Source organism: Anomaloglossus baeobatrachus (genome assembly GCF_048569485.1).
Source record: "Anomaloglossus baeobatrachus isolate aAnoBae1 chromosome 5 unlocalized genomic scaffold, aAnoBae1.hap1 SUPER_5_unloc_8, whole genome shotgun sequence".
NCBI lineage: Eukaryota > Metazoa > Chordata > Amphibia > Anura > Aromobatidae > Anomaloglossus > Anomaloglossus baeobatrachus.
The window spans coordinates 47,655-529,177 of NW_027441812.1; the positions used below are offsets into that span (position 1 = coordinate 47,655).

Consider the following 481,523-nt stretch of genomic DNA (forward strand, 5'->3'; position numbering starts at 1 on the left):
GTTTCTTATCCTGGTCTTTTTCTATACTATTACGCTCCATTTATCATAACCTATTGTACATGCTCCACCTACATACTTTTGTCCTTCCCTTATCTTGTGTATAAGCCCAGTGAGGATTGATGATCACCGCCCACTGAGACGTGCTCTCTTAACATATGGGAGCCGGGCTTCAATAGAACCAAATCGTAGTGGTTCTGCGCATGCGCCGATCTGCAGTTTCTCGCGCGGCTATCTTGAACTTCCCGCGCATGCGCGGATCTTTCAAGATGGCGGCGCGCATATACCATCGGGCTATGTTTCACGCTCTCCTTTCCATCATGGACCGGTCCGGACCGACGGCCATTATAATAAACAGGTGACGACCTTTATGATTAATCAGATGCATATTTATATTTCCTCCTTCCGTTGTGACACTGCACACGCCTACCCTGAGGAAGCCGCTGCTGTGCGGCGATACGCGTGGGTCCTGCTCACGGGATCTCATGCCCACCGCCCTCCTCATTTCCCTGTTTTTTCCAAACTGACCCCTTTACCCTATACCCAGTGATGCTTATATATAACGGCAGACAATTGGTAAGATAGGAGGGTTTTTCCTCCATCCGTCTTCATTCTGCTTGATGTGCACAAATTGGAATGATTGGGCCTTGTTGTCCCCTTGTGCTGATATTGGGGTATAGGTGGAATATTATTCAAGTTTGGGTATCACTTTTTATGTATATATTGCATTGATGGTTGTTATATGTTAATGGGTATACCCCCTTTGATTTATATATACTGTATTGTGATTGAGGGGTCGGCTGTGGTGGCATGCCGTGTTGATTAGGTGTGTTTTTGTATTTTAAATGGTTTTAATAATTGTCACAATAAAGGTTGTTTTTTATTACTATTCCTGTTGTGCTCCCTCCATGTGCAGTACTTTTTCTCCTTTCTTCCAATGTTAGCCTTACTGCATAGGTGAGCATTCAGACTATTTAATATATTGGTCATAATTGGCGGTGCACCCATTTGCCCTGTTGTCACTATTGTTTACCCCCCTCTCCCCTTGTGTGAGGGGTTTTCTTGTGGTAGCACGCCTATTGTTCTTTAATTATTGAGGATTTACCATTTATTTCTTTGGTTGTCGGTTTTGGTGGTTCTTCATGGATTGGGAGTCACGTGAGGCAGCCTGCCTGGCCCTCTCTAGCAGTGTTTTTGGGGCAGGTACCCTCCCTGTACATAACTCGGATGAATTCACGTTGCTCACCTCTGATTTAACTATTGCTCATAAAACTGGAATCAGATTGTGGTGGAATATCCGTAGTTTGGAGGAATACCTGCGTATTGGAATTGTACCTAGGGGGCTTCGGGTCTCTATATTTCCAGCATGGGAGCCATCTCTGGACTTCAAGGAAACCTGGGAACAAGGCCTCCTTCGTTGTTCGAACATTCTTATTAATATGTTATTAGAACACGATAGGGTTCTTTTGGCCACAACAAAGACGAACATCAAGGACCTAGAGTCCAAATTGGCCAAACTTGATGATCAGGCACAGGTTTCATTATTCAAACAGAAACTAAAAGAGTCCATGGACTTGTATGAGAGGGACATTATCGATAAAAAGAAAAATAAATTTCACCGAGATCAAAATGATTTTGATAAAAAGACGGTTTTTAGGTGGAAGCATAGAGGGAATGCTAGAAGTTCCCATCGTACCAGGGGCTATACCTCACATCAGGTTGGCCAACCACCAGTGGGTGGCTCAAGTTCCAGTGATGGTTTTTTATCCTCGGCGAGCAGCGATTTAGACGTCGGATTAGAAGAGGCGGCCGCCGGGGGAAGTCACACACCAAGACTCACCAGGTCCAAGAATCGTCCACCCAATCGAACGAATTTGGGGAAATTCAGACGATGAGTACCTCATCTGGAAACATTCTTGAGGCTGATCCAAACACGCAGGTGAGGGACGATAAGTTACGAATTATCAATTTGTCACAGCATGTTTTGACCATACACGAGGTAGCAGTTTTGGAGAGGGGTCTTACGTTCTCCCCTACACACACACTGGACAAGTTTACCCTCACCAAGGATCTTTTCCTCTTCTGTAGGAACCTTGTTTTTCAGGTCCTCTATAACAAACCGGAGGAAGCCAATAGGATGCCATTGGAGGAACAAGGGGCCTTCAGGGATCTTTTGGATCTATTGCAGGAAAATGAGGCCGGTACAGGTAAGCCCAGATTTCCCCATAAAAATAAATTGACATCGAATCCGCCATTTTCCTTAATACCAGCAGTCCGAATTTTCTTTGAATTGGTCAAAACGGACATTGCTAAACTTGGAAGTCATTCGTGTGGGGCACCTAATTTGAATAAGGCAGAAAAATTGGCGATACAGAATTTGAAGAATAATAAGAGCTTCCTGATTAAGGAGGCCGACAAGGGAGGGAATGTCGTTATCTGGCCTGTGGAATTGTATCTGGAAGAGGCTAATCGGCAATTGAATAATACCAACTTTTATTCCAGACTTCCATCGGATCCCACAACTCTCTTCACCTCAAAGCTACATCAACTGCTCGATACAGCCTGGCACTTGGGGATCATAAATGACAGTGAAAAGAAGTATTTGTGGGTGGTTCAACCCATAATTCCCACCTTCTATATGTTACCCAAGGTACATAAATCCATCATTAAACCACCAGGAAGACCTATAGTGGCCAGTATCGGCAGCTTGTGTGAGAAGGCCAGTATATATGTGGATTTTTTTCTACAACCATTTATGCATGCCCTTCCCTCGTTTATTCAAGATTCTTCACACTTCATTCGAGTCTGTCAGGAGATTCGACTCCCTCCAGGTGCCCTGTTGGTCACCTGTGATGTGGAGTCACTCTACACCAACATCAGGCACACGGATGGCATGCATGCGGTCACGTACTTCCTGGACTCCCAGGGGGGCTCTGACCGCATGCATGACTCCTTTCTGATTGATCTTCTAGATTTTATACTTTGTCATAATTATTTTCTATTTGACAAAAAATTCTTTAGACAGATTTCTGGTGTGGCCATGGGTGCACGTTGTGCCCCTGTTTTTGCAAACTTATTTTTGGGGTGGTGGGAGGCTACATGTGTCTACCCTAACCCTATATTTCAGGCTCAGGTGTCCCACTGGCATAGGTACATTGACGATGTATTTTTTGTGTGGAGGGGCACTGAGGAAGAATGTTTAAGGTTTATCTCCTCTCTCAATAACAATGGATTTAACATTTTTTTGACACATTCTATCTCTCCCTCCACAGTGACTTTTTTGGATTTGGAAATTTGTTCGTGTGGTGAGACTTTATCCACCAACCTCTACCGTAAGGCTACTTCTGCGAATAGTCTCTTACAATATCAGAGTTTTCATCCACTCCATACTAAGCGAGGTATCCCCACAGGTCAATTTTTGCGAACTCGGCGCAATTGTACAGGTGATGGTGAGTTTAAACAGCAAGCTCAAAATCTTACCAACAGGCTCCTGGAGCGTGGTTACCCAAGGAGTACAGTGTCTAAGGCTTTTCAACGAGCGAAATCTGAAACCCAGTCATCGCTCGCTATCCCACGTTGTAAAGAACAAGATCGTCGGACTAGATTCATCACCACGTACAATGATCAATGGGGTAAGATCAGGGATATCTTGAAAAATCATTGGAACATTTTGTTGACAGATACCCAGACATCTCAAGTGGTGAGCCCATATCCCTTATTAACAGCAAGGAGGGCCCCTAATTTGAAGGACGTCTTGGTTGCTAGCCACTTTTCAGGAGTGGTCGGCAAATTGAATAGGGGCTTCTCGTTGAGGGGCTCTTATCCCTGTGGGGACTGTAGTATTTGCAGATACATGCATCCAATCTCTAACAACTTCTGTAACCCACAGGACTCATCGATGCATGCTTTGAAGACATTTATTAACTGCAAGACAAGGAATGTTATCTACGCCCTGATCTGCCCCTGCGATAAAATTTATGTGGGCCAGACCTCTCAAGAGTTAAGAAAAAGAGCACAGAAGCATATTTCCACAATCAATTTGGCAGCTGCCGACCAGAAGAAGGGCAATCCCATTACCCCTGTGGCGGCGCACTTTTTGGAGCATCATCGGGGATCCTGCTCAGGGATTCGTATGCTGGGGCTTCAGAAATATTTGGGTGGTGCCAGGGGGGGTTCCTGCCATAAATGGCTTTTGCAGACTGAGGCAAGATGGATTTTTATCTTAAATTCTGTGGCCCCTGGTGGCCTGAACGAAGAGCTATTGTTCACTGGTTTTTTGGGCTAATATTTAGATTTCTTAATAATAATAATAATAATAATAATAATAATAATCTTTATTTCTATAGCGCCAACATATTCCGTAGCGCTTTACAATTCAGGAGGATCATATACAAACAAGTAACAGTTATAGAAATACAATATTTAGAGGGGAAAAAAAATACAACCCTGCTCGTGAGAGCTTACAATCTACAATGAGATGGGGGGAGAGGCAAGGTTCAAGTGCTTATTTACAATGACAATCCAACCATCTCACGGAAATGGGGCTGGATAATGGTTTCCTGGACCAGTGGGCCCGAGCCTTGAGATGCCTTTGGGTGCCATGGAGTTTGATGTGGAGCTATGTTGTGAGAGGTTGTAGAGGGACTATGTGAATCGAATCTGATTAGGGAGTGTGATAGGCCGCCCTAAAAAGATGCGTCTTCAGGGTGCGTCTGAAGCTGAGTAAGTTCTTAACCACTAACTCCCTCTTCAGACCAGCCCTCCCCGCATAGTTTTTTGTACGTGTTTTTGTATTTTGTATATAATTGGTCATTTTCTCTCCATGATGTTATGGCACATATATTATTATTATTTTCACAATTGTGCCTAATTGTGTCAGTAATTATATCCATGCTATTTATGTATGCTATTGGAATTGGTGTTATTATTATTATTCTTGTTTAATCTGTTCCTTTGTATCTTATTACCCAGGTCGCTCTATCTTTATCCCTCTTGTGCATGTGTACATATTCGTGTACAGAGGGTTGCAGATATAATCTCTGTCTTTTTATTCTTATTTTTATTTTTTATATTTATTTATTTTTCTCTCCTTCCCCTTTCCTTTTCTTTTTCTTTTCCCTTTTTTCTTCTCCCTTATCTCCTCTCTCTCTTTTCTTTCTTATATTTCCTTCTTTCCTGTTTCTTATCCTGGTCTTTTTCTATACTATTACGCTCCATTTATCATAACCTATTGTACATGCTCCACCTACATACTTTTGTCCTTCCCTTATCTTGTGTATAAGCCCAGTGAGGATTGATGATCACCGCCCACTGAGACGTGCTCTCTTAACATATGGGAGCCGGGCTTCAATAGAACCAAATCGTAGTGGTTCTGCGCATGCGCCGATCTGCAGTTTCTCGCGCGGCTATCTTGAACTTCCCGCGCATGCGCGGATCTTTCAAGATGGCGGCGCGCATATACCATCGGGCTATGTTTCACGCTCTCCTTTCCATCATGGACCGGTCCGGACCGACGGCCATTATAATAAACAGGTGACGACCTTTATGATTAATCAGATGCATATTTATATTTCCTCCTTCCGTTGTGACACTGCACACGCCTACCCTGAGGAAGCCGCTGCTGTGCGGCGATACGCGTGGGTCCTGCTCACGGGATCTCATGCCCACCGCCCTCCTCATTTCCCTGTTTTTTCCAAACTGACCCCTTTACCCTATACCCAGTGATGCTTATATATAACGGCAGACAATTGGTAAGATAGGAGGGTTTTTCCTCCATCCGTCTTCATTCTGCTTGATGTGCACAAATTGGAATGATTGGGCCTTGTTGTCCCCTTGTGCTGATATTGGGGTATAGGTGGAATATTATTCAAGTTTGGGTATCACTTTTTATGTATATATTGCATTGATGGTTGTTATATGTTAATGGGTATACCCCCTTTGATTTATATATACTGTATTGTGATTGAGGGGTCGGCTGTGGTGGCATGCCGTGTTGATTAGGTGTGTTTTTGTATTTTAAATGGTTTTAATAATTGTCACAATAAAGGTTGTTTTTTATTACTATTCCTGTTGTGCTCCCTCCATGTGCAGTACTTTTTCTCCTTTCTTCCAACTTCACAGCAGGGGCCAGGTCACTGATGTGTTTCACAGACTGCAATGTTGCTGGGGAGGTCGCTATAACGTCACAAAACCGGTGACGTTACAGCGATGTCGTTTGCGATGTTGCAGTGTGTAAAGCCACCTTGAGTATGCTTTGGTTCCTTTCTATCAAATAAAGCTAATCCCCCATTTTAATGGAAAGATATCTGCTGAGAAGTGGTACAAAAGCCATAGAGAATAATATACAGCTCATCACTCAGGGGGATAACATGGCGTCTACACATGGGTCTGCACCTTCCACTCTGGCCCCAGAAGATGAGGAGGTGGTAGCGTCTAATGTGACACTGGGCACTCTGGAAATCTTCAGACAAATATAATGTATTGATTATAAACGACTGGCGGATGAGGTGGCAAATAGTATATTACCTGATATTTCTGTCACAGTTAAAGATTCAGTAAGGGCTGCACTCACGGCTTTGCAAAATCAGCTGGATGAGACAGAGGAGCAAGTCACGACTATTGAGAACAGACTATCAACCTTAGAAGATGACCTGGGTTCGGATCACACTACAGTGATGCGCTTGTCAAGGGAGAATCTAATATTGCGAGACCAGATTGACGATCTGGAAAACCGCTCTAGGCGCAGTAATCTGCATATAGTGTGTCTCCCTGAGGCCTACCCCTACGGAGAACTGCGCACTCTTTACAAATCAATCATACCCAAGAGCTTGGGCATTGCAGTGGGCAGAAGAATAGAGAGAGTGCATTGCATTGGGCCGCCTAGGAATAATTCGGAAGAAGACAAAGCCAAACGTCCAAAACAAGTAATTACAAAATACTTGGATTACTCGAACAAACAAGAAATACTCCAGGCATACAAGAGAAGACAACAGCCTCTGGAGGTGCAGGGATCACGTATCTTGATATTTGAAGATTTCTCAGCAGAAGTGACAAGGCAAAGGAGAGCTTTTTCTTCCATCTGCTTGTCTCTATTCAAGAAAAAGGTTCGTTTTCAGCTGAGGTACCCGGCTACTTTGGTTATACGGCATCAAGATGGTTCCTCCCATTCTTTCACGAGCCTGAAGGAGGCAGAAACCTATGTGGGGAATATGATCAGTCCACCTGGTTCCAGAAAATCCCCAGGGTCTGGCCATAACAATTCATCTGAGAAGGGTTCGGCAGGAGGAGCTTCGGAGAGGTCTACGCCGGCAGCATCGAAGGGGAAGAATCATCCCGGTAGGCAGCACAAAACCAGCTGAGAGAGACTCTGACCCAGCAGAGTTTTCGATTGAATTTGGGGGTAGGAGTACTCCTTTATATGTGTGGACAATTGTACAGGAACACTGTCCATTGGTTATGGGGAGGTTATGAAAGTCTTTGTACATTGAGGTGGTAACGCGGGGCAGGGAGGGAGCGATCTCTTTTTTTTTTTTGCTTTTCTCACCATCTCCCTCTCTATCTCCCTCTCTCTCCCTTTTTCTCCTTCTCTTTCTCTCCCTCTTCCTCTCTTACTCTCCCCCATTCTCTCGCTTCCCGTTTTTCTCTTTCTCTCTCCCACCCTCCCTCTCTTTGTCCCTTCCTCTTTCTCTTTTACTTCTCTCTCCCTCTCTTTTATTTTTCTCTCCCTATCTCGCTCGACCACTACTTCTTTCTCCCTTTCTTTTACTCCCTTTCTCTCTTCCTTCCCCTATTTCTCTTTTTCTACCTCTCCCTCTCTTCCCATTTTACCTCTCGTTCTTTTGCTTTCTCCCTATTATTATATTTTTTTTTCTCTACCTCTCTTTTTCGCTCTCTCCCTCTCTCTCTTCCTCTCTCCCTCTGCGCCACGGTGGTGTGAATATCCTCTTACGAAGGTTGTTACATGGAAAAGTTTGGAGGTTTGACTGATCTCAGGGTCATGGTTGGAAAAAAGTGAAGTGTATTGGAGGCTGTGGGGAAACAGCTGAATGGTTATTAGTGGGAAATGTTTTTCCCCATAAAGTGTTAAGTATGTTGGTTATAAACAGTGGTTTAGACTGTTCTGTTAAGATTAGGTTTAGTATTGGTTCAGTGGTAGGCGATATTGGCAAAATGAAAGGCTACAGCAGTAATACTCTTTGTCATCGGGGCAAATATGCGGATAATTACTTGGAATGTTAAGGGGCTACGTTCTAAACAAAATAGGCTTAAAATATTGTGACATCTCAGTCACTTCAAACCTGACATAGCACTCTTGCAAGAAACACATCTCGAGGGAAAGGATATACAGAGAATGTGCAAGTTATGGGTAGGGAAAGCTTACTGGGTCCCTTCAGTAAAAAAGAAAGCGGGGGTGATAACACTAATAAATAAAAAACTACAACACCAGGTTACTGATCAATATATGGATAAGGAGGGCAGGGTTTTATTTCTGGCTCTGGAAGCGGGAGGGAAGTTGTATAACATCTTTAATGTTTACGCTCCGAATGATAATAACAAACCCTTTTTTCACCACCTTGAAATTAAAATTCTGGAACACCCACACCCAATAATAGGAGATTTTAATTCAGTGGCCTCTGTACAGGAGGATAGAAAATTCCCGGGTGGAAATCCTAAATATCATCATAGTCATGATAGGGTCATGGGCCCTCTGTGGATGTCTACAGCACTAAAAGACACCTGGAGATGCTTGCATCCCCAGGATAGAGAGTATACTTATTACTCGCACGCAAACAATACATGGTCCCGTATTGACTACTTTCTCATCTCTGGAGGGCTGTTGAGCAATCTGGAGGTAGTGGAGGTGGGAGACTTAGTAATATCGGACCATGCACCGGTGGTGATTGATTTTGACAGATGCTTTCCCCAGAGACTCAGACTATCTTTGGAAATATCCAACCTTCCTTTATGAAAACGAGGAGTTCTCACTGAGACTGAAAGAGTGGTGGTCCGAGTTTGTGGATCACAATAGACAGCATCGAGATACTCCGATGCTATTGTGGGACACGGCAAAAGCGGTCCTAAGGGGCAAAATAATAGGTTATGTTTCCCCAATGAGGAAGAAAATTCAGACCAAATTTATTGAAACTTCCTTAAAGTTGAGGCAGGCTTATACGTCCTTTCAGGAAAACCCAGACAAAGCCCATAGGGATGTTTGGTTGCTGGAGCAGGGGGCTTTTAACAGGTGGGCAGTAAGGACGGAGCAAATATTTAAAACAGCCCAGGAGGCGACCCTTCATCGATTTGGGAATAAGGCGGGTAAACTGATGGCCAATCTGGTAAAAATTAGAGGGACTCTGCAAGGACGTATGCAAATGAGGGATCGCACAGGTGAGGTACACAATGATCCTGGGAGGATAATCGAAATATTGGGGGCATATTACAAGGACTTATACACGGGGGACATACAAGTCACAATTCCAGATAACAATATTTTGACTAAAGTGACCCTTCCTGGGATCACAGAGGAACAACGTACTTTTTTGAACGCTAAAATTTCAGGGGAAGAGGTAGTTGGCACTCTCAAAAGTATGCAGAACAACAAAGCACCAGGGCCAGACGGGTTCATGGCTGAATTTTACAAGACGATGGTAGATGAGACCTCTCCTATATTGTTAGAAATATACAACAAGGTCCTGCAGGGTGAAGCGTCTTTTCGCAATAGTAACCTAGCCTATATAAAATTAATTCCGAAACAGAGTAAAGATCCGCTATCCCCAGGCTCTTACCGGCCAAGTTCACTCATTAATTTGGACATAAAGTTACTCTCAAAAATAATGGCTAACCGCTTAGCCATAATCCTGCCCCATTTAATATACCCAGCTCAAGCAGGTTTCATTAAAAATAGATCAGCGACGCAAAATTTTCGGAAAGTTTTATTGGGCCTTGATAGGGTGAGCTCTAAGGATCTGGTCAATGAGACTCCAGCATTATTAACAATAGATGCCGAGAAGGCCTTCGATAATGTGGAGTGGCCTTGGCTCGATAGAGTTTCAGACACAATGCTATTCTCGGGGTCTTTCTACAATGTGGTACGCGAGATTTATACAAATCCTAGAGCACAGGTTTATATTCCAGGTTTCCTCTCGATTCCCTTTCATTTGCATAGGGGGAATAGGCAGGGCTGTCCCCTTTCACCACTTCTCTTCAACCTGGCTTTGGAGCCCCTGGCAAGGCTGTTAACTGACCATCGCACTTTTCAAGTGATCCTCATAAATAAGATGCGAATACAGGCGTCACTCTTTGCCGATGATGTACTGTTGTTTCTCTCTGATCCTAAAACTCAGGTACCATTTATATTAGATATATTGCGAGAATACGGAAGCTACTCAGGCTTTAAAATTAACCCAACTATATGTGAATCTCTGTACCTTAGCAATGGGAAGACTCATTTGCAGGAGGGTGGCCAGTGTGAGCATATTTCTATAGCAAGATCATACATTACATATCTGGGCATTAGAATTGGTAAGGGGCAGACTTCTTTAAATAACCTAAACTTCCTGCCTCTTATAAATCAAATAGTTCAGGACCTCCAGAGATAGCAGGACCTCCCAATGAACATCATGGGCAGAGCACAATTAATTAAGATGATGTGCATGTCTACGTTGATGTATCATATCCAAACTCTACCTTTGCTCTTGAGACATAAGGATGTTGAACTTCTTAATAGAAGTTTCTTGAGGTTTGTGTGGAGGGGGAAATGAGCTCGCATTGGTATAAGGAAGCTGACTGCATCAAAGGATAATGGGGGATTAAACCTACCAAATGTTAGGGGTTAGAATCTGGCCTGTTTGTCCAGGTATTGGATAGATTGGATTCATGGCTCACAGAAACACGTGTCCCTTGGAGTTGAGAGAGATTATGCGTTTCAATGGGATTTAAAGGCCCTTCTTCACATCAGTCAAGCTAATCTACCCCAAAAAAATAAGCAGTCTTCTCTGTTTAAGGATACGATAGCAGCCTGGAGGGCAGTGAGGAAGCATTACAAGTTTGCATATAAAATTTCTAAATATCTACCCCTATGGGATAATCCAGAGTTCAGCCAGGGAATTAGCAATAAACTATTTGAAGAATGAAGGCCGAAAGGTATACAGAAAGTCTCCCATCTTTTTCATCCTTCTGAGCCAAGATGGTTGGGGAGTGAAGAATTGGTAGGCAATTATGGGTTGAATCCTAACCAAATAATCCAGTATGATCAGGTGAAGCATAAGTTTATGGCTCAATTGCAAGACATATCGTCGGAGGTGTCACTTAATACATTTAACGGCCTGGTCAAGTTGGCACAAACATCCTCGTCAATTTCATCTCTATATGGGGCAATGCGAGACCAGTTGACTGGCTATCAGCCAGAGAGTTTCTTTAAGCCATAAGAAAAGCAACTAGGGGACCCAGACATTGGAACAAAGATCAGGGAGGGCCCTACGAAAGGCAATACTGAGTGAACAGTGGCGGGAGACTCAGTTTAAAGTGATGCATCGGGCGATCAATGCATTCAATTTGCCCAGAAAGCTTGAGAATCCTGAGAGGATTACTCATTGTCCGAAATGTAATTTAGAAGCAACGGATCTCTACCATGGATTGTGGCTGTGTCCCCACCTTGAGCCACTGTGGGCCCAAGTATCAAAGTGTGTTGCTAAACTCTGGGACATCAAACTCCTTCTCTATTCTGGTTCTGTTCCATGCGTGGGAAGGGGTGAGCGTTGAGGGCAGGAGGAGAAGACATCCCCCTTTACTTATACATATAATCATACTTGCAACAAAGAGGATGATACTGAAATATTGGTTGGAGTCAAAAGTACCCTCGTTCGAAGAAGTAATAATCCACATAAAACGGCTGATGGAGTTAGAAAGCCTTGATGCTGGAAGGAAGTCGGGACGATTGGGGAGTCACTTCAAAACGTGGAGGGAGTTTATTATAACCTACTTCAATTCGGAGGAAATAGAACATTTAATGTCACCATTTAAGGAGACGGCGTGGTATCACTCTGAGAAATTAGGAGGTACACTTGGAGGATTGGAGGTGGGGGTTGAAGGTGACTGGATGGGAGTGGGTTTGAGTAGAGGAGGGTTCAGAGGGGGGGATAAGGAAAGTTTAACAGGATGGTTGCAAATTCATTCATATAGTTAGTTATAAGGGTTTCCGTGAGGTATTAACCCCTTAACAACCCATGACGTACTGGGTACGTCATGGATCATGTGCTGTTAATCCCCGCCCCCTGCCGTGGGCAGGCGGCGGCGATCCGCGCACATATCAGCTGTTTTCAACAGCTGACATGTGTGCCTGCTAGCCGCGGGTGGAATCGCTTCCACCCGCGGCCATTAACCCCTTACATTTCTCTGCCAAAATCTGGCAGCGATATGTATATGGGCGCCGCCATGACAGTTACCCCGCCCCCACCGGAAGTCACGTGACATGATCACATGACTTTCTGTGGTTGCCATTGTAGCACAGGGTCTTGTGATGACGCCTGCAGCTACGAAGTTTCACTTTCGTTTTCACCTGGCGCGGAGCAGGGTGAAACAGGAAGTGACTGTATCTGCTGTTTACAGCTGTATAGCTGTGATCAGCAGATAGATAAGAGCGATCGGATTGCTGATCGCTAAAGCCCCCTAGGGAGACTAGTAAAATAAAAAAAGTAAAAAAAAAAAAAGTTTAAAAAAAACCCCTAAAAGTTCAAATCACCCCCCTTTCACCCCATTGAAAATTAAAGGGTTAAAAAATATACACATATTTGGTATCGCCGCGTTCAGAAATGCCCGATCTATCAAAATATAAAATCAATTAATCTGACCAGTAAATTGCGTAGCGGCAAAAAAATTCCAAACGCCAAAATTACGTTTTTTGGTCGCCGCAAATTTTGCGCAAAACGCAATAACAGGCAATCAAAACGTAGCATCTGCGCAAAAATGGTACCGTTAAAAACGTCAGGTCGAGACGCAAAAAATAAGCCATCACTGAGTCTCAGATTTCGAAAAATGAGAACGCTACGGGTTTTGGAATATGGCGCAAAACATGCGCCACTTTTTTTGGACAAGCTTGTGAATTTTTTTAACCCCTTAGATACAAGTAAACCTATACATGTGGTGTCTACAAACTCGCACCGACCTCAGGCATCACATGGATACATCAGTTTTACCATATACTGAACACAGTGAATAAAATATCCCAAAAACTATTGTACGATCACACTTTTTTGCAATTTTTCCGCACTTGGAATTTTTTTGCCATTTTCCAGTACACTATATGGTAAAACTGATGGTTTCATTTAAAAGTACAACTCGTCCCGCAAAAAACAAGCCCTTATATGGCAAGATTGATGGAAAAATAAAAAAGTTACGGCTCTCGGAAGAAGGGGAGCAAAAAAACAAAAACGGAAAGTGCCCGGGGGCTGAAGGGGTTAAAGATTCTGAGTCTTACTGCGAATACTGTGAACATTGATTAGATGTTGTAGTACTGAATTGTAAAAGGAGCGATATACAATTTTCTTGTCATTTTGCTGATAATATTGTTGATATTATTAATATTATTTGTTCTATGTAATGATTTGTTTGCTTTTAAAAATCAATAAAAATTATAATTTATAAAAAAAAATCTCCCATATACAAAAAGTAATTGTTTTTTAAAAGAAAAGAGGTAACATCAAGAATGTACTGCTGTAAATCCAAAGAATAATTTGAATATTTTGACAGGTGCATTTTTAACGACAACAGGGCTAGGTAGTGAGGAATGGATGTGTACAGTATGCAAACGTCCACTGTGATCCACAAATTATCAGAATCCCATTTATTATTTTTGAGTAGATTTAATACATGTTTGCTGTTTTGCACAAAACCTGAGAATGCCCTAGCCAAGGACTGCAGATGGTAATCAAGCCAAGTAGAGAAGTACTCAGTAATAGAACCTATTCCCGATACAATTGGACGAAAACTGGGGGATAATTTTACCTTGTGCATTTTTGGTAAACATGTAGCAGGGGAGTTATAAGGTGAGACGGAAAAAAATATATAAAATCAATGGTAGATTTATAGCTAGGGGGTATTAAAAAAATAATTTAGAAAAAGCTAAAATAAAAACACAAATTAAAGATAGAGACCATTATTTGAAAAATAAAAGTCAACCTAAAAACACTCAAGTGAGTTCTTCTCAACTATTTTTGCCACAAAATATAGTAAAAATTATTGTGAAATCATTCATTATATAAAAAAAATTTCTTCCAGTTCTAAATACAGATGAGACATTAACAAAAAATACTGTGTAACGGCATAAAATTCGTACCAAAAAGGAACATTACGCTAAGGGCAATTTTATCACCAAGCGACCATTTGAAGAGGTTCAATAAAAACAGGTCTGATGAGAAAAATTGGCTTCCCACTAGGGGTTTGTTTAAATGTGGGAAAAAGGCATGTGGTTTGTGTAGATTCATGCCAAATATCACCTCTTTTGAATCTTACTCAAATGGTCGCAAATTTGATTTAAAAACATTTATTAATTGTGGGACATCCAACTTAATTTATATGATTTCCTGTACTATTTGCCGTATGCAGTATATAGGGTATACCACCAGAACACTCAGAAAACGCATCTCAGAACATGTTTATGAGATTTCTAATGCGGCTACCAGAAATCTATCGGGAGCTTCACAACATTTTTTGAGTGTTCATGGTGGTAACCTTTAGGGTATGTGCGCACGTTGCTTTTTACCTGCTTTTTACCTGCTTTTTTGCTGCTTTTTCTTCTGCGCTGTTTAATGCCAAAATGGATGTGTTCTTCTATTCAAGCAAAGTCTATGGGAATTTGGGTTTCTTGTTCACACTATGTTGTTCAAAATGCTGCCTTTTTGAGGCAGAACTTTGGTCAAAAACTCAGCTTTTCAAAGAAGCAACATGTCAATTGTTTTTGCCATTTGGGTTTTGCACTGCAAAGCTGAGTTTTTGACCAAAGTTCTGCCACAAAAAGGCAGCATTTTGAACAACATAGTGTGAACAAGAAACCCAAATTCCCATAGACTTTGCTTGAATAGAAGAACACATCCATTTTGGCATTAAACAGCGCAGAAGAAAAAGCAGCAAAAAAGCAGGTAAAAAGCAGGTAAAAAGCAACGTGCGCACATACCCTGATAGTTTACAGGGGAATGCTTTGGAAAAAATTCTGTTACCACGTAGAGGGGGTAATATAAAAAAACATTTTACTACGTAAAGAAGCACATTGGATTTTGGATATGAAAACGAGATCACCTGCAGGTCTCAAGCTTAAAAATGATTTAATGCTTCTGTATTGATTGTTTTTCCTTTTTTTTTCTTCTCTTTTTTCCTGTTCCCCTTTGCACATACATGATGTTTGATTAATTAATTCAATTTGCCACTGCTATTGTGACCTCATGTCCTGTTTACTTGTGCTTTTAACCCCTTAGTGACGGAGCTAATTTTCACCTTAATGACCAGACCAAATTTTGCAATTCTGAACAGTGTTACTTCATGAGATTATAACTCTGGAACGCTTCAACGGATCCCGGTGATTCTGAAAATGTTTTTTCATCACATATTGGACTTCATGTTAGTATCAAATTTTGGACAATAAAAAAAAATTGAATTTTGGCAAAAATTTTGAAAAATTAGCAATTTTCAACTTTTGAATTTTTATAGCGTTAAACCAGAGAGTTCTGTGACACAAAATAGTTAATAAATAACATTTCCCACACGTCTACTTTACATCAGCACAATTTTGTAAACAAATTTTTTTTTGTTAGGAAGATAAAAAAGAGTTCAAAGTTTGTTAACAATTTATCATTTTTACATCAAAATTTACAATTTTTTTAGGGGCCACATCACATTTGAAGTCACTTTGAGAGGCCTAGGTGACAGAAAATACCCAAAAGTGACACCATTCTAAAAACTGCACCCCCCAAAGTACTCAAAACCACATCCGAGAAGTTGATTAACCCTTCAGGTGCTTCACAGGAACTAAAGCAATGTGGAATGAAAAAAAAGCAAAACAAAGAATTTTACCTAAAAATGTTGCTCTACCCCAAATTAATTCACTTTTAGAAGAAAGAACACAACAAAATGGACCCCAAAACTTGTTACCCACTTTCTTATGAGCGCGCCGATACCCCACATGTGGTAAGAAACCTCCGTTTGGACAAATGTGAGGACCCAGAACAGAAGGAGCAATATTTGAATTTTGGAAAGCAAATTTGGCTGAAATAGATTGTGGGCACCATGTTGCATTTACAGGTCCGCTAAGGTACCTAAACAGCAGAAACCCCTCACAAGTGATGCCATTTTGGAAACTAGACCTCTCAAGGCTTCTCTCTAGGGGTATAGTGAGCATTTTGGACCCACAGGTACTTCACAGATTTTGATAACATTATGTTGTCATATTGAAAATTTTCATTTTTTTCTCAAAAATGTTGTTTTAGCATCAATTTTCTCTTTTTCAAGAGGTAATAAAAAAATTGGACCCCAACGTTTGTTACCCATTTTCTTATAAGCGTGGTGATAACTCACATGTGGTCTGAAACCTTTGTTTGGACAATTGGGAGGGCTTGGAACGTAAGGAGCAATTTTTGAATTTTGGAAATGAAGTTTGGCTGAAAAAGATTGCGGGCACCATGTCGCATTTGTAGGGCCCCTAAGGTACGTAAATACCAGAAATCCCCCACAAGTTACCTCATTTTGGAAACTAGGCCCCTCAAGGAATTTATCTAGATGTTTGGTGAGTACCCTGAACCCCCAGGTGCTTCACAGAAATTTATAACGTTGAGCCATGAAAATAAAAAAATAAAATTTTACCACAAAATTGTTACTTCAACCAGGTAGCTTTTTTTCTCACAAGGGTAACTGGAAAAAAAAATCACCATAAAATGTATTGTGCAATTTCTCTTGAGTTTGGTGATACCTTATATGTGGTGCAAATCAATTATTTGCGACAGAAATGCGACAGAAATGAGAGGAGGACCAGAGAGGCCGGCGTGCTGCTGTGCGCGTCGCCATCTTGCATGCTCCGGATGGGGGGGGAATCTCTGGAAAACCGGAGGGGTCCGGCGGACCAGAGGGCTCCGGTGTACCGGAGGAGGGTTCAGGGGGAGGACATTTCCCTCTGATCTGAAATGTTTGATCACTTCAGATCGGAGGGAAATTAATGTAGCCGGCGGCGGCGGCAGTTTTCGGTGCGCTTCGGTGCCATTTTGAATGTTCCGGAGGGGGTGGTGTGGGTGGTGGTATTCTCCAGTACTGGGGTATTGGGGGCACTAGGAGTTTAAATTTCTTTCTCATCTGGCATGTTTGATCACGTCAGATGAAAAAAGAAATCAGTTTTACCAGCCATTTCTTTTTTTTTTACGTGATCGTCGGTATACGGTGTATACTGGCGATCACATTATCGGGGTCCAAAAAAAACACCCCGATTCATAATCTGGGTGGGTCTCAGCTACCCCCGGTAGCTGAAATTCCCAAGATTTTTGGTCCCTGGGGGGTGCTACAGGCTTTTTTCAGCCTGACATCTTAAAGCGTCGGAATAGAATAAGCACCCTGTTTTTCCGCCGCTTTAAGTCGTATGGCCGTCGTTATGAGGTTAAAAGGCTTGTTTCATTATGTTCTGTATAGAGACAGAATAAGGATGTGATATCCAAAATACATCCTCCTGCTCTAAGCTTTGTGTACTTGACATAATGGAATTTTAACTACAATGAAATAAAGAAAAGATTTTTTACTTTTAAATTTTGGACCTGTTTGCTGGACAATCCTACAAAATACTGAGGAATTTACCTGCAGAGTATAATTTTGCATTAAATCACACAGATTTGTGTGTAAATAAGTGGTTAGGATGTGAACAAAACATTTGTGTAGGAACATCACTAATCCCAGTGATCGGAAGAGAAGGAACGATCGTTCCTGTAACAGTTTTGGGGATTCTTGTCAGTAATACACAATTAGTGTTTTATCAATTGCAATACACAGATTGTGCATTTGATGGAGTAAACATTGAACAATTAGACATCTCTTCATGTTTACATTTTGCTTCTAAGGCGATGTGTTTACCTGGACAGGATAAGGTGATCTATCATTCATGTTTCCATAATCATTCCTCTTATGCCAGAATAGAGACTGTACAGACAATACATGATCTGGTGACCCCAGTAAGCCCAAATAAGATTTGTTTCCAGGTCATGTCTGAGACAGAAGCTGTTTCTGCTTTCTATCCTACTTGTGTACATAAGTCAGATTTACCTATGGGATTGTATTGTATAGAGGGAAATGTGAGATCTATTTCAAAGAAGGAAGGAAATTTCAATATCACTTCTATAGGAAAAAGAAACTTAATGGTATCCCCAGTACAATTCAATTAATCACAGATTAATGATTTCCCTTGGGATATGTGGACAAGTGAGATAAAGAAGGATAAAGGATTGCTAGATTCATTAACAAAACAATTAAAGGAAGCAGAAATTATATTCCAGCATGGACAAGGTAAACTGGATGATATTGAGCACGAATGGAACGCAATGTCAGGTAAAATTTGGTGGAAACGTTTTTGAAAATCAGTACAAACTTGGTCACAGCCTTCTGTGAAGACAGCAGTAGGGAATATTTTATTTATTCCTATTATAATCATATTTTTATTAGTTTTGGTTTGCATTATAAATCAAGTTATTGCAATGTGCAAAAGATATATAAGAATATGAAAATAGAGATGAAGAAAGAAGATAATATCCTAAGAGAAATGCTAAGACGCAAACACATGACTCTTTGACAAAAAGCTTCATGTTGGATGGTTGCCAATCAAGGTGTTGGCCCAGGATCTTCAAAAGAATGAATGTGATACGAATGGTGAGAAAATTAATTATGATTTCCAGGGATTCCTCAAAAATTCATTGCAGGGGAAGATTGTAAAATAATAATGATTCATGAATATTTTTAATGAATCTTACATTTAAGCCATTATGGTTTGAATGTACAGGGTTAAAGTTTAGAGTACGAATTGATTTTGAAAAAGCTGGCCGACCACCTGTTGGTAATTATTCAGTATGACAGTTCAAGGCTGTTTTCTCCTAGCTAGAACTGTAATTAGTTGCAACCTTGATAAGGAGACATATACATTACAGGCTCCCAGGACATATGGTGAACTAAAATATCCATAGTAAAGCCGTGAGAGTGTTTCAAGCTATGTGCAAATATCCATTACAACTTAAGCTGGGTTCACACTAAGCGACAGCAACAACGACGTCGCTGTTACGTCACCATTTTCGGTGACGTAACAGCGACCTTGTAAGTCGCTGTTATGATCGCTGCTTAGCTGTCAAACACAGCAGAAGCAGCGATCATAACGTCGCTGTGCTACATGTGCAGAGAGCAGGGAGCCGCGCTTAGCGCTGGCTCCTTGCTCTCCTAGGTACAGTACACATCGGGTTAATTAACCCGATGTGTGCTGCAGCTACATGTCACAGTGCAGAGAGCAGGGAGCCGCGCTTAGCGCTGGCTCCTTGCTCTCCTAGGTACAGTACACATCAGGTTAATTAACCCGATGTGTGCTGCAGCTACATGTCACAGTGCAGAGAGCAGGGAGCCGTGCGCACTGCTTAGTGCTGGCTCCTTGCTCTCCTTGCTACAGTACACATCGGGTTAATTAACCCGATGTGTACTGCAGCCACATGTGCACAGAGCAGGAGCCGGCGCTGGCAGCAAGAGCGGAGGCTGGTAACGAAGGTAAATATCGGGTAACCAGGGAAAGGTCTTCCCTTGGTTACCCGATGTTTACGCTGGTTACAGCTTACCGCAGCTGCCAGACGCCGGCTCCTGCTCCCTGCTCGCTTCATTTCGTCGCTCTCTCGCTGTCACACACAGCGATGTGTGTGTCACAGCGGGAGAGTGACGACCAAAAAATGAAGCTGGACATTCAGCAACAACTGGGGACCTCACAGCAGGGGCCAGGTCGTTGCTGGATGTCACACACAGCGACAGCGACGGGACGTCGCTGCAACGTCACAGAAAATGGTGACGTAGCAGCGACGTCGTTCTCGCTGTGTTTGACACCAGCTTAAAAGCTCATATTCAACTATCGATAATTGCATCATGCAAAACCAAGATTGGAAATGAGTTGTATATTGGGTTCTGAAGCTCACTGTAGAACCATGTTTAGTCACGAGTAGGTGAGTGATAGCCAAGGCAAAACAGTATATAAGCTGGCCACGGCTCATGGGAGATAGAAGGCTCTACCATTGTCACAAGGAAGCTGATGGAAGACTGCCAAGAAGCATCACTGCCGTGATATCACAGCTATATGTAAGATACAATGGACTCTTTTTAAATACTGAATCTTTCACTAACAAGGCATTATTTTACTGTATCATTTTTAATGATTTTTGAATTTTAAATAAACCCATGTATTTTACCTCATTTTTCTCTCTGAATAATCTTTAAGTACTGGGCTGATTATTCACGTCAATCCTATTTTTAACAGGGATATAGTCGGGAAATAATAATGTTTATCTGAGAAACCTCCCTAGGGGTTATGTTATGGAACAATCTGTTTAGGGCGTTTACCTTTGTGCCTTTCCCTTTATTCCCTTTGGGACACACTTGTGTACTATTGTTTTATGATTTCTTCCTGTTTGTGGGATTGCTAATTTTTGTAATAAAGATGTTTTATGGGGTATTTTATCTTAGTGGTTTTTTTTATTTGAGGACCCCTTGATTATCTGCTGTATATATTATACCCCTGTGTGAGATCTTTGATGCACAACAAGTTCTGATTTCCGAATAAAACACTTCCGACATTCTGAACATGAAAATGGCTTCTCTCCTGTGTGATTTTTCTGATGTGTAACAAGATGTGATTTCTGAATAAAACATTTCCCACATTCTGAACATTTAAATGGCTTCTCCCCTGTGTGAATTCTTTGATGCTCAACAAGATGTGATTTCTGAATAAAACATTTCCCACATTCTGAACATGAAAATGGCTTCTCCCCTGTGTGAATTCTTTGATGCGAAACAAGATGTGATCTCTGAATAAAACACTTCCCACACTCTGAGCATGAAAATGGCTTCTCCCCTGTGTGAGATCTTTGATGCCAAACAAGATGTGATCTCTGAATAAAACACTTCCCACAGTCTGAGCATGAAAATGGCTTCTCCCCTGTGTGAATTTTCTGATGTCTAACAAAAACTGATTTCTGAATAAAACATTTCCCACACTCTGAGCATGAAAATGGCTTCTCCCCTGTGTGAGATCTTTGATGCCAAACAAGTTCTGATTTCCGAATAAAACATTTCCCACATACTGAACATGAAAATGGCTTCTCCCCTGTGTGAATTTTCTGATGTCTAACAAGGTCTGATTTCTGAGTAAAACATTTCCCACATTCTGAACATGAAAATGGCTTCTCCCCAGTGTGAATTTTTTGATGATTGGAATTTTGGACTTGTTTGAAAAGAACAGGTGATAGATCTTTCCTAGGAAGGACTGGAGGTATATCTTGGACAACAACATGCGCTTCATATGGAGCATGTGTGATACTTTGATCATCTGTTTTAGCTTCTGAAGATATTACAGGTCCATCTGAACTCCCGATACAGTCATCTGCTAAAAATAAACACAATGTTATTATTATTTATTTCAAATCTGTTTTATTATTAAGTTTATAAATCAAGCATACATCTTGAACATTTATAAAGATTATAAAACATAAACAGTGATCTCTCAGTTTCGGAATGACAAAAATAACATCACATTGTAGATTTCATTGGAACTCTATAAGCTATCCTTATGCTAACACTCCATGACAAACCATACACTAGAAATCAGAGTTCCAGCGAAACATGTCTTCCTGATAATTGACAAGACCACTCTCAGCATAAAACAATCCCCTTTTAAGTTATTGAATAAACATTTAAGAAAAAGTAGAAAACTAGAAGAAAAAAAAAAGAACAGATATAAGCTTAGAAAAGAAGGAATCAAATAGAGTGAAGAAAGTAGGGTAAAAAGGGGGTGGGGGAAAAAAGTGTGTGGGGAGAGGGGAAGACAAGGTATGTCACCATTTCTCATCCCAAATAACCTGCCAGACTCACCGTGAACTCAGGAGACTCCATGAACGTAATCCACGGTCCCCACACTGTGATAAATTTTTCCGTGAGCCCATTAAGTTCAGCTGTGAGTTCCTCCATTCTCTGGAGGTTTGCCATCTCCTCTACCCAGTCAGCTAACGTGGGGCATCTAGTCTGTTTCCAGTATCTGGGAATAATTATACGGGCTGCCGCTAAACAAAATCGCAGCAGGTCCCTCTTTTGTGACTTGAATGAACCTGGGAGGATAGAGAGGAGGGCCACCTGGGGAGATCTCTCCACCTCACCCCCACTCATCTTTTTATACAGAGAACACACTGAGTCCCAGAATGGTTGCAATTTAGCACAGCTCCACCATATATGTAACATAGACCCTTTTTCTGTACCACATCTCCAGCACATGTCGGACACTGAGGGAAAGATAGCATGCAATTTGGTCGGGTATTGGTAACACCTTGTGAGAATTTTATAGTTTTTCTCTTGGGCGGCACAAGCCAGAGAAAGTTTGTGGGTCCACAGAAACGCCCTGCTCCATCTGTCCTCCGAAATGTCCTCTCCCAGTTCCTCTCCCCATCTATAGACAAATTTGGGTTTGTCCGACATGTCTCTCTGGTTCAGCATTTTATAAATAAGAGAGATGACATGCCCAGGTGACGAACCCTGCAAGAACAATTTCTCAAATGGAGTAGGGGGGGTCCTCAACTTCCTCTCCCTGTCCTGGTTGGATAGAAACGATTTCAGCTGCATATATTCTATCCAGGAAACCTCTCTCCCTGTGGCCCGTAGAGATGCATAAGGGGGCAGGGTATTTCCCTGGAGCACATGAAAAAAACGAGTTTCCTCCACCCGAGTATATCCCAGAAATTTATTGGAATGAAGCCCCGGAGGGAACTCCTGGTTGCCAAAGAGGGGGGTAAGTGGACCCCTCCCCTGTGAGAGAGAACCCCTCTTAACCTCACCGTCCCACGTCCCCATCACTGTCCAAATAAACTCCATTCCCTTCTCTATCTGTGACCTACTCTCCTTTCCCATCCATGAGAGGAAGTGCAAAGGGACTCCCAATCCGTCCTGTTCGATCGCGACCCATTGTTTCGAGTTCCTATGGAAGTGCCAATCCATTATCCTCGTTAGAATAGTTGCCCTGTAGTATAACTGGAAATTTGGGAGCCCTGCCCCTCCATTATTTTTGTGTCTGGTAAGAGTTTTTATGCTTGTCCGAGGTCTCCTATTCCCCCAAACGAACCTTGACAAAGCCGTCCGAATTTTGGAAAAGTAACTCCCCGGCAGCTGAATAGGTACCGTTTGGAACAAGAAAAGAAACCTAGGAAGAACATCCATTTTAATAGCGTTGATACGCCCAAACCACGATAGTCTTTTTTTGTCGTACTTCTTTAAATCCCTAATTGTCCTCTCTAACAGGGGTAGAAAATTATGATGCATAATTTTTGTTGGATCCCGAGGTACAACTACCCCCAGATATTTTATAGCTGATGGTTGCCACTTAAAGGGAAAATTTTGGGTTGTACGGGCTAGATCTTCCGCCGACAGGGTCACATTCATAGCCTCTGATTTAGAGAAGTTCACTTTAAAATTACTTAAGTTACCAAACTCCTCGAACTCTTTGAGCAAAGACGGGAAGGATATGTGTGGCTGGGAAATAAACATGAGAAGGTCGTCAGCAAATAAAGCTAACTTGCGATTCCCTCCCCCGGCCTCTATCCCATGGATACTAGCATTATTTCTTATGGCGACCGCTAGATGCTCCATGACAATGACGTAGAGTAGAGGTGACAATGGACATCCTTGCCTTGTTCCATTGTGGACCTGAAACGATGACGACAGAAACCCATTCGTCCTAACTTTTGCTGAGGGTCTCGAATAAAGGGACGCAATCCTATCTAAAAATTTTTTGCCCAAACCCACCTGCTTTAGAGCGGCCATCATGAAATTCCAACTGACCCGGTCAAAGGCCTTCTCCGCATCCACTGAGAGTAAACACATGGGAAGAGAATGAGCCCTCGACCGGGTCATCAGGAGGAACAGTTTGTTGGTATTGTCACGCGCCTCCCGACCTTGTACGAACCCCACTTGATCTGTGTGTATTATCCCGGGCAAGGAAGGAGCAAGTCTGTTGGCTAAGGCTTTGGAAAAAAGTTTTAGGTCTAGATTGATCAGTGAAATGGGTCTGAATTTATAACTAACATGTGATCCTTCCCCGGTTTGGGGATAACACATATATGGGCTTCGAGAGATTGCGCCACCCATTGGGATTTTTCTGAGATGGAATTAAATACTTTAGTCAAGAACGGGGATAGCTGAGTTTGGAATATTTTATAAAATTTAGGGGTGAACCCATCTGGACCCGGACTTTTGCCTGAGGGAGATTCTTTAATGATAGATGCCACTTCTGCTTCTGTAAAGTCCGTCTCTAAATTTTCAACCTCAGCACTGGGTATAACCGGTAGGGCCGTTCTGGATACGTAGTCGTTTATTTTATTTTCTAATGCGTCATGTGGCATGTCTCCAAATTTGCCCTTTATGTTATATAGGTCTCTATAATACTTTTGGAACTGTTCCGCGATGAGAGTTGGGTTCTGAGTCGAAGAGCCGTCTGCTTGTTTAATCATGGAAATGTGGCTGGGGTCTGTTATTATTATTTAATATTATTTTGAAAATATATTTTTTAAACCATAACATCAGAAATTAAATTAGGAAAAAAAAGTATTCTGAATCTGTTTTCCAATTTCGAGATCTAAGAGTTACATCATGATTAATTCGGACCTCCCATTCCTGTCTCCAAGATATCTCTCCAGTAGCAACAGTTCTCTTAAATGTCAAACAGTAAATAATCTGAGTGACTATCACAATTTTACTGAGGGATAACAAGGGACAGGGGGCTCCTATACTGTTGCTCATGTAGGAGACCTTAGGCTATCTCTAACCTCTGAATTACCCCTGAAGGTGGAGATGCCAGAGTCTTGTGCCTTACTATTTTCCTGACCAGATCTAATCTGTTATCCCCCACTGAAGGAAGGGGCAGGAATATAATGGAAACAGATTAAGACAGATGGAAAAAAACAAAATTCAGACACACTGCAAACTCACAGAAATAAAACAGCAAGAGACTAAGGAGAAAAGCAGGAACAAGATGGCAACAACAAAAAGAGTTAACACCACAACAGCTCATAGTAATAATGCACAACAACTATCCGTAAGTCTGGATCACAACACCTCACCAGACCAGTATAGGTAAACTATAAATGGCATTAATGAAATAGTCCAGCCAGCATATACAGGAGGGGAGCGAATGATACTGGCTCCCCTACAGCATGTAATCAAAGACATTAACAAGCAGTCCAGCAGAGATTAAGGGGTACTTTGCACGTTGCGACATCGCTACTGCGATATCGTCGGGGTCAAATCGAAAGTGACGCACATCCGGTGTCGGTAACGATGTCGCAACGTGTAAAGCCTAGATGCGCCGATAAACGAACGCAAAAGCGTCGTAAATCGGTGATGTGTAGTGTCGGACATTTTCATAATGTCGCACCAAAAGGAGATACAATGTTGTTTCTCGTTCCTGAGGCAGCACACATCGCTGTGTGTGAAGCCGCAGGAGCGAGGAACATCTCCTTACCTGCCTCCACCGGCTATGCGGAAGGAAGGAGGTGGGCGGGATGTTTATGTCCCGCTCATTTCCGCCCCTCCGCTTCAATTGGATGGCTGCCGTGTGACGTCGCTGTGACGACACACGACGCGCCCCCTTAGGAAGGAGGCGGGTCGGCCGGCCAGAGAAACATCGCAGGGCAGGTAAGTGCGTGTGAAGCTGCCGTAGCGATAATGTTCGCTACGGCAGCTATCACAAGATATCGCATGTGCGACGGGGGCGGGTACTATCGCGCTCGGCATCGCTAGCATCGGCTAGCGATGTCGCAGCGTGCAAAGTACCCCTTACTCTTGCTAGCCTACTTAAGTCTGTAGTTCGACGCCTGCGTCTCCCTGCGCTGCAACACAGACATCAGAGAAGTTAGCAGGCAGAGTGTAGTTTCAACAGATCCTGACGCCGCCATAACAGTTTGCAAAACCTGCAAAATCTCCTTGTTACATTGATCCACAACATAGACAATTTCAAAGAGGTTGTTTTTTCAAAGACAAAAATAAAATAGTTAAAGCCAGATGTAATCCATAATTATTAGTTCCTATGTGACAATTCACCTGTATCTGATCCATTCCGCAGTTCCTGCTGCTGTGCGACTGATCAGGGAGTAGTGACCATAAAAAGCACATCTGGCATTTTCATCAGTTTTTCTCTTTACAGTGTTTACTGATTGTTGTAATTAGTGATGAGCAAGTGTATTTGTTCGCAGAATAGTACGGTACATGAGGAGCAGGAGCAGGAGGAGGGGAGATAGGAAGTGGCATATGATGAGGTGGAAACACTGGTAGAAGTTGGGCTCGCTATTCTTGGCATGTGTAGAATGTGTGATGTTACAGTTTGCGATTCTGTCCCAGCCTCCAACATGTTCATCCAGTGTGCCATGACAGATATTTATCATCCCTGTCCACAACAACTTGTCTACGTGTTTGTTGTTAGGTGGACCTTCCCGGTTATGGCGTCTGTCAAAGCGCGGTTGACATTGTATAAACACGTACTTGTGTAACGAAGGGACGGCACACCGGACAAAATAGTGGGGGCTGGGAACACTGTATCGTGGGGCAGCTACAGCCTAGAGATCACGGAAACACTGTGTTCCCACAAACCTAAAAGGCAATATCTCCATGGCTAGATATTTGGCAATGTGTGAGATTAGGTTTTGTACGTGTGGGTGCGTGGCTGGGTATTTACGCTTCTTTTCAAAGTTCTCAGGCACGGACAACTGGACACTTCGCTGGGACAAGGAAGTGGATGTGGTTGATGTTTACTGTGTCTGTGCAATCACAGCTTGTGGGCAGGATGTATGAGTGCCTGCTTCCTGGACAGCAGATTGTGAAGGACGTAGCACAGGTGACATGGCAGTGGTTTGACCCGCAGACACAAATTTAGTACCCTGGTGTTCTGCCCACCTACTGTCATTCTGCAGTTTCCAACGTAATTTCTGCTCCTTATTTGAAACTTCACTTTCCAAAACTGAACTACTTCTATTCCCTCCATCTTCTAACCTCCCCTCTCTGTGTGTGGTACCACAATAACTCTTAGGCAGCAGACTCGCTGTCTGGGGGTTATGCTCGACACTGATCTCTCCTTCACCTCCTATAGACAATCTCTTGGCCGCTCCTGTCGCTTGCACCTCAAGAACATCTCTAAAATCCGCTCCTTTCTTACCATGGAAACTACAAAAACCCATACCGTGGCCCTGATCCACTCCTGCCTTGACTACTGCAATTCTCTATTAATCGGTCTTCCCCCAACCAGACTCTCTCCTCTACAGTCCATCCTTCATGCTGCAGCCAGGGTCACCTACCTGGCTAACCGTTACTCGGATGCTTCTGCTCTGTGCCAGTCATTGCACTGGCTGCCCATATATCACAGGATCCAATTCAAATTGCTTGTTCTCACCCACAAACCTCTCCACAGTGCAGCACCCCCCTACATCTCCACTCTCATCTCTGTCTATCACCCTACCCGTTCTCTTTGCTCCGCAAACAATTTTTGACTAACATCCACACTAATCCAAACCTCACACTCCCAGATCCAAGACTTCTCCCGAATTGCACCAATCCTCTGGAATGCTCTGACCCAAGAAACCAGGACGAACCACAACTTACTCAGCTTAAGATGTTTTCTAAAAACACAGCTTTTTAGGGTGGCCTATCACACTCATAATTGAATTAAATTCACATAGTCCATCCATGACTTCTCACAACATAACTCTCCATCAAACTCCACCCAAAAGCATCTCAAAGATTGGCTGACTGGTTCAGGCAACCTTTATCTATCATCCATTTCTTTGAGATGGCTGGATTGTCATTGGAAATGAGCACCTGTACCTTGTCTCTTCCACCACTTCATTGTAGATGTAAGCTCTCATCAGCAGGGTTGTCTTTTTTTGCTATAATAATTGTATTTTCCATAACTGTTACTTGCTTAGATATGTGCCTCTGAATTGTAAAGCGCTGCGGAATATGTTGGCGCTATAGACAAAAAGATTATTATTATTGGCTTGGCTGCCATGTGGTTCTGCATACTGGTGGTGCTCAGGTTGCCTTTGCCCTGGCCTCTGCTCAAATTGGATGGCAGATGCTACAGATTACAATGTTTTTCTCTGAAGGACTTTCAGAAAAAAAACTTCCAGACAGCGGCTAAAGGCCTCCTTGCCCTGACTTGGACCACAGTGGGGGTGCAGTTCGGAACAGTTGACCAAGTTCTCACTCTGGGCAAACCACTACCCCTTGGTGCCTGTGTTGGTGGACATATCCATCTTCCTTTGTGTTGCTGTGCTGGCTATGCATGTCAACGGTTCTGGTTGGATCAGTGGACTCATCATCGACCACCTCATCTTCCATATCATTTTCCTTCACAGTTGAGATTGTAGGCGGACCTGATGGAAACTGTATCTCATCATCAGCAGCCTCCACCTCTGGAGACAGTAAATCAAGTTCCTCAAAGTGGCTTTCTTCTGGCTGTAGGTCCTCAAATACTTGCGCATCAACGCACGCCACCGTCTCCCGTCACTCTTCAATGCTGCACAGTGAGAAGCCAGAGCCAACCAAAGGATATGTACAACACAGATCCTCAGAGTGGCCAAGCTAGGGGTAGTATGTCTCATGTGACTGATGATGGGGGGAGGAAGGAGAACCAGGTTGAAGATTGGATGGGCCACCCTTCTGTGTATCTACAGTAGACTGTGTGGTCATGGAAGATTTGTTGCTGCTTGAAAAATGCAAAGAAACCTTGTTGTCCATCCAAGACAGAATCTGCTCTCGCTATTCTGGCTTACACACGTTTACATTCCAGACCAGCAAATTTGAGGAGGATGGTAAAGCCCAGTGCCACAATGGGCACATTGTAAACTGCCATGGAACATGTATTCCATCATCTGAGTCTCAATGGGGGAGGGACTGCCCAAATGTATAAGTGAGCACAGTCCCTCCCAAACGTATGTTACTGGGACACCTCAGGGCCCTCACCAAACTCAGCTTTCCTGACACCTGCAGGCCCTCTGAAAACTTGAATTGAGGGCCGCAGAATGAAATGAAGGAGGAGGAGGGTAAAGCCCAACGCTACAATGGGCACATTGTAAACTGTTATGGAATATGTATTCCATCATCTGAGTCTCAATGAGGGAGGGACCGCCCAAATGTATAAGTAACAGGAGTCCCTCCAAAACGTACAGTACAGACCAAAAGTTTGGACACACTTTCTCATTAAAAGCGTTTTCTTTATTTTTAAGACTCTGAAAATTGTAGATTGGATAGGACAATGACCCCAAAAACACCTCCAGGCTGTGTAAGGGCTATTTGACTAAGAAGGAGAGTGATGGGGTGCTAAGCCAGATGACCTGGCCTCCACAGTCACCAGACCTGAACCCAATCGAGATGAAGGCAAAAGGGCACAAAAGTGCTAAGCATCTCTGGGAACTCCTTCAAGACTGTTGGAAGACAATTTCCGGTGACTACCTCTTGAAGCTCATCAAGAGAATGGCAATAGTGTGCAAAGCAGTAATCAAAGCAAAAAGGTGGCTACTTTGAAGAACCTAGAATATAAGACATATTTTCAGTTGCTTCACACTTTTTTGCTAAGTATTTCATTCCACATGTGTTAATTCAGAGTTTTGATGCCTTCAATGTGAATCTACAATTTTCATGAAAGTCATGAAAATAAAGAAAACTCTTTGAATGAGAAGGTGTGTCCAAACTTTTGGTCTGTACTGTATGTTACAGGACCACTTGAGGCCTCTCAAGTGAATGATCAAGATACCAATGGGCACGTTCTAGCTGGCCTTGTAAAGTACTGGGGAATAGCTAACTAGAAATTATGTATGACAGAGGGACATACAAAATGCATAAGTCAGGCCCCTCCCAATTATAAAAGTAAAAAAAAGTCAAAAACACTACATGTGAACAAAAGTTAAAAGGTACTTTTTTTTCTCTGGTTTATTTAGCGTTATATACAATTGATTATGCAAAAAAAACTGTTTCTTAACGTTTCTGGCCTGTAAAATGCAATTTAGGTTAGGTGTGGTAGGTGTTCATGTGCATCTGTAAAAATGGGATAATACTGTGACATCCTCATTCCTAGAAACCATATGCGAGTCAAAAATGTATGCAGGCATATCCTCCAGGCTCTCCCCATTCAGTTTCATCACTTTCCCATCCATTTCATCCTTTTCATCAGGCCCATAGACCTCTTTGTTGGGTCCAGCAGAAAATTATTCGCATTTCCCATTGACTTGCACTGTACTCCCTAATCAGAACGAATACACGAATATTAAAAAAGTACTCGTTACGATTATAGAGATTACGAATATTACAGTACTCGCTCATCTCTAGTTGTAATTAATTTTATATTTTCAGCTTGAGAAGAGTAACAATACAGCAGTGATGGGGAACTTAGTAAGGTTAAGAACGCACTTTGCGTTTCCACCTGCGTTTCCGCTGCTTTTTAGGTCCGTTTTGAGAAGCACTTTTTTCATGCCAAAAGGCCTACGTTTTGATTTTCCAGCAAAGTCAATGGAAAATGGTGATTTTCAGACTGCACTTTGCGTTTCTAAACGCTGCGTTTAATTTGCATATTTTGTGGCAAAAACCATGCGTTCAAAGAAGCAGCATGTCAATTGTTTTTGCCATTTTGGGTGCGTTTTGCTAACATTGAAGTCAATGAGAAATGGCAAAAACCAAGAATCTTCAAATTTCCTGCTTTTCACCTGCTTTTTTGGTGCAGAAAACATGCGTTTTGGACTTCAAAAACGCATGTTTTTCTGACATTAAAATAATGGAATAATATGTCCCTTTACACACACACAGTTCGACAATTAAAATAAGGAAAATTATGGGTTTTTTTGCTATTTTAGCATTAAATATTATATAACCGCTCTAATTTCATTAAATATAACTTTTTTCTATATTAATTCCAAAATTATATGTTTTCCTTTTTTCTATTTTTTCATTCTGACTATTTAATCTTTATTTAGCAGTGTCTTGATGTTCAAAACGCATCAGTCAAAACGCAAGTGAAAAAGCATGTAAAAAGCGCTGAAAACGCATCTTAAAAGCGGTAAATACGCATGCGTTTTCAGCCCTAAAGTTCTGAAAAAGGCAACTTTGGTCAAATCAATTAAGCCCAAAACGTGCGTTTAGAACTGCAAGTAGGAGAACGCAAAGTGTGGTCTTAGCCTAACTCTTCAGCATCCCGCAATCGCATTACAGGGCGCAGACAGGAGTTGGTATGTGAGTTCCATTTTGATGATGCTGTTAAAAATGGACATGCAAGTTAAAAGGCTAAGAGCCGCCTCTGTCAGAGACCGATGCCGGATATTTAAATGCGTTGTCCAGGTGTGTAATATTGATGACCTATCCTTAGGCTTTATAACCAAAGCAGGTAGCAGGGTCTTGCGGTCTATGAAGATGAACATTAGGGCTCCATTCATCAAGATTTGGTAATGTACACTGAAAAATGATGTCAGGGACTGGAGTGAGATTTCTGGCGTAGGGAACGCTGAAGTTTGTTAAGATTTAAATGTAACAGCGTGTCCCTCCCCCGACTGTGCTCATGGTGTAATAGTCTGTCTCTCCTCGATTGTTCTGTATGTACTACTTGTGGTGGGGGATTGTTTGTTCTTCTCAGCATGGGGCTCATCCAATCCGCAACTTGGTAGACAGAATAGAGCCAGGACATCTAGAATCCTTTCAGGTATCAAATGTGCAGTGGGGAAGTGGGCCCTTCTGCCCACCTAAGGGGCTGATCCCAGGAGGAGAGAACAATGAGACCAAAGTCAGTCAGTTGTTGGATCTCGGCTGAAGAAGGACTAGGATCTAAAGCTGAGGCTACATCCTAGTGCCTGTGTATGGACTGTTACAGATTGGAGATCAGTGGCCATGTGGGATTGTGTTTTGTTGTTCACCCTTTTAGACTCAAGGAACTCATATAAGGATCATTGCCATATTTGCCCTGGCGTCAGAATACCGGGAGGCGCCCAAGATCTGTAGTTTTGTTGTGGACTCCTTCCAGACTTTAAGGATTTATATTCATGTTTGGTGCTTTATCTTTGTGGTTCCAATAAAGCCCTTTGGATTGTTCCTCAGCCTGGTGTCCCTTACTGCTCTGTCGCATACCCCGTCACAGTACAGACACGGTGGCATCACACCCTTGTTCTGGCCAAGCTCTGCCTATTTTGGCAAAGCTGGTTACAATTGGTGTGAACACACACACACACACACAACCGGCCTGTCTCCTTTTCAGCTTTAGACTTCTGCAATTAAGAGACATTTGGTCACATGACATGATATCAAAAAGGTCCTTAAGCGGTCCAATAATTGGCATATAAACATTGAGGCCCCTAGGAGAATGGGGGCCCTATGAAATTGCCCAATTTGCTCTCCCGTTCCCCTAATGCCAGTACTTCATGCCAGCCTGTGTCCTGTTCAGTTTAGATTCCTCCAATTAAGAGAACTTTGGTTACATCATGTCACTTGACTTTGAAGTCATCAAAGGTCCTTAAACAATTAAAATCAGAATACAACTGATGGGGAACCTAAGAGAGTGGGGTTCCAGAGAAGTTGCGCAGTTTGACTCCTCTGAACGCTGGCCCTGACTGTAACTAGGGCTTATTTTTAATCCCAAAAAATCATGCTATGGCTTATTTACGTGGTAAGTCATATTTTCAGGGAAACAGGGTATTCATGAATCCTCTGGAGGTCTTTGAGTTGCCTTCATAACAACATAGAGAAGGCACTAGAAACAAACAGCAGAAGAAGCAGAAGCAAAGAAAATATAGCTGAAAAAACAGCAAAAATCCTAAAAATGTAAACACAAAATTGGTGCAGAAATTACATACTGTAAGTAGATATCTCTTACTGGATAGAGCTGGAGGAGACACATCCTGAGGAACATCGGGATCTTCTTGTTTACAGTCCTGTGGGAGAAGAGGACGGGGACATCTCTCTGGTGTTGTCCTCTTACTGGATAGACCTGGAGGAGACACATACAGGGACTGAATTCATTCCTTACATACAGATAATCATAGGCCGTGTGTATTTAGTCCTGTCTATTACCTGGTGATGTGAGGGACTGGGGAACCTCCATCATGACGTCCTTGTAAAGATCTTTGTGTCCTTCTAAATACTTCCACTCCTCCATGGAGAAATAGACGGTGACGTCCTGACACCTTATAGGAACCTGACACATACAATGATACCGTCACCCCCGATCCCTTCATAGCGTTACTGTATAATGTCCCAGCATTCCCAGCAGTGTCACCTCTCCAGTCAGCAGCTCAATCATCTTGTAGGTGAGTTCTAGGATCTTCTGGTCATTGATGTCCTCATGTATCGGGGGGTGAGGTGGAGGCCCCGTGATTGGGCTCAGGGGTCTTCCCCATCCCTCAGACACAGTGGCCTGACAGCGCTCACTAGAGGTCTTCTTCACTACTGTGTAATCCTGGTTATGGAGAGACACAGTAATAAATCTCACTCCAGACATTTCCAGAGTCCTCACCTCTCCAGTTCTGTCCATCTGTTATTCCCATAGATAAGAATGATGTAATGTGACGTCATCAGAATCTCTCACCTCTCCAGTAAGCCGGAAGAGGATCTCTAGGGTGAGGTGTAATATCCTCTCCGCCATCTTGTCCCTGTCCATATCCATCCTTCACGGGGCAATCAGGAGAATTCTCTTCTATAGAAGATCTTCACTGAGAGGATCTGATATTATAAGGACCTGAATGGGAAGGAGATGAGCCAATATGTAAAATACTGCAGATAATAAGGGAGATAAAATATCATTTGGGTAGGAAAAAAATGTCAACATGAAATGTGCTATGTAAGTAGTAAAACTGACCCATAAAATTACCACATTATTTTTATAGCAATATAAATACAATGAAAAGTGATGAATTATCCATATTGCACCTAGAATGGGATCAATGAAAATGTCGGCTCATCAAGAAAAAAACAAGTCCTCACTTAACTACATTGACGCAAAAAGAATAATGTTACCGGTGTCAGAAAATGGCGACACAAACTGATTGTTTTTTACAAAAGTGATTTTTCTTCATCACTAGAGATGAGCGAACCTGAAGTTCAGTGTCCGGTACAAACTCAGACTTATCCAAGAAGGTGCGGAGATCGGATGCTTTATGTATGTAAACCACTCTCGTCAGCATCGCTGTGCTCGGGTACGCTCGGTGCTCAGCCCAGTGTGAGCCGCTTGCAGTGTTTGATCGGCTCGCACTGGGGGTAACAACAGCGTGATCGGATGTAGTGTGCACCCATTATTGTTTCACCATTTCAGTGTACTTTGAATTTTCACTAAATTTCCAGCACATTTAATGGTAAAATGAAAAACTATGAGTCATCTTTGAAAAAAAAAAAATCCTTGATATGGCATGTGGGCAGAAAAATAAAACAGCAGCGCAGCAACACACAAACATGTAGCAACGGAGAGGACGGCACTGATGGTTACTTCCTCTGCCTTCTCTGTCACTGTATACACGGCTCTGCGGTGCAATGCAGCTAGAACAGCGAGGGACCTGACACCGACACAGATCTGTGCGAGAGCCCATCCACCATCGCTACTTGCCAACTGTAATTGTTTGGGGTATGGTTTTTTTTGGGGTGGGGGGAAGGTGTCTGCTTTCTTTTCGGGGTGCCTGCTTTCTTTGATAAAATTCCTGCTGTATTCCTTAACTTCTTTAGTTACTTGGATATTTCCTTATGGAACTGCAAGTAGGGTTTATTTTTGGAGTAGGGCTGTTCTGACTTTTGCATTTAATCTGCATTCTTTATTGTTTGATTTGTTGTACATGTTTTTTACTAAGATGTACTTTAGCTCCATCTAGTGACCAAACTTTATCAGCACCAGCCTTGTTTTTCATGCCTCTTTTCTCCTCCCGTCTGTGGTGCATTCTGGGTCGGAAGTCTCCATTTTCTAATTACTCACATACTGAGGACATTTTCCATTTTATGCCCCTTGTGATAGCATCGCTGGTAAGGAAATCTATGTTTTTTGCCATCTGCAGCTCTGGATTCTCTCTGCATTTACTAAGTTAGATTCAAGCTTCTGGTACATTTGTATGTATATTGTCAGGCTTCTGTATGTATGTTCCCTGCTGTATTATACACGTGCTGATTGGTGAAATTAGGAACAATGAAATATGTACAAACACATTTAGCAACGTTTAATAAAAACAGACTTCAAGCAACAGTCTCCATATTAAGCTATGGTGGGTAAAGGTTTAGCTGCCTTTCAAGCCTCACACGCCTCAGGGCCCATGTAGAGAAGACAGAACAAGGGCTTATATTTTAAGTATACTCAAAAAATCCCCAAAAATCCTACTAGGGCTTACTTTCCAGGTAGGTCTTATTTTCGAGGAAACAGGGAAGAAACAGCTGATGGTGCCTTCTCCCCCATATACAGAGGATATGGTCACAGCTGAATGATTATGTCAGCCCCAGTTACAAGGGAAGCAAGTTGAAAATAAAAATACTTAAATACGGAAATAACCCCCTCCCCACGAATGTGTGAAATATAGCAAGATACCACTGTCAATCCAAATGTTATTAGCTCCAATCAGGTAAACAAATACAGCCACATATACAAAATAATAAGTGTTACAAAATAGCTAAGAAATATTTACATGTGATCATAAACATAATATGACAGTGTCTGGCTTTCAGTCATAGGGATAGCCCCGATGAGGTTTTAGTCACCACTCAGTATACCTCTCAGCACCGACTGACAGCAGGTTCCACTGCTGAGTGGCTGTCAGTCAGTGCGGGGGGAGGGGTATATGTGCGGTAAAACCAGACATTTATTTCCCTTATTTTCCCACCAGTATCGCTCAACATCAGCAATAAAAAACTTGATGCTGAAGTTGGTTTCTTATTGGTCCAGTTTCTTATTTGAGGCTGAAGATGGTTTCTTATCTGGAATTTTTTTCTGGGTTTTTTTTTTACAGGTTTAACAGCAAACATAAAAATATCACAATAATAGATTCCAAGGTGGCCACCGAGGAGGACAGACATGCATGAGGGAGCTTCCCAGTAAGCAGAGCCAATCCGAATCATCAGGCTGCTGCAAAGCTCCCTTGAACACCCTTTAGTGCAGTAAGGGTCATAGCACACCTGTGTGAGTCTGCCTCATCTAATATTGGCCCACCCACGTTGATACTCTAGGCCGTGGTGGAGGTGAAGCCTAGTCCTTGTGGGGGTCTGCGGCCTGCAATACGGAGAAGTGTCTCTCTCTCCTCCAGTCAAACTCACTAGACCAGAGGTGAGCAGCGCAAATACACACACAGAGGGGCCGGTGCTGGGAGCCCCGTGCCTGGAGTTGGATCCAAGCCAGGACTGGAGACGGTGAAGCCTGCTGCCCGTGGTCAGCCTGACCTGCGTGGATCCCCAGTCCCCTAGACCTATCTGACCCCATGGCCTAGTTAGTGGTCTCCCGCGGTCTGCAAAACCCTTGTAGCACTCCAGACATTGATCGCCTTCTGAACCCCTGCTGCCTGCAAGTCACCTGTCCACATCTGAAGCCCTCCTGCCAACTGCAGCCTGTGGATCCGGCGAGGCCTTGCTAGCTCCTGCGACGTACCTGTTTCCGGTGCCTTCTCTGAAGCCCTGCTGCGGTGCCCGGGTGCATCTATGGTTCCAAAGGGTGGCTGGGCCATGGTGAGGAGAAGAGCTAAAGTGGTGGATCCGGGGGAACAAGGAGAAGAGGAGCCCCGTACAAGTAACTCCAGCATGGCTCAGCGCTACACTTAGACTACAGGAGCTGAAGCAGGGGAAATCCTCAGCAACGAGCAGAGCTGCTGTGTGGAGAGGTGACATTTCCTGACAGGGAGCATAGTGTCAACATAACACCAAATACATAAGAGCCACCCCTACACTTGAAATATAAAGTATAGCCATACCTCCCAACTGTCCCGGATACAGCGGGACTGTACCGGATCTGAGCGGGTGTCCCGGTATCACGATCGTTAGCCATGTGTCCTGTGGCTCCGCCCACCCGCTCTCTCCCCGCCTGACTTTCTCCCCCTCCTATCCACATGAGCAGAGCCGAGCGCTACTTCACTGCTCTGGCTCTGTGTGCTGCCGCTGTTATGGGTCGGCGGCAGCAGCACTTTCTTGGCTGCCGGCGCTTTAAATCCGGCACCTGCAGCCCAGTGCACTGCTCCCTGCTGGGCTGCTTGTGTGCGGAAGTGCATCTGTGGGCGGAGCTACCGCGCAACATGCTGAGCTCTGTCCACAGATGAAAAGACTGGAGGGATTGGAGAGCTGCAGCACCAAGGAACGCTGTATGTGACCCCCCCACCTACCCAGATCTGTATGCCCCAGCCACCTCCTCACCAGAGCTATATACCTCCAGTCACCCCCCTCACAGATCTGTATGGCCCCCTCACCAGATTTGTATGCCCCCCAGCCCCCACACCAGATTTGTATGCCCCCCAGCCCCCTCACCAGATCTGTATGCCCCCCAGCCCCCCCACCAGATCTATATTCCCCCCAGCACCCCCCAGCTCTGTATGCCTCCAGCCCCCTCCCACCAGATCTGTATCCCCCAGCCCCCCTCACCAGATCTGTATGCCTCAGCCCTCTCCTCACCAGAGCTATATGCCTCCAGCCACCCCCCCACCAGATCTGTATGCCCCCCAGCCGCCTCACCAGATCTGTATGCCCCCAGCCCCTCCCACCAGATCTGTATGCCCCCAGCTCCCCATTGGAGCTGTATGTGCCCCCAGAGCTGTATAAGCCCCAACACCAGAGCTATATGCCCCTTAGTAATATCTATGCTATCAGTAATTTGTATGCCCCACAGTAAAGTGTATTTCCCCCAGTAATGTGTATACCTCTTAGTAACGTGTATGCCCCTCAGTGAAAAACACAGACGTTCTTCACTGACGTGTTAAACATGCATATGTCCCTTCATACTCCGTGATTAACGGCACACAGTGGTTGTCCATGTGCAATCCGTGATCCGTACTCCGTGATTGCACATGGACATATACTCACCTGCCCCCGCTCCTCCTCTCCGTGGTGCTGAAGAGTCCCATGATTCAGCATCCAGCCACCGTTCTCTCACCTCTGCAGCTACTTCCGGGTTGGCTCTGGCTGCATAAATGAATATGCATGCCATAATGAACCAGGCAGGAAAAAGCAGAGAGCAGCTGCCGAACTCAGCATCGCTGGAGAAGGTGAGTTGAAAAAGCTTTTTATTTTAAATGTCTGTGTTTTTCTGGTACGTGTTTCACGGATCACACCATAGTGTGGTCTGTGGGACATCAGTGATGCCAGAAAAAAAACGAAAAAACGAACATGTTTCTGTGTGGCAATCACGGATACGCATGTACGCTGCACAGAGACACGGTCAGTGAAAAATCACTGATGTGTGTGCAGACCCATTGATTATAATGGGTCTGCATAGGTCAGTGATTCAGGTACGTATAAAAACTAGCACATACATACCAGAATCACTGACATCTGAAACAGGCCTAATATGGATGCCCCTCAAGTACGGTCTATGCCCCAAGGCCCTCCTGTGATGTATATACTATAAGCCCAGCCCCTCCTGTGCTGTATATACTGTAGCCCCCAGCCCCTCCTGTGCTATATATGCTGTAGCCCCAGCCCCTCCTGTGCTGAATATACTGTAGCCCCCAGCCCCTCCTGTGCTGTATATACTGTAGCCCCCAGCCCCTCCTGTGCTGTATATACTGTAGCCCCCAGCCCCTCCTGTGATGTATATACTGTAGCCCCCAGCCCCTCCTGTGATGTATATACTGTAGCCCCCAGCCCCTCCTGTGATGTATATACTGTAGCCCCCAGCCCCTCCTGTGATGTATATACTGTAGCCCCCAGCCCCTTCTGTGATATATACTGTATATATACAGTGTGTATATGTATATGAGTATATAAAACCCCCATCCTCCCTTGTGATACATACACAGCAGTGTCAGTGTGCACTGTGTGTGGCTAGGTCTGTTAAAGTGAAGCCAAGTGATCACATGCCGAGGAGGAGCTGGACAGAGACAAGCGGGGTAGGTGAGTGCGGCTGCTGCCGGCTTTCCCCATATTATTACCTCCAATGTGTGTATATGTATGATGTATATATCTATGTATGTCAGTGCAGATGACTGCGTATAGATTTGTCTGTTTATATGTATTTTAGGGAATTTGTCTTCAAATATGTACCGTATATGTGCGTATGCCTGTACCCACGATCAGCACTCACTGTGTCCTGGAGGCAGCGGGTCCTGACCTGCGGGGCTGCACGTCTCCTCCGCAGGAGACCGCAGCTGCCTGTGCCCACGATCGGGGTTCAGTGTGCTGTGGTCTCCTGCTGTGTTCTCCCTACGGAGGACGCATGCAACTGCAGCAACAATTGATATGCTGCAGTCTGGAAAGACGCTCCGCAGGTTAGTGTTTGCTGCAGAAAAAACAAGCACAGTGGGCACGAGATTTCTAGAAATCCCTCCACTGTGCTTGTACTGTACAATGCGGCGTTTTAGACACAGCAAAAACACGCTACATCCAAAATGCTGCAAATACTGATCGTGGGCATGCAGCCTTAGGCTGGTTTCACATATCCGGCTTTTCGCCGGTTTGCCGGATCCGGCACTCTCCCGTACAGACAATACAGTACAGTGACAGCGCTGTAACTTCCGGGTCACATGCGCCGGTCACATGACAGCACGTGACCGGCGCTTGTTGCGCTGTCACTGTACTGTAGTCACTGTATGGGAGAGCGCCGGATGTGTGAAACCGGCCTTACACAATGTGATCAGCAATACTGAAAAGGATTGGATGTGGGCGTGACAGATTGCAAAATGGGTGTGGTTAGGGGCGTGTCCTAGTGGCGCATATAGACTTTGTCCCTCTTTCTCATCTTATGTTGGGAGGTATACTTAAGGGGTTAAACTGAATGTAAATGAGCTGGTCAGGAATAGCGGGAAACTGGTCCTGAACTGGTTAAAGTTGAAAATAGTTGAGAAATGAAGGGGTTAATGATAATGCTGACCCCAAAATAATAGAGCCCCTGCACCTACCTCCACCTGCAGAGCCGCACACTAGATATATAATACCCCGCACCTACCTCCACCTGCAGAGCCGCACACTAGATATATAATACCCCGCACCTACCTCCACCTGCAGAGCCGCACACTAGATATATAATACCCCGCACCTACCTCCACCTGCAGAGCCGCACACTAGATATATAATACCCCGCACCTACCTCCACCTGCAGAGCCGCACACTAGATATATAATACCCCGCACCTACCTCCACCTGCAGAGCCGCACACTAGATATATAATACCCCGCACCTACCTCCACCTGCAGAGCCGCACACTAGATATATAATACCCCGCACCTACCTCCACCTGCAGAGCCGCACACTAGATATATAATACCCCGCACCTACCTCCACCTGCAGAGCCGCACACTAGATATATAATACCCCGCACCTACCTCCACCTGCAGAGCCGCACACTAGATATATAATACCCCGCACCTACCTCCACCTGCAGAGCCGCACACTAGATATATAATACCCCGCACCTACCTCCACCTGCAGAGCCGCACACTAGATATATAATACCCCGCACCTACCTCCACCTGCAGAGCCGCACACTAGATATATAATACCCCGCACCTACCTCCACCTGCAGAGCCGCACACTAGATATATAATACCCCGCACCTACCTCCACCTGCAGAGCCGCACACTAGATATATAATACCCCGCACCTACCTCCACCTGCAGAGCCGCACACTAGATATATAATACCCCGCACCTACCTCCTCCTGCAGAGCCGCACACTAGATATATAATACCCCGCACCTACCTCCACCTGCAGAGCCGCACACTAGATATATAATACCCCGCACCTACCTCCACCTGCAGAGCCGCACACTAGATATATAATACCCCGCACCTACCTCCACCTGCAGAGCCGCACACTAGATATATAATACCCCGCACCTACCTCCACCTGCAGAGCCGCACACTAGATATATAATACCCCGCACCTACCTCCACCTGCAGAGCCGCACACTAGATATATAATACCCTGCACCTACCTCCACCTGCAGAGCCGCACACTAGATATATAATACCCTGCACCTACCTCCTCCTGCAGAGCCGCACACTAGATATATAATACCCTGCACCTACCTCCTCCTGCAGAGCCGCACACTAGATATATAATACCCTGCACCTACCTCCACCTGCAGAGCCGCACACTAGATATATAATACCCTGCACCTACCTCCACCTGCAGAGCCGCACACTAGATATATAATACCCTGCACCTACCTCCACCTGCAGAGCCGCACACTAGATATATAATACCCTGCACCTACCTCCACCTGCAGAGCCGCACACTAGATATATAATACCCTGCACCTACCTCCACCTGCAGAGCCGCACACTAGATATATAATACCCTGCACCTACCTCCACCTGCAGAGCCGCACACTAGATATATAATACCCTGCACCTACCTCCACCTGCAGAGCCGCACACTAGATATATAATACCCTGCACCTACCTCCACCTGCAGAGCCGCACACTAGATATATAATACCCTGCACCTACCTCCACCTGCAGAGCCGCACACTAGATATATAATACCCTGCACCTACCTCCACCTGCAGAGCCGCACACTAGATATATAATACCCTGCACCTACCTCCACCTGCAGAGCCGCACACTAGATATATAATACCCTGCACCTACCTCCACCTGCAGAGCCGCACACTAGATATATAATACCCTGCACCTACCTCCACCTGCAGAGCCGCACACTAGATATATAATACCCTGCACCTACCTCCACCTGCAGAGCCGCACACTAGATATATAATACCCTGCACCTACCTCCACCTGCAGAGCCGCACACTAGATATATAATACCCTGCACCTACCTCCACCTGCAGAGCCGCACACTAGATATATAATACCCTGCACCTACCTCCACCTGCAGAGCCGCACACTAGATATATAATACCCTGCACCTACCTCCACCTGCAGAGCCGCACACTAGATATATAATACCCTGCACCTACCTCCACCTGCAGAGCCGCACACTAGATATATAATACCCTGCACCTACCTCCACCTGCAGAGCCGCACACTAGATATATAATACCCTGCACCTACCTCCACCTGCAGAGCCGCACACTAGATATATAATACCCTGCACCTACCTCCACCTGCAGAGCCGCACACTAGATATATAATACCCTGCACCTACCTCCACCTGCAGAGCCGCACACTAGATATATAATACCCTGCACCTACCTCCACCTGCAGAGCCGCACACTAGATATATAATACCCTGCACCTACCTCCACCTGCAGAGCCGCACACTAGATATATAATACCCTGCACCTACCTCCACCTGCAGAGCCGCACACTAGATATATAATACCCTGCACCTACCTCCACCTGCAGAGCCGCACACTAGATATATAATACCCTGCACCTACCTCCACCTGCAGAGCCGCACACTAGATATATAATACCCTGCACCTACCTCCACCTGCAGAGCCGCACACTAGATATATAATACCCTGCACCTACCTCCACCTGCAGAGCCGCACACTAGATATATAATACCCTGCACCTACCTCCACCTGCAGAGCCGCACACTAGATATATAATACCCTGCACCTACCTCCACCTGCAGAGCCGCACACTAGATATATAATACCCTGCACCTACCTCCACCTGCAGAGCCGCACACTAGATATATAATACCCTGCACCTACCTCCACCTGCAGAGCCGCACACTAGATATATAATACCCTGCACCTACCTCCACCTGCAGAGCCGCACACTAGATATATAATACCCTGCACCTACCTCCTCCTGCAGAGCCGCACACTAGATATATGGCTGCTCTGTGCTTACAGGACCTGTGATGATGTCACATGGAGGGGAGGAGTCAGGGGTCACATGATCAGCTCCTCAGTGTATGCAGGACTCTGCTGTGCTGGTTGTCATGGTGCTGGATGAGGGGAAGTTTATGTGTGGGGTCAGGAGGGGTTTACAGTGTGGATGTAGCAGAGCCGTGTGTGTACGAGGTGTACGGAGCGGAGCCGCGTGTGTACGAGGTGTACGGAGCGGAGCCGCGTGTGTACGAGGTGTACGGAGCGGAGCCGCGTGTGTACGAGGTGTACGGAGCGGAGCCGCGTGTGTACGAGGTGTACAGAGCAGAGCCGTGTGTACGAGGTGTACGGAGCGGAGCCGTGTGTGTACGAGGTGTACGGAGCGGAGCCGTGTGTGTACGAGGTGTACGGAGCGGAGCCGTGTGTGTACGAGGTGAACGGAGCGGAGCCGAGTGTGTACGAGGAGAACGGAGCAGAGCCGTGTGTGTGCGAAGTGTACGGAGCAGAGCCGTGTGTGTACGAGGTGTACGGAGCAGAGCTGCGTGTGTACGAGGTGTATGGAGCGGAGCCGTGTGTATGAGGTGTACAGAGCAGAGCCGTGTGTGTACGAGGTGTACGGAGCAGAGCCGTGTGTGTACGAGGTGTACGGAGCGGAGCCGTATGTGTGCGAGGTGTACGGAGCAGAGCTGCGTGTGTACGAGGTGTATGGAGCGGAGCCGTGTGTACGAGGTGTACAGAGCAGAGCCGTGTGTGTGCGAGGTGTACGGAGCGGAGCCGTGTGTGTACGAGGTGTACGGAGCAGAGCCGCGTGTGTACGAGGTGTAAGGAGCGGAGCCGTGTGTGTATGAGGTGTACGGAGCAGAGTCGTATGTGTGCGAGGTGTACGGAGTGGAGCCGTGTGTGTACGAGGTGTACGGAGCAGAGCCGCGTGTGTACGAGGTGTAAGGAGCGGAGCCGTGTGTGTATGAGGTGTACGGAGCAGAGCCGTGTGTGTGCGAGGTGTACGGAGCAGAGCCGTGTGTGTGCGAGGTGTACGGAGTGGAGCCGTGTGTGTACGAGGTGTACGGAGCAGAGCCGCGTGTGTACGAGGTGTAAGGAGCGGAGCCGCGTGTGTATGAGGTGTACGGAGCGGAGCCGTGTGTGTGCGAGGTGTACGGAGTGGAGCCGTGTGTGTACGAGGTGTACGGAGCAGAGCCGCGTGTGTACGAGGTGTAAGGAGCGGAGCCGTGTGTGTATGAGGTGTACGGAGCAGAGCCGTGTGTGTGCGAGGTGTACGGAGCAGAGCCGTGTGTGTGCGAGGTGTACGGAGTGGAGCCGTGTGTGTACGAGGTGTACGGAGCAGAGCCGCGTGTGTACGAGGTGTAAGGAGCGGAGCCGCGTGTGTATGAGGTGTACGGAGCGGAGCCGTGTGTGTGCGAGGTGTACGGAGTGGAGCCGTGTGTGTACGAGGTGTACGGAGCAGAGCCGCGTGTGTACGAGGTGTAAGGAGCGGAGCCGTGTGTGTATGAGGTGTACGGAGCAGAGCCGTATGTGTGCGAGGTGTACGGAGCAGAGCTGCGTGTGTACGAGGTGTATGGAGCGGAGCCGTGTGTACGAGGTGTATGGAGCGGAGCCGCGTGTGTACGGAGCGGAGCCGCGTGTGTACGAGGTGTACGGAGCAGAGCCGCGTGTTTACGAGGTGTACGGAGCGGAGCCGCGTGTGTACGAGGTGTACGGAGCAGAGCCGCGTGTTTACGAGGTGTACGGAGCGGAGCCGCGTGTGTACGAGGTGTACGGAGCGGAGCCGCGTGTGTACGAGGTGTACGGAGCGGAGCCGCGTGTGTACGAGGTGTACGGAGCGGAGCCGCGTGTGTACGAGGTGTACGGAGCGGAGCCGCGTGTGTACGAGGTGTACGGAGCAGAGCCGCGTGTGTACGAGGTGTACGGAGCAGAGCCGCGTGTGTACGAGGTGTACGGAGCGGAGCCGCGTGTGTACGAGGTGTACGGAGCGGAGCCGCGTGTGTACGAGGTGTACGGAGCGGAGCCGCGTGTGTACGAGGTGTACGGAGCGGAGCCGCGTGTGTACGAGGTGTACGGAGCAGAGCCGCGTGTGTACGAGGTGTACGGAGCAGAGCCGCGTGTGTACGAGGTGTACGGAGCAGAGCCGCGTGTGTACGAGGTGTACGGAGCAGAGCCGCGTGTGTACGAGGTGTACGGAGCAGAGCCGTGTGTGTACGAGGTGTACGGAGCGGAGCCGTGTGTGTACTAAGTGAATGGAGCGGAGCCGCATCGAAATGCTCCCAAAAGAGTTCATAGCTGCGCCATTGGGAGCCATGGTCTTGGTTTTCTGTGAAGGGCTCACTAAGTGAGGTAATGGAGGCTGTAGGCAGACAGGAGACTGAAAGCCGTGGACGGACATGGAGCAGATATCCTGGAAAACCTGGGGCGAGTAGCAGAGGCACTACCAGTCACAGGCATACAGCAGAAGTCCTGAAGACAGCAGACAGGCTGCAGAGGTACTGACACCCACAGGCAGACAGGTAACTGAGGTATTGGAAGCCACAGACGTCCTGGAGACCTCAGACAGGTGCAGACATACTGGAAGCCACAGGCAGATTGGTAGCTGAGGTGCTGGAGGCCACAGATAGTCTGGAGATGTTCTGGAGGCTGCAGACAAGTCGCTGTGCACAGACTAATAGTCCTAATACCAGGACACAGGGGTGTATCTTGGTAGCCTTATATAGGCCAGTTAAGCTCAGCACATGGAGCGTGTCCGGCTACTTACAAAGCCCAACATGGAGCACAGGAAAGTTTAGCAGAGCGGGGGAAGGGGCAGATCCCAGACACGGGACAGGCGTGTAACAAGTGGATGTTGTCAGACAAATATCCAACAATGATCCAGAAAATTGTGACAACTCTGAATGTTTCTTCCCCTTACATCTATTGATTAATTCTCTATTGATCTATTCTCCCCTTTATCAGTGAATACCATTTATTTTTATCCTTTATCAAGTAAAATAATAATTGCAGATAATGAAAGTCATTCTTCTGTTACCCAAATCTCTGCTGAACATTACACAATGCACATATCACATTCCTCTAATACAGGGGTCTCAAACTCAGCTGGGTGTATGGGCCACACAGAGAAAAAAATAATTTGGGGGGGCCGCATTCTTTGCAGGAAAAAGTGACATTTTTATTGGTACCATATATTATTTTTTTTTTACACACCTGTGGATCACTGATTTTGAACATTTTCACTTGTTTATCATAACAATAGTGCACATTCTTTATTTAAATATATATATAAAAAAAATGTGATGATTAAAAAAAAAGTCATACCTTATTTTGAGGGGTTTTTTTTTACATTTTATCCCTTTCTTGTAACTAATAGTGTTACAATTATCACTATATAGAAATTTTGGCCAACATCTTTTAGTAATATTCCCCATCTTGTTGTAATGTGCCCATCCTTGCCCCTTATAGTGTTGTGCCCCATCCTAGTCTCCATCCTTCAGTAATGTGCTCCTCCTTGTCCCCATCCTATAGTAATGTCCCCAGCCTTGTCCCCATCTTATCATAATATGCCCATCCTGTAGTAATGTGTGCATCTTTGTCCCCATCTTATAGTAATGTTCCCCATCCTTGTCCCCTTGAAGCAATCTCCCTATCCTGTAGTGCCGTCCCCATCCTATAGTACTGTCCCCATCCTATAGTACTGTCCCCATCCTATAGTACTGTCCCCATCCTATAGTACTGTCCCCATTCTATAGTAATGTGCCCATCCTACAGTAATGTCCCTATCCTATAGTAATGTGCCCATCCTACAGTAATGTGCCAACCTTGTTCCCATCCTATAGTAATGTCCCCAGCCTTGTCCCCATCTTATCATAATATGCCCATCCTGTAGTAATGTGTGCATCTTTGTCCCCATCTTATAGTAATGTTCCCCATCCTTGTCCCCTTGAAGCAATCTCCCTATCCTGTAGTACCGTCCCCATCCTATAGTTGTCCCATTCTACAGTAATGTGCCCATCCTACAGTAATGTCCCTATCCTATAGTAATGTGCCAATCTTGTCCTCATCCTATAGTAATGTCCCTATCCTGTAGTACTGTGCCCATCCTTATCCCCATCTTAAAGTAATGTCCCCAGCCTTGTACCCATCTTATCATAATATGCCCATCCTGTAGTATTGTGTGCATCTTTGTCCCCATCTTATAGTAATTTTCCCCATCTTTGTCCCCTTGTAGCAATCTCCCTATCCTGTAATACCGTCCCCATCCTATAGTACTGTCCCCATCCTATAGTACTGTCCCCATCCTATAGTTGTCCCATTCTATAGTAATGTGCCCATCCTACAATAATGTCCCCATCCTTTAGTAATGTGCCAATCTTCTCCTCATCCTATAGTAATGTCCCTATCGTACAGTAATGTCCCCAGCCTTGTCCCCATCCTATAGTAATGTGCCTATCCTTGTCCCTATCCTATAGTAATTTCCCTATCCTATAGTAATGTTCCCCATCCTTGTCCCCATCCTATAGTAATGTCCCCAGCCTTGTCCCCATCCTATAGTAATGTCCCCATCCTATAGTAATGGGCCTATCCTATAGTAATGTGCCTATCCTTGTACCTATCCTATAGTAATGTCCCCAGCCTTGTCCCCATCCTATAGTAATGCCCCCATCCAATAGTAATGTGCCTATCCTTGTCCCTATCCTATAGTAATTTCCCTATCCTATTGTAATGTCCCCAGCCTTATCCCCATCCTATAGTAATGTGCCTATCCTATAGTAATGTGCCTATCCTTGTACCTATCCTATAGTAATGTCCCCAGCCTTGTCCCCATCCTATAGTAATGTCCCCAAACAATAGTAATGTGCCTATCCTTGTCCCTATCCTATAGTAATTTCCCTATCCTATAGTAATGTCCCCAGCCTTGTCCCCATCCTATAGTAATGTCCCCATCCAATAGTAATGTGCCCATCCTTGTCCCTATCCTATAGTAATTTCCCTATCCTATAGTAATGTCCCCAGCCTTGTCCCCATCCTATAGTAATGTCCCCATCCAATAGTAATGTGCCTATCCTTGTCCCTATCCTATAGTAATTTCCCTATCCTATAGTAGTGTCCCCAGCCTTATCCCCATCCTATAGTAATGTGCCTATCCTATAGTAATGTGCCTATCCTTGTACCTATCCTATAGTAATGTCCCCAGCCTTGTCCCCATCCTATAGTAATGTCCCCATCCAATAGTAATGTGCCTATCCTTGTCCCTATCCTATAGTAATTTCCCTATCCTATAGTAATGTCCCCAGCCTTATCCCCATCCTATAGTAATGTGCCTATCCTATAGTAATGTGCCTATCCTTGTACCTATCCTATAGTAATGTCCCCAGCCTTGTCCCCATCCTATAGTAATGTCCCCAAACAATAGTAATGTGCCCATCCTTGTCCCTATCCTATAGTAATTTCCCTATCCTATAGTAGTGTCCCCAGCCTTGTCCCCATCCTATAGTAATGTCCCCATCCAATAGTAATGTGCCCATCCTTGTCCCTATCCTATAGTAATTTCCCTATCCTATAGTAATGTCCCCAGCCTTGTCCCCATCCTATAGTAATGTCCCCATCCAATAGTAATGTGCCTATCCTTGTCCCTATCCTATAGTAATGTCCCTATCCTATAGTAATGTCCCCAGCCTTATCCCCATCCTATAGTAATGTGCCTATCCTATAGTAATGTGCCTATCCTTGTACCTATCCTATAGTAATGTCCCCAGCCTTGTCCCCATCCTATAGTAATGTCCCCATCCAATCGTAATGTGCCTATCCTTGTCCCTATCCTATAGTAATTTCCCTATCCTATAGTAATGTCCCCAGCCTTGTCCCCATCCTATAGTAATGTCCCCATCCAATAGTAATGTGCCCATCCTTGTCCCTATCCTATAGTAATTTCCCTATCCTATAGTAATGTCCCCAGCCTTATCCCCATCCTATAGTAATGTTTCTAAAGAAACGCAAGTAGGAGGAAAAATATGCAGAGCACTGCTTACCATATGTAAAATCCTGGCAGCGGTTTTCTCAGCGGGTCCGTTCAGTATTAAACAGCCATGTGCAGTCCTTCAGCATGTAGCAGAGCGCTATGCGCCTTCTGAATCTCTGCCAAGTCCATACGGCTAGAGGAGAACAGCTGATGACTAACCCGCAGTGCTGATGCCATAGTCCAGAAAGTCCATCAGAAGAAAAAGAAGAATGGCAGCACTCTGCGGTGTAAGTTGATTTTTAATAGCGCTTCATGCAGACAGGTGAGACTGACACAGGGATGCAGAGGGAGGAGAGCACGAGGACGACGGTACCGTTTCGCACCTCTAAGGGTGCATTCATGGGTCCATACAAAAAACATGGGTATTAGCCTCTTATATAGGGCGTTTTCAAACACATGTTACAATTAAAAACAATTAAAACATTCACAGAAAAATAACATTCAATTGGCAGAGAAATATGTTAGCAATAGTTCTAGTTTAAGAAGTCATTTCTGGCAGAAAGAAGAGAACAACATGATAAATAACTAGACCTATGCTACCACAGTAACTGGTACAGCATGTTATTATCTCTATATAAATCCTGCTAAAATAGCATTAGATGTAACATTGTATATAATATATCAATTTAACATCCCTTGAAAAAAGGGGTGGGGAAGATGGGCAAAAACATATATCATTATCGATTATCTCATGCTGTACCAGTGACTGTGGCCAAATATAATTTCAAAATATCTATAAAAAGATTACCAGGTCATTTTTATTATTGAAGCCTATGGGCCCCATAGCTTTAGTCTCCATAATCCAACGTGCCTCTCTTCTTAAGAGGTATTTATGTGTGTCGCTTCCTGCTGGGGATGGTGTAATTTATTTCTACGGATTTCCAAATAGATCTATACAAATCCTGCCGGAAAATACATTTAAAAAAATATTTTGCAGATTCTAACACCCCAAAAAAAGAATTAGATATAGCAGAGCGACCGTGCAACATAGGCCCATTGGGTTTCAGTTTCGAGGGTTCAACCTTTGATCAAATAAGAGAGGACGCCCTAACACTGTTAAGTTTAACAGCTAACAGAGCAACGCAACAGCACTTATATACTGGTATAAAATCTTGTTTTTTTCCACCAGTAGCCCAAGGGAACTGTATAGATCTACAGTATTTCAAAAGTTGGTTCTACGTGACATACTCGTAGAATGTTTAAACTATCCCACCATGTCCCCCACTTTAACAAAGGCAGAGTCATTAGCAGTTAAAACATTGGAGTCTTGGGAAGACGTAGTAATACGTAAAGCGGACAAGGGGGAGCAACTGTAATATTAAGTACAGAATACAAGAATCCAATAGACAGCTGACCCCACAGTATATACAAGACTTAAAGAAAACCCAATGGCCAAAATTAAAGAAAAATGATGCAGTTTTCTAAACAGACAAGTAACATTAGGAACAATATCCAACAAGAAAGCAGAGAGCTTGTTGCCCCCACACCCAAATAGACCTCACTGGTACTTCGCTCCGAAGATCCACAAGTCACTAGTGAAACCACCGGGATGGCCTACAGTATAGTGTCAGGGGTGGGTTCAGTAACAGAACCACTATCCAGTTATTTACACTAGTTGCTGAACCCACTCCTGAGAGAAATTCGATCTTATATATGAGATTCAGAAGACTGCCTAATGGCTTTAAGGGACATTCAGTGGCAACCAGGTTATAGTCTGGTTTCAATAGATGTCGAAAGCCTCTACACCCGGATCCCACAAGATCTGGGTGTGGAGGCGGTAAGACATTTTTTGGAACTTATGGGAGAATCCATACTCTTTACCAATTTTGTAATTTTGTATGTGAAGCGCTAACATTAGTCCAAAAAACAATGTCTTCAAATTTGGAGATGCATGGTATTTACAGCATGGGGGTGTGGCCATGGGCAGCCGCATAACATGTACTTTGGCCAACTTGTTTTTGGCAAGATTTGAGGGTGACGTGATTTATAACCACACAAACGAATTTCTGTGCCATATAAAACATTTTTTCCGCTATGTGGATGACATCCTAATAGTATGGGATGGCACACAGGTTCAGTTTGTTGAATTTATGAACGGGATAAATCTTTCAAACAGGTACAATGTTTTTCACCAGTGTATTTGGGGGAGCCTCTTTAGAATTTCTGGATATTAAGATAACAATACAAGACAACAACATAAAACCAGATACAGTCATATGAAAATGTTTGGGCACCCCTATTAATGTTTAACTTTTTTCTTTATAACAATTTGGGTTTTTGCAACAGCTATTTCAGTTTCATATATCTAATAACTGATGGACTGAGTAATATTTCTGGATTGAAATGAAGTTTATTGTACTAACAGAGAATGTGCAATCCGCATTTAAACAAAATTTGACCAGTGCGAAAGTATGGGCACCCTTATCAATTTCTTGATTTGAACACTCCTAACTACTTTTTACTGACTTACTAATGCACTAAATTGGTTTTGTAATCTCATTGAGCTTTGAACTTCATAGGCAGGTATATCCAATCATGAGAAAAGGTATTTAAGGTGGCCACTTGCAAGTTGTTCTTCTATTTGAATCTCCTATGAAGAGTGGCATCATGGGCTCCTCAAAACAACTCTCTCAAATGATCTGAAAACAAAGATTATTCAACATATTTGTTCAGGGGAAGGATTCCAAGAAAAGCACTTGCTACCCACAGTAAAATTTGGTGGAGGTTCCATCATGCTTTGGGGCTGTGTGGCCAATGCCGGCATCGGGCATCTTGTTAAAGTTGAGGGTCGCATGGATTCAACTCAGTATCAGCAGATTTTTGACAATAATGTGCAAGAATCAGTGACGAAGTTGAAGTTACGCAGGAGATGGATATTTCAGCAAGACAATGATCCAAAACACCGCTCCAAATCTACTCAGGCATTCATGCAGAGGAACAATTACAATGTTCTGGAATGGCCATCCCAGTCCCCAGACCTGAATATCATTGAACATCTGTGGGATGATTTGAAGCGTGCTGTCCATGCTCGGCGACCATCAAACTTAACTGAACTGGAATTGTTTTGTAAACAGGACTGGTCAAATATACCTTCATCCAGGAACTCATTAAAAGCTTCAGGAAGCGACTAGAGGCTGTTATTTTTGCAAAAGGAGGATCTACAAAATATTAATGTCACTTTTATGTTGAGGTGCCCATACTTTTGCACCGGTCAAATTTTGTTTAAATGTGGATTGCACATTTTCTGTTACTACAATAAACCTCATTTCAATCCAGAAATATTACTCAGTCCATCAGTTATTAGATATATGAAACTGAAATAGCTGTTGCAAAAACCCAAATTGTTATAAAGAAAAAAGGTTAACATTAATAGGGGTGCCCAAACTTTTTCATATGACTGTATATACAGGAAACCTTCATCAGTCAATACACTACTGAGACATGATAGTGCTCACCCAGATCACATAAAAAAGTCAGTGCCATACTCTCAATTTTTGAGGATTAAAAGACTGAATAGCAGTAGGGAACGATTTCTTGAACAAGCAAATAGCCTGGCTGATAGATTGAGAGAGAGAGAGGGGATACCCGCAAGATGTAATATCTAAGGCCCTAGAAATCTAACCAGGTAGTGAATAAAAATAACAATCAAAATCTCACAAATAAACTGGTAAAATAGAGAGGTTCAGGTTCAATTTTAAATTTGGACGAATGGATACAACAATAACATCTGTAATTAATAGGCATTGGCACATTATAGAGAATGATAAACACGTATAAGAGATAGCAGTACACAAACCCCAAATTACCTACAGACGGTCGAAAAACCTAGGGAACATGTTAATAAAAAGAAGATTTGTTCCACAAAAAACATGGTTGGAAAACGCAGCCCCTATAGGTAACCACAGATGCGGCCACTGTTCCTACTGTAACCAACACATGACGGGTCAAACCGTAAAGATTGGAGGGAAATGGCATACAGTAAAAGAACTGATTACTTGCCGCACTAAATGAAGCGTATATTATATTCTGCCCTTGTGGATTTTTTACATAGCAAAACTATCAGACCCCTCTTTATAAGATTCAGAGAACATTTACACTTCCATAAGCACAGGTATAGGAGCCACATGCCTTATTACACACATGCATGAGGTACATAAGCACAGGTATAGGAGCCACACGCCTTATTACACACATGCATGAGGTACATAAGCACAGGAATAGGAACCACACACCTTATTACACACATGCATGAGGTACATAAGCACAGCTATAGGAGCCACACGCCTTATTACACACATGCATGAGGTACATAAGCACAGGTATAGGAGCCACACGCCTTATTACACACATGCATGAGGTACATAAGCACAGGTATAGGAGCCACACGCCTTATTACACACATGCATGAGGTACATAAGCACAGGTATAGGAGCCACACGCCTTATTACACACATGCATGAGGTACATAAGCACAGGTATAGGAGCCACACGCCTTATTACACACATGCATGAGGTACATAAGCACAGGTATAGGAGCCACACGCCTTATTACACACATGCATGAGGTACATAAGCACAGGTATAGGGGCCACACGCCTTATTACACACATGCATGAGGTACATAATGGTGACCAGAAATTGTTGAAGTTTGCGGGTTTAGATACAATTACACCATCCCCAGCAGGAGGCGACACACATAAATACCTCTTAAGAAGAGAGGCACGTTGGATCATGGAGACTATGGGGCCCACAGGCTTCAATTATAAAAATGACCTCGTAATCTTTTTATAGATATTTTGAAATTATATGTGCCCACGGTCACTGATACAGCATGACATAATGCAATGGATAATGGTATATGTTTTTGCCCCTCTCCCCCCCTTTTTCCAAGGGATGATAAATTGTTATATTATATATAAAGTTATATCTAATGTTATTTTAACAGGATTTATATATAGATAATAACATGCTTTAGCAGTTACTGTGGTAGCATAGGTCTATTTATTTATCATGTTGTTCTATTCTTTCTGCCAGAAATGACTTCTTAAACTAGAACTATTGCTAACATATTTCTCTGCCAATAGATTGTGTTATTTTTCTGTGAATGTTTTAATTGTTTTTAATTGTAACATGTGTGTTTGAAAACACCCTATATAAAAGGCTAATATCCATGTTTTCTCTGTATGGACCCGTGAAAGCACCCTTAGAGGTGCGAAACGGTACCGTCGTCCTCGTGCTCTCCTCCCTCTGCATCCCTGTGTCAGTCTCACCTGTCTGCATGAAGCGTTATTAAAAATCAACTTACACCGCAGAGTGCTGCCATTCTTCTTTTTCTTCTGAGTCCTGACCTTTCTCCCCTGCCCCTCCCGTCTAGGAAAGCAGACAGAGACGGGTGAACAGAGCAGCACCCGACCTACAAAGGCCCACCCACAATGCACAACTCACTCAAAGTGCAGTGCATTTCTGCAACTTTGATTAGATATTTCAGCAACCAAGCAACCCATTTTTCTATAACAGGTATGCTTGGATTCAGCATCCTTGTGCCAGTATGGCACTGCCTTTACTTCATATAGCAAAATCCTGGAGGTTGGTTCTCCTTTAAGATTCCTTTCTCAAAGGCTTTTGTGATGAGGGGAGCATATTTTGTTTTAAATGTAGAAAAAGTATCCATAGTTGTAATCCCTTAGTGTATGGGGTTGGAGAAAATAATCTGAGCTTCCTTATATAGTCATCTCTGTTTTGGATGACTATTCCATCCCCCTTGTCGGCTGATAGTTAGTATATCTGAATCATTGCATAATGATTTCGTGCAACCTTTTCTTTTTATATTTAGGTTATTTTGTGTAGATGGGAGTGTAAAATTTCTGATTTTATTGAACTCTTCAAGTACCAAGTAGAGGAAAATGTTAAAAAAATGACCTTGGCTTTCAAAGGGATAAAAGCTTGATTTTGAAAAAACATCAATATGTAGTGGTGTGTCATATAGAAATTAGAAAATTCATAAAGACGCAACAACACCCCTATGAAGCTGACCCCCTCCTTTGGAAACAGGTAACTAAGCATACCCTGATCTGGGCCTAAGTAAGGATGGTACGGATGAGCTCTTCGTCAACACCACTAAGGCTCTGTGTAACAACAAGAGGAGGCAACCGCTGCAAACCACAGCCAGGAACAACTATAAACCTCACCCAAAGCACCGCAGGGTGAGGTTTATAAAGGAAGTCAGTGGCTGACAACTGAGAGGAATAACTGACAGTTTCACAGAGTCATGGAGTCCACTGCTGCAGAAACAGAGAACTGTCAGATAACAACATGTGCTGCAAATTTCTGGGATTTTCCAACACTTCTGCCACTGGATTGTCAGCCGGCCGTGACATTTCCGTGACATCCCCACACTATTTTTGTGCGAAATGCCTACAGCTCTGCCTCAACTCTAGAGGTTCTGAGGAAAAATCATCACATCTAAACAATGGAGAAAGACAGGCATGAAGAATATACATTTACAAGTATTTATTAACAAAACCAGTTTTGAAATGCAATTATATACAATGTGATATACTTAAGAGTTCCTATCTACAATCTGGGGCTGCGCTTTTAGTAAATAAGGCAGTGGGTAAACTGGGATTAGTGAATTATCTAAATATAATCTAGTATCAAAACCTTTCTCAAATGTTCATAAAGGCTCTCGAAATACCCAACTTACTAGCAAAGTGGAGCTCGAATTTTAATTTTGTGGGATCTCAGTGTGCAGAGCGGGATCCCACAAATCTATGCAGCTGCTCTAAGCATGAGACACTGCTCTCTCACCTAATCCAGCGCGGTCACTTACTTTTTCAAGGTTTTACTGAACTGCTTAAGAAGGATGCCGCAGAGCTGGGGTTGTAGAGCTCACTCTTTCATGGTGAGAATGATCTCTGAGATTTGTGGGATCTCACAACCTGGAAGTTCATTTTGGGGGACATTAGGGACAGTTCTAAAAGTTTTGGAACTGGATTATATTTAAAAAATTCACTAATCTGCGGCTCTTCACTGTTTAAGTAAATAATAAAGGCAGACACAGATTTGTGATAAGCACTATTTAAAAGCAAAGTCATCAAACACATTGCACTAGAAACTAGGGGATATTACCCTCGTAACAGTGTCAGCAGCAGATCCCCCATAACAGTGCTTCATGCCCACATTTTTCCTTCAATATTTTTCCCTATTTTCCTCCTTCAAAACCTAGGTGTGTCTTATGGTCCGAAAAATACGATAGGTTTAAAAAGAGAGAACATTTTTCTTTCAACTCACCAATTCTTACTTGAGCAATTGTAGCCGAATTTTGGATAAACCCTTTGACTTATGGTACATCATGATGGCTTCTCCCGTGTGACTCATCTGACAACAGGACCTGATTAATGATAAAAATCATTTGGCAAATTCTGAAAACAAGAATGGCTGCTCCATTCTGTTGGTTTTCTGATGGTTGGCAAGACTTGATTTACCAGTTATACATTTCAATTATTCACAACATGAAAAAGGTTCCTTCCCTGTGCGGCTTCTTCACATGTTTAACTAGATCTGATTTCTGAGAATAACATTTTCCACCTTCAGAGCATAAAAATGGTTTATTTTGTGTGATATTTTTGATGGTAAACAAGACCTGATTTCCTAGTAAAACATTTACCACATTCTGGGCATAAAAATGGCTTCTCCCCTGTGTGAGATCTTTGATGAAGAACAAGGTGTGATTTCTGAATAAAACATTTGCCACACTCTGAACATGAAAATGGCTTCTCACCTGTGTGATTTTTTTGATGTCTAACAAGGTGTGATTTCCGCATAAAACATTTCCCACACTCTGAACATGTAAATGGCTTCTCCCCTGTGTGATTTTTTTGATGTCTAACAAAGTGTGATTTCTGAATAAAACATTTTCCACATTCTGAACATGAAAATGGCTTCTCCCCTGTGTGAATTTTCTGATGTTTAATGAGGCATATTTTCTGAATAAAACATTTCCCACACTCTGAACATAAAAATGGCTTCTCCCCTGTGTGATTTTTCTGATGTCTAACAAGGTGTGATTTCTGAATAAAACATTTCCCACACTCTGAACATAAAAATGGCTTCTCCCCTGTGTGCTTTTTTTGATGTCTAACAAGGTCTGATTTCTGAATAAAACATTTCTCACACTCTGAACATGAAAATGGTTTCTCCCCTGTGTGAGATCTTTGATGCCAAATAAGAACTGATTTCCAAATAAAACATTTCCCACACTCTGAACATGAAAATGGCTTCTCCCCTGTGTGACATCTTTGATGCTCAAGAAGTTGTGATTTCCAATTAAAACATTTTCCACATTCTGAACATGAAAATGGCTTCTCCCCTGTGTGAAGTTTCTGATGTGTAACAAGGTTTATTTTCTGAATAAAACATTTCCCACACTCTGAACATGAAAATGGTTTCTCCCTTGTAGGAGCCGTTTCATGTTTCACATGCCTTCTGTAACTTTTATTTTGCTTACAATTCTGTAATAAATTGGAATTTTGGACTTGTTTGAAAAGATCAGATGATAGAGCTTTCCAAGGAAGGACTGGAGGTATATCTGGGACAGCAGCATGCTCTTCATATGTATCATGTGTGACACTTTCATCATCTGTTTTAAATTCTGAAGATATTAGATTTCCATCTGAACTCCTGATATAGTCATCGGCTAAAAATAAACACAATGTTATTATTTTTAAATTATATAATTTTGAAAGTAGATTTATTTTTTTAAACCATAACATAAGAAATTAAATTAAGAAACAAATTATTCTGAATCTGTTTTCCAATTTCGAGATCTAAGAGTTACACCTTCGTTAACTCCGATCTCCCATTCCTAGCACCAGTTCTCTGGAATGTGCTACAGTAAATAATCTGATTGATTGTTGCAATGTGACTGTAGGATAATGAGGGACAGGGGGCTCCTATACTTTCCCTCATAATAGGAGACCTTAGGCTATCCCTAACCTCTGGATTACCCCTGAACATGGAAGGAAGGGGCAGGAGTATGATGGAAATACAGATTAAGACAGAACGGAAAACCAAAATTCAAACACAATGCAAACTCACAGAAATAAACAGTGAAAGACCAAGGAGAAAAGCAAGAGCAGGAAGGCAGAAACAAAAAGACAACAAAGGTTAACACCACAACTGCTCACAGCAATAATGCACAACAATCATTAGTTTGTATCACAACACCTCACCAGACCTGTATAGGTAAACTATAGCTGGCATTAATGGAATAGTCATATATACAGCATATACAGCATATACAGAAGGGGAGCGAATGATACTGGCTCCCCTACAGCATGTGATCAAAGACATTAACAAGGAGTTCAACAGAGTATAACTCTTGCTAGCCTTACTAATTATGTGGTTTGATGCCTGTATCTCGGTGTGCGGCTCACGACATCAGAGAAGTTAGCAAGCAGAGGGCTAGAATCTGCAAGTTACACAGATCCTGATGCCGCCATGACAGTTGTGACATTGATCCACAACATAGACAATTTCAAAAAGGGTTTTTTCGAAGACGAAAATAAAATAGAGACAGATGCCAAATATTTAATGGGTTTGTCTGGGACTGTAACATTGATGGCCTATCCTTAGGCTTTGTAACCAAAGTAGGTAGCAGGGTCTTGCTGTCTGTGCAGATAAATATTAGGGCTCCAATTCATCAAGACCGGCGATGTACAATGAAAATTGATGTCAGGGACTGGTGTGAGATTTTTGGCATAGGGAACATCGCAGTTTGTTATGAATTAGAGTAGCGGTGACATCACACCCTTCTTCTGGCCAAGCTCTGCCCATTTTGGCAAAGCTGGTTAAAATTGGTGTGAAACTTCCAAAAGTTGCACAATTTATTTTTTATACATTCATTTATTATTGACTGTAGAATGGCTATGACGTATCAATGTTTGGAATCAGCGGTACAAAACGATGTTGATGAAATAGAGAATCATGACTGTAAGGCACTAGAGTGTTAATAAGTGCTGAGAAAACCGTGCAATGTAAAAACAACAACGGTCATCGTAATCAAAGCAAACAAGAGACTATAAAAAATATAGCTCTGCAGTGCAGCCAGGCCAACTATCTGTCCTTATAAAACCCTTCTCCGGTCTTCTTTCCAAGCTTATTGAGGAATTCACTGGAGGCAAAAAGGGGGTTTTCAGGTTCCATCTGGTACCAACCATCAATGATGTATTTACTAGTGTCAAGACCAACATAATCCAAAAGCTCAAAAGTACCCATTGGGTAACGGGCTTCCACTTTCATTGCAATATCCATGTCTTCCTTAGATGCATGACCTCTTTCATGAAGATGCACGAATTCCATTAGGTATGGTACCAGAAGACGGTTAACAATGAACCCTGGGGTGTCCTTACATGACACAGGCATCTTTCCTAGTGTTTAACTGAAGTCCATGAGAGAGTTAGAAGTCGTTTGGCTAGTCATTGGTGTTTTAACGACCTCCACCCGCTTCATCATTGGTACTGGATTAAAGAAATGCAGCCCTCCGAACTGATCCTGCCTAGTTGTGGAGTTGGCTATGTCAATAAGAATGTGTTGCTGGCAAATATGGTGTGTTCTGGTGCAAATTTGTCCAGTGTCTTGATTAGTGCGTTTTTCCACTTCCAAGTTTTCTATTATGGCTTCCACCACCAGATCATTGCTGTGCACCACGGTCGCTGGGTCTGTGCTTGTGCTGAATTTGAGAGGGTTTTGCTGATGAACTATGAAGCAGCCTCAGACTTGTCCGCAAACATCTTCTTAGTGACCCTTTTCAAGCTGTCTTCAATACTTTTCGCAGACTTTTTCAAGATGTCATCAGTCTGGTCAACTAAAAAAAAAGTGTGTCTGCTTGCTGCAGCTACCTGCGCTATCCCGACACCCATAAGACCTCCTCCGATCACAGTCACGTCAGCTTCTTCGCAGTGGTTAAGGCTATGTCGAGGCCACGTCTGCTTGTACTGCTGGGAGCTGAAGGACATACGAGTGGTGTCAGCACAACGCGCCATGATGATTTAGTCACACAATCTTTTTTCACAGCTCTGTGTTGCACAAAAAATTGATTGAAAAGTGATTTCTGACAGAATTCTTGCATAATTGCTTTGAAGAATCAAGGTCTAGGTGTCAAATCTCCTTCTGTAGGTGTCTCCAATCCTTCCAGGGTAGTTTGCCAGTAGTTCACATTCTCTAAAGCAATAATTTTATTAGATATTTTTTGGTAGTTTAAAAATGTGGTACTTCAGTGTGCGGCTGTAACTTTTATTTTTCTATTATCTAGCTATCTACACACACACACACACACACACACACACACACAGCAACCTGTCTCCTCTTCAGCTTCATACTCCTGCAAGTAAAAGACCTTTGGTCACATGACGTGATGTCAAAAAGGTTCTTGAACAGTCCTATAATCGGCATATAAACACTGGGGCCGCTAGGAAAATGGGGGCCCTGTGAAATTGCCCAGTTTTCTCTCCCTTTTCCTAATGCCAGCGTAACGCCCTGGAAAACAAGGTAGATGTACACATAGGCCCTCGCATAACACCTATCCCCCCAGGGAAGGACAGGCACACCAGTGGGCGGGACCAGGCGGTTAGGAAATGCCCACCTAGGGGTCTGGAGAGTCGGGGCGGGAAAACAGTCAGTTACCGTTCAAGTTGGAGTTGAATGGAGGTGCCAAGTTGACAGGTGCCAGGGTCGGAGCCTTGACACCTTGGCTAGGTGGCAGACGATAGCCAGAGTCTGCAAGAGATGGGAAGACGGCTGCCGGGGATCCGAGGTGGACCGGGACAGGCTTGGAGCCAGCCGGTACCGACACCGGAGAACCGACCCAAAAACCGTGTGCACAGAGCGGGTACTTGGACTCTGAAGCCAGGACCGGCACCGACGGCCTAGCTAATTAACCAATTGAGGGCAGGATTTTAGGTCCTGTCCCAACCTAAGTCCCGAAAAGTAGACAACCACCCACCGAGAGGGATAGGGCAACCGCCAGGGCCCGTAGATCCCAAGGGTCAGCGTCAGACAGGCACGGCTCCCAACCAAAGGACCGGGAGCGGACTCCCGTGTTTCAAACTGGGAAGTCCTACCTACAACACACTGAGAGCAGAGGAGAGAGACTTTGACTACCAGCCCGTGTGTGAGACCAGATACACCCGTCTGCGGCAGCCGGCCACCATCACCTTGGTTTACCACAAGACTTGAGTGCTTTATTTGACCGTAACATCCCTGGCATGGCCGGGTGCGCTGGCACCTGCAATCACCATCCTCAGCATAGAGACACTGACATCACGGAGTGGTTAACATCCAGCTGCCAGCCCAACGTCCCCAGGAGCCCCGCAACGGCAGCGGTGGTGCTGCATCTCACCGCACACCGTGGGTGGCGTCACAGACATTTTACAACCAATCCCATATAAATACGTCCCCTTGTATTCGGAGTGTCCGCGCGACCCCCGGGTCCGGAGAACCCCTCGAGCCGTACTGTAGATCCGGATCCGAGCAGCACTGGCTGCTGGCACGGGGGCGCCACACCAGTCCAGCATGCCAGCCTGTCTTCTGTTCAATTATTTTAGACTCCTGCAATTAAGAGACCTTTGGTTACATCATGTCACATGACTTCATCAAAGGTCCTTAAACAATCAACTTCTGAATACAACTGATGGGGTCCTTAAGAAAGTGTGATTCCTGAGAAATTGCACAGTTTGACTCCTCCCAATGCTGGCCCTGACTGTAACTAGGACTTATTTTTAGGAAAACTGGGTATTCATGAACCCTCTGCAGGTCTTTGAGTTGCCTTCATAAAGACATAGAGACGGTAATAGAAACAAACAGCAGAAGAAGCAGAAGCAAAAAAAATACAGCTAAAAAAACCCCAGAGCAGAAAACCTAAAAATGTAAACACAAAATTAGTGCAGAAAGTACATGAGTAGAAATCTCTTACTGGATAGAGCTGGAGGAAACACATCCTGAGGAACATCGGGATCTTCTTCTTTACAGTCCTGTGGGAGAAGAGGACGGGGACATCTCTCTGGTGTTGTCCTCTTACTGGATAGAGCTGGAGGAAACACATCCTGAGGAACATCGGGATCTTCTTCTTTACAGTCCTGTGGGAGAAGAGGACGGGGACATCTCTCTGGTGTTGTCCTCTTACTGGATAGAACTGGAGGAGACACATACAGGGACTGAATTCATTCCTTACATACAGATAATTATAGGCCGTGTGTATTTAGTCCTGTCTATTACCTGGTGATGTGAGGGGCTGGGGATCCTCCATCATGACGTCCTTGTACAGGTCTTTGTGTGCTTCTAAATACTCCCACTCCTCCATGGAGAAATAGACGGTGACGTCCTGACACCTTATAGGAACCTGACACATACAATGATACCGTCACCCCCGATCCCTTCATAGCGTTACTGTATAATGTCCCAGCATTCCCAGCAGTGTCACCTCTCCAGTCAGCAGCTCAGTCATCTTGTAGGTGAGTTCCAGGATCTTCTGGTCATTGATGTCCTCATGTATCGGGGGGTGAGGTGGAGGCCCCGTGATTGGGCTCAGGGGTCTTCCCCATCCCTCAGACACAGGGGCCTGACAGCGCTCACTAGAGGTCTTCTTCACTACTGTGTAATCCTGGTTATGGAGAGACACAGTAATAAATCTCACTCCAGACATTTCCAGAGTCCTCACCTCTCCAGTTCTGTCCATCTGTTATTCCCATAGATAAGAATGATGTAATGTGACGTCATCAGAATCTCTCACCTCTCCAGTAAGCCGGAAGAGGATCTCTAGGGTGAGGTGTAATATCCTCTCCGCCATCTTGTCCCTGTCCATATCCATCCTTCACGGGGCAATCAGGAGAATTCTCTTCTATAGAAGATCTCCACTGAAAGGATCCGATATTGTAGGGACCTGAATGGGGAGAAGAAAGGGGCCGAGGACTGAGGGCAGAAAGGAGCCGAGGACTGAGGGCAGAAAGGGGCCGAGGACTGAGGGCAGAAAGGAGCCGAGGACTGAGGGCAGAAAGGGGCCGAGGACTGAGGGCAGAAAGGGGCCGAGGACTGAGGGCAGAAAGGGGCTGGGGACTGAGGGCAGAAAGGGGCCAAGGACTGAGGGCAGAAAGGGGCCGGGGACCGAGGGCAGAAAGGGGCCGAGGACTGAGAGCAGAAATGGGCCGGGGACTGAGGGTAGAAAGGGGCCGGGGACTGAGGGCAGAAAGAGGCCGAGGACCGAGGGCAGAAAGGGGCCGAGGACTGAGGGCAGAAAGGGGCCGAGGACTGAAGGCAGAAAGGGGCCGAGGAGCGAGGGCAGAAAGGGGCCGAGGAGCGAGGGCAGAAAGGGGCGAGGACTGAGGGCAGACGGGTTTCCTCACTTCCGGCCTCTCATAGTTGGGGCGTTTGTATCTATCAGAGATAAAGAAACAAAAACCTCACGATTCATAGAAATCAGCGAGAGAAAAACACCAATAAAGTCTCAGAGCTGAAGGGGTTAATGCTGCTTGCCCCAGTAATGGGGAATCTCCACACACCTCCACCTGCAGAGTCGCACACTAGATATATGGCTTCTCTGTGCTTACAGGACCTGTGATGATGTCACATGGAGGGGAGGAGTCAGGGGTCACATGATCAGCTCCTCAGTGTGTAGTCCTATATATGCGTGCAGACACTGGATGGGATGAGGTGCGGTGTCAGTGGACGGTTAGGCTGCTTTCACACATCCGGTTTTTCCTGTGCGGCACAATCCGGCACTTTGCAGGAAAAACGCAACCGTTTTATTTTTGCTGCCGGTTGCTTTTTTCCTGCATAGACTTTAATTATTGCCTCATTGTGCCTCATGGGCTTGCGTTCCGTCTGGTTTTTGCCGCATGCGGCAGATTTAGCTGATGCGGCGGCCGGATGGAACGTTGCCTGGCACGTTTTTTTTGTGCGGCAAAAAAAAACGCATCGCGCCGCATCCGGCCAATACGGCGCATTTTTCAATGCATGCCTATGGACGCCGGATGCGGTGCGATGCGGCAAAAACCGCATCCGGCCACCGCATGCGGTTTTGACCACTGCGCATGCTCAGCAGCATGCCGCAAGCGGCAAAAACCGGACGGGCCGCATGTAAAAAACTTATGCAAAGGATGCGGTGTTTCCGTTGCATAGGTTTCACAGCCGGATTGAGCCGCACGGCTCAAACCGGATGTGTGAAAGCAGCCTTATAGTAAACTATTCTTGCGTATGTATGTGACCCCTTCACACTCTTATTTCAATCTTTGCTTTATTGAATTCTTTATTGATAAGTTCAGGTGAGGAGAAGATTTGTTGAGTGACTTTAAAAAAGATGTTTGGAACAGATTGATCTTGATCACAAGTCGCTGAAAATGTGTGTATGACGTATATGGAGCAGAGCCGTATGTGTACGATGTGTATGAAGCAGTGCTATGTGTGTACGATGTCTACGTAGCGGAGCTGTCTATGTAGCAGAGCCGTGTGTGCACAACGTGTATGTAGTGGATACCCTCTTTTACCAGTTTATTAATCCCCAAAACACCCGTGCAGGTCCAACATAATCCACACGAGGTCCCATGACGATTCCAGCTCTGCTACATGTAAAGTTACAGCGCGCGATCATGGCACATGATCGCCTTCTATGAGGTTCAGGCAGAGACTGATCAGTGGTGACGTCACTTAGTTAGCGGCGGCCACAGCTGGAGGTTCCCACGGCCCTCCACTTGTGACCACAGGTACCTTGACCTCAGGTGACTTCAGTGACCTCACCTGAGTTCATTCACCGCTCATCACGTGACTCACTCAGTCTCTGCCTGACCATCACAGTGTAGGTAGGAAATACTGTGGATAGAAGCGCAGAATAGGGTCTTACCAGGTAAGGAAACAGATAAGCCAAGGTAATTTCATTCACCTATAAGGGTTGTGCCCGTCACAACTCCTAAATGCACATAAAAGAGGGCGGTAGCCGCAGCCCTGGAAAGCGAATTCAGACATATCGTGGGAGAGATTGAGGGTATGCCGCGCTATCACCAGAAAATCACATATTGATTATTATGCTTTTATTCAGGTTGACGCGTTTCAGAGAACTCTGTCTCCTTCATCAGGACATCAAGGAAAAATCATCAATTTACTACAGAGGAAATAACCTATATATATATACATACAGATACGTCAGAGGACCGCCCGCTGTATTTCAAATACTGGAGGGACAATCGACTAATCAAATAACGGCAACAAGATTTAAAGCATAATGTATTAAAAGACGACTTTAAAAGTCCTGGAAGTAACAAATATCTCAACAATATAGAAATTACAGAACAAAAAGGAAAAAGGGAAAACAGACCCAGTTAGAAGCCATGGAGGTGGCGGTCCGCCTGCGGGTGTTAATGTTGTGCAAATACAGATGAAGCCGCTCAGGAAGCAATGAAGAAAAATCCATGGAGGAAAGTAATTAATGAACATTTCTTCAGTTTTAAAAACAAAAAGGAATGCTGAAATAATTAATTTTAATTGAATTAAATAATATTAGTTATTGGTGGGGAGTGTTGATGTGCACCATATATTTGTATTCCTCAGTATAGTGATTCTAGCTGTGAAGGTTCAGAAAGCGAGTGCCAGAGCAAAAGCAGGAGTGCGCATGCGTGAGGGGTAACAGGAGCTCAGGTCCGTGGGAGAGAACCACACCGCGCATGCGTGGGGGTTAAAAGAGTTCAGACCGTGGGAATTACCTCACTACGTCTGCGCAGATTACGGAAAGTTCACAAGCTTCAAACAAGAAGCCCTCCTGCATGACTACAGTGCGAAGGACAGTGCCGGAATAACCACACACAGGACCCCATAATCACGCACCCCATCCCTCAATTAGAAACATGAATCTCTAACATCAATCATATACAATTTATAGTTATATAAATGTATAAATATAAACATTATTAAAATGAAACATATTTAAAAGTCAGGACATGAATTAAGATAATATAAAATTATCATAATATAAATAAATAATATAAAACCAAGAAATCTATTAAATTGAATAAAAATATATTGATAAAATAACACAGATCTGTCATCTCATTTACACCTATAGGCTTCAAAGTATTTAATTTGTATATCCAGAATGTTTATTTTATACTTAACACCTCCACTCCATTAGGGGTATTAGGAGGGATTTGTTCAATGGGGTCACCCTTAAAGCCATATTTTTATTATGAACTACCTTACAATGCCTAGAGAGTCCGTGTAGTAAAAAACAGTTTTAATATTCTGCCTGAGGGAATGAAGTCTGTTGTGGAGTGTCTGAGAGGTCCTGCCCACATACTGTTTATTACACTCGCATTCTATCAGGTATACAATAAAATAAGACTGACATCTGAGACGGCCCTCATCTGGGGTGCAGTATTCATCTTGGATACTGAGTAGGTCATCACCGGTAAACCACCATAACACATCTAACACATAACACGGGAGCTCTTTCACTGGGACTGGGCCAGGGTAGGTGCCAGGGGTGGCCATCACAGGTATGGGACCTCCTGCCCACTAGTTCAGCAACCCAGGAGGCGGGGCACCTTCAGGTGAAGTTAGGAGCCATCTCACACAAAATTCAGTTAGTGCCAGGTTGACACCCAGGAAGGGGGTCGAAAAGGCATCAGACAGAGACATCAGGAAAAGAAAACAGAATAGAAAGGGGCCCATTGTCTTGAGCTGAAGGCTCGACCCGGGTTCTTAGGTAGAAGGGGAATCCCAGAGTTCACGAGGAGTGCAGCAACCACCCGTGACCCGTTCCACAGTCCATAAGCTGTGGTGGAGGGAAGACCACTGGAAAGGAAACACAGAAGGAAACACCTGCCTCAACTTCCTAACTATCCTGGATTGGCTCGAGACCATAACAACAGAGCATGGCACTGCCAAGGCGGTGTAATCTCAGTGAGTAAAGAACTTTGACTGCAACCTCTGTGCCGTCCCGTCACTGTCGGCGATCAAATCATCACACCCCTGTGCCATAGGCGATTACTACTCCTAACATCCTCCCTGAGGCCTGAGCTCTGCCTGTGGAGAGCTGTACCATACAAGTTGCGTGATCATCCGCACCAGAGAAGACCTCCCGCAGCGGTGGCTAATACTTGGCCGCATACCACAGATGTCGTCACAAATACAAACTCCACACCCCATCTCCACTATTATTGACACCACTGGAGTCATGGAACCGGGCACGGCCGCTGTGACATCCCAAACCAATACCGGCCCGGTGACGAGTAATCCCCAAGACTAGAGTTGAGCGCGGTTCTAGGTTCGTGGTTCTCCAGTTCACGGCTCGAGTGATTTTGGGGGCTGTTCTAGATCGAACTAGAACTCGAGCTTTTTTGCAAAAGCTCGATAGTTCTAGATACGTTCAAGAACGGTTCTAGCAGCAAAAAACCCAGCTAATTCCTAGCTGGCTTTCCGCTGTAATAGTGTAAGTCACTCTGTGACTCACACTATTATGACATTTCAGTGTATAGTGTGTGGGAACAGTGCATTCAGATCACTGCTGTATGGATAATTTTTTTTTTTTCCTTGTCTTCCTTCCCTAAGCGCGCGCGTGTAGTGGGGAGGGCCGGCATGTCAGCCAATCCCAGACACACACACAGCTAAGTGGACTTTTAGCCAGAAAAGCAACGGCATGTGTGATAGGATGTCCATGTCACATGTCCCTGCATTATAAAAACGAGTATCTGCCCGTCCGGACGCCATTATCTCTTCTGCGTCCTTGGTGTCAGACATCACTGGCGCAGCTCCGTCCTGAGTCCTATCGCCGATACTGCTGTATGCGCTCCATACACAGCGCTGGACAGCTTAGGGAGAGCACTTTCTATCAGTCCTTATAAGGGCTCATACCGGCAGGGTCAGAGCCATAGGTGACAGGTCCTGAAAACAGAGTTTAACAGCTACACAAGATGACAGCGTCTGTGTAGCTAAGGTCAGGGATTTCCTCGCTGCATTTCCCCATTAGGAGGGATAGAAAAGCAGGCTTCCTTTCCTCTACCCAGAGACCCACAACCCTGCCACTGTACCCTCCTGCCCTTTGCACACTCCAACTCATTGTTGCTAAGCCATTATACTAGCAAACACTGAGTGAACTTAGTGGCATCCTAAACGTGGCTATTGGGCTTCTGTATAGTCCCACTAGTGCACAGATATTTGCAGCACCTCTGCCTGCATTGCACAATCAAACTCATTGTAGCTAAGCCATTATACTAGCAAACACTGAGTGAACCTAGTGGCATCCTAAACGTGGCTATTGGACTTCTGTATAGTCCCACTAGTGCAAAGATATTTGCAGCACCTCTACCTGCATTGCACACTCCAACTCATTGTTACTAAGCCATTATACTAGCAAACACTGAGTGTACCTAGTGGCATCCTAAACGTGGCTATTGGACTTCTGTATATTCCCACTAGTGCACAGATATTTGCAGCACCTCTGCCTGCATTGCACACTCAAACTCATTGTAGCTAAGCCATTATACTAGCAAACACTGAGTGAACCTAGTGGCATCCTAAACGTGGCTATTGGACTTCTGTATAGTCCCACTAGTGCAAAGATATTTGCAGTACCTCTACCTGCATTGCACACTCCAACTCATTGTTACTAAGCCATTATACTAGCAAACACTGAGTGTACCTAGTGGCATCCTAAACGTGTCTATTGGACTTCTGTTTAGTCCCACTAGTGCAAAGATATTTGCAGCACCTCTGCCTGCATTGCACACTCCAACTCATTGTAGCTAAGCCATTATACTAGCAAACACTGAGTGTACCTAGTGGCATCCTAAACGTGGCTATTGGACTTCTGTTTAGTCCCACTAGTGCAAAGATATTTGCAGCACGTCTGCCCGCATTGCACACTCCAACTCATTGTAGCTAAGCCATTATACTAGCAAACACTGAGTGTACCTAGTGGCATCCTAAACGTGGCTATTGGACTTCTGTATAGTCCCACTAGTGCAAAGATATTTGCAGCACCTCTGCCTGCATTGCACACTCAAACTCATTGTAGCTAAGCCATTATACTAGCAAACACTGAGTGAACCTAGTGGCATCCTAAATGTGGCTATTGGACTTCTGTATAGTCCCACTAGTGCAAAGATATTTGCAGCACCTCTGCCTGCATTGCACACTCCAACTCATTGTTACTAAGCCATTATACTAGCAAACACTGAGTGTACCTAGTGGCATCCAAAACGTGGCTATTGGACTTCTGTTTAGTCCCACTAGTGCAAAGATATTTGCAGCACGTCTGGCTGCATTGCACACTCCAACTCATTGTAGCTAAGCCATTATACTAGCAAACACTGAGTGTACCTAGTGGCATCCTAAACGTGGCTATTGGACTTCTGTATAGTCCCACTAGTGCAAAGATATTTGCAGCACCTCTGCCTGCATTGCACACTCCAACTCATTATAACTAAGCCATTATACTAGCAAACACTGAGTGAACTTAGTGGCATCCTAAACATGGCTATTGGACTTCTGTATAGTCCCAGTAGTGCAAAGATATTTGCAGCACGTCTGCCTGCATTGCACACTCCAACTCATTGTAGCTAAGCCATTATACTAGCAAACACTGAGTGTACCTAGTGGCATCCTAAACGTGGCTATTGGACTTCTGTTTAGTCCCACTAGTGCAAAGATATTTGCAGCACGTCTGCCTGCATTGCACACTCCAACTCATTGTTACTAAGCCATTATACTAGCAAACACTGAGTGTACCTAGTGTCATCCTAAACGTGGCTATTGGACTTTTGTATAGTCCCACTAGTGCACAGATATTTGCAGCACCTCTGCCTGCATTGCACACTCAAACTCATTGTTACTAAGCCATTATACTAGCAAACACTGAGTATACCTAGTGTCATCCTAAACGTGGCTATTGGACTTTTGTATAGTCCCACTAGTGCAAAGATATTTGCAGCACCTCTGCCTGCATTGCACACTCAAACTCATTGTTACTAAGCCATTATACTAGCAAACACTGAGTGTACCTAGTGTCATCCTAAACGTGGCTATTGGACTTCTGTATTGTCCCACTAGTGCAAAGATATTTGCAGCACCTCTGCCTGCATTGCACACTCCAACTCATTATAACTAAGCCATTATACTAGCAATTTATGCTGCCAGTTTAAGGGCCGTAGTTGCATTGTCAGGGATATTTATTCTTTATTATTCTGCTGTTAATAAAGCTAGACCACCACTGCAATCTACACCACCTCTCAATTTTTACTACCACATTTTCAGTGCACAATCTTGTCGCAATCAACATGAGTGGCAAAATGACAGATGCTGGTGGAAAGGGGAAGAGGCGTGGTGGAAAAGGAAAAAAAGGGTTTGTCCGTGGGGAAGGTGGCAAAGCTCCATTATCATCTGCTGAAGATAGACCATCTACCAGCAAAAGTAAGATGTCTACTACTTACCGTGGACAATCCGATGTGCTCCCTTTTTTACGGACACGAACAACAGGAACAAAGGTAGATGATGGCCAAAAAATGAAAATGCTTGAATGGATCTCAAGTGGTCCAACAAGTGCCCTCTCAGCCACTTCAAGTACCGCATCCAAAAAACACCAGTCCTCTGAGTTGTCATCCCAATCAAACTTGCTTTCTCCCAGCTCTGAAGTCTCCATCAGCCCTGCACAGTATGGTGGAACTGAGATGGCTGAGTCTGCAGAGCTGTTCAGTCACACTATAGCCTGGGAATCAGAGGTCTGCTCCCAAGCTACAGTGAGTACAGACCAGGAAATGGTCTGCAGTGATGCCCAGAACCTTTGTGACTCTGATTCAGGCCGTGAGGACCAAGTTTCTGAGCATAATGTTGACCCTTTGTCACAAACTGTAACACCTGTGGTTATAGACAATGAGGAACATACTGATGACGATGAGACGCAGATACCAGATTGGGATGACAACTTAAATATTCGGTCAGGGCAAGAAGAGGCTCAGTCTGAGGGGGAGGGGAGTGCAAACACAACAATTGATGATGAAGTTCTAGATCCCACCTACTGTCAACCCCCAGTCAGGCACTCGAGGAGGTCAACAGAGGCGGTGGAGGAGGATGCAACTGACGACGAAGTTACCTTGCGCCTTCCTGAACAGAGTCGGAGCACTGGTAGCACGTCTACAACTGCATCATCAGCCACCACTCTGCCTCTGAGCACTAGTCGGGGGGGCTCAGCAGGTCGCATGCCCTCTAAGCCTTGCCTAGCCTGGTCCTTTTTTGACATAGAAAAAGATCGCCCAAATTATGTGATGTGTAACATTTGTCGTGATTCTGTTAGTAGAGGTCAAAACCTCAGCAGTTTGACAACTTCTTCCATGAATCGTCACATTAATAAATATCATAGGTCCCGGTGGGAAGCTCACCGTGCTGCAATGCGGCCTAGCGGAGCGAACCATCCACGGTCTGCCCCTTCCAGTGCATCCGCGCGCTCTTCATCTTCTAGGACTGTGGGGACAGCTGTCACACCTGGTTTTCCACGCACAACTTCCACCACTGTAACCGCAACAGGCAGTTTGCTTGGTAGGTCGTCAGTTGGTTTGGAAGGGGAAACAAGTGAGTGTGTACAGCTCTCTCAGACATCGATAGCACCAACGTTGGATGAAGGCAACATCATGTCTCCGCCTGCGCTTTCCTCACAAACCTGCATTTTTCCAGGGACACCCTACTCAACACCGTCTACACACAGCAGCCAGATCTCTGTCCCTCAGATGTGGTCAAATAAAAGGCCATTTCCTGCGACCCATGACAAAGCTAAGAGGTTGACTCTATCCCTCTGTAAGCTCTTGGCTACCGAAATGCTGCCTTTCCGCCTAGTGGACACACAGGATTTTAGAGACCTTATGTCTGTCGCTGTGCCCCAGTACCAGATGCCTAGTCGCCACTACTTCTCTAAGAAAGGTGTGCCCGCGCTACACCAGCATGTCGCACACAACATCACCGCTTCCTTGAGAAACTCTGTGTGTGAACGGGTGCATTTCACCACCGATACTTGGACCAGTAAGCATGGACAGGGACGTTACATATCGCTGACTGGGCACTGGGTAACTATGGTGATAGATGGTGAAGGGTCTGCTGCACAAGTCTTGCCGTCCCCACGACTTGTGTGTCAAGCCTCTGTCTGTCCAAGTTCCGCCACTGCTTCTGCCTCCTCCACCTCATCTGGGTCCTCCACCTCCGCCCCAAGCCTGCCTGGTCAGGCCACCAGCGTTCTCACTGCGCAGAAGGAATCACGCACCCCTCATTACTATGCTGGCAGCAGAGCACAACGTCATCAGGCGGTCTTTAGCTTGACATGTCTTGGGAATAAGAGTCACACAGCTGAGGAGTTGTGGTCAGCTCTGCGGTCCGAGTTTAATAAATGGTTGTCTCCACTCAACCTGCAGCCTGGTAAGGCCATGTGCGACAATGCTGCAAACCTGGGTGTGGCCCTTCGCCTGGGCAAGGTGAAACACGTGCCTTGTATGGCTCACGTGTTGAACCTTGTTGTCCAGCAATTTTTAACACACTATCCCAGCTTAGATGGCCTTCTGACCAGGGCACGAAAACTGTCTGCTCACTTCCGCCGTTCAAGCGCCGCAGCTGAGCGACTTGCATCGCTCCAGAAGTCTTTCGGCCTGCCGGTTCATCGCCTGAAATGCGATGTGCCGACACGCTGGAATTCGACTCTCCACATGTTACAGCGACTGTGGCAGCACCACCGAGCCCTGGTGCAATACGTCATGACGTATAGCCTGGGCCAACGAGATGCAGAGGTGGGGCAGATCACCCTGATGGAGTGGTCTCAGATCAAGGACCTATGCACCCTTCTGCACAGTTTCCACATGGCGACGAATATGTTTAGCGCTGACAATGCCATTATCAGCATGACAATTCCAGTCATTTACATGCTGGAGCACACGCTAAACACTATTCAGAGTCAGGGGGTGGGACAACAGGAAGGGGAGGAACTACAGGAGGACTCATATGCGCAAGGGACAACAACATCACCAAGGTCCAGACGTTCATCATCACCAACGCAGCAGGCATGGGACCATGGGGGACAGGGATCAACAAGGGCGCATAGTAGCAGGCGAAATGTTGAAGAAGGTGCAGGAGAACATGAAGAAATGGAGGACGAACTGTCCATGGACATGTAAGACTCAGCGGATGAGGGAGACCTTGGTCAAATTTCAGTTGGGGGGAGATGTCAGAGGAAGAAAGAACAGGTAGCACTTCTATGCCACAAACACAGCGTGGACTTGGTCCGCATGGCTGCGCAAGACACATGAGTGCCTTCTTGTTGCACTACCTCCAACATGACCCTCGTATTGTCAAAATTAGAAGTGATGATGACTACTGGATTGCCACACTATTAGATCCCCGGTACAAGTCCAAATTTTGTGACATAATTCCAGCCATAGAAAGGGACGCATGTATGCAGAAGTATCAGCAGAAGCTGTTACTCGATCTTAGCTGGGCTTTTCCACCAAACAACCGTGCAGGTGCAGGGAGTGAATCTCCCAGTTGTAACTTGACAGACATGGGACGGTCTCGTCATCTTCAACTGTCTACACGTACCAGTAGCACCGTATCTGGTGCTGGTAACAGCAATTTTATGGAATCTTTTCATAATTTTTTTAGACCCTCCTTTGCAAGGCCACCAGAGACAACAAGTCTAACACATAGTCAACGGCTGGAGAGGATGATACAGGAGTATCTCCAAATGAACATCGATGCCATGACTTTGCAAATGGAGATCCAGGGAAGAGCGCAGTCCTGCACTACCCGTTTATGCTTGTTACACCTGGGCTCACTGGAGGGGAAGGAATACAGCACCAGTCGTCCTTGGTAAAAACCGGATCAGCGTGCAGGTCCAAATAGAAACAGTCAGTTCCAATCATCCATAAAGAAGAAGAATGAGACCGCACCAATGCTGATATCTTTTTCCGGAGATTCTTTATTATTTGTGTATGGAATAAAGAATCTCCGGATAGAAAGATATCAGCATTGGTGCGGTCTCATTCTTCTTCTTTATGGATGACATGACTTTGCAAATGGAGCCTTGCTCATTTTGGGCTTCAAATCTAGAAAAATAGCCAGAGCTCTCCAGTTACGCCTTGGAGATTTTATCGTGTCCAGCTGCCAGCGTTGTCTCTGAACGTGTCTTCAGTGCTGCTGGGTGTGTGCTGACAAATAAGCGCACGCGTCTGTCCAGTGACAATGTGGACAGACTAACGTTCATCAAAATGAACAAGTCATGGATCCACAAGGAATTTACTACCCCTGTGTCATCCTGGGGAGAGTAAATGCTTGTGGATTTGGAATGTGCTTGATGCAAATTTAGCTGTGAAGTGTACAACTAGGGCACAACTGCTGCCACTGAAGGGGTGGGTGTGTGTGGGGCCCAATTTTTGGAAAAAAGGGAGACTCCGCTTGGAGTAACCCTTGCTTACATTGTTTTTAAAAGAAGCCAAGATGAACAGAGCTGGGATCAGGAAAGACTTTGCTACCTACCCCGGTGTCATCCTGGGGACGGTTAAGTATGGCGTATTTTTGAATGTGCTTGATGCAAATCTAGCTGTGAAGTGTACAACTAGGGCACAACTGCTGCCACAGCCACAACTGCTGTACAACTAGGGCACAAGTGCTGCCACTGAATGGGTGGGTGTGTGTGGGGCCCAATTTTTGGAAAAAAAAGGGAGACTCCGCTTGGAGTAACCCTTGCTTACATTGTTTTTAAAAGGAGCCAAGATGAACAAGTCATGGTTCAGCAAAGACTTTGCTACCTACCCCGGTGTCATGCTGGGGACGGTTAATTATGGCGGATTTTTGAATGTGCTTGATGTAAATCTAGTTGTGAAGTGTACAACTGGGGCACTGTTAAAAAGCATTAAAATTAATACATCTAGTTATCGGATATGTTATAGTAAGACATATAAGTTCACAGTTCTGTTTATGTTGGAGGGCATAGTTTATTAATTAAGTTTTTATTAGGAATAAGTATTAAAATATCCATATTGAATATATATATATGCTGAGCACGGAAGGATATATATAAATCCTTCCAGAAGCTTCCCGAGGCTTCCAGAAGGAACTATATTCAACTGTGTTCCACTAAACACCTTATATGGACTAAACAGCTGGTATATAACACACGATGGAGGGGGTTACTGGGGGCTGCTCCACATTGCCTGCTGTGAGAAGACTCGAGGTTGCAAAGATGAAGACACGCTAAGAGATGACATCCCATGCCATGCCATTCAGGAACCAAAGAAAGTTGGGTAAAGACTTCCCATAGATCATTATGGACTAAATGAACTCTTTGCGTAATCTATCAAAGTATATTATTTTTCCTTTCTGTAACTGAACCCTGGCAACCATTTTTAATTAGATAAAATACATTTTTTTTTACATCTTTGGAAGTTCTTTCTTTCATGCGGCTTTACGTATTTTGAAGAAAAATATATTTAAGAGTATATTTTTTAACATTTTGGTGAGCCACCCATTCGTAATTTTTTTGCATTTTTTTGTTGTTCCTTCACTTTGCATAAGGGGGGTATCTCAAGTACTCAAGTATCTCCTGCAAAGGATCAGGAATCGACAATTTATAAAAATCACGCAGAACCTAGGAAATACGTATAAGTCAAGATTGCATGAATGTTTTTTTTAATGAACTTTAAAGTCTTTACAAAGTTACAGAAGTTAACTTTTGACGTATTTTTGAGCAAGAGAGATAAAGTCAGTCCATAAGAAGTATTGGACCTGTTGAACAAAGTGAATCAAGTCTTACAGGATCATCCATCAGATCATCTGATCATTTCAGGTAAGAAAATGGATTTTATCTCTTCATATGTAAAGCAAAGTAAACTTCAGTTCACTTATCCAGATATTTCTAATGTAGAAGAGATTTGGTTACGCTTTTATGGGGAGTGTGAACTTGAGAATTCACGTATAGAATGTGCAAGGTCTTTTAATAGAGAGAAACAGAAAATCAGAAATGTCTGTCATTTAGTCTATGATTTTCACAAGTTAATCGTAGAAAAGTGTACAAATGGTGGAAATAGACAACCTGAATTGTCAGGAGAGTTAGTGACAGAGAAATCCAAAGACTGCTTAGAACTTGGAATGTCAGTCAGTGATATTGTGAATTCTGACTGTAATGTTGGCTGTAATTTTGTAAATCAGAATTTTGATAATGGCGGTAGACATGTGCTACGTAATCAAGGTCATTTTCAGCATACTGGGAAAGAAGCAGGAAATGACGTAGAGAAGCCAGAAGGGGGAGGAGCCAGAATGGGACTCAGGCAGAAAGCCGTCAGAGAAGGACACGTGGAGAGAGAAAATGGCGACGATCAGTTTCTAAAAATAGAACAGGCTAAGTTAGGGATTACACTTAGAAAAAATTTATTGGACATATGCAAATTAATTCCCGCATATAATCCTAAAATACATGTTTGCAGAAATTCAGAGATATTTGAAAGTTCCATCGAGAGGTTAAATGTAACCAATAGTGAGACGAATCAGTTATTCCGTATGTGGTTACCTCAGCATTTCTTTAGACAATTGGCATTAAAAAAGTCTTCTGACAATGAGACATTGGATTGTTCAAATGATAACGATATTATAAGGCTGAAATATCTCATCTTCTGTGCAAGGAATGAATCTGATCCAAACTATGAGATGTTGAAGGAATTACAAATTGAACAGAATGAGAGTACGTTCTCATTTATGTCCGTTTTTGAACGTTTGTATAGGGCGGTCATTCCAAATGTCAGATTGGATGGAATGATACGTTTATTCATCAAGAAATTTAATTTCCTTGATAATGCAGCCTGTGCAGTGGCATTAAATAAAAAGTCCCTATTCGAATGTACGACATTTATCAATTTTGTTAGAAGTCGCTAAAGTCAATCAAGACAGAAATTAATTAATTCTGAAAAACCAACACGGAAAAGGGAGAGTTTCCGTGAAAAACCAACAGTGTCTCCCAGATCCAGATATTTCTGTGACAGGGTATATGCAATTCGGAGGAAGATGCATACGTGTTACAAATCATACAATCCACCCCAATTTTTATCATCTAAAAGTCTTTTTTCACAGGAAAAACCCCTGTCACCAGTGAAGGGATTGGTCACTGGGATTGAAAATCCCAGACAAATGATGAGTAATAGCTTTGAAAGACAGAAACAGGTGTCTTGTGCAGACTCTTTCCCTGGATTAGGGTTTGATAGCCAGCGAGAGCTGGGTGGTTTTTCAGAGAAAGATATTTTTTCTCATTTAAGGACAAAAATTGAGTTACAAAATAATTTCAATTCCAATTTCCTGGAAATTACTGTAATAAATCGAATCTTGCAAAAATTGAGGTTTGGTCTTTAGCTGGATATAAGGGGATTTCTGGATAAATTAATTTTGCTATTTGATAATCATAATTTTTCATATACAGTGAATATATATATATATATATATATTAAAGGTAGTGATAGTAAATCAAGGTCATATTTTCATTTAGTAAAATGATAGTTTAATGTTATAAATTAATAATTTGATCTCTGTATATGAATAATAATATTTAAAATAAAACAATAAGAGAAAGTAACAGATTCAAAGTGTTTCATTTTTATCATAAATATGATAATAATTTTATTCTTTTATTTCCCTCAGAATTTATCAGTAAAGCAGATTGATGAAGTATTAACTTTTTATTTATACATATGTTCTTGTCCTCAATCAGGTAACATATATTTTATTGGGTAAGATTAATCGCGAAAGCACGATTAATATTATTATTTCCTCAGGTACCAATTGCCAGAGAACTATTACTTTAATGTTTCTTTAATGAATATATATCTTCTTTAGAGTTATTAGAAATGTAATCTGAGCTTTGGAGTGGTATAAAACTGCTTGCTGTCTTGGAATGGTGTTCCTTGCACGTGACCCAAAGCATGTGACTTGATACTAAAGCTAAAAATAAATGTTTGTTCCATGGTCATATGTACAGTCTGTAATTCATTGGAATTTGTTTTTTTTTCGAGAAGTACTTCAAATTAGTAACATAATCTTTGAAATGCGCATAGAATAATTGGGAATACAGGGATTTGTGTCCGTCAATGTTTTTATGTGAAAGTATATGTTACAGTCTTTTGTGCATAGATGTGTCTATGAATGATTGATTGTTTGAGCAGCTGCAAATGCTAAAGTCAAAGTACTTGGATCCAGAGAGAGGAAAAAAAAAAAAAAAAAAAAAAGGGGAATTTTTGTTTTAACTTAGAGGTTATAATATGTATGTATAATATTAGATAATAAGTTATAGTACATAAGTATAAATGAAGGAATTTATACAAGATATATATTTTAATTCTTAGACATATTTCTTTAGTATAGAGATATTAGGATTTTTTTTATTAAGGGTTTATTCTGAAGAGTTACATTCTAGAATAAGGTTATAACGTTTTGATTTTCTTATATCTTTTGTGTTAGTCACTTCTTTTACTGATACACAGATTGGTAATCATTTTTTCTTTTCAAATATGGAAGTGATATTTATAATATGGTCTTGAAGATATACAACACAAATTTTAATTTAATTTAATCTAAACATATTAATTTTTATAATATCATATTTCATGATATTGAAAGGGAGAGGTTTGGTTTAAATTACACACATTTATATTTGATAAATATATGTGTTTACAGGATACTTTAATAATTAATATTTTAAGTACAAAGGAAGAATTGGGAATAAAAAAATATATTTGAAGTATATCATAATGCATTTATATACTAAGAGAAGTGTATTATTTGCAAGGTTACATGACTTAATTATTTTTATTGGTTATTGATAGGTTTGGTAATTTTATAAGATACTGGTAATATTAAGGTTATCTGGTAACATTAAGGTTATGTATTATTAAAGACATAGGTGTTATATACATAGAAGGCCTTATTTTTATTTCAAGTTTTATTTTTATTCCGATTTTCATTTTTCCTTTTATTCCTATTTTTATATTAATTATTATTATTTAATATTCACATTTTTAATCAAAATCTTAATTCTACAATTTTTATTTTTTCTTCAAATTTTAAATATCTCAATTGAGAAAACACTTCAATATTTAGTTCAGTAATATCTAATATAAGAATATTACTTTATTAAATATGAATCATATGAAAAGGGAAAAGTTCAATTTTTTGGAAGAAAAGATACTTCCTTCATCAATATATACAATTGTTTACTTTCTGGTAATACATTATTTTTATATTAGTATGTTAACATATTAATATGGATGAAATATTACTTATGGTTACACATTTCCTTATAGTAGGTTATTTAATAAATAATAGACAAATCAAATAAATTAAATTAGAGTAATAAAGATGGAAGATCGAGGTACATCTAGGTTTACCTTCCTATATTTACAAGTAATATATATTATATTTTTAATCAATAATAATTTATAATGGGTATTATTGTGTTTTGATGGTATCATCCAGTCTTTTCTAAAAGGTTATTTGCTTTGGTTTATAATTTACAAATGATCTAACTAAAAAAAGCCACATTGTTGCTTTCATATTTATAATATGATACATGTTATAGGTACACATTACATTATTTCATATGTTATATTATATTTTGGTTACATTCAACACATTGCCACCTATGGGTTTGGAAGGGTAATGCACCAATGACAAAAAAGGTCATTACTAGAAAATACTATTGTCTATACCATTATGCAGTATTTTATCATTCGGAGTATCAATTATATTAATATTTTTACGATAATAATAATGACATGGTATTATAGTATTAGAGTTATGATACGCTGTGACATTTATTAGTGATAGTTATTGCCATATTTGGTATCTAGATTAGGGAATGAATCAGTCTTCAATCAAGATTACAGAAGATAAAAAGACTTTATATTTTTTCCTAAAAGTTAAAAGGGATTCTGCAAAAAGGTCCAAAAGGTAACGTCTCAAATAAGACTGTGAAACATACAAAATACACTTACCGTGCTTGCATCTCAGAAACACAATAGTCCTATGATTCCAGGATGGACAATGACACATGGTCTGTGCATTAAGACCTCCCTAAAGTTACTAAGAAGAGCAATGACGTGTTAAAGTTAACCCCTGTCGTGCTGACCAAGAACGTCTTAACATCTGTCCAAAAGGATTTGACAACAGGCAGCATGAAGGATAAAAGGTGACTAATGTAAATTGCACTGCACACACATCAAAGACTTTTGCTATTCTTCTACATTCATGAACTGTGGTTTATCAACATTGGCTATGGACTTTGCAATAAAAAAAATAAAGTTTATGGACTTTGATCTGACAATGATAAACGCAATATGGGACTGTATGAATTGGTAACCATTCATTTTTATCAAAGGATTTATTTCTAAGAGACTGTGTTTATGCCGGATTACATCGGAGATAAGAAGACATCAACTCAGAGGACATCATATGGTGACCGGATTTGGTTTTTGCATTTCTTTTTAGGTCTAGCGAAGTATAGTTATATACATTTTTATATGATTGATCAGTCATGGCCTATCATAACATGAATCCACATTATTATATTATTGAACTTACAACATGAATAATGCAAATTAATTATTATTCATCATTATTATTGATATTAATCCATTATCACCAAATAAGGAAAGAAGATTTGTTATTTTAATGATGTATTAATTAATTTTCGGGGTTACTCCACCCGCTTCAAGGGGGGTTTGTTAAAAAGCATTAAAATTAATACATCTAGTTATCGGATATGTTATAGTAAGACATATAAGTTCACAGTTCTGTTTATGTTGGAGGGCATAGTTTATTAATTAAGTTTTTATTAGGAATAAGTATTAAAATATCCATATTGAATATATATATATGCTGAGCACGGAAGGATATATATAAATCCTTCCAGAAGCTTCCCGAGGCTTCCAGAAGGAACTATATTCAACTGTGTTCCACTAAACACCTTATATGGACTAAACAGCTGGTATATAACACACGATGGAGGGGGTTACTGGGGGCTGCTCCACATTGCCTGCTGTGAGAAGACTCGAGGTTGCAAAGATGAAGACACGCTAAGAGATGACATCCCATGCCATGCCATTCAGGAACCAAAGAAAGTTGGGTAAAGACTTCCCATAGATCATTATGGACTAAATGAACTCTTTGCGTAATCTATCAAAGTATATTATTTTTCCTTTCTGTAACTGAACCCTGGCAACCATTTTTAATTAGATAAAATACATTTTTTTTTCACATCTTTGGAAGTTCTTTCTTTCATGCGGCTTTACGTATTTTGAAGAAAAATATATTTAAGAGTATATTTTTTAACAGGCACAACTGCTGCCACTGAAGGGGTGGGTGTGTGTGGGGCCCAATTTTTGGAAAAAAGGGAGACTCCGCTTGGAGTAACCCTTGCTTACATTGTTTTTAAAAGAAGCCAAGATGAACAGAGCTGGGATCAGGAAAGACTTTGCTACCTACCCCGGTGTCATCCTGGGGACGGTTAAGTATGGCGTATTTTTGAATGTGCTTGATGCAAATCTAGCTGTGAAGTGTACAACTAGGGCACAACTGCTGCCACTGAAGGGGTGGGTGTTTGTGGGGCACAATTTTTGGAAAAAAGGGAGACTCCGCTTGGAGTCACCTTGCGGTGTTTTACATGATTTTAGAAGGGCGTGCCATGCCTATATCTGTGTGTCCTCCTCTTTTTCCTTGTCCAGCTCTTTTGTTTTCGCATGAGTATATGTCCTTGTCACTTTCCCATGTGTTTGTGTTGTGTTGTGAGTTGTTTATCACCTTTTGGACACCTTTGAGGGTGTTTTCTAGGTGTTTTTATGTGTTTGTGATTGCCTGCCATTGTTTCCTATGCAGTTCGAGTTCGGTTCGTCGAACGTTCGACGAACCAAACTCGAACGGGAGCTCCGTTCGGCGAACCGACCTCGAGCCGAACCGCGACCGGTTCGCTCATCTCTACCCAAGACCCCGTGGGCATGTCATACCCATGGAACTTCTCAACCTGCGGGGCTACAATATTTCTCAGGGTAAGGGCCCTTCGTAAAGTGATACCCGGATGAGTGGGCATAACATCCTTTAAAATAGGATCTTTTAATAACATGTTCCAATGTTTTTCCAAAACTTTTCTAATAAAAACACAGTTATTACTGTATGTGGTAATGAAATTTGGTATGAAATTATGGGAATTACTGGATTGAAAAGCAGCCGTTCTGGGTTTAAATTACCTTGGTTTATCTGTTGCCTTACCTGGTAAGACCCTATTCTGCGCTTCTATCGAAAGTATTTCCTATGTACACTGTGATGTTCAGGCACAGACTGAGTGAGTCGCGTGATGAGCGGTGAATTAATTCAGGTGAGGTCACTGAAGTCACCTGAGGTCAAGTTATTTACGGTCACAAGTTGTGGACCGTGGGAACTTCCAACTGTGGCCGCGGCTAACCTAAGTGACGTCACCACTGATCACCGCTCAGTCTCTGCCTGAACCTCATAGAAGGCGATCATGTGCCATGATCGCGTGCTGTAACTTTACATGTAGCAGAGCTGGAATCGTCATGGGACCTCGTGTGGATTATGTTGGACTTGCACAGGTGTTTTGGGGATTAATAAAGTGGTAAAAGGGGGTATCCACTACATACATGTCATGCACCCACAGCTCCACTACATACACAGCTCCGCAATGTAGACATCGTACACACATGGCACTGTTCCGTACACATCGTACACATGCGGCTCTGCTCCATATACGTCATACACACATTTTCAGCAACTTGTGTTCAAGACTGATCAGGTCCAAACGTCTTTATTTTAAAATCGCTCAATAAATCTCCTCACCTGAACTTATCCATAAAGAATTCAATAAAGCAAAGATTTAAATAAGAGTGTGAAGGGGTGACATACATACGCAACAGGGGTCACATACATACGCAACAGGGGTTAACTATAACCGTCCACTGACACCGCGACTGTCCAGTGTGTGCACATTAATATTAGTGATGGGTAGCTCCTGAACGAGCCGGCTCTTCATAGTGAATCATATGAGTCGGCTCCTGGCAGGGAGGAGCCAATTGAAATGTAAACGGCTCTTTGCCAGTTCTGTTCCACAGTCAGTCCCCTCTTGCCCCGCCCCTCTCCCCTCTTGCCCCGCCCCTCCCCTCTTGCCCCGCCCCTCTCGGCCCCTCCCTCCTGGCAGTAGTCACTCTGATCTTATCCAGGAGACTGAGAATGCTCCTCCTGCTGCCGCACATAGCACTGACTCACAGCCCCGCCCCCTCCAATCTGTGACAAGCAGCAGTCAGGCAGTCACAGCCCCGCCCCCTCCAATCTGTGACAAGCAGCAGTCAGGCAGTCACAGCCCCGCCCCCTCCAATCTGTGACAAGCAGCAGTCAGGCAGTCACAGCCCCGCCCCCTCCAATCTGTGACAAGCAGCAGTCAGGCAGTCACAGCCCCGCCCCCCTCCAATCTGTGACAAGCAGCAGTCAGGCAGTCAGGCACTTTATTAAAGGAGCACTGACATCTGGATTTCGCCTGATTCTAGTTATTTACCGCCAGCTTGTAAATCCTCGCTGAGCGAGGGAGAAACAGCGGATGGAAATGTGCGTCCCTTGTTCTCTCCCATTCACTTGAATGGAAGAGAACAAATGATCCGCGATGCATATGGGCAGGGCAGATAAGGATCTCCTCTGCAAACATCCCATCGCTGGATCGAGCATCACTGGATCGCAGGCTCGGGTGCTGCAGCGACTGTGTAAATGCACCATTAGCTAGTGCAGCTTGGAATGGTTCTGTTGTTTCTGGTGAATAACCTCCCAGCAGCCCCTGTTACATGATAGCAGTGCCAATCTGAGGGACCACCTTCATGCACAGAACTAGTCCTATACAAGGCAGTGCAGCCTCTCACATCACATCCCATTCTGCATACAATTGCCAGTAGTGTTCAGCTCATTGAATTGCACTTGTTTGATTTCTGCACTTTTTTTATTAAACCTTTCTCGTTTTGTGCGGTGCTGGCAATTTCCAACACTTTGTGCGGTCCAATTTGAATGTTTAAATTAAACCGCATTGTGAATATACGCGATACTGCGGCTAAAATCGCTAATATTCGCTATTTTAGCGGCCGCATTGTGTTTATTCGCAATGCGGTTCAATACTGACCTGTACAAAAATGGCTCTCGGCACAGGACAACTTCCATGGAAACCCATGTAAACAGTTCCATAGGTTTTCATGGAATACCAGCAGGATTGAAGCAGAATTTTTAAAATAAGTATATGGAGAATATACCTATTATAAAAAGTTCTCCTCAATTAATGGCACTTGCCCATGTGACCCAACCCCTTTAATGACATTATATTAGTGATGGCAGAAGACATTGGTCCTTGATGGGACACCAAAAAAACAGTCTTTTCCAAAACAGCTAATAACAGAGGAAATAAACTGAATCCGTCCATCCAGGCTATGGCACTTAGTTTATCCAATGGGCCCTAAAGACACTTTTCGGCTGCCTTCACACTTTGTGGATTTGCAGCGGAGTTTCCAGCAGATCATCAGCGTGGAAATTCCATGGCATTTACAGAAGCCGACAGCGGCAATGGCTTTATCCAAAACACATTCTCACTTCATGGAAAACTTCAGAATGTGACACGAGGTGTGAAACTGGCTTCAGCAGCGTCACTATGTGCAGAGTATCCGATATGCCACATTCATTGCAGCCAATGGACGGGGGAATTCCGCAGCAGATTCCTTCTCTAAATCCGCCTGGATGCAGAGGCCACATCTGACGCTGCAGATTTGCTGCAGACTGTTTGCAGCAGACACAGCCCACAGCGAACTCGCCACGTGTGAATGGGGCTCTACAATGTGGCGCTGAGGATTAGGATCTTGTTGCTATTTTGCATGTTCATTTTGTGTTTGTTAAAGTTTTTACAGCAAATAACATAAAATCTGGTTATTCTGGAAACTATTCTGTTTTATGTCATAAATTGGCACGTGTAGATTTTTACTAAAAGGTACAATCATGGGTTACAACATACCAGAATTTGCCTTCAAATGTAAAGCCAAAGGTAATAGGAAATGAAGAGCCGTTTTCAGAGCCAAAAGACCCGGCTCACCAAAAAAACGCATTTTACCCATCACTACTGAGGAGCTGATCATGTGACCCTGACTCCTCCCCTCCATGTGACATCATCACAGGTCCTGGAAGCACAGAGCAGCCACATGTATACTGTGCGGCTGTTACGCTAGATGCGGGGGTTGGGAAGCACCAAGCGAACAGCAAAAAGGAAGGTAACGGAAACCCTGTGTCTAGGGAAACTAAACTAGACTAAACCTACTGCTGGTCCCTGGGCCCTCACCACCATAGATAGGTTCCTCACCTCTGCCCCGAGCCGGATACCTGACCCTAGCTATAACTACTGCTGCTCCCTGGGTCCTCACCACCATAGATAGGTTCCTCACCTCTGCCCCGAGCCGGATACCTGACCCTAGCTATAACTACTGCTGGTCCCTGGGTCCTCACCACCATAGATAGGTTCCTCACCTCTGCCCCGAGCCGGATACCTGACCCTAGCTATAACTACTGCTGGTCCCTGGGTCCTCACCACCATAGATAGGTTCCGCACCTCTGCCCCGAGCCGGATACCTGACCCTAGCTATAACTACCGCTGGTCCCTGGGTCCTCACCACCATAGATAGGTTCCGCACCTCTGCGCCGAGCCGGATACCTGACCCTAGCTATAACTACTGCTGGTCCCTGGGTCCTCACCACCATAGAGAGGTTCCTCACCTCTGCCCCGAGCCGGATACCTGACCCTAGCTATAACTACTGCTGGTCCCTGGGCCCTCACCACCATAGATAGGTTCCGCACCTCTGCCCCGAGCCGGATACCTGACCCTAGCTATAACTACTGCTGGTCCCTGGGCCCTCACCACCATAGATAGGTTCCTCACCTCTGCTCCGAGCCGGATACCTGACCCTAGCTATAACTACTGCTGGTCCCTGGGCCCTCACCACCATAGATAGGTTCCGCACCTCTGCCCCGAGCCGGATACCTGACCCTAGCTATAACTACTGCTGGTCCCTGGGCCCTCACCACCATAGATAGGTTCCGCACCTCTGCCCCGAGCCGGATACCTGACCCTAGCTATAACTACTGCGGGGCCCTGGGCCCTCACCACCATAGATAGGTTCCGCACCTCTGCCCCGAGCCGGATACCTGACCCTAGCTATAACTACTGCTGGTCCCTGGGTCCTCACCACCATAGATAGGTTCCGCACCTCTGCGCCGAGCCGGATACCTGACCCTAGCTATAACTACTGCGGGGCCCTGGGCCCTCACCACCATAGATAGGTTCCGCACCTCTGCCCCGAGCCGGATACCTGACCCTAGCTATAACTACTGCTGGTCCCTGGGCCCTCACCACCATAGATAGGTTCCTCACCTCTGCCCCGAGCCGGATACCTGACCCTAGCTATAACTACTGCTGGTCCCTGGGCCCTCACCACCATAGATAGGTTCCTCACCTCTGCCCCGAGCCGGATACCTGACCCTAGCTATAACTACTGCGGGGCCCTGGGTCCTCACCACCATAGATTGGTTCCGCACCTCTGCCCCGAGCCGGATACCTGACCCTAGCTATAACTACTGCTGGTCCCTGGGCCCTCACCACCATAGATAGGTTCCGCACCTCTGCCCCGAGCCGGATACCTGACCCTAGATATAACTACTGCTGGTCCCTGGGTCCTCACCACCATAGATTGGTTCCGCACCTCTGCCCCGAGCCGGATACCTGACCCTAGCTATAACTACTGCTGGTCCCTGGGCCCTCACCACCATAGATAGGTTCCTCACCTCTGCCCCGAGCCGGATACCTGACCCTAGCTATAACTACTGCTGGTCCCTGGGCCCTCACCACCATACATAGGTTCCTCACCTCTGCCCCGAGCCGGACACCTGACCCTAGCTATAACTACTGCTGGGCCCTGGGCCCTCACCACCATAGATAGGTTCCGCACCTCTGCCCCGAGCCGGATACCTGACCCTAGCTATAACTACTGCTGGTCCCTGGGTCCTCACCACCATAGATAGGTTCCTCACCTCTGCCCCGAGCCGGATACCTGACCCTAGCTATAACTACTGCTGGGCCCTGGGTCCTCACCACCATAGATAGGTTCCTCACCTCTGCCCCGAGCCGGATACCTGACCCTAGATATAACTACTGCTGGTCCCTGGGTCCTCACCACCATAGATAGGTTCCGCACCTCTGCCCCGAGCCGGATACCTGACCCTAGCTATAACTACTGCTGGTCCCTGGGCCCTCACCACCATAGATAGGTTCCTCACCTCTGCCCCGAGCCGGATACCTGACCCTAGATATAACTACTGCTGGTCCCTGGGTCCTCACCACCATAGATAGGTTCCTCACCTCTGCCCCGAGCCGGATACCTGACCCTAGCTATAACTACTGCTGGTCCCTGGGCCCTCACCACCATAGATAGGTTCCTCACCTCTGCCCCGAGCCGGACACCTGACCCTAGCTATAACTACTGCTGGTCCCTGGGTCCTCACCACCATAGATAGGTTCCGCACCTCTGCCCCGAGCCGCATACCTGACCCTAGATATAACTACTGCTGGTCCCTGGGCCCTCACCACCATAGATAGGTTCCTCACCTCTGCCCCGAGCCGGATACCTGACCCTAGCTATAACTACTGCTGCTCCCTGGGCCCTCACCACCATAGATAGGTTCCGCACCTCTGCCCCGAGCCGGATACCTGACCCTAGCTATATCTACTGCTGGTCCCTGGGCCCTCACCACCATAGATAGGTTCCTCACCTCTGCCCCGAGCCGGATACCTGACCCTAGCTATAACTACTGCTGGTCCTGGGCCTTCACCACCATAGATAGGTTCCTCACCTCTGCCCCGAGCCGGATACCTGACCCTAGCTATAACTACCGCTGGTCCCTGGGCCCTCACCACCATAGATAAGTTCCGCACCTCTGCCCCGAGCCGGATACCTGACCCTACCTATAACTACTGCTGGTCCCTGGGCCCTCACCACCATAGATAGGTTCCTCACCTCTGCGCCGAGCCGGATACCTGACCCTAGCTATAACTACTGCTGGTCCCTGGGCCTTCACCACCATAGATAGGTTCCTCACCTCTGCCCGAGCCGGATACCTGACCCTAGCTATAACTACTGCTGGTCCCTGGGTCCTCACCACCATAGATAGGTTCCTCACCTCTGCGCCGAGCCGGATACCTGACCCTAGCTATAACTACTGCTGGTCCCTGGGCCCTCACCACCATAGATAGGTTCCGCACCTCTGCCCCGAGCCGGATACCTGACCCTAGATATAACTACTGCTGGTCCCTGGGCCCTCACCACCATAGATAGGTTCCTCACCTCTGCCCCGAGCCAGATACCTGACCCTAGCTATAACTACTGCTGGTCCCTGGGCCCTCACCACCATAGATAGGTTCCTCACCTCTGCCCCGAGCCGGATACCTGACCCTAGCTATAACTACTGCTGGTCCCTGGGCCCTCACCACCATAGATAGGTTCCGCACCTCTGCCCCGAGCCAGATACCTGACCCTAGCTATAACTACTGCTGCTCCATGGGCCCTCACCACCATAGATAGGTTCCTCACCTCTGCCCCGAGCCAGATACCTGACCCTAGATATAACTACTGCTGGTCCCTGGGTCCTCACCACCATAGATAGGTTCCGCACCTCTGCCCCGAACCAGATACCTGACCCTAGCTATAACTACTGCTGGTCCCTGGGTCCTCACCACCATAGATAGGTTCCGCACCTCTGCCCCGAGCCGGATACCTGACCCTAGCTATAACTACTGCTGGGCCCTCAATAGGGAAAGGGTGGGATGATCTCTTCATCAACCCCACTAAACACTAAGGCTATGTGCGCACTAGACCGTTTTTCCCGCGGATTTGCCCCGGAAATTTCTTGAGAAATGTCTGCAATCTTTGTGCAGACATTTCCCATGAAATTCAATGAGAAAAAAAAATAGCTGTGCGCACTGTGCGGATTTTTCTCAAGAAAATTTCTTGAGAAAATTTTCTCGAGAAACTTTCTTGAGAAAATGTGCATGTCCATTAATTTCCGCAGGTACCTGCGGTATTCCGGGGGTATTCCGCAGGTAGCAATGATGTGCGGTATACCACCGGAATAGCCGCGATTTACCTGCGGTAATGCCCATCGCTGCCTGCGGTTTTGCAGGAAGCGATGTCATTATGCCAGGAAGAGGAAGAGGAGCAGAGTAAACACACGTCACACTCCCTGGACGCCGCACAGAAGCACTTCCGTGCGACCTCCAGGTGTCTGTGCAGTGTGTGTCCTGCTCCGGCCTCGCGGCTGCCAGCACTGCAGGGTGTCAGTGTCTGCCCGCAGTGTCAGCAGCCTGTCACGCTGCAGCGCAGGCAGACACGGACATCCTGCAGTGCTGGGAGCCGCGGGGATGACGATCGCTGCTGTCAGGAGGTGAGATCATTACCTGCTGTGACGATCTCCTGCCTCCTGACGTCAGCGCTGTCACTGCTGTGTAGGGCCGACTCGCGAGCGGCCCGAGACTGTCACTAGCGGTGACGTCACGGGCTCTCGCGATAAGTCAGTGACAGCGCTGACGTCAGCAGTACAGGAGATGATCACAGAAGGTAATGATCTCATCTATGCTCCTGATGGCAGCGCTCGTCATCCCCTGCAGTGACCTGAGCTGACCTATTGATGTTAGCTCAGGTCACTGCATTGCTCTCCCAGCCAATGGGGAACATTCTGTTTTTCATTGACTGGGACAGCGACTATGGTATGGATCGCCGTGCCCCCCCCCCCCCCCTTATTGGATTACGCCGGACGTGGAATTGATTGTGCTCTTTTCAATAAATTGGTTAAAGAGGGAATGTTTTGGGGAGTGTTTTTTCAAATAAAACTTTTTTTGTTGTCTATTTTTTAATTATTACTGACTGGGTTGGTGATGTCGGGTATCTGATAGACGCCTGACCTCACCAACCCCAGGGCTTGATGCCAGGTGACATTACACATCTGGCATCAACCCCATATATTACCCCGTTTGCCAACGCACCAGGGCGCGGGATGAGCTGGGGCAAAGCGCCAGGATTGGCACGTCTAATGGATGCGCCACTTCTGGGGCGGCTGCGGCCTGCTATTTTTAGGCTGGGGAGTGTCCAATAACAGTGGACCTCCCTAGTCTGAGAATATCAGACCCCAGCTGTCCGCTTTACCTTGGCTGGTGATCCAATATGGGGGGGACCCCACGTTTTTTGTTTTAAATTATTTATATAATTTAAAATAACAGCGTGGGGTGCCCACTGTTTTGGATTATCAGCCAAGGTGAAGCTGCCAGCGGTGGTCTGCAGGCTGCAGCCGTCTGCTTTACCCTAGCTGGCTACAAAAAATAGGGGGACCTCACGTCATTTTTTTTTAATTATTTATTTATTTTATGGCTAAATACAAGGCTAAGCACCCTTTAGGCTACTTTCACACATCCGGCTTGAGCTCTGCGGCTCAATCCGGCTGTGCAAGCTATGCAACGGATGCGGTGAAAACACCGCATCCTTTGCATAGGTTTTTCCTTTGCGGCCAGTCCGGTTTTTGCCGCTTGCGGCATGCTACTGAGCATGCGCAGTGGCAAAAACCGCATGCGGCGGCCGGATGCGGTTATTGCCGCATCGCGCCGCATCCGGCCGCCATAGGCATGTATTGAAAAATGTGCCGCATCGGCCGAATGCGGCGCGATGCGGTTTTTTTTGCCGCACGAAAAAACGTGCCAGGCAACGTTCCATCCGGCCGCCGCATCGGCTACATCTTCCGCATGCGGCAAAAAACGGACGGAACGCAAGGCCATGCGGCACAATGCGGCACTAATTAAAGTCTATGCAGGAAAATCGCAACCGGCAGCAAAAAAAACCGGTTGCGATTTTCATGCAAAGTGCCGGATTGTGCCGCATAGCAAAAACCGGAGGTGTGAAAGTAGCCTAAGTGCCACATGAAAGTCACTAAAGGGTGCCAGCTTAGAAAATGCAGGGAGGTGGAACATTATATAGGTTTTTCTCATCTATCTATCTATCTATCTATCTATCCCTCTATCTATCTATCTATCCCTCTATCTATCTATCTATCTATCCCTCTATCTATCTATCTATCCCTCTATCTATCTATCTATCCCTCTATCTATCCCTCTATCTATCTATCTATTCATCTATCTATCTATCTATCCCTCTATCTATCTATCTATTCATCTATCTATCCCTCTATCTATCTATATATCTATCTATCTATCTATCCCTCTATCTATCTATCTATCCCTCTATCTATCTATTCATCTATCTATCTATCCCTCTATCTATCTATCTATTCATCTATCTATCCCTCTATCTATCTATCTATTCATCTATCCATCTTTCCCTCTATCCATTATCTGTCTATCGATTATCTTTATTATTTATTGCAGGGACAAACCTGCGGTAAATCCGCGGTAAATCCGCGGCAAATCCGCGGCAAAAACGCATGCGGATTTGGTGCGGATTTTTTCCGCAGGTCCGGAAATCTTTCACTGGCAGAAGTTTCTCAAGAAATTTTCTTGAGAAACTTCACATTTCTAGTGCGCACATAGCCTTAAGACGACACAAGGAGGACACACAGGAAAATGCATGAACTACTTATCTACAGGTGACACAGGTAGAAGTTCAGCAGCAATACCACAGAGGAGTACAAGCCACCTGCTTACAACCAAGGCTTGAATGAACTAAAAATATCACCAGCATCATTCCAAGGAAGTATTGGGTATTTAAGCACCCAGACAATGCTGATGATCTGGTGTAAGGTGAGCTCCTGCTGGGTCCAGAAGGGGGAGAGATAAATCCAGCAGGAAATTAATACTGACAGCAGGAACAATGGAAAGTCAGGGAGCATTCTGCGCAGCCAGATGCTGTGACCTTCTATAGCCAGAAACCACATGACTGTCACCCATGACAGCGGCTCTGCAGGTGGAGGTGTGTGGAAATTCCCCATTATTGGTTACAGGTGACATTAACCCCTTCAGCACTGAGACTTTCTTGGAGTTTTTCTCTCGCTGATTTCTATGAATTGTGAGGTTTTTGTTCCTTTTCCTCTAATAGATACAAGCGCCCCAACTATGAGAGGCCGGAAGTGAGGAACCCAAATAAGGAATAACGTTTGGAACACCATTCTAAGTCTGAACTGGGTGCAAAAACCTAAAAAACATCACTATGGGGAGATAAGGTATGCACACCAGTGACTATGTAAGGGGAATACATGGAATAGCAGAAACTGCTGTGTGAATACTGACCTGAAAATCCAATAGCTATATGTAAGAGTGAAAATGTGAAAAATGGAATCTGCATTACTGCCATGAACATATGAATCAAGAGAAATTTAGCTACTGAATTGATCAATGCAATAGAGCCCCAACACTACGCCAAAGTATTTCTCTACGTTGGGGTCCCTAGCTTGTGTGCGTCCTCTCATGCAGTTAAAAAACTTACCATGTATGGGAAGCTGAGACCCAGGCTATTTATGCGTATGATATGGATTGGCAATAGGTGTGGTTGGGGAGGGTTCGTTAGTAGTTTTTCGTTTGTGAACCCTCCCCACCACACCTATTGCCAATCCATATCATACGCATAAATAGCCTGGGTCTCAGCTTCCCATACACGGTAAGTTTTTTAACTGCATGAGAGGACGCACACAAGCTAGGGACCCCAACGTAGAGAAATACTTTGGCGTAGTGTTGGGGCTCTATTGCATTGATCAATTCAGTAGCTAAATTTCTCTTGATTCATATGTTCATGGCAGTAATGCAGATTCCATTTTTCACATTTTCACTCTTACATATAGCTATTGGATTTTTCAAGTCAGTATTCACACAGCAGTTTCTGCTATTTCATGTATTCCCCTCGCATAGTCACTGGTGTGCATACCTTATCTCCCCATAGTGGAAGTGAGGAACCCGTCTGCCCTCAGTCCTCGGACCCTTTCTGCCCTCAGTCCTCGGCCCCTTTCTGCCCTCGGTCCTCGGCCTCTTTCTGCCCTCGGTCCTCGGCCTCTTTCTGCCCTCGGTCCTCGGCCCCTTTCTGCCCTCGGTCCTCGGCCCCTTTCTGCCCTCGGTCCTCGGCCCCTTTCTGCCCTCGGTCCTCGGCCTCTTTCTGCCCTCGGTCCTCGGCCTCTTTCTGCCCTCGGTCCTCGGCCTCTTTCTGCCCTCGGTCCTCGGCCTCTTTCTGCCCTCGGTCCTCGGCCCCTTTCTGCCCTCGGTTTTCTGCCCTCAGTCCTTGGCCCCTTTCTGCGCTCGGTCCTCGGCCCCTTTCTGCCCTCGGTCCTCGGCCTCTTTCTGCCCTCGGTCCTCGGCCTCTTTCTGCCCTCGGTCCTCGGCCCCTTTCTGCCCTCGGTTTTCTGCCCTCAGTCCTCGGCCCCTTTCTGCGCTCGGTCCTCGGTCCCTTTCTGCCCTCAGTCCTTGGCCCCTTTCTTTCCCCACACAGTATAATGTTCCCCCAGAATGTTCTCATTATATGTTTCCCCTTATTCTCTCCAGTAATTGTATTATTACAGCGGATTCTTTATGATGTTACATCGTCATCTTCTCCCCATTCAGGTCCCTACAATATCGGATCCTCTCAGTAGAGATCTTCTATAGAAGAGAATTCTCCTGATTGCCCCGTGAAGGATGGATATGGACAGGGACAAGATGGCGGAGAGGATATTACACCTCACCCTAGAGATCCTCTTCCGGCTTACTGGAGAGGTGAGAGATTCTGATGACGTCACATTACATCATTCTTATCTATGGGAATAACAGATGGACAGAACTGGAGAGGTGAGGACTCTGGAAATGTCTGGAGTGAGATTTATTACTGTGTCTCTCCATAACCAGGATTACACAGTAGTGAAGAAGACCTCTAGTGAGCGCTGTCAGGCCCCTGTGTCTGAGGGATGGGGAAGACCCCTGAGCCCAATCACGGGGCCTCCACCTCACCCCCCGATACATGAGGACATCAATGACCAGAAGATCCTAGAACTCACCTACAAGATGATTGAGCTGCTGACTGGAGAGGTGACACTGCTGGGAATGCTGGGACATTACACAGTAACGCTATGAAGGGATCGGGGGTGACGGTATCATTGTATGTGTCAGGTTCCTATAAGGTGTCAGGACGTCACCGTCTATTTCTCCATGGAGGAGTGGGAGTATTTAGAAGGACACAAAGATCTGTACAAGGACGTCATGATGGAGGCTCCCCAACCCCTCACATCACCAGGTAATAGACAGGACTAAATACACACGGCCTATAATTATCTGTATGTAAGGAATGAATTCAGTCCCTGTATGTGTCTCCTCCAGGTCTATCCAGTAAGAGGACGACACCAGAGAGATGTCCCCGTCCTCTTCTCCCACAGGACTGTAAACAAGAAGATCCCGATGTTCCTCAGGATCATCAGGTAGATGGAGAGAAGGTGCCATGAAATCTCCTATGATGTGTAGACGGCTGTGAAGGTCTTGTGCTCCGTCTTGTTTTATCCTCCAGTATTATATGTGTTATACTTGTGTAATGAGAGCGGTGGAGATGGCAGGATTAGGAGAGATAAGAGCTTTGATGATTCCTTTTAGTCCTCGTTCACACTACTGTATTTTCAGTGCTGTCCATAAAATAACACAACGTCTCGCCCTCAGACCATTGTTATTGGATGTGGCAGTGCAGATGGGGATTTTCTTTCTCACTGACAGAATCTGTGTGTGAGAATAATCCCAGCATCCTCTAGTGCCTTCTGTAAATCGGAGGAGACTCGTCCATTCAGGTCTGTGTCTGCACAAACCATCAGATTCCCACCAGCTCCACCATACAGCAGACATTGTGTTACGGGTACATTGCAGTTCTGTAATGGAGGAAGCTGTAAATGGTCTTGTAAATGATTAATAGCGGCTGTAAATACCGGATTGTATATGGATGACAAATAAGAAAAGACTTGTCCTAGTTTTCTGGATGAAGCTGTGATGATTCTTTATCCGGCCGTGTGATCCCGGCATTAGAGGCCGTTACATCCCGGGAAGAGAGGATTTATCTACAAAGTGTAAAATCTTTCCCTTCCCTGAATATTTCTGCCTCCGGTCACATCCCGTCTGCCGGTATAACGGGCTCCGCACCACAAAACTTACATCCAACTCATCAATTCTGTTGGTTTTTTTCTGTGTCACCTTTTTTTAATCTTCTTGTATTAATTAATGGGGGTTTTTTTTCAAAATTCTTCAGAATGGAGCAAGTGGGTCATGAATTTTGCGCACAATAGAAACGCTTTGTATTTTTCCCTTTGACCTGTGTTACTGACATTTTATTGCAAAAAGTCTCATGTTTTCTTAAACAGCGGCAAGTTTGCACCAAAGTATTTGCTATACATGAATTATCTCGGGTGTGGACTGGAGAACATTCGTGACAAAATTTCCTAGTTTTTAGGTTGAAGGTAGACATACCTTTCCTTGAAAAACTTTTCACACCCGATGAACTGTTCCATGTTTTTTTACATTACAGCCACAAAAAATGTATTTTATTGAGGTTTTATGTGATAACAACACAAAGTAGCAAACATTTGTGAAGTATAAAGGAAATTATACATGGATTTCTAAATGTGTTAAGACATTTGATGAAATTGTGATGTGCATTAGTATTCAGCCCCCTGAGTGAATACTTTGCAGGACCCTCCTTTCACTGCAATTGCTGCTGCCAGTCTCTTGGGGGATGTGTCTATCAGCTTTGCACATCTAGAGGTGACATTTTTGCCCCTTTTACTTTATAAAACAGCTCTATCTCAGGTAAATAGGATGACGGCGTCTGTGAAGCAATTTTCAATTCTTATTCTTTTGCTTTTAAAAAAATTAATTCTTCTATAAAGACCAAATTTGTGGAGTTTATGACTTATAGTTGTCTTGTGGACAGATTCTCCCCCTGAGCTCTGGATCTCTCCTGCTTTTCCACTGTCTACAGGCCTCTTGGCTGCTTCTCTATAATTACTGCTCTCCTTGCTTGGGATGTTGGTTTAGGTGGACGGCCATGTCTTTGTCATTTTGCAGTTGTGCTATATGTGACAACTCAGCATCTGGAGATTTGTGTGAGGGGTGAACTGTTCTTAATTAGGCCAAACCTTTTATTTCTTTGATTGCCAAATCAAGAGACGTTGGCTATTGTTTAATGTCAGACTGACTGGAGCCCTATATCCTTTTAAATATGGATTGCCTCAGCCTCTTTGAGTATGTCAATTAGAGGAATATTATGCAGTCGAATTGAACTGAACCAATGAGAGAACAGCCATCTCCCACCAATCCTGTAAGATACAATACTCTGAAGTGAGAACTTAGGATATAAAAAGGGCTTTGCTCCTCTTTCCATATTTATTTTGCAGGACTTCAGCCTAAAATCCACATTTTTAGCTGAAAGATCACAGATCTGCTTCACTGCTCAATGCTGAGCCCAAAATTGTACCTGTAGAACCCAGGTGAGGACAATTCAGTTGCCTGGCTACATATCTTGCTGTGCTCAGTCATCTTTCTAACCTTGCCGCTATCTCCTCTCAGCGGGTGCTCATCAAAAGCGAGGTGCTGCTGACTGGGATAGTTAGCCCAGGAAGCCCCGAAGTCGCAAAAATTCTAATCCCTTGTGAGCCAACGGATGGGAGAGACTTTGTCGCTTGTACCATCTTGTGATCTTGCTGGAAATGTACGATGTGTTTGCCTGTTGGTGAACCAGTAACGTCCTCCCAATGTGTAGTTCCCTCACCCTGTGTTGTCTGAGAAGTGTTCTGCCCACAAAAAATCAGTGCGAGCGTTCAGTGGGATGAGCCCTGGTCCGAGCAGTCTTTCTGAAGACAGTCAGGCCAGCGGACGACTGTACCCACTGACCCTTATGTCTCCACACTATACTCCAGCTATTTTGGATGATGGATTGAAAAGTGCTTAGTGAGATGTTCAGAGCTTTGGCTATTTTTTTATTTTTTTTTTATACCTGAACCCTGCTTTACTCTTCTCCACAACTTTATCCCTGACCTGTCTGGTGGGTTCCTTGGTTTTCAAGATGCTGTTTGATCCCTAATGTTCTGAAACAAAACTTATGAAATCTTCACAAAACAGCTGTAGTTATACTGAGAATAAATGATACAGGTGACTCAATTTACTTATTATGTGACTTCTGGAGGCAATTGGTCACTCAGGGGCATCATACTACAAGGGGCTTAATACAAATGCACGTCACAATATTCAGATTTATATTTTTAAATATTTAGAAAAACATCTATCATTTCCTTTACACTTCAGAAATACTTGTTACTTAATGCTGGTATATCACATAAAATCACAATAAAATACATTTATGTTTGTGGGTGCAACGTAAAAATAAGCGGAAACGCTCTGGGGGTGTGAATACCTATACAAGGGGCAAAATTCCTCCATGACTAAAAATATCAGACTAGTTCCCTGGATCGATGTCCCATCACAAAATCTAGTCCTGATAACCTGCAATATATACTTTTTACGGAACTCATCCAAGCACGCCTTGAATTTTTGTAGTCTATCAACATTTATCACATCATGTGTCAGAGAGTTCCATATTCTCACTGCTCTTACAGTAAAGAATCCCCATCTGTGATTATGATTGAACCTCCTTGTCATCATTACAGGCCTCAGTTGTAAAAAGCTCATTAGAAATATCTCAGTCATGCCCCTGATATACTCGTACATTGTAATAAAATCGCCCCATAGCCTTTGTGTTTCTAAAATAAATAACCCCAAACTTGCTAACCTGTCCTCCTAGTGTAGTCCTTCCATTCCTGTAATGGTCGCTCTTCTCTGCACCCGCTCTAGTTCAGTTACGTCCTCCTCATTCACTGGAGCCCGAAATTGTGCAGAATATTGTAAGTGTGGCCGCACTAGTGACTTGTATAGAGGCAAAACTGTTCTTGTCCGGAGCATCTGTGCCTCGTTCACTGCATCCTATTATATTATCTGCCTTGGCAGCAGCTTCCTGGCACTGGTCGGTTTTCTCGTCCTCCCGCACACCCACGTCTATTTCAATGTCACTTTTCCACAGTAACTATTTAAAAAAATTGACGTTTAAGAATCAGCTGAAAAAATCTGGAAATCTAAACCCCTGCAAACATACAAAGAACAAAAACCCAACAGATTAATATTATCAAATAGTCACGTGCCATACATGTGGGAGAAAAGCCGCTTCATAATATTATTGGATCGAGGTTCTTCATTTCGGTTAATGCAGCCCCAAAACCATGAATTGTCTTCTCCTTCATGTCCTACATGTTAGCGTTATTTCTGCAGCCAGTGATCGGATATAAAGTCTCCAGTAATTATATTACTGTACAGGATTCTTTATGATGTTACATCGTCCTCTTCTCCCCATTCAGGTCCCTACAATATCGGATCCTCTCAGTGGAGATCTTCTATATAAGAGAATTCTCCTGATTGCCCCTTCAAGGATGGATATGGACAGGGACAAGATGGCGGAGAGGATATTACACCTCACCCTAGAGATCCTCTTCCGGCTTACTGGAGAGGTGAGAGATTCTGATGACGTCACATTACATCATTCTTATCTATGGGAATAACAGATGGACAGAACTGGAGAGGTGAGGACTCTGGAAATGTCTGGAGTGAGATTTATTACTGCGTCTCTCCATAACCAGGATTACACAGTAGTGAAGAAGACCTCTAGTGAGCGCTGTCAGGCCCCTGTGTCTGAGGGATGGGGAAGACCCCTGAGCCCAATCACTGGGCCTCCACCTAACCCCCCGATACATGAGGACATCAATGACCAGAAGATCCTAGAACTCACCTACAAGATGATTGACCTGCTGACTGGAGAGGTGACACTGCTGGGAATGCTGGGACATTATACAGTAACGCTATGAAGGGATCGGGGGTGACGGTATCATTGTATGTGTCAGGTTCCTATAAGGTGTCAGGACGTCACCGTCTATTTCTCCATGGAGGAGTGGGAGTATTTAGAAGGACACAAAGATCTGTACAAGGACGTCATGATGGAGGTTCCCCAGCCCCTCACATCACCAGGTAATAGACAGGACTAAATACACACGGCCTATAATTATCTGTATGTAAGGAATGAATTCAGCCCCTGTATTTGTCTCCTCCAGGTCTATCCAGTAAGAGGACAACACCAGAGAGATGTCCCCGTCCTCTTCTCCCACAGGACTGTAAACAAGAAGACCCCGATGTTCCTCAGGATCATCAGGTAGATGGAGAGAAGGTGCCATGAAATCCCCCTATGATGTGTAGACGGCTGTGAAGGTCTTGTGCTCAGTCTTGTTTTATCCTCCAGTATTATATGTGTTATACTTGTGTAATGAGAGCGGTGGAGATGGCAGGATTAGAGCTGATCATAGATGGGACTTCTCCATCTGTCTGTGACTTTTACAATATTTGTTTCAGGGGGAAGATCTGTCCCATATTAATACTACAGAGACATATGTGAGGGGGGATGAGCGGAGTAAAGAGGAGATTCCTACAGATAACCGCCCAGGTGAGTAGTGACCACTAAATGCAGAGAAGTCACAGATTCTTCTCAGTCACCGGCTGTGGCTGCTTTATCAGGGTTGTAGTCCGGCCATATCAAATGGTCACCATTCTCCTCCTAGACCACCACATGCTCCTCCACCCAAAACTGTTCCCTTTATTTTGGGCATTGGACGCCCTTCTGTTGCATTGAGATCTGTATCAGCCAGATCTTACAGGTAGGATCCATCCTATCACCTGAAATTCGAAGACGTTGACCCTTAGCTGCCCAGATCTCTAATCTGTAAAGCCAAAAGGAAGAACGGAGCCCTAAGCACAGCCATGGGTAGAGTGACCCATGACTCAGCTTTGGAGGGCAAACAAGAGGTTAAAAGCAGAGCAAGCTGGGCTGTGCTGGGGTTTGATACTTTAAGGGGAGGTAGTTTAGGGAGGTGTGGTCAGGAGATTTGTAGGAATGTATATAGGGTGAGGTAAAAGTGGTGGCCTGCAATCGGCACGTAGCCACCACTGCTGAAGGTACCTGTGCCCGTCCTCGCCTTCTCTCATCGCCTGGATCGGAGGATGTCTGCGCTGGAGGATCTTCAGGGACAGCGAGAGGAGCTGCCAGCAGGTCTGATGGAGCAGAGATCCAGGCACGGCTGCAAGAGATTGTGGGAGGACTGCCGGCAGGAGCGGATGCTGCTTCTACCCCTGCCCGGCCATCACGCAGGGCCAGGCTGCCAGAATGCCTCTCCCCTGACGTCGCTCCGGGCCCCGGTGGCGCCGCAGGAGCCCCTACGGGGACCCTCCTCATCATGGCCTGTTCCCTCTGCACCTGTTCGCAGGCCTCGGTGTGGGAGGAATCCATAGAGGCGGCTGGGACCTGCGAAGTGGGCGGGACCAGCAGTCGGTCATGGGACCGGGCCTCTTCCAGCTTCTAGCACCAGAGAAAAAGGCAACAACAAGATGGCGGCGGTTCCACCCGGCGATGCTCCAGTCGGTGGGGCTGCTTAGCTACGAGAGACCCATCACCTGCGGGACCTTGCGATGCCGGGGAGACAAGGCGGATACATGCTGGCCGTGGTTTCCTGGGATTTGGATTCCGGGAAGATGCCCACCGAGCTGTCAGCTCCCTAGTCGAGCTGGGTCTGAGCGTATCAGTGGGTCAGGGCTCACCGGTGGGCGACGCAGAGGATGAGATGCCGTGTCGGTTGGAGACGGGTCACCTGGATTCTGGAATGGCGGCTGGTCGGTGCTTCGTGCCGGCGCAGCCTGGTAAGTAGGGCTTTATGTGTGTCTTGTCCCTTTCTAATACAGTATAGTTTTTTTACTGGGGGTGGATGTCAGTCAAGTTGTTGATGTATCGTGTGGGCGGAGTATGGGGGATGCGGGGGGAGTACGGGATTTATGAGAAAAATTGAAGCAGACCAATAGGGGTTTATAATAATATGTACTATTTATTCGTTTTTATAGCGCTGTTGGTTCCATGGCACTTTGCATGTAGTGGCGGCGCCGTCCCCATTGGGGCTCACAGGCTGGGGTCCCTATCTGTAATTTTTTGCAGTTTACAGGGGTCGCTCATCCCAGTTGGGAACCCGAGGATGACTGAAAAAAGGGGTTGGTCAGTCTGAATATGGGGATCACACGGTAGTGCACTCTTGGTGTGGTTGCAGACAGCAGAGGATAATGAGGGGGATCATATTCTGGATGACAGGGTGAAAATGGCGTGGCGTATGTGTGTTTTGAAGGACTGCTGGGGTACCCTGGCATGGGAAGGGATAGTTTTGGAAGGAATATGTCCTTCCATGGGAGACGTTTGTGTTGGGAATATACTGTATATAAAACTTAATATAAAGGAGGTCTGCAGTCAGCAGGGGGCGCACTTGGGGCTGGCTTCAAGGCAGAAGAGTGCTGGCAGTTCTATGCAAGTTCAGGGTAGTTGTTAGTTTCAGCACCAGTGTGCTGGGTAAGTCGATTCATCGCACTGGGCATCCTGGTGTTTATTATGAGGGGGGAGTCATAGTCAGGTGGGGATGCTTTACAGGGGGTGAGCCTGACGAGGGCTGAAGAGATGGTCTGCGACCTGAGAAGTGCTCGGATTAGGAACAGGTGGTGTTGTTAGAGAACAGTTTTTGCTGGGGTTGTTTAGGATTCCTTCTCCGCCACTTATAGTTCTGTTCTATCTAGAATTTGGAGTCTCGCTATTAACGCCCCCTGGTGGTGTGGCGTAGGGTTAGTCAAAAGGCAGTTTTCGGGGGACGCATGGCAGGTCCTTTCTTTTACCCCCCCCCTCACTTTGTTTCGGCGATTTGGTCATTCGCTGCCGGGGGGGGGGGAGCAAAAAGTAAAATTAAAAAAAAAAAAGAAAGGAACTTGAATAATTTGGATCAGTATGATTCGCCATTTCCTTAGGGGTGTTTTGGTTATGGCGGTATTAACCCTGCTCTTTACACTGTGGTGCAGACAGTGGTTGACATGTTTTGGACTGCGATAAATGCTATGGTACAGGGTTCATTTGTTAGCTAGGATGGACCGGCCCACCCTGACAGTCTGTGGTAGTTCGCTTGTTTTTGTGTCAGTGTTTATTTTAGGATAGGTTTTTTGCCCATGGGATATTCAGGTCCTGTGCGCTCAGTCTGAAGCATCTTGTCTTTTTTGGAATGGTAGTATGTAACCAGCTGGTGGATTTTGTGGGTGATCCACTACCCTGACAACTTGTGTTCATTGGACCTCCTGGGCCACACGTTTCGTTAGTTATTTCTGGCATCCATGGAGTGGGTAGCCGGTTGATGGGGGGGGTTCTTTTGGCGCACAAGAAAAATAGAAGGTTGCTCAACTGGCATTAGCTTCTTAGGGATCACAATTGATACTGTGCGCTTAGAGCGCAGGTTTCCAAAAAAAAGTGGTTATGCAGGTGTTGGAAAGTTTTCTGGAGATGTGCAATGGACAGTCTTTGTTATTGAGGGAGGTGATTGAAAAGTTTTGGCCGTGAGCTTTTTACGGATGTGGTGAGCCGTATTGGCTTTGGCTCGTATGTTAGGGGCAATTGGTGAGCAGACGTTTGGCTGGATTGTTGTGGGGAATTGAGATTCACCAAGAAAGTTAAGTTGCCCAAGTTTTTTCCCATAATTGGGGGACGGACAATTCGGGGTTATAGTTTAGTAATCGGGATACATTTCCATGACAACAACATGTGGGCAGTCATGGCCATCAATTAAACTGATGGTGGCGTCATCACCCATGGTTCGGTTTATGCGATAGCTCATCTCGGGTGTTTTGACTTCATTTTCTGGGTAGGGGTATTCAGGTTTCTGAGGTTGGAGGTCTCCATCATGGATTCACTCGCGCACTAGCAGTGGGATAATTTTGGGTCTTTGGTGCCTGGGCGGAGTCCGAGGCTGCCATGGGATAGTGGAGTGTTGAGCTGGGTTCTGAACACAGGGCTCATTGTTTAGTTCGGTTCCTTTGTGATTGGGCCGTAGTTCACCCTATAATGCAGCGGGGAAGGGTGGGTCGCCTGGCAGCGACAATTTGTGGAGTCAATATCCCAAGAGGATTTAGTGTGAGTGTCACTGTGTTGGTAAATGGGGTTGCGCGGTAGGGTTGGTTGGTCCATCAAGTTATTATGTTGGGTATGGGTGGCGTTTTCAGAGATAAGTTTGGTGCGGCAGGCATCATGAAAGATCTCCTGGTGTGTCAGGCCTTAAAAGGTTGCAGGAGGGGCTGACTTAAATGGATGTACATAGGCCAGTTGCATTCAAGGACCTAAAGGAGATGACCTCCGGGCTACATTTGATGTATTTTCACGGTTTGAGAAGGGTTGTTGGATTCGGCTTTTTCATGGGCCTCTTTTGGGGCCATGACCTCCGGGCTACATTTGGTGTATTTTCATGGTTTGAGAAGGGTTGTTGGCTTTTCATGGGCCTTTTTTGGGGCCATGAGGATTGGACAACTGGTAAGTGGACCAGACATTTGTGCCAATGCGGGGGGAATTCCTGGCATTCAGTCGGGATTGTTGGGATCCAGATGCCAAAGATCGAATCAGACAATGAGGGCAGGCTGGTGAGGTTGGGGCTTTAGAGGATTCAGGAGGCATCCTGTGGAATGTTTTAGACATTGGCTAAGTTTAGGGGCCAATCGTCCAGGGCCATTATTAAGGCATAGGGATGGTTCCTTTTTGTTGAAGATTCTGTCTCGTGTCATTTTTGTGGATGGTGCCTGGCTGCCTTATAGCAGTTAGGCTAACAGGTTTTTTTCATTCCATTCTTTTCAAATTGGGGTTGCAGTTGGGACTGTACGAGCAGGCTTCCTTCGGGAGGTGGTGAAAAGAATTGTTAGGTGAGAATACAAGAGATATAAACATGTATTTGCGCCCACATTCGGAGTAGGGGGGTAAAGGAAGGTATCATAAGGATAGCCTGAGAGGTTGGAACTCCTAGGTAAGATTCTTTTGACAGTGGTGAGGTCACTGTCATACCTTCTTTCCTTGTTTACTCCCCCCTCCCCCCCATTGTATTACCCATGGAGCACTCGGGCAGTGTAGTTTGTTGGCCATTGGAGGCTCGTTGGGTGTGAGGGAATTGGAACTGTGGGGTTTGTGTACATGTGTGGCGACTGTTCAGTGGATCGGGGTCTGGTTTGAGAGACAAGTGTTGTTGGAATTCCACCCTTTTGGAAGGTTGGACCATTCCCCTGATGGGTTTGCTTTACATATCCAAGGGGATTGTTCTGGGGTTTTAATTCAGGATATCTGGCACGTTTTTTCTGCGCTCATGGGCGTCAATTTCCAATATGAAGGTGATGTGGTCGGACATTGTGCCCGGAAAATCGTGGCTTGCAGCTTGGACTGGTAATTTTCCAGCAATAGTGGTGCCCCCGAGCTTGTGGTCGCAGCTGGGGGCAATGCTGGATGGTTTCAAGTATTTATGGCTTCCGCCAGGCTTTGGAGCTCCAAGAACCTCCTCACTTTTCATGTTGATTTATTGTATTTTGTTATAATAAAGGCCGATTTGGCCATAATTAATCCAAAATGGTTGTCTGTCGTTTGTGGAAGGGCATCCAGGTATGGGGTGGTTGCGAACCCCGAAGGGGAGGTAAATTGAGGTACTAGGTGAAGCCTCTACAATACTGCAGTCATGACAGTGTACGTAGAATGTGCAGACAACTTAGAAAATCATGGGAAGAAAAATCTAATCAGTATGGTGGACCCCTAAGAGAAAGCGGAGGGTAATGATGCTGGTGACGTCCTAGATTCTTAGTTTGGTGCCGTGTTCTCCAGGTGCCGTGTTCTCCAGGTGAATAAAGATTGATTGCTGTCAGTGGGAGAAACAAAATAATAATCTTGTAGTTGATGAGACCTCAGTAGACCTCTCTCCATTAATAAGTATCATAAGTACAAGATTCTTATTGTTTCTCCACTGAGAGCAATGAATCCATCTTCCTAGAATCTCGGCATCTTATTGATGGATCTTCCTTCTCTCCCTTCTGATGAATGAGCTGATAGGGGCGTTTATATCTAAAGTTGGGCATAGAGTAACTGTAACATATGAGGGAGGTTAGAATTACCCCACAGTGGGTACATGGAGGCCGGGCAGCCCACCTACATCATTTCCAAAATGTAATTAGAAAAAAAGGAAAGTAATTAACACTTAAAGTTCTGATATTTTTACCTTGAAGAGCCTGAAAGATATTTTCTCTGAATTGTACAAATGTCCATTATATAAGAACTTGTACTGGAGCCGTCCATTGTGGAGTCCGAGAGGCAGAAAGTAAATGTCTAATATTTCTTCAAGAAACTCATCTGACAGAAGATATTGGCCCCTACAATAGTTTGGATTGCCGAGAGCCCCCGAGCCACATACTGTAATTACTCCAGATGTGTCACCTCTAGTTACTAAATCACTGACGGTGAAGGCTGTCGGGTGGAGGGCGGTCATTTTAGTAGATGTGTTATTGTCTATAGTCACAGTTTTCTCTATAGTAGTTAGTACCAAAGCCGCTCTTATTTCATGGCTTTCCACTGCAGCCAGTTTTCTGCTCCTATCCAGGCCCCATTTCTCCAATCTGACATCTGTCACTTTACATGATAACAACTTTGTAATACTTAAAGGGAACCTGTCACCAGATTTGGTTACTATAAGCTGCGGCCACCACCAGTGAGCCTTATATACATGATTCTAGAATCATGTATATAAGAGCCCAGGCCGTTCTGTATAACGTAAAAAACACTTATTATACTCACCTACGGGGTGGTCTGGTCCGATGGGTGTTGCTGCTCTGCAGTCCGGTGCCTCCTCTCTACTAAGATGAGCGTTCTCTTTGTTTGCAGGCCCGTAGGGATGATGTGTCCTGCGTCATCCACACAGGCCGGCATGTCAGTCCTGTGCAGGTGCAGTTTGATCTGCCCTGCTAACGGCAGGTCAAAGTAATGGCATGCGCAAGCGAAAGGAAAGGTTTAAGACCGCCCGTGCATGCGCACTACAATACTTTGATCTGCCATCCGCAAGGACTGCAATACCGGCCTGTGTGGATGATGTAGGACGCTTTGTCCACATGAAGCTGGGCAGAAGGTGCTGGACCGGAGACCAGCGACACCCATTAGACCGGACCGCACCTAGGTGAGTATTATAAAAGTGCTTTTTTTATGTTACAGGTAAAATATATCTTTGTACCGTGTTAGCCAGTAGAGATAAAACATTTTTTTAAAAGAACTGAGAGTCCTCAGTGGTTGATGCCTTTTAATGGCTAACTGAAAAGATGGTAATAATAGCAAGCTTTTGAGACTACTCAGGTGTCTTCATCAGGCTCAGTATAACCATCTTTTCAGTTAGCCATTAAAAGGTATCAACCACTGAGGACTCAGTTTTTTTATGTTATACAGAGCAGCCTAGACTCTTATACAGTATTCTAGAATGCTGAATTTAAGAGCCTATTGGTAGTGGCTGCAGCTTATAGGGGCCAAATCTGGTGATGGCTTATTTTTAATCTGACCTCAGTGTTTCTGAGATTTGTACTTTATCTTACTTGTACTGTTAGAATAATTTGTTTTGCATTTATTAAAAAAACAACAAACAAACCTGAAATTCGCCAAAAATATAAAAGAATTAGAAGTGATCAAACATTGCATTTCAATGCTCCTAAAACAAATAGTAATGCCATAAAATATAATCATTAAATAGAATTTACCGTATTCTGCTTTAGTCTAAATGACAGAAGCCATATCTCTTTATAATCAAGAGTCTTTCAGCTACAACCATTGTGGAAACCCTCCATTTTTCCACTATCGGAGTAGCAGTTTGGTATAACCTGGCCTACAAAACATTATTTGATGACTTAATAAAATATACGGGAGGCAAAATGAACAAAGAGGGTTGAACATCATGGTCTACTGGTTCCTGCTCTGAGGTCTACTGTTAGATTGTAAACAGTTTTTGTTTACAATTTACATAACTTGCAGCTTTTTTTTAGCTATGTTACGCTTGCAGGAGTGGACCCACTGGGCCGCAGCACTGGCTTAACCAGAAGGGGCGTAGCTAAGTAAATACCTCATCTTTATTGAAGCCTCTGATGGCGAGGCTAGGCTTGTGCTGGAAGGTAGCTACTTGGTGCTACTCCAGGGAGTCACGGGATGGCGACAGCTGTCCTCAGGAGTCGGGGTTAGGTTATACTGACAGTCACTGCAGGTCTGGCAAGCACAACTGGTATAGACAGATGCAGCAGGTCTGCTAAGCACATCGGATACTAGGATACAGACACATATTCACACCCACAATATAACACTCAGGAAACGGAGCTGACAACTAGCAACACGTCTCTAAGGATAGACCATGTTGCCCTGGCACTTCCCATAGGGGGAGGATGCCTTAAATACCCAGTGCCTCTCAGCCATAGGTTGACTTCCTGGTTAGGGCACGTTGGCCTTTTAAGAATAGGTGCTCGCGCCCTAAGCACTCTCCCAAGAGTTCTGCATGGTGTGTGCAGGCCCTGGGAGATGGCAGCAGTGACCATGGTCACGGAAGTCTCCACTGAGTGACCGGGAGGATAAGTGTGCTGAAGTCCCCAGCAGGAAAAGGGTGCAGGACCGTGTGGGTACGCCAGTAAATGTGTTACAAGCTATTTTATCAATGATATCCTTCAATTTGTATATATTACAAATATTTTTTATTCTTGGCAGATGAGTGTACCAGGAGAATAGAGGCACAACTGACATCTTCAATTTTTCAATCATATGACCTTGATATCGCACAAGATATAACTAAAGTGAATGCTACTATTCCAGATATACCATCATCCCCCCACAGCAAAGATCTATCATCAGTTTCTTTTAAACAACGCCTACCTTCTGATTCATCACAGACTATTAAAAAAAATAAATGTCACAAAAGAGGCATTAAAAATCAAAATGTTCTTACAGCAAAGAAGCAGTTTTCAACTTCAGAAAATCGAAAAATCCATAAAAAAATTAACACAGGGGAGAGAAGATTTTCTTCAGAGTCTGTTAGTTACCAGAAAACTCATACAAAGGAGAAGCCTTTTTCATGTTCAGAATGTGGAAGATGTTTTACCCGTAAATCAAATCTTGTTGCACATCAGAGAATTCACACAGGGGAAAAGTGTTTTTCATGTTCAGAATGTGGGCAATGTTGTGTAACTAAATCACATCTTGTTACACATCAGAGAACTCACACAGAGGAGAAGCCTTTTTCATGTTCAGAATGTGGGAAATGTTTTACACGTAAATCAACACGTTTTGAACATCAGAGAACTCACACAGGGGAGAAGCCTTTTTCATGTTCAGAATGTGGAACATGTTTTGCCCGTAAATCAAATCTTGTTGCACATCAGAGAATTCACGCAGGGGAGAAGCCTTTTTCATGTTCAGAATGTGGAACATGTTTTGTCCGTAAATCATATCTTGTTGCACATCAGAGAACTCACACAGGGGAGAAGCCTTTTTCATGTTCAGAATGTGGGCAATGTTGTGCAACTAAATTAAATCTTGTTAGACATCAGAGAATTCACACAGGGGAGAAGCCTTTTTCATGTTCAGAATGTGGGAAATGTTTTGCAGGTCAAACATATCTTGTTATACATTATAGAATTCACACAGGGGAGAAGCCTTTTTCATGTTCAGAATGTGGGATATGTTTTGCATATAAATCACAACTAGTTACACATCAAAGGTCTCACACAGGGCAGAATCCATATTCATGTTCAGAATGTGGGAAATATTTTGGTCAAAAATCGTGTCTTGTTAAACATCAGAGAACTCACACAGGGGAGAAGCCTTTTTCATGTTCAGAATGTGGAACATGTTTTGTCTGTAAATCAAATCTTGTTGAACATCAGAGAACTCACACAGGGGAGAAGCCTTTTTCATGTTCAGAATGTGGGAAATGTTTTGCAGTTAAATCATATCTAGTTACACATCAAAGATCTCACACAGGGCAGAAGCCATATTTATGTTCAGAATGTGGGAAATGCTTTAGTAAAAAATCGTGTCTTGTTAAACATCAGAGAACTCACACAGGGGAGAAGCCTTTTTCATGTTCAGAATGTGGAACATGTTTTGTCCGTAAATCAAATCTTGTTGAACATCAGAGAACTCACACAGGGGAGAAGCCTTTTTCATGTTCAGAATGTGGGATATGTTTTGCACATAAATCACATCTGCTCACACATCAAAGATCTCACACACGGGAGATGCCTTTTTCATGTTCAGAATGTGGGATATGTTTTGCACATAAATCACATCTGCTCACACATCAAAGATCTCACACAGGGCAGAATCCATATTCATGTTCAGAATGTGGGAAATGCTTTAGTCAAAAATCGTGGCTTGTTACACATCAGAGAACTCACACAGGGGAGAAGCCTTTTTCATGTTCAGAATGTGGGAAATGTTTTGCACAAAAATGCCATCTTTTTCAACATCACAAAACTCACAAGGGTAGAAGCCATTATAACACCTAAAAGGTGAAAAATGTTTTACTCAAATTATAATTTATCGACCATTAAGAAAAATTCACATGGGAGAAAATATAGATTTGACAAATTGAACAAGAAAACACAAAAGAAACAGTCAAGAGTAAAGGCAAGTAAGTAAACAAGAAAGGGAAAGCACGTTAGAAGTTACATTAGAATTATAATATATACAATTACTAATAGACGTCTGTTTTATAAAAATCAAATAAAAAACAATATTACATGTTTATTAAAAATTTCACATTGTTATATATTTATATATTCACTATATGAAGAAGAGTATTACAACCCTCCCCCCAAAATACCCAATATTCCTCCACCCTCTTCTTCCTAACTCCCAATCTCAGTGATCTGCCATTCATTACAGTTACTTTCAGCGCACAATCTCCATGTCTGAACAATGTCTGTAACTTCTCTATACTACAATAATAAACATGATCATGTTACAAATTACTATTTCCATCTACGATCCATTCCTTCTTTGTGGGAACATCTGATGTGATCGAGTTTTATAATCACTTTCCACTAAGTTTAGTAGTTTTTTCCTCATCATTGGGAACTGACTCCCTTCTCTATTCCCCAATACACATATTATAGGTTTTAAGGGGACTTTAATTGTAAATGCAAGGGGCTGCTGACAAGTCTTAGGCTTTGTGACCTTTTTTTTGTTTCTATGGTAACAAATGTTACATCACATGAAAGCCTTATATGTCTAATACAGGGGTCTCAAATTCGGCTGGGTGTATGGGCCGCACAGAGGAAAAAAAATAAATTGGGGGGGCGCATTCTTTGCAGGACAAAGTGACATTTTTATTGGTACCGTATTTTTTTTTTTTTTTTTTTACACACCTTTGGATCACTAATTTTGAACATTTTTCACTTGTTTATTATAATAAATGTGTACATTCTTTGTTTAAATATATAAAAAAAAAATTTGATGGTAGAAAAAAAAGTCATGCCTTGTTTTATTTTTTGGGGTTTTTTTTTTACATTTTATCCCTTTCTTGTAACTAATAGTGTTACAATTATCACTATGTAGAAATTTTAGCCAACATCTTTTAGTAATGTTCTCCATCTTGTTGTAATGTGCCCATCCTTGTCCCCTTGTAGTATTGTGCCTCATCCTAGTCCCCATCCTACAGTAATGAGCTCATCCTTGTCCCCATCCTATAGTAATGTCCCCAGCCTTGTCCCCATCTTATCGTAATGTGCCCATCCTGTAGTAATGTTTCCAGTCTTGTCCCCATCTTATAGTAATGTTCCCCATCTTTGTCCCCTTGTAGCAATCTCCCTATCCTGTAGTACTGTCCCCATCATATAGTTGTCCCATTCTATAGTAATTTGCCCATCCTACAGTAATGTCCCTATCCTATAGTAATGTGTCCACCTTGTCCTTATCCTATAGTAATGTCCCCAGCCTTATCCCCATCTTATCATAATGTGCCCATCCTGTAGCAATGTGTCCATCCTTGTCCCCATCTTATAGTAATGTCCCCATCCTATAGTAATGTCCCCAGCCTTGTCCCCATCTTATAGTAATGTCCCCAGCCTTATCCCTATCCTATAGTAATGTTTCTCATCCTTTTCCCCTTTTAGTAATGTCCCTATCCTGTAGTACTGTGTCCATCCTAGTCCCCATCCTATAGTAATGTCCCCAGCCATGTCCCCATTCTATAGTATTGTGCCCATCCTTGTAATCTCCCCAGCCTTTACCGCATCCTATAGTAATGTCCCCATCCAATAGTATTATGCCCATCCTTGTAATGTCCCCATCCTTTAGTAATCGAGAAAAATGGGGGGGAGCCAGCACTGCTTATGAGTGGGATGCAACTATGACAAAATAAAAAGTGTAACATTCACAAATTCATTCCTACTGTATCAATTCAATGAGATTTTTGGCAAATAATTGATCAATGATTTGAGCCCCCTGCCCCGTCACGGCAAATCTCTATAAGGGGGGTCCCTACACTACAGTTATAATATACATGCGTACCATGTGGTCTCGTGTGATGTGCAGGACACATACAGCCACCGCCTCCTGTTCCATAGGCATTATTACTTAAGCACCACCTGCCTGGGGCTGTTCCGCCCTTCATCCATGTCTGCTGGTCTGACACTGTGGGGGTTAGTTCTGACATTGTGCTGGTGTGTGTGGTTCCGCCGCACACGCTGGCACCTGGACTGCCCATCTACTCGCAGTTGTCAGCCCTTGCAGCATGGGAGCGGTTCTGACACTTCTCAGGTAGGTGATGTTCCTATATGGTCCTGCGCATTATACGAGACCTTATGGTACGTTTGTATATTATAACTGTAGTGTAGGGACCCCCCTTATAGAGATTTGCCGTGACGGGGCAGGGGGGCTCAAATCATTGATCAATTATTTGCCAAAAATCCCATTGAATTGTTACAGTAGGAATGAATTTGTGAATATTACACTTTTTACTTTTTCATTGCTGCATGCCACTCATAAGCAGTGCTGGCTCTCCCCCCCCATTTATCCTTTAGTAATGTCCCCAGCCTTGTCGCGATCCTATAGTCATGTGCCCACCTTGTCCCTATCCTATAGTCATGTGCCCACCTTGTCCCCATCCTATAGTCATGTGCCCACCTTGTCCATATCCTATAGTCATGTGTCCACCTTGTCCCCATCCTATAGTCATGTGCCCACCTTGTCCCCATCCTATAGTCATGTGGCCACCTTGTCCCCATCCTATAATCATGTGCCCACCTTGTCCCCATTCTATAGTCATATAGTCATGTGCCCACCTTGTCCCCATCCTATAGTCATGTGCCCACCTTGTCCCTATCCTATAGTCGTGTGTCCACCTTGTCCCCATCCTATAGTCATGTGCCCACCTTGTCCCTATTCTATAGTAATGTCCCCATCCTGTAGTAATGGGTGGGGGGGCAGTGGCGGCAGCTGAAAGGGGGCAGGGGCGTTATAACTTACCGATCGCTCTCAGCTTCCACAGACGCCGGAGTGAAGCTGAGGGAGTGGTCTCCGGCCCCAGATCCACAGTGATTGAAGAGATGAGTCACAAGGCCGGTCTCCAATCAGAGCTGGGGGTGGGTGAAACAGAGGTCACCCAGCTCCAGCCAATGATTGGTGCTACAGCTGCACTGACCATGGCTGGATTTCAATGTTTTAGCCATTTTCAATGGTTGAAACATTACAGTGGCTGTGATTGGCTGACGAATGCCGCTCAGCCAATCACAGCCTCCGTAGGTCCGGGGAGCAGACACCACCCCTCCGAGGTCAGGCAGAGGTTCTCTCCTCCCCGAATCTAAGGTATTTGCAAAGTGATCGCAGCCTCCGGGGCCGCGATTTCGCCATGACATACTGAGTACGTCATGGGTCCTTAAGTACCAGGGAGCCATGACGTACCCAGTACGTCATAGGTCGCTAAGTGGTTAATGTGCCATCCTTCACACACACAGACACTTCTCACCTGTCCTGCGTTCCTCAGCTGCCTCACCTCTGCTTCATGCGGCCCCCAGGCCCGTGCCACTGTTCACTATCGCGGCAGGTGCAGGGGCCGCAGCCACTGTCAGTGATTTATGTCAGATGATTGTTTTGCCGGCACGAGAGCGCAGAGTCCTTCACTCTGAGAGCGCACGCCGGCAAAACATTCATCTAACAAAGTGCAGACAGTGGCTGTGGCCCCTGCACCGGCCGCGATAGTCACTGGGGGCACGGGCCTGGGGGTCAGCCTGAGGGGCCGCATGCGGCCCGCGGGCCGCGTGTTTGAGACCCCTGGTCTAAAATATGTTTTCAAAATTTTGTGTTTGTTGCTTATGGCAACAGTGTTCTACGCAGTCGGGAAAACAAAATGGCAAAGTATAATGCGATATTCACAGCAACTGAGAGCAGAGGAGGGATACAATTCTTGTTTCTGCAAGGAAAGTCCGCAAAGGATATTCTTGATGGTATGTCGCAGACATTGGGGGATCAATGCCCTTCATATTCCACAGTTAAGAACTGGTTTGCCAAATTAAAAACAGGCCACTTCAGCACCAACCAATAATGAGGAATGTCATGGACGACCGAGAGTAATTGTTGTTCCGGAGATCATCGATGCTGTGCACAACCTCATACTGGAGAATCCACAAATTGCAGCTAAAGTAATAGCTTCCTCATGTCTAAATGTTCATGGATAATGACAAACATGTTCACGGGAAATCCCCATAATGCATGCTATCTGCAAAGTGGGTCCCCAAATGTTTGACAACAAATCAGAAGCATGAGAGTGAAAACTTCCCAGTCCATTTGTCAGCGTTTCCGGACTGATAAGAACTTCCTTGATCGACTGGTCACTATGGATGAGACCTGGATTTATTTGTATGACCCTGAAAACAAGGAGCAATCAAAAGAGTTGAGTCACAGTGGTCCTCCTCATCCAAAGAAGTTCAAGGGGCAAAAATCAGCCACTAAGGTGATGGCGTCTGTGTTCTGGGATAAAGAGGGTGTGCTGCTAGTAGACTACCTTCAAATGGGTTCCACCATCAATCCAAGATATTACATTGAACTTTTGGACCAATTGAAGGCAGCTCTGAAGGCCAAAAGTGTGGCAAACTATCCAAAGGAATCTTGTTCCTGCAAGACAACGCCTCCTCTCACACTGCACAAGCGACCACGGCAAAACTGGCAGAGCCGGGCTTCCAGCTGGTGACCACCCACTTTATTCACCAGATCTAGCTCCCTTTGACTCATCTGTTTCTAAACCTGAAGAAACACTTCAAGGGTACCAAATTTCACACCATTTCTTATGCTATGGCTGCTACGGATGCCTGGTTTGAGGCACAACCGAAATTCTTCTTTCTGCTAGGCTTACAGAACTTGGAATACTGATGTAAGAAGTGTGTTGTCATCAGTTGAGAGTATGTGGAATGAATGATAGGATGATGAAACTTATCTCGTTTCTTTCTGGGAAAAGCCAAAGACTTATCAGCAGCCCCTCATACTTACTAAATTGTCCCAATAACCTGACACCCAAAACATTTTTTTCCCAATAAAGTCTGAGTATCTAAACTAATGTTCTTCATTTCTTCTTCCTCCATTTACTTTTTGGTCGCCCAACCTGTTCCCTCATTATGACATATATCTTGGATACAATACTCCTTATTACTGCAATTTACTCACTCAATTACTGCAATTTCTCACGTTTTTTTTTTTTTTTAGATAATATGACCTCCTCGTTCTTTTCTTTCCTTTCCTTTCCTTGGCTGTTTATTTCTCCACACAAGGTCCTTGATGACATTTTATGATTTTAACCCTTTCATCCCCAGCCTGTTTTCACTTTGTGACCGGCCTTTTCTTGCAATTCCGACCAGTGTCACTTTATGAGGTTATAACACTGGAACGCTTCAAGAGATCCCACTGCTTCTGAGATCCTTTTTCACAATGTATTGTACTTCATGACATTTGTAAATTCAGGACGATTTATTTTTTTTTTGCATTTATTTGTGAAAATATCATACATTTGGTCAAATTTGTAAAATTTCACAATTTTCAAGCTTTTCATTTTTATGCTATTAAACCAGAAACTTATGTAAAAAAAATAGTTAATAAATAACATTTCCCACATGTCTACTTTACATCAGTGCAATTTGTGAAACAGAATTTTTTTTTGTTAGGAATTGTTCAAAGTTCATCAGCAATTTCTAATTTTTCCACCAAAATTTACAAAACCATTTTTTAGGGACCAACATCACATTTAAAGTGACTTTGTGAGGCCGAGGTGACAGAAAATACCACAAAGTGACCCCATTCTCAAAACTGCACCCCTCACACTGCTCAAAACCACATCCAAGAAGTTTATTAACCCTTTAGGTGCTTCACAGGAACCAAAGCAATATGGAAGGAAAAAATCATAATTGTACTTTTTCCCACAAAAATCATACTTTAGCCATAAAATTATTACAATGTGTTGCACAATTTCTCCTAAGTACGCTGATTCCACATATGTGGTAGAAATCTACTGTTAGAGCGCATGTCGGGGCTCGGCAGGGAAGGAGCACCATATTTGAGTTCAGATTTAGTTGGAATGGTTTGCAGGTGCCATGTCACAATGGCAAAGCCCCTGAGGTGCCAGAATAGCAGAAACCCCCCACAAGTGACCCCATTTTACAAACTGAACCCCTCTATGAATTGATCAAGGGGTGCAGTGAGCATATTAACACTACAGATGTCCAATTATCACAAGGGGAATAGGTAAAAATGGCCCCATAATGTGATATAATCTAGATAGCAAGATATCACAACATGGAAAAAGTTCCTTAACACCTGAATAGAGTGATATATCAAATAGCATAAGGTGTAGAACAAGAAAAATGTCTTAAAATGTAACTTGTAATAAATTCAACGATAAAAAATGACCTAGGTCCACTTATAAAAAACATACAATAAACGAAGCATCACATCTGGACCACCAAGCTCAAAAGGGTCCAAATGTGGGCTGTGGCACATTAAAAAGAAATGACCACAATAATCTGTACTAGACCCAATATAAACCGTCCTCTTACGAACTACAGTTTACTGAGAAGTTAAATAATCATGTATACATAAGATTTTATATACCCATCAGGTAAATGTATAACCAAACAAGGGGTCAGTACAAGATATTAACACCCTGAGGAGAGCAGTCTTCCTAAAAATGATGCTTATCAATCACCAACATCACTCATAATAAAGGAACGCTCTCACCCAAGTATGTCGCAGTAACCCAGCAGGATTTCTCTGATTCATGGAATCATGGTCAGGTATAACATAGAGATGACTAAAACGCTCTCGACGCGTTTCTTCTGGGCAGATTCATCAGGGGAGCACCAAACCCTTGTGCGCTTATATAGCGCCAATTTTCACTTTCAATTTCAATTTTCAGTGATTTCATAATTTTTCCCCATGTTTGGTCTTGAAAAGTAACCGTTACTGGCTGCACATTATGTTTAAATTATTTTTTTAGTGTTTCTTAAAGCCAGAAAGTTGACATTTGAAATTACTTTAGTTTTGTGCCATGTCTATGATCTGCTTTTTTTAAACAATAGTAAACAACTGAATGAACATCCTCAGAGCCAGGGGAGTCCATCACTTTTGCCAGGGGTTGTCTGTTGAAAATAAACTGCAGGAACTTGGTTAAAGTGAGTGACTGGGGGCCAGGCACAAACCACAAAATCTCTCCCTCCTGCAATAGAAGGGTTATCAATTCCACTGAACCCCCCTGAAGACCAGCGGCGGGCTACACAGCGCCCCCTCTACCCCCCTGTGTAACGTCACATTAGATGAGGAGACTGACACCGTTGTCCCACTGTGTGCCAGATCTGTGATCCCATGCTGAGGGTCAGATAAATCATATAAAATTAGGGATTCCAGAAAAGAGAAAGAAGAAATAAAGCAAAGTAGAAAATATAACTGAATCCATTAAACTTACAGCTGCCAATATCACTATAGCAGTCATGGCGAACCTTTTACAGGCCGAGTGCCCAAACTGTAGACCTAAACTCAATTTTTTCCCCGAAGTGCCAACCGATCCTATTATGTAAATAATTGATTTTAACCTTATCTTTGCAGTCTTCTCTTCTCTTCAGCAGGGGGCATCACGCTCATTCCTGCTTACCACACATTAAAGCTGAGCCTCTCCCACTGCCCGTTCCAGACACAGCAGTTGGATTGATCTTTCTGGAAAAGAATTGCAGCATATTGGACAGAGATTTTAGCATGGAATGCAATCAGATGTCACCCTGTAATCCACATCTACATTTCAAAGTATGAACATCTCGAAATCCCATAAAGACATATGAGTGTCTTCCCTCCCCTTTCATTGTGTAGTTATGTCCCCTTCCTCTGCCACTTCCTGATAAAAATGTCCCCCATCCCGATATATATTTCTCACATTCTGGTATATTTGTTCCCATTATGGCCCCATCCTGGTTAATGTACACCATCCCAGCATATTCCCCATCCTGGTAAATGTTCCTCATCCTGGTAAATGTTCCCCCATCCCAGCATGTATCTCATACTGGTAAATGTACCCATTCCTGGTAAATGTTCCCCAATCCTGGTAAATGTCCCCCTTACTTAGGACTTTTCTTCCCCTGGGTCAGCCAGGGGAGGCGAAAGGCACACGTATTTTTGAGAGTGCTTCATGCAAAGCATCTTTTTCTTTTTCAAAAGGGGGTCAACTGATGCCAGTCAAGTGGGGTGTGTGTGGCCCAATTAGTGGAAACGAGGGAGACTGTGGTTGGAGTCCCCTCGATTTTGAAAAAAAGAACCAAGATGAACAAGTCATGGCTCTCAGAGGACTTTTCTTCCCCTAGGTCAGCCAGGGGAGGCGAAAGGCACGCGTATTTTTGAGAGTGCTTCATGCAAAGCATCTTTTTCTTTTTCAAAAGGGGGGTCAACTGATGCCAGTCAAGTGGGGTGTGTGTGGCCCAATTAGTGGAAACGAGGGAGACTGTGGTTGGAGTCCCCTCGCTTTTGAAAAAAGAACCAAGATGAACAAGTCATGGCTCTCAGAGGACTTTTCTTCCCCTGGGTCAGCCAGGGGAGGCCAAAGGCACGCGTATTTTTGATAGTGCTTCATGCAAAGCATCTTTGTAAGCTTGAAAATGGGGGTCAATTGATGCCAGTCAAGTGGGGTGTGTGTGGACCAATTTTTGGAAACAAGGGAGGCTGTGGTTGGAGTCCCCTTGCTGTGTTTTACATGCTTTTAGAAGGGCATGACATGGCTTAGAGGTTGACTTTCTGCATCTGCAAACTGTTGGCTACCAAAAAGCTGCCTTTCCAACCTTTTTAACCGAGGATTTTCGAGACCTTATGCCCATCTCAGTGCCCCAAGAGCCGATGCCCAGGCACCACTCCTCCAACAAAGGCGTCCACGCGCTACACCAGCATGTCGCACCAAACATCACCGCTTCTTTGAGAAACTGTGTGACAGGGTGCATTTCACCACAGATACTTGGCCCAGTAAGCATGGACAGGGGCATTACATGTCGCTGACTGGGCAATGGGTTACTATGGGGAGAGATGGAGAAGGGTCTGCTGTACAAGTCTTGCTGTCCCCATGAGTTGTATCAATCCTTCCTCTGTATGTAGAAGTTAATACACTGCTTCTGCCTCCTCAACCTCGTGTGGGTCCTTCACCTCGGCCCAAACCCTGTGTGGTCAGGGCACCCTTCCTTGTAACTGCGCACAAGGAAAACCACACACCTCCTTACTATGCTGCCAGCAGAGCTCAATGCCATCATGCAGTCAAATGTTTACTTTGAAATGTATGGGAAATGTGAGTCACACCGCTGAGAAGTTGTGGACGGTTAGCTCTGGAGACCAAGTTTCATCAATGGTTGTCTCCACTCAACCAGCAGCCAGGGAAGGCCGGGTGTGACAATGATGCAAACATGGGTGCGGCCCTTCGCCGTGACAATGTGACACACGTGCCTTGTGTGGCTCACGTGTTGAATCTAATTCTCCAGCAATTTTTAAAACACCATCCCGGCCTACATGGCCTTGTGCAGCGGGTACGCTCACTATGTGCTCACTTCCATCGTTCGCACACAGCAGCTCAACAACTTTCCTCGCTCCAGAAGTCTTTAGGTCTGGTGGTTAAACGCCTGAAATGCGATGTGCCGACACGCAGGAATTTGAATCTGCACATGTTGCAGCGTTTGTGGCAGCACCGCCGAACCCTGCTGCAATACGTTATGACATATAGCCTGGCCTAACTTGATCCAGAGGTGGTGCAGATCACGCTGCTGGAGTGGTGTCAGATCAAGGACCTATGCACCCTTCTACACAGTTTACAAATGTCGACAAAGATGTTTAGCACTGGCAATGCCATTCTCAGCGTGACAATTCTGGTCATCTACATGATGGAGCACACTGTAAGCATTATTCGGAGTCAGGTGTTGGGACAAGAGGAAGGTGAGGAAGTACAGGAGGAGTCATATGCGGAAGGGATAACAAGATCTATGAGGTCCAGATGGTCAGCGGCACCTAGGCGGCAGTCATGGTGGAGGAGAGGGATTAACAAGGGCGCATAGTATCAGCAAAAAGTGTTGAGGAAGGTGCAGGAGCCCATGAAGAAATGGAGGACGAACTGGCGATGGGCATGGAAGACTCAGCAGATGAGTGAGAGCTTGCTCACATTTCGGTTGTGCGAGGTTGGGGGACAGGGCAGAGGAAGGAGGCACGATTCTCACCTCTCTGCCACCAACATACCAAGGACTTGGTCCTCCTGGATGCACAAGACACATGAGCGCCTTCTTGCTGCACTACCTATAACATGACCCTTGGATTGTACGAATTCGAAGTAATGCTGACTACTGGGCTGCCACACTGTTAGATCCCCGGTACAAGACAAAATTTGACGAAATAATTCCTGCCATAGAAAGGGACGCACGTATACAGGAGTATCTGCAGAAGGTGGTAGCAATCTTAGATCTGCTTTTCCACTAAACACCAGTGCTGCACAGAGTGAATCTCAACGCTTTGTCGTGGATAGGAGGAAATGGTCTTTTACTTGTCCACATCTGAGGGACCGAGGGCTGGCTGCTGTACTGAGATGGCATTGAGTACGGTGTCCCTGCAGCGTTGCACTTTTGGTCTTATACAAAATGAGTCGAAAAAGGACAGATGCTGGTGGAAAGGGGAACAGGTGTGTTGGAAAGGGGAAAAAAGTTTTTGTCCGTGGGTTTGGTGGTTAAGCAAAAGTAACATTTGCTGAAGAAACACCATCTGTTACGGTGGGACTGGCAGATTTGGATAAGGTGGTATATACTATGTTACCGCTATATAACGAAAATTAATAAGAAAAGAAAGAGAAAGGTATATATCCCCATCAGCAGTCAGTGTCCACCGTGCTCCCAGATGGAAAAGGAGAGGTTGGCAACTGGAAGGTTAGGTGGAGGATACAGAGCTGTGTGGCTATGAAACTAATAGTAGCCTGAACCGAGTTAGACGCCACTTGGATCTGGAGACTGGGAGCCCTGTTAGCGTCACAGGGTCAACACGCCCACCCAGCCCAGGAACTCCCTGTTAACATCACAGGGGCCATTGAGTACGCTGACCGTGTGCATTGGGGCCACACCTGTGGACAGCAGGCGCATCAGCAGCAGCAGGCCTGTTAATGCCACTGGGCTGCACAAGCAGGACTGGTAGGACAGGAGCTGGTCTTAACCGTTCTGCGTTACCAACTGTGGTGGCGGCCTGCATCGACGCCCTATCCCTGCCTACCTCTGGCATAAAGCCGCAATGGGTTCAACACATGGAGGTGTGCTCTTTCGGAGCATAATAGAAGACTGCGCACCTCCTTGTTGGCTCCAGCCCGTTTTATAACCTGGGTCCGCCCCAAACCAGGGTCGACCACAATGCACCTCCTGGAGACAAAAGCAGAGTGACACGTCATGAGTGGCATAACTAGCGTCCTATTTGGAACCGCAACTTCAATAATGACCTCATGGCTGCCACGACACAAATACCTCACCAGTCATCGTCTGACCATCAATAATGAGGTGACAAGTCATAGGGGCGGGCCTCTGCAAGCCATTTGGGAGTGGCCTGGCCAAATCGTCAGGACACCTGATGCCCTGTGGTCTATATGGGCCCCCCACATCAGGGGCAGGGCCAAAGAGTTCATTACCGGAACTAGTCTCTGATACAGTAAGTGTCTGAGCATGCTCAGTAGCATGAAATACAGTCTCTGAAAAAAGACTATCAGCTTTAGCATGGTGTCTAGGCACAAAACAGGACTTAGACCCGGCACGGAGTGCAAGTACCTGTGCAAAGAGGCTTTTCGCACTAAGTGTGGGATCATGCGCTGTATCCCGAAATGAAGACTTAGCCTCAGGAATGGCACAGTCAGGCTGAGCATACTCACTAGGCGAAACACTGTAGTTAGGCTGCGGCTGGGGTAAATCGGCACACGCATGCGCACTAGCTGCCTCTCCACACTTAGACGTGGAGGAGAAATTGCTCTTCGGGTGTGGACTTGGAGATGCTGTCTATGAACAGAAGGAAAAGCTAAAGGTGTGTGTTACAGCAAGGAGCCACTGCGGAAACACTTCGTTCAATTGTGAGGGGAGTCATTTTGGAGTTTGGTGAGGAGTACCGTAACGCCAGTGAGCAGCATCCTGTGCCACAGACCAACATTCTTACGGTACTGTCTATACTGCTTACCGTGAGAGGAGCGTAAAGTCTGTATTTCTGGCAACTGGACATCACAGTACCCGGGTACGGTAGGCTGTACCCAGACAATAATGCGGGCACGCAACACTTTGTTTTATTAGCAAAACACATATCTGTTCTTGGTAGGCCGACTATTTATAGACAATAAGACTTGCTGCCTCTGCACTGTCAAATTGTCACGTACAGTTTAAATCATAGAGGGACAGCGACACATGTTTGCATTGACTGTTGCTTTTCAAGATTTCCATGACTGTGTTGCAGAGCTGTGTGGTTTGCATTCACACTGTTATCATCTGCCTTATCTGTGAGGCTGCAGCTAACAAGGGTATTCAGGGGGGGTCATGTGTTTTGTCTATGTTTAGGTAGATAACTGGGAAGCTCTTGTGATGCGCCACTGGTAAGTCGTGTTCGCACACACACACGCACAAACACACAATTACTGCTACGCAGAGGGATTAGCAGGTAGTAGGCAACAGAATAGATTGTTCAATTATTTAAATTGTATGCATGGTTCTTATTGTTTGTTTTGGTAAAGTTAAACAATCATTTATCAACCCAACTGACTAGAGTCCTTTTCCTTTTGCCTGGTTTTGCTGCATACTGGGGAGCCCACCCTGTACACGACTTAAAATGAAGCATAAGTCACAATGTGAATTTCACTGTGCTACAATGCGGCCTAGCGTGCCTGTGCAACCACCGCCTGCCCCATCAAGTGCATCTGTGTGCTCTTCATCCTCTGTGACTGTGGGGACAGCAGTCTCACATGGTTTTTCACACTGAACTTCCACCCCTTTACACGCAACAGGGAGTGTGATTGGCAGGTCATCACTTGTTTTGGAAGTGAAAACAGATGGTATTGTTGAGCTGTCAGACATCGAGAAAACCAACATTGGATGCAGGCAACATTATATCCACAACTTCACCTTCGTCGCAGATTGGCTGGACTACCTGCAGTTAATTATTGCATTCCAGAAATGGAAAGGAGTGTAGAATGCACATGTGTTGTACCTTGCTTGGCAGCAAAGGAACACTAACTTAGTATTACAGACAATTTTAGGAAGGCAGAAAAAGAGTCAGCTCTTTGGGCAAATTAAATAGCGTGGCAAAAGTGGACAGGTGGGTACAGTGGCCGTGTTCTGTGGGTACCAGGACAGTAAAGGAAGCCTCACTTTCTATCCCTCCGAATGATCAAATGCAGCAAGGAATTCCCTGAGTTTGCTATAAAATTAGCGTAGCAAAATGAGCAGGAGGGTGTAATGCAGAGGTGCTGGAAATAGATTTGCACCAGTGGGACACTAATGGAGTACAACAGCCACTACTTGTATGCAACTAAATGGCAGCATTTTTTGCTATTATTATAGCTTATTAAAAACAGAGCAGGAGGGTGTCATGCAGAGGTGCTGTAAATAGCTTTGCACCAGTGGGACACTAATGGAAGTCCAACAGCCACTTCTTGTATGCCACTAAATGGCAGCATCTTTTGCTATTATTATAGCTTATTAAAAACAGAGCAGGAGGGTGTAATGCAGTGGTACTGCAAATAGCTTTGCACCAGTGGGACACTAATGGACGTCCAACAGCCACTTTTAGGATGCCACTGAATGGCAGCATTTTTTGCTATTATTATAGCTTATTAAAAACAGAGCAGGAGGGTGTAATGCTGTGGTACTGCAAATAGCTTTGCACCAGTGGGACACTAATGGAAGTCCAACAGCCACTTTGTGTATGCCACTAAGTTGCAGCATTTTTTGCTATTATTCTAGCTTATTAAAAACAGAGCAGGAGGGTGTAATGCAGTGGTACTGCAAATAGCTTTGCACCAGTGGGACACTAATGGAAGTACAACAGCCACTTTCAGGATGCCACTAAATGGCAGCATTTTTTGCTATTATTATAGCTTTTAAAAACAGAGCAGGAGGGTGTAATGCAGTGGTACTGCAAATAGCTTTTCACCAGTGGGGCACTAATGGAGTACAACAGCCACTACTTGTATGCAACTAAATGGCAGCATTTTTTGCTATTATTATAGCTTTTAAAAACAGAGCAGGAGGGTGTAATGCAGTGGTACTGCAAATAGCTTTGCACCAGTGGGACACTAATGGAAGTCCAACAGCCACTTTTAGGATGCCACTGAATGGCAGCATTTTTTGCTATTATTATAGCTTATTAAAAACAGAGCAGGAGGGTGTAATACAGTGGTACTGCAAATAGCTTTGCACCAGTGGGACACTAATGGAAGTCCAACAGCCACTTTTAGGATGCCACTGAATGGCAGCATTTTTTGCTATTATTATAGCTTATTAAAAACAGAGCAGGAGGGTGTAATGCAGTGGTACTGCAAATAGCTTTGCACCAGTGGGACACTAATGGAAGTCCAACAGCCACTTTTAGGATGCCACTAAATGGCAGCATTTTTTGCTATTATTATAGCTTTTAAAAACAGAGCAGGAGGGTGTAATGCAGTGGTACTGCAAATAGCTTTGCACCAGTGGGACACTAATGGAAGTCCAACAGCCACTTTTAGGATGCCACTGAATGGCAGCATTTTTTGCTATTATTATAGCTTATTAAAAACAGAGCAGGAGGGTGTAATGCAGTGGTACTGCAAATAGCTTTGCACCAGTGGGACACTAATGGAAGTCCAACAGCCACTTTTAGGATGCCACTAGGTTTACTCAGTGTTTGCTAGTATAATGGCTTAGTAACAATGAGCTTGAGTGTGCAAAGGGCAGGAGGGTACAGTGGCAGGGTTGTGGGTTTGGGTAGAGGAAAGGAAGCCTGCCGTTCTATCCCTCCTAATGGGGAAATGCAGTGAGGAAATCCCTGACCTTAGCTACACAGACGCTGTCATCTTGTGTAGCTGTTAAAATCTGTTTTCACGGACCTGACTGTCACCTATGGCTCTGACCCTGCCGGTATTAGCCCTTAAAAGGACTAATAGAAACTTCTATCCCTATTCTGTATAGCGCTGTGTATAGAGCGTAAACAGCAGTATTGGAGACAGGAGCTACGCCAGCGGTGACTGACACCAAGACGCAGAAGGCAGATAATGGCGTGCTGGAGGAAAATGTCCGTTTTTATAATGCAGGGACATGTGACATGGACATCCTATCACACATGCCGTTGCTTCTCTGGCTAAAAGTCCACTTAGCTGTGTGTGTGTCTGGGATTGGCTGACATGCTGGCCCGCCCCACTACACGCGCGCGCTTAGGGAAGGAAGACAAGGAAAAAAAAAAATGGCGATCGCCATTATCCATACAGCAGTGATCTGAATGCGCTGTTCCCGTACACTATACACTGAAATTTCATAATAGTGTGAGTCACAGAGTGACTTACACTATTACAGCGGAAAGCCAGCTAGTAATTAGCTTGGCTTTTTGCTGCTAGAACCGTTCTCGAACGTATCTAGAACTATCGAGCTTTAGCAAAAAGCTCGAGTTCTAGTTCGATCTAGAACAGCCCCCAAAATCACTCGAGCCGCGAACTGGAGAACCATGAACCACGAACCGCGCTCAACTCTACTCAGAAGATGAAACAAAGCTCACTCACACTCAGCCAGTGGTCAGAGAGCGACGAAGACTAATTCTATCCAAAAGGATTGGGACATTAAAGAGTACATAAGAGCCATACTAACAGCAGAGTGTATGAAAAACCTATTTAAAGATTTTACTCAAGCAGTGAAAGAAGAAATCGCAGATCTCAGAAATGATGTCAAATTCACCCATGACAGAATACAAAAATACGAAATTTGGAGAATAGCTCAGAACAGATCACAATGCATGCCACAAGAGTTACAGATATCCTAATAGAAAGACAAAAATAATTTCATATTAACCTTTATAATAAAATTACTTAATTACTTTCTTTAAAGCCATATCTGAACTTTAGTGCTAAAAATATAGCAAAACATTTGGCGTAGTCGGCAGGATATACGCAGAAGGCTCTGATGTTATTTTTGTTAGTGTGATATTGCGTAAAATATGCCTCTTTTTAAGAAAAAAGTGGATGTGAGTGAATGCATTGAGATTCCAGGTTGGGAACAGACTCCCTATGATATTTTGGCAACCAAGTGGTCGCAGAGTGTTGGTTTGAGTGAATCATGGGAAAAATGTTTGAAAAATGCTGAACCTGTTGATGTGGTTGAATGCTTGCAGAAAGTGAAAGTGGAAAAAGGTAAAGAATTGGGTGCTGTTGGTAGGCGTGGATGGATCCTGTTGTCTGCATATAGAAAACAGCATGAGGAAAAGATACGTATGGTAACAAAAGTTCAGGAATTAGAGAGACAGTTGTGTGAGGTCCAGACTGCATTGGTTATAGCACAGTGTCAGAATAAGTTTTCAGTGGACAAATGTGATGGATATCAGCATGTTGCAGACAAGTCTGCTGTATGTATAGAGCAGTATAAATACAGAAAGAAGAGCGGGAAGGAGACCCTCCAATAGTCCAACGGCAGTGGCAGGAGCTGATGTACCCCCCGCAACTGGGACGGCATTACCTCCAGCGGCGCCATTCCAAGATGGCGGCCGCGATCCTGGGACGCTAGTAGGCAGCCTAGGGCTGGAGGACGGCTCTCCCGCGGCTGCGGCCCTACCTGCATCGCCCTCCGTTGTGCCTCCGCTGCGACCGGGTGGCTCCGGCGACCTGCCTGCAGCTGTACATCGTGAAGCTGGGAGTGCGGCGTGCGGGAGCGGGACGCATGGGTGCTCGGGCCCAGGAGATGACTCACCGCTGCGAGCCCGAGCACTGAAGAAGCAGACGACACAGGGAGAAGCTGCAGCTCTGACACCACCGCTCCTGTCCACACAAGCAAGCGCAGGGACCAGAGGTGAGGAGGGAGCAGCAGCAAACCCTGCGGGCCGGCTGTACTACAGGAATTAGGTACAGGGCCCACAGGTGGACCTGGGGAGCGGGATGCACTCTAGTGGGGGGAACAACACCCCCAGTCACTCACCAAGAGCTACACAATCCTCAGGGGGAGCAGGCAATGGAGGAGGGCCACCTACATATCAGATGGCTGCCAATGAGCCCTGGGGGACACCTCAGAGAGAAGCACATTCACCAGATACCTGGTCCACTGGGTCCTCTTGGGCTGAGAGTCCGACAGCCACAGTCAGGGACCTAGATGGGGGCCCATTAATCCCCGTGAATGGGGGACCCAGAATACTGGGGGCACCCCCAATACGTCTCACATCTGTACCACAAGTATGGGACGGCATCAAAAACCCCCAGAACACGCAGACGCTGACATATGGACCGGCCCTTCAGGACTCTTTTTACGCATACCCAAATATGTTTCACGTGGCCGCCACGATGGGCGACGAGCGCCCGGCATCTCTGGCAGACCTACGATCCCTGCTACAAGCAATCCGCACCAAGAGTGACATTGCAGCTCTGGCTAATCAAGTAGTGGCGGAGTGCAAACAAGAATTTATGCAGCTGCGACAAGATCTCTCTTCACTTACTCACAGGGTAGATACCCTGACAGAGCAACAATCTGATTCTCAGGTGTCTATCCGATCTACCCAAGAAACTGCTGAAAACCAATCTAAGCAACTATTTGCCCTCCAGTAGCATGTGGATGACCTAGAGAACAGAAACAGACAAAACAATCTGCGGATTAAAGGTCTTCCGGAATCTATTGCCGGCCCTGATATCCCTGCTGCTCTTCGTTCCATCTTCAACAATTTGTTAATGAGGCCACCAGGAGCTCCCCTTGAACTTGATAGAGCCCATAGAGCTCTACGCCCTCTGGATCCAGATGACTCCCGCCCAAGAGATATCGTATGCAGAGTACACTTTTTCGCTGTAAAAGAGGCCATTCTACAGGCAGCCAGGAGAAAACAGAACTTATCATACAATGGCTCTACCTTTCGCATAATGCCTGATCTCTCACGACACACTCTGGCCCAACGTGCGACTCTTAAACCCCTCCTTGATGTCTTATAAGAGAGAGGTCTGCCATTCCGGTGGGGATTTCCGTTTTCCCTATCGGTACAGAAGGACTCCCGATGAATGACCCTGCGTTCTCCAGAGGACCTCCCGGCTTTTATCAAGAGTCTGAATCTGCCTGCAATGTCTATTGCAGCCTGGCCGACTACACTACTCCAGCCGTGGGTGCCCAGGAGACGGCCTACCTCCTCTAGACCACCTCCACCTCCTGAGTCCAGCAGGGGGTTGCCTCCGAGAGGAGAACGGGATCGCAGGGCGGGCCGCCCGCGTTAGCTGATGCTGAGGAAACCAAAGGCTGAAAACGCCTGTATGACTTATACCTCTTACAGCAATGAGGCTCACGTGGCTTCCACATGTTACCCTCCAGTCTATTCATAGCCCGTATCACATAAGAATTTATTACCTTTACTGGTGTCTATGGTTATCCATAATGTTTTTTCTTTCTTAGTATATATGGAGCTCTGCTCAGATATGTCTGACTTCCTTTTTCCCCAAATAGGTTGGGATCCTCTGTCCTGCCTAGATGAGGCGGATATGTTCCCTAGGAACGTTTGTTCGGATTTAGTTAACTATGCTAGGCTTTTTTTGCCTGTTGTTCTTCTTGTTTTTTTCTCTCTCTTCCTTTTTTTCCCACTACTTCTTACTTTCCTCAAGTCTCCCCTTCTCCATATCTTCAGCGGCCGGGCTGAACGTGTCCGATTCTCTTTCTTAAATATCTCTAATGACTTATTCTTTTATAGATGGCGGACTTAACCATCGCTTCTTTCAATGCCAGGGGCCTCAATATCCCGGAGAAAAGGACACAGATATTGTATCATCTTCATAAACAGAAGGTGAGAATAGCGTGTCTACAAGAGACACACTTCAAACAAGGACATGCCCCTATTCTTAAAAATAAATATTACCGGACATGGGTATCCTCGGATAACCCTGACTCCCGCTCTAAAGGGGTGGCGATAGCCATCCATAAATCCCTCCCACATCAAATCATAAAGTGCACGACAGATAGTCTTGGCAGATACATTATTCTCTCAGTGAGGGTGGGGACCCACATCTTCACGATAATTAACGCGTACACCCCAAATAAAAAACAGGATAGTTTAATTTCCCGCCTGATCAATACCGTGATCCCCCTGATACAAGGTACGGTGATTTTATGTGGGGACCTTAATATCACCCTGGACCCTACTTTAGACAACTCGAAAGGGAAATCCAGTATTGCATACACCACTATCAAACGAATTAAAAAAGCTTTACTACGCATGCTGCTGTTCGATACCTGGAGAATACAACACCCATCGGACAGAGACTACAGTTTCTATTCCCACACCCAGGATTCATATAGCCGTCTTGATTACATACTGGTACAACATAGCGTGCTCCCTTGGGTCCAACACATGAGAATGGATAACATATTATGGTCAGACCATGCGTCGGTATATTGCACGATTGAGATCCCCTCCCTTACGGCTCCTAGGGGGTCGTGGCGTCTGAACGAGTCATTGCTACCGGATGAGCTTTGTGTTTCGGATATCCAGACCTCCATTGCAAGATTCATGGAGGACCACTCAGTAGATGACACAGCCCCCACTTATAAGTGGGAGGCACTGAAATGTGTCCTACGTGGCATTTTTATTAAGCATGGGTCTCGAATCAAGAAAGGGAAAGCCCAAGACATAGTAAAAGCTCTCCATAGGGTATCTGAACTGGAGCTCATCCACAAGCAAGCTTTATCGGCCACGAACTTACGGGCACTCCTACAGGCTAGGTTCGAGGTTAAGAAACTGCTTGATTCCTCATATCAGCGTCTGATACAGGTAGGGAAGGGGAAGTTTTATGAGTTTGGGGATAAACCCGGCAGGCTGTTAGCAAACGCGTTGAAGGAGGACAGAGCTCACACCCTCATTCCCTGCATCAAGAACTCACGCGACAAATTACTTTACGCCACCCCAGACATCTCAAATACCTTTCATGACTATTATTCCAAGTTGTATAATCTACCTGTCGAGCCCCATAGACCGAGTGATGTAAATCCCTCAATGCCCTCACCTTTTAGATGTCCCGACAGTTCTATAATAGACAACCTGGAAAGTCCATTTTTACTGGAAGATTTATTGGCAGTGATTCGCGATACCCCGGGCAATAAGTGTCCTGGCCCTGACGGGTTCCCCGCCAAATTTTATAAATCCTTCTCGGAACAATTAGCGCCTCTAATGCTCCTTTCCTTCAATTCAATCTCGGACTCAGTCCCCTTTCCGCCCCACTCCACCACGGCTCATATTTCACTAATTCAAAAGGCCGGAAAAGATCCCATGACGTGTAGCAGTTATAGACCAATATCACTCCTTAACGTAGATTTAAAAATTTATGCCAAGCTTTTGGCAAACAGACTTAGCCCCTTGCTCCCTAACTTGATCCACCTTGATCAGGTCGGATTTGTCCCAGGTAGAGAGGCAAGGGACAATACCATAAAAACCCTGGATTTAATCCAACACGCACACAATAAAAAGCTGCCCATGATGTTACTGTCTTTGGATGCTGAGAAGGCTTTCGACAGAGTCTCCTGGCAGTCGTTATCACAGACCCTAGACCATATAGGCCTGGGGCCAGTTTTCTCGTCTAAAATTATGGCGTTATATCACTCCCCGACTGCTCTCCTTAAGATTAATGGCACTCTGACGAAACCCTTCTCCATCCGAAACGGGACCCGACAGGGTTGCCCCTTGTCACCGTTACTATATGTATTAGTCATGGAACACTTGTCAGCCATCCGGGCTAACCCAGACATACGGAGAATTAGGATTGCCAATCGGGAGCATAAATGCGCTGCCTTCGCCGACGATCTTCTGGTATATTTAAGTAGCCCCACCACATCCCTCCCGTCCTTAATGTTGGAACTAAACCGGTTTAGTAAGTGGTCCAATTTTAAAATTAATTTTGATAAATCAGAGGCCCTAAATATCTCCTTGCCCCAATCGACTGTAAATGTTATAAAACCAAACTTCCCCTTTAGATGGCCACCCCATGGTAGCATCGGATACTTAGGCATCAAGATTCCATCTGACCTATCCAGACTCTTTCAATTAAACTACCAGAGTTTTCTGTCACGGCTCGAGGGAGATCTGACTCGGTGGCATAGGGGCACTCTTTCATGGTTTGGCAGGATCAGTGCACTCAGGATGACGGCCCTCCCGAGATTGCTATATTTGCTGCAGACGGCCCCGGTCTATGTACCGGCAACCTATTGGGCCAAGATGCAGCGCATGTTCGGTAGATTTTTCTGGTCTGGAAGACGCCCTCGTATAGGAAGTGGCGTCTTGACTAGGACCAAAGGTGCAGGAGGAACGGGGCTGCCCGATTGTAGGCGATACTACTTGGCGGCCGCTCATGCCAGGGTTTTGGATCTCCTACATAATTCTAGTTCTAAACTGTGGGTTAGCCTGGCACAAGAAATATGCCCCTTATCAATACCGACCCTGCCGTGGACCTGGCCACTCCTCACCAAACATAAGATTGAGATGTCTTATAGCACCAAGCAGACTCTGAAAACGGTGCACTCTGGGCCGTCACGTAATCTCCTGATCCAACCTAGAGGGCCCCTTATGCCACTGACGGACAACCCGGAGTTTCTGCCGGGGGCATCATCCAACAATTTTCTAGGAAGCACGAAATTGAACCCCTTGAGGCTAAATCGAGTGATTCCGAGGGGGTCCATTATCCCACTTCAGGAGATAGTAGAGAGTTGTAATTTTAAACTACGTTTCCATTTTGAATATGCCCAACTCAAGCACTTCTTGACTTCCCAAGATACTATCATGACTCACCCCTCACCCCAAACCCCTTTTGAAAATCTATGCACTGGTTCCTCTAATATGCGCCATGCTATATCAAGGGTGTACAAGCTTCTGACGAGTACAGTAGAGGCGTCGCCTCCTCGCTTCTGTAAAGCTTGGGAGTTAGAGCTCAACCAACCGATTACCGGGAGCCAATGGGAACGTTGTTATCGCCTGACCCACAGGTCCGTGATTGCCACTAAGATGCAAGAAACTAGCTATAAAATACTTTCCAGGTGGTACAGGGTACCGGCGTCTCTACACGTGTGGTGCCCCGAAATACCTGACTCTTGCTGGCGATGTGGAGCCTCTGGAGGCACCATGTCCCACATCTGGTGGCACTGCCCGAGCCTGTCGGTCTTTTGGAGCAAGGTACTGGCAGCCATACGGGGGGCCACAGGGATTGTAGTCCCCAGTCGCCCGGAGGCAGTTTTACTGTATATCTTTGACGTATCAGAAAAGGTTTTTAGGAAATCGATCCTAGGCCACCTTCTCCAGGCCGCCAAGACCGTGATCCCTCGGCGGTGGAAAGATCCTAACCCCCCGACGGTAGATGAGTGGATAACAGAGGTAAATGTTATTCACCGCATGGAAATGGTGATGGCCCAATCTCGAGGGCAGACGGTGGAAACGGCCTCCAAGTAGTTCCAATGGGACTCCTTCTTGTCTAGTAAAACACTTCTTGAACTAATTTAACCTCTGGACGGGGGGCACTCTGGCCTTTTCTCTTCCAGATAGTTCACACCGCACTCTTGACAAATTTTCAGCTCAACGGACATTGCATCAGTCCCGGTCGCCTCACTCTGCTTTCTATCCTCTCCCTTCTCTGCACTACCCCTATTTCTCTAGACTCTGACTTCCTCTTGTCTGAATATCTTCTCCTTGATTTATCGTTTTTTTGTTTTTTAAGTGATTATCTATGTTCCATTTCTACCATCCATAGAATGTTGCGAAGCCGGCGAAGGCTTGGTCTAGCATTAACTTCTGATCTGTTTCATTTGCAATAGTATGGATGTATGTTCTAATTTTGTATTTCCTGGAAAATTAATAAAATCTTAAATTGGAAAAAAAAAAGAATAGGTCAGTTGATGGTACTGTCTATTTCTAAAACGTAGATAGTCAGAGGGAGGGCTCCTTCAGTTCTGCAGAGAAGATAAATGATTTGGATCTTCACATCCTATCAATGATTGTGCAAAAATTTGGGTGAAACAATTGAGTGACAAAAGGTATTCCAGAACCTGCTGAAGTTATTGCTCCAGGAGCAGACAATGTGCTGACAGTTATGAAACAATAAAAGTGGGAATACATCCCAACTGACAGATGAGTAATATGTGTATTTTTGTCCCTTTAGATCAAAATCTGGAAATGTTGCATTATTGGCGCCACCATGGGCATGGATCTACTTCCGTCAGAAGCCAAGCAACCTTCAGACCGAAAACACAGAGACCAACCGTGGAAAATGTGGCCTTATGAAAAACCAAACAGAATCTATGGGTGTACCTGGCTCAGCTGATGAATACGAGCCATTTTCGTATGACAAAAACTACCCGTGATAACAATATATGAGAAACTTGTATGGAGGTACTACTGACCCCTTTACATAAATGAAGGATTACTAGTAGTGATGAGCGAGTATGCTTGTTACTACTCGGTACTCGCACGAGTATCACTGTACTCGGGCTACTCGGCGGGGACCGAGTAATCTCGCGATACTCGTGCTGTACTCGTGGTCTTCATCCCTGCATGTTGGCGCTCAGCCCTCATGCAGGGATTGGCTGGCAGACCACTGCAATGCCACAGCCCTGTTAGTTGTGGAATTGCAGTGATTGGCCGGCCTGCACAGCGTGACCGAGCCTTTATACCGGCGGGCACGCTGTGCTCTGCACACAGCCATCCAGACAGTCAGTGCAGGGAGAGTGTTGCTGCTTCAGGGAAAGGTTTGCGGCCCTTTATAGTTATTTCCGTAGCAGGGCTGCAAACAGTGTGACCAGAAGTCCTTCTCAGGACTATTATAGTTGTATACAGGCAGGCAGGGTATAGCCAGGTCGGAGTACAGTAGCAGAGTCCTTCTCAGGACTATTGTTGCTGTATACAGGCAGGGTATAGCCAGGTCGGAATACAGGCTATTGACCAGAAGAGTCCTTGTCAGGACTATAGTAGCAGTATACAGGCAGGCAGGCAGGCAGGGTATATAGCCATTCCTAGTGGTGACCGTATACCAGCCTTCATCATATCTGGGGCTGGTGTACACAGTCTAAAACAGTCCTGATAGTGTCAGACTTCTCAGTAATTGTCGCTCCTAAAAACCTGTTAGGTTCTTAGTGCGTCCGTGCTTGCATTTAAAAACCGCACGTGTGTGCCTGTCGGTGGCAGCGTACAGGTGCACGTTTTGCACAAACTATTATATAACGCACAAGTCTAGTGAATAATACACGTCAGTCAGCAGTGTCTGATAGTGTCAGACTTCTCAGTAATTGTCGCTCCTAAAAACCTGTTAGGTTCTTAGTGCGTCCGTGCTTGCATTTAAAAACCGCACGTGTGTGCCTGTCGGTGGCAGCGTACAGGTGCACTTGTGTGCGTTTTGCACAAACTTGGATATAACGCACAAGTCTAGTGAATACACGTCAGCACAGCATTGCAAAATGCGCAAGGGCGTTGGCAACGAACAAGGAAGTGGACGTGATGGTGGTGCAGGCAGAGGCCGAGGTCGTGGGCAAGCTCTAATTTCGCCACAACAAAGGGCCACATCTACTCGCTCGCACGTCCTGTCCCAAATTCTTGGGGACCGCAGCAGTACACCGCTCTTGAACCAAGACCAGTGTCAACAGGTTGTTAGTTGGATAGCGGATAATGCTTCCAGTCAGATTGGCACCACCACAAACACTCTGTCTTCCACACGGTCAAGTGTCAGTAGCCGTGATACTGCACCGCACATTTCAGAACCTGATCCTCCTTCCTACCACAAGGCTGAGTACATGTCCTCGGACATTACTGATCCCACACTTGGACACTCGGAAGAGCTGTTCACGTTTCCATTCACACATTCTGGCCTCTCGCCAGCTCATGTTGAAGTGGGTCATGAGGAGATCGTATGTACAGATGCCCAAATATTTGAGCAGCCACGTTCTCACGAAGTTGGCAACGTGTCTCAACAAGGGGTGGACGATGATGAGACACAATTGTCAGGAAGTCAGGAGGAGGAGCAGGGTGCGGAAGAGGAAGACGACGTGGTGGATGATCCAGTAACTGACCCAACCTGGCAGGAAGATATGCAGAGCGAGGACAGCAGTACACAGGGGGAGGGAGGCGTAGCATCCCAACAGGCAGTAAGAAGCAGGGTGGTGGCTCCAGGCAGAAGTCAGGCAACCGTTCCCCGGAACAACAACACGACACAAGGTGCCTGTACAAATGTTAGGTCTTCCCGAGCCTGGCAGTTTTTTAAGTTGGCTCCAGATGATTCTAAAAAGTCCATTTGCAACACCTGCCGTGCCAGCATCAGCAGGGGTACCAAAACTAGCAGCCTGACCACCACCAGCATGATCAGGCACATGTCAGCCAAGCCCCCGACTTTGTGGGAAGTACAACAGAGTCGAGGAGCAGTGCTTGCTGATGTCACTGCTACGTCTTCGCTTGTGCATGCGAGCCACTCCCCTGTCCATGCTGCCTGCAAACAAGCCTCCTCTGGTCCTGCACCTACAGTTGCCTACGCAGAAATAACACCATCATCAAGCACGTCCTTGTCCCAGCGCAGCGTTCAGTTATCCATTCAGCAAACCTTTGAACGCAGGCGCAAATACACTGCCAATGCCCCACATGCCACAGTTCTAAATGCTAACATTTCGCGACTGCTTGCGCTGGAAATGTTGCCTTTTAGGCTGGTGGAGACAGAAGCATTCCGCGACCTGATGGCGGCAGCTGTCCCACGTTACTCGGTCCCCAGCCGCCACTATTTCTCCCGGTGTGCCGTCCCCGCATTGCATAACCACATGTCACAAAACATCACACGTGCCCTGAACAACGCTGTTTCACCCAAAGTCCACCTAACCACAGACATGTGGACAAGTGCTTGTGGGCAAGGCCGCTACATCTCGTTGACGGCACACTGGGTTAATATTGTGGAAGCTGGGACCCAGTCTGAGCGAGGGACGGAACACGTTCTTCCCACACCAAGGTTTGCAGGCCCTACCTCAGTCAGGGTTTCACCCACACTCTACAGCTCCGGAATGTCATGCTCTTCAGCCTCCTCCTCCTCCTGCGCATCCTCATCCACTTTACCCTCCACACCAGTCCCAAGCTGGAAGCACTGCAGCACTGCCTCGGCGAAGCGGCAACAGGCTGTGCTGAAGCTAATCTGCATAGGTGACAAACCCCACAATGCAGAAGAGGTGTGGACAGCTCTGAAACAGCAGGCAGATCACTGACTCACACCTCTGAACCTAAAGCAAGGAAAGGTCGTGTGTGACAATGGCCGGAACCTGGTGGCGGCTTTGAGGCGAGGCCAGCTGACACATGTTCCATGCGTGGCCCATGTGCTCAACCTCGTGGTTCACCTGTTTCTAAAGTCATACCCAGAGCTGTCTGATCTGCTGGTAAAAGTTTGCCGCCTGTCTGCACATTTTCGAAAGTCACCTACTGCTTCAGCCGGCCTTGCCGGCTTTCAGCGCCGTTTGCATCTTCCGGCTCACAGACTGGTGTGTGATGTCCCCACGCGTTGGAATTCAACTCTGCACATGTTGGTCAGGATATGTGAGCAGAAGAGGGCAGTTGTTGAGTACCTGCATCACCTAAGCCGTCGGGAAATGGGTCAAACTCCACACATAACACCTGAGGAGTGGAGATGGATGTCCGACCTATGTACCATCCTCCAAAACTTTGAGGACTCCACCAAGATGGTGAGTGGTGATGACGCCATTATTAGCGTCACCATACCGCTTCTCTGCCTTCTAAAACGGTCTCTGCTCAAAAACAAACATGATGCATTGCAGGCGGAGCGCGATGAGTTGAAGCAAGAAACAGTAGTGGGTGTGGGTGATAACACACAGCCCAGCCTCGTCTCATCACAACGTGCAGTGGAGGACTATGACGAGGAGGAGGATGAAGACATGGAGCAACTCTCCGGCCAAATTGAGGATATGACATGCAGTCATATCCTCGGTTCAGCGTGGCTGGCCAGAGGACAGGGTAGATGAGGAGGAGGAGAAGGAGGAGGACAGCATGTTCAGTCATCGTGTTGATCAGGATACTGAAGTACTGGCTGTTAAGAGTCTGGCGCACATGGCTGACTTTATGGTAAGCTGCCTGTCTCGTGACCCTCGCGTTAAGAACATCTTGGCCGACAATCATTACTGATTGGTAACACTGTTAGACCCACGCTACAAGGAGAACTTTATGTCTCTTATTCCCGAGGCGGAGAGGTCAGCCAAAATGCAGCAGTTCCGGAAGGCCATAGTCACGGAAGTAGGCAAAGCATTCCCCTCACAAAACGCTAGCGGCATAGGTCAGGAATCAGTGGACAACCAAGGCGTACAGCCGAGAGGGGCACAAGTCCAATCCGCCAGAGGTAGGGGAACAGTCTTTAAGATGTGGGACAGTTTTCTCAGCCCCTCATGTACCACAGCCCCTGAGGTGCGGGGTAGTGCCACAAGAAATCCTAAGTTTGCCCAGATGCTCAAGGAGTACCTTGCAGATCGAACAACTGTACTCCGACATTCCTCTGTGCCTTACAATTATTGGGTATCCAAGCTGGACACGTGGCATGAATTGGCTCTCTACGCCTTGGAAGTCCTGGCCTGCCCTGCCGCTAGCGTTTTGTCAGAGCGTGTTTTTAGTGCCGCAGATGGAATCATTACAGATAAACGCATCCGCCTGTCAACTGAAAATGCTGACAGGCTGACTCTGATCAAGATGAACAAGGGTTGGATTGGGCCAGACTTCACCACACCACCAGCAAATGAGAGCGGAATTTAAAGTTTCTAACGGGAATTTGCCATGTACCTCCACTCACCCATGGGTACACACTTCTGGACTTTGGATAATCGCTGGACTGCTCCTCCTTCTCCTCATGCGCCACCATGATGACCGTTACAATAGTTAGGCCTTTGTTTCAGGTATACCCCCAGTGGTAAATTTGTTCGCCCATTCTTTCAGAATGGACATTACAACGACAGGAGACCCGCTCCTTTGCAATGGGAACAATGTTTTGAGGCCCTCGTGCACGTCTCTATCCAGGGACATTGTGGAGCCTCCCAATTTTTGGCTGCCCTGCCTAAGGGCTATACTACAATAGACCCACTTCCTGACAATGGACACTTCAGGTTTACAGGCCCTCATGCACGTCTCTATCCAGGGACAACGTGGAGCCTCCCAATTTTTGGCTGCCCTGCCAAAGGGCTATACTACAATAGACCCACTTCCTTACAATGGGCACTTCAGGTTTACAGGCCCTCATGCACGTCTCTATCCAGGGACAATGTGGAGCCTCCCAATTTTTGGCTGCCCTGCCAAAGGGCTATACTACAATAGACCCACTTCCTTACAATGGGCACTTCAGGTTTACAGGCCCTCATGCACGTCTCTATCCAGGGACAATGTGGAGCCTCCCAATTTTTGGCTGACCTGCCAAAGGGCAATACTACAATAGACCCACTTCCTTACAATGGGCACTTCAGGTTTACAGGCCCTCATGCATGTCTCTATCCAGGGACAACGTGGAGCCTCCCAATTTTTGGCTGCCCTGCCAAAGGGCTATACTACAATAGACCCACTTCCTTACAATGGGCACGTCAGGTTTACAGGCCCTCATGCACGTCTCTATCCAGGGACAATGTGGAGCCTCCCAATTTTTGGCTGCCCTGCCAAAGGGCTATACTACAATAGACCCACTTCCTCAAAATGGGCACATTAGACTCAAGAGGCCTTCATGTACGTCTCTTCTCAGGGACATCGAAGTGCCACACAATGTTTTCACGTAAAATCTTTCATGTAATCTCCAAAAGTAACATACACCAGCTCTATCTCACTATTGGGTATGTGCCCTTAACATTTCCGCCATGAAAATTCATTTTGGTGTCATTTTGGAAGGTTTTCTGGTGAGTCCGTAAAAATGGCGTAAAACGCGGACAAAATTGTTCACAGCTGTGACTTTTGAGTGATAAATGCTTCAAGGGATCTTCCCCATGCTGTTGTCATGTCATTTGAGCACTCTTCTGAGACTTTTGTGACATTTTTAGGGTTTCTACATGCTGCCGGGGGTCATTTCATAAAAATACTCGGGTCTCCCATAGGATAACATTGGGCTCGGTGCTCGGGCTGAGTACACGAGTATCTTGGGATGCTCGGCCCGAGCCTCGAGCACCCGAGCTTTTTAGTACTCGCTCATCACTAATTACTAGTAGAAGAAGACGTGACCTAAAACTTCATCTCCAATCTGTATTGTGCCTGTATGAACTGCACTGGGGAACATTCTCTAACAGAAGAGATGATTGCCCTAAGGACTCAAAGTATTACACCAGCCGATTTATCAGATGACTTGTGATAGGAACAAAATAGGCAGATGTGAACAAATAAAAATACAGAATCAGACAGGCTATAAAGAGATTGCTATTATTTGTGGTCTCATACAGATGAAAAATGCAAACGTATGAGGGCAGGAAATAATATGAGATTAACAATATAGTGACCTCTATACACAAGATGTAAAATTGTTAACGAAATCATAGATACAAGGATTATCTATAATAATTGTAGGAACACTCACAGTAGCGGCATATGCTGCTAAAGCAATAGGCCGATTCTCTTGTTTGGTGGCTAAATTTATAAATACCACAAGTAGAGATACATTTATACTAGATTGATTACATTACACAAGATGATGGTAGATGGTGGGAATGGGTATTTTCTTAGTTACCTGATTTTTTTGATATATGCATTATATATTAGGAGTAATTTTTGCTTTTGTGCATGCATTGCTTTTTGTTGTTGTATCATCCGCTAAAACTATGCCGTTAGGGTATGGTACCTGGTATAACTAATGTTTGGCTCAAAATAGCCAAGTGTGGAATGTATTGCAAATATATAAATGGCTATTTTTGAGTTTATACATTATGTTATACTATAACATATTGATTAATCAGACAGACAAAGTGTACATGGTTACAAAATCTTGTATATACTTAAGGATTTCTGTGTGTTTGTCTTGAATATACACAGACAGACAATATATCCATTTACCTAGCTCAAATACCTGATGTGTATTCTTGGGAGATTTGAATGTCTGTGGGTTTATTACCCCATTGTCTGATGTGTGGTGTATCTCTGATTCATCTATGCCCAAAGACTGGCCATCAAAGGGCATGGATAAATAAGGCTACAACACATTAACTTTAAGGCTTGTAATATTGTTCAAGCCTCTATAAGATCAGATGAAATATAGCACAGACAGAAGCTCGTGTTTGCTGCTCCGTGAGACGTCCGGGCAGTGATGTCCAGGAGTCCTCTGTCTATGTCATGCTTCTCTGACTGTAGTTCCAGACAGATGATGTCCAAAACTCCTTGGTGATGTAAGTATTTAACTGTACTTAACCTTTGTATGTTCAATATACAAAAGTGTACGCAATATCATACTTTTCCTTTAAGTTTGTATTTCATATTAACCTTTATAATAAAATTACTTATTTGTCTTCTTTAAAGCCGTATCTGAACCTTAGTGATAAAATATAGCAAAACAATTGGCCAATACATAAACTAAATATCTCTCTTTTGCAGTAATGCAGTGCCATATTTTCCCTAGTACATTTTTGGCTTTTTCGGCCCACTCTGCTAGGCCACATTGTAGCACAGTGAGCTTCCCACTGGGACTTATGCTTGTTATCCATGTGACGATTCATGGACGAAGTAGTCAAACTAGTGAGGGTTTTTGGCCTCTACTTAGAGATTGGCGACAAATCTTACAGATGACATGAGTTGGGAGATCCTTTGCAATGTCAAAAAAGGACCAGGCTAGGCAAGGCTTAGAGCCCATGCGACCTGCAGAGCCACACTGACTTGTGCTGAGAGGCAGAGTCTGTGTTCAGGAAGGCTCAAGCTAACCTCGTCGTCAGTCGCATCCTCCTCCACCACCTCAGCTGATCTCATCGAGTGCCTGACTGTGGGTTGACAGTAAGTGGGATCTACAACCTCATCATCACCCTGTGTGTTTGCATTCCCCTCGTCCTCAGAGCCAATCTCTTCCTGCATTGACCGAATAGTTAAGTTGTCATTCTAATCAGGTATCTGAGTCTCATCGTCATCAGCATGTTCCTCATTGTCTCCCCAAACTGTAACTCCTCTTGGTGAATGAGGGACTACATTATGCTCAGAAACATTTTCATCAGGGCGTGAATCTGACTCACAAAGCTTCTGGGCATCACTGCAGATCATTTCCTGGTCTGGACTCACTGTAGCTTTGAAGCAGACCTCTGATTCCCAGGCTATAGTGTGACTGAACAGCTCTGCCGACTCAACCATCTCTGTTACCCCATACTCTGCAGGGCGGGTGCAGACTTAAGAGCTGTTAGAAAGCAAGTGCAATTGGGGTGACAATTCAGGGGACTGGAGTCTTTGGGATGTTGAAGTTGAGGTGGAGGAGAGGCCACTTGATGGAGCACTTGAGATCCATTCAAGCATGCGCTTTTTTTGTGCATCATCTTGGTAGAGTTGGTCGTTTCCGTAACAAAGGGATCATATCAGATTGTCCACAGAAAGTAGTAGACATCTTACTTTTGTTGGAAGATGGCCTTTCTTCAGCAGATGTTACTGTTGCTTTACCACCTACCCCACGGACACAAACTTTTTTTCCCTTTCCAATACGCCTGTTACCCTTTCCACCAGCATCTGTCCTTTTGCAACTCATTTTGTTTGTGACCAAATTGGACACTTAAAATTGCGTAGCAAAAATGAAAAGGTGGTGTAGAATGCAGAGGTGGTTTAGCTTTATTGACAGCTGAAGAACCAACACGTACTATCCCAGACAATGAAACTATGCCCCTAAAACTGGCAGCACTTTTTGCAATTAAAATTGCGTAGAAAAAATGGACAGGTGGTGTAGAATGCAGAGGTGGTGTAGCTTGCGTGTCAGCAGAGGAACCCTTACGTACTATCCCAGACAATGAAACTATGCCCCTAAAACTGGCAGCACTTTTTGCACTTAAAATTGCGTAGCAAAAATGGACAGGTGGTGTAGAATGCAGAGGTGGTGTAGCTTGCTTGTCAGCAGAGGAACCCTCACGTACTATCCCAGACAATGAAACTATCCCCCTAAAACTGGCAGCACTTTTTGCAATTAAAATTGCGTAGCAAAAATGGACAGGTGGGGTACAATGCAGAGGTGGTCTAGCTTGCTTGTCAGCAGAGGAATCCTCACATACTATCCCTTACAATGAAACTATGCCCCAAGGAATTGCCTGAGCTGATTTAGACAGACGCTGTGATAAAACCTTGCACAGCTCTGGCAAAGACCTGCCTAGCAAAAATGGCTATAAAAAGGTAATGTAGCCCTGAAAAGGGCTGAAATTACAAGTAGTCCCTAATCCCTAAACCGATATGTAGATTGCACTGTATAAGTCTATAGCGCACACATCAGCAGCAGCAGGAGCGGTGACTGTCACACACCCGCAGCAGAGAGATAATGGCGGCGAAGGGGAAAATGGCCGGGTCTTATAGGGCAAGGACATGTGACATGCACAGCCTATGACACATGCCCTTGCTTGTCTGGCAAAAATCCACTTTGCTGTGTGTGGCCCGCCCCACTGTACGCGCGGTTAGGAAAAAAAAATGGCGATCGCCATTCTTTCAGCACTCAGCAGCACTGATCTAAACCCCGTCCCCCCCGCACACTATACGCTGAATTTTGATAATATCATTATTAACAGTGACTGACAGTATTACAGTGAAAGGCCAGCTAGTAACTAGCCACGCTTTTGGTGATTGAACTGTTATCGAACGGTAACTCGAACTGCCGAACTTGAAGCAAATCGTTCGAGTTCGTAAAATGAATCGAACACTGAGCAAAATCACTCGAATTTGAAATTGGCGAACCGTTCGAATCGAACATCGCTCATCTCTATAAACCAATACTCGTTATGCAGTGTGCTATGTATATACACCAATACTCGTTATGCAGTGTGCTATGTATATACACCAATACTCGTTATGCAGTGTGATATGTATATACACCAATACTCGTTATGCAGTGTGCTATGTATATACACCAATACTCGTTATGCAGTGTGATATGTATATACACCAATACTCGTTATGCAGTGTGCTATGTATATACACCAATACTCGTTATGCAGTGTGCTATGTATATACACCAATACTCGTTATGCAGTGTGATATGTATATACACCAATACTCGTTATGCAGTGTGCTATGTATATACACCAATACTCGTTATGCAGTGTGATATGTATATACACCAGTACTCGTTATGTAGTGTGCTATGTATATACACCAATACTCGTTATGCAGTGTGATATGTATATACACCAGTACTCGTTATGCAGTGTGATATGTATATACACCAATACTCGTTATGCAGTGTGATATGTATATACACCAATACTTGTTATGCAGTGTGATATGTATATACACCAATACTCGTTATGCAGTGTGCTATGTGTATACACCTATACTTGTTATGCAGTGTGCTATGTATATACACCAGTACTCGTTATGCAGTGTGCTATGTATATACACCAATACTCGTTATGCAGTGTGCTATGTATATACACCAATACTTGTTATGCAGTGTGCTATGTATATACACCAATACTTGTTATGCAGTGTGCTATGTATATACACCAATACTTGTTATGCAGTGTGCTATGTATATACACCAATACTCGTTATGCAGTGTGATATGTATATACACCAATACTCGTTATGCAGTGTGCTATGTATATACACCTATACTCGTTATGCAGTGTGCTATGTACATACACCAGTACTCGTTATGCAGTGTGATATGTATGTGTTATATCTGTCACATGTGTTAGATATGCTTAGGAGGATTTTTGAGTCTGTTGATATCAGTGTCTGTTACGGCCGATATGTTGTACATCAATGTATCATTTCTGCAAATTTACAGAACTATTCCCTACCGTATTTGTCTTGGATAATTTCTGAACCCATTCTCTTTCCTCCATTCCCCTCTGTGATGTGGTGCGGGAGGTGGGTTGGAATTAATTAGGACTTGCCAAAGTCTCATTGGTCACCGTCTAGTCTTCCATATGTTATAAGTGTATGTGATTTTATTACATGGATGCTCTGAGTATCTGCAACAACTGCTGGAAACGCATTGTCCGGTGCGATCCTCGTCCTTTACTGTCACCAAATACATGTCTTTACTATAAAGAAAGACGAGAGACTCACTCCATACCATCTGTGCGGAGCCGGATACTGAGCCCCTACCAGACACTGAGGAGCTGATCATGTGACCCTGACTCCTCCCCTCCATGTGACATCATCACAGGTCCTGGAAGCACAGAGCAGCCATATATCTAGTGTGCGGCTCTGCAGGTGGAGGTAGGTGCAGGGTATTATATATCTAGTGTGCGGCTCTGCAGGTGGAGGTAGGTGCAGGGTATTATATATCTAGTGTGCGGCTCTGCAGGTGGAGGTAGGTGCAGGGTATTATATATCTAGTGTGCGGCTCTGCAGGTGGAGGTAGGTGCAGGGTATTATATATCTAGTGTGCGGCTCTGCAGGTGGAGGTAGGTGCAGGGTATTATATATCTAGTGTGCGGCTCTGCAGGTGGAGGTAGGTGCAGGGTATTATATATCTAGTGTGCGGCTCTGCAGGTGGAGGTAGGTGCAGGGTATTATATATCTAGTGTGCGGCTCTGCAGGAGGAGGTAGGTGCAGGGTATTATATATCTAGTGTGCGGCTCTGCAGGGGGAGGTAGGTGCAGGGTATTATATATCTAGTGTGCGGCTCTGCAGGTGGAGGTAGGTGCAGGGTATTATATATCTAGTGTGCGGCTCTGCAGGAGGAGGTAGGTGCAGGGTATTATATATCTAGTGTGCGGCTCTGCAGGTGGAGGTAGGTGCAGGTTATTATATATCTAGTGTGCGGCTCTGCAGGTGGAGGTAGGTGCAGGGTATTATATATCTAGTGTGCGGCTCTGCAGGAGGAGGTAGGTGCAGGGTATTATATATCTAGTGTGCGGCTCTGCAGGTGGAGGTAGGTGCAGGGTATTATATATCTAGTGTGCGGCTCTGCAGGTGGAGGTAGGTGCAGGGTATTATATATCTAGTGTGCGACTCTGCAGGTGGAGGTAGGTGCAGGGTATTATATATCTAGTGTGCGGCTCTGCAGGTGGAGGTAGGTGCAGGGTATTATATATCTAGTGTGCGGCTCTGCAGGTGGAGGTAGGTGCAGGGTATTATATATCTAGTGTGCGGCTCTGCAGGTGGAGGTAGGTGCAGGGTATTATATATCTAGTGTGCGGCTCTGCAGGTGGAGGTAGGTGCAGGGTATTATATATCTAGTGTGCGGCTCTGCAGGTGGAGGTAGGTGCAGGGTATTATATATCTAGTGTGCGGCTCTGCAGGTGGAGGTAGGTGCAGGGTATTATATATCTAGTGTGCGGCTCTGCAGGTGGAGGTAGGTGCAGGGTATTATATATCTAGTGTGCGGCTCTGCAGGAGGAGGTAGGTGCAGGGTATTATATATCTAGTGTGCGGCTCTGCAGGGGGAGGTAGGTGCAGGGTATTATATATCTAGTGTGCGGCTCTGCAGGTGGAGGTAGGTGCAGGGTATTATATATCTAGTGTGCGGCTCTGCAGGAGGAGGTAGGTGCAGGGTATTATATATCTAGTGTGCGGCTCTGCAGGTGGAGGTAGGTGCAGGTTATTATATATCTAGTGTGCGGCTCTGCAGGTGGAGGTAGGTGCAGGGTATTATATATCTAGTGTGCGGCTCTGCAGGAGGAGGTAGGTGCAGGGTATTATATATCTAGTGTGCGGCTCTGCAGGTGGAGGTAGGTGCAGGGTATTATATATCTAGTGTGCGGCTCTGCAGGTGGAGGTAGGTGCAGGGTATTATATATCTAGTGTGCGGCTCTGCAGGTGGAGGTAGGTGCAGGGTATTATATATCTAGTGTGCGGCTCTGCAGGTGGAGGTAGGTGCAGGGTATTATATATCTAGTGTGCGGCTCTGCAGGTGGAGGTAGGTGCAGGGTATTATATATCTAGTGTGCGGCTCTGCAGGTGGAGGTAGGTGCAGGGTATTATATATCTAGTGTGCGGCTCTGCAGGTGGAGGTAGGTGCAGGGTATTATATATCTAGTGTGCGGCTCTGCAGGTGGAGGTAGGTGCAGGGTATTATATATCTAGTGTGCGGCTCTGCAGGTGGAGGTAGGTGCAGGGTATTATATATCTAGTGTGCGGCTCTGCAGGTGGAGGTAGGTGCAGGTTATTATATATCTAGTGTGCGGCTCTGCAGGTGGAGGTAGGTGCAGGGTATTATATATCTGTGTGCGGCTCTGCAGGTGGAGGTAGGTGCAGGGTATTATATATCTGTGTGCGGCTCTGCAGGTGGAGGTAGGTGCAGGGTATTATATATCTAGTGTGCGGCTCTGCAGGTGGAGGTAGGTGCAGGGTATTATATATCTGTGTGCGGCTCTGCAGGTGGAGGTAGGTGCAGGGTATTATATATCTAGTGTGCGGCTCTGCAGGAGGAGGTAGGTGCAGGGTATTATATATCTAGTGTGCGGCTCTGCAGGTGGAGGTAGGTGCAGGGTATTATATATCTAGTGTGCGGCTCTGCAGGTGGAGGTAGGTGCAGGGTATTATATATCTAGTGTGCGGCTCTGCAGGTGGAGGTAGGTGCAGGGTATTATATATCTAGTGTGCGGCTCTGCAGGAGGAGGTAGGTGCAGGGTATTATATATCTAGTGTGCGGCTCTGCAGGTGGAGGTAGGTGCAGGGTATTATATATCTAGTGTGCGGCTCTGCAGGTGGAGGCAGGTGCAGGGTATTATATATCCAGTGTGCGGCTCTGCAGGTGGAGGCAGGTGCAGGGTATTATATATCTAGTGTGCGGCTCTGCAGGTGGAGGTAGGTGCAGGGTATTATATATCTAGTGTGCGGCTCTGCAGGTGGAGGTAGGTGCAGGGTATTATATATCTAGTGTGCGGCTCTGCAGGTGGAGGTAGGTGCAGGGTATTATATATCTAGTGTGCGGCTCTGCAGGTGGAGGTAGGTGCAGGTTATTATATATCTAGTGTGCGGCTCTGCAGGTGGAGGTAGGTGCAGGGTATTATATATCTAGTGTGCGGCTCTGCAGGTGGAGGTAGGTGCAGGGTATTATATATCTAGTGTGCGGCTCTGCAGGTGGAGGTAGGTGCAGGGTATTATATATCTAGTGTGCGGCTCTGCAGGTGGAGGTAGGTGCAGGGTATTATATATCTAGTGTGCGGCTCTGCAGGTGGAGGTAGGTGCAGGGTATTATATATCTAGTGTGCGGCTCTGCAGGTGGAGGTAGGTGCAGGGTATTATATATCTGTGTGCGGCTCTGCAGGTGGAGGTAGGTGCAGGGTATTATATATCTAGTGTGCGGCTCTGCAGGAGGAGGTAGGTGCAGGGTATTATATATCTGTGTGCGGCTCTGCAGGTGGAGGTAGGTGCAGGGTATTATATATCTAGTGTGCGGCTCTGCAGGTGGAGGTAGGTGCAGGGTATTATATATCTAGTGTGCGGCTCTGCAGGTGGAGGTAGGTGCAGGGTATTATATATCTAGTGTGCGGCTCTGCAGGTGGAGGTAGGTGCAGGGTATTATATATCTAGTGTGCGGCTCTGCAGGTGGAGGTAGGTGCAGGGTATTATATATCTAGTGTGCGGCTCTGCAGGTGGAGGTAGGTGCAGGGTATTATATATCTAGTGTGCGGCTCTGCAGGTGGAGGTAGGTGCAGGGTATTATATATCTAGTGTGCGGCTCTGCAGGTGGAGGTAGGTGCAGGGTATTATATATCTAGTGTGCGGCTCTGCAGGTGGAGGTAGGTGCAGGGTATTATATATCTAGTGTGCGGCTCTGCAGGTGGAGGTAGGTGCAGGGTATTATATATCTAGTGTGCGGCTCTGCAGGAGGAGGTAGGTGCAGGGTATTATATATCTAGTGTGCGGCTCTGCAGGTGGAGGTAGGTGCAGGGTATTATATATCTAGTGTGTGGCTCTGCAGGTGGAGGTAGGTGCAGGGTATTATATATCTAGTGTGCGGCTCTGCAGGTGGAGGTAGGTGCAGGGTATTATATATCTAGTGTGCGGCTCTGCAGGTGGAGGTAGGTGCAGGGTATTATATATCTAGTGTGTGGCTCTGCAGGTGGAGGTAGGTGCAGGGTATTATATATCTAGTGTGCGGCTCTGCAGGTGGAGGTAGGTGCAGGGTATTATATATCTAGTGTGCGGCTCTGCAGGAGGAGGTAGGTGCAGGGTATTATATATCTAGTGTGCGGCTCTGCAGGAGGAGGTAGGTGCAGGGTATTATATATCTAGTGTGCGGCTCTGCAGGAGGAGGTAGGTGCAGGGTATTATATATCTAGTGTGCGGCTCTGCAGGTGGAGGTAGGTGCAGTTTATTATATATCTAGTGTGCGGCTCTGCAGGTGGAGGTAGGTGCAGGGTATTATATATCTAGTGTGCGGCTCTGCAGGTGGAGGTAGGTGCAGGGTATTATATATCTAGTGTGCGGCTCTGCAGGTGGAGGTAGGTGCAGGGTATTATATATCTAGTGTGCGGCTCTGCAGGTGGAGGCAGGTGCAGGGTATTATATATCTAGTGTGCGGCTCTGCAGGAGGAGGTAGGTGCAGGGTATTATATATCTAGTGTGCGGCTCTGCAGGTGGAGGTGTGTGGAGATTCCCCATTACTGGCCTCAGGCTCCATACACATTAGATGCTGGGGGAGAAGAATCGCTCCATAGAAGAGAATTCTCCTGATTGCCCCGTGAAGGATGGATATGGCCAGGGACAAGATGGCGGAGAGGATATTACACCTCACCCTAGAGATCCTCTTCCGGCTTACTGGAGAGGTGAGAGATTCTGATGACGTCACATTACATCATTCTTATCTATGGGAATAACAGATGGACAGAACTGGAGAGGTGAGGACTCTGGAAATGTCTGGAGTGAGATTTATTACTGTGTCTCTCCATAACCAGGATTACACAGTAGTGAAGAAGACCTCTAGTGAGCGCTGTCAGGCCCCTGTGTCTGAGGGATGGGGAAGACCCCTGAGCCCAATCACGGGGCCTCCACCTCACCCCCCGATACATGAGGACATCAATGACCAGAAGATCCTAGAACTCACCTACAAGATGATTGAGCTGCTGACTGGAGAGGTGACACTGCTGGGAATGCTGGGACATTATACAGTAACGCTATGAAGGGATCGGGGGTGACGGTATCATTGTATGTGTCAGGTTCCTATAAGGTGTCAGGACGTCACCGTCTATTTCTCCATGGAGGAGTGGAAGTATTTAGAAGGACACAAAGATCTGTACAAGGACGTCATGATGGAGGATCCCCAGCCCCTCATATCACCAGGTAATAGACAGGACTAAATACACACGGCCTATAATTATCTGTATGTAAGGAATGAATTCAGTCCCTGTATGTGTCTCTGTCGCGGGCGGGGAGGAGGGTGTCAGCACACCGCGCTCACCCCTTCTGCTCGGGTCCGACGGCTGCTCAGTGGTGGCTCGAGCCGTGGGCCGGATCCCGGGGGTTTTCTCGAGCGGTGCTCCTCGCCCGTGAGTGAAAGGGGGGTTTGGGGTGTTGGGATAATGTCCGTGACGCCACCCACGGTTGTGGTGATTGGTAGCACCACCGCTGCTTATTACGGGGATCCCGGGGATGGTGATATGGAGCAGCCAGGTGTTGTGTTGCCCCTCCGTGGGTAGGGGTTGGTGATCCCGGGGCCCGGTGATGGCTTGTGAGGTGCGGGGCCTGGTGGGCGCAGGGACGCGGGGGCAGCGCTGTGCCTTGCGGCACTGTGGTACTCACTCAGCCTGAGACTTGGACACAGTTTGTACGGTAAACCAAACGGCTGGTAGGACGGTCCCACAGACGGCTGCCTTGCTTTCCCGGTAGGTGACGGTGATGTCCCTCTTCCTTGCACCTGTATGTACGGATGGTTGCGATGGGTCCCCACTGGTAACCCGCTCCCCGGCTTCAAGCTGGGCCGGAGGAGCACTACACTTTGCCCGCATGCGCTGGCCCTCAGAGACTGGTGCCCTGGCGGTGGCGGTGCCTCTGTTGTACGGGTTGGGCTGTTGCCTTCAATCGGGACTTGGTTGTTGGGGGAATCTACGTCCCCTTCACTGACGGATTCGGCAAATTTGGCGACTCCTAGCCTTGCCGGGGTCCGAGAGGCCCCTGCCCTGGTGCTGACTGTCCTTCGGAACACTGCTCCAGACCACCGGGCACACAGCCAACGGGGTCCTTCCAGGAACTTCCAAGCGGTCCCCCTCCGGACAGTCACCGCCGTCGCTGACCTTGCTGTTCTGGCCCTACACAAAGCTGGGCTCTCAGGCTTGCACACTCTCTGCTCTGTCACCACTTCTTGCTTTCCTCCTTTTCCACTTTTCTGTTGTTTACTCTAGCCCTTCACTGGACTTCACTCTTCCCCTGCCCGGGGCTATCTGCCTGGTTTTCCCGCCTCCAGAGTTGTGAGCTCCTCGGTGGGCGGAGCCAACCGCCTGGCCCACCCCCTGGTGTGCATCATCAGACTTCTGGAGGAAGGCAACAAGGATTTTTGGTTCAGCTTAGATGTGCCTACCTGGGATGTGGGGTGTGGTGGTGTTGTGACCTGTGACCCCTGGCTTGCCCAGGGCGACACATTCCCCCTTAGCAAAATGCAGACCGTCCGCGGGCTGCCGTCCTACACCGGTTTTATTTTTCTGAAAAGGGGATAGCAGGGTTAAACAAACAATAATAACATTTTTAATAACTTCTTCCCAAGACGGGAGGCACATTTCTTAAACGTTGCAACGGTATACGGTCACGGTTTCCGCTCTCTCCCACCCAAGTAACCTGGCCCTGATGCTGCCCCTAAAACCCAGGCAGCACCCCTTGACCCACAGTCCAGCACACGGTACCCGAGCGGGATCTGTCCTTTCCCTCCAGAGGGTAGCCACCGGTTCCTTTGGCGGCTGGGCCCTGGCCTGCTCTGCTCAGGGCCCTCCCTCCAACCTGCCTCTCCGGAGGCGGCATTGCGGAAACGGTAACGGTACCCAACATATTTACAAGCCACTAATGTTTGTGGTTGCCCTGCAAGTTCACGGGCTTGTCCATGGATAGTTCCCATGCATAACTTTTTAAACGGTCCCCACGGGGACAACGGTGCCGGCTCCAGCCGGTTGCTAATCACAAAGCAAATCTGGTTACTGTTCGGTAATCATTTTTCTTCATTCTTTAAACTTTTAAACTTTTCAAACAAGCAAACAAGCAGGTGGTCCCAACGGGGACGGTGCTACGGGCATTCATTGCCCTACTCCGGTTCTTCTGCTAAGGCGGACCCATCCTCTGCCACCAACATCTCAAACATGCACTGACATGCCTGCTGTGACAGAGGTACCCGGTACCCATTTCCACCGGTACGCGGTGTATGATAAACCACAGGGCCCCCCACATAGCGGGAACGCTCAATTGCTCATTCAGCCGCAACAGCGGGCCCGGAGCTGGGGCAGGAGTCGTCATTTCTTGTTTCTGCGTCAGGCGGGTTGCCGCCAGCTGCCGCAGCCTCCTGGCCCCCAGCATCCAACACTTCAGATCCTTCGGCAGTAGCACGGAATAGCATACTAGGCGAGTCTACACTGAGGCGCCCCATAAGTAGCGGCAAGGGTGATGCATAGGCCGAGACTAGGCCGGGCCCCTCAGCCGCAGCTGCCGGTCCTGGGAGGACATAGGGACGTGGGTCACCAGTCGACTCTGCTACATCGGTTCCCTCTCCGTACATCGGGACAGCTGCAATCAACATCTCCACCTCGTTGGTCCACTGCTCCATCATCCGGAGGAGTTGTCCCTGCTGACGCCGGTGGAACTGAATCACCTGGGCCTTCATCCAGGCCATGGTTCCGGGCTCAGGGTCTGGCACAGTCTCTATTGGGACTTCAGGCACCACGCTGTTAAGGGGCCGTGGTTCTAGCGGTTCCCCTTGGTGCACTTCAGGGCCGTCCTGGACGTCTGCAGCCGGCTGGTCCGCCGGAGCGGCCGGGCAGGGTATCGCTACCGGTTGGGCAGGTAGCGGGCCTAATGGCGGGGCGGCAGCAGCCATTACGGATAGCGGGGAGAGAGGCAGGGTGAGCGGGAGCCGGCCGGGCCCCTCAGCCGCAGCGGCCGATCCTTCAGAAATACAGGGGCGTGGGTCGCTTACCCGCTCCTCCAAATCCTCTTCCGCCTCGCGTCTCCACATAGCAGCCACCACGTCCGCCATGTCGGTCTCCCACTCCTCCAGGAGGAGTTGCATATGGGCCTGCAGACGGTTGCTCAGCGGGACGGTCCGGTCCCTCAACCACGTCGCCGTGCCGGGCGCGGGGGCTTCCTCGTTGCGAGCTGAATCTTGCATCTTGATAACGAGGTTTTTCCAGGAACCCAATATCGCTGCAGAGTCCTGGCGTCCCTGCTTTTATAGCCGCAGCTACATGCGGCCAGCCGCCATCGCGTCCCCCTTAGCTCTTTTTGGCCCCTCCTCTCTCGGGGCGGGGTTTTGGCCTTCGCGCCTCTACTGCTCGAGAAGACGCTCGAGCGGGAACTTTTCGCGCCAAAGATGGCGGCTTCTGAAATTTTCCTGCCGGATACCTCCGGCGGTAACAAGGCGCACCTCTACCAGACGGCAGAGCGGTAAGATCCTGTTCGTGACGCCAAGTTGTCGCGGGCGGGGAGGAGGGTGTCAGCACACCGCGCTCACCCCTTCTGCTCGGGTCCGACGGCTGCTCAGTGGTGGCTCGAGCCGTGGGCCGGATCCCGGGGGTTTTCTCGAGCGGCGCTCCTCGCCCGTGAGTGAAAGGGGGGTTTGGGGTGTTGGGATAATGTCCGTGACGCCACCCACGGTTGTGGTGATTGGTAGCACCACCGCTGCTTATTACGGGGATCCCGGGGATGGTGATGTGGAGCAGCCAGGTGTTGTGTTGCCCCTCCGTGGGTAGGGGTTGGTGATCCCGGGGCCCGGTGATGGCTTGTGAGGTGCGGGGCCTGGTGGGCGCAGGGACGCGGGGGCAGCGCTGTGCCTTGCGGCACTGTGGTACTCACTCAGCCTGAGACTTGGACACAGTTTGTACGGTAAACCAAACGGCTGGTAGGACGGTCCCACAGACGGCTGCCTTGCTTTCCCGGTAGGTGACGGTGATGTCCCTCTTCCTTGCACCTGTATGTACGGATGGTTGCGATGGGTCCCCACCGGTAACCCGCTCCCCGGCTTCAAGCTGGGCCGGAGGAGCACTACACTTTGCCCGCAGGCGCTGGCCCTCAGAGACTGGTGCCCTGGCGGTGGCGGTGCCTCTGTTGTACGGGTTGGGCTGTTGCCTTCAATCGGGACTTGGTTGTTGGGGGAATCTACGTCCCCTTCACTGACGGATTCGGCAAATTTGGCGACTCCTAGCCTTGCCGGGGTCCGAGAGGCCCCTGCCCTGGTGCTGACTGTCCTTCGGAACACTGCTCCAGACCACCGGGCACACAGCCAACGGGGTCCTTCCAGGAACTTCCAAATGGTCCCCCTCCGGACAGTCACCGCCGTCGCTGACCTTGCTGTTCTGGCCCTACACAAAGCTGGGCTCTCAGGCTTGCACACTCTCTGCTCTGTCACCACTTCTTGCTTTCCTCCTTTTCCACTTTTCTGTTGTTTACTCTAGCCCTTCACTGGACTTCACTCTTCCCCTGCCCGGGGCTATCTGCCTGGTTTTCCCGCCTCCAGAGTTGTGAGCTCCTCGGTGGGCGGAGCCAACCGCCTGGCCCACCCCCTGGTGTGCATCATCAGACTTCTGGAGGAAGGCAACAAGGATTTTTGGTTCAGCTTAGATGTGCCTACCTGGGATGTGGGGTGTGGTGGTGTTGTGACCTGTGACCCCTGGCTTGCCCAGGGCGACACATCTCCTCCAGTTCTATCCAGTAAGAGGACAACACCAGAGAGATGTCCCCGTCCTCTTCTCCCACAGGACTGTAAACAAGAAGATCCCGATGTTCCTCAGGATGTGTTTCCTCCAGATCTATCCAGTAAGAGATATCTACTCATGTACTTTCTGCACTAATTTGTGGTTACATTTTTAGACTTTCTGCTGTTTTTTTCAGCTGTATTTTCTTTGCTTCTGCTTCTTCTGCTGTTTTGTTTCTAGTGTCTTCTCTATGTTGTTATGAAGGCAACTCAAAGACCTGCAGAGGGTTCATGAATACCCTGTTTCCCCGAAAAGACGACTAAAACCGAAAATAAGCCATAGCATGATTTTATGGGATTTTTAGGTAATGAAATATAAGCCCTACTCAAAAAAAACCCTAGTTACAGTCAGGGCCAGCGTTGGAAGGAGTCAAACTGCGCAATTTCTCAGGAATCCCATTCTCTTAGTGACCCCATCAGTTGTATTCTAAAGTTGATTGTTTAAGAAACTTTGACTTCAAAGTCATGTGACATGATGTAACCAAAGGTCTCTTAATTGCAGAAGTCTAAACTGAACACGACACAGGCTGGCATTAGGGGAAAGGAAGAGCAAATTGGAATTGTGCGACTTTTGTAGGTTGGCCAGAAGAAGGGTGTGAAGCTAACGCTTCTCTAATTCATAACAAACTGCGGCCTTCCCTATGACAGAAATCTCACTCCAGTCCCTGATGTCATTTTTCAGTGTCCATTGCTGGTATTCATGAATTAGAGCCCTAATGTTTATCTGCACATACAGCAAGACCCTGATACCTGTTTTAGTTACAAAGGATAGCCCATCAATTTCACAGTCCAGTCCCTATTTAAATATCTGGAATCTTTCTGTAACTATTACACTGTGTGCCGAATTATTAGGCAAATGAGTATTTTTATCACATGATACTTTTCATACATGTTGTCCTACTCCAAACTGTATAGGCTGAGAGCCGACTACCAATTAAGTAAATCAGGTGATGTGCATCTCTGTAATGAGGAGGGCTGTGGTGTAATGACATCAACACCCTATATAATGTGTGCTTAATTATTAGACAACTTCCTTTCCTTTCTCAAAATGGCTCAGAAGAGATATTTGACTGGCTCTGAAAAGTCCAAAATTGTGAGATGTGTTGCAGAGGGATGCAACAGTCTTGAAATTGCCAAACTTTTGAAGCGTGATCACTGAACAATCAAGTGTTTCATGGCAAATAGCCAACAGGGTCGCAAGAAGTGTGTTGGGCAAAAAAGGCGCACAATAACTACCCATGAATTGAGGAAAATCAAACGTTAAGCTGCCAAGATGCCATTTGCCACCAGTTTGGGCACATTTCAGAGCTGCAGCGTTACTGGAGTATCAAAAAGCACAAGGTGTGCCATACTCAGGGACATGGCCAAGGTAAGGAAGGCTGAAAAACGACCACTTTTGAACAAGAAACGTAAGATAAAACGTCAAGACTGGGAAATATCTTCAGGCTTTATCAGTTAAGGGCAGAGAGCTCCACTCCGACTCAGACGCCAGCAAGGTGGAGGTGGGGTACTGGTATGGGCTGGTATCATCAAAGATGAACTTGTGGAACCTTTTTGGGTTGAGGATGGAGTGAAGCTCAACTCCCAGACCTACTGCCAGTTTCTGGAAGACAACTTCTTCAAGCAGTGGTACAGGAAGAAGTCAGTATCGTTCTAGAAAAACATGATTTTCATGCAGGACAATTCTCCATCACATGCATCCAACTACTCCACAGCTTGGCTGGCCAGTAAAGGTCTAAAAGATGAAAAAATAATGACATGGCTCCCTTGTTCACATAATCTGAACCCCATCGAGAACCTGTGGTCCCTCATAAAATGTGAGGTCTACAGGGAGGAAAAACAGTACACCTCTCGGAACAGTGTCTGGAGGCTGTGGTGACTGCTGCACGCAATGTTGATCGTAAACAGATCAAGCAACTGACAGAATCTATGGATGGTCGGCTGTTGAGTGTCATCATAAAGAAAGGTGGCTATATTGGTCACTAATTTTTTTGGGTTTTGTTTTTGCATGTCAGAAATGTTTATTTCTACATTTTGTGCAGCTATATTGGTTTACCTGGTGAAAATAAAGAGGTGAGATGGGAATATATTTGGTTTTTATTAAGTTGCCTAATAATTCTGCACAGTAATAGTTACCTGCACACAGATATCCTCCTAAGATAGCCAAATCTAAAAAAAAAAACACTCCAACTTCCAAAAATATTAAGCTTTCATATTTATGAGTCTTGATTTTGATTTGATTGGTTGATTGAGAACATAGTTGTTGCTCAATAATAAAAAAAATCCTCTAAAATACAACTTTCCTAATAATTCTGCATACTGTGTATATAAAGGGTACTTTACACGCTGCGATATCGGTACCGATATCGCTAGCGAGCGTACCCTCCCCCCGTCGGTTGTGCGTCACGGGCAAATCGCTGCCCATGGCGCACAACATCGCTAACACCCGTCACACGGACTTACCTTCCCTGGGACGTCGCTCTGGCCGGCGATCCGCCTCCTTTCTAAGGGGGCAGGTCGTGCGGCATCACAGCGATGTCACACGGCAGCCGACCAATAGCAGAGGAGGGGCAGAGATGAGCGGCCGGAACATGCCACCCACCTCCTTCCTTCCTCATCGCCGGTGGACGGAGGTAAGGAGATGTTCGTCGTTCCTGCGGTGCCACACATAGCGATGTGTGATGCCGCAGGAACGACGAACAACATCGTACCTGCAACGATATTAAGGAAATGAGCGACGTGTCAACGAGCAACGATTTTTTACGTTTTTGTGCTCGTTGATTGTCGCTCATTGGTGTCACACGCTGCGATGTCGATAACGGTGCCGGATGTGCGTCACTACCGACGTGGCCCCGACGCTATATCGTTACCGATGTCGCAGCGTGTAAAGCACCCTTTAGTCTTCGAAAAAAATCTCTTTAAATTGTCTATGCTGTGGATCAATGTTACAAGGAGATTGCAGGTTTTGACAACTGTCATGGTGGTGTCAGGATCTGTGGAAATTATAGATTCTAGTACTCTACATGTTAACTTCTCTGATGTCTATGAGCAGTACAGGGAGATGCAGGCGAGGAACCACAGGCTTGGGTAGGCTAGCAAGAGTTATTCTCTGGTAGTCTGCTTGTTAATGTCTTTGATCACATGCTGTGGAGGAGAAAGTATCATTCGCTCCCCTTCTGTATATCCTGGCTGGGCTATTTCATTAATGCCAGCTATAATTTACCTATACTGGTCTGGTGAGTTGTTGTGATCCAGACAAAAGGCCCTGTCACACATACAGATAAATCTGCGGCAGATCTGTGGTTGCAGTGAAATTGTGGACAATCAGTGTCAGGTTTGTGGCTGTGCACAAATGGAACAATATGTCCATGATTTCACTGCAACCACAGATCTGCCAAAGATTTATCTCTGTGTGTGACGGGGCCTTTACAGGTAGTTGTTGTGCATTATTGCTGTGAGCTGTTGTTGTTCTCTTTTTATCGCTGCCTTCCTGCTCTTGCTTTTCTCTTTAGTCTCTCACTGTTTGTTTATTTCTGTGAGTTTGCAATATGTCCTGTCTGTCTTAGGCCCCCTTCACACACACGTGTCTCCGGTATGTGCTACGTCCGTTTCCGCATGTACCGGAGACACGGGCACACGTATACCCATTAAAGTAAATGGGTTTATGTGCACGCACGTGTTGAGCCATTGGCCCGTGCCTCCGTGTGGAGCAGACGTGAGCCCGTGTGCTCCATACGGAGGCATGTCCGTTTTTCTCCAGCAGCACGGGTGTCACGCGGCCCGCACATGTACCACACAGAGTGTGGATGCGGTCCTGTGTGACACACGCCGGAGAAACACGTGTCATTATTTTAAAATAAAAAAACACATACTCACCTCCACCAGCCCTGCAGAATCTTCCGCTGCAAACAGTTGCTGCCGACCGCCGCACATTATGAGCGTGTTAAGGAGGTGGGCGTGGTGTCACAGCCGCTGATCTCCGCCCCCCTATTCTCAGCTGGAAGCAACATCAGCGGGGAGTGGGCGGGGCTGGAGCCGAAGATCAGTACCCTGGACAGCAGGAAGGACCACGTGAGTATTCAAATTACAGGTTCTCTGTGTGTTATCGCGGATAGCACACGTAGAACACACGTGGCCCGCACGTACCGGAGACACGTACTTACCAAACGCAACACGCAAGGAAAATACGCGTCTCGCGGCACGTGCGTGATTTTCACGTGAGTATGAAGGGGGCCTTAATCTGTGTTTCCATCATACTACTGCCCCTTCCTAACAGATTAGATCTGGTCAGAAGAATAGTAAGATATGGGCGTCTCCATCTTCAGGGGTAATCCACAGGTTAGGAATAGCTTAGCGTGTGGGACAGTATAGGAGCCTCCTGTCCCTCATTATCCTGCAATCACATTGTGACAATCAATCAGATTATTTACTGTAGCACATTCCAGAGAACTGGTGCTAGGAATGGGAGATCCGCATTAACTAAGATGTAACTCTTAAGTGGGCTTTACACGCAGCAGTATCGCTAGCGAGCGTACCCGTCCCCGTCGGTTGTGCGTCATGGGCAAATCGCTGCCCATGGCGCACAACATCGCTTACACCTGTCACACTATACTTACCTGCCTAGCGACGTCGCAGTGGCCGGCAAACCGCCTCCTTTCTAAGGGGGCGGTTTGTGCGGCGTCACTAAGCAGCTGCCCAATAGAAGTGGAGGGGTGGAGATGAGCGGGCCGAACATCCCGCCTACCTTCTTCCTTCCTCATTGCGTGCGGCCGCAGGTACGATGTAGTTCCTCGTTCCTGCAGTGTCACACAGAGCGATGTGTGCTGCTGCAGGAACGACGAACAACATCGTACCTGCAACAGCAATGATAATCGGGATAGGAACGACTGGACAACGATATGGTGAATATTTCTGATCGTTAACAGTCGTTCCTGCGGTGTCACACGCAACGACGTCGCTAACAAGGCTGGATGTGCGTCACGAATTCCGTGACCCCAACGGCATCTCGTTTGCGATGTCGTTGCGTGTAAAGCCCGCTTTAGATGTCGAAATTGGACAAGAGATTCAGAATACATTTTTTCCTAATTTAATTTATGCTCTGGTTTAAAAAAGTAAATGTACTTTCAAGATAATATCATTAAAAAATAATAACATTGTGTTTATTTTTAGCCGATGACTGTAATGGGAGTTCAGATGGAAATCTTATATCTTCAGAATTTATAACAGATGATGAAAGTATCACACATGATACATATGAAGAGCGTGCTGCTGTCCCAGATATACCTCCAGTCCTTCCTCGGAAAGCTTTATCATCAGATCTTTTCAAAGAAGTCCAAAATTCCGATTTATCACAGAATTGTCAGCAAAATAAAACTTACGGAAGTGATGTGGAGCATGAAATGGCTCATACAAAGGAGAAACCATTTTCATATTCAAAATGTGGGAAATGTGTTACCAAGAAATCACATCTTGTTAACCTTCAAAAAGTTCAGACACATGAAAATCCGTTTTCATCTCCTCAATGTGAGAAATGTTTTGCTCGAAAATCAAACCTTATTGATAATCAAAAATATCAGATAGGGAAGAAGCTATTTTCATGTGCAGAGTGTGGGAATTGTTTTAAATGGAAATCAGAACTTGTCCGGCATCAAAGATTTCACACAGGGGAGAAGCCATTTTCATGTTCAGAATGTGGGAAATGTTTCCACCAGAAATCAGATCTTGTTATGCATCAAAGATCTCACACAGGAGAGAAACCATTTTTATGTTCAGAGTGTGGGAAATGTTTTATTCGGAAATCAGATCTTGTTATGCATCAAAGATCTCACACAGGGGGGAAACCATTTTCATGTTCAGAATGTGGGAAATGTTTTAATTGGAAATCAGAATTTGTCCGGCATCAAAGACTTCACACAGGGGAGAAGCCATTTTCATGTTCAGAGTGTGGAAAATATTTTATTTGGAAATCAGATCTTGTTGAGCATCAAATATCTCACACAGGAGAGAAGCCATTTTCATGTTCAGAGTGTGGGAAATGTTTTATTCAGAGATCAAGCCTTGTTAGGCATCAGAAAATTCACACAGGGGAGAAGCTATTTTCATGTTCAGAGTGTGGAAAAGGTTTTAGTCAGAAATCAGACCTTGTTAGACATCAGAAAATTCACACAGGGGAGAAGCCATTTTCCTGTTCAGAGTGTGGGAAATGTTTTATTCGGAAATCAGAACTTGTTGGGCATCAAAGATTTCACACCGGGGACAAGCCATTTTCATGTTCAGAGTGTGGAAAATGTTTTATTCAGAAATCAGACCTTGTTAGACATCACAAAATTCACACAGGGGAAAAGCCTGTGTGAAAAGGTTCTAACCACACAAGGGGTTTCACCAACAGTAGATATAACAAGACTAGGTTTCAGCAATTCAGTAGAATTAGATCACATTCTGCTGATCCTTGTGTGTCATCACCACTACTAGCCAGTGGTGGAGACAATAGGTCACAAAACATTGACCAAGCGACCCCTCCTGTACGGACCACTACCCCCTACAGTCCTTGAGAAATACTCATCTCTTCCTCCTATTGAAGTTATTAAAGTACACATTTCTTCTTCTATTGCTCCTATCACTACTAATACAACGCTTATGTGGGCAAATACTCTGTCCTCGGATGATAATAAGGTTTTTGATACCAATACAGACATATCCAACACTGATACACAACAGGATTTGGCTATCATTCAGACGCAAATTGATAAATTGAGAAAAGAGAAATCTGTGGTTTCTTTGATGGTAGCTAATTCCAGAAACTTTAAGGAGATTGGAATAGTTGACTCTGTATCTAACCCTCTGGCATCTGATACATATATCAACCCTCTAGTATCTAACACATGTAACAATACTTATTATTATTATTACTTATTATTATAGCGCCATTTATTCCATGGCGCTTTACAAGTGAAAGGGTATACGTACAACAATCATTAACAGTACATAACAGACTGGTACAGGAGGAGAGAGGACCCTGCCCGCGAGGGCTCACAGTCTACAGGGAATGGGTGATGGTACGATAGGAGAGGACAGAGCTGGTTGCGCAGTGGTCTACTGGACTGAGGGCTATTGTAGGTTGTAGGCTTGTTGGAAGAGGTGGGTCTTGAGGTTCCTCTTGAAGCTTTCTACGGTAGGGGAGAGTCTGATGTGCTTTGCTTGATCTCTCCATTCATTATAATATAGACGATTTTACTGCAACCCCTGGTTCATCCTCTAGACTACGTGATCATATTAAACTTATCACTATTGATAATTCCACTAATGCTGCAACATTGGTGCCTTTTTTTTACCCAAGGCCACCCCCGGTCAGAACAATGTGATAACTACTTATCTAACTCCAAAGTCGGTAAAAAGAAAAAGCGTTACAGAGGGACCAGAACTGGAGCCAAAACAAAGCAGAAAAGGGAAAAAAGTTTATCTGCTGGATGCTTAAATAAGACAAATAATATATTTCATCTTTCGTATACACCTACTACTGCTGCAATTTCTTTACTTAATAAGGGCCTTTCTTTTTGTACTACTTTTAATATAAAAGATTTTTATTTATTTACCGATCTACAGACATTTATTAGAAAATTGACTCTGCAGAGACACTATACCATTATGGCGGGTAGGGCGACATCCAATAGTACACTGTTAGGTTATTCGGTCACCGATCAATTCTTACACACTGACTTTAAAAGGACCTCTAATTTTTATCCAACGGAAAGTAAAGGACACAATTTACACACATTCTGTAAAATGGTGCTTCAGGATTTCAACCTGTTAAAAAGCCGATGTGGAAATATTCCTTGGAACTTATCCAGATCTGAAAAGAGGGCATTAAACTCACTAAAAGGGAATAATGATATTATCAGACCAGCGGATAAAGGGGGGTTGTCCTACAGAATAAATCAGACTATATAGCACAGGCTTTTAGAATCCTATCTGATCCCACGTATTATCAGCGGGTGACACAAAAGGATTAGCAACTAGAGATGAGCCACCCCCCTAGAGTTCAAGTTCGGTTCGGTTCGTCGAACGGAGAACATGTTCGTCGAACATTCGACGAACCAATTTGAACCCCATTGAAAACAATGGCAGGCAAACACAAACACATAAAAACACATAGAAAACACCTTCTAAGGTGTCCAAAAGGTGACAAACAACTCACAAGACACCACAAACACATGGAAAAGTGACAAGGACATATACTCATGCGAAAACAAAAGAGCTGGACGAGTAAAAAGAGGAGACAGATATCGGAGTATCTGCAAGTGAACATCGATGCCATTACTGTGCAACCTGAGCCTTGCTCATTTTGGGCTTCCAATCTGGATAAATTGCCTGAGCTTGCCACTTACGCCTTGGGGATCTTGTCGTGTCCCGCAGCCAGTGTTCTCTCGGAACGTGTCTTCAGTGCTGTTGGGTGTGTGCTGACAGATAAGCGCACGCATCTGTTCAGTGACAATGTGGACAGACTAACGTTCATCAAGATGAACAAGTCATGGATCCGCAAGGACTTTTCTACCCTGTGTCATCCAGGGGAAACTAAAGGCTGGTGGATTTTTGATAGTGCTTCATGCAAATCAACTTTTTAAGTTTGCAACTGGGGGACAACTGATGCCAGTGAAGTGGTGTGTGTGGCCCAATTTTTGGAAAAGAGGGAGACTGTGGTTGGAGTCCGTTTGCTGTGTTTTACATGATTTTAGAAGGGCATAAAAAGTTGTTCAAAAGAACTGAAGTCCTCAGTGGTTGATACCTTTTAATGGCTAACTGAAAAGATGGTAATAATAGCAAGCTTTCGAGACTACTCAGGTCTCTTCATCAGGCATGGTATAACACAACATCTGAAGAGTCACATATTTATACACAACAGGACATAGAATAGTGCAGTAAAAAAAAACAAAAAACAAACCCAAGTTATATGAAACAGAACTATCACTATGGCAGGGGGGCAAACTGTTGTGGCCATAAATATTGCTGCAGTTCAGTGTGAAAGTTTCATTGTCCTCTGATTAGGGTCTGGTCCAGGGCTGTGACGCGCTCAGATGGTCAGAGGAGCACATCTCTTGACTGATGTAAAAAGACATGAATCCATGAGACACATTCATTCCTGCTCTGAATGTGTCAAAGGTCATCATAAGTTTGTACTTCCATAGTCTCCTATCTCTCTGGGACTTGAAATTCCCTTTCAATACCAGCAATTTCATGTCCATGATGCTGTGGTCTGAGTTACAAAAATGTTTGGCCACAGGTAGATCTATTCTTTTTTCCTTAATTGTGTGGCGGTGAGAATTCATCCTTGTCCTGAGCTGTTGTCCTGTCTCCCCTACATACAGACCCCCAGTTGGACATTTTGTACATATAATTAAGTACACCACATTGGTTGTGGTGCAGCTGAAGGTGCCTGGGATCTTGTAGTCCTGATGTGATCTGGGAATCTTTATCCTGTCCGTTGTCAAAATAAATGGACAGGCGAAGGGGCGAAGTCTTCTTCAGTTCAGTGCAGACTGAGCTATTAGACTGAGGGGCTGCGTACGTTACACTGAGAGGACCGAGGGGCTGCAGAAGTGTGAGGACTGAGGCACTGTTTAGGGTTACTTGCTGGGAGCGTTGCTTGGGGAAAGGGGTTATTATTATTATTTATTATTATATAGCGCCATTTATTCCATGGTGCTTTACAAGTGAATGAGGGTATACGTACAACAATCATTAACAGTTCAAAACAGACTGGTATAGGAGGAAAGAGGACCCTGCCAGCGAGGGCTCACAGTCTACAGGGAATGGGTGATGGTACAATAGGTGAGGACACAGCTGGTTGTGCAGTAGTGTACTGGACTGAGGGCTATTGTAGGTTGTAGGCTTGTTGAAAGAGGTGGGTCTTGAGGTTCCTCTTGAAGCTCTCCGCGGTAGGGGGTAGTCTGATATGCTGAGGTAGAGCGTTCCAGAGTATGGGGGAGGCACGGGAGAAATCTTGTACGCGATTGTGGGAAGAGGAGATAAGAGAGGAGTAGAGAAGGAGATCTTGTGAGGATCTGAGGTTGTGTGCAGGTAGGTACCGGGAGACTAGGTCACAGATGTAGGGAGCAGACAGGTTGTGGATGGCTTTGTATGTCATGGTTAATGTTTTGAACTGGAGTCGTTGGGTGATAGGAAGCCAGTGGAGGGATTCGCAGAGTGGCGAGGCTGGGGAATAGCGAGGGGAAAGGTGGATTAAGCGGGCCGCAGAGTTTAGGATAAATTGGAGGGATGCAAGAGTGTTCGAAGGGAGGCCAGAGAGCAGGAGGTTGCAGTAGTCGAGGCGGGAGATGATGAGGGCATGTACTAATGTTTTTGCTGATTCTTGGTTAAGGAAAGCACGGATCCGGGAGATATTTTTGAGTTGTAGTCTGCATGAGGTGAAGAGGGCTTGGATGTGCAGCTTGAAGGATAGAGCAGGGGTTGACATTTCTTCCATGTGCTGATGGTGTTAATTTCTTGCGGCTGCATTCTGGGGGCTTATGTTACTCGTGTGGAGCGTGTGCTGGGATTTTGCATGGGTACTGAGAGATTGATGTTCCTTGTTGTGGGGGAAGGAGGTGATGTTTCTCACATGAGGCTACGTGGGAAAGGAAGGGGTGATTTTTTTGACTCTTGGTGGGCTGTATAGGGAAGGGGGTGATGTTAACACTTGGGGCTGCATTGGAAAGGCGGTGATTTTAATCGTATCAGGCTGTGTGCTAGGAGGGTCTGCGTGGGAAAGAGTGATATTACTTGCATGGGGTTGCATTCTAGGTGCTGATGTTGTTTGCGTGGGGTTGCGTGCAGGAGGGCTGATGTTACATGTGTGTGGAAGGGTGATGTTATGTGCAGGGGGCTCTGTGCTAAGAGAGCTGCATGGTGGGGGGTTGCATAGGGAAATGGGTGATTTTACTCACATGGGGCATTGGCAAGTGGCTGATGTTACGTGTGTGGGACTATGTGCTTGGGGGCTGCGTTGAGGAGGGGGTTATATTCTTAGCGTGGGTCTGTGTGGTGATGTATGGGGTGATGTTACTCGAATGGATCGAGATAACAGAGCAACCCAGGATTAAGTTACATAGTTAATCGCCTTCAGGGCACACTAGACAAAACACTATATGCACAATGGATATACAGATACAATGGTCAGATAGGCAGACACAGGAGGTAATACAAGAGGTATAAGTAGACTTAAATAAGTCATTTACCAGGTAGATGTTTAGGCCTTGGTGCAGGCAGAAATATGGGAGGTGTGTGGTGCCAGGGGTTTCCGATTATTTCCACCACGATACACAGCGTACCCTCCCTAGAAAACAACATTTGGCGACTGCCTGACCCTGGAAATAAGCTCTTGGTCAGAAACTCCCTTTCCCGCCCATTGAATTGTTCGTCTCCCTCCCCTGGGTCTGATGGATGAAAACTCCCAAAAACCTATAATAGGTCAGAACTTCTAGCTGGGAGGTCGTAGAGAGGCTATTCTGGTGCCATTGGATCTGGACAGGCCCTAATTATGCTTGGAGACCAAATACAGCTTCACTGCCTGGCTTTTACTAGCCATTCTCCGTATCTCCCCACCTCAGGGTGCTGGAGAGAGTTGAGACCCATGTGTGTGTACGGCCTGTCCCCACGGTCCTGGAAATATAATCAATGTACGGCTAGGACATGCAATAATTTCATAACTCCTTATGGCATTATGTCTCCTGTTTGTCTGAAGACTGTGAATCCTGAACTCACAGCAGGGGGTTCATTGTGCCAATAACTTGTCTGTTGTGAATACATTTTCCAGTTTGGGGCTCCCTCTTGTGGTCAGTGCAGTTGATGTGTGGAATGAAAGCCACACACCTGTGGAGGACTGGCAATCAGGTATTTCTGATTAGACTATATAGCTGAGCAGTTTTCTCCTGTTACTTGCCGATGCTCAATGGATATCCTGTGTGTTAAGGACATTCTGAAACCAGCCCTGCTCACTACCAGAACTCCTCTCTCAGATAAGTGGTCTTTGTACCTCTGCTAATTGTTTTCACTCTCTTGTTGTTTTTTCGGTTTTGATACTAATGCTTGATTCCTATTTTGTCTGTGTGGAGCTCTTGGTGGAATTGAATCATTCCCTGCTGGAAGTGTCTGTATACTTAACTCCATGATTCTGCAATGTGTTTTGTCATGCTTGGTATTAATTCAGTCCCTCATCTATATTAGTGTTTTTGGATTCCAGTAACCGTGTGCTGATATGGTGAAAGAGAGGTTGTGCTACCTCAGGGTTTTTCCATATCAGGCGTGCTGGTATTTATTAGGGTTTTTACGGCTGCAGACAGTGCTCCTTCCTATCCTTTCCTATACATGTAGTTTGGGCCTCACCTTTGCTGAATCTGTTTTTTAGCTTTGTATTGTGTTTTCCTACATCACCGTAGTCTTTACATGTGGGGGGCTATCTATATCGTTGGGGATTGCTCCGAGGCAGATTAGCTTTCTAATATCTCTATCTATAAGAATATCTAGTTCTCCGGCTGTGTCGAGACGACTAGGTCATCGTAGGCTCGTCCCACGGCTACTTCTAGTTGTGTGTCAGGATTAGGTCTGCAGTCCGTTAAGATTCCAGCCACTCTGTTACCTTTTGGGTTTCCGCGTTTTTTGATCCTCCTCGGTCCCTGAATCATAACACTTGTCCCAGCTATCAGCTGCTGGAGAGGTGAGGTTTTCCCTTTGAAGCTGGTTACACTGAACCACTTGCTGACTCCGATATCCTGTCTCAGATTCACTCTTTGAAAAGGAGTCTATAGGTGCTCAACCAGATACTGTATACTGACAAGGCAAGATATCGCCCATATTTTTCACAGCGGCCAAAGTCAGAAAGATGAGTACAATTCTGTGACTCAACTGTAATTATGACCCCACTGCCCCACCACCATGCGGAGCTGCCGCCCCACCACCGTGCGGAGTTGCTGCCCCACCACCGTGCGGAGTTGCCGCCCCACCACCGTGTGGAGCTGCCGCCAGACTTACACCCCACCTACTATCTCCTCCCCAAAATCCTTTAGAATGTAAGCCCGCAAGGGCAGGGTCCTCTTCCTTCTGTACTAGTCTATCTATTGTAAGTTGTGTATGTATTCTGTATGTAACCCCCTTTTCATGTACAGCCCCATGGAATCAATGGTGCTATATAAATAAATAATAATAATTATAATAATAATAATTCCTCCTTACGGGCAGTTAGACTTGTATTAAGCTATTGCTATGGTTTTGACAAAAAAAAATCTTTAAAGTGATCAATTTCATTTACAGAAGAAAAGTACAGTGATGGGGTCTAATGTGGCCCCACCGTATGCCAACATTTTTATGCCTGGCTTTAAAGATCATTTTGTATATCAACATTCCCTGTTTAGACACAGTGTGCGGTTATTTGGAGGCGTTTTATAGACAATGTGTTTTTGATTTGGAAGGGTGATTTACAGTCAGGGCCGGCCTTAGCCTGAATGGTGCCCTGTGCAAAACATGCATTTGGTGCCCCCACCCTACTAATTTTTTTTACCTAGTTTCCCAGGAAACAAACGAGGACAGGAGGCCATTTTTTTTCTACATGCTAAGAAAATTAATCTCTTCTAATGTACAATAAACTCCTCCAGATTTGTGCTGGAGAATCTGCACCTCAAATCTACATTAATGTCACCATGTCTGATCTTGTTCTTATAGGGGGTCTTCTGATTTCATCCATTTATGTTGTATCCCTGGATGTTACATCATGGATGGTACATGCGGATCTCACCAATGGGGCGCACTTGTATCTGGAGAATGAGGCACTGCCTCTCTTCGTGGAGAGATGGTATAAATCCCTGTACACTTAGATGGGAGTTCTGCGTCTCTGGACTGAGAACGGCGCATGTTGTGGCCACATTGGTGGGATCAGCATCTACTATACAAATCCTGTGGATAAATATACCAGATGATTCCAGGCAAGGCACCATGGAGCCGTCGGACGATGATGCGTGTACTCCAGACCAAAAAGTCCAAAATACAGATGTTAAAGGGGAATGTAAGAAATTAGAAAACAAATTTCTGCTTTCTACATAATAAAGTGTTCTCAGGTTATATGTGTCGCTGCCTCTCAGCTCCATTGACCTGAACAGATTGAGGTGCTGTACCACATACACACCATAAGGACAGAAGGTGCTGTGTATGTGTCACTGCCTCTCAGCTCCACTTACCTGAACACAATGAGGTGCAGTACCACATACACACCATAAGGACGGGGGGTGCTATGTATGTGTCACTGCCTCTCAGCTCCACTGACCTGAAGACACTGAGATGAAGTACCACATACACACCATTAGGACGGGGGGCGCTGTGTATGTGTCGCGGATTTTCAGCTCCAATGACCTGAGCAGTCTAAGCTGCAGTACCACATACACACCATGAGGGAGGGGCACTGTGTATGGAATAACTATGGCATATATACTGTAATCCCTTTATTAATCAGTCTGGGCTCACACCAGCTGGCAATGCTGCAAATAATTTTGTTGGAAAATTTGTAAGATAAATCCATGCTGAATCATTTGATATTCTGCAGAATATTCTGCTTCTCCCTGCTCTGCTGCCCTAGACTGACCAGTGTCTCCCCTAGGTTTGACATTCTGCACATTGACCGGCCGGATCTCCAAAGTGGGTTATATACGCTGTCAGGATTTCATTTGCCAATCTGAGTGGTCATGTGATCGCTCACCAGTGATTTGCAGACTGGGGGTCATCTGCAGAATGACATCTCCTCCTGCTTCTCTCATTGTTATAATTTTCTCATTGTTATAATTTTCAATTTGAGAGAAACAGACATCATTCGGTAGATGACCACACATTGCAAATCACATGTGATCGATCAGATGACAACAACTCGAATCGGCAAGTGAAATCCTAGCAGAGCGCATATTACACACCTTTAGGATATGGCAGGTAAATATTCAGAATTACATTACACACTATACGTGACAGGTACAGGGCATATGTGGGGTCTATAATAAATATACATGTATCTATTACCCCCTACTCATGCTCTGCACCCACTCTGACCGCAGCTGCAGGGTACACTGGCATCACGTCACAGGCTCCCCCTGATGTCATTACACTATCTCAGACCCACAGCTACAGAGCAAGGGAGAAACGGAGCCAATGGCCATCAGCTCCTCAATGGTGTTCAACCATGAACCCGAGGAAACAGCAATGGCCCCCATCACCCACAGGCCCAGTCATTTTAGATACTATGGATGCAGGGTCGGACTGGAGTGTATGGGGTCCACATGAGTTAAATCTAGAGGCCACACCACAACTATATGCAAATACCTGCAGCAGCCCCCACACAGCCTCCTATGCACAGCAGGAGCCCCCACACAGCCTCCTATGCACAGCAGGAGCCCCCACACAGTCTCCTATGCACAGCAGGAGCCCCCACACATCCTCCTATGCACAGCAGGAGCCCCCACACAGCCTCCTATGCACAGCAGGAGCCCCCACACAGCCTCCTATGCACAGCAGGAGCCCCCACACAGCCTCCTATGCACAGCAGGAGCCCCCACACAGCCTCCTATACACAGCAGGAGCCCCCACACAGCCTCCTATACACAGCAGGAGCCCCCACACAGCCTCCTAAAAACAGCAGGAGCCCCCACATTGCCTCCTATACACATCAGGAGCCACAACACAGTCTTCTACACACAGCAGGAGCCCCTATACACAGCAGGAGCCTCCACACAGCCTCTTATGCACAGCAGGAGCACCCATACAGCCTCCTTTGTACAGCAAGCAACCCCACACAGCCTCCTATGCAAAGCAGAAGCCTACACACAGTTTTCTATACACAGCAGGAGCCCCCACAAAGCCTTCTATACACAGCAGGAGCCCTCATACAGACTCTTATACACAGCAGGAGCTTCCACACAGGCTCCTATGCACAGCAGGAGCCTCCACACAGGCTCCTATGCACAGCAGGAGCCCCCACACAGTCTCCTATGCACAGCAGGAGCCCCTACACAGCCTCCTATGCACAGCAGGAGCCCCCACACAGCCTCCTATGCACAGCAGGAGCCCCCACACAGTCTCCTATGCACAGCAGGAGCCCCCACACATCCTCCTATGCACAGCAGGAGCCCCCACACAGCCTCCTATGCACAGCAGGAGCCCCCACACAGCCTCCTATGCACAGCAGGAGCCCCCACACAGCCTCCTATGCACAGCAGGAGCCCCCACACAGCCTCCTATACACAGCAGGAGCCCCCACACAGCCTCCTATACACAGCAGGAGCCCCCACACAGCCTCCTAAAAACAGCAGGAGCCCCCACATTGCCTCCTATACACATCAGGAGCCACAACACAGTCTTCTACACACAGCAGGAGCCCCTATACACAGCAGGAGCCTCCACACAGCCTCTTATGCACAGCAGGAGCACCCATACAGCCTCCTTTGTACAGCAAGCAACCCCACACAGCCTCCTATGCAAAGCAGAAGCCTACACACAGTTTTCTATACACAGCAGGAGCCCCCACAAAGCCTTCTATACACAGCAGGAGCCCTCATACAGACTCTTATACACAGCAGGAGCTTCCACACAGGCTCCTATGCACAGCAGGAGCCTCCACACAGGCTCCTATGCACAGCAGGAGCCCCCACACAGTCTCCTATGCACAGCAGGAGCCCCCACACAGCCTCCTATGCACAGCAGGAGCCCCCACACAGCCTCCTATGCACAGCAGGAGCCCCCACACAGTCTCCTATGCACAGCAGGAGCCCCCACACATCCTCCTATGCACAGCAGGAGCCCCCACACAGCCTGAGCCCCCACACAGCCTCCTATGCACAGCAGGAGCCCCCACACAGCCTCCTATGCACAGCAGGAGCCCCCACACAGCCTCCTATACACAGCAGGAGCCCCCACACAGCCTCCTATACACAGCAGGAGCCCCCACACAGCCTCCTAAAAACAGCAGGAGCCCCCACATTGCCTCCTATACACATCAGGAGCCACAACACAGTCTTCTACACACAGCAGGAGCCCCTATACACAGCAGGAGCCTCCACACAGCCTCTTATGCACAGCAGGAGCACCCATACAGCCTCCTTTGTACAGCAAGCAACCCCACACAGCCTCCTATGCAAAGCAGAAGCCTACACACAGTTTTCTATACACAGCAGGAGCCCCCACAAAGCCTTCTATACACAGCAGGAGCCCTCATACAGACTCTTATACACAGCAGGAGCCTCCACACATGCTCCTATGCACAGCAGGAGCCTCCACACAGGCTCCTATGCACAGCAGGAGCCCCCACACAGTCTCCTATGCACAGCAGGAGCCCCTACACAGCCTCCTATGCACATCAGGAGAGCCCACACAGCCTCCTATGCACAGCAGGAGAGCCCACACAGCCTCCTATGCACAGCAGGAGCCCCCACACAGCCTCCTATACACAGCAGGAGCCCCCACATTGCCTCCTATACACAGCAGGAACCCCTACACAGTCTTCTACACACAGCAAGAGCCCCTATACACAGCAGGAGCCCCCACACAGCCTCTTATACACAACAGGAGCACCCACACAGCCTCCTTTGTACAGCAGGTAACCCCACACAGCCTCCTATGCAAAGCAGAAGCCTATACACAGCCTTCTATACACAGCAGAAGCCCCCACAAAGCCTTCTATACACAGCAGGAGTAGGGGCCCCTACATAGCCTCTTATGTACAACAGAAGCCCCCACAGATCCCATATAGACATAAAGGCAGTGACCTCCTCAGTGCTTTCTATATACAGCAGGGGCCCCCACATAGCCTCTTATATATAACAGGAGCCCCCACAGATCCCCTATAGACATTAAAAAAATTATACTCACCTAATCCTGATTCCCAGCACCGCAGCTTTCATCTCCTCTTCTATGGTGGCCTCCAGAGGCAGCGCGATGCAATGATGTCACTGCACTGCGTTCGTGGGCATATGGTCTTCTAAGCCACAGGCCTGTAGCAATCTGAGGCTTAGGAAACAGGCAGTGATAGAGCATGAAACTCTTCCTCCATTCTCTGACACAGGATTGAACTGTATCAGGGCAATGTGACGCCGACACAGTTCAGTACGGTGGTTGCAGAAGACTCCATGCTTTGGGCAAGAAGTTCTGGGCTGGAGCCCCGCATCTTTGATGCCAGTGGTGCCCTTGCCGGCGGGTCCCCTCTATATCCAGTTGGAGAGCCCACCGGGGCATTCACCAGTGTCTCAGTGTGCCAGACCAATGCTGGATAGATGATAGACAAATACATATCAGACAGACAGATCAATAGACAGATAATATATAGAGAGATACTGTAGATAATAGATAGAGGGATAGATAGATATATGATTGATAGATAGATAATAGACAGGCAAATAGATAGATGGATAGACAAAAATAGATGGATAGATATATAGTAGAGAGATATACAGACTGATAAATAATGGAGAGATAGATAGATAGATAGATAGATAATAGCGAGATAGACAGAAAGACAGATATATACCGTAATAGAGACATAGATGGATAGACAAATATATAATTGAGAAATAGATAGAAAAGACAGATAGATTAGATAGATAATAAAGAGATACAGACAGATATATAATAGATAGCTAGATAGACAGAGGGATAGATAGATAGACATAGACAGACAGCCAGAATGGATGTATAGACAGACAGACAGCTAGATATTGCACAGTATATAGGACACACAAGTTATACATCACACATTCAGACAGCACATAATACATTACAGATATGACACACAGCCCATTATACTCACATACAAGTTACTTCCTGGGCTCCAGGATTTTAGTGGGGCTTTAGCAGCATCTCTAGTACTGCAGGCGCCCCTCCCCCCTCTCTCTGGTAAAGACGGGAGAAGAGAGGAAACCGAGCCCAGGAAAGGGGAGGGCACCCCCTGCTGTAGATTGTGCAGAGCGGGAGGAGACTAGACAGAGGGCACAGAGGAGGGTGCTGACTGCTGGAGGCTGTGCAGAGCGGGAGCAGACAGTAGAGCCGAGAGGAGGTGAGGGCGCCCTCTGCTGGAGCCTGTGCAGAGAAGGAGCAGCAAAGTGAAAGTGAATTGCTGCTTCTCAGGCGCCTCCTCTGCTGTCTGCCAGCCGGAGCCCTGTGCGACTGCACCACTCGCACATAGGTAAAGCCGGCCATAATGGGTGGGGACTGTAGGAAGGATGGATGGGGCACATCCAGGGTGGGGACTGTGGGGGCACATCTAGGGTGGCGGTTATGGAAGTCCATGGCTTATGATGGGGCATATTCAGGGTGGGGACTGTAGGAAGGATGGATGGGGCATATCCAGGGTGGGGACTACTGTGGGGGCACATCTAGGGTGGGGGCTATGGAAGTCTGTGACGCCCTGGGCAAGCCAGGGGTCACAGGTCACAAAATCACATGCACCCCACATTCCCGGCAGGTACATGTAGGCTAACCTAAAATCCTTGTTGCCTTCCTCCAGGGGCTGATGTCCACACCAGGGGGTGGGCCAGGCGGTTGGCTCCACCCACCGAGGAGTTCACAGCCCTGGAGGCGGGAAAACCAGGCAGATAGAGTTTGGAAGTGAAAGTGAGAAGTGGAGTTTAGGAGGAGGAAGTAGAAGGAAGTGAAGTGGTAGAGGAGCAAAGTAGAGGAGCTTGAGTGAAGAAGTAAAAAGGAACAGTTAAGAAAGCCGCCTGAAGTTGGTCCGGGTGTGTGCCCCGGACTGAGACAGCAAGGTCAGCAGACGGCGGTGATAGTCTGCAGGGGGACTGCTTGGAGGTTGCTGGAAGGACCGCGGACGGGTGGTGACCCGGCGGTACCGGAGCAGTATACGAAGAACAGTCAGCACCAGGGCAGGGGCCTTTCGGATCCCGGCAAGGCTAGGAGTCGCCATAATTTGCCAAATCCGTCAGTGAAGGGGACCTTTGTCTCCTAACAACCAAGTTCTGATTGAAGGCAACAGTCCGACCGTTAAGGGGAGACACCGCCACCGCCAAGGCACCAGTTTCCCAGGGCCAGCGCCTGCGGGCAAGAGAGGGGCTCCTTCGGCTCACATCCAGGTCGAGGAGCGGGTAACCGGTGGGGACCCATCGCTACCAAAAGACTTTACATAGGTGCAGGGAAGAGACCGTCACCGCTAACTGCAGGGAACAGCAGCACCGTAACCGTCCGAGGGACCCGTCCAACCAGCCGTTTGTTTACCGAGAACTGTGTCGTGTTTACTGGCTGAGTGAGTACCTCTGTGCCGTGCGGCACAGCACTGCCCCTGCGCCCCTGCACCTCCACAGGCCCCATACCCGCCTGTCCACCATCCCAACCCCATCACTGGGCCCCGGGAGCACCAAACCCCCTACCCACGGAGGGGCAAATCAACAACTGGCTGCTCCATACCATCCCTCCCGGGCTCCCCAGACAGAGCAGCGGTGGTGTCCACTTAATCACCACAACCGTGGGTGGCGTCACGGACAATAAACTATCCCAAAACCCAATCCCCTTTCACTCACGGGCGAGGAGCGCCGCTCAAGTCCCCGGGATCCGGCCCATCGCTCGAGCCACCGAGCTGCAGCAGCAGCAGGCCGCAGCAGCCGCACCGGCAGCCGGACCCGAGCAGTGGGAGAGCGCGGCGTCCCCTCCTCCGCCCGCGACAACTTGGCGTCACGAACAGGATCTTACCGCTCTGCCGTTGGGTAGAGGTGCGCCTTGTGACCACCGGAGGTATCCAGCCAGAAAATTTCAGAAGTCGCCATCTTTGGCGCGAAAAGTTCCCGCTCGAGCGTCTTCTCGAGTAGTAGAGGCGCGAAGGCCAAAACCCCGCCCCGATAGAGGAGGGGCCAGAAAGAGGCTAAGGGGGACGGAAACAAGATGTCTGCGCCCGACGGAGCCGCTGGAGGAGCGGTGGTCGCAGCCGCAGTGGCACCCGTGGATGGGAATGGGCCTGCCCAAGTCCCGGCCGCGCTGGCGGGGGGTGCCGCGGCCCCCGCGCTCGCTCAGGTGATGCCGTTCTCCTTGCCCTATGCGCCCGGAGCTACCTGGCTACCGCAGTATGACGGGAAACCTGATGCTTTACAGGTCTTCCGGAAAAAGCTTAACCCGTTGCTAGAACTGTACCCCCTGACCGATAAGCAACGTGCAGCGGTAGTGCTGGGCCAGTTAACCTGTGCGGCTGAGCAGGAGGCGGAGATCTGGGCCGAGGGGGACCGGCTCTCTGTAGCCACCATCTTTGAGAAGCTACAGACTGCCTTTGAGACCCGGACCGAAGCTGAGCCGAGGATGCAGTTTTACCAGTGCCGGCAACGGTCTGTGGATAGCATTCGAGACTATGCTTTACATCTGCAAACCGCCCTCCGCACGCTAAAGCGGGTGAACCCTATCAATGAGGCGGACAGCAACAAGATGTTAGTAGAGCAATTTGTGCAGGGGATGAGATCCCCTGAGGATCGCAAACAACTCCGGCTGTGGGCCCTAGAACACCCTGATGTGGACTTTGCCGTGTTAAAGGAATGGGCCATTAAAGCACTGCAGCCCCCAGCTTCAGAAATCTTGGAGCCAGCCCCGTGGCCCATTGAGACGGCCCCCGTGGTGGTGTCCCCTGCCCTTCCAACCTCTCCAATACCTACGACCCCAAGCAGCACGATGGAGGAACTGGCAGCCCAGGTCCGTCGCATGGACGGAGACCTCGCCAAGATTCTTGCTGCACTCCAACCTTTGACCAGATCTCAGCCTCCAGCACAGATACAGCTTGCCGACAGCCCTGAGGATGTCCCCTGGATGCAGCGGAGAAGTGCTAACAACCCGCGGAGCAGACCTTTAACCTGCTACAAGTGCCGTAAGCCTGGGCATTACTTCCGACAGTGCCTGTTAAACGAGCAACCCCTGGGGCCCCGGGCCAATCCTCAGGAGTAGAACCCCGTGGCCCCCCAGACTGGCGGGAGCGGTATATCGGGGCCCGGCCCATCATCCCCGTGGCTGTGGACGGCATACCGGTGATGGCTCTCTTGGACACTGGATCACAGGTAACCACCATACCATACACATTGTACCAGCGCTATTGGGGGATAGACGAGCTGGCACCCCCAGATACTAGGACTTAACTTTTAATTGGGTTCAATAATAACTATTACAAAAGTGAACAACCGTGATCCAAACACCAATTTAAAACCTGAAAATGATGAGGCCAATCGAGGATTATAGCGCCATCACCTTCATTCAATAGGGGTGAGATTTTCATTCACCCATATCATATACCACAGGTAAAACGGAGGGTGAGATATCCTATATATATGTGTCCCCTCCAAAGATAATCGCTGGGGAGGTGATAAATATGAATGACCTACAATATTATATGAGGTCTATATCAAACACCCCAGACTTGGTCTATCATAAACAACTTTAGGCATATACAAATACCTGTTTACTCACAAGGAAGTTATCAATACTCAAAAAGGCTTATTCATAGTGGTCTTTAGAGCGTCACTAAATATATATCCCTACAAACACTTCAAAAGACCATTTCATAGTACAAAATATTCCATCTTTATTAACATGATTAAAAAACATGTACACAAGGACACAAGGACATGATAAAAAATATATAAACAAAAAGGTGTAGAGAGAGGAATCTATCAAAAAGGCAGAATTTTTAACAATTTCATTTGTGTTACCATCAATATGTTGGAACCATCATCTATCATCCCCTACATGCTGGGGTGAGTTTATGCAAACATATAAAGGGTCCACATACAATTATCCTTGCATATAATCTCTAGATAATAGTAATGAAACCTTTTACTGAAAAAAGCAAGAGAGATGACCCTCATATGGTGAATGAAAAAATCTGCATGCAGTTATAATTGAAAATACTTTGGTTTATAAGCAAAATGCATTTGTCCCATTAGATATAGGTCTGTCATTTATATTTTGCACAAGGGCCCCATATAATGGACAACAATAATGAAGTATATTGCAAAAGGTTTCAGATCTCACACTGAAGGAGGTCTGATAGCGTTTCACAAGTCATTACAAAAGTCCAATTGGACTAAACATGCAGAAAGATGGTATAGTTACCTAATGGATAGAGCCTCCCTCACACCACTCCAACGATCGTTTCACGTATCTTCGTCAGGGAGTGATGTGAGGGAATGCTGGGCAACCTTAAATAACCCCCAAACAGCTGATCGCTATCAAGAATAAGCACTATGTTTACCGGACGCTGCTGATGCGGACGCAAACACTCCCCCCCGGGCGGCCACGAGGCACGGGTACGTCACCAACGTGGTAGTGTGGCCTGTAGACCTCTATGAGAAAGAGGTCTTCAGACAACTCCACGACCCCCTCTGCTATCAACAACTCCCTAAGGATCCTACGGAATCCTTTCAAAATGAATTATACGACATACTTGATGAAGCCCTTGAAGTGGGAGTCTTACCCAAGAAAGTATGGGAAGGATTAAAGATCAAATTTCCTTGTGTGCCAACGTTATATCTATTACCTAAGGTACACAAGGACTTAAAGAACCCCCCTGGGAGACCGATTGTGTCAGGGATGGGCAGTCTGGTAGAACCTGTATCTAAACTATTGGATCACTTCTTAAAGCCTATAGTTATGGAATTACCATCATATGTAAGGGACTCCACTGAAGTCTTACAAAGACTAGATGGGATACACATGGACGAGGACATGTTCCTCGTCACATGTGATGTGGAGTCCCTGTACACTAGTATCCTTCACTCCCTGGGACTCTCAGCACTGAGATTCTTTTTAACCAATAGGGACATGGAGAATGATCTTGTTGATTTTCTCCTTACTGTGATGAGATTTATCCTCTCCCACAATTATTTTGTTTTCAAGGATCGCTTTTTCCTACAGAAGAGAGGCGTGGCGATGGGGGTGGCGTGTGCCCCATCCTACGCTAATCTCTTCATGGGAATGTGGGAGAGGGAATTTGTGCAAAACAGTGAGGCAATGTTTTCTGGCTCAGTGGTGCTCTGGCTAAGATTCATAGACGACGTTCTATTCATTTGTGTTGTTGAAATCCATATGTCAGGATGACGGGAGAAATGGATTGGTCACTGACCCTATTAGGGGTTAAGCTGACCCTTTTTCATGTAAAATTCCCGCCCTGACCAGGACAATCCACAACTGGCCTTGTTACCATATACCACAGGTGAGACAGAGAGTGAGATGTCCCATATATATGTGTCCCCTCTAGAGGTGATAGCTGGGGGAAAATACCTATGGATGACCCACAATATTATATGAGGTCTATATTAAACACCCCAGATGAGGTCTATCAGAAATGACTTTAGGCATATACAAATACCTGCACATCTTATGGTACACACACTGTGAATAAACAGACTGGGGGACACCTTATTAAGCATATAAAAATTGAAATGCAATGTTCAATAAATGGTGGCTTTTGGTAAATATAGTACATACATACATCCATTTCTCCCGTCATCCTGACATATGGATTTCAACAACACAGGAGATCCTTGAACCCCATTGGGACACAAGATTCGGGTGAGATTGTTCCATTTATGTGTTATTAACATCATTGCATAATCCATGATTTTGGTCGATGAGTCGATTTAATGGTTGCTATATGTACTATATTCATCAAAAGCTACCATTTATTGGATACCACAATTTATGTTATATGCTCAGTAAGGTGTCCCCCATTTTGTGAACTCACAGTGTGTGATCTATAAGCTGTGCAGGTATTTGTATATGCCTAAAGTTGTTTATGATAGACCAAGTCTGGGGTGTTTGATATAGACCTCATATAATATTGTAGGTCATTCATATTTATCACCTCCCCAGCGATTATCTTTGGAGGGGACACATATATATAGGATATCTCACCCTCCGTTTTACCTGTGGTATATGATATGGGTGAATGAAAATCTCACCCCTATTGAATGAAGGTGATGGCGCTATAATCCTCGATTGGCCTCATCATTTTCAGGTTTTAAATTGGTGTTTGGATCACGGTTGTTCACTTTTGTAATAGTTATTATTGAACCCAATTAAAAGTTAAGTTTTAATATCACATGTTGCTACATTCACAGAAACTATACATGTAAGAGTTCCTAATTGCTACCTACTGGTATCTAATTCTTTGCTAATACCACCCCCAGATACTAGTATAACGCTAATTGCTGCTAATGGACTCCCATTGACCCAAGTGGGGTATAAACAGGTGGGGCAAGCTGAACTGCAACACCAGGGTATGATTGTGATCATGAATGAACCCAGTGATCATAACCCGAAGATAGTGCTAGGAACCAATGTGATGGAGCACTGTATGGGTGATGTGTTGGCCCTACTGCAACAGCTGGCCGCCACGGCGGCGGGGAGCTGACAGAGAGCTGTGCAGCGTGAGATCCGAGCCTTGATGTACCGCCAACATGTAAACTCAACAGGAGGAGAGATTGGTGGAGTGAGGGTGATGGATGTTGCTCCGTTGATTGTGCCCCCTAGGAGTGAGATGATGATTTGGTGTAGGGCAGCAGTAGGGCCTCAGGGGCGTGACTACCCTGCCATGATGGAGCCCATACCCTCCGAGCACTGGCCCACTGTAATGGCCGCCCGAGGGGTGGTAGACGTAAAGAAGGGGAGAGTGCCCGTGAGGGTACTGAACTGTGGGGAGGAAGAAGTCAGGCTTCCCCGGTATGCCACCATTGCCAAGCTGCTCACCCTGGATCCCCACACCATCCATGAGGCCACCCTCTCAGTTTCCCCACCTACTACTAGCACTCCCCCGCCTCAAGGGGAGGTAAATGAGTGGCACCAACAGCTACATGTGGGCACTGATGATACCCCTACACATCACAAGGCAGGGGTATACAGGGTGGTGCGGGAGTATGAGCAGGTTTTCAGCAAACACCCACTAGACTTTGGGCAGATCAAAGGGGTCCAACACCACATCCCCACCGGTGAACACCGCCCTATCAAGGAGAGGTACAGGCCTATTCCCCCTTGCACATTACCAGTGTGCCAAAGATATGTTGAGGAACATGAAGGAGGCAGGGGTTATTCGGGACAACTGTAGTCCCTGGGCCGCTCCGTTGGTACTGGTCAAGAAGAAGGATGGTACCATGCGGATGTGTGTGGACTACCGGAAGATAAATCAGATAACGCATAAAGATGCCTACCCACTGCCCCGTATTGAAGAGTCTTTGGCCGCACTGAGAACCGCAAATTACTTCTCTACCCTTGACCTCACCAGTGGGTACTGGCAAGTGGCAGTGGCCCCGGAGGACCGGGAGAAAACCGCTTTCACCACCCCAGTGGGGCTCTGTGAATTCAATAGTATGCCGTTTGGGCTGTGCAATGCCCCTGGAACCTTCCAACGGCTGATGGAGTGCTGTCTGGGACATCTAAACTTCGAGACCGTCCTGTTATACCTGGATGATGTGATTGTGTACTCCCAGACGTATGAAGCCCATCTGGAGCACCTAGCCGAGGTGTTCGCGTCCCTTGCCAAATACGGGATGAAGTTGAAGCCCTCTAAGTGTCACCTGCTGAAACCCAGAGTGCAGTACCTGGGGCATGTAAAGCTCACCCCCAGCCGAAGTGGGTACACCTACGCTCTGACCATAGTAGATCATTACTCCCGGTTCATGGTGGTTGTCCCGGTCAAAGACCTAACCGGCCGTACCGCCGCTAGAGCGTTCCAAGCTTACTTCTGTCGACCCCATGGATACCCGGAGAAGGTGCTCACCGACCAAGGCCCAGCCTTTGAGGCGGAGGTGTTCCATGAGTTCTGTCAGCTGTACGGCTGCAAGAAGATCCGGACCACACCCTACCATGCCCAGACCAACGGTATGTGTGAGAAGATGAACCATTTGGTCCTTGGCCTCCTCAAAACGTTGCCGTTGGAAGAGCGGAACCTGTGGCCAGAGAAGCTGCCTGACCTGGTCGACATGTACAACAATATCCCATCGAGCTCAACGAAGTGTACCCCAGCTTATCTGATGAGGGCTCGTCCCGGCCGACTGCCGGTGGACCTGGAAATGGGACTGGAAGCCCCAGAGACGCTCTCCTCGACGGCTGAATGGGACACCCGGCGGAGGGTGCAGTACCAACAGATTCAGGAGTATGTGGAGAAGAATCTAAGTCGGAGTCGAGAACAACAGGAGCGGTGCTTCAATCAGAAAGCGTCTGCAGGACCTTTCCAGCCCGGAGATGTGGTTTTAAAGCGGAAGAGGAAGACCCACAAGCTGGACGATCAATGGGAACAAACTCCATACGTCATACAGCCCACAGGATGGGAAGATGGGAAGGCCTACCAGATCAGTCGTGACCAAGGGGGCACTTTGGCCACAGTTTCCCGGGACCATCTGAAAAGGTGCCCACCAGCATTGAGGGCAACGGCTGAAGTACCAGTTCCTCCACCAGCAGAGAAGGCAAAAGAGGTGATCCACACTGTGATGGGTGACTTTCCAGCAGACTGGCCTACACAGAACGGCGCGGTGATTCTTCCAGTGATACTGTTCCCACAACCTGTGGATGAAGAAGTGATGGAAGTGGTCAACCGTGAGCCAGAACCAGTGCCAGTACTCAGGGATGAACCTGCGCCCAGCTCCCCTATGCCTCCGCCTGCCCCACACGATAGCAGGGAGGAGGAACTGATTGTTCCCTCTGCCCCACTGCCTAGTCCCACTTACACCGGACCCCGGAGGTCCACCCGTCCCAAGCTAGGTAGACCCCCACTTAGGTACAGGGAAACCGTTCTTTAAAAGGGGGAGGGGGAAGAAAACAGGTGTGTTACCAGTGTGTTTGTTTAAAAGTTGAAAATGAAGAATTGATTACCGAACAGTCACCTGATTACACCGTGATTTGGAAACCGGCCGTTGCCGGCACCGTTGTCCCCGTGGGGACCGTTTGAAAAAAAAATTGTTTGCATAGGAACTCCTATGGACAAGCCCGTGAACTTGCAGGGCAACCACAGACGCTAGTGGCTTGTAAATAAGTTGTGTTACCGTTACCGTTTCCGCATTTACCGTCTCCGGAGAGGCAGGTTGGAGGGAGGGCCTGCAGTGGAGCAGGCTGGGGCCCAGCCACCACAGGAACCGGTGGCTACCCTCTGGAGGGGAAGGACAGATCCCGCTCGGGTAACTGGTTCAGGACTGGGGTCAAGGGGTGCTGCCTGGGTTTTAGGGGCAGCATCAGGGCCAGGTTACTTGGGTGGGAGAGAGCGGAGACCGTAACCGTTAACCGTTTAAAACCGTAACGTTTAAGAAATGAACCTCCCGATGTGGGATGATGTTTTTCTATTTGTATATATGTTACCGTTTTTTATCTTTACAGAAAGAACAGAAGGAAAATAAAACCGGTGTTGGACGGGCAGCCCGAGGACGGTCTGCGTTTTGCTAAGGGGGAATGTGACGCCCTGGGCAAGCCAGGGGTCACAGATCACAACATCACATGCACCCCACATTCCCGGCAGGTACATCTAGGCTAACCTAAAATCCTTGTTGCCTTCCTCCAGGGGCTGATGTCCACACCAGGGGGTGGGCCAGGCGGTTGGCTCCGCCCACCGAGGAGTTCACAGCCCTGGAGGCGGGAAAGCCAAGCAGATAGAGTTTGGAAGTGAAAGTGAGAAATGGAGTTTAGGAGGAGGAAGTAGAAGGAAGTGAAGTGGTAGAGGAGCAAAGTAGAGGAGCTTGAGTGAAGAAGAGTGAAGAAGTAAAAAGGAACAGTTAAGAAAGCCTGAAGTTGGTCCGGGTGTGTGCCCCGGACTGAGACAGCAAGGTCAGCAGACGGCGGTGATAGTCTGCAGGGGGACTGCTTGGAGGTTGCTGGAAGGACCGCGGACGGGTGGTGACCCGGCGGTACCGGAGCAGTATACGAAGAACAGTCAACACTAGGGCAGGGGCCTTTCGGATCCCGGCAAGGCTAGGAGTCGCCATAATTTGCCAAATCCGTCAGTGAAGGGGACCTCTGTCTCCTAACAACCAAGTCCCGATTGAAGGCAACAGTCCGACCGTTAAGGGGAGACACCGCCACCGCCAAGGCACCAGTTTCCCAGGGCCAGCGCCTGCGGGCAAGAGAGGGGCTCCTCCGGCTCACATCCAGGTCGGGGAGCGGGTAACCGGTGGGGACCCATCGCTACCAAAAGACTTTACATAGGTGCAGGGAAGAGACCGTCACCGCTAACTGCAGGGAACAGCAGCACCGTAACCGTCCGAGGGACCCGTCCAACCAGCCGTTTGTTTACCGAGAACTGTGTCGTGTTTACTGGCTGAGTGAGTACCTCCGTGCCGTGCGGCACAGCGCTGCCCCTGCGCCCCTGCACCTCCACAGGCCCCATACCCGCCTGTCCACCATCCCAACCCCATCACTGGGCCCTGGGAGCACCAAACCCCCTACCCACGGAGGGGCAAATCAACAAATGGCTGCTCCATACCATCCCTCCCGCGCTCCCCAGACAGAGCAGCGGTGGTGTCCACTTAATCACCACAACCGTGGGTGGCGTCACGGACAATAAACTATCCCAAAACCCAATCCCCTTTCACTCACGGGCGAGGAGCGCCGCTCGAGTCCCCGGGATCCGGCCCATCGCTCGAGCCACCGAGCAGCAGCAGCAGCAGCCGCAGCAGCAGCCGAACCCGAGCAGTGGGAGAGTGCGGCGTCCCCTCCTCCGCCCGCGACAAGTCCATGGCTTATGATGGGGCATATCCAGGGTGGGGACTGTAGGAAGGATGAATGGGGCATATCCAGGATGGGGTCTACTGTGGGGGCACATCTAGGGTGGGGGCTATGGAAGTCCATGACTTATGATGGGGCATATCCAGGGTGGGGACTGTAATAAAGATGGATGGGGCACATCCAGGGTGGGGACTGTGGGGGCACATCTAGGGTGGGGGCTATGGAAGTCCATGGCTTATTATAGTTCTTTTTCTCAAAGTCTATGACATTCGCTCACATAGTGCGCTGCTATCTCCACTGCGCTCTCTTCTTCCCCCAGCAGGATATATGTTTCCTCGTCCTCCTTCATGGAGCTGAAATCCGGGAAGAGATCGGAAAGTCTCCTGAAGTGAGTGTCCCTCACTGCTGAGTACTTGGTGCAGTGTAGCAGAAGGAGGGTTTCATCCTCCAGGGCCTCCAGGTCACAGTGTTGGCACAGTCTGTCCTCCCTGGGCTTGTAGCTCTGCTTGTGTCGGCCGGATTTGATGGCTAGTCTGTGGGCACTGAGTCTATATCGGCTCAGGGTCCTGCGGTCTCTGGGGTCTGGGAGTTTTTCCAGATATGGGGCCAGTCTGTAGTCTCTCTGTAGTCTCTGGTACGTGGTTAGTTTCTGTGAGGTGTTGATGTTGGTCCTCCAGTCACTGACACATCTCTCCTGGCCCTCGTCTACCATCTTCCTAATTCTGGTTTTTGTAAGACTGCTGTGATTGGTTATTTTATCCAGTCGGGTTTACGAGAGCTGTGCCAGGGGTCCTGGTTCATCTGGACCACGTATATACTGTATATCAGAGCTTTGTGGTAATAGGAGCTTGGATGGCTACTCTGTAGGTGAGCCTGAAATGATAGTGACCTCTTCAGCGCTGCTAGGTGTAGAGGGAATCTGCCCAGCTCAGCTCGACAGGCACTGTTGGAAGTGCTTCGATGGACCTGGAGAAGGTGCTTACAGAATTCCAGGTGAAATATTTCTGTTGGGCTGGAATCCCACCTTGACCAATCTGGGTAAGTGTGAGGGCCCCAGACTTCACTGCCGCACAGGAGGATTGGGGCGATGATGGAATCGAATCTAGTGTGCGGCTCTGCAGGTGGAGGTAGGTGCAGAGTCCTGCATACACTGAGGAGCTGATCATGTGACCCCTGACTCCTCCCCTTCATGTGACATCATCACAGGTCCTGGAAGCACAGAGCAGCCATATATCTAGTGTGCGGCTCTGCAGGTGGAGGTAGGTGCAGGGTATTATATATCTAGTGTGCGGCTCTGCAGGTGGAGGTAGGTGCAGGGTATTATATATCTAGTGTGCGGCTCTGCAGGTGGAGGTAGGTGCAGGGTATTATATATCTAGTGTGCGGCTCTGCAGGTGGAGGTAGGTGCAGGGTATTATATATCTAGTGTGCGGCTCTGCAGGTGGAGGTAGGTGCAGGGTATTATATATCTAGTGTGCGGCTCTGCAGGTGGAGGTAGGTGCAGGGTATTATATATCTAGTGTGCGGCTCTGCAGGTGGAGGTAGGTGCAGGGTATTATATATCTAGTGTGCGGCTCTGCAGGTGGAGGTAGGTGCAGGGTATTATATATCTAGTGTGCGGCTCTGCAGGTGGAGGTAGGTGCAGGGTATTATATATCTAGTGTGCGGCTCTGCAGGTGGAGGTAGGCGCAGGGTATTATATATCTAGTGTGCGGCTCTGCAGGAGGAGGTAGGTGCAGGGTATTATATATCTAGTGTGCGGCTCTGCAGGTGGAGGTAGGTGCAGGGTATTATATATCTAGTGTGCGGCTCTGCAGGTGGAGGTAGGTGCAGGGTATTATATATCTAGTGTGCGGCTCTGCAGGTGGAGGTAGGTGCAGGGTATTATATATCTAGTGTGCGGCTCTGCAGGTGGAGGTAGGTGCAGGGTATTATATATCTAGTGTGCGGCTCTGCAGGTGGAGGTAGGTGCAGGGTATTATATATCTAGTGTGCGGCTCTGCAGGAGGAGGTAGGTGCAGGGTCTCTATTATTTTGGGGGTCATCATTATCATTAACCCCTTCGTTTCTCAACTATTTTCAACTTTAACCAGTTCAAGACTAGTTTCCTGATATTCCTGACCGACTCATTTACAATCAGTTTAACCCCTTAAGGATGGAGCCAGTTTTGTACTTTATGACTTTATTTTTTGCCATTCTGACCAGTGTCACTTTGACAGGTTTAGAGAGGTAACGCCAAAAAGTGGACCCCACGGTTTATTACCCACTTTTTGAACGCGGTGATTTCCCACATGTGGTCAGAAACCTCTGTTTGGACAAATGGGAGGAGCTGGAACAGAAGGAGCACCATTTCAATTTTGGAAAAGTTGATATAAATTCCGGGCACCATGTCTCATTTGTAGGGCCCTAAGGTACCTATACAGCAGAACCCCGCACAAGTGACCCTATTTTGGACACTAGACCCCTCAAGGATTTTATTCAGGGATTTAGTGAGCATTTTGAACCCACAGGTAGTTCACAAAAATGTTTCTGTAGTGCCAAATTTCTCACTTTTAGGCTATGTGCCCACGATCCGGTGAGGATGCAGTGTCAGCCCTACTGCGCAGATGTCAGTGTTGTCCACAGGAGAATGCAGCTGCCTGTGCTCACGATCTGGGTTCAGGCTGCTGCGGACTTTATTCTAACCCTGCGAATAACACTCTCATCTTCACAGCATAAACTGACATTCTGCGTCCCAGGAAGCCGCGCCGCTGGTCAGTTTATGCTGCAGACAAAAGAAGCAAAGTGGGCAGGAGATTTCTAAATATCCCTCCACTGCGTTTGTACTGCAAAACACTCTGCGACCAAACCGCAGCAAATCCTGATCGTGGGCACACAGCCTAAGAAGCTAGGATTGGATGGATGGATAGATGGCTAGCTAAATAGACGTCAAACGCATATATAATGTCCTATCCCCTGCATATTCTAAGCTGACACCCTTTAGTAACATTCATGTGGCACTAAAGGGTGTTTTGCCTTATATTTAGCCCCAAAAAATAAATAATTAAAAAAACAGCTAGGGTAAAGCAGACAGCTGCAGACCACAGCTGGTAACTTCTCCTTGGCTGGTAATCCAAATTGGAGGTCTCCCCATGCTGTTTTTCTTAAATTATTTATCTATAATTAAAAAAAAAAAGTGGGGTCCCCCCCTAAATAGATTTCCAGCCAAGCTAAAGTGGACAGCTGTGGTCTTGGTATTTTCAGGGTGGGCAAGACCATGGTTATTTAGCCCTTCCCAACCTAAAAATAGCAGGCCACAGTCACCCCAGAAGTGGTGCAACCATTAGATGCGCTAATCCTGGTGCTTCGCCATGACTCTTCTCGTTGCCCTGATGCGGTGGCAAATGGGGTAATAAATGGTGTTGATGGGGTTGGGGTTAATGATATCATGGCGTCTATCAGATACCCGCCATCACTAACCTAGTCAGTTATAAAAAAAGAAAAAAAAAATTATTTGAAAAAACTCTCCCCAATACATTCCCTCTTTCACCAATTTATTGAAAAGAAAAAAAAATCCGGTCCGTAATCCATTTTGGAAATCCCATAACGAAAATCCAGAATATGGGGGGCACGCTCGTAGAACTTCTCTTCCTTTTTCTGCAAGTTCAGATCCCCCATGTGAGGAGTGTGGGTGCAGTGATGCTGCACTCACACTCCCTGGGTCCGCAGCACGACAGTGTGAGCTGCAGTAAGCTCAGTGTCACTACTAGCAGGGAGCCGGCTGAGAGCCATTCTGCACATGCGGCCAGCATCTTTTTAGAAGGAGGAGAAGGGATCGTTACTGCAGGAGGTAACGAGAGACCAGGGATTGACAGGGGGTGACCTGGCTGGACCTGGGGAGAACTTTGATGTCACATCTGACGACAGGTGCGACAGAACTCAGAGGAGGAGGATGAGCGCAGCGTGCTCGGCGGCCATTTTAGATCATGGGGTTGAGTGTGGGAATAGGGGGGAACTTAGGCCACATCGGGGGACCAGGGAGGCGACTTATCTCCCATCTGACATGATTAATTATACCAAGTTGGAGATAAATCATTTTTTTACACCTGAATCGTGATCTCTAGGGTGTGAGCTATCCCCGGTAGCTGAAACCATGGAGATTTTCCGATGCTGGGGGACGGTAAACACTTTATTTTTTGCCGCTGTTTTAAAACGGCGAATCAGAATAAGTACCTTTTTCTGCCACCGTTTTAATACATAAGGCACTGAAAAGCGTAGCTCTGGCACACCCAAACGAGAAAGAAACAAATATGGTGGTCCAAAAATTATTTGTATTATTATTATAATTCTTCACTCATTTGCAAAATATCAAGTTGTAACCTTCATTCATTTCATGAATGTTTTCGGCATTAAATAGCCTTTATCAAAAAATTAGGTCTGCATAAACAAAATAACAGAATTAACAATCGGTATATATGTATTTTTTAAGATCCATATATAACATCATTTTAATTTACAATAACAGTCGCCACTGGATCATAATAATATAATAGAACAAGCAAGTATAAGTGTAGCATGAAAAAGAACTGTAAGCGCCCATGTACCTAAGTTTACTGGGCCACAGAGTGTGGGCACCCATAGAGGTCTGTATAACCGGTAAGGCTGTAAAATAAAAGAAAAAAACATGTGACAGGCCGATTGGGAATGTAAAGGAGGAAGGGAAAAAAAAAAAAGAGAGGAAAATAAGAAGATAAAAGAAACAGAAAGACAGCAATAAATGTTAGAAAGGCTAAGATTGAAAAGAATAGACACAAAAGTAAATCATTGAGAGCAAGAGAAAGAGAGACATGAAGACACAGAAAAAAGCAGGTGTGCAGGAGCCAGATAAAACACTGGTGTAATCTAACAGGTAAAACCATATGAACAAATACCTGGTAAAACTGGGAATCTGCATATAAATAGAGGCAAAACACCTATACAAAGAATAAGTGAGTTAGCACCACGTGTCACAAATAGAAACATAAGATCTAAGGACCTATAAACCATACCTTATGTGATACAAGAAATACAAGCAGGGCCCTGCTCCAGTGTGGTGCAATCAGGACACCATGCAGACATCTTTAAATAGTATAAAGACTGGTCTCCACCAACCCAGAGAGACACCAACAGTCACCTGTTATTAGACAGAGCAGCAGGAATGAAAGCTAATAAAGTGAAGGCACATAAGTGTGGCTGAAGGAGCTCATTACCATGACAGTAAATGAATGACAGAGGCAGAAAAGAAGAGATAAAAGACAGTTCCTGCACAATTCTTAGTAGGTGAATATGCAGATTTATAGTAAAGCCAGAAAAAGAGATTGAAACATAAGGCTATGTGCGCACTTACCGGATTTTTCGCGGATTTTGCCGCGGATTTGCTGCATGTTTCGCTGCAGAAAATGTTCATAACATCTCTGCAGTGAATCACCAGCAAATCCTATGGAGAAAAAAAATCCTGTGCGCACTGGGCGGAATTTGACAGCTGCATGTTTTGCTGCGGGAATCCCGCAGCAAAAACAAGTGCATGTCACTTCTTTTCCGCACAGCGCTGCGGGATTTTACTCCATTGACTCAATGTTAATCAAGAAATCCCGCAGGGAATAACGCAGGCAGCAAATTCTGTGCGGTTCACTGCGTTTTCCTGCGTTATTCCCTGCGGTATTTCGCGGTTTACCTCCGGTAATGTGCATCGCCTGTCTGCGGTTTTGCAGGGAAGTGATGTCATTACAGGAAGAGGAAGCCGTGCAGAGAGTAAACACAAACACATCACACACATCACAGACACACACAGACACAGAACACAGACACACACACATCACAGACATAGAACACACAGACACAGACACATAGAACACACATAGAAAGAAAACGGAAATATAGGAAAAAAAGAACGTGGGCTCCGCTGCATATTTACCGTCCAGCCGAGGTAAGCACACAGCGGCGGCCCGGTATTCTCAGGCTGGGGAGGGAGAGGGGCAGGGATAATGTCCCCCGCCTCACTCCCCCTCCGGCAGCCGAGAATATCAGCCGCAGCTGCCCCGGCACTGTCGCATGCAATATGCGACAATACCGGCGTGTCCTCGGCTCTTCTTGCCACCGTGTAGCAGTGGTGGCAAGGTAATACAAGGGGTTAATGGTGATGGGGGACCACCGCCATTAACCCCAGGCTTGATCATGGCAGCGTCTATGTGACAGCTGACATGATCAACCCGTAAGTAAAGTGAAAAAAAAAACACAGACACCGAAAAATCCTTTATTTTAAATAAAACAAACAAGCCTCGTTCACCATTTTATTAACCCCTCCCGCAACAAAACTCCGGCGTAATCCAGGTCCGACGTCCAGCGCTGCTTCCATCCAGCCGCGACTGTCACAGACACAGCGCTGAATGAAAGCAGCAGAGGTAATTACCGGTCATTTCCCACGGCCGGTAATGTGAACTCACTGCCGACCGTGGGAAATGCAGCGATCTGTCATCTATCTCTCTATCTATCTATCTATCTATCTATCTATCTATCTATCCCTCTATCTATTCTTCTGTCTATCTACTCTCAGAATTAAATGACTTTTTTTTTTTTTTTTTCCTTCAATGTGCTTTATTGCATTGAATGCAATAAAGCACATCCCAACCCGCACGCGGCAAAACCGCGGCAATACCGCGAATAATACCGCGGTAAAACCGCAGCAAACCGCGGCAAACCGCATGCGGTTTTCGGGTGCGGTTTCCCGCGGTTTTTTACCGCGGGTGCGGTAATCTTTGAGGGCATGCGGAATTTTCTCAAGAAAATTCCACTTCCCAGTGCGCACAGAGCCTAAAACTACACAAATAGGAACATAGGAAAAAAAAAAAAAAAATAATCGGCTCACCACTTGACTCATGTAGCCTAAAAAATAAACAAAACCAGAGAATATAAATATGCTGTGATAAACATGGACTCCACAAACTATCACCCAGCCTCAGCACCTAGAGGAGAATATCACACTCCCTGTTGAGACCCATCGGCTCCAACGTCTGAAGCGTGTATATCCAAAAGGATTCACGTGTTTTTAAAAGTTTAACCCTATCACCTCCCCTCCGCGGTGCGCTACCACCTGCTCAATAATCTGGTATCTCAGTTGTGACACGGAGTGCCCCATTTTAATAAAGTGATTGGGAATAGGTAAGAGAAGTCTCTTGCACCTAATGGTGGACTTATGCTGGGAAATGCGGTCTCGGATATGTTGAGTGGTCTCACCAACATATCCGAGACCGCAAGGACACTTGATCAGATACACCACATACGATGTATCACATGTAAAAAAACCTTTTATGGGAAACCTTTTACCAGATCTAGGGTGTGTAAAGGTATCACCTTTAATAATGTTGGAGCACTGTAGGCAACCCAGGCATGGAAATGTCCCATTCCTGCGATGCCCTAATGTGCTCTGTATCAAAGTCCGTCGGTCACTCCCTAGATCCGCCCTAACTAACTTGTCCCTCAAATTTGGGGCTCTCTTATAGCAAGTCAATGGAGCAACCTGGAACTGGGGGATAGAAGGGTAAGCTTGTTGGAGTAGTGGCCAATGTTTGCGTATGATAGAGTTGATGTTGGGCATAAAAGGATGAAAGGTAGAAACAAAAGCAAGTCTGTCCCCCTGTTTTTCCCTTCCGCGTCTGTTCTGGTCAGGATTAAGGTTATACTGTGGATACCCTCTGGCCTGAAATTTTTGATCCATTTCAATATGACGTGATCGTCGAGTGCTCTCATTACTGACTATCCTATCCACTCGTGCATGCTGGGATTTAGGAATAGCTTTCTTAATATGGGCAGGGTGGCTACTCGAGAACAGTAACAAACTATTGCGGTCAGTCTTCTTGACAAATAAGTCGGTAGTAAGGCCACCCTGTACATCGATAGCCACCACTGTATCCAAAAAATTAACGGAAGAATCACTATAATGGAGTGTGAAGGATAGACCCGGAACACTGACGTTCAAATCATTGAAAAAAGATAATAGTGATGATGAGTCGCCATGCCAAATTACAAAGACATCATCTATATAACGCCTCCATGCCACAACATGTGCATCATATAGATGATGGGGGTATACAAAAGTATCCTCAAAGATAGACATAAAGATATTGGCGTACGGTGGGGCCATGTTTGACCCCATGGCCGTACCCGTGCGCTGATAATAATACTGATCTTGAAAGAGAAAAAAGTTCCTAGTCAGAACAATACGCAAAAGGTCCAAACAGAAGGATCTTTGATCAGGGGAATAATCTGTATTGTGAGTAAGAAAGCTCTCAACAGACCTCAATCCTTCTTCGTGTTTAATACTAGTATATAGACTGGTGACATCCATGGTCACCAGTAAGCACCCAGAAGGAAGAGGAACGAGAGATTTGAGACAGTCTAAAAAATGAGATGTGTCACGTAAAAAAGAAGGAATTAATGGTATTAGTGGACTTAAGATTTTTTCCAAAGTGATGGCGAGGGGCGACAAAATTGAATCAGTCGATGCTACAATAGGCCTCCCTGGTGGATGACTCAAGTTCTTGTGAATTTTTGGCAGTGTATAGAACACTGGAATTACAGGGTGCTGCTTCACCAAAAATTCAGACAGTTTAGAGTCAATGACTCCTAATAACTGATATTTAGTGATAAAAGCTCTGATCTGTTCTGCTATCTCAAATGTAGGGTTATGTGGTAGAGGTTCATAAGTAGTACCATCACCCAACTGCGATAATATCTCTGACACGTAATAGGATCTGTCCATAATCACTATGGAACCCCCTTTATCGGCTGGCTTAATTATAAGGTCCCTGTTAGACTTCAATTCCTCAAGCACTCTAGACTCTTCAATAGAGAGGTTATGCCTAAGTCGCAGTTCTCCATGTTTAATTTTACCAATGGTAGAGTCCACTTCTCGCTGGACCAACGAGATAAAAGTTTCAATAGGGTGGTGACTACGAGGTGGAGAAAAAGAACTAGGCATCCGTAAATGTAATTTACTCAAAGAAAACACACCATTAAATTGTGATTGTGTACTAGAGTCAACCACCGGATTCGAAACATCTTGTATAGAAGAGAAATTCGCCTTAAGCCTAACAGTTCGAAAGAACCTCACCAACTCTTGGTTAAGTCTAAAGAAATTAAACGAGGGAGTCGGACAGAAAGACAGGCCTTTTTGTAAAACATTCAATGCAGTGGGAGATAAATTCACAGAAGATATATTAAAGACTATATTGTCCTTGGTACCTGTGAACGAGTCACAATTGGGGTTTGTCTGTAGCTTACGTCGGCTCCTCCTCGTCTTCCTCTTACTGGTGGAGGTCGGCGTGACCCTAAAAAACGTGTTGATCTCTGTTGAATGTATTCTCCATCAGAGCTTCCAGAAGAAGAATATTGGTATCGACGTCGTGAATTATCAAAATTAGAGAAATTGGTGGACCGCCATCTATACACCTGATTATTCCGATAATCATCAGCATCACGTATAAATTTCAGCTTCTTTCTTTGTTGTAGTTGTTCTCTGAACTCCTTCATGGTATTATCTATTTTGGACTTCATAGTATTGTAATCAGCAGAAGGCATGGTAGAAGAAAGTTGCGTCTCAATGCTACTCAAGCGTACACCAATATCTGTAATTTCTCTCTCCAGATAATCAATGGTCAAAATCAACAAATCCATAGAGCATTTATTAATAATGCTCTCAAAAGTGTTGCAAAAATCAGCATTGTCATGAAACAGGGTAGGTCGCAATTGAACTCTCATTCCTCTTGGGATCCGCTGAGCCTTATAATACTCAGCCAATGTCACGCTATGTAACTCTAAAGCAGTGAGTCTACATTTCTCCTTTTCCAAGTCCCGGGATCTGTGTTCCTCAACAGGAATGTGCAAAAATTCGCCCTGGGCAGAGACCTTAGACACAATGGCGCTCACCTGTTCGTCATTATATGAAAACTGTGGTAATGACATAATTGTAAGAAAAAAGGCAGACAGGAGCCAAGAAAAAAATAGCAATATTATAAATGGATAATCTTGCTCACTGTCAAGTAGAGGGGTGCTCAGAGAAAAAGAGACGATACTGAAAAGCGTAGCTCTGGCACACCCAAACAAGAAAGAAACAAATATGGTGGTCCAAAAATTATTTTTATTATTATTATAATTCTTCACTCATTTGCAAAATATCAAGTTGTAACCTTCATTCATTTCATGAACGTTTTCGGCATTAAATAGCCTTTATCAAAAAATTAGGTCTGCATAAACAAAATAACAGAATTAACAATCAGTATATATGTATTTTTTAAGATCCATATATAACATCATTTTAATTTACAATAACAGTCGCCACTGGATCATAATAATATAATAGAACAAGCAAGTATAAGTGTAGCATGAAAAAGAACTGTAAGCGCCCATGTACCTAAGTTTACTGGGCCACAGAGTGTGGGCACCCATAGAGGTCTATATAACCGGTAAGGCTGTAAAATAAAAGAAAAAAACATGTGACAGGCCGATTGGGAATGTAAAGGAGGAAGGGAAAAAAAAAAAAAAGAGAGGAAAATAAGAAGATAAAAGAAACAGAAAGACAGCAATAAATGTTAGAAAGGCTAAGATTGAAAAGAATAGACACAAAAGTAAATCATTGAGAGCAAGAGAAAGAGAGACATGAAGACACAGAAAAAAGCAGGTGTGCAGGAGCCAGATAAAACACTGGTGTAATCTAACAGGTAAAACCATATGAACAAATACCTGGTAAAACTGGAAATCTGCATATAAATAGAGGCAAAACACCTATACAAAGAATAAGTGAGTTAGCACCACGTGTCACAAATAAAAACAAGATCTAAGGACCTATAAACCATACCTTATGTGATACAAGAAATACAAGCAGGGCCCTGCTCCAGTGTGGTGCAATCAGGACACCATGCAGACATCTTTAAATAGTATAAAGACTGGTCTCCCAACCAACCCAGAGGCGCATTTCTCTTCTATACAAGATGTTTCGAATCCGGTAGTTGACTCTAGTACACAATCACAATTTAATGGTGTGTTTTCTTTGAGTAAATTACATTTACGGATGCCTAGTTCTTTTTCTCCACCTCGTAGTCACCACCCTATTGAAACTTTTATCTCGTTGGTCCAGCGAGAAGTGGACTCTACCATTGGTAAAATTAAACATGGAGAACTGCGACTTAGGCATAACCTCTCTATTGAAGAGTCTAGAGTGCTTGAGGAATTGAAGTCTAACAGGGACCTTATAATTAAGCCAGCCGATAAAGGGGGTTCCATAGTGATTATGGACAGATCCTATTACGTGTCAGAGATATTATCGCAGTTGGGTGTTGGTACTACTTATGAACCTATACCACATAACCCTACATTTGAGATAGCAGAACAGATCAGAGCTTTTATCACTAAATATCAGTTATTAGGAGTCATTGACTCTAAACTGTCTGAATTTTTGGTGAAGCAGCACCCTGTAATTCCAGTGTTCTATACACTGCCAAAAATTCACAAGAACTTGAGTCATCCACCAGGGAGGCCTATTGTAGCATCGACTGATTCAATTTTGTCGCCCCTCGCCATCACTTTGGAAAAAATCTTAAGTCCACTAATACCATTAATTCCTTCTTTTTTACGTGACACATCTCATTTTTTAGACTGTCTCAAATCTCTCGTTCCTCTTCCTTCTGGGTGCTTACTGGTGACCATGGATGTCACCAGTCTATATACTAGTATTAAACACGAAGAAGGATTGAGGTCTGTTGAGAGCTTTCTTACTCACAATACAGATTATTCCCCTGATCAAAGATCCTTCTGTTTGGACCTTTTGCGTATTGTTCTGACTAGGAACTTTTTTCTCTTTCAAGATCAGTATTATTATCAGCGCACGGGTACAGCCATGGGGTCAAACATGGCCCCACCGTACGCCAATATCTTTATGTCTATCTTTGAGGATACTTTTGTATACCCCCATCATCTATATGATGCACATGTTGTGGCATGGAGGCGTTATATAGATGATGTCTTTGTAATTTGGCATGGCGACTCATCATCACTATTATCTTTTTTCAATGATTTGAACGTCAGTGTTCCGGGTCTATCCTTCACACTCCATTATAGTGATTCTTCCGTTAATTTTTTGGATACAACGGTGGCTATCGATGTACAGGGTGGCCTTACTACCGACTTATTTGTCAAGAAGACTGACCGCAATAGTTTGTTACTGTTCTCGAGTAGCCACCCTGCCCATATTAAGAAAGCTATTCCTAAATCCCAGCATGCACGAGTGGATAGGATAGTCAGTAATGAGAGCACTCGACGTTCACGTCATATTGAAATGGATCAAAAATTTCAGGCCAGAGGGTATCCACAGTATAACCTTAATCCTGACCAGAACAGACGCGGAAGGGAAAAACAGGGGGACAGACTTGCTTTTGTTTCTACCTTTCATCCTTTTATGCCCAACATCAACTCTATCATACGCAAACATTGGCCACTACTCCAACAAGCTTACCCTTCTATCCCCCAGTTCCAGGTTGCTCCATTGATTTGCTATAAGAGAGCCCCAAATTTGAGGGACAAGTTAGTTAGGGCGGATCTAGGGAGTGACCGACGGACTTTGATACAGAGCACATTAGGGCATCGCAGGAATGGGACATTTCCATGCCTGGGTTGCCTACAGTGCTCCAACATTATTAAAGGTGATACCTTTACACACCCTAGATCTGGTAAAAGGTTTCCCATAAAAGGTTTTTTTACATGTGATACATCGTATGTGGTGTATCTGATCAAGTGTCCTTGCGGTCTCGGATATGTTGGTGAGACCACTCAACATATCCGAGACCGCATTTCCCAGCATAAGTCCACCATTAGGTGCAAGAGACTTCTCTTACCTATTCCCAATCACTTTATTAAAATGGGGCACTCCGTGTCACAACTGAGATACCAGATTATTGAGCAGGTGGTAGCGCACCGCGGAGGGGAGGTGATAGGGTTAAACTTTTAAAAACACGTGATTCCTTTTGGATATACACGCTTCAGACGTTGGAGCCGATGGGTCTCAACAGGGAGTGTGATATTCTCCTCTAGGTGCTGAGGCTGGGTGATAGTTTGTGGAGTCCATGTTTATCACAGCATATTTATATTCTCTGGTTTTGTTTATTTTTTAGGCTACATGAGTCAAGTGGTGAGCCGATTATTTTTTTTTTTTTTCCTATGTTCCTATTTGTGTAGTTTTATGTTTCAATCTCTTTTTCTGGCTTTACTATAAATCTGCATATTCACCTACTAAGAATTGTGCAGGAACTGTCTTTTATCTCTTCTTTTCTGCCTCTGTCATTCATTTACTGTCATGGTAATGAGCTCCTTCAGCCACACTTATGTGCCTTCACTTTATTAGCTTTCATTCCTGCTGCTTTGTCTAATAACACGTGACTGTTGGTGTCTCTCTGGGTTGGTGGAGACCAGTCTTTATACTATTTAAAGATGTCTGCATGGTGTCCTGATTGCACCACACTGGAGCAGGGCCCTGCTTGTATTTCTTGTATCACATAAGGTATGGTTTATAGGTCCTTAGATCTTATGTTTCTATTTGTGACACGTGGTGCTAACTCACTTATTCTTTGTATAGGTGTTTTGCCTCTATTTATATGCAGATTTCCAGTTTTACCAGGTATTTGTTCATATGGTTTTACCTGTTAGATTACACCAGTGTTTTATCTGGCTCCTGCACACCTGCTTTTTTCTGTGTCTTCATGTCTCTCTTTCTCTTGCTCTCAATGATTTACTTTTGTGTCTATTCTTTTCAATCTTAGCCTTTCTAACATTTATTGCTGTCTTTCTGTTTCTTTTATCTTCTTATTTTCCTCTCTTTTTTTTTTTTTTTTTTTCCCTTCCTCCTTTACATTCCCAATCGGCCTGTCACATGTTTTTTTCTTTTATTTTACAGCCTTACCGGTTATACAGACCTCTATGGGTGCCCACACTCTGTGGCCCAGTAAACTTAGGTACATGGGCGCTTAGGCTATGTGCGCACTAGAGATGTGAAGTTTCTCGAGAAAATCTTCTCGAGAAACTTCTGGGAGTGAAGATTTTCTGAACTCCGGAAAAAATCAGCGGCAAAACCGCATGCGGATTTGCCGCGGATTTACCGCGGATTAGCCGCGGAATTGCCGCGGAATTGCCGCGATTTTCCCGCGGGTGGTTCCCTGCGGATTTTTGCAGGCTGTACTGCAGAAATCCGCGGGATACCTGCGGATTTAATGGACATGTTCATTTTCTCAAGAAAGTTTCTCGAGAAATTTCCGCACCGAAACTTTCTTGAGAAAAATCCGCACCAGTGCGCACAGCTTTTTTTTTTTCTCATAGAATTTCATGGGAAATGTCTGCACAAAGATTGCAGACATTTCTCAAGAAATTTCCGCGGCAAATCCGCGGGTAAATCCGCGGGTATTTTGCTCTAGTGCGCACATAGCCTTACAGTTCTTTTTCATGCTACACTTATACTTGCTTGTTCTATTATATTATTATGATCCAGTGGCGACTGTTATTGTAAATTAAAATGATGTTATATATGGATCTTAAAAAATACATATATACCGATTGTTAATTCTGTTATTTTGTTTATGCAGACCTAATTTTTTGATAAAGGCTATTTAATGCCGAAAACGTTCATGAAATGAATGAAGGTTACAACTTGATATTTTGCAAATGAGTGAAGAATTATAATAATAATACAAATAATTTTTGGACCACCATATTTGTTTCTTTCTCGTTTGGGTGTGCCAGAGCTACGCTTTTCAGTATCGTCTCTTTTTCTCTGAGCACCCCTCTACTTGACAGTGAGCAAGATTATCCATTTATATTAATACGTAAGGCAGTCATAAAGGGGTTAAAGATCTGTGAAAATCTTTTTCCTTGTTCGGACATTCAATTAAATTTTGCATCTTTTCTCGTGATTTGCTCGGCTTCATTTTCATGTTTCTGTCGTCGTCTTTATTGTTTTTGCTTTTTTGACGAGGCTGAAGTCGGTTTCTTCGGCAATTTTTTATTTTTGTTAACGGTTTTTAGCAACAAAAATAAAAAATGACAACAATATAATCCCCTGCAGTGCGGAGCCCGGATGTGAATACACTGAAGAGCAGCAACAAAAATGATAAAACTGGCGCAAAAATAGGCATCAAAGTTGCGCCGAAGGGTGTTTTGGAAAGGGTTAAATGTCCTTGTGCCACTGATCTGTATAGGTAAAACCATAATAATGTGAGAATAGACTGAAATCAGAGAACAATAGCGGCTTTCCCTTTGTGATTACTAATTAATGCCAGAAATCCATTTACATCAGCCGGAAGAGAACTTTACAGAACACCAGTTACTTATTCACATCTGGATGAATTGGCTATTTGCTCACTTTGCTGCCAGTTCTGATGCCCAGAACCCATTTGGGCCGGGCTGGAGTGACCTGAATCTGATGCGAGACTTCACTATATAATGGTGGTGTCAGATTAGTGACCAAAGGCCATTTAACCCATTAAAAAAACATCCTTCGGTGCCACTTTGATGCAATTTTTGTGCCAGTTTTATAGTTTTTGTAGCTGCTGATAGGTGTCTTCACATCAGGGCTCCTCGCTGTATTGTACTTTATTATTGGGATTATTTTACGTTTGTTGTTAAACCTGTAAAGAGAAAAAACAGTAAAAAATCCAAATAAGAAACCGACCTCAGCCCCGAATAAGAAACTGGACCAATAAGAAACCAACTTCAGCATCGAGTTTTTATTGCTGATGTCGAGCGATACTGGTGGGAAAATAAGGGAAATGTCTGTTATTACCACTTATATACCCTGCCCCCCGCAGTGACTGACAGCCGCTCAGCATTAGAACCTGCTGTCAGTCAGTGGTGAGAGCGCGTATACAACCACTGATCACTGTATACTGAGCAATGACTAAAACCTCATCAGGGCAATCCCTATGACTGAAAGCCGGACACTGTCATATTATGTTTATGATCACATGTAAATATTTCTTAGGTATTATGTAACACTTATTATTTTGTATATATGGCTGATTTTTACCTGGTCGGGGCTAATAACAGAGATTTGGATTCACAGTGGTATTTTCCTATATTTCACATATTCCAAAGAGGGGGTGGGGGGGGGGTCAGTTCCATATTTAAGTATGTTTAATTTAGTTCTTAGCAGTGACCACATGGCCTTTGTGTGTGGGGGGAGGAAGCACAGTCAGCTCTTTCCACCTTGAAAATAAGACCTACCCGGAAAATAAGCCCTAGTAGGATTTTTAGGACTTTTTTGACTATACTGTAATTAAAATATAAGCCCTACTCTAAAAATAAGCCTTAGTTGCGTTTTCATAGGAAAGTGTCCAAGTATCTAAAAAAGTTAAAGAATACAGCAGGACTCTTCATCAAAGAAAGCAGACACCCCCAAAAGAAAGCAAATATCCACCCCCAAAACAAAAATCAAACTTACCAGACCCCAAACAATTACAGTTGGCAAGTAGCGATGGTGGATGGGCTCTCACACAGAGATCTGTGTCGCTGTCAGGTCCCTTGCCGTTCCAGCTGCATTGCTCCGCAGAGCTGTGTATACAGTGACAGAGAAGGCAGAGGCAGTAATAAACCGTCGGTGCCTTATGTAGAGATGGACGGATTTCATCTCCGTTGCTACATGCTTCTGTATAGATGCGCTGCTATGTAATGACATTGTAGAACATCACTGCAGAGTAGGAGTCAGATGGCCTAATGTTTAACCCCTTCACCCCCGGCCGATTTTTCGGTAGATGTTTTTGTTTGTTTCGCTCCAATTCTTCTGAGAGCTGTAACTTTTTTATTTTTCAGTCAATTTTGCTATGTGGTGCTTGTTTTTTGCTGAACAAGTTGTACTTTTAAATGAAACCATGAGTTTTACCATATAGTGTCCTGGGAAACGGCAAAAAAATTCCAAATGCAGAATAATTGCAAAAAAGTGTGATTGCACGATTGTTTTTGAGATAGTTTATTCTCTGTATTGACTATATAGTAAAACTGATGTGTTGTTGTGATGCCTGAGGTCGGTACAAGTTCGTAGACCTCAAACATGAATAGGTGTTCAGAAGTTCGTCCAAAAAAGTGGCGCTCATTTTGCGCCATTTTCTGCAACTCGTAGTGTTCCCATGATCTATGGCTCAGTGACAGCTTATTTTTTCTGTCTGAAGCTGAAATTTTTAATGGTGCCGTTTTTGCGCACATACTACAGTTTGATCTCCTGTTATTGCATTTTGCGCAAAGTTTGCGATGACCAAAAAACATAATTTTGGCGTTTGCCATATTTTTGCCGCTATGTCGTTTATCAATCAAATTGATTGATTTTATATTTTAATAGACCAGGCATTTCTGAATGCAGCGATACCAAATGTGTGTTTATATTTAATTTAATTGTTTTAACCCTTTCATTGTCAGTGGGGTGAAAGGAGTGTGCTTTGAACTTTTAGGTTTTTGGGGTTTTTTTGTTTAATTTTTTTAAAACCTTTTTTTACTTTTTTTTATTTTACGATTTCCCTTAGGGGGCTATAAGGATCAGCAGTCTGATCACTCATTCATTTCTTTCGATCAGACCAGCACCGGTCAGATCAGGAAAAATACTCATCTCCTGTAACCTGCAGTACTTGGCTGCTTGTTACAGGACCTAAGTCATATGAGCTACAGGAGTCATCATATGACCTTGTACTACCATGGCAACCATCAGATCCACATGATCACATTACCTGACTTCCGGTGGAGGCCTGTGAGTAAAGGTTTTATGGCGATTGCGATTATACTGAGGCTGTCACATTTTGACAGCGCCATTTAGGTGGTTAATAGGCACGGGCAGATCGCGGATCTGCTGGTACCTGCTAGGCACACATCTTAGCTGTGCAAATCAGCTGAGATGTGCGCCTATCTCCGCCGGCTGCCGGCAGCAGCCTGAGGGAATAAACACTATGACCGCTAGGACATAATTTTACTGCCCGCGGTCTTGAAGGGGTTAAAGTCTACAAGCTCCAAAACCAGTTTAGAATATCTAAACTTTGTTATTTACATACTTTTTCTAGTTTAGGACTGAAATATAATGTGAGCATATTTTAGAATTGGGTTAATTTTCACTATTTTGCTGCATTCATACAAGAAATAGGTGGTAAATTGTGCCCGTCAGCGAGTGCACAGATCTGTACGCCATGTGTGGCCCCTCTTCTTCCGTTACAAACAAGAAAACATCGAATCCTAATTCAATTGTCCTGTTCTTAACCGAAAAACTGGGAAATGTTTTATTTTTGCTCTTTCGTATTTTCCTACTTTTATTCCGGGAGAAATTAGTCTTTTATTTTTCCATTCACATTGTCGTATGAAGGATTGTGTATTATTATAAAGATAATGTGCTACTTTTATCGGTCGGTTTTACTACTTACATAGCACATTTCATGTTGATTTTTTTTTTCCTACTCAAATGATATCTTCCCTCCATTATTATCTCCATTAATTTTACATATCAGCTCATCTCCTTCCCATTCAGGGCCTGATAATATCGGATCCTCTCAGTGATTTTATTCTGTTTAAGAGAATCTCCTATCCAGGATGGATATGGACGGGGACAAGATGGCGGAGAGGATATTACACCTCACCCTAGAGATCCTCTTCCGGCTTACTGGAGAGGTGAGAGATTCTGATGACGTCACATTACATCATTCTTATCTATGGGAATAACAGATGGACAGAACTGGAGAGGTGAGGACTCTGGAAATGTCTGGAGTGAGATTTATTACTGTGTCTCTCCATAACCAGGATTACACAGTAGTGAAGAAGACCTCTAGTGAGCGCTGTCAGGCCCCTGTGTCTGAGGGATGGGGAAGACCCCTGAGCCCAATCACGGGGCCTCCACCTCACCCCCCGATACATGAGGACATCAATGACCAGAAGATCCTGGAACTCACCTACAAGATGATTGAGCTGCTGACTGGAGAGGTGACACTGCTGGGAATGCTGGGACATTATACAGTAACGCTATGAAGGGATCGGGGTTGACGGTATCATTGTATGTGTCAGGTTCCTATAAGGTGTCAGGACGTCACCGTCTATTTCTCCATGGAGGAGTGGGAGTATTTAGAAGGACACAAAGATCTGTACAAGGACGTCATGATGGAGGATCCCCAGCCCCTCACATCACCAGGTAATAGACAGGACTAAATACACACGGCCTATAATTATCTGTATGTAAGGAATGAATTCAGTCCCTGTATGTGTCTCCTCCAGGTCTATCCAGTAAGAGGACAACACCAGAGAGATGTCCCCGTCCTCTTCTCCCACAGGACTGTAAACAAGAAGATCCCGATGTTCCTCAGGATCATCAGGTAGATGGAGAGAAGGAGCCATGAAATCTCCCTATGATGTGTAAGACGGCTGTGAAGGTCTTGTGCTCAGTCTTGTTTTATCCTCCAGTATTATATGTGTTATACTTGTGTAATGAGAGCGGTGGAGATGGCAGGATTAGGAGAGATAAGAGCTTTGATTCCTTTTAGTTCTTGTTCACACTACTGTATTTTCAGTGCTGTCCATAAAATAACACAACGTCTCGCCCTCAGACCATTGTTATTGGATGTGGCGGTGCAGATGGGGGTTTTCTTTCTCACTGACAGAATCTGCGTGTGAGAATAATCCCAGCATCCTCTAGTGCCTTCCGTAAATCGGATGAGACTCGTCCATTCAGGTCTGTGTCAGCACAAACCATCAAGCCATCATCATGTAAATACCGGATTGTATATGGATGACAAATAAGAAAAGACTTGTCCTAGTTTTCTGGATGAAGCTGTGATGATTTTTTATCCGGCCGTGTGATCCCGGAATTAGAGGCCGTTACATCCCGGGAAGAGAGGATTTATCTAGAAAGTGTAAAATCTTTCCCTTCTCTGAATATTTCTGCCTACGGTCACATCCCGTCTGCCGGTATAACGGGTTTAATGTGATAACAACACAAAGTAGAAAACATTTGTTAAGTATAAAGGAAATTATACATGAATTTCTAAATATGTTAAGAAATGTAACTCTAAAAATTGTGATGTGCATTAGTATTCAGCCCCCTGAGTGAATACTTTGCAGGACCTCCTTTCACTGCAGTTACTGCTGCCAGTCTCTTGGGGCATGCGTCTACCAGCTTTGCACATCTAGAGATGACATTATTGCCCCTTCTACTTTATAGAACAGCTCTATCTCAGGTAAATTGGATGAAGGCGTCTGTGAAGAAATTTTCAATTCTTATTCTTTTGCTTTTAAAAAAATTAATTCTTTTATAAAGACCAAATTTGTGGAGTTTATGACTTATAGTTGTCCTGTGGACAGATTTTCCCCCTGAGCTCTGGATCGCTCCTGCTTTTCCACTGACCATAGGCATCTTGGCAGCTTCTCTATAATTAGTGCTCTCCTTTGTTGGGATGTCAGTTTAGGTGGACGGCCATGTCTTTGTTGTTTTGCAGTTTTGCAGTTGTGCTATATGTGACAACTCAGCAACTGGAGATTTGTGTGAGTGGTGAACTGTTCTTAATTAGGCCAGATCTTTTGTTTCTTTGATTGCCAAATCAAGAGAAGTTAGCCATTGTTTCATGTCAGACTGATTGGAGCCCTTTTGCCTGTTAAAAATGGATTGCCTCAGCCTCTTTGACTACGTCAATTAGAGGAATATTATACAGAGGACTTTGCTCCTCTTTCCACATTCATTTTGCAGGACTTCAGCCTAAAATCCACATTTTTAGCTCAAAGATCAGAGATCTGCTTCACTGCGCAATGCTGAGCCCACAATTGTGCCTGGTTAACCCAGGTGAGGACAATTCAGTTGCCTGGCTACATATCTTGCTTGCTCAGTCAGCTTTCTAAGCTTGCCGCTATCTCCTCTCAGTGGTTGCTCATTAAAAGCGAGGTGCTGCTGACTAGGATAGTTAGCCCAGGAAGTCGCGAAGTCACAAATATTCTAATCCCTTGACAGCCAACGGATGGGAGAGACTCTGTCGCTTGTACCACTTTATGTTCTTTCTGGAAATGTATGATACGTATTTGCCTGTTGGAGAACCAGTAACGTCCTACCAAGTTGTGGTTCCCTCACTCTGTGTTGTCTGAGAAGTGTTCTGCCCACAAAAAATGAGTGCGAACGTTCAGTGGGATGAGCCCTGGTCCGAGCAGTGTTTCTGAAGACCGCCAGGCCAGTGGTCGACTGTACCCACTGACCCTCATGTCTCCACACTGTACTCCTGCTATTTTTGGATGATTAATTGAAAAGTGCTTAGTGAGATGTTCAGAGGTTTGGCTATTTTTTTTTTTATAACTGAACCCTGCTTTAGTTTTCTCTACATCTTTATCTCTGACCTGTCTGGTGGGTTCCTTGGTTTTATTTCAAATCTGTTTTATTGATGAAACTGTTGTCAACATACAAACATATCATTTGTGCAATTACAATACATAAACATCATTTTCTCAATGCCGGGATAACATCCAGAAATTGTTACATTACTAAATTTCTTGGAATTCTTCAAATTATCTTTGTGCTATTACCATACAACCACTTATAAATTATAGGTCAGAATTCCCACTTCTTTTGACTTCCCGTATCCTAATATACTCATTCTCTTTGTATGTCTATTGTCTTATGAATTATTGATAAATCTTTTCATATAAAAAATGAAACTAGAAAAATGCAGATTAATGTTCAGAAAAGAAAGAAAGAAGAGGAAAGATACAAGCATAAAGAAGAGGAAATTAGAGAGAAGGGGGGAGAGGAGGGAAAGCAAGAAAAGAAAAGAAAAAAAGGGGGGGGGAATGAGACTCCCCACCGTTTCTCAGTTCAAAAAGCTCGCCAAACTCTCCACAAACTCTGGGGACTCCATGAACATAATCCATGGTCTCCAAACTGTAGTAAATTTTTCTGTGTTCCCATTTAGTTCTGCTGTCAGCTCCTCCATTCTCTGGAGGTTTGTCATCTCCTCCAACCAATCCAGCACCGTAGGGCATCTAGTCTGTTTCCAAAATCGTGGGATAATCATACGGGCAGCCGCCAGGCAAAATCGCAACATGTCCCTTTTTTGTGTTTTAATAGCTCCTGGGAGCATAGAAAGAAGAGCAACCTGGGGGGATTTTTCTATTTCACCTCCGCTCATCTTTTTGTACAGGTAGAACACTGAGTCCCAAAAGGGTTGCAGCTTAGTACAGCTCCACCATATGTGTAGCATTGTACCTGTGTCTGTGCCACACCTCCAGCACACATCAGACACAGAGGGAAATATAGCATGTAATTTAGTCGGGTAATGGTACCACCTTGTGAGAATTTTATAACTTTTCTCTTGAGCGGCGCACGCCAAGGAAAGCTTGTGGGTCCACAGGTACGCTCTGCTCCAATCGTCCTCTGGAATATCCTCTCCCAGTTCCTCTCCCCACCTACAGACAAAGTGAGGTTTATCCACCCTATTTCTCTGGTTCCGCATTTTATAAATGAGTGAGATGCCATGTCCAGGTGATGACCCCTGTAAAAATATTTTCTCAAAAGGAGTAGGGGGTGTCCTCATCCTTCTCTCCCTGTCCTGGTACGAGAGGAAAGATTTCAACTGCATATATTCCATCCAGGAAATCTCTCTCCCTGTGGCCTGCATGGAAGTATAAGTTGGTAGGGTGTGTCCCTGGAGCAGGTGACAAAAACGAGTATCATCCGCCCGAGTAAATCCCCCGAATCTATGGGAGTGGAGTCCTGGGGGGAACTTCTTATTACCGAATACGGGGGTAAGTGGGCCCTGCTCCTGAGAGAGAGATCCCTTTTTTATCTCTCCATCCCACATCCCCATCGCTGTCCGCGTGAACTCCATTCCTTTCGCTATCTGGATCCTACTTTCTTTCTCTAACCATGGAAGTAAATGTAAGGGAGTTCCCAGCACATCCTGTTCAATCACCACCCATTGTTTCGAATTACCATGAAAATGCCAGTCCAGTAATCTCGTTAGGATAGCTGCCTTGTAATATAACTGAAAATTTGGGAGCCCCGTTCCCCCATCACTTTTGTGTCTGGTCAGAGTTTTAATTCCTGTTCGGGGTCTCCTGTTCCCCCAGACAAACCCAGACAAGGCTGTCCGGATCTTGGAGAAGTAACTTAGCGGTAGCTGTATGGCTATTGCCTGAAACAGGAACAGGAACCTCGGTAACACATCCATTTTTATCGCGTTTATACGCCCAAACCACGTCAATCTCTTTTTGTCATATTTCTTTAAGTCCCTGATTGTCCTTTCTAATAAGGGGAAAAAATTGTGATGTACAATTTTTGCTGGATCCCTAGGTACCATAACTCCCAGATATTTTAAAACTGACGGTTGCCACTTAAAAGGGACGTTTTGTGATACTCTCGCAAGGTCTTCTGCCGATAAAGTCAAGTTCATGGCCTCTGATTTGGAAAAATTTACTTTGAAGTTGCTTAAGTTGCCAAACTCTTCGAACTCCTTGAGCAAGGACGGGAAGGATATGTGTGGTTGGGAAATGAACATGAGAAGGTCATCCGCGAATAGAGCCAGCTTACGGTTCTCCCCCTGCCTCTATCCCGTGGATGCTGTTTCTCAGGGCGACCGCAAGGTGCTCCATGACTATGACGTATAAGAGGGGCGACAGTGGACATCCCTGTCTCGTTCCATTGTGGACCAGAAAGGAGGATGATGATAGAAACCCATTTGTCCTGACTTTTGCTGAGGGTTTCGTATACAGGGACGCAATTCTACCCAAAAATTTCTGACCCAAACCCACCTGTCTCAAGGCTGCCATCATAAAGCTCCAACTGACCCGGTCGAAGGCCTTCTCCGCGTCCACTGAAAGTAAACACATGGGGAGAGACTGAGCCCTCGACCGAGCCATCAGGAGGAACAATTTGTTGGTGTTGTCCCGTGCCTCCCGGCCTTTTACAAATCCCACCTGGTCCGTATGTATTATCCCAAGCAGGGACAGGGCAAGTCTGTTGGCAAGTGCTTTAGAGAAAAATTTCAAATCTAAATTAATCAGTGAGATGGGTCTGTAATTTGTAACCAGCGAGTGGTCCTTTCCCGGTTTGGGGATAACACATATGTGTGCTTCAAGAGACTGCGCTACCCACTGGGAGTTTTCAGATATGGAGTTAAATACTTTGGTCATGAACGGGGATAACTGAGTCTGAAAAATTTTATAGAACTTGGGGGTAAACCCGTCCGGACCTGGGCTTTTGCCTGAGGGAGAATCCCTGATAATAGATGCCACTTCTGTCTCTGTAAAGTCTGCTTCTAGGTTTTCAACCTCAGTATTGGGTATAGTCGACAGGGCTGTTTTAAGTATGTAATTATTTATTTTAGTCTCCAAAGCTTCTTGTGGCATATCCCCAAATTTGCCCCTAATGTTGTAAAGGTCACTATAATATTTTTGAAACTGCTCCGCTATGTGGATTGGATTCTGAGTCAAAAGGCCGTCCGATTTTTTGATCGTAGGGATGTGACTGGGGTCCCCCCTCGGATGTAATAACCTAGCTAGTGGTCTGCCACATTTGTCCGCATATTCATACATAAATCTTTTTAGTCTATTCCTGTGGCGCTCGTATTGTCGGTCCAGAATGGATTTAAGTTCCTCTCTGTTTTTAACTAGCTCTGTCAGTGTCACCGGGGATAATGTCTGCTTATGGATCTTCTCTAGGTCTGAAATATTCTGAAGTAGAGACAGAATAGTTTGGGCTCTCTCCCTCTTAATCCTAGCCCCATGTTTGATCAGAATCCCTCTCAACACACACTTTAGTGTCTCCCATTGAACAGGTAGGGTAGTAGTGTCTCCTGAGTGTATCTCCAAGAATTCATCTATTGTGTTCTGCAGGTCTTTCAAGCGTCCCTGGTCCCTCAGCAGACTATCATTCAACTGCCAAGACCATGGCCTCCCAGGCCCATCCAGCATAGTGAGGCTCAAAAATATGGGGGCATGATCTGACCAAGAGATACTGCCTATAGAGGCCTGTATCTGCCATGTCAGGGCCTTCTGACTTACAAGGAATAGGTCTATGCGGCTGTACGAAGAGTGAGCCGGGGAAAAGTGTGTAGTCACGGTCTACTGGGTGTAGTGTTCTCCATGCATCCACTAATCTTAGTTCCTGTATACAACGTTTAACCTTCGCTAGTTTCCTTATTGAGAGAAAGTTATGTCCCGACGTTGTCTACCTTAGGGTCCAAAGAGAAGTTTAAATCACCGCCCACGATCATGGTCCCTTCTGCGAATTCATCCAGTGATGACAGGAGAGAGGAGCAGGTCGTTGCCGGATCTCTATTCGGTAGATACCAATTGACAATGGTAAAGATGGATGAGTTAACATTAATTTTCAGGAATATAAATCTTCCCTCCGTGTCCACCCGTGTATCTAGAACTGTGTGCACAAGGGACTTATGAATGCCTATGGACACTCCCTTGGATTTTGACTCTGGGTTGGAACTGTGGACCCAGTTAGTGTAATATCTGTCTCTAAAGATGGGGAGGCGGCCCGTTTTAAAATGTGTTTCTTGGATCAATAGTATATGGACTCTTTTTTTGTGCATGTCAAAAAATATCTGGGAGCGTTTTTGCGGGACATTAAGTCCCCTCACATTTAGTGAACCCCAATTAATCTGCGTCATTCCAATGCGGAGGAACGGTGGGGACGCTAGGGATAGGTTCGGGGATTAGGGAGAGAGAGAGATGTGCAGGCAAGTAGGATAGGAAGAGCAAGGAAAGAGAAGAGGAAATAAAAGAGAAGAGGTAAGAAGGTCGAGAATACAAAAGAAACTACCAACAAAGCAGTAGAAACCAAAGGCAAGGAGGTCAGAGTGCCTCCTGCCTGCAAGGTCACAACAAGACCCTAACGTCGGGTCTAAAAAGACTAAAAGTAACTGTATAGGTATAAGAGAATACCAAACTGTCTAACCTAGGGATGGTGAGACTACGCCACTCCTTTATGGCGTGTTATCCCAATCAGGGAGGGAACTTTCTACAAAGGAGCCCCCTGCCCCGGACTAACAATAAGCAATTATTCAACTTAGTTTGTCAGAGCCCTATATAATGTGAGGACACAAGGTCTAGAGAGAATATTGTGGTATACACCGTCAGGGGGTGCCCCCCCGCCCCCTCTTCCAGGAAGGCGGGAGGGAACCCCCCCCCCCCATAATCAGAAAGACTTAATCCCCCTGGCAAAAAAATTATAGCAAAATTGGGAGGTACATTCTATTGAGAAACAACCCAATGAATTTTTGTTTATAAACCAATAACTCCTTAAACATCAGACTGGTCTTCCTCTTCGAGGGCCACGCATCCGATCACCATCTGGGGCAGCACCCCTTCCCCCCATTGGAAACACCGGCCATTCCTCTATAGGCACCAATAGAATATCCAGGGCTGCAGCAAACGATGGCATATCAGTCGGGTTCCTAAGAACATGCATTCTTCCCGCGTGTCGGACCTGCAGGCGGAAAGGAAATCCCCAGCTGTATTGAAACTCATACGAACGGAGCATGTCCATGAGAGGTTTCAGTGCTCTCCTTCTTTGTAAAGTGAAACGGGATAAGTCCTGCAGAATCTGGACTTGGCTCCCCTCGTATGCTGGTGAAACTCCACTGCGCAACTTAAACAGGATGGCCTCTTTAAGGACATAACGGTGGACCCTGCAAATCACATCTCGAGGTCTGTCATTCTGTGTAGATCTAGGGCCAAGCGCTCTATGCACTCTGTCTAGCTCCAGGGGTTGGCTTGATGGTTCACCCAGAATCTCATTAAACATCACTTGGAGGGCTCTCTGGAGATCCTTAGGTTCAACAGACTCTGGTAAACCCCGGACCCTTAAATTGTTTCTCTGGCCCCTGTTTTCAGCATCGTCCATTGCTTCCACCATATATTGTATTTGGCGGGAGTGTTCATCCAAAATGGCCCCTTGTGCCTGAGTGGTGTCTTCTATATTCTGTATTTTAGCTGCCTGTATTTGGTTCTGAGTGTCCACTCTTTCCACCCCACCCCCTCAGGGCCGACAGCTCTGTGCGGTATGCCTGTTCCAGCCTTGCTATATATGTCTCCATATCTTCTCTGGTGGGCATAGAAGAGATGTGTGCCCGGATTTCATTAAGTTCTATCAGCACTCCTGGTTCATGTGATCTTATTGTACTTGTGGCAGGCTCTAACTCTGCTTGCATTTCCATATCATACACACTTTGACTCAGGCTGTGTCTCACTGAAGATAGGAGATTTCCACTAGCAGGGCCCTGTTCCCCATTTGCAGCATTAACAGCCTCTGCTTAAGATTTTTTATTGTCCTCCTTCTGTGACGGGGTAAGGGCACCTCTCCCCCCTCCTGAGGCCTCCCCACTGCAGGTCTGCAATCAGCAATGGTGGGGGTTGTACCCATGCTGAAGGAAAAAAGGTGATCCAGCTCAACTGGGGCAAAGTCCGGCATGCAAGGATAACACTCTGGCAGTGCAAGGGTCCAATAGAAGAAAGAAAAATCCAGCTTCCGGAGTAGGCTTGACAAAGAACGCAGGCAGCGTTCGAAACGCGTAGCCTTACGCCACATATGGGCTCCCTATTTTTGTCATCACATTAATTTTTACGTCCTTTAATAAAATTTTGCATCAGTTTTTCTACTACTCCGGAAGCTGGATTTTTCTTTCTTCTGTTGTACCCATGCTCCCTGCTCCAGGGATCCCCTGTACCTGAGGCCTTGTATACTGGCTGTCTGGGGTTATCAGCTGCCTCTCCTCCGCTGCCCGTGTGCTTTCCTCCCTCTGTCTCTGCTGCTGCTGGGGCTTCCCCTGCCTCTCCATCTTGGGAGATGTCTGCAGTGCTGTCCTCTGCTTCGGCCCGGTAAGGAAGCCTCTAATTCCCTTCTCCTCTGTCCGTGACGCTCCTCTGCTGGGCCCCTGGGTGCTCTCCCTTCTCCTCCGCTGCATATCCTTTTCTTCCAGGCTCTTGGGCTGGTTTAATTGTCAGTAACGTAGTCCGGTGGCAGGAGCTGAGACAAACACGTCCTCACTCCTCCATAGCCAGGACACGCCCCCGGTTCCTTGGTTTTAAAGATGCTATTTGATCCCTAATGTTCTCAAACAAAACGTATGAAACCTTCACAAAACAGCTGTAGTTATACTGAGAATAAATGATACAGGTGAGTCAATTTACTAATTATGTGACTTCTGTAGACAATTGGTCACTCAGGGGCATCATACTACAAGGGACTGAATACAAATGCACGTCACAATATTCAGATTTATAGGTTTAAATATTTAAAAAAACATCTATCATTTCCTTTACACTTCACAAATACTTGTTACTTAATGCTGGTATATCACATAAAATCACAAAATGCATTTACATTTGTGGGTATGACGCTAAAATAAGTGGAAACATTCCGGGGGTGTGAATACCTTTACAAGGGGTAAAATTCCTTCATGACTAAAAATATTAGACTAGTTCCCTGGATCAATGTCTCATCACAAAATCTAGTCTTGATAACCTGCCATAATATACTTTTTACGGAAGTCATCCAAGCCCGCCTTGAATGGTTTGTAGTCTATGAAGAATTATCAGATCATGTGTCAGAGAGTTCCATATTCTCACTGCTCTTACAGTAAAGAATCCCCATCTGTGATTATGATTGAACCTCCTTGTCATCATTGCAGGCCTCAGTTGTAAAAAGCTCATTAGAAATATCTGTCATGCCCCTGATATACTTGTACATTGTAATAAAATCGCCCCATAGACTTTGTGTTTCCAAATGAATAATCCCAAGCTTGCTAACCTGTCCTCCTAGTGTAGTCCTTCCATTCCTTTAATGGTCGCTCTTCTCTGCACCCGCTCTAGTTCAGTTATGTCCTCCTCATTCACTGGAGCCCGAAATTGTGCAGAATATTGTAAGTGTGGCCGCACTAGTGACTTGTATAGAGGCAAAACTGTTCTTATATAGAGCATCTGTGCCTCGTTCACTGCATCCTATTATGTTATCTGCCTCGGCAGCAGCTTCCTGGCACTGGTTGGTTTTCTCGTCCTCCCGCACACCCACGATTTTTTCAGGGTCATTATTATGCAGTAATTTTGCAAATATTTTTTAAAAAATTGCAGTTTAAAAATCAGCCAAAAAAGTCTGCAAAGCTAAAAACCTGCAAGCATACAAAAAAAAACAAACAAAAAAACAAAACAAGCAAACCGATGAATATTATAAAATAGTCACGTTCCATATATGTCAAGTAAAAGCCGGTTCTTAATATTATTGGATCAAGAATCTTCATTTCGGTTCCTGCAGCCCCAAAACCATGAATTGTCTTCTCCTTCATGCCATATAAAGTCTCCAGTAATTATATTACGGTACAGGATTCTTTATGATGTTACATCGTCATCTTCTCCACATTCAGGTCCCTACAATATCGGATCCTTTCAGTGGAGATCTTCTATATAAGAAAATTCTCCTAATTGACCTATCAAGGATGGATAAGGACAGGGACAAGATGGCGGAGAGGATATTACACCTCACCCTAGAGATCCTCTTCCGGCTTACTGGAAAGGTGAGAGATTCTGATGACGTCACATTACATCATTCTTATCTATGGGAATAAAAGCGGCATGACACGCTACGATATGTCTGCCGATATGTCGTCGGGGTCACGGATTCCGTGACGCACATCCGGCATCGTTAGAGATATCGTAGCATGTGACAGCTACGAACGAGTGTTAACGAGCAAAAATACTCACCTTATCGTTGCTCGTTGACACGTCGTTCATTTTCATAATGTCGTTCCTCCTTCTGTGCGCCGGTTGTTCATCGTTCCCGGTGCAGCACACATCGCTACGTGTGACACCGCGTGAACGAGGAACTACAGCTTACCTGCGTCCCGCCGGCAATGAGGAAGGAAGAAGGTGGGCGGAATGTTATGTCCCGCTCATCTCCGCCCCTCCGCTTCTATTGGGCGGCCGCTGTGTGACGTCGCTGCGACGCCGAACGTCCCTCACCCTTCAGGAAGAGGATGTTCGCCGCACACAGTGAGGTCGTGCGGAAGGTAAGTACATGTGACGGGAGTTAACGACTTTGTGCGCCACGGGCAAAAAATTGCCTGTGACACACAAACGACGGGGGCGGGTTCGATCGCACGATATATCGTCCCGTGTAAAGCAACCTTTACAGATGGACAGAACTGGAGAGGTGAGGACTCTGGAAATGTCTGTAGTGAGATTTATTACTGTGTCTCTCCATAACCAGGATTACACAGGAGTGAAGAAGACCTCTAGTGAGCGCTGTCAGGCCCCTGTGTCTGAGGGATGGGGAAGACCCCTGAGCCCAATCATGGGGCCTCCACCTCACCCCCCGATACATGAGGACATCAATGACCAGAAGATCCTAGAACTCACCTACAAGATGATTGAGCTGCTGACTGGAGAGGTGACACTGCTGGGAATGCTGGGACATTATACAGTAACGCTATGAAGGGATCGGGGGTGACGGTATCATTGTATGTGTCAGGTTCCTATAAGGTGTCAGGACGTCACCGTCTATTTCTCCATAGAGGAGTGGGAGTATTTAGAAGGACACAAAGATCTGTACAAGGACGTCATGATGAAGGATCCCCAGCCCCTCACATCACCAGGTAATAGACAGGACTAAATACACACGGCCTATAATCAGGGGCGTAACGACCGCGGTCGCAGCGGTCGCCACCACGACCGGGACCGGGCAGGTTTGGGGCCCGCGGCTGGCGCCCGCCGTTCAGTGAAACAGCCGGCTCCTCTCAGCTGTTACTTTACTTTCAAACAGTAGCGCAGCTACCGGGGGAGGGGGGGCCCGTGCTCAGAGGACGCCCAACCGGAGCTGCGCTACTGTTAACTATATCGGCGCATACAGCGCGCCGATATAGTTAACCTCTGCGGTAGTACTGGGAAATATGATTTCCCAGCACTGCTGCATGAGCGCAAGCGCAGGACATCAGAGTCCCAGCGTGGTGACGTCACCGCAAAGCGCCGGGACTTTGATATCTTGCGTGCGCGATATCATACATACCTACATAAAAAATACATATATAAATCCCAGCGTAGTGTGTGTGTGTGTGTGTGTGTGTATGTATGTATATATGTATATGTGTGTGTGTATATATATATATATATATATATATATATATATATATACAGTGCATACACACACACTAGGCTGGGATAAATATATATGCAGCATATATATATATATATATATATATATACTAGAAGGTGGCCCGATTCTACGCATCGGGTATTCTAGAATTTACGTATTGTGTAGTTCATGTATGATTTTTGTTATATATATATATATATACTAGAAGGTGGCCCGATTCTACGCATCGGGTATTCTAGAATTTACGTATTGTGTAGTTCATGTATGATTTTTGATATATATATATATATATATCTATGTTGTTGTGTGTAGTTACCAAGTGTTTGTGTAGGGCGCTGTACATGTTCTGGGTGTTGTCTGGGTGTGGCGGGGGGTGAGAGCGGTGTTGTATGTGTGCTGCGTGTGTTGCGTTGTTTGTGGAGCGCTGTGTGTCTGTCGCGTTGTGTGTGTGTGTGTTGCGCGGTTTGTGTGGGTGTGGTGTGTTTTGGGGGCAGGTATGTTTTGTGCAATGTGTGTGTTGTGCGGTATGTGTGTATATTTATGTATGCCGCGGTGTTTGTGTGTTGGGTGTTGTGTGTGTGCGGCGTTGTGTGTGTGGGTGTCTGTGTAGGGCAGTGTTTGAGGTTCCCAGTGTGTGTGTGGTGTGTTGTGTGTGTGTGTGTTGGGGGGAGGTGTGCACCTCCCATCGTGCTCCATCCCCTATGCTGCGCATTCCCCATCGTGCTCCATCCCCGATGCTGCGCACCCCCCATCGTGCTCCATCCCCCATGCTGCCCAACCCCCATCGTGCTCCATCCCCTATGCTGCGCATTCCCCATCGTGCTCCATCCCCGATGCTGCGCACCCCCCATCGTGCTCCATCCCCCATGCTGCGCACCCCCCATCGTGCTCCATCCCCCATGCTGTGCACTCCCCATCGTCCTCCATCCCTGATGCTGCGCACCCCCCATCGTGCTCCATCCCCCATGCTGCGCACTCCCCATCGTGCTCCATCCCCCATGCTGCGCACTCCCCATCGTGCTCCATCCTCCATGCTGCGCACTCCCCATCGTGCTCCATCCCCCATGCTGCGCACCCCCCATCGTGCTCCATCCCCCATGCTGCGCACCCCCCATCGTGCTCCATCCCCCATGCTGCGCACCCCCCATCGTGCTCCATCCCCCATGCTGCGCACCCCCCATCGTGCTCCATCCCCCATGCTGCGCACCCCCCATCGTGCTCCATCCCCCATGCTGCGCACCCCCCATCGTGCTCCATCCCCCATGCTGCGCACCCCCCATCGTGCTCCATCCCCCATGCTGCGCACCCCCCATCGTGCTCCATCCCCCATGCTGCGCACCCCCCATCGTGCTCCATCCCTCATGCTGCGCACTCCCCATCATGCTCCATCCCCCATGCTGCGCACTCCCCATCGTGCTACATCCCCCATGCTGCGCACCCCCCATCGTGCTCCATCCCCCATGCTGCACACGCCATCGTGCTCCATCCCCCATGCTGTGCACTCCCCATTGTGCTCCATCCTCCATGCTGCGCACTCCCCATCGTGCTCCATTCCCCATGTTGCGCACCCCCCATCGTGCTCCATCCCCCATGCTGCGCACCCCCCATCGTGCTCCATCCCCCATGCTGCGCACCCCCATCGTGCTCCATCCCCCATGCTGCGCACCCCCCATCGTGCTCCATCCCCCATGCTGCACACTCCCCATCGTGCTCCATCCCCCATGCTGCGCACTCCCCATCGTGCTACATCCCCCATGCTGCGCACCCCCCATCGTGCTCCATCCCCTATGCTGCGCACCCCATCGTGCTCCATCCCCCATGCTATAATAGTTCTCCTATTATACTCAGAGAGGAGTATAATAGGAGGACTATAATAGGAGGAGTAGTGCTGGTGGGAGAGGAGTATAATGCCGGCTCCCTGCACATGTGTACCGGGATCCGGTGCACGCTGGTAACTATGATACACATCGGGTAACTAAGGGACCTTAGTTACCCGATGTGTATACTGGTTACCAGCGTTCACCGGCTCCGTCACGATCCCAGCATCGCAAGGGTATGTCTGGCGCTGCTGGGATCGTGACGGAGCCGGTGTACACTGGTAACTATGATACACATCGGGTAACCAAGGGACCTTAGTTACCCGATGTGTATAATGGTTACCAGCGTTCACCGGCTCCGTCACGATCCCAGCAGCGCAAGGTTATGTCTGGCGATGCGTGCGGAGGGCCGAGGCGAGCGGGCAATCCGTGGGGGGGCGGAGCCGAGGCGAGGTGAGCGGCCAATCCGTGCGGGGGGCGGGGCCATGGCGAGCCCAGCGACCAATCAGCTTTGTGTCACTGTAAGGACACAATTTTGGAGCAAGACAGACAGACAGACAGACAGAATAAGGCAATTATATATATAGATATATATATGTAGATGTTGTTGTGTGTAGTTACCAAGTGTTTGTGTAGGGGCTGTACATGTTCTGGGTGTTGTCTGGGTGTGATGGGGGGTGAGAGCAGTGTTGTTTGTGTGTTGCGTTGTTTGTGGAGCGCTGTGTGTGTAGCGTTGTGTGTGTGTGTTGCGCGGTTTGTGTGTGTGTGGTGTGTTTTGGGGGGAGGTATGTTTTGTGCAATGTGTGTGTTGTGCGGTATGTGCGTATATTTGTGTGTGCAGCGTTGTCTGTGTGTGGGTGTCTGTGTAGGGCAGTTGTTTGTGTTTCCCAGTGTGTGTGTGTGTGGTGTGTTGTGCAGTGCGCGCGCGTGTGTGTGTGTGTGTTTTGGGGGGAGGTGTGCACTTCCCATCGTGCTCCATCCCCCATGCAGCGCACTCCCCATCGTGCTCCATCCCCCATGCAGCGCACTCCCTATCATGCTCCATCTCCCATCCTGCGCACTCCCAAACGTGCTCCATCCGCCATGCTGCGCACTCCGAAACGTGCTCCATCCGCCATGCTGCGCACTCCCAAACGTGCTCCATCCGCCATGCTGCGCACTTCCAAACGTGCTCCATCCGCCATGCTGCGCACTCCCAAACGTGCTCCATCCGCCATGCTGCGCACTCCCAAACGTGCTCCATCCGCCATGCTGCGCACTTCCAAACGTGCTCCATCCGCCATGCTGTGCACTCCTAAACGTGCTCCATCTGCCATGCTGCGCCAGCATCAGCCTCTCTACCCGCAGCATCAGCCTCTCTGCCCGCAGCATCAGTCTCTCTGTCCCCAGCATCAGCCTCTCTGTCCCCAGCATCAGCCTCTCTGTCCCCAGCATCAGCCTCTCTGTCCCCAGCATCAGCCTCTCTGTCCCCAGCATCAGCCTCTCTGTCCCCAGCATCAGCCTCTCTTCTCCCAGCATCAGCCTCTCTCATCCCAGCATCAGCCTCTCTGTCCCCAGCATCAGCCTCTCTGTCCCGAGCATCAGCCTCTCTGTCCCCAGCATCAGCCTCTCCTCTCTGTCCCCAGCATCAGCCTCTCTCCTCCCAGCCTTCCCCAGCATCAGCCTCTCTCCTCCCAGCCTCCCCCAGCATCAGCCTCTCTCCTCCCAGCCTCCCCCAGCATCAGCCTCTCTTCTTCCAGCCTCCCTCAGCATCAGCCTCTCTCCTTCCAGCCTCCCCCAGCATCAGCCTCCCTCTCCCAGCCTTCCCCAGGATCAGCCTCTCTCCTCCCAGCCTCCGTCCTCCCAGCCTTCCCCAGCATCAGCTTTCCCCTTCCAGCCTCCCTCAGCATCAGCCTTCCCCAGCATCAGCCTCTCTCCTCCCAGCCTCAGCCTCTCTCCTTCCAGCCTCCCCCAGCATCAGCCTCTCTCCTTCCAGCCTCCCTCAGCATCAGCCTCCCCTTCCCAGCCTTCCCCTGGATCAGCCTCTCTCCTCCCAGCCTCCTTCCTCCCAGCCTCCTCCTCCCAGCCTCTTTCAGCATCAGGCTTCTCCTCCCAGCCTCCTTCAGCATCAGGCTTCCCCTCCCAGTCTCCCCCAGCATCAGCCTCCCCCTCCCAGCCTTCCCCAAGATCAGCCTCTCTGCTCCCAGCCTCCTCCAGCATCAGCCTCCCTCTCCCAGCCTTCCCCAGGATCAGCCTCTCTCCTCCCAGCCTTCCCCAGGATCAGCCTCTCTCCTCCCAGCCTCCGTCCAGCCTTCCCCAAGATCAGCCTCTCTGCTCCCAGCCTCCTCCAGCATCAGCCTCCCTCTCCCAGCCTTCCCCAGGATCAGCCTCTCTCCTCCCAGCCTCCGTCCAGCCTTCCCCAAGATCAGCCTCTCTGCTCCCAGCCTCCTCCAGCATCAGCCTCCCTCTCCCAGCCTTCCCCAGGATCAGCCTCTCTCCTCCCAGCCTCCGTCCAGCCTTCCCCAAGATCAGCCTCTCTGCTCCCAGCCTCCTCCAGCATCAGCCTCCCTCTCCCAGCCTTCCCCAGGATCAGCCTCTCTCCTCCCAGCCTCCGTCCAGCCTTCCCCAAGATCAGCCTCTCTGCTCCCAGCCTCCTCCAGCATCAGCCCCCCTCTCCCAGCCTTCCCCAGCATCAGCCTCTCTCCTCCCAGCCTCCGTCCAGCCTTCCCCAAGATCAGCCTCTCTGCTCCCAGCCTCCTCCAGCACGCCGTGCTCCTCTGGCGACACTCACACACACGATCGCATCCACTCACACACACGATCGCATACACTCACACACACGATCGCATCCACTCACACACACGATCGCATCCACTCACACACACGATCGCATACACTCACACACACCTGATCCCGACACTCACACACACCCGATCGCATACACTCACACACACAGACACTGACGATATCGCACATACGCGGTCACAGTCACAACATCCGGAGATACCACATGCTTCTGGCCATGTGATCCTCCGTCAGGTCCTGGAAGGTCACAACAGCACAGTATTGAGGCCGAGAAGCAAGGGATATCGCCGGATGCTGTGAGTGTGTGGATGCGATGTGATGTGTGTGTGAGGTGTGTGTGAGAGTGAGTGTGAGAGTGAGTGTGAGAGTGAGTGTGAGCTGATGTGTGTGTGTGTGTGTGCGTGTGGATCTTCCGCCGCTACAGGACCTCGATGCGCTTGTAACCATGCCAACGTATCCCGTCCCCCGCTCGCACGGGAGCCCACACCACTCCCGTGCGAGCGGGGGATGGGGGATGGGGGGGGGAGTACAGTACTCACCCCCCTTAACAGCCGTGTCAGTTCGGGGAATGCGCGGGGGGGTGGGAGAGGGGGGGGGGGAGTACAGTACTCACCTCCGTGACAGCTCTGTCAGTTCGGGGAATACGCGGGGGGAGGTGGGCGGGGCCAGAGCTAACGTGCGTTGCGTGAGGGGGGCGGGGCGTGGCGTGGCCGAATTGCCAATGCCTGCAGGGTGCCGGGGCGAGAGGCCAATCTGTGGGGGGGGCGGAGGCTGGGCGAGCGGCTGGCCAATCCGTGTGGGGGCGCAGCCTGGGCGAGCGGCCAATCGGTGTGGGGGGGCGGGGCCATGGCGAGCCCAGCGGCCAATCAGCTTTGTGTCACCGTAAGGACACAATGTCACCGGAAGGACACAATTTTGAAGCATGACAGACAGACAGACAGACAGAATAAGGCAATTATATATATAGATATATATACCAGGATAGGCCCACACCCTGGGGGTCAAATTTATGTCACAATAGGGCCCAGTCTTATATATATATATATATATATATATATATATATATATATTTATTTTTATATAGTTATATTTATCCCAGTAGTGTAGTTAATGTATGATTTTTGTTATATATATATATCTATATATATAATTGCCTTATTCTGTCTGTCTGTCTGTCTGTCTGTCTTGCTCCAAAATTGTGTCCTTACGGTGACACAAAGCTGATTGGCCGCTGGGCTCGCCATGGCCCCGCCCCCCCGCACGGATTGGCCGCTCGCCCAGGCTGCGCCCCCACACGGATTGGCTGGCCGCTCGCCCAGGCTCCGCCCCCCCACAGATTGGCCTCTCGCCCCGGCACCCTGCAGGCATTGGCAACTCGGCCACGCCCCGCCCCCCTCACGCAATGCACGCTAGCTCTGGCCCCGCCCCCCCACGCATTCCCCGAACCGACACGGTCAGGGAGCCACGACTACCAGGTGAGTACTGTACCCCTGGGAGCCCACATCAGCGTACGCCGCCAAACCAGCCGACACATACCCTCGCATTGCTGGGGCTGGCCGGCGTATGCTGGTGTGGGCTCCCGTGCGAGCGGGGGACGAGATACGCTGGTAACCATGGTAGCATATTTACCAGCGCATCAAGGTCCTGCAGCGGCGGAACATACACACACGCACACACATAACAGCACACACATACACACACACACACACATCAGATCACACTCACTCTCACACACACCTCACACACATCACATCGCATCCACATACTCACAACATCCTGGGATATCGCTTGCTTCTCGGCGACGATACTGTGCTGTGAGCTTCCAGGACCTGCCGGAGGATCACATGGCCAGAAGCATGTGGTATCTCCGGATGTTGTGAGTATAAGCGCGTATGTGCAATATCGTCAGTGTGTGTGTGAGTGTATGCGATCGGGTGTGTGTGAGTGTATGCGATCGGGTGTGTGTGAGTGTATGCGATCGGGTGTGTGTGAGTGTATGCGATCGGGTGTGTGTGAGAGTATGCGATCGGATCTGTGAGTGTCGGCAGAGGAGCACGGCGTGCTGGAGGAGGCTGGGAGGAGAGAGGCTGATCCTGGGGAAGGCTGGGATGGGGAGGCTGAGAGAAGAGAGGCTGATGCTGGGGGAGGCTGAGGCTGGGGTAGGCTGGGAGGAGAGAGGCTGATGCTGGGGGAGGCTGAGGCTGGGGTAGGCTGGGAGGAGAGAGGCTGATGCTGGGAGGAGAGAGGCTGATGCTGGGGGAGGCTGGGGTAGGCTGGGAGTAGAGAGGCTGATGCTGGGAGTAGAGAGGCTGATGCTGGGAAGAGAGAGGCTGATGCTTGGAAGAGAGAGGCTGATGCTGGGAGGAGGGAGGCTGATGCTGGGGGAGGCTGAGGCTGGGGGAGGCTGAGGCTGGGGTAGGCTGGGAGGAGAGAGGCTGATGCTGGGGACAGAAAAGGCTGATGCTGGGAGTAGAGAGGCTGATGCTGGGAAGAGAGAGGCTGATGCTGGGAAGAGAGAGGCTGATGCTGGGAGGAGAGAGGCTGATGCTGGGGGAGGCTGATGCTGGGGGAGGCTGAGGCTGGGGTAGGCTGGGAGGAGAGAGGCTGATGCTGGGGACAGAAAAGGCTGATGCTGGGAGGAGAGAGGCTGATGCTGGGAGGAGAGAGGCTGATGCTGGGAGGAGAGAGGCTGATGCTGGGGGAGGCTGAGGCTGGAGTAGGGTGGGAGGAGAGAGGCTGATGCTGGGAGGAGAGAGGCTGATGCTAGGGACAGAAAAGGCTGATGCTGGGAGGAGAGAGGCTGATGCTGGGGACAGAAAAGGCTGATGCTGGGAGGAGAGAGGCTGATGCTGGGATGAGAGAGGCTGATGCTGGGGACAGAGATGCTGATGCTGGGGACAGAGAGGCTGATGCTGGGAGGAGAGAGGCTGATGCTGCGGGTAGAGAGGCTCATGCTGGGAGGAGAGAGGCTGATGCTGCGGGCAGAGAGGCTGATGCTGCGGGTAGAGAGGCTGATGCTGGTGCAGCATGGGGGATGGAGCACGATGGGGGGTGCGCAGCATGGGGGATGTAGCACGTTTGGGAGTGCGCAGCATGGCGGATGGAGCACGTTTTGGAGTGCGCAGCATGGCGGATGGAGCACGTTTGGGAGTGCGCAGCATGGCGGATGGAGCACGTTTGGGAGTGCGCAGCATGGCGGATGGAGCACGTTTGGGAGTGCGCAGCATGGGGGATGCAGCACGATGGGGAGTGCGGAGTATGGCGGATGGAGCACGTTTGGGAGTGCGCAGCATGGCGGATGGACCACGTTTGGGAGTGCGCAGCATGGCGGATGGAGCAAGTTTGGAAGTGCGCAGCATGGCGGATGGAGCACGTTTGGGAGTGCGCAGCATGGGAGATGGAGCACGATGGGGGGTGCGCAGCATAGGGGATGGAGCACGATGGGGAGTGCGCTGCATGGGGGATGGAGCACGATGGGGAGTGCGGAGTATGGCGGATGGAGCACGTTTGGGAGTGCGCAACATGGCGGATGGAGCACGTTTGGGAGTGCGCAGCATGGTGGATGGAGCACGTTTGGGAGTGCGCAGCATGGCGGATGGAGCACGTTTGGGAGTGCACAGCATGGGAGATGGAGCACAATGGGGGGTGCGCAGCATAGGGGATGGAGCACGATGGGGAGTGCGCTGCATGGGGGATGGAGCACGATGGGGAGTGCGCTGCATGGGGGATGGAGCACGATGGGGGGTGCGCAGCATAGGGGATGGAGCACGATGGGGAGTGAGCTGCATGGGGGATGGAGCACGATGGGGAGTGCGGAGTATGGCGGATGGAGCACGTTTGGGAGTGCGCAACATGGCGGATGGAGCACGTTTGGGAGTGCGCAGCATGGTGGATGGAGCACGTTTGGGAGTGCGCAGCATTGCGGATGGAGCACGTTTGGGAGTGCACAGCATGGGAGATGGAGCACGATGGGGGGTGCGCAGCATAGGGGATGGAGCACGATGGGGAGTGCGCTGCATGGGGGGGATGGAGCACGATGGGGAGTGCGCTGCATGGGGATGGAGCACGATGGGAAGTGCACACCTCCCCCCAACACACACACACACGCGCGCACTGCACAACACACCACACACACACACTGGGAACCACAAACAACTGCCCTACACAGACACCCACACACACAGACAATGCTGCACACACACAAAACCCAACACACAAACACCGCGGCACACACAAATATACGTACATACCGCACAACACACATATTGCACAAAACATACCTCCCCCCAAAACACACCACACACACACAAACCGCGCAACACACACACACACACAACGCTACAGACACACAGCGCTCCACAAACAACGCAACACACATACAACACCGCTCTCACCCCCCGTCACACCCAGACAACACCCAGAACATGTACAGCGCCCTACACAAACACTTGGTAACTACACACAACAACATCTATATATATATATATATATATATATAACAAAAATCATACATGAACTACACAATACGTAAATTCTAGAATACCCGATGCGTAGAATCGGGCCACCTTCTAGTGTGTATATATATATATATATATATATATATATATATATATATATATATATATATATAGATGTTGTTGTGTGTAGTTACCAAGTGTTTGTGTAGGGCGCTGTACATGTTCTGGGTGTTGTCTGGGTGTGGAGGGGGGTGACAGCGGTGTTGTATGTGTGTTGCGTTGTTTGTGGAGCGCTGTGTGTCTGTAGCGTTGTGTGTGTGTGTTGCGCGGTTTGTGTGGGTGTGGTGTGTTTTGGGGGGAGGTATGTTTTGTGCAATGTGTGTGTTGCGTGGTATGTGCGTATATTTATGTATGCCGCGGTGTTTGTGTGTTGGGTGTTGTGTGTGTGCAGCGTTGTCTATGTGTGTGGGTGTCTGTGTAGGGCGGTGTTTGTGGTTCCCAGTGTGTGTGTGTGTGTGTGTTGGGGGGAGGTGTGCACCTCCCATCGTGCTCCATCCCCCATGCTGCGCACCCCCCATCGTGCTCCATCCGCCATGCTGCGCACTCCCAAACGTGCTCCATCCGCCATGCTGCGCACTCCCAAACGTGCTCCATCCGCCATGCTGCGCACTCCCAAACGTGGTCCATCCGCCATGCTGCGCACTCCCAAACATGCTCCATCCGCCATGCTGCGCACTCCCAAACGTGGTCCATCCGCCATGCTGCGCAGTCCCGAACGTGCTCCATCCGCCATGCTGCGCACTCCCAAACGTGCTCCATCCCCCATGCTGCGCACTCCCCATCGTGCTCCATCCCCCATGCTGCGCACCCCCCATCGTGCTCCATCCCCCATGCTGCACCAGCATCAGCCTCTCTGCCCCCAGCATCAGCCTCTCTGCCCCCAGCATCAGCCTCTCTCCTCCCAGCCTCAGCCTCCCCCAGCATCAGCCTCTCTTCTCTCAGCCTCTCCCCTCCCAGCCTCCCCCAGCATCAGCCTCCCCCAGCATCAGCCTCTCTCCTTCCAGCCTCCCCCAGCATCAGCCTCCCCCAGCATCAGCCTCTCTCCTCCCAGCCTCCCTCCTCCCAGCCTTCCCCAGGATCAGCCTCTCTCCTCCCAGCCTCCCTCTTCCCAGCCTTCCCCAGCATCAGCCTCCACCTCCCAGCCTCCCTCAGCATCAGCCTCCCCCAGCATCAGCCTCTCTCCTTCCAGCCTCCCCCAGCATCAGCCTCCCCCAGCATCAGCCTCTCTCCTTCCAGCCTCCCCCAGCATCAGCCTCCCCCAGCATCAGGCTCTCTCCTCCCAGCCTCCCTCCTCCCAGCCTTCCCCAGGATCAGCCTCTCTCCTCCCAGCCTCCCTCTTCCCAGCCTTCCCCAGCATCAGCCTCCACCTCCCAGCCTCCCTCAGCATCAGCCTCCCCCAGCATCAGCCTCTCTCCTTCCAGCCTCCCCCAGCATCAGCCTCCCCCAGCATCAGCCTCTCTCCTCCCAACGTCCCCCAGCATCAGCCTCCCCCTCCCAGCCTCCCCCAGCATCAGCCTCCCCCAGCATCAGCCTCTCTCCTTCCAGCCTCCCCCAGCATCAGCCTCCCCCAGCATCAGCCTCCGCCTCCCAGCCTCCCCCAGCATCAGCCTCCGCCTCCCAGCCACCCCCAGCATCAGCCTCTCTTCTCCCAGCCTCCCCCAGCATCAGCCTCTCTCCTCCCAGCCTCCCCCAGCATCAGCCTCTCTCCTCCCAGCCTCCCCTAGCATCAGCCTCCCCCTCCCAGCCTCCCCCAGCATCAGCCTCCCCCAGCATCAGCCTCTCTCCTTCCAGCCTCCCCCAGGCATCAGCCTCCCCCAGCATCAGCCTCTCTCCTCCCAGCCTCCCCCAGCATCAGCCTCCCCCTCCCAGCCTCCCCCAGCATCAGCCTCCCCCAGCATCAGCCTCTCTCCTTCCAGCCTCCCCCAGCATCAGCCTCTCTCCTCCCAGCCTCCCCCAGCATCAGCCTCCCCCAGCATCAGCTTACACCCTCCCAGCCTCCCCCAACATCAGCCTCCCCCAGCATCAGCCTCTCTCCTTCCAGCCTCCCCCAGCATCAGCCTCCCCCAGCATCAGCCTCTCTCATCCCAGCCACCCCCAGCATCAGCCTCCCCCAGCATCAGCCTCTCTCCTCCCAGCCTCCCCCAGCATCAGCCTCCCCCAGCATCAGCCTACACCCTCCCAGCCTCCCCCAACATCAGCCTCCCCCAGCATCAGCCTCCCCCTCCCAGCCTTCCCCAGGATCAGCCTCTCTCCTCCCAGCCTCCTCCAGCACGCCGTGCTCCTCTGCCGCCACTCACAGATCCGATCGCATACACTCACACACACACACACACACACACCCGATCGCATACACTCACACCCACCCGATCGCATACACTCACACCCACCCGATCGCATCCGCCATGCTGCGCACTCCCAAACGTGGTCCATCCGCCATGCTGCGCACTCCCAAATGTGCTTTATCCGCCATGCTGCGCACTCCCAAACGTGCTCCATCCGCCATGCTGCGCACTCCCAAACATGCTCCATCCGCCATGCTGCGCACTCCCAAACGTGGTCCATCCGCCATGCTGCGCAGTCCCAAACGTGCTCCATCCGCCATGCTGCGCACTCCCAGACGTGCTCCATCCCCCATGCTGCGCACTCCCCATCGTGCTCCATCCCCAATGCTGCGCACCCCCCATCGTGCTCCATCCCCCATGCTGCACCAGCATCAGCCTCTCTGCCCCCAGCATCAGCCTCTCTGCCCCCAGCATCAGCCTCTCTGCCCCCAGCATCAGCCTCTCTCCTCCCAGCATCAGCCTCTCTCCTCCCAGCATCAGCCTCTCTCCTCACAGCATCAGCCTCTCTCCTCCCAGCATCAGCCTCTCTGCTTCCAGCATCAGCCTCTCTGTCCCCAGCATCAGCCTCCCCCAGCATCAGCCTCTCTTCTCTCAGCCTCCCCCCTCCCAGCCTCCCTCCTCCCAGCCTCCCCCAGCATCAGCCTCTCTCCTCCCAGCCTCCCCCAGCATCATCCTTTCTCCTTCCAGCCTCCCCAGCATCAGCCTCCCCCAGCATCAGCCTCTCTCCTCCCAGCCTCCCTCCTCCCAGCCTTCCCCAGGATCAGCCTCTCTCCTCCCAGCCTCCCTCTTCCCAGCCTTCCCCAGCATCAGCCTCCACCTCCCAGCCTCCCTCAGCATCAGCCTCCCCCAGCATCAGCCTCTCTCCTTCCAGCCTCCCCCAGCATCAGCCTCCCCCAGCATCAGCCTCTCTCCTTCCAGCCTCCCCCAGCATCAGCCTCCCCCAGCATCAGCCTCTCTCCTCCCAGCCTCCCTCCTCCCAACCTCCCCCAGCATCAGCCTCCCCCAGCATCAGCCTCCCCCAGCATCAGCCTCTCTCCTTCCAGCCTCCCCCAGCATCAGCCTCCCCCAGCATCAGCCTCTGCCTCCCAGCCTCCCCCAGCATCAGCCTCCGCCTCCCAGCCTCCCCCAGCATCAGCCTCTCTCCTCCCAGCCTCCCCCAGCATCAGCCTCTCTCCTCCCAGCCTCCCCTAGCATCAGCCTCCCCCTCCCAGCCTCCCCCAGCATCAGCCTCCCCCAGCATCAGCCTCTCTCCTTCCAGCCTCCCCCAGCATCAGCCTCCCCCAGCATCAGCCTCTCTCCTCCCAGCCTCCCCCAGCATCAGCCTCCCCCTCCCAGCCTCCCCCAGCATCAGCCTCTCTCCTTCCAGCCTCCCCCAGCATCAGCCTCCCCCAGCATTAGCCTCTCTCATCCCAGCCACCCCCAGCATCAGCCTCCCCCAGCATCAGCCTCTCTCCTCCCAGCCTCCCCCAGCATCAGCCTCCCCCAGCATCAGCCTACACCCTCCCAGCCTCCCCCAGCATCAGCCTCCCCCTCCCAGCCTCCCCCAGCATCAGCCTCCCCCAGCATCAGCCTCTCTCCTTCCAGCCTCCCCCAGCATCAGCCTCCCCCAGCATTAGCCTCTCTCATCCCAGCCACCCCCAGCATCAGCCTCCCCCAGCATCAGCCTCTCTCCTCCCAGCCTCCCCCAGCATCAGCCTCCCCCAGCATCAGCCTACACCCTCCCAGCCTCCCCCAGCATCAGCCTCCACCTCCTAGCCTTCCCCAGGAACAGCCTCTCTCCTCCCAGCCTCCTCCAGCACGCCGTGCTCCTCTGCCGCCACTCACAGATCCGATCGCATACACTCACACACACACACCCACCCGATCGCATACACTCACACCCACCCGATCGCATACACTCACACCCACCCGATCGCATACACTCACACCCACCCGATCGCATACACTCACACCCACCCGATCGCATACACTCACACACACCCGATCGCATACACTCACACACACACTGACGATATTGCACATACGCGCTCACACTCACAACATCCGGAGATACCATATGCTTCTGGCCATGTGATCCTCTGCCAGGTCCTGGAAGCTCACAGCACAGTATCGCGGCCGAGAAGCAAGCGATATCTCCGGATGCTGTGAGTGTGTGGATGCGATGTGATGTGTGTGTGAGGTGTGTGTGAGAGTGAGTGTGATCTGATGTGTGTGTGTATGTGTGTGTCTGTTGTTATGTGTGTGCATGTGGATGTTCAGCCGCTGCATGACCTTGATGCGCTGGTAACTATGCTACCATGGTTACCAGCGCATCACGTCCCCCACTCGCACGGGAGCCCACACCAGCATCCGGCGGCAAACCCCAGCAATGCGAGGGTTTGTGTCGGCTGGGTTGGCGGCGTACGCTGATGTGGGCTCCCGGGGGTACAGTACTCACCTGGGAGTCGTGTCTCCGTGTCAGTTCGGGGGATGCGTGCGGGGGGCGGGGCCAGAGCGAGCGTGCATTGCGTGAGGGTGGCGGGGCGTGGCCGAGTTGCCAATACGTGCAGGGTGCCGGGGCGAGAGGCCAATCCGTGTGGGGGGCGGAGCCTGTGCGAGCGGCCGGCCAATCCGTGTGGAGGGGGAGCCAGGGCGAGCGACCAATCCGTGCGGGGGGCGGAGCCATGGCGAGGCCAGCGGCCAATCCGCTTTGTGTCACCGTAAGGACACAATTTTGGAGCAAGACAGACAGACAGACAGACAGACAGAATAAGGCAATTATATATATAGATATATTTACATCCAGTGCATACACACACACTAGGCTGGGATAAATATAAGTATATATATAATATATATACACACCAGGATAGGCCCACACCTTGGGTCACAATAGGGCCCAGTCTGGGAGACAAATAATGTATATATGACTTAGAACTCTACTGACCAATGTCCGGAGGTAGGCCCAGGTCTAAATTTCGCACCGGGGCCCATCGCACTCTAGTTACACCACTGCCTATAATTATCTGTATGTAAGGAATGAATTCAGTCCCTGTATGTGTCTCCTCCAGCTCTATCCAGTAAGAGGACAACACCAGAGAGATGTCCCCATCCTCTTCTCCCACAGGACTGTAACCAAGAAGATCCCGATGTTCCTCAGGATGTGTTTCCTCCAGCTCTATCCAGTAAGAGATATCTACTCATGCACTTTCTGCACTAATTTTGTGTTTACATTTTTAGACTTTCTGCTCTGTTTTTTTCAGCTGTATTTTCTGTTTCTGCTTCTTCTGCTGTTTGTTTCTAGTCCCTTCTCTATGTTGTTGTGAAGGCAACTCAAAGACCTGCAGAGGGTTCATGAACACCCTGTTTCCCTTAAAATAAGCCCTAGTTACAGGCAGGTCCAGCGTTCGGAGGAGTCAAACTGTGCAATTTCTCAGGAACCCCACTTTCTTAAGGACCTCATCAGTTGCATTCGGAAGTTGATTGTTTAAGGACCTTTGATGAAGTCATGTGACATGATGTAACCAAAGGTCTCTTAATTGCATGCATCTAAAAAAACTGAACAGGACACAGGCTGGCATACAGGACTGGTATTAGGTGTAAGGGAGAGCAAACTGGGCAATTTCACAGGGCCCCCATTATCCTAGTGGCCCCAGTGTTTTATATATCGATTATAGGACTGCTTAAGAACCTTTTTGACATCACGCCATGTGACCAAAGGTTTCTTAATTGCAGGAGTATAAAGCTGAAGAGGATACAGGCTGGTGTGTGTGTGTGTGTGTGTGTGTGTGTGTGGATAATAGGAAAAAAAAAGTTACAGCCGCACACTGAGATACCAAATTTTTAAACTACCAAAAAATATCTAATAAAATTATTGCTGTAGAGAATGTGAACTACTGGCAAACTACCCTGGAAGGATTGGAGACACCTACAGAAGGAGATTTGACACCTAGACCTTGATTCTTCAAAGCAATTATGCCAGAATTCTGTCAGAAATCACTTTTCAATCAAATTTTTTTGCAACACAGAGCTGTGAAAAAAGATTGTGCGACTAAATCATCATGGTGCGCTGTGCTGACATCACTCACATGTCCTTTAGCTCCCAGCAGTACAAGCAGACATGGCCTCCCCTTACTGGTACCTCATAGTGAAATGTATGACCTCCAGCGCCACCGAGAAGAAGCTGACTATCAAGATGACATCAAGCATGTGACTAATGTATTTGCGGTGCTCCTTTTCTTCTCATGTTCCTTAGCTCTGTACACCGCATTAGGGTGCACCCACCTTCATTTTGATCGGTGGTGCGCTCCTAAAACACATTTCTATCAAGCATGTGACTGTGATCGGAGGAGGTCTGATGGGTGTCAGGATAGCGCAGGTAGCTGCAGCAACCGGACACACTGTTGTTTTAGTGGAGCAGACTGATGACATCTTGAAAAAGTCTGCAAAAAGTTTTGAAGACAGCTTGAAAAGGGTCACTGAGAAGATGTTTGCGGACAAGCCTGAGGCTGCTTCACAGTTCATCAGCAACTTCATCCCAAGCACAGACCCAGCGGCCGTGGTGCACAGCAATGATCTGGTGGTGGAAGCCATAATAGAAAACTTGGAAGTGAAAAAACGCACTAATCAAGACACTGGACAAATTTGCACCAAAACGCACCATATTTGCCAGCAACACATTCTTTTTGGCAACAACTGACATAGCCATCTCCACAACTAGGCAGGATCAGTTCGGAGGTCTGTATTTCTTTAATCCAGTACCAATGATGACGCTGGTGGAGGTCATTAAAACACCAATGACTAGCCAAACGACTTCTGACTCTCTCATGGACTTCAGTAAAACAGTAGGAAAGATGCCTGTGTCATGTAACGACACCCCAGGGTTCATTGTTAACCGTCTTCTGGTACCATACCTAATGGAATTCGTGGATCTTCATGAAAGAGGTCATGCATCTAAGGAAGACATGGATGTTGCAATGAAATTGGAAGCCCGTTACCCAATAGGTCCTTTTGAGCTTTTGGATTATGTTGGTCTTGACACTAGTATATACACCACTGATGGTTGGTACCAGATGGAACCTGAAAACCCCCTTTTTGCCTCCAGTGAATTGCACAATAAGCTTGGAAAGAGACCAGAGAAGGATTTTATAAAGGCAGATGGTTGGCCTGGCTGCACTGCAGAGCTATATTGTTATAGTCTCTTGTTTGCTTTGATTACGATGACCGTTGTTGCTTTTACATTGCATGGTTTTCTCAGCACTTATTAACACTCTAGTGCCTTACAGTCATGATTCTCTATTTCATCAACATCCTTTTTACTGTTGATTCCAAACATTGATACGTCATAGCCATTATACAGTCAATAATAAATGAATGTACAAAAAATAAATTGTGCAACTTTTGGAGGTTTCACGCCAATTTTAACCAGCTTTGCCAAAATGGGCAGAGCTTGGCCAGAAGAAGGGTGTGATGTCACCGCTTCTCTAATTCATAACAAACTGCGATGTTCCCTATGCCAGAAATCTCACCCCAGTCCCTGACATTATACATTGCCGGTCTTCATGATTTAGAACCCTAATGTTTATCTGCACAGACAGCAAGACCCTGTTACCTACTTTGGTTAAGCCATCAATGTTACAGTCCCGGACAAGCCCATTAAATATTTGGCGTCTTTCTCTATTTTATTTTCATCTTCGAAAAAAACCTTTTTGAAATTGTCTATGTTGTGGATCAATGTCACAATGAGATGCTTGCAGGCATCGCCAACTGTCATGGCGGCATCAGGATCTGTGGAAATTACACATTCTGGCACTCTGCTTGTGTGACGCCCTGGACTAGCCAGGTAGTCACACACATAACAACATACACACCCCCCCACCCTAGGCAGTTACAACAGTCAGACAAAAACCCTTGTTGCCTCCCTCCAGGGTCTGATGTCCACACCAGGTGGGGCGGAGCCAGGCGGTTGGCCCCACGCACCGAGGAGTTCACAGGCTTGGAGGCGGGAAAAGCAGTAGATGAGTTTGAGAGGTGAAAGTGAGAGGACACAAACTGCAAGTGTCTGGGTTGGAGCCCAGGCACTGACAGCAAGGTTGGCAGACGGTGGTGGCCGTCTGCAGGAGTTGACGGATCTCTGCGGAACCGTAGGACCGGGGTTGGGCGGTGACCCACCGGTACTGAACCGGGGAGCGGAGTGAAGTTAAGCACACAGGCAGGGCCATCGGACCCCGACCAGGCTTGGAGCCGCCGACAATGGTCAAATCCGAGAGTGACCGGAACCCCAGGGGTTTCCTAACAACCAAGTCCCGACAGAAGGCAACAGTCCACACCGTGAGGATATACAGCCACCGCCACAGGCTAGAGATCCAAGGGCCAGCGCCTGCGGGCAAAAGGGCTCCTACGGTACCTATACGCCGGGGAGTGGACTACCGTTAGGAAACCATCAGTCAACACAGTTTACACAGGTGCAGGGAAAGACAGCCACCATCAGCCGTCTGGGGAGAGCACAACAACACTGCAGCCGGCTGCGGGACCCGTCCATCCGGTCGTTTGGTTTACCGGAGACTTTGAGACTTTCTGTCTGAGTGAGTACGCCAGTGCCGCCTGGCACCGCGCCGCGCTGTCCTCACCGGGTCCCGGGAGCACCGACCCCTACCCACGGAGGGGACAACATCCTAGCTGCTCCCTACCATCTCTCACGGGATCCCTGTCACCAGCAGCGGTGGTGCCATCATCACCACGTCCCGTGGGTGGCGTCACGAACTCTCCCCCTAAACAAACCATCCCTTTTCACTAACGGGTGACGAGCGCTGCTCGAGTCCCCGGGTCCGGCCCACCGCTCGAGCCACCGAGCAGCAGCAGCAGAAGCCCCGGACCTGAACGTGGCGAGCGCGCCCCCTCCGCCCGCTACACTTGCTAACTTCTCTGATGTCTGTGAGCAGCGCAGGGAGACGCAGATGTTGAACAACATATTTAGTAAGACTAGAAAGAGTTAGTCTCTGCTGGGCTTCTTGTTAATGTCTTTGATCACATGATGTAAGGGGACCAGTATTAATCGCTCCCCTTCTGTATATGCTGGCTGGATAATTCCATTATTGCCAGCTATAATTTACCTATACAGGTTTGGTGAGGTGTTGTGATACAAACTACTGGTTGTTGTGCATTATTGCTGTGAGCAGTTGTGGCGTTAACCCTTGTTGTCTTTTTGTTTCTGCCTTCCTGCTCTTGCTTTTCTCCTTAGTCTTTCACTGTTTATTTTTGAGAGTTTGCAGTGTGTCTGAATTCTGGTTTTCCCGTCTGTCTTAATCTGTATTTCCATCATACTCCTGCCCCTTCCTTCCACGTTCAGGGGTAATCCAGAGGTTAGGGATAGCCTAAAGTCTCCTAGCATGAGGGAAAGTATAGGATCTCCTTGTCCCTCATTATCCTGCAGTCACATTGCGACAATCAATCAGATTATATTTTATAGAACATTCCAGAGAACTGGTGTTAGGAATGGGAGATCCGAATTAACGAAGATGTAACTCTTAGATCTCGAAATTGGAAAACAGATTCAGAATAATTTGTTTCCTAATTTTATTTCTGATGTTATGGTTTATAAAAATAGCAAAAAAAAGAGGAGCATATCCTCCAAAAATTAATTAATACTTACAGCAAGATGGGCTGCAGTGTGTACATCCCCAGGCCAAAAACTAGTACTCTACCAGGATACAGCTAAACCCCCACTAAAGTGGAAGCATCACAGGTGCAGGAGGAGCAAATCACACACACACACCTCCATGGAATGGAGAGGGGAGACTGCTAGATGATGAAACTGCACACTAGTGGCTTGCATAGAGCGCTGTTCACACATGCAGATAACACAGTCACAAACCCACAGCCTATTAGGTGACGCCCATACTATTAGATCAGTCGGGCTGCCAAGCCGTACCCCACTGTGTATCATGCACGGACAGACACTCTACAATGCAAGGCCCAACAGAAAGGGGCCTGGCTGTATCCTGTACAAAAAAATATGAGGTTTTTATTGGTATTTATGGCCATAAAACGTAAGCCTACAACCCTCATCACGGGACCTCATGCTTGTAGATTCCTACACTAAATATAAAAATAGCAAGAAAAAGAGGAACATATCCTCCAAAAATTAAGTAATACTTACAGCAAGATGGGCTGCAGTGTGTACATCGCCCAAGCCAAAAACTAGTACTCTACCAGGATACAGCTAAACCCCCACTAAAGTGGAAGCATCACTGGTGCAGTTTTATCATCTAGCAGTCTCCCCCCTCAATTCCATGGAGGTGTGTGTGTGATTTGCTCCACCTGCACCTGTGATGCTTCCACTTTTGTGGGGGTTTAGCTGTATCCTGGTAGAGTACTAGTTTTTGGCCTGGGCGATGTACATACTGCAGCCCATCTTGCTGATGTTATGGTTTAAAAATATAAATCTACTTTCCAAATTATATCATTAAAAAATAATAACATTGTGTTTATTTTTAGCCGATGACTGTATCAGGAGTTCAAATGGACCTCTAATATCTTCAGAATTTAAAATAGATGATCAAACTATTACACATGATACATATGAAGAGCATGCTGTTGTTCCAAATATACCTCCAGTACTTCCTCGGAAAGCTTCATCATCTGATCTTTTCAAACAAGTCCAAAATTCTGATTTATCACAGCATTGTCAGCAAAATAAACGTTACAGAAGAGATGTGGGACATAAAACGGCTCCTACAAGGGAGAAACCATTTTCATGTACAGAGTGTGAGAAATGTTTTATTCGGAAATTGGACCTTGTTACACATCAAAGAATTCACACAGGGGAGAAGCCATTTTCATGCTCAGAGTGTGGGAAATGTTTTATTAAGAAATCACATCTTGTTTGGCATCAAAAATCTCACACAGGGGAGAAGCCATTTTCATGCTCAGAGTGTGGGAAATGTTTTATTCGGAAATCAGACCTTGTTAAACATCAGAAAATTCACACAGGGGAGAAGCCATTTTCATGTTCAGAATGTGGGAAATGTTTTATTCAGAAAACACATCTTGTTTGCCATCAAATATCTCACACAGGGGAGAAGCCATTTTCATGTTCAGAGTGTGGGAAATGTTTTATTCAGAAATCAGACCTTGTTAAACATCAGAAAATTCACACAGGGGAAAAGTCATTTTCATGTTCAGAGTGTGTGAAAAGTTTTATTCAGAAATCAGATCTTGTTAGTCATCAAAGATCTCACACAGGGGAGAAGCCATTTTCATGTTCAGAGTGTGGGAAATGTTTTATTCGGAAATCAGACCTTGTTAAACATCAGAAAATTCACATAGGGGAGAAGCCATTTTCATGTTCAGAGTGTGGGAAATGTTTTATCTGCAAATCAAACCTTGATAGACATCAGAAAACTCACACAGGGGAGAAGCCGTTTTCATGCCCAGAATGTGGTGAATGTTTTACTAGGAAATCACATCTTGTTTACCATCAAAAAAATCACACAAAATAAACCATTTTTATGTTCTGAATGTGGAAAATGTTATTTTCATGTTGTGAATACACTGAGTGCAGAATTATTAGGCAAGTTGTATTTTAAAGGATTTTTGTTATTATTGATCAACAACTATGTTCTCAATCGACCCAAAAAACGTTTAAATATCAAAGCATAATATTTTCGGAAGTTGGAGTGGTTTTTTTTTTAAGATTTGGCTATCTTAGGAGGATATTTGTTTGTGCAGGTAACTATTACTGTGCAGAATTTTTAGGCAACTTAATAAAAACCAAATATATTCCCATCTCAATTGTTTATTTTCACCAGGTAAACCAATATAACTGCACAAAATTTAGAAATAAACATTTCTGACATGCAAAAACAAAACCCCAAAAAAGTAGTGACCAATATAGCCACCTTTCTTTATGATGATACTCAGCAGCCTACCATCCATAGATTCTGTCAGTTTCATGATCTGTTTAAGATCAACATTGTGTGCAGCAGCCACCACAGCCTCCCAGACACTGTTCCGAGAGGTGTACTGTTTTCCTCCCTGTAGATCTTATATTTTATGAGAGACCACAGGTTTTCTATGGGGTTCAGATCAGGTGAACAAGGGGGCCATGTTATTATTTTTCATCTTTTAGACCTTTACTGGCCAGCCACGCTGTGGAGTAGTTGGATGCATGTGATGGAGCATTGTCCTGCATGAAAATTATGTTTTTCTTAAACGATACCGACATCTTTTTGTACCACTGCTGGAAGACGTCTTCCCAGAAACTGGCAGTAGGTCTAGGAGTTGTGCTTCACTCCATCCTCAACCCGAAAAGGTCGCACAAGTTCATCTGAGGGACCACAGGTTCTATATGGGTTCAGATCAGGTGAACAAGGGGGCCATGTCATTATTTTTTCATCTTTTAGACCTTTACTGGCCAGCCACGCTGTGGAGTAATTGGATGCATGTGATGGAGCATTGTTCTGCATGAAAATCATGTTTTTCTTGAACGATACCGACTTCTTCCTGTACCACTGCTTGAAGAAGTCTGAAAGTTGAGCTTCACTCCATCCTCAACCTGAAAAGGTCTCACAAGTTCATCTTTGACAATAACAGCCCATACCAGTACCGCACCTCCACCTTGCTGGTGTCTGAGTCGGAGTGGAGCTCTCTGCCCTTTACTGATCCAGCCTCTGGACCATCCATCTGGCCCATCAAGAGTCACTCTCATTTCATCAGTCCATAAAACCTTTCAAAAATCAGTCTTAAGATATGTCTTTGCCCAATCTTGACATTTTCTCTTATGTTTCTTGTTCAAAGGTGGTCGTTTTTCAGCCTTCCTTACCTTGGCCATGTCCCTGAGTATGGCACACCTTGTGCTTTTTGATAACCCAGTAACGTTGCAGCTCTGAAATATGGCCAAACTGGTGGCAAATGGCATCTTGGCAGCTTCACGCTTGATTTTCCTCAATTCATGGGCAGTTATTTTGCGCCTTTTTTGCCCAACACGCTTCTTGCGACCCTGTAGGCTATTTGCCATGAAATGCTTGATTGTTCGGTGATCACGCTTCAAAGGTTTTGCAATTTCAAGACTGCTGCATCCCTCTGCAAGACATCTCACAATTTTGGACTTTTCAGAGCCCGTCAAATCTCTCTTCTGACCCATTTTGCCAAAGGAAAGGAAGTTGCCTAATAATTATGCACCCCTTATATAGGGTGTTGATGTCATTACACCACACCCCTTCTCATTACAGAGACGCACATCACCTTATTTACTTAATTGGTATTTGGCTCTCAGCTTGGAGTAGGACAACATGTATAAAAATTATCATGTGATCAAAATACTAATTTGACAAATAAGTCTGCACACAGTGTATATTGACGTATAACATATCGGCTGTAACAGACAGTCATATCAGCAGACTCATTATACATGGCAAAATCCTTCTAAGCATATCTAACACATGCGACAGATACAACGCATACATATCACACTGCATAACGAGAATTGGTGTATATACATATTACACTGCATAACAAGTATTGGTGTATATACTGTACATATCACACTGCATAACAAGTATTGGTTTAAATACATATCACACTACATAACAAGTATTGGTGTATATGTAGCACCCAGGGATATGGGGTACTTGGTTCCGGGTAGTGTACGTCCTGGGGATGGTGACGATGGTGGCCGTTACCTCGTTCCATGCACTGGGCCCTTTTTGTAATGGGGATATTTACAGGGGATTTGTGAATAAAAATATTTATGACACCACTTGCGGTGTTGCGGCTAAGTGTAGGGAGCCGCCGCTGCAGAGTGTCCTTACTGGGGCTGATGGTATAAGCAGCTAGTATGGTAGTCCCTCTGCAAGTAGGGTATTGCCTCAGCGGGTGTATGGTGCGGCGAGTGTCGAAAGAAGGAGTCCGTCAGGTATTCAATGCAACTGGTTTACTCACTTGGATGTTAACTGGTTGTCCGAGGCCGGCTGGTTTTGCCTCCAGGTCCCTTTCGTCTCAGTGGCAGTCTGGTTCTCTGGTACCTTCTTCCCCTGCACCTGTCTCTGGTAAGTGGGTCCCCGTGGTATGGAACACTGGGGATCCCCGGTCTGTGGTTTGTCCACCTCTGTCCACCTGACAGTAGCGTGAACCTGTGGGGTTGGAGTCTCTGGTCCTGTCCCCGGTTCTCCCTTTGCTACTGACTCTTCGGATTCTTTAGAGTCAGAGAGGTCTCTGATGGTCCCCTTGCTGTGCAGGTGTTAACAGGTCGGCTTGAAGCTCTTTCCTGTCCTAGGGTCCTGTACCCCGTAGGTGCGTAGTTCCGGGAGTACTCCACCGTACTACACCAGCGACCACCTCTCCTGGGTACCAGGTCACCGTTAACCCGAATCAGGACGTTGCTCAGTCACACTTTTCACCTTCACTGTCTCCACTCTCACTGACTACCCTCCACAGTCTGCCCCTCCTACCTGGTCAACTAGTGGACTGGATTGGCTCCACCTCTAGGTGGCCATCCATAGGTCCCACCCTAGCTGGGTACCATTATATGGGGGATTTGTTGGGGAAAACTGGGATTACCTGGGTTCTTGGTGTTACCGGCACTAGGGTTCTGGTTCCCTAAGGGGGTAGGCCCTGCATCCTTGTGGGGATGCAGAACCTTGTAGCACCCTGAGGTGTTCATGGGCGCTACATTTATACATATAACACAGCATAAGGAGTATTGGTGTATATACATATCACACTGCATAACGAGTATTGGTATATATATGTATATGTATATATATATATATATATATATATATATATATATATATATACATACATATATATATATATATATATATATATATATATATATATACATATATATATATATATGTAACACCCCTTTAATTTGCCGCTGGGGCAGGGTGTTCGGTAGTTCTCACCTTGATATGACGCAGTGCCTCCACCCGAATCTTGCTAGGAGCTCTAGTGGAATGCAGAAGGGTCTTTGTCTTCTGCTAGGGGTCGACTCGGGAAACCCCTACCCACGCTCCGTACACACTCACAATAACTGAGGTTAGAAATCTTAACAGGTTTATTTGCAGGAGGATGACAATGGTAATTGCAGGGAAAAAAGCAAATAACAGTGAAACGACAGGTATTGTTATGCAGTATTCTACAAAAATGCAGGAGGGGCTCTTTGTAATAGACCTGAAGGTTAGGGGTAATGCTTCCTCTTTAACCTACACCACACACTCTGCTGACTACTTACAATCTACCAACTAACAGCTGCAGCCTCACAATTGACACAGTCCCAAATTGGGGCCCCAGTTGCCGCGGATGTCGGCGCGCTTGCAGTACGTTGGTGCACTTAAAGTAATGAAGGCAGTATTTCCCCAGGGCTGGTCCTATGCAAACTCCCAGTTAGTGCAGTCAAAAGTCCTCTCTAGCAAGGCCTTGTAATTTGCTCCAGCACACTTCTCAAACTGTAGAACTACAAGTCACAGCAATGTCCTACTCACTTCTGTCTGCAGCAGGTCTGTTCTCTCAGACTATTCCACACTGGGGCGTCTGGATTCAATGTCTGGGAGGGAGTTGGTACAGCAGGCAAAATCCTTCTTCGGCGTGGTAAACCTGGAAGGCCGCAGCTACTGCTAATGGTGCCTCCTGTCACTTTCTTAGACGGTCTCTCCTCACACAGAGTTGCAGCTTCCCGCCTCCAAGATGACTCAGCTTCCTTCCACCCCTCCGTCCTGTTTCCTCCTCCCCCAGATTTGCAAGGCACTTTGGGAATTGTAGTATTCTCCAGTTCAACCAAAGAAGCAGCATCTGTAGAGGTGAATGTGGGTGGAACACTATAGATTGCTCCCAAAGCAGGTGTCACACTCTCCCCCTGGTGAGTTGCTGTAGGCTCCCAAGCACAAAATGAAGACTCACCACCTGGAAGGAAATTTTGTGTTAAAGCATCCTGACTAACACCACAACTAGTTACACCCAAATCACTAACAGGCCACATAGCTGTAGGGGGGAAATAGGGCCACGCATAGTTGGAATAGGGGTGTACTACTCTAGGAACCTCAGTGACTTGCCCCATCTGGTCATATGTCAGCATCATGGGGGGTCTAATGTCCCGTTTTGGACGAGTGTGCACGGCAGGGACAGGGACCCCCTCATCGACCCCTAGCTCTTGACTTTCAGGCTCTATGACAGCAACCTCTTCACTTGGCAGCTCTGCATTTTCTAAACTCTCCCCCGACTGATCGCAACATGGGTTTGGTGCCGGACCACACTCGTCTTGGAACACTTCTTCAGCTGGTTGGTCTGTATGATCTAGAATTACAGAGCCTGGGTCACTTGTCCATCTGAAGCATGGTCCACATTCATCACTGGAATCACTCTCACTACCTTCAGGAGGGACCACAGGATGGGTTGCTTGCGGCGGCCGAAGACTCCTTCGGTGAGATCGGGTGGTTGCATGGGCTTCGGTGCGTTGTGGCGACTGGAATCGGACATTCTGTCCTATAGGTAGCAAATGCTGACGATGATAGGTCTTAACACCCCCCCCGCCTTTCTCAGGCTTCACTCTGTAGACTGGGATGCCATGCAACTTCTCTACCACCACATAAGGTTCTGAACGCCATCGATCAGAAAGCTTGTGTTTTCCATGGAGGCCCAACTGACGGATGAGGACCCTATCTCCAGGTTGCAGGACTTGGTCCCGGACTCTGCGGTCGTAGTACATTTTGTTTCGCCTCCCGGATCGACCAGAGGCCTCATCAGCCAACTTGTAGGCCTCCTTTAATTGTTCCTTCAGCTGTGACACATACTTCAGGTAGTTCTTCCCAGATGAATTGCCAGGGGACACTCCAAAACTAATATCCACAGGTAGTCTGGCTTCCCTTCCAAACATGAGGAAGTAGGGCGAGTACCCTGTTGACTCATTTTTGGTGCAGTTGTAGGCGTGAACTAATTGACTTATGTGTCGACTCCACCTTCCTTTCTGTTTTGAATCCAAAGTGCCCAGCATGTTAAGAAGGGTACGGTTGAATCTTTCAGGCTGAAGGTCTCCTTGCGGATGAAATGGTGTGGTCCTGGACTTCTTGATCCCACAAACCTCACACAACTCCTTAATTAGCCGACTCTCAAAATCTCTCCCTTGGTCAGAATGGATGCGTGCTGGCAGCCCATAATGCACAAAGAATTTCTCCCACAAGGTTTTAGCCACAGTGGTTGCCTTCTGATCTCTAGTGGTGTAAGCTTGAGCATATCTTGTGAAATGATCAGTGACCACTAGAACGTTGCTGACGTTTCCTTCATCAGGCTCAATGGAAAGGAAGTCGATACACACTAAATCAAGGGGGCCATCACTGGTTATGTTGACAAGGGGGGCGGACCGAGAAGGTAAGGTTTTCCTTAGGATACACCGCTTACAAGATTTACAGTATTGTTCAATGTCAGCTTCCATCTTTGGCCAATAGAACCGATCTGCTATGAGGCTGGTGGTCTTTTCCACCCCAAGGTGTCCATGATCATCATGCAGTGCCCTTATGACCATCTCACGGAACTGAGCAGGAAGCACCAACTGGACACGAACTTCTCGATTTTGGCGTTTGACCTCGCGGTGCAGCAATCCATTTTTCACCACCAGAAAGTCTAACTGTCGGGTCAAGAGAACAGACTCTTGTGTCTTCAGAGCATTCCTCTCAGGCTTTTGGCCCCTTTTCACCCACCATCGAACAACTCCCACAGAAGGATCTTCCTGTTGAGCCTTTTCAATCTGGTTTTGAGTCAGTTGAGGCAGGGAGCCGGCATCAGCGTTGGTCAGTTGACAGAACAATAGTGGAAGAGCTTCCTCTGGAGCCCCTAAGAAGGTAGCACAGCCCCCTGATTGAGCAATCCTTCCTTGATGTCGATGACACATAGCTTTCACCTCTGGGGCTGGAACCTCAATCCAGGCTTCTTCTTCTTCATTCACCATCTGCCTGGGCAGGCGGGACAGAGCATCTGCATAGATGTTGATGGCACCAGGTCGGTACTTCAGGCTGAAATCATATATAGCTAGCGCGGCGAGCCATCTATGGCCAGTAGCATCCAGCTTTGCTGTAGTCCTCACATAGGTCAGTGGATTGTTGTCAGTATGAACTTGGAAATGCACTCCATAGAGGTGGTCATGCAGCTTGTCCACCACAGCCCATTTCAAGGCCAAGAACTCCAGTTTATGTGCTGGGTAATTGCGCTCACTCGGAGACAATCCACGACTGATGTAGTAGACTGGCCGCAGGACGCCATAGTGCTCCTGGTATAAGACTGCTCCAAGTCCATCAAAAGAAGCATCCACATGAAGTACGTATGGCTTGTTGGGGTCTGCATAGGCCAGTACAGGTGCCTGGGTCAAGCAGTACTTGAGTTTCTCAAAGGCTTCATCACACTCTGATGTCCATCTCTCTCCGAAAGGCTCATTCACCTTGAAGTAGGTTTTTGTTGCAGGTTTCTTGGAGCGAGCTGTCCCTCGAGGTGGGGGATACCCTTGAGTGAGGGCTGTCAATGGCTTTGCGATCTTGGAATATTGTGGCACAAATCTTCTGTAGTACCCGCTGAAACCTAGAAAAGATCTAAGCTCCCCCAATTTGGTGGGCTTGGGCCACTCCATCACAGCTTCTATTTTGGCTGGATCCGTGGAGATTCCTTCTCGGCTGACAATGTGTCCTACATACTTCACAGATTTCTGGCAGAACAGGCACTTGTCGAGGGATAGTTTTAACCCAGCCTCCTCTAGCCGGTCCAACACCTTAAATAACCTCAGGTTGTGCTCTTCCAAGGTGTGGCCAAATACAATCAGATCATCCAGGTAAACCAGGACCTCACGAAAGTTCATGTCTCCCATCACCTTGTCCATACATCTCTGGAAAGTAGCAGGGGCACCGGTCACTCCTTGCGGCATCCGTTGAAACTCATAGAAACCGATAGGGCAAATGAAAGCAGTCTTCTCCTGATCCTCCTTGCTCATGGATATCTGGTAATATCCACTCCGAAGATCTAACACAGAAAACCACTGGCTTCCCTGCAGGCAATCTAAAGCTTCGTCAATCTTGGGCACAGTATACTGATCAGGCACAGTGCGTTTGTTCAGGGTGCGATAATCCACACACATCCTAATAGCTCCATTCTTCTTCCGAGCAATCACTATCGGAGATGCGTATGGGCTGTTGGACTCTATTATGACTCCAGTGTCCAGTAAACCCCGTAAATGCTTTCGAACATCCTCCACATCGGCGGGAGCTAATCGTCGGGATCTTTCTCGAAATGGCTTCTCATCAATCAGCCGGATGTGATGCTCCACTCCTCTTGCAAGGCCCAGGTCCCAATCACCCAATGAGAAGGTTCCGGCACGCTTCATCATACCAATTATCACTGACTGCTTTTCCTCCTTCTTCAGATCACTACCTTCAAAACAGAGGTCAAAATGTTCAGGACGTAGTTCCTTCCTTTCCTCTTCCTCTTTCTTCTCATAAGCAGCCAAACAGACAGGATGGATTGTGAGGGCCTGCGAGTATCTATTACCTCCAATTTCGCGACACCACTGAGCAAGAGTACGGAATAGGTTGGCATTTGTCCCTACTATGGCAGGCACTGTTTCCCGGTCTTCATCAGTGTCTGGACAGACTAATGCAATGATGGGAACCTCTCTTTCCACCCCAGCTATAGTCTCTGGGAATCGTAGTGTGACAGCCACGTATCCTTTGTAGGGGTAACTGTTTTCACTCAAACCCCAGACTACAAGTCCAGATAGGGGTTGCAAGGGCACGTCTGGCAAGTATTTTCTGTACCACTTCTCAAAAATGATGGACACTTGTGAACCACTATCCAGTAATACAGTGCATGGCTGCCCATTGATACAGGCCGGTACATGTGGTGCTGGTCCTACGAGACCTTTAGGAAATTGCTCTGACTGGACAGGGTTAGATGGAGCAGTAGAATATACCTCTGATTTTGAAGGGGGGCCAGTATAGGACTCTACTGGCCCCCTTTCCCGTTTCCCGTCTTCCCCTTCTTGTTAGGTGGGGGGTCCCGAGATCTCTTCAAATTCCACCTCTTCGGACACTGGCGAGCCATATGATGGGTGCTCCCACAGACAAAACATTCTTCTGGCTTTGTATCTTCTACCAGACTGTGGTCATCACTTGCCACTTGCAAAGGCGGTCTTTGACTCTTGACAGCTGTCTCAACAATTTGCTTTAGCTGGTCAACCTTCAGAGCCTGGGCAGCTAGAAGTTGGGCCAGCTGTTCCCCTTGCCTCTCAATGACCTTCAAGAACTCTCCCTCTCGATGGCTGGATTCAAGATGTACAGGGGCAGCAGCCACTCGCTGGGTCACTTGTTCTCTGGCGGCCAGGAGAGCTTCCTCTTGTCTGACTTCTTTAAGCAACTGATGGAAAGAACGGGGAATCTGCCCTTTGTCGCAACACCTCAGTCGTTGAGCAATGGGATCGTGAGTCAGAGCTCCTCGGAGCACTTGTTCTAAACGACACTGATCAACTTGTTCGGGCCTAAGTCCCCCCTTGGATACGACCCTATGCACCAATTTGTCCAATCGATAAAGATAATCTGACATCTTCTCACCAGAGTTTTGATAGGTGGTGCGGAGTTGATAAAGGAGATCAGTGGCATCCTCTGGGGATCCAAAAGCATCTTCAAGAGCAGTCATGTAATCTTTAGAAGTTGTCTCTGACTGACTTCTCCAAGCAGCCTGCACCACTTCCATAGCAGGCCCCTTCAGACTCTCCACAGTTCTCTGCTTCTTCACTGCATCAGTACACTGCCATTCTTCCAGATATTGCAGAGTAACATCCCTCCACGTGTCATACACTTCTTCACCAGCTGGGACAGGAGTGACACCCGAGAAGGTTCTCAGACGACGGTAGGCCCCTTCAGGTTGTAATTTTGTAAACTGGGTGACTAACTTCTCCATGGCTGCCACTACCACGTCAACCATCATGGTTGTTTCTTCAGATTTGTCCCGAGTAGGAGTGGAAGGTAGACATCGACTAGATCTCCTAGGCTGTGAACTTGCACCCGAAGATGATGTCCCTGCTTCGGACCTCACAGGCCAGGTGATCTTCCAATGTGGTCCATGTTTTAATGGCACAGCTATGACAGATGGAAAGTACCCTTTATCTAGTGTCCCCTCAGTAGTGATTAGAGCTGCTGATAATGGACTCCCTTCATCAGTCCTTCTGTCAACCACTCTGGGATGGACAACTCCATGAACTTGGTTCACAATCTTCAGTTCTTCTTCATCCGGTACCTTGGAGAGTTCACCGCATACTGCAAAACTGTGTTCTTCAAGTATACTTCTTTCCCCACACCATGTGGACACCTGTGCTTCAGTTAAAGCCTCCATGTCAGCGATACCTGTCTTGATCGATCTCAGCAGTGCCTCCACTGTAACACCCCTTTAATTTGCCGCTGGGGCAGGGTGTTCGGTAGTTCTCACCTTGATATGACGCAGTGCCTCCACCCGAATCTTGCTAGGAGCTCTAGTGGAATGCAGAAGGGTCTTTGTCTTCTGCTAGGGGTCGACTCGGGAAACCCCTACCCACGCTCCGTACACACTCACAATAACTGAGGTTAGAAATCTTAACAAGTTTATTTGCAGGAGGATGACAATGGTAATTGCAGGGAAAAAAGCAAATAACAGTGAAACGACAGGTATTGTTATGCAGTATTCTACAAAAATGCAGGAGGGGCTCTTTGTAATAGACCTGAAGGTTAGGGGTAATGCTTCCTCTTTAACCTACACCACACACTCTGCTGACTACTTACAATCTACCAACTAACAGCTGCAGCCTCACAATTGACACAGTCCCAAATTGGGGCCCCAGTTGCCGCGGATGTCGGCGCGCTTGCAGTACGTTGGTGCACTTAAAGTAATGAAGGCAGTATTTCCCCAGGGCTGGTCCTATACAAACTCCCAGTTAGTGCAGTCAAAAGTCCTCTCTAGCAAGGCCTTGTAATTTGCTCCAGCACACTTCTCAAACTGTAGAACTACAAGTCACAGCAATGTCCTACTCACTTCTGTCTGCAGCAGGTCTGTTCTCTCAGACTATTCCACACTGGGGCGTCTGGATTCAATGTCTGGGAGGGAGTTGGTACAGCAGGCAAAATCCTTCTTCGGCGTGGTAAACCTGGAAGGCCGCAGCTACTGCTAATGGTGCCTCCTGTCACTTTCTTAGACGGTCTCTCCTCACACAGAGTTGCAGCTTCCCGCCTCCAAGATGACTCAGCTTCCTTCCACCCCTCCGTCCTGTTTCCTCCTCCCCCAGATTTGCAAGGCACTTTGGGAATTGTAGTATTCTCCAGTTCAACCAAAGAAGCAGCATCTGTAGAGGTGAATGTGGGTGGAACACTATAGATCGCTCCCAAAGCAGGTGTCACATATATATATATATATATCACACTGCATTAATGAGTATTGGTATATACTGTATACAGTACTGACCAAAAGTTTGGACACACCTTCTCATTCAAAGAGTTTTCTTTATTCTCATAACTTTGAAAATTGTAGATTCACATTGAAGGCATCACAACTATGAATTAACACGTGGAATGAAATACCAAAAAAAGTGTGAAACAACTGAAAATGTCTTATATTCTAGGTTCTTCAGAGTAGCCACCTTTTGCTTTGATTACTGCTTTGCACACTCTTGGCATTCTCTTGATGAGTTTCAAGAGGTAGTCACCAGAAATGGTCTTCCAGTAGTTTTTAAGGAGTTCCCAAAGATGCTTAGCACTTGTTGGCCATTTTACCTTCACTCTGCAGTCCAGCTCACCCCAAACCATCTCGATTGGGTTCAGGTCTGGTGGCTGTTGAGGCCAGGTCATCTCGCGTAGCACCCCATCACTCGCCTTCTTAGTCAAATAGCCCTTACACAGCCTGGTTGTGTGTTTGGGCTCGTCCTGTTGAAAAATAAATGATGGTCCAACTAAACGCAAACCGGATGGAATAGCATGCCGCTGCAAGATGCTGTGGTAGCCATGCTGGTTCAGTATGCCTTAAAATTTGAATAAATCCCCAACAGTGTCAGCAGCAAAGCACCCCCACACCATCACACCTCCTCCTCCCTGCTTCACGGTGGGAACCAGGCATGTAGAGTCCATCGGTTCACCTTTTCTGCGTCGCACAAAGACACGGTGGTTGTATCCAAAGATCTCAAATTTTGACTCATCAGACCAAGCAAAAAAAGCAGCGGTCATCACCCGGGAGTAGGCTCGCGTCAAAGAGGACATCCACGGAAGCTGCCAGGCTATTATCACCCAGTTGGCCTGGGTACGGGAACAGCGGCAGGGGCGGCGGATGCAGGCAGAGGCCAGAGACCTGCAGCTCGCTACCTATCGCGCCCGGGGCCTGATGTACCAGGGTGTTGTGGAACTTTTTAGCATCAAAAAGGGGATAGGGTTTAATTGCGGAGCCCGGCCTGAAGGAGGGAGTGTTCATTTCCCGCCGGGATGTGAGACCCCATCTCCCCAAAGGACACCCTGACCGGGATCCACATGTTGGTGACAAGGTTGCCTACACCCGGCATTATGGAAAGCTGTGCTGGTATGCCCTTGATGTGGAGGTTCTTGCAGAAAAGCCATCCCCCCGCTCCCACTATAGCACCCACTTCAGTTTCCACTGCAGCACCAGTCCCTAAGCTGCCACCAGGAGGCAATGCAGGAGCACGGGACCAGTGCACACAGACCCTAAGTGCTGATCCCAGGAGGCCAAGTGAACCTGATGGCCCCTTTCCAACCCCCTGGTAGCCATGACCTGCTATGCTACCAGTTTCTTATTGTTGACTGTTCCAGTTAATGGTGTGGGCTCAAAAGTTTAAAAATATAAATGTGATTTAAAACTGCCGTTTTGAATTATTGACTATTTTTGAAACATGGACACTAGAGAAAGTTTACCAGTTTTTATATTTTTGATAAAAATGGACCCAGGCTGCAGGACTGGAAGCAGCCAACACAAACTCTTGTGATTGTAAATAGTTGCACCAGTAGTGCACCACCAGAGTACGCCCTACCAGTGGACCCTAATGGACACCACCACCAGGAGAGGGCGGGTGCAGGAAAGGTCTGTGGCAGAGGTGGTCGAGACCTGGTCACCAGTGCAACTGGTGACCTGCCTCCTTACAGGGTTCTGGGACCAGGACCTTGGGGTGGTGGGTGAAGAGAGGGGTGCTCCAGTTGTTGCAACAGTTAAAGATTGATCCTCTTCTGCGTGGGAAGACCTGTTTATGTTTACTTGTTGAAAATAAAAAGTGTAAACAGTTTCACTTGCAGCCCAAGGACGTGCTGGAATTAACCAAGGGGGAATATAGCGCCCCTGAAGCCCTCAGTGTGCTACAAGGTTCTGCATCTCCACAAGGATGTGGGGCCTACCCCCTTAGGTACCCGGAGATCCAGTGGCGGTAACACCAAAAACCCAGGTAATCTCAGTTTTCACCAACAATCCCCCATATAATGGTACTAGCTAGGGTCGGACCAATGGATGGCCGCCTAGAGGTGGAGCCAGTGCAGTCCACTAGTTGACCAGGTGGGAGGTGTGGACTGAGGACAGAGAAGTCAGAACACAGAAAGATGAGAGTCTGGAGAGAGTCTGAAGGGAGACAGTAGTCAGACAGAGTCTGCAGTGAAAGGGAGCAGACAAGTGACAGAGTGAGAGGAGATGTCCTGACTTGGGTTAACGGTGACCTGGTACCCAGGAGAGTGGTTGCTGATGGAGTACTCCCAGAACTACTCACCGATGGGGTACAGGACCCTAGGACAGGAAAAAGCTCCAAGCCGACCTGTTAACACCTGCACAGCAAGGGGACCATCAAGGACCTTGCTGACTCTAAGAATCCAAAGACTCAGTAACAAAGGGAGAACCAGGGACTGGACCAATGACTCCATCCCCACAGGGTTGACGCTACCGTCAGGCGGACAGAAGTGGACAAACCATCGGACGGGGACCCCGAGTTGCTCTCCACCGCAAGGACCCATTTACCAGAGACAAGTGCAGGGGACGAAGATACCAGAGAACCAAACTGGCACTGGAATGAAGGGGACGTGGATGTGAAACTAGCCGGCCTCGGGCAACCAGTTATTACCAGCCAGCAGTGAGTAAAACCAGTTGCACTGAACTTTGGTGTGGACTCCCTTCTTCTAGTACCCGTCACATCACTTACCCTCTGGGGCCCGGCCCTGCTTGCGGAGGGCCTACCATCCAGGCTGCAAATAACATCAGCCCAAGTAATGACATTCTGCAGCGGCGGCTCTATACCTATGGCTGCAATACCGCAAGTGGGGTCACATATGAACACTAACCTAATCCCTTGTAAATACATCCCCATTACAAAATGGGCCCAGGGCACGGAACCGGGCAATGGCAACCACCGTGACATTCTCCTGATATACACTGCCAGAAACCGAGTACCCCATATCCCTGGGCGCGACAATGCCACACATCTAGGTCAATCAATGTGTGGATGAAGGATCATCACATGAAAACCCTGTAATGGCCAGCTCAATCTCCAGACCTGAACCCCATTGAAAACCTTTAGAATGTAATCAAGAGGAAGATGGATAGTTACAAGCCATGAAACAAAGAAGAACTGCTTAAATTTTTGCACCAGGAGTGTCATAAGGTCACCCAAAAGTAGTGGTGAAAAGCATTCCAAGATGTAGGAAAGCTGTGATTTAAAAATCATGTTTATTCCACAAAATATTGATTTCTGAACTTTTCCTGGGGTAAAACATTATTAGTATTGTTGTTTCTAAATGATTATGAACTTATTTTCTTTGCATTATTTGAGGTCTGAAAGTAATGCATTATTTGTTATTTTGACCATTTCTCATTTTCAGAAAATAAATACAAAATGTTTTGCTTAGAAATTCGGAGACGTTGTTAGTAGTTTATAGAATAAAAAAATTACATTTTACTCAAAAAATAAACCTATAAAGAGAAAAATCCGAAAAACTGACAATTTTGCAGTGGTCTCTTAATTTTTGTCTGAGCTGTATGTCCAAAGCTGATTCCTATCGATCCATTTCCACAGGTAGGTCATTTACCATTCATGATTATATAAACTGCAGCACTCCGCATGTAGTGTATTTGGCGACATGGATTGCGTGCCAGCTCCAATATATTGGATTCACTATTTGCAAACTTAAAATCCATATATCAGAGTATGTGAATGGTGCAAAATGCGACCTCGAAACAAATTTTCACGGGGTATGTTATGACAGGACAGGGGCACGTTAGGCCGGCCCTCACACTAGAGACCCTGTGTTGTCCATTATCTTGGAGGTAGGCTTGATGGTAGCCAGGTCCAAGCCCCCAGCGTGACCCTGACTCCTGTCCAGGCCCTGATCTAACTCCCCCCTCTCCCACACCATTGGGGCGTCCCAGAAAACACAAAGACAAAACCCCACAAAATGACACGGACAAGGGAGAACGTAAACTCTTACCCACTGCACGCAAAACACATAGGAGACACAATATGTGTATCGGGGAACAATGAAAACAGGGAGGAAGTAACGCAGAACAGGGAAACGCTCACACCACCACACCACCATTACCAGGATAACCACCAGAACTCGGATAGCTGGAGCTTATGCTGAAGCTATCATCTGCACATACAGTAAGAAAGCCATGCTATAAATAGGGAGGAGGCAGCTGCACATGGCAATTAGCAACCAGAGCTCCTAGTTCCTGCTCACCAGTCTGCAGGGATTAACCCCTGCAGAGCTGAATATCAGTGAACCTGAACAAGCCGACGCCTGACTGACTGAACAATACAGAAGCCTCAGCTGTTTGTCAGGCTCTGTGGTGTGAACAGAATCCGACAACACTGTGCACACAGGTGTGTGCAGACCCAAACATTGCATGACACAAATGTTCTTTATCCGGTGTTTCCAGACATTTTTTAGAAATACATGGTCGTGATACAAAAAATATGCAAGTTTATGGTATTGATAAAATTAATGGACTGAATCGTGGGGGTGATTAGGTAACACAATTAAGTAAGTGCACATGAGATCCACTGGATTTCTCATATGGAAAGTAGATTTCCCTCAGGTTTATATGATAAATCTGATTTCTTCTATTATTATTAGCAGCTGGTGAATTACATATACAGCTGTGTGATTAAGCTCTAATACCTGAGGGATAACAATATCATATCCCATAGTGGCTCTAGTTGTAGGATTTATGTTATATACAGTAAAATATGCTTTTATTATATATCACCATTGGTTATATGTATATACCTCAATACTCATTATGCAGTGTGATATTTATATACACCAATATTCGTTATGCCGTGTGATATGTATAGATGTAGGAGCCTGGGGTCGAGGAGTTAACCTGTCTCTTCGCCGGGCCGGTGATGCACATCCTCTGCGTCGTCACGGAGTGGCCTGGCCCGGTTCCGTGACCCCGAGGCATACAGGAAGGAGGGTGGAGGAGGAGGGAAGGCAGAACGGGACGGGTAGTGGATGATGGGGGTGACGGTGAGGAAAGTCTTTAGATCGTGACGCCACCTGTGGTACGCGGCCAGGTAGGCGGCCGCTGCTTCAGGGTCTCTCACCGAGGCAGATGTTGGGTGCAGCCGGGATGGTATCGCTCCTCACAGGCAGAGTGGGCCCTGGGAGGATGGCAGGGGCACGGTAGTCCCTGGGAGCGCTGGAGCGCAGGGCGACGGAAATTAGAGTCAGATTCAATAGGTGCGAGTTCCAGGTCTTTATTTACTGGTTCAAAGCCGCACCCCGGGTAGTGGGCTTTGCCGTGATAAAGCTCCGGTCAATCTCAGGCAGGTTAGAGAAAGGTCCCGTATGGCAGTCTGTGGGCCCTTCCTCCATGTGCGCTGTGTCAGTTCCTGTAGCATGAAGCACCTTGCGGACCCCCTTGGTTGTTTAAGTGTCCCAGCTCTGTCGCAGGTGAAACGGATCCTCGCTGTGGAGTCCGACTGGATCTAGACCCCAGACCCTATGTATCACTATTCCTCAAGCTATGTGTGTAATGGTCAGGAAGACATGGAATCCTCCCGTCCTGAAGATTTGGTTGCCAACGTGAAGTTTTCAATGTGTTTCCTGTCTGTCTTATTCTGTGTTTCCATCATATTCCTGCCCCTTTCTTCCCCGGGGGATTATAGATTAGATCTCATGAGCAGAATAGTAAGGCAAGAGACTCCAGCATCTCCATATTCAGGGGTAATCCAGAGGTTAGGAATAGCTTAAGGTCACCTAGCGTGAGGGACAGTATAGGAGCACTTTGTCCCTCATTCTCCTGCAATCATATTCCGACAACAGTACAGATTATTTACTGTAGTACATTCCAGAGAACTGGTGCTAGGAATGGGAGATCCGAATTAACGAAGATGTAACAGATGTCAAAATTGGCCAACAGATTAAAAATACATTTTTTCCTAATTTAATTTCTGATGTTATGGTTTAAAAAAATAAATTAACTTTCACTTTCATTAAAAAATAATAACATTGTGTTTATTTTTAGCAGATTACTGTATTGGGAGTTCAGATGGAAATCTAATATCTTCAGAATTTTTAACAGATGATGAAATTATCACACATGATACAGATGAAGAGCATGCTGTTGATCTAGATAAACCTCCAGTCCTTCCTCAGAAAGCTTTATCATCTGATATTTTCAAACAAGTCCAAAATTCCGATTTATTACAGAATTGTAAGCAAAATAAAAGTTACAGAAGGGATATGGAACATGAAACGGCTCCTACAAGGGAGAAACCATTTTCATGTTCAAAATGTAAGAAATGTTTTACCAGGAAATCAAATCTTGCAGATCATCAAGAAGTTCACACACACACGAAAAGCCGTTTTCTTGCCCCGAATGTGAAAAATGTTTTGCTCGAAAATCAAATCTTGTTGACCATCAAAAATATCACACAGGGGAGAAGCCATTTTTATGTCAAGAATGTGGGAAATGTTTTATTCAGAGATCACATCTTGTTAGACATCAGAAAAATCACACAGGGGAGAAGCCATTTTCATGTTTAGAGTGTGGGAAACATTTTATTCAGAAATCAGATCTTGTTGAGCATCAAAGAATTCACACAGGGGAGAAGCCATTTTCATGTTCAGAATGTGGGAAATGTTTTATTCAGAGATCATATCTTGTTAGACATCATAAAAAACACACAGGGGAGAAGCCATTTTCATGCTCAGAGTGTGGGAAATGTTTTTTTGGAAATCAGATCTTGTTGAGCATCAAAAAATTCACACAGGGGAGAAATCATTTTCATGTTCAGAATGTGTGAAATGTTTTATTCAGAAATCACATCTTGTTTCGCATCAGAAAAATCACACAGGGGAGAAGCCATTTTCATGTTCAGAGTGTGGGAAATGTTTTAACTGGAAATCAGAATTTGTTGTGCATCAAAGATCTCACACAGGGGAGAAGCCATTTCCATGTTAAGAATGTATGTGGGAAATGTTTTATTCATAAATCGGCTCTTGTTAGGCATGAAAGATCTCATAGAAGCCATTTTCATGCCTGGAATGTGGCAAATGTTTTACTAGGAAATCAACTTTTGTTGATCATGGGAAAACTTCACACAGGGGATAAACCATTTTTCTGTTCTGAATGTGGAAAATGTTATTTTCAGAAATCAGATCTTGTTAAACAGCTGAAGAAGCCGCACAGGGAAGAAAACTTTTTCATGTTGTGAATATTTGAAATGTTTAACTGGTAAATCAAGTCTTGCCGACCATCAGAAAACCAACAGAGCGGATCAGCCATTCTTGCTTTCAGAATTTGCCAAATATTTTTTATCATTAATCAGGTCCTGTTGTCAGATGAGTCACATCGGAGAAACCATCATAGTATCATAGTATCATAGTTTTTAAGGTTGAAGGGAGACTCTAAGTCCATCTAGTTCAACCCGTAGCCTAACATGTTGATCCAGAGGAAGGCAAAAAAAAACCCAATGTGGCAAACAAGTTCCAATGGGGAAAAAATTTCCTTCCTGACTCCACATCCGGCAATCAGACTAGTTCCCTGGATCAATACCCTGTCATAAAATCTAATATACATAACTGGTAATATTAAATTTTTCAAGAAAGGCATCCAGGCTCTGCTTAAATGTTAGTAGAGAATCACTCATTACAACATCATGCGGCAGAGAGTTCCATAGTCTCACTGCTCGTACAGTAAAGAATCCTCATCTGTGATTATGATTAAACCTTCTTTCCTCAAGACGTAGCAGATGCCCCCGTGTTCCAGTCACAGGCCTAGGTGTAAAAAGATCTTTGGAAAGGTCTCTGTACTGTCCCCTCATATATTTATACATTGTCATTAGATCCCCCCTAAGCCTTCGTTTTTCCAAACTAAATAACCCCAAGTTTAATAACCTGTCTTGGTATTGCAGCCCACCCATTCCTCTAATAATCTTGGTCGCTCTTCTCTGCACCCTCTCCAGTTCAGCTATGTCCTTCTTATATATCGGTGACCAGAATTGTACACAGTATTCTAAGTGCGGTCGCACTAGTGACTTGTACAGAGGTAGAACTATATTTTTTTCATGAACACTTATACCTCTTTTAATACATCCCATTATTTTATTAGCCCTGGCAGCAGCTGCCTGACACTGTCCACTAAAGTGAAGTTTACCATCCACCCATACACCCAAGTCTTTTTCTGTGTCTGTTTTACCCAGTGTTCTACAATTAAGTACATAATCATAAATGTTATTTCCTCTACCAAGTACATGACCTTACATTTATCTACATTAAACTTCAATTGCCACTTCCCTCCAATTTACATAAATCTCCCTGTAATATAAAATTATCCTCCTCTGTATTGATTACCCTGCAGAGTTTAGTATCATCTGCAAATATTGAAATTCTACTCCGCATGCCCCCAACAAGGTCATTTATAAATATGCTGAAAAGAAGCGGGCCCAATACTGACCCCTGTGGTACTCCACTATGAACTGAGACCCAGTCCGAGTACTTTAATAACCACCCTTTGTTTCCTGATGAACCGTAATTCAAAGGGTTTTATCCAAAAATCAGCTTCAATTGCTCAAGTAAGAATTGGTGAGGGAAAGAACCATTTTCTTTCTTTTTAAACTTATCGTATTTTTCGGACCATAAGACACACCTAGGATTTGAAGGAAGAAAATAGGGAAAAAGATTGAAGCATGAAATATGACCATGAGGCACTGTTATGGGGAGATCTGCTGCTGACACGGTTACAGGGGTAATATCCACGAATCTCTAGCGGAATGTGTTTGATGACTTTTTCTTTAAATAGTGCTTATCATAAATCTGAGGCTGTCTTTTTTATTTACTAAAGCAGTGGAGAGCTACAGATTAGTGAATTTTCTAAGTATAATCTAGTACCAAAACTTTTGGAGGTGTCCCTAATGTTACCCTAAAGGAACGTCCAGATTGTGAGATCCCACAACCCTCAGCGATCACTCTGACAGTGGAAGAGTGAGCTCTATGACCCCAGCTCTGCGGCATCCTTCTTAAGCAGTTCAGTAAAACCTTAAAAAAAGTATATAACAGCGCTCGATTAGTTGAGAGAGGAATGTCTCGTGCTTAGAGCAGCTGCAAATATTTGTGAGATTTCGCTCTACACACTGAGATCCCACAAAATGTAAATTCAGGCTTGACTTTACTAGTAAGTTTGGTATTTTGAGAGCCTTTAGAAATATTTGTAAATGTTTTTATACTGAATTATATAATGTAGCGGGGTGGGGGTCCCCCAGGACGACAAAGAGGCAGTGACCCAAAACAGTCCGATCCAAACAGCTTTATTGTCCTCGCTGTACAGGTAAAGTCATCCGGAACACAGCCGGGTTACTCACAGTCCATACGATTCCCCCTCACACAGGCACTGCTTGGCGTAGGAGACGGTCTTACTATACCCCGTTTTGCTATTCCTGGGGTTCCACAGACCTGTGTTATAGTTCCACACAGGCCTGAACTCTCCTCAGCTTCCTGCTCTGCAGCTTACAAAGCAACTCTGCCCCACCCAGGCCTTTACAAAGAGCTTTTAAATGAGAACTGTGGCCATGAGCCACCTGCATAACCGGGCCTGGAGGCTAGTGGACTGACCACTATGTAGAGCTCTAATATGTTTCTGTACGCATTCTGGGAGATACGTACCGTCCGTCACATATGAATGGCCCCACTATCTCACATAACCCCCCCTCCGTTCAAACCCGAGGGGATGAACGGACGCTCCTAAACAGGCCGCCCGAGACAGGGCATCGGCATTGCCCTGGGATGAACTGGCCCGATGTTCCAACTGAAATTCTGAAAGGGACAGGAACCAGCGGGTGACCCGGGCATTCCGTTCCTTCACATTTTTCATCCATACGAGGGGCGCGTGGTCTGTCACCAACCGAAACTGTCGCCCGAGCAAATAATAGCGCAGGGACTCCAAGGCCCATTTAATAGCCAAGCACTCCTTCTACACTACGCTATAATTCTTCTCCGCCGGGGTAAGTTTCTGGCTCAAATAGGTAACCGGATGCTCGGTTCCGTTCACCTCTTGCGAGAGTACGGCACCCAGACCCACCTCGGAGGCATCCGTTTGTACAAGAAAGGTGTTACCGAAATCGGGGCTAATGAGGACCGGTTGTCCACACAAGGCAGTCTTCATTGACTGAAACGCTTCCTCAGCCTGAGGGGTCCAGCGTACCATGGTCGCCTTCTTACCCTTCAACAGATCGGTCAAAGCCGCCGTTCTCCCGGCAAAGTCCGGTATAAACCGCCGGTAATACCCGACAATGCCGAGGAACGCTCTCACCTGTTTAGTGGACACTGGTCTGGGCCACTTTTGGATGGCCTCAATGTTATTTACTTGTGGTTTGATCACCCCACGGCCAATCACGTACCCCAAATACCGGGCTTCCTCCTGACCGATTGCACATTTTCTTGGGTTTGCTGTCAACCCTGCCGCCCGCAGGGAGTTAACGACGGCCTGGACCTGGGACAAGTGGGTCTGCCAATCGGTACTGAAGATGATGATGTTATTTAGATAGGCGGATGCGTACTTCTGATGGGGTTCCAACACTATGTCCATCAGTCTTTGGAAAGTAGCCGGGGCTCCATGTAAACCGAAAGGCAAAACAACATAGTGGTAGAGCCCCTCTGGTGTAATAAAGGCCGTTTTTTCCTTGGCTGACTCTGTCAGCGGCACCTGCCAATAGCCTTTGGTAAGGTCAAGCGTCGTGAAATATTGAGCCTTTCCCAACCGTTCAATAAGTTCGTCCACCCGGGGCATAGGGTAAAGGTTGAACTTGGAAACCTCATTCAATCTCCTGAAATCATTGCAGAAACGTAGCGACCCGTCGGGTTTTAGAATCAGCACAATGGGACTAGCCCAGTCACTCTTTGATTCCTCGATCACCCCTAGGGTAAGCATCTGTTTCACCTCTGCTGCAATGGCTTGTCTCCGGGCCTCGGGCACCCGGTATGGTTTCATACGCACCTTTACCCGAGGCTCAGTGACAATGTCATGTTGGATAACCGAAGTACGGCCAGGTAACTCGGAAAACACATCCGAGTTCTGCTGTACTAACTTCCGAACTTCACGACGCTACGGTTTAGTGAGCGTGGCGCCTAGGTGTACCCCCCCTTCGGTTCCCAGGATGGGCGGCACTACAGGATCCCCACAGAGCCCCACCGGTGTTACTCCCGTAACCATACAGTCACGGTCTTTCCAGGCTTTAAGCAAGTTAACATGATACAATTGTTCCGGCTTCCTCCTCCCCGGCTGGTATATTCGGTAGTTCACCTCCCCCACCTTTTCCCGAACCTCATACGGCCCCTGCCATTTGGCCAACAGTTTACTCTCGGCAGTGGGCACCAAAACCAAGACCCGATCCCCTACATTAAAAGATCTGACGGTGGCTCGTGTGTTATAAGTGCGCCTTTGTGCCCCTTGTGCCCTTGTTAAATGTTCTTTTACAATAGGCAAAACCGCTGCGATGCGGTCCTGCATTAGAGCCACATGTTCAATCACATTTTTATATGGGGTGGGCTCCTGTTCCCATGTTTCCTTGGCTACGTCCAGCAAGCCCCTAGGGTGCCTGCCATTAAGCAACTCGAATGGTGAAAAACCCGTGGATGCCTGCGGCACCTCTCGGAGCGCAAACATAAGATAGGGCAACAGCATGTCCCAGTCCCTCCCGTCCTTGGCAACCACTTTTTTAAGCATGGACTTAAGGGTTTTGTTGCACCGCTCGACCAGCCCATCGGTTTGCGGATGATACACCGATGTGCGCAGGTGCTTTATTTTCAACAGTTTACATAATTCTTTTGTCACGTTGGACATAAATGGAGTCCCCTGGTCAGTAAGGATCTCCTTTGGTAGCCCAAGACGACAAAACATGGCAAATAATTCCCGAGCAATAAGCTTAGCGGAGGTATAGCGCAGCGGAATGGCCTCTGGATAGCGTGTGGCGTAATCCACAACCACCAAAATGTGTTGGTGACCACATGCGGATTTTACCAGGGGCCCTACCAGATCCATTGCAATCCGTTCAAAAGGTTCATCTATAATTGGAAGAGGCACCACTGGACTCCGGAAACTCGCAATGGGCGAGGTCAGCTGGCAGTCCGGGCAGGATTCACAGAATTTCCGTACATCTGCGTACACTCCCGGCCAAAAGAACCTCTGTAAAATACGCTCTTGTGTCTTGGTAACCCCTAAGTGTCCCCCCAGGGGGTGTGTGTGAGCTATGTTAAGCACTGCCTGACGGTGGGATTGGGGCACTACCAGTTGTTCTACTATCTCTTCCCTGATTTTGTCTATTCGGTAGAGTAAATCATTATAAACCGCCATGCGGGGAAAGACAACTTCTGCCCCTGGTTGTTGAGCCACCCCATTCACCTCTTTTACATTCCCCCATGCCTGGGAGAGGGTAGGATCCCTCAGCTGTGCCGTCCCGAAGACCTCCCGGGACGTTTCCAGCTCCGGGGTCGCTACGGTCTCTTCACTTTCTCCTGCCAACACTTCTAGGGGACCCCTGTCAGGTCCACCCCCTGTCCCAAGGTCGGCGATCCCTACAGCAGGTGTCCCCGACTCAGGATCATCGGGTTCTGCACCCAGACCCATTTTTGCCTGGGAAAAAGTACTATTTCTCTCCCACAGGTACCAAAACAATGGAAAATCCCTTCCCATCACTACCCCGTATGGTAGGGTTTTCACCACTCCTACTACATGCGTCACATCTCCGCACGGAGTGGAGAGGCATACCTCTGCTGTTGGATATTTGCGGAGCTCACCATGTATACACACAATCCCAACCTCCCTCTCCGTGGACTCCGACCACGAAATCAGCGACCCATGAACGAGGGTCACGATACTGCCCGAGTCCAAAAGGGCCTCTGCCCGATGTCCATTTACATACACATGACAGAGAGGAGGTTCAAGAATAGGGCGCGCAGCATACACCGTATTAGCATACATAGACATTCGGCGTGTGTACCCACAATCCATGGACTCCGTAATCAAAGGGCAATAAGCGGCGATATGGCCTGGCCCTTGACATCTCCAGCACTTCATAGCGGTGGCCCCACCAGTTTTTGTTACCATTCTTGGGGGGACTAGTCTTTTGCCACTCTCAGTGCGGGTTGCCCCCTCGGTATGGGCTTGGTTTTTGTTGTTCGCCAGCGCCGTACGTGTCTCTCGGCCAGGGTCTTGTGGCCGCCGAGCCTGACGCAGTGGGGCAGAGTCTCGTATAAAGTCCTGTGTGGCGGTATATCGCTCAACTAGACTCACCACCTGATCCAGGTTACCCGGGTCTCTTTGCCCCACCCAACGTTGTACAGCGACTGGCAGAGTCCGCACCAACCGGTCGACCACCACCCTTTCCACCATCTGGGCTGGAGACAACACCTCCGGCTGTAACCACTTTTTAACCAGTTGTAGTAAGTCATATGCCTGAGACCTGGCTGGACAGGTCTCCACATAGGCCGATGAAAACACTCACTGAGCCCTCACATAGGTATTGACCCCCAGACGTGCAAGGATCTCACCTTTTAGTTTCTTGTAGTCCAGGGCATCCTCCCGGCTGAGGTCAAAGTAGGCTTTCTGGGCGTCCCCTATCAGGAACGGAGCCACCACTTCCACCCACTGGTCTGCCGGCAGTTTTTCCTGCTCCGCTGTGCGCTCAAAAACCGTAAGGAAAACCTCCGGGCTTAGTTTCCGCAGGGCAGAGCGAACCCTGTCCCGGGGTACCCGTCGGTCTGAGGCAGTTGCTGCCGGTGTCTCCCGCAGGGCCGCAATCTGCTGCTGTAGCAATGCATTCGCCTCTTGTTGTTGTCGCTGGGTCTCCTGATGCTGCCGCTGGGATTCTTGATGCTGCCGCTGGGATTCCTGGTGCTGCTGCTGGAACAGACCCAATTGCTCCTGTTGCTTCTGCTGAGTTAGCACCAACTGCCGCAAAAGCTCCTCCATGTTGTCAGCGGGTTTATACTGTAGCGTAGCAGGCTTGATTATTGACATGCAGCGGTGGGGTATGCCTCAATTCTGTATGCCCGCATTCTCCACCATAATGTAGCGGGGTGGGGGTCCCCCAGGACGACAAAGAGGCAGTGACTCAAAACAGTCCGATCCAAACAGCTTTATTGTCCTCGCTGTACAGTTAAAGTCATCCGGAACACAGCCGGGTTACTCACAGTCCATACGATTCCCCGTCACACAGGCACTGCTTGGCGTAGGAGACGGTCTTACTATACCCCGTTTTGCTATTCCCGGGGGTCCACAGACCTGTGTTATAGTTCCACACAGGCCTGAACTCTCCTCAGCTTCTTGCTCTGCAGCTTACAAAGCAACTCTGCCCCACCCAGGCCTTTACAAAGAGCTTTTAAATGAGAACTGTGGCCATGAGCCACCTGCATAACCCGGCCTGGAGGTTAGTGGACTGACCACTATGTAGGGCTCTAATATGTTTCTGTACGCATTCTGGGAGATACGGACCGTCCGTCACATATGAATGGCCCCACTATATCACAATATAGATAATTCACTAATCTCAGTTTGCCCACTGCTTTATTTACTAAAAAGCGCAGCCCCAGATTGGAGATAGGAACTATTAAGTATATCACATTGTATATAATTGCATTTCAAAACTTGTTGTTTTGTTAATAAATGCTTGTAAAATGTATATTCTTCATGCCTGTCTTTCTCTATTGTTTAGATGTGTTGATTTTGACTCAGAACCTCTGGAGTTGAGCTGTAGACATTTCACACAAAAATAGTGAGGGGATATCGCAGAGGTGTCATGGCCGGCGGACAATCCGGTGGCAGTGAGTGTTAGCAATTCCCACAGATTGGCAGCATGTGTTGTTATCTGACAGTTTTCTGTTTCTGCAGCTGTGGGCTTTGTGACCCTGAGAAACTCAGTTTTTCCTCTGAGTTGCCAGCCTCTGACTTCGTTTATAAAGCTCACCCTTGGGTGCTTTGTGTGTGGTTTATAGTTGTACCTGGCTGTGATCTGCAGTGGTTGTCTCCTCTTGTTGTTCCAGAGACTTCTATGAAAATTCATCCTAACATAAGTGTTTGACATTTGCTATCTACCTGGGCTCAGGTGGTAGCATTTGTGTTTCCGCTGTATTGTTTCCTTTTGTCTCCCTTAGCATTAGTGGCGTTGATGAAGAGCTCATATCTACCATCCTTACTTTGATCCCAGATCAGGGTTTGCCTATGGTGAGGTATTCCTGCTCGGCGATAGGTGCAGAACCTGTATAGGGTTAGTGAGGGCAGTGACGGTGAGCTGCAAGTTATTGTCAGGGGTCACCACTTCCCCTTTTCCCTAGTGATAGGGCATTATTTTCCCCTGCCCTTTGTATTGCATTATACGGCCAGTATAGTTTCTATACCCGGCCAGGACAGGGAAGAATTGAATCACACTATGCATCCTAGATATGAACAAGTTGTTAAGACACTCTGGTCTTAATTCATCAAAGCTTTTATGCCAAAAAAAATTGTCACACAAGCTTTGAAAAGTGTCAAAAATTTGGATCAATTCAGAGTTGTGCCAAATTTTGTTGGCTTTTGTCATTTTCACTCCAAAATTGGCAGAGTTTGGGTAGGACAGGGGCGTGACAGCACAGCGCCTTTGATTTATGACGAGCTGTGGTGTTCCCTATGCTAGAAATCTCACTCCAGTCCCTGTTGGGAGTAATATTTCTTGCATGATACAAGGAGGCACATGCCACTCATCAAACGCTTGAGATTCATGAAGAGGCATTCACCACTTCATGAATCAAGAGTGGCCCCTGCGAAAATTAGGCCATTTATGTTATAAAAATGATCCCTTTAGAAAGGATAATTGTTGTTATAAAAAATCCAAAAGAATTTTATGTCTGATATCCAAGTGGTTATTTTTTTTTATGGGGCTAACCACAAATAGAGATGGACCCGTTCAAGTTTGGGTTCGGCTTTTTGAGCTAGACTTTAGGTAATGAATAAGAACTTACGACACTGCGTCATGTCGAAACGCGTTGGATGAACTGTGCCTTGTGGATGCTGTCTATCCATTTTTAAAGCGATGAAAATAAAGGAAAGTTTTTAATTCATCTGCCTGTGATCCGCTGGATTTTCGTTACTTTGTAGACTTTAGGTAAAGTTCAGTTCGGGATCCGGACTTGATTTGAACCCTAATGGAAGTCACTGATTGGGCAGTTTGGGTCTCCGCCCACATGCAACCGGCCATAAACAGAGCATTTCTGGGGAAGGGAGGGCGGAGTTTTTTTCTTGTACACAATATATCCTATAACAATGTTTTTTACCCCCCGTGAAAGCAATTCAAACACTGTACTTTACTGAGCACCGGGCATACCCAAACACACCGATGTTAGGTCGAGTGGTTATGATACAAAAAGCACCCCAACTCCGAACTCACACACTGATTTTTTTTTTATAAAGTCTGTGTTCAGTACGAACTTTACCCGTTCGGGTTCACTCATCTCTCCCCATAAACCTTTATTATAGTGTAGAAGAGTCAAGAACTAAAAAGGGTCTATCCCTTGATGAAGAACAAGTAACATTTATGATACCTATGTTGAGTTTGGTAAATTTATTGGGAATTTGTCACTAAATGTTTACCACTTAATTAAAAATCAGAATAATATAAAGGGACTCTGATTTCAATGATGTGTGTTATTTACTGGTCTGCTTGCTGTAGTTTTGATAAAATCACTGTATTACCACTAGGGGATTATCACTAAAGAACTAGTAAACCTGCTGCCATGTACCCTCCATCTCCATAAGCTCTGTATAACCCCGCCTTCACCCCTGATTGGCAGCTTCCTGTCTATGCTCATACGCTATGCCAATCAGTGATGTGGGCGGGGTTATACACAGCAGTATTTCAAGAACTGATAGATCTTCAGCAGGTAAAACTAATTATTATAAAACACTTCAACAAGCAGCCAAGTAAGTGCCACATCACTGGAAATGGAGTCGATTGTGCTAAAATACTCACTTTGTCCCACAAATACAATGGATACATTTTCCTTATTCATGGACCTTCACACACTCATATGTAAATTAACCCTTAAATTTCACAATAAATAAGGATAATCCCACGACACAAAAACATTTGATACAGGATGTCAGGAACAGTGCTCTGCTGCCCCCAATTGTCAGGACATTTACGCAATTAATTGACCAAAAATTAATGGATGAGGCCATGTCTGTTTCCACTAGTAGGCCAATTATTGAAAAGCTCACAGTGAAGGTATAGTATATATACAATCGTTTCTATCTCTGGAATATATCTATACATCAGAACAGTCACTGCCAACTCCACAATAATGAATAGAACTACTACTAGCTACCACCACCAATAGCTCGACTGGACATACGTTACAGGTAGGTTTGTTCCTCTTAATCTATAAACCACATCCCAAAGCTATATGCTATTAAATGTTATATATTTGTTCTGAAAAGTAGGCAGTGTTCATAAAAATGTACAACAGATATTACAAAGGGGAAAAAAACAATAGAGCATATACAATTACATAAGATAAAAGGGAATAACAAAAGAAAATTATTGAATCTGGGTCAGATATAGCTTCAGACTTCTGGAGGGAAGGACTCCAATGGAACATAGAACAATCCTACACAGCAATGTTCCTTTCATTGAACAAGGATTATAATTAGCATTACCGTTCTATTAGCACAAGTTACACCCACATACTTCCTCTCTGGTGACTCATAACAGGGCTGGACTTACGATATCTTCGCCCCTGGAAGTCCCAGGCGGGAGATAATCTCGTCATCTTTCCAATCACAATTTTATCTGTTCATAGATAGGAGACATTGCATAGATATTTTCACCTATGTGACCAATATCCATTGGGCGGGACCCAGGCTGTCAATGATTCAGATATATGATATGCATTCTCCACTTTATCACAAATTCGAAAATATGACTTTCCTATCTATTATATTGATGCAGTTCATAAAACCTCAATTCATATTTTCTTTAAGGGGAAACAAGGGATTTGAATTTCTCTGCTATTTTTCTGTTGAATTGCTGCTCTTATCTCTACCGGTCATAAATCTGTCCTTTTCTGTATTCTTGTGCATTCAAGCTGAGATTGGCCTCACATATGCTATAGAATTCTCTTTAATTACCTGTTTCCAAAGGAGGGGGTCAGCTTCATAGGGGTCTTGTTGAGTCTTTATGGATTTTATAATTTTTATATGAAACAGGACTACATATTGACATTGTTTCCAAAATGAAGCTTTTATCCCCTTACATGCCAAGGTCATTGTTTGAATACGTTCCTCTACTTGCTGCTTGAAGAGTGCAATAAAATCAGACATTTTACACTCCCATCTACAGAAAATAATCTAAATAAAAAAGAAAATGTTGCCCTAAAATCATTATGCAATGATTCAGATACAGATATACTAACTCTAATCAGCCGACAAGGGGCATGGAATAGTCATCCAAAACAGGAATGACTGTTACAGTCCCCGAAGGACAGTAGGCGTCTGGGAGTGGACCCACTGGGCCGTACACCGGACTCCCCTAGAGGAGCTAACCTGTAAGGAACCCCTATACAGGGACTGTCAGGTGCAGCCCCACAGGGCCTAAATGAATGACTGACAGGACCAGTGGAGGTCGGCTCTTATGGGCTGGATAAGTCTCTCAATATCTGGTGCTGATGTGTACAGATATGGCAGCACAAAGGTTGTAACTCTGACTTGTTGGTGTGACGCCCTGGGCAAGCCAGGGGTCACAGGTCACAACACCACACACACCCTACACCCCAGTTAGGAACATCTAAGCTAACAAAATCCTTGTTGCCTTCCTCCAGGGGCTGATGTCCACACCAGGGGGTGGGCCAGGCGGTTGGCTCCGCCCACCGAGGAGTTCACAGCCCTGGAGGCGGGAAAAGACAGGCAGTCAAGTTAGGAGAAGTTAGAGGAAGTGGAAGGAGGTGAAGTAGTAGAGGAGCTAGTGAGCAGATAGGCTCTGGAGGAGCTAAGTGAAGTGGAGAAAGTGACAGTGAAGCCTGAAGTGGTCCGGCTGTGTGCCTGGACGGTATCAGCAAGGTCAGCAACGGCAGTGACAGTCTAGAGGGGGACTGCTCGGAGGTTGCTGGAAGGACCACGGACGGGTGGTGACCCGGCGGTCTGGAGCAGTATACGAAGATCAGTCAGCACCAGGGCACAGGCCTTTCGGATCCCGGCAAGGCTAGGAGTCGCCATAATTTGCCAAATCCGTCAGTGAAGGGGACTTCTGTCTCCTAACAACCAAGTCCCGATTGAAGACAAAAGTCCAACCGTAACGGAGAGACACCGCCACCGCCAGGGCACCAGTCTCTCAGGGCCAGTGTCTGCGGGCAAAGTAGGGCTCCTCCGGCCCAGCTTGAAGCCGGGGAGCGGGTTACCGGTGGGAACCCATCGCAACCATTATCAATATAGGTGCAGGACAGAGGGACCGTCACCGTCACCTACTGGGGAAAGCAAGTGCAGCCGTCCGTGGGAACAGTCTTTCCAGCCGTGTGTTTTACCGAGAACTGTGTCAACGTCTCAGGCTGAGTGAGTACCACAGTGCCGCAAGGCACAGCGCTGCCCCCGCGTCCCTGCGCCCACCAAGCCCTGCATCACCCACCTCATCACTGGGCCCCGGGATCACCAACCCCTACCCACGGAGGGGCAACACAACAACTGGCTGCTCCATACCATCCTTCCCGGGATCCCCATACAGAGCAGCGGTGGTGTCCACAAATCACCACAACCGTGGGATTGGCACATTGGCACGTATGTATGGCATGTGAGGCCGTATGGCACATTTTATAAAAATAGTTTAGTGTAGGACTGCCCCAAATGAGATTTGCCGTGACGTGGTAGGGTAGCTCAAGAAATTGCAATTTTTTGCCAAAAATCTCAAAATTTTTATAATAAGTACAGTTTGGAATTTTTAGTGCTGAAGTGCACATTTAGTGCTGGCTTTTTGTTTTTTCTTCATTGAATTGGTCGGTGGCTGACCCCCACCTTGCTATGCACCCCAATTTGGGATGTATTCCACCTGTCTAGATTTTGGCGGTTGGTGACTGTTCACATTCAGTCATCAGGCCCTGTCCACAGGCTATTTACTTCATGCAGCATTTGCTTGGACCTGTCCCGCCCACAGCCATGACTCAGTCATGGGTACAGGATTGAAATAGACCAGGTGAGTACTGTTAAGAGCAGTTCTACTATTCATATGTGAGGCCGTATGGCACATTTTATAAAAATATTTTAGTGTAGGACTGCCCCAGATGAGATTTCTCATGACGTGGCGGGGTAGCTCAAGAAATTGCAATTTTTTGCCAAAAATCTCAAAATTTTTAGAATAAGTACAGTTTTGAATTTTTAGTGCTGACGTGCACATTTAGTGCTGGCTTTTTGTTTTTTCTGTGACCATTCTTGACCGGCCCAGACAGAGCCCTGACCTAAACCCAATTGAGCATCTCTGGAGAGACCTGAAAATGGCATCCACCAACGTTCACCATCCAACCTGACGGAACTGGAGAGGATCAGCAAGGAAGAATGGCAGAGGATCAACAAATCCAGGATCCCAAGAAGACTCATGGCTGTACTACCTTAAAAGGGAGAGCGCTTGTACTCAATACTGAGCAAAGGGTTCTGAATACTTATGACCATGTGGTATTTCAGTTTTGTTTTTTGTTTGTTTTTTTTTAATTTGCAAAAATGTTTACATTTCTGTTTTTTTTCTGTCAAGATGGGGGATGGGGTGCAGAGTGTAGATTAATGAGAAAAATAATCAGCTTTCTTGAATTTACCAAATGGCTGCAATGAAACGAAGAGTGAAAAATTTAAATGGGTCTGAATACTTTCCATTGTAAAACTAAATATACTCTCCTCATAATAAAAGCTTCTGAGAAAGGAATCTTAAAGAGAACCAGCAAGCAGGAATTTGCTATATGAAGTAAAGGCAGTGCCATACCTGCACTAGGATGCTTTCCAAGACAAGGGGAGTTCCAGCTCACCCAGTGGAGATATACGAGGACGATGCACGGAAGGAAAGCCACTCCTAGATCCAATCACAAAAACAGATCCAGCCCCCAGTCCAGTAGGTAGAATAAAACTTCGCTCTTTATTGAATTTCCATTAAATAGCCATTAGTATGGCTTGGTGCGTACCATACACAAGACGCGTTTCAGACGTTGCAGCGTCCTTGATCACATAGCACCACTGAGTGCACACACGATTTACAAAGACAAGAAGCGGAACTGACATAATACAATTTAACTGTGGATCAGTTGTTTAACATAATTAAATTACATATTATCTCACCTGGCAGTGGCCTGAAGGGAAAAAAGGGTTTAATAAATGTTGTTTAATTAATTCTTAAGGTTCAGTCCAAATGGAACTCTAGTATTAAGAATAAAAGTCCCATTGTGCTTCTCTAATGTGGGGTGTTTTATTTAATCCCCACCTCTCTTGGAAACAGACACCTTCTCAATAGCATTTACCGCTAAGGCATCTAGTTTGCCGTCGTGCACATTGGTGAAATGCCGAGAAGCTCCCGAGCGGCTCCTGCTACTAACATTATTAGCGTCGTACGCGTGTTCAGAGATTCTTCTCCTAAGCTCACGATTCGTGCTCCCCACATACCGAAGTCGGCAAGAAGTGCAGGTAATAGCATAAATTACACCACACGACCCACAATTAAGAAAGGAATCAATATTATAAACCTTAGGAGTAGCGCAGGAGCTACATTGGTTTCCATTACTCATGAATTTACATAAACCGCGCAGCTTTTTGCCGCACCTGTATGAACCTACTGTAGAAGCAAATTATCGTGACTTCCATCCCCCACAGCAATGCGCCGGCTGGTATGGTCACTCGGAGACACAATACATCCAATGGTGCCATTTTTTTTTTTTAAACAAATTTAACTCCTTCTTGCAAAACGTTTTGGAGATTTCATCCATATTGAGAATAGGTAGATGTTTTTTAACAATATTGACAATGGAATAATAATCAATGCTGTATTTCGTAGAAAATACAACTGCACGATTACATCCATCTGTTGTGGAGGGTTATTCAGTAACAGTTGGTCCCTGGTAATATCTGACATTTTATCTTTAGCCTCCAGAGCCACCTTTCTTGAATAGCCTCTATTGGCAAACCTGTTCTCAATGATCCTGCATTCATAGGGATATGCCGTTTCAGTGGTACAGCATCTATTGGCCCTGACGAACTCCCTAGTGGGAATGTTGTTGATGACATGCCTGGGATGGCGACTCCCCGCATGAAGAAGGGAGTTACCCGCGATTATTTTCCGGAAGATTCTGCAGTCAACTTTATTGGTGGAAGCATTTGAAGAAAAATAAATGTCCAAAAAAGGAATAAAACTCATAATAAACTCATCTGGAAGAACAGGAATTGTGAGCACTTTGGGAATGTCACAGAATGGATTGATAAAGGTATAACTAGATTGTCTCCATTATTAGAGGAATGTGATATGTACAGTGTGTAATGTTCAGCAAAGATTTGGGTAACAGAAGAATGACTTTCACTATCTGCAATTATTATTTTACTTGATAAAGGATAAAAATAAATGTTATTCACTGATAAAGGGGAGAATAGATCAATAGAAAACTAATCAATAGATGTAAGGGGAAGGGAAATTCAGAGTTGTCACAATTTTATCCATCATTGTTGGAGATTTGGCTGACAACATCCACTTGTTACACGCCTGTCCCGTGTCTGGGATCTGCCCCTTCCCCCGCTCTGCTAAACTTTCCTGTGCTCCATGTTGGGCTTTGTAAGTAGCCGGACACGCTCCATGTGCTGAGCTTAACTGGCCTATATAAGGCGACCAAGATACTCACCTGTGTCCTGGTATTAGGACTATTAGTCTGTGCAGAGCGACCTGTCTGCAGCCTCCAGAACATCTCCAGACTATCTGTGGCCTCCAGCACCTCAGCTACCAATCTGCCTGTGGCTTCCAGTATGTCTGCCCCTGTCTGAGGTCTCCAGGACGTCTCCAGACTATCTGTGGCCTCCAGCACCTCAGCTACCAATCTGCCTGTGGCTTCCAGTATGTCTGCCCCTGTCTGAGGTCTCCAGGACGTCTGCGGCTTCCAGTACCTCAGTTACCTGTCTGCCTGTGGGTGTCAGTACCTCTGCAGCCTGTCTGCAGTCTTCAGGACTTCTGCTGTATGCCTGTGACTGGTAGTGCCTCTTCTACTCGTCCCAGGTTTTCCAGGATATCTGCTACATGTCCGTCCACAGCTTTCACCCTCCTGTCTCCCTACAGCCTCCATTACCTCACTGTGACCCCCTGACAGAATCCAAGACCATGGTTCTCAATGGCGCACTTACAAAGTCTTTTGGGGGAGTCCCTTTGAGGGGGTCCTGTCACACCCTTGTCCTTGGTCTGGGCTCTTCTCCCTACACCCCGGTCCACTAAACTCTCTTGTGCTCCACACTGGGTTTTGCTAGTATCCAGCGTGCTCCATGTATGGAGCTTCCGAGGCCTATATAAATCCTATCACACACAGCTCCGCTCCGTACACACGCGGCTCCGCTCCGTACACCTCGTACACACACGGCTCCGCTCCTTACGCCTCGTACACACACGGCTCTGCTCCGTACACCTCGCACACACACGGCTCCGCTCCGTACACCTCGTACACGCACGGCTCCGCTCCTTACGCCTCGTACACACACGGCTCCGCTCCGTACACCTCGCACACACACGGCTCCGCTCCGTACACCTCGTACACGCACGGCTCCGCTCCTTACACCTCGTACACACACGGCTCCGCTCCGTACACCTAGTACACACGCGGCTCCGCTCCTTACGCCTCGTACACACGCGGCTCTGCTCCGTACACCTCGCACACACACGGCTCCGCTCCGTACACCTCGTACACGCGCGGCTCCGCTCCTTACACCTCGTACACACGCGGCTCCGCTCCGTACACCTCGTACACACACGGCTCCGCTCCTTACGCCTCGTACACACACGGCTCTGCTCCGTACACCTCGTACACACACGGCTCCGCTCCGTACACCTCGTACACACACGGCTCCGCTCCGTACACCTCGTACACGCACGGCTCCGCTCCTTACACCTCGTACACGCACGGCTCCGCTCCTTACACCTCGTACACACGCGGCTCCGCTCCGTACACCTAGTACACACACGGCTCTGCTCCGTACACCTCGTACACACACGGCTCCGCTCCTTACGCCTCGTACACACGCGGCTCTGCTCCGTACACCTCGCACACACACGGCTCCGCTCCGTACACCTCGCACACACACGGCTCCGCTCCTTACACCTCGTACACACGCGGCTCCGCTCCGTACACCTAGTACACACACGGCTCCGCTCCTTACGCCTCGTACACACGCGGCTCTGCTCCGTACACCTCGCACACACACGGTTCCGCTCCGTACACCTCGTACACGCACGGCTCCGCTCCTTACGCCTCGTACACACACGGCTCCGCTCCGTACACCTCGTACACACACGGCTCCGCTCCGTACACCTCGCACACACACGACTCCGCTCCGTACACCTCGTACACACACGGCTCTGCTACATCCACACTGTAAACCCCTCCTGACCCCACACATAAACTTCCCCTCATCCAGCACCATGACAACCAGCACAGCAGAGCCCTGCATACACTGAGGAGCTGATCATGTGACCCTGACTCCTCCCCTCCATGTGACATCATCACAGGTCCTGGAAGCACAGAGCAGCCACATGTATACTGTGCGGCTGTTACTCTAGATACGGGGTTGGGAAACACCAAGTAGGAAGGTAAGGGAAACCCTGTTTTTAGGGAAAGGGAAGCTGGTGACCCCTGACCAAACCTACTGCTGGTCCCTAGGTCCCTCCCTACTATAGATGGGTTCCTCACCTCTGCGCTGAGCCGGATACCTGACCCTAGCTATAACCACTGCTCAGTCCTAAATAGAGAACGGGTGGGATGAAATCTTCATCAACCCCACTAATGACACAAGGAGGACACAGGAAAATGCATGAACTACTTATCTACAGGGGACACAGGTAGAAGATACCAGCGACAATACCACAGAGGAGTACAAGCCTCCTGCTTGCAACCAAGGCTTGAATGAACTAAAAAAATATCACCAGCATCAGTCCAAGGAAGTATTTAAGCACCCAGACAATGCTGATGATCAGGTGTAATACGAGCTCCTGCTGGGTCCAAAAGGGGGAGAGATCAATCCAGCAGGAAATTAATACTGACAGCAGGAACAATGGAAAGTCAGGGAGCATTCTACTCAGCCAGACACTGTGACCTTCTATAGCCAGAAACCACATGACTGTCACACATGACAGCGGCTCTGCAGGTGGAGGTGTGTGGTTATTCCCCATTATTGGTCACAGGCAGCATTAACCCCTTCAGCGCTGAGACTTTCTTGGTGTTTTTCTCTCGCTGATTTCTATGAATCATGAAGATTTTGTTCCTTTGTCTCTGATAGATTCACTCGACCCAACTATGAGAGGCCAGAAGTGAGGAAACCCGTCTGCCTTCGGTCCTCGGCCCCTTTCTGCCTTCAGTCCTCGGCCCCTTTCTGCCCTCGGTCCTCGGCCCCTTTCTGCCCTCGGTCCTCGGCCCCATTCTGCCCTCGGTCCTCGGCCCCTTTCTGCCCTCGGTCCTCGGCCCCTTTCTGCCCTCGGTCCTCGGCCCCTTTCTGCCCTCGGTCCTCGGCCCCTTTCTGCCCTCGGTCCTCGGCCCCTTTCTGCCCTCAGTCCTCGGCCCCTTTCTGCCCTCGGTCCTCGGCCCCTTTCTGCCCCCACACAGTATAATGTTCCCCCAGAATGTTCCCATTATATGTTCCCCTTATTATCTCCAGTAATTGTATTATTACAGCGGATTCTTTATGATGTTACATCGTCATCTTCTCCCCATTCAGGTCCCTACAATATCGGATCCTCTCAGTGGAGATCTTCTATAGAAGAGAATTCTCCTGATTGCCCCGTGAAGGATGGATATGGACAGGGACAAGATGGCGGAGAGGATATTACACCTCACCCTAGAGATCCTCTTCCGGCTTACTGGAGAGGTGAGAGATTCTGATGACGTCACATTACATCATTCTTATCTATGGGAATAACAGATGGACAGAACTGGAGAGGTGAGGACTCTGGAAATGTCTGGAGTGAGATTTATTACTGTGTCTCTCCATAACCAGGATTACACAGTAGTGAAGAAGACCTCTAGTGAGCGTTGTCAGGCCCCTGTGTCTGAGGGATGGGGAAGACCCCTGAGCCCAATCACGGGGCCTCCACCTCACCCCCTGATACATGAGGACATCAATGACCAGAAGATCCTAGAACTCACCTACAAGATGATTGAGCTGCTGACTGGAGAGGTGACACTGCTGGGAATGCTGGGACATTATACAGTAACGCTATGAAGGGATCGGGGGTGACGGTATCATTGTATGTGTCAGGTTCCTATAAGGTGTCAGGACGTCACCGTCTATTTCTCCATGGAGGAGTGGGAGTATTTAGAAGAACACAAAGATCTGTACAAGGACGTCATGATGGAGGTTCCCCAGCCCCTCACATCACCAGGTAATAGACAGGACTAAATACACATGGCCTATAATTATCTGTATGTAAGGAATGAATTCAGACCCTGTATGTGTCTCCTCCAGATCTATCCAGTAAGAGGACAACACCAGAGAGATGTCCCCGTCCTCTTTTCCCACAGGACTGTAAACAAGAAGACCCCGATGTTCCTCAGGATCATCAGGTAGATGGAGAGAATGAGCCATGAAATCTCCCTATGATGTGTAGACGGCTGTGAAGGTCTTGTGCTCAGTCTTGTTTTATCCTCCAGTATTATATGTGTTATACTTGTGTAATGAGAGCGGTGGAGATGGCAGGATTAGGAGAGATAAGAGCTTTGATAATTCCTTTTAGTTCTCGTTCACACTACTGTATTTTCAGTGCTGTCCATAAAATAACACAACGTCTCGCCTCAGACCATTGTTATTGGATGTGGCGGTGCAGATGGGGATTTTTCTTTCTCACTGACAGAATCTGCGTGTGAGAATAATCCCAGCATCCTCTAGTGCCTTCCGTAAATCGGAGGAGACTCGTCCATTCAGGTCTGTGTCTGCACAAACCATCAGATTCCCACCAGCTCCACCATACAGCAGACATTGTGTTACGGATACATTGCAGTTCTGTAATGGAGGAAGCTGTAAATGGTCTTGTAAATTATTAATAGCGGCTGTAAATACCGGATTGTATATGGACGACAAATAAGAAAAGACTTGTCCTAGTTTTCTGGATGAAGCTGTGATGATTCTTTATCCGGCCGTGTGATCCTGGCATTAGAGGCCGTTACATCCCGGGAAGAGAGGATTTATCTAGAGAGTGTAAAATCTTTCCCTTCCCTGAATATTTCTGCCTCCGGTCACATCCCGTCTGCCGGTATAACGGGCTCCGCACCACAAAACTTACATCCAACTCATCAATTCTGTTGGGTTTTTCTAAGTCACTTTTTTTGTCTTCCCTTTATTTTTTTGTTTCAAAATGGTGCAAGAAAAACTATTAAAAAAAAATTGATTTTATTGGGTGTTTATGTGATGCCAACACAAAGTAGCAAACATTTGTGAAGTATAAAGAAAATTATACATGAATTTCTAAATATGTTAAGAAATTTAACTCTGAAAATTGTGATGTGCATTAGTATTCAGCCCCCTGAGTGAATACTTTGCAGGACAAACCTTTCACTACAATTGATGCTGCCAGTCTCTTGGGGAATGTGTTTACCAGCTTTGCACATCTAGAGGTGACATTTTTGCCCCTTCTACTTTATAAAACAGCTCTATCTCAGGTAAATTGGATGAAGGCGTGTATGATAAAAATTTCAATTCTTATTCTTTTGCTTTTAAAAATATCCATTATTCTATAAAGACCAAATTTGTGGAGTTTATGACTTATGCCTGCTTTACACGAGACGACCGATCGTGCGATTTCACGATCGATCGTACCCGCCCCCGTCGTTTGTGCGTCACGGGCAAATCGCTGCCTGTGTCGCACAAAGTCGTTAAATCCCCGTCACACGTACTTACCTGCTGAGCGACGTCGCTGTGGGCGGCGAACATCCTCTTCCTGAAGGGGGAGGTACGTCCAGCGTCACAGCGAAGTCACACAGCCGCCGGCCAATAGAATCGGAGGGGCGGAGATGAGCGGGACGTAAACATTCCGCCCACCTCCTTCCTTCTGCATAGCCGGCAAGTGCCACGGGACACAGGTAAGCTGTGTTCATCGTTCCCGTGGTGTCACACAGAGCAACGTGTGCTGCCACGGGAACGATGAACAAGCGGCGCCATGTTTAATAAACCATTTTATAAAACCTAGCGACGAATACACAGCTCCCGATTTGTGAGCGATACTGCGTCGCTAGGAGGTGTCACACGAGACGACATCTTATACGATGCCGGATGTGCGTCACGAAAACGGTGACCCCGACGATGCTTCGCACGATTGGTCGTCTCGTGTAAATCCAGAGATCCCCCTGATCTCTGGATCGCTCCTGCTTTTCCACTGACCGTAGGCCTCTTACCTGCTTCTCTATAGTTAGTGCTCTCCTTGCTTGGGATGTCATTTTAGGTGGACGGCCATGTCTTTTGTCGTTTTGTAGTTGTGCTTTATGTGACAACTCAGCATCTGGAGATTTGTGTGAGGGGTGAACTGTTCTTAATTAGGCCAGATCTTTTGTTTCTTTGATTGCCAAATCAAAAGAAGTTAGCCATTGTTTAATGTTAGACTGATCGGAGCCCTATTGCCTGTTAAATATGGATTGCCTCAGCCTCTGTGACTATTTTCAATTAGAGGAATATAATAATCAATCAGTGTTTATTAAAAGAATTTTAAGAAATACAGAAAACAAAAAAAGGGAGAAGAGTATAGGAAAGTATTACATTAATTTCAAACACAGCGTATATACATATCATACTCTCATATATTCATATCATTTCTGCCTTGTATTATTATCACTGTACTCTTGGGGTAATCCTGAAACTCCACTGCAGATTCTACTATTAATCCAGCTGTCTCTGGACCCCTGGAACATAATGATTTATTCCAACTTAATACATATGAAGCAAGGAATTAAGATCAAGAGAGAACGAAGAAGAGAGGAGAGATCTAAAGACAATGACAAGGGAAAACAGGGGGACCGGATACTGCTACCGGAATATATTAGAAAAGTCCGCTGTTTCCTTAAATTATATCCAAGGTTGCCACAACCTCACACATTTTCCCTGTGATACAAAAAAAGACAGTTTGCGCTCTGATAATGCTATAGTATGGAAACCATGAATGTGTGAACATGGACCTGCATTACTGCTAAGGAAAATCTAAGAAAAATGAGATATTTAGCATATAGAAATGGCCATTTGTATATCTGCTCAGTTGCCCCTTCACGGCATATCTCGTAACTGGGTACCTAACGCTATTCTGAAGCCTCTCTCTGGGTTAAAAACCTCCTGTGTATGGGCACGTAGGAACCTGCTATATAGAATGAGATTACCTGTGGCAACTGGGGGAGGGGTGCACGGTCAGAAGGTATGACCCTCTTTTATGTCATGTTCAGTTATGCGCCTGTTCACACGTCAGGCCGATGAGGCTGAGTGCAGGCAGTCTTTTTTGTCTATATCAAGAGGGTCATACCTTCTGACCGTGCACCCCTCCCCCAGTTGCCACAGGTAATCTGATTCTATATAGCAGGTTCCTACGTGCCCATACACAGAAGGTTTTTAACCCAGAGAGAGGCTTCAGAATAGCGTTAGGTACCCAGTTACGAGATGTGCCGTGAAGGGGCAACTGGGCAGATATACAAATGGCCATTTCTATATGCTAAATATCTCATTTTTCTTAGATTTTCCTTAGCAGTAATGCAGGTCCATGTTCACACATTCATGGTTTCCATACTTTAGCATTATCAGAGTGCAAACTGTCTTTTTTTTGTATTTTATGTCATGTTCAGTTATGCGCCTGTTCACACGTCAGGTCGATGAGGCTGAGTGCAGGCAGTCTTTTTTTTGTCTACATTTTTCCTGTGAGTCTGAGAGTTCCGACGAGAGTTCCTCCATATGAAATATATGGGAGCATTTCGTCAGCCACTCTGTCATACTAGGTCGCGTCGTCGATTGCCAGTGCCGTGGGATAACTGCTTGTGCCGCTATTAGACAGAAGCGCAGCAGACTCTTTTTCTGTTGCCCTATGGATCCGGGAAGGATTGATAGAATTGTGGTTTAGAATGATGGCGCGACTCGTTCCTCCGTCATTTGATTATAAATCTGATACACCTTTGACCAGAATGGGGTCACTCCTTGACACTCCCACCATATGTGCGCCATGGTTCCCTTTTCCCTATCGCATCTCCAACAACGATCTGATACCAAAGGGAATGCCTTGTGGACTCTAGTGGGGCATTGGTACCACTTCGTCAGTAGCTTGTAACCTGTTTCTTGTGCATTACTCGCTACAGATATTTTATGGGAGAATATATATGCCTTTTGTTTGTCTTTTTCTGTGAGGTCGTATCCCAATTCCTTCTCCCATGCCCGGATATAAGTGGGGTCCACCGACCCTTGTCTATTTAATAGGTTACTTATTAATGAAATCTGGTGTGTGGGTGGTGTCTCCCTTGAGAATAGTTGTTCAAATTGTGTGGTCGGTATTAATCGGGGAGATCGTCCCCCCCATATTTGGAATTTACAAATAACCTTAGCTGTATATATTGCATCCACTTTAATTGTCTGGAGGGGGATTGGGTCTGTAAATCCTCAAAGGATGGTAAAGATCCCTCTCTCATTATGTCACCCATTCTGATAGAGGAATATTATGCAGTCGAATTGAACTGAACCAATGAGAGAACAGCCATCTCCCACCAATCCTGTAAGACACAATACCCTGAAATGAGATCTGAGGGGTATAAAAAGAGCTTTGCTCCTCTTTCCACATTCATTATGCAGGACTTCAGCCTAAAATCCACATTTTTAGCTGGAGGATCACAGATCTGCTTCACTGCTCAATGCTGAGCCCACAATTGTGCCTGGAGAACCCAGGTGAGGACAGTTCAGTTGCCTGGCTACATACCTTGCTGTGCTCAGTCATCTTTCTAAGCTTGCCGCTATCTCCTCTCAGCGGGTGCTCATCAAAAGCGAGGTGCTGCTGGCTGGGATAGTTGAGCCAGGAAGGCCCGAAGTCGCAAAGTTTCTAATCCCATGCGAGACAATGGATGGGAGAGACTCTGTCGCTTGTACCATCTTGGGATCTTTCTGGAAGTGTACAATATGATTTTTCCTGTTGGTGAACCAGTAACGTCCTATCAAGGTGTGGTTCCCTCACCCTGTGTTGTCTGAGTAGTATTCTGCCCACAAGGATGGAGTGCGGGTGTTCAGTGGGATGAGTCCTGGTCTGAGCGGTCTTTCTGAAGACAGCCAGGCCAGCGGAAGACCATACCCACTGACCCTTGTGTCTCCACACTATACTCCTGCCATTTTTGGATGATGGATTGAAAAGTGGTTAGTCAGAACTTTGGCTAATTTTTTTTTAACTGAACCCTGCTTTACTTTATCCCACAACTTTATCCCTGACCTGTCTGGTGTGTTCCTTGGTATTCAAGATGCTATTTGATCCCTAATGTTCTCAAACAAAACTTGTGAAACCTTCACAAAACAGCTGTAGTTATACTGACAATAAATGATACAGGTGACTCAATTTACTAATTATGTGACTTCTGAAGGCAGTTGGTCACTCAGGGGCATCATACTACAAGGGGCTTAATACAAATGCACGTCACAATATTCAGATTTATATTTTTAAATATCTAGAAAACCATCTATCATTTCCTTTACACTTCACAAATACTTGTTACTTAATGCTGGTATATTACATAAAATCCTAATAAAATACATTTACGTTTGTTGGTGTAATGTAAAATAAGTGCAACGTTCCCAGGGTGTGAATACCTTTTACAAGGGGCAAAATTCCTCCATGACTCTAAAAATATCAGACTAGTTCCCTGGATCAATGTCCCATCACAAAATGTAGTACTGATAACCTGCCATAATATACTTTTCACGAAAGGCATCCAAGCCCACCTTGATTTTTTTGTAGTGTATCAACAATTATCACATCATGTGTCAGAGAGTTCCATACTCTCACTGCTCTTACAGTAGAGAATCCCCATCTGTGATTATGACTGAACCTCCTTGTCATCATTGCAAGCCTCAGTTGTAAAAAGCTCATTAGAAATATCTCAGTAATGCCCCTGATATACTTGTACATTGTAATAAAATCGCCTCCTGGCCTTTGTGTTTCCATATGAATAACCCCAGGCTTCCTAACCTGTCCTCCTATTGCAGACCTTCCATTCCTTTACTGGTCACTCTTCTCTGCATCCGCTCTAGTTCAGTTATGTCCTCCTCATTCACTGGAGCCCGAAATTGTGCAGAATATTGTAAGTGTGGCCGCACTAGTGACTTGTATAGAGGCAAAACTGTTCTTGTCCGGAGCATCTGTGTCTCGTTCACTGCATCCTATTATATTATCTGCCTTGGCAGCAGCTTCCTGGCCCTGGTTGGTTTTCTCGTCCTCCCGCTCACCCACGTCTTTTTCAGTGTCATTATTATGTAGTAATTTTGCAAATATTTAAAAAAAATTGCAGTTTAAAAATCAGCCAAAAAAATCTGGAAAGCTGAAAACCTGCAAACATAAAAAAAAAACACCCAAAAACAAGCAAACCGATGAATATTATAAAATAGTCACGTGCCATACATGTCAAGTAAAAGCCGCTTCCTAATATTATTGGATCAAGAATCTTCATTTCGGTTCCTGCAGCCCCAAAACCATGAATTGTCTTCTCCTTCATGCCATACATGTTAGGCTAAGTTCACATTTCCGTTGTTTTGTATCAGTCACATGCGTCGCTTGACGCATGTGACTGATGCGCTGTACAACGCTGTACAACGGATGACAAAGAACAGAATTCTTTGTCGGATTCCGTTATGTGCGGGGGTGGAGTTCGGGGGGGGGGGAGCCGAGCAGGGCCATGGCACTGAGGACATCAGTGCCGCAGGGACTGCAGGACAGGTGAGTGTGTGTGAGTGTGTGACTGTGTGTGTGTGAGTGTGTGTGTGTATACACATGCTGAATGCGGGAGGGGGCGGAGCCGAGCGGGGGCGGGGCCAGGCGCTAAGGATGTCAGTGGCAGTGCTTGTCTGCATGGCTGGGGACAGGTGAGTGTATGTGTGAGTGAGTGAGAGTGTGTGTGTGTACATGCGGAGTGCGGGAGGGGGCGGAGCCGAGCGGGGGGCGGGGCCAGGCGCTGAGGATGTCAGTGGCAGTGCTTGTCTGCATGGCTGGGGACAGGTGTGTGTGTGTGTGTACATACATGTGCGGAGTGCGGGAGGGGGCGGGGCCGAGCGGGGAAGTGTCGGCCTCCCTGCACACATAACCAGACTAAATATCGGGTAACGGCAAAGCACCCGATGTTTACCTTGGTTACCCGATATTTACCTTGGTTACGGGCCTACACCGCTTAGCGCTGGCTCCTTGCACCGTAACCAGGGTAAATATCGGGTAACCAACCAAAGCTGGTGACGTGTGCAGGGAGCCAGAAAGCATGCGCAGCGAAATCCGACGGATCGCGCTGCTCAAAAAACGTTACATGCTGCGTTCCTCCCGCCCGGCGGTCAGTCGTTCCACGACTGATCAGTCGGGCGGAGGGTGCAACGCAGCATCATCAGTCACAATCCGCTGCTCATACAAGTCTATGGGAGCAACGGAATCCGCTAAACGGATTCCGTTGTTTACAAGAGCAGCGGATTGTGACTGATACATTTTAGCGGAAATGTGAACTTAGCCTTAGCGATATTTCTGCAGCCAGAGTAAAGTCTCCGGTAATTATATTACTGTACAGGATTCTTTATGATGTCACATCATCATCTTCTCCCCAATCAGGTCCTTATAATATCGGATCCTCTCAGTGGAGATCTTCTATATAAGAGAATTCTCCTGATTGACCCTTCAAGGATGGATATGGACAGAGACAAGATGGCGGAGAGGATATTACACCTCACCCTAGAGATCCTCTTCCGGCTTACTGGAGAGGTGAGAGATTCTGATGACGTCACATTACATCATTCTTATCTATGGGAATAACAGATGGACAGAACTGGAGAGGTGAGGACTCTGGAAATGTCTGGAGTGAGATTTATTACTCTGTCTCTCCATAACCAGGATTACACAGTAGTGAAGAAGACCTCTAGTGAGCGCTGTCAGGCCCCTGTGTCTGAGGGATGGGGAAGACCCCTGAGCCCAATCACGGGGCCTCCACCTCACCCCCCGATACATGAGGACATCAATGAAAAGAAGATCCTAGAACTCACCTACAAGATGATTGAGCTGCTGACTGGAGAGGTGACACTGCTGGGAATGCTGGGACATTATACAGTAACGCTATGAAGGGATCGGGGGTGACGGTATCATTGTATGTGTCAGGTTCCTATAAGGTGTCAGGACGTCACCGTCTATTTCTCCATGGAGGAGTGGGAGTATTTAGAAGGACACAAAGACGTCATGATGGAGGATCCCCAGCCCCTCACATCACCAGGTAATAGACAGGACTAACTACACACGGCCTATAATTATCTGTATGTAAGGAATGAATTCAGTCCCTGTATGTGTCTCCTCCAGTTCTATCCAGTAAGAGGACAACACCAGAGAGATGTCCCCGTCCTCTTCTCCCACAGGACTGTAAACAAGAAGCTCCCGATGTTCCTCAGGATGTGTTTCCTCCAGCTCTATCCAGTAAGAGATATCTACTCATGTACTTTCTGCACTCATTTTGTGTTTACATTTTTAGACTTTCTGCTATGTTTTTTTTCAGCTGTATTTTCTTTGCTTCTGCTTCTTCTGCTGTTTGTTTCTAGTGTCTTCTCTATGTCATTATGAAGGCAACTCAAAGACCTGCAGAGGGTTCATGAATACCCTGTTTCCATTAAAATAAGCCCTACTTACAGGCAGGTCCAGCGTTCGGAGGAGTCAAAGTCTGCAATTTCTTAGGAACCCCACTTAAGGACCTCATCAGTTGCATTCGGAAGTTGATTGTTTAACACTAGAACTACTGAGGTAGTCATTTTGACTACTTTGCACTATGTATTTCTATATAGGTGTCACGAGTCCAGTAGTTCTAGTGTTAAGAACCTTTGAAGTCATGTGACATGATGGAACCAAAGGTCTCTTAATTGCAGGAGTATAAAGCTGAAGAGGAGGTGTGTGTGTGTGTGTGTGTGTGTGTGTGTGTGTGTGTGTGTGTGTGTGTGTGGATAACAGGAAAAAAAAGAGTTACAGCCGCACACTGAAATACCAAATTTTTAAACTACCGAAAAATATCTAATAAAATTATTGATTTAGACAATGTGAACTACAGGCAAACTACCCTGGAAGGATTGGAGACACCTACAGAAGGAGTTTTGACACCTAGAGCTTGATTCTTCAAAGCAATTATGCCAGAATTCTGTCAGAAATCACTTTTCAATCAATTTTTTGTGCAACACAGAGTTGTGAGAAAGATTGTGCGACTAAATCATCACGGCGCGCTGTGCTGACATCACTAACATGTCCTTCAGCTCTCAGCAGTACAAGCAGACATGGCCTCGCCATGGCCTTCGCCACCGCGAAGAAGCTGACTATCAAGCACGTGACTGTGATTGGAGGAGGTCTGATGGGTGTCAGGTTAGCGCAGGTAGCTGCAGCAACCAGACACACTGTTGTTTTAGTGGACCAGACTGATGACATCTTGAAAAAGTCTGCAAAAAGTATTGCAGACAGCTTGAAAAGGGTCACTAAGAAGATGTTTGCAAACAAGCCTGAGGCTAATTCACAGTTCATCAGCAAAACACTCTCAAACTTCATCCCAAGCACAGACCCAGCGGCCGTGGTACACAGCAATGATCTGGTGGTGGAAGCCATAATAGAAAAATTGGAAGTGGAAAAAGGCACTAATCAAGACACTGGACAAATTTGCACCAGAACACCCCATATTTGCCAGCAACACATTCTTATTGGCAATAACTGACATAGCCAACTCCACAACTAGGCAGGATCAGTTCGGAGGTCTGTATTTCTTTAATCCAGTACCAATGATGAAGCTGGTGGAGGTCATTAAGACACCAATGACTAGCCCAGGGGTGGGGAACCTTTTTACTGCCGGGGGCCATTTGGAATTTCCTACTAACCTTTGGGGGCCGCACAAAATTATCAAGTTGAAAACTACCCTGGCATATTTGGTCAAAAGATTAATTAACTCACCCCTACTGTGGCTGCTGGAGCTGCTTCTCTTTGGTGCGGCTGTGATGTTCGGTGTTATTGATCATCTTGTTTCTCACAGCTGCTTTTCCAGGTTTGTCTCGGTATGGAGACGCTGGGGCGCATAAATTACAGGAGACACTGGGAGTACAGATCACAGGAGGGGCTGGGGCTTATACGTCACAGGAGGAGCTGGGGTGTATATATCACAGGAGGGGCTGGGGCGTATACATCACAGGAGGGGCTGGGGCATATACATCACTAGGGGGGCATGGACAGCCCTTGCATGACTGGGGACAAGGACAACACTAGGTGGCAGCACGGACAGCACTAGGTGGCAGCTCGCACAGCACTAGGTGGCAGCTCGCACAGCACTAGGTGGCAGCTCCTACAGCACTAGGTGGCAGCACCTACAGCACTAGGTGGCAGTACGGACTGCACTAGGTGGCAGCATGAACTGCACTAGGTGGCAGCACGAACTGCGCTAGGTGGCAGCACAGACTGCACTCGGAGGCAGCACGGACTGCACTCGGAGGCATCACTAGGGCGACACAGAAAGGACTGTGGGAGTTTAGACATCACCAGGAGGGCACGGACTGGGGGGCATAGACAGCAGTGGTGAGTACGGATCACTGGGGGGTACAAAGTACTGAGGGGTGGCACACAGCACTGGGGGTACATACTGTACTAGGGGGTACAACGCACTAGGGGGTACACAGCACTTGGGGTACACACAGAATTAGGGGGTACACTGTACTAGGGGGTACACAGCACTGGGGGGTACACACAGCATTAGTGGGTACACACAGCACAAGGGGGTACACCGCACTGAGCAGGGGGGGCAGCGATGGGTTGAGCACTCACAGTACTGGGGTGGGGGAGGAGTCACACACACAGCATAGCACAGGTCCGGAAGGCCAGTAAATCTGCTGCAGCTCTTCTGTGACTTTATCACAGCGTGCTGCTTACCCCGCCCACCAGAGCACACTAGCACAGTTTGGGATAAAGCCTAGAATGTATGAGCTGCAGTCAGGTCCTGGAAGTCAGGATCTGGATAGAGCCCATACATTCTAGCATCTACCCTCAGGTCATCAGGCAGTGGGATTTAAAGGGCCAGCAGCCGGGAAAAGTGCGGCTGCCGCCAGAGCACAGCGGTCCCCGGGAATGTGCCCGGGGGCCGCATAAAAAGTCGCCACATACGGCCCGCAGGCCGGAGGTTCCCCACCCCTGGACTAGCTAAATGACTTTTGACTCTCATGGACTTTAGTAAAACAGTAGGAAAGACGCCTGTGTTATGTAAGGACACCCCAGGGTTCATTGTTAGCCGTCTTCTGGTACCATACCTAATGGAATTCGTGCATCTTTATGAAACAGGTCATGCATCTAAGGAAGACATGGATGTTGCAATGAAATTGGAAGCCCGTTACCCAATGGGTCCTTTTGAGCTTTTGGATTAAGTTGGACTTGATATTAGTAAATACACCATTGATGGTTGGTACCAGATGGAACCTGAAAACCCCCTTTTTGCCTCCAGTGAATTGCACAGTAATCTTGGAAAGAAGACCGGAGAAGGGTTTTATAAAGACAGATGGTTGGCCTGGCTGCACTGCAGAGCTATATTGTTATAGTCTCTTGTTTGCTTTGATTACGATGAATGTTGTTGTTTTTACATTGCACGGTTTTCTCAGCACTTATTAACACTCTAGTGCCTTACAGTCATGATTCTCTATTTCATCAACATCCTTTTGTATCGCTGATTCCAAACATTGATATGTCATAGCCATTCTACAGTCAATAATAAATGAATGAACAAACAATAAATTGTGCAACTTTTGGAGGTTTCACGCCAATTTTAACCAGCTTTGCCAAAATGGGCAGAGCTTGGCCAGAAGAAGGGTGTGATGCCACCGCTTCTGTAATTCATAACAAACTGTAACGTTCCCTATGCCAGAAATCTCACGCCAGTCCCTGACATCAATTTTCATTGTACATCACCTGTCTTGATGAATTGGAGCCCTAATGCTTATCTGCACAGACAGCAAGACCCTGCTACCTACTTTGGTTACAAAGCCTAAGGATTGGCCATCAATGTTACTCCCGGACAAGCCCATTAAATATTTGGCATCTGTCTCTATTTTATTTTCGTCTTTGAAAAAAACCCTTTTTGAAATTGTCTATGTTGTGGATCAATGTCACAACGAGATGCTTGCAGGCATCGCCAACTGTCATGGCGGCATCAGGATCTGTGGAAATTACAGATTCTGGCACTTTGCTTGCTAACTTCTCCGATGTCTGTGAGCAGCGCAGGGAGATGCAGGCGTCGAACCACATAATTAGTAAGACTAGCAAGAGTTATACTCTGCTGGGCTCCTTGTTAATGTCTTTGATCACATGCTGTAGTGGAGTCAGTATCATTTGCAACCCTTCTGTATATGCTGGCTGGACTATTCCATTAATGCCAGCTATAGTTTACCCAGGTCTGGTGAGGTGTTGTGATACAAACTAGTGGTTGTTGTGCATTATTGCTGTGAGCAGTTGTGTTAACCCTTGTTGTCTTTTTGTTTCTGCCTTCCTGCTCTTGCTTTTCTCCTTAGTCTCTCACTGTTTATTTCTGTGAGTTTGAAGTGTGTCTGAATTTTGGTTTTCCCGTCTGTCTTAATCTTTATTTCCATCATACTCCTGCCCCTTCCTTCCACGTTCAGGGGTAATCCATTGGTTAGGGATAGCCTAAGGTCTCCTAGCATGAGGGAAAGTATAGCAGCCCCCTGTCAATCATTATTCTACAGTCACATTGCGACATTTAATCAGAATATTTACTGTAGCACATTCCAGAGAACTGGTGCTAGGAATGGGAGATCAGAATTAACAAAGATGTAACTCTTAGATCTCGAAATTGGAAAACAGATTAAAAATAATTTGTTTCCTAATTTAATTTCTTATGTTATGGTTTAAAACAATAAATCTACTTTCAAAATTATATCATAAAAAAATAACATTGTGTTTATTTTTAGCCGATGACTATATCAGGAGTTCAGATGGAAATCTAATATCTTCAGAATTTAAAACAGATGATCAAAGTAACACACATGATGCATATGAAGAGCATGCTGCTGTCCCACATATACCTTCAGTCCTTCCTTGGAAAGCTCTATCATCTGATCTTTTCAATCAAGTCCAAAATTCCAATTTATTACAGAATTGTAAGCAAAATAAAAGTTACAGAAGGCATGTGGAACATGAAACTGCTCCTACAAGGGAGAAACCATTTTCATGTTCAGAGTGTGGGAAATGTTTTATTCGGACATCACACCTTGTTAGACATCAGAAAATTCACACAGAGGAGAAGCCATTTTCATGTTCAGAATGTGGGAAATGTTTTATTCAGAAATCAGACCTTGTTTTTCATCAAAGATCTCACACAGGGGAGAAGCCATTTTCATGTTCAGAGTGTGGGAAATGTTTTATTTGGACATCACACCTTGTTAGACATCAGAAAATTCACACAGAGGAGAAGCCATTTTCATGTTCAGAATGTGGGAAATGTTTTATTCAGAAATCACACCTTGTTATACATCAGAAACATCACACAGGGGAGAAGCCATTTTTATGTTCAGAGTGTGGGAAATGTTTTATTCACAAAATAAGCCTTATTAAACATCAGAATATTCACACAGGGGAGAAGCCATTTTCATGTTCAGAATGTGGGAAATGTTTTAATTGGAAATCACAACTTCTTGAGCATCAAAGATGTCACACCGGGGAGAAGCCATTTTCATGTTCAGAGTGTGGGAAATGTTTTATTCAGAAATCACACCTTGTTAGACATAAAAAAAATCACACAGGGGAGAAGCCATTTTCATGTTCAGAGTGTGGGAAATGTTTTATTCAGAAATCAGACCTTGTTTTTCATCAAAGATCTCACTCAGGGGAGAAGCCATTTTCATGTTCAGAGTGTGGGAAATGTTTTATTCGGACATCACACCTTGTTAGACATCAGAAAATTCACACAGGGGAGAAGCCATTTTCATGTTCAGAGTGTGGGAAATGTTTTATTCGGAAATCAGACCTTGTATTTCATCAAAGATCTCACACAGGGGAGAAGCCATTTTCATGTTCAGAGTGTGGGAAATGTTTTATTCGGACATCACACCTTGTTAGACATCAGAAAATTCACACAGGGGAGAAGCCATTTTCATGTTCAGAGTGTGGGAAGTGTTTTATTCAGAAAATAAACCTTGTTACACATCAGAAAATTCACACAGGGGAGAAGCCATTTTCATGTTCAGAGTGTGGGAAATGTTTTATTCGGAAATCAGACCTTGTTTTTCATCAAAGATCTCACACAGGGGAGAAGCCATTTTCATGGCCAGAATGTGGTAAATGTTTTACTAGGAAATCAGATCTTGTTAGACATCAAAAATATCACACAAAATAAACCATTTTTATGTTCTGAAGGGTGGAAAATGTTATTCTCAGAAATCAGACCTAGTTAAACATGTGAAGAAGCCGCACAGGGAAGGGACCTTTTTCATGTTGTGAATAATTGAAATGTATAACTGGTAAATCAAGTCTTTGCGACCATCAGAAAACCAACAGAGCGGAGCAGCCATTCTTGCTTTCAGAATTTGGCAAATGTTTTTTTCATTAATCAGGTCCTGTTGTCAGATGAGTCACACAAGAGAAGCCATCATGATGTACCATAATTCAAAGGGTTTATCCAAAAGTCGGCTACAATTGCTCAAGTAAAAAAAATGTTTCTCTCTTTTTAAACTTATCCTATTTTTCGGACCATAAGACACACCTAGATTTTGAAGGAGAAAAATAGGGAAAAAGATTGAAGGAAAAATGTGGTCATGACACACTGTTATAGGGGTATATGCTGCTGACACGGTTACAGGGGTAATATCCCGTAGTTTCTAGTGCAATGTGTTTGATGACTTTCCCTTTAAATAGTGCTTATTACAAATCTGTGGCTGCCTTTATTATTTACTTAAACAGTGAAAAGCTGCAGATTAGTGAATTTTTTTAAATATAATCCAGTACCAAAACTTTTGGAAGTGTCCCTAATGTCCCTGAGGTTGTGAGATCCCACAACCCTCAGTGATCACTGATAGCGTGAGCTCTACGCCCCCAGCTCTGCGGCATCCTTCTTAAGCAGTTCAGTAAAACCTTTAAAAAGTATGTGACCGCGCTGGATTAGTGGAGAGAGCAATGTCTCGTGCTTAGAGAAGCTGCATAGATTTGTGGGATCCCGCTCTGCACACTGAGATCCCACAAAATGAAAATTCGAGCTCCACTTTGCTAGTAAGTTGGGTATTTCGAGACCCTTTATGAACATTTGAGAAAGGTTTTGATACTAGATTATATTTAGATAATTCACTAATCTCAATTTACTCACTGCTTTATTTACTAAAAGCGCAGCCCCAGAATGAAGATAGGAACTCTTAAGTACATCACATTGTATATAATTGCATTTCAAAACTTGTTTTGTTAATAAATGCTTGTAAATATATATTCTTCATGCCTATCTTTCTCTATTGTTTAGATGTGATGATTTTTCCTCATAACCTCTGGAATTGAGGCAGAGCTGTAGGCATTTTGCACAAAAATAGTGAGGGGATGTCACGGACATGTCACGGCCGGCTGACAATCCAGTGGCAGAAGTGTTGGAAAATCCCAGAAATTTGCAGCACATGTTGTTATCTGACAGTTCTCTATTTCTGCAGCCGTGGACTCCATGACTCTGGGAAACTGTCAGTTTTTCCTCTGTTGTCAGCCTCTGACTTCCTTTATAAACCTCACCCTGGGGTGTTTTGGGTGAAATTTATAGTTGTTCCTGGCTGTGGTTTGCAGAGGTAGTCTCTTCCTGTTGTTCCAGAGACTTCTGTCGTAGCTGCTCCTCAGTCCTAAGATGAGTGTTTGACTTTTGCTATGTACCTGGGCTCAGGTGGTAGAAATTGTATTTCCTCTGTATTGTTTCCATTTGTCTCCTTTAACGTTAGTGGTGTTGACGAAGAGCTCATACGTACCATCCTTACTTAGGCCCAGATCATGGTTTGCCTAGTGTGAGGTATTCCTGCTCGGTGACAGGTGCAGAACCTATATAAAGTTGCTGAGGGCAGTGAGGATGAGCTGTATTGTCAGTGGTCACCACTTCCCGCTTTCCCTAGTGATAGGGCATTTTTTTCCCCTTCCCTTTGTATTGTAATATATGGCTTCTATCCCCAGCAGGGACAGAGGAGAATTGAATCACACTATGCATCCTAGATATGTGGAAGTTTTTAAGAATATTCTGGTCCCAATTTATCAAAACTTTTATGCCAAAAAATGGCACAAAAGCTTTGAAAAGTCACAAAAATTTGGATCAGTTCATAGTTGTGCCAAATTCTGGTGGCTTTTGCCATTTTCACTCCAAAATTGGTAGGGTTTGGGTGGGACGGGGGCGTGATACCACAGCTCCTTAAATTCATGACGATCTGTGGTGTTCTCTATGCCAGAAATTTCACTCCAGTCCCTGACCGGAGTAATATTTCTTGCATGGCACAAGGAGGCACATGCCACTCATCAAACACTCCAGATTCATGAAGAGGCATGCACCACTTCATGAATCAGGAGTGGCCCCGCCTAAATTGGGATCTTTATGTTATAAAAATGATCCCTTTATAAAGGATAATTATTGTAATTAAAAAACTAAAGTATTTTATCTGATATCCAATGTATTATTTTTTGTAGGGCTACCCACAAATAGAGATAAGCGGACCCGTTGAAGTTCGGGTTCAGCTTTTTTTGTTTATATTTTAGATAAAGTTCAGTTCGTGAACCGGACTGGTCCTGAACCTGTTGGAAGTCACTGATTGGGCAGTTCGGGTCTCCGTCCACATGCAACCAGACATTAACGGAGTATTTATTACCGGCGGAGGGATGACGGAGTTTTTTCCTTGTACACAATACATCCTATGACAATAACCGAGGCAAAAATAGTGGCAAAAAATTCCGCCAAAACACCACGGTTTTTTGCCAGGAGGTGTAGATTGGATGCAGGAATATCGTATAAAAATTTCAGCACAAAATCTGCATCTCTTGGCCAAAAAAACGGCGATTTTTCTGCTAGGAGATGCAGGTCTGTGAACTCAGTGACCTCCACCTAAGGTCAGGTTACCTGCGATCACAGATGAAGGACCGTGGGAACTTCCAGCAGTGACCGCAAATGACCTGAGTGACGTCACCGCTCAATGCACAGCTCATTCATTCTCTGGAGCTCACAGAGAGCGGTCGGTCGTGCCGCTCTCTGTGATATTCAGATGTAGCAGAGCTGAAGCGGCGTGGGACTTCTCCTGTGGATTACGTCGGAGCTGCAGGATGTTTTGGGGGTTAATAAAGAGGTGAAGGAGGGGGTGTTTGTATTTTATTCCAAATAAAAGATTTTTCTCTGTTTATTTACTGTCACTTACAGGTTAGTGTGATGCAGGTATCTAATAGACGTCTGTGCCATCACACTAACCTAGAGTTTAGTAGCAGCTGTGTGCCGCTATTAGCCTATGCTATTACTGTAACATTATATCCCCCCAGCCTGTATCATATTGCAATCAGGCTTCAGCCGTAGCTATTGTCCTTGATTTGGGGGGGTTGCAAATATATTGTTCGCCTCTGCAGGGGGCTTGCCTAGTACATAATCTCTGGAGACTGTGTCTAGGAACCCTTTTCTAGCTAGTAGCTACAAGTAGCAAATGTTAAGGGGGTGGATCTAAGGAGGGGTGGGAGATTCAGCCACATGTTTTAGTTTTTAGTTATGTTTTGTTGAGTGAAGGGTCAGGACCTGTGCTAAGGCCAGCTCCTTTTCGCCCGTACATGGACGATTGGACTTTGAGGACTTTTGCATTCTCCTTGGCGCCCCCGGACCTATTTCCTTTGTGTGGACTCTAAAGAACCATTTTAATATTGGATGTTTTATGCTCCCTGCCTCATTAAATCTTCTTGGATTGTTCCTTGGCCTGGCGTCCCTTACTGCTCTGTCGCATACCCCGTCACAAACTGGTGGCAGCGGCGGGATCAGAGCAGAAAGAATGGAGGACAACGGCCCATTAACATCTGTAATCAGAACCTCAGAGTACAAGAACTGGACTGTGGTGAGCCTACAAACAATGGCCCGTGAATTAGGAGTCGGTTACAAAGGACTCTCTAAGGAGCAACTAATTGAGGCATTGGAAAACGCTTGCCTGCAAGATGGCACCGAGGAACAATTTCCACAGCAAAGGGAGGAAAGACGGGAGCTGGAGGTAAATACCCAAAAAAGTCAATGGATTGTGTGGTATGAGGAGGAGATGGCACTGCTTGGAGATGAGGCCACCATAGAAGATAAGAGGGAGGCTATTCGCAGAGCTAAGGAGAGGGCATTGCTGGAGAGATTTGCTGTGGAAGCAGCTAGAGGCTCCAGACAAACTGTAACCACAGCACCAACTATGAGGGAATTCTCCAGAGTGTCCCGCAAGGACTTTAAGCCATTTAATGAAGCTGCAGGTGACATTGAGGGCTTCTTCCAGGACTTTGAGCATCAGTGCCGATTAATGGAAGTCCCAGAAAGAGAGCGAGTCAGACACCTGGTGGGCCTCTTGGAGGGTGGAGCTGCCGATGCCTATAGAGCTATGGACCCTCAGTGGAATTGTGAGTATGGGGAGATAAAACAGACCATTCTGGAACATTATGCCGTGACCCCAGATACTTATAGGACTCAGTTCCGTACATTAGCCTGTGATGGAGAAGTGTCTTTCAAGATGTTTGCCCACAGACTGAAACAAGTATGCCATCGCTGGATGGAGGGAGAGGGGGCCTTAACTTGGGAGACCTTCCTCCAGGTCATCCTGAAAGAGCAGTTCTATGCCAGGTGCCCTGCGGAAATCAGAGAATGGGTGCGTGAGAGAAAGCCGTCAACTGTGGAACAAGCTGCCGCTCTAGCTGATGAGGTGCTCACCATCAAGCCTCAATGGAAAAGGCTACTAGTCGGTGACAAAAAAACTACCAGCTCCCCAACACCAGTGGTCCCTTGTCCTTTGGCCTCCAATGTTCACCGTCCCAATAGACTACCAACACATGGCGGACCCCGTGTGAATGTGCCTCCTACTACTCCTGCCTCCTCTTTGGGAGTACGACGTGGAGAAACTCATAGAACGCAGATGTTATGGATGTGGGCAGCCTGGTCATCTGCAAGCTCACTGTCCAGGTGTTCAGAGGCAAAACAGTTACAGACCCCCTTTGCCTGTTCATTATCTACAGACACCCTCAACAGGAGAAGAGCTGGATTCATTCCCTGATGATTTGCCAAGTGACTCTGATATGTTGACTTCCCTACCAGGAGTCTATGGGGTGCGAGCCACAGCCGCCCGTTCTTCTGATCTTCAGCATAAACATCTACAGGAGGTCGTGCTGGATGGCCAAAAAGTTGTTGGCTTTCGTGACACTGGGGCTTTTCTCACCATCGCAGATCCCCGAGTAATTCAACCAGAAGCAATGCAAAAGGGACCAGGAATTGCTATTGAATTGGCTGGAGGTACTCAAAGATACATTCCAAGAGCGAGTGTAACCCTGGATTATGGCTTTGGAGCAAAACAATGCACGATTGGTGTGATGAGCGGCCTTCCTGCAGACATTCTTCTAGGGAATGATGTGGGGAATCTTCAATGCCACTTTGTCGGCGCGATAACCAGAAGTCAAGCAAAGAGAGCATCAGACGTGGACGTGTTCAACCCATCAATGGAACTGAGGCCACCCGAACTGCCTTCACAGCCGGTGAGTGATTCTTCTTGTGGGTCTCATATGAATGTCACTTGGGATAAAGTTCAGTTTAGACAAGAGGTAGAGACTGACCCCACCCTGGCTAGCTTTAGAGCTCGGGCTGAAGTAGGGCAGTTAGGAGAAAATGGGGAAAAAAATTATCAGAGAAGATGGACTCCTATATCGAGTTACCAACGCTGACTCCTTAGATAAGCCCTGGACTTAAAGCAAACAGCTGATTGTTCCTCAGAAATACAGAATTTCCCTATTACACCTTGCTCATAACATTCCTATTGCTGGCCATCAAGGGAAAACCCGCACCGAGAGACGATTGACTCAAATTTTCTATTGGCCTGGAATTTCTCAAGCAGTGGCGCATTTCTGCCGAACCTGCGACATATGTCAGCGTAGAGGGCGACCCGGAGATCACCCAAAGGCACCCTTGCAACCACTCCCTAAAATAGAAGAACCCTTTCAAAGAGTAGCTGTCGATATCATTGGACCTCTGGCTAAACCAAGTAAATCTGGAAAGCAGTACATTCTCACTGTTGTGGACTATGCCACCCGATATCCAGAAGCTGTGGCCTTGTCAAGTATTTCTGCAGCCAAGGTGGCCGAGGCCCTTGTTACCATTTTCACCCGAGTAGGATTCCCCAGTGAAATCTTATCGGACCAAGGCTCCCAGTTTATGTCAGAGTTGGTGCAGTGTCTGTGGCGCACCTGTGGAGTACGAGCAATTCGAACTACAGCATACCATCCTCAAACCAATGGACTTTGTGAACGGTTTAATCAAACAATGAAAAATATGCTAAGGGCCTTCACTGACAGTGATTCCGACTGGGAGAAGTACCTACCCCATCTCCTGTTCGCCTACCGGGAAGTTCCCCAGGAGTCCACTGGGTTTTCCCCCTTTGAACTACTCTATGGAAGAAAGGTCAGAGGACCCTTAACTCTGCTAAAGGAATATGGGAGGGGCAAGTTGAAGATACAGGAACTCCTGTTGTTCCATATGTCCTCAAGCTTCGTGAAACCCTGGCTCAACTTGCTAGTTTGGCTCAGAATCATGTGCGGATGGCTCAAACCAGACAGAAGACATGGTATGACCGCAAAGCACGCTATCGAGAATTTGTAGAGGGACAACAAGTCTTAATGATTGTTCCCCATCGGCAAAATAAACTCCAGACAACATGGGAGGGTCCCTTCCGGGTTCTCAGAAAACTAAACGACACCAATTACCTTCTTGCTTTAGATGATCAGGGTCTAAGACAAAGGACTGTCCATGTGAATATGATTAAGGAGTACCATGACCGGACATTACCTATGATAGCAACCTGTCGGCTGGCTTCAGAAGATGGTCAGGAGGATGAGGACCCATTACCTGATCTTGTTGAAGCAGCCAGAGCCCCATCCACTGTGGAACAGGTTCCTCTGAGAGATCACTTAGATTCCTTACAGAAAAAACAAATGCTGGGAGTGCTCCATCAGAGACAGGCTGCTTTCTCATCCCGAACAGGTCAAACCACAGTAACCCAACATCATGTGGACACTCAGGGCATCCGTCCCATACAACAGGCTCCCTACCGGGTACCAGAATCAGTTAGAAACACCATGCAGCACAAACTGGAGGAGATGTTACAGCTTGGGGTGATTCAGGCCTCCCATAGTCCTTGGGCCTCCCCTGTGGTGTTAGTACCCAAGAAGGATGGGAGTACTCGATTTTGTGTGGACTACAGACGACAAAATGACCATACCATCAGTGATGCTTACCCAATGCCCCGCATTGATGAACTTCTAGACCGGCTAGCTGGGGCACGATACGTCACCACCTTGGATCTCAGTAAGGGATACTGGCAAATCCCCCTGACGGAGGAAGGTAGAGAAAAGTCGGCTTTTATAACCCCCTTTGGTCTGTATGAATTTCTAAACATGCCTTTCGGAATGAAAAACGCCCCTGCAACCTTTCAGAGAATGGTGGACCAGATCCTCCGGGGATGTGGCGACTTCGCTTGTGCCTACCTGGATGATATCGCCATCTTCAGCCACACATGGGAGGAACATCTGAATCAAGTAGCTGTTGTTCTTGACCGGATTCTCACGGCAGGCCTAACTATTCGACCTGATAAATGCCAATTGGGAATGGGTGAAGTCCAATATCTAGGGCATCGAATAGGAGGAGGGATGTTACGTCCTGAACCTGCAAAAATCCAGGCTATTAGAGACTGGCCTGTACCCCAAACCAAGAAACAAGTTATGGCTTTTTTGGGCACTGCCAGTTATTACCGAAAATTTGTTTCTCATTTCAGCAGTGTGGCCAAGCCTATTACCGACCTGACCAAGAAAACAATGCCCCGGCTGGTGATCTGGACTCCAGCCTGTGATGAGTCTTTTAACCAGCTGAAGGACGCCTTGATCTGCGACCCTGTTCTGGCTGCTCCAGACTACCAGAGGAGATTCATTGTGCAGACGGATGCCTCTTCTTATGGACTGGGAGCTGTCCTCAGCCAGGTGAATGCAGCCGGGGAGGAGCACCCCATTGCCTACCTCAGCAGGAAGCTGCTGGACCGAGAAGTGGCCTATGCAACTGTTGAAAAAGAATGTCTGGCTGTAGTATGGGCCCTTAGGAAACTACGGCCGTATCTGTATGGGCGAGAATTCACTGTGGTTACTGATCACAATCCCCTCACCTGGCTTAACAGAGTCTCTGGGGACAATGGACGATTACTGCGATGGAGCCTGGCTCTGCAGCCCTATAACTTTACAATACAATATAGAAGGGGCAGCCAACACCAAAATGCAGACGGATTGTCCAGGCAAGAGGAGCCCTGAGTCAGGTCCACCATGTTTACGTGTACTTGACAAGCGACCTGTTGAGGTCACTAGTCCGTACCCCAATTGAGGGGGGAAGGGGTTGTAACATTATATCCCCCCAGCCTGTATCATATTGCAATCAGGCTTCAGCCATAGCTATTGTCCTTGATTTGGGGGGGTTGCAAATATATTGTTCTCCTCTGCAGGGGGCTTGCCTAGTACATAATCTCTGGAGACTGTGTCTAGGAACCCTTTTCTACCGTGTTTCCCCGAAAGTAGGACCCCCCCGAAAGTAAGGCAGAGTGGGGGTTTCGGGGGGGTCCGCCAATGTAGGGCACCCCCCGATTGTAAGGCAGGGTAGCGGGGGTGCCCGGGGAATGTAAGGCCGCCTATGGGTGGTGGTCGCGGCGTAATGTATACCTCCTCCGGTGAATGGCCCCCGCAATCTCGCCGGCCTGCGGCGCGTCCCGGGTCAACGCTCTTCCTGCTTGATGCTGATTGGCCGATCAGCCTGTTCGTCACAGGCTCCCTGCTGGCCATCAGCTCGAGCTGTGATTGGCCAGTCAGCCGGCTCGCAGCTGATTGGCCGAATCAGCCGCGACGTCACCGCCTGCAGGCTCGCTCCCATTGGTCCAGCGTCCCCGGCGTCCCCGGCAGAAGGAAAGTAACGGTAAGTTCCGAAACTCTCTCTCTGTGTGTGTACAGTATGTGTATGGGGGCTGTATGTGTCAGAGTGTGTGTGTGTGTGTGTGTGTGTGTGTGTGTGTGTGTGTGTGTGTACGGTACCGGTACGATATGTGTGTGGGTGCCGTGTGGGTCTGTACCGGTACCGTATGTGTCAGTGTGTGTGGTGGCAGAGTGGGGGGCAGAACCACTGTATGGGGAGGCTGCAGGGGGGAGGATGGGGTGGATTCCGGACTCTCAAACAATGGGGAGGCTGCAGGGGGGAGGATGGGGTGGGTGGATTCCGGACTCTCAAACAATGGGGAGGCTGCAGGGGGGAGGATGGGGTGGATGCCGGACTCTCAAACAATGGGGAGGCTGCAGGGGGGAGGGGGAAATTGTTATTTTTTTTTTCCAATGTAAGGCCTCCCCCGAAAGTAAGGCAGGGTGGGACTTTTGGGGGTAAAATTAATGTAAGACAGGGCCTTACTTTCGGGGAAACACGGTAGCTAGTAGCTACAAGTAGCAAATGTTAAGGGGGTGGATCTAAGGAGGGGTGGGAGATTCAGCCACATGTTTTAGTTTTTAGTTATGCTTTGTTGAGTGAAGGGTGAGGACCTGTGCTAAGGCCAGCTCCTTTTCGCCCGTACATGGACGATTGGACTTTGAGGACTTTTGCATTCTCCTTGGCGCCCCCGGACCTATTTCCTTTGTGTGGACTCTAAAGAACCATTTTAATATTGGATGTTTTATGCTCCCTGCCTCATTAAATCTTCTTGGATTGTTCCTAGGCCTGGCGTCCCTTACTGCTCTGTCGCATACCCCGTCACAATTACCCCGACTGGCACCGCATCACGCCTGCGGGAAGAGCCAGTAGCGCACACCGGTATGGTCACATCTAATAGATGCGGCACTACCAGGCGTCTGCGGGCTGGAATACCAGCCCCCAGCCGGCGTTATCTTGGCTGGGGATAAAAATAGGGGGACCGCACATCGTTTTTTTTTGTTTTTTTTCTACTTTCACCTGAATCACACATGCGAGGGGTTCACGTGAGTCTGCCATGGCAGCACCCGGCAAAGCCTCGCACGTGTGACTGGGCACTGTATACACAGCACAGATACAGCGCTACAGCTGGGGCTGCAGCCACGTGCTATACCTGTGCTGCCGAGTGCTTATTTTTACCACTGTGAACTCACCGACAGACTGTACTGCTTTCCCCGGCCACCGGCCGTCCTGGCGCCTGTGATTGGTTGCAGTTAGCTGGCACGTTGCCACTCAGAGTGGGGCGTGTCTAGCTGCAACCAACACGCGCCGGTGGGCGGGGAAAACAATGAATATTGAATTGTCGTCTCCGGAAGGTAGCAACCTGACCCGGAAGGAGTGTGCCGCCATGACAGCGCCTCGGTGAGTATGCTGCGCTCGCTCCTAGCCCCCTAGCCCCTCCACAAACGTTTTTAACCTCCAGATTCGGGTCTCCATTGACTTATGTCGGCACTGGATTCCGGAGCGGATCGGACTCTTTTTTTTTAAATCTGGCAGTGATCCGCCGGCCCCGGATTATTGGTCGTCCGATCAACTCTATTTACCACTTAATTAAAAATCAGAATAATGTAGAGACAGTGTCACACTAGGTACGGTGAAGTACCAAGCGAATGGCAAAAGGGAAGGGAAACCCAGTGCCTAGGGTAAGGGGATATGAGAGCCCTGACCAAGTTTACCGCTGGGCCCCTGAGTTCCGTCACCACCATATAAAGATTCCACACCTATGCGCCGAGCCGGATACCTGACTCTAGGCTGACCCTGAACTGAGCCCTAAATAGGGAACGGATGGTATGAGCTCTTCATCAGCCTCACTAGGTACTAAAGGACACACATGGATAACAAACAAGAGAAACAGCAAACAACGTACCACTAGACGACTCAGTAAGAAGTTCAGTAAAGAGGAACAACAATCCTACTGGTCTGTGCAAGCCACCTGCTTGCATCCAGAGCTTGTGAAGGAACTGAATATCTCCACCACAAGTCCAGGAAAAATGAGAATATTTTAACCCAAGAGGAAATACAGGTGATTAACGGCTGAAGGGAACTGGAGGTCCCCAGTGTCCTAAAGTAAAAGGATGAAAACCCAGCAGAGAGGAGATACCTAGTACACAGAATACTAACAGCTGGAAAAATAGAAAGTCAGGGAACATTTTGCACAGCCAAACGCTGTGACCTTCTATTGTCGGACATCACATGACTGTCTGTTTCCCGTGACACACCTGTGACAGAGAGGGACTCTTGAGTTCAATGATGTGTCCTTTACTGAGCTGCTTGCTGTAGTTTTGATAAAATCACTGTATTACCATTAGGGGATTATCACTAGAGAACTAGTAACCTGCTGCTATGTATCCTCTATCTCCATAAGCATTGTATAACTCCACCCTGATTAGCAGCTTTCTGTCTATGCTCATTGTACACCGCTGCCAATCAGTGATGTGGGTGGGGTTATACACAGAGCAGTACTTTGAGAACTGGTAGATTTTAAACAGAAAACTGATTTTCAAAACTTCAGCAAGCAGCCAAGTAAGTGACACATCGCTGGAATCAGGGTCTCTGCTTATGCAGGTCGATAGGACACACGTTACAGGTAGCTTTGTTCCTCTTAATCTATAAACCACATCCCGGAGCCAAACACTATTAAATGTTATATATTTAATCTGAAAAGTAGGCAGTGTTTATAACAATATACAAAACATATTACAAAGGGGAACAAAACAATATATATACAATTACATAAAATAAATGGGAATAACAAAAGGAAAATTACTGAACTTGGGTCACAGAAATGACTTCAGATTTCTGGATGGAATGACTCTAATGGAACGTAGAACAATCCTACACAGCAATGTTTCATTCATTGAATGAAGATCATAATTGGAATTTTTTATTAACACAAGTTACACCCACATACTTCCCCTCTGGTGACTCATAACACGGCTGGACTTCAGTGAAAGATAGAATGAGCCTAAGGGGTACTTCTCACATAGCGAGATTGCTGCTGAGTCACAGGTTTTGTGACGCACCAGTGACCTCATCAGCGATCTCGCTGTGTGTGACTCTAAGCAGCGACCTGGCCCCTGCTGTGAAATCGCTGATTGTTACACACTGTTGTGGTTCATTTTTTGGTCGTCGGGCTCCCGCAGGGCAGCACGCATCGGTGTGTTTGACTGCGGGAGACCAACGAGCACCGACTCTGTGTAAGCAACGTACGCTGGTAACCAGGGTAAATATTGGGTAACCAAGCAAAGCGCTTTGCTTAGTTAACCGATATTCACCCTGGTTACCAAGCGCAGCATCGTTATACGAGTCACTGGTGGCTGGTCGCTGGTGAGATCTGCCTGATTGACAGCTCACCAGCGACCATGTAGCGACGCACCAACGATCCCTGCCAGGTCGGATCGCTGGTGGGATCGTTGGTGCGTCGCTACATGTGACGGGACCCTAAAGGGGGCTTTACACGCAGCGATATCAGTAGCAATATCGCTGGTGAAAGCACCCGCCCGTGTCGGTTGTGCGTCACGGGCAAATCGCTGCCCGTGGCGCACAATATCGTTAAGCCCCGTCACACATACCTGCCTAGTGACGTCGCTGTGGCCGGCAAACCGCCTCATTTCCAAGGGGGCAGTTTGTTTGGCGTCACAGCGACGTCACTAAGCGGCCGCCCAATAGAAGCGGAGGGTCGGAGATGAGCGGGCCGAACATCCCGCCCACCTCCTTCCTTCCTCATTGCGGGCGGCTGCAAGTATGGTGATGTTCCTCGTTCCTGCGGCGTCACACATAGCGATGTGTGCTGCCGCAGGAACGATGAACAACCTGCGTCCTGCAACAGCAACGATATTCGGGAAAGGAACGACGCGTCAACGATTAGGTAGGTAATTTTGATCGTTAAAGGTCGTTCCTGCATTTCACATGAAACGACGTCGCTAACGAGGCCGGATGTGCGTCTCGAATTCCGTGACCCCAACGACATCTCGTTAACGATAAGTCTTAGAAAATTATGAGATTCCCAAACCTTTCGATAACGTCGCCCTTTAAGGTCCCAGATGGATGTCTCACATCAACACGAAAGACCCTCCTTTCGTGTTGATGTGAGACATCCAGGCGACCACTTGAGTCATGTGTAAGTCTTAGGGCTATAATTTATTATTATTTTTTGGCTGACCTGTTCGTTGCCTTTTGTACATACTTGGTCTGACACTGGTCAGCTGCACTGAATTGAATGCTTTGCACTGAAAATTCCCTTTGGAATTTATGGTTGTTAGAGGCTCCTTGCTTGTCAGCCACATACTATTATATTTACACAGAGCCCTTTGTTTTTTGGACTTTCCATTTCTCCTGTGACCTTGCTGGGTCTTCACCCATTATAATATTTAGCACCATTATATTGTAATTGTAAAAGCTGAATCTTTTATAATTCTTTGTATTTAATAAAGTTGTTATATTTTATAATCAGCCTTTAAAAGCTCCTTTATTAATTTTTTCTCTGTCTTGTGACTCTGTGAGATGCATTCAGCAGCGCCTCACGCTCGATGAACAGCGCACTGCCTGACGCTCGCTGAGCACCGCAGCGCTTCTGATGCTCACTAAGTACCGCAGCACCTGATGCTCGCTGAGCACCGCAGCACCTGATGCTCACTAAGTACCGCAGTGCCTGACGCTCGCTGAGCAGCACACTGCCTGACAGTCACTGAGCACCGCAGAGCTTGATGCTCGCTGAGCATTGTAGCGCCTGACGCTCGCTGAGCATTGTAGCACCTGACGCTCGCTGAGCACCGCAGCGCCTGATGTTCGCTGAGCACTGCAGAGCCTGACGCTCGCTGAGCATTGTAGCGCCTGACGCTCGCTGAGCACCGCAGAGCCTGACAGTCACTGAGCACCACAGAGCCTGATGCCTGCTGAGCATTGTAGCGCCTGATGCTCGCTGAGCACCGCAGCGCCTGATGTTCGCTGAGCATTGTAGCGCCTGACGCTCGCTGAGCATTGTAGCGCCTGACGCTCGCTGAGCACCGCAGAGCCTGACAGTCACTGAGCACCGCAGCGCCTGATGTTCGCTGAGCACCGCAGCGCCTGACGCTCGCTGAGCATTGCAGCGCCTGACACTCGCTGAGCACCGCAGCCCTTGACTTTCGCTGAGCACCGCAGCCCTTGACTTTCGCTGAGCACCGCAGGGCCTGACGCTCGCTGAGCACCGCAGCCCTTGACTTTCGCTGAGCACCGCAGGGCCTGACGCTCGCTGAGCACCGCAGGGCCTGCAAACAGTGGAATCAGCCGCAGCCAACAAACCAAAGAACTCCAGAGTAAACAGTACTAAAAAATAGTCCTACCACAGTGCCAGTGATTAGTGATACATTTACTGCCAAGATAAAATAAATTAAATAATACAAACCTATAAATGTCTACCATTTTTTTTTAGTAATGCATCAACAAAATAGTCATACAATTACCAAATAGCGCATACTATATAGTGTTACTGAGCAGCACCCACCACATCAAAACCAGTAATACTAATATATATTGCAAAATAATGCCGTTACACCATGACCAAATATTATCACCACATAGAGCCTGAATATAAGCACCGTCCAGGTAATGAGCAGAGCCCACTGCACAAAGACCAGTGGGATCACACCGCAAATCCCCAAAAAGTATGCAGTGTGTGAACTTGGCCTAAAGTAGCGATGTCCTCTTTCGTGCCCCTCACCGCACACACAATATACATTTTCACATGTCTCTCCCATATAAAAGTAACAAATTCGACCTTCTTCATAGTCTTAAGCCCACTTTACACGTTGCAATTAGTTGTACAATCGCATTTGCGATGTGACACGCCCAGGTTGCATACGGGATCTTATGAGATTGCACGTTTGTCGTTCATTTGCTGTCACACGTGCGTTAGTAGTCTATGTTAAATTGATCAATGTTATGTGCGATCCTTTAGATCATGTGTTCTGTGACGTATGCATTGGGCACCTTTTTTTTTTTTATTTATTGACTTGCCAAGCGTGTGTAATGTGGGATGCGTTTTTACTATGTCATCTGCCATTCAGCTCTGCTACATGGCCGCTGACAGCAGACACAGACACCAATGTAGCAGAGATGAATGGCAGATGACAGCAGACACAGACAGAGCCGCACTGTCAGAATGAACTCGGGTGAACTTCACCCAACTTCATTGTCATGCTGCGGCTCTGTCTGTGTCGCGTCCTGATTAGCGGTGACCTGTGAAGGACTCACCGGTGACCGCTAATCTCCTAAATTACTGAAGTTAGCAGCCCTCTCTCATACTCACCAATCCCCGATCCCCGGCACTGCACGGCGTTCACACTGCTCCGGCGGCTTTTACTGTTTTGAAAAAGCCGGCCGCCCATTAAACAATTTCGTATTCCCTGCTTTCCCCGCCCACCGGCGCCTATGATTGGTTACAGTGAGACACGCCCCCACTCTGAGTGACAGGTGTCACACTGCACCCAATCACAGCAGCCGGTGGGCGGGTCTATACTGTGCAGTGAAATAAATAATTAAATAATTTAAAAAAACGGCGTGCGGTCCCCCCCAATTTTAAAACCAGCCAGATAAAGCCATACGGCTGAAGGCTGGTATTCTCAGGATGGGGAGCTCCACGTTATGGGGAGCCCCCCAGCCTAACAATATCAGCCAACAGCCGCCCAGAATTGCCGCATACATTATATGCGACAGTTCTGGGACTGTACCCGGCTCTTCCCGATTTGCCCTGGTGCGTTGGCAAATCGGGGTAATAAGGAGTTATTGGCAGCCCATAGCTGCCAATAAGTCCTAGATTAATCATGTCAGGCGTCTATGAGACACCCTCCATGATTAATCTGTAAATTACAGTAAATAAACACACACCCGAAAAAATCCTTTATTAGAAATAAAAACACAAACATATACCCTGGTTCACCACTTTAATCAGCCCCAAAAAGCCCTCCATGTCCGGCGTAATCCAGGATGCTCCAGCGTCGCATCCAGCGCTGCTGCATGGAGGTGACCGGAGCTGCAGCAGACACAGCCGCTCCGGTCACCTCCACGCAGCTAATGAAGACAGCCTCGCGATCAGCTGCTGTCACTGAGGTTACCCGCTGTCACTGGATCCAGCGGTGGCCGCGGGTAACCTCAGTGACAGCTCAGCTGATCGCGTTACTCACCTCAGTTGCTGCGTGGAGGTGATAGGAGCGGCGGTGAGTAGCGCGATCAGCTGAGCTGTCACTGAGGTTACCCGCGGCCACCGCTGGATCCAGTGACAGTGGGTAACCTCACTGACAGCTCAGCTGATCGCACGGCTGTCTTCATTACCTGCGTGGAAGTGACCGGAGCGGCTGTGTCTGCTGCAGCTCCGGTCACCTCCATGCAGCAGCGCTGGATGCGACGCTGGACCATCCTGGATTACGCCGGACAAGGAGGGCTTTTTTGGGGCTGATTAAAGTGGTGAACCAGGGTATGTTTGTGTTTTTATTTCTAATAAAGGATTTTTTCGGGTGTGTGTTTATTTACTGTAATTTACAGATTAATCATGGAGGGTGTCTCATAGACGCCTGACATGATTAATCTAGGACTTATTGGCAGCTATGGGCTGCCAATAACTCCTTATTACCCCGATTTGCCAACGCACCAGGGCAAATCGGGAAGAGCCGGGTACAGTCCCAGAACTGTCGCATATAATGTATGCGGCAATTCTGGGCGGCTGTTGGCTGATATTGTTAGGCTGGGGGGCTCCCCATAACGTGGAGCTCCCCATCCTGAGAATACCAGCCTTCAGCCGTATGGCTTTATCTGGCTGGTTTTAAAATTGGGGGGAACCGCACGCCGTTTTTTTTAATTATTTAATTATTTATTTCACTACACAGTATAGACACGCCCACCGGCTGCTGTGATTGGGTGCAGTGTGACACCTGTCACTCAGCGTGGGGGCGTGTCTCACTGTAACCAATCATAGGCGCCGGTGGGCGGGGAAAGCAGGGAATACGAAATTGTTTAATGGGCGGCCGGCTTTTTCAAAACAGTCAAAGCCGCCAGAGCAGTGTGAACGCCGTGCAGCGCCGGGGATCGGTGAGTATATGAGAGAGGGAGATAGACTGACATGGACAGAGAGTGAGGGATAGAGATAGTGACCGACTGACAGAGATTAGTGACTGACAGACATTGTGAGGCGCTTCAGAACGCAGCTTTTCAGCTGCGCTCTGAAGCGGACCTTTTTTAAGCTGCGGTGCAGAGCGCACACCTGCGCACATAGCATCAGACACCAAAATCGTATGAGGGATGTCACACGTTACAATTCACTAGGTTCATGCAACAAAACGCTCAATTCTAGAGAATGATACGATGTGTTTGCGATCAACGGTTTTGCGTTCAATCCTGATCGCAAGTAGATGTCACACGCAGATACCTCACAAACGATGCCGGATGTGCGTCACTTACAACTTGACCCCAACGACGGATTGTGAGATATATTGAAGCGTGTGTAGCGGGCTTTAGACACTATAATAAATCACTGCACAGTACAGGGATAATAAACACAGTGATGTAACAGTACAGGGTTAAAACATACACACAGTGATGTCACAGTACAGGGTTAACACACACAGTGATGTCACAGTACAGGGTTAACACACAGTGATGTTGTAACGGTGGGCAGGTGGCGCCTCAGCAGTAGTCGTGGTCCTGTGCCCGGAGGGCACCAAGCGCAACCCAGCCATCACCGTCACAGAAAACATGGGAGCACATGGAGCAAGCAGTAAGGGGAATATGGAGAGCTGGGGATCATCCCACAGGAAAATACCTGGTTTCTCCAGCACATTGGTCCTCTCCTGATCACCGGCACCGTCCTTAGCAACAAAAAATCGTCCAAGATAACCAGGCAACTCAAACAGGTTTTCTTTATTAAAGTTCATCTTACAGCTGTACATTAGCTCCATCCTTCTGTCTTTCTCACCTCTGGTATGTGTGTATTGTTAAAGGCTTTGAGACCGGTCACCATGACCTCATACAGGTAGTTCAGGCCGCCACCAAAATGAACTTCTGGATACAGTGCCCTCGGACACTACTCCACATCACAGTCCCAAAAAGGTGCCCGTAAGGCTTACCCCTATTTGCCGCACTGCTCCCCAGCAAGCCACAATCTTTCCTCAGACTTTCTCAGGCCTCCAGCTGCAGGATCCTGTGCCAGCCTCAGGGACTCAGTAGTGTGGTCCATATTGTGTCTCTCTTGGCAGCTCCCTCTCCCCCGTGTCTCCTTCTTTACTCCATCATCAGAGGTGTCCCACTTTCCTTCATTCTGGTTTCTTTCTCGTCCCCTTGCTCCTGCTCTGTCTTGTGTCCCAAACTTAACTAACTTCAACCGTCTCTATCTGCACACCACTGTAACTTTATCTCCACTTTCCTCGTTATAAGTTCCACATAGCCAGCGACTTTGCTGCTCCACAGGCCTGAGGCCTGACTCCGACCCAGGCTGGGCCCTAACTCCCGTTTCCACAGAAACAGTCTCTCTACTGTGAGACTGTGACCGGGGTTATCTATGACGGCCGGTATGTCTCGCCCAGGTTGTGCTCACTCCATGATAGAAAGTAAATCCACTATAGGGTTAATGCTGTTTCCCTACAGGCTTAAGGAAGGGTTAAAAGGAAACAGGAACGAGGGCAGGTGTGCCGGATGTGGGGAGTGATCACAACTCCCTGAGTCTCTGCTGGAGAGACATGTATATTGCTGTGGATTTTTGTTTGGACATTAAACACCGTGTGCTGTGAACCTATATGCCTGGATCCCGTGTCTTCTGCTGCGCAGCCGACCGCGCTACCTCACATATGGTGGAGAATCGGCGGGCATGCCAGCCCGGTGAGGTGTACTTCCTTTTCTGGTGATCCGGTAGCACATGTCCTGGATTCAAGCAGCTATACTACGGCCCAAACCCAGCGACGCCATGGAGGACATACTAAGGCATTTGGCTCAGGCTAATGCACAACAACAAGAGGCTAATGCACAGCAACAACAGGTGAATACCCACCTGCTCCGGACGTTGGAGCAACAGCAGCAACAGCACCAGCAATCCTTGAAATTGCAGGAAAAAAGGCACCAAGAACAGATGGTTCTCCTGGCTAAGTCAATCCGTGCCGGACCGGCAGCAACAACCCCGGGACCGGGTGACGACGGCAGCGTCCGGAAAGCGGTGAGACAAGCGTTGCAAAAGATGACCCCGGGGGATGATGTGGAAGCGTTCCTGGCAGTGTTTGAGCGGGTGGCCGAGCGGGAAAAGCTGCCGACCCCCCAGTGGGCTGAGGTATTGTCGCCCTATCTGACGGGGGAACCCCAAAAAGCGTACCTGGACCTCGGTACCGAGGACGCCATTGACTATGTGACCCTGAAAGCCGAAATACTGGCTCGGTTGGGGGTGAATACCTATGTACGGGCTCAGCGGGTAAATCAGTGGTTCTATGAGGAAGCCAAACCCGTACGCTCCCAGGCCTATGACTTATTACATCTTGTAAAAAAGTGGTTGCAGCCTGACGCTCTGAGCCCGGCGCAAATGGTGGAAAGGGTAGTAGTGGATCGTTTTGTGCGCACTTTACCCGTCACCGTTCAACGGTGGGTAGGACTGGGTGACCCGAGTACCCTGGACCAATTAGTGTCCCTGGTAGAGCGGCATGTGGCTACGCAGGACTTGATACGGGACACTGAGACTTTGCGTACCGCCCGTCGGTCCGGCCCCTCCAAGCCTAGGGCCAAGGACCCACCGCCGACACCGGTACAGGAGTCCGCTACCATCCTGGCTGAGGCCGCGCCCGCCGTTCCTGAGGTCCGGAAGGCCATGTACCCTAAACGACAACTTGTCAAGGGGGTTTCCTTCCCTATTAGATGTTGGCGGTGCCAGCGGGTGGGACATATGGAAGCCCAGTGTCCCCTGACCATGGAGCCCATGGATTGTGGGGTTACCCGGCGGGGTTCAATGTATGCTCAGGTGGTGTGTACCGCTGACCTGGTTCCCCCAGAGACTGAGCCCCACTTGTGCCAAATACAGGTGAATGGATGTCCGGTTACAGGATTGTTGGATTCCGGAAGCTTAGTGACCCTTGTGCGATCCACCTTGAGGGCTAAAGTAAAGGCCACAGGACGTACCGTGGGGGTGGTTTGCATACATGGGGACCGCCGAGACTATCCCACGGGGATTGTCACCATCACAGCACCTTGCGGTCAGGTGCAACATGAGGTGGGACTGCTTAACGCTCTTCCTTATGACGTGATCCTAGGACGGGATCTGCCCTATTTTTGGACTTTATGGAAGGGAACCCCTAGGTCCCCTCCGATATTGGTCAGTCCGGGGCCTGAGCCCTACAATCCTGAATCCGGGACGCCTGCCGTAGGGGTCCCCATGATAGGGACAGAATGTGAACCCGATAGGTCGCCCCTAGAGGTATTGGCAGGAGAGGCTGAGACGGTCGAGCCCCTCCCGGACTTGGAGGCATCCCCGGATGCGTTTGGGACAGCCCAACTCCAGGACCCTACGTTAATACATGCCCGGAATAGGGTGTTAGTAATTGACGGGGTGGCCCAGCTGCCCGGTGCCCAGGTAAGGTACCCCCATTTCGCTCTTAAGCAGGATTTACTCTACCGGGTAGATGAAATACGGGGCGTGGGGGTAGAGCAGTTGGTGGTACCCCAGCCGTATCGCCGGCGGGTCCTCGACTTGGCTCATAAACATCTGATGAGTGGCCACCTAGGGGTCAAGAAAACGCAGGAGCGAATATTGCAAAGGTTCTATTGGCCCGGGGTCTTTGGGGAGGTAAAACGGTTCTGCGAAACCTGCCCGGAGTGTCAGCTTACCGCACCACTGGTCCACTTTCGCAGTCCGTTGGTGCCGTTACCCATTATAGAAGTCCCTTTTGAACGGATAGGGATGGATCTGGTGGGGCCCCTCGTAAAGTCTGCTCGAGGGCACCAACACATCCTAGTGATCGTTGACTATGCCACCCGGTATCCAGAGGCGATACCTCTCAGACATACTGCGGCGAAGCTTATAGCTCGGGAGTTGTTTTCTGTGTTCTGCCGGGTGGGGTTGCCCAAGGAGATCCTTACGGATCAGGGGACCCCATTCATGTCTAAAGTGACCAAAGAACTATGCCGGCTACTCCAGATCAAGCAGTTGCGTACATCTGTGTATCATCCTCAGACGGATGGGTTAGTAGAACGATTCAATAAAACCCTGAAAACCATGCTAAAAAGGGTGATCTCCAAAGACGGGAAGGACTGGGATATGATGCTTCCCTATTTGATGTTTGCCATCCGAGAGGTGCCACAGGCATCCACGGGGTTTTCGCCTTTTGAATTGTTATACGGGCGACATCCCCGGGGATTGTTGGACCTGGCAAAGGAAACATGGGAGCAAGAGCCCACCCCCCATAAAAGTGTGATTGAACACATTTTAGGAATGCAGAACCGCATAAGCGCGGTCATGCCAATTGTGAAGGAGCATTTACAGGAGGCTCAGGCCGCGCAAAGCGGCCGCTATAATAGACAAGCCACCGTGCGGACCTTTAAACCCGGGGATCGGGTGTTGGTATTAATCCCCACGGCGGAGAGTAAATTCCTGGCTCAGTGGCAAGGCCCCTACGAGATAAAGGAAAAAGTCGGGGTGGTCAACTATAAAGTATTGCAGCCCGGTAGGCGGAAACCTGAACAAATATACCATGTCAACCTATTAAAACCGTGGCAGGAACGGGAAAGCCTGATGGTTGAGTTTCCCCCATCTCCCTCCTCTTCGGGTCGTTCACTCCCGGCTTCAGCGACCTCCGGAGAGGACGAACCGGAAGTAAGGATCGGAGAAGCCCTCACCAAGCAACAGAGGCGAGAGGCCAGACGGCTGGTTCAGCAGAACCCCGATGTCTTCTCCGAGTTGCCGGGTAGGACCAGTCAGATACGACATGACATTGTCACCGAGCCCCACCTGAAGGTACGCCTGAAGTCATACCGCGTGCCGGAGGCTCGAAGACAAGCCATATCAGAAGAAGTGAAGACAATGCTACGCCTGGGGGTCATCGAAAAATCCCGGAGTGAATGGGCTAGTCCCATTGTCCTAATACCAAAACCCGATGGCTCCTTAAGGTTCTGCAATGACTTCCGGAGATTGAACGAAATATCCAAGTTCGATCTCTACCCCATGCCCCGGGTGGATGAGCTGATTGATAGGCTGGGACAGGCGCGATATTTTACCACGCTCGACCTGACCAAGGGGTACTGGCAGGTGCCACTGACGGAGTCCGCCAAGGAGAAAACCGCTTTTGTTACGCCGGAGGGTCTCTTCCACTATGTTGTCTTGCCTTTTGGGTTACATGGCGCTCCGGCCACGTTCCAGAGGTTGATGGACTTAGTGCTGGAACCCCACCAGGCGTATGCATCAGCGTACCTTGATGACATCATTATTTACAGCCCCGATTGGCAGACCCACTTGGAACAGGTACAAGCGGTGGTGGACGCGCTTCGAACAGCCGGATTGACAGCCAATCCCAAGAAATGTGCGTTGGGACTCACGGAAGCCCGCTACTTGGGCTACGTGATAGGCCAAGGAGTGATAAAGCCCCAAATTAACAAGGTTGAGGCGATCCAGAAGTGGCCTAGACCCCTGACCACAAAGCAGGTTAGGGCCTTCCTGGGTATCGTGGGGTACTACAGGAGGTTTGTAAGAGATTTTGCGGGACTATCAGCCCCCTTGACGGACCTTCTCAAAGGCAAGAAGTCCGTCATGGTGCGCTGGACTCCGCAGGCCGAGGACTCCTTCCGGGCCCTGAAGGGGGTCCTGTGCGGACAACCCGTTCTGGTCAACCCTGATTTCCGGAAGGAGTTCATAGTACAGACTGACGCCTCTGAGGTCGGCCTGGGGGCAGTGCTGTCTCAGGTGGTTCAGGGGGAGGAACACCCCGTCACCTTCTTGAGTAGGAAGCTCACCCCTCCCGAGCGGAATTATAGCGTAGTGGAGAAGGAGTGCCTGGCGATTAAATGGGCCTTGGAGTCCCTACGCTATTACCTGTTGGGACGGCAGTTTCGCTTGGTGACTGATCACTCTCCGCTGGTCTGGATGAGGTCCGCCAAGGAACGGAATGCCCGGGTTACCCGGTGGTTCCTTTCTCTGCAGAACTTCCGGTTTACGGTTGAACACCGGGCCGGTAGGTTGCAGGGCAACGCCGATGCCTTGTCCCGCGGCCCGTGTTTGATGGCTGGAGTTCAACCCCGCACGCTTGAACTGAGGGGGGGGGTATGTGAGACTGTGACCGGGGTTATCTATGACGGCCGGTATGTCTCGCCCAGGTTGTGCTCACTCCATGATAGAAAGTAAATCCACTATAGGGTTAATGCTGTTTCCCTACAGGCTTAAGGAAGGGTTAAAAGGAAACAGGAACGAGGGCAGGTGTGCCGGATGTGGGGAGTGATCACAACTCCCTGAGTCTCTGCTGGAGAGACATGTATATTGCTGTGGATTTTTGTTTGGACATTAAACACCGTGTGCTGTGAACCTATATGCCTGGATCCCGTGTCTTCTGCTGCGCAGCCGACCGCGCTACCTCACACTACCTATGCCCTAGCTTCTCCTCTATAGGCTAATTTCAAAATCCCAACTGTCTGTTACCAGGCAGAATTAACCTTCAACTGCATACCTATGCCTGTTCCTAGTGTCAGTGTGCTACTCTTGGGTGACATCTAGTGGTGGCCCCATAAAACTACACATTATTGTGACAATACATTAATAACTCTATATAACATATTCAATAAATACTTCACAACTATGTGATGTCTTCAGGGGGGCATCTTCTCTCTCTGGGGTTGCGACCACCCTCTTACAATGTCACAGTACAGGGATAATACACACAGTGACATCACAGCACAGGGATAATACACATAGTGATGTCACAGTACAGGGATAATACACACAGTGACGTAACAGTACAGGGACAATACACAGTGATGTCACATAACAGAGATAGCACACACAGTGATGTCACAGTACAGAGATAGGGATAACAAATAATGATGTCACAGTACAGGGTTAACATACACAGGGATGTCACAGTACAGGGTTAACATACACAGGGATGTAACAGTACAGTGTTAACACACACACAGAGATGTCACAGTACAGGGTTAACACACACAGTGATGTCACAGTACAGGGATAATACACACAGTGATGTCACAGTTCAGGGTTAACACACAGTGATGTCACAGTACAGGGTTAACACACACAGTGATGTCACAGTACAGGGATAATACACACAGTGATGTCACAGCACAGGGATAATACACACAGTGATGTCAAAGTACAGAGATAGGGATAACAAATAGTGAAGTCACAGTACAGGGTTAACATACACAGTGATGTCACAGTACAGGGTTAACACACACAGTGATGTCATAGTACAGGGTTAACACACAGTGATGTCACAGTACAGGGTTAACACAGACAGTGATGTCACAGTACTGGGTTAACACAGTGCTGATGCACACCTTGACAACCACAACTAGCTACCGACAAGGATCTCCAGTCAAGAACCGGATTATGGGTCTGCAACCACGGAAATCCCAGTACCAAGGTATCCTGTAGATTATGCAATACTAAAAATCTACAAGTTTCCTGATGCGCTGGTGCAACTCTCATAGGCACCTGGGTCCAAAATTGGGGTTTATTTTCTGCCAAAGGGGTAGCATCAATGCCCCTTAACCTTCGTCCGGCTGAATAGGTACAATTGTAACTATTCCCTTTTTAAATTGCAAGACATTTTTTTTTTTCGAAAAGCCGTAGAGGGCTGAAATTTCGTGACATCTCTGCAGTTTTGGTCCAGAATATATTGGCCAAATTTTAATAAAATATCTCCACCCCCTTAGGTTAAAGGTTAAAGGAATAGGAGTTTGCAAAGGAACCATGGAGAAACCACAATCCCTAGCAAACCCAAAATCCATCAAATTGAGTGCTGCCCCTGAGTCAACAAAGGCAAATGCAGAAAAGGAAGACAATGAGGAAATCAATGTGACAGACAAAAGAAACTTTGGTTGCAAAGAACCCACAGTAACAGAAATAGCCAATCTCCTTTCACATTTAGGGCAGACAGAGATATTATGAGAAGCGTCTCCACAATAGAAGCACAGTCTATTCTTCCGTCTGAACCCCTGCCGACTAGCATTAGAAAGGACCCTATCACACTCCATAGGCTCCAAAGGCTGTTCCACAGGCACAAAACCAGCAGGTATCTTCCTGCGCTCACGTAACCGCCTATCAATCTGAATGCCTAAGGTCATAGAGGCATCAAGACCAGAAGGGATGGGGAATCCCACCATTACATCCTTCACATTATCAGCAATACCCTTCCAAAAAAGAGCCGCAAGCGCGTCATCATTCCATTTGGTAAGGACCGCCCACTTTCGAAATTTCTGCCAAAAAGTTTCTGCAGAATCCAGACCCTAAGTTAAGGACAACAAGACCTTTTCTGCTTGGTCCACAATATTGGGTTCGTCATATAATAATCCCAAGGCCTTAAAAAAGGAGTCCACATCACTGAGAATCGGATCATCAGACGCTAAAGAGAAGGCCCAGTCCTGAGGATCACCATGCAGGAAGGAGATGACAATCTTAACCTGCTGTACGGGACTCCCTGAGGACTTAGGGCGTAGGTCAAAAAACAATTTACAATTATTTTTGAAGCTCAAAAACCTCGACCTATCACCCGAAAAAAATTCAGGAACGGGAATCTTAGGCTCTGCAAGGGGAGTCTGTTCAAGATAAGACTCTATACTACGAACCTTAGCATCAAGATGAGCAACATGCTCACCCAATTCATCCATGCTAGAAAAGAGAAATCATCCACGGAACCCAAAGAAAAAGAGGAAAAACACCAAAAAATTTTTTTCTCAGCAGACTTTTTTTTTTTTTTTTCTTCCTTCTTAAGAGTACCCTTTAAATTTGTTGGCCGGATGTACTGTTATGACCTGGAACCATGGAAGACGACCATAAATCATTGGTAAAAGGTGACAAGAGCATTGGCAACTAATCTGGCCACTATCCCCTTACTAACCATGAACGCTAGAAGTAGCCGAGGGGTGAACTAACATCCTGTGCACCGCGAACCCAGACAGAGAACTAGCTACCCTAAAGGAAGGAAAGATGAATAACTCTCTGCCTCAGAAAATAGATAAAGAATAGCAAGCCCCCCACATTCAAAGACTGCGGTGATATAGGAAAACACAATACACAGATAGATGATAGGATACTGACTAAATAGGACAGGACAGGAAAGGGACTGATGGTGGCCAGAGAAAAACTCTGCAAAAATCCAAAAACCTGATAGTACAAAAAAACCCCTCAGATCATTAGATCTGAACTCCGTCCTATACCAGGCGCTCTTGTCATACCAATGAACAGAAAGCAGGAATCATTACAAATTCAAGAAGCAACAAACAAATGAACTTATAGGAGCAATACTCCAAACATAGCTGCAGGGAGCTTCCCAGCAAGCAACTGAGAGGGAAGATCCCTGCATGCAAATAAACTGACAACAACCACAGCAAATGACAAACTCAGATAAGAGGAAAAAGAACCAAACAACAAATAAAGAGCAAAGCACTTATCTGGGGTAGATGTGGTCTGGAGCAGGATGAAGCAGGCTGGGGAACAAAGAACAACTGACATCCGGCATAGCCTGCTATCAGATCAGGGTTTAAATAGGCAGAGAGTTAGCAATGGAAACGCCCATTGCTCAACACACCTGGTCTCTGACCAAACCATTCCTGGCCACAAGAGGGAGCCTCACAGCAGCAAAAACATAACTGACATTTACAACAACAGGGTTTAACACACACAGTGATGTCACAGTACAGGGTTAACACACGCAGTGATGTCACAGTACAGGGTTAACACACAGAGATGTCACAGTACAGAGAAAGGGATAACAAATAGTGATGTCACAGTAAAGGGTTAACACACACAGAGATGTCAGAATACAGGGATAACACACACAGTGATGTCAGAGTACAAGGTTAACACACACAGTGATGTCACAGTACAGGGTTAACACACACAGTGGTGTCACAGTACAGGGTTAACACACACACAGTGATGTCACAGTACAGGGATAACACACAGAGATGTCACAGTACAGGGTTAACACACACAGTGATGTCACAGTACAGGGTTAACACACACAGTGATGTCATAGTACAGGGTTAACACACAGAGATATCTCAGTACAGATATAGGGATAACAAATAGTGATGTCACAGTAAAGGGTTAACACAGTGATGTCACAAAACAGGGTTAACACACACAGTGATTTCACAGTACAGGGTTAACACACACAGTGATGTCACAGTACAGAGTTAACACACAGAGATATCACAGTACAGATATAGGGATAACAAATAGTGATGTTACAGTAAAGGGTTAACACAGTGATGTCACAGTACAGGGTTAACACACACAGTGATGTCACAGTACAGGGTTAACACACACAGTGATGTCACAGTACAGGGTTAACACACACACAGTGATGTCACAGTACAAGGTTAACACACACAGTGATGTCACAGTACAGGGTTAACACACACAGTGGTGTCACAGTACAGGGATAACACACACAGAGATGTCACAGTACAGGGTTAACACACACAGTGATGTCACAGTACAGGCTTAACACACACAGTGATGTCACAGTACAGGGTTAACACACACAGTGATGTCACAGTACAGGGTTAACACACACAGTGATGTCATAGTACAGGGTTAACACACAGAGATATCTCAGTACAGATATAGGGATAACAAATAGTGATGTCACAGTAAAGGGTTAACACACACACAGAGATGTCACAATTCAAGAATAACACACACAGTAATGTCACAGTAAAGGGTTAACACACAGTGATGTCACAAAACAGGGTTAACACACACACAGTGATGTCACAGTACAGGGTTAACACACAGTGATGTCACAGTACAGGGTTAACACACACAGTGATGTCACAGTACTGGGTTAACACACACAGTGATGTCACAGTACAGAGATAGGGATAACAAATAGGGATGTCACAGTAAAAGGTTAACACAGTGATGTCACAAAACAGGGTTAACACACACAGTGATTTCACAGTACAGGGTTAACACACACAGTGATGTCACAGTACAGAGTTAACACACAGAGATATCACAGTACAGATATAGGGATAACAAATAGTGATGTCACAGTAAAGGGTTAACACAGTGATGTCACAGTACAGGGTTAACACACACAGTGATGTCACAGTACAGGGTTAACACACACTGTGATGTCACAGTACAGGGTTAACACACACACAGTGATGTCACAGTACAGGGTTAACACACACAGTGATGTCACAGTACAGGGTTAACACACACAGTGATGTCACAGTACAGGGTTAACACACACAGTGATGTCACAGTACAGGGTTAACACACACATAGTGATGTCACGGTACAGGGTTAACACACACAGTGATGTCACAGTACAGGGTTAACACACACAGTGATGTCACAGTACAGGGTTAACACACAGAGATATCTCAGTACATGGTTAACACACAGAGATGTCACAGTACAGAGATAGGGATAACAAATAGTGATGTCACAGTAAAGGGTTAACACAAAGTGATGTCACAAAACAGAGTTAACACACACAGTGATGTCACAGTACAGGGTTAACACACAGTGATGTCACAGTACAGGGTTAACACACACAGTGATGTCACAGTACAGGGTTAACACACAGTGATGTCACAGTACAGGGTTAACACACACAGTGATGTCACAGTACTGGGTTAACACACACAGTGATGTCACAGTACAGAGATAGGGATAACAAATAGTGATGTCACAGTAAAGGGTTAACACACACAGATGTCACAGTACAGGGTTAACACACAGTGATGTCACAGTACAGGGTTAACACACATAGTGATGTCACAGTACAGAGTTAACACACACAGTGATGTCACAGTACAGGGTTGACCCATAAAGTGATGTCACAGTACAGGGTTAACACACAGTGATGTCAGAGTACAGGGTTAACACACACACAGTGATGTCACAGTACAGGGTTAACACACACACAGTGATGTCACAGTACAGGGTTAACACACACAGTGATGTCACAGTACAGGGTTAACACACAGAGATATCTCAGTACAGGGTTAACACACAGAGATGTCACAGTACAGAGATAGGGATAACAAATAGTGATGTCACAGTAAAGGGTTAACACACACACAGAGATGTCACAATTCAAGGATAACACACACACAGTGATGTCACAGTACAGGGTTAACACACAGTGATGTCACAAAACAGGGTTAACACACACAGTGATGTCACAGTACAGGGTTAAAAGAATAAATTATATTTGCTTTGTCAGTTCTTGAAGAAGGTCCAATCAGCGACCGAAACGTTGAACTGTTTGAAGTTGCAATAAAATTTATTCCTTTTTCACATCAATTGGAGTGCCTGGTGCTTATTTTTCTTCATATGGACTTGGACCCTACCTGAGCACCCATAACCTCACAGAAGTGCCGTGACAATTTCTTATTGTGATACTTCCTTTTTCATGGGCACTCTGAACAATATGTCTTCGAAGACTTTTTCCTACAATACGGAAGAGACCTCCCATATATTGGCGCAATCCACCTTATCTAGCGATTTTTTACAATTACCTCCAAGGGAGACTAGGAGTCGAGATCTTGAAAGAGAATCTCGTAATTTGATTAATTTTGAATTACACTGCGCTACTCTGAGTATCTCACATTACAACATATTCCACGTGGCCTGCGGGTACCTATACGGCCAACCATTTTTCGTAATATACCAGAATATTGTGACAAATTTGAAAACATTTTGAACAAGTGTTCATTGGACTTGATGACCCTGACAATAGAATTTCTTCAAAAAGACATTACAGAGGTCAAAGATCGTATTTCCAACATAGAGGCTCAATTGAAAACCACTTTCACTACTGCGGAGGAATTCTCCTCTTTGAAAGCTAAGATTGACAACAACTTAGCTCAGCATTGCAGAGAAACTGAAAATAAGAAACGTGCCAAATTTCAGAGGGACGCTGAGGACTATTCACAAAATAGAGTTTATAGTTGGCAAGATAATTTTCGCCCTACTTATACACACTTTTCTTACAGACGTTCTTCATCAGAAAACTCATCATCTAGTTTTGACCACGATTCTCGAGACCGGAGTACTCCCACACCTTCTTTTTTAGGCCAATGCTACAGAAAACCATCAAGAAAAGGAAGAGGAAGACACGAAGGGGAGGCCAGTGTCGAAGAGGAACCAGGATCAACCCGAACGCTCCGCTCACAGGTAACACCACTCCATCCTTGGTCGTCAACATTTCATCGAAGACGTTGAGTCCAGCCCAATACTCGTTGTTACAGAAGGGCTTGTCCTCCTGTCCTTCATACAAATACATCACTTTCCAATTTGAAATGGACTTGCAAAGATTCTATAGAAATTTGCGTTTGAAAGTTCATGTTGATTCATCTCCTGCTACTTTGCCTCCTCCTGTTAATGCTGCTGTAACTTTAAAGTCATTGGGTTTACGTTCCCCAAGTACCTACCGTCCGCCACATGGTACCCCAGCTTTGGAGACTTTCATCGACTTTGTCAATGAGGATCTCCATCACTTAAGATCTAATAATGAACAGGGGCATTTACACTGTCATAACAACATCTCTACTATAGAAAAATAGGCATAGTTTAATCAGTGATACAGATTTAATTGTCAAACTCCCCGATAAAGGGGGAGTAATAGTGGTCATGAACAAAAACGACTATTTAACAGAAATCCAACATCAACTTTCTGATACCAATGTCTATAAAAAACTATCTCAGGATCCCTCAAAAAAACTGGCACTTACTATTGCCCATACTATTCAGAAATATGTCATGAATAACACCATTGACCAAAAAAACATGCGATTTTTTGACTAAGAATAATCCCATCATTCCAGTTCTATATACATTACCAAAAATTCACAAGGATTTATTTCATCCCCCAGGTAGACCCATCGTGGCGTCTACAGACTCTTTACTATTATTATTATTTATTATTATTATTATTTATTTATAGAGCACCATTAATTCCATGGTGCTGTACATGAGAAGGGGGTTACATACAAAATACGTATACAAGTTACAGTAGACAGACTAGTACAGAGGGAAGAGGGCCCTACCCTTGCGGGCTTACATTCTATAGGATTATGGGGAGGAGACAATAGGTGGGGTGTAGGTCAGGCGGCGGCTCCGCACGGTGGTCGGGCGGCAGCTCCGCACGGTGGTCGGGCGGCAGCGAGTTCATTGTAGATTGTAGGCATTTCTGAACAGATGAGTTTTCAGGTTCCGTTTGAAGTTTGCAAGGGTAGGGGATAGTCTGACGTGTTGAGGCAGCGAGTTCCAGGAGACTGGGGATGCTCGGGAGAAGTCTTGGAGTCGGTTGCGTGAGGAGCGAATGAGAGAGGAGGAGAGGAGGAGATCTTGGGAGGACCGGAGGTGACGTGTTGGAGTGTAGTGGGAGAGTAGTTCGGAGATGTACGGAGGGGAAAGATTATGCACAGCTTTGTAGGTCAGTGTTAGAAGTTTGAATTGGATACGGTGGAAGATTGGAAGCCAGTGGAGGGACATGCAGAGGGGAGAAGCGGGGTGGTATTGAGGAGAGAGGTGGATAAGTCGGGCAGCAGAGTTAAGGATGGACTGGAGAGGGGCGAGCGTGTTGGCAGGGAGGCCACAGAGGAGGATGTTACAGTAGTCGAGGCGGGAGATTATGAGAGCATGCACTAGCATTTTAGTAGATTGCAAATTGAGGAAAGGGCGGATTCTGGAAATATTTTTGAGTTGAAGACGGCAGGAGGTGGTGAGGGACTGGATGTGTAGTATGAAGGATAAGGCAGAGTCAAAGGTCACTCCGAGGCAGCGAACTTTGGGTACTGGCGAGAGCGTGGTGTTATTTATTGTAATAGATAGATCAGGTGGAGAGTGTAGGTGAGACGGAGGAAAGATGATTAGTTCAGTTTTGGCCACATTGAGCTTTAGGAAGCGAGAGGAGAAGAAGGAGGATATAGCAGATAGACATTTCGGGATTTTGGACAGCAGAGATGTGGCATCTGGGCCAGAGAGGTAGATCTGGGTGTCGTCGGCATATAGGTGGTATTGGAAGCCATGGGACTTTATGAGTTGTCCTAGGCCAAATGTGTAGATAGAGAAAAGTAGGGGTCCTAGGACAGAGCCTTGAGGGACGCCAACAGAGAGATGGTGGGATGAAGAGGTTGTGTGAGAGTGGGAGACACTGAAAGTGCGATTTGAGAGGTATGAAGAGATCCAAGAGAGGGCAAGATCTCTGACACCAAGGGAAGAGAGGGTCTGTAATAGGAGGGAGTGGTCAACGGTATCGAAGGCTGAGGACAGGTCTAGGAGTAGGAGTATAGAGAAGTGTTTGTTCGCTTTGGCAGTAAGCAAGTCATTTGTGATTTTAGTCAGGGCAGTTTCGGTAGAGTGATGTGGACGGAAGCCGGACTGTAGGTTGTCAAAGAGAGCGTTAGAGGAGAGGTGGGAGGAAAGTTCAGCATGGACATGCTGTTCCAGGAGTTTTGAGGCAAGTGGGAGTAGTGATATGGGGCGATAGCTGGTAGTAGAGGTTGGATCGAGGGAAGGTTTCTCCCTACTATCTCCATTGTCCATTTTCTTGGAGAAGATTCTTACTCCTTTGACCAAAAAAGCCAAATCCTTCATTTTAGATACTGGCGCTTTTCTTGAGATGATTAGAAGTACTAACACTATTCATCCAGATTCTATTTTGGTGACCCTGGATGTGAACAGCCTTTATACCTGCATCCCACATGATGCAGGTATATCGGCTGTACAAAAAGTTCTCCAAGAGTCTAATCTTGACTGTAATATTGTTTCCCTTTGTGTGGATCTCTTGTCCCTGGTCCTCAGGGAGATTTTTTTTCTCTTTGAGGACACATTCTACCTTCAGATACAGGGTACCGCTATGGGCTCTAACGTGGCCCCTCCATATGCAAATTGTTACATGTCGGCATTTGAAGATACGGTCATTTATCCTCATCCTTTGTTTTCACTATACTCTTTGGTTTTGAAAAGATATATTGATGACATTTTTTGCATATGGACGTTCCCGTTGGAGTCCTTAATCAGTTTCCATCAAGACATCAATAATTCTTGGCCTGGTCTTCATTTCTCCATTCATCATGATTCTTTTAAAATCAACTTTTTAGATACTTACGTCATTAAAGACTGTACAGGCATTTTATGTACTGATTTATACACTAAAATTACAGACCGAAATAGTCTTTTACATTTTGAAAGTCTTCATCCAGATGCCACCAAGAGATCACTTCCCAAATCTCAATTTCAGTGAGTACGGCGGATTGTTTCCGATTCTGAAGTACGCTCTGTTCGTCTTCAAGAGATGGAACAAAAATTTATAGATCGAGGTTACCCCTCACATGTACTTAAGGATCCCACTCTCCATAGTTCTCCTCGGAATGAAGCTCACAAGAGAATCCCTTTTGTACATACATTTCATCTTTATGCATACATGATGCACAGGACTATTCGGAAATATTGGAATATTTTACAAACAGGTTATCCACCTATCCCTGAGTTTCAATCTCCCTTTTTACCTTGTTTTCATCCGACCAACTAATCTTAAAAACAAGCTTGTTAGGGCTGATATAGGCTCCTCTGCTCCTCTTACCAAACAGATATTCTTTGGTACCCCAAAACGTGGCACTTACCCATGTTTACACTGTCATCAGTGCAACAATGTAATGAAGGGAGAATACATACACCATCCTCATTCGGGACGCAGATACCCTGTTAGGGACTATTTTACTTGCGAAACCTCTAACCTAGTGTACCTCATTAAATGTCCCTGCGGTCTCTTCTATGTTGGAGAAACCATCCAACATATAAGGGACCGCATTTCAAAACATAAATCCACTATTGGTTGCAAAAATTTACTTTTGCCTATACCATATCATTTTAATAAAGCTGGCCATACCATCGCCCAATTGAAATTTCAAATTATCAAAATGGTACAAACTTCTAGGAGAAGTGGCAACCATTCTAAATTACTAAAACAAAGGGAAGCCTATTGGATCCACGAGCTTAAGACCCTTTCACCTCGGGGCTTGAATCGTGATTATGATCTTGCATCTTTTCTAAAAAGACTATGGCGGGCTTTGCATGTTGCGACATCGCAAGCCGATGCTGCGATGTCGAACACAATAGTCCCCGCCCCCGTCGCAGCAGCAATATCTTATCTTAACATTATCGCTACGGCAGCTTCACATGCACTCACTTGCCCTGCGACGTCGCTCTGGCCGGCGAACCGCCTCCTTCCTAAGGGGGCGGGTCGTGCGGCGTCACAGTGACGTCACACGGCAGGCAGCCAATAGAAGCCCACCTCCTTCCTTCATCATTGCAGCCGGGACGCAGGTAAGGTGATGTTCCTTGCTCCTGCGGCTTCACACACAGCGATGTGTGCTGCCGCAGGAACAACACCGTACCGTCGCTGCTGCCAAATTATGGAAATGTCGGACTCTACACCGATCATACGGTAACTATGCTTTTGCGCTCGTTAATCATATGTAAAAGGATTCACATACTGCAATGTCGACAGTGACGCCGGATGTGCGTCACTTTCGATTTGACCCCACCGACATCGCACCTGCGATGCCGCAACGTGCAAAGCCCTCCTATGACTAACATGTTATACCATCTTCTCTATTTATCAGGTGTATGCTCCTTCTGGTATTAGAATAGTGTTTGGTATTATAATCACTGCATTACCTTGTGCATTAATATAACGATTAAAATATTCGGTTATCCAGTTTGTACAACTAGATTACAATATGTATTTTATCATTTTGTTTGTATCTGGAAGTATTCTAATAATATTATCTTTTTACAGAATTGTACATGAACCTGTGTTCTGTTGTCTTCGATCCCTCTCCAGTGTCCTAGTTCCCGCATCCCATAGGAAATCACGTTCACCTTACCATATACGCCACCATCGGATGTTTGCAGCTATTCATTCACCTGATTGAGCTGTTTGTCCCTCACGCATGCGCACTGCTCACTACGCACGTCATAGACTTCACCTGTCACTTATTACCCAGAAGGTATTTCTACCCGGAAGTTCCGCCTCTACAATGGCGCTCTCCACTAATAGTGTATACCATGTGATTCTCTCTCTCTCTTCCTGGGTAAGTTACGGTCCGTCCCCACGGCGATTATATGTCTTCTATTTGTTTCTTACTATAGTTGCTTTATCTTATAGTAACGGCAACCTTAGTCACCACACTCTCAACAAGCGGTGGATACCGCATGTTATACTCTTACCCATTCGGGTAAGTTTAGTCTTATCCTTATATGCATAATATCTTTATTTTCTCTATATGACGACAATTACCTTTACTCATAGTGACGTCAGCCAGATTACCTTATCTTTATTACAAGCGGTAGATACCGCACATCTTTTTTCTGCCCCTTCTGGGTAAGTTTGACCTCATATACATGCATATTCCTTTGCCCCCTGTCTTATATATACCTTTTTATATTCAGTCTATATGCATTAATTCTATTTTTTATTTTTTCACAGTGTAGACACCCATCTACCTACATTCCCCTTTTTTATATGTTCATCAGCGGTGGACACCACACAGTGTGTTGTTACAAGTATTACTATACTCTGCTACATCTTTTCATAACATACTACTATACAGTTTATATTAGACGTATTCCCTCCTCTATAGAACAACCTATGCCATTCCTGACCAATCTACACTGTAGCAACTTCTAGTGAGCCCTCACACAAACCTTTCCCACAAGAGGGTTAGGGACAATTGATACATGTTCACACGATATCATAATTGGTTGTCCATTTATATATCAACACGTTGGACAGCTATTGTTCTCTGGTGTCACCTTTGTGATTTCCTACTCCCAGTTATACTAGTCTTATGATTTATAATTTTACATTTCTACACGATATCATAATCGGTTATTTATTAGTACATCAACACGTTGGACAGCTATTGTTCTTGGATGTCATCCCTGTGACTTTCTACGCTTAATGCGTGTCCCCCTTTTTCTTAGAGCAATCCTCATCATTACTTGTTACTGATTCACACACAGTTTGCTATAGGTGAATTTCCATTTAAAACCTTTTTAGAACAGAGTAAGAGTTCACCGCCATTGTCCTGTTTTCTATTCTTGTAATCCTTATATGGGATTCATAACTACCAATATATATTTTTTTGCCCTAGTCCCCTCCCCACCTGGTTTCTTATCCATACTTAAACCTCCTTCGTTCGCTTCTCAACCATCATAAGACAGGGTGAGCAGCTACTTTTATTCTTTTGTCATTTTCATTGATTCTTGGTATTATCTTTACACCTGTTTGACATCACCATTCACTTATTCGCACAGTCCTGCCCCTTATCGTTTACTCACGAGTAGTTCTTATGCGGCTTCACAGCTGCATAAGCGCATTATCCAATAAGTCTATCAATATCACTTTTTGTAAAGTCATGTTTTTTCTATACTGTTTTTTTACGACATTGTTTTTTACTCACTTCACTCACCTGGATCTCCTCTCCCTTCTCCCCCATCCCTTCCGCATGTCTTCATTAATTTCTATGTTCCTTCTCTTGTCTGTTAGACTTTGTATCTGAGCATTATGAAGACCATTTATTGTATTTATCTAAATGGAATTATATTTGTTTTGTCAGTTCTTGAAGAAGATCCAATCAGCAACCGAAACGTTGAACTGTTTGAAGTTGCAATAAAATGTATTCTTTTTTCACATCAATTGGAGTGCCTGGTGCTTATTTTTCTTCATATGGGATCGTTGGGGTCTCTGATTGTAATTGTGAGCAGGGTAGGTGTTGTTTTTTATGTTTCCTACCCACTCTTCTCTTGCATTTTTTGATCTGTTGTTGGAAAACATTTGTGGTGGATTTTTGTTTTTGTATTGTTTTGAGCGGGTGGTAATACCAGGAGTATCATTAGAGGAGTTGGATATGTCTGTAGCTCCATCTGAAGTGGACGCTATTGAAAAGACAGCTGAAGAATTAGTATTCTCGAAATTAACCCTATTGAAACTGGAATAGCATCTCCTCCTCAAGATTGGTCTTGGTCTGTAATTCCAGGTATAAATTTCATCTTTGGCATAATCATTACAGTCATGGCCAAAAGTTTTGAGAATGACCCAAAATTATATTTTCACATGATCTGTTGCCCTCTGGTTTTTAATTGTGTTTGTCTGATGTTTACATCACATACAGAAATATATTTGCAATCATATTATGAGTACCAAAAGGTTATATTGACAGTTTGAATGAGTTAATGCAGCAAGTCAATATTTGCAGTGTTGACCCTTCTTCTTCAGGACCTCTGCAATTCTCCCTGGCATGCTCTCAATCAACTTCTGGAGCAAGTCCTGACTGATAGCTGTCCATTCTTGCATAAGCAATGCTTGCATTTTGCCAGAATTTGTTGGTTTTTGTTTGTCCACCCATCTCTTGATGATTGCCCACAAGTTCTCAATGGGATTAAGATCTGGGGAGTTTCCAGGCCATGGACCCAAAATCTCTATGTTTTGTTCCATGAGCCATTTAGTGATCACCTTTGCTTTATGGCAAGGTGCTCCATCATGCTGGAAAAGGCATTGTTGGGTGCCAAACTGCTCTTGGACAGTTGGGAGAAGTTGCTCTTGGAGGACATTCTGGTACCATTCTTTATTCGTGGCTGTGTTTTTAGGCAAGACTGTGAGTGAGCCGATTCCCTTGGCTGAGAAGCAACCCCACACATGAATCGTTTCAGGATGCTTAACAGTTGGCATGAGACAAGACTGGTGGTAGCGCTCACCTCTTCTTCTCCAAATAAGCTGTTTCCCAGATGTCCCAAACAAACTGAGAAAATGACTTTACCCCAGTTCTCAGCAGTCCACTCCCTATACCTTTTGCAGAATATCAGTCGGTCCTTGATGTTTTTCTGGAGAGAAGTGGCTTCTTTGCTGCCCTCCTTGAAAACAGGCCTTGCTCAAAGAGTCTCCGCCTCACAGTGCGTGCAAAAGCACTGACACCAGCCTGCTGCCATTGCTGAGCTAGCTCGGCACTGCTGGTAGTCCGATCCCGCAGCTGAAACAGTTTTAAGATACGGTCCTGCCATTTGCTGGTCCTTCTTGGACGCCCTGGAGCCTTTTTGGCAACAATGGAAGCTCTCTCCTTGAAGTTCTTGATGATGCGATAGATTGTTGACTGAGGTGCAATCTTTGTAGCTGCAATACTCTTCCCTGTTAGGCCATTTTTGTGCAGAGCAATGATGGTTGCACGTGTTTCTTTAGAGATAACCATGGTTAACTGAAGAGAAACAATGATACCAAGCACCAGCCTCCTTGTAAAGTGTCCAGTGGTGTCATTCTTACTTAATCATGACTGATTGATCGCCAGCCCTGTCCTCATCAACACCCCCACCTGTGTTAATGGAACAATCACTAAAACAATGTTAGCTGCTCCTTTTAAGGCAGGAATCCAATGATGTTGAAATGTGTTTTGGGGGTTAAAGTTCATTTTCTTAGCCAATATTGACTTTGCAAGTAATTGCTGTTAAGCTGATCACTCTTTATGACATTCTGGAGTATATGCAAATTGCCATTAGAAAAACTTAAGCAGTAGACTTTGTAAAAATTAATATTTGTAGCATTCTCAAAACTTTTGGCCATGACTGTAGAGTCTCTCACAATTTTTTTCTTTTTCATTTCCATGATGTTATTCTCTAGTTTGGAAAGTTTGGTTTGAATTTTATCATAAGATAATTTATAATCTTCCAAACTATTAAATTGTTTAAGGGACTCTTTGATCTTATTTATATTAGTTTTAATTTGCACAAGTTCCAACTCCTCTTGTTGCACAATAAGTTGCATCAATTTCATTGAGCAATCGCTCAGTATATTGTTCCAATTTTTTTTAAACTCATTGAAAAAGTTCCCTACCAGTAGATATAACAAACGCAACCCCCTGGGGATCATACCTTTTTCAATGTAGGTTTGCAGCGAGGTTGAATCCCACCAGGTTTTAAGTTCCTTCACCACACTCCGCTCTAAATCTAACATGTATTCCTGGAAAGCATCCTGTTCAGCCACTGGTATTTTATCAGCCACGTTAAAGATTTTTGACACTTTAGAGAGATGTTTAGAATAATCCTCTTTGTCCACAAGATTATCCACAGTAGGTTCCGACATGACGAAAGATGTTATTAAAATATCCAAATTAGTTTAATGGAGTATTCCCCCGTCGGGAGCACGGAGCCACAGTTGATTGCACACAAAAAGAAATAAAAATCCAGCTCACTGATCAAACCTGCTGTAATATTGGCATGTCCTGCGCTCGGAATGATGCGGCCTCCAATAGCAAATTAGAAGAAAGATCCAGCGCTGGACAAAATATTTAAAAGTCCATTTTTTTATTTAGCAAAATTATTAAAATCCAGCAGGTGAAATGACATCATAAGGAACCGTACAGAACGCGTTTCGACGCTCAGGTCATCATGTTCTAAAGGTAATGTGTTGTCGGTTTCCTTTTGTAAGATCCACCCGTATTCCATAATTAGTAACACCTGAACAAGTATTCAGGGCAACTCCAGAACTAGTTGTTGCAGGGGATCTGACACACAGAAATAAGTGATTAAAATGATAAGTGATTAAAATGATAAGTGATTAAAATGATGATAAAATGCAGATTATACTATACAAAATCTGTAAACATTTGTGAATATAAATCTTATAGTAAGTTTAAATATATAATAAACGGACAGTAGATAACATATACAATCGATACTGACAGTATTCACTATATAGAATAAAAATATGAAGTCCAATATAAAAAGACAATTACCAATACAATTAATATGATATTTATGATCTCCAAATATTTACTGAAAAGTTGTATGTATCAAACATTGCAAAACATTCAACATATGATAATGTTCTCATAGAAATAATTAATACTAATAATTCAAGAAGGGAAACATTTTTTTTACATGATATTAATTATATTAATTCCTGAACTAAAACAATCCCATCAATATATAATGGAGAAAATATTTTCAGTAATATAGAGTAAGTTTGCAATATACAGATGATATATCATACTAGCAACCAGAGGTGCAGAGTAAAACTATGCCAGAATGAATATCACTATCCAGTGCCATTCAATAAAAGTACCATTAATAATGTAAAATAAGATCCTGGCGGTAGTTCATACCTTGCGGTTGTCGCGTTTCTAAGGTGAAGATCCAGAAGGACTCTCTGTTTCGGAGTTTCCTCCTGTGATCTCCACTCCAAATCGGTCTGTTAAGGACGAGACACAAGCGATCCCTTTTCGATCTGACCGCTGTTTCAAATTAAAATGTCATGAGTGCACTTGAGACTAAATAACGGACAACGAGTCAGTTACATCTATCTCCATGACTGGCATTGAGGCAACTGATCTTTATTGTTTAAAACTTTTCACAGCTCTTCAGAAGTGAAGGGCGTGGACAAAATACAGTCCAATCAAATATCGTGGGTCGGTGCTTCATGACGTAGAGAGATCTGCATATCCTCCTTGGATTTGTCAGTCCAGGCTCCAGGAATTTCTTTTGTTTATCACCTCGGGTGTAGACAGGAAATGGCAGCCATCTTTAAGTTACATGTGCTGGTATATTGTATTAAGGAAAAATCACTGAATATGCAATATACATATATACATGTTAGTAAGGAACAAAAGCATTCACAAATATGTGTGTTAGTTTACATCTACTGAACTATATACCTGAGTCTATGAAATGGCTGAATTAAGTATTTCTTTATACTCAATTCTTATCCTCAACAGTCCCCCCTAAAGACTTATTTCTGCCATTTCTGAATTCTAAGGGTACTGTGTTCCCTTAGGAAGAGAGGTAGAAAGATCTGTTGAAAAACCTGCCTAACTGAACGTTGAAACATGGGCGGAAAGGGAAAGGGGTTTTCTTCACCGGTTTGAGACCAACGACTCCTAGGCGAGTCCTCACCCTTTGTAGTTGGACTTTCCCATGTCTCAAGGTTCTCTAAGTCCTCTCTTCTAACTGTTCTGGCAATAATGGTCTGAAACTGTACAGGGTTTTCTGAAAAGGATAAGTATGAGCAGAACGCTCAGTACCGCTCTGGTTGGTCGACCCTTTTGCAATGCGAGGCGTGGATCCATAGATTTTTCTGCGGTTGGATTGGCTCATCTAGTGTTGATTCATGGCTCTTTCTCGCTTGTCCTTTAGGATCAGTCTCCTGACTGGAAACCATATGCTAATAGCTCTGATTTAAGATCTGGAATTGGAAAATACACCTGATTATCACACTCTTCAGTCAATTATATAAAAATATACATGCCTGTACTAAACCAAAAATCATTTTACATAAAAACCTGTTTATTACGAAAAGGGAACAAAACATACATTTTGTACACAATTTGCCAGTTTCCACTTTTCTATAAAAAAATATACACTTTTTGTAAGCCTATTTTTTTTTACATACCACCTTCATGTGCTTCTCAGCAAAAACGTCGTTTTCTGCACTGGAATGCCTCTGACCAACCCTGGAGAGAAATTTACACAACACGCACAGACTTACATACAACGTGCTCGTGATATACATGTATAATCAATTTGCAGTCTCTAAACATGGGTAGAGCAGGTGCAGGGTGTTTCTACGGACTCTTTACCGTTTTTTTTTTCTCACTTCGTTTTAGGCACATGTCTTACACGACTGTGTGAATCTGCCCACCTTGGTACTGAACCTTGGTGTCACCAAAGCACACACTGATAACTGTCTTTCACAGATTTTAGTCCATATGTTACCTGGGCCATCAGTAAGAAGAGCTCTCATGGCAGAGAAAGATTACCACCCTTTGTCCACAGACCTTCCTCAGTCAGCTGGCTCCCTGCATGTCACACTCCATTCCTTGTTGATTTGCTTGTTCCTGTAGGGATTTAAGAACACAAGGAGTGACAGAAGTCACTAATGATGTGACAGGTGTCACCGAGGCATGGTCGGTATTGATGAAAGACTCTCAACTCTAGGCCCGTTCACTGCTTCTTGGTCAGCTGCACCTGTGCGGGGATCTCCATCCAATTCCATCAACTCAGATCTAGACTTTCTCTTCAGCATACCTAATCCATTTGACAACAGGAAAAAATCTACAACCTACATACACATCTAATGACTCTTACCCACTCCTGTTCTACCCATCTAGAGAGGGCATTTAATACGTCACTTTCACCTGTACCGATACTAGGGGAGGAAGTGGTTCAAATTTAGACTACCTCATGTTGTGCAAACCGCAGCATATCCAGTGTAGAATCGACCAACATCTTGTTCCATCTAAAAAACAAAAAACTAAAAAATATACATTAGATCATTCTTATAACTTTAACTCTGACCATAATACAGTTAGTGGTCATCTATACTTTACATGACTGAAAATACTAAATAAATAAACAAATAAAAATATAGGACTAGATTTTTCCCATTTCAGTTAACAGATATACCTCATAATAATCTAGTAAACATAACTTGCGGGGGAAGGGTCTGCTTCAAAACCTAAATAATATGCCTGCTGTGCCCTCTACTGTTGGAGAATATAATTATTACCTTCGCCCCCCTTGTTTAATTAATTATTTATTTACCAATGTAAAAAAATTCAGAGTTTTTATGCTGGTATTCCCTGAAAGAAAAAATAAAACAGCAGGTAATAAATTAGCTACATACTAGAAACTAAAATTGGACAAATACTGGAAATAACATATATCTTACAACAATATACATTGCTGCGGAATTTTAAAACCTTACGATAAACACCACAGTATCCATAAAGAAAAGAAAACCTTTGATAGTAAAAAAATAACTGAAACATGATTAGGTGACAGCTGTGACTGGGTGGTTAACCTGCAAAAGGAAATATAAATTGTTTAAAAAGAATCGTACAAACAGAAAAAGGGATAGGGTCAGAAAATGAAAATATATTGTTCGAATAAATCGCCATTAAAAAACAAACCAACACAAACTAATTTGCATATTTCATGAAACCTAATTTTCCCTACAAAATTAACTGAATTCATCAGGAAACTAAAAATGTGAAATCCTAAACTCTAAGGGCGGCTTTGCACACTACGACATCGCAGGTGCGATGTCGGTGGGGTCAAATTGAAAGTGACGCACATCCGACATCGCATGCGACATCGTAGTGTGTAAAGCCAAGATGATACGATTTACGAGCGCAAAATCGTCGTAATCGTATCATCGCTGCAGCGTCGGCGTAATCCATAATTACGCTGACGCGATGGTCCGATGTGGTTCCTCATTCCTGCGGCAGCACACATCGCTGTGTGTGAAGCCGCAGGAGCGAGGAACATCTCCTACCGGCGTCACCGCGGCTTCCGTAGGATATGCGGAAGGAAGGAGGTGGGCAGGATGTTTACATCCTGCTCATCTCCGCCCCTCCGTCGCTATCGGTCGCCTGCCGTGTGACGTCGCTATGACGCCGCACGACCCGCCCCCTTAGGAAGGAGGTGGGGCGACGGCCAGAGCGACGGTCGCAGGGCAGGTGAGTGCGTGTGAAGCTGGCGTAGCGATAATGTTCGCTACGCCAGCTATCACATGATATCGTACCTGCGACGGGGGCGGGGACTCTCGTGTGCGACATCGCAGCATCGGCTTGCGATGTCGCAACGTGCAAAGCCCGCCTAAGGGTTAAACCAAACTTACGTCACTATTGGAGAAAGACACATTCCATCCTTATCTCTTAAAAGCGAGAGAGGAAAAAAACAACTCATCTTAGGCTATGTGCCCACGCTGCGGATTTACCGCGGATTTTGCCGAAAATCTGCAGCAGCGGCACTTCCAAGCCATTTCAATGGCATTTTGGAAATGCTGTGTCCATGCTGCGGATTTTTCCGCTGCGGATTTGCCGCGGATTTTGATCCGGAAAAATCTGCAGCAAGTCAATTGTTTGTTGCAGATTTGGTGCGGATTTTGGGTATAGAATGGGGAAAAAAGAAAAAAAAAATCCGCATCAAAATCCGCGGCAAATCCGCGGCAAATCCGCGGGTGCGGATTTGCCGCGAAAGTCGCGGATTTTCAGGCAGAAAAATCCGCAGGTACATTCTACCGTGGACACATAGCCTTATGCTTTAAACTCTGGACAAACGTTTCGCTCCGCTCCTCGGACACACCGCTCAATACTCTTACAAATGGATATAATACCTTCTGAGGGTAAGTCTCCTAAGATTTTTTTAGATTAGCTAACACAATACAAAGATACGTATTTACCTACCTCTATTCTATTTTATGTTATATTACTGGACTTTTAGAATACCAATTATTGTATGTGGACAAATACCTCCTTCTACTTATCAATTCTGTAAAAGTTTCACTTATTTATCTTAGACTTGCATTTATTGGATAGTTGAGTAAGCAAATATACTATATATACTTATTCAAATGTGTTAGTCATATATACCAGAGAACACCTTCCACCGGGGATGGGTGGAGAGCTTTGGACAAAGAGCCATTGCGAGGGGCGTGGCTTATGAGGTGTACTGCCATCAGTGGGTGTAGCAAGATGGCTGCCACAGGAAGTTCCAGGCACCTGACTTCTGGGTGTACGTCCATATTACTACTCCATGGGTGTAATGGGAGTGGCTGTAACTACGGACGGAGCCAGGGGTGTTACTGTTAATGGCTGTAAACCAGTTCGCATTCCAGTATAGAAAGGAAAGGTTTGTTTAGTACCAGGTATAATGACTTCTAAAGAAGAACAATGAGGCACAGCTAGAGGAAAACATTTGTAATTCTACAAACAGCAACAGACAGTGAATGGGGTCTTTGTCCTCCAGTATACCCTCACTGGAGATCAATATGGGTTGCAGCCTGCCATCTGGTGGTAGTCCAACTACTTTACACAATTCCTCACAATTTTTCATATATTTTCCCACTCTTTTTTTTTTTTTCCTTTTCGTCCTGAGAGCTGTCTAGCCCCCCTTTACAAATGCGTGGGCAGTGTGCATTCCAGCTCGGGAAGGGAGGGGGCGTGCTGCTCATATTTTCCCCATCTTTCCTTTGGAAAAAAAGAGATCCTGTTACGCGAGAGTCTTTGAAACTAAACTAAGGAGTTATAATTTCACAACCTCATCATAGATTCTTTGCACTACCCATGTCCATCATAACCCACCAATTTATACAACCTCTTGCAATTCTCAGCTCCTGTAGGAAAAAAACAATCTCTTCTTGAACAGAGTATACAGTGTTCTAATTGGACCGGCCGGTTCCAACTGAACCCTTTTTCCCTCCTCCCTGTTATGCAATAAGGACACACTTAGACGTCCAACGTACGAATACAAAACCGTTCCTCGTACGTCCCTATTTCTACGGTTCTTACATAGCAGTGCATGGGTTAATACTCAGGGGAAATACACTGATTCAAACACTTTTCTCCAACACCGGAATCCCTCCCCCTCTTTCCCGTGTAAAGAGAACGCACTTTTTCAGCGTCCAACACGTGGATACAAATACCGTTCTCCACGTGTTCCTATCCGGCTATAAACACGAAAATCGATGTGTTCACAACACTGGGGGAAACGCAGATTCCCTTATCACTCTGTTCCAAAAACAAACCAACAATTACAAAATACTGAAAAGCATAAACCAATTAGTTCATATATATATATATATTATATATATATATACATACATACATACATACATATATATATATATATATATATATATATATATATATATATTGCAGCAGTAGGTAATCGACCCCTCCTTTCTCTCCCCCTTCGGCTGTTCCTAAAGAATTCCTCTCTCACAATCACCCACACTCTAGCCCCCCTTTCTCCTCACTTCAAGCAGCTATGGGTATATGACCCCTCCTCCGCCTGCTTCCTTTGTTCACAGTGAAAAAATGCAGGCTGCGTCTGTGGGCTTCTACACTCCCCCTCCGTCTGCCCGCTCTCAACAGCTGCATAATTCGACTCCCGATCTCAGTGTCCAGCAGCAGACAATGAACTCTTTGCGAACTAAATCAGAGTTAAAGTAGAGAAATTACAAGCCCAATTAATCAATCACAAATATCAATCCGCTACATACGCTACATACAAATCTGAGGGCAGCAGCTACTCAAACCCCCCCCTGATTTCTACCTCACTTACAACAACTTAATAATACAGACAGCCAGTCAGATCCGTTAACCCTACAGAACCAGAACCTATGGGCCTAGGTTCTTTTCTTTGTTCTAGACTACTGGCAAAAGATAGGCCCGCTAAGGGTCAATAGCGTCAACACCCCTCCCAGATCAGAGGTCAAACCTTTCGCCAAAGACCACGACTCACAGGCAAATCATATACATTATATATGACACTTACCTGTGATATTGAGAGTGATCAAATCTCATTGTCGGGGTCCCGGGTACTAGGAAATGGTCTCCTGGATCCGAGAGAGAAATTCAGCCAATCTTTCTTACGGTAATCTCAGCAGTGCCTCCAACTGTTAAGGACGGGACACAAGCGATCCCTTTTCGATCTGACTGCTGTTTCAAATTAAAATGTCATGAGTGCACGTGAGACTAAATAACGGACAACGAGTCAGTTACATCTATCTCCATGACTGGCACTGAGGCAACTGATCTTTATTGTTTAAAACTTTTCACAGCTCTTCAGAAGTGAAGGGCGTGGACAAAATACAGTCCAATCAAATATCATGGGTCGGGGCTTCATGACGTAGAGAGATCTACATATCCTCCTTGGATTGGTCAGTCCAGGCTCTAGGAATTTCTTTTGTTTATCACGTCGGGTGTAGACAGGAAATGGCAGCCATCTTTAAGTTACATGTGCTGGTATATTGTATTAAGGAAAAATCACTGAATATGCAATATACATATATACATATTAGTAAGGAACAAAAGCATTCACCAATATGTGTGTTAGTTTACATCTACTGAACTATATACCTGAGTCTATGAAATGGCTGAATTAAGTATTTCTTTATACTCAATTCTTATCCTCAACTGGTCTATGCACCTGTTCAACGCCAGTAAACTCAAAACCCACAACATCACCACCATGTACAGACGCAAAGTGTCTGGACACGGCAGATGAGAAAACCGCAGTCAGGCTAGTGGCATCAGACAGGTGCCTTCTAATTCTAATTTTCAGTGGTCCTGAAGTACAACCCACATATTGAACTTTGCAAATATTGCAGGTTATCAGGTATACTATAAATGTAGAATTACAGTTTATTAGAGTATTAATATTGTACTCCCTCTGGTTGCTAGTAGATTTGAAAGTTTTTCCTTTCTGAACAAATGAACATACTTTGCAGCAATTTGCCCCACATTTGTAGAAGCCCATCAAATTTATCCAAGATGATTGTTTTGGATTACTTATTTCACTAGTAAATAAACTAGGTGACAATATGTTATTTAGTGTAGGGGCTCTTTTCGCTACACATCTCACATTACCTTGAATTATTTTCTTTAGTTTTGGATCCTCATTTAATATAGGTAGATACTTTTTTACAATAGCCGATATAATGTTAAATTGATTGCTATAATTAGTGGAAAATACTATGTTATCCGAACCAGTACAACTGGCGCAGCCCAGGGACTCTGACTCAGGCGGATCACGCCATTATCCAACATTTGCGCTAACATACTCTTGACCTCTTGATAAAGATTCGGGGGGGGGAGAATCTGGCAATATCTCTCTCGGATTGGGGCCACGTCTACTGTGGGTATCTCGTGTTCTAGTGCAGCCAAAGTCTTCATCACTCCTGGAAAAGGCAGACTGGTATTCCCATAGGGTAGTCTGTAGCTGGTACACGTGTTCCAGCGTTAGCTGGGTTGTATCCATCCCCATCAGCTCTATAATCTTCTTACCATTCCACATGGTCGTGGGTGACTCTTCTTCTGCTGCCTGCATCGACAGAGTCCAAGCAGTCTGGCAGTTTTCTTTCAACATGAACTGATTCTTGTGGAAAACATATTCACCGTACACATACACATCGGCCAGTTTTGAGCCCGCCACCAAAGTCGCCTCATGGCTCTGCAAGTTCAGGCACCTCATTGGCACCCTCCCATTTTGTTCAGTGGCCAGCGTCCTGGCAATCATGAAGCCTGCCATGCTTTCGGACTGTCTCACTGGCTCCAGAATTACTTCCACACCATTCAGCTTCCTATGGGACTCCACCGGCATCAACACCAGCTTCTCGTGACCAGGAGAGATAGTGACAGCAGGGCTACGTGAGATGTACACGGCTCCTTCTGCTCTTCCTCCCACTGAACTACCACACAAACAGACCACCTGCTGTAGGGCCCTCTGCGTGACCTTATGAGTTGTCACTCTTTCCAGTATCCTGGGCCATCGCGCTTGAACAGAAGAGAATCCAGTTCCCTCAGTATGTTCATCCCTAGGACCACCGGGAGATTTGGCCTTGCCTGCGTTTTCATGAGTATAACTCCCTTGGTTCCCAGCTTCTGTTGGCACAGTTGCACCTTCATCCATGTGATGCCCACTATTGGAATCTCTTCATTGTTAGCCGCTTTCAGTCTTAATAAATGCCCCGATTCTAGTGTAGCAGCTTCCTTGAAGTACGTCTGGAAATATTCCACCGGCATAGTCATCGCCCCTGATCCAGTGTCTACCAGACACGTGACCTTCTTCCCTGCAAACTGTACCTCTAGTACAGAACTCTCCGCAATCACATCTTCTGAGCAGAGTTCGGGCATTTGTTCTCGGTTCTGCCTCGCTGTATGCCCAGTAACAGCGAGGGCTTCCCTTTTACCATCGTCACAGTTTCTTCTGTTCTGCCCTCCGGCAATCTCGTTGCAGATGTCCAATCTCATCTCCAACACTGGATAGGCCCTCTCATCCCGCTTCTTGCTACCTCTGTTCTGGGGCCGGCCGCTGTTCCTCGTTGTGTATAACGCCGTGACTGAATTTCCACCATAGGAGGTGGCATTTGTCCAGGCATGGGAGTATAGGGGCATATCGGTACTGGGTATGTTGGTAGCGTCCCCTGAGCCTGCATTTGTTGCATCTGTTCCGCCAGACCCTCCACAGTCTTCTGCAAGCCATAGATGGATAGAGTCTCGACTCAATTCCCTTGTGTCAACTGCCTGCATGTGACTGCATTTCGGAGCAGACTTCACCTCCAGTATCCGCACCACTGCCTCTTGTTGGATTTCAGCGTAGGTAACACCAGGGGTACTCCTTGCCTTCAACAGTAGTTCCCTCCTAACATTTCATTTTGGATCCCCTCAATGAACTGATCCCGTAAAATGCGATCAACCTCGGCGTCAGCGCCCACAGTTACATTCGACTTCTTCTTAATCTCCTGATGCAATTCTTCCAATGCGATGCCAAAATGGATCAGACTCTCTCCGCTACTCTGGATCCGAGCGAAAAACTGTACTCGCAGTTGTATGGCCGCTGCCACATGGTCAAAAGCTTTTTCCAAGATCTGAATTATTTCAACAACTGTCTTCCGCTAGCTTTCTGGTTTCAGCAGAACAACCTTGAAGGCATCTCCATCCAGAGTATTTAGTGCGACCTCGAGCTGCAGTTTGGAGTGTACGTTGTGCAAGGCAATGGCGTTCTTAGCCGGCCCACCCAATCACTGAACAGTACGTTATACCCATCGACCTTAGCCAGGTGATTTAGCAGCGTGCCCGTTGCAGAGCACCCTATAAGCTGCTCACTGCAGGTCACCAAGGGGGAAGGGGGGGTGAAGTACTACAGTGGGTGTTGCAGCGTCCCACACTTGCTCAGGGTTATCCATAGCGAGCACCGTATCATGCCCACTACGCCAAATATGTAACGACCGGATGACAGTCGTTATGACTATTAAGGTACGATGGCACTATGGAAAACCCAGGGACACAAAGATGGTAAATAACAGTTTTCTTTATAAGTCTAAAAATCATTGACAAAACCAGTTCTCTTACAACTTATGGGCCACAACAGCCCAGAATAAACAATAACAATTTATGCAACTTGGAGGACTTCAAGTGTTGGTCTGTAGAGATAAACTGGACTATATTTTTTATCCCCCGGCTATACTGCTCCCTCCCCTATCTATTAATGGGGCTTACCCGAGTGCACTACTACAGATAACGGCACGTGATCCCTCCAAAGATATAATCTTACAACCACCTCCCCTTATGTTTACAATTCAATCAGGGCACCCGGCCAACTTCCCATATACAGTAAGAAACAAGTGAATTTATGTACATGTGCCTCTATGCAATACTCTGTACCTCACTGCCCCCAGACAGTGTGATGACGCAAAGGCAGAATAGTCTGTTATTATCAGCACAACACAGCTTAACTTCTGGTAAATTTCGGGTCAGAGCAAATGCCTCTGGATAAACAAGCAAGCACAGCTCCTTGTCAGCGAACAGTCTTTCAAAGAATAGTCTTCCTTCAATGCGTCCTCTTCCTATCTGTCTCTCCCTGACTATTAGTACACGATTGGTCTCAGGTCAGTTGCTACTCACAGAAGTCTTCCACCCAAGATGGCGTCGGTCTCCCTAAGACTGCTTTTGATGCACCCTTAGATGATCTCATCCAAGCACTTTCTGGAGAAAAGTTCGCTCAGATGAATTCTTCTCGTCAGGGGCAGTGGTAGCTCCAAAGAAAGAAACAGGCAATCCTATTTGTCCAGAATACAGGAGTTCAACAACCTTCTCCCTCTCTCACAGCCATCTTCCTGCCACTCTCCTCTTGCTTGTGCAGTCTCCAGATCTGTCTAGCAGCGTGCCTGCCCTCTAGTGACAACTAGTGGCCTTTTAAGTTATAGTATATATATATATATATATATATATATATATATATATATATATATTTATATATATATATATATATATATATATATAAAATACTTTATTAACAAACATAAAAGTTTATCTTATGTACATTTTCACCTTGTTACGGGGACATATATACTAGGACAAGAGCCATATATACGAGGATGGGGATCATATATACCAGGATGGGATAAAGATGGGCAACATATATGCCAGGATGAAAGACCTATATACTAGTATGGGAGACACATATACCTGGAAAGGGCCCAGTATGGGTGACATTAGCACAGAATTGGGGGATTTTATCCCCGTAACAGTATCAGCAGAAGATCCTACCCATAACAGTGCTTCATGACCACATTTTTTGCGTTCATTTCTTCCCTATATTCCTCCTTCAAAACCTAGGTGTATCTTATGGTCCAAAAAATACAATAATTTCTAAAAAGAAAGAAAATGGTTCTGTTCCTCACAAATTCTTACTTAAGGAACTGTAGCTGATTTTAGGATAAAACCCTTTGAATTATGGTACATCATGATGGCTTCTCCTGTGTGACTCATCTGACAACAGAACCTGATTAATGATAAAAACATTTGGCAAATTCTGAATGCAAAATAGGCTGCTCCGCTCTGTTGGTTTTCTGATATCGGCAAGACTTGATTTATCAGTTAAACATTTCAATTATTCACAACATGAAAAAGGTTCCTTCTCTGTGCGGCTTCTACACATGTTTAACAAGATCTGATTTCTGAGAATTACATTTTCCACATTCAGAACATAAAAATGTTTATTTTGTGTGATTTTTATAATGGTAAACAAGACCTGATTTCCTAGTAAAACATTTACCTCATTCTGGGCATGAAAACAGCTTCTCCCCTGTGTAAGATCTTTGATGCACAACAACTTCTGATTTCCGAATAAAACATTTCCTACACTCTGAACATGAAAATAGCTTCCCCGTAGAGTGGATCGAACGCCCGAAAAACTGGGACCGGCGGATCACTGACAGACTTAAAAATAAGTCCGATCCGCTCCGGAATCTGGTGCCCATATAAGTCAATGGGGACCGGAATCCGGAGATTAAAAACGTTTGTGGAGTGGATATGGGGGCAGGAGAGCGCGCGGTATACTCATAGAGGCGCTTACATGGCGGCACACTCCTTCCGGGTCACGCTTTTCTATTCCGGAGCAGGCAATTCAATATTCATTGTTTTGCCCGCCCACCGGCGCATCATTGAGTGGCAGCATGTCAGCTGTCTGCAACCAATCACAGACGGCAGGACGGCCGGTGGGCGGGGAATGCAGTGACTCCTGCTATTTTTTTTTTAAATAAATATTTATGTTCAATCTATTTTTATTGGAAGTTATCAGAATTACAGAAAAAACAAAATAGAGTCATATAACAAGTTATGCAAAGAAAGCAACCTGAGAGAGCAGCCTGCCGGTGTCCCGTACAAGCAGCATATCGATTCTTAGGCATTTTCAAAACCTTTGAAGCGTATGTAATGATGAACACAACAAGTTCGTGGATTTGCAGTACCAAAATTGAAATTCAGAGAATATATGCAAAGAACGTATTCTTATTCAAAACTTCAAAAATTTAAAGATTATGCCGATGTTCAGACTGCTAGTATTAAGAGAAGCAAGCTCAGGAGTAGAAATGTCAAGTTTCAAATTTAGAAGCGGGGATCAAGCAAGCCTAGTAAGTTAATACTTTAGTATTCCCTCGCTCAATGGAAAAAACTTGCTGACCGGAGCCATTAAAATTGTGAATGAAACAACAAAAATATTTATAAAATAATATATACATATCTCTCATTATTCCAATATAAGATCAGCAGAAAATACCATAGGCATAAAGAGTTTGAAAGAATAAGAAAGGAAAAGGATATGGAGGAGAAAGCAGAAGGAGAGAAGAGGAAAGTGGGGAAGAGATGGGGAGAAAGAGAGGAGATGGAGAGGGGGAGGAAGGGGGGGGAGGGGGTTCCTCTGAGGTCTACTTCTCAAAACAATTTATGGAAGTCAGGTGAATCCCTAAACATTATCCAATCGTTCCAGGTCCTGTAAAATTTATCTCTGGTGTCCACGCCCTCGGCTGCAAGCTCCTCCATCCTACAAATATTTGCCATCTCCATGTACCACTCGGAAATAGGAGGGATTATGGAAGTTTTCCAGTATCTAGGAATGGTGGAGCGTGCCGCCGCAAGGCAGAACCGCAGAATATCTCGCTTATGATATGTGATAGCGTGAGGTAAGACGGAGAGGAGTGTTATCTTGGGACAGTTCTCAACTGTTTTCCCAGTTATGAGATGGTAGTTCGAGAGTACTTTTTGCCAGAACTGCTGTATTCCTTCACATTCCCACCAAATGTGAGTCATTGTGCCAACCTCCCGTTCACATCTCCAACACATTGCTGACACCGTAGGGAATATTGAATGAAGCTTAGCTGGAAATTGGTACCATCTCGTTAAGATTTTAAATTTTTTTTCCTGTGTGGCGCACGTAGCTGATAATTTATGTGTGAATAAAAAGCATTTTTCCCATTCAGCTGGTGAGATATGTTGTTTCAGCTCACTTTCCCAAGCCAACTGGTAGCCTCGTTTGCCTGAGGTCCCAATTTCATTGAGAATGCTGTACAGCTGAGAAACCGGGCGTTCAGGCTGATCTTTTTTCGTAAACAGTTCTTCAATGGCGTTGTATGTGTCTCGAACTCGGCCACTGGACCCCAGCGCGGATACAAAGGCCTGCAGCTGGAAAAATTCCAACCACTTCCTTCCCCCGCCCAGATGCTGAGCTTTAAGAAATTGGAGGGACGGAACCTTGCCATCAATCAGGATGCTCCCCAACCGGGTGTCCTCCTCTGCCCTCCAGCCGAGAAAGCTACTTTGTTGATATCCTGGGCGGAACGATGGAGTGGAGAATAAAGGTGTGAGAGGACCACTATGTTGTGTAGGGGATAACTTATTGGATATTGTATGCCAGACCCTAAGAGTGTCTTTGGTGAAGTCTGAGTATGAACCCACCTCAGAGAGGTCAGTGATGGGCAGCCATGGAAGGTGACTAAGTGGTATCTCCAGCCCCTCCTGCTCCACCTGTATCCACTGCTTGGAGACCTTGTTAAAATGCCAGTCCACCAGGCGGGACATGGCCGCAGCCTGCATGTAGCCCCTAAAATTGGGGAGACCGGCCCCACCCAGTGCCCTAGGGAGGGTCAGGGTGCGGAGATTAATTCTAGGCTTCAACCTACCCCATACGAAACGAATGATGGCTGATTGAAGGCTACAAAAGAAGCTGGAGGGGGGGGAAATGGGGATAGTCTGAAAATAATATAAAAAACGTGGCAGAATGTCCATTTTCACCACATTCTTTCTACCCATCCATGATAATTTTAGACCCCCGTAAGATTTAAAGTTTTTGATTGTGCTCTCTAGCAGTGGTAGGTAATTGAGTGTGTAGAGCTTCGAGATGTCTGTCGGTATGTGGATGCCCAAGTATTTGATGGTGGAAGGTCGCCATTTAAATGGGAAGTTGTCCCTTGCCCTTGTAACGTCCTCCTGAGACAGCGAAATATTTAAGGCTTCTGACTTTGTGAGGTTAACTTTAAAGTTACTAAGGAGGCTGAATCTTTCGAACTCTTTCATTATGGCTGGGCACGAAATATGGGGTTGGGAGACATATACTAGTAGGTCATCCGCATACAATGCAATTTTATGGTGTTTATCCCCGACCTGAATCCCCTTAATGTTTATGTTTCCCCTAAGTGCGTTGGCTAAGTGTTCCATGACCACTACGTATAAGAGAGGGGACAAGGGGCAACCCTGTCTAGTCCCATTTCTCACCGCAATGGAAGAAGATAATGTCCCGTTAATTCTCACTCTGGCCGATGGATTATCATATAGAGCATTAATTCTCTGTAACAACCGGGGTCCCAAACCCAATTGCTCCAGAGCTGCCTTCAGAAAGCTCCAATGGACCCTGTCGAAGGCCTTCTCTGCATCAATACTCAGAAGACCCAATGGGATTGATTTTTTCTTGGCCTTAGCAATAAGGGATAGAGTTTTGATCGTATTATCTCTTGCCTCCCGACCCTTAATGAACCCAACTTGGTCCAAGTTAATAACGGAGGGCAGGAGTGGTGCCAGCTTGTCGGCTAATAACTTGGAATAAAGTTTAAGGTCTATATTCAAAATAGATATGGGTCTATAGTTTGAAGCTAGAGATGGATCCTTCCCTGGTTTGGGGATCACGCTAATGTGGGCTTCTAAGGATTGTGGTGTTAACCGTGACTCTCCATCGATTGAGTTGAACGTTTTGGTCATAATCGGTGTTAATTGATCTTTGAGTATTTTATAAAAGGCCGGGGTAAACCCGTCTGGGCCTGGAGATTTTCCTGAGGGTGTGTTTTGAATTGCATTACAGATATCAGATTCTAAGAAATCTCCCTCCAGTGCCTCTACAGCGAGGCTATCTAAGGGGGGTAGGGCCGTCTCCTGCACATATCTCTCAATTTTCCCTATCAGAGCCGCTGGCTGTATTTCCGAGTATTGCCCTTTGATATTATAAAGGTCCTCGTAATAAGACCGGAAGGTTTCCAGTATTACTGTCGGGTCATGAGATTTTTTATTGCCTCTAGTGGTAATACAAGGAATATAAGAGGTGTTGGCCCGGGGGTGTAAGAGTCGCGCTAGGGGGCGGCCGCATTTATTGGAGGATGTATAATAATAACCTCGGAGTCTCTCTCTGTGTCGTGAGTATTTCTGATCCAGTAGGTCTCTAAGCGTAACCCTCTTAAGGACCAGTTCGGCCAGAACCGTAGAAGTGCGTGTTAATTTATGTAAATTTTCTAGTTCGTGGATTTGTGTCAGCAACTCCTCTACCTCCTTCGTCTTTTCCCTTTTAATCCTGGAGCCATGTTTGATTAGTACTCCACGAAGGACACATTTCAATGCTTCCCATTGGGTAGGCAAAGAAGTCGGATCAGAGCCATGTATTTGTGTAAAGGAGTCAATTGAGGATTTCAGTTCTTCTAGGCAAAGAGTGTCTTTAAGTAGATTGTTATTCAATCGCCATGTCCAAGAGCGTTGGGGAAAGGATGGGACCCGAAGGGATACGTAAATTGGGGCGTGATCGGACCAGAGAATTTCCCCTATGTCCACCTTTGGGTTCCAAGCCAAGGCCCCATGGCTCACCAAGAAGAGATCTATTCTACTGTATGTATTGTGTGGTGGGGAATAATATGTGTAGTCTCTACCTTGGGGGTTTAGAGTTCTCCACACATCTATCAGCCGGAGGGCATGGAGGGTCCGATTCAAGGCACGAAATTCTCTGATACGAGTGGTGTTCCGTCCAGATGAGGAGTCCAAGGCCGAGTTCATTGTGAAGTTGAAGTCACCTCCAATTACTGTTGTTCCTTCTGCAAAATCAGCGAGTAATGCTAAAAGGGTTCTGCAATGAGAGATCTGATTAGTGTTAGGAAGGTACCAGTTTGCCAGTGTGAACAGAGAGTTTGCTATTTTCAATTTAAGGAAAATATATCGACCCTGTTCGTCAATGTTTGAGTCTACTATAGTGTGTACCAGTTGTTTATGGAGTGCAATCGAGACCCCTTTTGATCTGGATTCGGGGTTGGTACTATGAAACCACACAGGGAAAAATCTGTCTCGAAATGTGGGTACATGATCTTTTTTAAAATGTGTCTCCTGTAACATAAGGACGTGGACTTGTTTCTTATGCATAGAGTACAGGACCTGTGAACGCTTTTGAGGGGTGTTAAAGCCTCGTATGTTAATTGAACAACAGTTAAGTGTAGTCATGTTGCTCTGGGGACCTCAGAGGTCTAAGGAGGGGAGTCAAGTGTAGGCAAAGGTATGTGTAGGACGCCAAGAAATGGAAAAGGGGGAGAAGACTAGAGAGTTGAGTTCAGGTAGGAAAGTAGGACTGACAATATGGGGGATCGAGAAAAGAAGAGAAGAGGAGAAGAGAGAGAGAGAGGAAAAAAAAAAAAAGGGGGGGGGAGAGGAGGGGGAAGAGAAGAGGAAAGGAAAAGCGAGGGAGTGAAGAGGAAGAGGAGACTGTGTGAAGATATATAAGAATATATCTAAGTATAGTACTCAACAGATGGGTCGGTATGGGGGAAGAAAAGAAATGTAGGGGATAGAGAAGATGAGATATATTAAGGATGTTTGACCATAGGTCAAGAAATCAAGAAATTAAGAAATTAAGAAAGGGGGGTCACTAATTTCTACTCCTGCCTGCAGTGAGTAGAGACCCAAAGGGGGGACTGTCTTTCCACTAGGGATTAGTTCCCTGCCGAACCAGCCCCAGGCCCAAGTGCTTAATACGGTGACCCTCAAGCTTTAACCGGTCACCCAGGAACATCCACAACCAGGAAGTAAGCAAATGCATAAACATAGATATAAACATGAAATATGAAATATGAAATATAAGGCCAAGCGGCCTGTTCTGATAATATTCATATACGTGTATGTTAACATTTTACATTTTACAAAAACATATTACGTAAGCCAAAAGGAAGTGTAGGAGTCATGTAGATACCACCATCATATCGATATTCCGTCGCTCAATGCTAATGATCAGAAGCTTGTCCACAGAAGCAAAGAAAAAGGGAGGTCCATAAGAAGACCCTCCTCCGGATCTTACTGCGTGGAAAGTTCCTCAGAGGAAACTCAGCGGGGTTCAAAGTGGTGTAGTTCAATTCTAGGGTGAAGATGAGGCGTTAGGCCTTCTGGTTTCTCCCCTCTGGAAGGTATCTCTGTTTCTCTGGATACGAGATCGTTGTGGGAGTGAAAGCATCCGGGCAGGTAAACTCTCCCCCCTTCTGTGTACCCTAGGCCAGTCCGCTGGAGGGATGTGGATCAAGGGAATCTGTAGAGCCGAGCAGAATTCCAGGAGATCATCCAGGTTACGGAGCACTCGCAGGGAGCCTGCCTGGCGTACCTGTAGTCTGAAGGGGAATCCCCATGAGTAGAGAAAATTTTCTTGTCTTAAGACGTCAAGAAGAGGTTTCAATGCTCGTCGTTTTTGTAGAGTATGGCGAGAAAGATCTTGCAAGAGCAGAATAGGAGTGCCCCTGAGTATAATTTGGCCCTTCTGACGTGCTTTAAATAAGATATCTTCTTTTTTTTTAAATTTATGGACTTTGCATATGACATCTCGCGGGTTAGCACCTTGCATTGGTTTTGGGCCTAGCGACCTGTGAGCTCTGTCCAATTCTAGTTTAGCATCTGGAGGAAGATCTAATATCGAGTTGAACAGATGGCGCAGTGTTCCGTCTAGGTCTTGTGGGCTCACCGATTCAGGGATACCCCTTACTCTGATATTGTTACGCCTTCCTCTATTTTCTAAATCGTCAAGGAGATCTGTCAGGTATTCAATTTGTGAGGCCTGTTCCGATAGCGCCTGCTCCTGCGTGGTGATTTGTTGTGAAACCGTTTCTGTGCGGTGTTCAGATTTCTCCACTCTTTTTGTCAATTGTTGCATGTCTCCTCTTATTGCGGACGACTCCGCCTTGTATGTAGCTTCCATTTTTGCAATATAATTCTCCATCTCTTCCCTGGTAGGGATGGTCCGTATCCGTGCCTTTAAATCTTCCCAGACACCATCAACTTGTTGAGAACCACTTTGTGAGGCTTCTCCTGTTAGACTGGTGGCAGCAGTGGGCCTGAGTAAATGAGGGAGCATTCCTCTTTCAGGGGAGGGTGGCAGAGATATTATGGATGTTATGGATGTTATTATATTCTGCTCATTTGACATGGTGGGGGTGGTGGTATTCATATCAGCATCTGGGGCCAAGAGGGTCTTATCACCATTCTCCTGCTGTGAATTCCAAGGGATATTATTTTCAGAAGGACAGCAGTGTCTCTCATTATCTGAGCTGTGTGATATGGTCACAGCTCCATATGCCTGTCCTCCTGTGTTCCCTTGCAGGCCCGAGGATATATGCCTGGAATCCGTCTGTGGTATGCTGGCTATGTCAGCCTCTACTGCGGTTGGACCCTGAGGACCCCTGCCTGTGTTCACCTCCCCCCCGCCGGGGCATCGCTGCCTTCCCCCTACCTCCGGCTGTTTCATGCCTCGTGGCTCCGGTCCCTCCTGCCCCCCTGCTGCTGTCTTGCCTGAGTTATCTGTGTGCCGTTCAGTCTGGAGCGACTCTCCCCCTCCCTGCTCCTGCTCCGACCTGGATGGTGTTGGGATTGCAGCTGCATGTTCAGTGCTGTGAGCTCCGGCGTCCTGCCCTGCACCCGCTTTGTCCCTCCACGCTGGAAGATTTGCAGGGGAAGCTGCCGCCGCCATCTTAGAGTAAGTTTGCTGTTGCCTTGGGCCGGACGCGCTTCTCAAAAATTGCGTAATTCCAGGGCTGCAGGGCACCGGGAGGTCTGAAGCTCGTCTGCTTTTGTTCCCCCTCCTCTTGGCCGACATTGAGGGTGTTTCTGGCTGTGTACTGTGGGGTTTTGTGAGCCTGGGGCCGATTTCAGCACAGGAGCAATGTTACCCGTGTCTTCTCTCCTCCATGGCCAGACCACGCCCCCCTTAAATAAATATTTAAAAAAAAAAAAAAAAAAAAAGAAGATGTGCGGTCCCCCCTAATTTTCATCCCCAGGAATGATAACGCTGGCTGAGGGCTTGTATTCCAGCCCGCAGCCGTCCGGTATTGCCGCATCTATTAGATGTGACAATCCCGGTGTGATACCGGCTCTTCCCGTTGGCTTGATGCGGTGCCAGTCGGGGTAATGAGGGCTTAATTACAGTACACGGCTGCTACTAAGCCCTATGTTTTTGATGGCACAGGCGTCTATGAGACACGCCCATCACAAACCTATAAGTAAATGTAATAAAACACAGACAGAGAAAAATCCTTTATTTGGAATAAAATACAAACACGCTCCCTCCTTCACCCCTTTATTAACCCCCAGCACCCTGCAGCTCCAGCGTAATCCACATGTTGTCCCACGACAACACATCCAGCTCTGCTACATGTCACAGCTAGCAGCCATAGAGATGACTGCTAGCTATGAGTGCAGCCTATTACTGAGCCGCGATAAGCGATGACTGCAGGCAGAGCTGTCACAGGCTGGGGGGCGCGTCAGCCTGGAACCAATCATAGATAAGAGGACAGTCGGTGGGCGGGGAAAGCAGTGCAAGTGTCTGCAGGCAGTATGGTGAAAGTGCATGTGTTTGCATGCTCCTGTCAGAAGTGTGCGGCTGTGCCGGGTGATGTGATGCGTTGTCAGACTCGTGCAGCTCTGCTACGCATCACCCGACACAACCTGCCGTTCTCTGAACATGAGCGTGCATGTACCTAGAAACACATGCACGCTCCTGTCAGAAGTGTGTGCGGCTGTGTGGATGATGCACTGTCAGACTCGTGCGAGTCTGCCGTGACATCACCCGGCACAGCCTGCCGCTGTCTGAACATGAGTGTGCATGTAACTAGAAACACATGCACGCTCCTATCAGAAGTGTGCAGCTGTGCTGCGATGTCAGACTCGTGGGAGTCCCTTGCAAGTGTGATTGCTGCCTAAGATAATCCGCATGCGTTTTTTTGTTGATTTTTATTTAAATAAATAATTAAAAAAAAAAACGACGTGCGGTTCCCCCAATTTTCATCCCCATCCATGATAATGCCAGCTGGGGGCTGGTATATTCTCACCCCTGAGCTGCCCGGTATTGCCGCATCTATTAGATGTGACAATCCCGGTGCGATACCGGCTCTTCCCGTTGGCGTGATGCGGTGCCAATCGGGGTAAGAGGGGTTAATAACAGCACATGGCTGCTACTAAGCCCTGTTTGTGATGGCACAGGCATCTGTGAGACACCGGCTTCACAAACCTGTAAGTGAATGTAATAAAACACAGACACAGAGAAAAATCCTTTATTTGGAATAAAATACAAACACGCACCCTCCTTCACCACTTTATTACCCCCAACACCCTGCAGCTCCGGCGTAATCCATACACAATGTCCCACGGCGACACATCCAGCTCTGCTAACATGTCACAGCTAGCAGCCATAGAGATGACTGCTGGCTATGAGTGCAGCCTATGACTGAGCAGCGATAAGCGATGACTGCAGGCAGAGCTGTCACAGGCTGGGGGGCCTGGAACCAATCACAGATGAGAGGACGGCCGGTGGGCGGGAAAAACACAGAAAGCTGTGTGTATGCGATGGATAGCACAGAAAGTGATTGCGCGACCAGGAAGCAGTGTGCCACCATGACACTGAGTCTCGGTAAGTATGAAACGCTCATTTATTTCTGATTTTGTTTATTTTTATTAATTACCGAATCCGAATCGTGCACCCGGAATCCCGCACCCGGGTGCAGCAGAGATATAACGCTGAAACTGCGCGTATCCGGACTTTTACAGTCCGGACCCGCTCAGCACTACTTCTCCCCTGTGTGACATCTTTGATGCAAAACAAGTTCTGATTTCCATATAAAACATTTCCCACACTCTGAACATGAAAATGGCTTCAACCCAGTGTGAGATCTTTGATGCCGAAGAAGTTTTGATTTCCGAATAAAACATTTCCCACACTCTGAACATGAAAATGGCTTCTCCCCAGTGTGACATCTTTGATGCACAACAAGATATGATTTCTGAATAAAACATTTACCACATTCTGAACATGAAAATGGCTTCTCCTCTGTGTGACATCTTTGATGCACAACAAGTTCTGATTTCCGAATAAAACATTTCCTACACTCTGAACATGAAAATGGCTTCTCCCCTGTGTGACATCTTTGATGCACAACAAGTTCTGATCTCCGAATAAAACATTTCCTACACTCTGAACATGAATATGGCTTCTCCCCTGTGTGACATCTTTGATGCACAACAAGATCTGATTTCCGAATAAAACCTTTCCTACACTCTGAACATGAAAATGGCTTCTCACCGGTGTGACATCTTTGATGCACAATAAGATCTGATTTCTGAATAAAACATTTACCACATTCTGAACATGAAAATGGCTTTTCCCCGGTGTGAGATCTTTGATGCTGAACAAGAATTGATTTCCGAATAAAACATTTCTCACAGTCTGAACATGAAAATGGCTTCTCCCCTGTGTGACATCTTTGATGCACAATAAGTTCTGATTTCCAATTAAAACATTTCCCACACTCTGAACATGAAAATGGCTTCTCCCCGGTGTGAGATCTTTGATGCTGAACAAGTTTTGATTTCCGAATAAAACATTTCCCACATTCTGAACATGAAAACAGCTTCTCCCCTGTGTGAGATCTTTGATGCACAACAAGGTCTGATTTCTGAATAAAACATTTCCCACATTCTGAACATGAAAATGGCTTCTCCCCTGTATGAGATATTTGATGCCTAACAAGGTGTGATTTATGAATAAAACATTTCCCACATTCTGAACATGAAAATGGCTTCTCCCCTTTGTGATTTTTCTTATGCATAACAAGATCTAATTTCTGGATAAAAACTTTCCCACACTCTGAACATGAAAATGACTTATCCCCTGTGTGACATTTCTGATGTCTAACAAGGTCTGATTTCTGAATAAAAGATTTCCCACATTCTGAACATGAAAATGACTTATCCCCTGTGTGACATTTCTGATGTCTAACAAGGTCTGATTTCCGAATAAAACATTTTCCACACTCTGAACATGAAAATGGCTTCTCCCCTGTGTGAATTTTCTGATGTGTAACAAGATGTGATTTCTGAATAAAACATTTCCCACATTCTGAACAGGAAAATGGCTTCTCCCCTGTGTGAATTTTCTGATGTCTAGCAAGGTCTGATTTCTGAATAAAACATTTCCCACACTCTGAGCATGAAAATGGATTCTCCCCAGAGTGATTGTTTTGATGGATATTAAGATGTGATTTCCTAATAAAACATTTCCCACATTTTGCACATGAAAATGGTTTCACCCTTGTAGGAGCCGTTTCATGTTCCACATCCTTTCTGTAACTTTGGTTTTGCTTACAATTCTGTGATAAATTGGAATTTTGGACTTCTTTGAAAAGATCAGCTGTTAAAGCTTTCCGAGGAAGGGCTGGAGGTATATCTGGGACAACAGCATGCTCTTCATATGTATCATGTGTGATACTTTCATCATCTGTTATAAATTCTGAAGATATTAGATTTCCATCTGAACTCCCAACACAGTCATCTGTAAAAAATAAACACAATGTTATTTTTTTTAATGATATTATCTTGAAAGTACATTTTTTTTTAAACCATAACATCAGAAATTAAATTAGAAAAAAAATGTATTCTGAATCTGTTGTCCAATTTCAACATCTAAAGGGGGCTTTACATGCAGCGATATCGCTAGCGATATCACTGGTGAAAGCACCCGCCCCCGTCGTTTGTGCGTCACGGGCAAATCGCTGCCCGTGACGCACAAAATCGTTAGGAGCCGTCACATGGACTTACCTGCCTAGCGACGTCGCTGTTGCCGGTGAACCGCCTCCTTTCTAAGGGGGCGGTTTGTGCGGCGTCACAGCGGCGTCACTAAGCAGATGCCCAATAGAAGCGGAGGGGCGGAGATGAGCGGCCGTAACATCCCGCCCACCTCCTTCCTCCTTCCTTACTCATTGCCGGCAGCCGCAGGTAAGCTGCAGTTTGTCGTTCCCGAGGTGTCACACATAGCGATGTGTACTGCCTCGGGAACGACGAACAACCTGCGTCTTCAACAATCAACGATTTGTTGAAAACGAACGACGTGTCAACAATGGACGATTTGGTGAGTATTTTCCATTGTTAACGGCCGTTTGTTGGTGTCACGCGCAACGACGTTGCTAACGATGCCGGATGTGCGTCACGGAATCTGTGACCCCGGCGATATATTGTTAGATACGTTGTTGCGTGTAATGGGGCCTTAAGAGTACTGATGGGCGATCCTCCTGATGGTCGGGATCGGGGAGACTCGTCGGATCATTTTGTAAAGATCGGGATCGAAATAACACGATCTTGCGTCTGATCACCGATCTTGGACTTTACAATTATGGGATGGGGCGAGAGGAGGGCTGTAAAATAAATAATACAGTTAATAATAAACATTGTCATTTTACTTACAGGTGCCGTGACGTGTCCTGCACTCTGTCTCCCACTGCTTCTGCTTCCAAGTACGATCATCGACGTGTCCTCCCGGTAACCAAAGGACCTTCCGTGACATCATAACCACGTGGGAATGTTGTATTATTTCATTGGCTACAGACTGGGTCATATGATTATGATGTCATGCAAAGGTCCTGTAATGTCAGCATGCTCGCCGGTACACGGTGTTCACCCGAGCATCTCAGTACTCAGTAAACTCGGCGACCGTCGTGTAGCGAAGAGATGCTCAGGTACATGCTCGGCTTCCCCTCCCTGCACGTTGGCACTCTTTACAGAGTCAGCCCACATGCAGGGATTGGCTGCCACAGCCGGTGCTGAATAGCGGCGCCGGGAATCACGTGATTGGAGATCACCATTACTATAGTGTGGTAACCCGTTCGATAGGTTACTATGGCAACTGTGGCAGTGGTGACGGCACCGCTTACCAACCCAAAGCCTCTTTTTACTCACTGAGTGATTAGACAGCGCGGGAACAGCTGCAGCGCTCTTCCTCCTCCTGTGCTTTCTGATATAGCAGAGCTAGATCGGTGACAGAAGACAAGGATCGTGGAGGGGTGAGAAGGAGTAATAAAGATGGAGTCCCTAAGTGTGTCTGTGTATTTATTTCTAATAAAGTATTATCTCTGTGTGGTGTCTTTTTTTTAACCCTTTATTCTTTATTCTTAATGGCCGGGTCAAACTTGCCTGACATTAGGAATCTTGGGCTTAACACCAGGTGGTAAAACAAAGCTGGTAATAACCCCTTATTACCCAGCGTGCCACCCGCCACCAGGGCCGCTGGAGAGTTGGATACAGTGCCAGAAGATGGCGCCTCTATGAAAGCGCCATTTTCTGGGGCAAGTGTCGGACTGCAATTTGCAGCGGGAAGGCAGAAAGCTTGGGCCACCCTCCGCTGCAGATTCCAATCCCCAGCTGCCTAGTTGTAACTGACTGGACACAAAAATTGGGCCAAGCACACGTCATTTTTTTTTTTGTTAATTATTTCAAGAAATTCATGAAATAATTAAAAAAATGGCTTTCCTATATTTTTGGTTCCCAGCCAGGTACAAATAGGCAGCTAGGGGTTGGGGGCCGCCTGTATCTGTCTGCTGTACCTGGCTGGCATAGAAAAATATGGCGAAGCCCACGTCATTTTTTTTCGGGGCAAAAAACTATTTAAAAAAAAAAAAGGGCTTCCCTGTATTTTGATTGCCAGCCAAGGTAAAGCCAGGCAGATGGGGGTGGCCGCCCGTAGCCATCTGCTTTATGTGCGTTGTGAATCAAAAATATGGCGGAGCGCTACGTCATTTTTTTTTTAATTATTTATTTATTTTTATACAACTATATATTATGTGTGTATATATATATATACATATATATATATATATACATATATATATATATATATATATATACACACAGCTCTGGCAAAAATTAAAAGACCACTGCAAAATTTTCAGTTTTTCTGATTTTCTTCTTTATATTTTTGAGTAAAATGTAAATTGTTCTTTTATTCTATTAACTACTGACGTCTCCGAATTTCCAAGCAAAAAATGTTGTATTTATTTACAATTTACTCAAAAATATACCTATAAAGAGAAAAATCAGAAAAAATGGCCATTGTAATACTAGCCCAGTGCCACTTCACGGCAACCTCCGATGCTGGGTCCTACTCTAAACTGCATCTTTCTAGGCTTCTTAAAAACCTACACAAGATCAGCAGGTGGACACAGAGGGCTAATGAGACTGGTGAGGGCTAGAGTGCAAATCCAGCAACAGAGCATCACTTCCCTGTATAGTATAATATACAATGCAAAAAACAGAATGAAACCAGGGGTTCCCTTGCATGGTACCCACGCTGGTACTAACCTGACTTCAAACTAAACTGGCAGCACCTTTACAATGTGAACAGGTGCGTATCCATCTGTGATGTGAATACATGCAAATAAAGTGACAGACGTACACTGAAAAACCATAAAAAAGTTCTACCTTATGAAAAAATATGGAGGTTTTTTTTCATAAGGTAGAATTTTTTTTATGGTTTTTCAGTGTGCGTCTCACTTTATTTGCATGTAGTCACATCACAGACGTATACGCAGCTGTTCACATTGTAAAGGTGCTGCCAGTTTAGTTTGAAGTCAGGTTAGTACCAGCGTGGGTACCCAGCAAGGTAACCCCTGGTTTAATTCTGTTTTTTACATACTGGCCCCGCCCCCCGCATGGATTAACCGTTTGGCCAGGCCCGCCCCCGCACACGATGCCCGCTAGGCCACGCCCCCGCACGCGATGCCCGCTAGGCCACGCCCTGCACGCGCTGCCCGCTAGGCCACACCCCCCGCACGCGATGCCCACTAGGCCACGCCCCCGCATGCGATGCCCGCTAGGCCACACTCCTCACACGCGATGCCCGCTAGGCCACGCCCCCGCACGCGATGCCCACTAGGCCACGCTCCCTTGCACGTGATGCCCGCTAGGCCACGCCCCCTCATACTATGACCGCTAGGCCAGGCCCCCCCACGATGCCTGCTAGGCCATGCCCCCGCGATGCCCGCTAGGCCACGCCCCACACAATGCCCGCTAGGCCACGCCCCACGCAATGCCCACTAAGCCACACCCCCACACTATGCCCGCTAGGCCACGCCCCCGCACGCGATGCCCGCTAGGCCACGCCCTGCACGCGCTGCCCGCTAGGCCACGCCCCCCGCACGCGATGCCCACTAGGCCACGCCCCCGCACGCGATGCCCGCTAGGCCACACTCCTCACACGCGATGCCCGCTAGGCCACGCCCCCGCACGCAATGCCTACTAGGCCACACCCCCACACTATGCCCGCTAGGCCACGCCCCCTCACACTATGGCAGCTAGGCCACGCCCCCTCACACTATGCCCGCTAGGCCACGGCCCCTCACACTATGCCTGCTAGGCCATGCCCCCTCACACTATGCCCGCTAGGCCACGCCCCCTCACACTATGCCCGCTCGGCCACGCACCCCTCACACTATGCCCGCTCGGCCACGCCCCCCGCACACGTTGGGCACCTGTACACCTCCCCCCAGGACAACTCCTCCCATTATACTCCTCTTTCCCCAGGACTACTCCTCCCATTATACTCCTCCTATTATAATCCTCCTATTATACTCCTCTCTGAGGGGTTCGCAGCATGGGGGATGGAGCACGATGGGTAGTGCAGCATGGGGGGTGGACCACGATGGGGGGTGCCCAGAATGGGGGGATGAAACACGATGGGGGGTGCACAGCATGGGGGATGGAGCACGATGGCGAGTGCAGCATGGGGGATGGAGCACGATGGGGGGTGCAGCATGGGGGATGGAGCACGATGGGGGTGCGCAGCATGGGGGATGGAGCACGATGGGGGTGCGCAGCATTGGGGATGGAGCACGATGGGGGGTGCGCAGCATGTGGGATGGAGCACAATGAGGGGTGCGCAGCATGGGGGATGGAGCACGATGGGGGGTGCACACCTCCCCCAAAACACACACACACACCGCCACACACGCACCGCACAACACACCACACACACACTGGGAACCACAAACACCGCCCTACACAGACACCCACACACACACACACACACACACACACACAGACAATGCTGCACACACACAACACACAAACACCGCGGCACACACAAATATATGTACATATCGCGCAACACACACATTGCACAAAACATACCTCCCCCCAAAACACACACACGCACCCCACATACACACACCCACACAAACCGCCCAACACACACAGCACCACACACACACACACAACGCTACAGACACACAGCGCTCCACAAACAATGCAACACACAACGCAACACACAAACACCACCACTCTCACACACCCCCCACCCACCCAGACAACACCCAGAACATTTACAGCGCCCTACACAAACACTTGGCAACTATACACAACAACATCTATATATATATATATATATATATATATATATATATATATATATAAAACAAAAATCATACATTAGCTACACAATACATAAATTCTAGAATTCCCGATGCGTTAGAATCGGGCCACCTTCTAGTATATATATATATATATATATATATATATATAAAATGTACGCAATATATAGTTGCATAAAAAGAAATAATTTAAAAAAATGACGTAGCGCTCCGCGGTATTTTTGATTCTCAGCGCAGATGAAGCGGACGGCTACAGGCTGCCACCTCCACCCAATCTGCCTGGCTTTACCTGACTGGCAATCAAAATGCAGGGAAGCACATTAATTTATTTTTTTTTTAATTATTTAAAAAAAAAAAAAAAGCAAGGGCTCCCGCTGTACTTTGATCGCCAGTCAGGTACAGCCAGTCAGCTGGGGGCTGGGATTCTCGGCAGCCCGCAATCACCCCTGTAAATAAATGGCGCATTGTTCCTTAGCGCCTTTTCAAGGAGCTTTACCCGGCTCGTCCAGCGGCCCTGATTGCGGTGGTACGCTGGGTAATAAAGAGGTTAATACCAGCTTTGTATTCTCAGATGGTACTAAGCCCGAAATTCATGGTGTCACGCCAAATTAGACATGGCCACCATGAATTTCTAGTAAACAGTAAAACAAACATACAACACAGAGAAAAAAATGTTCTATTAGAACTATAACAAAAAAAACATTTAGAGAATCCATCTTTATAATAAAAAAAAATCCTTAGTCCGACGTAATCAACAGGTAAAGCATGGTCAGCTTCATAACTCTGTACAGACACAGTCTATACACAGTGAGAAGCAGAGAGCATTGTCAGCTCTGCTACATCATTCTGTACAGAGCAAGAAGCAGGCTGACAGCGAGGGGATGATTGCACTTGCATCTTGCATGGGCATCACTCCGCATGGACTGATCTCAGGACAGGAGCGCTTCAGCTGCATGGAAACACAAGAAGCCGACCTGCTGCTGTCTGGAGATTGAGCGCTGTGATGCGATGCGACACTAGCAAAGTGACCGTCAAAGTTCAATCGAGTCTATAAGCCATGGACTCGGGTGAACCCTGACGTCACCGTGAACACGGCCGAAAACAGCTGATGACTGCCGAGTGACAAGCAGTGCAGTGAAGTTAATAGGATCTTTGAAAACGTCATAGTCATGTGACCAGTCTGTAAGCCAATGTTTGTACAACATTCACACCAGCTGGTCACATGGGTATGATGTCACTGAAGGTCCTGTAAGTCCAGTGTTCGTTACTGGGCAGCACAGCAATGATCGGACGGACGCGGAGGCAGAAGCGGCCGGGAGACAGTCTGCAGGATGCGTCGCGGGACCTGTAAGTATCATCATAATGTTTTTTTATTTTAATAATGTGCTTTCTTTTTACAGCCCTTAGACCCGATCTGGACCGATCTGTAACACGAGCTTTCCAGGAAAGCTCGAGATCGTGCACACGATCACTATGTGATTGTCATGATCCCCGATCTTTACAAATCGGGAACGTCCATCCCTATCTAAGAGTTACATCTTCGTTAATTTGAATCTCCCATTACTAGCACCAGTTCTCTGGAATGTGCTACAGTAAAAAATCTGATTGAGTGTCACAATGTGACTGCAGGATAATGAGGGACAGGGGGCTGCTATAATGTCCAATATGGTAGGGGACCCTAAACTCTCCCTAACCTCTTGATTACACCGGAAGATGGAGATGCCTGAGTCCCATGCCTTACTATTCTCTTGACCAAATCTAATCTGTTATCCCTCGGGGAAGGAAGGGACAGGAATATGATGGAAACACAGATTAAGACACACAGGACACATTGCAAACTCACAGAAATAAACAGTGAGAGACTAATGAGAAAAACAAGAGCAGGAAGGCAGCAACAAAAAGACAGGATAATTTTATATTACAGGGAGATTTATGTAAATTGGAGGATTGGGCTGAGAAGTGGCAATTGAAGTTTAATGTAGATAAATGTAAGGTCATGCACTTGGGTAGAGGAAATACAATTTATAATTATGTACTTAATTGTAGAACACTGGGTAAAACAGACACAGAAAAAGACTTGGGTGTATGGGTGGATGGTAAACTTAACTTTAGTACACAGTGTCAGGCAACTGCTTATAAGGCTAATAAAATAATGGGATGTATTAAAAGAGGTATAAGTGTTCATGAAAAAAATATAGTTCTACCTCTGTACAAGTCAAAAAGAAACCAAGGAAATAAATTGTGAAAACATACCCTGCTGTAACTAAATAAAAGCATAGTGCATATAAACATAGGGTACTTAGTAAACACTGTTTTTGATCAAAAAAAGCATAAAGCTATCCCACCAAACGTCAAGGTGTACCCAGTTGGGACAGTACCTACACTCTCTAATATTAAGCTTTATGCTTTTTTTGATCAAAAACAGTGTTTACTAAGTACCCTATGTTTATATGCACTATGCTTTTATTTAGTTACAGCAGGGTATGTTTTCACAATTTTTTTCCTTGGTTTCTCTTTGTCTCATGGCCAGTGTGAACATGGTCTCACAAGTTCCATGTATACCATCTCATACTCCGGCTCACTTTTTTGTTTTTATGTAGTTTTTTTGTATTCAGTACAAACAGGGAATGGCCCCCTTCTCAGCGAGCTGGACATTTCATTCTGTGAATCCCCCTGACTGTGTGTGTCCTGTTGGGACCCGGTCGCTCTCAGCCCTTAGCCACATTGAGACCTATTTTAGACCCATGGTAAGGTTTTAATATTAGAGAGTGTAGGTACTATCCCAACTGGGTACACCTTGACGTTTGGTGGGATAGCTTTATGCTTTTTTTGATCAAAAACAGTGTTTACTAAGTACCCTATGTTTATATGCACTATGCTTTTATTTAGTTACAGCAGGGTATGTTTTCACAATTTTTTTCCTTGGTTTCTCTTTGTCTCATGGCCAGTGTGAACATGGTCTCACAAGTTCCATGTATACCATCTCATACTCCGGCTCACTTTTTTGTTTCTCTGTACAAGTCACTAGTGCGACCGCACTTAGAATACTGTGTACAATTCTGGTCACCGATATATAAGAAGGACATAGCTGAACTGGAGAGGGTGCAGAGAAGAGCGACCAAGATTATTAGAGGAATGGGTGGGCTGCAATACCAAGACAGGTTATTAAACTTGGGGTTATTTAGTTTGGAAAAACGAAGGCTTAGGGGGGATCTAATCACAATGTATAAATATGTAACGGGGTGCCAGGGGTGCCTCGGGGGTTGTAGTCGTGGCCCCTTCTATCAGGCTTACCCCTGGTTCTGCCGTCACTTTGGGGACAGGAGATGACTTGGTGGGGCAGAGTGTGGTGGTGCAGATGTCGCTGTCAGTGGTACAAAGACGCTGTAGACGTGGATCAATTGAACCAGCAGGCTTGTTTATTGAGCCCTTCTCCATCACACAGGCAAAAACCCAGCAGTTGACTTCACACTTCCTTTGCTAGGGGGAAAAACCTGTTCCTGACGTCTCCTCCAGTGGGATGTGCCCGGCTAATCCACTTCACCTGGCTCCCACTACGGCTACCACAGACCGGACCCACACCAATTCTGCTTCACACTTGAGGTTACGCCTTCTCCTCTTCTCTCCGGCTTCCCTATTCACCCAGCTCCCACACTCTGCCCCTTTCTGCTTCTTCTCTCCTGTCCCGGACTCAACTGCCCCTTCTGGCTCAAACTTTTTCTTAACAACTCTCCTCTCCCTCCCCTTTCTGCTGCCGGCTCCTCCTTTCCTCTGCCCTGTTTCTGTGGTGACAGCCGTCCCACCCGGCCACTAGGGGGACCCACTAAAACAATGTAATAACAATAAAAACATTTTTATTAATAACAACATTCCGGGTAAACTGTCTTCCATTGTAAGGGGTCTGCCCACCCCTTACAAATATATGAGGGGACAGTACACAGACCTTTCCAAAGATCTTTTTACACCTAGGCTTGCGACTGGAACATGGGGGCATCCGCTATGTCTTGAGGAAAGAAGGTTTAATCATAATCACAGACGAGGATTCTTTACTGTACGAGCAGTGAGACTATGGAACTCTCTGCCGCATGATGTTGTAATGAGTGATTCACTACTAACATTTAAGCAGAGCCTGGAGGCCTTTCTTGAAAAATGTAATATTACCAGTTATGTATATTAGATTTTATGACTGGGTATTGATCCAGGGAACTAGTCTGATTGCCGTATGTGGAGTCAGGAAAGATTTTTTTTCCCCATTGGAGTTTGTTTGCCACATTGGTTTTTTTGCCTTCCTCAGGATCAACATGTTAGGCTACGGGTTGAACTAGATGGACTTAGGGCGGCTTTGCACACTACGACATCGCAGGTGCGATGTCGGTGGGGTCAAATTGAAAGTGACGCACATCCGGCATCGCATGCGACATCGTACTGTGTAAAGCCTAGATGATACGATTAACGAGCGCAAAATCGTCGTAATCGTATCATCGGTGCAGCGCCGGCGTAATCCATAATTACGCTGACGCGACGGTCCGATGTTGTTCCTCATTCCTGCGGCAGCACACATCGCTGTGTGTGAAGCCGCAGGAGCGAGGAACATCTCCTACCGGCGTCACTGCGGCTTCCGTAGGATATGCGGAAGGAAGGAGGTGGGCAGGATGTTTACATCCTGCTCATCTCCGCCCCTCCGCCGCTATTGGCCGCCTGCCGTGTGACGTCGCTATGACGCCGCACGACCCGCCCCCTTAGGAAGGAGGCGGATCGCCGGCCAGAGCGACGGTCGCAGGGCAGGTGAGTGCATGTGAAGCTGGCCTAGCGATAATTTTCGCTACGCCAGCTATCACACGATATCGTACCTGCGACGGGGGCGGGGACAATCGCGTGCGACATCGCAGCATCGGCTTGCGATGTCGCAACGTGCAAAGCCCGCCTTAGAGTCTCCCTTCAACCTTAAAAACTATGATACTATGATACAACAAGGGTGAACACCACAACAGCTCATAGCAATAATGCACAACAATAACCCGTACATCTCGATCACAACACCTGACCAGACCAGTATAGGTAACCTATAGCTGGCCTTAATGAAATAGTCCAGCCAGCATATACAGAAGGGTAGCAAATGATACTTTCTCCTCTACAGCATGTGATCAAAGACATTAACAAGCAGCCCAGCAGAGAATAACTCTTGCTAGCCTGTCCAAGCCTGTGGTTCCTCGCCTGCGTCTCCCTGCGTTGCTCGCAGACATCAGAGCAGTTAACATGTAGAGTACCAGAATCTATAATTTCCACAAGTCCTGATGCCGCCATGACAGTTGGCAAAACCTGCAAAAATCTCCTTGTAACATTGATCTCCAACATAGACGATTTCAAAGAATTTTTTTTTCAAAGACTAACATAAAATAGTTAGACAGATGCCGGATATTTAACGGGGTTGTCCAGGACTATAACGTTGATGGCCTAACCTTAGGCTTTGTAACCAAAGCAGGTAGCAGGGTCTTGCAGTCTGTGCACATAAACATTAGGGCTCCAATTAATCAAGACCGGTGATGGACACTGACAAATGACATCAGGGACTGGAGTGAGATTTCTGGCATAGGGAACGCTGCAGATTGTTATGAGTTAGAGAAGCGGTGGCATCACACCCTTCTTCCGGCCAAGCTCTGCCCATTCTGGTAAAGCTGGTAAAATTGGCACAAACACACACACACACACACACACACACACACACACACACCAGCCTTTGGTCACATGATGTGATGTCAAAAAGGTCCTTCAGCAGTCCTATAATTGGCATATTAACACTGGGGCCGCTAGGAGAATGGGGGCCTGTGAAATTGTCCAGTTTTCTCTCCCTCTCCCCTAATACCAGTCCTGCACGCCAGCCTGTGTCCTGTTCACTTCTTTTAGACTCCTGAAATTAAGAGACCTTTGGTTACATCATGTCACGACTTTGAAGTCATCAAAGGTCCTTAAACAATCAACCTTACAATACAACTGATGGGGTCCCTAAGAGACTGGGGTTCCTGAGAAATTGCGCAGTTTGACTCCTCCCAATGCTGGCCCTGACAGTAACTAGAGCTTATTTTTGGAGAAGGGCTTATATTTCAAGTATTCTCCAAAAATCTCATAAAATCATGCTAGGTCTTATTTTCGGTGTAGGTCTTATTTTTGGTGAAGGTCGTCTTTTCGGGGGAAACAGGGTATTCATGAACCCTCTGCAGGTCTTTGAGTTGCCTTCATAACAACATAGAGAAGACACTAGAAGCAAACAGCAGAAGAAGCAGAAGCAAAGAAAATACAGCTGAAAATAAACAGAGTAGAAAGTCTAAAAATGTAAACACAAAATTAGTGCTGAAAGTACATGATTAGATATCTCTTACTGGATAGAGCTGGAGGAAACACATCCTGAGGAACATCGGGATCTTCTTGTTTACAGTCCTGTGGGAGAAGAGGACGGGGACATCTCTCTGGTGTTGTCCTCTTACTGGATAGATCTGGAGGAGACACATACAGGGACTGAATTCATTCCTTACATACAGATAATTATAGGCCGTGTGTATTTAGTCCTGTCTATTACCTGGTGATGTGAGGGACTGGGGATCCTCCATCATGACGTCCTTGTACAGATCTTTGTGTCCTTCTAAATACTCCCACTCCTCCATGGAGAAATAGACGGTGACGTCCTGACACCTTATAGGAACCTGACACATACAATGATACCGTCACCCCCGATCCCTTCATAGCCTTACTGTATAATGTCCCAGCATTCCCAGCAGTGTCACCTCTCCAGTCAGCAGCTCAATCATCTTGTAGGTGAGTTCTAGGATCTTCTGGTCATTGATGTCCTCATGTATCGGGGGGTGAGGTGGAGGCCCCGTGATTGGGCTCAGGGGTCTTCCCCATCCCTCAGACACAGGGGCCTGACAGCGCTCACTAGAGGTCTTCTTCACTACTGTGTAATCCTGGTTATGGAGAGACACAGTAAGAAATCTCACTCCAGACATTTCCAGAGTCCTCACCTCTCCAGTTCTGTCCATCTGTTATTCCCATAGATAAGAATGATGTAATGTGACGTCATCAGAATCTCTCACCTCTCCAGTAAGCCGGAAGAGCATCTCTAGGGTGAGGTGTAATATCCTCTCCGCCATCTTGTCCCTGTCCATATCCATCCTTCACGGGGCAATCAGGAGAATTCTCTTCTATAGAAGATCACCACTGAGAGGATCCGATATTGTAGAGACCTGAATGGGAAGGAGAGGAGCCGATATGTAACATTTATTCAGATAATAATGAAGGGAAGATATCATTTGGGCAGTAAAAAAAATTTCAACATGAAATGAAGTTGCACCTAAAATGGTATCAATGAAAACATCAGTTCATCAAGCAAAAAACAAGTCGTCACTCAACTCTAATGTCGGAAAATAGAGACACAAGCCGATTTTTTTATGTTTTGTTTTTTTTTACAAAAGTCTGATTTTTATTCACTACTAGAGATGAGTGAACCTGGAGTTCGGTTTTCGGTACAAACTCAGACTTCTACAAGATAGTAAAGTTCAGGTTTGGAGTTCGGGGGCTTCACGTATGGAAACCGCTCTCGTGTGATCAGATGTGTTTGTGCACCAAAAAATAAAACTGAAAAACCCTCCCTCCCCTGTTAGTGATGTGTTTATGGCTGCATGTGGGCGGAGACCCGAACTGCCAATCATGACTAAAAATAAAGTTCAGGTCAAGTCCAAATCCAGAACCGATCTTTACAAATGTTCCCCTGGACCAGCAGAAGCCGAACGTCCACGGGTCCGCTCATCTCTAGTCACCACTTAGATAATAAGAAATGTCTGATATTGCCGTAATCACACTGACCTGGAGAATCACGCTGACCGCTCACTTCCAGCACATCGTGAACGGAGTAAAAACAATGATGGAATTACTTTTTTTTCACCATTTCACCGCACTTGGAATTTTTACTTAATTTCCAGTAAATTTTATGGTAAAATTAAAACCTATGAGTCATAAAAAAACAAAAAACAACTATCCTTTATACGGCAATGTGGGTGGAAAAATAAAAGAGCCGCGCAGCTACACACAATCATGTAGCAACGGAGATGAAATCCATCCATCTCTAGATAAGGCACAGACGGTTTATTACTGCCTCTGTCTTCTCTGTCCCTGTATACACAGCTCTGCGGTGCAATGCAGCGGGAATGGTGAGGGACCTGACAGTGGCACAGATCTCTGTGTGAGAGCCCATCCACCATCGGTACTTGCCAACTGTAATTGTTTGGGGTCTGGTGAGTGCAATTATTTTTTTGGGGGGGATATTTGCTTTCTTTTGTGGGTGTCTGCTTTCTTTGATAAAACTTCTGCTGTATTCTTTAACTTTTTTAGATGTTTGGACAATTCATTATGGAACCACAACCAAGGTGTATTTTTGGAGTAGGGCTTATATTTTAAGTATACTCAAAAAAAGCCCCCAAAAATCCTACTAGGGCTTATTTTCAGGGTACGTCTCATTTTCGAGGAAACAGGGTAGAAAGAGCAGATGGTGCTTCCTCCCCCATATACAGAGGATATGGTCACCGCTGAGTCATTATATCAGCCCCAGTTACAAGGGAAGGAAGATGAAAATAAATACTGATTTGACCCCACCCCCTTCCAAATGTGTGACATATAGGAGAATACCACTGTCAATCCAATTCTCTGTTATTAGCCCCGACCAGGTAAAAAACAGCCATATATACAAATTAAGAAGTGTTAAGGCTCTGTCACACACAGAGATAAATCTGCGGCAGATCTGTGGTTACAGTGAAACTGTGGACAATCAGTGCCACGTTTGTGGCTGTGTACAAATGGAACAATATGTCCATGATTTCACTGCAACCACAGATCTGCCAAAGATTTATCTCTGTGTGTGACGGGGCCTTTACTAAATAGCTATGAAATATGTAAATGTGATCATAGACATATATTGAGACGGCGTCCAGCTTTCAGTCATAGGGGTGGCACCCATGAGGTTTTAGTCACTGCTCAGTATACCGCGCTCTCGACACTGACTGACGGCAGGTTCCAATGCTCAGCGGCTGTCAGTCAGTGCGGGGGGCAGGGTATATATGTGGTAATAACAGACATTCCCTTATTTTCAAACTGGTATCGCTCGACATCAGACACAATGCTGAAGTTGGTTTCTTATTCATCGAGTTTCTTATTCGAGGCTGAAGTTGGTTTATTTATTTTTTTTCAGTTTTTATTTTTTTTTTTTTTTACAGGTTTAACAACAAACATAAAAATATCACAATAATAAAATACAATACAGTGCGGAGCCCTGATGTGAATACACTTAAAAGCAGCAAAAAAAAGTATCAAACCGGCACAAAATGGGCATCAAAGTGACATCAAAGCTCTTTTTTCACAAGGGAAACAGGAAAAAATGCACCATACAATTTATTGTGCAGTTTTTCCTGAGTACACAGATACCTCATATGTGCTGGAAATCAAATGTTTGGGCGCATAGCAGGGCTCGGAAGGGAAGGAGCGCCATTTGACTGTAAAATTGGCTGGATTCATTAGCGAATGCCATGTCGCGTTTGGAGCTCCTGAGGTGCCTAAACAGTGGAGCTCCATCAAAAGTGATCACATTTTGGAAACTAGACCCCTCAAGGATTTTATCCAGGGGTATAGTGAGCATTTTAAACCCACAGGTACTTTATAGAACTTAATAAACTTAAGTCGTCATATTGAAAATTTTTCTTTTTTTTTCCACAAAAATGTTGCTTTAGCACCAAATTTCCATTTTTTCAAGCAGCAACACCAAAATGTGGATGCCACAGTTTGTTATCCAATTTCTTATGAGCGCAGTGATACCCCACATGTGGCTAAAAACCTCTGTTTGGACAAACGGGAGGGCTCATAACAGAAGGAGCACGTTGTGAATTTTGGAAATATTGAAAAAAATTGCGGGTACCATGTCGCATTTTTAGGACCCCTAAGGTACCTATACAGCAGAAACCCCCACAAGTGACCCCATTTTGAAAACTAGACCCTCAAGGATTTCATTCGAGGGTATAGTGAGCATGTTGAACCCACAGGTACTTCACAAAAATGTTGCTGTAGTGCCAAATTTCTCACTTTTAGGCTGTGTGCCCACGACCAGGTGACTAGACAGAATGTCAGCTTTCGTGGAGAGATGCGAGTATTGTCCACTGGAGAACGCAGCTGCCCGGGCCCACGATCCAGGTTCAGGCTGCTGAGGACTTTAGCTCTATTTTCCCTTTGGAAGAAACTCTCGTCTCCACAGCATAAATTGACATGCTGAGGCTCAGGAAGCCGCGCTGCAGGTCAGTTTATGCTAAGGAGAAAAACAAGCACAGTGGGCAGGAGATTTCCAAAAATCCTTCCATTGCGCTTGTACTGCACAGCGCAGCATTTTGGACGCAGCGAAAAGACTCTGTGTCCAAAACGCTGCAAACACTGATCGTGGACAAAAATCTAGGATGGATGGATAGACAAACACATATATAATGTCCCAGCCCCCAGCATAATCTAAGCTGGCACCCTTTAGTGACTTTCATGTGGCAGTGAAGGGTGTTTACCTTATATTTAGACAAAAAATAAGTAATGAAAAAAAACCTATGTGGGTCCCCCATTTTTGATAGCCAGCTAGGGTAAAGCAGATGGCTGAAGCCTGCAGATCACAGTTAGCAGCTTCACCTTGGCTGGTAATCCAAAACAGAGGGCACCCCACACTGTTTTTTTTAAATTATTGATAAATTAGTAAAAAAAAAACAAAAACATGGGTTCCCCCCAAATAGGATCACCAGCCAAGGTGAAGATGACAGTTGGCTTCTGGTATTCTCAGGGTGGGAAGGGCCATGGTTATTTGGCCCTTCCCAGCCTAAAAATAACAGTCTGCAGCCTTCCCAGCAGTGGCGTATCCATTAGATGTACCAATCCTGGCACTTCACTCTGGCTCATCCCGTTGCCCTGGTGCGGTGGCAAACAGGGTAATAAATGGGGTTGATACCAGCTGTGTAATGTCACCTGGCATCAAGGCCTGGGGTTAGAACCGCTCTGCGCATGCGGATGATATTTTTCAGAGCCTGAGTAGGGATCGCGAGGATGGAGCAGCAGCTGGTATCAGGAGACCGGCGGACGACCGGGGAGTGACAGGGGGTGACTTAGCTGGACCTGGGGAGGACGTTTCTGTCACATCTGGCATGTCACACGTGACAGAAATCAGAGGAGGAGGATGAATGCAGCGTGCGGCCACCATCTTAGATGATCAGTATGAGGAGGGGGAATGGGGGGCACTTTGGCCAGAAGGGGGACCGGGGGAGGGGATTTATCTCCATCTGACATGTCTGATCAAGCAGTGCTGGCTCCTCCCCTTTCTAATATGAAAATGTGCCTGGTCAAGAACCGGAGTAAACTGGTCTGGAACTGGACATAAAGGGGTTAATGATAATGATGATGACCCCAAAATATCAGAGACCCTGCACCTACCTCCACCTGCAGAGCCGCACACTAGATATATGGCTGCTCTGTGCTTACAGGACCTGTGATGATGTCACATGGAGGGAGGAGTCAGGGGTCACATGATCAGCTCCTCAGTGTATGCAGGACTCTGCTGTGCTGGTTGTCATGGTGCTGGATGAGGGGAAGTTTATGTGTGGGGTCAGGAGGGGTTTACAGTGTGGATGTAGCAGAGCCGTGTGTTGTACGAGGTGTACGGAGCTGAGCCGTGTGTGTACGAGGTGTACGGAGCTGAGCCGCGTGTGTACGAGGTGTACGGAGCGGAGCCGTGTGTATACAAGGTGTACGGAGCGGAGCCGTGTGTACGAGGTGTACGGAGCGGAGCCGTGTGTGTACGAGGTGTACGGAGCGGAGCCGTGTGTGTACGAGGTGTACGGAGCGGAGCCGTGTGTGTACGAGGTGTACGGAGCAGAGCCGTGTGTGTACGAGGTGTACGGAGCGGAGCCGTGTGTGTACGAGGTGTACGGAGCGGAGCCGTGTGTGTACGAGGTGTACGGAGCGGAGCCGTGTGTGTACGAGGTGTACGGAGCGGAGCAGTGTGTGTACGAGGTGTACGGAGCGGAGGCGTGTGTGTACGAGGTGTACGGAGCGGAGGCGTGTGTGTACGAGGTGTACGGAGCGGAGCCGTGTGTGTACGAGGTGTACGGAGCGGAGCCGTGTGTGTACGAGGTGTACGGAGCGGAGCCGTGTGTGTACGAGGTGTACGGAGCGGAGCCGTGTGTGTACGAGGTGTACGGAGCGGAGCCGTGTGTGTACGAGGTGTACGGAGCGGAGCCGTGTGTGTACGAGGTGTACGGAGCGGAGCCGTGTGTGTACGAGGTGTACGGAGCGGAGCCGTGTGTGTACGAGGTGTACGGAGCGGAGCCGTGTGTGTACGAGGTGTTCGGAGCAGAGCCGTGTGTGTACGAGGTGTACGGAGCAGAGCCGTGTGTGTACCAGGTGTACGGAGCGTAGCCGTGTGTATACGAGGTGTACGGAGCGGAGCCGTGTGTGTACGAGGTGTACGGAGCGGAGCCGTGTGTGTACGAGGTGTACGGAGCGGAGCCGTGTGTGTACGAGGTGTACGGAGCGGAGCCGTGTGTGTACGAGGTGTACGGAGCGGAGCCACGTGTGTACGAGGTGTACGGAGCAGAGCCGTGTGTACGAGGTGTACAGAGCGGAGCCACGTGTGTACGAGGTGTACGGAGCGCAGCCGCGTGTGTACGAGGTGTACGGAGCGGAGCCGTGTGTGTACGAGGTGTACGGAGCGGATCTGTGTATACGATGTCTGATGTGTTCCCAGTTTTAATTGCATTTCTAAGTGTTGTCAGGGGCTCATGTACCGCCCTGGGGCTCGGCTGCTGCCGCCGAGCCGCTCGGGTCCGGGCTCGGGTGTGTGTCGGTGTCTCGAGCGTCCCCGGATCCGGGGGTCACGTCACTCTGAAAAGGGGGTTTTTTTTGGTGATCGGGTGGGTGCGCGGCCGGGGCCGCTATGGAGATTGTTCGTGACGCCACCCACGGGTCGTGGTGATTGAAGGCACTACCACTGCTGGTAATGGTGGGGGCTCTCGGGTGCGGTGTTGTGGCGCAGCTAGGTGTTGACCCCTCCGTAGGTAGGGGGTGTGAGTCCCGGGGCCCGCTGGGGTGATGATGGAGCTGCCGGAGGGGTGCAGGGCAGGGCGGCGTAGCACGGCACTGTGCCTGAGGGCACTGGTGTACTCAGAAGAAACACACCGGAGTCACTGGTAAACCAAAAACGGGATTGTGGTCGGTGCCCGCAGCCGGCTGCGTGATTCCCCCTACTCGGGTTGGTGGTGTCGTCTTTCCCTGCACCCTCTTTACTGTGTGACTGCCTATGTTTCAACAACGGTAGTCCGCTCCCCGACTTGTAGGTGCCGGAGGACCCCTCTTGCCCGCAGGCGCTGGTCCGTGGGATTGCGGTGCCTGGGCGGTGGCTTCCTATCCCCCTCGGTGGGCTGTTGCTGTCTATCGGGACTTTGGGTGGGAGTGGACCTCAAGACCAAGCCGCAATCAGTTGATTTGACTCGGTCCAGTTGCTTCTGGGCCTCGTACGGGGTCTGAGTACCCTTTGGTGCTCAGGTTTCGGTTTGACTCCCCGATTCGGTACCGGAGGGCCACTACCCTGTCCCAGTGCCTTGACGGTTCCGCCGGTTCTACTCCCGGCCTCCTGTGGACGGCCACCACCGTCTGTCTCCTGGCCACAGGGTTCCTAGGCTCCCACCTAGGCCCTGACAGATTTACTCCACAGCTCTCAGAGCTACCTCCTCTCCTTTCCTCTCCCTAACACAATCTCCCTCTGTTTTTCCCCGCCCCTGCCAATCAATCCTCTTCGGTGGGCGTGGCCAACTGCCTGACCCCGCCCCCGGGTGTGGACATCTGGGACAGATAGGGGTGACTCAGCCTATCTGTGACCCCTGGCTAGTCCAGGGAGTCACACTCATAAAGTGCGGCACTGGAAGCCACAAGCAGACATAATAATAATAATTAATATTTATTAATTTATATAAATAAATAAACATACATAATACATAAACCTGTGCCTTGTAGTAAGACTGTTAGTTTGTCTGTGCACAGCGACTGTCTGTGGTCTCCAGGACGTCTCCTGCTGCGGCTTCTGAACTTCTGCTACTCGTCCCTGATCTTCCAAGACCTCTGATAATGTTGGGCGGCACGGTGGCTCAGTGGTTAGCCCTGCAGTCTTGCAATGCTGGGGTCCTGGGTTCTAGTCCCACTAGGGACAACATCTGCAAGGAGTTTGTATGTTGTTCCCGTGTTTGCATGGGTTTCCTCCCACACTCCAAAAATATACTGATAAAAATATACTGATAGGGAATTTAGATTGTGAGCCCCAATGGGGACAGTGTTGCCAATATATGTAAAGCACTATGGAATTAATAGCACTATTAGGCTTTATATAGGCCTAGGATGCTCCACACATGGAGCACACTGGATACTGGCAAAGCCCAATGTGGAGCACAAGAAAGTTTAGCAGCCCGGGGTGTAGGGAGAAGAGCCCAGATCCAGGACAAGAGGGTGACAGGACGCCCCTAAAAGAGTTTGTACCTGTGCCATTGGGAATCATGGTCTTGGATTCTGTCAGTGGCTCACAAAGTGAGGTAATGGAGGCTGTAGGCAGACAGGAGACTGAAAGCCGTGGACGGACATGGAGCAGATATCCTGGAAAACCTGGGACGAGTAGCAGAGGCATACCTCCCAACTTTTCCAGAGAGGAAAGAGGGACAAAGTATGCGGCGCGGCAAATTTTGGCCACACCCCTAGGCACAACCATTTGGCAGTAAGGGTCATTCAGCAGATGTCCCGGACTGTTCATTCATATTCATAGCAGTCAGAATTTTTTTTATATTTCTATGCATCACTATATGACATGTTGCTTATTTGTGCCTATAAAGCCATGTTCACACGTTGCATAAATCCTGTTTCTTTTTGTTTCTGTCTGCACCAAACTACACAATAACAATCTTCTCTGGTTTTTCCATTTTTGCTGCATTTTTTCTGCCTTTTCTCCATTATTTAATGCGTGTTTGGTTCAGATGTGAATCTGCGTTTTTAAGTGTTTTTTTATTGTACTGAGAAGCTTTTTCCTGCATTTTGTTAAGCTCCACATAGAAACCTCCAGAGAAAAAAACCCTGAAAACCGCAGAATTCAGCGGCGTCTTTTCATGGAATCACATCCACTTTACTTGGACAATTAAACACAGCAGAATAAATGTGCAAAAAAACAGCAGAAATAAATGCAGCATTAACACTACATGTGACCACGGACTAAATGTCCAAGCAAAGTGGATGAGACGTAATGAAATCTCCGCTCCTGGCGCGTGGAAAGACGCCGCTGAACTGTGCGGATTTGGTGTTTCTTTATAATCTTCAGGATTCACATCATCCACAAACATGTATCAAATAAGGCGACAATGCATAAAAAATACCGCAGACACGCAATAATCAGAGGAGATTGTTATTGCACTCGTGGCGCGGACACCTGCAGAAAAAACGCAGCATTTACGCTATGTGTGAACACGGCCTCAGTGATACATTTTTTATGGGTTTTAATAAAGAAAAATAATAAATTGCAAATTTTTTTCCCACCATTTACCGATCCCCATAAATAACCTGATCACTGTGTTGTTCGGGTCATTACGATTACAGGGACACCAAATATGTCCATGTTATTTGCTGATTTGTGATGTTTATTATTTTATAAAAAAAATGTAATAAAATTACATTATTCAATTTTTTTTATTATTTTTAGTAATTTTATTAGAAGAAAAAAAAAATCCTCTTTTCCTCTCTCTCTAGAATCCAGGAGATAGAGACGCTGCTGTGTACAATGGAGCTCTGTGTCCTGTGTAATCTGCTGTGTAAGAGGCTGCATTGTAGGTTCATTTATGTAAAATGTAAAATGATGTCATGTAAAATCCTCCCTCTGACATCATCAATCCTAGTGGCTCAACAGCTTAGGTCAGGTAGGAAAGCCAGGAGGTTGCTGGACACAAGTTTTGAACGTTGCTGATTTGAATCCAAGGTGGTGAAGATGAAAAAAAATAAAAATGTATTTGTATTTTTTTCCTCATTTCTTTATAGTAGTTTTATGAGAACAAATTAATCTGACTCCTTCACCTACATTGAGATGCAGTATTTATCTATATCTATCACTCTAACTATCTGTCTGTCTATCCCTCTATCTATCTATGATTCCATCTATCTATCTATGATTCTATCTATCTTTCATTCTATCTATCTATGATTCCATCTATCTATCTATGATTCCATCTATCTATCTATCTATCTATCTATGATTCTATCTATCTATCTTTCATTCTATATATCTAGTTATCTATGATTCCATCTATCTATCTATCTATGATTCTATGATTCCATCTATCTATCTATGATTCTATCTATCTATGATTCTTTCTATCTATATGTGATTCCAGAATATGATAGAAAGGGACCAGTTGGCTCTGCACCATTATGTCTCCTCCAATAAAAAATAAAAAAGTATATAATTTAACAAAAAAATCAATTTAATGCTGATTGTGAACAATAAAAATAACAACTATTTAGTTATACGTAAGTCAGACAAGGCGGATGTATAGTGCTATTGGTGCCTCTTTATATAAAAAATGAGAATATGACATTTTGGAAAAAAATACTACTACTTACCGTAGATTGCAATCAATCCAGCTGATGTCTGTGCTAAATCGTTATACAATATGTTGGATGGTGGTTGGTTCTCTTTAAGATTCCTTCCTCAAAAGCTTGTATTATGAGGAGATCATATTTTGTTTTAAATGTGTAAAAAGAATTCATAACACAGGTCTGGAAAAAAAATTTTTTTCATGAGCTGTTTTGTTTATTCTACGTAATCCTTATGTTTTGGGTGCACTGAATCCAAAAATGACATTTTCTGAAAATTTAGGTAATTATGTTAAATAAGGCAATACCTCAAAATAAATGAAAATAGACTCATAAAATTAATTTATTATTACTAATTTTTTATAAAAATAATTTTATTTTTAATTGGAATGAGCCACTAACACACAGTAAAATCGATTCTTCTTCCCTGCGAGGCTCCTCTTGGTACATTTACGCTTGTGAGGAGCATCTGGAATGTCTCTCTGAAGTGTCCAACAGTGTCTGCCATCATTGTAATGCTCCATCTTCCCTGGTATCTTCTTGTAGTCTGCCGTCATTGTAATGTTCCTTCTTCCCTGGTATCTTCTTGTAGTCTGCCATCATTGTAATGTTCCTTCTTCCCTGGTATCTTCTTGTAGTCTGGCGTCATTGTAATGTTCCTTCTTCCCTGGTATCTTCTTGTAGTCTGCCACCATTGTAATGCTCCATCTTCCCTGGTATCTTCTTGTAGTCTGCCATCATTGTAATGTTCCTTCTTCCCTGGTATCTTCTTGTAGTCTGCCATCGTTGTAATGTTCCTTCTTCCCTGGTATCTTCTTGTAGTCTGCCACCATTGTAATGCTCCATCTTCTCTGGTATCTTCTTGTAGTCTGCCTTCATTGTAATGCTCCATCTTCCCTGGTATCTTCTTGTAGTCTGCCATCATTGTAATGTTCCTTCTTCCCTGGTATCTTCTTGTAGTCTGGCGTCATTGTAATGTTCCTTCTTCCCTGGTATCTTCTTGTAGTCTGCCACCATTGTAATGCTCCATCTTCCCTGGTATCTTCTTGTAGTCTGCCATCATTGTAATGTTCCTTCTTCCCTGGTATCTTCTTGTAGTCTGCCATCATTGTAATGTTCCTTCTTCCCTGGTATCTTCTTGTAGTCTGCCACCATTGTAATGTTCCTTCTTCCCTGGTATCTTCTTGTAGTCTGCCGTCATTGTAATGCTCCATCTTCCCTGGTATCTTCTTGTAGTCTGCCATCATTGTAATGTTCCTTCTTCCCTGGTATCTTCTTGTAGTCTGCCGTCATTGTAATGCTCCATCTTCCCTGGTATCTTGTTGTAGTCTGCTGTCATTGTAATGTTCCATCTTCCCTGGTATCTTCTTGTAGTCTGCCATCATTGTAATGCTCCATCTTCCCTGGTATCTTCTTGTAGTCTGCCATCATTGTAATGCTCCATCTTCCCCGGTATCTTCTTGTAGTCTGCCATCATTGTAATGTTCCATCTTCCCTGGTATCTTCTTGCAGTCTGCCATCATTGTAATGCTCCATCTTCCCCGGTATCTTCTTGTAGTCTGCCATCATTGTAATGCTCCATCTTCCCTTGTATCTTCTTGTAGTCTGCCATCATTGTAATGCTCCATCTTCCCTGGTATCTTCTTGTAGTCTGCCGTCATTGTAATGTTCCATCTTCCCTGGTATCTTCTTGTAGTCTGCCATCATTGTAATGCTCCATCTTCCCTGGTATCTTCTTGTAGTCTGCCATCATTGTAATGCTCCATCTTCCCTGGTATCTTCTTGTAGTCTGCCATCTTGTAATGTTCCTTCTTCCCTGGTATCTTCTTGTAGTCTGCCGTCATTGTAATGTTCCATCTTCCCTGGTATCTTCTTGTAGTCTGCCATCATTGTAATGTTCCTTCTTCCCTGGTATCTTCTTGTAGTCTGCCGTCATTGTAATGTTCCATCTTCCCTGGTATCTTCTTGTAGTCTGCCATCATTGTAATGCTCCTTCTTCCCTGGTATCTTCTTGTAGTCTGCCACCATTGTAATGCTCCATCTTCCCTGGTATCTTCTTGTAGTCTGCCATCATTGTAATGTTCCTTCTTCCCTGGTATCTTCTTGTAGTCTGCCGTCATTGTAATGCTCCATCTTCCCTGGTATCTTGTTGTAGTCTGCTGTCATTGTAATGTTCCATCTTCCCTGGTATCTTCTTGTAGTCTGCCATCATTGTAATGCTCCATCTTCCCTGGTATCTTCTTGTAATCTTCCGTCATTGTAATGCTCCATCTTCCCTGGTATCTTCTTGCAGTCTGCCATCATTGTAATGCTCCATCTTCCCTGGTATCGTCTTGCAGTCTGCCATCATTGTAATGCTCCATCTTCCCCGGTATCTTCTTGTAGTCTGCCATCATTGTAATGCTCCATCTTCCCTGGTATCTTCTTGTAATCTGCCATCATTGTAATGTTCCATCTTCCCTGGTATCTTCTTGTAGTCTGCCATCATTGTAATGCTCCATCTTCCCTGGTATCTTCTTGTAGTCTGCCATCATTGTAATGCTCCATCTTCCCTGGTATCTTCTTGTAGTCTGCCATCATTGTAATGCTCCATTTTCCCTGGTATCTTCTTGTAGTCTGCCATCATTGTAATGCTCCATCTTCCCTGGTATCTTCTTGTAGTCTGCCGTCATTGTAATGTTCCATCTTCCCTGGTATCTTCTTGTAGTCTGCCATCATTGTAATGCTCCATTTTCCCTGCTATCTTCTTGTAGTCTGCCGTCATTGTAATGTTCCATCTTCCCTGGTATCTTCTTGTAGTCTGCCATCCTCGTAATGCTCCATCTTCCCTGGTATCTTCTTGTAGTCTGCCATCATTGTAACGCTCCATCTTCCCTGGTATCTTCTTGTAGTCTGCCATCATTGTAATGCTCCATCTTCCCTGGTATCTTCTTGTAGTCTGCCATCATTGTAATGTTCCTTCTTCCCTGGTATCTTCTTGTAGTCTGCCGTCATTGTAATGCTCCATCTTCCCTGGTATCTTCTTGTAGTCTGCCGTCATTGTAATGCTCCATCTTCCCTGGTATCTTGTTGTAGTCTGCTGTCATTGTAATGTTCCATCTTCCCTGGTATCTTCTTGTAGTCTGCCATCATTGTAATGCTCCATCTTCCCTGCTATCTTCTTGTAATCTTCCGTCATTGTAATGCTCCATCTTCCCTGGTATCTTCTTGTAGTCTGCCATCATTGTAATGCTCCATCTTCCCTGGTATCGTCTTGTAGTCTGCCATCATTGTAATGCTCCATCTTCCCTTGTATCTTCTTGTAGTCTGCCATCATTGTAATGCTCCATCTTCCCTGGTATCTTCTTGTAATCTGCCATCATTGTAATGTTCCATCTTCCCTGGTATCTTCTTGTAGTCTGCCATCATTGTAATGCTCCATCTTCCCTGGTATCTTCTTGTAGTCTGCCGTCATTGTAATGTTCCATCTTCCCTGGTATCTTCTTGTAGTCTGCCATCATTGTAATGCTCCATCTTCCCTGGTATCTTCTTGTAGCCTGCCATCATTGTAATGCTCCATCTTCTCTGGTATCTTCTTGTAGTCTGCCATCATTGTAATGCTCCATCTTCCCTGGTATCTTCTTGTAGTCTGCCGTCATTGTAATGTTCCATCTTCCCTGGTATCTTCTTGTAGTCTGCCATCATTGTAATGCTCCATCTTCCCTGGTATCTTCTTGTAGTCTGCCGTCATTGTAATGTTCCATCTTCCCTGGTATCTTCTTGTAGTCTGCCATCATTGTAATGCTCAATCTTCCCTGGTATCTTCTTGTAGTCTGCCATCATTGTAATGTTCCTTCTTCCCTGGTATCTTCTTGTAGTCTGCCGTCATTGTAATGCTCCATCTTCCCTGGTATCTTCTTGTAGTCTGCCATCATTGTAATGCTCCATCTTCCCTGGTATCTTCTTGTAGTCTGCCGTCATTGTAATGTTCCATCTTCCCTGGTATCTTCTTGTAGTCTGCCATCATTGTAATGCTCCATCTTCCCTGGTATCTTCTTGTAGTCTGCCATCATTGTAATGTTCCTTCTTCCCTGGTATCTTCTTGTAGTCTGCCGTCATTGTAATGCTCCATCTTCCCTGGTATCTTCTTGTAGTCTGCCGTCATTGTAATGCTCCATCTTCCCTGGTATCTTGTTGTAGTCTGCTGTCATTGTAATGTTCCATCTTCCCTGGTATCTTCTTGTAGTCTGCCATCATTGTAATGCTCCATCTTCCCTGCTATCTTCTTGTAATCTTCCGTCATTGTAATGCTCCATCTTCCCTGGTATCTTCTTGTAGTCTGCCATCATTGTAATGCTCCATCTTCCCTGGTATCGTCTTGTAGTCTGCCATCATTGTAATGCTCCATCTTCCCTTGTATCTTCTTGTAGTCTGCCATCATTGTAATGCTCCATCTTCCCTTGTATCTTCTTGTAGTCTTCCATCATTGCAATGCTCCATCTTCCCTGGTATCTTCTTGTAGTCTGCCATCATTGTAATGCTCCATCTTCCCTGGTATCTTCTTGTAGTCTGGCATCATTATAATGCTCCATCTTCCCTGGTATCTTCTTGTAATCTGCCATCATTGTAATGTTCCATCTTCCCTGGTATCTTCTTGTAGTCTGCCATCATTGTAATGCTCCATCTTCCCTGGTATCTTCTTGTAGTCTGCCATCATTGTAATGCTCCATCTTCCCTGGTATCTTCTTGTAGTCTGCCATCATTGTAATGCTCCATTTTCCCCGGTATCTTCTTGTAGTCTGCCATCATTGTAATGCTCCATCTTCCCTGCTATCTTCTTGTAGTCTGCTGTTATTGTAATGCTCCATCTTCCCTGCTATCTTCTTGTAGTCTGCCGTCATTGTAATGTTCCATCTTCCCTGGTATCTTCTTGTAGTCTGCCATCCTCGTAATGCTCCATCTTCCCTGGTATCTTCTTGTAGTCTGCCATCATTGTAACACTCCATCTTCCCTGGTATCTTCTTGTAGTCTGCCATCATTATAATGCTCCATCTTCCCTGGTATCTTCTTGTAGTCTGCCATCATTGTAATGTTCCTTCTTCCCTGGTATCTTCTTGTAGTCTGCCGTCATTGTAATGCTCCATCTTCCCTGGTATCTTCTTGTAGTCTGCCGTCATTGTAATGCTCCATCTTCCCTGGTATCTTGTTGTAGTCTGCTGTCATTGTAATGTTCCATCTTCCCTGGTATCTTCTTGTAGTCTGCCATCATTGTAATGCTCCATCTTCCCTGCTATCTTCTTGTAATCTTCCGTCATTGTAATGCTCCATCTTCCCTGGTATCTTCTTGTAGTCTGCCATCATTGTAATGCTCCATCTTCCCTGGTATCGTCTTGTAGTGTGCCATCATTGTAATGCTCCATCTTCCCTTGTATCTTCTTGTAGTCTGCCATCATTGTAATGCTCCATCTTCCCTGGTATCTTCTTGTAATCTGCCATCATTGTAATGTTCCATCTTCCCTGGTATCTTCTTGTAGTCTGCCATCATTGTAATGCTCCATCTTCCCTGGTATCTTCTTGTAGTCTGCCATCATTGTAATGCTCCATCTTCCCTGGAATCTTCTTGTAGTCTGCCATCATTGTAATGCTCCATTTTCCCTGGTATCTTCTTGTAGTCTGCCATCATTGTAATGCTCCATCTTCCCTGCTATCTTCTTGTAGTCTGCCATCATTGTAACGCTCCATCTTCCCTGGTATCTTCTTGTAGTCTGCCATCATTGTAATGCTCCATCTTCCCTGCTATCTTCTTGTAGTCTGCCATCATTGTAACGCTCCATCTTCCCTGGTATCTTCTTGTAGTCTGCCATCATTGTAACGCTCCATCTTCCCTGGTATCTTCTTGTAGTCTGCTGTTATTGTAATGCTCCATCTTCCCTGCTATCTTCTTGTAGTCTGCCGTCATTGTAATGTTCCATCTTCCCTGGTATCTTCTTGTAGTCTGCCAACCTCGTAATGCTCCATCTTCCCTGGTATCTTCTTGTAGTCTGCCATCATTGTAACACTCCATCTTCCCTGGTATCTTCTTGTAGTCTGCCATCATTGTAATGCTCCATCTTCCCTGGTATCTTCTTGTAGTCTGCCATCATTGTAATGCTCCATGTCCCCTGGTATCTTCTTGTAGTCTGCCATCATTGTAATGCTCCATCTTCCCTGGTATCTTCTTGTAGTCTGCCATCATTGTAACACTCCATCTCCCCTGGTATCTTCTTGTAGTCTGCCATCATTGTAATGCTCCATCTTCCCTGGTATCTTCTTGTAGTCTGCCATCATTGTAACGCTCCATCTTCCTTGGTATCTTCTTGTAGTCTGCCATCATTGTAATGCTCCATCTTCCCTGGTATCTTCTTGTAGTCTGCCATCATTGTAATGCTCCATCTTCCCTGGTATCTTCTTGTAGTCTGCCATCATTGTAATGCTCCATCTTCCCTGGTATCTTCTTGTAGTCTGCCATCATTGTAATGCTCCATCTCCCCTGGTATCTTCTTGTAGTCTGCCATCATTGTAATGCTCCATTTTCCCTGGTATCTTCTTGTAGTCTGCCATCATTGTAATGCTCCATCTTCCCTGGTATCTTCTTGTAGTCTGCCATCATTGTAATGCTCCATCTTCCCTGGTATCTTCTTTCCATCTGCCGTCATTGTAAAGCTCCATCTTCCCTGGTATCTTCTTGTAGTCTGCCATCATTGTAATGCTCCATTTTCCCTGGTATCTTCTTTCCATCTGCCATCATTGTAATGCTCCATCTTCCCTGGTATCTTCTTGTAGTCTGCCATCATTGTAATGCTCCATCTTCCCTGGTATGTTCTTGTAGTCTTCCATCATTATAATGCTCCATCTTCCCTGGTATCTACTTATAGTCTGCCATCATTGTAATGAACATTCTTCGCTGGAATCTTCTTGTAGTCTTCCATCATTGTAATGTTCCATCTTCCCTGGTATCTACTTATAGTCTGCCATCATTGTGTAAGGGGTGGACGGACCCCTTACAAGGAGGCGCAGTTTCCCCCCTGAAGATACCCCACGCTGGGGTAGATAAAGCTGTTAATATTAATGTTTATGATTAATTGTATTTTTTACTGTATAGATGGGTTTCCCATAGTGGCCGGGTGGGACGGCTGTCTCCATAGAAACAGTGCAGGAGAGAGGAGGGGCCGGCAGCTTAAGGGGGAGGGTGAGAAAGTGTTGTAGGGAAGAAAGTGGGAGTTTGAGGCAGTTGATTCCGGGACGGGGGAGAAGGAGCAACGGGGGCAGAGTGTGGGAGCTATGGTGGCAGCTAGCGAAAGGAAAGAGAAAGAAAGTGTCTTAACGGTGAAACAGAGTTGTGTGGGTCAAATCTGCGGTAGCCGGAGCGGGAAGCCAGGTGAAGAAGACTAGAAGTAGCCGGGCAAGGTCCCCTGAGAAGAGAAGACAGGAGCAGTTTTTCCCCGGCAGGAATTGTGATTGCGTGTTACAAGATTCGTGCATTGAGCCTGTTGTGAAACTCTGTGCAATAAAAATGCCGTTTGGTTCAACTGATGTCCGCCTGCAAAGTCTTCCTGCGTCTGACAGCGTGCTCTCTTCCACCACACTCTGCCCCATAAAACAATCCCCTGTCCCAATATTGACGGCGGGGCCGGGGGTTAGCCTGTCACCCAATGGGGCCACAACTACAACCCCCGAGGCACCCCCGGCACCCCGTTACAATTGTAATGTTCCATCTTCCCTGGTATCTTCTTGTAGTCTGCCATCATTGTAATGCTCCATCTTCCCTGCTATCTTCTTGTAGTCTGCCATCATTGTAATGCTCCATCTTCCCTGGTATCTTCTTGTAGTCTTCCATCATTATAATGCTCCATCTTCCCTGGTATCTTCTTGTAGTCTGCCATCATTGTAATGTTCCATCTTCCCTGGTATCTTCTTGTAGTCTGCCATCACTGTAATGTTCCATCTTCCCTGGTATCTTCTTGTAGTCTGCCGTCATTGTAATGCTCCATCTTCCCTGGTATCTTCTTGTAGTCTGCCATCATTGTAATGTTCCATCTTCCCTGGTATCTACTTATAGTCTGCCATCATTGTAATGTTCCATCTTCTCTGGTATCTTCTTGTAGTAATGCTCCATCTTCCCTGGTATCTTCTTGTAGTCTGCCATCATTGTAACGCTCCATCTTCCCTGGTATCTTCTTGTAGTCTGCCATCATTGTAATGCTCCATCTTCCCTTGTATCTTCTTGTAATCTGCCATCATTGTAACGCTCCATCTTCCCTGGTATCTTCTTGTAGTCTGCCATCATTGTAATGTTCCATCTTCCCTGGTATCTTCTTGTAGTCTGCCATCATTGTAATGCTCCATCTCCCCTCCTATCTTCTTGTAGTCTATCATTGTAATGTTCCATCTTCCCTGGTATCTTCTTGTAGTCTGCCATCATTGTAAAGCTCTATCTTCCCTGCTATCTTCTTGTAGTCTGCCATCATTGTAATGCTCCATCTTCCCTGGTATCTTCTTGTAGTCTTCCATCATTGTAATGTTCCATCTTCCCTGGTATCTACTTATAGTCTGCCATCATTGTAATGTTCCATCTTCTCTGGTATCTTCTTGTAGTAATGCTCCATTTTCCCTGGTATCTTCTTTCCATCTGCCGTCATTGTAATGCTCCATTTTCCCTGGTATCTTCTTGTAGTCTGCCATCATTGTAATGCTCCATCTTCCCTGGTATCTTCTTGTAGTCTTCCATCATTATAATGCTCCATCTCCCCTGGTATCTACTTATAGTCTGCCATCATTGTAATGCTCCATCTTCCCTGGTATCTTCTTGTAGTCTGCCATCATTGTAATGCTCCATCTTCCCTGGTATCTTCTTGTAGTCTGCCATCATTGTAATGCTCCATCTTCCCTGGTATCTTCTTGTAGTCTGCCATCATTGTAATGCTCCATCTTCCCTGGTATCTTCTTGTAGTCTGCCATCATTGTAAAGCTCCATCTTCCCTGGTATCTTCTTGTAGTCTGCCATCATTGTAATGTTCCATCTTCCCTGGTATCTTCTTGTAGTCTGCCATCATTGTAATGCTCCATCTTCCCTGGTATCTTCTTGTAGTCTGCCATCATTGTAATGCTCCATCTTCCCTGCTATCTTCTTGTAATCTTCCGTCATTGTAATGCTCCATCTTCCCTGGTATCTTCTTGTAGTCTGCCATCATTGTAATGCTCCATCTTCCCTGGTATCGTCTTGTAGTCTGCCATCATTGTAATGCTCCATCTTCCCTGGTATCTTCTTGTAATCTTCCGTCATTGTAATGCTCCATCTTCCCTGGTATCTTCTTGTAGTCTGCCATCATTGTAATGCTCCATCTTCCCTGGTATCGTCTTGTAGTCTGCCATCATTGTAATGCTCCATCTTCCCTGGTATCTTCTTGTAGTCTGCCATCATTGTAATGCTCCATCTTCCCTGGTATCTTCTTGTAGTCTGCCATCATTGTAATGCTCCATCTTCCCTGGTATCTTCTTGTAGTCTGCCATCATTGTAATGCTCCATCTTCCCTTGTATCTTCTTGTAGTCTGCCATCATTGTAATGCTCCATCTTCCCTGGTATCTTCTTGTAATCTGCCATCATTGTAATGTTCCATCTTCCCTGGTATCTTCTTGTAGTCTGCCATCATTGTAATGCTCCATCTTCCCTGGTATCTTCTTGTAGTCTGCCATCATTGTAATGCTCCATTTTCCCTGGTATCTTCTTGTAGTCTGCCATCATTGTAATGCTCCATCTTCCCTGCTATCTTCTTGTAGTCTGCTGTTATTGTAATGCTCCATCTTCCCTGCTATCTTCTTGTAGTCTGCCGTCATTGTAATGTTCCATCTTCCCTGGTATCTTCTTGTAGTCTGCCATCCTCGTAATGCTCCATCTTCCCTGGTATCTTCTTGTAGTCTGCCATCATTGTAACACTCCATCTTCCCTGGTATCTTCTTGTAGTCTGCCATCATTGTAATGCTCCATCTTCCCTGGTATCTTCTTGTAGTCTGCCATCATTGTAATGCTCCATGTCCCCTGGTATCTTCTTGTAGTCTGCCATCATTGTAATGCTCCATCTTCCCTGGTATCTTCTTGTAGTCTGCCATCATTGTAACACTCCATCTCCCCTGGTATCTTCTTGTAGTCTGCCATCATTGTAATGCTCCATCTTCCCTGGTATCTTCTTGTAGTCTGCCATCATTGTAACGCTCCATCTTCCTTGGTATCTTCTTGTAGTCTGCCATCATTGTAATGCTCCATCTTCCCTGGTATCTTCTTGTAGTCTGCCATCATTGTAATGCTCCATCTTCCCTGGTATCTTCTTGTAGTCTGACATCATTGTAACGCTCCATCTTCCCTGGTATCTTCTTGTAGTCTGCCATCATTGTAATGCTCCATCTTCCCTGGTATCTTCTTGTAGTCTGCCATCATTGTAATGCTCCATCTTCCCTGGTATCTTCTTGTAGTCTGCCATCATTGTAATGCTCCATCTTCCCTGGTATCTTCTTGTAGTCTGCCATCGTTGTAATGCTCCATCTTCCCTGGTATCTTCTTGTAGTCTGCCATCATTGTAATGTTCCTTCTTCCCTGGTATCTTCTTGTAGTCTGGCGTCATTGTAATGTTCCTTCTTCCCTGGTATCTTCTTGTAGTCTGCCACCATTGTAATGCTCCATCTTCCCTGGTATCTTCTTGTAGTCTGCCATCATTGTAATGTTCCTTCTTCCCTGGTATCTTCTTGTAGTCTGCCATCATTGTAATGTTCCTTCTTCCCTGGTATCTTCTTGTAGTCTGCCACCATTGTAATGTTCCTTCTTCCCTGGTATCTTCTTGTAGTCTGCCGTCATTGTAATGCTCCATCTTCCCTGGTATCTTCTTGTAGTCTGCCATCATTGTAATGTTCCTTCTTCCCTGGTATCTTCTTGTAGTCTGCCGTCATTGTAATGCTCCATCTTCCCTGGTATCTTGTTGTAGTCTGCTGTCATTGTAATGTTCCATCTTCCCTGGTATCTTCTTGTAGTCTGCCATCATTGTAATGCTCCATCTTCCCTGGTATCTTCTTGTAGTCTGCCATCATTGTAATGCTCCATCTTCCCCGGTATCTTCTTGTAGTCTGCCATCATTGTAATGTTCCATCTTCCCTGGTATCTTCTTGCAGTCTGCCATCATTGTAATGCTCCATCTTCCCCGGTATCTTCTTGTAGTCTGCCATCATTGTAATGCTCCATCTTCCCTTGTATCTTCTTGTAGTCTGCCATCATTGTAATGCTCCATCTTCCCTGGTATCTTCTTGTAGTCTGCCGTCATTGTAATGTTCCATCTTCCCTGGTATCTTCTTGTAGTCTGCCATCATTGTAATGCTCCATCTTCCCTGGTATCTTCTTGTAGTCTGCCATCATTGTAATGCTCCATCTTCCCTGGTATCTTCTTGTAGTCTGCCATCATTGTAATGTTCCTTCTTCCCTGGTATCTTCTTGTAGTCTGCCGTCATTGTAATGTTCCATCTTCCCTGGTATCTTCTTGTAGTCTGCCATCATTGTAATGCTCCATCTTCCCTGGTATCTTCTTGTAGTCTGCCATCATTGTAATGTTCCTTCTTCCCTGGTATTTACTTGTAGTCTGCCGTCATTGTAATGTTCCATCTTCCCTGGTATCTTCTTGTAGTCTGCCATCATTGTAATGCTCCTTCTTCCCTAGTATCTTCTTGTAGTCTGCCACCATTGTAATGCTCCATCTTCCCTGGTATCTTCTTGTAGTCTGCCATCATTGTAATGTTCCTTCTTCCCTGGTATCTTCTTGTAGTCTGCCGTCATTGTAATGCCCCATCTTCCCTGGTATCTTGTTGTAGTCTGCTGTCATTGTAATGTTCCATCTTCCCTGGTATCTTCTTGTAGTCTGCCATCATTGTAATGCTCCATCTTCCCTGGTATCTTCTTGTAATCTTCCGTCATTGTAATGCTCCATCTTCCCTGGTATCTTCTTGTAGTCTGCCATCATTGTAATGCTCCATCTTCCCTGGTATCGTCTTGCAGTCTGCCATCATTGTAATGCTCCATCTTCCCCGGTATCTTCTTGTAGTCTGCCATCATTGTAATGCTCCATCTTCCCTGGTATCTTCTTGTAATCTGCCATCATTGTAATGTTCCATCTTCCCTGGTATCTTCTTGTAGTCTGCCATCATTGTAATGCTCCATCTTCCCTGGTATCTTCTTGTAGTCTGCCATCATTGTAATGCTCCATCTTCCCTGGTATCTTCTTGTAGTCTGCCATCATTGTAATGCTCCATTTTCCCTGGTATCTTCTTGTAGTCTGCCATCATTGTAATGCTCCATCTTCCCTGGTATCTTCTTGTAGTCTGCCGTCATTGTAATGTTCCATCTTCCCTGGTATCTTCTTGTAGTCTGCCATCATTGTAATGCTCCATCTTCCCTGCTATCTTCTTGTAGTCTGCCGTCATTGTAATGTTCCATCTTCCCTGGTATCTTCTTGTAGTCTGCCATCCTCGTAATGCTCCATCTTCCCTGGTATCTTCTTGTAGTCTGCCATCATTGTAACGCTCCATCTTCCCTGGTATCTTCTTGTAGTCTGCCATCATTGTAATGCTCCATCTTCCCTGGTATCTTCTTGTAGTCTGCCATCATTGTAATGTTCCTTCTTCCCTGGTATCTTCTTGTAGTCTGCCGTCATTGTAATGCTCCATCTTCCCTGGTATCTTCTTGTAGTCTGCCGTCATTGTAATGCTCCATCTTCCCTGGTATCTTGTTGTAGTCTGCTGTCATTGTAATGTTCCATCTTCCCTGGTATCTTCTTGTAGTCTGCCATCATTGTAATGCTCCATCTTCCCTGCTATCTTCTTGTAATCTTCCGTCATTGTAATGCTCCATCTTCCCTGGTATCTTCTTGTAGTCTGCCATCATTGTAATGCTCCATCTTCCCTGGTATCGTCTTGTAGTCTGCCATCATTGTAATGCTCCATCTTCCCTTGTATCTTCTTGTAGTCTGCCATCATTGTAATGCTCCATCTTCCCTGGTATCTTCTTGTAATCTGCCATCATTGTAATGTTCCATCTTCCCTGGTATCTTCTTGTAGTCTGCCATCATTGTAATGCTCCATCTTCCCTGGTATCTTCTTGTAGTCTGCCGTCATTGTAATGTTCCATCTTCCCTGGTATCTTCTTGTAGTCTGCCATCATTGTAATGCTCCATCTTCCCTGGTATCTTCTTGTAGCCTGCCATCATTGTAATGCTCCATCTTCTCTGGTATCTTCTTGTAGTCTGCCATCATTGTAATGCTCCATCTTCCCTGGTATCTTCTTGTAGTCTGCCGTCATTGTAATGTTCCATCTTCCCTGGTATCTTCTTGTAGTCTGCCATCATTGTAATGCTCCATCTTCCCTGGTATCTTCTTGTAGTCTGCCGTCATTGTAATGTTCCATCTTCCCTGGTATCTTCTTGTAGTCTGCCATCATTGTAATGCTCCATCTTCCCTGGTATCTTCTTGTAGTCTGCCATCATTGTAATGTTCCTTCTTCCCTGGTATCTTCTTGTAGTCTGCCGTCATTGTAATGCTCCATCTTCCCTGGTATCTTCTTGTAGTCTGCCATCATTGTAATGCTCCATCTTCCCTGGTATCTTCTTGTAGTCTGCCGTCATTGTAATGTTCCATCTTCCCTGGTATCTTCTTGTAGTCTGCCATCATTGTAATGCTCCATCTTCCCTGGTATCTTCTTGTAGTCTGCCATCATTGTAATGTTCCTTCTTCCCTGGTATCTTCTTGTAGTCTGCCGTCATTGTAATGCTCCATCTTCCCTGGTATCTTCTTGTAGTCTGCCGTCATTGTAATGCTCCATCTTCCCTGGTATCTTGTTGTAGTCTGCTGTCATTGTAATGTTCCATCTTCCCTGGTATCTTCTTGTAGTCTGCCATCATTGTAATGCTCCATCTTCCCTGCTATCTTCTTGTAATCTTCCGTCATTGTAATGCTCCATCTTCCCTGGTATCTTCTTGTAGTCTGCCATCATTGTAATGCTCCATCTTCCCTGGTATCGTCTTGTAGTCTGCCATCATTGTAATGCTCCATCTTCCCTTGTATCTTCTTGTAGTCTGCCATCATTGTAATGCTCCATCTTCCCTTGTATCTTCTTGTAGTCTTCCATCATTGCAATGCTCCATCTTCCCTGGTATCTTCTTGTAGTCTGCCATCATTGTAATGCTCCATCTTCCCTGGTATCTTCTTGTAGTCTGGCATCATTATAATGCTCCATCTTCCCTGGTATCTTCTTGTAATCTGCCATCATTGTAATGTTCCATCTTCCCTGGTATCTTCTTGTAGTCTGCCATCATTGTAATGCTCCATCTTCCCTGGTATCTTCTTGTAGTCTGCCATCATTGTAATGCTCCATCTTCCCTGGTATCTTCTTGTAGTCTGCCATCATTGTAATGCTCCATTTTCCCTGGTATCTTCTTGTAGTCTGCCATCATTGTAATGCTCCATCTTCCCTGCTATCTTCTTGTAGTCTGCTGTTATTGTAATGCTCCATCTTCCCTGCTATCTTCTTGTAGTCTGCCGTCATTGTAATGTTCCATCTTCCCTGGTATCTTCTTGTAGTCTGCCATCCTCGTAATGCTCCATCTTCCCTGGTATCTTCTTGTAGTCTGCCATCATTGTAACACTCCATCTTCCCTGGTATCTTCTTGTAGTCTGCCATCATTATAATGCTCCATCTTCCCTGGTATCTTCTTGTAGTCTGCCATCATTGTAATGTTCCTTCTTCCCTGGTATCTTCTTGTAGTCTGCCGTCATTGTAATGCTCCATCTTCCCTGGTATCTTCTTGTAGTCTGCCGTCATTGTAATGCTCCATCTTCCCTGGTATCTTGTTGTAGTCTGCTGTCATTGTAATGTTCCATCTTCCCTGGTATCTTCTTGTAGTCTGCCATCATTGTAATGCTCCATCTTCCCTGCTATCTTCTTGTAATCTTCCGTCATTGTAATGCTCCATCTTCCCTGGTATCTTCTTGTAGTCTGCCATCATTGTAATGCTCCATCTTCCCTGGTATCGTCTTGTAGTCTGCCATCATTGTAATGCTCCATCTTCCCTTGTATCTTCTTGTAGTCTGCCATCATTGTAATGCTCCATCTTCCCTGGTATCTTCTTGTAATCTGCCATCATTGTAATGTTCCATCTTCCCTGGTATCTTCTTGTAGTCTGCCATCATTGTAATGCTCCATCTTCCCTGGTATCTTCTTGTAGTCTGCCATCATTGTAATGCTCCATCTTCCCTGGAATCTTCTTGTAGTCTGCCATCATTGTAATGCTCCATTTTCCCTGGTATCTTCTTGTAGTCTGCCATCATTGTAATGCTCCATCTTCCCTGCTATCTTCTTGTAGTCTGCCATCATTGTAACGCTCCATCTTCCCTGGTATCTTCTTGTAGTCTGCCATCATTGTAATGCTCCATCTTCCCTGCTATCTTCTTGTAGTCTGCCATCATTGTAACGCTCCATCTTCCCTGGTATCTTCTTGTAGTCTGCCATCATTGTAACGCTCCATCTTCCCTGGTATCTTCTTGTAGTCTGATGTTATTGTAATGCTCCATCTTCCCTGCTATCTTCTTGTAGTCTGCCGTCATTGTAATGTTCCATCTTCCCTGGTATCTTCTTGTAGTCTGCCAACCTCGTAATGCTCCATCTTCCCTGGTATCTTCTTGTAGTCTGCCATCATTGTAACACTCCATCTTCCCTGGTATCTTCTTGTAATCTGCCATCATTGTAATGCTCCATCTTCCCTGGTATCTTCTTGTAGTCTGCCATCATTGTAATGCTCCATGTCCCCTGGTATCTTCTTGTAGTCTGCCATCATTGTAATGCTCCATCTTCCCTGGTATCTTCTTGTAGTCTGCCATCATTGTAACACTCCATCTCCCCTGGTATCTTCTTGTAGTCTGCCATCATTGTAATGCTCCATCTTCCCTGGTATCTTCTTGTAGTCTGCCATCATTGTAACGCTCCATCTTCCTTGGTATCTTCTTGTAGTCTGCCATCATTGTAATGCTCCATCTTCCCTGGTATCTTCTTGTAGTCTGCCATCATTGTAATGCTCCATCTTCCCTGGTATCTTCTTGTAGTCTGCCATCATTGTAATGCTCCATCTTCCCTGGTATCTTCTTGTAGTCTGCCATCATTGTAATGCTCCATCTCCCCTGGTATCTTCTTGTAGTCTGCCATCATTGTAATGCTCCATTTTCCCTGGTATCTTCTTGTAGTCTGCCATCATTGTAATGCTCCATCTTCCCTGGTATCTTCTTGTAGTCTGCCATCATTGTAATGCTCCATCTTCCCTGGTATCTTCTTTCCATCTGCCGTCATTGTAAAGCTCCATCTTCCCTGGTATCTTCTTGTAGTCTGCCATCATTGTAATGCTCCATTTTCCCTGGTATCTTCTTTCCATCTGCCATCATTGTAATGCTCCATCTTCCCTGGTATCTTCTTGTAGTCTGCCATCATTGTAATGCTCCATCTTCCCTGGTATGTTCTTGTAGTCTTCCATCATTATAATGCTCCATCTTCCCTGGTATCTACTTATAGTCTGCCATCATTGTAATGTTCCATCTTCCCTGGTATCTTCTTGTAGTCTTCCATCATTGTAATGTTCCATCTTCCCTGGTATCTACTTATAGTCTGCCATCATTGTGTAAGGGGTGGACGGACCCCTTACAAGGAGGCGCAGTTTCCCCCCTGAAGATACCCCACGCTGGGGTAGATAAAGCTGTTAATATTAATGTTTATGATTAATTGTATTTTTTACTGTATAGATGGGTTTCCCATAGTGGCCGGGTGGGACGGCTGTCTCCATAGAAACAGTGCAGGAGAGAGGAGGGGCCGGCAGCTTAAGGGGGAGGGTGAGAAAGTGTTGTAGGGAAGAAAGTGGGAGTTTGAGGCAGTTGATTCCGGGACGGGGGAGAAGGAGCAACGGGGGCAGAGTGTGGGAGCTATGGTGGCAGCTAGCGAAAGGAAAGAGAAAGAAAGTGTCTTAACGGTGAAACAGAGTTGTGTGGGTCAAATCTGCGGTAGCCGGAGCGGGAAGCCAGGTGAAGAAGACTAGAAGTAGCCGGGCAAGGTCCCCTGAGAAGAGAAGACAGGAGCAGTTTTTCCCCGGCAGGAATTGTGATTGCGTGTTACAAGATTCGTGCATTGAGCCTGTTGTGAAACTCTGTGCAATAAAAATGCCGTTTGGTTCAACTGATGTCCGCCTGCAAAGTCTTCCTGCGTCTGACAGCGTGCTCTCTTCCACCACACTCTGCCCCATAAAACAATCCCCTGTCCCAATAGTGACGGCGGGGCCGGGGGTTAGCCTGTCACCCAATGGGGCCACAACTACAACCCCCGAGGCACCCCCGGCACCCCGTTACAATTGTAATGTTCCATCTTCCCTGGTATCTTCTTGTAGTCTGCCATCATTGTAATGCTCCATCTTCCCTGCTATCTTCTTGTAGTCTGCCATCATTGTAATGCTCCATCTTCCCTGGTATCTTCTTGTAGTCTTCCATCATTATAATGCTCCATCTTCCCTGGTATCTTCTTGTAGTCTGCCATCATTGTAATGTTCCATCTTCCCTGGTATCTTCTTGTAGTCTGCCATCACTGTAATGTTCCATCTTCCCTGGTATCTTCTTGTAGTCTGCCGTCATTGTAATGCTCCATCTTCCCTGGTATCTTCTTGTAGTCTGCCATCATTGTAATGTTCCATCTTCCCTGGTATCTACTTATAGTCTGCCATCATTGTAATGTTCCATCTTCTCTGGTATCTTCTTGTAGTAATGCTCCATCTTCCCTGGTATCTTCTTGTAGTCTGCCATCATTGTAACGCTCCATCTTCCCTGGTATCTTCTTGTAGTCTGCCATCATTGTAATGCTCCATCTTCCCTTGTATCTTCTTGTAATCTGCCATCATTGTAACGCTCCATCTTCCCTGGTATCTTCTTGTAGTCTGCCATCATTGTAATGTTCCATCTTCCCTGGTATCTTCTTGTAGTCTGCCATCATTGTAATGCTCCATCTCCCCTGCTATCTTCTTGTAGTCTATCATTGTAATGTTCCATCTTCCCTGGTATCTTCTTGTAGTCTGCCATCATTGTAAAGCTCTATCTTCCCTGCTATCTTCTTGTAGTCTGCCATCATTGTAATGCTCCATCTTCCCTGGTATCTTCTTGTAGTCTTCCATCATTGTAATGTTCCATCTTCCCTGGTATCTACTTATAGTCTGCCATCATTGTAATGTTCCATCTTCTCTGGTATCTTCTTGTAGTAATGCTCCATTTTCCCTGGTATCTTCTTTCCATCTGCCGTCATTGTAATGCTCCATTTTCCCTGGTATCTTCTTGTAGTCTGCCATCATTGTAATGCTCCATCTTCCCTGGTATCTTCTTGTAGTCTTCCATCATTATAATGCTCCATCTCCCCTGGTATCTACTTATAGTCTGCCATCATTGTAATGCTCCATCTTCCCTGGTATCTTCTTGTAGTCTGCCATCATTGTAATGCTCCATCTTCCCTGGTATCTTCTTGTAGTCTGCCATCATTGTAATGCTCCATCTTCCCTGGTATCTTCTTGTAGTCTGCCATCATTGTAATGCTCCATCTTCCCTGGTATCTTCTTGTAGTCTGCCATCATTGTAAAGCTCCATCTTCCCTGGTATCTTCTTGTAGTCTGCCATCATTGTAATGTTCCATCTTCCCTGGTATCTTCTTGTAGTCTGCCATCATTGTAATGCTCCATCTTCCCTGGTATCTTCTTGTAGTCTGCCATCATTGTAATGCTCCATCTTCCCTGCTATCTTCTTGTAATCTTCCGTCATTGTAATGCTCCATCTTCCCTGGTATCTTCTTGTAGTCTGCCATCATTGTAATGCTCCATCTTCCCTGGTATCGTCTTGTAGTCTGCCATCATTGTAATGCTCCATCTTCCCTGGTATCTTCTTGTAATCTTCCGTCATTGTAATGCTCCATCTTCCCTGGTATCTTCTTGTAGTCTGCCATCATTGTAATGCTCCATCTTCCCTGGTATCGTCTTGTAGTCTGCCATCATTGTAATGCTCCATCTTCCCTGGTATCTTCTTGTAGTCTGCCATCATTGTAATGCTCCATCTTCCCTGGTATCTTCTTGTAGTCTGCCATCATTGTAATGCTCCATCTTCCCTGGTATCTTCTTGTAGTCTGCCATCATTGTAATGCTCCATCTTCCCTTGTATCTTCTTGTAGTCTGCCATCATTGTAATGCTCCATCTTCCCTGGTATCTTCTTGTAATCTGCCATCATTGTAATGTTCCATCTTCCCTGGTATCTTCTTGTAGTCTGCCATCATTGTAATGCTCCATCTTCCCTGGTATCTTCTTGTAGTCTGCCATCATTGTAATGCTCCATCTTCCCTGGTATCTTCTTGTAGTCTGCCATCATTGTAATGCTCCATTTTCCCTGGTATCTTCTTGTAGTCTGCCATCATTGTAATGCTCCATCTTCCCTGCTATCTTCTTGTAGTCTGCTGTTATTGTAATGCTCCATCTTCCCTGCTATCTTCTTGTAGTCTGCCGTCATTGTAATGTTCCATCTTCCCTGGTATCTTCTTGTAGTCTGCCATCCTCGTAATGCTCCATCTTCCCTGGTATCTTCTTGTAGTCTGCCATCATTGTAACACTCCATCTTCCCTGGTATCTTCTTGTAGTCTGCCATCATTGTAATGCTCCATCTTCCCTGGTATCTTCTTGTAGTCTGCCATCATTGTAATGCTCCATGTCCCCTGGTATCTTCTTGTAGTCTGCCATCATTGTAATGCTCCATCTTCCCTGGTATCTTCTTGTAGTCTGCCATCATTGTAACACTCCATCTCCCCTGGTATCTTCTTGTAGTCTGCCATCATTGTAATGCTCCATCTTCCCTGGTATCTTCTTGTAGTCTGCCATCATTGTAACGCTCCATCTTCCTTGGTATCTTCTTGTAGTCTGCCATCATTGTAATGCTCCATCTTCCCTGGTATCTTCTTGTAGTCTGCCATCATTGTAATGCTCCATCTTCCCTGGTATCTTCTTGTAGTCTGACATCATTGTAACGCTCCATCTTCCCTGGTATCTTCTTGTAGTCTGCCATCATTGTAATGCTCCATCTTCCCTGGTATCTTCTTGTAGTCTGCCATCATTGTAATGCTCCATCTTCCCTGGTATCTTCTTGTAGTCTGCCATCATTGTAATGCTCCATCTTCCCTGGTATCTTCTTGTAGTCTGCCATCATTGTAATGCTCCATCTTCCCTGGTATCTTCTTGTAGTCTGCCATCATTGTAATGCTCCATTTTCCCTGGTATCTTCTTGTAGTCTGCCATCATTGTAATGCTCCATCTTCCCTGGTATCTTCTTGTAGTCTGCCATCATTGTAATGCTCCATCTTCCCTGGTATCTTCTTTCCATCTGCCGTCATTGTAAAGCTCCATCTTCCCTGGTATCTTCTCTTAGTCTGCCATCATTGTAATGCTCCATCTTCCCTGGTATCTTCTTTCCATCTGCCGTCATTGTAAAGCTCCATCTTCCCTGGTATCTTCTTGTAGTCTGCCATCATAGTAATGCTCCATTTTCCCTGGTATCTTCTTTCCATCTGCCATCATTGTAATGCTCCATCTTCCCTGGTATGTTCTTGTAGTCTTCCATCATTATAATGCTCCATCTTCCCTGGTATCTACTTATAGTCTGCCATCATTGTAATGCTCCATCTTCCCTGGTATCTTCTTGTAGTCTTCCATCATTGTAATGTTCCATCTTCCCTGGTATCTACTTATAGTCTGCCATCATTGTGTAAGGGGTGGACGGACCCCTTACAAGGAGGCGCAGTTTCCCCCCTGAAGATACCCCACGCTGGGGTAGATAAAGCTGTTAATATTAATGTTTATGATTAATTGTATTTTTTACTGTATAGATGGGTTTCCCCTAGTGGCCGGGTGGGACGGCTGTCCCCATAGAAACAGTGCAGGAGAGAGGAGGGGCCGGCAGCTTAAGGGGGAGGGTGAGAAAGTGTTGTAGGGAAGAAAGTGGGAGTTTGAGGCAGTTGATTCCGGGACGGGGGAGAAGGAGCAACGGGGGCAGAGTGTGGGAGCTATGGTGGCAGCTAGCGAAAGGAAAGAGAAAGAAAGTGTCTTAACGGTGAAACAGAGTTGTGTGGGTCAAATCTGCGGTAGCCGGAGCGGGAAGCCAGGTGAAGAAGACTAGAAGTAGCCGGGCAAGGTCCCCTGAGAAGAGAAGACAGGAGCAGTTTTTCCCCGGCAGGAATTGTAATTGCGTGTTACAAGATTCGTGCATTGAGCCTGTTGTGAAACTCTGTGCAATAAAAATGCCGTTTGGTTCAACTGATGTCCGCCTGCAAAGTCTTCCTGCGTCTGACAGCGTGCTCTCTTCCACCACACTCTGCCCCATAAAACAATCCCCTGTCCCAATAGTGACGGCGGGGCCGGGGGTTAGCCTGTCACCCAATGGGGCCACAACTACAACCCCCGAGGCACCCCCGGCACCCCGTTACAATTGTAATGTTCCATCTTCCCTGGTATCTTCTTGTAGTCTGCCATCATTGTAATGCTCCATCTTCCCTGCTATCTTCTTGTAGTCTGCCATCATTGTAATGCTCCATCTTCCCTGGTATCTTCTTGTAGTCTTCCATCATTATAATGCTCCATCTTCCCTGGTATCTTCTTGTAGTCTTCCATCATTGTAATGTTCCATCTTCCCTGGTATCTTCTTGTAGTCTGCCATCACTGTAATGTTCCATCTTCCCTGGTATCTTCTTGTAGTCTGCCGTCATTGTAATGCTCCATCTTCCCTGGTATCTTCTTGTAGTCTGCCATCATTGTAATGTTCCATCTTCCCTGGTATCTACTTATAGTCTGCCATCATTGTAATGTTCCATCTTCTCTGGTATCTTCTTGTAGTAATGCTCCATCTTCCCTGGTATCTTCTTGTAGTCTGCCATCATTGTAACGCTCCATCTTCCCTGGTATCTTCTTGTAGTCTGCCATCATTGTAATGCTCCATCTTCCCTTGTATCTTCTTGTAATCTGCCATCATTGTAACGCTCCATCTTCCCTGGTATCTTCTTGTAGTCTGCCATCATTGTAATGTTCCATCTTCCCTGGTATCTTCTTGTAGTCTGCCATCATTGTAATGCTCCATCTCCCCTGCTATCTTCTTGTAGTTATCATTGTAATGTTCCATCTTCCCTGGTATCTTCTTGTAGTCTGCCATCATTGTAAAGCTCTATCTTCCCTGCTATCTTCTTGTAGTCTGCCATCATTGTAATGCTCCATCTTCCCTGGTATCTTCTTGTAGTCTGCCATCATTATAATGCTCCATCTTCCCTGGTATCTTCTTGTAGTCTTCCATCATTGTAATGTTCCATCTTCCCTGGTATCTACTTATAGTCTGCCATCATTGTAATGTTCCATCTTCTCTGGTATCTTCTTGTAGTAATGCTCCATTTTCCCTGGTATCTTCTTTCCATCTGCCGTCATTGTAATGCTCCATTTTCCCTGGTATCTTCTTGTAGTCTGCCATCATTGTAATGCTCCATCTTCCCTGGTATGTTCTTGTAGTCTTCCATCATTATAATGCTCCATCTTCCCTGGTATCTACTTATAGTCTGCCATCATTGTAATACTCCATCTTCCCTGGTATCTTCTTGTAGTCTTCCATCATTGTAATGCTCCATCTTCCCTGGTATCTTCTTGTAGTCTGCCATCATTGTAATGCTCCATCTTCCCTGGTATCTTCTTGTAGTCTGCCATCATTGTAATGCTCCATCTTCCCTGGTATCTTTTTGTAATCTGCCATCATTGTAATGTTCCATCTTCCCTGGTATCTTCTTGTAGTCTGCCATCATTGTAATGTTCCATCTTCCCTGGTATCTTCTTGTAGTCTGCCATCATTGTAATGCTCCATCTCCCCTGGTATCTTCTTGTAGTCTTCCATCATTATAATGCTCCATCTTCCTTGGTATCTTCTTGTAGTCTTCTATCATTGTAATGTTCCATCTTCCCTGGTATCTTCTTGTAGTCTGCCATCACTGTAATGTTCCATCTTCCCTGGTATCTTCTTGTAGTCTGCCATCACTGTAATGTTCCATCTTCCCTGGTATCTACTTATAGTCTGCCATCATTGTAATGTTCCATTTTCTCTGGTATCTTCTTGTAGTAATGCTCCATCTTCCCTGGTATCTTCTTGTAGTCTGCCATCATTGTAATGTTCCATCTTCCCTGGTATCTTCTATCCATCTGCCGTCATTGTAACGCTCCATCTTCCCTGGTATCTTCTTGTAATCTGCCATCATTGTAATGCTCCATCTCCCCTGCTATCTTCTTGTAGTCTATCATTGTAATGTTCCATCTTCCCTGGTATCTTCTTGTAGTCTGCCATCATTGTAAAGCTCTATCTTCCCTGCTATCTTCTTGTAGTCTGCCATCATTGTAATGCTCCATCTTCCCTGGTATCGTTTTGTAATCTGCCATCATTGTAATGTTCCATTTTCCTTGCTCTCTTCTTGTAGTCTGCCATCATTGTAATGCTCCATCTTCCCTGGTATCTTCTTGTAGTCTGCCATCATTGTAATGCTCCATCTTCCCTGGTATCTTCTTGTAGTCTTCCATCATTGTAATGCTCCATCTTCCCTGGTATCTTCTTGTAGTCTGCCATCATTGTAATGTTCCATCTTCCCTGGTATCTTCTTGTAGTCTTCCATCATTATAATGTTCCATCTTCCTTGCTCTCTTCTTGTAGTCTGCCATCATTGTAATGCTCCATCTTCCCTGGTATCTTCTTGTAGTCTTCCATCATTGTAATGCTCCATCTTCCCTTGTATCTTCTTGTAGTCTGCCATCACTGTAATGTTCCATCTTCCCTGGTATCTTCTTGTAGTCTGCCATCATTGTAATGTTCCATCTTCCCTGGTATCTTATTGTAGTCTTCCATCATTATAATGCTCCATCTTCCCTGGTATCTTCTTGTAGTCTGCCATCACTGTAATGTTCCATCTTCCCTGGTATCTACTTATAGTCTGCCATCATTGTAATGCTCCATCTTCCCTGGTATCTTCTTGTAGTCTGCCATCATTGTAATGTTCCATCTTCCCTGGTATCTTCTATCCATCTGCCGTCATTGTAATGCTCCATCTTCCCTGGTATCTTCTTGTAGTCTGCCATCATTGTAACGCTCCATCTTCCCTGGTATCTTCTTGTAGTCTGCCATCATTGTAATGTTCCATCTTCCCTGGTATCGTCTTGTAGTCTGCCGTCATTGTAATGCTTCATCTTCCCTGGTATCTTCTTGTAATCTGCCATCATTGTAACGCTCCATCTTCCCTGGTATCTTCTTGTAGTCTGCCATCATTGTAATGCTCCATCTTCCCTTGTATCTTCTTGTAGTCTGCCATCATTGTAACGCTCCATCTTCCCTGGTATCTTCTTGTAATCTGCCATCATTGTAATGCTCCATCTCCCCTGCTATCTTTTTGTAGTCTATCATTGTAATGTTCCATCTTCCCTGGTATCTTCTTGTAGTCTGCCATCATTGTAAAGCTCTATCTTCCCTGCTATCTTCATGTAGTCTGCCATCATTGTAATGCTCCATTTCCCCTGGTATCTACTTATAGTCTGCCATCATTGTAATGCTCCATCTTCCCTGGTATCGTTTTGTAATCTGCCATCATTGTAATGTTCCATCTTCCCTGCTATCTTCTTGTAGTCTGCCATCATTGTAATGCTCCATCTTCCCTGGTATCTTCTTGTAGTATTCCATCATTGTAATGCTCCATCTTCCCTGGTATCTTCTTGTAGTCTGCCATCATTGTAATGCTCCATCTTCTCTGGTATCTTCTTGTAGTCTGCCATCATTGTAATGCTCCATCTTCCCTGGTATCTTCTTGTAGTCTGCCATCATTGTAATGCTCCATCTTCCCTGGTATCTTCTTGTAGTCTGCCATCATTGTAATGCTCCATCTTCCCTGGTATCTTCTTGTAGTCTGCCATCATTGTAATGTTCCATCTTCCCTGGTATCTTCTTGTAGTCTTCCATCATTGTAATGTTCCATCTTCTCTGGTATCTTCTTGTAGTCTGCCATCATTGTAATGCTCCATCTTCCCTGGTATCTTCTTGTAGTCTGCCATCATTGTAATGCTCCATCTTCCCTGGTATCTTCTTGTAGTCTGCCATCATTGTAATGCTCCATCTTCCCTGGTATCTTCTTGTAGTCTGCCATCATTGTAATGCTCCATATTCCCTGGTATCTTCTTGTAGTCTGCCATCATTGTAATGTTCCATCTTCCCTGGTATCTTCTTGTAGTCTTCCATCATTGTAATGTTCCATCTTCTCTGGTATCTTCTTGTAGTCTGCCATCATTGTAATGCTCCATCTTCCCTGGTATCTTCTTGTAGTCTGCCATCATTGTAATGCTCCATCTTCCCTGGTATCTTCTTGTAGTCTGCCATCATTGTAATGCTCCATCTTCCCTGGTATCTTCTTTCCATCTGCCGTCATTGTAATGTTCCACCTTCTCTGGTATCTTCTTGTAGTAATGCTCCATCTTCCCTGGTATCTTCTTGTAGTCTGCCATCATTGTAATGTTCCATCTTCCCTGGTATCTTCTTGTAGTCTGCCATCATTGTAATGCTCCATCTTCCCTGGTATCTTCTTGTAGTCTGCCATCATTGTAATGCTCCATCTTCCCTGGTATCTTCTTGTAGTCTGCCGTCATTGTAATGCTCCATCTCCCCTGGTATCTTCTTGTAGTCTGCCATCATTGTAATGTTCCATCTTCCCTGGTATCTTCTTGTAGTCTGCCATCATTGCAATGCTCCATCTTCCCTGGTATCTTCTTGTAGTCTTCCATCATTGTAATGCTCCATCTTCCCTGGTATCTTCTTGTAGTCTGCCATCATTGTAATGTTCCATCTTCCCTGGTATCTTCTTGTAGTCTGCCATCATTGCAATGCTCCATCTTCCCTGGTATCTTCTTGTAGTCTTCCATCATTATAATGCTCCATCTTCCCTGGTATCTTCTTGTAGTCTTCCATCATTGTAATGCTCCATCTTCCCTTGTATCTTCTTGTAGTCTGCCATCATTGTAATGTTCCATCTTCCCTGGTATCTTCTTGTAGTCTGCCATCATTGTAATGCTCCATCTTCCCTGGTATCTTCTTGTAGTCTGCCGTCATTGTAATGCTCCATCTTCCCTGGTATCTTCTTGTAGTCTGCCATCATTGTAATGTTCCATCTTCCCTGGTATCTTCTTGTAGTCTTCCATCATTATAATGCTCCATCTTCCCTGGTATCTTTTTGTAGTCTTCCATCATTATAATGCTCCATCTTCCCTGGTATCTTCTTGTAGTCTTCCATCATTGTAATGCTCCATCTTCCCTTGTATCTTCTTGTAGTCTGCCATCATTGTAATGCTCCATCTTCCCTGGTATCTTCTTGTAGTCTGCCATCATTGTAATGCTCCATCTTCTCTGGTATCTTCTTGTAGTAATGCTCCATCTTCCCTGGTATCTTCTTGTAGTCTGCCATCATTGTAATGTTCCATCTTCCCTGGTATCTTCTTGTAGTCTGCCATCATTGTAATGCTCCATCTTCCCTGGTATCTTCTTGTAGTCTGCCATCATTGTAATGCTCCATCTTCCCTGGTATCTTCTTGTAGTCTGCCATCATTGTAATGCTCCATCTTCCCTGGTATCGTCTTGTAGTCTGCCATCATTGTAATGCTCCATCTTCTCTGGTATCTTCTTGTAGTCTGCCATCATTGTAATGTTCCATCTTCCCTGGTATCTTCTTGTAGTCTGCCATCATTGTAATGTTCCATCTTCCCTGGTATCTTCTTGTAGTCTTCCATCATTGTAATGCTTCATCTTCCCTGGTATCTTCTTGTAGTCTGCCATCATTGTAATGCTCCATCTTCCCTGGTATCTTCTTGTAGTCTGCCATCATTGTAATGCTCCATCTTCCCTTGTATCTTCTTGTAGTCTGCCATCATTGTAATGTTCCATCTTCCCTGGTATCTTCTTGTAGTCTGCCATCATTGTAAAGCTCTATCTTCCCTGCTATCTTCTTGTAGTCTGCCATCATTGTAATGTTCAATCTTCCCTGGTATCTACTTATAGTCTGCCATCATTGTAATGTTCCATCTTCCCTGGTATCTTCTTGTAGTCTGCCATCATTGTAATGCTCCATCTTCCCTGGTATCTTCTTGTAATCTGCCATCATTGTAATGTTCCATCTTCCTTGCTCTCTTCTTGTAGTCTGCCGTCATTGTAATGTTCCATCTTCCCTGGTATCTTCTTGTAGTCAGCCATCATTGTAATACTTCATCTTCCCTGGTATCTTCTTGTAGTCTGCCATCATTGTAATGTTCCATCTTCCTTGCTCTCTTCTTGTAGTCTGCCATCATTGTAATGCTCCATCTTCCTTGTTCTCTTCTTGTAGTCTGCCATCATTGTAATGTTCCATCTTCCCTGGTATCTTCTTGTAGTCTGCCATCATTGTAATGCTCCATCTTCCTTGGTATCTTCTTGTAGTCTGCCATCATTGTAATGCTCCATCTTCCCTGGTATCTTCTTGCAGTCTGCCATCATTGTAATGCTCCATCTTCCCTGGTATCTTCTTGTAGTCTGCCGTCATTGTAATGTTCCATCTTCCCTGGTATCTTCTTGTAGTTTGCCATCATTGTAATGTTCCATCTTCCTTGCTCTCTTCTTGTAGTCTGCCATCATTGTAATGTTCCATCTTCCTTGCTCTCTTCTTGTAGTCTGCCATCATTGTAATGCTCCATCTTCCCTGGTATCTTCTTGTAGTCAGCCATCATTGTAATGTTCCATCTTCCCTGGTATCTTCTTGTAGTCTGCCATCATTGTAATGTTCCATCTTCCCTGGTATCTTCTTGTAGTCTTCCATCATTGTAATGTTCCTTCTTCCCTGGTATCTTCTTGTAGTCTTCTATCATTGTAATGCTGCATCTTCCCTGGTATCTTCTTGTAGTCTGCCATCATTGTAATGCTCCATCTTCCCTGGTATCTTCTTGTAGTCTGCCATCATTGTAATGCTCCATCTTCCCTGGTATCTTCTTTCTATCTCTTTAATGCCCTGGTGTAATCATTCACCTTGGTCTTCACTCACAGCTGCCAAATTTTCAGGAAAGTTGTCAAGGTGGAAATGGAGGAAATGCCCTTTCAAACTCAGCAGGCACCTATAAAGCTTGAAATGCTTTCAGAATTCATACGACGATCTTTTTCTAGTTAGGATATTTGTTATTGCCTAAAAATTTCTCTATGACCTCTTTTTTTTATCATTTTTTTATTCATTTCCAAAATACGTACAGTACAGACCAAAAGTTTGGACACACCTTATCATTCAAAGAGTTTTCTTTATTTTCAGGACTCTGAAAATTGTAGATTCACATTGAAGGCATCAAAACTATGAACTAAAACATGTGGAATGAAATCCTTAAAAAAGTGTGAAACAACTGAAAATATGTCTTATATTTTAGGTTCTTCAAAGTAGCCACCTTTTGCTTTGATTACTACTTTGCACACTCTTGGCATTCTCTTGATGAGCTTCAAGAGGTAGTCACCGGAAATGGTCTTCCAACAGTCTTGAAGGAGTTCCCAGAGATGCTTAGCACTTGTTGGCTCTTTTGCCTTCACTCTGCGGTCCAGCTCACCCCAAGCCATCTCGATTGGGTTCAGGTCTGGTGGTGTAGCACCCCATCACTCTCCTTCTTAGTCAAATAGCCCTTACACAGCCTGGAGGTGTGTTTGGGATCATTGTCCTGTTGAAAAATGAATGATGGTCCAACTAAACGCAAACTGGATGGAATAGAACGCCGCTGCAAGATGCTGTGGTAGGCATGCTTGTTCTGTATGCCTTAAATTTTTAATAAATCCCCAACAGTGTCATCAGCAAAGCACCCCCACACCATCACACCTCCTCCTCCATGCTTCACGGTGGGAACCAGCCATGTAGAGTCCATCCATTCACTTTATCTACAAAGACACGGTGGTTGGATCAAAAGATCTCAAATTTGGACTCATCAGACCAAAGCACAGATTTCCACTGGTCTAATGTCCATTCCCTGTGTTCTTTAGCCCAAACAAGTCTCTTCTCCTTGTTGCCTGTCCTTAGCAGTGGTTTCCTAGCAGCTATTTTACCATGAAGGAAACAGTTGTTCTAGAGATGAGAAGGTGTGTCCAAACTTTTGGTCTGTACTGTATATATAATATTACAACAGTACAACGGGTAACAGGGAACAATCCATATAGCTTATGTATATCATCATTCTGAGACATTAAATGTCCCTGTTGACCTCAATAACAGAAAATGAAAAGAAGAACCAAGGAGGGGAATGGGGGGGTAAGGGAAAGGAGGGAAAAGGGGATTGCGAAAAATAAGGAAAAGGGGGTGGTTGGGGGGGCGAGCAGCCACCAACATGAGAATACTTTGAGTAACATTGGATCTGATTCAACATATTTAGCAAAGAATTAACCACAGTATGGTAAACATTATGCGGAATGTGAGGGGCTTGGAATTGGGTTTGGAGGAGAGTTGACGGGGTGTAATGCAGATGACAAAGGAGAAGTCGTCCAAAATTCCCATTGTTTAGATACGGCAATTTTCCTATGTAGACTAGGTGCCAAACTCAATTCATACACATAGTGAGCATTGAGTCTTCCGACCAGTTCTTCCTTGTTTGGAGGGGTTGAGGATTTCCACCTATATGCAATACATTGTCTACTTGCAATTAAAAAATGGGAATTTGTGCTTTTGAAGGAGTCTGGGATTAAATCAATACCTATATGAAGGATCGCCAGAGCAGGGTTGAGGTCTAGCCGGGACCAGTAGTCAAGTGTACCATATCAAAGACCATTTGCCAAAATGTAAGTATCTTGGGGCAATACCACCACATGTGACTAAGTGAACCTCTTTGATTACCTCCTCTCCAACATAGTGGGGGATAGTTGGGCAAAAAGGCAGCAAATTGGGATGGGTCCCTCTATGACCTCTTGAAATGCCATCCACCCTTCATTTTGAGGATCTGTCATGGTATTGCTAAACTCTCGATCAGCTATATGCCTTCTAATGTCTGGTCCGAAAGGCCTGGAAACTTGGTGACCAAGTATTTGAAGCATTGTCGATCTCTTGATAGTAATTTTACAAATTGCTTCATCAATCCTCATTTTATGTGGAGAGGTGGTAGAAGAACTTTATGGGAAGGTACCAAAGTTTCTCGGAGGACATTTTTTTTTCACCAACTGTGAGCACCCTCGGCTGCCAACCCTTATTGGTCAAGTGATTTCGTTGATCTCGACTGTCCCATAGACTCAGAAAAGGGTATTTAGTATAGCCAGCTTGTTGCCCGAGCAGCATGCACAAGACTTTCAAATCCCTGCACACTTGCCAACCGTATTCTTTATTTTTAAGTTTATGAAGAACCAATTCCAAGTCTCGTAGGTTTCCATGAGGTGTACGGAATGACCTACAGGGATGGAAGCATAAAGACTGCCAATGTGGAGTAAAACTGCTTTGAGACTTAGTTTTGAAGAATCTATAAAAAGACACCATTGTGCTGAATCATATTGGATTTTGAATTGAGCCATCAAACCTTCGACATTGATGCAATAAACCAGCTTGTCTTCCTGGGCAAAGTAAGGAACGAACTCGTCTTCACGATGTCTGAACCATGAAAAGACACTCCTGGCAACAATAAACTCCTGCTTTTGAGTCTTGATCCGAGTAAGGCTCTGTGCCCACATGTGCGTATTGCATGCAGTCACGCTGCATTCTGCACCGCAGCGTAACTGCATGCGTCCTGCGTCGCCAGCACAATCTATGAAGATTGTGCATAATCCATGCACACGTTGCGTTTTAGAACGCAGCGATTTGCATGCTGCCAAATCGCTGCGTTCTAAAAAGCAACGTCACTTATTCCATGCGCTTTGGATGCTGGTCTCGCTCTGTCTATGGTGGGGGCTGTATCCAGAGCGCATGAAATCGTCTTTTCCACTGCAATCATATGCAGTGTTTTTGCAGCGATTTGAAGCGCACATGTGCTGTTCAAATCCTTGCAGAAATTTCTGCAGGGACAGGACGCAACGTGCGCACATAGCCTAACTCACCGGCATCTTTGGGAAGGTTCAAGTCTCTTACCAAATCATTCATCTCTTCCTGGGAAAATAATGTTGGTCTTGTATCATCTTCAAAGTAAGAACTTGATTCATCTTCTGGTTCAGATATAACTCCACCTTCCTTGGAGATAGTTATCTCTTTCAAGGTAGCAGGGACCTTGAGTACTGGTATATCTGTGCCATGGGGATTGGGACGAGTTGCTGAGTGAAGATTGGGGTATGAAGTGGAATGAATGGGGAATGACATCTTGAATGCACTGATGTGAATTAATTAATAGTATATGGGCTTTAAATCTGGTTAAAAATCTAAGATCAAAAAAATACAAAAAATTGAGTGAAAAACCTATTAAATTTGAAGAGAATTTTGCATTTTGTGGCAAATCCTGCCGTCCAGTATTTTTTTCTATATATTTTTTTGTTTTCAGGACGCCAAAATACATGGAAATTAGATAAAAGTAATCAAACAGCTTTTTAGTCTTGCACCTGTACAATTGTAATCCTTTAGTCTAAGGAGTTGGAGAGAATATTCTGAGCTTTCTTATATACCGGATTTTTCAAATTATAAGACACACTTTTCCTCCCAAAAATTTGGGAGGAAAGTGAGGGGTGCGTCTTATAATCTGAATGTAGCTTACTGGGGTGGTGGAGAGTGGTCGCAAGAGGCCGAGGGAATGCTGCGGTGGCTGCGCATTGCCTAAGGCAGTTAGTGCTGGGTCAGAGGCGGATGGTACAGGGTCTGAGGCAGATGGTGCGGGGTCTGCAGCAGATGGTGCTGGGGCAAATGTGCAGTGCCTGCAGCCGCTGTGCGGGGTCTCCGGTGGCTGCTGCTGCTGGGGTGGCTGTGTGGTGTCTACGGCAGCTGTGCGGTGTCTGCGCGGAGTCTCCACCAGTGTGCTGCGGTGTCTGCACCAGTACAGCCTACAGTTTCTCACACACCCACCACCCCTGCCTCCTGTGACTCCTTCACCACTGCTACTGGCCCTTTCGGTAAGACACCAATGGATTACAAGGCGAACCCCATTTTTTTTCACCTTTTTTGTTCTGAATTTGCAGTGCGTCTTATAATCCGGTGCATCTTATAAAACGAAAACCATGGTAGTCATCTCTGTTTTGGATAACTATTCCATTCCCCCTTGGCAGCTGATATAGTTACTATATCTGAATCATTGCATAATGATTTTAAGGCAACCTTTTCTTTTTTATCTAGGTTATTTTGTGTAGATGAGAGTGTAAACTGTCTGATTTTATTGAACTCTTCAAGCACCAAGTCGAGGCAAGTGTCCAAAAAACTGACCTCGACTTTCAAGGGGATAAAAGCTTGATTTGGGAAAAAAACAATATGTAGTCCTGTGTCATAGAAATAATAAAATCCATAAAGACTCAATAAGACGCTTATGAATCTGACCCCCTCCTTTGGAAACAGGTAACGAAAGACAATCCTCTAGCAGATGTGAGGCCATTCTCAGCTTGAATGCACAAGAATGCAGAAAAGGACAGATTTATGACCGGTAGAGATAAAAGCAGCAGTTGAACAGAAAAATAGCGGAGGAATGCAAATCCTTTTTTATCCCCTTATAGAAAATATGAATTGAGAACTCATCATTTTCTAAGACCTAAGGGGGCTTTACACGCTACGACATCGCTAATGCGATCTCGTTGGGGTCACGGAATTGGTGACGCACTTCCGGCCGCATTAGCTATGCATTAGCGATGCAGTTGCGTGTGACACCGATGAGCGATTTTGCATCGTTGCAAAAACGTGCAAAATCGCTCATCAGTGACATGGGGGTCCATTCTCAAAAATCGTTACTGAAGCAGTAACGAAGTTGTTCCTCGTTCCTGCGGCAGCACACATCACTGCGTGTGACGCCGCAGGAACGAGGAACCTCTCCTTACCTGCCTCACGGCCACAATGCGGAAGGAAGGAGGTGGGCGGGATGTTACGTCCCGCTCATCTCCGCCCCTCTGCTGCTATTGGGCGGCGGTTCAGTGACGCTGCTGTGACGTCGATGTGACGCCGCACGGACCGCCCCCTTAGAAAGGAGGCGGTTTGCCTGTCACAGCGACGTCGCTAGACAGGTATGTGTGACTGCTCTGGGCGATGTTGTGCGCCACGGGCAGCTATTTGCCCGTGTCGCACAACAGATGGGGGCGGGTACCCACACTAGCGATATCGGTACCGATATCGCAGTGTGTAAAGTGGCCTTTAGACACATCCTATAGTTATCTGAAGTCCAGCCCTGTTATGAGTCACCAGAGGGGAAGTATGTGGGTGTAACTTGTGTTTATAAAAAGCTAATGCAGACTATCATCCTTGTTCAATGAAAAGAACATTGCTGTGTAGGATTGCTCCACGTTCCATTGGAGTCCTTCCCTCCAGAAATCAGAAGTAATTTCTGTGACCCAGGTTCAGTAATTTTTCTTTTGTTATTCCCTTTTATTTTATGTAATTGCATATGCTGTATTATTTTGTTCCCCTTTGTAATATGTATATTTTTATAAACACTGCCTACTTTTCAGATTAAATATATAACAATTAATAGCGTATGGCTTTGGATGTGATTTATAGATTAAGAGTAACAAAGCTAATTGTAATGTGTGTCCAATCAAACTATATAAGCAGAGACCCTGATCCAGCGATGTGTCACTTACTTTGCTGTTTGCTGAAGTTTTGATAAAGATCAGTTTTATTTGCTTAAGATCCACGAGTTCTCGAAATGCTGTTCTATGTATAACCTCACCCACACCACTGATTGGCAGCTGTGTACAATGAGCATAGACAGAAAGCTGCCAATCAGGTGAGGGCGGGGTTATACAGAGCTAATGGAGATGGAGGATACATGGCAGCAGTTTTACTAGTTCTCTAGTGATAATAACCTAGCGATAATACAGTGATTTTATCAAAACTACAGCAAGCAGTCCAGTAAATGACATATCATTGGAGTCAGAGTCCCTATCTGTCATGGGTAACAGACAGACCTTTGTTGTCCGGCAATAGAAGGTCACAGTATTTGGCTGCGCAAAATACTCTCTGACTTTTTATTTTTTCTGTTGTCAGTATTCAGTGTACTTGTATCTCATCTGTTGGGTTTTCATCCTTGTTTCTTTAGGACCCAGGGGAGCTCCTCTTTATTTCAGTTGCTAATAATCTGTATTTCCCCTTGGGTTTAAATACTCTCATTTTCTCTGGACTTGTACTGGAGATATTTATTTCCTTCACAAAGTCTGGATGCAAGCAGGTGGCTTGCATGCATCAGTAGGATAGTAGTTGCTATTTACTGAACTTCTTACTGAGTCGTCTTGCGATAAGTTGTTTGTTGTTTTCCTTTGTTTGTTATCCCTGTGTGTCCTTTAGTGCCTGGTGAGGTTGACAAAGAGCTCATCCGAACCGCTCTCTACCTAGGGCCCAGATCAGGGTCAGCCTAGGATTAGGTATCTGGCGCAGCATGGTGAGGGAATCCAGGGCCCAGTGGTAGGCTTGGTCAGCAGTGATCATCTCCTCCTTCCCTAGACTCAGGGTTTCCCCTCCCTTACTTTGTTTGCTTGGTACTTCCCCGTACCTAGTGTGACACTGTCTTTATATATTATTCTGATTTCTAATTAAGGGTTAAACACTTAGTGACAGATTGGCATTTAATTCCCAAAATCCCAGCATAGGTATCATAAATGTTAGTGCGAAATGTCTATAAATCTGCGCCAACCCCAGAGGTTCTGAGGCAAAATCATCACATCTAGACAATAGAGTAAGATAAGCATGAAGAATATACATTTACAAGCATTTATTAACAAAACAACAAGTTTTGAAATGCAATTATATACAATGTGATATACTTCAGAGTTCCTATCTCCAATCTGGGGCTGCGCTTTTTAGTAAATAAAGCAGTGGGCAACCTGAGATTAGTGAATTATCTAAATATAATCCAGTATCAAAACCTTTCACAAATGTTCCTAAAGGCTCTCAAAAGGGCTAACAGTATGCCAGCTAAAAAATAAAATGAATATTCACTGCTCCCCACGCCATAATCCCGCCCACCTCTAGGCAGTGAAGCCAGCGCCAACCAAGATGTGGGCAGTATTATTAGCGTGGGGAGCAGTGAATATTCATTCTCTTTAATATTGGGCACACATGATCACCCAGCCGCCGGCTTACTGCTATGGCTGGTCAGTCACATGTGTTGACTATTCGAGAAAAAATATTACCTGCTCCCCAAGCCCATAATCCCGGGCGTGGGGAGCAGTGAATATTCCGGCAGCTGATGTCTGCGTGTAACTGTGGACGCATGGAAGTAATGTCATGCACTGCTTACATACTGAAGTCCCTTGCCAGCATCAGAAGAGAACACCGTGCACCGATGTGTGCAGCTGCATCATCTTATGTGTGCAGCATTATGGGGAAATATATAACAGAATGGGCCCAAGATGAGGGCTATATACAAGTATGGGGATATATATATAGAATCCAGGAAGAAAGCTCAAGCACAGAATCCAGGGAGTAATATAGGTAAAAATCGTAGTTTTATTTATAAATCCTTAAAAAGTCCATCATTAGGTCATTCAAACATATTCAGAGTACGCGTTTCGAGCATAATTGCTTCTGAGAGGAGTAAAAGCAACTATGCTCGAAACGCGTACTCTTTGAATATGTTTAAATGACCTAATGATGCAATTTTTAAGGATTTATAAATAAAACTACGATTTTTACCTATATTTTTCCCTATATTCTGTGCTGGAGCTTTCTTCCTGGATTCTATGCTTATTGACAGGACTGGCCGTCTTTCTGCATCCATGCACGATCCAATCTAGTGGGCTCTAGGAACAGGTGAGCGGATTCAACCCCTCCTTTTTTTTACCTTACAGAATGGGGATATATACAGTATACTAGGACAAGTGCCATATATATCAGGATGGGATAAAGATGGGCAACATCTATACCAGGATGAAGCACATATACACAAGGATGGGAGACACATACAGTATATCTGGAAGGGGCCCAGGATGGGGAACATTAGTACAGAATTAGGGGATTTTATCCCCGTAACAGTGTCAGCAGCAGATCCCCCTATAACAGTGCTTCATGACCACATTTTTTGCGTCAATCTTTTTCCCTATATTCCTAGTTATGTCTTATGGTCTGAAAAATATGATAAAGTTTAAAAAGAAAAAAAATGGTTCTTTCCCTCACCAATTCTTCCTTTTGTAGCCGATTTTTGGATAAAACCCTTTGAATTATGGTACATCATGATGGCTTCTCCCGTGTCACTCATCTGACAACAGGACCTGACTAATCTTTAAAACCTTTGGCAAATTCTGAAAGCAAAAATTGCTGCTCCACTCTGTTGGTTTTCTGATGGTCGGCAAGACTTGATTTACAAATTAAGGGCTCATGCGCACACTGCGTCCTGACTAGTGCAGAAATAAATGTACCCTCTGGCATACTTGACGCTGCGAGTTGACAAAAAGAATGCATCCAAAACGCATGTAGTTTGGATGCATTTTGCATGCATTTTACATGCATTTTTGTCAGTGCAGTCCCCCAGCAATTCAGCTCTGCTACATGCCCACTGACAGCAGACACAGACAGAGCCGGGCGATGAGAATGAACTTGGATGAACTTCACCCGACTTCATTGTCATCCCGCAGCTTTTTCTCTGTGTGCTGTCATGAACTCAGATGGTCCTCCGAAGTAAGTGCCAGGACACAGGAGTCCGCAGCAGTGACGTCAGAGTTTCACCCGATTTCACTGACATCGCACGGCTCTCTCTCTCTCTGTGTCCCCTGAGTGACTGCAGTGAGCCACGCAATCAGCTGTGCTTTCACTCAGGTGACCAGCGGCCACAGCTGGAGTCCTCCACCTGAGAGCGGTGGCTGCGAGTAACCTCAATGACAGCACAGCTGATGGCGCGACTCACTTCAGTTGCTGCATAGAGCTCACAGGAGCGGCGGTGTTCTACTGCCGCTCCTGTCAGCTTCCGATGTAGCAGAGCTGAAAGCGTCGTGGGACCTTGTGTGGATTACGCCGGACCTGGAGGTGTTTTTGAGGGGTTAAAAAAGTGGTGAAAGAGGGTGTTCTTTTGTCTTTTATTCCAAGTAAAGGATTTTTCGTTGTGTGTATTTATTTTTTTTAACTTACAGATTAATCTGCTGCCATTAACTCCTTATAACCCAGATTGCCACCACACCAGGGCAATTCGGGATGAGCCGGGTAGAGTCCCGGGACGGTCGCATCTAATGGATGCGGCAATTCCGGGTGGCTGCTGGCTGATATTGTTAGGCTGGGGGGCTCCCCATAACATTGAGCTCCCCATCCTGAGAATACCAGCCTTCAGCCGTATGGCTTTACCCTGGCTGGTATCAATATTGGGGGGGACCTCACATTGTTTTTTTTTAATTATTATTTTTTTTTTAATGCACGATATAGACATGCCCACCGACAGCTGTGATTGGTTGCAGTGAGACAACTGTCACTCAGCGTGGGGGCGTGTCTGATTGCAACCAATCATAGGCGCCGGTGGGCAGAGGAAGCAGGGAATAGGAGATTGAATAATGAGCGACCGGCAATTTCAAAAGAGAAGCCGCCACAGTGTGAACGCCGTGCAGCGCCGCACCCGTAATCAGGGAGTATGAGAGAGGGGGTGGGAAGGAGAGACAGACATCGACAGAGAGAGAGATAGAGACAGAGAGAGAGAGAGAGAGAGACCGACTGACAGAGAGAGAGACCAAAAGACCTGCGTTTTTTATTGTCAAATAAACATGCAAATGCACTGCTTAGCATTTTGGTAGCGTTTTTCTACAACTCATTGATTTCAATGGGTGTAGAACGCTGCCAAAATGAACAAAAGAAGTGACTGCTACTTTTTTAAACGCAGAGATTTTCTCAAATTTTTGACAATCAAAACATTGCGTTTAAAAAAGCATCGTGAGCACGGAGTTTGCATGATTCTCATAGATACTTTGCTGGTGAAGCAGCACGCATGAATTTTGACAATGTGACGCTGCAGCTTAAAATGCTGCAGAAACGCAAAAAAAAAAAAAAAAAGCAACGTGCGCATGAGCCCTAAACATTTCAATTATTCACAACATGAAAAAGGTTCCTTCCCTGTATGGCTTCAGCAAATGTTTAACGAGATCCGATTTCTGAGAATAACATTTTCCACATTCAGAACATAAAAATGTTTTTTTGATTGATTTTTGATTTTGTGTGATTTTTTTGATGGTAACCAAGACATAATTTCCTAGTAAAACATTTCCCACACTCTGAACATGAATATGGCTTCTCCCCTGTGTGAATTTTCTGATGTCTAACAAGATCTGATTTCCGAATAAAACATTTCCCACATTCTGAACATGAAAATGGCTTCTCCCCTGTGTGAATTTTCTGATGTCTAACAAGATCTGATTTCCGAATAAAACATTTCCCACATTCTGAACATGAAAATGGCTTCTCCCCTGTATGAGATCTTTGATGCACAACAAGATCTGATTTCCGAATAAAACATTTCCCACATTCTGAACATGAAAATGGCTTCGCCCCAGTGTGAGATCTTTGATGCACAATAAGTTCTGATTTCTGAATAAAACATTTCCCACATTCTAAACATGAAAATGGCTTCGCCCCTGTGTGAGATCTTTGATGCACAACAAGTTCTGATTTCTGAATAAAACATTTCCCACATTCTGAACATGAAAATGGCTTCTCCCCTGTGTGATTTTTCTGATGTCTAACAAGGTCTGATTTCTGAATATAACATTTCCCACATTCTGAACATGAAAATGGCTTCACCCCTGTGTGAGATCTTTGATGCACAACTAGTTCTGATTTCTTAATAAAACATTTCCCACATTCTGAACATGAAAATGGCTTCTCCCCTGTGTGAGATCTTTGATGCACAACAAGTTTTGATTTCTGAATAAAACATTTCCCACATTCTGAACATGAAAATGGCTTCTCCCCTGTATGAGATCTTTGATGCACAACAAGAGCTGATTTCCGAATAAAACATTTCCCACATTCTGAACATGAAAATGGCTTCGCCCCTGTGTGAGATCTTTGATGCACAATAAGTTCTGATTTCTGAATAAAACATTTCCCACATTCTGAACATGAAAATGGCTTCTCCCCTGTGTGAGATCTTTGATGCACAACAAGTTCTGATTTCTGAATAAAACATTTCCCACATTCTGAACATGAAAATGGCTTCTCCCCTGTGTGAATTTTCTGATGTCTAACAAGGTCTGATTTCTGAATATAACATTTCCCACATTCTGAACATGAAAATGGCTTCGCCCCTGTGTGAGATCTTTGATGCACAACTAGTTCTGATTTCTTAATAAAACATTTCCCACATTCTGAACATGAAAATGGCTTCTCCCCTGTGTGAGATCTTTGATGCACAACAAGTTTTGATTTCTGAATAAAACATTTCCCACATTCTGAACATGAAAATGGCTTCTCCCCTGTGTGAATTTTTTGATGTCTAACAAAGTTTGATTTCCGAATAAAACATTTCCCACATTCTGAACATGAAAATGGCTTCTTCCCTGTGTGAGTTTTTTGATGATTGGAATTTTGGACTTGTTTGAAAAGATCAGATGATAGATCAATCCTAGGAAGGACTGGAGGTATATCTGGGACAACAGCATGCTCCTCATATGTATCATGTGTGATACTTTCATCCTCTGTTATAAATTCTGAAGATATTAGAGGTCCATCTGAACTCCCAATACAGTCATCTGCTAAATATAAACACAATGTTATTAGTTTTAATGATATTTTGAAAGCACATTGTGTTTTAAACCATAACATCAGAAATTAAACTAGGAAACAAATTATTCTGAATCTATTTTCTAATTTCGAGATCTTAGGGCGGCTTTGCACGTTGCGACATTGCACGTGCGATGTCGATGGGGTCAAATCGAAAGTGACGCACATCCGGCGTCGCAGTCGATATCGCAACGTGTAAAACCTTTTTGATACGATGAACGAGCGCAAAAGCGTCGTTATCGTATCATCGCTGCAGCCTCCGACATTTCCATAATGCCGGTGCAGCGACAGGTACGATGTTGTTCCTCGCTCCTGCGGCAGCACACATCGCTGTGTGTGAAGCCGCAGGAGCGAGGAACTTCACCTTACCTGCCGCCAGCTGCAATGAGAAGGACGGAGGTGGGCGGGATGTTTGTTATTTGTTTTAATCTTTTTCCATCATATTCCTGCCCCTTCCTTCCCTAGGGGGATAACAGATTAGTCATCTGGTCAGGAGAATAGTAAGGCCCAAGACTGGCATCTCCACTTACAGGAGTAATCCAGAAGTTAGAGAGAGCCTAAGGTCTCCTAGCATGAGGAACAGTATAGGGAGCCCCTTGTGCCTCGCTATCCTGCATTCATATCGTGACAAATCAGATTATTTACTGTAGGACATTTCAGAGAACTGGTGCTACTGGAGAGATATTTTGGAGACAGGAATGGGAGGTCCGAATTAACGAAGATGTAACACTAAGGCAATATCTAGTGAAAGCTGCCGTAGCGATTATTATCGCTACGGCAGTTTCACACGCACATACCTGCCGTGCGACGTCCCTCTGGCCGGCGACCCGCCTCCTTCCTAAGGGGGCGGATCGTGCGGCGTCACAGCGACGTCACACGGCAGGCGGCCAATTGAAGTGGAGGGGCGGAGATGAGCATCCCGCCCACCTCCTTCCACATAGCCGGCGGGACGCAGGTAAGCGGTGTTCATCATTCCCGGGGTGTCACACACAGCGATGTGTGCTGCCTCGGGAACATTGAACAACTGGATGTTCAATTTTTAGAAAATGAACGATGTGTATGCGATCAATGTTTTTGCGTACAATCGGAATCGCACGTAGGTGTCACACGCAACTACAACACTAACGATGCCGGATGTGCCTCACTTAAGACATGACCCCGCCGACACATCGTTAGATATATTGTAGCGTGTAAAACCCGCTTAAGATGTGGAAATGTTGAAAGATTAATAACATCATGTCATATGACTCTGAAGTCATCAAAGGTACTTAAACAATCAACTTTAGAATACCTCTGATGGCGTCCCTAAGAGAGTGCGGTTCCTGAGAAATTGCGCAGTTTGTTTCCTCCCAACACTGGTCCTGACTGTAACTAGGTCTTATTATTTTATTTCAACCATTCTCCAAAAATCCCAACAAATCATGCTAGCTCTTATTTTTGGTGTAGGTCGTCTTTTTGGGGAAACAGGATATTCATGAAACCTCTGCAGGTCTTTGAGTTGCCTTCATAACGACATAAAGAAGGCACTAGAAACAAACATCAGAAGAAGCAGACGCAAAGAAAATACAGCTGAAAAAAAACCAGAGCAGAAAGTCTAAAAATGAAATCACAAAATTAGTGCATAAAGTACATGAGTAGATATCTCTTACTGGATAGAGCTGGAGGAAACACATCCTGAGGAACATCAAGATCTTCTTGTTTACAGTCCTGTGGGAGAAGAGGATGGGGACATCTCTCTGGTGTCGTCCTCTTACTGGATAGAACTGGAGGAGACACATACAGGGACTGAATTCATTCCTTACATACAGATAATTATAGGCCGTGTGTATTTAGTCCTGTCTATTACCTGGTGATGTGAGGGGCTGGGGAACCTCCATCATGACGTCCTTGTACAGATCTTTGTGTCCTCCTAAATACTCCCACTCCTCCATGGAGAAATAGACGGTGACGTCCTGACACCTTATAGGAACCTGACACATACAATGATACCGTTACCCCCGATCCCTTCACAGCGTTACTGTATAATGTCCCAGCATTCCCAGCAGTGTCACCTCTCCAGTCAGCAGCTCAATCATCTTGTAGGGGAGTTCTAGGATCTTCTGGTCATTGATGTCCTCATGTATCGGGGGGTGAGGTGGAGGCCCCGTGATTGGGCTCAGGGGTCTTCCCCATCCCTCAGACACAGGGGCCTGACAGCACTCACTAGAGGTCTTCTTCACTACTGTGTAATCCTGGTTATGGAGAGACACAGTAATAAATCTCACTACAGACATTTCCAGAGTCCTCACCTCTCCAGTTCTGTCCATCTGTTATTCCCATAGATAAGAATGATGTAATGTGACGTCATCAGAATCTCTCACCTCTCCAGTAAGCCGGAAGAGGATCTCTAGGGTGAGGTGTAATATCCTCTCCGCCATCTTGTCCCTGTCCATATCCATCCTTGATGGGTCAATCAGAATTCTCTTATATAGAAGATCTCCACTGAGAGGATCCGATATTGTAGCGACCTAAATGGGGAGAAGAATCCGCTGTAATAATACAATTACTGGAGATAACCGTTCACTAGATAGGGATGATTGCCGCGCTGCCATGAGGAGTCCAGACTAACTCTGCTACCTCATTACAGTGAATAGATCTTTTGGGGGTTTCATCTGAATCATGTCATTTGAAGAATTACATGTAAACCTGTCACACTAATAGATTGAGGAGAAGGGTGTAGCTTCACTGTGCCCTGAACCAGGCTTATCTAGGGGGTCATGATTAAGTGCCTACCCAGTCACCACCAGAGCCTCTGAGGTTGGACTTTGCTGACAGTAGGCACCAGTTACCAATACAGGGCACTCCCTGGTTGTTGTTTTTCACCAAGAGGCTGAGCGGTGTATCATGAGAAAGATGGGGTGGGAACCACTGCCTCTAGGGAAGAACAGGAAGGATAAACCCTGTCACTTACTCTGAGCAACCCTGAGCTCCCCGATGTCCCAAGACAGGTTCTTTCCCCTTGTGCAGCAATCACGTGTCTATCCCTGTCTTACCCTAATCACAACTGTGTCTAGGGAGCAGGGCAGGAGGAACACTAGTCCTGCTTTATGATAATGACACAAAAGGAAAACAACAAAGGAAAAAGAAACTGCATTCCCAAACAACAAGTGGTGAAAAAGGGGGATGGAAGAGAAATAAATAAAAAGGGAGATGATCAATAGGAAGACACCAAAGAAAATTTCCAAGCTGCAATCTCCAGGATCAAATTCAAAACAATTTCTCTTTCCATGGCTCTCACCTCCATGCCAGGACCATGGAAAAGCAAGTTATCACTGGCAACTACTGAGGTAAAGTGGTGAGAACGTATACCAGGGGGAGTGCAGAAATCAGAACAGCTGAGACAACTCAGGATGGTAAGCCAAGAAAGACACAAGGGTCTGCTTAACCCTAGCAGCGCCAGCGCAAGCATAGTCTGCACAGCTACGTGGAAAGCAAAGCAGATGCTAATACTGCTGGCGTGCGCTGTGACCTTCTGCCCCATGGGATAGGGGCGACCTCTCTCTGTCCGATAACCTGGTGTCAAAACCCTGATGTAAGTGCTCAGTGTAGAAAACGGGATAAATGTGATCCAAAAGTCACAGCCAGATGGAGAAGTCACATCTATGATCAGCTCTAATCCTGCCATCTCCACCGCTCTCATTACACAAGTATAACACATATAATACTGGAGGATAAAACAAGACTGAGCACAAGACCTTCACAGCCGTCTACTCATCATAGGGAGATTTCATGGCACCTTCTCTCCATCTACCTGATGATCCTGAGGAACATCGGGATCTTCTTGTTTACAGTCCTGTGGGAGAAGAAGACGGGGACATCTCTCTGGTGTTGTCCTCTTACTGGATAGAACTGGAGGAGACACATACAGGGACTGAATTCATTCCTTACATACAGATAATTATAGGCCGTGTGTATTTAGTCCTGTCTATTACCTGGTGATGTGAGGGGCTGGGGAACCTCCATCATGACGTCCTTATACAGATCTTTGTGTCCTTCTAAATACTCCCACTCCTCCATGGAGAAATAGACGGTGACGTCCTGACACCTTATAGGAACCTGACACATACAATGATACCGTCACCCCCCGATCCCTTCATAGCGTTACTGTATAATGTCCCAGCATTCCCAGCAGTGTCACCTCTCCAGTCAGCAGCTCAATCATCTTGTAGGTGAGCTCTAGGATCTTCTGGTCATTGATGTCCTCATGTATCGGGGGGTGAGGTGGAGGCCCCGTGATTGGGCTCAGGGGTCTTCCCCATCCCTCAGACACAGGGGCCTGACAGCGCTCACTAGAGGTCTTCTTCACTACTGTGTAATCCTGGTTATGGAGAGACACAGTAATAAATCTCACTACAGACATTTCCAGAGTCCTCACCTCTCCAGTTCTGTCCATCTGTTATTCCCATAGATAAGAATGATGTAATGTGATGTCATCAGAATCTCTCACCTCTCCAGTAAGCCGGAAGAGGATCTCTAGGGTGAGGTGTAATATCCTCTCCGCCATCTTGTCCCTGTCCATAACCATCCTTCACGGGGCAATAAGGAGAATTCTCTTCTATAGAAGATCTCCACTGAGAGGATCCGATATTATAAGGACCTGAATGGGGAGAAGATGAGCCGATATGTAAAATTAATGGAGATAAGGGAGGTGAGATATAATTTGGGTACTAAAAAATATTCAACATGAAATGTGCTATGTAAATAGTACAACCGTAAAAGAAGCACATTATCGTTATAAAAAAGCAATCCTTCATACGACAATGTTAATGGAAAATAAAAGAGTAATTGCTTCTATAATAAGAATAGGAAAATAAAAAAGTGCAAAAACAAATAATTTCCCAGTTTTTCGGTTAAGAACAGGGCAATGGGATTAGGATTCGATGTATTCTTGTCTCTAACGGAAGACGAGGGGCCACACATGGCGTACGGATCTGGGCACTCGCTGACACACAATTTGCCACCCATTGCTTGTTTGAAGGCAGCAAAAGTGAAAATTACCCCAATTACAAAATGTGCCCACATTATATTTACTCCTAAACTAGAAAAATTATATAAATAAAAAAGTTTAAACATTCTAAACTGGTTTCGGAGCTTGTAGACTTTAACCCCTTAACGACCGCGGGAAGTAAAATTATGTCCTAGCGGTCAGTGTTAATCCCCTCCCACTGCTGCCGGCAATCAATAAAGAAATAAAGTGTATGCCGCCCCCCAGCATCGGAAAATTTCAGTGGTTTCAGCTACCAAGGGTAGCTCAGTCCCTGGAGACCACGATTCGGGCAGAAAGAAATGATTTATCTCACACCTGGCATGATTAATCATGTCAGATGGGAGATAAGTCGCCTCCCCCGGTCCCCGAATGTGGCCAAAATGCCCCCCCCCCTAATCAACTAAAATGGACCATCCTTCTCCTCTGAGTTCTGTCATATCTGACATGTCAGATGCAACATCAAAGTTCTCCCCAGGTCCAGCCAGGTCACCCCCTGTCAATCCCAAGTCTCCCGTTACCTTCTGCAGTGACGATCCCCCACAATCCCTCCTCTTCCTTCTCAGAAGATCTTGGCCACATGTGCAGAGCGGCTCTCAGCCGGCTGGCTGCTAGTAGTGACACTGAGCTTACTGCAGCTCACACTGCCATGCTGTGGACCCGGGAAGTGTGAGTGCAGTTATCACTGCACCCACACTCCTCCCATGGAGGGTTTGCACTTCCAGAAAATTGGGGATACGTTCTCAAAGTGTGCGACCCATATTCTGGAAGGTACAAAATCGTTGTAGGACCTCCAAAATGGATTACGGCAGACCGGAATTTTTTTTCTTTTCAATAAATTGCTGAAAGAGGGAATGTGTTGGAGAGTGTTTTTTCAAATAATTTTTTTTTTGTCCTTTTTTTATTACTGACTAGGTTAGTGATGTCAAGTATCTGATAGATGCTGTGACATCATTAACCCTAACCCCAACAACCCTATTTATTTCCCCATTTGCCACCGCATTAGGGCAATGTGAAGAGTCGGGGCGAAGCACCAGGATTAGCGCATCCAATGGATGCACCACTTCTGGGCGGATGCGGCCTGCTATTTTTAGGCTGGGAAGGGCCAAATAACCATTGGTCTTTCCACCCTGAGAATACCAGACCACAGCTGTCCACTTTACCTTGGCTGGAAATCCAATTTGGGGGATGTCATGGTGTGATATTGTGGGTTAAGTACCATTTTGTGTGGGTTCATGTTTTGGGTGTGGTGGTCTGTCTATTCGATATATTGTTTGTCCTGTTAAGTCAGGATTTATCCCCTTGAAGTGCTTCTGTGCCTAGGTCTGGGGGAGGGGACCTGGAATCCACCTAAATTCGGTTTACCTGAGAGATTAGTGATTCTGGGTGAGACTTACAAGAAAGAGGAAGCAAGATTGAACCTCTGAGGGAGACGCCGAGGCTGCAGCCAGCACCCCAAAGACACTGTGAGAAACCCCGATTTCCCTGGAGAAGGACTGCTGGAGGAGTGTGACTGAACTCCGGGACATTTATGCCATTTCTACCCTCCGTGTGGTGGATTATTTAATGGTCATTCTATATTGCATGGAATAAATATGCTTTGGATTGTTCACTCATCTCTCGCTGTTGTGTGATATGGGAGAAAGACCCCTTCACAGGGGGACCCCACTTTTTTTTTTAATTATTTATATATTAAAAAAACAGCATGGGGAGACCTTCACTTTGGAATACCAGCCAATATGAAGCTGCCAGCTGTGGTCTGCAGCCGTCTGCTTTACCCTAGCTGTTTTTTTGTTATGTTGTTTTTTTAATTATTTTTTTATTTTTAGCTAAATACAAGGCTAAACACCCTTTAGTGCCACATGAAAGTCACTAAATGGTGCCAGCTTAGAATATGCAGGGGGGTGGGACATTATATATGTGTTTGACATCTATTTATCTAGCCATCTATCTATCCTAGCTTATTAGGCTGTGTGCCCACGATCAGGATTTGCAGTGGTTTGGACGCAGAGTGTTTTGACTGTGATGTTGTGCAGTACAAGCGCAGTAGCGGGATGTTTAGAAATCTCATCCCCACTGTGCTTCTTTTATCTGCAGCATAAACTGACCAGCGGCGCGGCTTCCTGAGACGCAGGATGTCAGTTTATGCTGTGGAGATGAGTGTGTTCTTCGCAGCCTGGAGAATAAAGTCCGCAGCGGCCTGAACCCAGATCGTGGGCACGGGCAGCTGCATTCTTGTGTGGAAAACACTGGCATCTGCACAGAAGGGCTGACACTGCGTCACAGTCTGAGAAACTTGGCACTACAGCAACATTTCTGTAAACTACCTGTGGAGTTAAAATGCTCACTGTAACCCTGAATAAATTTTTTTTAGAGGTCTAGTGTTTAAAATGGGGTCACTTGTGGGGAGTTTCTGCTGTATAGGTACCTTAGGAGCCCTGCAAATGCAACATGGTGCCCGCCATTTATTTCAACTTTTCCAAAATTCACAGGGTGCTCCTTCCGTTCCAAGCCCTCCCGCTTGTCCAAACAGGAATTTTTGGCCACATGTGGGGTATCAAACTGTGGGGTTTACTTTTTCGTGTTTCCTCTTGAAAAAGTGAGAAATTTGGTGCTAAAGCAACATTTTTGTTAAAAAAATAAACATTTTCAATATTTATAATATATATAATAATGTTATCAAATTCTGTGAAGTACCTATGCTCAATATACCCCTGGATAAAATCCTTGAGGGGTCTACTTTCTAAAATGCGATCACTTGTGGGGGAGCTCCACTGTTTAGGCACCTTAGGGGCTCTCTAAATGCGACTTGGCATTAGCTAATGATTCCAGCAAATTTTACAGTCAAATGGCGCTCCTTCCCTTCCGAGCCCTGCCGTGCGCTTAAACAGCTGATTTCCACCACATATGAGGTATCTGTGTACTCAGGAGAATCTGCACAATAAATTGTATGGTGCATATTTTCCTGTTACCCTTGTGAATAAAAGCTATCTGGTTAAAGTAATAATTTTGTGGTAAAAATGTTTTTTTTTAATTGTCACGGCTCAACATTATAGACTTCTGTGAAGCCTCCGGTGGTTCCAGGGGCTCACCAAACATCTAGATAAAATTCTTGAGGGGGTCTAGTTTCCAAAATAGAGTAACTTGTGGGGGTTTCTGCTGTTTAAGTACCTTGAGGGCCCTACAAATGCTACATGGTGCCCGCAATCTATTTCAGCCAAATTTCCTTTGCAAAATTCACATATAGCTCCTTCTGTTCCGGCTCCTCCCATTTGTACAAAAAGAGGTTTCCGGCCACATGTGGGGTACCAGCACGCTCATAAGAAAGTGGGTAATAAACTGTGGGGTCCACTTTTTGGCGTTACCTCTCGAAACCTGTCAAAGTGACACCGGTAAGAATTGTAGAAAATGGCCGAGTCATGACGTAAAAAACTGGCTCCGTCCTTAAGGGGTTAAACTGAATGTAAATGAGCCGGTCAGGAATAGCGGGAAACTGGTCCTGAACTGGTTAAAGGTGAAAATAGCTGAGACATGAAAAGGTTAATGAGAATGATGACCCCAAATAATAGAGACCCTGCACCTACCTCCACCTGCAGAGCCGCACACTAGATATATAATACCCTGCACCTACCTCCACCTGCAGAGCCGCACACTAGATATATAATAACCTGCACCTACCTCCACCTGCAGAGCCGCACACTAGATATATAATACCCTGCACCTACCTCCACCTGCAGAGCCGCACACTAGATATATAATACCCTGCACCTACCTCCACCTGCAGAGCCGCACACTAGATATATAATACCCTGCACCTACCTCCACCTGCAGAGCCGCGCACTAGATATATAATACCCTGCACCTACCTCCACCTGCAGAGCCGCGCACTAGATATATAATACCCTGCACCTACCTCCACCTGCAGAGCCGCACACTAGATATATAATACCCTGCACCTACCTCCACCTGCAGAGCCGCACACTAGATATATAATACCCTGCACCTACCTCCACCTGCAGAGCCGCACACTAGATATATAATACCCTGCACCTACCTCCACCTGCAGAGCCGCACACTAGATATATAATACCCTGCACCTACCTCCACCTGCAGAGCCGCACACTAGATATATAATACCCTGCACCTACCTCCACCTGCAGAGCCGCACACTAGATATATAATACCCTGCACCTACCTCCTCCTGCAGAGCCGCACACTAGATATATAATACCCTGCACCTACCTCCACCTGCAGAGCCGCACACTAGATATATAATACCCTGCACCTACCTCCACCTGCAGAGCCGCACACTAGATATATAATACCCTGCACCTACCTCCACCTGCAGAGCCGCACACTAGATATATAATACCCTGCACCTACCTCCTCCTGCAGAGCCGCACACTAGATATATAATACCCTGCACCTACCTCCACCTGCAGAGCCGCACACTAGATATATAATACCCTGCACCTACCTCCTCCTGCAGAGCCGCACACTAGATATATAATACCCTGCACCTACCTCCACCTGCAGAGCCGCACACTAGATATATAATACCCTGCACCTACCTCCACCTGCAGAGCCGCACACTAGATATATAATACCCTGCACCTACCTCCACCTGCAGAGCCGCACACTAGATATATAATACCCTGCACCTACCTCCTCCTGCAGAGCCACACACTAGATATATAATACCCTGCACCTACCTCCACCTGCAGAGCCGCACACTAGATATATAATACCCTGCACCTACCTCCACCTGCAGAGCCGCACACTAGATATATAATAACCTGCACCTACCTCCACCTGCAGAGCCGCACACTAGATATATAATACCCTGCACCTACCTCCACCTGCAGAGCCGCACACTAGATATATAATACCCTGCACCTACCTCCTCCTGCAGAGCCGCACACTAGATATATAATACCCTGCACCTACCTCCACCTGCAGAGCCGCACACTAGATATAATACCCTGCACCTACCTCCACCTGCAGAGCCGCACACTAGATATATAATACCCTGCACCTACCTCCACCTGCAGAGCCGCACACTAGATATAATACCCTGCACCTACCTCCACCTGCAGAGCCGCACACTAGATATATAATACCCTGCACCTACCTCCACCTGCAGAGCCGCACACTAGATATAATACCCTGCACCTACCTCCACCTGCAGAGCCGCACACTAGATATATAATGCCCTGCACCTACCTCCACCTGCAGAGCCGCACACTAGATATATAATACCCTGCACCTACCTCCACCTGCAGAGCCGCACACTAGATATATAATACCCTGCACCTACCTCCTCCTGCAGAGCCGCACACTAGATATATAATACCCTGCACCTACCTCCACCTGCAGAGCCACACACTAGATATATAATAACCTGCACCTACCTCCACCTGCAGAGCCGCACACTAGATATATAATACCCTGCACCTACCTCCACCTGCAGAGCCGCACACTAGATATATGGCTGCTCTGTGCTTCCAGGACCTGTGATGACACCACATGGAGGGGAGGAGTCAGGGGTCACATGATCAGCTCCTCAGTGTATGCAGGACTCTGCTGTGCTGGTTGTCATGGTGCTGGATGAGGGGAAGTTTATGTGTGGGGTCAGGAGGGGTTTACAGTGTGGATGTAGCAGAGCCTTGTGTGTATGAGGTGTACGGAGCGGAGCCGTGTGTGTACGGAGCAGAGCCATGTGTGTACGAGGTGTATGGATCGGAGCCGCGTGTGTACGAGGTGTGCGGAGCGGAGTCGCGTGTGTACGAGGTGTACGGAGCGGAGCCGTGTGTGTACGAGGTGTGCGGAGCGGAGCCGCGTGTGTACGAGGTGTACGGAGCGGAGCCGCGTGTGTACGAGGTGTACGGAGCGGAGCCGCGTGTGTACGAGGTGTACGGAGCGGAGCCGCGTGTGTACGAGGTGTACGGAGCGGAGCCGCGTGTGTACGAGGTGTACGGAGCGGAGCCGCGTGTGTACGAGGTGTACGGAGCGGAGCCGCGTGTGTACGAGGTGTGCGGAGCGGAGCCGCGTGTGTACGAGGTGTACGGAGCGGAGCCGCGTGTGTACGAGGCGTACGGAGCGGAGCCGCGTGTGTACGAGGCGTACGGAGCAGAGCCGCGTGTGTACGAGGCGTACGGAGCAGAGCCGCGTGTGTACGAGGCGTACGGAGCAGAGCCGCGTGTGTACGAGGCGTACGGAGCAGAGCCGCGTGTGTACGAGGCGTACGGAGCAGAGCCGCGTGTGTACGAGGCGTACGGAGCAGAGGCGCGTGTGTACGAGGCGTACGGAGCAGAGGCGCGTGTGTACGAGGCGTACGGAGCAGAGGCGCGTGTGTACGAGGCGTACGGAGCAGAGGCGCGTGTGTACGAGGCGTACGGAGCAGAGGCGCGTGTGTACGAGGCGTACGGAGCAGAGCCGTGTGTGTACGATGTGTACGGAGCAGAGCCGCGTGTGTACGAGGTGTACGGAGCAGAGCCGCGTGTGTACGAGGTGTACGGAGCAGAGCCGCGTGTGTACGAGGTGTACGGAGCAGAGCCGCGTGTGTACGAGGTGTACGGAGCAGAGCCGTGTGTGTACGAGGTGTACGGAGCAGAGCCGTGTGTGTACGAGGTGTACGGAGCGGAGTCCCGTGTGTACGAGGTGTACGGAGCAGAGCCGCGTGTGTACGAGGTGTACGGAGCGGAGCCGCGTGTGTACGAGGTGTACGGAGCGGAGCCGTGTGTGTACGAGGTGTACGGAGCGGAGCCGTGTGTACGAGGTGTACGGAGCAGAGGCGTGTGTGTACGAGGTGTACGGAGCAGAGCCGCGTGTGTACGATGTGTACGGAGCAGAGCCGCGTGTGTACGAGGTGTACGGAGCAGAGCCGCGTGTGTACGAGGTGTACGGAGCAGAGCCGTGTGTGTACGAGGTGTACGGAGCAGAGCCGTGTGTGTACGAGGCGTACGGAGTGGAGCCGTGTGTATACGAGGTGTGCGGGGCGGAGCCGTGTGTGTACGAGGTGTACGGAGCGGAGCCATGTGTGTACGAGGTACCGGAGCGGAGCCGTGTGTGTACGAGGTGTACGGAGCGGAGCCGTGTGTGTACGAGGTGTACGGAGCGGAGTCGTGTGTGTACGAGGTGTACGGAGCGGAGCCGTGTGTGTACGAGGTGTACGAAGCAGAGCCGCGTGTGTGCGAGGTGTACGGAGCGGAGCCGTGTGTGTACGAGGTGTACGAAGCAGAGCCGCGTGTGTACAATGTCTGATGTGTTCCCAGTTTTAGTTGCATTTATAACTGTTGTCCGGGGCTCATGTAGCAGAGGTCTTGGAAGATCGGGGACGAGGAGCAGAAGAAGCCGCAGCAGGAGACGTCCTGGAGACCACAGACAGTTTGTCTGTGCACAGCGACTAACAGTCTTACTACAAGGCACAGGTTATGTCTTGATCGGCTTTATATAGGCCTCGGAAGCTCCACACATGGAGCACGCTGGATACTGGCAAAGCCCAATGTGAAGCACAAGAAAGTTTAGCAGCCCGGGGTGTAGGGAGAAGAGCCCAGACCCAGGACAGGGGGGTGACAGGACCCCCTCAAAGGGACTCCCCCAAAAGAGTTCATAACTGCGCCATTGGGAGCCATGGTCTTGGATTCTGTCAGGGGCTCACAAAGTGAGGTAATGGAGGCTGTAGGCAGACAGGAGGCTGAAAGCCGTGGACGGACATGGAGCAGATATCCTGGAAAACCTGGGACGAGTAGCAGAGGCACTACCAGTCACAGGCATACAGCAGAAGTCCTGGAGACTGCAGACAGGCTGCAGAGGTACTGACACCCACAGGCAGACAGGTAACTGAGGTATTGGAAGCCGCAGACGTCCTGGAGACCTCAGACAGGTGCAGACATACTGGAAGCCACAGGCAGATTGGTAGCTGAGGTGCTGGAGGCCACAGATAGTCTGGAGATGTTCTGGAGACTGCAGACAGGTCGCTGTGCACACACAAATAGTCTTATTACCAGGACACAGGGGTGTATCTTGGTCGCCTTATATAGGCCAGTTAAGCTCAGCACATGGAGCGTGTCCGGCTACTTACAAAGCCCAACATGGAGCACAGGAAAGTTTAGCAGAGCGGGGGAAGGGGCAGATCCCAGACACGGGACAGGCGTGTAACAAGTGGATGTTGTCAGACAAATATCCAACAATGATCCAAAAAATTGTGACAACTCTGAATTTCCCTTCCCCTTACATCTATTGATTAGTTTTCTATTGATCTCTTCTCCCCTTTATCAGTGAATAACATTTATTTTTATCCTTTATCAAGTAAAATAATAATTGCAGATAGTGAAAGTCATTCTTCTGTTGCCCAAATCTTTGCTGAACATTACACAATGTACATATTACATTCCTCTAAAGCAGGGGTCTCAAACTCGGCTGGGTGTATGGGCCGCACAGAGGAAAAAAATATTTTGGGGGGCCGCATTCTTTGCAGGTCAAAGTGACATTTTTATTGGTACCATTTTTTTTATTTTTATCACACCTTTGGATCACTGATTTTGAACATTTTTCACTTGCTTATTATAACAAATGTGCACATTCTTTGTTTAAATATATATAAAAAAAAAATTTGATGGTTAAAAAAAAAGGTAAGGCCTTACTTTGAGGTTTTTTTTACATTTTATCCCTTTCTTGTAACTAATAGTGTTACAATTAGCATTATATAGACATTTTGACCAACATATTTTAGTAATGTTCCCCATCTTGTTGTAACGTGCCCATCCTTGTCCCTTGTAGTGTTGTGCCCCATCCTAGTCCCCATCCTTCAGTAATGTGCCCATCCTTGTTCCCTTGTAGTATTGTACCCCATCCTAGTCTCCATCCTTCAGTAATGTGCCTCATCCTTGTCCCCATCCTATAGTAATGTCCCCATCCTTCAGTAATGTGCCCACCTTGTCCCCATCCTATAGTAATGTCCCCATCCTATAGTAATGTGCCCACCTTGTCCCCATCCTATAGTAATGTCCTCATCCTATAGTAATGTGCCCACCTTGTCCCCATCCTATAGTAATGTGCCCACCTTGTCCCCATCCTATAGTAATGTGCCCACCTTGTCCCCATCCTATAGTAATGTCCTCATCCTATAGTAATGTGACGGCTGAAGGGGGGCAGTGGCGCTATAACTTACCAATCACTCTCCTCAGCTTCCACAGACGCCGGAGTGAAGTTGAGGGGAGCGGTCTCCGGCACCAGATCCACAGTGATTGGCGAGATCGGTCACAAGGCCGGTCCCTCCAATCAGAGCTGGGGGCGGGTGAAACACAGGTCACCCAGCTCCAGCCAATGATCAGTGCTATAGCTGCACTGATCATGGCTGGATTTCAATGTTTTAGTCATTTTCAGAGGCTAAAACATTACAGTGGCTGTGATTGGCTGAGCGGCGTTCGCCAGCCAATCACAGCCTCCATAGGTCAGGGGAGGAGACACCACCCCTCCTGAGGTCAGGCAGAGGCCCCCTCCGCCCCAAATCAAAGGTATTTGCAAAGCGATCGCAGCCTCCGGGGCCACAATTTCGCCATGACGTACTTAATACGTCATGGATCCTTAAGTACCAGGGAGCCATGACGTACCCAGTACATCATAGGTCGCTAAGGGGTTAATGTGCCGTCCTTCACATACACACACAAAAAAACCCCACCATTTTTCTCACTTGTCCCACGTTCCCTCGGCTGCCTCATCTCTGCTTCTTGCTGTCTGTAGGCCCGTGCCCCCATTGACTATTGCGGCCGGTGCAGGGGCCGCAGCCCCTGTCAGCAATTTGTCAGGTGATTGTTTTGTCGCAGCTGCGTGCGCAGAGACAGACTCTTTATGCTCAACGTTTCCAATGCAGCCGTAGCCATCCGCCAATCAGAGGTAACCAGCTGAGGACAGGCAGTTTCCATTGGAGGAATAGTTGTGCACAGAGCGCTTGACTCTGAGAGCGCAGCGCCGGCAAAACATTCATCTGACATAAAGCGCAGACAGTGGCTGCGGGTGGCCCCTGCACCGGCCGCGATAGTCAACACGGGCACGGGCCTGGGGGTCGCACGAAGCAGCCTGAGGGGCCGCATGAGACCTCTGCTCTAAATAATGGGTACAATCTAGTTATACCTTTATCAATCCATTCTGTGACATTCCCAAAGTGCTCACAATTCCTGTTCCTCCAGATCAGAGCACAACATAAGTAATAACCTATACTAAAATGGATTTTATTTCTGACCAACACTGATCAAAAATTTTTCCCATCCAAATTTGTCCCGTTTGTCCCAGGAGTCCACTTCTAGGGGGAGATCGATTGCCGCCTTTCTCTGCACCATGATAGACATTTGCCTCATAGCACAATGTCGGGCAAACACCTTCTTTCACAGAAGTAAATCTTGGAGAAAATCCCTCACAATAACTATTGCACGGACGCTGCAAAATCTACAGATCTGGAATCTTCAGACTGTAATCCTGATCATTTATGTGATTATCAAAGAGAAAATGTTCATTCTAATACGTCATTCAGAGAATTTTGGAATTCAGAAAATGAAGAGGAGGAAGGAGAACCAATAAGAAGGATATGAGAAGATCTCCAATACAGAACAAGAAAAAATGTACTTGAATATGAATGAATTTATGGATAACTAGCTGTACTACCGGGCTTTGCCCGGGTTAATAACTGCTGTTAATAAAATAGAATGTATTAAAAAAAATGTATTCTGCACACAAAAACCACAAAGCAAATAGATAGAAATGTAATTATAATGTCTATCTCCCCCTCTGTATATATCTCTCTGTCTCTCTCTCTCTTTGTCTGTCTGTCACTTTCCCTGTCTCTTTCCCTGTCTGTCTCTTTCCCTCTGTCTCTTTACCTCTCTTTACCTGTCTCTTACCCTGTCTGTCTCTTTCCCTCTCTTTCCCTGTCTGTCTGTTTCCCTGTGTCTGTCTCTACCTGTCAGTGGCTGTCTCTTAACCTGTCTCTCTCATTCCCTCTCTTTCCCTATCAGTCTGTCTCTTTGTCTGTCTCTTTGTGTCTGTCTCTTACCCTGTCTATGTCTGTTTCTTTCCCTGTCTGTGTCTGCCTCTTTCCCTGTCTGTGTCTGTCTCTTTCCCTGGCTGCATTGTGACACGCCAACATTCCCTATAAGGGCGTGGCTGCGCATTCTTCTGAAGTTCTGGCTGCACTGTGGCTCTCAGCTCCATTCGCTTTAATGGAGGCAGATTTTTTGGCGAATAACTGTAAAGCGCGGGGTTAAAATTTCCCCTCAAAACATAGCCTATGACGCTCTTGGGGTCCAGAAGTGTGAGTGTGCAAAATTTTGTGGCTGTAGCTGCGACGGTGCAGATGCCAATCCCGGACATACATACATACACACACACACACACACACACACACACACACACACACATACACACATTCAGCTTTATATATTAGATGTGTCATGAGTGTGTCCCGCTCTGGGGAGACCTCTGGTGAGTCGGGGATCAGAAGGTCACAGCAACTTATTGTTCGCAGGTCTACAACTTAATTTTACTGAATCTACTTTCTACTGTAGGAGTTAGGGACTCTTTCTAATCTGGCTGTCCTTTGTAGCCTTAATCTCAGGTGTGTCTGTTTTGTGACCACTCCCCTTTGTTATAAAAAGTCATGTATCTTACCATCTGATGCCAGTTATAGGTTCTCATTCTATACTGACCTTTTTGGAAGGAACCTGTTTCTGGAAGAAGCTGAGGAGTTGTGACTATTGCTGCTGTGGTGTTTAGCTGCATTGGAAGGCCTTGAAATGTTTTTCTTTTTTCATGTCTATTTGCCCTCTCTCTGTCTCCTTTACCTTGTGTTGTATTATTGCAGTGGTGAGACTACTGCTCTCGCTGGCCTTCTCACTAGCCAGGGTGAGGTTAAAACGAGCAAGGGCTGACAAAGGAGGGGAAGAAGACCCATATAGACATGTTAGAAAGCATAGGTGAGTTGCAGGTGGTGTCCCCTCTCCCCATCATCAGGACCTTCCTTTATTATCATTTCCATTGTTTTCCTTGTGTTACGCTGCACGCTGAGTGTCTGTACGCTCTGGCGTGACATAATGTTTTGGTTTTGACAACCCGCAGTTTTAGCCATTAAGCAGATCAAAGTCCTGGACAGGGGCTTACATTTTGTCCCTGGCGTTTTTTTGCTGAGGATAGAAATGTTTCAGGTCAGAATTACTCTAATTATCAGCAAAGTTGAAAAGAGGAATTTAATGCATAACCTTTAATAGAGTATTAATTAAAACGTTGCTCAGTGATGCAACTATACAATTTGTGCAAACAAACAAAAAACCCAATTCAAGTTCGCCTGGACCAAATCACAATGAACTAATGCAGGAGCTAGCACACCGATTAGGAGTGATTACTGTCAATAATGTATAAGTATACTTCGGACAAGCTCCATAGGTTCAAACATTCAAAAGGTATCCGAGGTTTACAGATGCTCCTAATTAATTGATATGATCTGATTGCTAGGCCAAAGAAACCTATATCTGTTAATGTGCTAGTTCAACCAATATGCTCCAGTGGGAACAAAAAATGATAGTACTCTCCTAGACTTATATTAATGCTGCATGATGGTACATTGTTAGTGTCATACAAGAGTGCCCTCTCATAGTTATATAAAGATGCATTACATTAGAATTGTTGTTTCATTGTAAGGAACGAACTACGTGTTTCACCAATATTGTTCCAGGAGACTGAGATATTACCACTAAGGGTATGTGCGCACTAGGCGTTTTTTTCACGCTGCGTTTTTATGTGCGTTTTTGTCTAAAAAACGCACCCGCGGCTAAAAAACGCGGCAAAAACGCATGCGTTTTTGACGCGATTTGGTGCGTTTTTGCTCACTGCGTTTTTAATCAGTGCACAATGCCATTAAAGATTGTTGATGAAAAAAAAAAAAAAAAAGGTCTGATGTCATTTCCTTCTTCAAAATGTTCATTGTATGCAGGAGAGCAGACAGCTGCAGAACTAGTGTATGCAGGAGAGCAGACAGCAGCTGCAGAACTACAAGTCTCAGCATCCTCCATTCACTAGTGTATGCAGGAGAGCAGACAGCAGCTGCAGAACTACAAGGCTCAGCATCCTCCATTCACTAGTGTATGCAGGAGAGCAGACAGCAGCTGCAGAACTACAAGGCTCAGCATCCTCCATTCACTAGTGTATGCAGGAGAGCAGACAGCAGCTGCAGAACTACAAGGCTCAGCATCCTCCATCCAGGACTGTATGCAGTTTATTGCCCAAAAAGAAAAAAAAAATGACATGGGCTTCACCATATTTTTGTATGCTAGCCGGGTACAGCAGGCAGGTACGGGATGCCCCCAACCCCCAGCTGCCTATTTGTACCCGGCTGGGAACCAAAAATATAGAGAAGCCCTTTTTTTTTTAATTATTTCATGAAATAATTAAAAAAAAAAATGACGTGGGCTTCGCCTAATTTTTGAGTCCAGCCGGGTACAACTAGGCAGCTGGGGATTGGAATCCACAGTGCAGGGTGCCCATGCTTTCTGGGCACCCCCACTGTGAATTGCAGTCCGCAGCCACCCCAGAAAATGGCGCTTTCATAGAAGCGCCATCTTCTGGCGCTGTATCCAACTCTTCCAGCTGCCCTGAAGCCGGGTGGCTAGCTAGGTAATAATGGAGTTAGGGCTAGCTGTATATTATCAGCTAGCCCTAAGCCCGAAATTCATGGTGTCACGCCAATATTAGACATGGCCACCATGAATTTCTAGTAATGATAAAAAAAAACACACAACACAGAAAAATATTTTTATTAGAAATAAAACACAACACAATTAGTGACTCCATCTTTATTGAAATAAACCCCCCTCCGCAGTAATCCTGGGTTAGGGTCCCGCGCCGTCCAATCCGGATCCAATATCATCTGATCGGTTTGCTGGAAGGCAAAGCGATCAGATGATGTGTCAGGATCAAGTGCCTGAATCCCATCACACAGCAGCTGATTGTATAAAAGCCAATTATACAATCAGCTGATGCATCAGTAGAAAAAAAAAAATAATACTCACTTATGTGCTGATTACCGGCAGCTCCTGGAGCGATCGATTGGACAGGAGTCTGATCCCGTCCGATCGCTGCAGCAGCTGCCGGTAATCAGCTGATGAAGTCCCCTGACGGCAGGATCAGCTGATAGCCGGCCGGGCGCGAAAAAGCCGGCGACACCGCGATCAGCTGATGCGTCAGGTGACTGCATCAGGTGATCCACCGCCAGGTCCTGCAAGCAAGGTCAAGCCCCGGGGAGACTGCACACAGGCAGAGCGGCGGTACCGAGACAGGGGCTGGGAGCGGGCATGGCACCGGGACCCTGCAGACAGGTGAGTATATATGACATTTTTTTTTTTCTACTGTTCACTTTGGTTTTCGCCGCTGCCTCCACCTCCCGCCCAGACATGGCGCCGCACGGAGCTGACATGCACAGGACGGGAGGTGGAGGCAGCGGTGACGGTACCGGGAGGATTCCTGCTTCTGTGTTTACCAACAGAAGGAATCCTCTTCCTGTACACGTCACTGTAGTGCCCACCCCTTGCGTTTATAGCTGCGTTTTTAGTCATAGAAACGCGGCTATATGCGTTTTTCATTGCGTTTTTAACATCTCATTGAATTCAATGAGTGAAAAACGCAGTGGAAAACGCAGAAATAATTGACATGCTGCGTTTTTGTGGTCACCACAAAAACGCAGCTAAAAAAAAACGCTGTGTGTGGACAGCACTTATGAAAACCCATTGACATTGCTGGGGAAGCAATGTCACTGCGTTTTCAGCACAAAAACGCGGTAAAAAACGCCGCTAAAAACGCGGCAAAAACGCCTAATGCGCACAAGGCCTAAGGCATGAACCCAAACAGTGGTATACTGTGGGTTTATCAAAAGTAATCTCAGAGTGGCTGAACTAACGTTCTTTATGCCCAATAAATATGCATACAGATCAACAAAATCCTATCAGTGTGTAATTACACAAATGATAACTTTAACCCCTTCAGCCCCCGGGCACTTTCCGTTTTTGCGTTTTTGTTTTTTGCTCCTTTTCTTCCGAGAGCCGTAACTTTTTTATTATTCTGTCAATCTTGCCATATGAGGGCTTGTTTTTTGCGGGACGAGTTGTACTTTTAAATGAAACTATAGGTTTTACCATATATTGTACTGGAAAACAGCAAAGAAAATTCCAAGTGTGGAAAAACTGCAAAAAAAAAAGTGTGATCGCACTATAGTTTTTGAGATGTTTTATTCACCGTGTTCACTATATGATAAAACTGATGTATCTATGTGATGCCTCAGGTCGGTGCGAGTTTGTAGACACCAAACATTTATAGGTTTACTTGTATCTAAGGGGTTAAAAAAAATTCACAAGTTTGTCCAATAAAAGTGGCGCACGTTTTGCGCCATTTTCCGAAACACGTAGCGTTCTTATTTTTTGGGATCTATGGCTCAGTGATGGCTTATTTTTTGCATCTCGAGCTGACGTTTATAATGGTGCCATTTTTGCGCAGATGCTACGTTTTGATCGCCTGTTATTGCATTTTGCGTAAAACTTGCGGCGACCATAAAACGTAATTTTGGCGTTTGGAATTTTTTTGCCACTACGCCGTTTACCAATCAGATTAATTGATTTAATATTTTGATAGATCGGGCATTTCTGAACGCAGCGATACCAAATATGTGTATATTTATTTATTTTTTAACCCTTTAATTTTCAATGGGGGGAAAGGGGGGTGATTTGAACGTTTAGGTTTTTTGTTTTTTTTTTATTTTTTAAAACTTTTTTTTTTACTTTTTTTTTTATTTTACTAGTCCCCCTAGGGGGCTATAGCGATCAGCAATCCGATCGCTATTATCTATCTGCTAATCACAGCTATACAGCTGTAAACAGCAGATTCAGTCACTTTATTTTTCCCTCTGCTCTCGGCCGAGGGAAAACGAAAGTGAAACATCATAGCTGCAGGAGTCATCACATGACCCCGTGCTACGATGGCAACCACCGATAGTCACGTGATAACGCACGTGACTTCCGGTGGGGGCGGCGGTAAGTAAAAAACATGGCCGCGCGCATTTAGATCTTGCTGCCAGACTTTGGCAGCAAGATTTAAGGGGTTAATTGCCGCGGGTGGAAGCGATTCCACCCGCGGCTAGCAGGCACACGTCAGCTGTTGAAAACAGCTGATATGCGTGCCGACCGCCGTCGCCTGCCCGCGGCAGGGGGCGGGGCTTAACAGGACACGATCCTGGACGGATAGATCCGTCCAAGGTCGTGAAGGGGTTAAGAAAAAAAGGTTAGTCTCACCCATTTGTGGATCCGGGTCAGTTGTTGGAGGGGGTCAATATTCTCATAGGGTCGGAAAGCTGTCCACAGCGGGGCATACGATCTCTCCCTAGGTGGACTATATATACCCACAAGAACCCCATAGACTCCAACCCTTACAAGGGCAGTACCAATCTGACCCTATTTAAGCTGGCCCTGTCATAGCTTCAACAGCCTCCCGACACGTTTCTTCCGCTGGGATTCATCAGGGGAGATGCTTGGTTTAGGCCAAGGGCTAGTATTACATCAAAATCGGACCCAAATAGTGATGGTCTAGATCTGGGACCACCTTCCACCACAATGTCTATCCTTAAATAGGCCTTCAAAATCTAATTGTCTTAATTGCTCCAAGTGGAGGACACACTTCGCCAATCATGTATATATAAATCACTCACCTGTCATCCTTAATGTGATTAAAACATGAACTGATAGCTGCCACATATCCAGCGTGGGCGAGTGGTGGGCGCCGCCATCTTGGCCCGCCCCTTAGGACGCATCATCAATCACACAGTGCATCGGGATTCCCATGGTGCACCGGGCCCGCCCCTTAGGACGCATCATCAATCACACAGTGCATCGGGATTCCCATGGTGCACCGGGCCCGCCCCTTAGGACGCATCATCAATCACACAGTTCATCGGGATTCCCATGGTGCACCGGGCCCGCCCCTTAGGACGCATCATCAATCCCACAGTGCACTGGGACTGCCACTAGCTGTAGTAAACAGCATAAAGCAATGCAAGCCTCAGGTCACGCCCATCGGGGCATGGTCAATCCCACAATGCATCGGGGCCACCGGTGACTGTGAAATCCGGTATGGATTGATGCTGCCCTCTTGTCACGCCCCAAGGGCGCGTCATCATTAAAGAGGTGCACTGGGAGCGTGGGAGCACGGGCATAGCGTGCTATGACGCTGCCTTATTGTTACGCCCCTTAAAGCGCGTCATGTGTTCCAGAATGCATAGCAACCTCATATACCACAATGCTATGCTGAGCCACCAGCGCAACTATACGTCATCCTGCGCTTGCTGCGCAGCTCTCACACCAGGATATTATAAACCACATCTACTGCTCAATGTAGTTTACAGTGAAAATATAATTCATATATGGTGCTGTGGCAGATTACAGAATCTGTTGAAAATGAAAAGTAAAAAATGTTAAATAAAAAGTTTTTTGATCTATCAGCATATGTGCAGGTTTAACAATCATGATCAAAAAGGGTAAATATGTGTCCAAGGTTATAATTGAGTTCACATAGGAAAATGGTTCACATCATATGAGAGGTATGTATCAAGAAGAAGGGGTGAGTTCACTGAGGGTTTCTTGGTTAGCTCATAAAAGGTTTTCTGGACGGGAAAACAGACTAAGGCTATGTGCGCACGTTGCGTAAAAACATGCAGTTACGCTGCGCTTTGTAGCGCAGCGTAACTGCATGCGTCCTGCGGCCCCTGCACAGTCTATGGAGATTGTGCAGGGGCCGTGCGCACGTGGCGTCTAAGAGCGCAGCGCTTCGGCTACTGCCGAAGCGCTGCGCAAAAAGAAGTGACATGTCACTTCTTTCCTGCGCTTTGCCGGCAGCTCCTGCTCTGTCTATGGCAGGAGCTGCAGGCAGAGCGCATGGAATCGGCGCTCACTACGGACATTTCTGCAGCGATCTAAAGCGCACATGTGCTCTTTAGATCGCTGCAGAAATATCTGCAGGGCTAGTACGCAACGTGCGCACATAGCCTAAATTTACCAGAGTATCACCTACACAAATCTGTGCATTATAAATGATGGGATGGGGGAGGATAGTAAGGTAAACAGAGAAAAGCATTATAGAAAACAACTGTAACTCAGTTGTTCATTCAGACCTTTTGGTGCTGTTGTGTCTAAGGTGAAAATCCATTTGGATTCTCTCTGTAAAATAGACCGGTCCCAGGGGCCACCTCTCGGTGGTTTCTTCACAATATCAATGCCTTAAAACCGCATGGATTGTGTGTCACCGCTATGTACTGTATTAATATGTCTGGCGATGGGGGTGTCTCTTTTGTGTGAAACATCCCCCAGATGGTCACCAATTCTCCGCCGCAGTTCTCGCTTTGTTTTACCAATGTACTCTTTATTGCAAGAGCATGTCATTTTATAGATCACACCTTCGGACTTACAATTGATAAAATCTTTGATGACATATTCTTTCCCTGTTACATGGCTGATGAATGTCTTACTTTTAATTATGTAGGGGCAGGCAATGCAATTCCCGCATTTATAACATCCTGTAATATTGGATTTAAGCCAAGTTTCATTGGATGGTGCCTTGAAATGGCTGTGGACTAACCGGTCCTTCAGGGAACAACCTTTTTTATGGGTGATACTAGGCTGATCACAAAGGCCTTCTTTCAGGTCGTCGTCCATCTGTAGTACTCCCCAATAATTTTGCAAGATCTTCCTTACCCTCTGGGCTTGTAAAAACATTAAAATTAATACATCTAGTTATCAAATATTTCATAGTAAGACATATATGTCTACAGTTCTGTTTATGTTGAAGGGCATAGTATAGTAATAAAGTTTTTATAAGGAATAAGTATTAAAATATCCATATTGAATATATATATATATGCTGAGCATGGAAGGATATATATAAATCCTTCCAGAAGCTTCTGGTAGCTTCTAGAAGCTTATGTCATATGGAGCTATATTCAACTAAACACCCTATATGGACTGGACAGTTGTTATATAACACACGATGGAGGGGGCTATGGGGGCTGCTCCACATTGCCTGCTGTGAGAAGACTCGAGGCTGAAAAGATGAAGACACGCTAAGAGATGACATCCCCTGCCTTGCCATTCAGGAGCCAAAGAGAGATGGGTAAAGACTTCCCATTGTTCAGTATGGACTAAATGAACTCTTTTTACATAAGCTATCAAAGTATATTATTTTTCCTTTCTGTAACTGAACCCTGGCAACCATTTTTAAATAGATAAAATACATTTATTTTTTACATTTTTGGAAGTCCTTTCTTTCATGTGCCTTTACGTATTTGAAGAAAAATATATTTAAGAGTATATTTTTTTTAACATTTTGGCGAGCTCAGTCATTCGTAATTTTTTTACATTTTTTGTTGTTCCTTCACTTTGCATAAGGGGGGTCGAAGTCAAGTATCTCCTGCAAAGGATCAGGAATCGACAATTTATAAAAAATCACGCAGAACCTAGGAAATACGTATAAGTCAAGTTGCATGAAAGTTTTTTTTTTGAATGAACTTTAAAGTTTTTACAAAGTTACAGAAGTTAACTTTTGACGTATTTTTGAGCAAGAAAGATAAAGTCAGTCCATAAGAAGTATTGGACCTGTTGAACAAAGTGAATCAAGTCTTACAGGATCATCCATCAGATCATCTGATCAATTCAGGTAAGAAAATGGATTTTATCTCTTCATATGTTAAGCAAAGTAAACTTCAGTTCACTTATCCAGATATTTCTAATGTGGAAGAGATTTGGTTATGCTTTTATGGGGAGTGTGAACTTGAGAATTCACGTATAGAATGTGCAAGGTCTTTTAATAGAGAGAAACAGAAAATCAGAAATGTCTGTCATTTAGTCTATGATTTTCACAAGTTAATCGTAGAAAAGTGTAAAAATGGTGGAAATAGACAACCTGAATTGTCAGGAGAGTCAGTGACAGAGAAATCCGAAGACTGCTTAGAACTTGGAATGTCAGTCAGTGATATTGTGAATTCTGACTGTAAGGTTGGAAATGATAAATTAGATTTTGACTGTAATTTTGCAAATCAGAATTTTGATAATGGCGGCAGACATGTGCTACGTAATCAAGGTCATTTTCAGCATACTGGGAAAGAAGCAGGAAATGACGTAGAGAAGCCAGAAGGGGGAGGAGCCAGAGTGGGAGACGTGCAGAAAGGACACGTGGAGAGAGAAAATGGCGACGATCAGTTTCTAAAAATAGAACAGACAAATTTAGGAATTAGACTTAGAAAGAGTCTATTGGACATATGCAAATTAATTCCCGCATATAATCCTAAAATACATGTTTGCAGAAATTCAGAGATATTTGAAAGTTCCGTTGAGAAGTTAAATTTAACCAATAGTGAGACGAATCAGTTATTCCGTATGTGGTTACCTCAGCATTTCTTTAGACAATTGGCATTAAAAAAAGTCTTCTGACAATGAGACATTGGATTGTTCAAATGATAATGATATCATAAGGCTGAAAAACCTCATCTTCTGTGCAAGGAATGAATCTGATCCAAACTATGAGATGTTGAAGGAATTACAAATTGAACAGAATGAGAGTACGTTCTCATTTATGTCCGTTTTTGAACGTTTGTATAGGGCGGTCATTCCAAATGTCAGATTGGATGGAATGATACGTTTATTCATCAAGAAATTTCATTTCCTTGATAATGCAGCCTGTGCGGTGGCATTAAATAAAAAGTCCCTATTCGAATGTACGACATTTATCGATTTTGTTAGAAAAAGTCAGTCAAAACAGAAATTAATTAGTTCTGAAAAACCAACACGAAAAAGGGAGAGTTTTTGTGAAAAACCAACAGTGTCTCCCAGATCCAAATATTTCTGTGACAAGATGTATGAAATTCGCAGGAAATTTCATGTGAATTATAAGTCATACACCCCCCCTCTTTCCTTGTCACCTTCAATGAAAGAGAAAATTGTTACAAAATCTGATACCGATTATCTCAGACAAGCGATTTTTAAAAGCCCTGAAAGACAGAAACAGGTGTCTTGTGCAGATTCTCTCCCCTGGTCACTAGTGAAAGAAAAAAGGTCGTCCAGAGAATTTGACAGCCAGCGACGGCTGGGTGGTTTTTCAAAGAAAGACATTTTTTCTCATTTAAGGACAAAAATTGAGTTACAAAATAATTTCAATTCCAATATTCTGGAAATTACTGTAATAAATCGAATCTTGCAAAAATTGAGGTTTGGTCTTTAGCTGGATAAAAGGGGATTTCTGGATAAATTAATTTTGCTATTTGATAATCATAATTTTTCATATACAGTGAATATATATATATATATATATATATATATATATTAAAAGTAGTGATAGTAAATCAAGGTCATATTTTCATTTAGTCAAATGATAGTTTAATGTCATAAATTAAATAATTTGATCTCTGTATATGAATAATAATATTTAAAATAAAATAATAAGAGAAAGTAACAGATTCTAAGTGTTTCATTTTTATCATAAATATGATAATAATTTTATTCTTTTATTTCCCTCAGAATTTATCAGTAAAACAGATTGATGAAGTATTAATTTTATCTATGCATTTGTTCTTGTCCTCAATCAGGTAACATATATTTTATTGGGTAAGGATAATCGCAAAAGTACGATTGATAATAATAATTATTATTTTCTCAGGTACCAATTGCTAGACAACTATTACTTTAACGTTTCTTTTATGAATATACATGCATCTTCTTTAGAGTTATTAGAAATGTAATCTGAGCTTTGGAGTGTAGTAAAACTGCTTGCTGTTTTGGAATGGTGTTCTTTGCACGTAACCAGAGCATGTGACTTTTGAATTACTAAAGCTAATAATAAATGTCTGTCGGTTCCATGGTCATATGTACAGTATGTAATACATTGGAATTTGTATTTTTCAAGAAGTACTTCAAATTAGTAACATAATTTTTGAAATGCGCATAGAATATTGGAAAAAAAAAAAGGGGATATGTGTTTGTCAGTTTCTATGTAGAAGTATATGTTAAAGAACATGACAGTCTTGTGTGCATAGATGTGTCTATGAATGATTGATTGTTTGAGCAGCTGCTAAAGTCAAAGTACTTGGATCAAGGAAAAAAAAAAAAAAAAAAGGGAATTTTTGTTTTAACTTCGAGGTTATAATATATGTATGTATACTATTAGAATAAATAAGTTATAGTACATAAGTATAAATAATGAAGGAAGTTATACTGGGTATATCTTATTCTTAGACATATTTCTTTAGTATAGAGATATTAGGATTTTTTATTAAGGGTTTATTCTGAAGAGTTACATTCTAGAATAAGGTTATAACGTTTTGATTTTCTTATATCTTTTGTGTTAGTCACTTCTTTTATTTGTACATAGATTGGAAATCATTTTTCTTTTCAAATATGGAAGTGATATTTATAATATGGTCTTGAAGATATACAACACAAATTTTAATTTAATTTAATCTAAACATATTAATTTTTATAATATCATATTTCATGATATTGAAAGGGAGAGGTTTGGTCTCAATCACACACACATTTATATTTGATAATATATGTGCTTACAGGATACTTTAATAATTAATATTTCAAGTACAAAGGAAGAATTGGGAATAAAAAAATATATTTGAAGTATATCATAATGCATTTATATACTAAGAGAAGTGTATTATTTGCAAGGATACATGACTTAATTACTGATATAATAGGTTTGGTAATCTTATAAGATACTGGTAATATTAAGGTTATCTGGTAACATTAAGGTTATGTATTATTAAAGACATAGGTGTTACATACATAGAAGGCCTTATTTTTATTTCAAGTTTTATTTTTATTCCGATTTTCATTTTTCTTTTTATTCCTATTTTTTATATTAATTATTATTTAATATTCACATTTTTAAATCAAAATCTTAATTCTACAATTTTTATTTTTTCTTCAGATTTTAAATATCTCAATTGAGAAAACACTTCAATATTTAGTTCAGTAATATCTAATATAAGAATATTACTTTATTAAATATGAATCATATTAAAAGGGAAAAGTTCCATTTTTTTGGAAGAAAAGATACTTCCTTCATCAATATATACAATTGTTTACTTTCTAGTAATACATTATTTTTATATTAGTATGTTAACACAATAAGGATGAAGTATTACTTATAGTTACACATTTTTTATAGTAGGTTATTTAATAAATAATAGACAAATCAAATAAATTAAATTAGAATAATAAAGATGGAAGATCAAGGTACATTTAGGTTTACCTTTCTAAATTTACAAATAATATATATTATATTTTTAATCAATAATAATTTATAATGGGTATTATTGTGTTTTGATGAAATCATCCAGTCTTTTCCAAAAGGTTATTTGCTTTGGTTTATAATTTCACAAATGATCTAACTAAAAAGCCACATTGTTGCTTTCATATTTATAATATGATACATGTTATAGGTACACATTATATTGTTTCATATTTTATATTATATTTTGGTTACATTCAACACATTGCCACCTATGGGTTTGGAAGGGTAATGCACCAACGACAAAAAGGTCATTACAAGAAAATACTATTGTCTATACCATTATGCAGTATTTTTATCATTCTGAGTATCAATTATATTAATACTTCTACGATAATAATAATGACATGGTATTATAGTATTAGAGTTATGATACGCTATGACATTTATTAGTGATAGTTATTGCCATATTTGGTATTTAGATTAGGGATGAAGTCTTCAATCAAGATTACAAAAGATAAAAAGACTTTATAATTATCCTAAAGTTAAAAGGGATTCTGCGAAAAGGTCCAAAAGGTAACGTCTCAAATAAGACTGTGAAACATACAAAATACACTTACCGTGTTTGCACCTCAAACATAGTGGTCCTATGATTCCAGGATGGACAATGACACATGGTCTGTGCATTAAGACCTCCCTCAAGTTACTAAGAAGAGCAAGGACGTGTTAAAGTTAACCCCTGTCGTGCTGACCAAGAACGTCTTAACATCTGTTCTAGGATTGGACAACAGGCAGCATGAAGGATACAAGGTGACTAATGCAAATTACACTGCACAAACATCAAAGACTTTTGTTATTCTTCTACACTCTTGAACTGTGGTTTATCAACATTGGCTATAGACTTTGTAATAAAGAATAAGGTTTATGGACTTTGATCTAACAATGATAAACGCAATATGGGACTGTATAAATCGGTAACCATCCATTTTTTATCAAAGGATTTATTTCTAAGAGACTGTGTTTATGCCGGATTACATCGGAGATAAGAAGACATCAACTCAGAGGACATCATATGGTGACCGGATTTGTTTTTGCATTTCTTTTTAGGTCTAGCGAAGTATAGTTATATACATTTTTATATGATTGATCAGTCATGGCCTATCATAACAGGAATCAACATTATTATTATATTATTGAACTTATAACATGAATAATGCAAATTAATTATTCTTCATCATTATTATTGATATTAATCCGTTATCGCCAAATAAGGAAAGAAGATTTGTTGTTTTAATGATGTATTAATTAATTATCGGGGTTACTCCACCCGCTTCAAGGGGGGTTTGTAAAAACATTAAAATTAATACATCTAGTTATCAAATATTTCATAGTAAGACATATATGTCTACAGTTCTGTTTATGTTGAAGGGCATAGTATAGTAATAAAGTTTTTATAAGGAATAAGTATTAAAATATCCATATTGAATATATATATATGCTGAGCATGGAAGGATATATATAAATCCTTCCAGAAGCTTCTGGTAGCTTCTAGAAGCTTATGTCATATGGAGCTATATTCAACTAAACACCCTATATGGACTGGACAGTTGTTATATAACACACGATGGAGGGGGCTATGGGGGCTGCTCCACATTGCCTGCTGTGAGAAGACTCGAGGCTGAAAAGATGAAGACACGCTAAGAGATGACATCCCCTGCCTTGCCATTCAGGAGCCAAAGAGAGATGGGTAAAGACTTCCCATTGTTCAGTATGGACTAAATGAACTCTTTTTACATAAGCTATCAAAGTATATTATTTTTCCTTTCTGTAACTGAACCCTGGCAACCATTTTTAAATAGATAAAATACATTTATTTTTTACATTTTTGGAAGTCCTTTCTTTCATGTGCCTTTACGTATTTGAAGAAAAATATATTTAAGAGTATATTTTTTTTAACAGGGCTCCATTGTCATAGGTTGTAATAAATGTAAAAGGCTCGGTTTTTGATGGTTGTTTTTTTTTATTATTGGGTTGAGAAGTTCTGTCCTATTCTTATTTTTTACCTCTCCATACGCTTTTTTCAAAACGTGACCTGGGTAAACCTCTGTCTAGGAATCTTTGTCTTAAGTCCCTTGCTTGTCTGTTGAACATTTCTTGGTCCGAGCAGTTCCTGCGAGCCCGCAGGTACTGACCTTTTGGTATGCCACGTTTCAATGTTATTGGGTGGCTACTCTCCCATCGTAATAGAGAGTTTGTTGATGTAGGTTTGCGGTACATATCTGTACAAATCTCACCTGTTACTTTTTTCGTGATTAAAACGTCCAGAAATGCAATTTCTGTTTCGTTATTTTCACAGGTGAAGGCCAAACCCAATTTATTAATGTTCAACAGGCTAATGAAGGAACGGAATTCATCCTGTGTTCCCGACCACAGGATGAAGACATCATCCACATAGCGGAGCCAGAGTTCTATTTTAGACAGATAGTACATGTGAGCCTCAGAGGTGTCAAAAAACACTTTTTCCTCCCACCAGCCCAGATAGATGTTTGCGTACGTGGGGGCACAAGGGCACCCCATCGCCACGCCTCTGAGCTGATGGAAGAACCTGTGATCAAAAAGGAAGAAGATGCGTGCAAGACAGTAGTTTAGTAATTGTTTGACAAAGGTGTTATGGGTCTGAAATTGTAGCCCTCTTGTGCTGAGGAAACTGTCTACTGCCTCCATGCCTCTTGTGTGAGGGATGGAGGAGTAGAGAGCCTCAACATCAATGCTTGCAAGCAGGGTTTTGGGGTCCACGGAAAGGCCATCCAGTTTTAATAAATATTCAATAAATCAGAGGTGTCTCTCACATATGATGGCAAGGCAAAACAAAGACAAAACAAGACAAAAGGAGTCAATATTTCATCCAGATAGAGCCCACTGTTTTGACTGATGTTGTTCACGCCAGATACAATGGGTCTACCTTTTAATGGGTTTAACCCTTTATGAATTTTGGGCAAACTATAAAAGTTGCCACAACGGGGTTTACAGGCATCAAAAATTCAAATTCGGTTTTAGTAATCACTCCTTCTGTAAGGCCCTGACACAGGATTTCTTTCATATTTTAGCTTTCAATATTGACCCCCTTCAACGACTGACCCGGATCCACAAATGGGTGAGACCAACCTCTTTTTTTCAAGTTATCATTTGTGTAAATGCACACTGATAGGATTTTGTTGATCTGTATGCATAATCTTTGGGCATAAAGAACGTTAGTTCGGCCATTCTGAGATTACTTTGGATAAACCCACGGTACACCACTGTTTGGGTTCATGCCTTAGTGGTAATATCTCAGTCTCCTGGAATAATATTGGTGAAACACTTAAATTGTTTTTTACAATGAAATAACAATTCTAATGTAATGCATTTTTATATAACTATGAGAGGGTACTCTTGTATGATACTAACAATGTACCATCATGCAGCATTAATATAAGTCTGGGAGAGTACTATTATTTTTTGTTCCCACTGGAGCATATTGGTTGAACTAGCACATTAACGGATATAGGTTTCTTTGGCCTAGCAATCAGATCATATCAATTAATTAGGAGTATCTGTAAACCTCGGATACCTTTTGAATGTTTGAACCTATGGAGCCTGTCTGAAGTATACTTATACATTATTGACAGTAATTATTCCTAATCGGTGTGCTAGCTCCTGCATTAGTTCATTGTAATTTGGTCCAGATGGACTTGAATTGGGTTTTCTGTTTGTTTGCACAAATTTTATAGTTGCATCACTGAGCAACGTTTTAACTAATACTTTATTAAAGGTTATGTATTAAATTCCTCTTTTCAACTTTGCTGATAATTAGTGCTTACAAAATAGCTAAGACATATTTACATGTGATCATAAACATATAATATGACAGTGTCCGGCTTTCAGTCATAGGTATGGCCCCGTTGAGGTTTTAGTCATTGCTCAGTATACAGTGATCAGTGGTTGTATACGCGCTCTCAGCACTGACTGACAGCAGGTTCTATTGCTGAGCGGCTGTCAGTCACTGCGGGGGGCAGGGTATATATGTGGTAATCACAGACATTTCCCTTATTTTCCCACCAGTATTGCTCGACATCAGCAATAAAAACTCAATGCTGAAGTTGGTTTCTTATTTGCATTTTTTTCTGTTTTTCTTTTTACAGGTTTAACAACAAACGTAAAAAAATCCGAATAATAAAGTACAATACAGCGAGGAGCCCTGATATGAAGATACTTAAAAGCAGCTACAAAAACTATAAAAGTGGCACAAAAATGGCCATCAAAGTGGGCACCGGAGGGTATTTTTGAAAGGGTTAAATGGCCTTGGGTCATTAATCTCACACCACCATTATATTGTGATGTCTCGCATCAGATTCAGGTCACTCCAGCCCGGCCCAAATGGGTTCTGGGCATCAGAACTGGCAGCAAAGTGAGCAAATAGCCAATTCATCCAGATGTGAATAAGTAGCTTGTGTTCTGTAAAGTTCTCTTCCGGCTGATGTAAATGGGTTTCTGGCATTAATTAGTAATCACAAAGGTAAAGCCGCCATTGTTCTCTGATTTCACGCTATGGGCAAATTCTTATGGTTTTATATAACGCTCTTCGGTGCCACTTTGATGCTGATTTTTGTGCCAGTTTTATCATTTTTGTTGGTGCTTTTCAGTGTATTCACATCCGGGCTCCGCACTGCAGGGGATTATATTGTGATTTTTTTTGTTGCTATAAACCATTAAAACATTTTTTTAAAAATTGGTCGAATAAGAAACCGACTTCAGCTTCGTCATAAAAGCAAAAACAATAAATACGACGACAGGAACATGAAAATGAAGCCGAGGAAATCACGAGAAAATGCGCAACATTTACTTGAATATCCGAACAAGGAAAAAGATTTTCACAGATCTTTAACCCCTTTATGACTGCCTTACGGATTAAAACGGTAGCAGAGAAAGCTACTTATTCTGATTTGCCATTTTAAAACAGCGGCAAGAAATAAAGTGTATACCGCCCCCCAGCATCGGAAAAATCTCAGTGGTTTCAGCTACCGGATGTAGCTCAGACCCTGGAGATCACGATTCAGATAGAAAAAAATGATTTATCTCCCACCTGCCATGATCAAACATGTCATATGGGGGGGGTAAGTCACCTCCCCCGGTCCCCCGATATGGCCAAAGTGCCCTCCCCCCAGTCCCACGCTGCACACGCTGCGCTCATCCTCCTCCTCTGTCGCATATGCGACATCAAAGTTATCCTCAGGTCCAGCCAGGTCACCCCCTGTCAATCCCGATCTCCCGTTACCTACTGCAGTGACTATCCCCCACGATCCCTCCACTTCCTTCTCAGAAGATCCTGGCCACATGTGCAGAGCATCTCTCAGCCAGCTCCCTGCTAGTAGTGACACTGAGCTTACTGCAGCTCACACTGCCATGCTGTGGACCCGAGGAATGTGAGTGCAGCATCACTGCAACCACACTCCTCACATGGAGGGTTTGCACTTCCAGAAAAAGGGGGATACGTTCTCTGAGTGTGCCCCCCATATTCTGGAAGGTCCAGAGTCGTCATAGGACCTCCAAAATGGATTACGGAGGACCGGATTTTTTTTTTCTTTTCAATAAATTGGTGAAGGAGGGAATGTGAGAGAATCTTTTTTTTTACTACTGACTAGGTTAGTGATGTTGGTTATCTGAAAGACGCCATGACATCATAACCCTAACCCCAACAACCCCATTTATTACCCCATTTGCCACCACACCAGGGCAACGGGAAGAGGTGTGCGAAGCGCCAGGATTAGCCCATGTAATGGATGCGCCATTTCTGGGAAGCTGTGGCCTCCTATTTTTAGGCTGGGAAGGACCAAACAACCATGGTTCTTTCCACCCTGAGAATACCAGACCATAGCTCTCCACTTTACCTTGGCTGGTAATCCAATTTGGGGGACCTCACTTTTTTATTTCATTATTTATAAATAATTAAAAAAAAACAGCATGGAGACAACTCCATTTTGGATTACCAGGCAAGCTGAAGCTGCCAGCTGTGGTCTGCAGCCGTCTGCTTTACCTTTACCTGTTTTTTTTTTTGTTTTCTTGGGGCGGGCTAAATACAAGGTTAAACACCATTCAGTACCATATGAAAGTTACTAAAAAGTGCCAGCTTGGAATATGAAGGGAGGTGACACATTATATATGTGTTTGACATCTATTTATCTAGCCATCCATCCATCCATCCTAGGTTATTAGGCTGTGTGCCCACGATCTGGATTTGCAGCGGTTTGGGCGCAGAGTGTTTTGACTGCGATGTTGTGCAGTACAAGCGCAGTGGCAGGATGTTTAGAAACCTTCTGTCCACTGTGCTTTTTTTATCTGAAGCATAAACTGACCAGCGGCGCGGCTTCCTGAGACCCAGGATGTCAGTTTATGCTGTGGAGATGACAGTGTTCTTCACAGCCTGGAGAATAAAGTCCGCAGCGGCCTGAACCCGGATTGTGAATATTTCAAAAGACTGACCTGCACATCCTACAAGTGTGTATAGCTGAAAAAACCTAGCAAATACAAAATGGATACAGCCGCACACTAAATGCCATCAATGTATAAGGGAACTCTGGTACTGCATTACTGCTATATGAAAAAATGAGATTTTTAGTTTATGAATTGGCCAATGCATGTAAGCCCGGAAACCAAACGGCAAGGCAAATCTCAATATTCCGGGTCCCTAACTAAAATGCCACTATCTAGGTTAAAAACATCCTTGTCTGGGCAGCTAGACTAAAAATCTAACTTGAAATGCCACTATCTGGACTAACCTCCATGTCTGGGCAGCCAGGACTCCTGGTATAAGGATTGTGAACACAGCCTGGTTTATAGGGCGGAGTGCTCAGTCAGAAAAAAACTCACTGCAAATATTTGAATCAAGTTAGATTTTTAGCTGGCACCTATACACACTTGTAGGATGTGTAGGTCAGTCTTTTGAAATATTTGCAGTGAGTTTTTTTCTGACTGAGCACTCCGCCCTATAAACCAGGCTGTGTTCACAATCCTTATACCAGGAGTCCTGGCTGCCCAGACATGGAGGTTAGTCCAGATAGTGGCATTTCAAGTTAGATTTTTAGTCTAGCTGCCCAGACATGGATGTTTTAACCTGGATAGTGGCATTTTAGTTAGGGACCCGGAATATTGATATTTGCCTTGCCGTTTGCTTCCGGGCTTACATGCATTGGCCAATTCATAAACTAAAAATCTCATTTTTTCATATAGCAGTAATGCAGTACCAGAGTTCTCTTATACATTGATGGCATTTAGTGTGCGGCTGTATCCATTTTGAACCCGGATCGTGGGCATGGGCAGCTGCATTCTCGTGTGGACAACACCGGCATCTGCACAGAAGGGCTGACACTGCGTCCTAGATGCAGTGTCACCGAATTGTGGGGACACAGCCTAAACGTGAGAAATTTGGCACTACAGCAACATTTTTGTGAATTACCTGCTCACTATACCCCTAAAAAAATCCTTGACCGATGTAGTGTCCAAAATGTGGTCACTTGTACGGGTTTCTACTGTATGGGTATCTTAGGGGCCCTGCAAATGCGACATGGTGCCTGCAACTTATTTCAACTTTACCAAAATTTACATGGTGCTCCTTCCGTTCCGAGCCCTCCTGTTTGTCCAAACAGAGGTTTTTGGCCACATGTGGGGTATCACTGAGCACATACAAATTTGTATAACAAACTTTGGGGTCCACTTTTTGGTGTTTCCTCTTGAAAAAGTGAGAAATTTGGTACTAAAGCAACATTTTTGTTAACAAAAAAAAATTTAAATTTTCAATATGATGAGCTAAGGTTATCAAATTCTGTGAAGTACCTGTGGGTTCAAAATGCTCAATATACCCCTGGATAAAATCCTTGAGGGGTCTAGTTTTCAGAATAGGATCACTTGTGGGGAAGCTCCCGTTTAGGGACCTTAGGGCCTCTCTAAACGCGACATGGCATTCGCTAATGATTCCAGCTAATTTTACAGTCAAATGGCGCTCCTTCCCTTCCAAGCCCAGCCGTGCGCCCAAACAGCTGATTTCCACCACATATGAGGTATCTGCGTACTCAAAAGAAACTGCACAATAAATTATATGGTGGATTTTTCCTGTTACCCTTATGAATAAAACCTATCTGGTTGAAGTAACAATTTTGTGGTAAAAATGCATTTCTTTTTATTTTCACAGCTCAACATTATAAAATTCTGTGCAGCCTCCGGGGGTTCCAGGCTCTCACCAAACATCTAGAGAAATTCCATGAGGGGTCTACTTTCCAAAATAAGGTCACTAATGTTTAGGTACTTTAGGGGCTCTACAAATGCTACATGGGGCCCGCTATTTCAGCCAAATTTGCTTTCCAAAATTCTAATATTGCTCCTTCTGATCCGGCTCCTCCCATTTGTCCAAACAGAGGTTTCTGACCACATGTGGGGTATCACAGCGCTCATAAGAAAGTGGGTAATAAACCGTGGGGTCACCTTTTTGGCGTTACCTCTCGAAACCTGTCAAAGTGACATTGTTCAGAATTGCAAAAAATGGCCGAGTCATGAAGCACAAAACTGGCTCCGTCCTTAAGGGGTTAAACTGAATGTAAATGAGCCGGTCAGGAATAGCGGGAAACTGGTCCTGAACTGGTTACAGTTGAAAATAGCCGAGACATGAAGGGGTTAATGATAATGATGATCCCAAATAATAGAGACCCTGCACCTACCTCCACCTGCAGAGCCGCACACTAGATATATGGCTGCTCTGTGCTTCCAGGACCTGTGATGATGTCACATGGAGGGGAGGAGTCAGGGTCACATGATCAGCTCCTCAGTGTATGCAGGACTCTGCTGTGCTGGTTGTCATGGTGCTGGGTGAGGGGAAGTTTATGTGTGGGGTCAGGAGGGGTTTACAGTGTGGATGTAGCAGAGCCGTGTGTGTACGAGGTGTACGGAGCGGAGCCGTGTGTGTACGAGGTGTAAGGAGCAGAGCCGTGTGTGTACGAGGTGTACGGAGCAGAGCCGTGTGTGTACGAGGTGTACGGAGCGGAGCCGTGTGTGTACGAGGTGTACGGAGCGGAGCCGTGTGTGTACGAGGTGTACGGAGCGGAGCTGTGTGTGTACAAGGTGTACGGAGCAGAGCCGTGTGTGTACGAGGTGTACGGAGGGGAGTCGTGTGTGTACGAGGTGTACGGAGCAGAGCCGTGTGTGTACGAGGTGTACGGAGCGGAGCCGTGTGCGTACGAGGTGTACGGAGCAGAGTCGTGTGTGTACGAGGTGTACGGAGGGGAGTCGTGTGTGTACGAGGTGTACGGAGCAGAGCCGTGTGTGTACGAGGTGTACGGAGCAGAGCCGTGTGTGTACGAGGTGTACGGAGCAGAGCCGTGTGTGTACGAGGTGTACGGAGCGGAGCCGTGTGTGTACGAGGTGTACGGAGCAGAGCCGTGTGTGTACGAGGTGTACGGAGCGGAGCCGTGTGTGTACGAGGTGTACGGAGCGGAGCCGTGTGTGTACGAGGTGTACGGAGCGGAGCCGTGTGTGTACGAGGTGTACGGAGCGGAGCCGTGTGTGTACGAGATGTACGGAGCGGAGCCTCGTGTTTACGAGATGTACGGAGCGGAGCCGCGTGTGTATGAGGTGTACGGAGCGGAGCCGCGTATGTAGGAGGTGTACGGAGCGGAGCCGCGTGTGTACGAGGTGTACGGAGCGGAGCCGCGTGTGTACGAGGTGTACGGAGCGGAGCCGCGTGTGTACGAGGTGTACGGAGCGGAGCCGCGTGTGTACGAGGTGTACGGAGCGGAGCCGCGTGTGTACGAGGTGTACGGAGCGGAGCCGCGTGTGTGCGAGGTGTACGGAGCGGAGCCGTGTGTGTACGAGGTGTACGGAGCGGAGCCGTGTGTGTACGAGGTGTACGGAGCGGAGCCGTGTGTTTACGAGGTGTACGGAGCGGAGCCGTGTGTGTACGAGGTGTACGGAGCGAATTCGTGTGTGTGCGAGGTGTACGGAGCGGAGCCGCGTGTGTGCGAGGTGTACGGAGCGGAGCCGCGTGTGTACGAGGTGTACGGAGCGGAGCCGTGTGTGTGCGAGGTGTACGGAGCGGAGCCGTGTGTGTACGAGGTGTACGGAGCGGAGCTGTGTGTGTACAAGGTGTACGGAGCAGAGCCGTGTGTGTACGAGGTGTACGGAGGGGAGTCGTGTGTGTACGAGGTGTACGGAGCAGAGCCGTGTGTGTACGAGGTGTACGGAGCGGAGCCGTGTGCGTACGAGGTGTACGGAGCAGAGCCGTGTGTGTACGAGGTGTACGGAGCGGAGCCGTGTGTTTACGAGGTGTACGGAGCGGAGCCGTGTGTGTACGAGGTGTACGGAGCGGAGCCGTGTGTGTACGAGGTGTACGGAGCGGAGCCGTGTGTGTACGAGGTGTACGGAGCGGAGCCGCGTGTGTACGAGATGTACGGAGCGGAGCCTCGTGTTTACGAGATGTACGGAGCGGAGCCGCGTGTGTATGAGGTGTACGGAGCGGAGCCGCGTATGTAGGAGGTGTACGGAGCGGAGCCGCGTGTGTACGAGGTGTACGGAGCGGAGCCGCGTGTGTACGAGGTGTACGGAGCGGAGCCGCGTGTGTACGAGGTGTACGGAGCGGAGCCGCGTGTGTGCGAGGTGTACGGAGCGGAGCCGTGTGTGTACGAGGTGTACGGAGCGGAGCCGTGTGTTTACGAGGTGTACGGAGCGGAGCCGTGTGTGTACGAGGTGTACGGAGCGAATTCGTGTGTGTGCGAGGTGTACGGAGCGGAGCCGCGTGTGTGCGAGGTGTACGGAGCGGAGCCGCGTGTGTGCAAGGTGTACGGAGCGGAGCCGCGTGTGTGCGAGGTGTACGGAGCGGAGCCGCGTGTGTGCGAGGTGTACGGAGCGGAGCCGCGTGTGTGCGAGGTGTACGGAGCGGAGCCGCATGTGTACGAGGTGTACGGAGCGGAGCCGCGTGTGTGCGAGGTGTACGGAGCGGAGCCGTGTGTGTGCGAGGTGTACGGAGCGGAGCCGTGTGTGTACGAGGTGTACGGAGCAGAGCCGTGTGTGTACGAGGTGTACGGAGCGGAGCCGTGTGTGTACGAGGTGTAAGGAGCAGAGCCGTGTGTGTACGAGGTGTACGGAGCAGAGCCGTGTGTGTACGAGGTGTACGGAGCGGAGCCGTGTGTGTACGAGGTGTACGGAGCGGAGCCGTGTGTGTACGAGGTGTACGGAGCGGAGCTGTGTGTGTACAAGGTGTACGGAGCAGAGCCGTGTGTGTACGAGGTGTACGGAGGGGAGTCGTGTGTGTACGAGGTGTACGGAGCAGAGCCGTGTGTGTACGAGGTGTACGGAGCGGAGCCGTGTGCGTACGAGGTGTACGGAGCAGAGTCGTGTGTGTACGAGGTGTACGGAGGGGAGTCGTGTGTGTACGAGGTGTACGGAGCAGAGCCGTGTGTGTACGAGGTGTACGGAGCAGAGCCGTGTGTGTACGAGGTGTACGGAGCAGAGCCGTGTGTGTACGAGGTGTACGGAGCGGAGCCGTGTGTGTACGAGGTGTACGGAGCAGAGCCGTGTGTGTACGAGGTGTACGGAGCGGAGCCGTGTGTGTACGAGGTGTACGGAGCGGAGCCGTGTGTGTACGAGGTGTACGGAGCGGAGCCGTGTGTGTACGAGGTGTACGGAGCGGAGCCGTGTGTGTACGAGATGTACGGAGCGGAGCCTCGTGTTTACGAGATGTACGGAGCGGAGCCGCGTGTGTATGAGGTGTACGGAGCGGAGCCGCGTATGTAGGAGGTGTACGGAGCGGAGCCGCGTGTGTACGAGGTGTACGGAGCGGAGCCGCGTGTGTACGAGGTGTACGGAGCGGAGCCGCGTGTGTACGAGGTGTACGGAGCGGAGCCGCGTGTGTACGAGGTGTACGGAGCGGAGCCGCGTGTGTGCGAGGTGTACGGAGCGGAGCCGTGTGTGTACGAGGTGTACGGAGCGGAGCCGTGTGTGTACGAGGTGTACGGAGCGGAGCCGTGTGTTTACGAGGTGTACGGAGCGGAGCCGTGTGTGTACGAGGTGTACGGAGCGAATTCGTGTGTGTGCGAGGTGTACGGAGCGGAGCCGCGTGTGTGCGAGGTGTACGGAGCGGAGCCGCGTGTGTACGAGGTGTACGGAGCGGAGCCGTGTGTGTGCGAGGTGTACGGAGCGGAGCCGTGTGTGTACGAGGTGTACGGAGCGGAGCTGTGTGTGTACAAGGTGTACGGAGCAGAGCCGTGTGTGTACGAGGTGTACGGAGGGGAGTCGTGTGTGTACGAGGTGTACGGAGCAGAGCCGTGTGTGTACGAGGTGTACGGAGCGGAGCCGTGTGCGTACGAGGTGTACGGAGCAGAGCCGTGTGTGTACGAGGTGTACGGAGCGGAGCCGTGTGTTTACGAGGTGTACGGAGCGGAGCCGTGTGTGTACGAGGTGTACGGAGCGGAGCCGTGTGTGTACGAGGTGTACGGAGCGGAGCCGTGTGTGTACGAGGTGTACGGAGCGGAGCCGCGTGTGTACGAGATGTACGGAGCGGAGCCTCGTGTTTACGAGATGTACGGAGCGGAGCCGCGTGTGTATGAGGTGTACGGAGCGGAGCCGCGTATGTAGGAGGTGTACGGAGCGGAGCCGCGTGTGTACGAGGTGTACGGAGCGGAGCCGCGTGTGTACGAGGTGTACGGAGCGGAGCCGCGTGTGTACGAGGTGTACGGAGCGGAGCCGCGTGTGTGCGAGGTGTACGGAGCGGAGCCGTGTGTGTACGAGGTGTACGGAGCGGAGCCGTGTGTTTACGAGGTGTACGGAGCGGAGCCGTGTGTGTACGAGGTGTACGGAGCGAATTCGTGTGTGTGCGAGGTGTACGGAGCGGAGCCGCGTGTGTGCGAGGTGTACGGAGCGGAGCCGCGTGTGTGCAAGGTGTACGGAGCGGAGCCGCGTGTGTGCGAGGTGTACGGAGCGGAGCCGCGTGTGTGCGAGGTGTACGGAGCGGAGCCGCGTGTGTGCGAGGTGTACGGAGCGGAGCCGCATGTGTACGAGGTGTACGGAGCGGAGCCGCGTGTGTGCGAGGTGTACGGAGCGGAGCCGTGTGTGTGCGAGGTGTACGGAGCGGAGCCGTGTGTGTACGAGGTGTACGGAGCAGAGCCGTGTGTGTACGAGGTGTACGGAGCGGAGCCGTGTGTGTACGAGGTGTACGGAGCGGAGCTGTGTGTGTACAAGGTGTACGGAGCAGAGCCGTGTGTGTACGAGGTGTACGGAGGGGAGTCGTGTGTGTACGAGGTGTACGGAGCAGAGCCGTGTGTGTACGAGGTGTACGGAGCGGAGCCGTGTGCGTACGAGGTGTACGGAGCAGAGTCGTGTGTGTACGAGGTGTACGGAGGGGAGTCGTGTGTGTACGAGGTGTACGGAGCAGAGCCGTGTGTGTACGAGGTGTACGGAGCAGAGCCGTGTGTGTACGAGGTGTACGGAGCAGAGCCGTGTGTGTACGAGGTGTACGGAGCGGAGCCGTGTGTGTACGAGGTGTACGGAGCAGAGCCGTGTGTGTACGAGGTGTACGGAGCGGAGCCGTGTGTGTACGAGGTGTACGGAGCGGAGCCGTGTGTGTACGAGGTGTACGGAGCGGAGCCGTGTGTGTACGAGGTGTACGGAGCGGAGCCGTGTGTGTACGAGATGTACGGAGCGGAGCCTCGTGTTTACGAGATGTACGGAGCGGAGCCGCGTGTGTATGAGGTGTACGGAGCGGAGCCGCGTATGTAGGAGGTGTACGGAGCGGAGCCGCGTGTGTACGAGGTGTACGGAGCGGAGCCGCGTGTGTACGAGGTGTACGGAGCGGAGCCGCGTGTGTACGAGGTGTACGGAGCGGAGCCGCGTGTGTACGAGGTGTACGGAGCGGAGCCGCGTGTGTGCGAGGTGTACGGAGCGGAGCCGTGTGTGTACGAGGTGTACGGAGCGGAGCCGTGTGTTTACGAGGTGTACGGAGCGGAGCCGTGTGTGTACGAGGTGTACGGAGCGGAGCCGTGTGTTTACGAGGTGTACGGAGCGGAGCCGTGTGTGTACGAGGTGTACGGAGCGAATTCGTGTGTGTGCGAGGTGTACGGAGCGGAGCCGCGTGTGTGCGAGGTGTACGGAGTGGAGCCGCGTGTGTACGAGGTGTACGGAGCGGAGCCGTGTGTGTGCGAGGTGTACGGAGCGGAGCCGTGTGTGTACGAGGTGTACGGAGCGGAGCTGTGTGTGTACAAGGTGTACGGAGCAGAGCCGTGTGTGTACGAGGTGTACGGAGGGGAGTCGTGTGTGTACGAGGTGTACGGAGCAGAGCCGTGTGTGTACGAGGTGTACGGAGCGGAGCCGTGTGCGTACGAGGTGTACGGAGCAGAGCCGTGTGTGTACGAGGTGTACGGAGGGGAGTCGTGTGTGTACGAGGTGTACGGAGCAGAGCCGTGTGTGTACGAGGTGTACGGAGCGGAGCCGTGTGTGTACGAGGTGTACGGAGCGGAGCAGTGTGTGTACGAGGTGTACGGAGCGTAGCCGTGTGTGTACGAGGTGTACGGAGCGGAGCCGTGTGTTTACGAGGTGTACGGAGCGGAGCCGTGTGTGTACGAGGTGTACGGAGCGGAGCCGTGTGTGTACGAGGTGTACGGAGCGGAGCCGTGTGTGTACGAGGTGTACGGAGCGGAGCCGCGTGTGTACGAGATGTACGGAGCGGAGCCTCGTGTTTACGAGATGTACGGAGCGGAGCCGCGTGTGTATGAGGTGTACGGAGCGGAGCCGCGTATGTAGGAGGTGTACGGAGCGGAGCCGCGTGTGTACGAGGTGTACGGAGCGGAGCCGCGTGTGTACGAGGTGTACGGAGCGGAGCCGCGTGTGTACGAGGTGTACGGAGCGGAGCCGCGTGTGTGCGAGGTGTACGGAGCGGAGCCGTGTGTGTACGAGGTGTACGGAGCGGAGCCGTGTGTTTACGAGGTGTACGGAGCGGAGCCGTATGTGTACGAGGTGTACGGAGCGAATTCGTGTGTGTGCGAGGTGTACGGAGCGGAGCCGCGTGTGTGCGAGGTGTACGGAGCGGAGCCGCGTGTGTGCAAGGTGTACGGAGCGGAGCCGCGTGTGTGCGAGGTGTACGGAGCGGAGCCGCGTGTGTGCGAGGTGTACGGAGCGGAGCCGCGTGTGTGCGAGGTGTACGGAGCGGAGCCGCGTGTGTACGAGGTGTACGGAGCGGAGCCGTGTGTGTGCGAGGTGTACGGAGCGGAGCCGTGTGTGTGCGAGGTGTACGGAGCGGAGCCGCGTGTGTGCGAGGTGTACGGAGCGGAGCCGCGTGTGTGCGAGGTGTACGGAGCGGAGCCGCGTGTGTGCGAGGTGTACGGAGCGGAGCCGCGTGTGTACGAGGTGTACGGAGCGGAGCCGTGTGTGTGCGAGGTGTACGGAGCGGAGCCGTGTGTGTGCGAGGTGTACGGAGCGGAGCCGTGTGTGTACAAGGTGTACGGAGCGGAGCCGCGTGTGTACGAGGTGTACGGAGCGGAGCCGCGTGTGTACGAGGTGTACGGAGCGGAGCCGCGTGTGTACAAGGTGTACGGAGCGGAGGCGCGTGTGTACGAGGTGTATGGAGCGGAGCCGCGTGTGTACGAGGTGTGCGGAGCGGAGCCGTGTGTTTACGAGGTGTACGGAGCGGAGCCGTGTGTGTACGAGGTGTACGGAGCGAAGTCGTGTGTGTGCGAGGTGTACGGAGCGGAGCCGCGTGTGTGCGAGGTGTACGGAGCGGAGCCGCGTGTGTGCGAGGTGTACGGAGCGGAGCCGCGTGTGTGCGAGGTGTACGGAGCGGAGCCGCGTGTGTGCGAGGTGTACGGAGCGGAGCCGCGTGTGTGCGAGGTGTACGGAGCGGAGCCGCGTGTGTACGAGGTGTACGGAGCGGAGCCGCGTGTGTACGAGGTGTACGGAGCGGAGCCGCGTGTGTACGAGGTGTACGGAGCAGAGCCGTGTGTTTACGAGGTGTACGGAGCAGAGCCGTGTGTGTGCGAGGTGTACGGAGTGGAGTCGTGTGTGTTCGAGGTGTACGTAGCGGAGCCGCGTGTGTACGAGGTGTACGGAACGTTATCTGTTGCAGATCCCTATCTTTAGAGCACTCAAGACTGGCTCTAGGGAGTTATAAATTGCTGCATCCGCAGATGACCTCTTACTGATCGAGGCCAACCCTAAAGAAGTTCTAGGTTCACTTTATACAAGACGTAGAAGTAATGGGTGACTTATCGGGTTATACTAGTAACTGGGATAAAACAGAGGTGGCCATTGTGGCCATCGAGATCTCCCTGCCAGTGGACTACCTGCTCTTTATAATATCTGGGAGTGAACGTGATGAGGCTCCCGGCCAGATTATATAATGCTAATATCAAACTGTATAGCGACAATTTAGCATCCACTCTGGTTACATGGAAAATCTTCAGTTTCTCGTATCTGGGTAGAGAGAACCTAATTAACACGACAGAATTTCCACCTCTTTTCTATGTTTTCACAAGGGAAAAAAGAGGAAATCTTTCAGCTCACCTTACCCCTTTGAAGATCTATTGCTCGGATGCTGCAATGCCGAACAGGGATATATGGAAAAATAGAAAAAATATCCAGCAACCGATCTTCTAAAAATCCAGATCCTTTATTTTCAAATTGTTAAAATAGTAGACATGGCAGTACAATAAAGCCAGAGAGCCATAATGTCGAAAAACAGACGCGTTTCGGAAAGATTTAGTCCTTAATCATTGTTTCTGACATGAGACTCGTGCTATATGGCGTTTTATGTCATTTCCTCAGGGTCATGTGTGATGGAAACTCCAATACGAATTGATTCTATGATCGCCATGAAGCACCTGAGTAAAGGGTATATTTGATAAAAAGAAGTAGAAAACAAAAATATAAAACAACATAGTATACAAATGACAAAAGGGAGAGAACACGCCGTCTTATAAGGACATACGGTACCGACCAAAAGTTTGGACACACTCAAAGAGTTTTCTTTATTTTCATGACTCTAAAAATTGTAGATTCACATTGAAGACATCAAAACTATGAATTAAAACATGTGGCATGAAATACTTAAAAAAGTTTGAAACAACTGAAAATATGTCTTATATTCTAGGTTCTTCAAAGTAGCCACCTTTTGCTTTCATTACTACTTTGCACACTATTGGCATTCTCTTGATGAGCTTCAAGAGGAAGTCACAGGAAATGGTCTTCCAACAGTCTTGAAGGAGTTCCCAGAAATGCTTAGCACTTGTTGACCCTTTTGCCTTCACTCTGCGGTCCAGCTCACCCCAAACCATCTCAATTGGGTTCAGGTCTTGGGACTGTTGAGACCAGGTCATCTGGCGTAGCCCCCCATCACTCTCCTTCTTAGTCAAATAGCCCTTACACAGCCTGGAGGTGTGTTTGGGGTCATTGTTCTGTCGAAAAATAAATGATGGTCCAACTATACGCAAGCCGGATGGAATAGCATGCCGCTGCAAGATGCTGTGGTAGCCATGTTGGTTCTGTATGCCTTCATTTTTGAATAAATCCCCAACAGTGTCACCAGCAAAGCACCCCCACACCATCACACCTCCTCCTCCATGCTTCATAGTGGGAACCAGGCATGTAGAGTCCATCCGTTCACCTTTTCTACAAAGACACGGTGGTTGGATCCAAAGATCTCAAATTTGGACTCATCAGAGCAAAGCACAGATTTCCACTGGTTTAATGTCCATTCCTTGTGTTCTTTAGCCCAAACAAGTCTCTTCTGCTTGTTGCCTGTCCTTAGCAGTGGTTTCCTAGCAGCTATTTTACCATAAAAGCCTACTGCACAAAGTCTCCTCTTAACAGTTGTTCTAGAGATAAGAAGGTGTGTCCAAACTTTTGGTCTGTACTATAAATGGTTAATGATTCTGAGGAAAAAGATTTATTCATTGTAATGAAATAACAAGTCCTGTTTTATATTTAACCCTTGTGGACTTCTGCTTTGCAAAATGAACATCCACCAAGCCTCCCGATTTAGGTGTTTTCTTTTGTGGTCTCCACGATGGAAAAACTTTCTCGGTAGCTTGGACCAAAAAAGAACTTACATCTCTATGGTGGACAATTGAAAAGTGCTTAGAAGCTGTTGAACATTTAGCTGTTAGTTTATTACGTGCATCTGAGAGATGCCGACGCATGCGTATTTTTGAGGGGACAGCTTGTGCACTGTGTATTGAAGGTTGCAACTAGTGCATGTGATTAAATATATTACGAACGTGGTGTTACAATTTATATAGTGTTTTATCTGATAGTTTTTTTGAGTTACTGAGGACTGGAAGATTTTTCCAGGCGCTGCATAATTGCAGCACATGCATACCGTGTGGCCACATTTAAAAAAAAAAAAAAAGGTCGCGTGTAACCAAGTTTTTCTTTTGATAAATTGGTGCAAAAAAGACTTGGGGAGAGAAAGTCTCCTTATGTGGGAGCTTATATAGCTATGAATCTGACATCTTGGTAGAGAATAATTTTCAATTTAGGGTCTTGGCATAGAATGGGTACATTTCTTTTGATAAGATTGGTAATCAATGTGAATTGAGCGCTATATGCTGTGGAAAAAAACACCCCACTATTGCCAGTATTAGACTTTTTAGGATTTATTATTTTCTCTTTCAAGATGTCAGATCAGGTCATTTTATCCACCCTGCCAGCAGCTTTTTGGATCATCCAATTGGGATAATTGTTATCTTTTAATCTGGATTCCAGTAAGTTTTTTTCCTTCATAAATATATTAGATGAGGACGAATTCCTTTTTAATCTGATCATTTCTCCTAAGTAGATATTTTCAATTACTTTTTTCTTATGGCAAGTATTAGCTAATATTAATGTGTTACCCGAAAGTTCCTTACGAAATGGAGAAAATTGGATGATGTTATCTTCATTAATGTGTACTGTGACATCTAAAAATTCAATAGAGTTTTTTTGAGCTTTATGTGTGAAGCGTAAGTTCATATCATTGTCGTTGATGTAAGTGACAAAATCAGAGATAGAATCGTAGTCCTCATCCCAAATAAAGAGCATGTTGTCAATGTAACGACCTAGCCACTTGATATGGGACGAGAAGGGATTCAAATTTGAAAAGAATTCTTCCTCGCATGCTCCCATGAAAATATTTGTGATGGAGGGGTAGAAGCCCGCCCCCATCGATGCTCCTCTTTTTTTTGGAGGAAAAAAGTGTTATTAAAACTGAAAGAATTTCTAGTCATAAGGAAATCAACTGCTTTGCACAAAAAGCTTTGTACTGATATGTCACACTTACAATATTTGGCCAGATGTAAAGATAATCTTTGTAAGGCCAAGTTGTTGAGGAATAGAGGGGTAAAGACTAACCACATCACAGGTTAATAAGACACAGTTTTTTGGCATTTTTTTACCATCTAGTGACTGTATAACATGTTTCGTGTCTCTAATATATCCCGGTAAATCTTTAACCAAGGGCTGGAGATGCAAGTCCACCCAAGAGCTGAGTTTTTCTCCCAGACTCCCAATGCCCACCACAATGGGGCGCATAGGGGGAGGAAAAATTTGTTTGTGGGCTTTTGGGAGGGAATGAAAGATGGGAAACACTAGAAAATTGACAAATATATCGTCCACAGTTTTTTGAGAAAAAACACCCCCCTTTACTCCTTCTTGTAATAATGTACTCAATTCATTTTGAAATTTCTTAGTGGGATTAAAACTCAGCTCTTGATACACTTCTACATCACTCAGCATGGACAAATTTAATTTATTGTATAAGCCTGCGTTCATAAGGACAACCGCCCTCCCTTGTCTGCTTGCCTGACTAATAAGTCAGGATTGCTTTTTAGACTGGAGAAGATTGCTTTTTGTTCCACATGGCTTATATTATATTTAGTAGATTGACAAGATTTTTTGAGATGCTGTAGTTCCTCTTCTAAAATTTCTTGAAAAATGTCCATAACCGGAGGTCTGGAATTGACAAGGTAGAAGTATGGATTTTTTGTTTTCAAAAAATTAGTAAGGATAGAATCTTGTATAATGGAATCGCTGGAGAGACGTTTGAGATCTCACAGGCTGCATTGTTCTTGGAAGCTTCCAATGTGTGCTGAATTAGTGTCTGCACGGGTTTCCAGGGTGCTGTCATTTTCTGAGTCCACCTCAAAGTAATGGCAGCGTAAGGTAAGTAAGGGAACAAATCTGTTTATGTCCAACAAGGTATTATAAAGATCAAACTCTTTTGTAATTTTTTTAATGGTTTTTAGCAACAAAAATAAAAAATCACAATATAATCCCCTGCAGTGCGGAGCCCGGATGTGAATACACTGAAAAGCAGCAGCAACAACAATGATAAAACTGGCACAAAAATCAACATCAAAGTGGCACCGAAGAGCGTTATATAAAACCATAATAATTTGCCCATAGAGTGAAATCAGAGAACAATGGCGGCTTTCCCTTTGTGATTACTAATTAATGCCAGAAACCCATTTACATCAGCCGGAAGTGAACTTTACAGAACACCAGTTACTTATTCACATCTGGATGAATTGCCTATTTGCTCACTTTGCTGCCAGATCTGATGCCCAGAACCCATTTGGAGTGACCTGAGTCTGATGTGAGACATCACTATATAATGGTGGTGTGAGATTAGTGACCCAAGGCCATTTAACCGTTTCAAAAATACCCTCTGGTGCCCACTTTGATGGCCATATTTGTGCCACTTTTATAGTTTTTGTAGCTGCTTTTAAGTATCTTCATATGAGGGATCCTCGCTGTATTGTACTTTATTATTCGGATTTTTTTACGTTTGTTGTTAAACCTGTAAAAAGAAAAACAGAAAAAAAATGCAAATAAGAAACCAACTTCAGCATCGAGTTTTTATTGCGGATGTCGAGCGATACTGGTGGGAAAATAAGGGAAATGTCTGTGATTACCAGATATATACCCTGCCCCCCGCAGTGACTGACAGACACTCAGCATTAGAACCTGCTGTCAGTCAGTGCTGAGAGCGCGTATACAACCACTGATCACTGTATACTGAGCAATAACTAAAACCTCAACGGGGCCATCCCTATGACTGAAAGCCGGACACTGTCATATGTTTATGACCACGTGTAAATATGTCTTAGCTATTTTGTAACCACTAATTATCAGCAAAGTTGAAAAGAGGAATTTAATACATAACCTTTAATAAAGTATTAATTAAAACGTTGCTCAGTGATGCAACTATAAAATTTGTGCAAACAAACAGAAAACCCAATTCAAGTCCGTCTGGACCAAATTACAATGAACTATAGCAGGAGCTGGCACACCGATTAGGAATAATTACCGTCAATAATGTATAAGTATACTTCAGACAGGCTCCATAGGTTCAAACATTCAAAAGGTATCCGAGGTTTACAGATACTCCTAATTAATTGATATGATCTGATTGCTAGGCCAAAGAAACCTATACCCGTTAATGTGCTAGTTCAGCCAATATGCTCCAGTGGGAACAAAAAATAATAGTACTCTCCTAGACTTATATTAATGCTGCATGATGGTACATTGTTAGTATCATACAAGAGTACCCTCTCATAGTTATATAAAAATGCATTACATTAGAATTGTTGTTTCATTGTAAAAAACAACTTAAGTGTTTCACCAATATTATTCCAGGAGACTGAGATATTACCACTAAGGCATGAACCCAAACAGTAGTATACTGTGGGTTTATCCAACGTAATCTCAGAATGGCCGAACTAACGTTCTTTATGCCCAAAGATTATGCATACAGATCAACAAAATCTTATCAGTGTGTAATTACACAAATGATAACTTGAAAAAAAGAGGTTGGTCTCACCCATTTATGGATCCGGGTCAGTCGTTGGAGGGGGTCAATATTGAAAGATAAAATATGAAAGAAATCCTGTGTTAGGGCCTTACAGAAGGAGTGATTACTAAAACCAAATTTGAATTTTTGATGCCTGTAAACCCCGTTGTGGCAACTTTTATAGTTTGCCCAAAATTCATAAAGGGTTAAACCCATTAAAAGGTAGACCCATTGTATCTGGCGTGAACAACATCAGTCAAAACAGTGGGCTCTATCTGGATGAAATATTGACTCCTTTTGTCTTGTTTTGTCTTTGTTTTGCCTTGCCATCATACGTGAGAGACACCTCTGATTTATTGAATATTTATTAAAACTGGATGGCCTTTCCGTGGACCCCAAAACCCTGCTTGCAAGCATTGATGTTGAGGCTCTCTACTCCTCCATCCCTCACACAAGAGGCATGGAGGCAGTAGACAGTTTCCTCAGCACAAGAGGGCTACAATTTCAGACCCATAACACCTTTGTCAAACAATTACTAAACTACTGTCTTGCACGCATCTTCTTCCTTTTTGATCACAGGTTCTTCCATCAGCTCAGAGGCGTGGGGATGGGGTGCCCTTGTGCCCCCACGTACGCAAACATCTATCTGGGCTGGTGGGAGGAAAAAGTGTTTTTTGACAACACCTCTGAGGCTCACATGTACTATCTGTCTAAAATAGAACTATGGCTCCGCTATGTGGATGATGTCTTCATCCTGTGGTCGGGAACACAGGATGAATTCCGTTCCTTCATTAGCCTATTGAACATTAATAATTTGGGTTTGGCCTTCACCTGTGAAATTAACGAAACAGAAATTGCATTTCTGGACGTTTTAATCACGAAAAAAGTAACAGGTGAGATTTGTACAGATATGTACCGCACACCTACATCAACAAACTCTCTCTTACGATGGGAGAGTAGCCACCCAATAACATTGAAACGTGGCATACCAAAAGGTCAGTACCTGCGGGCTCGCAGGAACTGCTCGGACCAAGAAATGTTCAACAGACAAGCAAGGGACTTAAGACAAAGATTCCTAGACAGAGGTTACCCGGGTCACGTTTTGAAAAAAGCGTATGGAGAGGTAAAAAATAAGAATAGGACAGAACTTCTCAACCCAATAATAAAAAAAAACAACCGGCAAAAACCGAGCCTTTTAGATTTATTACAACCTATGACAATGGAGCCCAGAGGGTAAGGAAGATTTTGCAAAAATATTGGGGAGTACTACAGATGGACGACGACCTGAAAGAAGGCCTTTGTGATCAGCCTAGTATCAGCCATAAAAAAGGTTGTTCCCTGAAGGACCGGTTAGTCCACAGCCATTTCAAGGCACCATCCAATGAAACTTGGCTTAAATCCAATATCACAGGATGTTATAAATGTGGGAATTGCATTGCCTGCCCCTACATAATTAAAAGTAAGACATTCATCAGCGATGTAACAGGGAAAGAATATGTCATCAAAGATTTTATCAATTGTAAGTCCGAAGGTGTGATCTATAAAATGACATGCTCTTGCAATAAAGAGTACATTGGTAAAACAAAGCGAGAACTGCGGCGGAGAATTGGTGACCATCTGGGGGATGTTTCACACAAAAGAGACACCCCCATCGCCAGACATATTAATACAGTACATAGCGGTGACACACAATCCATGCGGTTTTAAGGCATTGATATTGTGAAGAAACCACCGAGAGGTGGCCCCTGGGACCGGTCTATTTTACAGAGAGAATCCAAATGGATTTTAACCTTAGACACAACAGCACCAAAAGGTCTGAATGAACAACTGAGTTACAGTTGTTTTCTATAATGCTTTTCTCTGTTTACCTTACTATCCTCCCCCATCCCATCATTTATAATGCACAGATTTGTGTAGGTGATACTCTGGTAAATTTAGTTTGTTTTCCCGTCCAGAAAACCTTTTATGAGCTAACCAAGAAACCCTCAGTGAACTCACCCCTTCTTCTTGATACATACCTCTCATATGATGTGAACCATTTTCCTATGTGAACTCAATTATAACCTTGGACACATATTTACCCTTTTTGATCATGATTGGTAAACCTGCACATATGCTGATAGATCAAAAAACTTTTTATTTAACATTTTTTACTTTTCATTTTCAACAGATTCTGTAATCTGCCACAGCACCATATATGAATTATATTTTCACCGTAAACTACATTGAGCAGTAGATGTGGTTTATAATATCCTGGTGTGAGAGCTGCGCAGCAAGCGCAGGATGACGTATAGTTGCGCTGGTGGCTCAGCATAGCATTGTGGTACATGAGGTTGCTATGCATTCTGGAACACATGACGCGCTTTAAGGGGCGTAACAATAAGGCAGCGTCATAGCACGCTATGCCCGTGCTCCCACGCGCCCAGTGCACCTCTTTAATGATGACGCGCCCTTGGGGCGTGACAAGAGGGCGTCATCAATCCATACCGGATTTCACAGTCACCGGTGGCCCCGATGCATTGTGGGATTGATGACGCGCCCCAGTGACCATGCCCCAATGGGCATGACCTGAGGGTTGCATTGCTTTATGCTGTTTACTACAGCTAGTGGCAGTCCCAGTGCACTGTGGGATTGATGATGCGTCCTAAGGGGCGGGCCCGGTGCACCATGGGAATCCCGATGCACTGTGTGATTGATGATGCGTCCTAAAGGGCGGGCCAAGATGGCGGCGCCCACCACTCTCCCACACTGGATATGTGGCAGCTATCAGTTCATGTTTTAATCACATTAAGGATGGCAGGTGAGTGATTTATATATACATGATTGTCGAAGTGTGTCCTCCACTTGGAGCAATTAAGACAATTAGATTTTGAAGGCCTATTTAAGGATAGACATTGTGGTGGAAGGTGGTCCCAGATCTAGACCATCACTATTTGGGTCCGATTTTGATGTAATACTAGCCCTTGGCCTAAACCAAGCATCTCCCCTGATGAATCCCAGCGGAAGAAACGTGTCGGGAGGCTGTTGAAGCTATGACAGGGCCAGCTTAAATAGGGTCAGATTGGTACTGCCCTTGTAAGGGTTGGAGTCTATGGGGTTCTTGTGGGTATATATAGTCCACCTAGGGAGAGATTGTATGCCCCGCTGTGGACAGCTTTCCGACTCTATGAGAATATCGACCCCCTCCAACGACTGACCCAGATCCACAAATGGGTGAGACTAACCCTTTTTTCTTAAAGTTATCATTTGTGTAATTACACACTGATAGGATTTTGTTGATCTGTATGCATATTTATTGGGCATAAAGAACGTTAGTTCAGCCACTCTGAGATTACTTTTGATAAACCCACAGTATACTACTGTTGGGTTTTGTGTCTTAGTGGTAATATCTCAGTCTCCTGGAACAATATTGGTGAAACACTTAGTTCGTTCTTTACAATGAAATAACAATTCTAATGTAATGCATCTTTATATAACTATGAGAGGGTACTCTTGTATGACACTAACAGTGTACCATTATGCAGCATTAATATAAGTCTGGGAGAGTACTAATTTTTGGTTCCCACTGGAGCATATTGGTTGAATTGGCACACTAACGGGTATAGGTTTCTTTGGCCTAGCAATCAGATCATATCAATTAATTAGGAGCATCTGTAAACCTCGGATACCTTTTGAATATTTGAACCTATGGAGCTTGTCTGAAGTATACTTATACATTATTGACAGTAATTATTCCTAATCGGTGTGCTAGCTCCTGCTATAGTTCATTGTGATTTGGTCCAGGCGGACTTGAATTGGGTTTTCTGTTTGTTTATTTGCACAAATTGTATAGTTGCATCACTGAGCAATGTTTTAATTAATACTCTATTAAAGGTTATGTATTAAATTCCTCTTTTCAACTTTGCTGATAATTAGAGTAATTCTGACCTGAAACATTTCTATCCTCAGCAAAAAAACGCCAGGGACAAAATGTAAGCCCCTGTCCAGGACTTTGATCTGCTTAATGGCTAAAACTGCAGGTTGTCAAAACCAAAACATTATGTCACGCCAGAGCGTACAGACACTCAGCGTGCAGCGTAACACAAGGAAAACAATGGAAATGATAATAAAGGAAGGTCCTGATGATGGGGAGAGGGGACACCACCTGCAACTCACCTATGATTTCTAACATGTCTATATGGGTCTTCTTCCCCTCCTTTGTCAGCCCTTGCTCGTTTTAACCTCACCCTGGCTAGTGAGAAGGCCAGCGAGAGCAGTACACAGAGAGAGGGCAAATAGACACAAAAAAAGAAAAACATTTCAAGGCCTTCCAATGAATGCAGCTAAACACCACAGCAGCAATAGTCACAACTCCTCAGCTTCTTCCAGAAACAGGTTCCTTCCAAAAAGGTCAGTATAGAATGAGAATCTATAACTGGCATCAGATGGTAAGATACATGACTTTTTATAACAAAGGGGAGTGGTCACAAAAGAGATACACCTGAGATTAAGGCTACAAAGGATAGCCAGATTAGAAAGAGTCCTTCACTCCTACAGTAGAAAGTAGATTCAGTCAAATTAAGTTGTAGACCTGCAAACAATAAGTTGCTGTGACCTTCTGATCCCCGACTCACCAGAGGTCTCCCCAGAGCGGGACAGACTCATAACACATATAATATATAAAGCTGAATGTGTGTGTGTGTGTGTGTGTGTGTGTGTGTGTGTGTATGTCCGGGATTGGCATTTGCACCGTCGCAGCTACAGCCACAAAATTTTGCACACTCACACTTCTGGACCCCGAGAGCATTATAGGCTATGTTTCGAGGGGAAATTTTAACCCCGCGCTTTACAGTTATTCGCCAAAAAACCTGCCTCCATTAAAGCGAATAGAGCTGGGAGCCACAGTGCAGCCAGAACTTCAGAAGAATGCGCAGCCACGCCCTTATATGGAATGTTGGCGTGTCACAATGCAGCCAGGGAAAGAGACAGACACAGACAGGGAAAGAGGCAGACACAGACAGGGAAAGAAACAGACATAGACAGGGAAAGAGACAGACACAAAGAGACAGACAAAGAGACAGACTGATAGGGAAAGAGACAGACAGGGAAAGAGAGGGAAAGAGAGAGACAGGTTAAGAGACAGCCACTGACAGGTAAAGAGACAGACACAGGGAAACAGACAGACAGGGAAAGAGAGGGAAAGAGACAGACAGTGTAAGAGACAGACAAAGACAGGTAAAGAGACAAACAAAGAGACAGACACAGGGAAAGAGACAGAGGGAAAGAGACAGACAGGGTAAGATAGGGAAAGAGACAGACAGGGAAAGAGACAGACAGGGAAAGTAACAGAGATAGATAGACAGACAGGGAAAGAGATTGAGACAGACGGAGAAAGAGACAGAGACAGTCAGAGACAGACAGGGAAAGAGACAGACAGACAAAGAGAGAGAGAGACAGAGAGATATATACAGAGGGGGAGATAGACATTATAATTACATTTCTATTTGTTTTGTGGTTTATGTGTGCAGAATATATTTTTGTTAATACATTCTATTTTGTTAACAGCAGTTATTAACCCGGGCGAAGCCGGGTAGTACAGCTAGTTATCCATAAATTCATTCATATTCAAGTTCATTTTTTCTTGTTCCGTATTGGAGATCTTGTCATATCCTTCTTATTGATTCTCCTTCCTCCTCTTCATTTTCTGAATTCCAAAATTCTCTGAATGACGTATTAGAATGAACATTTTCTCTTTGATAATCACATTTATCAGGATTACAGTCTGAAGATTCCAGATCTGTAGATTTTTGCAGCGTCCGTGCAATAGTTATTGTGAGGGATTTTCTTCAAGATTTACTTCTGTGAAAGAAGGTGTTTGCCCGACATTGCGCTATGAGCCAAATGTCTATCATGGTGCAGAGAAAGGCGGCAATCGATCTCCCCCTAGAAGTGGGACTCCTGGGACAAACAGGTGACAAATTTGGATGGGAAAAATTTTTGATCAGTGTTGGTCAGAAATAAACTCCATTTTAGTATAGGTTATTACTTATGTTGTGCTCTGATCTGGAGGAACAGGAATTGTTAGCACTTTGGGAATTTCACAGAATGGATTGATAAAGGTATAACTAGATTGTCCCCATTATTTAGAGCAGAGGTCTCATGCGGCCCCTCAGGCTGCTTCGTGCGACCCCCAGGCCCGTGCCCCTGTTGACTATCACGGCCGGTGTAGGGGCCACCCGCAGCCACTGTCTGCGCTTTATGTCAGATGAATGTTTTGCCGGCGCTGCGCTCTCAGAGTCAAATGCTCTGTGCACAACTATTCCTCCAGTGGAAACTGCCTGCCCTCAGCTGGTTACCTCTGATTGGCGGACGGCTACGGCTGCATTGGAAACGTTGAGCATAAAGAGCCTGACTCTGCGCACGCAGCTGCGACAAAACAATCACCTGACAAATCGCTGACAGGGGCTGCGGCCCCTGCACCGGCCGCAATAGTCAACGGGGGCACGGGCCTGCAGACAGCAAGAAGCAGAGATGAGGCAGCCGAGGGAACGTGGGACAGGTGAGAAGAATGGTGGTTTTTTTTTTTTTTGTGTGTGTGTATGTGAAGGATGGCACATTAACCCCTTAGCGACCTATGACGTACTGGGGACGTACTGGGTACGTCATGGCTCCCTGGTACTTAAGGACCCATGACGTATTAAGTACGTCATGGCGAAATTGTGGCCCCGGAGGCTGCGATCGCTTTGCAAATACCTTTGATTTGCGGCGGAGGGGGCCTCTGCCTGACCTCAGGAGGGGTGGTGTCTCCTCCCCTGACTTATGGAGGCTGTGATTGGCTGGCAAAAGCCGAGCAGCCAATCACAGCCACTGTAATGTTTTTGCCTCTGAAAATGGCTAAAACATTGAAATCCAGCCATGATCAGTGCAGCTATAGCACTGATCATTGGCTGGAGCTGGGTGACCTGTGTTTCACCCGCCCCCAGCTCTGATTGGAGGGACCGGCCTTGTGACCGATCTCGCCAATCACTGTGGATCTGGTGCCGGAGACCACTCCCCTCAACTTCACTCCGGCGTCTGTGGAAGCTGAGGAGAGCGATTGGTAAGTTATAGCGCCACTGCCCCCCTTCAGCCGTCACATTACTATAGGATGAGGACATTACTATAGGATGGGGACAAGGTGGGCACATTACTATAGGATGAGGACATTACTATAGGATGGGGACAAGGTGGGCACATTACTATAGGATGGGGACAAGGTGGGCACATTACTAAAGGATGGGGACATTACTGTAGGATGGGCACATTACTATAGAATGGGACAACTATAGGATGGGGACAGTACTATAGGATGGGGACGGTACTGCAGGATAGGGAGATTGCTACAAGTGGACAAGGATGGGGAACATTACTATAAGATGGGGACAAGGATGGACACATTACTATAGATTGGGGACATTACGATAAGATGGGGACAAGGATGAGGCACATTACTGAAGGATGGAGACTAGGATGGGGCACAATACTACAAGGGGACAAGGATGGGCACATTACAACAAGATTGGGAACATTACTAAAAGATGTTGGCCAAAATGTCTATATAGTGCTAATTGTAACACTATTAGTTACAAGAAAGGGATAAAATGTAAAAAAAAAACCCTCAAAGTAAGGCATGACTTTTTTTTTAAACCATCAAATTTTTTTTTTTATATATATTTAAACAAAGAATGTGCACATTTGTTATAATAAGCAAGTGAAAAATGTTCAAAATCTGTGATCCAAAGGTGTGATAAAAATAAAAAAAAAAATGGTACCAATAAAAATGTCATTTTGACCTGCAAAGAATGCGGCCCCCAAAATATTTTTCTCCTCTGTGCGGCCCATACACCCAGCTGAGTTTGAGACCCCTGTATTAGAGGAATGTGATATGTGCATTGTGTAATGTTCAGCAGAGATTTGGGTAACAGAAGAATGACTTTCACTATCTGCAATTATTATTTTACTTGATAAAGGATAAAAATAAATGGTAATCACTGATAAAGGGGGGAATAGATCAATAGAGAATTAATCAATAGATGTAAGGGGAAGGGAAATTCAGAGTTGTCACAATTTTGTGGATCATTGTTGGATATTTATCTGACATCATCCACTTGTTACACGCCTGTCCCGTGTCTGGGATCTGCCCCTTCCCCCGCTCTGCTAAACTTTCCTGTGCTCCATGTTGGGCTTTGTAAGTAGCCGGACACGCTCCATGTGCTGAGCTTAACTGGCCTATATAAGGCTACCAAGATACTCACCTGTGTCCTGGTATTAGGACTATTAGGCTATGTGCGCACGCTGCGTTTTTTTTACGCTGCGTTTTTACCGCGATTTGGTGCGTTTTTGGCTGCGTTTTGCTGCGTTTTTGATCTCTGCGTTTTGCTGCGTTTTTCCAATGCATTGCATGGGCGGAAAACGCAGAAAAACGCAGGAAAGAATTGACATGTCCAATTTTTTTTTTCAAGCTCAAAAACGCAGCTTAAAAAAACAGTTGTGTGCGGACAGCAAAAATGAAAACTCATAGACTTTGCTGGGGAAGCAAAGTCATGCAGTTTTGAGGCCAAAAACGCACCCGAAAAACGCGCAATAACGCACTGTGTGCACATAGCCTTAGTCTGTCTGTGCACAGCGACCTGTCTGCAGTCTCCAGAACATCTCCAGACTATCTGTAGCCTCCAGCACCTCAGCTACCAATCTGCCTGTGGCTTCCAGTATGTCTGCACCTGTCTGAGGTCTCCAGGACGTCTGCGGCTTCCAATACCTCAGTTACCTGTCTGCCTGTGGGTGTCAGTACCTCTGCAGCCTGTCTGCAGTCTTCAGGACTTCTGCTGTATGCCTGTGACTGGTAGTGCCTCTGCTGCTCGTCCCATGTTTTCCAGGATATCTGCTCCATGTCCGTCCACGGCTTTCAGTCTCCTGCCTGCCTACAGCCTCCATTACCTCACTGTGACCCCCTGACAGAATCCAAGACCATGGCTCCCAATGGCACAGTAACACCCATTTTTGGGAAAGTCCCTACACAACTCCGCTCCGTACACCTCGTACACACACGGCTCCGCTCCGTACACCTCATACACACACGGCTCCGCTCCGTACACCTCGTACACACGCGGCTCTGCTCCGTACACCTCGTACACACGCGGCTCCGCTCCGTACACCTCGTACACACACGGCTCCACTCCGTACACCTCGTACACACACGGCTCTGCTCCGTACACACTCGGCTCTGCTACATCCACACTGTAAACCCCTCCTGACCCCACACATAAACTTCCCCTCATCCAGCACCATGACAACCAGCACAGCAGAGTCCTGCATACACTGAGGAGCTGATCATGTGACCCCTGACTCCTCCCCTCCATGTGACATCATCACCGGTCCTGTAAGCACAGAGCAGCCATATATCTAGTGTGCGGCTCTGCAGGTGGAGGTAGGTGCAGGGTATTATATATCTAGTGCGCGGCTCTGCAGGTGGAGGTAGGTGCAGGGTATTATATATCTAGTGCGCGGCTCTGCAGGTGGAGGTAGGTGCAGGGTATTATATATCTAGTGTGCGGCTCTGCAGGTGGAGGTAGGTGCAGGGTATTATATATCTAGTGTGCGGCTCTGCAGGTGGAGGTAGGTGCAGGGTATTATATATCTAGTGTGCGGCTCTGCAGGAGGAGGTAGGTGCAGGGTATTATATATCTAGTGTGCGGCTCTGCAGGTGGAGGTAGGTGCAGGGTATTATATATCTAGTGTGCGGCTCTGCAGGTGGAGGTAGGTGCAGGGTATTATATATCTAGTGTGCGGCTCTGCAGGTGGAGGTAGGTGCAGGGTATTATATATCTAGTGTGCGGCTCTGCAGGTGGAGGTAGGTGCAGGGTATTATATATCTAGTGTGCGGCTCTGCAGGTGGAGGTAGGTGCAGGGTATTATATATCTAGTGCGCGGCTCTGCAGGTGGAGGTAGGTGCAGGGTATTATATATCTAGTGTGCGGCTCTGCAGGTGGAGGTAGGTGCAGGGTATTATATATCTAGTGTGCGGCTCTGCAGGTGGAGGTAGGTGCAGGGTATTATATATCTAGTGTGCGGCTCTGCAGGTGGAGGTAGGTGCAGGGTATTATATATCTAGTGTGCGGCTCTGCAGGTGGAGGTAGGTGCAGGGTATTATATATCTAGTGTGCGGCTCTGCAGGTGGAGGTAGGTGCAGGTTATTATATATCTAGTGTGCGGCTCTGCAGGTGGAGGTAGGTGCAGGTTATTATATATCTAGTGTGCGGCTCTGCAGGTGGAGGTAGGTGCAGGGTATTATATATCTAGTGTGCGGCTCTGCAGGTGGAGGTAGGTGCAGGGTATTATATATCTAGTGTGCGGCTCTGCAGGTGGAGGTAGGTGCAGGTTATTATATATCTAGTGTGCGGCTCTGCAGGTGGAGGTAGGTGCAGGGTATTATATATCTAGTGTGCGGCTCTACAGGTGGAGGTAGGTGCAGGGTATTATATATCTAGTGTGCGGCTCTGCAGGTGGAGGTAGGTGCAGGGTATTATATATCTAGTGTGCGGCTCTGCAGGTGGAGGTAGGTGCAGGGTATTATATATCTAGTGTGCGGCTCTGCAGGTGGAGGTAGGTGCAGGGTATTATATATCTAGTGTGCGGCTCTGCAGGTGGAGGTAGGTGCAGGGTATTATATATCTAGTGTGCGGCTCTGCAGGTGGAGGTAGGTGCAGGGTATTATATATCTAGTGTGCGGCTCTGCAGGTGGAGGTAGGTGCAGGGTATTATATATCTAGTGTGCGGCTCTGCAGGTGGAGGTAGGGGCAGGGTATTATATATCTAGTGTGCGGCTCTGCAGGTGGAGGTAGGGGCAGGGTATTATATATCTAGTGTGCGGCTCTGCAGGTGGAGGTAGGTGCAGGGTATTATATATCTAGTGTGCGGCTCTGCAGGTGGAGGTAGGTGCAGGGTATTATATATCTAGTGTGCGGCTCTGCAGGTGGAGGTAGGGGCAGGGTATTATATATCTAGTGTGCGGCTCTGCAGGTGGAGGTAGGTGCAGGGTATTATATATCTAGTGTGCGGCTCTGCAGGTGGAGGTAGGTGCAGGGTATTATATATCTAGTGTGCGGCTCTGCAGGTGGAGGTAGGTGCAGGGTATTATATATCTAGTGTGCGGCTCTGCAGGTGGAGGTAGGTGCAGGGTATTATATATCTAGTGTGCGGCTCTGCAGGTGGAGGTAGGTGCAGGGTATTATATATCTAGTGTGCGGCTCTGCAGGTGGAGGTAGGTGCAGGGTATTATATATCTAGTGTGCGGCTCTGCAGGTGGAGGTAGGTGCAGGGTATTATATATCTAGTGTGCGGCTCTGCAGGTGGAGGTAGGTGCAGGGTATTATATATCTAGTGTGCGGCTCTGCAGGTGGAGGTAGGTGCAGGGTATTATATATCTAGTGTGCGGCTCTGCAGGTGGAGGTAGGTGCAGGGTATTATATATCTAGTGTGCGGCTCTGCAGGTGGAGGTAGGTGCAGGGTATTATATATCTAGTGTGCGGCTCTGCAGGTGGAGGTAGGTGCAGGGTATTATATATCTAGTGTGCGGCTCTGCAGGTGGAGGTAGGTGCAGGGTATTATATATCTAGTGTGCGGCTCTGCAGGTGGAGGTAGGTGCAGGGTATTATATATCTAGTGTGCGGCTCTGCAGGTGGAGGTAGGTGCAGGGTATTATATATCTAGTGTGCGGCTCTGCAGGTGGAGGTAGGTGCAGGGTATTATATATCTAGTGTGCGGCTCTGCAGGTGGAGGTAGGTGCAGGGTATTATATATCTAGTGTGCGGCTCTGCAGGTGGAGGTAGGTGCAGGGTATTATATATCTAGTGTGCGGCTCTGCAGGTGGAGGTAGGTGCAGGGTATTATATATCTAGTGTGCGGCTCTGCAGGTGGAGGTAGGTGCAGGGTATTATATATCTAGTGTGCGGCTCTGCAGGTGGAGGTAGGTGCAGGGTATTATATATCTAGTGTGCGGCTCTGCAGGTGGAGGTAGGTGCAGGGTATTATATATCTAGTGTGCGGCTCTGCAGGTGGAGGTAGGTGCAGGGTATTATATATCTAGTGTGTGGCTCTGCAGGTGGAGGTAGGTGCAGGGTATTATATATCTAGTGTGTGGCTCTGCAGGTGGAGGTAGGTGCAGGGGCTCTATTATTTGGGGGTCCTCATTCTCATTAACCCCTTCATGTCTCAGCTATTTTCACCTTTAACCAGTTCAGGACCAGTTTCCCGCTATTCCTGACCGGCTCATGTACATTCAGTTTAACCCATTAAGGACGGAGCCAGTTTTATACGTCATGACTCGGCCATTTTCTACAATTCTTACCAGTGTCACTTTGACAGGTTTCGAGAGGTAACGCCAAAAAGTGGACCCCACAGTTTATTACCCACTTTCTTATGAGCGTGGTGATTCCCCACATGTGGTCAGAAACCTCTTTTTGTACAAATGGGAGGAGCCGGAACAGAAGGAGCTATATGTGAATTTTGGAAAGGAAATTTGGCTGAAATAGATTGCGGGCCCCATGTAGCATTTGTAGGGCCCTCAAAGTACCTAAACAGCAGAAACCCCGTTACTCCATTTTGGAAAGTAGACCCCCTCAAGAATTTTATCTAGATGTTTGGTGAGCCCCTGGAACCACCGGAGGCTTCACAGAAGTCTATAATGTTGAGCCGTGACAATTAAAAAAAAACATTTTTACCACAAAATTATTACTTTTACCGATAGCTTTTATTCACAAGGGTAACAGGAAAATATGCAACATACAGTTTATTGTGCAATGTCTCCTGAGTACGCAGATACCTCATATGTGGTGGAAATCAGCTGTTTGGGCGCACGGCAGGGCTCGGAAGGGAAGGAGCACCATTTGACTGTAAAATTAGCTGGAATCATTAGCGAATGCCATGTCGCATTTAGAGAGCCCCTAAGGTGCCTAAACAGGGGAGCTTCCCCACAAGTGATCCCATTTTAGAAACTAGACCCCTCAAGGATTTTATCCTGGGGTATATTGAGCATAGGTACTTCACAGAATTTGATAACATTAGGTCGTCATATTGAAAATGTTCATTTTTTTTTTTTACAAAAGTGTTACTTTAGCACCAAATTTCTCACTTTTTCAAGAGGAAACACGAAAAAGTAAACCCCACAGTTTGATACCACACATGTGGCCAAAAATTACAGTTTGGACAAGCGGGAGGGCTTGGAACAGAAGAAGCACCCTGTGAATTTTGGAAAAGTTGAAATAAATGGCGGGCACCATGTTGCATTTGCAGGGCCCCTAAGGTACCTATACAGCAGAAAACCCCGCAAGTGACCCCATTTTGGACACTAGACTACTAAAAAATTTTATTCAGGGTTACAGTGAGCATTTTAACTCCACAGGTAGTTTACAAAAATGTTGCTGTAGTGCCAAGTTTCTCACTTAGACTGTGACGCAGTATCAGCCCTTCTGTGCAGATGCCAGTGTTTTCCACACGAGAATGCAGCTGCTCGTGCCCACGATCCGGGTTCAGGCCGCTGCGGACTTTATTCTCCAGGCTGCGAAGAACACTCTCATCTCCACAGCATAAACTGATATCCTGGGTCTCAGGAAGCCGCGCCGCTGGTCAGTTTATGCTGCAGATAAAAGAAGCACAGTGGGGATGAGATTTCTAAACATCCCGCTACTGCGCTTGTACTGCACAACATCGCAGTCAAAACACTCTGCGTCCAAACCACTGCAAATCCTGATCGTGGGCACACAGCCTAATAAGCTAGGATGGATGGATGGATGGATAGATAAATAGATGTCAAACATATATATAATGTCCCACCCCCCTGCATATTCTAAGCTGGCACCATTTAGTAACTTTCATGTGGCACTAAAGGGTGTTTAGCCTTGTATTTAGCTAAAAAAAAAAAAAAAAAATGTAAATAAATAACTAAAAAAAACAACATAACAAAAAAAAACAGCTAGGGTAAAGCGGACGGCTGCAGACCACGGCTGGCAGCTTCACCTCGCCTGGTATTCCAAAATGAAGGTCTCCCCATGCTGTTTGTTTTTAAGATATAAATAATTAAAAAAAAAAAGTGGGGTCCCCCTGTGAAGGGGTCTTTCTCCCATATCACACAATTAACAGAGCGAGAGATGAGTGAACAATCCAAAGCATATTTATTCCATGCAATATAGAATGACCATTAAATAATCCACCACACGGAGGGTAGAAATGGCATAAATGTCCCGGAGTTCAGTCACACTCCTCCGGCAGTCCTTCTCCAGGGAAATCGGAATTTCTCACAGTCTCTCTGGAGTGCTGGCCGCAGCCTCAGCGTCTCCCTCAGAGGTTCAATTTAGTTTCTTCTCTCTTGTAAGTCTCACCCAGAATCACTGATCTCTCAGGTAAACCGAGTTTAGGTGGATTCCAGGCCCCCTCCCCCAGACCTAGGCACAGAAGCACTTCAAGGGGATATAACCTGACTTAACAGGACAAACAATATATCGAATAGACAGACCACCACGCCCAAAACATGAACCCACACAAAATGGTACATAACCCACAATATCACACCATGACACCCCCCAAATTGGATTTCCAGCCAAGGTAAAGTGGACAGCTGTGGTCTGGTATTCTCAGGGTGGAAAGACCCATAGTTAATTGGCCCTTCCCAGCCTAAAAATAGCAGGCCGCTGCCACCCAGAAGTGGCGCATCCATTGGATACGCTAATCCTGGCGCTTCGCCCCGACTCTTCCCATTACCCTAATGCGGTGACAAATAAGGAACTAAATGGGGTTATTGGGGTTAGGGTTAATGATGTCACGGCGTCTATCAGATACTTGACATCACTAATCTAGTCAGTAAAAAAAATAAAGACAAAAAAAAAAAATTATTGAAAAAACACTCCCCAACACATTCCCTCTTTCAGCAATTTATTGAAAAGAAAAAAAAATCCTGTGTGCCGTAATTCATTTTGGAGGTCCTACGACGATTTTGTACCTTCCAGAATATGGGTGGCAAACTTTGAGAACGTATCCCCCATTTTCTGGAAGTTCAAACCCTCCATGGGAGGAGTGTGGGTGCAGTGATACTGCACTCACACTTCCCGGGTCCACAGCATGGCAGTGTGAGCTGCAGTAAGCTCAGTGTCACTACTAGCAGGGAGCCGGCTGAGAGCCGCTCTGCTAATGTGGACAGGATCTTCTGAGAAGGAAGAGGAGGGATTGTGGGGGATCGTCACTGCAGAAGGAAACGGGAGACTTGGGATTGACAGGGGGTGACCTGGCTGGACCTGGGGAGAACTTTAATGTTGCATCTGACATGTCAGATACGACAGAACTCAGAGGAGAAGGATGGTCCATTTTAGTTGATTGGGTGGGGGGGCAGTTTGGCCACATTCGGGGACCGGGGGAGGCGACTTATCTCCCATCTGACATGATTAATCATGCCAGATGTGAGATAAATCTTTTTTTTCTGCCCGAATCGTGGTCTCCAGGGACTGAGCTACCCTTGGTAGATTAAACCACTGAAATTTTCCGATGTTGGGGGGGGCGGCATACACTTGATTTCTTTATTGCTTGCCGGCAGCTGCGGGAGGGGATTAACACTGAGCGCTAGGACATAATTTTACTTCCCGCGGTCGTTAAGGGGTTAAAGTCTACAAGCTCCGAAACCAGTTTAGAATATCTAAACTTTTTTATTTACATAATTTTTCTAGTTTAGGAGTAAATATAATGTGGGCACATTTTGTAATTGGGTAATTTTCACTATTTTGCTGCCTTCAAACAAGCAATGGGTGGCAAATTGTGTGTCAGAGAGTGCACAGATCCGTACGCCATGTGTGGCCCCTCTTCTTCCGTTAGAGACAAGAATACATCGAATCCTAATCCCATTGTCCTGTTCTTAATCGAAAAACTGGTAAATTATTTGTTTTTGTACTTTTTTATTTTCCGACTCTTAAGGCCACTTTACACACTGCGATATCGGTACCGATATCGCTAGTGTGGGTACCCGCCCACATCTGTTGTGCGACACGGGCAAATCGCTGCCCATGGCGCACAACATCACCCAGAGCAGTCACACATACTTACCTTCCCTGCAACGTCGCTGTGACCGGCAAACCGCCTTCTTTCTAAGGGGGCGGTCCGTGCGGCGTCACAGCGACGTCACAGCAGCGTCACTGAACCGCCGCCCAATAGCAGCGGAGGGGCGGAGATGAGCGGGACGTAACATCCTGCCCACCTCCTTCCTTCCGCATTGTGGCCGGGAGGCAGGTAGGGGAGCTTCCTCGTTACTGCGGCGTCACACGCAGCGATGTGTGCTGCCGCAGGAATGAGGAACAACTTCGTTACTGCTGCAGTAACGATAATCGAGAATGGACCCCCATGTCACCGATGAGCGAATTTTGCACGTTTTTGCGACGATGCAAAATCGCTCATAGGTGTCACACGCAACGGCATCGTTAATGCAGCCGGATGTGCGTCACGAATTCCGTGACCCCAACAACTTAACATTAGCGATGTCGTAGCGTGTAAAGCACGCTTTATTATGGAAGCAATTACTCTTTTATTTTTCCATTCACATTGTCGTATGAAGGATTGTTTTTTTATAACGATAATGTGCTACTTTCACAGTTGTACTATTTACATAGCACATTTCATGTTGAATATTTTTTAGTACCCAAATGATATCTCACCTCCCTTATCTCCATTAATGTTACATATCTGCTCATCTCCTTCCCATTCAGGTCCTTATAATATCTGATCCTCTCAGTGGAGATCTTCTATATAAGAGAATTCTCCTGATTGCCCCGTGAAGGATGGATATGGACAGGGACAAGATGGCGGAGAGGATATTACACCTCACCCTAGAGATCCTCTTCCGGCTTACTGGAGAGGTGAGAGATTCTGATGACGTCACATTACATCATTCTTATCTATGGGAATAACAGATGGACAGAACTGGAGAGGTGAGGACTCTGGAAATGTCTGGAGTGAGATTTATTACTGTGTCTCTCCATAACCAGGATTACACAGTAGTGAAGAAGACCTCTAGTGAGCGCTGTCAGGCCCCTGTGTCTGAGGGATGGGGAAGACCCCTGAGCCCAATCACCGGGCCTCCACCTCACCCCCCCGATACATGAGGACATCAATGGCCAGAAGATCCTAGAACTCACCTACAAGATGATTGAGCTGCTGACTGGAGAGGTGACACTGCTGGGAATGCTGGGACATTATACAGTAACGCTATGAAGGGATCGGGGGTGACGTTATCATTGTATGTGTCAGGTTCCTATAAGGTGTCAGGACGTCACCGTCTATTTCTCCATGGAGGAGTGGGAGTATTTAGAAGGACACAAAGATCTGTACAAGGACGTCATGATGGCGGTTCCCCAGCCCCTCACATCACCAGGTAATAGACAAGACTAAATACACACGGCCTATAATTATCTGTATGTAAGGAATGAATTCAGTCCCTGTATGTGTCTCCTCCAGGTCTATCCAGTAAGAGGACAACACCAGAGAGATGTCCCCGTCCTCTTCTCCCACAGGACTGTAAACAAGAAGGTCCCGATGTTCCTCAGGATGTGTTTCCTCCAGCTCTATCCAGTAAGAGATATCTACTCATATACTTTCTGCACTAATTTTGTGATTACATTTTTAGACTTTCTGCTCTGGGGTTTTTTTCACCTGTGTTTTCTTTGCTTCTGCTTCTTCTGCTGTTTGTTTCTAGTGCCTTCTTTATGTCGTTATGAAGGCAACTCAAAGACCTGCAGAGGGTTCATGAATACCCTGTTTCCCAAAAAAGACGACCTACACCAATAATAAGAGCTAGCATGATTTGTTGGGATTTTTGGAGAATGGTTGAAATAAAAGCCCTACTCCATAAATAAGACCTAGTTACAGTCAGGACTAGTGTTGGGAGGAATCAAACTGCACAATTTCTCAGGAACCGCACTCTCTTAGGGACGCCATCAGTTGTATTCTAAAGTTGATTAAGGACCTTTGATGACTTCAGAGTCATGTGACATGATGTTATTAATCTATCAACATTTCCACATCTTAAGCAGGCTTTACACGCTACAATATATCTAACGATGTGTCGGCGGGGTCATGTCGTAAGTGACGCACATCCGGCAGCGTTAGTGTTGTAGTTGCGTGTGACACCTTCGTGCGATTCCGATTGTACGCAAAAACGTTGATCGCATACACGTCATTCATATTCTAAAAATTGAACATCCGGTTGTTCAATGTTCCCGAGGCAGCACACATCGCTGTGTGTGACACCCTGGGAATGATGAACACCGCTTACCTGCGTCCCGCCGTGCTATGCGGAAGGAAGGAGGTGGGCGGGATGTTTACGTCCCGCTCATCTCCGCCCCTCCGCTTCTATTGGGCGGCCGCTGTGTGACGTCGCTGTGACGCCGAACGTCCCTCCCCTTCAGGAAGTGGATGTTCGTCGCCCACAGCGAGGTCGTATGGCAGGTAAGTACGTGTGACGGGGGTTACAGCATTGTGCGACACGGGCAACAAATTGGCCGTGCCGCAGAAGCGATGGGGGCGGGTGCAATCGCAAATGCGATCGCACGTTTTATTGAAACTTGTAAAGCAGCCTTTATTCTGGCAGATTGTGCTGGAATAACTCTTTTTCTCCTTTTGGTTTGAAGACATATTTGGATAGACCGCAAGACCCTGCTTCCTGCTTTGGTTACAAAGCCTCAGAATAGGCCATCAACGTTAAAGTCCCGGACAACACTGTTAAATATCCGACATCTGTCTCTAACTAACTATTTTATTTTCGTCTTAAGAAAAACCCTCATTGAAATTGTCTATGTTGTGTGTCATTGTTACTAGGAGAATTTTGCAGCTTCTGACTACTGGCATGGCGGCGTCAGAATCTGTGGATACTGCACTCTGCCTGCTAACTTCTTTGATATTTGTGAGCAGCTCAAGTAGACACAGGCATGAAACCACAGGCTTAGGCAGGCTAGTAAGAGTTAATCTCTGCTAGGCTGCTTGTTAATATCTTTCATTATATGCTGTAGGGGAGCCAGTGTCATTCGCTCCCCTCCTGTGTATACTGGCTGGACTATTCCATTAATGCCAGCTGTAGTTTACCTATACTGGTCTGGTCAGGTGTTGTGAATTGTTGCTGTGACCAGTTTTGGTGTTAACCCTTGTTTTCTTTTTGTTGCTGCTTTCCTACTCTTGCTTTTCTCCTTAGTCTCTCATTGTTTAATTCTGTGAGTTTGCAGTATGTCTGAATTTTGGTTTTCTTATTTGTTTTAATCTGTTTCCATCATACTCCTGGCCCTTCCTTCCCTAGGGGGATAACAGATTACATCTGGTCAGGAGAATAGTAAGGCCCAAGACTGGCATCTCCACT

General features: G+C 46.0%; 4 protein-coding genes across 4 annotated transcripts; 2 read left to right on the forward strand and 2 right to left on the reverse strand.

Annotated features, from left to right (window-relative positions):
* Window positions 1–19,804: 19,804 nt before the first annotated feature.
* Window positions 19,805–422,492, reverse strand: LOC142259328 (uncharacterized). Its single transcript, XM_075331795.1, is given in 17 exon segments — window positions 19,805–21,637; window positions 33,131–33,244; window positions 33,328–33,451; window positions 33,533–33,763; window positions 56,734–56,794; window positions 56,796–57,632; window positions 348,781–350,071; window positions 410,426–411,934; window positions 413,612–413,725; window positions 413,809–413,932; window positions 414,014–414,193; window positions 414,323–414,469; window positions 415,753–415,850; window positions 415,934–416,057; window positions 416,140–416,319; window positions 416,449–416,598; window positions 422,444–422,492. Coding segments are annotated over 16 exon segments (6,087 nt in total). The 5' UTR covers window positions 416,527–416,598; window positions 422,444–422,492; the 3' UTR covers window positions 19,805–20,762.
* On the reverse strand, window positions 62,437–63,731 carry LOC142259323 (gastrula zinc finger protein XlCGF66.1-like). The gene is made up of 3 exons (XM_075331791.1): window positions 62,968–63,731; window positions 62,659–62,838; window positions 62,437–62,577 (listed from the first exon to the last, which is right to left on the reverse strand). The coding sequence occupies exons 1-3, from the start codon at window positions 63,043–63,045 to the stop codon at window positions 62,437–62,439; spliced, it is 399 nt and encodes a 132-aa protein (XP_075187906.1). The 5' UTR covers window positions 63,046–63,731.
* Window positions 99,223–284,500, forward strand: LOC142259326 (uncharacterized). Its single transcript, XM_075331793.1, has 11 exons — window positions 99,223–99,355; window positions 99,439–99,536; window positions 99,734–99,824; window positions 107,970–109,765; window positions 148,979–149,116; window positions 149,198–149,321; window positions 159,094–160,271; window positions 229,281–229,383; window positions 234,695–235,686; window positions 253,113–253,401; window positions 284,418–284,500. Exons 1-11 carry the CDS (start codon window positions 99,223–99,225, stop codon window positions 284,498–284,500), a joined length of 5,025 nt encoding a protein of 1,674 aa, XP_075187908.1.
* Window positions 271,429–288,561, forward strand: LOC142259327 (uncharacterized). Its single transcript, XM_075331794.1, has 10 exons — window positions 271,429–271,496; window positions 272,618–272,767; window positions 272,897–273,076; window positions 273,158–273,281; window positions 273,365–273,462; window positions 280,695–280,844; window positions 280,974–281,153; window positions 281,235–281,346; window positions 281,430–281,543; window positions 286,055–288,561. The coding sequence occupies exons 2-10, from the start codon at window positions 272,690–272,692 to the stop codon at window positions 287,476–287,478; spliced, it is 2,460 nt and encodes an 819-aa protein (XP_075187909.1). The 5' UTR covers window positions 271,429–271,496; window positions 272,618–272,689; the 3' UTR covers window positions 287,479–288,561.
* Window positions 422,493–481,523: the final 59,031 nt, after the last annotated feature.

Coding starts and splice junctions, on each gene's coding strand:
- LOC142259326 (XM_075331793.1), top strand. CDS start 99,223: ATGTGTCAGGTTCCTATAAGGTGTCAGGACGTCACCGTCTATTTCTCC. Junction 109,766..148,978: donor GTAGAAGCCATTATAACACC/TAAAAGGTGAAA, acceptor GAGCGCTGTCAG/GCCCCTGTGTCTGAGGGATG. Junction 149,117..149,197: donor TTGAGCTGCTGACTGGAGAG/GTGACACTGCTG, acceptor TGTATGTGTCAG/GTTCCTATAAGGTGTCAGGA.
- LOC142259327 (XM_075331794.1), top strand. CDS start 272,690: ATGGATATGGACAGGGACAAGATGGCGGAGAGGATATTACACCTCACC. Junction 273,077..273,157: donor TTGAGCTGCTGACTGGAGAG/GTGACACTGCTG, acceptor TGTATGTGTCAG/GTTCCTATAAGGTGTCAGGA. Junction 281,154..281,234: donor TTGAGCTGCTGACTGGAGAG/GTGACACTGCTG, acceptor TGTATGTGTCAG/GTTCCTATAAGGTGTCAGGA.
- LOC142259323 (XM_075331791.1), bottom strand. CDS start 63,045: ATGGATATGGACAGGGACAAGATGGCGGAGAGGATATTACACCTCACC. Junction 62,839..62,967: donor TCTTCCGGCTTACTGGAGAG/GTGAGAGATTCT, acceptor CTCCATAACCAG/GATTACACAGTAGTGAAGAA. Junction 62,578..62,658: donor CTGAGCTGCTGACTGGAGAG/GTGACACTGCTG, acceptor TGTATGTGTCAG/GTTCCTATAAGGTGTCAGGA.